General features: G+C 39.8%; 2 protein-coding genes across 4 annotated transcripts; one reads left to right on the top strand and one right to left on the bottom strand.

The window, feature by feature from the left end:
• Nucleotides 1–138,093: 138,093 nt before the first annotated feature.
• On the bottom strand, nt 138,094–429,627 carry LOC126483692 (zinc finger protein 714-like). 3 transcript variants are annotated; one of them, XM_050106777.1, is made up of 9 exons: nt 429,204–429,386; nt 386,657–387,229; nt 353,223–353,678; nt 284,238–284,421; nt 270,966–271,033; nt 229,799–229,939; nt 213,724–213,843; nt 165,116–165,187; nt 138,094–140,648 (listed from the first exon to the last, which is right to left on the bottom strand). In XM_050106777.1, exons 2-9 carry the CDS (start codon nt 387,054–387,056, stop codon nt 139,948–139,950), a joined length of 2,142 nt encoding a protein of 713 aa, XP_049962734.1. In that variant the 5' UTR covers nt 387,057–387,229; nt 429,204–429,386; the 3' UTR covers nt 138,094–139,947. The 3 variants fall into 3 exon arrangements, with proteins under 3 accessions (XP_049962734.1, XP_049962733.1, XP_049962732.1); XM_050106776.1 differs by lacking the exon at nt 429,204–429,386 and adding an exon at nt 404,216–404,356; XM_050106775.1 differs by lacking the exon at nt 429,204–429,386 and adding an exon at nt 429,500–429,627 and having other exon boundaries at nt 138,095–140,648.
• On the top strand, nt 429,406–513,774 carry LOC126483693 (39S ribosomal protein L3, mitochondrial). Its single transcript, XM_050106779.1, has 8 exons — nt 429,406–429,698; nt 429,885–429,978; nt 440,553–440,798; nt 458,301–458,435; nt 479,809–479,969; nt 480,049–480,238; nt 497,050–497,156; nt 513,560–513,774. Exons 1-8 carry the CDS (start codon nt 429,631–429,633, stop codon nt 513,681–513,683), a joined length of 1,125 nt encoding a protein of 374 aa, XP_049962736.1. The 5' UTR covers nt 429,406–429,630; the 3' UTR covers nt 513,684–513,774.
• Nucleotides 513,775–576,716: the final 62,942 nt, after the last annotated feature.

Genomic DNA, 576,716 nt, shown 5'->3' with positions numbered 1-576,716 from the left:
TGTTCAGCCCTAATTTTATTATTAAATATATATATGGAAGTAATAAGAAAGTAACAAATTATATAGATAACATTCGTTTTTCAAAGCTAAAAACATCTGTGTCTTCAGATGTGTTCACACAGTCCTTGTACTGAAACACAAATGCATTCATAAATTTAAAAAACAATGTTTTGTAAATTTATCTGAGCCTTAAAAATGTTTCTTGACAAATTTAAATAGGTATGTACAGATAACTTCCACAAAGCTCTTTTAACAATGGAGTTAAAGTCTTCCTTTTCTAAGATTGAGTCATCTCACATTTACACACAACATTTTATAATGACATGTTTTTCCTTTCTCTTTTGTTACCACAATTATGGTTTTCTAGTTAATCTCTTCCCACACATGTCACATACATATCTGAAAAACTTAGCAACCAAGTCAGTACTGAAAACTGACATGTAAATTTGTAATGAATGTCTTTATTACGAAGAGGAAAGCTGCTACTCACAATATAGCAGGGATTCTGAGTCACAGATAGGCACAACAAAGAGACTGTCATAAATAAAGCTTTCAGCCAGTAACACCTTTGTCAAACGTAGAAAACAGAATGTGTTTAGCATTTTGGCATTTGCGATTCCGGAATGGTCTTCACCTAGTATGGAACAATGAATATTATATTTACTGACAGAATATGAAAACATGACATAATAATATTGCATCTCACAAGAGAGATATTTATAAATACAATGAGAAGATATCAGTTCAAAATACTTATAACAAACACAGGACACAATTGGAGCATATATCATGTCTATGAAATACATCTTATCACTGTCATCTTTCTCACCAACTTTGGACACCAAATATTTGAAGCTTTGTCTTTTTGTGTCTTTGTCTGAGTAAGTTCCAATCACATGACATGACAAATCTTCACTTGGTATACAAAAATATAATTTTTTTCTAGACTTAACATTAGCACCATTACATCTCCCGTTTACTCCTTATTTAGTCCTCTTAGCATCTTTCTTATTTCACAGACAATCAAGTAATCATTAGATAAAAATTCTGAAATAATAAAGTATTTTTGATTATCAAAACAGTAATAGACACAAATTTCTTGCAGTTCTTTGTAACAGATACCAAAGGATATTATCAATATTTCTCATGATGCCATAAGAATAATTTCCTATTGAACTTCTTTAACGGTAGAACAGAAGATTAAAACTCAGACCATCCCAATCAATTAATCATTACATAAAAATATTCTGAAGTTGTACAGTATTTTTTTATATTGAAACATTAAAGCACACATATTTCTAACAGCTCTTAGTAACTGTAACCAAAGGATTAATATCCATATTTCTCATGATGACTTAAGTATAATTTTCCATTGAACTTCTGTGACAGTAGAACAAAACATTAAAACTCAGACTATCCCCATGGTATTCCCAATCTCAGGTCAAAAGAACTGTTTCATTTCTCAATGATGATGATGATGATGACGATGATGAATCCCATACTCCTCTACAGAGTGTAGGGGAGCAACATGGGAGACCCTCACCACCTTACTAGGAATACATGACAACATTCTCTCATTAAGTTTTCACGAATTTTAAAACCCATTTTTCATTGAAATGTACCTTAACATCATATAAAGATGTACACTAGACACTTATCAATTAAATCACAATAAATATTTCAGAATATAATAGAGGGAAACATTCCACAAGGGAAAAATATATCTAAAAACAAAGATGATGTGACTTACCAAACGAAAGTGCTGGCAGGTCGATAGACACACAAACAAATACAAACATACACACAAAATTCAAGCTTTCGCAACCAATGGTTGTTTCATCAGGAAAGAGAGAAGGAGAGGGAAAGATGAAAGGATGTGGGTTTTAAGGGAGAGGGTAAGGAGCCATTCCAATCCCGGGAGCAGAAAGACTTACCTTAGGGGGAAAAAAGGACAGGTATACACTTGCACACACACACATATCCATTCACACATATACAGACACAAGCAGACATATAAAAAGCAAAGATGCTGTAACTTACCGAACGAAAGTGTTGGTATGATGATAGAGACAATAACAAACACAAACACACACACAAACTCTTTGCCTTTATATATGTCTGCTTGTGTCTGTGTATGTGCAGATGGATATGTGTGTGTGTGCAAGTGTATACCTGTCCTTTTTTACCCCTAAGGTAAGTCTTTCCGCTCCCAGGATTGGAATGACTCCTTACCCTCTCCCTTAAAACCCACATCCTTTTGTCTTTCCCTCTCCTTCCCTCTTTCCTGATGAAGCAACCATTGGTTGCGAAAGCTTGAATTTTGTGTGTATGTTTGTGTTTGTTTGTGTGTCTATCGACCTGCCAGCACTTTCGTTTGGTAAGTCACATCATCTTTGTTTTTAGATATAAATATTTCAGAACATATACTTACTAGCCTTTGAATCAGTAATTAAAACAAATGACCCATTAAAAGAACTACAGTTGACCCAGTGTGTTACGATGAATTTCAGACAGCTTTAATGACAGTTTCACTTATTGAACAGACCATAAATTAGTATTGGTATTCAAGATTCTGATCATCAAAAGTAGTAGTGTCAGTGTCAATTAAAGTTATGATATAGAGGACTATTGAATATAATATATGTCACTACAAGAAGATCTCAATCATATAGATCTCAAATGACTTTCTTACTCAAATGGATATTCAAATGTTGCAAAGTAATTAAATGTAAAAGTTTGATGAATAAAAAATGTACTAACAAAGTTGTAGCAGGAGATCACACATATACAGGTATTGAAATTTGGAAACTTACAAAGCCAGTGGCTCCTTTTTCTGAGAGAAGGGTTAAGGGGGAAGGATGAGGGCTGAAGGAAAAGGACTGGAGAGTTCAGAAAAGTCTCCCAGAATACTGGGTGAGGGGAGACTTATGAGACAAGATGATAATCCTTCTCTTCCCATTGAGAAAGTCTTCCCTGACACAGGGTCTGCTCAATATTTCTGAATCCTCCCATTTCCTTAACCTCATCAGTCTTTTCCTTCTCCTGCAGCCCTTCTGCTAGAGGAAGGAACCAGAGGCTCCAAAATCTTGAAAATTTTAGTACATTTATATGTGTGTTCTCCTACCACCTCTTGGTGAATATAACTTTTATCTATCCAGTTACACTCTATTTTCAAAAATCGTTATTTTTGTTTATGTATTAGCCAGTGTGACCATCATTCCTTCTTATGTGACCCCTTATCAGTCTTTGTTATAATGTAATTCAATCACATGCTTTAAACAATTCTTTGTCCGATAACATGATGAACAATATTGTAAAAACTTTATGAAAACCTCAGCAATTAAGTTAAAATGTCCTTCGTAAGTGTTATCATTTATCATGATGCTATCAGAAAAGAGAAACTGAAATATGTTTTGGAGCATAAAGTAGCCTTGTTGAGGCTAACAATACAGTAGTTATATTGTTCTGCAGCTTCCAAGATAACCATAATCAAAGTTACAAAAAGAATGGATACTAGATTGTTTCTGAAACAAGAAGATCTTATACATGGGATTATTGTGGAAGTGAAGTTTCATGCTTCTTGACAGAACATAGGGGAATGATGCAGGAGACCTGCACCACCATACTAGGCAAAGTCCTAATGGAGGTGGTTTGCTGTCGCCTTCCTTCAACCATAATGGGGATGAATGATGATGAAGACAACACAAAAACACCCAGTCATATCAGGGCAGGTGAAAATCCTTGATCCTGCCAGGAACCGAACCTGGGACCCTGTGCTTGGGAAGAGAGAACACTACCACAAGACCATGAGCAGCAGACAGGATTATTATAGAAAATAAATTGACTAGTCTTTGCTGACAAAGATTCATTTTCACAGTAAATGGGACAAAATATTGTTGACACAAGATCTTTGATGATAACTTGAAATGCTGCAGTGCATAACAGTCTACAGCAAATATGAAACTTTGTTTCTTAGTGATCTTTGCTGCTGCAGTGGCTGTAAAAGAATTTGTCAGTTCTGCTTCACCAAAATTTGCTGCAGCTTGATTTGAGAAAATTCAAGAAAGTCAAGATGACCCAAAGTTTCTTTTCAGAATTACATGTTTATTATGAAACATGGTTACACAATTGTAACAAAATGTCAGAAAATTGAGACCCTGATGGCTCATTCACCTATGAATAAATATTGTTTTAACAAACACACATTACATCATCCATCACCACAAACAAAAAATTTATGAATTACAAATGAAAACTTGCTGGTGTGTAGAGACTGACACCACGGAATTATGTATTAATTCATTCCTCTCATATGGCAACATACATGACTTTTAGCTTTTAGTATTGAAATTTGTAAAATCAGGTCGTCAACAATGTTTTTATAAAGTTTCTTATATCATAAAGATTATTAACTGGAAAATGTTCCTAACATGTACATGTGTTGTTTTACATAAACACTAATGAAAAACTAGTTTCACTTCTTGTGAAAAGTATCCTAGAATTACAAGATGATGATCAGATAAATGAAATAAGAGTGTAACAAAATTTATACAAGCCTGGAAATGTGGCAGCCCAACACCTGAAGTCAGCACTTCATGTTGTACTAACGATGATGTAATGTACTCGATGTCAAAAATTAAACTTCAATCAGTTGCCAGAAACATGGTATAAAATTCCCAAAAGTTGCCGTTCAGCACATTATGAAGTTGACTTCAGAGATTGGTGAACATAAAATGTAACAGTGACTGTAGAAGATCAGATATGCAGTAACTATGAGTACATGCTCAAAGCACAGCTTAACAAAAAGATTCAAATTTAAACATTTTCTGTTTCCACATTATTTGAGAAATAAATAAATTAAAGAATCAGTTACACAAAATTATAAAAAGTTTATACAATCTTTGGTGTTATATGCTTGTCCCACTGATTGACAAGACCCCAGGCCATTTGTGGTAATACATCCTAACAGTCTCTTTACATTCATCTGGTGCTCCCAGGCACACAGTCTCTGTGTTCAGTAATTTCTGTGAATACATACAACTGACACACAACATAGTGTATAAAGAAATAGAACATGAAACTAGTATACACAGCTGGTGCTCAAATACCCATATATAATGTTTCTATTGAATAGTCTCTAGTTTCATTATCGTCACTCAAATATTCTTTCATAAACAGTAGCTTTCCAACAAGGCAAGTTTCATCGCTTCTACTAATATGGATGCATGACTTTTATAAATGGGATTGTGGGTAGCATGTACATTCTCAGGTATCACCTTCAGGACAGAATACAAGTTAAAACAGTGTTTGTATAACTTCAAGTTTCGTTGACATAAGTTATTTTCAATTTCTTTGCATGACTGTATATTCATTTTGCATTACACTTCCTCCCTCTTCAAAGTAGTCTGTAACTCATAAAACATCAAAATATTGAGTAATAAACAATCTGGGAAAGAAACATTGGTACTTATGATGAATATGTTACATTAAGTGTGGACAGGCACAGCTGGAAGACACAAAGCTTTTGGCCACAGTCTTCATCAAAACAAAAGAGAAACACACAAACAAGCACGCCTCATGCACACATGACCACCAATTCTAACATCTCAGGCCAGAATGCAACTACCATGTGGGATGGAAGAAGCAGTCTGGAGGGGGCAGGGCAGGGGAAGGGATAGTGGTGTACGGGTGGGGGAGAGAGGAGCACTGGCAGAGTGTGCAGGGCTTGAACACCAACAGGCGCAGTGTCAGGAGGTTGTGGGGCAGGGAGGTGGGGAAAAGGGAGTGAAAAAGCAGAGTAGTGGAGAAAGATGGGCAGATGACAGAGGGCAGCAAACAAAGAGGGTGGGAAACGACAATGGGGAGGAGATGACAGAGTATGTAGATGGCAGAGTATATAGAAACTGTTGGGTGGAAGATTTTGGCACAGTATGTTACCATAGGTTGAGGCCAGGATAGTTACAGGTGGAGGGAATGTGTTGTAAGGATAGCTCCCATCTGCACAGTACAGAAAAGCTGGTGTTAGGGAAGGAATCAAACATGTTATGTTCAGCTGTATGTTGTGCTACAGGGTAGTCTACTTTGCTCTTGGCCGCAGTTTGGCAGTGGCTGTTTATCCTGGTGGGCAGCTGGTTGACAGTCACACTGATATAAAAAGCTGTGCAATGATTGTGGCACAGCTGTTAAATGACATGGCTGCTTTCACAAGTGGCCCGGCCCCTGATGAGGTAGGATGAACCTGTGACAGGTGTCACAGAGTGATGTACTTTGGGCAAGTGAGAGACTGTTTGTTTACTCTTAGGACAATGTATCCTTGGCATGTTGTATTGTATGTTCTGTGACTATGTAATAAAGTGTTGTTAGACTGCTAATCGCTGCTCTACTGTGATTCACGACATAAGAATTTGGTGCCGAAACCCAGGGTAGACTTTGCCTGAGACAATTTCCATGATTGCCATTGTGAACCATGAATTCTGGACGCATGTCACGCGGCAGTACTATGACGGGGCTTACTGCAGCAATTTGTCACACCACGCTACAAGCTCTTCGATGACAACCGCCTACATACACAGTTAAGTTCAATTGAATTACCATGCAACATGTTTTGTAGTGCCATTTGTAAAGGCAACTGATTACATTATTGCCGCTCTGTACTGCTATTGTAGCTGTTCGATTAGCGCTTTAACGAATTATTATATCCTACGCTATACCTGTAGGTTGTTTATGACTAGTGCTGTCTTCTAGTGACCATCAATTGAACTACTTCGACTAGCAGTCCAAAGATAACACCTTACTAGGTCCAGCTGATCGCTTGCCGACACCACTTTAAACTTTGGAGTAATCAGACAGAATGGACATGCCAGACCACAAACCACAAGCACAGTTACACTCTCTAAAGAGAAAATGTATGAGAGAAAGAGCAAACATTACGCGACTCATAGCGAAAGTTGCAAGGTTGTCCTACACATCGGAAATCACGGATTATAAATATTGCAATGACAGATTGGGAAGCATTCTCAACTGCCTCATTAAATTAGATGAGGATATTCATGAGTTGTTAGATGATGACAAACATGAAGAAGATGTTCTTAAATGCGAAGATTATATAGACACCACGAAACTCACAATTTCTCGATTGTCTCACAAAACAGAGAAACAGCTTGCGAAATCAGTAGCAGACATAAAGATTCCCGACAATCCACCAGTACAAACTGTAACAATGAGTATTCCCACAGCTTCAGTAAAACTTCCGCCGATCAAGCTTGAGCCTTTTTCAGGCGATATTGAGACATGGGCATGATTCTGGGAGCAGTTTGAGCAGTCGGTTGACAAAGATCCAATGCTAACTACAATTAATAAACACATTTTCTTCGCGGCTATCTTTTGGGAGAACCAAAGCATTTAGTGGGTGGTATTGCAGTGACGGCCAAGACGTATGCCGAAACAAAGAGGATTCTCCGAGCGCATTTTGGCAACAAGGATCGAATAATTCAAGCCCACTTAGATTATCTCAAAGCCATAAAACCAATTCAGCTGTCCACCCCAAAGGAACTTAATTCAACATTCATTGAATGCCAGCGACATATTCAAGCCCTCCGGGCACTTGGGGAAGACGTGAACGGATATGGCCGAGTCCTCGCGCCGAAAGCGTACGGGAATATCCGAAGGGGACATTTTGCAACTAATGGAGTTTCTGAACAAGGAAGTCGATGGGGTGCTTACCACACAGAAGATATGCAGTGAATTTTCCAGCACTTCTTGTAACCTTCCCACAGCATCCACATTTCACGTACACAGGAAATCGAAAAGATCGACTCCAAAGGATACCAGCATAAAGGAACCATTCTGCATCTTTTGCAAATCTTGCGGTCATTGGTGGCAAGACTGTAAGAAGATCGTACACGTTAATGATCGAATAGTTAAATTGAAACTAGCAAACAGATGTGTTCTTTGTCTTCAACGTGGACATAAAGTGTCAAATTGCAAAAAGAAAGAAAAGGCTCAGTGTGTTAACTGTAAAAGACTGCATCATAAGTCCATATGTGAGGAACGAAAGGATATTAGGAGTCCTGCGGGTCAGACATGTGTTACTTCCATGGGAAAGGTATCTGTCGCTCCCCATGGATACACGTACCTTCAGACAGCTCAAGTATGCGTCTCAGGACCTACAGGATTGAGCAGGACAATGTGATGTCTACTGGACGCAGGTAGTCAGTCCAGCTTCATAGCAAAATCACTGATTGATGATCTGAAACTGCAAATGGTAGACCAACAAGAACTAACGGTTTGTTCCTTTGAATCAAACCCTACACGCCCATGCCACCACAGGCTTGATCAGTTTAATATGAAGGGGCTTTGGCAGAATTCTTCAGTGCCACTTACTGCCTTTGAAAGTACTCACATTATTTCTCACCAGCCTTCGGTTTCACAACATATAAAGAGTTTATCAGATACCCATAAGATTACGCTAGCAGATCCCAAAACCGATTCAACAGAAGATCTTCCCATGGAGATTCTTGTAGGAGGTGATTTTTATTGGAATATAGTGAAGCATCTCTGAAACCTTAGTGTTAGTTCCTTCTCTGTTTGGCTGGATACTTCGTGGTAACAAGTCACAAGCCTGTGTGCATGCAACCGTGGTAAAAACTTTGCTCAGATTGACCGATCTCCTCTACACTCAGACAATGATTTCAGACGCTTTTGGGACTTGGAAAATATAGGGATTACTGCTGATCAGGATCTACCTGTGAACAACAAGGATACGAGACTTCTTGAAGAGTTTAGAGCATCTTTCTCTAAAAAGGATCATCGAGCAGTGGTTACACTTCCTAAAAGACAACGTACAGTGCTTTCAAGTAACAGACCGATCGCAGAAAAACGATTCAAGCACCTTAGGGAAAGATTTCAACGTCAAGAGACCTTTAAGCAAATTTATTTTGATCTTATGCTAGACTACATTACAAAGGGGCACGTAGAGGTCGCTCCCACCCCACTCTCAGGAAAGGAGCTATTTTATCTCCCGCATCATGCAGTGAGGAAGAAATACAGAACCACTAAGTGGAGAATAGTCTTTGACACCTCATCTCATGAAAACAATGCATCTTCTCTGAATGAGGTATTAGAAGTAGGACCGAACCTATTACCAGAGATTCTGGAAATTTTACTGTGTTTCAGACTATATTCTACGGCTATCGTCTCGGACATCACACAAGCTTTCCTTCAATTAACCTTGAATGAAAAGGACAAAGGATCAAACAGGAAATCTTCAAACAATGGATGAACTAACAGAATACCGTTTTAACAGACTCCCATTCGGCCTGACCTGCAGCCCATTTTTACTCTCTGCAACACTAAGAGAACATGCCGACAAGTGTATGACAGCATTTCCCACTGTAGTGCCACTTATAAACAAGACTGCATACATGGACGACTTTTTGATCTCAGTAGAAGGTGATAATTTGGTGATAACTATATACTATGAACATGTAACCCTAATGAAATTGATCAGTCTCCCCTTATCAAAATGGGCTACCAACTGTGAACAACTCCACACTATCTGGATGGCAGAAGGGCGAGAACTCCACACCCAGACTCAAGTTTTAGGTGAAGACTGGAACACTGCAGGTGATTACTTCTGTATCGATCCTAGCGAAATCATCAGAAGGTCGTCAGAAGAGCCAGCCACCAAACGACTCCTTTTACAATGTTCGGCTAAATTCTATGACCCACTCGGACTATTTTCCCCTCATTCTCTTGTTGGGAAATTGCTATTCCAGGACACATGGTGCCGAGGAATTGGCTGGGATAAACTTATGCCCTGGGACTTAGGGGCACGATGGCGCACTTGGATATCTAGTTTACCTTCATTGTCACATATACGCGTCCGTAGATGGAAAGCTACAGCTCATGGAAGAGACTCTCAGCTGCACGTATTCTGTGATGCCTCGGAAAAGGCATATGGAGCAGCTTTGTACATTCATACTGTCTTAGATGATGATGTCATAACCCATTTAGTCTGTAGCAAGAACAGACTTCCTCCTATTAAGAAGGTAATATTGCCTCGACTCGAACTTTTAGCGGCAGTAGTTGGGACCAGACTATTGTGTTGCTTTTGCTGCGCAACAGACTTTAACATTGCCCATGCAATATTGTGGATGGATTCTACAATAACACTAAGTTGGATTCACTATGATCCTAACAGATGGAAGACCTTTGTTTGTAATCGTGTAACTGAGATACAAACACACACGACTCCCACGCAATGGAAACACTGCTCAGGACCAGACAATCCTGTTGACCACCTCTCACGTGGACTCTTCAGCTACCAAATGAATTCTCTGGATATTTGGTGGCATGGGCCGCCTTGACTTACATGCCCTCCTGAATGCTGGCCAAACGATACTCCAACGATGGTACGACTTTCTCCCAAAGAAAAGAGGAACAAAACCCAGAGCCAAGTCTCATCGATATCTACGCCAAACAGCCTTTTGAACTTACTTAAATTCAGCTCATACTGGAAGCTCATTCGTATCACAGCATGGACTCTCCGCTTCCTACACAACATTCGTCAGAAGAATAAATCTTCAGGAGAACTTACAGCCTGCGAATTATCAGCTGCCAAAATGTATTGGATTCGAGTGGGCCAGAGAGATTCCTTCCCCAGTGAATTACATGCACTTCAGAATAACTTACCACTGCCAAGAGAGTCAAAAATCGCATGATACAATCCTTTCCTAGAAGATGGACTGATACGTCTAGTAGGTCAACTGCAGTGCACTAGCCTAAATAGGGAACAAAAACTTTATGTACTCCTCGACGGTTCCCACCACTTCACACAATTGGTTATTCGAGAGACACACATCCGCCTTCATCACTTTGGTGTTCGTTCTGTACTATCCGAACTGCGAACCAAATTTTGGATCCTTAGAGCTTGTCAGGCCATCAAAAGAATTCTACACTCATGCCTTGCATGCAAGATCTTGAAGAATCCACGAGGGCAACAGATCGAAGCACCGCTGCCACCTGAACGAGTTTCACCTGCCAAACCATTTGCTGTAACCGGAATAGACTTTGCTGGCTCACTATTCATCAAAGTGGGGAAGGAAACGCACAAGTCATATATCACTCTTTTCACATGTGCTACCACACGAGCTGTACACCTCGAACTCTGCACAGACTTGTCATCGGACAAGTTTCTTATGGCACTTCAGCGATTCGCCGGAAGACGCAGACTACCCCACACAATATATACAGATAACGCGAAAACATTCCACACCACGAATATGGAACTAGCCCAACTTTGGAAGGCATTAACCACCACAAAAACTTATCAGTTCCTCGCCCACCACGGTATTATTTGGAAATTTATTGTCTCCCGAGCGGCTTGGTGGGGAGGACGGTGGGAAAGAATGGTGGGCACTATAAAGCGTTGCCTTTGGAAGGTATTGGGACTCACAAAGCTCACTGAGGAACAACTGAACACCACCTTGATCAGTATTGAAGCCGCAGTGAACTCCAGGCCCATCACACCAGGAGATGATTCTGATGCACTCACACCTTCCCATTTTCTGACGGGAGAAAAACTTACGACTATTCCGACAGGACCAGAGCCTTCAGCAAATACGAATTTAACAAAGGAATTCTGACTCAGACAGCAACTCTGTGACAGTTTTTGGAACCGTTGGGTTAAAGAATACCTATAGGAGCTCCGGAAGTACCATGAAGTTAAACGCCCATCGGGACGAGTCTTCCCCTTTCACCCTGGCTGATCCAAGAGGACCTACGTCTGCAACATATGTGGAAGAAGGCCAGGATAGAAAAGGTACTATCAGGAAGAGACGGCAGGGTAAGGACAATAATACTCCGGACACCAGAAGGTCACATCATTAGTCATCCTGTGCAGCTGGCCGTACCTTTGGAGGTCGACCAGGGTCGGGAGGATGTCACAGAGTGGTGTACTTTGGGCAAGTGAGAGACTGTTTGTTTACTCTTAGGACAATGTATCTTTGACATGTTGTATTGTATGTTCTGTGACTATGTAATAAAGTGTTGTTAGACAGCTAATCGCTGCTCTACTGTGATTCACGACAACAGGACTGGAATAGGGTATCCAAGATCCTTCCCATCTCTCCTAAAGTGGTGTTCCATCACTGAACCAACCTCCACAATATCCTAGTCCTTTCCTATGCCACTCTTAATCCCAACCCCTTGCCACAAGAACCAAATCCCTGTGGAAGACACAGGTGCCAGACCTGCCAAATCCACCCACCCAGACCTTCCTATTCCAGTCATATCACTGGTTTATCCTACACCATATGGAGCTAGGCCACCTGCAAAAGCTCCATGTCTTTTACTAGCTCTGCTGCAATCATTGTACAGCTTTTTGTCTTGTTATGAATACTGACTGGCTGTCCACTAGAATGGACAGCCACTGCTCCACTGCAGCCACGAGCAAAGTAGACTACCCTGAGGCACAATATGCAACCGAACGCTTCACTTCAATGGCTGCTTCACTACCTGAGCCATCCGGATCCTCTCCTCCAACACCTGCTTTTCTGAACTGCGCAGATGGGAGTTATCCTTTAAAAAAATTCTCCACTCCCATAACTATCCTGGCCTCAACCTATGGTAACATACTGTCCCCACACCCTCTTTATTTGCCACCATCTGCCAATGTTCCCACCCATCTTTCCCCATTTTTCGCTCCTTTTTTCCGCAGTTTCATGCCCCACAATCTCATGTAATTGCACCTGTTGGTGTTCTAGTTCCTGTAAACTCTGCCAGACAGCATTTCTATTTCCCCCAACCCATCCACTATTAACCTTTTCCCTCCCCTGCCTCCTTCAAAGTTGCTGCTTCCATCCTACATGACAGCTGCATTCTGATCCAAGCTGCCAGAGTAGGGGCTCATGTGTGCCGGGAATGTGTTTGCTTGTGTGTATAAAATGTGTATGTTTCTCTTTCACTGATGAAGGTTGTGGCCAAAAGCTTATTGTAAGTGTCTTTCAGTTGTGCCAGTCTGCAACTTAACGTGTCATATGTACAACAAGTAGCAATCTATCTCTTCCTACATTGTTGATATTCCTACTTCCTGTTTCCATTGTTTTATTGAGTAATAAAGTTTTTTGTTCAGTGGAAGAAAGCACTGTGCAGGCAAATGGTTTCACGCTAGTATCCCTCTCATGTCATCAAAATTAATAAATTCCTTCCTTCAGTTTCTCAGTAATGTACAGTTGTGATCACCTAAGTTAAGGAATGCTGTGAAGGCAGATGCTTTTGTGCAAGTATTCCTCATATTCACATGTAATAAAACTTTGTACACTGACAAACTCGTAGTTCAATGATCAAATTGTGTGACTAACAATTATTAATCCAGTCAGATGTGTCTCTACAAGTGATAACTTAGAAGCAAATTCTATTCAAGCAACCCCTTTTCTGATCGAATATTACATTACAATAAGGCAACAACCATCCTTTACCATGGCTCATCCAAAGTAAGCCTTCATTCAAATTCATTTAAATGTACTGTGTAAAAAGCATTCATTGTGTTTTTAATACAAATATTCTTTTGACATAACATGCTGAAAGGGTACACATCATGGATCAATAGTAAACTTGTATTTAAGCATATCTGTGATCTCCTGTAAATTATTCACATATGTTTTGCAACCTCCCCTCATGAGCCATGGACCTTGCCATTGGTGGGGAGGCTTGTGTGCCTCAACGATACAGATAGCCGTACCGTAGGTACAACCACAATGGAGGGGTATCTGTTGAAAGGCCAGACAAACATGTGGTTCCTGAAGAGGGGCAGCAGCCTTTTCAGTAGTTGCAGGGGCAACAGTCTGGATGATTGACTGATCTGGCCTTGTAACACTAACCAAAATGGCCTTGCTGTGCTGGTACTGTGAACGGCTGAAAGCAAGGGGAAACTACAGCCGTAATTTTTCCCGAGGACATGCAGCTTTACTGTATGGTTAAATGATGATGGCGTCCTCTTGGGTAAAATATTCTGGAGGTAAAATAGTCCCCTATTCGTATCTCCGGGCGGGGACTACTCAAGAGGACGTCAATATCAGGAAAAAGAAAACTGGCATTCTACGGATCAGAGCATCGAATGTCAGATCCCTTAATCGGACAGGTAGGTTAGAAAATTTAAAAAGGGAAATGGATAAGTTAAAGTTAGATATAGTGGGAAGTAGTGAAGTTCGGTGGCAAGAGGAACAAGACTTCTGGTCAGGTGAATACAGAGCTATAAATACAAAATCAAATAGGGGTAATGCAGGAGTAGGGTTAGTAATGAATAAAAAAATAGGAGTGTGGGAAAGCTACTACAAACAGCATAGTGAATGTATTATTGTGGCCAAGATAGACACGAAGCCCATGCCCACTACAGAAGTACAAGTTTATATGCCTACTAGCTCTGCAGATGACAAAGAAATTGATGAAATGTATGAGGAGATAAAAGAAATAATTCAGGTAGTGAAGGGAGACGAAAATTTAATAGTCATGGGTGACTGGAGTTCGACAGTAGGAAAAGGGAGAGAAGGAAACATAGTAGGTGAATATGGATTAGGGCTAAGAAATGAAAGAGGAAGCCATCTGGTAGAATTTTGCACAGAGCATAACTTAAACATAGCTAACACTTGGTTTAAGAATCATGAAAGAAGGTTGTATACATGGAGAAATCCTGGAGATACTAAAAGCTATCAGATAGATTATATAATGGTAAGACAGAGATTTAGGAACCAGGTTTTAAACTGTAGGACATTTCCAGGGGCAGATGGGGACTATGACCACAATCTATTGGATATGAACTGTAGATTAAAACTGAAGAAATTGCAAAAAGGTGGGAATTTAAGGAGATGGTACCTCAATAAACTGAGTAAACCACAGGTTGTACAGAGTTTAAGGGACAGCATGAGGGAACAATTGACAGGAATGGGGGAAATAAATACGGTAGAAGACAAATGGATAGCTCTGAGGGACGAAGTAGTGAAGGCAGCAGAGTATCAAGTAGATAAAAACATGAGGGCTAGTAGAAATCCTTGGGTAATAGAAGAAGTATTGAATTTAATTGATGAAAGGAGAAAATATAAAAATGCAGTAAATGAAGCAGGCAAAAAGGAATACAAACGTCTCAAAAATGAGATTGACAGGAAGTGCAAAATGGCTAAGCAGGCATGGTTAGAGGACAAATGTAAGGATGTAGAGGCTTATCTCACTAGGGGTAAGATAGATACAGTCTTCAGGTAAAATAAAGAGACCTTTGGAGAAAAGAGAGACACTTGTATAAATATCTAGATCTCAGATGGAAACCCAGTTCTAAGCAAAGAGGAGAAAGCAGAAAGGTGGAAGGAGTATATACAGGGTCTATACAAGGGTGATGTTCTTGAGGGCAATGATATAGAAGTGGAAGAGGATATAGATGAAGATGAAATGGGAGATACAATACTGCGTGAAGAGTTTGACAGAACACTGAAAGACCTGAGTCAAAACAAGGCCCCGGGAGTAGACAACATTCAATTAGAACTACTGACAGCCTTAGGAGAGCCAGTCCTGACAAAACTCTACCATCTGGTGAGCAAGATGTACGAGACAGGTGAAATACCCTCAGACTTCAATAAGAATATAATAATTCCAATCCCAAAGAAAGCAGGTGTTGACAGATGTGAAGATTACCGAACTATCAGTTTAATACGTCACAGCTGCAAAATTGTTGTTGTTGTTGTGGTCTTCAGTCCTGAGAGTGGTTTGATGCAGCTCTCAATGCTACTCTACCCTGTGCAAGCTTCTTCATCTCCCAGTACTTACTGCAACCTACATCCTTCTGAATCTGTTTAGTGTATTCATCTCTTGATCTCCCTCTATGATTTTTACCCTCCACGCTGCTCTCCAATGCTAAATTTGTGATTCCTTGATGCCTCAAAACATGTCCTACCAACCGATCCCTTCTTCTAGTCAAGTTGTGCCACAAACTTCTCTTCTCCCCAATCCTATTCAATACCTCCTCATTAGTTACGTGATCTACCCACCTTATCTTCAGCATTCTTCTGTGGCACCACATTTCGAAAGCTTCTATTCTCTTCTTGTCCAAACTAGTTATTGTCCATGTTTCACTTCCATACATGGCTACACTCCATACAAATACTTTCAGAAACGACTTCCTGACACTTAAATCTATACTTGATGTTAACAAATTTCTCTTCTTCAACAACTCTTTCCTTGCCATTGCCAGTCTACATTTTATATCCTCTCTACTTCGACCATCATCAGTTATTTTACTCCCTAAATAGCAAAACTCCTTTACTACTTTAAGTGTCTCATTTCCTAATCTAATTCCCTCAGCATCACCCGATTTAATTTGACGACATTCCATTATCCTCATTTTGCTTTTGTTGATGTTCATCTTATATCCGCCTTTCAAGACGCTGTCCATTCCGTTCAACAGCTCTTCCAAGTCCTTTGCTGTCTCTGACAGAATTACAATGTCATCGGCGAACCTCAAAGTTTTTATTTCTTCTCCATGAATTTTAATACCTACTTCGAATTTCTCTTTTGTTTCCTTTACTGCTTGCTCAATATACAGATTGAATAACATCGGGGAGAGGCTACAACCCTGTCTCACTCCCTTCCCAACCACTGCTTCCCTTTCATGCCCCTCAACTCTTATAACTGCCATCTGATTTCTGTACAAATTCTAAATAGTCTTTCGATCCCTGTATTTTATACCTGCCACCTTCAGAATTTGAAAGAGAGTATTCCAGTTAACATTGTCAAAAGCTTTCTCTAAGTCTACAAATGCTAGAAATGTAGGTTTGCCTTTTCTTAATCTTTCTTCTAAGATAAGTCGTAAGGTCAGTATTGCCTCACGAGTTCCAACATTTCTACGGAATCCAAACTGATCTTCCCCGAGGTCCGCATCTACCTGTTTTTCCATTCGTCTGTAAAGAATTTGCGTTAGTATTTTGCAGCTGTGACTTATTAAACTGATAGTTTGGTAATTTTCACATCTGTCAACACCTGCTTTCTTTGGGATTGGAATTATTATATTCTTCTTGAAGTTTGAGGGTATTTCGCCTGTCTCATACATCTTGCTCACCAGATGGTAGAGTTTTGTCATGACTAGCTCTCCCAAGGCCATCAGTAGTTCTAATGGAATGTTGTCTACTCCGGGGGCCTTGTTTTGACTCAGCTCTTTCTGTGCTCTGTCTAACTCTTTATGCAGTATCGTATCTCTCTTTTCATCTTCATCTATATCCGCTTCCATTTCCATAATATTGTCCTCAAGTACGTCACCCTTGTATAGATCCTCTATATACTCCTTCCACCTTTCTGCCTTCCCTTCTTTGCTTAGAACTGGGTTTCCATCTGAGCTCTTGATATTCATACAAGTGGTTCTCTTCCCTCCAAAGGTATCTTTAATTTTCCTGTAGGCAGTATCTATCTTACCCCTAGTGAGACAAGCCTCTACATCCTTACATTTGTCCTCTAGCCATCCCTGCTTAGCCATTTTGCACTTCCTGTCAATCTCATTTTTGAGACGTTTGTATTCCTTTTTGCCTGCTTCATTTACTGCATTTTTATATTTTCTCCTTTCATCAATTAAATTCAATATTTCTTCTGTTACCCAAGGATTTCTACTAGCCCTCATCTTTTTACCTACTTGATCGTCTGCTGCATTCACTACTTCATCCCTCAGAGCTACCCATTCTTCTTCTACTGTATTTGTTTCCCCCATTCCTGTCAATTGTTCCCTTATGCTCTCCCTGAAACTCTCTACAACTTCTGGTTCTTTCAGTTTATCCAGGTCCCATATCCTTAAATTCCCACCTTTTTGCAGTTTCTTCAGTTTCAACCTGCAGTTCATAACCAATAGATTGTGGTCAGAATCCACATCTGCCCCTGGAAATGTCTTACAATTTAAAACCTGGTTCCTAAATCTCTGTCTTACCATTATATAAACTATCTGATACCTTCTAGTACCTCCAGGATTCTTCCAGGTATACAACCTTCTTTTATGATTCTTGAACCAAGTGTTAGTTATGATTAAGTTATGCTCTGTGCAAAATTCTACAAGGCGGCTTCCTCTTTCATTTCTTCCCCCCAATCCATATTCACCTACTATGTTTCCTTCTCTCCCTTTTCCTACTGATGAATTCCAGTCACCCATGACTATTAAATTTTCATTTCTCTTCACTACCTGAATAATTTCTTTTATCTCGTCATACATTTCATCTATTTCTTCATCATCTGCAGAGCTAGTTGGCATATAAACTTGTACTACTGTAGTAGGCATGGGCTTTGTGTCTATCTTGGCCACAATAATGCGTTCACTATGCTGTTTGTAGCAGCTAACCCGCACTCCTATTTTTTTATTCATTATTAAACCTACTCCTGCATTACCCCTATTTGATTTTGGATTTATAACCCTGTAATCACCAGACCAAAATTCTTGTTCCTCCTGCCACCGAACTTCACTAATTCCCACTGTATCTAACTTTAACCTATCCATTTCCCTTTTTAAATTTTCTAACCTACCTGCCCGATTAAGGGATCTGACATTCCACACTCCGATCCGTAGAACGCCAGTTTTGTTTTTCCTGATAACGACGTCCTCTCAAGTAGTCCCCGCCCAGAGATCCAAATGGGATTATTTTACCTCCGGAATATTTTACCCAAGAGGACGCTATCATCATTTAATCATACAGTAAAGCTGCATGTCCTCGGGGAAAAAATATGGCTGTAGTTTCCCCTTGCTTTCAGCCGTTCGCAGTACCAGCACAGCAAGGCCGTTTTGGTTATTGTTACAAGGCCAGATCAGTCAATGATCCAAACTGTTGCCCCTGCAACTACTGAAAAGGCTGCTGCCCCTCTTCAGGAACCACATTTTGTCTGGCCTCTCAACAGATACCCCTCTGTTGTGGTTGCACCTACAGTACGGCCATCTGTATCGCTGAGGCAGGCAAGCCTCCCCACCAACGGCAAGGTCCATGGTTCATGGGGGGGAGCTGCAAAATACTAACGCAAATTATTTAGAGACAAATTGAAAAACTGGTAGAAGCCGACCTCGGGGAAGATCAGTTTGGATTCCGTAGAAATGTTGGAACACGTGAGGCAATACTGACCTTATGACTCATCTTAGAAGAAAGATTAAGGAAAGGAAAACCTATGTTTCTAGCATTTGTAGTCTTAGAGAAAGCTTTTGACAATGTTGACTGGAATACTCTCTTTCAAATTCTGAAGGTGGCAGGGGTAAAATACAGGGAGTGGAAGGCTATTTACAATTTGTACAGAAACCAGATGGCAGTTATAAGAGTCGAGGGACATGAAAGGGAAGCAGTGGTTGGGAAGGGGTGAGACAGGGTTGTAGCCTGTCCCTGATGTTATTCAATCTGTATATTGAGCAAGCAGTAAAGGAAACAAAAGAAAAATTCAGAGTAGGTATTAAATTCCATGGAGAAGAAATAAAAACTTTGAGGTTCGCCGATGACATTGTAATTCTGTCAGACACAGCAAAGGACTTGGAGGAGCAGTTGAATGGAATGGACAGTGTCTTGAAAGGAGGGTATAAGATAACATCAACAAAAGCAAAATGAGGATAATGGAATGTAGTCGAATTAAGTCGAGTGATTCTGAGGGAATTAGATTAGGAAATGAGACACTTAAAGTAGTAAAGGAGTTTTGCTATTTGGGGATCAAAATAACTGATGATGGTCAAAGTAGAGGGGATATAAAATGTAGACTGGCAATGGCACGGAAAGAGTTTCTGAAGAAGAGAAATTTGTTAACATTGAGTATAGATTTAAGAGTCAGGAAGTCATTTCTGAAAGTATTTGTATGGAGTGTAGCCATGTATGGATGTGAAACATGGACAAGAAATAGTTTGGACAAGAAGAGAATAGAAGCTTTTGAAATGTGGTGCTACAGAAGAATGTTGAAGGTTAGGTGGGTAGATCACATAACTAATGAGGAGGTATTGAATAGGATTGGGGAGAAGAGAAGCTTGTGGCACAACTTGACTAGAAGAGGGGATCGGTTGGTAGGATATGTCATGAGGCATCAAGGGATCACTAATTTAGGATTGGAGGGCAGTGTGGAGGGTAAAAATCGTAGAGGGAGACCAAGAGATGAATACACTAAGCAGATTCTGAAGGATGTAGGTTGCAGTAGGTACTGGGAGATGAAGGAGCTTGCACAGGAAAGATCAGCATTGAGAGCTTCATCAAACCAGTCTCAGGACTGAAGACCACAACAACAACAACATGTTTTGCAACTATACACCTGTCAAAATGCAGAAGAAGTGAAGTTTGTGAATAAATACATCTTTCAACAATGAAGTCTGATGAGCCTGTTCAAGTATACAAAACAACACAGGGGCAGACAGCATTGCTAAACATGGTATTTTTATTAAACATTCAAAATGTATCAAAGTACACTTACAATGTAGCAGACATTTTTACCAAATCTTTGAATGAGGATAAATGTTTAAATTTTCTGTAAATGTTGAATGGAATTGGGTTGCGACAGAAATGTAAGAATGTATGATGGAATGTGATACATTTATATCGATACTAACAACAGTGTGGGGAAGACTCTCAGCAATCAGTATATAAGTGTATATGACAGTCTGTCAGTTCCATGATGCAAGTGTGTTCACTGTGCACCTACAGGTGTAGAATGTATTTATCTTGTCATTATAAATACCCTTAATAGCTGTTATTGTAAATTGCAAATATTCCTTTGAAGAAGTTAATATTATCTATCATCTAAAACTACCCAATAATAATATTTTTTTAAATAAAACATAGCATGAATAAGAAATTGACTATTTTATGTAATTACTGGGCCTGTGCTCTTAACATCACAATATCAGATACAAAAAATATTTTAATATGAAGGGAACTTGTAGGATAGTACTAACTTTATCTGTTATACGCTGTTATATTATAGATATTAAGTGCTTTAAATTTTTTAAATAATGGTCTATGGAAAACAGCTTCTATAACGTTGAACTAAATTGTTGGATATACTTGGTGTGTAATACCAGTTGGAATTTTATACTTTATATCCAAATATCATCATGAGACAGCAATGCAATATATACATTGAGCCTAATCAATGTATCCTCCATCAGTTGTGATGCATCTGGCCCAATGATCTTTCCATGATGTAAATGAACTTTGGTAAAATTCTGGGGATTTACTTTTACACCATCGCTTGATGCAGGAAATTAGGTCCTTCTCACTATCAAATGTTTTACCATTCAGGTGGGCCTTCAGATGACTAAAGAGATAATAACCAGATGGAGCCAAGTCCAGATTGCAGGGAGGATGAGGAGTAATTTTCCAACCCATTTTCCTGATTTTCTCCTGCATCGTAAGGTCTGTGTGGGGTTTGGCATTGTCATGGTGTAGTCTGATGAGCTGACCCTGAAACTCTGGTCTGTGGGTCTTGATGGCACGTTGCAGCTTGTCCAATGCCAAACATCAATGGTCCCAGTTAATTATGGAGTCAGACTCCAAAAAGTCAATGAAAATGACACCACACTGATCCCAGAACAAGGAGGTCTGCTGTTCGTGAAAGTCTTGGTTTCTTGATCTGAGGGGAACCCAGATGACCCCACTCCATGAACTGGGTTTTGCTCTCAGGTTCAGACAAAAAAAAACTGTGTTTCATCCTGGGCCATCAAAACACTCTTCAGTAAATTTCTTCATGAGACCCTCGCTCACATTCTTCCTCATCGTATTCATTTCTTCTGTCAGTTATCTAGGCACCCAATGTGCCAAGATTTTTCTGTACCCTAGTGACTGTACCAGTGATACCACACTACCCAATGACAAGTGAGTCATTTCAGCAAGCTGTTGTGTTGTCACACATCTGCCATTTTAGATGATTTCATCAATGGTCTCCTTATTCACATCACTCACTGCTGTCGATGGTCTACCGCATCGTGGATTGTCCAGTACAGAGAAATCACCTTCTTTAAACCTCTGCAACCACCGTTGGATACTGCTGTGATCCACTGTGTCCTCCTCATAAACAGGGAGCAACTTCCTGTGAATTGATGTGGCAGAGTCATCCATCATGAAGAGGAACTCCATCACTGACCATTGTCGCAACCTGACATCTACTTCATGGTCCATTATGACTCACCTGTAAATGAAAGAAAATACTTTTATACACCAACTTCTTATAGCCAAATGTTCCAAGTATGTTCACAAAAATTTCATTCTCCTCCTGCAATAAATAAAAAAAGTTACAGACGACTGTGCAATACTTTTTGAATGTCCTTTGTACATGAATGACTTTGACTGCAAGAAGTAAAATATATCCTCCAGAGCTATGCTCATTAATAGGCACCAAAACTCTCATTTATGTTGATAAAGTGTGACACATAATCACAAATACTGATAGAAATTAATAATCATTGTTTCTTGTTTTAGTTTACAGCCAAGATGTAATTTGAAACAATATAATTTAATTCAGTCCATATGTTTTTCTGCCTGTTCTCAGTCTCGTGGTAGAATGGCTGAGGCAACAATAGCAGCAACACGATGTCTGCAGAATGCAGTTGAGAGTGGTCTGGATGTGAGTGGAACATGCATAGCTTTCTCCCATGCACTTGATGCAGCTCTCAGTCTTGGTACCTTTGAAACATGTTCACAGCTTGAACAAGCAGCTGTTAAACTGTGTTGGCATAATAGAACACATCTCAATACTTTTGAGTTATGTTCTATTGCTCAGTTGTATGCAACTATTTTCAGATCAAGGTTAGTATAACGTTAACATTTAATTTAATAGAATAGATTACTGCATAACATAAACAAAACTGACACTGAAATTGGCACCTTAGCTTTTAGTCACGCACATATAGAGTTTACTTTTTTAAATTTCTTTCTTGCACTCCATTGGCTACAAACCAGAGACACAATATGTAATGTAGATGATTCAAGCCACTTTGAGTATGCCTAGGCTAATAACAAGTTTTGCCTCATTTTTCTCCTAATATACAGGGTGTCTTGGAATCCCAATTACAAACTTCTGTTACTTGTAGAGGGGAGTGAGTAGATAACGTTTAGGACTATTATGAAAAGGATAGATGGCTACTCACCATATAGTGAAGATGTTGGGTGACAATTACGCACAAAAAAAGACTGACAAGCAAGTAAGGTTTCAGTCAGAAAGTCCTTCATTGGATTTAGACAACTAGACAACATACACACTCATGCAAATGCAACTCACAGAAACATGGACACAGCCTCTGGGTGCTGAGGCCATACTGTGAGCAGCAGTGCATGATGGGAAAAGCAGCCTGGGTGGTAGGGGTAAGGAGGAGGCTGGGGTAGGGTAGGAGAGGGATATATAATATTTCTCTACCTACTCGTAATAATGGGGTTGATCATAATTACTCTTTATCTGCTGCTGTCGTGTCCTGAGTACTTTTACGGTCACTGTAAATTAACTACTGGAGAGTAATCTTGCATCAAGTTCCACAGTTTCTATTATACTTTCAAAACAAAATTAAAGTATAATTACAAAGGCAAACAATACTTACAATACAAAAGCAGTAGCTACATACTCACTGCTCAAAGACCAAAACTGTTATAACCTTTAATCACTAATAAAGTGCGTGGAGATACAAAAGTAGAAACACTAGCGGGTTACATGTTACTAACTCCGTATCTGTCATTCGACTGCTGGGCCGTGACCTGCGGCCGGCGCCGTTCATATCCAGGTGGCGCTCCCGCGTTCGGCCGAGCTGCGGAGCGCCTCTATCGCCATGTTCGCGTACTAATGTAGTGGCACTTTTGAATGTCGTGGCACTGTCACAACACTTTTCCCCCCTTGAAAAAAAAACGCTCACTTTCGTGGAGACACGGACAGTGCGGAGACATCCATGGCCTCTTGGGAGGTCCCGAGAAGATCCCGCGGATAGACACGAGAGTATGGTCGAAAATGTCCAGGACGAAAGCTGGCGCGTGGAACGTGCCTCCTGGATGAGATGATGGGTGACAACTCCGGAGCAGCATCCATAGGTGTCGTGGACCTGGGGGTGTGCTCCAGCGAGATGGGTCCCGGAGAAGGCAGCGTCGCGACTGGGGCCGGTTCCGGCGTACTCGGAAGCGGTAGCGACAGCGGCGCCAGCAACATGCCCGGAAGATCGGCAGCAGTGACAGGACTGGCTTCTCGGGCTGGTGGAGACGAAAAAAGGGGCGGTGGTACCGGCGTGGCCACCACTCGTGGGCGCATCTGGTCGTAATGGCGAACAACCATGCCGTCGTCCGTACGTATTTCACAAAGCCGGCGGCCGCGAAGAGCCTGGACCACCCCTGGAATCCATTTAGGGCGAGATCCATACCCCCGTGCCCACACGTCGGCGCCCACCGGGTATTTTCCTGCACTAGGGGACACAGGACAAGGCCTGACAGGGTGAAGCAGATGCAGTAGGGTGCGCGGTTGGCGGCCATGCAAGAGTTCAGCAGGGCTGCGATCACCCAGAGGCGTGAAGCGATAAGAACTCAGAAATTGCAACAGAGCGTCATCTGTGGAAAAATCACTAAAGAATTTTTTCATTTGGCTTTTGAAAGTGCAGACAAGGCGCTCGACCTCCCCATTCGATTGCGGATGGAAGGGCGGTGCTGTAACATGATGAATCCCTTGTCCGGTACAAAAATCACGGAAGGCCTGCGAAGAGAACTGAGGGCCATTGTCCGTGACAATCGTGGATGGAAGACCTTCTAGCGCAAAGATTTTTGACAAAGCCAGCATCGTCGCCGCAGTGGTGGGCGATGGACAGCGAACAACAAACGGAAACTTCGAGAAGGCGTCAATCAACAGTAGCCAATAAGTGCCGAGGAAGGGGCCGGCAAAATCAGCGTGCACCCGTTCCCACAGCTGCGCCGGATCAGGCCACGGAGAGGGCAGAGTACGAGGCGCAGCCAGTTGTTGAACACACTGATCACACGCAGCGACCATGTGGGCAATGTCCGAATCGATACCGGGCCAATAAACGTGCCTGCGGGCCAGGGACTTAGTCTGAGAAATCCCCCAATGGCCCTCATGCAATAGTTTGAGAACAGCTTTGCAAAGAGAGGCGGGCACCACAACCCGTGGAGATGCGCCATCCGTGGCCAGAAGAACAACACCCTCACGAACAGACAGACGAAGGTGCAAGGCATGGTAGTTGCGAAGGGGATCCGACGCCCGGCCCTTGGTCCTGTCCGGCCAACCCCGCTGAACAAAACCGATCACCTGACGCAGGACCGGATCCCGCGCAGTAGCCGACGCGACCTGCGAACCTGTAAGTGGAAAACCCTCGACCGCACGACGTTCTTCCTCATCAATGTGGAAACAGAGGAGTTCATCGCGATCGAAAACCGGGTCGGGCCCATCGGCAAACGCGACAACGCATCAGCGTTGGCGTGCTGGGCCGTGGGGCGATAGTGAATCTCATAGTGAAAACGAGACAAGTATAAGGCCCAACGTTGCAGGCGGTGAGCTGCCTTATCCGGAAGCGACGCCGAGGGGCTGAACAGAGAGACCAGTGGCTTGTGGTCGGTGATGAGGTGAAACTTAGAACCATACAAAAAAACGCTGAACTTTTTCAGAGCATAAATGATAGCGAGCGCCTCCTTTTCTATTTGAGAGTAATGCCGTTGGACATCGTTGAGGGTCTTGGAAGCGTAGGCGATGGGTCGTTCCGACCCATCCTCATACCGATGGGCGAGAACAGCCCCTAGGCCATACTGTGACGCGTCAGTCGCCAGAATCAAGTGCTGACCCGGACGGAATGTGGCAAGACAAGGCGCCGACTGCAAATGAGCCTTCAGGCAGACAAAAGCATGCTCACACTCGGCGGACCAACAGAAAGGAACGTTTTTGCGTAACAGCTGATGCAGAGGATGAGCCAGCGCCGCCGCGGAGGGAATGAATTTGTGATAATAAGCAACCTTGCCTAGAAACGCCTGAAGTTCTTTGACCGTAGACGGCCGGGGTAGAGAGGTAATGGCCGCAACGTGCTGTCGTAGAGGGCGTATACCCTCACGGGACAAGTGGAAACCAAGATACACAATGGAGGGTTGGAAGAACTGAGACTTGTCCAGATTGCACTTCAACCCTGCTGAATGCAGAACCCGAAACAGTGAACGCAAATTGCGAAGGTGCTCCTCAGTGGAGGCCCCCGTGACAACAATGTCATCCAGGTAGTTGATGCAGCCGGGAACGGAAGCCGTGAGCTGTTCCAAAAACCGCTGAAAAATGGCCGGCGCGCTAGCGACGCCAAATGGTAACCGCTGGTACTGATACAACCCACAAGGAGTGTTGATGACGAGAAATTCCTTGGAAGATGCATCCAACGGCAACTGATGGTACGCCTCTGATAAGTCAAGTTTGGAAAAGAACTGGCCCCCAGCGAGCTTGGTAAATAACTCCTCAGGACGGGGAAGAGGATAAGTGTCAATGAGGCTTTGAGCGTTGACAGTGGCTTTAAAATCACCACACAATCGCAGACTCCCGTTTGGTTTAGAAACCACCACGATGGGCGATGCCCATTCGCTGGAGGTAACAGGAAGGAGAATCCCCGAAGCCGTTAACCTGTCTATCTCAGCTTTGACAGGCGCATGCAACGCCATCGGAATAGGGCGTGCCCAGAAAAACTTAGGGCGAGCCGTAGGTTTAAGAGTAATGTGGGCTTCAAAATCCTTGGCACGACCCAGACCAGCAGAGAACACGGACGAGAATTCAGAACACAAGCCATCCAGCTGTGGATACGGAATGTCCTCAGATATAAGGTGCACATCATCATCAATGGAAAACCCGAACAACTGGAAAGCATCATAACCGAACAGGTTTTCAGTGCCCGCATGATCCACCACATAAAACGTGAGGGGCCTAACAACAGACTTGTAGGCAGTGGAAGCATCAAACTGGCCAATGATAGGAGTTTTCTGCTTATTATAAGTTCGTAGATTTCGTGTAACGGGAGACAAGGGAGGGGAGCCCAACTCCAAATACGTGCGAGAATTAATGAGAGTTACTGCAGAGCCAGTGTCCACTTGCATGCGAATGTCTTTATCCAGAACACGAACAGTAACAAACAACTTATTCGTTCGAGAAAGCACACAGTTAACATCCATGTCCGATGCCTCGTCCTCGTCGACAGGAACTTTAGGGGACTGACACACAGAAGCAATGTGGCCTTTTTTCCTACAGGAATTACACGTGGCCCAACGGCTCTGTCATGCTGTACGAAACAACGTGGACAAGAAGGAAGGGCGGAACGAACCTGCTTCTGTGGTTGCTGTTTTCGCTGCGAGCGTGGCGGCCCAACGCGACGTTGTTGACGCGAGTGCACCACCGCCACATCGACGTTTCCCTGGGAAACAGGCACATTGTCTGCGTCGAAAGTGGTCTGGACAGCGCCTACATCACACCACGCGTCTATTTGCGCACCAGCAGCGTGAGACACTTCAAACGATTGAGCGATGCTGAGAACTTCCGACAACGACGGGTTTGGCAATTGTAAGGCACGTTGCCGAACTTCTTTATCAGGTGCAAGCCATAAAATAGCGTCCCGAACCATTGAATCAGCGTAAGACTCATGATGAGTGTCCGTGACAAACTGACATTTCCGACTCAGACCGTGTAGTTCCGCCGCCCAAACCCGGTAAGATTGATGGGGCTGTTTACGACACCGGTAAAAAGCCACGCGGGCGGCAATGACATGGGTGTTTTTTCGGCAATAGTTAGACAATAAGTCACACATTTCTTGGAAGGACAGGGAGGCAGGTTCCCGCAGAGGGGCTAACTGAGATAGCAGCTGATAGATCCGTGGGGAAATCCAAGATAGAAATAACGACTTACACATAGGAGCGTCGACAACGCCGAAAGCCAAGAAGTGTTGCCGCAAATGCTTCTCATAATCCTCCCAGTCTTCAGCGGCCTCGTCATAAGGAGGGAACGGAGGCGGAGAAGAGGAAGACAGACGATGAGTAAGCGACGTCGACAACGCCTGAATAGCAGCCGTCAGCTGTGTTTGTTGTTCAATAAGCGCTTGCATAAGCTGTTCCATGTCTGCCCCGACACGAACACACAAGTCCACAATGCAGGAAAAAAAATATCCGACCTCGTCGCCAAAAAGTGTTATAACCTTTAATCACTAATAAAGTGCGTGGAGATACAAAAGTAGAAACACTAGCGGGTTACATGTTACTAACTCCGTATCTGTCATTCGACTGCCGGGCCGTGACCTGCGGCCGGCGCCGTTCATAACCAGGTGGCGCTCCCGCGTTCGGCCGAGCTGCGGAGCGCCTCTATCGCCGTGTTCGCGTACTAACGTAGCGGCACTTTTGAATGTCGTGGCACTGTCACAACAAAAACCAGATTGACTCTCCATGCCAACATGGCAGTCACTATTTATAATTTCTTAACAATCACTAACAATCATTGGCATTGTTTAAAATTATTATTTCATTAGTTAACAATTAAAACTCTCATCCTAAAACAAATGACATATTTTAATGATTGCCAAGTTTCTTATATATTAAACACATGAGTGAATTTTAATCTCTATATAAGCTGAAGCAATTATAAATGCTTAGGTATCAAATGTTAACAATACACTTGTTATATTTACTAATTAGAGAAGATCCATATCATGTAAAATGTTCCTACCAATTATCAGACTTCTACACATTAGTGTAATTAAGATTCCGTAATTATTTCCTTCACAACTTTTTCACAAGTATATATTTCCATACACCCATATGTTAGAAACTACAGTTGATGGTTAAAATTTATGTGTTTTTATTAGTTTTGATTGGACTGTTATGTTCCAAAAACCCTGAAAAGGATTTGTGCAACCGAATGTTGAACAAAACCTTTTCTGACAAATCTACGTAACAGTCCTCATTTCACAATCAATTGGATGAACAAACAATTTGCGAAAAATAAGTGTAACCATATATGTAACATTATCATAGATTATATTGTATCATATTCAACTAGGTTAAACAAAATATTAATTAATAGCTCAAAGAAAGAACAAGTTAAATTGCAGAATTTATCTGCAGCAATTGTTACAACATGAAAATGAGGATCTATCTCAATCAGAAAATTATCTATTGGAAGTTAGCTGAATTGGTCTTCTTTCTGTGTATTTATGGCTGTCATTAGGTCCTCCAGGCTCTCCTGAGTGCAATGGAGACACTGGTGTGTATAAGTCTTTCTCAATATTGATGATGCATTGTGGAACGAATGTTAGTATCGGATACTACAATACTCAAAATTCATATTAGTTTGTATTTAGCCACCTTCTATCTTTGGCAAGTACACCAAGTATTTGACCATAATATAACAAAGTGATCAGTCTCCTCTATGTGCAATGAAGAGCACTGAACTGAAGTACACTGTGGATCTCTGCTCGACGGAAGTTCTTCGTTGCAAAAACCTGTAATGTGGCTCACACTCCACTTCTTATGTTCATCATATATATTGTGTAATTGACTGTTTTGAACAGAGTAGGTCAATGAGCAAAATTCCAACTGTTCATACTCAAACATTTTCTGTCTTAAATCTCATATTGCAGTTTTAACTTGTTCTTAGATAACATATCACTAAAATCATACTAGTACAATTTTTCTAATAGTGCTACAGCACAACTCTCAGCAATTTAAATTGACATTTACAGATAGTAATGAATAACAAACATATTATAATAAAATGGTTCCGCAGCAGTTAACATAATTCACTCTACATATATATAATTAAGGGAAACATTCCACATGGGAAAAATATGTATAAAAACAAAGATGCTTTGACTTACAAAATGAGAAAGCGCTAGTATGTTGATAGACACAATAAAATAAAAATCACACATACACACACACAAATATTCAAGCTTTTGCAACTCATGGTTGCTTCATCAGGAAAGAGGGAAGGAGAGGGAAAGACGAAAGGATGTGGGTTTTAAGGAAGAGGGTAAGGAGTCATTCCAATCCCGGGAGAAGAAAGACTTACCTTAGGGGGAAAAAAGGATAGGTATACACTTGCACACACACACACACACACATCCATCCGCACATATACAGACACAAGCAGACATTTGTAAAGGCAAAGAGTTTGGGCAGAGATGTCAGTCGAGGGAGAAGTACAGAGGCAAAGATGTTGAAAGACAGGTGCGGTATGAGCGGCAGCAAATTCAAATTAAAAATTAGCAGAGCAGGGAAGGGAGCATTTGATGTGGAATGGGTGGCAGCTGTCATAATGGAGGTACTGCTGCTTGTTGGTGGGTTTGATGTGGACGGACGTGTGAAGCTGGCCATTGGATAGATTGAGATCAACGTCAAGGAAAGAGAGGATATACTGAAGGGCAAGTTCCCATCTCCGGAGTTCTGACAGGTTGGTGTTAGTGGGAAGTATCCAGACAACCCGGACGGTGTAACACTGTGCCAAGATGTGCTGGCCATGCACCAAGGCATGTTTAGCCACAGGGTGATCCTCATTACCAACAAACACTGTCTGCCTATGTGCATTAATGTGAATGGACAGTTTGTTGCTGGTCATTCCCACATAGAAAGCTTCACAGTGTAGGCAGGTCAGTTGGTAAATCACGTGGGTGCCTTCACACGTGGCTCTGCCTTTGATCGTGTACACCTTCCGGGTTACAGGACTGGAGTAGGTGGTGGTGGGAGGGTGCATGGGACAGGTTTTACACCAGGGGCGGTTACAAGGGTAGGAGCCAGAGGGTAGAGAAGGTAGTTTGGGGATTTCATAGGGATGAACTAATAAGTTGAGAAGGTTAGGTGGACGGCGGAAAGACACTCTTGGTGGAGTGGGGAGGATTTCATGAAGGATGGATCTCATTTCAGGGCAGGATTTGAGGAAGTCGTATCCCTGCTGGAGATCCACATTCAGAGTCTGATCCAGTCCCAGAAAGTATCCTGTCACAAGTGGGGCACTTTTGGGGTTTTTCTGTGGGAAGTTCTGGGTATGAAGAGATGAGGAAGTGGCTCTGATTATTTGCTTCTGTACCAGGTCGGGAGGGTAGTTGCGGGATGCGAAAACTGTTGTCAGGTTGTTGGTGTAATGGTTTAGGGATTCCGGACTGGAGCAGATTCATTTGCCACGAAGACCTAGGCTGTAGGGAAGGGAGCGTTTGATGTGGAATGGGTGGCAGCTGTCATAATGGAGGTACTGTTGCTTGTTGGTGGGTTTGATGTGGACGGACGTGTGAAGCTGGCCATTGGATAGATTGAGATCAACGTCAAGGAAAGTGGCATGGGATTTGGAGTAGGACCAGGTGAATCTGACGGAACCAAAGGAGTTGAGGTTGGAGAGGAAATTCTGGAGTTCTTCTTCACTGTGAGTCCAGATCATTAAGATGTCATCAATAAATCTGTACCAAACTTTGGGTTGGCAGGCCTGGGTGACCAAGAAGGCTTTCTCTAATTGACCCATAAATAGGTTGGCGTACGAGGGGGCCATCCTGGTACCCATGGCTGTTCCCTTTAATTGTTGGTATGTCTGGCCTACGAAAGTGAAAAAGTTGTGGGTCAGGATGAAGCTGGCCAAGGTTCAATGGTTCAAATGGCTCCGAGCACTATGGGACTTAACTACTGAGGTCATCAGTCCCCTAGAACTTATAACTACTTAAACCTAACTGACCTAACGACATCACACACATCCATGCCCGAGGCAGGATTCGAACCTGCGACCATAGCGGGCACGCAGTTCTAAATTGACGCGCTTAGAACCGCACTGCCACACCAGCCGGCACTGGCCAAGGTAATGAGGAAAGAGGTTTTAGTTAGGATGTCAGGTGATTGGCGTGAAAGGAATTGCTCGATCACAGCGAGACCCTGGACATGTGGAATATTTGTGTATAAGGATTGATGCCACATCAATGGTTACAAGGATGGTTTCCGGGGGTAACAGATTGGGTAAGGATTCCAGGCATTCGAGAAATGGTTGGTGTCTTTGATGAAGGATGGGAGACTGCATGTAATGGGTTGAAGGTGTTGATCTATGTAGGCAGAGATACGGCTGTGGGGACTTGGTAACCAGCTACAATGAAGCGGCTGGGATGATTGGGTTTGTGAATTTTAGGAAGAAGGTAGAAGGTAGGGGTGCGGGGTGTCGGTGGGGTCAGGAGGTTGATGGAGTCAGGTGAAAGGTTTTGTAGAGGGCCTAAGGTTCTGAGGATTCGTTGAAGCTCTGCCTGGATATCAGGAATGGGATTACCTTGGCAAACTTTTTATGTGGTGTTACCTGAAAGCTGACGCAGTCCCTCAGCCACATACTCCCAACGATCAAGTACCATGGTCGTGGAACCCTTGTCCGCCGGAAGAATGATAATGGATCAGTCAGCCCTCAGATCACGGATAGCTTGGGCTTCAGCAGTGGTGATGTTGGGAGTAGGATTAAGGTTTTTTTAAGGAGGATTGAGAGGCAAGGCTGGAAGTCAGAAATTCCTGGAAGGTTTGGAGAGGGTGTTTTGAGGAAGAGGAGGTGGATCCCACTGTGACAGAGGACGGAACTGTTCCAGGCAGGGTTCAATTTGGATAGTGTCTTGGATAGTTGGATCATTAGGAGTAGGATTAGGATCATATTTCTTTGTGGTAAAGTGATATTTCCAGCAGAGAGTATAAGTGTAGGACAGTAAATCTTTGACGAGGGCTGTTTGGTTGAATCTGGGAGTGGAGCTGAAGGTGAGGCCTTTGGATAGGACAGAGGTTTCGGATTGGGGGGGGAGGTTTGGAGGAAAGGTTAGCTACTGAATTAGGGTGATGTTGTTCCAGATTGTGTTGATTGGAATTTTGAGGTTTTGGGGGGAGTGGAGCTGGAAGTGGGAGATTGAGTAGATGAGAGATACTGGGTCTGTGTGCAATGAGAGGAGATTGAGGTTTGCTGGAAAGGTTGTGAAGGGTGAGTGAGTTGCCTTTCCGTAGGTGGGAAACCAGGAGATTGGATAGTTTTTAGCGGTGGAGGGTGGCATACTGTTCTAATTTGCGGTTGGTCTCTATGAGGTTGCTCTGAACAGCTGGACAAGCCCCCACAGAACATATTTCTGCCTATGTAGATCAACACCTTCAATCCATTACATGCAGTCTCCCATCCTTCATCAAAGACACCAACCACTTTCTCGAACGCCTGGAATCCTTACCCAATCTGTTACCCCCGGAAACCATCCTTGTAACCATTGATGCCACTCCCTTATACACAAATATTCTGCATGTACAGGGCCTCGCTGTGATCGAGCACTTCCTTTCACGCCAATCACCTGCCACCCTACCTAAAACTCGTTCCTCATTACCTTAGCCATCTTCATCCTGACCCAAAACTTCTTCACTTTTGAAGGCCAGACATACCAACAATAAAAGGGAACAGCCATGGGTACAAGGATGGCCCCCTCATACGCCAACCTATTTATGGGTCACTTAGAGGAAGCCTTCTTGGTCACTCAGGCCTGCCAACCCAAAGTTTGGTACAGATTTATTGATGACATCTTCATGATCTGGACTCACAATGAAGAAGAACTCCAGAATTTCCTCTCCAACCTCAACTCCTTTGGTTCCATCAGATTCACCTGGTCCTACTCCAAATCCCATGCCACTTTCCTGGGTATGAAGAGATGAGGAAGTGGCTCTGATTATTTGCTTCTGTACCAGGTCGGGAGGGTAGTTGCGGGATGCGAAATCTGTTGTCAGGTTGTTGGTGTAATGGTTTAGGGATTCCGGACTGGAGCAGATTCATTTGCCACGAAGACCTAGGCTGTAGGGAAGGGAGCGTTTGATGTGGAATGGGTGGCAGCTGTCATAATGGAGGTACTGTTGCTTGTTGGTGGGTTTGATGTGGACGGACGTGTGAAGCTGGCCATTGGATAGATTGAGATCAACGTCAAGGAAAGTGGCATGGGATTTTAAGTAGGACCAGGTGAATCTGATGGAACCAAAGGAGTTGAGATTGGAGAGGAAATTCTGGAGATCTTCTTCACTGTGAGTCCAGATCATGAAGATGTCATCAATAAATCTGTACCAAACGTTGGGTTGGAAGGCCTCGGTAACCAAGAAGGCTTCCTCTAAGCGACCCATGAATAGGTTGGCGTACGAGGGGGCCATCCTGGTACCCATGGCTGTTCCCTTTTATTGTTGGTATGTCTGGCCTTCAAAAGTGAAGAAGTTGTGGGTCAGGATGAAGCTGGCTAAGGTAATGAGCAAAGAGGTTTTAGGTAATGTGGCAGGTGATCGGCGTGAAAGGAAGTGCTCCATCACAGCGAGGCCCTGGACATGTGGAATATTTGTGTATAAGGAAGTGGCATCAATGGTTACAAGGATGGTTTCCGGGGGTAACAGATTGGGTAAGGATTCCAGGCATTTGAGAAATGGTTGGTGTCTTTGATGAAGGATGGGAGACTGCATGTAATGGGTTGAAGGTGTTGATCTATGTAGGCAGAGATACGGCTGTGGGGACTTGGTAACCAGCTACAATGAAGCGGCTGGGATGATTGGGTTTGTGAATTTTAGAAAGAAGGTAGAAGGTAGGGGTGCGGGGTGTCGGTGGGGTCAGGAGGTTGATGGAGTCAGGTGAAAGGTTTTGTAGGGGACCTATAGTTCTAAGGATTCCTTCAAGCTCCGCCTGGACATCAGGAATGTGATTACCTTGGCAAACTTTGTATGTAGTGTTGTCTGCAAGCTGACACAGTCCCTCAGCCACATACTCCCGACGATCAAGTACCACGGTCGTGGAACCCTTGTCCGCCGGAAGAATGACGATGGATCGGTCAGCCTTCAGATCACGGATAGCTTGGGCTTCAGCAGTGGTGATGTTGGGAGTAGGATTAAGGTTTTTTAAGAAGGATTGAGAGGCAAGGCTGGAAGTCAGAAATTCCTGGAAGGTTTGGAGAGGGTGATTTTGAGGAAGAGGAGGTGGATCCCGCTGTGACGGAGGACGGAACTGTTCCAGGCAGGGTTCAATTTAGATAGTGTCTTGGGGAGTTGGATCATTAAGAGTAGGATTAGAATCATTTTTCTTCGTGGCAAAGTGATATTTCCAGCAGAGAGTATGAGTGTAGGACAGTAAATCGTTGACGAGGGCTGTTTGGTTGAATCTGGGAGTGGGGCTGAAGGTGAGGCCTTTGGATAGGACAGAGGTTTCGGATTGTGAAAGAGGTTTGGAGGAAAGGTTAACTACTGAATAAGGGTATTGTGGTTCCAGTTTGTGTTGATTGGAATTTTGAGGTTTTGGGGGGAGTGGAGCTGGAAGTGGGAGATTGAGTAGATGGGAGAGACTGGGTTTGTGTGCAATGAGAGGAGGTTGAGGTTTGCTGGAGTGGTTGTGAAGGGTGAGTGAGTTGCCTTTCCGGAGGTGGGAAACCAGGAGATTGGGTAGTTTTTTGAGGTGAAGTGTGGCATGCTGTTCTAATTTGCGGTTGGCCTGTAGGAGGATGCTCTAAACAGCCGGTGTGGATGTGGGAGAGGAAAGATTGAGGACTTTTATTAAGGATAGGAGTTGACGGGTGTGTTCATTGGCTGAGTTGATGTGTAGGAGAAGGATTAGGTGGGTGAGGGCAATGGATTGTTCAGTTTGGAACTGGTATCGGGACTGATGGAAAGAAGGGTTGCAGCCAGAGATGGGAACTTTAAGTGTGAGGCCTTTGGGGGTAATGCCAAATGTCAGACAAGCCTGAGAAAATAAAATATGCGAGCATAATCTGGCTAGGAGACTTCAAGAAGAATATAATAATACCAATATATATATAAGAATATAATAATACCAATCCCAAAGAAAGCAGGTGTTGACAGATGTGAAAATTACCGAACAATCAATTTAATAAGCCACAGCTGCAAAATACTAACACGAATTCTTTACAGACGAATGGAAAAACTGGTAGAAGCCAACCTCGGGGAAGATCAGTTTGGATTCCGTAGAAACACTGGAACACGTGAGGCAGTACTGACCTTACGACTTATCTTAGAAGAAAGATTAAGGAAAGGCAAACCTACGTTTCTAGCATTTGTAGACTTAGAGAAAGCTTTTGACAATGTTGATTGGAATACTCTCTTTCAAATTCTAAAGGTGGCAGGGGTAAAATACAGGGAGCGAAAGGCTATTTACAATTTGTACAGAAACCAGATGGCAGTTATAAGAGTCGAGGGACATGAAAGGGAAGCAGTGGTTGGGAAGGGAGTAAGACAGGGGTGTAGCCTCTCCCCGGTGTTATTCAATCTGTATATTGTGCAAGCAGTAAAGGAAACAAAAGAAAAATTCGGAGTAGGTATTAAAATCCATGGAGAAGAAATAAAAACTTTGAGGTTCGCCGATGACATTGTAATTCTGTCAGAGACAGCAAAGGACATGGAAGAGCAGTTGAATGGAATGGACAGTGTCTTGAAGGGAGGGTATAAGATGAACATCAACGAAAGCAAAACGAGTATAATGGAATGTAGTCGAATTAAGTCGGGTGATGTTGAGGGAATTAGATTAGGAAATGAGACACTTAAAATAGTAAAGGAGTTTTGCTATTTGGGGAGCAAAATAACTGATGATGGTCGAAGTAGAGAGGATATAAAATGTAGACTGGCAATGGCAAGGAAAGCGTTTCTGAAGAAGAGAAATTTCTTAACTTCGAGTATAGATTTAAGTGTCAGGAAGTCATTTCTGAAAGTATTTGTATGGAGTGTAGGGATGTATGGAAGTGAAACATGGACGGTAAATAGTTTGGACAAGAACAGAATAGAAGCTTTCGAAATGTGGTGCTACAGAAGAATGCTGAAGATTAGATGGGTAGATCACATAACTAATGAGGAAGTATTGAATAGGATTGGGGAGAAGAGAAGCTTGTGGCACAACTTGACCAGTAGAAGGGATCAGTTGGTAGGACATGTTCTGAGGCATCAAGGGATCACCAATTTAGTATTGGAGGGTAAAAATCATAGGGGGAGACCAAGAGATGAATACACTAAGCAGATTCAGAAGGATGTAGGCTGCAGTAGGTACTGGGAGATGAAGAAGCTTGCACAGGATAGAGTAGCATGGAGAGCTGCATCAAACCAGTCTCAGGACTGAAGACCACAACAACAACAACAACAATCTGGCTAGGGTGAAGGCATGTTTGCGGAGGGAATGTAAATAAAACTTAATGGGGTCGTTGTGGGGGTGTTGTTAGTGTGACATGGTATTAGAAGGTGGAAAGTGTAACATGAGGCTGAAATGAAAATGAAAATAAAGATATATGGGGAGAGATAAAGGTGAACTAGAAAGTAACTGGAGATCTGTTGTGAAAAAAGGTGAAAAAGTGTTGGTTAAAGCTGGGCTATGTTGATCCTGTGGTGAACTTGGGTTGGTAGACAACGATGTGCACAAAGGTTAGGTGGTTGTGTTGCTGCGAAAACACGTTAAAGGATGGAGAAATTCGGGAAAATTTCGCAAGAACTGCATGTAAATGTATTAAAAGGAGGGGTTTTGTGGTCGCAGATTATGAAAATGGGGCTAAGAAAAGAGCATTGATAATAAGTGATTGCTGAGAACAGTATAACGTTGTATTAAGTATAGGCAGAAAATATTACAAGCAGCAGTGGATATGAATAAACACTCAAGGTTTCAAATTACTTTGACAATAAGTGATTATAAAGGAATATATTGCATGTAGCAGTATATAATTGTATTGAGAGCAAAACCACTAAGTCAGCTGCACCTAGTTCAGAAGATGAAACCTTGTGTGAGGAAATAGAAAGTGAAGAAGAGGAAGACGACAGCCAAGGACAAATGGATACAATTTAGGATGACAATGAGTTAGAGGATGAAAAAAATGAAGAAAACAATGTTCTTCTCGTGTACCAAAACCGAAGGAATATCCGGATTTTGAGATGTATACAGCACAGCCTTTTAATGATGAGCCAAGAACAGCAGAAGAAGCAATGACTGGCACAAACTCTCGAGAATGGAAAGAAGCGATGAAGAGAGGTTTAGAATCTTTATATCAGAACGAAACCTTTGAATGGGTAGATATGCCAGGAGATAAGAAACCACTGCAGGCAAGATGGGTATTCAATTTGAAGAAACCTGAAAGCTCATCACCAAAATCAAAGCAAGACTTGTGGTAAAAGGATATTCACAAAAACAAGGGGTACATTACTAAGAAACTTTTTTACCTGTAGTCAAGTATGCATCATTGAGATATCTTTTAGCCTTGGCAGTAAAACGAAATTTAATAATTCATCATATGGATGTTAAAACGGCATATTTAAATGGGAAATTGGAGGAGGAAATATATGTCATTCCACTAAGGGAAGCCATAAAAACCAGATCAGAAAGTAAAAAGATTTGGCGTTTGAGAAATAGTATTTATGGACTCAAACAAAGTGGACGTTGCTGGAATCGATGTCTACATGAAACTCTAATAAATATGAATATGAAGCAATCCAAGGCAGATCCCAGTATTTACTATAAAGGGAGAAAAGAAGAAATAATAATAATGGTGATATGGGTGGACGATTTCTTTATCCTGACTGAAAGTGAAGACCAAATGAGAATTTTCAAGAAACAGCTGCAAACCAAGTTTAAGGCGCATGATTTGGGAGAAGTCAAATGTTATTTAGGTATGCAGATTACTAAGGAAGAAGAAAGACAAGAATTGAGCATAAGTCAATCATCATACATGGAAAAAATATTAAAGAAATTTGGCATGAGTGATTGCAAACCCATAAGTACTCCAATGGAAGTAGGAGTGAAGTTAAGTATAAATGAGACTGATGTGGAATGTGACAAGAATGTTCCTTATTTAGAAGCAGTAGGGAGTCTGTTATATTTGTCTCAAACGTCACGACCCGACATTGCTTTTGCCACCAATGCAGTGAGCAGATATTGCAGAGGCCCAAAGGAAAAGCACCGGAAAGCTGTAAAGAGGATATTCCGATACCTAAGAGGGACCTCAAACTATGAGTTAAAAAACCATAGAGACGGTAACGCAAAACTAGAGGGATATAGCGATGCGGATTGGGGGAGTGAATTGGGAGACAGATACTCCACCACAGGCTGCTGTTTTAAATTAATGGGGGGCCTCAGATCATGGTCCTGTCAAAAGCAAAAAACTGTTGCATTGACCACCGTAGAGTCTGAGTATATGGCACTGTCTTACACCACATAGGAAGCATTATGGCTACGAACATTAATAAGTGAAATAGAACCCAATTTAATTGAGGAACCTACAACCATCTTCTGTGACAATAAGGGAGCAATAAACCTAGCTAAAAATGATGTTACTAGTGCTAGGACAAAGCATATTGATATACGGCACCATTTCATTTGGGACCACATAGAGCCACAGAACATTGCCATGGACTATCTGCGCGCAGAAGACATGTTAGCTGACCTGACCAAACCCTTGGAAAGGGAGAAGTTTGAGAAGATAGTGGGACTATTTGGTTTATCTTGTGGAAGCAACACACAAAATATAAGTTCAAAAAGGGGTGTTGGAATTGTGTGAACAATATATTTCATGTGTGACGGTGCAAAGTGCACTGTGTAAAATAGACCTCTTTGGCATTCATAATTTAATGGTTGTTGTTGTTGTTGTGGTCTTCAGTCCTGAGACTGGTTTGATGCAGCTCTCCATGCTACTCTATCCTGTGCAAGCTTCTTCATCTCCCAGTACCTACTGCAACCTACATCCTTCTGAATCTGCTTAGTGTACTCATCTCTTGGTCTCCCTCTGCAATTTTTACTCTCCACGCTGACCTCCAATACTAAATTGGTGATCCCTCGATGCCTCAGAAGATGTCCTACCAACCGATCCCTTCTTCTGGATAAGTTGTACCACAAACTTCTCTTCTTCCCAATCCTATTCAATACTTCCTCATTAGTCATGTGATCTACCCATCTAATCTTCAGCATTTTTCTGTAACACCACATTTTGAAAGCTTCTATTCTCTTCTTGTCCAAACTATTTATTGTCCATGTTTCACTTCCATACATGGCTACACTCCATACAAATACTTTCAGAAATGACTTTCTGACACTTAAGTCTATACTCGATGTTAACAAATTTCTCTTCTTCAGAAACGCTTTCCTTGCCATTGCCAGTCTACATTTTATATCCTCTCTACTTCGACCATCATCAGTTATTTTGCTCCCCAAATAGAAAAACTCCTTTACTACTTTAAGTGTCTCATTTCCTAATCTAATTCCCTCAGCATCACCCGACTTAATTCGACTACATTCCATTATCCTCGTTTTGCTTTTGTTGATGTTCACCTTATATCCTCCTTTCAAGACACTGTCCATTCCATTCAACTGTTCTTCCAAGTCCTTTGCTGTCTCTGACAGAATTACAATGTCATCGGCGAACCTCAAAGTTTTTATTTCTTCTCCATGGATTTTAATACCTACTCCGAATTTTTCTTTTGTTTCCTTTACTGCTTGCTCAATATACAGATTGAACAACATCGGGGAGAAGCTACAACCCTTTCTTACTCCCTTCCCAACCACTGCTTCCCTTTCATGTCCCTTGACTCTTATAACTGCCATCTGGTTTCTGTACAAATTGTAAATAGCCTTTCGCTCCCTGTATTTTACCCCTGCCACCTTTAGAATTTGAAAGAGAGTATTCCAGTCAACATTGTCAAAAGCTTTCTCTAAGTCTACAAATGCTAGAAATGTAGGTTTGCCTTTCCTTAATCTTTCTTCTAAGATAAGTCGTAAGGTCAGTATTGCCTCATGTGTTCCAGTGTTTCTACGGAATCCAAACTGATCTTCCCCGAGGTTGGCTTCTACTAGCTTTTCCATTTGTCTGTAAAGAATTCGTGTTAGTATTTTGCAGCTGTGACTTATTAAACTGATAGTTCGGTAATTTTCACATCTGTCAACACCTGCTTTCTTTGGGACTGGAATTATTATATTCTTCTTGAAGTCTGAGGGTATTTCACCTGTCTCATACATCTTGCTCACCAGATGGTAGAGTTTTGTCAGGACTGGCTCTCCCAAGGCTGTCAGTAATTCTAATGGAATGTTGTCTACTCCCGGGGCCTTGTTTCGACTCAGGTCTTTCAGTGCTATGTCAAACTCTTCACGCAGTATCGTATCTCCCATTTCATCTTCATCTATATCCTCTTCCATTTCTATAACATTGCCCTCAAGAACATCACCCTTGTATAGACCCTCTATATACTCCTTCCACCTTTCTGCTTTCCCTTCTTTGCTTAGAACTGAGTTTCCATCTGAGCTCTTGATATTCATACAAGTCGTTCTCTTATCTCCAAAGGTCTCTTTAATTTTCCTGTAGGCAGTATCTATCTTACCCCTAGTGAGACAAGCCTCTACATCCTTACATTTGTCCTCTAGCCATCCCTGCTTAGCCATTTTGCACTTCCTGTCGATCTCATTTTTGTATACATGGAAGAACCCTGGAGATACTAAAAGGTATCAGATAGATTATATAATGGTAAGACAGAGATTTAGGAACCAGGTTTTAAATTGTAAGACATTTCCAGGGGCAGATGTGCACTCTGACCACAATCTATTGGTTATGACCTGTAGATTAAAACTGAAGAAACTGCAAAAAGGTGGGAATTTAAGGAGATGGGACCTGGATAAACTGAAAGAACCAGAGGTTGTACAGAGTTTCAGGGAGAGGATAAGGGAACAATAGACAGGAATGGGGGAAAGAAATACAGTAGAAGAAGAATAGGTCGCTTGGAGGGATGAAGTAGTGAAGGCAGCAGAGGATCAAGTAGGTAAAAAGACGAGGGCTAGTAGAAATCCTTGGGTAACAGAAGAAATATTGAATTTAATTGATGAAAGGAGAAAATATAAAAATGCAGTAAATGAAGCAGGCAAAAAGGAATACAAACGTCTCAAAAATGAGATTGACAGGAAATTTATTGGTAGATAGTAGCAAATCACTACACACTGAATCTTAATTTTTAAAAAATTTGTCAGACAATGCCAAAGAGGTCTATTTTACACAGTGCACTTTGCGCCGTCGCACACAAAATATATTGTTCACACAATTCCAACATGTTGTTTTTTCTTCCACACCCTAAGTTAAGTACCTAATCAAGATATAGACTTGTGTCTTACAAATTGCACACTGTATACTCTAGGATAGTAGAAGGATCCTAACTGCTCTTACTAACAAGACAGAATAGTAAAAGGTAAGTGATTCCAGAAAATAAATATGGTGTCACTGGCTGGGGCAAAGCACCATATGCCACATGGTGTATCTATGAAAGTACCACAGATCCCCTACCAGTCAAATTTTACCACAAAACTCCTGAAAAATGTTTCTGAGTGGATGTTCATTCCCAGATTTTGCCTTGACTGTGCAGTGCACAGAATGTATTCTCTACTATTTCAACTCCTCCAATCACTATTTAATTCATAATTTATGATGGAGATAATTTTAAAAAATGTTCAAATATTCAGTGATAACAAAAAATGAAAATAAATTTCCTCTTATTGGTTGTTTCACTTTCACTGGGTTAAGTACCCACATAGAGTTTGCTAAAGTATACAATATAATCCTGACTGTGTAAAGTAAGATGCATAACAAATAATTTATGATGGAGATAAGAATTTAAAAAAAATGTTCAAATATTCAGTGATAACAAAAAATGAAAATAAATTTCCACTTATTGGTTGTTTCACTTTCACTGGGTTAAGTACCCACATAGAGTTTGCTAAAGTATACAATATAATCCTGACTGTGTAAAGTAAGATGCACAACAAATAAATTTCCAATGGTGTGTCAAATACCAAAGAACAAATATCATGAAGCTAAACAGGTGATTAAGGTTGTCTGCACAGTTTCAGATGTGTCACGTGCCTAAGTCCAAATAATAACAAATTCAAAAGGTCCTACATAAAAATCAAACAACCCTCAATCTATGCCAGGTAAAAACATACACAAATGTTTGAATATACCCTTTTCAACTCCCACTCTATGAATAGACAAAAATAGGTAAAAATATGCAAATATTCACACACAAAAGAAATATGAACAAAAACTACAAAAAATATATTTTACAGTATTAGTTTCAAATGTGTTAAGTTATCTGATTTCTCACTTGTCAGTGTTTGAATTTTGCAAAAAGCTGTGGATATTAATTGAGCTTTTTACGAGTTGTAATTTTCTTTCAATTAGTATTTTCTTGACTATTGGGTTAGAATATTCATAACATGTCTTAACAAGGTGTACAGCATGGGTTTGTCTGTGTGACATAGAGTATACATTCTTCAACATAAGCTTACTATTTGCTGGTTGTTTATTAGGTTTTGTGGTACTTTCATTTACTAGGTAATTGTTTTCGCAAAGCTCCCAAAAAATCTGTCTGCAAACTACTGATTTCAACACACACACTTCCTTCCTTCACTACTTGTCCACATCCACTAATTGAGTTACTATTAGGTGCCTGTTGCACTATCCAATAAATCTGTACTACAATATATGGACTTCTGAGTTCTTTACCCATTTCATTGACCTCATTTTCAAATAACAAATCCTCTTCTATGTCCTGAAAATTCACCCCTTTATCACAATCACTACTTTTTATTCCGCTGGATAGGTCAGGAGTCCACTACACGCAACAAGCGGCTACACGGGTAGCAGGGGTTGTGTGGCGTGGGCTGGGCAGTTTTTTAGGTTAGATGGCCTTCGGCAAGTACAGAAAGGGCAACAGCCTCAACGGGTGTGGGGCAAAGTCAGGACATGCGGGGACCAAGCAGCAATTGGTATTGTAATTGTAAACTGTCGAAGCTGCGTTGGTAAAGTACTGGTACTTCAAGCGCTGATAGAAAGCACCGAAGCTGAAATCGTTATAGGTACAGAAAGCTGGCTGAAGCCAGAGATAAATTCTGCCAAAATTTTTACAAAGGTACAGACGGTGTTTAGAAAGGATAGATTGCATGCAACCGGTGGTGGAGTGTTCGTCACTGTTAGTAGTAGCTTATCCTGTAGTGAAGTAGAAGTGGATAGCTCCTGTGAATTATTATGGGTGGAGGTTACACTCAACAACCAAGCTAGGTTAGTAATTGGCTCCTTTTACTGACCTCCCGACTCAGCAGCATTAGTGGCAGAACAACTGAGAGAAAATTTGGAATACATTTCACATAAATTTTCTCAGCATGTTATAGTCTTAGGTGGAGATTTCAATTTACCAGATATAGACTGGGACACTCAGATGTTTAGGATGGGTGGTAGGGACCAAGCATCGAGTGACATTATACTGAGTGCACTATCCGAAAATTACCTCCAGCAGTTAAACAGAGAACCGACTCGTGGAGATAACATCTTGGACCTACTGATAACAAACAGACCCGAACTTTTCGATTCTGTATGTACAGAACAGGTAATCAGTGATCATAAGGCCGTTGCAGCATCCCTGAATATGGAAGTTAGTAGGAATATAAAAAAAGGGAGGAAGGTTTATCTGTTTAGCAAGAGTAATAGAAGGCTGATTTCAGACTACCTAACAGATCAAAACGAAAATTTCTGTTCCGACACTGACAATGTTGAGTGTTTATGGAAAAAGTTCAAGGCAATCGTAAAATGCGTTTTAGACAGGTACGTGCCGAGTAAAACTGTGAGGGGCGGGAAAAACCAACTGTGGTACAACAACAAAGTTAGGAAACTACTGCGAAAGCAAAGAGAGCTTCACTCTAAGTTTAAATGCAGCCAAAACCTCTCAGACAAACAGAAGCTAAATGATGTCAAAGTTAGCGTAAGGAGGGCTATGCGTGAAGCGTTCAGTGAATTCGAAAGTAAAGTTCTATGTACCGACTTGACAGAAAATCCTACGAAGTTCTGGTCTTATGTTAAATCGGTAAGTGGCTCGAAACAGCATATCCAGACACTCCAGGATGATGATGGCATTGAAACAGAGGATGACACGTGTAAAGCTGAAATACTAAACACCTTTTTCCAAAGCTGTTTCACAAAGGAAGACCGCACTGCAGTTCCTTCTCTAAATCCTCGCACAAACGAAAAAATGGCTGACATCGAAATAAGTGTCCAAGGAATCACTCAACAGAGGAAAGTCCGTTGGACCTGACGGGATACCAATTCGATTCTACACAGAGTACACGAAAGAACTTGCCCCCCTTCTAACAGCCGTGTACCGCAAGTCTCTAGAGGAACGGAAGGTTCCAAATGATTGGGAAAGAGTGCAGGTAGTCCCAGTCTTCAAGAAGGGTCGTCGAGCAGATGCGCAAAACTATAGGCCTATATCTCTCACGTCGATTGTTGTAGAATTTTAGAACATGTTTTTTGCTCGAGTATCATGTCGTTTTTGGAAACCCAGAATCTACTATGTAGGAATCAACATGGATTCTGGAAACAGCGATCATGTGAGACCCAACTCGCTTTATTTGTTCATGAGACCCAGAAAATATTAGATACGGGCTCCCAGGTAGATGCTATTTTTCTTGACTTCCGGAAGGCGTTCGATACAGTTCCGCACTGTTGCCTGATAAACAAAGTAAGAGCCTACGGAATATCAGACCAGCTGTGTGGCTGGATTGAAGAGTTTTTAGCAAACAGAACACAGCATGTTGTTCTCAATGGAGAGACGTCTACAGACGTTAAAGTAACCTCTGGCGTGCCACAGGGGAGTGTTATGGGACCATTGCTTTTCACAATATATATAAATGACCTAGTAGATAGTGTTGGAAGTCCCATGCAGCTTTTCGCGGATGATGCTGTAGTATAGAGAGAAGTTGCAGCATTACAAAATTATAGCGAAATGCAGGAAGATCTGCAGCGGATAGGCACTTGGTGCAGGGAGTGGCAACTGACCCTTAACATAGACAAATGTAATGTATTGCGAATACATAGAAAGAAGGATCCTTTATTGTATGAGTATATGATAGTGGAACAAACACTGGTAGCAGTAACTTCTGTAAAATATCTTGGAGTATGCATGCAGAACGATTTGAAGTGGAATGATCATATAAAATTAATTGTTGGTAAGGCGGGTACCAGGTTGAGATTCATTGGGAGAGTCCTTAGAAAATGTAGTCCATCAACAAAGGAGGTGGCTTACAAAACACTCGTTCGACCTGTACTTGAGTATTGCTCATCAGTGTGGGATCCATACTAGATCGGGTTGACGAAGAAGATAGAGAAGATCCAAAGAAGAGCGGCGCGTTTCGTCACAGGGTTATTTGGTAAACGTGATAGCGTTACGGAGATGTTTAACAAACTCAATTGGCAGACTCTACAAGAGAGGCGCTCTGCATCGCGGTGTAGCTTGCTCGCTAGGTTTCGAGAGGGTGCGTTTCTGGATGAGGTATCGAATATATTGCTTCCCCCTACTTATACCTCCCGAGGAGATCACGAATGTAAAATTAGAGAGATTCGAGCGCGCACGGAGCCTTTCAGACAGTCGTTCTTCCCGCGAACCATACGCGACTGGAACAGGAAAGGGAGGTAATGACAGTGGCACGTAAAGTGCCCTCCGCCACACACCGTTGGGTGGCTTGCGGAGAATAAATGTAAATGTAGATGTAGATGTAGATATTCTACACATTTACTAATCATATTACCACCAGGAGACTGTTCCACATTTTTCATGGCAATTTTATTATCTGAGTACACACTTTGACAAATTTCACTTAAGACCTTACACTTTTGATCACCATACTGACATATGCTACTATAGTCATTGACTGCACTTAGTACTCTATCACTAATTAGATCTTCCTTTCCATTTTCACAAACACATTCCGACACATCATCACTGACACCAACTGGTAACACTAATCTATCAGGCACTGCTCTACTGGTTTCTAACTCATTACTCGAACACTCACCAGAAATTCCAGAATCATTCAGCATCAAATCATCAACTTTAACTTCTACATATACCATCCCATCTAATTCTGTAAGTAACATATTATCATCAACATCATTATCATCATCATCTGAATCATTCTCATTAGAAACATGACCATCACACTTAATATTATTTTCAATACCAAACTCATTTTTCTCTTCACACACTTCTTCAACAATCTCAATACTGTGACTACTCTGTTCTACCACATCCTCATTTTCCTGTTTATTATCTACTGCAATTTCATCTGGAATTACTTCTGTCATTCTCACTTCCATTGCCTAGCACTTGAACATCAGCTTCCACACATACAGCACCAGTGTCAGTATTTTCACTCATTTCACAGTCACTCAAAATTCTTACTAAACCATACTCATCAGATCTGTTCTCATCACTATCAACAGCTACTACTGCATTACTACTGTTAAAGAAATTTGTCAAAGTGATTTCTTCTCATTCAAATTCAGACATTTTTACTTTTTTCTTCATCTTTATTTTCAGACACAAAATTTTCTCAAAATCCCCTATCAAACTTCATTCTACTCACTTCAGGTTGTATTCTGGGTACAAAATTTTGGTATGTTATATTTGTTCTACCCCTTCCCCTTCTGAAATTACTACAATGTGTCTGATTGTAACTCCCATGTCTATTTGCGCCATTTCACAAGGCTCTGAAAGAGGCAGGTCTTAGTTTACCAGACCATTTCTTCTGTTTTCCAAATTGTTACTATTGTTTCCCTGATTTTGCCCCCACTACCTATTTCTTGGTTCAAAATTCCTATTCTCAGGTCTCTGCCTATTGTTCCTCTTCCCATTTCTCCTGTCATCATTTCTAAATCTGCTACTGAAATGATCATTGAAAGCTCTGTTATTGTTATTCCTGCTATCATGATGTCTGTCATTAAATTTGTCATTTCCCTCCCATTCTAAATCCAATTTATCTATATATCTAACTTTTTCACAAGTTCATATTTCCGTACACTTCTACATCAGAAACTACAGTTTATGGTTAAAATTTATGCGTTTTTATTCTTTTTGATTAGACTGTTACGTTTCAGATAGCAGGGTAGGAATGGCGAACAATAAAGTATTGCTCGTGGGAGCATACAGGGATGAGGTGGAGAGAGGGTAGGGCAGCTAAGTGCAGCCAAGAGGTTAGATGGAGGGAGGGGGGCAGCAGAAAAGAAGAGAATTAAATAGACAGTGGGTGCGTTGGTGTAATAGAGGGTTGTACAGTGCTGGAATGGGAACGGGGAACGGGATAGTGGGTGTAGGACAATAGCAAAGGTTGAGGCTAGAAGGGTTACAGAAACGTAGGATATACTGCAGGGAGAGTTCCCACCTTTGCAATTCAGAAGAAACTGATGTTGGTAGGAAGTATCCAGATGGCACAGGCTGTGAAGCAGCCATTAAAATGACTTTTGAACTAAGAGTGCAGCCGTGTTTACTTCCTCAAAATTTTCCAAATTTTGTTGTTAAACCACAGTGGGTCTTTTCCATCCTTAATCCACTTACTAGGCACATAGTTTTCCATACCACAATTTACAATCTGTTTAAACTTTTAACAAATTTTCTCTACATCCTTCTCAATGGAACTAAGTGATGTCAGTTCATTGTTGAAGTGAGATGCTAACAATTGCCTATGTGCTCTTAGATTAGATTAGATTAGATCAGATTCAGTTTTCATTCCATAGACCCAAAAATGAGATGATTCTCTTGGGTGTGGAACAAGTCAGATAGTATAGCACAAAAACATAAAACATTTGAATGTAATACTCACTACCATGATCAGTTGTCAGGAAACTGTCAAAATAGGTGCATACATTACAGTTTACTGGGACTGGTATTATTTACATAATTAAGACACTATCATAATGAAACATAGCCATGCAATTTTAATAAATTTATAACCAAGAGCTGTAAAAACTAAAATCTAACAGACATTTTTACATAACCTGGTCTAACAGTCATGGTCAAGATATTCATCTATACAGTAGAAGGTGTAGCCCATCAAAAAGATGTGATGAAGCAAGCTAGGATCTCTTTACTTCCTGTCTTGTTTTGCCATCTGCCTCCTTAAATTCATTTTATTTTCATCTTTGTCTAATTACCATTAACATGTATGAGTATAATCTGCATTTCCATAAAAGAGAAAAGTTGGCCCTCAGTCTTAAGGAATATAGCATCAGTCTAATTTATTAATTTCCTAATTTATTTTGACCATTCCTAGTTAATATCTTTTGTTACAGATCATTATAGGAGGAAATGAGTAATTGTTTTGAAACTTGGATTCCAATATTTATCAGTAGTGAACTGGACATATAATTGTGTATATTGGGGTGTTGTGAACAGCGAAAGTAAAGAACTGTGAAATGCAATATCATTTACAGTAGTCAGTGTTGAACTTCCACGCCCAATTTTTCAGCCAATATGCAGTATGTCAACACCAAGGGCTATGAATGGAGGAATAAAGTAGACAAACATCACAAAGTCTTTCAAACTCTGTTTAAGCTGTGCTTTATCTGAAACCAAGTTTTTAATGGTAGCTGGTAATTTATTGAAACTGTGTATTCCTGAATATAGGACCACTTTTTGGATCACTGTAAGTGATTTTAGGTCTTTATGTGGATTGTTCTTATTCCTAGCACTGATTGAGCGATTGGTTGGAAATAGAGACGTATTATGTGCAACAAATTTCGTTAAAGAATACCTATACTGAGAAAGTGTGGTTAGAATACAAAGTTACTTGAACATTTTAAATACGAACATTTTTAGGTTAGGCTTTACCGTGACTGTTACTGACATTAAATGAAACAACAAGTTTACTGTTACCAGTCGCCATTTTATTTTTCCCACGACGCGTTTCAAAGGTTTAAACCTCCATCATCGGGTGGATTTACATTAGTTAGTAGTATTACATATGTGTGTATGTTGTGTTACGACTTTGGAGGAACTTGTGGCACTGCCTCCACTGGTCACAGGTTCCTTTTTCTGTCGTAACACTTCACATGTATACTGCCACATTTGTAAACCTACACACACATATGTAATACTACTAACTAATGTAAATCCACCCGATGATGGAGGTTTAAACCTCTGAAACGTGTCGTGAAAAAATAAAACGGTGACTGGTAACAGTAAACTTGTTGTTTCATTTAATACTTGAACATTGTTTCTACATGATGTTCTTAAATTTACACCACAAATTAGATTTATTACACTCTCTTGCACATTAAAAACTTTCACTTGGTTTGATGAGTTACCTCAGAATATGATCCTGTGTGACATAATTGAATGACAGTAAGCAAAGTATGTAAGTTTTTTTATATTTATGTCTTCTACATCTGACATCATTCTCACTGCAAATACATATTTCTTTAGGCACTTCAGCAATTCTGTGGTATGCCTTTACCAACTGAATTTATTATCAAGTTGTAATCCCAGAAATTTAACAATGTCAACCTCATTGATCTGCATGTCTGCATATGTTATACACACACTGGAAGCAAATCTCTTACAAGTTCTGAACTGCATATAGTGGCTCTTTTCAAAGTTTAATGACAGTGATTAGCTGTAAAGCATTTATTAATGTCAGTGGAAATTTGATTAGCAGCCGTTTCTAAATCTGTACTTGACTTGCTACTTACTGCAACGTTTGTATCATCTGCAAACAAAACAGACTTTGTATCTGGAAATGTAATAGACAAGAGGTCATTAATGTACACAAGAAGGATCCAAGATGGAACCCTTAGGAACACCAGATGTAATTAATTCCCAATCAAATGAGGACAGACTGCTTACTGAAGAGGTATTTTGCAGTGACTCCCTTTGTTTCCTCTTAGTTAAGATAAGACTCAAACCATTTTACAGCAGTCACAGTGACACCATAATATTGTAATTTACTTAAGAGAATGCTGCGATTCACACAGTCAAAGACTTTTCACAGGTCACAGAAAATGACAGTAGCCTATAATTTGTTATATAATGAATTAAGTACAGTGTCACTGTACCTATAAATAGCTGTCTATATATTAGGACCCTTAAGAAAACCAAACTGTGACTTGGACAATATATTATTTGCAGTCAGATGCTTAAGGAGGCACTTGAACACAACCTTTTCAAATATTTTTGAAAAAGCCAGCAGAAGTGAAGTTGGTTGATAGTCTGATAGTATCTCTTTATCTCCCTTCTTGTAATGAGGCTTAAATCCAGCATATTTTAGCCAGTCTGGAAATGTTCTGCTAATAAGAGAGTGATTACACAAAAAGATTGAATTCAACTCACATGAGTACTCTTTGATCAACTTTGTTGATATGTTATCATAACCACTAGAATACTTAGATGTTAAGGATTTTATGATCAGTGCTACTTCTTTAGGAGATGTGATTGTCATTTCCATTTTACTGAAGAAATTTGTAAAGACTGGTCTCAGATACTTCATTGCACTGTTTACCAAACCTGACAATGCCAAGCTGTCAGTAATAGAAATGAAGTACTCTTTCTAGCAGAAACCCTCTTCTAACCTTCTTGAAGGATTTATTAACTTTCATAAGCATAGGTGCGATAATGACATCATATCACTAATCCCCATCTCTATACTTATGCTGTCAATAAGGTCCAGCCTCTTTGTAGCTGGAAAGTCTGAGATATTCCTACTGTATGTGGACTGCCAGACTAGCTGCTCAAGATAGTTTCCAGGAAATGTGTTCAAAACTACTTTGAAAGACTGGAAGACTGTCTGCTTGGACTCCCCCCACCCATCACCCACAATGAATCTGCAGACATCGCAGTCTGTGCCATGCTGGGTAGGTTAAAGTCACCTCCAGATAGTATTGTGTGGTCTGGGTATTTACATGCTACTGACTGTAGACTTTCTTTTAATTACTCTAAAACCATCACAGTGGAATTGGGTGGCCAGTGAAAACATACAACAATTAACCTGATTCCAACTAGAGCTGTTATATGTGACCAGATAAGTTAACTGTCACAACCAACTTTGACCTCAATCAAGATAATATTTTTGTCAGCTTCAGTAAACATTCCCCCTCCTGTGGCATCTAATCTCTCTTTCTGATATACATTCCATGTCTCGCTAAATGTCTCAGAGCTTTCTACTTCAGTTTTCAGCTGGCTCTTAGTCCCAAAATTAGGCTATCCTATAAAAAAATCTGTGTGAACTCCACAAGTACTCTGATACCAGCTGCTTCCTTTGTGCAGTGCACGCATGATCTATCAAGGGGAGTCCCACAAATCCAATGTTTGTTTTCCAAAGACACTCAGAGAATGTAACATGCATTGGATGTCTCCTGATAGAAAATTAATGTCTAAAGATACACTGAATTATTTCTCTTATCTTACTATTGCACATACTAAAAAAATTCAGAACCTCACATCTAAACAACAGTGACTGCTAAGGCGTACTGATGCAGAGCAGCTAATTATGAATTGTCTGTGGCGTACCATGTTTACTTTCTAAACAGTGTGTAGGAAACAATATTCCTTAACAAAATATCATCTTCTATGTCTTACATTCTGTTCCTCAAAGTTTGTTGGTGAAGTCATCAAACAGCATAAACAGCTACAAGGGAATACTTTGTGGCATCTGAGATTTTGGTTTTTATAGGTATCACTGTTACATAAATTACAATTTTCTTAAAGAAAAAAATGTGATTTCAGAGACACCCTTACCCTAACTGTTGCCAGAGAGTGAGTACTTCCTTGTTGTTACCTGCAGATGTCAAAGTTAGGTGGGCTAGCTAATCCAGCAATAGTAGTCAAAAAAATTATTAGGACATTAATTTGCTTTCAGACTTTGTCAAAACCAATTTTGTAGAATCTTCATTTTTTCTCACACACATAACTCTATATACATAATTAGACACTCAGTTTAAAAAATAAGAAAAATATTTACTGAAAATCTGCTTTCAGAGTTGTATTATTTGAAAAATCATTTACAGTGTCAATGATTTCAGTTCATCTTACAAGGTGTCTAATTAAACATGTGAGTCACAAGTGTTTATAAACCTGTCACTCACACAAAATGGATCTGCTGCCTATGTTTAAGTGTAAAATAGCATAAGCATCAAAGTACCTTTGAGCGAAAAAAGTAACTGGCTTAGTGATGGATCATGCTTTCAACCTTTGGCACCCTCCTGGAGCTGGTGCCTAGATGAGGTGCACTCGTTGCAGCCTGAGAAGGACCATCTCTGTGTGATTTGTAAAGTTTTGCCAGTTAGCTATAGTTTCACTTAAAATTTAAAAAAAAATCATTTGTCTGTATGCATTTGCTGTTGACTTTAACATGAAGATAATGTGGTACATTACTTCATAAAACTCAATCCTTGCAATTCAATGTTTTTTAGGCTTGCAAGAGGAGATATCAAAAAAGCTAGTGACATTGGTTTCAAGACTATTCGCATATGTTCCACTGTGTTTGCAGTTTCTTTGAAAATGAAACTCATACCAAATATGATTGAAATTCTGATAAGGCAAAATAATCTGTCAGAAGCTATAAATCTAATGCATGATCTGTATTTCATGTCCTGTGAAGAAGGTGATGACACAGGTCATACATGGTAAGTTTTTTATACATTCAGTACACATCATATCTTTTCATACACCCTATAAAACTAGAGCAAAAATATTTAACATTAGATAAATAAACATACAGGTACCATATTTACATGTGGAAGTTTTAGCACAGACAGTGGCAGATCCAGGATTTTGTTCTGGGAGGGGCTTGACCCAACTGAGTATAGGCTTTCTCAAGGTAAACATTAATATACTAAAAAGCACACATAATTTTATTTTGCTCATTTAACACATAGCAAGTCTCCTCGGATAACGCTTTGCAAATTCTTCAATGACTTCAACAGGCTGTAGGCTGCCAGATATATCTCAGTGTATATACATGGCCGCCAAACTATTCAACCAGTCATCCATCATTGTCGTATGAAGGTACAACTTTGTCAGTTTAAGCAAAGAGAAGCTACGCTCCACACTACAAGCAGATACTAGTAATGTAGTGAGAATTTGTAAAAGAATTTTTATATTATGTAAAAATTCATTTCTCTCTTGATGTGCCTCTGCTGCTGTTTGGGGGTGATGTTCTCTGTCTCTTCAGAGCTCCTTCCAAAGAGTTATTTCTGCTGATAACAAGAGAGGTTGAGGCAAGTTGCTGCTGTAAACACATGCAGCTGCCAATAAAGAGTTCAGATTTTTTGTTTTTATGATGGCACTTGGTATGAGAATTGAAGAGTGCTCTGCTCTTGAAAAGTGACTCCTCAACTGCCCCAATACAAAATCAATGAATACATTCAATCTGAAACAAAACATGACATGACATTATTCTCAAACTCAAAAGAACAGAAAAGAGAGAAATGCTGCATCAAGCAAAAAGTTTGTGTATGTATTAAAGGTTATTTTACCTGTAGTATTCCTTGGCATCAGGTGCTTCTATATTTGAACAATTAGCAGAATGTTTGGCAATTCTGGGTGCCTGCACTGCAATGTCCAAAGGTTCTACAATATGACACATCTCTTCGAAAATTATTTCATATTTCGTTTCTCTGTATTGTTCCAGTGTTCTTATTACCCTGTTTATCATCTCATAGCAAAGGTTCAGATCTAATGCAACAGCCTGAAGGTGTTGTGAAAGCAAAACAGTAATTTCAAATATAGCGGCATTTACCGTCAAAGTTAAGACGAAGTCTCTAAATATTTTTGGAGTGACAAATCACCTGAGTCAATGCAAAATTTTAAATGTGGTAGAAATTTTCCTTGGCTGATTTCGTCACTCAGTGTACCATCATCTCAGTGGCCTCTTAATGGTATGTTTTCTTGACCACATAATATGATCGTCTTTACTGCAGGAATCAGCCACTCTCTGTTTGACTTAATCATTTTCTGTTTCTCAATTTTGATTAAATTATTTACAGCTTTTTCAGGGTTTTCATATGAACTTTTGAAATGACTGCTTTTTAAAACTGCGATTTTGTGATAATCTGTAGTGGAATGATTCCTGAAGATTTCTAGTGCTTTTCTATGTTTGCAATGTGGACGAGTGACTAAAGATCTTAGAGAATAGTATGCAAGGAAAACAATATGTACTGTTCCGTTTTTGGCTATAGACTAGCCAAGAGTATTACTGTAGTCAATCAGAATGGAAATTCCCTTTTTGTCCACCCTCTGTCTGCTCCAGATATTCATAATTATGAAGCTGTTCTGAAGACTCCATAAGATGTTTGTACTTTCCCTCATCACTGAGTACTTTTCCTACTACATAAGAAATATCAAAAGGATTTTCAGTGCAAGTAGTCAATGTACCAGCCACTCCGACTGACACTGCTACCAGTTCTGTAACAACAGCAAACAAAAATTACAACTTGTATTCAAACCAGAGAATCATACATAAGCAAATCAGCAACTTACCAACAACTAAAATAACTCTTGGGAACTATATTACAGGGTTATTTAAAATGACCAATAATCATTTAAGGGATTAAAATAAAACTCATTAACATGAAGCTTTTCTTTTATTATGGGATAAACTTTAAATCACCTAATCCATGTAAAAGTTACATACAAACTAACCTACTCAACCAAAATGTATGAAACGTGATTTTGAAGTTGGTCCCACAGTAAATGTTGTTCTTGTAGATGATCACTTTAAAGCATTAAAAGACTATTTACTGATTTTAGGTACATAATGCGGTGTAAAAGAATTAAATTTGTAACTGAACAAATCTGATGATTGATAGTACATTACATCAGTCACACTAAATATTATTTCATGCTGCACCGAGTGCACAGAGCATTTTTGTTGCCAACAGTGAAATGAGATTTCCTGCTAAAAGAACTTATTCGACACCACTATAAACCATTACATATTTTTTGTACCTTTAACAAAAACATTAGATTGTTATTTTTTAAGCACTGAATATGTCAAGTAACCAAAAATATGAGACAATTTAATTTATGCCTTTGTTTAAAGCTAGAACAATATTATGAAATGTGGCACAATGAACTTACCTAAGAGAAAATGAAGAGCTTGGGGTTATCAACATCTTCCTTGACAGAAGGTTCAACACCAGAGGCAGAGGTAGTAGCAGATAAAGTATATTCAGATGCTTTACATGTTGTTAACAGTTCCTATCAGGTCACATGAAATTGAATGAAACCACAAACAGCTGTTAACTGATGGTCTATTAACACAGTTTTGCTGCATTAAAGAAACATCTACAGGTGTAAGTGGTGTCACATAAATTAACACATGGAGACACCTCAGCATTCGTAGTCAGAGAACCCAACCCCACGGAGAGGGGAAGTGCTCAATGAATAAAATTTGGCAAAGCATTTGAAAGGTATTTATGTTCGTTGACAATGGAGCTGCCCGTTTCCCCCCCCCCCCCCCCTCCCCCCCCCCAGAACACACTAACAAAATATAGCCAGTCTGCAAATTTACTATTGCATAGCAATTCTACACAAAATTTCTAGGTATAATGTCCCTTTGAGTGTATGTATGTATTAAACCTGGGACCTAGAAACAATGGAGAGGCTTCATCCCGCCTCAGCCCTCAGAGGTTCACAACAGGCCACGGCAGTCCAACTACCCCACCACTGCCCCACACTGAACCCAGGGTTATTGTGTGCAGTTCGGCCCCCAGTGGGGGAGTCACAAACTCAACTAATCATGTTTCTATGAACTTCATTAATTACATACAAAATAATCAGAAAGATGTACCTGTTGAGGTAATACTGGTTCGTTTTCACTCAATTTTAGCTCTTCTTTCCTCCTTCGCGGGGGGGGAGGGGGGGGGGGAAGAAAAAAAAAAAAAAGAACAAGATTCAAGATCTCCTTGTCTATATTCTGATGCCATTTTTTTGAAGATCTGACAAATACAAACAAATGCATCCCTTGGTTACAATTGAAAACCACTTGAACAGCACATTCTATTGTGTCTAATTTGACGAACCATACGACCATGCTCTATGCGTACAGCATAATGGCGCGAGCAATCGTCAATCACACACTCATATCAGGCAGGCGGATAGTGGTGGCAGTGGTGTGTGTATGTAGCTGTGTGCTGAATGGGTGGCATGCAATTTAAAATCTAGTCACATAAGCACCTTCTTAGAGGAATGTAAAATTTGAAAACATACTGCACCTACTTAAAATGGATTACATAACAAGTGATGAAAATTATACTGTAGGTAGTATAGTACTAAGACAGTATGATAATATCACGTTTAATTTGAGATTTGTCATGGGTGGACCCAGATGCTTTTGTGGTTGGGGGGTGGGGAGGGGGGAAGGGGGAGGGGGGGGGGCAGTGGAAGGGGGCCTTGAGCCTCTTGGCCCCACCCCTGAATCTGCTACTGAGCATAGACTAATTTCAATAAAACACGCCATGTACATGTGTAGTTTTTGCAACATCTGCAGAGATACTGCCTTTAGAATGTTACCCATATGAGGTGTTAAGTAAGAGCAAAGGATTAAGTTCAAAACACGCCATGTACATGTGTAGTTTTTGCAACATCTGCAGAGATACTGCCTTTAGAATGTTACCCATATGAGGTGTTAAGTAAGAGCAAAGGATTAAGTTCAAAGCTGAATTTCATAAATTCCACATTTGACTCCAGTCCACTTGCCACTTACCTTTACAACATGACATGTAGCTCTTTCAAGGTCAGCCCTATTCATAATCAGAATGATTCATTATTCAATGTTTCTTGCTCACTTTGTATCTGATTAATATATAGCACAATAAATGTTTCCTTTTTTCACTATTATATAATTCCAGTGTTTATAATAAACAATAATTACTAGGTATTGTAAATAAAATACATTGTTGTTTCATTCATATCTTTGTACACATCCATTCCAGGAGAACAGAAGAACTGGTTCACAACTAACAGCATAAACCACAATCTTACTAAAAAAATCATATTATGCGGTTTTACACAAATCAAAATTACTGACAGGTAGTAGAAATAGAGATTGTTGGGCAGGTACTAGATAATGTTCCACATGTGAAGGTACAGGCATCCAAATGGATTATAAACTTAGGTAACAACACCTGGATAAATTAATCAAAAATTGTTACAAATTAGCTGAACATTTTGATGTAAATTCCACGTCACACTTAATGGCTTTATTAAACAGATATTGACATTGTCAGTACATAGATGGCTGGTAGAGGTTCACATATAGTAAATCTACAATAACATGTAAGTGACTATTCAGAATTTCAAGCTTAAGTGCCTTGCTGAGGATTCTTCAACCACTTACTTATCTACTGTATCACTCTCTAACAGCACATGGGAAAAATGAACACTTCAGTCATTCCATACAAGCTCCAATCTCTCTGATTTTATTACAATGACCACTTATCTCTATGTAAGTTGATGGCAATAAAATATTTTTGCATTCAAAGGAGAAGGTTGGTGAATGTAATTTCATGAAAAGATCTCACCACAACAATAAATGCCTTTGTGTATTAATGATTGCCAATGCAACTTTTGTATCATATCCATGACACTCTCTCTCCTATTTCATGATAATATAAAATGAACTGTCCTTCTTTGGAGTTTTTTGACATCCTCTGTCAACTCTATCTGGTAAGGACCCCATATCACACAGCAATACTCTAACCCATGATGGACAAGCATAGTGTAGGCGGTCTATTTAGTAGACCTGCTGCATCTTCTAATTGTCCTACCAATAAACTGCAGGCTTTGGTTTGCCTTCAACACAATATTATCTATGTGATTGTCCCAATTTAAGTTGTTCATAATCATAATTCATAAATATTTTGTTTAAGTGACAGCCTTTAGATTTTTGTTATTTATTGTTTAAACAAAATTTAACAGATTTCCTTTTGCACTCATGTGGATGACCTGACACTTTTCATCATTCAGAGACAGTTACCACTTTTAGGGCCATACAGATGTCTAAAGCATTTTGCAATTGGTTTTGAGTTCTGATGACTCTACTAAATAGCAAATGATTCCATCATCTGCAAAAAATTTAAGATGGCTGCTGAGATTTTGTCCCATATTATTTATATAGATTAGTAATGGCAGAGGACTTATAACACCTCATGCTTGGAAGAACAGGGTGAGGCATTGAAATGGGAAGATTACAAAAACTGTGGAAACTGGAGACTAAAAGAATTTTTATGTGAATCTAGTATATACACATGGAATTTAATAGTATACCTTTAAAAATATCACATTTTTAATATGTTGTAACTCAGATGACATCCATTGTTTTGCACACATTGTCAGAGTTAGAGGATGAATCTGTTCATGATATTGCATAGCACCTCCAACAGAAATTTGTTTATTTCTTCATAGATCACTCCCTCAGATCATCTCTGATTCCTGAATAGTTTTCATGGATAAATGGATAATTTTGGCTTTGAGATATGATCAAAGAAATAATTCTTGAGACTGAAATGCTCATTGGTTCATCAGTTAAGTATATGTTGCATAACAAATCACTTTACTAAAGCTGTGTGTTACACCACACAAGTCAGTAAGTCTGGCAAATAGTGCAGCCATGTTGCCATTTCTACTGATGAGGCAACCAGAAAGTGTGAGTCCAGTCAAATCAAACTTCAACAGCATGGCTTGTTGTACCATCCTACTGGGAGAGACCTATTTCTGCACTGTGCCATCTAGTTGATTTTCACAAATATCTTGTAAACCTTCACACACATGACATTATCAAGTCTGACATGTTTTTACTCTACCACCTCTTTCCTTTGTAGTGCTACCAATAGCTTCAAAGTATCTGATCCAAAGGTTTATAGTGATGGAGTTGAAGTGTTCATTTTTTATCTATATGATTTTGCCTATCAATAAATGGTATATAATATAACATTTATGGTCACCTATGTTGTAAATTAATTACAATTTGGACCTACTAATAAGATCTGAATAACCAATCTCCAACTCTTCTTAGCAGATGTCTTTTCCTTTGCAGTACTTTTAGTGCTACAAGATGAAAGAAATTTGGAAACATTATCAGATCAACATACTGACCAAAAGTGTTGCTGTTTCAGCACCAATCTTTTAAGCCTCTTTATAAATTGACAGATAACCTTCATCAGATATGTATAGTACAATAATATCACAATTGCTTGAATAACAAATATCTCATCTCATTAGGCAGCACAGTGAGATTACATTTTGACAAAGTAAAATATCTGAGAATGAATTAGAGGATGACTAATTGAACACTTCTGTTGTTTTTGCATCTACAACATCACTATTGTTGTTGCGAGTGCCATTCTTCCATTGCCACGATATAAATCCAATTACTAAGAACAAATGGCTCACAGCAGATAGTGATGCTAAAATTATCCTCCTGTCTTGCAGATATGCTGTTCTCATGTTGTTGTTGTTGTTGTTGTTGTTGTTGTTGTGGTCTTCAGTCCTGAGACTGGTTTGATGCAGCTCTCCATGCTACTCTATCCTGTGCAAGCTTTTTCATCTCCTAGTACCTACTGCAACCTACATCCTTCTGAATCTGCTTAGTGTATTCATCTCCCTCTACGATTTTTACCATCCACGCTGCCCTCCAATACTAAATTGGTGATCCCTTGATGACTCAGAACATGTCCTACCAACCGATCCCTTCTTCTGGTCAAGTTGTGCCACAAACTTTTCTTCTCCCCAATCCTATTCAATACTTCCTCATTAGTTATGTGATCTACCCATCTAATCTTCAGCATTCTTCTGTAGCACCACATTTCGAAAGCTTCTATTCTCTTCTTGTCCAAACTATTTATCGTCCATGTTTCACTTCCATACATGGCTACACTCCATACGAATACTTTCAGAAATGACTTCCTGACATTTAAATCAATACTGGATGTTAATAAATTTCTCTTCTTCAGAAACGCTTTCCTCGCCATTGCCAGCCTACATTTTATATCCTCTCTACTTCGACCATCATCAGTTATTTTGCTCCCCAAATAGCAAAACTCCATTACTACTTTAAGTGCCTCATTTCCTAATTTAATTCCCTCAGCATCACTCAACTTAATTAGACTACATTCCATTATCCTTGTTTTGCTTCTGTTGATGTTCATCTTATATCCTCCTTTCAAGACGCTGTCCATTCCATTCAACTGCTCTTCCAAGTCCTTTGCTGTCTCTGACAAAATTACAATGTCATTGGCGAACCTCAAAGTTTTTATTTCTTCTCCATGAATTTTAATACCTACTCCGAATTTTTCTTTTGTTTCCTTTACTGCTTGCTCAATATACAGATTGAACAACATCGGGGAGAGGCTACAAACCTGTCTTACTCCCTTCCCAACCACTGCTACCCCTTTCATGACCCTCGACTCTTATAACTGCCATCTGGTTTCTGTACAAATTGTAAATAGCCTTTCGCTCCCTGTATTTTACCACTGCCACCTTTAGAATTTGAAAGAGAGTATTCCAGTCAACATTGTCAAAAGCTTTCTCTAAGTCTACAAATGCTAGAAACGTAGGTTTGCCTTTCCTTAATCTTTCTTCTAAGATAAGTCGTAAGGTCAGTATTGCCTCACGTGTTCCAGTGTTTCTATGGAATCCAAACTGATCTTCCCCGAGGTTGGCTTCTACTAGTTTTTCCATTTGTCTGTAAAGAATTCGTGTTAGTATTTTGCAGCTGTGACTTATTAAACTGATAGTTCGGTAATTTTCACATCTGTCAACACCTGCTTTCTTTGGGATTGGAATTATTATATTCTTCTTGAAGTCTGAGGGTATTTCGCCTGATTCATACATCTTGCTCACCAGATGGTAGAGTTTTGTCAGGACTGGCTCTCCCAAGGCCGTCAGTAGTTCCAATGGAATGTTGTCTACTCCGGGGACCTTGTTTCGACTCAGGTCTTTCAGTGCTCTGTCAAACTCTTCACGCAGTATCATATCTCCCATTTCATCTTCATCTACATCCTCTTCCATTTCCATAATATTGTCCTGAAGTACATCGCCCTTGTATAGACCCTCTATATACTCCTTCCACCTTTCTGCTTTCCCTTCTTTGCTTAGAACTGGGTTCCATCTGAGCTCTTGATATTCATACAAGTGGTTCTCTTTTCTCCAAAGGTCTCTTTAATTTTCCTGTAGGCAGTATCTGTCTTACCCCCAGTGAGATAGGCCTCTGCATCCTTACATTTGTCCTCTAGCCATCCCTGCTTAACCATTTTGCACTTCCTGTCGATCTCATTTTGAGACGTTTGTATTCCTTTTTGCCTGCTTCAATTACTGCGTTTTTGTATTTTCTCCTTTCATCAATTAAATTCAATATTTCTTCTGTTACCCAAGGATTTCTACTAGCCCTCATCTTTTTACCTACATGATCCTCTGCTGCCTTCGCTACTTCGTCCCTCAAAGCTACCCATTCTTCTTCTACTGTATTTCTTTCCCCCATTCCTGTCAATTGTTCCCTTATGCTCTCCCTGAAACTCTGTACAACCTCTGGTTCTTTCAGTTTATCCAGGTCCCATCTCCTTAAATTCCCACCTTTTTGCAATTTCTTCAGTTTTAATCTACAGTTCATAACCAATAGATTGTGGTCAGAGTCCACATCCGCCCCTGGAAATGTCTTACAATTTAAAACCTGGTTCCTAAATCTCTGTCTTACCATTATATAATCTATCTGATACCTTTTAGTATCTCCAGGGTTCTTCCATGTATACAACCTTCTTTCATGATTCTTAAACCAAGTGTTAGTTATGATTATGTTATGCTCTGTGCAAAATTCTACCAGGCGGCTTCCTCTTTCATTTCTTAGCCCCAATCCATATTCACCTACTATGTTTCCTTCTCTCCCTTTTCCTACACTCGAATTCCAGTCACCCATGACCATTAAATTTTCATCTCTCTTCACAATCTGAATAATTTCTTTTATTTTATCATACATTTCTTCAATTTCTTCGTCATCTGCAGAGCTAGTTGGCATATAAACTTGTACTACTGTAGTAGGTGTGGGCTTCGTATCTATCTTGGCCACAATAATGCGTTCACTATGCTGTTTGTAGTAGCTTACTCGCATTCCTATTTTCCTATTCATTATTAAACCTACTCCTGCATTACCCCTATTTGATTTTTTGTTTATAACCCTGTAGTCACCTGACCAGAAGTCTTGTTCCTCCTGCCACCGAACTTCACTAATTCCCACTATATCTAACTTCAACCTATCCATTTCCCTTTTTAAATTTTCTAACCTACCTGCCCAATTAAGGGATCTGACATTCCACGCTCCGATCCGTAGAACGCCAGTTTTCTTTCTCCTGATAACGACATCCTCTTGAGTAGTCCCCGCCCCGAGATCCGAAAGGGGGACTATTTTACCTCCGGAATATTTTACCCAAGAGGATGCCATCATCATTTAACCATACAGTAAAGCTGTATGCCCTTGGGAAAAATTATGGCTGTAGTTTCCCCTTGCTTTCAGCCGTTTGCAGTACCAGCACAGCAAGGCCGTTTTGGTTATTGTTACAAGGCCAGATCAGTCAATCATCCAGACTGTTGCCCTTGCAACTACTGAAAAGGCTGCTGCCCCTCTTCAGGAACCACATGTTTGTCTGGCCTCTCAACAGTTACCCCTCCGTTGTGGTTGCACCTACGGTACGGCTATCTGTATCGCTGAGGCACGCAAGCCTCCCCACCAACGGCAAGGTCCATGGTTCATGGGGGGGGCTGTTCTCATATACCTTGTATAATTTGCACACAATATGTTGTCTGAAATTTAAGTATTAATAAAAGAGTTATTAAATGATATGATCAACTTTAGCTGTTTGGAAAAACAGAGAAGGTAACCCATCATTTTCTCTGAAATGATGGGTTACACCTCATATCCCCCAACCGAGATGAAAGACATCATGAAATTTACTTTCCTTACATAACTGATAACAACTTTTAATTCTTTTCATGTACTTAATCTAACAACTGATTGATAGTACTTTGTCTTTTCCAGTAATTCTAACATATTTTCAATAAAATACAAAATTATTATAATATATTTAAAAAAAAGCAAGAGCATAGTTCCACTTTCAGATAATAACTTCTGCTAATCTCTATTTCTCTCTCCAGTTTTGTGAATGATGCTACAGGGCACATACTGTGCTTATTTTAACCTGTACTAATTTACTTTTTTCAATGCTTCTTTTTAAAGTTTAACTTACATTATTTTATTTATATTTGGCACTTGTTGTTAATTATCTGTGGATAATCTCCACTTTACTTTACTTCTTATGGTAAGATGAATTGTTTGCTTCCATGTATTTAGATGATCAATATGTACCATTTTGACTTGATTAACTACTTGTTTTGTAAATACAATTGCAATACACTAGAGTACTCATATGAGAGAAATCAAATAATCTTTTCTTTAGTTTACAGTGTAGTTTCAGCTCTCTGAGACTGCAGATGTGTATGCAAGTTGCACTTGCATGAGTGTGTGTGTGCGTGTGTGTATGTGTGTCTACTGCTGACAAAGGCCTTAATGTCCGAAAGCTATGATCATGTGAATCTTTTTATTGTGCCTATCACAGCTCAGCATCTCTGCTATATGGTGAGTAGAAACTTTCCTTCTCTCATATTGTTACATTCCATCCTGGATTTTCCATTGTTTGAATTTTTTCTTTAGTTTATCATCTTATATTAAATACTTATGTAGCCTCTTTACCTTTGTTGGCACAATCAACAACTTGTTGCTGTGAGTTACCCTAGCTTATACGTAGAACATTGTATCTGGTGAGTTACATACTGTGAAGTAATCACAACCCCATATCATCAAATGTAAATCTCTGACACTAGCTTTTTATTTTCATGCACGTATGGACATGCCTCTTACACTAACCCACATGATTGAGGTAACTCTCTTTACTTGACTAGTTTGCAAAGTTCTTCGCAAATTGGAAACTACTAGCCCTTACCTCTGAAAGTACTGTTTAGACATCTTCCCTGCACAAAGATACTTCTCAGTCACTTAAAATCCTTGCAGCATCACCGTTCTTCTTGAAATCTATACCCCCCCCCCCCCCCCCCCCCCCAATGCAAAGTAGGTCAGCCCTTTGGGTTCATCTAATGTTGGTATAGGTCATCCCTGCCCTCAGCTCACCCAAGCTTTTTGTTCAGCATACAATTTATATGAGGTACACTACATCTGTACATATTTATTTCAAGAAATTTCTCCTTATTGCTCTGACTTCACCTGATCTATTAAACCTATTTACAACTGACACTGTCCTCTCTCCTCTGTATCAGAAAATCCCTCACCTATGTTTCTCTGCTAATGTTCTAGGTGGCTGATCATACAGTTGCACATTACTTGACTAATCTGCTGTCACACTCTCATTGTACTTATTGTACAATCACCTCATCTGGATGCATGTAACAACTAAATTTTACGGAATGTGTGCAATTCCCTTTATTTCTCATAGTTAATGTGATGCATTATAATAGGGATCATAGTAAATTTTGCATATATATGTGTGTGGTTTTTGTTCTGTTTTTTTTTTTTTTTTTTTTACCCCTCGGTTATTCCTATGTGAGTAGGTTTGCATGGGATGTCACAATGTGAAACAGAATTGAAAAGTATGTTTGGAACAGAAACTTTTAAATATCAATAGAAGGAGAATAGAGCCATTATTCCTGCTGGAGCAGGAAGAAAGAAAAAGTAAGACTATGAGTGTTGGGACCAAAGAAAGAAAGAAGATAGACCACAAAGACTGATTCACATACTACCACCTGCCCCAGGATTCCCTCCATGACAAGTTCTTTGCTGAGGAGCTGGAGGATGAAGATGTTCGGCACACTCTACAGAACAGACTTCCCCATCTTGACCCATATATGACCCAAAAAGTGATCATAAAATGTCCCTATTGCAATCAAATGGAGAATGAGTAGCACACACAAAAAATTTATGTTTTGTATTAGAATATGGCCAGTGTATTTGTATGCTTACCAGCGAGAATTTTTTGATAGTTAAGATCATCTATTGGTCTTGAATTACCTCAGTACTCATAGTATTTAACCTCTCCTACAAAGAATAATACAAATCCATCCATTATCATTATTATTTTAATAGTGGAAAATTCTGCAAAAATTCTATTTCTGTATGCAGATTACCATGTTTTCTTGAATTTATGGATGGTGCTTTTGTAACAATATTTTGAAAAGGATAGTTGATACTCACCATATAGCGGAGATGCAGAGTCATAGATAGGCACAACAAAAAGAATGTCACAAAATATGCTTTTGGTTAAAATATGTCATTGTCAGGCCTCTCTACAAAAAGGGGGAACCACAGATGTCTATAACTACCAGCCAGTATGCTTGCTTACAGCATTTTCAAAATCTTTGAGACAGTAATGTACTCAAGAGTGGTTAGCCATTTCAACAGTAATGGGATACTTAGTAAATCACAGTTTGAATTTGAGAAATGCTGTTCCACTGAGACAGCAATATACAATTTCACTGTCCACATAATAAAGTCTTTAAATAGTAAAATGTCACCAGTAGGAACATTCTGTGACTTATACACAGCATTTGATTGTGTGAACCATGACATTATATTAGAGAAATTACAATTCTATGGTATAAATGGAACAGCATATGAGTGGTTTAAGTCATATCTACAGAACAGGAAGCAAAAAGTATCTTTATATGCTTCAAGTGATTCAAAGGAGTTTGTCACTTCATCTAACTGGGGTGAAATTACATTACGTGTTCCACAAGGTTCGATCGTGGGTTCCCTCTTGTTCTTAATATATGTGAATGGCCTCCCTTCTTATATGAAACAAGATGCTGAACTGACATTGTTTCCTGATGATACAAGCATAATTATTAATCCAGTAAGAGAAAGTCCGATAGAAAATGATACAAATAAGGTCTTTGGAAAAGTTATTAATTGGTTTTCTGAAAATGGGCTTCCTCTGAACTTTGAAAAAACACAGTACATCCAATTTTCTGCTGCAAAAAGTATAATTCCTTCAATAAACATAACACATCAAAAGAAGTCAGTTGCCAGGGTAGAGCATACTAAGTTTTTGGGTGTACATATAGATGAGAATCTTAATTGGAAAAGCCCTATTTTGGATCTCCTAAAGTGATTACATTCAGCAACTTTTGCAATCAGAATAATTGCCAATTTTGAGGATGTAGAAATTAGTAAGCTAACATACTTTGCATACTTCCACTCTCTGATATCATATGGAATAATACTATGGGGCAACTCAACACTTAGGCAAAAGGTATTCACTGCTCAAAAGAAAGTAGTTAGAATAATGTGTGGGGTTCATAGTCACACATCTTGTAGGCATCTGTTTAAAAGGTTAGGAATTCTTACAACTGCTTCACAGTACATTTACTAAGTAATGAATTTTTTTCTCAACAACATGGACCAGTTTAAAATCAACAGTGGCATTCATGACTACAATACCAGAAAAAAGAACGACGTACACTATCCTTTACTTAACCTATCTTTGGCACAGAAAGGGGTAAAACATGCTGCTATAAAACTTTTTGATAAATTACCAGATGAAATAAAATGTCTGACAGACAGGAGTAATAGTATCAAAAACAAATTGAAATCATACCTCCTTGACAACTCCTTCTATACCATAGATGAATTCTTGAATATGAGTAAATAAATCTGGAGATATAATATATGCATTTTCTGCAATTTAAGGGATTGGGATAGAGAATAGAAATATTTAGGTATAACACTAAAATGTAAAATTTGATGCGTTCCACATCATAATGTTTTTTCCATGATATTGATCAATGGAACCCCTAACTAACTAACTAACTTTGGCCAACAAGGACTTTGTCAAAAATAGACAATAAACACACACACACATAAATCCAACTCACACACTCATTATTATATTTAGCGACACACCATGAAGTATTCAAATGTGAGAAAGTAGTTTATCAAAACTAGACATGATTGTCTCAGTGGGAATTCCGCAATCATTCATTAAATAAAATATCGAAGACTGAAACGCCATATTTTATAGAAAGCAGTTTAATTGCTCATTATTGTGATAACCTCAATGCTCCACTTGTTAACTCCCACATGGATCAACCCATTCTGTCGTAAAAATTAACAAATAACTAGTTAATTACAATCAAAGATCGATAGTAAATTAATCAATACAGTATTTACTTACTAATTAACAAACTTTATGTCTGTGGTATATTCGTATCTGCCTTTCATGGAATAATTACTTTTTTATTCTAATTCTCTGAATCTTATGTATGGTTTATGTAACTGTGATAGGGTAGTAGATGAGAAATTCATTCACAGATTATAGAAAAAAATTAGAGTACAAGAAATTACAGGGAAAACAAAATATCAAAGACTGATGCAGATGACTTGGAATTTGGCAGTTGTCAGTCTTCTGAATCTGCAAAGGTGGCAGGCTCTCTTGAGGGTTTAAAGTTCTTTTCCATATTGATATTACGTAAACCTTTCTCTTGACCCACCTGACAGTTAGAAGAAACACTGCCTTAGGATGGGGCATGCCAACTATTTTATATTGATGCATTGTAGTGTGGGAAGAACTTCCTGGTTCCTTTCTCCACATTTGACAGTAAATAAATAAATGCTTAATAAGGCTAATTCACCTTAGATAAGAAAATAAAATTAAAAATGTGTAAATCTTAATAATTAGTTGTGGGTATGGTAGTACATTTCATCAAACAATCTGCTACAAATAAACGTTACACAGAAAAAACAAAACTGACTATTAAAATCCCTGATAATTGTCATCTGAAGTTTCTTTTTCTTCTTTCTCGTTGTTGTCATTGTTGTCCTCTTCATATATAAGATGGTCTTCATTGGCATTAAGAGCATTACCATAGATGCACGTCTTGTAAGCTTTAACAATAATGTCTTCACTCACTACATATAATGGCTGTTTTATCCGCTGTCACACTTGTTCAATTTCATTTTAAAGCTCTCTTTGGTGTGAATTCATGTTGGCTTCATCCATCATCCATTTCTTCCATTTCCTCTCTCATAAACACTTTAAATGTTTGTTTATCAAGACATCAAGAGGTTCCAGTAGTGAAGTAAGTCCATCCAGAATAACAGTAAGGTCTGCATTTCCCTTCTTCAATAAAGCACCATTCCTTCTCTCCCAGACTATGTTAATCTATAATTTCATACCAGCCTCGTCCATCCTATCCTTGACGTGTATGTGAACGACAACACCTGGTGGTATTTGAGGACAACAGTGGAAATACATTTCTTCATGTCCACTTGTTTCTATAGTCACAGTTTTAACACCTTTCATGGCAACAGTTCTGTTCACTGCACATCAAATGTCAGAGGAGTTTTGTCCATATTTGCTATTTACGTTAGATCCACGCTGGTTTTCTTTCAGTGTCGAATAATAAACTGATGAAAGATAATATTTTCTCTTCATATTCTTGTGGCATTTTCTGAGATATTATGGTTTTCGCTCAAATTTTAAGTCCAACCAACTCCACCCTTAAAGTCTGTTAAGTTCCACTGTAGTGCTAGCATGTATTTGAATTATTTTTGTGCTAATTTCAATGCCATTTTGACGGTTTCCTTGAATTCATTTCAATGTGTCATATTCTTGTTTAGGTCATTTTGCATGTGGTCTGTTTCCATGTTCTTCTGCATATGCCATTACTTTCAATTTGTAGCCTGCATCATATGAATACCTTTTACTTTTTTCCATTATGAAACTAGCTAATAACAAAAATTTTATGTTACTGTTATTGGTAACACAAGTCACTTTCAATTCAAGTTCACAGGAACCATAGAATGTAATGATGCATGAAAGGCTGGACAGTTTTCTGGGTTTGTGATATTATATTATGTGGGCAGTGAAATTGTATATTGTTTTCTCAGTGGAGCAGCATTTTTAAATCCAAACTGTAATTTACTAAGCATCTCATTACTGATGAGATGGCTAACCAAACTTGAGTACATAACTTTCTTGATGATTTTTGGAAATGCAGTAAGCAAGGATACTGGCTGGTAATTATTGACATCTGTGGTGTCCCCTTTTTTGAAGAGAGGCTTCACAATGCCATATTTTAACCTGCCAGCAAAAATATCTTGAGTTAGTGATGCATCACATATGTGACTCAGAACATCAGCTGTAACATTGTCTCAATATCTTGTTAGAGATTTCATCTACTCCAACAGAACATTTATTTTTCAAAGATTTAATGATTGTCCTTATTTCACAAGAGGTTGCTAGATGAAAATTAATCTGACCAGGATTTCTCAAGACTGACTCTTCCATGTACTGCTTGGCTTTTTCGTTTGAACTATTCTAATGATGTGGACAGTAAGAAGTGATGTGAAGTTGGATTGCAAAATTCACCCCTCACTCACATCAGTTGACTTACTTGGTATGTACAGCCAATCTTCTCCTCTTCATTTCTGGCTATGTCGAAATCCAAACACTTATTCTCTAAAGAATACTGTTGGTTAACAGGAATTTATAAGGCTCACTCTCTCCTTTTGAAATAATTTAGTACTTTAAGAATACTTTTAGCGCAGTCTTGGTATATTTCAACTTCCATAAATAACATATTCACCATTTCTCACATCAGTGTTCGAATGTTTACAAGTCAACCAATTTGTCTCACATTAGACTCCATAAAATATATCTGCAATAAAGTTGGTTTAACAATGACATAATTTATGAATCTGTCTTGCCTCTGGCGAGTCCAATATGTGAAGTACCTAAAAGTCTATAATCAATTTTTCATTTTTCTTTAACAATAATCACAGTCATTTAAACAGCAAAGAATACTACATAATTACTTCTTGTTCTTTAACCACAGCTTCTGTGGCATTAGCAGCAAACACTTGTCAGCATCATTCAAGCACCATGCTTACAGTCTTCTCGTAACAAACTTCAAACCTGCACATAGAAACAGGTGGCAAAGTAGATACGTTTTCACTCTCCCACTTATACTTAAAATATCATGTGTTTGAGATGGTAGAAGGACAAGTGGTTCTAGAATATATGCGGAAATATCCATCACCTCAGCTTGAACGAGCCCATCTCTAACCCTGGACAAGCTCCTCTGGCATGGGGTGGGGGGACTGATGCACCCTGCGATATTTTACACATAATCATCATGTACATTAATATCCCACATAATAATAATTCACATTTTAACCAATATACATAATATTTCTTTTAATAATTGTGAACAGCCTTTAATTGAATACTTAACTCTTCTTTTTCATACTACTTGATAATAAAAACTTGAACATTTCACCTAATTTTGGAGTCAGTTCTTTTCTATCTAGGAATCATGCTGACAACATTTCTGATTTCCAGTCGTAAGCTCCAGGTGTCATAGACATTTGATTATTTCATCCTTTATTCAAATTCTTTGTACTATTTTTTTCTTTAGCACATACTAGTTTCATTATTCACAGTAGTTTGTAGTCTGGAGGAGCTCTGGGCAAATGAAAGTGTTGTTTCGGACACTCATAACACATAATAATGCTAGTGGTATATAGAATTCAAACTTACCAGAATAATTCCTGTAAAATGTGTGACTTCTGTCATGATACTGCCCTTTTCCCTAGGATCAGTACCTATATCTTACATGTGGGTTGACCCTATGAGTGCACTTCCTTCTCCCGTTCTGGTAGGTACACCCCACCATAAAACATCCCTATTCATCAGATACTATAATTAAATATTTCCTGGTAAAAATAAAAATCTATTTTTGCTCTTAACAGATACTATGTTTACCTATACTTTGACTCAACATTCTTGTGTGTGTGTGTGTGTGTGTGTGTGTGTGTGTGTGTGTGTGTGATATTGAATCGTCATAGATCTTATATATGTATATATATTTTCCTAAAAACAAAGATGATGTGACTTACCAAACGAAAGTGCTGGCAGGTCGATAGACACACAAACAAACACAAACATACACACAAAATTCAAGCTTTCGCAACCAATGGTTGCTTCATCGGGAAAGAGGGAAGGAGAGGGAAAGACGAAAGGATGTGGGTTTTAAGGGAGAGGGTAAGGAGTCATTCCAATCCCGGGAGCAGAAAGACTTACCTTAGGGGGAAAAAAGGACAGGTATACACTCGCACACACATATCATCCACATATACACAGACACAAGCAGACATTTGTAAAGGCAAAGAGTTTAGGCAGAGATGTCAGTCGAGGCAAAAGTACAGAGGCAAAGATGTTGTTGAAAAACAGGTGAGGTATGAGTGGCGGCAACTTGAAATTAGCGGAGGTTGAGGCCTGGCAGATAACGAGAAGAGAGGATATACTGAAGGGCAAGTTCCCATCTCCGGAGTTCTGACAGGTTGGTGTTAGTGGGAAGTCTCCAGATAACCTGGATGGTGTAACACTGTGCCAAGATGTGCTGGTCATGCACCAAGGCATGTTTAGCCACCGGGTGATCCTCATTACCAACAAACACTGTCTGCCTGTGTCCATTCATGCGAATGGACAGTTTGTTGCTGGTCATTCCCACATAGAAAGCTTCACAGTGTAGGCAGGTCAGTTGGTAAATCACATGGGTGCTTTCACACGTGGCTCTGCCTTTGATCGTGTACACCTTCCGGGTTACAGGACTGGAGTAGGTGGTGGTGGGAGGGTGCATGGGACAGGTTTTACACCAGGGGCGGTTACAAGGGTAGGAGCCAGAGGGTAAGGAAGGTGGTTTGGGGATTTCATAAGGATGAACTAAGAGGTTACGAAGGTTAGGTGGATGGTGGAAAGACACTCTTGGTGGAGTGGGGAGGATTTCATGAAGGATGGATCTCATTTCAGGGCAGGATTTGAGGAAGTCGTATCCCTGCTGGAGAGCCACATTCAGAGTCTGATTCAGTCCCGGAAAGTATCCTGTCACAAGTAGGGCACGTTTGTGGTTCTTCTGTGGGAGGTTCTGGGTTTGAGGGGATGAGGAAGTGGTTCTGGTTATTTGCTTCTGTACCAGGTCGGGAGGGTAGTTGCGGGATGCAAAAGCTGTTTTCAGGTTGTTGGTGTAATGGTTCAGGGATTCCGGACTAGAGCAGATTCGTTTGCCACGAAGACTAGGCTGTGGGGAAGGGACCGTTTGATGTGGAATGGGTGGCATCTGTCATATTGGAGGTACTGTTGCTTGTTGGTGGGTTTGATGTGGACAGACGTGTGAAGCTGGCCATTGGACAGATGGAGGTCAACGTCAAGTAAAGTGGCATGGGATTTGGAGTAGGAACAGGTGAATCTGATGGAACCAAAGGAGTTGAGGTTGGAGAGGAAATTCTGGAGTTCTTCTTCACTGTGAGTCCAGATCATGAAGATGTCATCAATAAATCTGTAACAAACGTTGGGTTGGCGGCCTGGGTGACCAAGAAGGCTTCCTCTAAGTGACCCATAAATAGGTTGGCGTACGAGGGGGCCATCCTGGTACCCATGGCTGTTCCCTTTAATTGTTGGTATGTCTGGCCTTCGAAAGTGAAGAAGTTGTGGGTCAGGATGAAGGTGGCTAAGGTAATGAGGAAAGAGGTTTTAGGTAGGGTGGCAGGTGATCAGCATGAAAGGAAGTGCTCGATCGCAGCGAGGCCCTGGACTTGTGGAATATTTGTGTATAAGGGAGTGGCATCAATGGTTACAAGGATGGTTCAGAGCATCCTCCTACAGGCCAACCGTAAATTAGAACAGCATGCCACCCTCCACCTCAAAAAACTATCCAATCCCCTGGTTTCCCACCTCCGGAAAGGCAACCAACTGCACCTTCACAACATTTCCAGCAAACCTCAAGCTCCTCTCATTGCACACAAACCCAGTCTCTCCCATCTACTCAATCTCCCACTTCCAGGTCCACTCCCTCCAAAACCTCAAAATTCCAATCAACACAATCTGGAACCACAACACCCTAATTCAGTAGTTAACCTTTACTCCAAACCTCTCTCCCAATCCGAAACCTCTGTCCTATCCAAAGGCCTCACCTTCAGCCCCACTCCCAGATTCATCCAAACAGCCCTCGAAAACGATTTACTGCCCTACACTCGTACTCTCTGCTGGAAATATCACTTTGCCACAAAGAAAAATGATTCTAATCCTACTCTTAATGATCCAACTCCCCGAGACACTATCCAAATTGAACCCTGCCTGGAACAGTTCCGTCCTCCGTCACAGCGGCACCCACCTCCTCTTCCTCAAAATCACCCTCTCCAAACCTTCCAGGAATTTCTGACTTCCAGCCTTGCCTCTCAATCCTTCTTAAAAAACCTTAATCCTACTCCCAACATCACCACTGCTGAAGCCCAAGCTATCCGTGATCTGAAGGCTGACTGATCCATTATCATTCTTCCGGCGGACAAGGGTTCCACGACCGTGGTACTTGGTCATCGGGAGTATGTGGCTGAGGGACTGCGTCAGCTTTCAGACAACACCACATACAAAGTTTGCCAAGGTAATCCCATTCCCGATGTCCTGGTGGAGTTTCAAGGAATCCTCAGAACTTTAGGCCCCCTACAAAACCTTTCACCTTACTCCATCAACCTCCTGACCCCACCGACACCTCAAACCCCTATCTTCTACCTTCCTCCTAAAATTCACAAGCCCAATCATCCCAGCCTCCCCATTGTAGCTGGTTACCAAGCCCCCACAGAACGTATCTCTGCCTACGTAGATCAACACCTTCAACCCATTACATGCAGTCTCCCATCCTTCATCAAAGACACCAACCACTTTCTTGAATGCCTGGAATCCTTACCCAATCTGTTACCCCCGGAAACCATCCTTGTAACCATTGATGCCACTTCCTTATACACAAATATTCCACAAGTCCAGGGCCTCGCTGTGATCGAGCACTTCCTTTCACGCCAATCACCTGCCACCCTACCTAAAACCTCTTTCCTCATTACCTTAGCCATCTTCATCCTGACCCAAAACTTCTTCACTTTTGAAGGCCAGACATACCAACAATTAAAGGGAACAGCCATGGGTACCAGGATGGCCCCCTCGTACGCCACCCTATTCATGGGTCACTTAGAGGAAGCCTTCTTGGCTACCCAGGCCTACCAACCCAAAGTTTGTTACAGATTTATTGATGACCTCTTCATGATCTGGACTCACAGTGAAGAAGAACTCCAGAATTTCCTCTCCAACCCCAACTCCTTTGGTTCCATCAAATTCACCTGGTCCTACTCCAAATCCCATGCCACTTTCCTTGACGTTGACCTCCATCTGTCCAATGGCCAGCTTCACACGTCTGTCCACATCAAACCCATCAACAAGCAACAGTACCTCCATTATGACAGCTGCCACCCATTCCACATCAAACGGTCCCTTCCCTACAGCCTAGGTCTTCATGACAAACGAATCTGCTCCAGTCCGGAATCCCTGAACCATTACACCAACAACATGAAAACAGCTTTCGCATCCCGCAACTACCCTCCCGACCTGGTACAGAAGCAAATAACCAGAACCACTTCCTCATCCCCTCAAACCCAGAACCTCCCACAGAAGAACCACAAACGTGCCCCACTTGTGACAGGATACTTTCCGGGACTGGATCAGACTCTGAATGTGGCTCTCCAGCAGGGATACAACTTCCTCAAATCCTGCCCTGAAATGAGATCCATCCTTCATGAAATCCTCCCCACTCAACCAAGAGTGTCTTTCCGCCGTCCACCTAACCTTCTCAACCTCTTAGTTCATCCCTATGAAATCCCCAAACCACCTTCCTTACCCTCTGGCTCCTACCCTTGTAACTGCCCCCAGTGTAAAACCTGTCCCATGCACCCTCCCACCGCCACCTACTCCAGTCCTGTAACCCAGAAGGTGTACACGATCAAAGGCAGAGCCACGTGTGAAAGCACCCACGTGATTTACTAACTAACCTGCCTACACTGTGAAGCTTTCTATGTGGGAATGACCAGCAACAAACTGTCCATTCGCATGAATGGACACAGGCAGACAGTGTTTGTTGGTAATGAGGATCACCCAGTGGCTAAACATGCCTTGGTGATTGACCAGCACATCTTGGCACAGTGTTACACCGTCCGGGTTATCTGGATACTTCCCACTAACACCAACCTGTCAGAACTCCGGAGATGTGAACTTGCCCTTCAGTATATCCTCTCTTCTCGTTATCTGCCAGGCCCCAACCTCCGCTATTTTCAAGTTGCCACCGCTCATACCTCACCAGTTTTTCAACAACAGCTTTGACTCTGTACTTCCGCCTCGACTGACATCTCTGCCTAAACTCTTTGCCTTTACAAATGTCTGCTTGTGTCTGTGTATTTGCAGATGGATATGTGTGTGTGTGCGAGTGTATACGTGTCCTTTTTTCCCCCTAAGGTAAGTCTTTGCATTCCCGGGATTGGAATGACTCCTTACCCTCTCCCTTAAATCCCACATCCTTTTGTCTTTCCCTCTCCTTCCCTCTTTCCCGATGAAGCAACCATTGGTTGCGAAAGCTTGAATTTTGTGTGTATGTTTGTGTTTGTTTGTGTGTCTATCGACCTGCCAGGGCTTTCGTTTGGTAAGTCACATCATCTTTGTTTTTAGATATATTTTTCCCATGTGGAATGTTTCACTCTATTATATATATATATATATTCCTATATATACATGCGATATAGAACCATCACAATAAACAACAATGTGTGCGTGTTTCCCGATGTACACATACCTTCCCCCTCAAATACTTGCTGGTTCACACCTTTTGACAGGTTTGTAGTCAGTAGTTTCATTGTTTGCATACCCAGGTATCTTTTTGTGTATGCTGATGTGTGTTTGTGCAGCCTGATTCTTCGGCCTTCTTATCTGAAGATAAGCTGGAGTTTATTGGAAATCACGGAAACTAGGAAAGACTTCTGCATTAGAAGTAGATGAATATGGAAAGAGGCAGAAATAGATAGTTTCTCAAACGAGAAGTAAGAAAAGAAAAAAAAATAGGTGTGGTTGCTCAGATCAAAGATGAGAAAGAAGACAGCCCCAATGACAGGAAACCTCCCCCTTCCCCAGGGTCTCTTACCTCACCAGTACTCAAGTGAGAAGCCAGAGGAGGTATGGTGTTAAATCATCTTCTACAGAACGGATATTCTCACCTTCACCCTTGAGGTACCCAAAGTAAATCTTAGCAACCCTATGGAAATGGCAAATGGTGAAGAATCAGGCACACTTGTTTATGAGGATTGTCTGAAAGGTGTGATGTGTGTTAAGTGTCAGCCATGACTTATCTCTTGGTGTAAATCATGCTTTTATCTACAATACCCACCACTTTCAAAATTGATACAAACCCTCCCATCTATATCATATCTCATAAAAGGTATAAAATATTCTATACAAAATAGAAAATTATACACTACAATAAAACAGTTGTTCAGTTCATCACATTATATTACATTATCCATAAATATAATATCCTACTAGTTTCATTTTGTGTCTAGAGATCACTGTTTATCTGTGGTTCTCTTACACCAATCTTTGCATTATGGTCATATCCCATCTGCTAAATACTAAAATTATGGGGCAGTTTAAGAATTCAGTAATATGCTACAGAATAGTTTAAGATTTGAAAGGAATTCAGTGCAGGAAAACTATTTTGGAAGAAACACAGAAAACAACTAAGGGATCCGACGGTCGTCACTCTGCCTGTTACCACCGAATGTTAACGTCCCTGGGGGATAAATGTGACTCCACCCGGATCCCATGGATCTGATATTAACTTCATTTGAGCAAGGGAAAACCAGTACTTCTCATTAAATTTTGTGTGTAAGTCTTCCCATGGCAAAACAATCACCACTTTACTAAGATAACACAACATCAGGTAGAGTTATTCTATTTTCTACTCTATCCTGGATAAGTTTGAATTCTTCTGACAAGTCATCTATAATCTTGCTGGTATTATTAAGTTTGAAAGAAGCAACAGTCGAAACGTTTCTGGGGGTTACTCATGCGGCAACTCTTCGATCTATCATTTCTTCAAATGTTTCTGTCAAACTACATACATTTATACTATCAAAGTTGGATATATTCCCTTTGAAATTCCATCCTAGATTATTTGCTTGTGAACTGACAACTCGTGTACTGACACCTGTAATCTGCAATTGACTTTTCGACATTAATTCCATAGGCTGATTTACACTCTCTTTCAAAGTATTCATTTCCTGCCTTACATTATTGTATTTAGTATTACACACATTTTCATAAGATTCTAACTTTTCATTAAGATCAGATTATATTTGACATCACATTCAGTCTCCAAAGTAACTATGCCTTCAAATCAATTACTATGTTCCTTGCTTTGAGCATTTATTTTGACATGCAACAAACCTATACTTGTCTTTTGAATATTTAAAGTTTCATTCTGAGCCTTTAATTTAGAATTCATTGAGTTTATTAATTCTAGTTTTTTATTCAAAATCTCAACTTGTGCGTCCAATTTAGAATTTATTGAGTTTACCACAGTGTCTATTTCTCTACTTAAATTAGCACTATGTTCATCGAGTTTTTCACTTAAAGTTGCACTTATTTCATTTCTCAAAGAAGCACCCTGGTCATTTATTTCATCAGTTAACTGAGTATTTACTGAGTCTATTTCTTTACTTAAATTAAAACTCTGAGCATCGTTTTTCATTTACAGTTGCACTTATTTCATTTCTCAAAGAAGCATCCTGATCATTTATTTTATCACTTAATTGTAAACTGAGCTTCTAGTTTGGCATTTAAAATCACATTTAGTGCCTTTCTTACAGCCACTGAATCTGCACTTTGGGTTTTGATTAAATTTATTACTTCAGACCAGTCAGGCACCTCCTTACTCACTTTCATTGCCATGGCTGGTTCTGAAGTTTCCCTAATTCTCTGTGTACTATCCATATTTCTCTTAGCTTTTGATCTAGTGATCACTTAATGAATTAACTCTAAGTATTATAACTATACTAATACAGTCTAGTGACCAGTTTCTTTGACTTTATACTCAATCAATTATTGTTTTTCGCTCACCCAGCATAGAGTTTTAGGCTGCATTGGTGAGCAGGTGTGGGAACAGCACCAGTGAACAGTAACTGGTGCCAGTGGCGTTGGTAGCTGGTTTCAGCATTGGTGTGCGGATGTAGAATAAGCATCAGTTAGCAGCAACTGGTGCTGGTGGTCTCAGATGTTGTCTCCAAGTCTGCACCCCATGGTGCATGTGAGAGCTGTACACTCCCCACACTGGATCTTCTTAGTTCAATTATCCTTGTCATATCTCTTCTTAGTCTAATTCATCAATGTCTTCTTCCCGTTCTGTTAATGTTATTGCTTTTGTACATCTTTCCCTGTTTTGCATTCACAAATTTTTATTTATTGATTCATTTATTTTTAATTTTTTTATTTTTGGACTTAATCCAATTACGTGAACAGTTCTCTTGTCTTGTTATACCTGGTTGCTATGGCAACACATCGTATCTTCTGCTTTGATTTTGTCTCAAAATTCCTGTTTTTTCCAGTCCTTTTCACCAGTTGCCACATTCTAATGATGTGTGATGATAGAACGTGTGGGGTAAACATAGAAACTTTACGTTTTCTCCAATTAATGATGTATTGGACTATGCATAATAACATTTTCACATTTCACATGTAAATATCTCTGTCTTCTCATATTTCACTCATATTTCGAGCTTTAGAAACATATTTACTTACATTTATAAACGAGTTGGTTTAAGAAACACTTGTAATTTATAAACCCGTTTTGCCTCTTAAAAGTCTATAATCAATTGTTCATTTTTCTTTAAAAATAATCACAGTCACTAAAATGGCAAAGAATACTACATAATTACTTCTTGTTCTTTAACCACGGCTACTGTGGCATTAGCAGCAAACACTTGTCAGCATCGTTCGAGCATCATGCTTACAGTCTTCTCATAACAAACTTCCAACCTGCACACTTGTATTTAAAATATCATGTGTTCAAGATGGTAGAAGGATGAGTGGTTCTAGAATTTATGTGGAAATTCTCGAAGCACTACACTATTCTCACCAATTCTTTCACCTACACTTAAGAAATGGTTGTTAAATACATTAGCTACTTGTGTACTGTTGGTTAAGATGGTCTTCCTTCTAAACAAAATTCAAACAATGGAAAATCTGGGATGGAATGTAACAATATTATGAGAAGGAAAGTTGCTACTTACCATACAGCGGAGATGCTGAGTCACAGATAGGCATAACAAATAGACTCAAACAACATTTTATATTGATTTGATTTTATTGCCTGCATTGTTAATTTAATCTCTAACATACGTATTTCTTAATTTCCTGACAACTTTTCTCAGTGTGTTACAATAATTTTTATAGTGTAAAAATGTAGATGTTCATTATCATAATACTCATCATTCCAATGACATATTTATAGCTGATCAACGGCTACATAAAGGGCACAGTAGTGTAAGGCACATGGGAGTACTTCTGTACAAGAAGCTACCTGAAAATGTCAGGTCTTGCCAGAAAGGATTCAGATCCAAAATAAAGTAAATCCTACAGAAGCACTGCTTCTATTCAGTGGAAGAATTTATAAACAGTAATCTAAAACAATTTTTGTAATGTATTTTATTGCATGTGTTAAAGTATTACTTTCAACTGACTTATTTGACTCTATTCACGGATATAACTGTTCCTTGTTATGGCTCATCTGCACTTATAGTAACACAATATAAATAGTGTTACTCTGTAATCATTATCTGATGACTGCACGTTAACATACCAAAAAAAAAAAAAAATGATTCGCTATGTACAGCATATAATTTATATAAATGTATATCTTAAGAATGTATATACTTATGCATGTAACTGAATACCTACAAAATAAGTATATTTATGTATCAAAGCATGTTAAATGTAACTTATCCTACATCTATGTGTAATAACACAACAAGATTTCTGGATGAATAAATAAATAAATAAATAATGGGTAATGGTACACTGTTACTGATATGAATACTACATTATCTAGCTGTAGTTGACATGCACGTACTTCAAAGCATTGTGCAACACAAAATTTGCTCTCCTATACAGTTTTGTATTTATATCCTTGTTTTTTGCAAATGGCAACTCCTCCTTTATCCATGCTAGATCTGCCAGTGTAAGATGCTATATTATACCCATTGATGCAGACACTATCCATCCTCATAGTTAGATGGGGTTCAGACAGACAAAATGTATCAATCTCATTCTTATTTCTGAGATCATCTAAACACATTAACAGCTCATCTACTTTATTTTTATTCCCTGATATTTTGATGAAGTGTCCTTATCTTTATCCCTATTTACTGCAGATGAAGCTTCTTTTATTCTATTTTTCTTGATTTTTGTGTGTCTGGACTTAGGCTCTAACCTAAAAAATCAGTGTGCCTATTCCTGTTAACCACAGGGATCACCCTTATGTGACTGTGGCCCCCTTACAGTATCTGCTAACAGAGAAGCTAACTTAAGTTTCCCCTTCCTACTTAGGTGCACATCATGTGTAGTTTATCCCTGCCTACCAATAGCATCAACTGGAACAACATGTGAAATTTAGCCAGTGTCTGGAGCACCCTGTTCAGCTCAGTGTTAACATGCCTTACAGCAGTGTTTACCCAGGGCTAATCGTGGTGCTGAAAGACCTCCACAAACCCCACATCTGCCCAGTTTCTGCTCCTATTTTATCCAGGACACTCTTAATACTATATACTGCATTCACAACTAGGCTGTTTCCTGCTCCACCAACTATAATTACCTCATCTTCCTTCTCAAAGTCCTGGTATAGCTGACCTAAGTTTCTGTGACCTGGCTAAGGCTAGCACTTGGTTTCACAAAACTTGTGACCTGGTACGCTGCACCTAATTTATCCTCAAGCTGCTGGCCTATGCCCTTCCCATGTCAGCTACCTAGAATCAGAATTCTTCTTTTTCTATTCTGATTTGATCTGGATCTGTCTTTCCTCTTTAAGTTAATATTCTGCTTCAACCTACATTCAGGTACATCTGGGGTACCTAATGAAGACATGCCATGTAGTTATAGAGATTCTGAGCAACTGCTGGAGCTTGGCTGGTGCTAAGCATTGTCTAACATTCAATGAAGTCTCCTGGGATGATGAGTTGTTGTTGTTGTTGTGGTCTTCAGTCCTGAGACTGGTTTGATGCAGCTCTCCATGCTACTCTATCCTGTGCAAGTTTCTTCATCTCCCAGTACCTACTGCAACCTACATCCTTCTGAATCTGCTTAGTGTATTGATCTCTTGGTCTCCCTCTACGATTTTTACCCTCCACGCTGCCCTCCAATGCTAAATTTGTGATCCCTTGATGCCTCAAAACATGTCCTACCAACCGATCCCTTCTTCTAGTCAAGTTGTGCCACAAACTTCTCTTCTCCCTAATCCTGTTCAATACCTCCTCATTAGTTACGTGATCTACCCACCTTATCTTCAGCATTCTTCTGTAGCACCACGTTTCGAAAGCTTCTATGATGAGTAGTTGCCCATAAAAGATTTAGGTGATAGATGCACTCAAGTTGGCTTCGTGGGCCACTCGCAAACCTAGGAGAACTAGCGGTAGTGAGGTAGACCAGTTTGTATTATGGCATGTGAGGAGCTTCCAATGTCCTCTGGAATCTCTCCAACATGCTATTTGTGGCAGTGTGGTAACCGGTCATGAAATGGACAAGTGTGCCGCATGTTGTGGTCAATGTTGTAAACAGGCCTGATGTGAATTGTCATCTGCGGTCCACTGTTAGGTGACAGAGGCACCCAAAACATGACATCTGAGTGTCCATGAAACCTGTAGCCATCATATCCACCATGACATTAGGCAGTGACATGTCCTTTGGCCACCATGTGAACCTGTCAATGACAGTGAGTGTATGCCTCTGTGCAGTTGATGATGGGAGGGCTCCAATGAGGTCAGTATGGACATGGAAGAAATGGCAGTCAACTGGAGGGAATGATGTGATTGGAGTGCAGACATGATGGAATACTTTGGCATTCTGACATGGGAGGCAAGAGCATGCCCAGGTGGTACAATCCCATTGTATGCCAGGCCATAAGAAGCATTCTTGCATAAGAATCAAACAATGAAAACTTCAGGTAGTATTTAAGTGTCTTTTAATTGTGCTGTCTGAACTTGACATGAATTCTTGCACAAGAGTTGTAGATGCATGAACACCAGGGTGATACAAACTATGGAGATGCTCAAATGCTGGCTGGTAGAAGTCAGGGATAGGTAGGGGCACACTCAAGTGTCAGAAATTTTGCAGAACTCACACCAAATATACAACACCTTGCGTGGGGTCCTATATGATTGAGGGTTGTGTCCAGTGTTGAGGTTGCTGTGCAGTCTTCGTAATTTGAGGTTGGCTGCCTGAGCAGCTGCCTGGTGCTGTAATCAAAGGGCCTTTAATTGCCCAGGAGCAACTAAGACAATCAGCAATAATATTGTCAACACATCTACATGTCGTATGTCTGTCATGGATTGTGCAATGTATTCTTGTTGTCACAAGTACAGTGGGGAAATTTGTCTGTTGTCTTTTTGGCAGATACCTGTAGTGAGGGGGATGGTGGTCAGTGAACACTGTAAAGGGGGTGCAATTAAATGGAGGGGCACAAATACTTTATTATCTCATACCCAGCAAGACATTTGTGATTGTGTGTGGCTCACCACTGTTTTGGTTCGGACAGCTTGACAGTAAAAAATACCAGCAGCTGCCAAGCACAAGCAATGCATTGCTGTGGGACAGCGATGATGGCAGACTGGTTGGCATCCACAGTGACTGTGAGGGGTTGGATGTGTGGGGGTGTATTAACAGGGTCGCATTGGAAAGACTTTGATTTGTGACCTCAAAGCTATCTGTCATTTCGGATATCTAGGGAAAGGGTGCAGTCTGGTGCAGTCACCATGAAGGATGGAACAGAGCAGTGGCATTGGTAAAAATTAACCATCCTGAGGAATCAACAGAGTTCCTTAAAAGTTCTGGTGCATAGGAACTTGGTGATACCATGGATCTCCACCCGTAGTGGGTGGGAGCTGGAAGGTGATATTCTATGCCCCAAGATGTTAATCTCCAGCATATCGAAGACACACTTTTCCAGGTTGATTACCTCTCCCACCATTTGGAGGCAGGAGAAAACCACCTGGAGTTGGTTAAAAGTGCTCTGCTGGATTATATGAGTAAATATAGACACCATCCAAGAATAGAAAGCAAACCACCTCACAGGACTTTATTGAGGAAATATTGCCAGGTCTGGGTGGCATTGTGAAGCCCTATATCATAAAGACACTTTTAAATAGACCAATAGGCATGATTGTTGCTGTCTTTTCCATGTCTTCTGGGGCGACCAGAATTTCTGTAAAAGCTTTTGCACAGTCTATTGTGCTGAACATGATTATACCAGACATATTGTTGGTGTAGCTATGCAGTAGTGGGACTGGATAGCATTCAGGAACCATTCCATTGTTGATAGCACATGGCCATGTGGTGGTTCTTTATGTACTGGTATTTATATATTATGAAAAATTGGAGTTAATGTTATTGTGCCCGCTTCACAACTGGAACATTATTTATGTCAGTGAATCAGTTGTGCTTTTTCTTGCAGTTAGTTTGCACGACATGTTGACATGGTGTTTTTATATTAAAAGACACCACTAACAAACAAAATTCCAGATATATACCTTTATTTATTATTTTAAATTGATTTTTGTTAGTTATTTTTACCTTTGCAAAAGTGCAAGGCTAAGGAGGTTCTTGCAGTTTTGTTAAGCAGGAATCAAAAAAATTTACTGAACTCGGTTTACTCAAATATGATTTAGTATTGGAAACATACATTACTTTTATTGTTGCAAGGAAAGGACCACTAATAAAGAGAAATCTCCTACATTTACATTTATTTTTACTTATCAGAATTAGCAAATACCAAGATATTTATTATGACTCTGGGCCATTATCATGTAGAACAATGGTGCTGACCTCTGCACCAATGTTTCCCTATAAAATTTGCATAACGAATTTAATTCAGTGACTTAATGAATGTAGGAGCTGCTACAGATAAACATTAGCCACACTTTTAAGTAATATTTGATTATATTTAAGCTATATATTACATGAAACTTACACGTTTTCATGCCTCATCACAAAATGGCTTCTTACAGTACGAAGAAACAAAAGGGAAGAGTGAGTAATCTTTTTGCAGCAAAACAGAGATTACAATTACATTTGAAGGTCATATTACTTGACTACAGAGCCTTTGTTATTTTTCTGAGGTAATATTTATGCTTCATTATGAAGTCAGTTTTGGTACATTTGCAAAGTTAATCAATATCATTTTTATCACGTTATGTGGCATGCCACCACAGCCAAGGTGGAAGTCCAGATGATTTTTGAGGGGTGTAACACCCCAGAGATGATGGCTGCCTCAATTTCAGCTTGTTTCACACGTGGGAGGTGGTGGTGGTGGGAGCGGGGTGGCAGAAAACTGGGGGTCCCAGGGTCATTGCAGTGCAGTGCAGTGCAGCATATTATGGAATACCTCACAGGTGGGCAGTGGAGAGGTCAGCAAAATGGCCAGAATAGGTTAACTATTTAATTGTGAAATGACTAACAGGGTATCAAGTAGTGGGAAGTTCTGGTCAAGGAGAAGTACACAGTGGGCAGTAACATCAGCACCGAGGATGGGGTCTGTAAGTTGCCTATGGTAAAGGTACATGTGAAACTTCAGCTGAGGAAGAAGTCCATGCAATAGGTGTGGAAACAGTCATTGGTGACTGGGAGCCTTTTGCTGCAGTGAGAAGTAGAGGAGGGGATGGATGGTGCACAGCAGTGGGCAATAACTGGTGGTGCTAGATGGAGAGGCCTGAGCCAGTGTCAAGGAGGTATGTTGGTGAGGATCATGCACAAACAGGCACTGTGACACCGTGGAGCAGCTGTGCATACCTGCTGGGTGCTGCTGTCAGAGTCTGGATGCCAAGCACAGAGCGCACGGCAGTTGATGGCATTGTTGTCAAAGCATTTATGATACAAAAACAAGCCACTTGTGCCTGGGTCACCCTAGATGGTAGGGGTGGAGGGGTGGGGGTGTTGAGGGTTGCAGTATGACTGGTTGGATGGACTTGCTAGAAGCTGAGGACTGGGTGATGGGGAGAGTGGGGGGTGCACATCATGACAGGTGGGTGTGTGCTTCCCCATTACATTGCTGTGCGGTGCCAGGCATGATGTGGGGTTGAACTGGTGTGTGCACACCAGGGCAGTGATGAGTTTGCTCATCTTTGTGATCATGCAGTTCATGAACAGCACCATGTCCATGGGTGGGGGAATCGGAGGGGGTAAGGGGTGAGGAAACCATCTTGGGTGTGGCTGGGGACAGTACTTTGGAGAGGGATCACAGCTCTGTGATGCAGCAATCATGGCATGGGTGTCAAGTGACCCAAACACTGATGGCAGTTATAGCTGCCACATCAACATTCATGTGGTCTTGGATAGCTAGTGCCAAGCAGAAAACAGCAGGCAGGCACATGGCCAATTCACAAGCAACATGTTATTTCGTATTCTTGTGGGTTCAGACAGATCGTGCAGATGTTGCAGGAACTGTGAGGGCCACAAAGCAGTGCATTATTCTGTTGAAAATAATGTGCATGTGTACTGCATATCTGATAAGGTCAACCAGCTTAACAATTGTTCTTTGAGCGCATTTAATTTGTCCAATTCAGGTGGGGTGGTGATGATTCCATGTGCTTCCACAGCAATTGCAGGTTCTAGCTGTGTGACTGCAGAGTGAATTGTGCTGTGTCACTAGTCACCAAAGAGCCTGCAAAAATTGCTTCCACAGATGCAAACCACAGCAGGTAGTCCCAAGAACTGAAATGCAGCAGCTAGACCACGACACAAGCTGGCTGGATGGGGAAAGGTGGGGTGTGTGCAGTGGCTGTGTTATTTTGTGTGAATTGCACATACTAGTTGAAGACTGGGTGGTACACCACTGTCCACTGTTGCTCTAGGGAGGGGGGGGGGGGGTGCCAGCTGGGGCTGAGCTCATACTCTTTACCACACTGGCCCATGATGCTAAGTGCATAAGGCATAAGGCATCTGTTGTATCGACTGGATGGGGTCACCAGAGTGGAAGCAGTAGTACTTTTCACCAACTAATCTGCTACAAATAAGTTTTACATGGGAATATACAGCATGGAATGGCCCAGGTGTATGTCACATATTGCAACTTACTATGCATCTCACAAAAATACATTTATTTGTTAAAAGAAAGAATCTCATTGACAAGTTTCAGTGACCACTTTGATGCTGACATTAATAATTTGAGTCTAATTTTGAATAAGCAAATGTTTGGGACCATATAGGGAGCAATACATAACTTGAAAATCTTGTAAGTTCTGAAATAAATACTGACATGGAACAGCTAAGTCCTATTTTAGAATGAGAACTATTAATAATGGTCCAAGCTACATGTGTCGGGCAGTGGTTTCTTGCAATGTCTAAATTGTGATCTCTCTGCTTTCTGTATCACTCTTGTTAATTGACCTTAACATGCATATTACTAAACTCTGTTCACAGAATAATATTATTCAGTGGATAGTGGCCATCAAATCATTTGATTCTTAATTATTCCTAGTCTGTAAATTTCTAATATCATCATTGTTCAGTGCATTCATAAAGGGACAAACTTAGTTGAGCAGGTGCATATGTGTGTTACCATGTCATCTCTCTGCCTTCTAAAACAAAGTTTAGAATGCAATCTGCACCACTGGTTCAGTCCAGCTAACTCTGATAATTGGGTGCTTTGGGCATGTAACTTTCAGTCCATGGTGAGTATTTTTGTGCATTAAGGAAATCATCTAGAGCAGTTTGCTTACCTGCTACCAGCTCTCCACAGGCAAATGCTGGGTGCCACTATGTTGCTATGTGTTTTATGAGGTGCATTCAAGTTCTAAGGCCTCCGATTTTTTTTCTCCGGACTCGAAGGAGATAGAAACATGCACGTTGTTTTAAAAAGAGGCCGCATTCATTGTCAATACGTCTCAGAGATGGCAGCACCGTACGCCAGATGGAATTTTACCGCCAGTGGCGAGAATGAGAACTGTTTAAAATACTTAAAATGGCAATGTTTTCCTTACTTGAACAGCGTGCAATCATTCGCTTTCTGAATTTGCGTGGTGTGAAACCAATTGAAATTCATCAACAGTTGAAGGAGACATGTGATGATGGAGTTATGGATGTGTCGAAAGTGCGTTCGTGGGTGCGACAGTTTAATGAAGGCAGAACATCGTGTGACAACAAACCGAAACAACCTTGCACTCGCAGAAGCCAGTCTGACGACATGATCGAGAAAGTGGAGAGAATTGTTTTGGGGGATCGCCGAATGACTGTTGAACAGATCGCCTCCAGAGTTGGCATTTCTGTGGTTTCTGTGCACACAATCCTGCATGACGACCTGAAAATGCGAAAAGTGTCATCCAGGTGGGTGCCACGAATGCTGACGGACGACCACATGGCTGCCCGTGTGGCATGTTTCCAAGCAATGTTGACGCGCAACGACAGCATGAATGGGACTTTCTTTTCGTTGGTTGTGACAATGGATGAGATGTGGATGCCATTTTTCAATCCAGAAACAAAGTGCCAGTCAGCTCAATGGAAGCACACAGATTCACCACCACCAAAAAAATTTCGGGTAACCGCCAGTGCTGAAAAAATGATGGTGTCGATGTTCTGGGACAGCGAGGGTGTAATCCTTACCCATTGCATTCCAAAGGGCACTAAGGTGCATCCTACGAAAATGTTTTGAAGAACAAATTCCTTCCTGCACTGCAACAAAAACATCCAGGAAGGGCTGCGCGTGTGCTGTTTCACCAAGACAATGCACCCACACATCGAGCTAACGTTACACAACAGTTTCTTCGTGATAACAACTTTGAAGTGATTCCTCATGGCCCCTACTCACCTGAACTGGCTCCTAGTGACTTTTGGCTTTTTCCAACAATGAAAGACACTCTCCGTGGCCGCACATTCACCAGCCGTGCTGCTATTGCCTCAACGATTTTCCAGTGGTCAAAACAGACTCCTAAAGAAGCCTTTGCCGCTGCCATGGAATCATGGCGTCAGCATTGTGAAAAATGTGTACGTCTGCAGGGCGATTACATCAAGAAGTAACGCCAGTTTCATCGATTTCGGGTGAGTAGTTAATTATAAAAAAAAATCGGAGGCCTTAGAACTTGAATGCACCTCGTACCAAGCTGACTTACCCACTCATGGTCTTCTAACTTGAATCTTGACTAATCATACAGCAAGCTGTTAAATATCTGATATCAATGCACAAACCTATTTTAGAGCATGTCCCTTCATGCATGTTGCTAGGCATCTCTGCAGGAAGTGTCGCAGAGAAGAATGCCTACTGTCACTTGGCTTTTTGGGAGAAATCCCATGCTTTGCAAAGAGTCAAACATGGGATGTACTACTGCTTGGTGCTACATGCAGTCTGCAATTCTCTGTGCATGGGTTATGTGTCATATGTTCAATGCTAGCCCATCTGTCACAGCAAAATAAATAATAAACCATTCAATTTATGACACAGGCTGGCTATGTGAAGAACATCACATCAGCAATGACTCCACATGTCCTCAGCATAAAATAACATAATCACCACCTGGGTTTGGACAATAGATAGATATTAAATCTTTACCTCTAATCAAGCCACTAAACAACACACTTCTTATTAGCCATTACATTACCTTTAAATAAAGTAGAATGCAAAAGGGTACACAGAACTAATCACAAACTTCACAGGTGATGATGCACATACTGGTAACAGCTTATGTAATATCAGGGTGAATACGCGGTCAAGGAAAAAGATTTCCTGGTTAAAAAGACACTTTCTTCTGGGCAGAAACATAGTTTTTCTCTGTTAACTGACAGTATATTTTCTCTCATAACTGTATAACTTATCAATCCTTTGAATGGCTATGGTTCTATACATGGGGGTAGAATTTCCTGGCGCTTTAGAAAACAAAACTAAGGGGAAAAAAACATCTTTTGGAAAGATGTTTGATGTGCAGCAACATGTACGCTGCATATTTTCGTATTACAAAAGTATAAATTCGAATTCCACCAGACACCGCATGTTACTTTCCGAAACATTGAAATCGAGATTGCAATGCATATTTGTAAGTCAGTCATAGCTACAGAAGAAGAATAAGGAGATTTTTTGGCAAATTTGTTGAGAAGAACCTGGAGCAGTACATTGTCAACCTTGATAATGAGTGCCAACAGTTGCAAATAAGTCACAGTGTAAATGCTATGGCAGTTTGTATGAGCTCTGACTGCTGCAACAGCTTTGCCGCGATGCAACTTTAGCAGCCTGCTGTGTAGTCATGCAACTAGCTTCAGCAATACATTTGAGTCTTCTGATGGGGTGTGAACAGGTGGGTTATCTCCACGCCAGCAGTTCAGAAATTAATAATGATAATCTAAAAGATAAATAGACTACCAGGCTAGATACAACAAAGGCAAGGCTGGAGACTCACATCAAGGAGTCCAGACAGGAAAAGAAGGAGATCACTGTTGGGATTTGCAAACAACCATGTTGACTAAGGAGTTACATAAAGAAGTGAACAAACTGTGTGATTTAGTAGGGAATATGGTCAGTGAGCAACATCATGAATTTGATAATGACTTGAAGGAAATGGAAGAATTTACAGAATAGGAATTTAAAAATATGCCTGAGCAAATCTCAGACACCCAGGTCAGGTTGAATGTATTACAGCAGACAGAATTTGAATGTAATGATTAGTCCTCAGGCTACTCTGACTAGTTTGAAAGAATGAAAAGAATGGATCAGTCAGAAACCTATCTGATACGGTATGACAGTCAGAATCTAGTTCTTATATTCATATTGGACTTATATTTAAGGCAGAATCAGTGAATAATGATGACAGGTATCCTAGTGAGTGCACAAAACTATACAACAATCATAAGTTAGAGTAAGAAAAATATATATTTTATAAGGAATATGCTCATGAAGACATAACCCTTGAACACCTTGTATGTCAAGGAAGAGTGATTACAAATTACTAAATTATGTAGTAGTATAAAGTGTTATGGTAATGAGATTCTGAACATTCATGGACAAGTGGGTGTAGATTTAAACTAGGGATACATATTCAGGGTGTCTACGACCTGGGACAACCGGGAGATTCGGGAAAAACTCGGGAATTTTTTCATCCGGGAGAAAACCAGGAAAAACCTGGGAATTTTTTTGAATTCCGGGAATTTTTCATTGTTTTTGTTCTCAGTTAAATTTTTGTAATTTTGACTGGTAAGAACCAATACCCTAACAAAGGATATTACTGTATCCTGCAACTGCAGAATAATACTGCAGCAATAAAACATGAACGAGAGAAAAAATGTAAATAAAACTTAATTTGCAAAGGAAATGTGCCATATACAACAACAAAACACAGTGCTCATACAAGCGTCTGCAAACAGCAAAATGTGTCAAATGCTTTAGGAAGACTATGCAATGCTCCGTAACAACAAATTGCCTCCGATGAGTATGACGTCACAACTGTTAACATTAGATTTGAGAAGTTACAAGTGGGATCATGCACATGCGCAGTTGAGTAGTATCTTCTTCCGCTTCTGGTTACAGAAACGTGGCTGTTGGCTGTGTAAGGAGTCACAGGAAAAAAAAAAACAGCTAGGTGCTACTGGGAAAGCATCTAGGAGTGGGGGGGGGGGGGGGCAAAATCATATTCTTGAGGAAAAAACCTTGTTTCACAAAGTGCCTAGCATCCAACACACGTTGGTCTATCGATTATTCGTATGACTTTAAAACATGTCCCTGTCGGTTTTTGAACATTGTTGAACATATTCTAAGTTGATTTCTGAATGAATCATAAGTTGATTTGTGAATGCGTGCATACTGTATGTGATGTCTCTGTCAGTGGAATTCTTGGCACATCTAGAAATAAACTTTCCTATTGACAAAAGGGGCTATATGAGCTGAGCAGAGCATAGCTGAACAAAAGAAAGCCAACTACTGTCTGATTATGTGGTTAATTGGGTTTGTGAATGATGAGTGTTATTATGATTACCAGCTAAATCCATAGATTCAGACTACCAGAGTGCGAATAAATGACTAACAGGAATAACAGTAAGAATTATTACATATTATCTTCTTGGTGTATCCAAGAAAATGAAATTTTGGCAGAAAATTTTTGGCCAGATCACTATACTAGTAAGGCTCAGTTGTACAGTCTCTGGCTAGCAGCCGCCTTAAGGTCTATTCTGGAAGCACAGAAAATGCATTGTACGAACATGTAACAATGGCTAAATGGAGAATAATTGCGGGATAGCTAAACTGGTAATTCTGACAGAGTCAGTGAAGTTAACTGGCGAATAATCTTTGACATTGGCAGGAATAGATACAGAATTAGTGATTACAAGACTGTTTGTTAGAACGAGGAAGGAGAAGAAATGGGAACATCACTTAAATTATGGAAGAATATGACAATTTCAAATTTATATAAAAGTTTTGCTCTACTACTTTTTGATCTCATGCTTGAGAAACTGGAGCGTATAAATGAAGTGTAAAACTATTTCCTCACGTAAAGCTTTCTGCTTGTAGCAGGCCTAATAGGCATTTTATATTGGTACTTTGTTAATTACAGAGTTATTACAAATGATTGAAGCAATTTCACAGCTCTACAATAACTTTATTATTTGAGATATTTTCACAATGCTTTGCACACACATACAAAAACTCAAAAAGTTTTTTTAGGCATTCACAAATGTTCAATATGTGCCCCTTTAGTGATTCAGCAGACATCAAGCCGATAATCAAGTTCCTCCCACACTCGGCGCAGCATGTCCCCATCAATGAGTTCAAAAGCATCGTTGATGCGAGCTCGCAGTTCTGGCACGTTTCTTGATAGAGGAGGCTTAAACACTGAATCTTTCACATAACCCCACAGAAAGAAATCGCATGGGGTTAAGTCGGGAGAGCGTGGAGGCCATGACATGAATTGCTGATCATGATCTCCACCATGACTGATCCATCGGTTTTCCAATCTCCTGTTTAAGAAATGCCGAACATCATGATGGAAGTGCAGTGGAGCACCATCCTGTTGAAAGATGAAGTCGGCGCTGTCGGTCTCCAGTTGTGGCATGAGCCAATTTTCCAGCATGTCCAGATACACGTGTCCTGTAAATTATTTTTCGCAGAAGAAAAAGGGGCCGTAAACTTTAAACCGTGAGATTGCACAAAACACGTTAACTTTTGCTGAATTGCGAATTTGCTGCACGAATGCGTGAGGATTCTCTACCGCCCAGATTCGAACATTGTGTCTGTTCACTTCACCATTAAGAAAAAATGTTGCTTCATCACTGAAAACAAGTTTCGCACTGAACGCATCCTCTTCCATGAGCTGTTGCAACCGCGCCGAAAATTCAAAGCGTTTGACTTTGTCATCGGGTGTCAGGGCTTGTAGCAATTGTAAACGGTAAGGCTTCTGCTTTAGCCTTTTCCGTAAGATTTTCCAAACCGTCGGCTGTGGTATGTTTAGCTCCCTGCTTGCTTTATTCGTCGACTTCCGCGGGCTACACGTGAAACTTGCCCGCACACGTTCAACCGCTTCTTCACTCACTGCTGGCCGACCTGTTGATTTCCCCTTACAGAGGCATCCAGAGGCTTTAACGTGCGCATACCATCGCCAAATGGAGTTAGCAGTTGGTGGATCTATGTTGAACTTTGTCCTGAAGTGTCGTTGCACTGTTATGACTGACTGATGTGAGTGCATTGCAAGCATGACATACGCTTTCTCGGCTCCTGTTGCCATTTTGTCTCACTGCGCTCTCGAGCGCTCTGGCGGCAGAAACCTGAAGTGCGGCTTCAGCCGAACAAAACTTTATGAGTTTTTCTACGTATCTGTAGTGTGTCGTGACCAAATGTCAATGAATGGAGCTACAGTGAATTTATGAAATCTCTTCAATCATTTGTAATAGCCCTGTATATTTATATATAATACACATAATCAGGTTGAGAAACCACACCAGTCTTGGGTCCTATCTGTATTAACAGATTTTTCAGTATTAGGCTATGACATATTGATTTTTCATGTAGCAAAACATTTGACGAACTTTGATGAGGTAACAGATTCTTTTGCAGAAAGGAAAGCATGCCATGTACAGCTACAGCAAGATTAGAGAGAAAAAAATTCTAGGAGCTAAGCATTGAAGAAATTTGTACTGTCTTGCTTCTCTCTTGCCTTTACTGGTTTTATGTATCCTATACTTAATTGTAGGTCACACAAAGCAGCAAGTTGTTAGCTAATAGGGAATAAAAAGTGCAATTTAAAAAAAAGAGTGGCAGGGGAGGCACGATAGGGCATTTTAATTACCACTGTCCTGAATGTAGTTTGATGGCACCCATTACAAAATATACACGAATCAATTACACAGACCGAAATACAGTGACTTGCGATAGAAGAATGCTGTGTGAAGAGGTGTGGCACTGTACTTTGGCACACTTAAGATCAAATAACACCCATTACAAAATATACACGAATCAATTACACAGACCGAAATACAGTGACTTGCGATAGAAGAATGCTGTGTGAAGAGGTGTGGCACTGTACATTGGCACACTTAAGATCAAATAACATGTCTTACAATTCCTTGGACACATATGTTTTATGTAGCAGACTCTTCAGAAAGATGTGCATATTTTTGAAAGTTCGATTTTTTTAAATTTTTGACATCCTATCTCAAACGCTCGAGGGACACCACTATCTACTGTTGCCTCGGTTCGGAAATATTGTAGATACGGGGTTGATGCGGAGAGCAGTCTGAGTTATAATAGGGAAGCGGGTAGTCTCCATGTGACCCATGTTTACATTTAGTGATTTTGCTGTTTCCTCTTTGTCCACTACACTCACATCAAATGAAAACAAAATTGATTTCTGTGGCCAGGAGCTATCATGTGAATTAAAATACATTCACGTAATTATGGAAGGCTAAAATATGTTATTAGTTTCAGATTTGATTTTATTTCCACCTTTCTGACAGTCAAGCATTAACTGCCATGCAGAACAATGAAGTTCTTTTTATCAGTTTGCTGAAGAAATTTTCTTTTATTAATATTTTCCACTGAGGCAGTCAATATATTTCAAACAAATTGTTTAATTCCACACTATTGGCTAATTTCAACTGTTCGGTGCATTTCAAGTGTACGTTTTCATCTTCTAGCACATATGGCATTATGCCATAACAAAGAACCAAACATGAGATAACAAAGTACTGGTACTCAAGGAAACTTACATCCCGAAAACCACATTGAAAAGCTTAATATCAGGTCGAGGCCTATTCACTGGGAATCTGTGACTCATTTAAAAATCAGCTCTTTGGTGATGAGACATTCAGAATAATTTAGAGCCCAGAAGATCACACATTTATGTCGTTGTTAGAAAATTTACTGGAACATTTGTGTGATATATCTTAAAATGTAATACGCGCATAAAAGATCAAATGAATATCAACTGGTTTTTTTTTTTTTTTTTTTTTTAATAGGAACCCCCAATTTTTATTACATATTCGTGTAGTATGTAAAGAAATATGAATGTTTTAGTTGGACCACTTTATTCACTTTGTGATAGATGGCGCTGTAATAGTCGCAAACATATAAGTACGTGGAATCATGCAACATTCTGCCAGCGCAGACGGTATTTGCTTCGTGATGCATTACCCATGTTAAAATGGACCATTTACCAATAGCAGAAAAGGTCGATATCGTGTTGATGTATGTGATCAAAATGCCCAACGGATGTGTGCTATGTATGCTGCTCGGTATCCTGGATGACATCATCCAAGTGTCTGGACCGTTCGCCGGATAGTTACTTTATTTAAGGAAACAGGTAGTGTTCAGCCACATGTGAAACATCAACCATGACCTGCAACAAATGATGATGCCCAAGTAGGTGTTTTAGCTGCTGTTGCAGCTAATCTGCACATCAGTAGCAGACAAATTGCGCGAGAATTGGGAATCTCAAAAACGTCGACGTTGAGAATGCTACACCAACATTGATTGCATGCGTACCATATTTCTATCCACCAGGAATTGCATGATGATGACTTTGAACATGGTGTACAGTTCTGCCACTGGGCACAAGAGAAATTATGGGACAATGAGAGATTTTTTGCACGCATTCTATTTAGCGACAAAGCATCATTCACCAACAGCGGTAACGTAAACCGGCATAATATGCACTACTGGGCAACGAAAAATCCACAATGGCTGCAACAAGTGGAATATAAGCGACCTTGGTGGGTTAATGTATGGTGTGGCATTATGGGAGGAAGGATAATTGGCCCCCATTTTATTGATAGTAATCTAAATGGTGCAATGTATGCTGATTTCTTAGGTAATGTTCTACCGATGTTGCTACAAGTTGTTTCACTGCATGACAGAATGACAATGTACTTCCAACATGATGGATTTCTGGCACATAACTCGCGTGCAGTTGAAGTGGTATTGAATGGCATATTTCATGACAGGTCGACTGGTCGTCGAAGCACCATACCATGGCCCGCACGTTCACCAGATCTGACGTCCCTGGATTTCTTTTTGTGGGGAAAGTTGAAGGACATTTGCTATCGTGATCCACCAGCAATGCCTGACAACATGCGTCAGTGGATTGTCAATGCATGTGTGAACATTACGGAAAGCGAATTACTTGCTTTTGAGAAGAATGTCGTTACATGTATTGCCAAATGCACTGAGGTTGATGGACATCATTTTGAGCATTTAATGCATTAATGTGGTATTTACAGGTAATCACACTGTAACAGCATGCATTCTCAGAAATGATATATTCACAAAGTTACATGTATCACATTGGAACAACTGAAATAAAATGTTCAAACATACCTATGTTCTGTATTTTAATTTAAAAAAACCTACCTGTTACCAGCTGTTCATCTAAAATTGTGAGCCATATGTTTGTGACTATTACAGCACCATCTGTCACAAAGCAAAAAAAAGTGGTCCAACTAAAACATTCATATTTCTTCAGTTGATATACGTTTGACCTATGGCAGCGCCATCTAGCAGGCCAACTATAGCGCCATCTGGTTTCCCCCAGTCATGATCAATGGACCACCCTGTATATTAATTTGAACCATTAACTTTTCCTGTTTGTGCGTTCGCGCGCGCGCGGGCATGCGTGCGTGCGTGCGTGTGTGTGTGTGTGTGTGTGTGTGTGTGTGTGTGTGTCTATTGTTGACGAAGGCCTTAATGGCTGAAAGCTTTAATTCTGAGAGTATTTTTGTTATGCCTATCTGCCCTTCAGCATCTCCACTATAAGGTGAATAGCAACTTTCCTTCTCATAATAGTATAAGCTTGTTTTTACATCGACTGATAACTCAGATCAGATATGTGCAATACAATCATATCATAAGAGCTTCAATCAAAAATACCTTGTCTCATTACATTGCAGGATGAGAATACATTTGGGCAAAACAAAACATCCAAAAATAAATGACAGATAATGACAGATTTAAATCTTCTTTCCTTTTTGTTTCTACAACATCACCAACATTGTTGTGGGTACCATGCTTCTACAACTGCAATACACTTCCAAGCTACAGTGTCTAAGAACAAGTGGCCCACAGCAGGTGATAACACTGAACTTGTCATCCAGTCTTGCAGATGTGTTGTGCCCATATACCCTGTTTCACCTACACATTATAGTAGGCCATTTCTCCCATAACATGCTGTCCAAAAGTTAAATATCAATAAAAACATTTTTTTTAAATATCACAGTCATTTTCCCAGTTTAGAAGGACAGAGAGTGTAACCCATAATTTTTCCTTAAATAATGTGTTACGCCTCATGGGGTAAATTAAACTCTCAATCGAAAGTGCATTGAGCTCCAACACAACTATCTGAGATTTTGCTGTACATATTTACTGCAATCACAAGTTTTGCATTTGATGAACACTCCTTGACTACTAAAACTTCGCCTGTCTACATGCCCAATATCAAGTCCCCCACTCCCCTAATCCCCTGCCATGGCACTCAGTCAGTCCTCAGATCTTCCCATTTTTACTGCCTCAACCTGCATCAGATAAAATGAAAAGCCACTTAGAATAAGAGAGAGAGAGACAGACAGGGATTTTTTCAAAGTAGCTGCTTTCTTCCCACTCCAGAATTATAAAGCAATCTACAACCAATACCCAAAATTAACAGTGTGAGCAGACTGACTCTCGTCATTATTTGTATTTAGTATATTTGAAGTAGGCAGCAGTGATAGCTCCTCTCTGTTAACCTGCAAAATGAACAGTTACAACACATAACCCACCGACCACAGAAATCATAGTAATAAAGAAATTAGCAAACTTTGTAAATTACTGACTTTCCTTGTATTTGCTTAGCATATCCTTATTTGTAAGAGCAAATACCAATAGAATATTATTTGCACTTAACTTTATGCTGATGAAATTATTGCTAGGCTGTTTGGCTAGATGGTAGATTCTGTTTCCTGTGAGACATGACTAGGGTGTTACTTGGAGATATGTAAATTGAAATAATATTATGATGCAGAGTACTTTTTCATATCAAATTTTTAATGAACATCAGATTCTTCACTGATATAATCACTGTTTCTTAATCAAAGAGACATTCAATTAATATTTCATAAAATAAAGCATTTTTTAATCAGTTTTATCTTTTTGAATAACTATACAAACTATGATTATAGCACTGAATCACAAGATTCTCAAATTTAAATAATTGTGTTTCAAGTTCTTCTATACCTTGTGAAACAGATGTGTTAAGCAGCTCTATTACAATCATCCACCAAGAATTTTGTATAAGTGTGAACATGCCAAGAATTTTGTAAGTGAGAACATGCAAACAAAATTTGGGCACAAAAGTAACGGAATATGCCAAGGTTTTTTTTCTAAAAAATACAAAAGAGACAAATAACTTTCTAAACTGAAATGTGTGGACTTTATGGTGATTGAATATTATTATAAACACAGTTACATAAAATAAACAAGGATTTGCAAATAGCTTAAGGAAATGATTGGTTAACTAACTAAATAATACTAGATATGTTTACATTAGACATTGAAATTTTTCACAAAAATGTTTAATTTGTAAATTTCATTGTATTTGGCATCCTGTACCTCAGTGCATATTTTTATCATTTTTCAGTCTTTAGAACAGCAAATATAAACATGTACATTATGGTCTTTTCCACTTTATGAAAAGGAATGGCACAAACACCAAATCTTTCTTCAGTTCACTTAGTCTTTTCTATGTCCTTCATATTACATCATCTTATTACTTGTAATGTATTATTCCTTTTCACACCTTAGCTTGGTAGAATGTTCTTTACATGGGTGTAATCCCATTTCACATCTTGGCTTCATATAACGCTGTTTACATGAGTGCAAAGCCAATTATACAATTTATTAGAAACAAAACTACTTGTTGGTTTTTCCACAAATCAGTGTCTCTATTAGAGGATCTGTTGACCAGTAGCCCTTCAAGTAATGTTTTTTTTTATTTGTCCCATCAAGATAATCATGCCCAGAAATTTTTTCAGTAACAGCAGTGATATTCGTAAATTTGGTAGACTTGGGAGATTCATTATAAAGGTTTTTGTTTCACTCATAATATAAGTTGGATTGTGTTGACATCTGATCAAACAATTCATCCCATAGAAATAATTCCACAGTGCTTATAATGCTACTGATCTTGCTGGGAAGAGTTTGTACACCTGGAGTTACTCTAAATGTTTCTAAAATAATGATCTTGTCCTTATTTAGCCAACTTTCACTGTTAGAAGCTTCATCATCTAAATTGTTTACAATTATCTCACTTTGCTTGATATAGCCATGTTGTTTTCTTCTTCACTTCCACTACCATTATCAGTAAAATCATCTGAATCACTTGGAACATCAGAACAGTTGTCTGCAAACAGTTCAGCAAGAATCTCACTTTCCATCAACTGTTTTTGTGCCATACCACACAAGTATCGACTATTGTGTGGTGCTGATTGTTGGCAGTACAACAAAAGATTAAAAATAATTTCATAATTACTTGTTTTGTAAATAAAACTGCCTTTCCTGCTGCTACTTGCTTTATTTATCCCATACGTGTTTCACCTTCTCCTGTTCTAAAGCATCATCATTGGGATCTATAACGATATAGTTTTGTTAGTTTTAGATTATTAAACAGCTCACTTCACAATTTCTTTGTAAAAAAAGTAATTACATACAATTTGCTGACCTGCGTTTCCTCACATCTGGTCTGGAGGTTGCAATACCACCATATGTGAGGAACACAGATCAGCAAATTGTAAGTAATTACTTTTTTTACAAAAAAAATTGCAAAGTGAACTGTTTAATAATCTAAAACGAACAAAAATGTGTCATTATAGAACCCACTGATGATGCCTTAGAACCAACCTCCAGACCAGATGGGAGGAAACACAGATCAGCAAATCATATGTAATTACTTTTATTTACAAAAAAAATCATGAAATGAACTGTTTAATAATCTAAAACTAACAGAACTGTATCATTATAGATCCCACTGATGATGCCTTAGAACAGGAAAAGGCAAAACGTGTATGGGATAAATAAAGTAACTAGCAGCAGAAAAAGGCAGTTTTATTTACAAAACAAGTATTTACATGCTTGCTGTTGAGGATGGCCACACAAACAAACTTGTAATTTCATAATGTTGTTCACTGCACTGAACCCTCCAGTTCATATTTAGCCTTCTGTTAAATTGAAATATTTATTGGCATGAGCAAAAGATCTCAGAAAATGTGTGCAGAAAAAAAGTCAGATGTGGAAAGATGTAAATCTACATGAGCTGTACACAATTTGTCAAGGTTTCAAGAATGCACCTTTGCTGGATGCCAAGAGATAAGAGAATAGCAGGAGGAGGAGGAGGAGCAGAAGACATTAAAATACATGCAGGAGGAAGTAGGATGTTTATAGCTAAATGCATGAAAACATATGGAGATGATATTTATTTATCAGTGGATGTTAAACCTCAAGCAGGTGTCCCTATATTTATAAAGTTTGCCAGCCACACATAATGTTGTCTTGCACCACACCATTCTTGTTTCACAGTTGCAAGCCCACATATGTTCCTTCATTATTGCTTCAGTTAATACTGTGATAATTTGTGTTGTCATACATCCTGTATAGCGGCACTAATATAAAATAAATAACAGGCGAGGTGAGAAAAAAATTTACAATCTGTGCAAGAAAATGACCCAGATTCTAGGTGTACAGTGCAATCCCCCAGTGAGGCAGTTATCTACAAGATAATTAAAAATAAAACAAGCAGCTGGCTGTGATTTGTGCTCTTTAATGCTTTGAGTGAATCTTACTGTGGGATAACTATTCTGTGCAGCAATAGAGTGATATAATGAAAGTTTATTTTTATTAATGTTCAATCACACAGTCACATATCTCACATAATGTAAGGTAATTTTATTGTTGTTTAATTACAGCAAGATTAAACTGTGATATTGCTCATACACATTTACCTTGACAATATAAAGACAGCTATTCTTGAAATATGTCGAAACTACACTATGCACCCACTTATGTTATTAAAACGGCACACCCACCCAAAAGTAAAATGGCTGATAGCAGTTATGATTAGCCCTTGAATTATGTGTAAATAAGTCACTTAGTAAACTAATTCGAGTACTACACATATCATGCATATTGATATCATTACTTACGTAGATGTAGACAAATAAAATAAGTCAAACATTCATAAATTTCATGTATTAAATATTCATTGTTTGGTTAATGTTACTTTTTGTTAATATCATGTTTGATATATACTAGGTATTATGGACTAAATTTAGAAATCCTGCTGTACACTGGGTACAAACTTGCTTCATTAAAAAGGTGCATGAAATTTTTGGAAAACCAAACCTATTCATCTAGAGACATGATTGCTGAAAGGAGACTCTATACAAATTTATGGTTATGGTGAGTATACCTCAACTCATAATACTGAAAACACAAAATGAAAGTGAGATAAACCATCAGAATTTACCATATTTATTTGAAACTAAGCCACACCTGAAAAACGAGACTCAAAATCAAGGAAAAATTTTTTTACCGAATCTAAGCAGCACCTGAAATTCTAGACTTGAAATTCAAGGGGAGAGAAAAGTTTTAGACCGCACCTCCAAATCGAAACAAAGTTGGTCCATTGTAACATGAGACACAATTTAGGTCGAATGGATGAAGATACAGCAACAGTAGTTTGGTTCGAGTCATAAGCTTAACAGTTAAGCTTTACCAAGTAGCCATTGCTATGTGTCAGGCACTCTGTCAGTATTTATATGGCTACTCTTCCTTTTTCATGTGCTTCAACTGGTTTGAATCGATTGCTTATTTTGCTTTAATCTGATAAGTGCCATTCTCTTTGTTATAAGTGTTTACATCACTCCAAGCTGAAAATGCATTATTGTACTGTGTCATGCATTGTTTGTTGTATTTTAGTAATGAGTGTTTACAACGCGTCGGTGCTCATAGCATGGCTTGCTTTTGTGCGCGTTACCACCACTTACAATAAAAAAAGAAAAAAAAAAAAAAGAGAGGAATTGTCTCATTAGCGAAACAATGGCAAGAGACTGCTATTTGTAGTTACTTACACTGCTGCTTTCTTTGATAATGACCAACAAGAACCAAATAATAGACTGTGTATGATAGAAGATGTTCTGAACGAGAGTTTAGCGAAAATTTTTCTTCGTTTGAAAATCTTTGCAGACACCTCTTTAGTACATTACATTCTGCACAGAAATTAGAGTCATCTTAGATTTAAAAATCTAGTCAGTTGCCGTGCTTCATTTCTGACTGTATCACTATACAGCATAAGAGTAATATGAATATAAACATGACACGATATGTATATTCTTCCACATTTGCTGTTGTCTCACTCTAGTTTCGTAGTTTATTAGGCAGACAGGATTTAAATGAGACAGCAGCAAACACGAAAGCATACATGGCATAATGTTTACATTCTTCTACCTTTTCTTTTAATTTATTTACTGACGCAGAGGTTTTGGCACCAGTATTTATCTTTGTGCCTCCAAAGCATGCCTGCATAGTGCTACATATATCTGATGGCAGAAGTTAGTTGTGCTGGCACCTACCAACATTTTTGAGAACTTTTGCTTACTTTGAACTCGATTCTAAGCTGCAGGTGGATTTTTGGATTACAAAAACCAGAAAAAAAGTGCGGCTTAGATTCGAGTAAATATGGTAGTTTATTTATTATTATTATTATTATTATTAACTTTTTATGTAAATCATATTCATCACAATTCATTATGGTATGAAACATGTCAGTTGGTTGAACAATCTGCAACAACTACAAAAAAGGAGGCATGGAGTGGCAGAAAGGCATGACAAAACAGAGTGCTAGATATTATTCAGCTATTGGACTGAGTCAGTCCTTCATCAGGCATAACAAAAAAATTAACATATACATCCATAAAAATGACACACACACACACACACACACACACACACACACACACACACAATTTCCAGGGGGATAAGGCCTGACCGCAACTGCATCTTAGGTGAGCAGTCCTCTTTACTGGGATGGGCAGTAGGGGTATAAAAGAGGCATGAAGAATAGGGGTGGAGGATGTTACCACTGTCTGTGGGAGTGTGCAGGGATCTGGAAGGTCTGGATAGTGGGCTCTCTAGAGACTGTGTTTGGAGAGGGGGGGGGGGGGGCAGAGAAAAGGGAGAGGCAAGAGGAGAGGAGAGAAAGGGAAAGGACTATGCAAGTGTTCTGGTGGGACAGAAGATGGGTGTAGGGCTGAAGTGGGGACTGGGCAGGGGATAAGCAGATATAGAACAAGAATCAGCCAATGCTGAAGCCAGAGGAGGGGAGGGGGGGGGTGGAGGGTTACTAGAATGAAGCATATGTTGCAGCAGGTGTTCCCACCTGGACAATCCAGAAAAACTAGTGTTGACAGGAAGAATCCAAATGGTGCAGGCTCTGAAGCAGTCATTGAAGTCAGGCACATCTTATTTGGTTGCATGCTCAGTAGCTGGGAGGTCCAGCTGTCTCTTAGCCACAGTTTGGCAGTGGGCATTAATGTGGACAGGCAGCTTGCCAGTTGACGTACCAGTGTAGAATGTGGCACACTGTTGCAGCTAATTTGGTAGATCATGTTGCTGCTTTCACAAGTGGGCCTGCCTTTGATGGGATATAAGAAGCCTATGACAGAATTGGAGTAAGTAGTACCAGGATGTTGCATGAGATAGGTCTTGGATATATGTCACGCAGGGATATGAGTCATCGGACAAGGGATTGGGAGGAGGTGTGGAGTAGGAATAGACAAGGATACTATGAGGTTTGGTGAGTGGCAGAATACCACAGTGGGATGGGTGGGGTACAACAAGAGATAATCAAAAACATCGCAGAGAATGTGATTAATTTGCTCCATTCTTGGATGTTACTGAGTCACAACCACAACAGGAGTGCTCTTTTGTGGCTGGATGATGGGAATGGGGAGGGTAGTAGGTGACTAGAGAGACAAGAAACAAGAGAACTGTTTCTGGACAGGGTGGGGAGTGTAATTTTGGTCTGTGAAGGCATCAATGAGAGCCTCAACACATATTGGAAGGAACTGGTAGTGACTACAGGTGGTATGGAAGAGACTTCTTGGTTATGGAATGGGTGGCAGCTGTCAAACTGGAGGTATTATTGGCAACTGGTACATTTGATATGGACTGAGGTACTGCTGTGGCTATCCCTGATGTGCAGGTTGACATCAAGGAAGGTGGCTTATTGGGCTTAGGAGGACTGGATGAAGTGAATAAGAGAGTACGTATTCAGGTCCTGGAGGAATATGGATGTGTGTCTTTGCCCTCAGTCCAGATCATGAAGATGTCAATGACTCTGAATCAGATGACGGGTTTGGGATCCTGCTTGATCAGGGGAGGAGTCCTCTATGTAGCCACTGAATAGGTTGGTATAGGTGGGTGCCAAGAGGGTACCCCTTCCTGTACCATGAATTTGTTTGTAGTTGATATTTTCAAAGAAAAATTAATTGTGGGTGGGAATTTAGTTGATCATAGTAACCAGGAAAGATGTTGGGGGTTTGGAGTCAGATGTGCATTGGGAAAGTTAGTGTCCAATAGCAGCAACAAGAGTAGAATATATCCATCCACTACATGGTTGTTGGGCATAAACTCACTTTACAAGATGAACAGTTCAACAGAGCAATGAGAGAGTCTGCAGTTTGTGGATTCAACCAATTTAGCAGTGACTCACAGCCTGCACTTTGCAGTAAACAATTCAACATGGTAGGGTGTAACATTTCAAGCTGGATATTGGTCAGTTCAGTAAGTAGTCTGGTCAATTATAGAACACTACATCACATGTCACTGGGAACTGAAAGCTTCTCTTTAAAATTTCTTGCACTATTTTCAGTGAATATGCTTGTAATCTAATATAAAATTTCAAAGTACTACCTGAAATACCTACATTTATTCAAGATTATAATATTTGACTTACATTCTTACAGTTAGCAAAGTTTCTGAATAGGGGATAGTTACAGCTATGACTGAAATATGGAAACATCCCAAACTGACAGACCGTGAAGTAGTTTAAATAACAACAGCACTAAGTCTCATCTACTAATGACCACAACATTCAAACAGCCCTCTGAATTATTACAAGATGGAAGTGGAATATCAACTGACAAAACACATAACTAGCAAATTTGCTTTATACAAAAAGTAATTACCTTTTTAAGATTCATATCTCATCAGGAAGTGTAGGGGATGGAGAATCCTGAATAAATTTCATATTATGTCAAACTTGCTGGATTGAGTTGATAATGAAATAAAACATATCTGAACTGTGTAGTAACACAGAATTTCTAAACAAACTCTATATGTAACATTGTTGACACTGTTATTCCTTTTGGATAAAAAAGTATGCAATATTTAAAAAGCCTCTTCCAGACGAAAGCATAATTTAAAATGTAAATTTGTCTAGTGAATTGCAGAACAACTGCTGAGTTTATATTACTTGCACTTTAAATGCAAAAACCTGTAAATTATACTTCTACATAAAGTAATGATAACATAAATATTTGATTAGTTCACAAAGTGCACCAACATCCGATGACTTTTTAGCACAGATATTGCCTTCTAGTAATAATTCACATAAGGATGTCACAATGTAATCATTTAGTTGACATTGGTGGTAACTTCACCACTTTGAAACAGTTTGAATCAGCATGACACACATTGTTTTAATGTACTGACAAGCAGGCATGTTTGTAAAGTACTCCAGTGTATCAAAGTTGTGCATTGTGTTGGTACACTGTGTAGAAGTTAATCTGTCATTGAATACCGGTAACAAATTTTATGATGAACATATTTATTTATAGTAAAGTAGAACCCATTAAATATACATGAAATGTCTTTGCAATTGTGAATATGGACAACAGTCAGGTGCACAATGGAATGATGACAGAAAATTTGTGCTGGATTGGGAGTAAATCTTCCAGAAAAAAAATATAATTTGCAAGTTTATGTGGAATGATATATGATATATCATTGTCATTATTATTATTTATTTGTGTTATGTTTTTATCAAACCCCTACAATGTGTCAGCTATGTAATCCTTCAATGTAGTGAATGTATTTCTTAACAAGTAATATTTAACTGCCTTTTAAAATAAGTTTCTTTTAGAAAGTTTGTTTAGTCTCCTTTGGCAGTCTATTACACAGTTAAATTCCTTATTAGAAAATGCTGTTTTGAGTTTTATGTTTATTGTTTCTTGGTGATTGTAAGTTCAGTCTAAATTGTGTTTCTTGGTCATGGGCAGAGCTGTTTATGCAGTAACAATCAATGTCATTTTTGAAGTGTACAATTAATCGAGAAATGTACTCACGTGGTACAGTATTTTACACAGATCTTTACAATGCATTTGACTACTATTCTTGGTTATTATTTGAACAGGCCTTTTCTGCAGTTTGAAAATTGTTTTATTAATTTGTTCCTTTGTCCAGAAAAGAATGCCATACCTAAGACTGGAGTTTACCGATGAACAGTATGGAATAAAATACACTGCCCATTATACACTGATGACTGGTGTCTAAGGATGTAACATGGTTTTGACATTCTGTTTGCAAGTAACTTTCTGTATTCACACCACTTCAAGTGAGAATCAATATTCACTCTAGATATTTTCCATTTGTTTCACAGCCTATAGAGGTACCATCCATATTTGATTTAATGCTGTCATTTTCATGTTCATACTAAAATTTGTGGCATTAATTTTCATTATATTATTGGAAACAGGCACTAGTTGCCAGTCTCATTTGTAATACTTCTGGCTTATTTATTAGAATCTTATGGTCAACAACATTAAAAACCTCAGAAAGATCTAAAAACATGCATGTAGTGAACTCATATTTGTCAAGGACATCAGCATTTGCTATCTGTGATACGTAATTTGTAGTCATTTCATTCAGTTCAGAAGTGGTGAAAACCTCAGAAAGATCTAAAAACATGCATGTAGTGAACTCATATTTGTCAAGGACATCAGCATTTGCTACCTGTGACATGTAATTTATAGTCCTTTCATTCGGTTCAGAGGTGGTGATGTCTTGTTTTGTGTCTGGTTGTCCTGTCTCTTGTTTCACTACCTTCCATACAGCCTTAAATCTGTTATTGTAAGTGATTTCTGACATTATATGCATGTTCCCTGATTTTTTAATAGCATTTCTTAATAACCTTGAGAAGTTTTCTATAGACGAATATTTAACAGGGAATATTAGACCAGCTTAAGTAAAAATGTCTGTTAGATTTCGTTTTGACAGCGCTTGGTCACAATAGTCAAGATTAGTTATTTTGTGTGATAAATTTATTAAAAGTGCATAACTATGTTTCATTCTCATAGTGTCTTAATTGTGTAATTATTAGCAGATTCCATTTCCTGTAATGTATTCACCTATTTTGATGGTCTCCTGACAACTGATAAGAGTAGTGAGTGTTAAATTCAAATGTTTTGTTTTTTATATTATACTTTCTGACTTGTCCCACACCCATGAGGATCATTTCATTTTTGGGTCTATGGAATGAAAACTGAATCTAATCTAATGTTATTCAATCTGTCCAACTACTGCAGAATCCCTATCTGTTTTTCCGATACAGACATTTCCCTTTTCCTTTCACAAGTCACTTTAATCTCTCTAGTGGTCCATGGTTTTTTATGCTGCTGTTTAGTGTGCTTTCTCAACAGCTGACACAGAAAGCTATTTTTAAATAATGATAGGAATTTATCATGGAATAGATTAAATTTGATGTTAGCATTGGTTCATTATACATTACATCCCTTGTCATCTCCTGTAAACTATTCTTAAAAACATTTGTCCTGGAGCCATTAACTATTCTAACCATTTCCACTGTGGAGTATCCATAGTAAGGTGCTATGTTACTTATCCTAAGTAACTGCTCATCATGAGCAGAGAGAGAGTACTTGCTACTGGTTAAACAGCTGTTTTCTTGCTTTGAACTTCATCAAAGAAAACGTAATCAATTAGCGTAACACGTTCTGTATCCACCCATGTCAGAAAATTAGCTACTGAGACCAAATTGTAGAACGCAAATAAGGTTTCAAGATCATTTTTCTTATCAGAATCCTTTACAAAATCTACATTGATGTCACCACAGACTATTAACTGCTTGCTGTTTTCTAACAAATAGCACAGTAAGGCACCCAGATTCCTCATAAATAGTTCAAAATTTCTCAGTGGCAATCTGTATACAGGTACAATTAAAAGTGAACTATTTTTCAGCATTAATTCACAAGCACACGCTTCTATATGCTGATCACTACAAAATCTACTTGCCTCAGTGTTTTTGAACTTGTGTTCTGTCTTAATGTATGTAACAACTCCTCCTTTCCTCACGTTATTTCTGCATGAGTAAGCTGCAATAGTGTAATCTTTTACATGTCACTTATTTGGCCTTGTGGTTATGTGGTGCTCAGACAGGCACAGGATGTCTATCTTATCAGATCTCCCTAAGTTTTACAAAATGCAAAAACAAAGTATTTATATAGAAATGGCACACACATCATGCTATTGTGTAATAACATAGTGAAAGACCCCCCAGATATGGTAAAGCTAAAATTTATTAAAAAATGAAATAGCGATAATGATATAATGAAAGACTGACTACAGGCATTGTCAAAGGCATTAGTTATGAATGCACAGTAAAACATATAGAGAGCATATAGAGGAGAAAGTTGGTTCATCTACAATGAAAAACACCTTTGTTTTAATGGTGTCCATCCCAAATTCTGTATCATTTCAATGAGACTCCCCTATTTCAAGATAACAGAAAATGTGCTGCCATTCTTGGAACTTTTTGATGTACCGCATCAGTCCTATCTGGCAAGGATCCCACACTGCACAGTAGTATTCTAAAAGAGGACGAGCAAGTGTAGTGTTGGCAGTATCCTTAGTAGATCAGTTACTTTTCCTAAATGTCCTGCCAATAATACACAGTCTTTGGTTACCCTTCCCCACAACATTTTTTGTGTGTTCCTTCCAGTTTAAGCTGTCTTTAATTCCTAGGTACTTAGTTGAATTTAAAGGCCTTTAGATTTGCCTGATTTATCATGTAAGATGTTTAACAGACTTCTTTTGGCAATCATATGAATGAACTCACACTTTTCGTTATTTAGGGTCATCTGCCAATTTTGCACCATACATATACCTTTTCTAAATCGTTTTGCAATTTGTTTTGATCTTCTGATGACTTAACTAGTCAATAAATGACACCATCATCTTTTTTACATGTGGTTCCCCCTTTTATATTATATGTTTTTTAAGTTATAGGGCTTCTATAGATGGTGGTAGGAGTGTGCATAAGGAAAGTCTTGCAGTGGGGATGGTCACAGGGGTAGGAGCCATAGGGTAGGTAGGGAGATGGGTGCAGAGGGAGCATAGAGTCTGACAAGAATATTGTGGTGATTGGGAGGATGATAAAAGACTATACTAGGTGTTCTGGACGAAATTTCAGACAGAATGGATCTCATTTCAGGATATGATTTTAGGAAGTCATGGCCCTGTCAAAGTAGCTGATTAATACATTCCATACCAGGATAATACTGAGTCACCAGTGATTTACTCTGAAGCTGTTGAATGAAGGGATCAGCTGTACCAAGATTGGATGTGATGGCCTGGGAAATCTTCTTTCAAACTAGGCTGGTGGGGTAATTACATGCAGTGAAGGCTGAGGTGAGAATGGTGGTGTATTGCTATAAAGAGTCTGCATCTGAACACATACATTTGCCTTGAATACCAAGGCTGTATGGGAGAGAATGTTTGACATGGAAAGGATGGAAACTGTCAAAATGTAAGTAATGTTGTTTGTTGGTAGGTTTAATGTGGACAGAACTGTATAGCTGGCATATGGTGAGGATGAGATCAACATCAAGGAAAGTGGCATGGGATTCAGAAGAGGAACATGTGAAATTTAATTCAGAGAAGTCATTCAGAGATTCCAGTAATTTTAACAGGTCAGCCTCACCTTGAGTCCATATAGTAAAGATGTCATCAATGTATCTAAACCAAACCAGGGACTGAAGACATGAATTCCACAAAAGCCTCCTCCAAGCGACCCATGGAAAGGTTGGCACAGGAAGAAGCCATCCTGGTCTCTCTGGCCATATCCCTGATCTGTTTGTATGTCTGCCCCTCAAAATTGAAGTAGTTGTTGGTAAGTATAAAGTTGATTAAGGTGAGTAGGAAGGATGTCATAGGTTTGGAATCAGGTGTGCTGACTGAAGAAATGTTCAGCAGCAGACAGACCATGTACATGTGAGATGTTGGTATAGAGGGAGGTGGCATCAGTGGTGACAAGCAAGGTGTGTGGTGGGAGTGGGACAGGCATGGATTTCAGATGATCTAGGAAATGGTTGGTATCTTTGATGTAGGAGGGGAAGCTTTGTACTATGGACTGCAAGTGCTGATCAACTGAGGTAGATATACATTCGATGGGTGCTTTGAAGCCAGCAACTACAGGACGGCCAAGATGATTGGGATTGTGGATCTTAGGAAGAAGATAAAGGCGGGGGTGCATGGTGGGTGGGGTGAGAAGTTCTATAGTTTGAGGTGTCGGTCCTTGTGAGGGGCCTGAGGTATTAAGGGGGGACTGCAGGTCAGTTTGAATCACAGGAATGGGATCTTGATGGCAGATGCTGTTTGTAGAGGCGTCAAACAGCTGGTGTAGACCTTCCCTAACATACTCCTTTTGGTCAAGTACTACAGTGGTAGATCCTTTGTCTGCTGGGAGGGTAATTATGGAGTCATCAGCTTTTAGGGAATGTAGAGCCTGGAGTCCTGGAGAGGACAGGTTAGGATCATGTTGTAGGTTAGCTGAGGAAAGGTTGTGAAGCAATGCTGGATGTGAAGAAATCTTGGATGACTTGTAAGGGATGATTTTGAGGTAGTGGTGGTGGTGGATCAAGTTGGCATAGTGGTCTGAGCTGTTCGGGATGATGGTCTGAACTGTTCAAGCCAGAGTTCAATGTCAGGTTTTCTGTTGGAGAGGTTCTGGGATTGGGTTGCAAAGTGATATTTCCAATTGACATTACATGTGAGGGAAAGAAGTCCTTCACCAAAGCAACTTGATCAAATGCAGGTTTAGGGTGAGATGAAAGTGAGACCCTTAGATACTATACATAATTAAGAAGGGGAGAGTGCTTTAGATGAGAGGCTAAGGACACTGTACTGTTGTTGTGACTGGTTCTTGTGATTATGGGTTATTCTTGGTCTGGGAGGCAGTGGTGAAGGCTGTGGGATGCTTGTCTAATTGGTTTGTAGGAGAGGAGTGGTGGTTGATGGTGTGGCTGTTTAGGGAGCTACAGAGGGACAGGAATGGAAACACCACTGTTCAGGTAGTTTTGGAGAAGGTGGGATATCTGTTTGAGGTGACAACTGGCAAGTTGTTGCAGTCTGAGGTTGGCTTGGCAGATGATACCATCCAAGGAAACATGAGGGGCAGATAACTGCAGGATTTTTTAGGAGGAGAGAAGTCTTGTGGAGTGGAAATTGGCTATGAGGCATATATGTCACAGATTATCCAGGTAAGAGCAAGTGATTGGTATACTTGAAACTGTAAAAGAGCCTGGTATACGGTAGGACTGCATCCAGAAACAGGGACTTTCAGTGTTAGGACTTTCGGAGTAATTCCAAGGGACATGCAGGTTTCAAGAAACAGAATGTGGAACCTTAGTTTTGATAGTGCAAAAGTATATTTTCAAAAAGAATGGATGTGATATGAGATGGGATTTATCATGGCAAGAGAGGACAGTTTGGAGAGTGACAAAAAATTAATAATAATGAAAAAAAAATACGCAGAGGGTGGAAAGACAGAAAAATGGAAGAAAAGCAGGGAAAAAACTCGCAAAAATCAGAAAAATTCATACAAAAATGTGAGACCAGACAATGGTTAGTACGAGGTAATAAGTGGACAATCTATATGATATGAATAAATGACTGGAAAAGAGAAAAGGAAAGAAAAATTGATTAGAAAGTCAAGAAAGCAGAAAAAAATTGAAAATAGATAAATAGAAAGTGAAAGTCATAGGAGAAAATGTAATGTACATAGCTTGGAAAATAAAGCAGAGAGGTGTGCTGGAAAACAAGCACACAAAAAGTGAAAGAAGTGAAAGAATTACAGATAATCAAGATAATTGGAGGGTGAGAAAGAAAATAGCTGTCAAATTTGTGAATATATCTGCAAAAGCCAATCAGAAGGCCATGTAGTGTAATGAACCATAAATTGTTATGCACAAATTCGTAAATAACAATGGAATTGTTATATGCAAATAAAAATGGACCTGTCTGCATGCACAGAAATTAGCACTAGAAAGGATGTAGGGGCAAAGGGGCATATTTTGGGACAGTCGTCCAGAACCACGGGTCAGGGGAGACTTACTGCATAGGATGAGAAGAAAAGATTGATTGTTGGAGGCTGCATCAGATGAGATTTGAAAACCTGAGAACTTAAAGGTAGAAGACACAGTAATATGCAAGACAGAGATTACTGCTTAAACATCATTCATGAGTTAATAAGAGTGAAAAGCTAAGTGCATTGTACATAACAGAGGTGGGAGGGAGTAGTGAAAAATGGATGGGTAAGACAATGAAAGATGTAAAAACTAAAACAGAGTAAAGAAAAGAGTAGTTACTGTGTGCCGAGACAGAAGAAATTAACATAAATTAGGGCCAAGTGGGTGGCAGGTACCAAGGACACGTTGTGGTGCTAGTTCCCATCTGCAGAGTTCTGAGAAACTGGTGTCTGGAGGACGAATCCAGATCTTTGTCTTGCATACTACCCTCTCTTCCAAATTTAAGATCACAGGTTTTCAAATTTAGTCCGATGCATTCCCCAACAATCAGTCTTTCCTTCTCACCCCTTGTGGTAAGTCTCCCCTGACCTGCAGTTCTGGGTGACTGTACCAAAATGTACCCCTTTCCCTAGACCTCTCTAGTCCTTTTCCTTCACCTCTCTTCTTTCCTCTTCAACCATTCTGCCTTAAGAAGCAGCCACTGGTTCTGAAAGCTTGCCTAATTAGAATCCTGTTTTGTGTGTGTTTCTGCTGCCTCTTGGTGAGCTGATTTTTTTATCTATTTAATTAAATTATTTTATCAAAAATTTATTGTTTTCATTGTTATTCATAGAACAGTATTATATGTTATGGATAATTGAGTCAGGCAGCTCTGTTGCAAACAGAGTAGCCTTGCATTCTGGAGAGTGGAGGCCCCAATCTTCACCCAGACATTCTTATTTAGGTTTTTTGTGGTTTCCCTAAATCATTTCAGGCAAATTTTGAGATGGTTCTTCCTATAATACCATGGCTGACTACTTGTCCGCTCCTGGTCAAACTAGACTGTAAGTATGTAAGTGTCTATTACTTGAATATTTTATTTTTGTTCTTCTTAAATTGTAATACCAAGACATGTTCAATATCCTTGTCGAAGAGATGTACAGATGTATAAAACTATGACTACTACTACTGCTGCTGCTGCTGCTGCTGCTACTGCTGCTGCTGCTAGTGCTACTACTATTATTACTGCTAGCCACAATAACTTATATAACATCCTGAAAATGCATACTGTAGTAAACAAGTAACACACAAAACCAGTCCAAGGAACACAAATAAGGTTTCATTCATAAACCTCTGAGCAATAACAAAAATAAACTTCTCATGACTACACATGTAACAAGACAAACGAATCCTGTAGAAGGTGCAACATAAGGGATACATAGAAAAACTTATGTGAGCAGTACAAACTAAAAGTACATAGTGAGGGTAAGTTACCACTGCTCTACATGTAAATAGGCATGTCAGCACAGTGGACACCTTGCCATGTTCTTCTTACAGGTGGCCTCTACTGGCCAGCCTGTGCTGATACAGTTGGCAGTTGATTTAAGTACACATGCACACCGACATTACACTTGACACACACACACACACACACACACACACACACACACACACACACACTAGTAGCAGGATACAGAATATGTGATTTAGGCCATTTTACAATTTATGTTATAATAAATTGCAGTCCAAAAATATTCATACAAAGAATTTCATTTCTTATCTCAAGGTCACCACAGAACAAACAAATATTTTAACTAAATTGCTTTGTAAAATGAGGAGTTTTCCAGTGGTAAATTATGTAAGATGAATATTTTTAACAATTCATATCACAAACTGTAAGTTTTCATAATAAATAAATTAATATTTTATTTACATACAATATTGGTAATGCTAACACTAAAACTTTATCATTTTATACCATATACACCATACCATACTGAAGACTAGTTAACGGAAGCTTGTTTTTCATTACGAACAAACCATTTCATCATTTAATGGAATTTTATTGAGTTACTTCCTTTGAAGCCTTATTATTACTCTTCATGAGATTTTACAGCAATACTACAGTAAGTACTTAGCTTTGCTGCCCTTAGAGCTTTGACTGTTGTTAGTATTTGACACCTAATTACTGTAAATGAACATATGCTAACATTTAGGCAGTTGCACTAAAACTAAACTTTTAACTGCCTACTACATCTACAGTAGATTTTTAATCAATGAAATATCCACAATTTAGTGGTACGCAGAAGTTTTTGACAGTTTTAAAGGCAGCGCTGCCAACACCAATATTAATCATTTTGAAAGTACAACCAGAACCCATAATACAGTTTACATCTCTCCCCTCAAAATTTGCAAATGATACATTGTCTAGGAAAGTTGAACATAGTGAAACAGAAAAATTGATCTAGACTTCTGGTCAGTCTTTCAGTCATGACAATAGATAATGCTGCTAAAATATTCCAAAATATGGAAGCAGGACTTGCTCACCATTTTTAGGCAATTGCATTTACTGTTGACAAAAAGTAAAACTTTCTAATCACTTTACATATAGTCCCATCTGGAGTAATAAATAACTAACAAAACTATAAAATTCCCAAGACACAAAATGGCTGACCACTATGTACCTTCAAGTTGTGAGATTCCATAACTCTCAATAGATACTTTTACGAGCTTTTGCAAGTATTATTTCTGTCCTCTGAGAGAAAAGAGTGAAAGTTCAAGGAAGTACAAACAAAAACTGAAAAGGCTATGGGTGACAGAAAAGGGAGAGAGGAGCTTAGGGTAGGGGTTAATGTAGATTAGCTCCTAGTTCATCCTCACTCCAGCTTTGATTTTTACCATCTCTTTTTCAGTCTTTAATTGAACTATTAATTTGACTTTGCATTTCTCTTCCCCACTCATTTTTGTTTCTTACTCTGACATCATATGATCTCAGCTGAAACATAGCTTACTAATATTCTATCTTTGGCATTGTGCCTCCTAGAGGGAAGCACAAGCCTGGTATTTTGTCTCTTTGCAATTTAGTAGTTTCCCAGTGAACTTGGAGTGATGCATACCACTGCAGAGAAGTGATGTGAATTCTTGTGCCTTCTTATGGACAAAATAAACATTCCAAGGATTGTCAGCTTGCCTTAGAGATGTTCAGTCTTCCAAAGCAAAGATATATGAACTATGGAACCTAGTTATGTAAATGTTAAATGAACTTTTTTTCTTTCATTCCTGAATCTGGACATTAAGACAAGATGGTATTAATGTAATCTGATTAATGTATGCATTAATGAAGAGAATATACAGGCTGTTAACACAACAAGATTCTCTCAAGTTATTTTGTAGAAATGTGATGTAGCAGTTCTGAGTTTTAAATAGACTATAGTCAGAGAAGAAGTTGAAAAAAGATCCAAGGGCATGACAACTACACATAAAGCTGAAAGAGATAACTATCACTTTGAATGTTACATTTCAAACTTTCCTTAAGATGCAATTGACTATGACAATTCTACTATGAATCTGTGTTGCATTCATAGCTCAAAAAAGATGCGAACATGAGTGTGGATGAATTTAGGCAAAGGTTATTATGGGCTATGGTACTACTAGTGGAGTCTTTGATGTGCAAGTGCGTAAATCAAAGAGGAAAGACAAGGGTAAAGAAACTGCCTTTACATCTGTAAGGTGATACAAATATGAGAAAGTGAATAATGATTGAGAAAATGATTACCTGGAAGCAATCTGTGTTTAAGCCATTCTATTTGGAATTTGGATTTTAAGACTAAAATTATAGGTTGCATGAGGTTATTTTGTTTGAAGAGTTCAACTGGAATAGGTCAAAGCAGTATGCTTATATTCTGAAGCGTATGGTTGAAGATAGGCCAGTGACTGTAAATGTAAAAATAAATCCAGCCTAACAATCACGCATCACAGGCTCATAATATTTGTATTGAATGAGATGTATGTAACACCTGATGCATTATTAAGTCATTGGAATGTTATCCCTTGAACTGTCACAGCTATCATTGATACTTTGTTAAGGTAGAGGACATGAACACACTGTGAGCAGAGTGACATGGCCTCATTTGAGAATGTCCGAACCTTTTATGAGAATATCAAAACTTCAACAGAATATGAGAATGAGATGTCATTGTCTGTCCAGGAGTCAAATATAGAAATAAGCATATTATAAGCCCTGCACCATGTTTTTGCCAAGTGACAAAGCAGGTGACACAATTGAATAACACATTCGGAGAGCAGAGAAGGAGAGCAACAGAGAAGGGGAACAGATCAGAGGGTGTATTGGCAGAGAGCAGTGCACAATGAGGGTGAGTGAACAGGAATTGGGAGGAGGTGATAGGACAAACATGGTGGAAACTGTTGGGTGTATGATGTACAGACAGTAGGTTAACACAGGTTGAGGATAGGATGATTTTGGGAACAGAGAATGTGTTGTAAGGATAACCCCATCTGCACACTTCAGAAAAGCTGGTGGTGAAAGGGAGGATCCAGATGGCACAGATTGTGAGGCAGCCACTGAATTCAACCATGTAATGTTCAGCTGCATTTTGTGCCACAGGGTGATCCTCTTTGCTCTTGGCCACATTTTGGTAGTGGCCATTCATGCTTGTGGATAGCTGATTGGTATTCATACCAATATAAAAATCTGTCCAATGATTGCAGCAGAGCTGATAAATGACATAGATACTTCCTCAGATGACCATACCTCTTAGGGGGTATGATAAGCCTGTAACAGGACTGTAATAGGAAATGCTGAGCAAATATATTGGCAGGTCTCACACTTGAGGCTTCCATGAGTGTATGTTACCCGTCATAAGGGGTTATGATTGGAAGTGGCATAGGAATTGAGGTTGAGGAGGTTGGGTGGGTGATGGAATACTGCTTTAGTAGGGGTGGGAAGGATCTTGGGTAAGATGCTCCTCATTTCAGGACAAAGTTATAGGTAATCAAAGCCATGGTGAAGGATGTGGTTCAGTTTTTCCAGTATGGGTTTTTCGTAGCTGATGAAAGCAGTGCTCCTCTGTAGCCTGTTGTTGGGGGTGATGGGAAATCTGGGGGTGTGTGGAGAAATGGCAAGGGAAAGTTTTTTGTGGACTAGGTCTGTGGGATAGTGCCTGTCAGTAAAGGTCTTTGTGAGACCTTCAGCATACTGGGCAAGGGAGTTCTTGTAATTGCAAATATGCCATCCCTGGATGGCCATGCTGTTTGAGAGAGAATTTTTGGTGTTTAAGAGATAGCAGTAGTAACACCATATATTTTATAACCATAGAGTTAAAAATAAATGATAATCATGTAAAGTAATACGTACATATTGTCACCTTAGACTGACTGATTAACCTCCATGTTAGTCTTAAAATTGACAATTCACTTATGTCACAATCTTCAACTGTATAAGGCATGTTATGTGATGATAAAAATTCGATTTTTTAATGTAGGTGCTCTTAATGCTTGGTGGGTTTGATATGGGCAGATGTGTGGATGGAGCTATCAGAGAGGAAGTGGTCAGCATCCAGGAAGCTGGTACACTGGGTCAAGGAGCACCATATAAAGCAGATGGAAGAGGAGGTGTTGATTTTGTGAAGGAATGAGGATAGTGTGCCTTGGCTCTGAGTACAGATCATGAATATATCATTAGTGGACTTGATCAAGACCAAGGGTTGGGGTTTTGAGAGGCTAGGAAGGTTTCCTCTAGATGGCACATGAACAGATTGGCACAAGAGTGTGCCATGTGGGTGCCCATGGCTTTGCAAGGGATTTGTTCATATACCTTCCCTTCAAAGGAGAAGTAGTTGTGTGTTATGATCAAGTTAGTAAGATGTATGAGTAATGAGGTAATGGATTTGAGGTCTGAAGGATGTTAGGAGTAGTAGTATTCAATGACGGCAAGAGGATGAGCATGAGGGATACTGGTATATAGGGAAATCGCATCAAGAGTGATGAGTAGGGATCTAGGAGATGAAGGAGTTGGGATGGTGGAGAGTCTTTGAAGGAATTGGTTGGTATCTTTGACATGGGAGACTAGATTTCAGGCAGTTGGTTGGAGGTGTTGATCAATGAAGGCTGAAATTCTTTCAGTGGGAGCACAAGAAGGTGTTCGCTAATGAAGGCTGGAACTCTTTCAGTGGGAGCACAATAACGAGCTACAAAAAAATGGAGAGTCCAGGATTGCTGGGTTTGTGAAGATTTTGGGGAGCATGTAGAAGCTGGGTGTATGGGGTGCCAAAGGGGTTAGGAGGGAAATGAATTCAAGGAAAAGGTTCAAAGGGACTGAAGCTTTAAGCACAGATTAGAAGTTATGTTGGACATCTGTGATGGGATCATTCTGGCAGAGTGTATATGTTATAATGATACAGCCTTCCCCAAGATTATAATGAAGTGACTGAGACCACCTTTTTTATATGCATCCGGGTAGTTATCGGACGATACTGTGCTTCCTAAGGCCTTGTATGTGTATCTTTATAGGTATTGACCTATCCAGTTTGCTAAAACACCAAATATTTTTGTGAAAACATACAGAATATTCTGGAAGGACGCATATTGTCGTAATTGTCAATAGATAGTTGTCATTAACAAAATTATGTACAAATGCTAAATCAAATATCTAATTGAGAAATTGAAGTAATAAATATATGGCAACAAATGTTAACAGGTTGTGGAAATGTTGGCATAAATAACTAATGCCTCTATTTACCATAATTGCACTTGATTAATGAGTTAACACAGAAAACCTCATTATCTCGAGAAACAGGTTAATAGTTATTACAAGTGATGTATTTTCATTTTTTATCTATTTTTATGTCCTCCTTGGTAATCAATATTCTTTGTAATTACATTTCTAACTAACCCTCCAATTGTTTACATCACACAACTTTTCAATTTCCAGAATTTGAGGCCTTACTTGTGCATTTTATGTACTTAATCAGATAAAGCATGAGTTCTGTACTGCCGTTGAATGTTAGTAACCAAATTCAAACTGTAATTAATTACATAACTAAAATAAGAGACATCATTGTAATTAAAGTTCAGATTGATTTTCTTATGGAAACCTACAGATATTACTACAAAAAATTATGTCATTCAATATTGTATTTTATACCTTATTCAGCTGTAACATCAGTTTCTTTACATATTTTAAATTTTAATTATAACATCAAAATTGTACAAAATTAATAATGGGTTATTTTGAAATTCATTTTTTAAATTCTATATAAAGTGATGCAGTGATGCTGCAAGAAAGTCAGTCAGTCAGTGTTTTTTTTATGTGTGGAGTGTGTAGTTCAGTTGTCAATAAATTTTGTGAAGCTTGAAATTTATTTTTCAGTCATCAATGAATCCCACGCTAACGAAATTTAAGTCAAGTGTTAATGACCCAAGGAGAACGTTACAAGGTGGAGGAGTCAGACAATAGGCAGAGGCCTTCCACCAGGTAGTCACTGCAATTCATAATGACAGTGGTGGAACCTCTGTCTGCAGGTAGGACGATAGGTCAGGAGCTTTGTACTTTCAACATTGCAGCAGTCGGCAATCGTGATAATCTAATATATAAGAAACTATCAGTCTCGATTGCGGTAATGAAACCAACCTTTACCTAAGTTTCAGCCCAAATAGTTCAGCCTTCTTCAGGAGATATACCGGAATCTATAATTTGTATAAGAGGGCATGGTCTAGAAATAAAACTAAAACGGACTGAATAGGCTGGTATGAATGGTGGTATGAATTGGGAGAGGCAGGGTTCAGTGAATGGATTAGGTTGGCTTTTGTTAGAGGGATTGGTGGCAATGAAGTGTTTGCATTATATGCATTATGGGGATAGGGAGAAAGAGAGTAGGTCTTTGACAAATCCAGCATGGTTAAATTTGGGTACAGTTTTGTAGTTGAGGCCTTGACATAGGACTGGAATTTCTGTGGGACTGAGGTTTTTTGTGGAAAGATTAACAGCAGTGGCTTGGGATTGTTTAAGCTCTGGGTTTAATGGAGTGTTGGAAGGGAGTTTTAGGGGATGTGTCAAGTTGAAAAGGTTCGCTACTGCAGGGTCTGCATGCTAGAAGGTGTTCATGAGGAGGAATACTGTGGGTAGTATGGAGGTTGGATAATGGTGCCCCAGTCTGGCTGTGCGATGTCAGAAAGCTGGATAACTTATTCAGGTGATGCCTGAGATGCTCCTCCGGGTGCTGGAGGCAAGGAATTCAGTTCAAAAGTGTGTAGTTTATGCATGGTAAGCAGTCATCTGATACATATGCCATAAATTTTCCTAACCTTTCAGAGTACAATATTATGTATGAAATGGCGGTTTTAAAAATAACTCCAGAAGATAATTATTAATAAGGCTACATTACATGTCTGTAGGATACATTTATGAATTGAACATATATCTAAGGAGTTGCAAGCTCCTAAAGTTACTTATGAAGAAAAACTGAGAACTGCATTTTGTAACAAGTATGGTAAATTTTATGTTTAGAGTTTTAATTCCATTGATGTCTCTGGGCATACATACAATGGTAGGAATTGTTACGTATTTAATATATATTCAAAACCTAAACCTGGTACAGGTGAGATGCTATCAATCCAAACATTTATTTACCAAGATCAATGTTAACTGTAAGTGTGTAAGACTACATAGAGAGTATCTTGAACACAAAAACTACTGTGCACTGTTTCGTCTGATGCATTATTATACATAAAGTGACTATTGAAATTTTTTGGGAGAGAGACTAGTCTTTCTGCTGACCAGCATTTTTCTCCAACTAAGTAGCAGTCACAGCTGCAGATGAGTATCTTGCAGCACATTCACAGGAACACTAGAAAGAAGAAATAATGTCACTGGAATGCCACTGGACAAAGTGTATTAATGTTAAAGAAGATTATATTAAAAATAAAAGGTGTTTGAAAACATAAATTCTCATTTTCACTATCAGGCTGAGTTGTTTTATTCGTCACTTGACCTTACCCATACAGCCATCCATCATAAAGCTGAGTACCAGATATAATAAAGGAAGAAGGTTAGCTTAAGTGGCTGATAATTATGCACAATGAATAACTGTAATAATAATAATAATAATAAACTTAATCCAATTTACTTATTGTGCTCATTTTTTCTTTCATAACATTTAGGTGTATACGCATAAGGGACTGGGAAAGTTCTACTCTATGGGAAAATTACGCTGTACCACACAACATAGTGCTACCAGAAATCTCGATGGGAAATATTAACACTTCTCTTAATTTACTTGAGGGATTACTTATAAGTTCTCACACACAAAATCCACTCGCACCTGTACTTGAGAAGTGTCAGTTGATCAAAGATCTTATCCATGCATTGCACGAGGTTGTAGGTGCCATGAAAGTCACACAACCACGGTAAGTAGGGTTTGATTATGTGTACATGTATATCAATAAGCTAAATATTAACATAATGAGGTACATTACTTTCTCTGAGAAAATCTGTGTGTTTTCAGATTCTTGCACTTGATGGCTTATTACAACTACATTAAAGGTAACATCAAGAAGGCCTACAGTTTTCTAAAGAATGCACATGATATTGCCTCAGCACAGGGAAATATTCTTGAAGAGAGATGGATTCAACACACTAAGATGGTATTTAGCAAGCCATTTACCATAATATAAATGGTTTCATTTTTAATAACAACATGTTGTGCATATTTCATTGGTTAATTACCAGTATATCAAAATCCCAAGTATAAGAACACTATCATTGAAATGGCAAAATGAGACACAAAAATGAACTAATGATCACAGAACTACAATCTCTTTTCTCAAAAAGATACAGAAAGTATACAAAAATGGACATACTGGTTCCATCAAGTCAGTTATTTACCATCCAATTTCTATCTTATTTCAACTAAAATTTCTTGGGGCTGAAAGAATTCTCTCTCATGCTGTTAAAATATTTCAGTTCAGTCATCAGTTGCATTGCTATCAGTTTGACAGCATATTAATGACCTGGAACACACCATGCATACAACAGTGAGCTGACTCAGGATAGTTTTTTTGAGTTTGGTGACATCCAATGCCATTTTATAGATTTTTTTGCCAATAGTTTTTCAACTGCTTGAACTAATTTTTAAACTGCTTGAACTTGCTTTTTAAATTGTTAAATTTAGTGTGCTTGGTATGTAATAACAACATATGGCACTAAAAATACATCATTTCCATACTTTCTTCTCCATTTATAATTTTTCTTTTTGTGTACACATAAACATTTAGAACATTCATTCTTTTAGAAATGCAAAATGTTTCTCTAATATTTCAAACATTTAAAGCCAAATACTGTTCATGACCGTACAGGTCATAGGAAAACTGGCTACTTTTATTATGAAACCAAGACACTATCTTGGCATTTTCTCCTTATTGTTCTTTATAGTATTTCACAATGTCATCTTATACAGAAAGATTATCTTTTAACTTGTCCCCATCACCATTTAATATTTATTCAACAGACAATGTGTTTGTTTTTTACAGCTTTTAAATAAAATTTTATGTTTCATCTTGTAAATCATATTCAATGTTCAAAAATGTTCAAATGTGTGTGAAATCTTATGGGACTTAACTGCTAAGGTCATCAGTCACTAAGCTTACACACTACTTTAACCTAAATTATCCTAAGGACAAACACACACACCCATGCCCGAGGGAGGACTCGAACCTCCGCCGGGACCAGCTGCACAGTCCATGGCTGCAGCGCCTTAAGACTGCTCGGCTAATCCCACATGGCCATATTCAATGAATCCCTCAGTGAGAAGTCTCTGTAAAGTGGGAACAGAAAAAAATGTATTCTTTATTTCAATGCAGTAAAATAGAATGACCTAAATTATGAAGTAATATAATCTTATAGTGCTAATAGTAATTATAACCTAATTCAGTAATTTTAAGAGTCTTGTGAAGATACTCTTCAGTAGACTAAAAGTAACCCAATAGGAATCCTTTAATTCTTCATCTACATTTATAATCTGTAAACCACTGTGACATTCATGGCAGAAGTTACCACCTCCCAATGCAGCGTGTAGAGGGGTATTGGAATCCTGAGTGAAACTAATCAGCTTTCAAAAAAAAAAATTGCATTACTTATTGAATGCCCCTTGTACTAAAATGACAGTAATCAAAGCTGAATCTGTTCTTCTTAAAATCATCAGTACACTTCTTAAGCACAGCCACAACACCTGCTCCTATTTTCTACTGCTCTCTTCTATTATACCATCAGCCAAAGACACATTGATAAACTCCTCTATAATCACTTGCAAGGATTGAGTTATCCAGTACGGTTTCCAGTACACTGGTGCTTCATTACCTTTCACAGTTCAATGCTGTGTAATGGATAACACTGGTGAGAAACTGCAAGGAAAACTCAAGTCTTCAAACTCCAACAGAGCTCCTCTGTTCACACACCCTGTACTCCCTTCTAATGCTCCAACTTTTTACATAATACAGTCTTAGTGGTGGGTTGTGTCTGCCCCTGCTTTACACCCTCTGTGCACCAATCATTCTCCTCCAGAATGTGCAAACTTCAGCTCCTTGGCCCCAAAATTATCGATTCAGGGGTACTATCTTCCTGGCATCTCTCTCTTGTAACATACAGTACTCCTCTCAACTATAAAACTTTCTGTACCCACACATCATGCCCTGTCAACAGTCCTCTTACACATAACATATTGACAGGTTAAGCCTGGCTTCACAATTTTCCAAAGCAATGATCCGCTGCCACCTGGAACACAATCATGTAAATCAAGCACTAGTGTTTTTGTACATAGCTTAATTGGATAGCCCAATACAATAGAGACTGGCTGCTGTGGCTGAGTGGCTCTAGGCACTTCAGTCCGGAACCACACAGCTGCTGCGGTCGCAGGTTTGAATTCTGCCTCGGGCATGGATGTGATGCCCTTAGGTTAGTTAGGTTTAAGTAGTTCTAAGTCTATGGGACTGATGACTTCCGATGTTAAGTCTTATAGTGCTTAGAGCCATTTGAACCAATACAATAGACATACCTAATGACAGCTCTATACTGACATACCCTACCTGGAATGTTTTCATGATAAGTTCCACCACACTTTGCCACAGGTCAACTTTGGCATGATGCTGATACAAAAAGTCCAACTTCAGAATCGTACTGTAACTCTTGCTTACAAGTGACACTATTTCCACAGATTGCTTAAACTGAACTCCTTCAGCTGGAAAATCAATCCCCATTGACTGCAATGCTCTTACATCATTATCTCCAACCCCGCACAGCCTAGAGAGTGGTGCATTCCATCACCTTGGATTCACTAGGTCCCTACTGGCTTATGAACATGTTTCCCTGAGTCCAACAAATACTTAAGCTTCTTGCCGCATCCAACATCTATTATTCCACATTTCACCTCTGCACACATGTGGGACACCTTTCAGTGGATTTTGGGTTCCCTCTTGCTTGTAACAGCTGCTCATTTCCTTCTTGTCCACCCCTATTGCCATTAGCATAATTCTGCTGCTCATACATGTTACCTTTGTCCCAATGAGGCTGGCAGCACTGCCTCTGTACATGATATATCCATCCACATCTGTAACATCTTACATTTCTGGAAAATATGCCACACCCATCACATACATTTGTTGACATATCAATCTCTTTACATTCCATTGCTAACCTAACAGTTGAATGGAGATCCTTTGAACCACTGGTGAGTACTGTTCTTGACATACCAAGTGCTAAGCCTTTTAGGAAAGTGTTGAGCACTCTTTACTGGGTTTCCTTTACCATCCCCATCAGTTCATATGTATACACAATAACCTTCATTATCCTATCCTCAGAGCCCTCTAATGCTTCTCCATGCCTCTTTGTAACAGCACTCAACTGCTCCCAAAAGAAACTTGTACCATTCTGTTTCTTGCTCATCTGCAGAAGACCATGCCACAAATGCTCCAACATATCTGCATTCCTCAGCACCTCTGTACATCTTACAAAAGTTTTTGCCTCTCCCACTAGATGTAATTTAGCCACCCATAACACTTGACTGCCAGACCAAAAACCTATACCTGTCGACATCATCAGGTCCTTCATGAATGTTACCACACCCTTAGACAAACTTTCTGAAAAGGAAATGATTACCCTGGTGGCAGCTGGATGCACCTCATGGTCTGGCTCTTGGAGCAATGTTATTTGCTTATCCTTAAATCTAACTTGCCCTCACAGCTCAGTATTATCCACTGACAGCTGTGCTACTTTCTCAGCCAATAAAAGTTATTCCTGCTTATGCCATTGCAAAACCTTTATCCTCCCTCCATATGCAATAAAGACAGTAAAACCACATAACAACTCATAGACTGAAAATTACCAAAAAATTACACTTTCCATCTTATCATTAACCATGTAGACTCTCTGCATCGTCTCCCAACAAGTCCATCTCTGTGCACAGTGCTGTATGCCCAAGCAGATTACACTCCAAGAACTGCTCTCTGCAGTTACTCTGAAATTTAGAGATATCAGTCTGGTACTCTGGCCTAACCAAAATAATCTTTAATTTAGAGTGACATTCCCACCTAGATCCCACATCTGTCACACACACCAAAAATAATCAATGGCTCTGTTACACACCACACTGTGTTGACACTGCAGGTTGTGGGCCACGCATCATGCTGTATGAATGATGAACTGTCTCCTGCCCACTGAAGATGGTTCCACCACCCCTGTAACGCCAACTGCAGCCAATCCTGAGGGTGGAGGGGTGGCTACAGTTCAAGAAGGCAGATGGTAGAGGATTGATGCAGGTTTGCAGGCTGGTGATGGCCCAAAGATGCTCAGCTCTCATTAACACTTTAATTCACACATACATATATTTCTCAGCACAGTGTAAAACCATGCTTCCCACTGCTTACGGAGAAGGTCATGTGACCCATGACATGAGAGCCAGTGTCCAGCCAGCTGGCTGCAACATGCGAACCCAGCTTTGCTGATGCCAGTGTTCAGTGTACGGCATGTGACACTGTTGTGTCAGTTGCACCTTGTGTGAGTGGTGGTTGGAGATGGGAGAGAATCTTGCTACAATAAAACCATAAAAATTCTTGATAAGTGTTTCTTATTAGTGTATTACTTAATAATCAATCTCCAGTCCCTAATGGTGAAATGAATGTCAACAAGTCCATACAATCACGAACATTTATTATGATTCCAACTACAGGTGTCTGTTTTGAATGGATACTTATTTTCAACAGAGATGTTATTCTTTATTTTCTTGTTCCACATTGATGACAATGTCTTGTCATTTTATATTCCAAAGGTTCCCTTTGGTATTTGCTATGATGTAAGGGTGACTGCTGCCAAACTCCAAGAGTCACATGCCACACAAGGAACACCGGGAAAAAAAATAATACAACACGAAGCAAATATTTGAACGGGCACAAAATTTCCTGCATCTAAAAAAACAACACTCTTGCGTAGTATTTCAACTGTATAACCTTTATAACAATGTTAATTACAAGCATGTTTGCTTCATTATAATTGATAAGGATACAGAGCACTTCACACTTCTAATGGTTAGAGGAAAAATCCCAAATTTAAATCAGTAAAAATTTTGTACCCTCACACATGTCACCCCATGTAAATCAGTAAGCGTGTTTATATTTTCTAAGAAACCTAACTCAAATATGAAAGATAACAATAAGAATCAGATGTTTGAACATAGGTCATATTTGCCTTTCCTTTTCATTAATTATCTAGTACTCTACTTAAAACATTTCTACGATCCTCAATTTTGCTGCCAAGGCAAGGCTGCCAGACGCAGTATTTGGAGGCTGCGGGGGAGGGCAGGGCAGAGGGGGATTGGCGGGGGGGGGGGGGGGGGGGGAGTAGAATGGGTGGGATGGAAAAGGTGAGGAGGAGAGAGGGGAAAGGTTTGTGGATGAAATGGCAGTGAGCAATGCACTACAGGGTGAAGGGACATGAGTTTGGAGGAGATGATGGGACTAAGGAGACAGAAACTGTTCGGTGGAAGGTTTGGGGATGGTAGGTTACTGTAGGTTGAGGCTGGGATGATTTCGATAGCAGAGAATGTGTTGTAAGGATAATTCCCATCTGCACAGTTCTTAAAAGCTGGTGGTGTACAGGACAATCCAGATGCCATGGGTTGTGAACCAGCCATTGAAATCAAGCATCTGCATGTTGTGCCACATGGTGATCAACTTCACATCATAATTATTACCTTTATTTTTCTTTCAAATTCAAATAAACGTATTGGCTTTAATAAGATCAACAATATTAGGAACAGAATACATTGCTACTCACCATGCAGATGACTGCTGAGCTGCAGACAGGAACAACAAAAAGTCTGTAACACATTGCAGCTTTTGGCCAAAGCCTTCTTCAGCAAAGAAAACACAAACAAATTCACACAAGTAACCACACCTCATGCACACGACAGATACCACTGGCAGTCCCAAACGGAATATGACCATCAGATGACAGCAATCTGGAGGGGGTGGGGCAAGGGGAAGGATAGCAGGGCACAGGTGGGGGATAGAGGAGAGCACTGTCTGGTGGGGTGCGCAGGGACTGGTTGGTGGTCTGAGAAGATGAACAGGCACAGCATTGAGAGGTCAGGTGTGAGGGCAACAAGGCTTTCACAGACAGGCACTATCCCTCAGAACTAGCTGCAAATGTGTGATTTCCTCACACATCCCCAATCCTCCCACCACTACCAAGAGCCAGCTACAAAAGAGTGCCCCCTTTGTCACCCAATACCACCTCAGACTGTAAAAACTGTACCACCTCCTTCATCAGTGCTTTGATTATCTATTACCACACCCTGAAATGAGAGACTTCCTACCCAATATCATTTCCTTCTTTCAAAAAGTAGAAGTGGTGTTCCATTGCCCAACCAACCTCCACAACATCCTAATCCATACCTGTGCCACTCCCAATCCAAACCCCTCACCACAGGTATCATATTTAGTCCCTGTACACCCTACCAGACTGCACTCTTCTCTTTCCCTACCTGTATCCCGCTATCACTCCGCCTTTCCCACATCACTCCAAATTGCTATTCATATTCACCCACATTACTATTAGAGCTGGTGGTGGTAATGGTCCAGTGAGCATGAGGTGTGCTTGCCTGTGTGAATGTGTGTGTGTGTGTGTGTTTTCTTCGCTGAGGCTGGCTTTGGCCAAAAGTTATAATGTGTAACAGTCTTTTCCTAATATTGTTGATATTACAACTTGGGCGTTTCCATTCTTTAATAAGATCATTTATGCAATTGCAGGAGATGTGGATAGTGTCCCAACAAACAAAAGTGGCTTTACAACCTCAAATTCCTACAAGGCCGTGGGTTATGAAGATGCGTTTCAATTTATCTATGTCTTCAACCATCAGCTGACTCCATTCTTACCATGCCTTTTTTAAATGATGTATCTGTATAGAATCAACATTTATTTCAAGTTTCTGAATTACACTCATAATTGCTTGTGAACATTCTGTAGCATTTGCATTTGCAGTAACTTCAACTCCCCCCATAAACAGCTAGGTACTTTTAGCAGAACCATGAACACACGCTGCCCTTTTCTGTCCATCATTTCACCTCAAAAGTATTAAAACACTTTCATCTTTCACAGCTTCTTTTAGTTTTTTTCTATTGCTCTTGATGATTTGAGGTACAGAACCTTCCTGCAGTCTTCCATATGAGGGCAAGTCTCCAGACCCTTAAAAATGTTAATAGACCTTATATTAGAGTACTATTTAACACCATTTAAGGAATTAAATTACTAATTTCTTTGCCTTTGAAATGAATGAGGATCCAGCATGCATTACCCAAGCCTAAATATCGTTTATAGCACAGAAAAGTCCGAATATAGCTGATTCACAAAGCCGATCTTTCATACATGCTACAAAAGTAAGAACAGTTTTTGGGGTGAGATGGTTAATTCTAGGCAAGTATGAAGCTACGTTTTGTTACATAATACCATGCATGTCTATTTTTAGTAACAATAGCAAAATTGCTTCTCCATAGTCCTGTAATCACACCAGCACCAGTCCCGAGTTCGAGTCTCGGTCAGGCACACAGTTTTAATCTGCCAGGAAGTTTCACACCAGCACCAAGTTAAACTCATAACTCTTCTCCTCCAAAAATATGTAATATTACAGAAACCATGTACATATTTGTTCATCCACTCTCTGAGTTTTGTATAGTCAACACTTTGCAGTGGACATCTAGCCTTGATGAAAGCTTGAGTTGTTGATAAAATGAATTCTTCTTCATCGGTTTTCACTCGTTTTACCACTATACTGATGTCTGTCAGAGTAACTTACCTGTTGTTGTTAATACCTTATCCTTGTCTACTCATGGAAAGAACTGTAATTAATATGTTTTAGACTCATGTCCTCTCCCTGTCACTCAATTCACACATTGCAGTATTTACACATAAATATCTTTCTAGTTTTGTTAAACTTGTAAAATCCTTCAGATTAAAATTCTTTTTCTTGAGCAAAAACTGTCACTATCATGTTAATAAACATGCAATATACTGCCAATCATAGACTGCAGCAGGCATTGTTGAACATCTTACATCCTTGCACAGGAAATTAAGTTTGCAATACCCAATATGAGATAAGATATCGATATATATAAAAGTAGGATAGAATCGGTTGTCATTGATATTCAGATTTCATTGCCATAACGTGAATCGAATGTCTGTCATTAACTCCAAATGATGTGACTGCTTAGAATTTCCTTGATTGTCTTGCAGTTTTGCTTAAAGGTTAATAGTTTTGCATTTTCAGCAAAATTTGTAAAATTTCTTAAAAATTTTATGATCTCACACTTTGCAAAAGACATCTGCTTCTAGTTATGTGGCAAAATTCCATGTGAAGCTAATTTCTTGACAAACTCGCTGCAGCATGTCAGGAGTCACTTGTTTAATTGCAAAGTAGATTCTAACTTTGAGATATGACTGAGAAGCTGGTACAAGGTGAACAAACAAGGTACCATTTATGATTCCCTGAAAGAAAAAGTCAAGAAGTGTCACATCTAGTGAACATGGAAACCATGCAATTGGTGCACCTTGGCCTATTCACTTATGTGGATAGTTGACATTAAGTACATCCTGGATGACTTACCAAAGTGTCAAAACTTGATCTATTTTCCTTAAAGATGACACCAAGACTAAGCCTGTAAGTCGTATGAATAAGTTTTTATGAATTTTCAAAGCTGTAAAGTGCTTTTTGATAAACCCTGTACTGAAGATCACTGATGGAGCACGCTTCCTTGTCAAATCACTCTATCTGTTCTAAATTGTTCTGATTTTTTAGTATCTGTTATAACATAATTCAGGCATTTGTTATATGTTTCTGATTGTGAGCTGAACTCTTTTTGACAGTTCCCTTCTATTCAGACATCGCCATCTCTCTTCCCTTCTAACAGTCATAAGCCTTTTGTACATCTATAAATGCAACTGCAATGTCTTTTCCAGGTTCTGATTTATTTTCTACTATCTGTCTAGTTGTCATATGGCATCAATAGCTGCTCTTCCAGGATGAAATCGTTGTTGTTGTTGTTCTCTTAATTGTGGGTCTATCTTGTTTCTAATTTTCTGTAAAATTATCTTTTCACAAATCTTAATGCAATGGAACAGTAATGCTATTCCTCCATAGCCCTCACAAAGCACTTAACTACCCTTCTGAAAAATAGGTATAATAACTGCTACTTACTGGTCCTAAATGCTGTCAGCAGCTATTTAATCAAAGTCGATTTCAGGAAAATCATGGTACGAGATAATCTCTGAAAGCTTCTATACAAAAATGTCAATAATGAAGCACTACATGCAATGCTCTATAAGTCAGCAAGAAATTATCTGCACTTATATTTGTAGAACATATTCCAGAAAATTACAGCAAAATCTTGTTGTTCACTTCAACAAACACACCTCCAAATTTAAGGAGTTGTATCACATATCCTGTTATAGCTTGTTTTTGTTCCTGAAGATCAGTTCATACTTCTCTATCACCCAAACACTTCTCTCTTTTCTGTTCATCAGTAGCTCGCCAGGTACACATGCTGTAACATTTTGTTACAAAAATGGTCACAAATGCCTGCTTTGCTTGGCCTTTCAGGTTTCCTTGGCATGACTGATTAGTGGCATACTTTCTAGAATTCAACTGGGTTGCTGATTTTTATGCACAATTTGTGTAGTCACTACTTGGACTCTCCAATTGCTCATTTTGCAGCACCTAAAGAAGACGACTGAGTCATTCATTGAAATATTGTTCATGAAATGGAATCAATAACTTGGTTATATGCCTGAAAGCATACTATTAATCCATTTTGTTTCATTCCATTTCTCTATAATTTGTATTGCATCTATTTTTTTATCTTGTTTGTGTTCTATTCTCCTCTCCATTTTTTTAAACTTTTTCTTTTTGATCAAGGACAGTAAGATATAATTTTTTTTCAACATGGGGCCTCTGTTACTGGAAATTTTTTAAATGGCCCCACAACTGCTTGCTGTTGTGAATTTTTTCATTTGTTGACAGCTACAGAGTCATTTAAAAAATAAACAAACAAATAAAATAAATAAATAACTAAATAAATAAGAGAGAGAGAGAGAGAGAGAGAGAGAGAGAAAGGGGTCAGTAACTGTTTAATGTAGTGATGATACTGATGCAATTAGATAAGAGCAACAGCTAAGTTAGATAAGGGTGGGGTTGGAGGCTAGCATAAATTTGTTAAGGAAACAATATAAAAATAGGGATATAAATAAGACCTCACTTTGCTCACAAATAGCCCTTTTTATCATTAATTCTCCAAATTGTTCAATTATTACTCAACAAGGCAAGGTGGTAAATCAGCTGTAGCAGGAACTATTGTGGTCATGTGTTGACAGGTACATTTACATTCAAAATCAACGCAGTGCATGTTGTTACCTTGTAGTGTGAGTGTGAAAAGTGAACACAGAAAATACCTCTGTGGAAAGTCATGACAATTTGTGGTTAATATCATTAATTTTACTGACAATGAGAACAAGAAAAGTGAGATAGTGCCAACAAAGAAGCCAACGTAAGGTGCAAGCACATGTTGACATGCAAAAGGTAAGTCAGTGGTGTCAAATTACAGACGGAGCGACATGATGTCGAGCAGTAATTTCTCCTCTATGAATATAAAAACAAAACTTTGAACTGTCATGAAGAAATGGAGAGAAAACAAATATATGTAGAGACAAGGAAAGTCAAACTTTTCATTAATTAAGGAGCAAAAACCACCTCCTCTTTATTCCACTGACAAAATTATGCGACAGAATGGTTCCCTATCTACTGCCATCATGACCTACATCCTATAGAACAGGTCTGGAATCTTGCAAACAATAAGATCTATTGTCATAATATTTAAAGCACTTCGCTCTCCAACAACAGTGTGTGCCAGATTGCCTGGTGCAAGCCTTTTGACTGAATGCTGCTTCAGTGACTTGCATGCCAATTTCTTGCTTTTATATCCCAGTAGCTTTCCAGTTGATTCCACAAGACTAAGCCACTCCACCAGGAGGGGGAAGCACGATGGAAATCAGTATGGTCAGCAGGAGGAACTGAATCTGGGACCTCGACCTTATGTAAAAAACACAAAAGACTAGCCCACATGGTCTGTTTGCATTTGTAGCTCTGATATTAGCTTTGGATTTTGTGACGGAATACCTGTAAAGCTGAGAATTATCCCAAAAAGGTGTGTGATGACTACTGTTGGAATGTTACTGTGAGGTAACTGAAAATATAAATCAGTCCGCACAGATAAACACGAACAGTGAGCATTATCATCTGTGAATAAAGCAACTGACAATGAACCCACAGTCATCAATTTGGACAATAGCAACATTTTCAGGGCAGGTAGCTTTAGGGACTGCTGCAAACAAAGTATACTCTATAGCTAATGTGAGAAATATTGTACAGTCTGTTTCTATTCTTCTTCTAAATGAGCACTTCACTCAGTGAAAATATATAGCATGTCACAATGTTTGACTCTTACTAGTACTGGAGTGTACACTATTGCTACCTTTACTCCTTGTGCTTCTATAGTGTACACACAATTGTGCTGCTACCATGGTCAATTGTGACCTAATGGCTGTAATCTCTTCTAATTTTCAATTAACTTCCAAGAGATTTAAATTCTCTGCATTTCCACAGGTCCAAACGCACAGCCAATGCTCTATGAATATTTTTTGTTTTGTTTACTGTTTCTTGTTTTCAGTATTAGCAACATATATAAATTAACTACACTAATGAACTTTATCCTGAGTATTTTTAATACAGCTATGATAACTGAAACATCTGCAGAATAATACACCCAGAAATATATATCCTACGATCAAAGTTTTTGCCACAAAGGCAGTTACAAGGTAACATATTAATTTCATCCTAGACAGCACAGCAACTGCTGAAAACAGGGTGAACTTCACTTTAACTGGAACCATCACTTTTTATTACATATTATGTTTTTATGCTAAAGGCTAAGTAACTTTTGAAACTTGTCTTCATTACTCTACTACACAACACAATAATCAATGAAATTACGTTAACTTTAACTTTATTTTTTTTTTAGATCATTATTAGTTTTCTGACAAAAGACAGGTGTTCACATGGTAGTTCTCCAGGCTGTTCAGTCTTCTGCCATCCTCTTCAGATCTGCACAATTTCCTCTTCCCTTTATGTCATCTATCATCTTGTATCTGTCCGCTCCCAGTAGCTGAGTGGTCAGCGCGACGGAATGTCAATCCTAAGGACCCGGGTTCGATTCCTGGCTGGGTCGGAGATTTTATCTGCTCAGGGACTGGGTGTTGTGTTGTCCTAATCATCATCATTTCATCCCCATTGATGCGCAAGTCGCCAAAGTGGCACCAAATCGAAAGACTTGCACCTGGCGAACAGTCTACCCGACAGGAGGCCCTAGTCACAAGACATTTACATTTATCTTGTATCTCCTTCTTCCTCTCAGTCTGCTCCCACAAACCAGTCCTTCCAAAACATCTGCTAGCGAGCACTCCCTTCTCAATGAATGTCTCAGTCAGTTCTTTTTCCTTTCTCTTATAACCTTCAACAGACATCTTCTCTCACCAACCCTTTCGAATACTCTTTCATTACTTACTCTTTCCATCCAGCTTATCCTCTTCATTCTCCCTCACATTACAATCTCAAATGCTTCTAACATTTTCTTCATTCTCTCATCTCAGTGTCCATGTTTCTGCCCAATATAGTACCACACTCTAGACAAAACATTTGCCAAGCCTTTTCCTTAGACCTTTATCTAATTTGCCACATAACAGTCTCCTCTTTCTGTTGAATGCCTCCTTCACTATGGCAATTCGAGTTTTCACCTCCTGATGACATCTCAGGTCTTAAGTTATTTTGTTCCAAGATATTTAAATGCACTTACTTGGTTAACATTAGCTTGCCCTATTTTAATATTGGATATTCTGTGTCTTGTACTGATGACCATACTCTTTTGTTTTTGCTGTGTTTATTTGCATCCCATATTCCACACAAGCTTCTTTCAGATCTTTCAGCTTGTTATTCACTGTCCACTCACTTTCTGCCACTAATACCATGTTATCAGCAAATCTTTATAATTCTATTTTCTTTCCACCAATACATAATCCTCTTTTCCCATCTATGCCTTTAACAATAATCACTTCAAGGTATGCATTAAACAATAGTGGGGAAAGGCAACAACCTTGTCTAACACCTCGTCCAATGCTGCTTCCTTCTTACATTTCATTTCCAGTCCTTATCCTTACGTTCTGGTGTCAATATAGATTTTGTATCAGTTGTCTCTCTTTCCAATCCAATCTTTTCCTCTTCAAAATATCCATCAGCTTGTTCCACTGAACCCTGTCAAAAGCCATTTCTAAATCTATAAAACCAGCAAAGATTTCTCTACATTTTTCCATAATTTTCCCCAATAGTTTTTAAAAGGCCAATAGCATCTCTTGTTTCTTTTCCTCTGATCCTCTGCAATCCCTCTATCCAGCTTGCCATATAGCCTTCTATTCAACACTCTCAGCAACACTTTAGCTGCATGAGAAATTAGACTGATGGTCCGATGCTCTTCACATTTTTTAGTGTTTATCTTTTTCTCTATTGGTATCAAAACTGTTGCAAAGAAGTCCTCAGGCCGTTCCCCTTTGTCATATATCTCATTCAGAGGTAGATTATTTCTTTTCTTGCCTTGTTTCCCAGACTCTTCAACAGTTCTGCTGGTAAATCATCAATTCCATATGCCTTCCTATTCTTCATCTCCTTCAGCGCCTTTTCTACTTCTGCTTTCAAGATGGTGAATCCCTTTCCATCTTCCGGCACATATTGCTTCTCTTCAATCTTAATTTCTCTTTGTATTTCATCCTCCTTATAGAGAAATTCAATATATTCTTGCCACGTGTTCAAAACCTCCTGTGGTTCTTCTGCTAGAGTACCATCCGATCTTTCTATTTCCATGTTATTCCTCTTCCTTAAATGTTCAAAAACTATCTCACTAGCCAGTCTATATATCATTTCATACTTTTCCTCTTTTTCCATTTACTCTATTTCATTGCATTCTTGTTTCATCCATTTTTCCCTTGCTTCTTCAGTTTCTCTTCTTAATTCGTTATTCAGCTTCCTGTACCTCCTTTTGCCTTCTTCAGTTTCTACATTTTTTCACTTTCTCTGTTCTTCCATCTTTTTTTAGAAAGAACCCACTATTTTAATTGTATGCACTGACTCAGAAACTAACTTTAAGACTGTACTAGGAGGATTTGCACACTGTGTGGTGTTACAAACATCAATCGGTTTTTACTATAGGAGCTTCAATTAGTGTATTAAGTGTTTCATGTATTTGAAATATGTAATGTTACACCTTGAGCTGCTCTATTTACACAACCTGCTTCAACTGACTGAACATCGTCAGGTTCACAAAAGTGAATCATTAACATCAGATGATATGTTGAATAATAGAAATTCCACATTGGAAAGTATTAGGAAAGAATAGATTGCTGCTCACTATAAAGATGATATACTGAATTCAAGACAGTCATGCCAAAAAGACTGTTACATATTATAGCTTTTGCCCAAGGCCTTCTTCAGCAAAGGAAACACACACACATTCACACAAGCAAGCACACCTCATGCACGCATGACTGCTACCACCAGCAGTATGTGTGCATGAGATGTGGTTGCTTATATCAATATGTGTGTGTGCTTTCTTTCCTAAAGAAACCTGCAGACGTTCATCACAGTTGCTTGCAACACTGCAGGTATTATTGCAATGCACTTTTCTTAATGTGCTCATCACATAATATAGTGTGCTGAAGGAGGTTCATACAGTAAAAACATGAGACCTCCAAGGCCTCTACAAGTTCAAAGTTTAACAACCTCTATATTGCGCACATCGGGTAAAGCAATAGCCATTGAAATGCCCATTTTAAAACATGATGTTACATAAAAGTTCATTTTTGAGGATTTATTTTTTATGTGGCCCATTACATGCAATGAAAGTAAAGAGTTCCTATCAAAAATGAAGCTGTTCTAATTTTACCGATTGCAGTGCCATCTGGCATAGTACAGAAAAAAGATTTGAGACAAATCAGGCATAATATGCAATAAAAACTGGAGGTCTTCTTTATTAAAGATTCTGTGTGACTTTCTGAACTGTAGCCCTTTCCCTAGACCTCTCCAATCTTTTTCCTTCACCTCTCTTCTTTTCCCTTCAACTCTTCTCCCAGAAGAAGGAGCCACTTGCTCTAAAAGCTTGTAAAAGTTAAACCTCTTTGTGTGTGTGTTCTCCTGCCATCACTTGGTGAGTATATTTCTTAACTATCAACTAACATTACATTGTCAATTAATTTTTTATAGGCATACAAAATGCATTATTGTGAAACAAAAATTAAAATACAAATTTAAAAAATACTGTTCAGTCTCTAGAACTCTCTAGAAATAAGAAAGAATTTTATTTAATGTTTCACATTTTTGTACCAAATTTTGGTTTACTGTGAATACCCATATTTTCATGATTTTAAAATTACTACACTTCTACATTATGCAGTCAGCTACTGGTAATTGTGTTAATAAGCTCAGAATGCTTCATAATTAACAGCATTCAGAAATCTCAATTTTCAAAGGCTACTTTTTGACTCTTTTTGACATTTTTATTGCACTCTTTTAGGAAAATGAGCACTAACCTTTAAATTCTGTAAGTATCAAGAAAAATCAAAAAGGGTCCAGTCATCAGCTAAAGTGTTAAACATCATCAGCTTCCAGTGACATACACTTTACTGCATACTGTCAGTCCATAATTTGCTTTAATTTCCAACGCACTTCACACATGGGTTAATGAATGATATAATACTGAAATTATCATGGAAAGGAAATTCTGATTTTGTGGTCTTTACTTCATATTTGTAAGGGTATAGTCCAATAGTGCAAAATATCTGGTGAATGTACTTGAGAAATATGTAGTAACACATAGGAGAGGTATATCTGCTGTTCATTTAACTCAAACAATGAAGAATGTAATAAATAAAATAACCAGTCTTGTTTTCCAATTACAGGTCTGGGAAAACCCTGTTGTCATACAGAAACGTTCTCATAGTAAAAAACTCTATAAACTGGAAAATCAAAACATCAGTATTGACAGCATACAGTTTTACTCATTTGTAACATAATGCTGTGTCAAATATGTCATCCAGAAATCAACTAAATGTTTATAAGACAGGAGAATAAAGTATGTAATCTTTACAACATAAATGTTTTTTCATGTGCTATTATTAAATAAATGCTTACACTGACAAATATCCAGTGTGTATTTTTATTTAATTTCTTTCAATTTCTAACAGTTATCTGGAAAAAAGATAAATATCACTAGCAAATCTGGCTGAGACTTCTAGAGATATCCGATTCATTTACATTTGTTTTTGCTGAAGGCCTCCATAACTTAATATATTCATTGTGTCAAAAGTCAGTATTTTGCCTTTCTACACATCATCTTTCTTTGTAATACATATTTAAAGTTTTCAATGAATTTTGGTTTACTAGTGTATATTTTTGTTCATCCTTGTACCATACTTAAATAATTTCAGCATAAAAATAATATGTGATGTAACATTTCAATTCTTCTTTCCTTCACATGAACATTGTAACTCATGAAGTGAGCATTACAGTTGTAAGGAATTCACTGAGCCTTTAATATTCCCTTCCACTCATTAAATGGAATTGTTACACACAGCTTTTAATAAGAATAGTCAGTTCTTGTACAAATACTTAAGAAGAATTGCATTATGACAAAACTACTCCCACAATGTTTTAACGTGATCAGACTGAGATGAATTAAGTCATCTCAGCTATTTTTATATCAATATTCCAGTCATTCGCATTGGGGGGGGGGGGGGGGGGGGGGGGGGGAAGTTGAAGGTACTACTGGTGGTGCAGGATAAAATTTACTCAGTATTGTTTGCTAAAAAAGAGGCTTATGCAATTTCACATATAAATGGTTGCAAAAGCCAAAGAAAATATGAGATATACACACAGTCTGTCTTACTCAAGGACAACATTAACATGACTCAGACATGCCAACATAAATTTGTCAATAATAAAAACACAGAATTCCCCTACCAAAATGTTCATTAGCATTATTATATGATACTGAAGTATTCTTAAGAAGTAACAGTGAATATAAAATTATCACAACATGGAGTAAGCTTAAAAGCATATCTGTAAATATTGGCTCCTAATATCAAACGAAGATACCAGTTTCAATGCCTTTACATACAATGAAGCATCCTTTGAACAGATAACATACATACAGTAATTTCTGAGATACACTGTAATGAAACAGCTATTACAACAGCAAAACAAATGAACTTTTACTCATGGAATGATGAAAAATAAGAATGACAGTCACAAAAAATAATCACATTGTTTTGTACAACAGATGATTAATTGTTGTCCTTTTCTGTGTAATTAGTCTTCCAAAATTTTTAACCCTCTGGACACAATAAATTACTTATTTTCTTCAATTGGCATGTTCATATGTAAGAATATCAATTACACTTACAAAACATATTAAATATCACATGAGAGGGATGCTCATGATTTGATGCACCAAGTAACTTTGGTATGATAAAACAGAAATATACTATCCACATCTTTCAGTCAAAAGAACTGAGTATTATGAAAACCCTCAACAACAGTACTTTCTTCAACAAGAGCTTCATTTTGAACATATAGAAATACAGGCTGAGTTTGGAGAGCATCATTTCCTAGTACACTACTCACATCGACTTCAACGTGTTGGTTCTTTGTAGCCTTATCTCGCAAATCCGATGTGAAAGACAAGTTACAGCCATCCCTTGTAGCCTGCAAATTTGTACCAGTAGATTCATTTGTTGCAAGAACATTACTTTCTGTTAATACTCCATTATCTGTTATTGAGCCATTTGTTGTCAAGCTCACCTCCCTTTCTTCTACATTACTCTCAATAACAGATACAGCTACTACAGTCTGTTTAGATTCAACTGTTGAACTTCTGGAACCCTCAAGCTCATTTTCTAGCGGAAGGGCCTTTTCACTGTTTGCAGCAATGGAATGTACAGATGCTAGGGTTTCACTGTCGTTAACTATTCCCAGATATGCTCCTTGGTTTTGGTGCTGACGCATATGACTCCTCCATGAATCCTCACGCACAAATGCTGCATCACATAACGTACACTTGTGAGCTTTAACACAATACGGTTTCACTGCAGTTGAACATTTTGTACGTTCTGAGCCTGTCATCTTACAAGTATCCTTTCCTTTGAGTTTCTTATAAGACTTTGAGTTAGAATTCTTTTTCCTTATATGGCTTCTCGTGCTACCTGAAAAGAAACAAACAAACTTTAGTAGTAGGATTTCTTCCCCATTATTATTTGTCTCATTTTAAACACTCACTTAAATTATAACTTTCATATCCTATTTGCAGTGGACTCATCCAAAATTATTGCACAAAATTTGTAGATTATATGGTCAGGACACAACTGGTGGCACTGAACTGGCAAGTATGGTACTGATGGCAACAATAACAACGGCATCAGCTTTAATTTATTAATATATTCACAATAACTACCAGTCGTAAACATTTACAAATGAATAAAGCATTAATTAGGAGCTGAAACTGAGGAAGACTTTGACCTTATATACATCTGAAGAGACCAGTTATTTACAAGATGAAATGAGACACAACAATATTGACCTATTAGCATTAACAATAACTTTCAACTTCATTACAAAAAATTACAAGAATTATGGGCCAGGCTACTATGCTGCTTCTACAGGACCTTGCAAACAATGTGTTGCATTTGTTAAAACATAAAGTTTAATTCTATAATGAGATTATCACTGAAGGACAGCGTGGCTGAATATTAGCTGTGGGACATGGAGATGTGAATAAAAGATATTAGAAGCTGACATGTATAATGTTTAGTGATATATTCATGCACTACATTCCATTACCAAGCAAGCTTTTCTTTTTAATTTCTCAGCATATCACTAATTTCTGAACACACTATGGAAAATTCCAGTGTAGCAGAGAGACTCTCTCATCACAAAAAATAATCCAGTCTTTGTCAAAACTAAATTATTTTTGTCATGAGTGTTTTTCTGATTAAGAAATTTTTTTTATCCTTGACCAATTCTTGGAAAATAGAGTTAATACTCCCTCATTGCTGGAACACTTTTACTAAGACCTGCAAGATGGCAAGAGAACTAAACAATCCCAGATTGAGAAACCTTGCCTAAGCTTCTTGTTACCCATACTACGGCCAGCTTTTGTACTATGTTTGTTGAAATGCATGATGAACACAATGCTGTCTTGTATATCAGTTTATTCATGAATGGTTTCAGTCATAAGACTATTTTCACAGTGCTGTACACAAAAAATAAAACCAATAGAATATAGTGAAACTTTGAAATTGAAACACAATTTTCACACAAATCATAACAGAAGATTTTAAATACTTACAAAAAATATCATGCACAAAGAAAATATTACATGCCATTCGTGCTTTTGTATGACACAAGAGAACATTCAATGACTTAAAAAAAAAAAAAAAGTACTCTGCATTGCAGCACTGGCTCATACAACTTTTACCAAGTAGACTACTGATAATTGAGGTTACATGTCTGATCTAAAGTTAAACCAAAGATTGTGTGATCAAATACAGACTGAGAGTAAAGTGAAGTACAACATAATACTATCACAGAGTATGGAAACTCCAGGTAGGAGTATCAACAATGTAGAGAAAGACAGATTGCTACTTACTGCAAAGAAGAAACATTAAGTTGCAGACAGGTACAAACATAAGACACTTATAACAGGCTTTCAGCCACAGCCTTCATCAGAAAAACACACATCATCCATACATACAAAGAAGCACACATCACGCACACATCAGAGCCAAATCCGGCATCTCGGGCTGGAGCATCTCTGACCTGAGGTGATGGAGTTGGCGATCATGTGTGAGTGAGATATGCTTGCTTGTATGTATGAATGGTGTGATGTGTTTCCTTTTGCTGATGAAGCCTGTGGTCAAAATCTTTATGTAAGTGTCTTTTAATTGTGCCTGTCTGCAACTTAACATGTCTTCTTTATGGTATGTAGCAATCTATCTTTTCCTGCATTGTTATTATCACAGAGAATTATATAGTCAGTGAAAAAATGAGCTGTTAGTTAAATAAGCATGCAACTATATGCAGTATTTTTAACAGCATTTTCAGTTCTTTAATGCACAAGTCAACAGAAGTATAATTATTTTTATTATATATTTTATTATTTATAAAAACAAAGATTTTATGTCATACTGACAATGTCTGTCACATCATATTGAAGTCAGTATCAAGTAGTAAAAGCAATTCTCATGTAGTGTAAAATCAAAATGACAAAATACATATATTATTTTCTTTTTGCATAAAACGGTTAGCCTATATAGAACAGATCACAAAGAATAAATAACAAATATTGCTAAAATCTAAGTACAACCTAAATGAAGAACCTGATGCAACATGAGAAAAAGATTTAAATCACATTTACTGGTGTCATACAAAAACGTTTTTATGCATTGGATAATAAAAAATATGCAAAGAGAGAAGGAGCATCTGGACATAGTACTAACATCATTTCTCACATAAGTCGTGTGCACCTAACGTTTCCAATAACATCACTATATAAAATTACGATCACTGTAAATATGTGTGGTTCATGGTGTGGGTTCCTGTAGTCATGTCCTAGTTCATGAACCACGGGCAACGTATGAGTGGCCAAGTAAGTGGTCCCGATAGTCGGGATACCAGTTACTTTGGAATAAGGCTGGGCATCTCGGACATATTCTGAGTCGTGGTCACCTTTGTGCTCATACGGCAAAGACTACCAAATCCACCGGTTAGTCCCTCAGCCGTTAGGGGTAAAACCCAATGGGACTCGGGGCAAGTAAGGCTAGCAACCTGCTTCCCTGGTACTTTAAATATGATGCTGGCAACAATCAGAGCAAAATGCCTCGGACCTTTGGAGGTGACGGAGTCCCACCTCTAACTGACAAACCAGGGACTCCAAAGATACGACTTGGCAAACAAATGGTAATGAGATGGTGAGCTATTAATATCAATGGGGGCTACTCTGGGAAGAAGGTAGAGCTGGCAGAGGCTGCAAGTAAGATGGGGCCGGACGTTTTAGCTGTTAGTGACATTCGGGTAAGGGGTGAGAAAGAAGAGGAAGTGGGAGAATACAAGGTCTACCTATCAGGAGTCAAAGCAGGAATAGCACAATGGGGTGTAGGGCTTTACATCAGGAAAGAAATGGAACCCAGCGTAGTTACAATAAGGTATGTAAACGAACGACTGATGTGGATAGATTTGACAGTGTCGAGCAAGAAAATTAGGATTGTGTCAGTATATTCGCATTGTGAAGGAACAGATCAAGATAATATGGATAGTTTTTATGAGGCACTCAGTGATGTAGTTGTTAGAGTAAAGGACAAGGACAGTGTTCTGCTCATGGGTGATTTTAACGCCAGGACTGGAAATCGAACAGAAGGGTATGAAAAGGTTATGGGTAAATTTGGAGAGGATATGGAGGCCAACAGGAACGGGAAACAACTCTTGGATTTCTGTGCCAGTATGGGCTTAGTAATCACAAACTCCTTTTTTAAACATAAGAACATTCACCGGTATACTTGGGAAGGCAGGGGAACCAGATCTGTCATTGACTATATAATAACAGATCAGGAATTCAGGAAGGCTGTGAGGGACATACGTGTATTCAGGGGATTCTTTGATGACACTGATCATTATTTAATCTGCAGTGAAATTGGGATTGTGAGGCCGAAAGTGCAGGAGGTCAGGTCCATTTGTAGGAGGATAAGAGTGGAGAAACTTCAGGATAAGGAAATCAGGCACAAGTACATAACAGCGATCTCAGAAAGGTACCAGTTAGTTGAATGTAGTCAATTACAGTCATTGGAAAAGGAATGGACAAGGTACAGGGACACAGTACTAGAAGTGGCTAAAGAATGTCTTGGAACAGTAGTGTGTAAAAGTAGGATGAAGCAAACAGCTTGGTGGAATGATACAGTCAAGGCAGCCTGTAAAAGGAAAAAGAAGGCGTATCAAAAATGGCTACAAACCAGAACCCAGGTAGGCAGAGAAAGTTATGTTGAAGAAAGAAACAAAGCCAAACAGATAATTGCAGCATCCAAGAAGAAATCGTGGGAAGACTTTGGAAACAGGTTGGAGACTATGGGTCAAGCTGCTGGAAAACCATTCTGGAGTGTAATTAGCAGTCTTCGAAAGGGAGGTAAGAAGGAAATGACAAGTATTTTGGACAGGTCAGGAAAACTGCTGGTGAATCCTGTGGATGCCTTGGGCAGATGGAGGGAATATTTTGAAGAGTTGCTCAATGTAGGTGAAAATGCGATCAGTAATGTTTCAGATTTCGAGGTAGAATGGGATAGGAATGATGATGGAAATAGGATCACATTTGAGGAAGTGGAAAAAATGATCAATAGATTGCAGTGCAATAAAACGGCTGGGGTGGATGAAATTAAGTCGGAACTCATCAAATACAGTGGAATGTCAGGTCTTAAATGGCTACACAGGATAATTGAAATGGCCTGGGAGTCGGGACAGGTTCCATCAGACTGGACAAAAGCAGTAATCACACCAATCTTTAAACATGGAAACAGAAAAGATTGTAACAACTATAGAGGTATCTCTTTAATCAGTGTTGTGGGTAAAATCTTCTCAGGTATTGTTGAAAGGAAAGTGCGAGTATTAGTTGAGGACCAATTGGATGAAAATCAGTGTGGGTTTAGGCCTCTTAGAGGTTGTCAGGACCAGATCTTTAGCTTACGGCAAATAATGGAGAAGTGTTATGAGTGGAACAGGGAATTGTATCTATGCTTTATAGATCTAGAAAAGGCATATGACCGGGTTCCTAGGAGGAAGTTATTGTCTGTTCTACAAGATTATGGAATAGGAGGCAAACTTTTGCAAGCAATTAAAGGTCTTTACATGGATAGTCAGGCAGCAGTTAGAGTTGACGGTAAATTGAGTTCATGGTTCAGAGTAGTTTCAGGGGTAAGACAAGGCTGCAACCTGTCTCCACTGTTGTTCATATTATTTATGGATCATATGTTGAAAACAATAGACTGGCTGGGTGAGATTAAGATATGTGAACACAAAATAAGCAGTCTTGCATATGCGGATGACTTAGTTGTGATGGCAGATTCGATTGAAAGTTTGCAAAGTAATATTTCAGAGCTAGATCAGAAATGTAAGGACTATGGTATGAAGATTAGCATCTCCAAAACGAAAGTAATGTCAGTGGGAAAGAAATATAAACGGATTGAGTGCCAAATAGGAGGAACAAAGTTAGAACAGGTGGACAGTTTCAAGTACTTAGGATGCATATTCTCACAGGATGGCAACATAGTGAAAGAACTGGAAGCGAAGTGTAGCAAAGCTAATGCAGTGAGTGCTCAGCTACGATCTACTCTCTTCTGCAAGAAGGAAGTCAGTACCAAGACTAAGTTATCTGTGCACCGTTCAATCTTTCGACCAACTTTGTTGTATGGGAGCGAAAGCTGGGTGGATTCAGGTTACCTTATCAACAAGGTTGAGGTTACGGATATGAAAGTAGCTAGGATGATTGCAGGTGCTAGTAGATGGGAACAATGGCAGGAGGGTGTCCACAATGAGGAAATCAAAGAAAAACTGGGAATGAACTGTATAGATGTAGCAGTCAGGGCGAACAGGCTTAGATGGTGGGGTCATGTTACACGCATGGGAAAAGCAAGGTTACCCAAGAGACTCATGGATTCAGCAGTAGAGGGTAGGAGGAGTCAGGGCAGACCGAGGAGAAGGTACCTGGATTCGGTTAAGAATGATTTTGAAGTAATAGGTTTAACATCAAAAGAGGCACCAATGTTAGCACTGAATAGGGGATCATGGAGGAACTGTATAAGGGGGGCTATGCTCCAAACTGAACGCTGAAAGGCATAATCAGTCTTAAATGATGATGATGATGATGATGATGATGTAAATATCTGTCAGGGATTCGTCACTAACTTCATTCTCCTAAACTGTCAGTGATCCAACCATACCATAAGTAAGGTTAACAGAACTCAGAACACATCAAATTTATAAAAAAATTAAAAATATACATCTGATATGTCAGTTGAAACAATATTTTATATCACATATGAAAATATCATACAAAGAGATTATGAAAACAGATATATTATACTCCATACTATAAAGAATATCCTATGAAAAAAAACACAGCATATGGACGTCTGTCCTATAAATATGCAAAAACATAGTTATTTTAGGCTGTAGCCACATTTTTCCATGTCATTAATATACTTTTGCATAAAGTAGCAAAGAAATTCAAATAATTTTTGTTTTTAATCAGTCTCTTCTAACAAATTAATATTAATACCTTTATCAGCGCTGAGCAATAATTCTGTCTGATCTGAGATGTTGCCTGGAGTGTGATTACGAGCTTTGAAGAGGGTCCCTAGAGCAGATGTATTGCTGAGATATGCATGTTCTTTGTTGCTTTTTCTTGGGGTTGGGTTGGGTTGTTTGTGGAAGAATACCAGACAGCAAGGTCATCAGTCTCATTGAAATAGGGAAGGACAAGGAAGGAAGTCAGCCGTGCCTTTTCATAGGAACCACCCCGGCATTTGCCTGGAGCGATTTAGCGAAATCATGGAAAACCTAAATCAGGATGGTCAAACTCGGGATGGACTGTTGTCCTCCCAAATGCGAGTCCAGTGTGCCAGCCACTGTGCCACCCCACTCAGTCTTTTTTCTTAGTTTCCTACATGTCTGACCTCTACAAATTTTGTCACATTGCTCTGATTCTGCAAACTCTGGACTGATCATATACAACCTCCTGCCCAGTGTCATATCATGTTTTTTTCCCAACCTATTACCAGTCTGAAACAATACTATTATATTACTTCTATTGAAACACTGTATAATTTTCTCATAAACATCGCCACAACAAGGCAGAACTGCATATTCAGGAATTGTACTCTCTTTTATCTTTTTCAAAGCAATTGTATAATTATTAGTCTTCTCCTTAACTTTCATTTTCTTACTGACTACTCCTATTACAATGTAAGGATCAAATCTATTTTTATCAGCTATATATTTCAATGTATTCAGTTCTTTTTCCACATTCTGATCTACTGTAGAAGCCTAATCATCCTGTCTAGTGCTGAATAAAAAAATAGCATGTTTATACATTTCTAGGTGCCAGGAGCTATTATTAATGATTGTATCTGTAGTGGTTGGCTTTCTATAAACATGAAAGATGTTTGCTATCATATTTTTCCACTCTAAGGTCCAAAAAGTTAATTCCCCTATTTACTTCAGTTTCCACAGTAAATTTCAAACAAGGATACACACCATCAAATAACTGATGTAATGTTTCCACATCATTACTATCACCATCTATCAAAATGGTGGTGTCATCTACATATCATTCATAGTAATTTTTTTTAATAGCTTCAGAATTACTATTCAAAATTTTATTATGTTCAATGCTGTCAAGAAAAGTACTGGTAAGGGTGCCAATCTGGCAACACTCCATGGAGAGGCCACTTGGCTATCTATAAAATTCTCCATCCAAAGAAAAGTAATTATAATATATGACTAGGAACAAAAAATCAATTAATTCCTTAATTTGAGAGATGCTCAATTTCTTGTGTAGTAGGAGGTTCTCCCTAACTCAATAGATTCTTCAACTGATAAATTAGTATATAAATTCTCTACATCAACAGGAAGTATTATCAGGCACAAGGATCACATTAAAAAGTCTAACCAATTCAGCAGCCTTCTCAATTACACATTTCTCATGTAAAACATAATTATTATTAATGATGTACTTAAGCTTTTGACAAAATAAGTAAATTGAGTGTTAACACAATTGACAACTGGCCTCAACAGTATGCCACATCTGTGTATCTTCAGTTGGGACCTAAGCCTAGGTGATTTTGGGTTCATTACAAATGCATTGTTTTTTGGAAAATTATTAAACAAATACTGAATATTATCTGTTTTTTCAGGGATTTTTGGAAAGTATCTGTGGGATCATTATATAATTTTGTAATGTTATTTGAGTAAAAAAAAATCATGTATTTTACTAATGTAATTATTGCTATATAAAACAATTAAAAACTACATTTACCTGATTTCACTATTAAGGCTTGTTCTTCAAACTTATTGTTAGTACACATTGTTTAAAAAATTTAGCTTTTCTCTGTTAATGAATTCTCACTTTGACTGATTAATACTTTCATACTTGCAACTAGTCTTTTAATATATTTATTATGTACAAGAAAATAAGAGAACCAAAGTTAATAACCTTGAACATCACACTGCAAAATATTATCAAACAGCCTGACGAGGGACAAGCCTTAATAGTGAAAAGAGATAAAGGCAGTTCTTTACTTGTTTTATATATCAATGACTACATTATTAAAGCACATGATATTATTGAATCAAATAACACTACAAAACTAGAAAATGACCCCACACATTCTTTCCAAAAACATCTAAAAAAAAAAAAAAAAAGTTATATTTGATATTTGTCTAATGAACTTCAAAAACAGAATGCACTTGTAATGAATCCAAATTCAATGTGGCTTATGGTCCAACCAAAGATACACAAAAGTGGGACACGATTAGGCCAATCATCAAGTATATCAACAGTAAAGGTTACTTGCTTTGTCAAAAGCTTAACTACATCATCAATAATAGTTATGTTTTCCATGAGAAATATATGATGAAGAATGCTGCTATCTAGAACTTCATAACTATGCCTTTAAGTTACCACTGTTTAAAATATATCACCTTAGTGCCAATACAGGAGCAATACTGAAATTAACTACACTGTTGTCTAAATGACATACAGAATGCCTGCTGTGGTATAGCTAAAGGTTCCATATCCGGTACATACTATTACAGTAATACTATCCCCTACCGCCATTTTTAAATTCTTACACATAGATGTATTTTATCATCTGGATTAACATGTTATACAAATAAGTTAAGATTACATCCCTTATATTTTATGTGAAACAAGTAACCATGTGAAACAAGTTAGTTATTGCCCACTCCCACACAGATAAAACCTGATAACTAGGAGAGCTTATTCACAATGTCATAATGTAAGCTATATAGCATATTGTTATGTAGTTAGTATCTCCTGTTGTAGGTAAATAAATTTATAATTCCGTTATTTGTGTCCAGACGCTGTGTTTCTTCTTCATAGCACATTCTTTATACCAAGGAGTATAATATGCCCATTTTTATAACCTCTTTGTATATATGTGATATAAAATCTTGTTTTCTTTTGACAGATCAATTTACAATTTTTTAAATATAGATTGTGGACTCTGACCACAATCTATTGGTTATGACCTGTAGATTAAAACTGAAGAAACTGCAAAAAGGTGGGAATTTAAGGAGATGGGACCTGGATAAACTAAAAGAACCAGAGGTTGTACAGAGATTCAGGGAGAGCATAAGGGAGCAATTGACAGGAATGGGGGAAATAAATACAGTAGAAGAAGAATGGGTAGCTTTGAGGGATGAAGTAGTGAAGGCAGCAGAGGATCAAGTAGGTAAAAAGACGAGGGCTAGTAGAAATCCTTGGGTAACAGAAGAAATATTGAATTTAATTGATGAAAGGAGAAAATATAAAAATGCAGTAAGTGAAGCAGGCAAAAAGGAATACAAACGTCTCAAAAATGAGATCGACAGGAAGTGCAAAATGGCTAAGCAGGGATGGCTAGAGGACAAATGTAAGGGTGTAGAGGCCTATCTCACTAGGGGTAAGATAGATACCGCCTACAGGAAAATTAAAGAGACCTTTGGAGATAAGAGAACGACTTGTATGAATATCAAGAGCTCAGATGGAAACCCAGTTCTAAGCAAAGAAGGGAAAGCAGAAAGGTGGAAGGAGTATATAGAGGGTCTATACAAGGGCGATGTACTTGAGGACAATATTATGGAAATAGAAGAGGATGTAGATGAAGATGAAATGGGAGATATGATACTGCGTGAAGAGTTTGACAGAGCACTGAAAGACCTGAGTCGAAACAAGGCCCCCGGAGTAGACAATATTCCATTGGAACTACTGACGGCCGTGGGAGAGCCAGTCCTGACAAAAATCTACCATCTGGTGAGCAAGATGTATGAAACAGGCGAAATACCCTCAGACTTCAAGAAGAATATAATAATTCCAATCCCAAAGAAAGCAGGTGTTGACAGGTGTGAAAATTACCGAACTATCAGCTTAATAAGTCACAGCTGCAAAATACTAACACGAATTCTTTACAGACGAATGGAAAAACTAGTAGAAGCCAACCTCGGGGAAGATCAGTTTGGATTCCGTAGAAACACTGGAACACGTGAGGCAATACTGACCTTACGACTTATCTTAGAAGAAAGATTAAGGAAAGGCAAACCTACGTTTCTAGCATTTGTAGACTTAGAGAAAGCTTTTGACAATGTTGACTGGAATACTCTCTTTCAAATTCTAAAGGTGGCAGGGGTAAAATACAGGGAGCGAAAGGCTATTTACAATTTGTACAGAAACCAGATGGCAGTTATACGAGTCGAGGGACATGAAAGGGAAGCAGTGGTTGGGAAGGGAGTAAGACAGGGTTGTAGCCTCTCCCCGATGTTGTTCAATCTGTATATTGAGCAAGCAGTAAAGGAAACAAAAGAAAATTTCGGAGTAGGTATTAAAATTCATGGAGAAGAAATAAAAACTTTGAGGTTCGCCGATGACATTGTAATTCTGTCAGAGACAGCAAAGGACTTGGAAGAGCAGTTGAATGGAATGGACAGTGTTTTGAAAAAAGGATATAAGATGAACATCAACAAAAGCAAATCAAGGATAATGGAATGTAGTCTAATTAAGTCGGGTGATGCTGAGGGAATTAGATTAGGAAATGAGGCACTTAAAGTAGTAAAGGAGTTTTGCTATTTGGGGAGCAAAATAACTGATGATGGTCGAAGTAGAGAGGATATAAAATGTAGGCTGGTAATGGCAAGGAAAGCATTTCTGAAGAAGAGAAATTTGTTAACATCCAGTATTGACTTAAGTGTCAGGTAGTCATTTCTGAAAGTATTCGTATGGAGTGTAGCCATGTATGGAAGTGAAACATGGACGATAAATAGTTTGGACAAGAAGAGAATAGAAGCTTTCGAAATGTGGTGCTACAGAAGAATGCTGAAGATTAGATGGGTAGATCACATAACTAATGAGGAAGTATTGAATAGGATTGGGGAGAAGAGAAGTTTGTGGCACAACTTGACCAGAAGAAGGGATCGGTTGGTAGGACATGTTCTGAGGCATCAAGGGATCACCAATTTAGTATTGGAGGGCAGCGTGGAGGGTAAAAATCGTAGAGGGAGACCAAGAGATGAATACACTAAGCAGATTCAGAAGGATGTAGGTTGCAGTAGGTACTGGGAGATGAAAAAGCTTGCACAGGATAGAGTAGCATGGAGAGCTGCATCAAACCAGTCTCAGGACTGAAGACCACAACAACAACAACAACAACAGATTTGACATTCAGAGCCCTGTTAACCTTTCTTACATATGGTGTGGTTGTATCACTGACAGTTTAGGAGACTGAAGTTACTGGCAGATCCCTGACAATATGAACTGCGATAGTACTTTTATATATTGGCATTACTGGAAATGATGGGCACACATGTCTTATGTAAGGAATAATGTTATTGGTGTCTATGTCCAGATGCTCTTTGTCTCTTCTAGTTCTCAATATACTATGTTCTGTATTATGCCAAAGCATAAAAAAAGTTTTCGTATGACATCATTATACATGATTCAAATCTTGCTTCTCCTGATGCATCAGGTTCTTCATTTAGATTGTTCTTAAGTCTTGAGATTTGAGCAATGTTTGTTATATTTGCTTTGTGATCTTTTCTCTACAGGCTCAGTGTTTTATGCAGAGACAAAACAGTATATGTACTTCATCATTTTGATTTTACACTACTTTTACTACTGATAATGATTTCAATAAGGTTTACTGACATGCCTAAATACTTTTTCTATGCATTGATGTGAAATCTGAACCAAGTTTTAGATTATGTTTTACTTGAATAAGACATATTATCAGCATCACATATAATCTTTATTTTTATAAGTTCATTTTTATTATATTTTTTATGTGTGTAAAAATTAGAAAATGTGGTATTTAAAATGTTTCAAAATGATGTATTAAAAATGTATATCATTGCAATCATTTAATTAATAGCTAATTTTCCCACTGACTGTATACTGCTCTGTGATAATACTAAGTTTTACGTCACTTTATTCTCAGTCTGTCTTTGATCATATGATCTTTGATTTAACTTTGTGATGTATTAGATGGCACTTTTAACTTGGATTACCAGTAGTCTACTTGTTGTAGGAGCCAGTGTTGGAATGCAGAGTAGTTACGTCCTTTATGTTTTTCAAGTCATTCAGTGTTCTCTCATGTCATATAAATGCATGAATGCTGTGTGATGGTGTCTTTGTAAATTAAATTTTTCATAAATAATTAAAATCTTAGGATTTCTGGGTAAATTGTATTTCTTTTCTGAAGTTTCACTATTTTTCGAAGGTTTCATTTTACACTGTACAGCACTGTGTTCATTATCCATTTCAACAAATATACTAATGCTGTTAACAGTTGCCTGAAGAAAATGTTTTACACTATGGTCAGCCATGACTTCTTTGGTGGTCTGGCATATTTCGGAGTGGTGTTCACGTTCACAGCACCTCTCTTCTACCATGTGTACTGCTTCTTCAATGTACACTGTGCTGCGCTAGTAAGGACACTGGTTTGCAAAAGTTTAGATCATCCTTTACTGAACTCAATAGTGTGAAGGTCGTGGGTGGGGGAATACAAATTTAACATGGTCACTCCATTATTCTGCTGACTTTCTGGAGACATTCCTGATAAATGGGATGCACACTAATGATTTTTGCCCCTCTTTTCTTCTTGCTGTTGTCTAGGTACAGCCTGTCTAAATGCATGCCTTAGCTTTTTCTGCTGTACCCATTTCTTTGGAATGTTTTCACTAGTTGCTTCCGCTCAGCTGGATGGCTATCTTCATCACAGATGGGTTGTGCCCTGTGAACCAGTGCACATAAAATTCCTTCCCAGTAGAAGTTTTGGTGATTACTAGAGACATGGAAATACAGGTCAATGTGTATTGGTTTTCTCTACAACTTGTTTCCCTGCCTGCCATCTGGTTTCCATTTCACCAGGACATCAAGAAATGGCAGGGTGCCATCTCGTTCCACCTTCATGGTAACTGTATGCTGGGATGAAACAAGTTGAGGTGATGGAGAAATCCATCCAAGCCATCTTGTCCATGCGGCCAAATGACAAATATGTCACCCACTTAATGATAGAAAAAGGTGGTTTTCGTTGGGCTAGCTCCAGAGCCTTCCATAAATAAATTCACCATGACTGGCAACAGAGGACACCCCATGGCTACATCTGTCTGTTCATAATAATTTCCATCAGACAGGAAATAAGTTGAGGTAATCACATACATGAAGATTCTCATCAGGTTGGTCTTTAATTTTTTGCTTATCAGTTTCATGGAATCATTTAGCAGTACCTGGTGAAGAGGAACACTATGTCTAACTCATCAACAGGTCATAATACAGGGAAACATTCCACGTAGGAAAAATATATCTAAAAACAAAGATGATGTGACTTACCAAATGAAAGTGCTGGCAGGTCGACAGACACACAAACGAACACAAACATACACACAAAATTCAAGCTTTCGCAACAAACTGTTGCCTCATCAGGAAAGAGGGAAGGAGAGGGAAAGATGAAAGGATGTGGGTTTTAAGGGAGAGGGTAAGGAGTCATTCCAATCCCGGGTGCGGAAAGACTTACCTTAGGGGGAAAAAAGGACGGGTATACACTCGCACACACACACATATCCATCCACACATATACAGTCACTATCATTACGGCAAAGTTCTTGTAGATGTACAAAATGAATGGAACTGTGGGTATGATATTCACATTTTCACACAGACAGATTCAAGAGAGCAGTCACGTGTTTCATCAAGCTGTATTTGCTGCTCCTATATTGCAGAATATGGGACATCGTGCAATGTCCTCTTTGTGGACTTAGGGCAGCTGTTAAAGTTATGGAGGTGCAGCAACTTGTGGTCGAAGTTTTTGACAGTTTTTGCTTAGAAGGTATTGTCAAGCAGTTTGATGGTCTTCCTCTGGAGGCAGCTTGGCAGCTCTCCTTCTAATTTTGTGTACACTGCATCACCAAAATTCCACACATTTTTTTGCTGTATTCTGAGCACAGGAGGACACCGTAGTGTTCCGTTTGTCAGGGAACAAAACAACCATCTCTGGATTGCAACAATACTCGTGGACAGGCACTCATTCCACCTTTGAAATATTGCTCATTGGTGGTGTGGCAATGCTGAGCATGCACCATGTTTCAAAGTGTATTTCTTCAGCTTTGTTGACTGACAGAATATAGGTGGCCTGCTCCACATTACTTATGATGTACTGATGTTGGAGTGAGGTCTAAATTGAATCCTTTCCTGAGCACCAATATGGTTGTGTCATTGCTTGTTCTCCCTGGAAGGTTGATCACAGTTCACTTTTTGGTGGTTCTTGCGTGATTTTTTCTGCATGCTGCAAGAAGTTCATACTTTGATATCTGTTCATTTGTAAATTGTCTTTGCGTGCTGTCTGCCTGTGTCCACACGACACTATCAGCCTATCCTATGAAGAGTGAGACAGTGCTGAAGCTCTCTTATGGGTATCTTACAATTTTTTCGAGGTAGTATCCACGTAGTGACAAGTATAGTGATAACTCTGTTTTACCAGTGCCAAGCTGACTTGTTTTGAGATATGAATGACTGATGTAGTCCTTATGTGGTGTGACTTCTTGGAGACAGTTGGTATCAAAGTAATGTCTCAAAGTCTACACAGAAATGTGAGTAAGCAGGGCAGCCACTCCTTCTTCTCCCACAAAAAGCAAGCAAGCAAGCAAGTAAGGCATGCATGTAGACACACTGTACGCAGACAACAGACAAGAGGAGGAGCACAAATCATTAGTGTGCTTCCTGAGCAACACGTAAAGAAAAGTCAGTCAAGTCTACCAAACTCCCTGTCAGTGCAGTAAAGCATACATTGGGGAAACTATATGCATAGTGGAAGAGAGGAGCCATGAACATAAATACCACACTGATTTACGTCAGATCATCAACTCAGCTGTGGCTAACCACAGGATAAAATCTGGCCATACTATGGATTATAAAAAAAATCAAGATACTTAAGAAATCTTCCCCATTCTGGGAATGTTTCATTCAAAAGGCTATTGAAATTAGGGTCCAAGAATGTCCAATTAACAAAGACAGTGGCCTACAGCTGAGTCTATAGTCTAGTCTCAAAGAAACGTTTTTCCGTACAGTGAGGTCCGAACCTGACAGCAATAGCGCAGTCACTAGAGATCACAGTTCACAACTGAGCATCATTACAGCCCCACTCCCCTCCCCGCCCACCACCCCCAACAACACCAGCACCACACCAGCACCCCCACCCCCCCACTGCGGCGGTTACCCACCCCATGCCCCCACTGCAGCGGTTACACCCCCCCCCCCCCCCCCCCCCAATGCGGCGGTTACACAGACAGCAAAACATGTCAAGGGATAGATGGGGTAACATGCCAACAAGAGCAGAGTAAAAGTGATCTAAGAATGACAATGAGTCCCTTTGCTGAAACATCGTGACCCAGGAAGATATGAGTGAAAAATGCAATGAAAATACTGCAGATCACATGTCCCATATGTATACTTAAATGGTGGCCACATCTCTCCACCCCTTTCCACTGGCACGGGTATCAGTGGCCCACGGTGCGAGGTACAGACAACTGTTTGACTCTCGGCACATTCATTCTTGTCCAGACTTCTGAAGCATTACCTGCTGGGCAAAGAGTCAGTATGTAGCTGGCAGTGCAGAGTTCTGTATGAAACTTTAATGTTCTCCCAAATCCAATACCTCAGCATAAAAGTTTCCTTTTCTCATATTGGTGTGTATGCCCTTTACTTGGACTGTGCTCCATCGCTCCTGACTTCTCTTTATGCCCCAGAGGAACACATATATTGTGTTCTATGCAATGTTGTGAGATAAGGCACTGTATCTGCCTGATGTTCTGAAGGCTACACCCTCCTGAGAAGCTGTATACACTGGGTCTTTGCATCTCTTGATTTTTGTTGCAGTCAAAACTTGGCTTTGGTGATGTTTTTCTGAGCATTCACACAATTTTGGCTGAAGGAGGCCCAATATATGGGATTAAGGTGAGTTTCTTTCTATTCCTTTGATATATGTTTATTTGATTTGTTTATGTATTTAATAATGTGTGTTAGAGTGTGTTTATGGTCTGTCCAGAGGAATATTTATTTAATTTCAAGTTATTTAAATGTAAATCCAGTATTCTGTGTGTGTTCCAATACGTTTGAGAGTGTGTGTTGGCTTGAAGATATGGCAGGAGCGCTCTAGCCTATCACAGCACTCGTTACTATGGTAGGCAACTACTGAAGTCAATGGAGAGACTGTATGGAAGTGGGGGAGGAGCATTGGGTGCACACAGGACACGGGGAGTGCGGGACGGGAAGGCGTGATGGACGGTCACAGGAAACACTTGGAGAGTGTTGAGCAGTTCGCGTGTGATTGCGGGAGATAAAAATATTTTGTAGTGCTGACTTATACACTTGTGAGATTTCTGTGGCTTCTGCAGTGAAGACGTAGTATGCGTTTAGAAGTGAATATCTCGTGAGCTATGTTGTTGTTCATCACTAATTACGTGAAGCAGGAATCTTTTGTTTCCCTGTTATTCAACTTATATTTTATTTAATTGCTGGAACATCGACACCAATAAGTGTTTTGCAGTAATAAATGGCATTCTTATAGGTACTTCTGCTATCATAATCATCATTTAAAGTTGTTAAAATAGTACCTTCAGATTTTATTTAATTGCAATTTTCAGCCGGCCAAAGTGGCCGTGCGGTTAAAGGCGCTGCAGTCTGGAACCGCAAGACCGCTACGGTCGCAGGTTCGAATCCTGCCTCGGGCATGGATGTTTGTGATGTCCTTAGGTTAGTTAGGTTTAACTAGTTCTAAGTTCTAGGGACTAATGACCTCAGCAGTTGAGTCCCATAGTGCTCAGAGCCATAAGGCAATTTTCATTTATAAATTTCTATGTTACATTCAAAATTCGTAATTGCCAAGTGATAGGAACCTTCAACCATTTGATTCATGTGTGTATTCATATTGTATACTGTAGACTCAGCAGTATTTGTCATGTAATGTGGTAACTACATATCCCAGCCCCTAGACAGTGAAACCAGCCAAAATTTTTAATATTTCCACTCTGAGTCTGAGGGTATGTAGTTGAGGGTCACACATGTTTTAAAAAAGCCCACAATTGGAGGTTTCTCGTCTGAGATTTGTGTCCTGCAAAGTGGTAATTTCTTTGCTCTCTGTTATTCAGCGTACTATGTGAAATGTAAAAACCTTTGCAAAACCAGTAGAGAGTTCTGTACAGTGAACCTCTCACAAAACACAGTGTGAGATCGTTGGTAAATGTACAGCCAATTATGAAATTAAAGTTGCCAAAGAAATGGTAGATGCACTCCTATATTCAGGTAGTAATGTGTCAGCCATGTCGGAAAGTTTTATTAGCATGATCAAAAATAGGAAACTAGTAATCTTCCCAGTCACTAGAGTTCAGATTAAAATGGCAGTTGGTGGTATGAGTAAGACAATAAGACAACAAATACTTTTAGAATTTAAATATGAAGAAAATAAATTCAAGATAGCATGTTTTGTAGTGAGTGGATTAGCAAAGGAGGTAATTTTAGGAACTGACTTCCTGTGCAAATACAATACTTCGCTTAACTGTGTAGGGAAATGCCTAGAATTTGAATTTCAGAATGAAAAAGTGCAAGTAAAATTTAAGACTTTTAACAGGTGAAAATCAGATTGCTCAAGCAATAGTTACTGAGGGTTGGAGTGAGGAAGTCAATATGCATAACAGAATTAAGGAAGTGAGTGATACAGTCAAGGGTATATCAGAAGGAGAAAAGAATGAGTTGTGTGGGTTTTTGTACCACTACGAGGACGTATTCTCGGATCGACCTGGTAAAGTTACCGATTTCGAGAACTCTATAAAAATAAAACCCCATGAACCAATAAAGTGCATATGTAATACCTATAGCTGATCAGGATGCCGTCAGAGTTTGATTAAAACAAATGTTGGCTTGGGGTGCAGTTGAACAATGTAGGAGCGATTACTGCAATCCTACCGTTATTGTTAAAAAACGTGATAACTCGCTCAGAATTGTATTAGATGCAAGAAAAATAAATACAGTAATTGTAAGGAAATCAGACCAGCCTGACAATATGGAGGAACTGCTGCAGAATTTTAATAATATCAATTTAATGTCCAGTGTTGCTCTGACCTCAGGATTTTGGCAGATCCCATTGGCAGAGGAAAGCAGACGGTACACTCCTTTCCTTTTTGAGGGGCGAAGCTACCGGTTTACGGTAGTACCATTTGGACTTACAATTTCTGTGGCAGTTTTTGTTAGAACATTGAGTCATGTCCTGGGGAAGAGCCAGATGAGCAAACTCGTGATACACGTAGATGACATATTGATTGCTACAGAAACATGGAATGAGCATTGTCAAGTTTTGGAGGAGGTACTCATGGCTCTGAGACTACCAGTGGGATGACTTTAAAGCTCACAAAATGTGAGTTTGTTCAAGCAGAAATTCTATTCCTGGGGCATATCCTTACTTCGGAAGGAATTTTACCAAGTTCCGAAAAATTAAAGTCCATTGCCGAATGTAATAGACCCAAAAGTACAAAACAACTGATGTCATACTTGGGCTTGTGCGGTTTCTACAGAAAATTCTTGGAGGAGGGAGGAATCTCCCTTTCTGTTTAGTCAGACAGTTTGGACTATGGAATAGGTTGTGAGCTATTTCAGGAAAAGCTAGTCGATGGAAAAATTGAACACTGTAGTGTGGCATTCTCCAGCCGCATGCTAAATCAGCACAAACGGGGATACAACATATAACAGAAGGAAATGCTCCTTATAGAGCACGGATTTAAGAAATTCCGCATGTAGTTAGAGGGCAGAAAAGTGACAGTGTTGTTGGACCACAAGGTGCTGAGTTATCTGCAGGACTGCAGGATACTGAATGACTATTTAATGCATTGGGCAATGTTCATGCAGCAATTTGAATACGAAATCCGCTACATCAAGGGTACAGAAAATTGTGTTGCCGATGCTCTGTCCAGATTACCAGTAGGGGCAGAAGATGATGGAAGCGAGGAGCAGAACGAATTTAAGCTACTGTATAAGAAGGGGGAAGCAGGGAAGAAAGAAATTCGTGCGGTGTGCAAAGATATGTGGCAAGCACAAAACAATGATCCTGAGTTGATACACATTAATGTGAGTTTCGACTGCAAGGGACACGAGAAAGTACCAAAATATTTTAAGATACACAAGGGAGTGTTATTCCGGTAGAAAGATGAAGAGACGGACAAATGGAGACAGAGTTTTCCCAATAGGTATGTGGAATAGTTAATAGACTATGTCCATTTAAGTCATGGACATTACGGGGGCCAAAAAGTGCACTGAAATCATTGAGGAATACGCCCATGTAAATAACATGGCCAGACAGGTCCACGCACAGCTGGCAGTGTGCGACCGTTGCCAATGGGTCAAATACAGCATGACTGCACAACAGGGGGGAAATGCACAGAATTATACCTAATAAAGTGGTTGAGTAACTGGCTGTGGACAAATTTGGCCCACTTCCCACAGGACGCAGCGGCATGAAGTACATCTTTGATGTAGTGGACATGTTCTCTAAAGTTCATTTAACTGTATCCGATACGGAAAGCGAATACAAAAACTCTGATTGCCAAAGTGGAGAAAGATTGCTTCAAGAATATTGTAAAACCAGTAAGGCTGTTGTCTGACAATGGATAACAGTTTACTTTGAACGATTGAAACATGTTTATGAATGACAAGGGTGTGCAACATATCCATATATCTGTCTACCACCCACCAAGCAACTCGTGTGAACTGTATATGCGGGAAGTAGGAGATTTATGTAGGATGTATGCCAGCAATTCTCATTCCAAGTGGGTGGAGTACGTGAGTGCGTCTGAGGATGTACTCAACAGCATAAAAACTAAGGCTATGGGGTACTTACCTTTGGAAGTCATGACCTGGCTGAAACCAAAGTTCATACTCACAGAAACAGTACAATTCCTGCCGTGAAAAGCTGAATCGGCTGCTGAAAGAGAGCAGGCAGCAACGGCCCACATGAAAAAGTTAGCAGCTGAAAGGAATAGGTGACACGATGGGCGATACAAACCGATGAAGCACAAAGTGGGGGACAAAGTGCTTGTATGCACCAAAGAGCGTTCCGGCGAAGTGGATGGGGAGATTAAGAAATTATTTGAGTTATACTATGGACCATTTGTTGTGGCAGAGTGCCCTCATCCAAATGCATACCATTTAAATTACCCTGTCTCAGGAAAAACTTTGGGTCTAAGAAATGTGACAGAGTTGAAGCTGTATGTAGAGAAAGGGGAGAAATGAAAAGCTGTTCTAATTTGTAATTAGTGGTAGTAAATTTGGAGGGATCATTTTATATGTTTTACTTGGGGATTCATTATTAATTTGTTACTTTATTGTGGCATTGTACATGTACAAGAAGGGGAAGTTTAGGCACTGAGGGTGCGTGGAGGTCAGTGACCTCGTGGATATAAGTAAAATATGTATTGATTTATGCTTTGTGTAAGAATGTGGCACAGAATTTAGTGGTCAGTTTGAAGGGTATTAAAATAGTAATTGTATGTGCACATATTTTTTGGTGCATGGAGGTAGGAAGGATTTATTAAAGTCAATTAAACAGAACTTGTGGGAATTTGAGCTTACTGTGATTCAGTCGTTTGCCTTGTGACTTTGTTCCTAAAGTATCTTTATCGAGGATCCTGGTTGGATCTGGGAAATGGTTTGTTGACGGGTTTCTACTTTTGCTTTTCATTGTAGACAGATTTCTCACGATAAACAGTGGAGCTCGGAATTCAGAGGCAGACACAACTTCTGCGAGGCACTTGGTCAAAAGACTGATGTGCAAGAATGCACCTTAGTGCTTAGTGACTGTCCCAAGAAGTGCTTACAAAATCGCACATAAGTGAAAGTGCATTTAAAAAATATTTATTTCTTGTAAAAAAAACACACACACAATGTTTATGCCTAACTGAAATGCACACATTTATTTAATATGTCGTTTCATTCATAATTTGTGTTAGTTTAAGTTTATTTTGAAATTCATATCACTCTCACACCACTACAAAAAGTTTGTAAACACTATTGGCCCGGTTTTTTAATAATTTAATTTTGTTCTTTGCAATTTGTTTTATATGTACTTGCATGAACTGACGAATGTTAATAAGTGGAAGTGTGTGAGGTAACAAGCGAGTTGTGGCGGCCTGAAAATATTCAAAGTTTGGAGTTGGCATGGTTGCACAGGCCACTCGGTGAGCCGGGGCTCATCAGCAATCACGTGGTGCCGAACATTAGCCAGAGTAAGAGGGGTAGCCCCAGCACGTGGTCCAGGCCGACCACAGACTGCCATGTTGACACTGTGTCAAGGAATGGGCTTTGTGTCAATGAAGGAGATTTGATGGCCGGGAGTGCCAAAGATGGCAGACTTTGTAAAACTATAATGACAGATATTTTACAGTTCATGTAGAAATTAATAACAGCCAGAGGAATCATGATACCTCAAAAAGAAACAGGCGCATCACCATTATTTGCACAACGATTCTGTTGGTGTTATCAGATTTTCAATATCTTTATTAGTTTAAAGTTTAGTATCTGACTGTAAATCACACAAGTAATACCCAGCAATGAATTTCCAAAATATAAACGGTTCATCTGACTTTGTCCATCAATATGTCTTTAGAAAGCTATTAGTGTAAACTTAAATTGGTTTGAATATAGGCATGTAACTTGAATAGTACATGAGTTACTGGAGGTCAAAGTGGCCAATTAATATTATGGCAGCAGGCCATAAGTACTCCAGTTACACAAAAAAAATGGTATCAGCATGCTTATAAATATATTTATTCATCTATGTCTTTGTTTATATCCGATATATACCATTCATGAAGAAATTGGTCAAATATTTACTGTGTTTTAGAAATCACAGACACATTAGGCTATTGGCCTACTTTTGTTTCTATTCCTTTGATATATGTTTATTTGGTTGGTTCAAATGGCTCTGAGCACTATGGGACTTAACATCTGTGGTCATCAGTCCCCTAGAACTTAGAACCACTTAAACCTAACTAACCTAAGGACATCACACACATCCATGCCCGAGGCAGGATTCGAACCTGCGATCGGAGCGGTCACGCGGTTCCAGACTGAAGTGCCTAGAACCGCACGGCCACAACGGCCGGCATGTTTATTTGATTTGTTTTTGTATTTAATAATGTGCATTAGAGTGTGTTTATGGTCTGTCCATAGGAATATTTATTTAATTTCAAGTTATTTAAATGTAAATGCAGTGAGAGTGTGTGTTGGCTTGAAGATATGGCAGGAGCACTCTAGCCAATCACAGCACTCGTTACTATGGTAGGCAACTACCGAAGTCAATGGAGAGACTGTATGGAAGTGGGGGAGGAGCATTGAGTGCGCACAGGACATGGGGTGTGTGGGACGGGAAGGTGTGACGGACGGTCACAGGAAATACTTGGAGAGTGTTGAGCAGTTTGCGTGTCGTCGCGGGAGATAAAAATATTTTGTAGTGCCGACTTGTACACTTGTGAGATTTCCATGGCTTCTGCAGTGAAGACGTAGTATGCGTTTAGAAGTGAATATCTCGCGAGCTATGTTGTTGTTCATAACTAATTATGTGAAGTAGGAATCTATTATTTCCCTGTTATTCAAATAAGTGTTTTGCAGTAATAAACGGCATTCTTATAGGTACTTCTGCTATCGTACACATCATTTAAAGTCATTAAAATAGTACCTTCAGATTTTATTTAATTGCAATTTTCATTTATAAGTTTCTATGTTACATTCAAAATTCACAATTGCCGAGTGATAGGAACCTTCGACCATTCGATTCATGTGTGTATTCATATTGTATACTGTAGACTCAGCAGTATTTGGCATGTAATGCGGCAACTATGTATCCCAGTCCCTAGACAATGAAACCAGCCAAAACTTTTAATATTTCAACTCTGAGTCTGAGGGTACATAGTTGAAGGCCATCATTAATTATTTATGAAAGCCCGCACCATACAGAGACTGACATAGAAGAGCACATCTGAAGTAGGTTGTGTAAGGGTGCTGACTATTGACTACTGTGGTACATCTTCTTTGCAAATTTTAAGCAGCATCCACCAAAACATACCATTCATGATGGATCTAGAACAGGATGGTTGTCTTCCAGTTTCAGATATTCTAATAAAAAGAAAAGCCCATGTTACTTTAGAACATTCAGTCTACAGAAAGGACACCCATACAGATCCGTACCCACATTTAATGAGCTGTCAATCATCATCATCATACCTACGTTTAATGAGCTGTCATCATCATCAGTCATAGTGGTACACTGTTCTAACAACTCTAGCTCTCAGGAAAGAAACAATTTGTACAAAGACAGACTCCTTCAGAGCTGCAACACCTTAAAGAAGTGTTTCACCAAAATGGGTAAAGTACAGATTAGATGTGCAGTGAAGAAACAAAATAATACAAGCCCAACAAAGCAGAGGAAGAGAAAGAGAATCTTGCCTTTATCCCCTACAATAGGCCTCCTTCAGCAAAAATTGTGAGTATTTGCAAAAAAAACATCACAGCCATCTTTCAACCATGACAAAAATGAAAGATATGTTTGCCCGTATAAATGACAAACTGCAAATACCTAGTTTATAAAGCACCACTTACGAGTGTTGCCTTCACTATACTGATCACACACATCACTGTATCTTACAACACTGTGTGGAGTACATTAGGTGTGTGTGTGTGTGTGTGTGTGTGTGTGTGTGTGTGTGTGAGCGCGCGCGCGCGCGCACTTTCACACGCGTGCATGTGTGTGTGTCCATGCAGTCTCAACACTTAGCCAGAAGGTGACTTGAGGGACACTCATCAAAATGTTGCAGAACTCCACTGCAATCACCAAGATGGAAGCCTGAGAAGATTTCATTAGCAGCACATGCCAGGAAAGGCTATGTTCTTATTGAAAGTTGTTTCTAATTCTGTTCTGCACTTCAAGTAATGTAGCAGTTTTTAAAAAGTAAAGTGTTATTCTTAGGGTGAGATTAATGCCTTTTAACAGTTGCCTTTGATTCATGAATGATATTGGAGCGTAGAAGAAATAATTTGTCATGGGATGCTACAGAGACTCAGTTCTCCTGATGTTAATCTAAGCTGTTTTTTAAGTGGGCCTTTCTGTTTCAACTCCTCTGCAAAGACACACAAAAATTCTTAATTTGCTGTGAAATTTATGTTACTATACAGAATGAGCAAAATCTTTCTTTCATATCTAGTACCAACCTTGAACATCGTGGTCAAACAGATCACTCTAATGCTTCAGTAATATTAATCATTTTATGTTAATTGATGGCTTATATAATCATTCTGTTTACATTAATCCAAGAAATGTAAATTTACCTCCTAAGTTCTTCCTCGTAGTAATATCTTTTTTCTGGGGTTGAGTTGTTGAGGTTGCCAGCTGAGAATCTCCTGAAACACAAATGTTGATGCCATTACTGATTTAACAAGAATACTTAAAATCAAATTGGTTTCTTGATGATACACACAATTTTTTTTTATTGTTTTTATTTACGTATTAGTTTCCATTAAAAGCTGTCAGGAATGGCAGAAATATTGCTACTTAAGGACCAATCAATGACTAGGTCATAACCAACAGAGTGCAAGCTCGGTTTGAGGGGAAGGATGGGGAGAGACATAATCTGTGTCCACTTCAAAGATTCAGCCCAGCATTTGCCGTAACCAAAAGAAATCTATATATGGAGGTCACTTTTAAATGTGTACCACCCTCCCCCCCCCTCCCCCCTTTCCCACAAACACCTGTGCCCCCTAAAATGTCCAGCTACACACACAATGCTGGGACTGCACTTCAACAGGTGGTGTGGGTTGAGCTGGCGGTTGTGTTGGGTTGGAGGTCGAGGGTAGAGGGAGAGATATGTGGGAGACAGGAAGTAGGATTTAGGGTGGGTGTTTAGTGGCTCAGAGGGAGGCAGCAGGTTTGCAGGCTGGAAATGCAGGAGGGAGGGGCGGAAAGGTGAATGGGCTAGGCATGTGATGCACAGGTAACAGAGCCAATGGGGCGTGGTGAACAATGAAGTTTATGTGGAGACAAGAACTGGGAGTAGGTACCAGGACAGAAGAAAAGTAAACTGTTGGGTAACACCAACACCCTTTCAACAGCATGTATTTAGGCCACCATCACTGACCGAAGGGCCTCACTCACTGACTTGACTCACTCTTCCAGTTTGGCATCTGTCAGTATATTTGCAAAGCAGGCTCAGTTCATATCGCAGGTTATGACAGTATGTGGTGTCCAGATTAGCGACTATTGCATGTCTACCGATATTGTCTGCAAGAGGACTATTAGTGATGAGCTTGTACCACAACACATGGACTCCATCTAAGTTAAGGAAATGTTCATGTACGTATAGAACTGTATTTATACACGTGTGCATTTGTGTCGTAAAAAGAGGATACCAGCCACCCATAACAACATCCTCTCCCTTGCTTCCTTGTGGTACAAGACTACAGTGGTGACGAGGATACTACAGTGGTGATGAGGATGGGATAATTCAGTAGCAATTGAAGTTAGTCAACTTGGCTGAGGATTTTGCTTGCTTCTCTTGTGTTTTAGCATGCAGTGGTGATTGTGTTCAAGTGCTTCTATTTGTTGATTTGTTGTTGTGTTCTTGCACGTATTCCAGGTGGGGAGCCGCAGAACTAAGCAAATTTCTCTTTTCAAAAGCTTTGCTTGTTTTTTTGCTATAACATATTTGTGTAGACAATGAATTCCCCACCCTCTCCACCACCTGCCCCCTTGCCTCAGTTGCAGATGGCCAATTTGATGGATCTAACACAAGTGTTTCGGTTTCAGAACCAATAAACTGCTAACTCACTGATGACGATACAACAACTACTGGCTGCACAAGCTGCATTTGTTGCAAAACTACAACCCACCAACCTACCAGCCCAACAACTGTTGCTGAACAGTATACCAATGTTCTGGCAATTTAATGAAACAGAAGAGGAATGGGTTGAATACTGTAAAGTTACAATACTTCCTTTCGACTGTTGAATCCACAGTGTTCAAGTTAATACAAAAGCTATTCCCAATCGCATCTCCAGCAAACTCAGCTATGACCAATTAATCGCTGCATTAACACAATACTATGACCAGTAAGTCCAAGTAGCTGCAGCTAGATATCAGTTCTTTTGCTTGCAGAAAAAAGCCAGAACAGACGTACCACCAGTGGTATACAGAATTAACGGGCATGACTCAGAAGTGTATTTAAGTGTAGTTGTGGCAACTTTTACAGTGATTTAATAATCCACGATGCAATAACATTCAACGTCCCAGAAATAGAATATGAGAACAGATCGTAAAGTACTCTAAACCATCACTTCCCCAAGTATTGCAGAACTTAGAGCAATATGATTCGGGTGCCATAGCAGCCAATAAGTTTGACCAGGCTCTGACTTGATGGATCGAGTCGCCCCATGCTCGCGACCACCCCAAGCAGCCACAACAACGAGTGCGTACACAGATGTGCAGACTGCCATGTAGATATGTAAACAGAACTGTGAATTTAGTGAAGTCTTGCCTGGACATTTTCCTCATCATAAAAGACAGGATTGCCCATTACATAATGCAACGTGTTACACTTGTGGAAAAAACACCATATCCACGTAGTTTGTTTCCAACGGCACAAAAATGCCAATTGTGCCCACTCCCAGAAAAAACAGGCTCATGCACATGCAGTGAATGCAGTGTTTGCAAAACCTACAACAGGTTTTGACAAAAGTATGATTAAGGTTGTGCCGCCTCCTTGCTCTAGTGCTGTGCAACGACATTCTAACAAACTATTTGTCTAATTACGAATTGTAGGCCATCGTGTGAACTTTCAGTTAGACACAGATGCCTCAGTAACTTTGCTTAACCATACCACCTTACAACGGACAGGAAATTCCAATTCCTGGACAGTGTAGTTTGCCTGCCACTTACAAATCTCACACTAGCACAGTGAACTTTCCTGTGTTGAAATCAAGAGACTGTGAGAACATATTCAGTTTTGATGCCTTTGATGTGTTTGGACTTAGCAACCAAGACAATGTACTTTCAGTGTTGGTTTTTGCATCAAATGACAGTGTAGCTAGCTGGCTTAAAGAATTTCCTGAACTATTTTCAGAAGAAATGGGAAAAGCTAATAACTTTGTAGTGCATGTTGTATTGAAAGACAATGAACAGCCTAAGTTTATCCGGGCTCGCCTTGTCCCAACTGCTAAACTGAGAGCACTGCAAGATAATGATGTAATTGCTCCCATTCAAGGTAGTCAATGGACAAGTCTTCCTGTTTCGCTGCCCAAGCTTTCTGATCATGTTCGCATTTGTGTTGACTTCAAGTCTACAGTCAACCCACAGACAGTAGTTGACACTTATCCGTTACTCGCCTTGAGGCACTCATGGACAGGCTTGGTATAGGACGTTACTTTTCTAAGATATATTTGCATGATTCCTACTTGCAGATTCCACTGGATGAAGAATCACAGAAAGTGTTTGTTGTTAATACATACTTAGGACTGAAACTTCCTGGCAGATTAAAACTGTGTGCCCGACCGAGACTCGAACTCGTGACCTTTGCCTTTCGCGGGCAAGTGCTCTACCAACTGAGCTACCGAAGCACGACTCACACCCGGTACTCACAGCTTTACTTCTGCCAGTACCTCGTCTCCTACCTTCCAAACTTTACAGAAGTTCTCCTGCGAACCTTGCAGAACTAGCACCCCTGAAAGAAAGGATATTGCGGAGACATGGCTTAGCCACAGCCTGGGGGATGTTTCCAGAATGAGATTTTCACTCTGCAGCGGAGTGTGCGCTAATATGAAACTTCCTGGCAGATTAAAACTGTGTGCCTGACCGAGACTCGAACTCGGGACCTTTGCCTTTCGCGGGCAAGTGCTCTACCAACTGAGCTAACGAAGCACGACACACGCCCGATACTCACAGCTTTACTTCTGACAGTACCTCGTCTCCTACCTTCCAAACTTTACAAAAGCTCTCCTGCGAGCCTTGCAGAACTAGCACTCCTGAAAGAAAGGATATTGCGGAGACATGGCTTAGCCACAGCCTGGGGGATGTTTCCTGAATGAGATTTTCACTCTGCAGCGGAGTGTGCGCTGATATGAGACTTCCTGGCAGATTAAAACTGTGTGCCCGACCGAGACTCGAACTTGGGACCTTTGCCTTTCGCGGGCAAGTGCTCTACCAACTGAGCTCCAGAAGCAAGAGTGCTAGTTCTGCAAGGTTCGCAGGAGAGCTTCTGTAAGGTTTGGAAGGTACGAGACAAGGTACTGGCAGAAGTAAAGCTGTGAGTACCGGGCGTGAGTCGTGCTTCGGTAGCTCAGTTGGTAGAGCACTTGCCCGCGAAAGGCAAAGGTCCCGAGTTCGAGTCTCGGTCGGGCACACAGTTTTAATCTGCCAGGAAGTTTCATATCAGCACACACTCCACTGCAGAGTGAAAATATCATTCTGGAAACATCCCCCAGGCTGTGGCTAAGCCATGTCTCCGCAATATCCTTTCTTTCAGGAGTGCTAGTTCTGCAAGGTTCGCAGGAGAGCTTCTGTAAAGTTTGGAAGGTAGGAGACCAGTGAGTTCGAGTCTCGGTCGGGCACACAGTTTTAATCTGCCAGGAAGTTTCATATCAGCGCACACTCCGCTGCAGAGTGAAAATCTCATTCTGGAAACATCCCCCAGGCTGTGGCTAAGCCATGTCTCTGCAATATCCTTTCTTTCATGAGTGCTAGTTCTGCAAGGTTCGCAGGAGAGCTTCTGTAAAGTTTGGAAGGTAGGAGACGAGGTACTGGCAGAAGTAAAGCTGTGAGTACCGGGCGTGAGTCGTGCTTCGGTAGCTCAGTTGGTAGAGCACTTGCCCACAAAAGGCAAAGGTCCCGAGTTCGAGGCTCGGTCGGGCACACAGTTTTAATCTGCCAAGAAGTTTCATATCAGCGCACACTCCGCTGCAGAGTGAAAATCTCATTCTGGAAACATCCCCCAGGCTGTGGCTAAGCCATGTCTCTGCAATATCCTTTCTTTCATGAGTGCTAGTTCTGCAAGGTTCGCAGGAGAGCTTCTGTAAAGTTTGGAAGGTAGGAGACGAGGTACTGGCAGAAGTAAAGCTGTGAGTACCGGGCGTGAGTTGTGCTTCGGTAGCTCAGTTGGTAGAGCACTTGCCCACGAAAGGCAAAGGTCCCGAGTTCGAGTCTCGGTCGGGCACACAGTTTTAATCTGCCAAGAAGTTTCGTATCAGCGCACACTCCGCTGCAGAGTGAAAATCTCATTCTGGAAACATCCCCCAGGCTGTGGCTAAGCCATGTCTCCGCAATATTCTTTCTTTCAGGAGTGCTAGTTCTTCAAGGTTCGCAGGAGAGCTTCTGTAAAGTTTGGAAGGTAGGAGACGAGGTACTGGCAGAAGTAAAGCTGTGAGTACCGGGCGTGAGTCGTGCTTCGGTAGCTCAGTTGGTAGAGCACTTGCCCGCGAAAGGCAAAGGTCCCGAGTTCGAGTCTCGGTTGGGCACACAGTTTTAATCTGCCAGGAAGTTTCATATCAGCGCACACTCCACTGCAGAGTGAAAATCTCATTCCATACTTAGGACTGTTCAAGTATTTGCATTTGCCCTTTGGCAGTGCTTCCTCACCCGCCATTTTCCAACTTTACTTGGAACAGCTGACTACAAAAGTGCCATTTTATTCAAACTATCGTGACGATATTGTCATCTCAGTTGTACAGCAGAGGAACACATTGCCAATTTGTGCACTCTTTTTTTCAGTGCTGTCAGAAGCAGGACTCAGGTGTCATCTTGCAAGATGTGACTTTTTTCAAACTGAACTAGAATACTTAGGTCATGTGATAAACAGTCAGGGTGTGTACTCCCTCCAATCTCATTGTAATCCGTGATGTGCCTGTTCCTCATAATGTGTCTGAACTGCAGTCAGTACTAGGCAAGGTGATATATTACATTTGGTTCATACCAAATGCCGCTCAGATCGTGGCTCCACTGCATCACTTGCATCGCAAAAATGAATATTTTGTGTGGAGTAAAGATTGTCAGGATGTATTTCAGGAACTCAAAAAGTTTTGCTTGGTGACAGATGTTAGTAGTTTTACAAGTCAACACTTCTTCCTATGGATTTGGTGCTGTGCTTTCGCACAGAATTGGTGCATAAGATAGGCCTATTTCTGAAACTTCCTGGCAGATTAAAACTGTGTGCCAGACTGAGACTCAAACTTGGGACCTCTGCCTTTCGCAGGTAAGTGGTCTACCATCTGAGCTACCCAAGCACGACTCACGCCCCGTCCTCACAGCTTTACTTCCACCAGTACCAGTACCAGTGCTTTTCATTCTGGGAACCTATTGCTTTTGCCTCAAAGTTGCTCACTCAAACTCAGTGCAATTATTCTCAAATAGAAAAAGAGGCTCTCGCTATTGTGTATGGTGTGACCAAATTCCATCACTTTTTTTATGGTGGCAAGTTCTTTTTAGTGACAGATCGCAAGCCTTTACAGTCCTTGTTTCCTCTGTCAAAGCCAGTTCCTACACAAACTGCCAAATATTGTAATGTTGGGCTTTGTTGCTTTCACAGTATCAGTACGAAATTGTGTACAGACCCACGGCAAAGCATGGCAATGCAGACACACACCCTATCTCACCTTCCGACTGGCCAAGACTCTGATTTTGATGCATCTGCAGCATCTTGTTGCCAAGCAGATGCACAGGACTCTGAATTGCTTGAATCTTTCCCCTTGCACTACAGAAAAATTGTACGGGTCACAGAAGCAGACCCAGAGCTCAAGATTTTGTTGCATTGTATTTGCACATCTTGACCTCGTTCATTGAGCAGTATCCAGAACTCAGCTGTGCACCGATATTTTGATGTTAGCATAACCTTTCAGTTCAACAGGGTGTGACTGTAGTTCAAAATTACAGTGGACAATTGCATGTACTTATTCCTAAAGTGTTGCAATAGGTTGCGTTGCAGTTGCTCCACCAGGGACATTGGGGAATTCTTCACATTAAAAAGTTAGTGTGACGGCACTGTATTTGGCAGGGCATGGACGCCCATACTGAACAGATGACATCACAGTGTTGCACATGCGCAGAAAACCAATCCACTCCACCACAGACATTCTCAGCTTGGCCTAAGACTCAATCCTCATGGTAACAAGTAGACATAGACTTTGCAGCACCATTTTGGAACACTCATTGGCTCATTGTGGTAGACCCTTTTAGCAAGTTTCTATTTGCGATGCCTATGGCTTCTACCACATCATGTAGCACCATTCTAGTGTTGTTCTCCATATTTTGCATCAAAGAATTGCCAGAAGTACTTGTGTTGGACAATGGACCACAGTTCACTTCACGTGATTTTGAACAGTTTTGTGAATGAAATGGCATTTGTCATCTAACAAGTGCTCATTTCACCCCCAGACCATGGGGAAAGCAGAATGCTTCATATGCACTTTTAAACAACAGATGGCCAAGCTTCGCACCATACATGCACAGGAACAAGCACTGCAACTCTTTCTCACCTCCTATCACTCTCACCCATGAGACGGACCATCAGTGGCAGAACTTCTGCATGGCCACCGCCATCTGATGCTGCTATACTTGCTACAACCACCGAAGCATCCGACGCATCCAATGGTTTGCAAGTGTTGCTTTGCACCATTTGATTTTGTTCTTTTCAGGGTTTACGCAATTGATTCTTTTATGTACTTGACTGCAGGTCCCAATGGTTTGCAGTGCTGCCACCAGAACCAAATTCGTGAGTGTCATTTGCCCCATGATTCTGCTGCTTTTCTTCCCTCAGATTCATGGCCTCACGGGCTCACACGGCCTTCGCAGCTGCCCGCTGGTGCCACCAGAGTACTCCAGGAGGAGCGGATGGACGACGCACCTTTGCTTTCCAACACAATGGACGTGGACCCATCATCACTGTCACCGTCATCACCCCAGGACATGCTCCTAGGCCTGGATGTGTGCCCTGGCAGTAGTTTTCTGGAGGATGTTCCTGTTGCCTCGCAAGCCAGATGGTGGGGTATGGTCGGGAGTACACCACCCTCCACAGTCACAGCTCCTGACTCATCTCTATGTCCAGAATCCTGCCTCCCTCCCATTGTTGTTCGCATCCTCCCTACATAACAACTGTATGGCATTTTGGGAGGGGGAGGAATGTGCTGGTGTAAGCTGTCACCAGCATACTGGTCAGCAAAGATGAAGCGTGAAGATTGATAGTAGGTGCTGAATCAAGCATGCCTATCATGAGAGAAGTCAGAGACACACTGACAAGGAACACACCACTAACACCCTTTTGACAGTATGTATTGAGGCCACTGCCGCTGACCAGAGGGCCAGTTTGAAGTCTGTCAGTATATTTGCAGAGCGGGTTCAGTTCCCATCACAGGTTACAACAGTACATAGCGTCCAGATTAGCGACTGTAGCAGGATTACCGTTATTGTCTGCAAGAGGACTATTACTGATGAGCTCGTACCACAACACGTGGACTCAATCCAAGTTAAGTAAATGTTCATATAAGTAAAGAACCGTATTAATACACGTGTGCATTTGTGTTGTAAAACAAGGATACCAGCCGCCCATAACATCCTCTCCCTTGCTTCCTTGTGGTACAAGACTCTGCAGTGGCTACTACGATACTACAGAAGGCAAGGATCCAGATGGCCTGGATTGTGAAGCAACCACTGATATTGAGAATGTTGTACTCAGCTGCATGATATGCCATCAGGTGTTCAACTTTGTTTATGGCCGTAGTTTGGCAGTAGCCATTCATTCTGGATGACAGCTGGTTGGTTGTCACACTGACATAAAAGCAGTGAAATGACTGCAGCACAGTTGGTATATGACATGACTGCATGCCTGCCTATCACGGGACAGGATTACCCTGTGACAGGACTTTAGCAGGAAATGCTGGGTGGGTGGGTTGAACAGGGCAAATACCTGGATCTTCCGTAGGGATGTGATTCCTGTGGCAAGGGGTTGGGAGTAGGAGTGGCATAGGGATGGATCAGGTTGCGTGGGTGATGCAATATCACCGTAGAAGAGGTGGGAGGGATCTTGGGTAGGATGCCCCTCATTTTTGCTCATGGTGGTAGGTAATCAAAGCCACAGTGAATGATATGGTTCAGGTGTTACAGTCAAGGGTGATAATGGATCATGAGGTTAGCGCTCCTTTGCAACTGATTCTTGGTGGTGGTGGAAGGATTAGGGATGTGTGAGAAAATGGCATGTGAAATCTGTTTGCAAAAAAATGGTTCAAATGGCTCTGAGCACTATGAGACTCAACATCTGAGGTCATTAGTCCCCTAGAACTTAGAACTACTTAAACCTAACTAACCTAAGGACATCACACACATCCATGCCCGAGGCAGGATTCGAACCTGCGACCGTAGCAGTCACGCGGTGAAATCTGTTTGCAGACTAGATTTGGGGGGTGGTGTCTGTCTGTGATATCATGTCTCATGAGGACTCACTAGGCATTCAGCATACGGGGCAAGGGTGTTTTCCTCACTGCAGAGATGGCATCCACAAGTTTCAAGGTTGTAAGGAAGTAACTTTTTGGTCTGGATAGGATGACCGCTGTCAAAATGCAAGTGCTATTTGTGGTTAGCGGATGTAATGTGGACAAAAGTGGGGATGAAGCCCATCAGAGCCAGGGCAGTCAATGTCCAGAAAGGTGGCATGTTGGTGCTGAGACCAGACCATGAAAATATCATCAATGAACCTGAACCACACAAGGTGTTTGACATTTTAGGAGGCTAGGAGGGTTTCCTCAAGATGGCCCAAAAGGAGGTCAGAATAGGAGGGTGCCATGTGGATGCTGCAGATCTGATAAACAATACACACTCCCCTTGAACGACAAGTAGTTGTATGTCATGATCAAGTTGGTAAGGTGTATTAGAAATGATATAGTGCATTCAAAGTCTAAAGGATATTCCGAGAGGTGTAGCATCCTCCTTTTTAAAGGCCACCTAAAGGAAATCTTCCTAATTTCCCAAAGCCCCAAACCCCTTGTCCGGTTCAGGTTCACTGATGATATCTACATGATCTGGATTCTATGTCAAGACACCCTATTCTCATTCCTTCAGAACCTCAACACCTCCTCTTGGAAATGAGAGACATGTCACACAAGATCCTTCACACTTCGCCTAAAGTAGTATTCCACTGCCCAATTAACCTACATGACATCCTGGTCCACCCCTATGCTTTCCCACTCCCAACCCATTGCCACTGATATCATATGCCTATAGAAGGCCCAGTGTCCCTACTGCCCAATACATTCACCCAGCACTTCCTTGCTAAAGTCCTATCACAGACTAATCCCTTCCCACCAGAAGTAGCACCACATGTGAAAGCAGCGAGGTCATAAACAAACGAAAATGAGATAGATGGAAAAAAGTAAGTAAATTGTTTATTACATCAAAAGTAACTGGCATAACTGTTAATGCATCTATCCCGCTGTGAGACAAGATAGTCAATGCCTTTGTGGAAAAATATTAGCTGCTGCATAGGTAACCATAATTGTACCTAGTTGTGTAACTCTGCATCCAAAGCAAATCAATGGGCAAGACTGTATTTCCTAATGGCTCCAAAAATATGGAAACTGCATGAGGAGTGATCAGGAGTATTATAAGGGCTTCCCAATGAAACTTCTGCAGCGTAGTCGAATCAACCTTAGCCACTTGTGGGCCTGCCCAGTAACAAATACACCAGTACAATAGAGCATTAATCAAGAATGGATCACACTAGTGTTCTATTTGTGATCTCCTTTATAGGTGCACTACACTTTCCCAAAATTCTCTAAACAAACAGAAGTCAACCATTTGCCTTCCCTACTACTGTATCAAGCAGTACTCCATAATATTGTATTTGAACATTACTGGATTGTTTTTGGCATTGGCACTCATCAACATTAACTTACAGTTTTCTACATTTAGAGACAGGTGCCATTCTTTACACTAAATGGAAACACTTTTTGGCGGTCATATTGTGTGTCATTGATAATTACTCAATGATGATACTTTCTCGTACACTACAGCATCGGCATAAAATAATCACAGATTGTTGCTTGCCCTATCCATCAGATCATTTATGTATACAGAAAACAAGAGCAGTCTCATCAAACTTTCCTGGGTCACTCCAGATGATATCCTTGCCTCTGATGTACACTCATCAAGGACAACTTACTAGGTTCTATTACTTAAGAAGTAATCTGGGACTCTATTCCGTATGTTTGGTTCTTTGCTACCAGTGTACAGTGGGGCACCATATCAAATGCTTTTCAGAAATGTAGGTATATTTTGTCAAAAAGTTTTATTGTCTCACTTTGGTTCCTACCAGTGCTCCATAAGCTCTTCACAATGACAGCTGAATCAATGTCCTATTCAAATGTGTTTCCATGCTACACCGATTTATAACATTACACAAAGCTAATTCATGATGCAAATTTTGTACAGCTAAAGATGTACATGTGCTTAAAGTGATACGATAATGTAACAGGCAAAAAAAATAATGCATACAAACATGTACACACATGATCTATCTGTTGTGTGTTCAACCACTGTTTACACATTATTAGTATTGAACCTATTAGTGATTCAAGTCTGACAATCTTTTATCACACAAGAAAGTTTGAGCAACTATCACTGTAATGAGCAAATTTTCACATCAAAAGATCATTTAAAGCAGAAATGTTCATGTACACATATCCTACATTTATAATGGTTGCCTAGAAAATTGATATGCAATTGTTTATTACAATAAAAAAAATAAAAAATTTATGATAGTTGTAGTATAACATTTCACTCGAGTGATATGTTGCGCAGTGTCTAATGACCTGATGAATGATAATCATGACAGTGTAAGTATTTGTCTTTCTTTTTGTTATTAGTTTATCAATCTAGAACAGCATATTGTGAGAATAGGCATGGATCGACGCTGTGAATCTGCAAGGTGGGATGATGATAGCAGCTTAGTATGCTATGCGCTACCAGTTGGTCTGGCGGTTTATTCCATGCTGTAGTGTGCTGGCTTGGAGGTGTGAGGCATGCCACTGAGAGTAATGACTTCTGTGGCAATGAGCGTAAGGCCACAGAAGCCTGCCCGGCTAGCCGCATGGTCTAACGCACTGCTTCGCGAGCGGGAAGGCATGCCAGTCCCCAGCACAAATCCGCCCAGCAGATTAGTGTCTAGGTCCGGTGTGCTGGCCACCCTGTGTTTTTAAGGCAGTTTACCATCTGACTCAGCGAATGCGAGTTGGTTACCCTTATTCCACCTCAGTTACCCTGTGTCAGATATTGCTGCACAAACACCATTTCCACATATGCGTACACCATAAATACTCTACCACACAAACTTTTGGGGTTACACTCGTCTGGTACGAGATGTTCCTGGGGGGCTCCACTGGGGGCCAAACCACACAATAACCCTGGGTTCAGTTTGGGGTGGCAGTGGCTGGGTGGACTGCTGTGGCCTGTTGTGGGTTGTAAACCACTGAGGGCTACTGTGGCATGAAGCCTCTCCATCATTTCTAGGTCCCTGATTTAATATATACATACACACACACATTGAATGTCACGGAAGGAAACATGTGGGATTCAAATCATTGGAACTGTACTGTCACATACCAATGCTATACACAGTGTGCGTAATGTCAATGTTCATGTATGAATTCATATTCTCATTAAGCATTACCTCACAGTAGTTGAAGGAGCAATACAGTCAAATTTAATATGAAGTGCTTTCTGATTGGTAGAAATTTGAAAGAGGATAAAGAGTTTCAAGATTTCCAGATACAGTTGCAATGGAGAGGAAGTCCTCAATAAGAAGAATGACAAGGTTAGTCTGAACATTAAATCAAGAAGCAGCAGTTCACAATTAAAAATTGATGGTGATAGTAATCTAAACACACTATCTCACAGAAGGAAAAACACTTCACAATTCACAACACAGTTTTCAATAACTCACAATAAACCTCCAGCAGTTCAGAGTGAATTTTACACAATTTACAATAAATGTGAAAAGGATCACTGTGAACTTCAATGCACTTTTGTTCTGTGAGAGGAACATGTTTTTCTTCTCTTTGTGATTCTGTATGTTGCTTTGTGAGGCCACTGTGTCCATAATGTAACCTAATAATTCATCTCACATGCACACCTTTCTCCATTCAACCAAACAATCTAGATGGTTAAGCATTGAAATCTTGTTGGCTGTATAATGGTACTACTGTGCTATAGCCATCAGTGGAAAACATTGCAGCTGACTTGAGAATCCCTCCTGCTGGCCATATGGAAATAAACAAAACAGTATCAGCAGAGTTTATGCTTATGTCTGCCAATATCGAAAACAGTGGCACCTTGACGACCAAGCAACAAGTTTACGTGATACTTTTAAAAGACATTTACAAAACTACCCATATCAGTGAAGATGTCTCACAAAAAAGATAACAGCAGATATTATGAAGTCCTCCCAAACCATTCAATACTTAAGTACCATGAAAATATTAACACAAATACACAAAGACTGATAGGAAGGTGCTGATTGCTGCACAAAAATCATTTAATTGAAAAATTATGTACAATGCAGAGAATAAAAGGGAAGCAGCCTGGAATGTCACTAAACAGGAAAACAGTGATAGACAAATGCAAAGCAACATATTGATAAGTTTGAGTATTAATCCAGTACTGCACAGAAATTACAAGAAAAAATCCCAAAAACAAATACGAAGTCTGGAAATAATTATGCACTAAGTACAATGATGTTACTATCAACCACAGAGCATGAAGTCAATAAAACTACACAAAACCTAAGACAGCAAACGAAGTACCAGTGTTTGTCTTAAAAGAATGCATACGTAACATACAAGCTCCCTTACAAACATAATAACAAGTCATTCACATCAGGGAAATTTCTGAAGTATTTAAAACAATCAATAGTTGTACCTTTGCTAAAGAAGAGTAATGCAGAGGACAGAGAAAACTGCTGGCCCATTTCCCTCGTGCCATCATTCTCAAGAATAATTGACTCAGTTAAAAAAATAGATTACGGAGTTACTTGAATAAATATAACCCCCTAAGCGAATTATGCGAGTTTCACTTCCAAAATGGTAGATGAATGGAAGTGGCCACAGCAGAATTCATAAAAGTGGTACTTGATGCTCTTGACAAGGATGATTGCCTCATAGACAAATTCTTCAATCTTTCTAAGGCTGCTGATACTGGTGACCATAAGATTCTACCAAATAATCTAGAATCATTACGCCTAAGAGGCCTAGCTGAAGACTGGTTCTGATATTACCTAACAGGGCTGAATTTTTAGTGAGACACTTATTTGAGCCAAAACGCTTTAATACTGGACATTCTCTAGGTAGCATATTGGGACCAACACTGTTCCTGATATACACCAATGACTTTCCCAACAGTAAAAACAAACAATGGGAAGTCCAGGAAGGAATAACAACAATATGGAAAGGATAGATTCTGCACACCACACTGAAAAAGAATGCTAAAAATTTTCAGCTTTTGTATTATCTCCTCCATCATCAGAGATTTCTATCTCTCTCTCTCTCTCTCTCTCTCTCTCTCTCTCACACACACACACACACACACACACACACACACGGCCACTTTCGTCTCCAGGTTCTATGGTCTGACTGCAACTGTATCTGAGGTGAGCAGCAATCTAGCCACGGTAAGTGGTAGGATATGGAATTAGTGTGGGAGAGGGGGAGTGATAGCATGGTAGGCATGGGGGGAGATGCTAGTGCTGCCTGTCAGAGCATACAGGGACCTAATGTGGAAAGGATAGCACTGCTAGTTGCAGCATCGAAAAGCTGGGAGAGAGTGGGGCAGGAAGGGGGAAAGGGGGCGGGGGGTAGCGAGTGGGAAAGGGGAGAGGAGACAAAGAGGTGAAAGGACTTTGTAAACTTGTTGGTGGAATAGAAGGCATGTGTAATACTGGAGTGGGAGCACAGAAGGGGAGAGGCAGGTTGAAACAAGGACTAGTGAAGGTTGAGGCCAGGGGGATTACAAGAACAAAGGGTATGTTGTAGGGAGAGTTCCAGCCAGTAAAATTCGGAAATGCTTGGGTTGATGAGAAGAATCCAGATGGCACAAACTGTGAAGTAGTTGCTGAAGTGAAGCATACCATGTTGGATGGCATGCTCAGCAACCAGGTGAGTGGTCCAGCTGTCTGTTGGTCACTGTTTGGGAGTGGCCGTTCATGCCAACAGATGGCTCGTTAGTGGTCATGCCGACATAGAATGTGGCACATTGGTTGCAGCTAAGTCTATAGATCACTTGGCTGCTTTCAAAGGTGGCACTGCCCTTGATGGAATAGGAGATGCCTGCGACACGACTGGAGTAAGTGGTGGTGATGGTGGTGGTGGTGGTGGTGGGAGGATGTAACACACAAGTCTTGCATCTAGGTATACTGCAGGGATATGGCCCGTAGGTGAAGTGCTGGGAGTGGTGATGGAGTACAGATGGACAAGGATATTGTGTGGGTTGGGAGGGAGGCAGAATACCACTGTGGAAGAAGTAGGTAGGATAGTGGAGAAAATATTTCTCATTTCATAGCACAATATTTCTTATATTGTTCCATTTAAATGACTGTTTCATAGCATATACCATCTAGATTCTTTCCACAAACAACAGCTTTTCTGAAATGTACATGAAATTCTCCCTGCAACATATCCTTTGTTCCTGTAACCCCCCCCCCCCCCATCCCCCCCCGACATCAACCTTCCCTGGTCACAATCTTCCACTGGTCTATCCCTTTCCCTGCTCCCACTCCAGTAATACATATGCTTCAGTGCCACCAATGCTCACACATAGTCTTTCCCCTTCTCTGTTTTTCTTCTCTCCCATTTCCCCCTTACTCCTCCCTCCCTCTCCAACAGCGCAGCCTCGTGATGCTGCACCTAGCAGTCCTTTCCTGTTCCCATGATGTCCCTGCATGCTCCCACAGGCAGCACTAGCATCTCTCCCCAACCCTACCCCGCTATGCTTCACCTTTTCATCACATCTCTTCTGTAACTCCCACCTACCCCAGCTACATTGTTGCTCACCTCACATGGAACTGCAGTTGGGTCTTAGTACCTAGGGACACCAGTGGCCATGTGTGCATGAGCTGTGCTTGAAAGTGTGTGTTTTTTCTAGTTTTGATGAAGGATTCAGTCTGAAAGCTGAATACTCCTAGCATCATTTTTTTCCTGTCTGTGACTCAACACCTCCTCAATGTGGTTAGCAGCAATCTATCCTTTCCACATTGCTGACTTTCACAATAGCAAAAATTCTCTTTGCTGATGAGAGCTCTGGTACCGAGCACCACAGGTTTCGAATCCGAACCAGATGGCATGGACCTCGTTTACCATTAGAGGTCTCTGCAGCCGTCACGCCGTAAGCCGTGGTTGCGCATGTTCCTGGCCGCATATAATGTGAGGGTCCCAGCAGCCAATAGCGACGTATCCTATCCTGTATTTAAGCACCTGCCCCTCGCTCAGTGAGGCAGTCTGATATTCGCATGAATCTATCGACATCTCAGCTACAGACAGCGTGTTTACTGTACTTTGTTTCCATGTACGAGTAGACATTGTGGATTCATAAGGTTGTCACTTGTGACCCCGTTGCTTCTTGCGTGTTGTTGTTCATAACGTGGAGCACATGGTCCCAGCAGCCAATAGCGACGTATCCTATCCTGTATTTAAGCACCTGCCTCTCGCTCAGTGAGGCAGTCTGATATTCGCGTGAATCTATCGACATCTCAGCTACAGACAGCGTGTTTACTGTACTTTGTTTCCATGTACAAGTAGACAGTGTGGATTCACGAGGTTGTCACTTGTGACCCCGTTGGTTCTTGCGTGGTGTTGTTCATAACATCTTGCTCAATCGTCCCTCATTGTTCATGTCCGTCCTTTCCCATTCATTTGTTTTTTCATGGGCCTCTACCGTTTGGTCCCAATGCGCTTCATTCTCAGCAACCCCGCTACCGTTCCAATTGCGGTTACAATGAGAGCAGTATTTTAGTCACTGAGAAAACAAGCAAGCTCCTTTAAGAGAAACTAACTGAAATCCTTGAGGAATTTTACAGTCAGATACTATGCTCTAAAGTCAGATTGGAAATAAAGAAAGCAAATTCAATGAATTTGAGTTTGGAGATGGAAAATGTAGATAGCACCTCTACAGACACTGCAACAAACACTAAATTTCTAGGAATGAATACTGGTCCTGAGTTAAAGTGGTGTGAAGACACAAAGAAACTTTCAAACACAATTTCATCAGCGTGTTATGCCCATTGAGTCCTGTCATCAGTGTGTAACAGCAGTTTTTCATTATATCCTATTCATATGTACACTCAGTTCTTGGTCTTGGAATTTTTTTGGGGGAGAAAAAATACACAAAATATGAACACAGTTTTCAAACTAAAGAAAAGGACCATCAGAGTAAAAGTCAAAAATAGTTGAGCTCACTGTAAGGATTTGATCACAACACTGGAGATTTCAACTACATCATGTGAGTATATTTATCAATCAGCTGTGCAAACAGAAACAAATGTAAATAACTACTGCACAAACAGCCCTGTCTATGACCATGGAACAGAGTGAATTTAATTTACCAACAAAAAACAAACTTAAAACTCAAACCAGGATTTTCTACAAAGAGAAAAAACTGTGCAATCAATTTCCCAAGATAAGTAAAATGAACCTGTTCACAAAGATAGTTAAAAGTTAAGTATTACTTAGCTCTGCAAAAAGCCCCAAGCAACTGACTAGTGCTTAAGAAGGGTAAGATAGCAGATCTACAGAATTACAGACCAGTATCCATAACATAGGTCTTTTCTGAATTCTTGAGCAGATCCTAAGTCTGAATATAACAAATTTCCTTGAGGCAGAAAATCTTCTATCCACAAATCAGCACAGACTTAGGAAGCACCATTTGTGTGAAAGTCAGCTTGCCCTTTTATCATACAGTAATCTGAAAATCAGTGTTCAAGGGCATCAGGCAGATTTGGGTGTCATTCTAAATACCTTGCAGAGCACTACCAGGATCTAAAGCAAGACAATAAAGATATTCCCCAGAATACCAATAGATTTCTTGGAATTATTTGATATGGTGCCCCAATTCAGACTGTTAACAAACACCAAAGCCAACAAAATAGTATCTCAGATATGTGAATGGCTCGAAGATTTCATGAGTAACAGAATCCAGTATGTCGTATTCAGTGATGAGTGTTCATCAGAGAAAAGGGTATCATCAGGAGTGGCCCAGGGAAGTGTGATATGACCACTATTGTTCTCTGTACATATAAATGATCTGACAGATAGGGTGAAATGTAATTTGTTATTGACTGCTGATAATGTATGGGAAAGTGTCATCACTGAATGACTGTAGGAAGAGACAGGATGACTTAGATAGAATTTTTATTTAGTGTGATGAAGAGCTGCTAGCTCTAAATGTAGAATAATGTAAGTTAATGCAAATGAGTACGGAAACAATCCTGTAATGTTCATATACAATGTTAGTGGTGTGCTGATTGACATAGTTATGTTAATTAAATATCCATGCGTAAAATTGCAAAGTGACATGAAATGGAACAATTACTTAAGTTCAGTGGTAGGGGAGGTGAATGGTCAACTTCAGTTTATTGGGACCATTCTAGGGAAGTGTAGCTCATCTATGAAGGAGACCACATATGCAGCACCAGTGCAACCCATTCCTGAATACTGCCTGAGTGTTTTGGACATGCACCATGTTACATTAAAGGTAGAAATAGAAGCAATTCAGAGGCACACCACTAGATTTGTTACTTGTAGGTTCAATCAACATGCGAATATTACAGAAGTTCTTTGTGAACCTAAATTTGAATCCCTGGAGGGAAAACAATGTTCTTTTCATGAGGCCCTATTCAGAAAATTTACAGAATCAGCTTTTTCAGCTGACTGCAGAATGATTTTACTGCTACCAACATACAATTTGCGTAAGGACTATGAAGACATGATATGAGACATTAGGACTCTTGTGGAGTGTAATGGATCATATTATTATCATTATTTTCCCTTTTACATATATGTAAAATAAAAAAATAATAAGTTATTTTGTACCAGCGATAATGTTGGGATACAAACAAAACAAGCAGAGATATAATCTTCAATTGATTAATTTCTGTATCTTCACCTGTTTGTCTCTATAAGTGGTAGTGGGCAGACGTATGACGAGTTCCGATATTTTAATATTGTTCAAAAATGTGTATTCTAGCTGAACATTAAAGAAGTGTTATAAAACTTATTAGGTAGACGAAGTTTATACATGGATATTTTTTTATATATATATATAACCCCATCTGTTCATCATTTCGCCTGCATCAAGAATCCCGCGTCAAGAGGATCAAAGCAGACAAGAGGAATTTGCGTGAGCAGATGAGGGAAATCCAGTGACAGTATCGTAATAACCAGCTCTAAGCACAATGGCAATAATGAGAGTTACATAAATTCAAATGATGAATGTTAATCTTAAATGTATTGAATATTGAAGGTCTGAGTGCCAGTTAAAGTTCATTCAGTATATTTGTACCTTCCAATTTCTTTCAATTATTCCTTCTAATTTTTTTAAATTATTCAAGCAGCAATTATTAATCAGTTTCCATTATATATTATACTTTATGCCCCCCCCCCCTTCCCCCTGGCCCTATTCTGCCACTATTCAGGAGGCATATACAGTCATTTTCCTCTCACTCCATTTGAGAGTGGAACAGTAAACAGAATAACTAGCAGTAGTATACAGTACCCTCTACTGGGCATACCATGGTGGCTTGTGGAATACGTATATAGATGTAGATAAACACAGAGTAGGGAATTGGTAATAAATGTAAAACAAATAAATACTAATAGCAATAAAATTAACAAATCATCTATCATTTCACATTACATTTTCAGATCACTTTTATTTCATCCTCCTCCTTTTCTTTCTGGAAACCTTACCCCCACAGTTATGCAACATATAATATTAATAGCTTATCATCTCATAAGCAAACACAGTTGCCATAAGCCTGCCACTGATAGTGCGGCATGTTTGTCAATATTTCTTGCAGATGAGGATTTCTTAGGCATTAACAATCTCCAGCATTTACCTCTGAAGGGAAAAGAACACACTCCATGGTCTTTATCAGGGCATTTTGATATGTTTTACTTCATACCTGCACCGAAGCCCAGAAAATCATATTTGTTGTTAGATACCCACAGGGTGACGTTCTACTGTGGAATAAGGACATGGCAGACCGTTGCCACTGCTATGAACAGTTTGAGAGAGCCTTTCTGGATAACTATTGGTCTGAGGCCATACAAGAGAGGCTCAGACATGAAGTATTCAGCCCAGATTCGTTCAATAGCAAGTACGGAAGCTTACGGGACTATTTTGAAAAATGTTTGAATAAAACCAGATATCAGACAAACCTGGTATCTCAAGTAGACATGCAGAAAATTTTAAAGAGCCATCTTCCTGATCACATTAGGGAAAAACTCATTAGCATTCCGGAGCACGACACTTTCTATCTGTACTGGGCGCAATAGATTTGATATACGAAGAAGGACCAACAAGTAAACAATGGATCTGTAGTACAATCTTACCCCACACAGACCTATGGTAATGGTAATGGTAATGGTAATCACAACGGCAATGGGGAAAGCCATAAATTCAAAGATGGATATAAAAGAAATGAGCAAAAATTTAGTAAAAACAACTGCAACGGGCAAGTAGTGTATGGCCAGCCTGCACAATATTTACAGATACAAGCTACTGGCAATAATCAGCCAATCAGTTGACAAATGCAAAACAATACCAGACAACCGAATAACCCACAGACAGCGGAATTTGGCCAGCAAAGTAACACACATATGCCGAATAATGCACAGAGGCAAAGAGAATTTCAATCGAGAGCCTCTCGAGACACTAATTGGCATAATCAAACAACAACAGTCCACATAGTGGATGTTACGCCTAACTCAGAGAATGATGTCACCCAAATGCCGGAAAACTTAAAATGGTCACGGGAGGCCCCCGTTCAGTGACCTTGGAGGAGAGTGAGGGCATGAGCTTGATCGATACAATCACGGAAGTGATGTGAAAGATGATCTGTATCAAGATTATGAGGGTACACAGAAAAACTTGACAGAAGCCAAGGTAAAAGCTGCTTTTAAAGCCAAAATATTTGACACTGATGTACCCATTGTGCTTGACACAGTTGCTACAACTAATTTGATGTCACAGGGATTCTGTCAAGAACTGAAGAAACATGGGTGTATACCTACACTGCCAGTGCAAAATTGCAAGGTACAAACTGCCACTGGTTAGAAATCGAAAGGAGTCAAGATACAAGCTGTACTTCCCATACAATTAGGACAGTTTTCTTTATTTTTATTTTTTTTTTTTTTAAATAGTAGAGAAATTAATAGTTGATTGTTTAATCAATTTGGATGCATTTAGGACATACCAAGTACAAATTGATACAGGAAAAGGTCAATATCATTTCACTGTAAATAACCAATTATTTGTAATAGACCTAATCAGGGGAGTACTAATAGGTGTAAAACTGAAGTTCCTCATGACTTTGATGTCCAATTGGTAAATCCCATAGTTACACTTGTCAATGGATACAATAATGAACAGTCGGCAGCAGAAGAAGTAAACGTCGACACAATAAGCACAAAGGTAAGTGAATCAAAGTGCTTGTCTCAAGCACTGGTAAATGGAACTTAGGGAACTGATGCTTGCTTATATATATGTATTTGCAAAAACACCAGGTATTATTAAGGATTTTGTGTACAAAATGGAAGTGCATCCTCATGAAACTTTTTGTTCTACCTCACACCCTTTATGGACAAAGAGGGGAGCAGTAAGAAAAGAGATTAACAGGATGCGTGAATGGGGCATAATACAACCATCATTTTCCCCTAATTGTAGTCCTATTTTGGCTGTGAGTAAGCCAGATGGCAAGGTGCGCTTGGTCCTCAACACACGTAACATTAATAAGATTATTGTACCAGTCCAAACATGTCCGGACAATTTAGAGGAACAGCTTATGAAATTCCATAATGCTAAATTTCTTACTATAATCAACCTCCGGTCTTCATATTGGCAAATAAAACTACATGAAGAAAGTCGGAAGTGTACCACATGTACTCCCTTCATGTTTGGGGATAGGAGCTTTGAATTTCAAGTATTACCGTTTGGATTGAATGTAAGTGCAGGTGTACTTATCTCTGCACTTGACAGAGTGCTAGGGCCCGAACTTTTGAGTAAGGTAACAGTATATGTGAATGAGCTGCTTTTCCAAATATGTAGTAACAGCAACTCTCAAGAAATCTAATTTCAGACAAGAAAAGGTAAAATTTTTAAGACACACAATCTCTTCAGAAGGTATATTGCCAGATCCTAAAAAACTTGATGCCATTAGGAACTGCCCTGTTCCTCAAAACAAGAGACAATTAAAGGCATACTTAGGCCTAGTGTCATTTTTCAGGAAATTCATCCCTAACCAACATATGAACAGTGATGCTTTACTCAATCTTCTCCAGGAAAACAGACCTTGGTTATTGGACAAGCAATGGCCAACCAATTTCAAGAACATCAATAAAGCCTTATTAAATGCTAATATTTTCTCTCAACTAGACATGAAGAAAGATTTTTGTTTATGCAGCAACCCATCTTCTCATGGTCTGGTTGTGTGCCTTTTTTCAAATGGTAGAAGAAGAGGAAAATCTCATCCCTAAAATAATTAGCTCACCAATCACACCTTATCTGAAGCTGGACGTTCGTATTCAGTCAGGGAGTTGGAAGGTTTGGCTGTAATTTGGTCCTTCAAAAAGTTTGAATATTTCCTTTGGGATAAACACACAAAAGTATACTGCGATCATCAGTCCCTATCACTTTTGTTAACTTGTAAATTGCTACACTGACGGGTAGCCAGGTGTTGTATGTATCTCCAAGAAATTGATTTTGGAGTACTATACATAAAAACAAATCAAAACATAATAGCTGATGCTCTTGCTCAACTACCACTAGGCTTAGAGGAATTCAACGATCTTTTAGAGCAGGAAGGTGAAATAAGAGCTATGTTGATCGAGGAAAAAACACTCCACCCATACTATGTCCACATCTGTAAACACATGGAGCAATTACAGCAGGAAGAGACATGCTGGAGTAAGGTAAGAGTGAAACTTACGCGTGACAGTGATGAAAAGTTAAAAAAGGTTTATCATTATTCACAAAGGTATTCTGCTCCATAGGAACCCTTCAAACTAGAACAATGGCATGTATGTTTGCCAGAGGAATATGTGGATGATTTTATCTTATACACACACAATAATTGAGAACATTATGGCATTGCAAAATGCACTGATAAAACAGGTAAATAATGTTAGTTCCCCAACCTTAGATGAAGAGTACTACAGGTGGTAAGAAAGTGTATTGTTTGCCAGAAAACAAAACATTCCAACATCACCAAATAGATAGAACTACATCCTACTGTGGCTAAGAAACCTATAGAAAACGTATCGTTAGGTGTGGCTGGACTCTATTCCAGAGGTAAGAGGGGAGTAAAATATAAAGTAGGCCTGTACGATATTTTCACAAAATACATAAAACTGTATGCTGTACAGAAAGTTACAACCAGTTCAATTATAAGATGAATTAAAGAGGATTATTTTGCAAGAGTAGGAAATCCAGAGGTCATGTAAACAGATAAAGCTTCATTTTTTGTTGGATGTAAATGAACAGAGTTCGTACATTCCAACCAAAACAAACACATTTCAGTATCCAAATTTCATCCCAAAACATCCCCAAAGAAAGGATGTTTATGGAATTCAACAGGTTTGTGAGGACCTACATACCTCGTAAACATACCAAGTGGATTGAATATGTCACTCCTTTCTTACAAGTTGTTAACAGCCTTCCTCATACATCAACTGGATTTACACCAAATGAGCTGATGTTCAATTGTAAACAGACAGACAAGTGGGAAAAACCTTTGCCCAAAATACTGATACCTGAATTATCACTGGTTGATAAAATACTACAAGCAGTAACCAACTTTGAAACCTGGGCTAAATATAGGAAAGGAATTTATGACAGAAAGCTGAAACGTACAACACAATTTTATATAGGACAAAAGGTGTTACTTAGAACACAACCTAAATCCACAAGAATTGGAAAACTGAACTGTAAGTGGCAACTTCTCTACACCGGACCATCAAAAATCCCTTACTCAGCAGCATACAGATTGGTTCACACAAATATGGGTAAAAAGAAGGGCCTTTACCTATATAAGGACTTGAGAAAGTTTAGAAAGTTTATATATTGCAAAAGGGCTGTATAACCTCTAAATTGTATATATGTAGAATGATATTTGATTTAGGATTTGGAAATCACATTCCAGAACTTATGGTGTTAGAAACCATATAAATTTAAGAAGGACCACACCACAATACAAATATAGTTATAAGTTTATGATACATATGAATGTGCCAGTATGAAAATGAAAGTATGTCTAGAAGAAATCAGTTGCAGTCACATATCATGATACTGAACTCAGGTTGAGCACTATCAAGCAATCAAGGGGTCGAAAGCCAATTACTGCGAGTGTGGACTACCAACTACCAATGAAATTGTCAAACATCTGATTTACATTGGTTTTTTTTCTTTTGCTACTTATGTAAATACTGTTTTATGCTAATTGTATATAACATAAAGTATTGTACTACGAACATATCAAGTAAATACTGAGCTGCACTTGAACACTTAATAAGTATTTGATATGACTGGTATCATCGAATCTGTGTTATGTTTATAAGCAACAAACTATTCTGTTCTTGGGAAACACAGTTAAGAACAGGAACGAGACATAACTGAGCACATAAATGCCTTTCTGTGAAATTTCCTCAACCCTGTAGTGTGTAGATCCTTCCTGGAGAATGCTAAAGAGGCAAGCCCATGTGTAGTTATTTGAGCAGCACATAATCTATTGTAGTGAGTATTGTTTACTTCTTTAAATCTTTGGAATCGATAAATATACTTTGAGAAGAAGTCACTGTGAATAGGAATTAAATGTATGTCAATTTATGCTAGAAAAGAAAACAGAATGTTATGAAAAGAATGTAAAACCAAAAAAGAGTAAAAAGTGTACTCATATAATTGGAATTGAACAATGCAACAAAATAATAATTTAACAAAATGTACTAAAACAAAATGACAGTCAGATTATAATGTATATAAGCAACGATAATGGCATGTCAGCAAATGAATAAGATAAGATTATTTTCGTAATTGTGTGTGTGTGTCTATGAGCTCATTTTATTACTTCTCTTCAAATCACATTAATCATGGTTGGAAACACACAGCAACAGAACGTACCAGCGTGACTTCAAACACTTTGTTACAGGAAATGTTCAAAATGTCCTCCGTTAGCGAGGATACATGCATCCACCCTCCGTCACATGGAATCCCTGATGCGCTGATGCAGCCCTGGAGAATGGCGTATTGTATCACAGCCGTCCACAATACGAACACGAAGAGTCTCTACATTTGGTACCGGGGTTGCGCTGACAAGAGCTTTCAAATGACCCCATAAATGAAAGTCAAGAGGGTTAAGGTCAGGAGAGCGTGGAGGCCATGGAATTGGTCTGCCTCTACCAATCCATTGGTCACCGAATCTGTTGTTGAGAAGCGTATGAACACTTCGACTGAAATGTGCAGGAGCTCCATCGTGCATGAACCACATGTTGTGTCGTACTTGTAAAGGCACATGTTCTAGCAACACAGGTAGAGTATCCCGTATGAAATCATGATAACGTGCTCTATTGAGCTTAGGTGGAAGAACATGGGGCCCAATCAAGGTATCACCAACAATGCCTGCCCAAACATTCACAGAAAATCTGTGTTGATGACGTGATTGCACAATTGTGTGTGGATTCTCTTCAGCCCACACATTTTGATTGTGAAAATTTACAATTTGACCATCAGAATTGAGGAAGTACAGTACATACTGACGAAACTAAAATGAACTCTAACATGGAAATTAAGCGTTTCCGGACACATGTCCACATAACATCTTTTCTTTATTTGTGTGTGAGGAATGTTTCCTGAAAGTTTGGCCGTACCTTTTTGTAACACACTGTATACAACCGTTTGTTGCGAAAGCTTGAATTTGGTGTGTATGTTTTTGTTTGTTTGTGTGTCTATCGACCTGCCAGCACTTTCGTTTGGTAAGTCACATCATCTTTGTTTTTTGTATATATATATTTCTAAAAACAAAGATGATGTGACTTACCAAACGAAAGGGCTGGCACGTCGATAGACACACAAACAAACACAAACATACACACAAAATTCAAGCTTTCGCAACAAACTGTTGCCTCATCAGGAAAGAGGGAAGGAGAGGGAAAGATGAAAGGATGTGGGTTTTAAGGGAGAGGGTAAGGAGTCATTCCAATCCCGGGAGCGGAAAGACTTACCTTAGGGGGGAAAAAGGACAGGTATACACTCGCACACACACTCATATCCATCCGCACATACACAGACACAAGCAGACATACAAAACCTTTCACCTGACTCCATCAACCTCCTGACCCCACCAACACCCCGCACCCCTACCTTCTACCTCCTTCCTAAAATTCACAAACCCAATCATCCCGGCCGTCCCATTGTAGCTGGTTACCAAGCCCCCACAGAATGTATCTCTGACTACGTAGATCAACCCATTACATGCAGTCTCCCATCCTTCATCAAAGACACCAACCACTTTCTCGAACGCCTGGAATCCTTACCCAGTCTGTTACCCCCAGAAACCATCCTTGTAACCATTGATGCCACTTCCTTATACAAAAATATTCCGCACGTCCAGGGCCTCGCTGGGATGGAACACTTCCTTTCACGCCGATCACCTGCCACCCTACCTAAAACCTCTTTCCTCATTACCTTAGCCAGCTTCATCCTGACCCACAACTTCTTCACTTTCGAAGGCCAGACATACCAACAATTAAAGGGAACAGCCATGGGTACCAGGATGGCCCCCTTGTACGCCAACCTATTCATGGGTCACTTAGAGGAAGCCTTCTTGGTTACCCAGGCCTGCCAACCCAAAGTTTGGTACAGATTTATTGATGACATCTTCATGATCTGGACTCACAGTGAAGAAGAACTCCAGAATTTCCTCTCCAACCTCAACTCCTTTGGTTCCATCAGATTCCCCTGGTCCTACTCCAAATCCCATGCCACTTTCCCTGACGTTGACCTCCACCTGTCCAATGGCCAGCTTCACACATCCGTCCACATCAAACCAACCAACAAGCAACAGTACCTCCATTATGACAGCTGCCACCCATTCCACATCAAACGGTCCCTTTCCTACAGCCTAGGTTTTCGTGGCAAACGAATCTGTTCCAGTCCGGAATCCCTGAACCATTACACCAACAACCTGAAAACAGCTTTCGCATCCCGCAACTACCCTCCCGACCTGGTACAGAAGCAAATAACCAGAGCCACTTCCTCATCTCCTCAAACCCAGAATCTCCCACAGAAGAACCCCAAAAGTGCCCCACTTGTGACAGGATACTTTCCGGGACTGGATCAGACTCTGAAAGTGGCTCTCCAGCAGGGATACGACTTCCTCAAATCCTGCCCTGAAATGAGATCCATCCTTCATGAAATCCTCCCCACTCCACCAAGAGTGTCTTTCCGCTGTCCACCTAACCTTCGTAACCTCTTAGTTCATCCCTACGAAATCCCCAAACCACATTCCCTACCCTCTGGCTCCTACCCTTGTAACTGCCCCGGTGTAAAACCTTTCCCATGCACCCTCCCACCACCACCTACTCCAGTCCTGTAACCCGGAAGGTGTACACGATCAAAGGCAGAGCCACGTGTGAAAGCACCCACGTCATCTACCAACTGACTTGCCTACACTGTGAAGCTTTCTATGTGGGAATGACCAGCAACAAACTGTCCATTCGCATGAATGGACACAGGCAGACAGTGTTTGTTGGTAATGAGGATCACCTTGTGGCTAAACATGCCTTGGTGCACGGCCAGCACATCTTGGCACAGTGTTACACCGTCCGGGTTATCTGGATACTTCCCACTAACACCAACCTGTCAGAACTCTGGAGATGGGAACTTGCCCTTCAGTATATCCTCTCTTCTCGTTATCTGCCAGGCCTCAATCTCCGCTAATTTCAATTTGCCGCTGCTCATACCTCACCTGTCTTTCAACAACATCTTTGCCTCTGTACTTCCGCCTCGACTGACATCTCTGCCCAAACTCTTTGCCTTTACAAATGTCTGCTTGTGTCTGTGTATGTGGGGATGGATGTGTGTGTGTGTGTGTGTGTGTGTGTGTGTGTGTGTGTGTGTGTGTGTGTGTGTGTGTGCGTGAGTGTATACCTGTCCTTTTTTCGCCCTAAGGTAAGTCTTTCCGCTCCCTGGATTGGAATGACTCCTTACCCTCTCCCTTAAAACCCACATCCTTTTGTCTTTCCCTCTCCTTCCCTCTTTCCTGATGAGGCAACAGTTTGTTGCGAAAGCTTGAATTTCGTGTGTATGTTTGTGTGTCTATCGACGTGCCAGCGCTTTCGTTTGGTAAGTCACATCATCTTTGTTTTAGGTATATTTTTCCCATGTGGAATGTTTCCCTCTGTTAATTCATATATATATATATATATATATATTAAATTGTTTAGTGGATTGACTTCTTGGACCACAAAGAAACTACTATTTTATGAAGTGTAACTGACTCACAAGTATGATGGAAAGTGGAGGGTCTCCATCGTGCTAGAAGTGCATTCATCCTATATGGAAAAAAATTTTACTCTAGATGAAATTTTTCGGACTTTCCCAGTGATCTGTTGACAGCTTGAGGTATTGGGTGGTCTGCTGGATAATAGTGTCATCCATACACAAGATTTTAACAATGGGACATTTTCTTCAGAATGGAATGGATCCATTATTTATACCTACTGCCTCCCCCCTCCATGGTCAGTTTTATGTAGTTTTACGTAGTCCGCGGTGGTCCATTCTGACTACAGCATTCTGAGACATTCCATCGTTGGTGCTTCGCACCTGGGCAAGAGCTGGCATTCCATTTTTGGTCTGGTGCATCTCCACGGTCAACACAAGGCATTCCATTTGCAGTCTGTTCCCAATAGAAATGACATAAGACATTCTGCCTTTGATGCGGTGTGCCTGGCTACAAGCTAGCATTCCATTTTTAGTCCTGTGCACCTGACAGCTTCCTGGTATTCTGTTCAGTGATGCTGGTGCTCCATCTGAAGTGCATGGCATTCCCCATGTCCACTGTCTAAGTTGTTCCTTATGTTGAATTCTGCCACTGCCACCATTGCATTTTTAGCACCTCCAGTGCAGGAGTCCAGTATTTGCTGAGGTGGTATCCAGAGTCACCATTCATCAGGTTTTCTTCCACATTTACCTCTACTGTTATAGCTCTGTCCAGTCTCATTTCTTCATAGCTCATGTCATGATCAAATACCAAGCAGTGGCTGATTTAGAGATGTGTGTGTGTGTGTGTGTGTGTGTGTGTGTGTGTGTGTGTGTGTGTGTGTGTGTGTGTGTGCGTGTGCATTTGGAGCTTACGAGCACTCAACGGTGAGGTTATCAGCACCCGATTTAGAGAAGCATCATTTGAAGTTGACTGCAGAATGATTCTGCCGCCAACAAACATTTCACATAAGGACCACAAAGATAAGGTAACAGAAATTAGGGCTCATACATAGTCATGTAGACAGTCCTTTTTCCCTCACTCTATATGCAGCTAGAACAGGAAAGGAAAAGACTAGTAGTGAACAAGGTACCCTGCGCCATGCACCATACAGTGGCCTGTGGAGTATGGATGTAGATGTGGATGTAGTTCCCTGTTTCAGTGGGGTGTGCCTCTGATGTTATTTGCATTTGGCATTCTCAGTCCCAGTTGTCTGGCCAAAGTATGACATGCTTCATTGGTGTGGTATACTATAAATTCTTGGTTTGCATAGATCAAGTTCATCTTTTGCATTTCCCTGCAGCCCTCTTATTTTGGACAAAACACACACTTGATGTTATGCTTCTTGAGGATCCTGCTGATCCAGCACTTAGCAGATTAGCCACAGGCCTTGCTTCATCTTGCTCTTCTTCTCTATCACGTGACAAATTGGCTGGATGAAATGCTTTCTCAATCTGTTAGATCATGTATTCATTTTTGCGGAAGGCTGAGAATAGTTGCTCTGTTTCTGATGTCAAACTGCCTTGGTCTGAAATGGTATGTGCCCCGTGCGTCACTATCATTAGAATTTCATTCTTACGTGCAGTGTGATGGCAGCTGCTAGCTTGCAGGTATAAATCAGTTTGTGTAGATTTTTAATGCACACTATGGCCAAATGACCCATCCGCTCTCCTTTTGACAAGTACATCCAAAAATGACAAATGGCCATTCTTTTTCAGCTCTGGGTGTCATGAGTTAAGATATTCCAGAAACTCACTGAACTTCCATGAGGCTAGCACACTAAGGTATCACCCTCATTCCTGAAGAAAGATGTGGGTTTTTATCTAGCCATCTCTAATGCATCCTCCTCAGATTTCTCCATGAATGGACTGGCAACCACTGCAGATAGGGGGCTGTCCAGGGTAACTCCTGTTTGCTCATAATATTAGCCCTCCTACAGAAAATATGTTGAAGTCAGTATATGCCTGTACAGGCCAATCAGAGCATCTTCAATTTTCTCTGCAAGAAGTTCCAGTGAGTCTTTCAGTGGTATGAAGACCACATCAAACCTGATCATTATATCAGATTCCACAACATGTAGTTGCTCGAGATGTTACAAGATGTCCTCCAAGCTGCAGATGTGGTGAATACATATCCCGACATATGAGCACAGCAGTTTCTTCATATACTTAGCTCCTGGGTGTGTTGATGTGCCAGTGTTGCTGACTACTGGGCATAGTGTACTACTGGAAGAAGATGACGAACTTTTTCATCATAATGAGTGATGCATAACAACTGTAGAATTCGCTTTGTCTGCTGGTACATCCATGATGCTGCTGTCTTCCTGGAGCTTCTTGAGTGAAAAGCTTCTCGTTACAGGAAATTTTTGATTTAGGAGATTTTGCCCGGCCGATCAACCTGCAGGATGCCCAGCAGATTTCTTCTCCCACATCTGGTGGAAATTTGTTGGCAGTGATGAAACTTAAATGGGCAAATTCCTAGAAGCAGTTGTAAAGTTGAGACTCTCGCTTATTACATTCAAAGTGGTGTCATCAAATTGCTTGCCTTTTAGGTTTGTGAGTGTCCTCCATCTGTTGAGCTTTCTTACTCATACAGTTAAACTGTGCATAATGGCACACTGAGGCATTCTTTCTGGACCACTCTCCTAGAGACCAAGAGGCACTGTCTATTCAGTCCAAATCTTTGTATGTCATGGAGACAGCCATGTACAGCTGAAGCTGTAAAAGCTCCCTAGTCACCGAATCTAGCCTGCGGCACATATCTTAAATCCTTCCCCTCAACTCAAAACTTTATTTTATGTTGCCATTCTGGAGTTGATGTGATGCCTCATCCTGGCGAAAACTGGTACTATACTTTATCTCAACATCTCAGCAGGAATCTGCGATAACTCGGCATTCTCCCTTTCCTTTGTTGAAGTGTTTGCAAATTTTTGTAATTCCAGTAAGTCTACTTCCTGCAGAGACTTTGACGTAATTCCATATGCTTTCCCAGTGATCTGTTGACATTTTGATGTGTCAAGTATTCAGCTGGATGTTAGTGTTGTCCATGCACAATATTTTGACAACACGTCTCGTTGTCTTCTTCTGGTGCTAGCTGAGCCTGCAAGTTGAATGAAGTGGATCCAGTATTTATAACTACTGCCTTCCTACTCCATGGTCAGTTCTATGTGTTCTGTCTGTGACTTACTCCAACTAGAAGTATCCCGAGTATCTATGGCCCTCTGTGATTGAGCATCATCAAGTGTTCTGTTTTTGGCCCAATGCATCTCCATGGTTGGTTCTAGGCATTCCGTATGTGGTCTGTTCCCATTAGAAATGTTCTGCCTTTAGTCTGGTGCATCTGGCCGTGAGCTGGCAATCCAATCTTTGTCTGGTGCACCTTACAGCGATCTGCCATACCGTCCTCAGTATTGCGCTCCTGGTGCTCTGTCTGGGTTCATTTTCCTTGTCCACATTCTCAGTTCTTCATCTGTTGAGTTCTGCTGTTGCCACCATTACATTTTTAGCAACTCCAGTGCACCATCCAAGACTTTTCTGAGTTGATACCCACTGCCGTGATTCATAAGCTTATCTGCCACATTTATATCTTGGCTCACTTATAACACTGCTCACCATGGAATTGTAGAAGGATGATCAACTACCATTTATGGATGTGTTTGTCAGAAGGAAGGCAACGGCCTTGCCGCAGTGAATACACCGGTTCCCGAAGTTAAGCGCTGTCGGGTGTGGTCGGCACTTGGATGGGTGACCATCCAGGCCGCCATGCGCTGTTGCCATTTTTCAGGGTGCACTCAGCCTCATGATGCCAATTGAGGAGCTACTCGACCGAATAGTAGCGGCTTCGGTCAAGAATACCATCATAACGACCGGGAGAGCGGTGTGCTAACCACACGCCCCTCCAATCGATATCCTCCACTGAGGATGACACGGCGGTCGGATAGTCCCGGTAGGCCACTCGTGGCCTGAAGACGGAGTATTTGTCAGAAGGAAAGCAGATTAGCCATCTGGCCACAGTGCGTACTACAAACCTACACACACTGATTTATACCTAAAAGCTAGCAACTGTCATCACCCAGTGCAGAAGAATGAAATTTTAAAGACATTTGTACACAGTGCGCAAATCTTGTCAGACCAAGAAGTTTCACGTCAGAAATACAGCACCTATGCTCAGACTTATGCAAAAATGAATACACGGCCAAAAGGATTCAGAAGGACTTTCAACCAGCCATCCTGCCATATGATATAAAAGAAGAGAAAAATGAAGCATGGACTATGGCTTATCCATCTTATGTGGGATCTATTTCTCCCAAGATCAGCATCCAACCGAAATAAGAGGACTACTGGGAAATGTGAAAACCACAAACTTACAGTACACCATGTCAATGTTGCATGGAATACATTGGCCAAACAACTAGGACAATAGACAGCAGATGCAATGAATATCAGACCACACTCAGCAGAGGCAGGCAACTAAATCAGCCATTGCTGAGCACTGTCTGGAACTTAATCATGACATGAACTATGAATAAATGAGGTTTCTGGCACAGACCCCCTGACACTGTGACAGTGTCATAAGAAAGTCAATAAAGGTGGCAGAAACCTCATAAATCTTGAGACAGGGCGCCAACTTAGCAAAGTATGGGATCTTATACCTGAGTGGCTAAAAATGCATCAATAACAGTAGCAAAACTGAACAACAAGAACTGAGAATGTGAACATGGGGAATGAATTGCAGACAGAGCAACAGGAGCACAGTCTCGAGAAAAGTACACCAGATCGCTGTCAGGCGCACTGGACTAAAAATGGAATGCCAGCTTGTAGTCAGTCACTTCACACTGAAGACGGAATGTCTCTGGACATTTCTACTGGGAATGGATTGCAGAGCCTAAAGCCTAGAACTGAACTTCCAGGGGGATGGCAATAGGTGGACTCAACTAGCAGTCTCAGGTAGCACCGGATGAAGATAATGTCACATTGTCAAAATACTGTGCATGGATGATGCTGATATATGGAAGAACATCCAATGCTTCAAGGTGTCAAACTGTTATCTAATTTTCCAATTAACATATTTTCAGAGCAATGTTAGTACTTGTGTCCTATCATTCTCTTCTATAAAACAACACAGATGATCAACATCACAGGTCACACTACACCCAAAATGCTAGATATATGGATCTGATATTTTTTTCCTATTATACCATGTAGGTTGCCCTGCAGGTATAAATGACTGCATTATTGACTAGACCTACATAAATAGCATTAACACAAGCATGTCTTGGCTAGCATTTAACTAGTGGCAACATTCAACCTGACCAGCTTTGTCTCCAATACGTTGCACACGCCACATGTGCAGTGGGTAAAGGCTTTTGCCCTGTAATGATCTCCATGCATGTATTCATTGAACACTGGCACACACAGCAATCATTAGGTGCCAATAACAGTAGCACACTGAACAACACAGAATGTGTTGCCATTTCTGCCACATTTGCTCAGCTACTCATTCACATGAAACACACTTTGACCAGGCAACCAACTTCATGCAATGGGTTGAAAACTACATAAAAAATAATTGAAAACTACATAAAAAATATGATGGTCAGGAATTCAGCAGATTCTGGAATGTTCATGGTATTGTTCAACTAAAGAAGGAGAACTACCACCAAAGGGGCCACTAACATACACCATTCTGGAATGTTCATGGTATTGTTCAACTAAAGAAGGAGAACTACCACCAAAGGGGCCACTAACATACACCATATTTGCATCTTCTGCATTAGCGGAAATTAATGTTTAGCAATGATTTGTGGATTAGAACTGTGACCTTACGATAAAGACTTATGTATTTCAAAGTGTTTGCTTTCAGATAGGCACACGACACAGTCAACTGTGAATTCAATAGCATGATTCTGTGGCATCCATGATATTCACAAAATGAATTAGAAAAAAAGAAATCCACTACTATGTAAAAATAATCAAACAAAATAAAAATAAAAATAATTGAGTCCTATCTCAGAAAAAATCTGGAATACAGTATGTGTTTATATCCACTTCTTGCTTCAAATGACCATTTATATCTCTCATGGTATACTGACTCATCCTATAGTGACACACTGTGGAAGATTACTGTTGTCTTCAGTCCAAAGACTGGTTGGATGTAGTTTCCCAAGTTAGTCTATCCTGTGAAAGTCTTTACACCTCAGCATAATTACTGCAATCAATATCAGCCTGAAGCTACTGTATTGAAGCCTAGGTCTCCATCTTGAAATTCTGTCCCTACAGTCTACTTCGACATCCAAACTGGACTATTCCTCGATGCTCATGTGTGTCCTAGCAACAAATCTCTTCTTTTAGTCAAGTTGTGCCATGAATTTCTTTTCTCTCAAATTCAGTTCAACACATCTTCATAATTTGTCTGATCTACCCTTTTAATCTTCAGCATTCTTCTTTAGCACCACATTTCAAAAGCTTCATTTTCTTTTTGTCTGTACTGTTCCACTTCTGTACAAGGCAACACTTCGAACAAACAATTTCACAGAAGCCTACTACAATTTTAATTTATATTCGGTGCTAACATATTATCTTCTCCAGATAAGTTTTTCTTGCTATTGCAATTGTGAATATCATATACCCTCTATCAGCAGTTATTTTGCTGCTCAAGAAGCAAAACTCATCTACTACTTTCAGTATCTCATTTCCTAACCTAATTCCCTTGCATCATTTTATTCAACTACATTTCATTACTGTCATTTTACTTGAGTTGATATTCAACTGATGACCTCTTTCCAACATACTATCCACTGCAGAACGAGATTTTCACTCTGCAGCACAGTGTGTGTGTGCTGATACGAAACTTCCTGGCAGATTAAAACTGTGTGCTGAACCGAGACTTGAACTCGAGACTTTTGCCTTTCGCGGGCAAGTGCTCTACCAACTGAGCTACCCAATCACGGCTCACAATCTGTCCTCACAGCTTCAATTCTGCCAGTATCTCATCTTCTACCTTCCAAACTTCACAGAAGCTCTTCTGCGAACCTGTAGAACTAGCACTCCTGGAAGGTAGGAGACGAGGTGCTGGCAGAATTGAAGCTGTGAGAATGGGTTGTGAGTTGTGCTTGGGTAGCTCAGTTGGTAGAGCACTTGCTCGCAAAAGGCACAGGTCTCGAGTTCAAGTCTCGGTCTGGCAAACGGTTCTAATCTGCCAGGAAGTTTCACTATCCATTCTGTTCAACTGATATTCCAAATTCTTTACTCTCACTGACAGAATAACAATGGCGTCGAGCATCGACAAATCTCAAAGTTTATCCCCCTTCTCCCTGAACTTGCCCCATACTCAGATTTCTTGGTTTTTTTTTTTTTTTTTTTTTTTTTTTTTTTTTTTTTTTTTTTTTTTTTTTTTTTTTTTTTTTGATCAATACACAAACTGAAAATCACTGGGGTGTAGACTCCTAAGCTGTCTCACTTCACTCTCAACAACTTTCTACCTTTCACGTCCTTTGGCTCTTATTGTGGCTTTGTTTCTGTACAAGATATAGATAACCTGTCATTCCCTTTATTTTACCCCTGCTACCCCCAGAATTTGAATTGTAGTGTCAGTATTGCCTTGTGTGTTGTCATATTTCTCCAGAACACAGATTGTTCTTTCCCTAGATAACGTTTTTCCATTCTTCTGTAAATAACACAGGCCAACGATGGTAAAACTTTTTTGCTGAAAATACCTTATTCTTACATTTTTTAGGGTGGGAAATCCAAATATGATACTTAAAAAACTGTAAAGCCCACCATTTCTTCACATTTTACTGTTAAATTTATTGAATTAAGAGATTTTTTAAAGAATTTAACAGCTTTTATATAGTTAAAATAATTTAAAAAGGAGGTGCAATGAATGTAGATGACATTGGTAGCACTGCTGAAAAACATTTCCTGGTAAAAAAAAAAAGGTCGATTCTATTTTTGTGTTAATAGATGGTGTTTCGTTTACTGTCAACCTAAACTCACTTTTCCGTTCCCTGTACATGTGCTGTGCAATGTCTAACTGTGGTTGTAAAAACTCTACTGACCATTTTTGTTATATTTGTGGTGAATTTGTGGTTAAAAAAAACACCAAAGAAACACTACAGACTTTGTGAAAGAGGTTTATCTATCATACTACGGATCTAAACTTGGTGATCAAGATAAATCTTGGGCGCCACATATGGTATGTTATGTGTGTGTTGCAGATCTGAGAAAATGGTCCAAAAAGGAGAAAAAAGTCTTTAGATTTGCTGTCCCTATGATATGGAGGGAAATCATTCCAATGATTGCTACTTTTGCAGTGTTGATATTACTGGTCATAATTTGAAAAACAAGAAGGTAATAAGCTACCCTAACCTTCCGTCCATCATCTGACCAGTAGGGCACTGTGTAGATTTGATGGTTCCTGAACCACCAGGTGATTTAAATTCTGTTCCAACAGAAGTATTTTCTGATGTACAATGTGATTTACATGAACCAAATGATGAAGAATTCAATTGTAATACAGAAAGTCTAGAGCTCAAATAGTTTACTCAGACTGAGCTTAATGATTTGGTTAGGGATCTGGGCTTAATGAAAGGAAAAGCTGAATTGCTTGGCTCTAGATTAAAAGAAAAGAGCTTATTGGCAGTGGGAACCAGCTTATACACACATAGAAAGAGAGAGCAGCAATTTTCCAAGTTTTTCAACAAGAAGGTGATTTGTTGTACCGCTCAGACATTCCTGGTCTGATGAATGAGTTTGGTATGGAATACAAAAAGGAAGATTGGAGGCTGTTTATTGGTTCATCCAAAACTAATTCAAAGGCTGTTTTATTACACAATGGTAACATGTATGCATCTATACCTGTTGGACCTTCTGCACATATGAAAGAAAGCTATAAAAACCTAGAAATAGTGCTACATAAAATAGGCTATTCTGCTCATGGTTGGATGATATGTGGCGATCTAAAAGTAACACACATGCTACTTGGTCAGCAAGGTGGCTTTAACGAATTTCCATGTTTCATGTGTGAATGGGACAGCAGGGCTAGGGATCAACACTGGTGCAGAAAGAACTGGCCTGTGAGGGAGCCTATAAAACCTGGTGAGAAGAACATTCTACGCAAAAATCTTGTAGATCCAGAAAATGTACTCCTACCACCTCCACATATAAAGTTAGGCCTGATGAAACAGCTTGTAAAGGCTTTGCCTAAAGATGGACCATGTTTTAAGTATCTCTACCAAAAGTTTCCACACCTTACAGAAGCTAAACTAAAACAAGGTGTCTTTGTCAGACCTGACATTAGAAAATTGGTGTTTGATGTTAACTTTGCATCCGCAATGACCTTAAATGAGAAAGAAGCATGCGTATCATTCAAGCCAGTCATTACAAAGTTCTTAGGGCACGAAAAAGGCCCAGACTATGTTTCTATTATAGCTACAATGTTAAAGAAGTTAAAACTTTAGGATGTTTAATGAGCCTGAAAGTTCACTTTTTGAACAGTCACCTTGATTACTTCCTGGACAATATGGGAGATGTTAGTGAGGAGCAAGGAAAGCATTTTCACCAGGACATTAAAGTAATGGAAAAATGCTACCAAGGCCGCTGGAACACCAACATGATGGGGGACTACTGTTGGTCACTTCACCGAGAAGTCCAGCAAGCGACTCATCATAGAAAAAACTACACAAGAAGCTTCAACGAAAAAAGAGAAAGAAAATACAAACCAATTCCAGCTGACAAGTGAAACCTCTATTAACACATATCATTGTTTTAAGTAGCTTAATGTAAATACAAACCATGCTTATGTTGTAACAAAGTGTTTCATTAATTTCCCCTTTACCGTATAGGATAGGATTTTTATACTATACAATAAAAAGCATATTGCTTAAAAACTATGGGTGATACAAAAAAACTAAAGCTAGATTTGGATTCAGCTCATAAAAATCTATGAAGGTCAGCAATCAAAGTAAAAAAAGTTTTCAAAAAAAAATTTTCGTCAGCCTATGTAATGTGTGTTAATATTTTGCAACCATGACTTATTACACTGATGGTTTGGTAATATTCACACCAGGATTACTTGGAATTAGGGTTATGATAACCTAAAAACTGTGGGGAGGGGGTTATATTGCCACTCTCATATACCTTGCATGGTGGATTGAACAATTTTGTGGTGATCAATTCTCCCTAAGATTTCAATAATTTGTATGGAAAGCTAAGCACTCCAGGTGCCTTGTGTTGACATAAGTCTTTCAGTGCTCTGACTTTTTTCAGTTTCTGTTTCATTTTTCAAACGTCTGTGTTACCTTCAGAATGATTCAATTGTTGAATATTTATATTTTCTCCTTTCATCAATTAAATTCAGAATCTCTTGGTTATTCACAGTGTTCCATTGTGCAATGTATTTTTGTCTATTCGATCACTGCTGCCTTCACTTACTCAGCTCTCAGTGCTACCCATATGTATTCTATGCCAATCCTTTCCTTTGTTTCAATCAGTCCTTTCAATGACCTGTAGGTTTTTCTCAAATTGTTCAGGTTCCATCTTTGTAATTTCTTATCTTTCTGAATAGTATTTAATCTGCAATTCATAACCAAAAATTAGAGTCATTGTACATATCTGCTCCTGAATGTGTTTTGTAATTTAAAATCCAGTTTCAAAATATTTGAGATAGCTGTGTATAATCTATAAGAAACAGCTTGGTGCCTCCACGTCTCTTTCACACATCCAGACTTCTTTCATGATTCTTGAACCATCTACTAAATTTTTCTCTGTGTAAAATTCTACCAGCTGGCTTTCCCTTCCATTCATTCTACCAGTCCATGTTCTCCTTCTATTTCTCTTTCAACACACTTTTTTTTAAATGCCCTATAAAAATTTATTCTTGTTTAATAAGTTATTCTTACTCAAGATGTTCTTGTTCCAGAATGTTTGAATCTTAAATAATTCTTATTTCCCCAATTCAGTACAACAGATATGCAGCTTGCATTTTTCTGCTTCTAAAAATATTTACTTCCACTAGGAGAATTTGTTAGTTTGCTAATTATTTTAATCATTTAGTTTGGAAAAGTTAATTTTTAGCAATCTTTGGTGGGCTTTGTAAATCCCTGTGGGAATAGCAGCCATTTACATAAAATAGTAACTATAATTTTTCCTTTTTTCTCATAATATAGGTCACAATCAAATGGATTTGATCTTTTGGTTATTATAATTTTGCATCCTCTGATTTTTCTCTCTTTTATGTTAATAATTAATATGTAAAATCAAAATCTGATTTTTATTTTTATATGTGTCTATAAGTAAGCACACAGGATAATGCTCCAGGTCAGCCTGTGGTTAGCTATTGAAACGTTACTTCCTAGCGAATGAGGCACTAGTTTGCATTAACATGCAATCAGTATTAAAGTAAGCAACTAAAAGCTAAACTGTCAACATCTCTGTGCCACTAGCTGGTACCATATTTCACATTCATTTTGCCAACATAATGTAACCTGTATTAAAATGAGTCTGCAGTTAGTTACTACAATGGAAAAATCTTGTACTAAGTTATTTTGGGTTAACAGCTACTATATGTAATGACTAAGTAACTAAAGCAATCATCATGTTATGTGTCATTCAGAACTGGATAGTAAAAGACTACTGCAAAAATTCTGTAATTCTGTTGAAACAATCGTAGCATAGGTGTATATGACATATGAACTGTCTAAAAAAATTGATCATCGTTATACCACTGATGTCAATAAGTATGGTAAAATAGCCATTTCAGCTATACAACGTCAGATTTGTAGTTTAATACCTTATTACTAAACCACCTTATAGTAGGAAGTCAGGTAATGAAAAGAAGCAGCACAACTACTGAGGTGAGATCCAGATCAGTAACCTTACAACTCTTTTGTTCACAGCAGCTTAGCCATTTTCTTATTTTCTTATTCATTATTATGCCCAGTCAGGGCCAGTTTGAAAACATTTTCCCACACAAGCAACTTATCATTTGGTGACCTCCCTCCCCAATTTTTCCCTCATACATTTTCACCTGTGTCTGTTTTCACTATTAATTTTGATACCCACAATAGACAAATCTTGCACTTGGGCACCCCTTTCAGCTCAGTGCCCAAAGTGGGCACTACTAATTATGATATGTTCTGTACAGAAATACAACTGTGAGCCCTATGGCACCCCTCTCAGCTTGGTTCCCCAAGTAGCAACTCATTTTTCTAGGGCCTTAAGCTGGTCCTGGGCCCAGTCCTGCATTACCTCTATCTGATTTTTTATTGCTAACCCTGTGCCTACCTGAGCAGAAATCCTGTTTGTCCTGCCACTGCACTTCACTAATTCCCAATACATCTTGATTCAGCATATCTATTTCTCTTTTTGAATTGTCTAGTATACCTACCCAATTAAGGGATCCAAGATTTAATGCTTCAACCCATAGAACAGCAAAATTGGTTTTATTTATTTATTTATTTTCTGATAAATACATCCTCCTGACAAGAGAAACTCCTCTTTGCACTCCCCTCAGATTTAGTGGCAAGAGGGCCCAGTGGACAGCCCATCAAAAACTGAACACCGATCAAGCATGTAAACAGGAAGAAGGTGTACTGATCTCTGAGAAATAGCAAAATCGAAACAGTCAACAGCCAAAGGACAAGAAGTGAAACATAGAGGAGAGTGGGAGAGCCACCTCATCGTGGTAAAGTGGTCACAGCATTGGAAAGCCAACTGGGGATGCCATGTTCAAAGCTTCCTCATGCCATACTTTTTCCCCCCTTCCTCACTGTTCATTGTATTCAGATTTGTGTTTGTGTCATGGTGCAACATCCATTTGCAATAGTGAGGTGTAAGGAAGGGACCTATAACAAAGGCTGATTCTGCAAAACTACTCTATTAGCAGACAAAAGGAAGTGACTTTCAAATGGGAACCACAAACCTTTGATTACAATGCGATAAGTCAACGGAATCCCACCAGAAAACATGTCTCCTGTCTCATACATGGCATTCGCGACAGTACGTGTGTCATATGACAGGAATCTCTTATCAATGTACCTAATTTGTACACCTGGTAAGTGACTGAGATAAGCCCTCTTGCCCGATTTAGGTGTCTGAATGAATGTTAATGTGATGACTCACAAGGAAATGATGGAAACACAATAGTTTGTCACATAATCTGCAACAAATTAATGCAACAGTTTCACATTTCACTATCACACAGTTTCTCTATGCTCTGTCAAAGTATATGTTTTTAATGCTTTTAAAGTCATGTTCCAGTTGGAAGTATTGACTCTTGAATTCCTTCACTGTAACACAGTTCACGTCCATTTATATGTTGTTTTTGTTTCTGCAGGATGTCTATGTGATACCTTGCCTGCTGTCATTATTCACCACATTTACTTGTGACAGTAATGTGTTCTTACCATGACTCATATTCTATAACCAATGCATAGAATGACAACTGGCAAGACTACAGAATGAGGACAAACATTTCAATGACCAGATGGACAGTTCATAATGTTGGGGCGGGAGAGGGGGGGCGGGGGGGGGGGGGGGGGGGGGGGGGGGGCAGGCCACGAAGGAGGACTGAACTCGGCTCATGTGCTTGGAAATCCAGCGCCATGACCACTTAATCATGATGATGTTGCTCTTCTATTTCATTCAATGTTGCACTTATTAAGCTTCGACCATTCATTCAATGTTTCTATTTTGCTATCTTTCACAGTTCAGTGCACCTTCTTCCTGTTTTCATATTTGATCTGTGTTCAGTGTTTTGATGGGCTATCCACTGGGCCACCTTACCACTAAATACGAGGGGTGTGTGATGGGGAGGTTTCCTTGTGAGTACTGTCTACCCAGAGATCAAGGCTTAGCTAACATAATTAGCACAGATAATTTTCAAGCCTGAGTTGTGGAACCTATCACACTGTATAAATACTCAGAGGTAATACTACAAATTGAAATAAAGGAGAAGGAATAAAAGAGAAGCTCATGCAATTTAAGTTCATTGAAGGAATGTAATGTTGTTCTCAATGCTGCTGCCTAAAGTTAGACACTCAATAATGTATGTAGACTATACACAATTCTTCGCTTCTATTTGTATATCTTGGATAATGTCATGAAAATAAGAGTGACTGTAATACATCAAAGGTATATAAAAACAGTCATATTCTCCCTGATCCAAACGTAAATGGAGTGGGAAAGGGAATGGCTAATTTTACATGGTCATTCTGCTGCCTGTCCCCCCCCCCCCCCCCCCATTTTTGTGTGTGTGTGTGTGTGTGTGTGTGTGTGTGTGTGTGCGTGTGTGCGTGTATACAGTTCATATAGAAAGGACAGGTAGCTGTTTGCATTGAGAATTAAGCAGTAGGGTGGATTTTTTGTGGAAACTTTTACCCTGAATTTCCTTTGCACAGCAAAATATACGTTTTTTGTGTTCTTCCTAGAGTTCAGAAATGCACTCAGAGATTTATAATGACAAGTAGGAACTATTATGGACACCATTTATATCCAAGCCTTAGTGTCCATAATTGAAGATGGCTGGGAACATATACAAACAGCTGAGGATAATTTGCTGGATTGAAATAAGCAATGAAGGTCTTTTATTTTTTTTAAAAAGGTCACTATTAAGGCAATTTTGAAGCTACACCTACAAGAATTGGTATTTGGTTTCTCGGGCAGAAATAAGGAAATGCGTGTTTCAGCATTTTTGGAAATGTAACCCTATGGGAGTGAAATACTGGGTGAAAGTTTTATCTTTTTTTAATAAATAATTACTAAAGAACTAATAAGGGATTTTTAGGGCTACAGCTATGAACACTGGTATTTGATTTCTTGTTCACAAATAAATAAATATGTTTTTCAGTGTTTTTGGAAATTGAACCCTACGGGGGTGAAATAGGGGATGAGAATTGTTATCAAAATATTTTATTATCGAAGCATTTTTTTAAGCTAAATCTATAAAAATTTAAATTTTGATCTCAGAAATTAAAAAAGAAATTGTGACTCATTGTTTTTAGAAATTCAGCCCCTATGGGATGAAAGATGGGATGAAAGTTTTTATGGAAAAATTTCATTGCTGAAGCATTTTTGAAGCTACATCTATGAAAATTTGTATTTGCCTTCTCTGTTAGAAATAAAACATATCCAAGTCACTGCTTTTGGAAATTCAACCCACTGGGACAGGGGGTTGACACATTTTATGAAAATATTTCACTGCAAAAGCACTTTTAAAAGCTAAGTCTTTGAAAACTAGTGTTTGGCTTCTCGATTAGAGATGAAGAAATATGTATTTTACTGTTTTTGGAAATTCAGCCCCTAAGGGGTGAAATAGAGTTGGACTGAGTCACTGACTCATCATCGTCCAACCCAAAGTGCTAAGGACAGAAACACGAAGTTTGGAGAGTGTCTGGATCTTAAACTGTAGGCATTGTTTAAGAAGGGATTGTCTGAAATTCCATTCCTAAGGAGCTGAAATAGGGGATGAAAGACTTTTTGAAAGTATGTCACTAATTAGGGAGTTTTGAAGCTAGAACTACAAAAACTGACATTTGGTTTCTCAGTCAGAAAATAAAAAAATACGCATTTCAGCATTTTTGGAAATTCAACCACTAAGGGCATAAAACACAGAGTGAAAGTTTTTTTTGAAAATAAATAATTACTAAAAAACTACTAAAGGATTTTTAAGGCTACATCTATAACAACTGGTATTTGACTTCTCAGAAATAAGAAAAAACATATTTCAATGTCTCTACAAATTCAACCCCTGAGGGGATGAACATTTTTAAGACAATATTTTGTTACATCAAAGAAAGTTTAAAGCTAATCTTATAAAAATTGATATTTCACTCCTCAGTTAGATATAAAGGAATATTGTTATGGGATGAAGTTGCTATGGAAATATCTCCACAAGAACAAAAAATGCATGATAAACAAAAACTTTGGACTCCACGTACTATAATCACTTTTAGGTCAGAACTACATTCAGAAAAAACCATGGTTATATAGTCTTAATTAGCATGAAAAGCTTAGAAGGTGTTGCAGTTTGTGAACAATACAAAAGTTCAATTAAATAAATACAAAAAATCTGTGCAGGCCAGACAATCTATATGAGAAAAGCAGCGTGCGCTAAGCAAGTCTAAGATATCTACAGTAAGATATGAGGCATACTGAGTGACTGACCAACACATGGATCGAGACCAGTTAACTGAATTGATAAGCCATAACTAATTGTGCTAACTAGCAACGCTCTTATTGAGGACTTAATACTTGAATCTATCTGTACATTAATCATAAGTGTGGAATGACTGCACATTCACAAAGTTCTGAAAAAATAATATGTCAAAGTCATTCCATGATACACCCGCAAGTGTGCATTTCTTTCTTAAAGGACAGCTATTTGATACTTACAAACATCCAGGTATATTGTCAAGTGTACTGATGAAACTGGGAATATAGGCACAAGAGAGGAAACTGGACCAGCACAAAACCGACACAAGTAGTCTATTTGTATTGCTAGATTAGGTTAAATATTTTGTTTGTTCCGCAGACCAATAGCAAGAAGATGGTCAAGAATGTGAAATATGTCAGAAAAAATACATTATGTGAAATGTTATCCAAAGTTTCTGACAATCTGAATACTGTGCCCAAACAAGCAGCAGTACAAACTTCCACTGCCAGTCTGCCATGTGGTGCCACTGAGAGTGTATCAGGGTGAACAGTTTGTGGATTTCTTTGCACTGTATTCTGCTGGGTCTGCAGATTTTGAAATGGCTGACTTAAAGGAACAAAGAATCTGGATTAATCTGTTTTAAGCTCAAAAAACTGCAACTGAAACTCACAAAATCCTAAGGATTTTTTGTGAGCACCCTTTTAGTCAGGCAAGAACATTTGAATGTGTAAGCGATTTAAAGAAGGTAGACTCCTGACCAGGAGTCTGTGAAGCATGACAAACGTTTGGACCAATTGTCACCAGGGACAATGCTGTAAATGACAGCATAAGTGCTTGAACTGATCCACAAGGACAGGAGGCATGCAATTTATTAGGTCTACAACTTTGCTTCCGCCGTTTTGCAATAGACGGCAGTAGCAACAAGTGGAGTTCACGTGGTTGGTCATAGGTGTAATACAATAAGCTTAGGCATCTGTAAACATAACGCCATAAAAATATTAGTCAACTTGTGATTGCATCATAAGTTTATTCTCAATTAAGTACGTCAACTTACGTACCCATTTCTCGCCATCTGTGGAAGTTTTAATTTTCTGCTTTAATGTGAAGAAATCTGTGGCTGTGGCTCTTAAAATGCTAGGTAAGACCAATGGTGAGGGAACTATTAGTGGAAGAACGTGCAGAGAATGTTTTCAACACCTTAAGAATGGTGATTTTGATGTCGAAGACCGGCATGGCAGTGGAAGACAGAACGTTTTCATAGCTACTGAACCAGAAGAAGACAGTCACAAGACATCATTATCGAAAGCAAATGATGCACTGAAACACAAACAGCCACAATACAGCGATAGACACGTAAAGGTAATTTTGCAGCAGGTCAGTGCTCGACCCCATGTTGCAAAACCCTTCAAAATATACATGGAAACGTTGAAATGAAGAGTCCTATACCTCCCGCCGCATTCTCCATATGTTAATCTCTCTGACTACCACCTTTTTTGATCAATGGCATACAGTCTGGCTGACCAGCACTTCCGATCATATGAACAAGTGCAAAATTGAATCCATTCATGGATCCCCAAAAAAGACGTCCAGTTCTTCCACCATAGGATTCATATGTTATCCAAAAGATGGGAGAATTTAGTGGCCAGCGATGGGCAATACTATGAATCACAATTTTTTTGTAAGTTTTTCACAATAAAGCCCTGAACTTGAAGAAAAAATGGTGGAAGCAAAATTGTAGACCTAGTAAGATATTTGTGAAATCACTGTACATTTGTATGGGATATACCAACATGTTCTAGATGATGAACTGTACATGAGACAAGTTGCAAGTTTGTTCCTCATCTTTCAAATGTCAACCAATGAGACCAGCAGGATCAGGTGTACACTGAACTGCAGACAACAGTTCGAAATGATCCGAATTTCTTGCCCATGGTCATAACTGCTGATGAATCATGGGTGTGTAGTTATGAACATGAAACAAAACAGCGACCTTGGCAGTGGAGGACCATTCTCTCTGTGGCCCAAAATAATGGGTCATTTTTGCAGCAACATCAATTTTCTTTACTTAAAAAAAATCATGCAATTGTCCACAAGGTATTTTTCCACATATTCAGTCACAGGGAAGTTATTCCATGATAGTTTGAGGTGACTGGAGGAAGACGTTATACTTAAATGGTTAAATGGCCTGAGAGATGGAAGAACAAAAACTGGTTGTTGCATCATGGCAATACGCTTACACAAAAATCACTAGTTGTGATGGAAATTTCTGGGTAAAAACACTATGACAGATGTCCTTTGCCCACCAAACACATCTGATCTAGCCCCTTCCGATTTTGTTCTCTTCCAGAAAATTAAATTTAAGTTGAAAGGGCGTCATTTTAACGTCACAGACGAGATTAAAATGGAACTGCAACTAATTTTGAACACAATTTAAGCAGAAAACTCCCAGCACTCTTTGTAATAATGGGAAAATTGTTGAAAGCTTTACTTACAAGCACAAGGAAACGAAGTTTGAAGGCGATGGCAGAAATTAAGATGTAAGGCAAGCTTCCTGAATGTTAAAGGGGTACTCTCAGAAATTTTGGGTAGCACCTTGTGCATATTTATGAAATATACGATCAGTTATTGTTTCTGCCATGGATCATGAGTTAACAGTCCTCAAAGATGTGTCATAAGTCTACAATTTCAATCAAATTTTCATTTACAAATTATTGGAAAGTTTGTCACAAACGTGTAAATCTACACACACTAACACAGCAATGGAAATGTGTAATGGAGTGAAAATAATTTAGATGTGAAGGTTATTAAGCAAAATAGTAAAGGCACTGAGATTTTGACAGGCACATAAGACTGAAAGCTTCACTAGCTTTTGGACAAATTCTTTTCCAAGCCACATACATAAGTACATACACAAACCTATCCAACTATATTCTGCCGAACAATCCTTTTAACAGAAATGTGACACCCACATGGAAGAATTTTTTTGTTAGTTCATTTGGGGAGAGGGAGAAAGTGATTTCAAGCTTAGGCAACATTTATGGAACAGGGTGAGGGACTACCTTTTAGTTGGGAAAAAGGATACTTTTCTGAATTAATGCAGATAAATGGAGCAAGATCTCATTTGGGATAGGATGTCACTAGGGAGGAGGAAAGAAATGTAAATGATGCCAGAGAGTGATGAGTAATTTATAGAGGAATACTGGATGTAAAAATGAAGGGTATTTGATGAGGGAAAAGCAAAGAAATGAATGTGAAAAAGTGAAATAGGTGTTGTAAATGGACATATGAAAGTGTTAGAGAATTATAAAGGGACCTTTGGTAACAACAAGTTTGAGAATTTAAAAAGTTGGAGGAAACTGTACTGTGGGCGGTAAGATGGTCTGTGATTTGATGACATTTGTTTGCGCATTACCAATTGCTGCTAGCAGGAAAATAAGAGCCTGACATGAAATGATGATGGGAACAATGTGTAGAGGAAGGGTGCATCGATTTTGAAGTACAATACAGTAATTTTCTACTTAGGTAATGTTTAAGTATGATCTATGAGTTGGTGGATAGCGTGTGCTACAGTTGAAGTGGTCATGAGCAGTGCTACAGGGAGCCACAAAAGTCCACTGAGACCATGCTGGCCAGGGACGGTAATACATGTGCAAAACAAAGGCAAAAAGGAAACAGGGAAAGATATGGATGGTAAATAAGAGAAAGCTAATGCAGATGGAAAATACAATACATTACCAAAGTAAAGATGACATGAGGTCTAGGACAGAAGTAAGTGATGTAAATATATCAATGCAAAGTTACACAGTGTCTGGCAGTCCCACTGCTAATTACTTCTTTCTGACAAATGAATGTTCATCTTCAAACTTCCTTTTGATATTTTCAGCTCCTTGTCACACTCAACAACACATTTTGTTGCACTTTTTTTTTACTATCCACAAAATAAAAAAAACATGTTTCACTTACAAAAAGTTAACATCAAAACAATTTTTCCATACAATATCCTCAAGCTGTTTCATATAAAAGACAAACCTGAATGAATTTTCTCATGTTCTCTAGCTGCTGCTTCAGACACAGACACATGGTTGCAAACTGTGCACGGGATTAAGTTTTCTGTTGAATGATTTATGCGAATATGAACACCGAGATTAGCTGAAACAAACAAAATGTTATTAACAACAAAGAACAGGAAATAAATATCCTTTTTCTGGTAAATATCACCAAAAGTATCATATTATTTTGGACAAATGTGAAGTAAAATAATAACCAAAAGAAAGTTGGTTAGAGCACCTTTGAGCTTTGTTAGGCAGGTTGCTGTTCAACATACAATGCGCTTGTCTTTCCTTAACTTGAGAATCAACTTGGCAGTTATGCAAGAGACTGCAGTTTAGCGTGTGTTCCAAATAATTAGTAAATGTAGCCTGTTTCATTCTATATGAGTACCAATACAAAAGTGCAATTTTTGCAGAATTGTCATCACTCCAATATACAACAGAGTAATGACAATTTAACATGTGTTCTGTTACAGCTATTGTGTTGATCAGGTGCCATGCTTTGTAAGATGAAATATTGTGGTTTGTAATCAAACAAAATAAGAATGACAAATTGTCCTAAAAAATAAAATCTGATTTTTTTTGGAGGTGCATACAAAAGTATGATAAATATGGCAGCAAACATTACAATGGCACAAGAGATCTTTTGGATGAAATTAAATTAATCACACACATATGTACAAATAATGGAGATTTCCCATCTACAACTCACCATCTGCTCAATAATACAAAAAAGAAGCAAACAGAAATAAAATAACTCAATTGTTATCAACAGATACAAAAAACACAAAATGTTTCAGCAGTCCCTTTATCAGAAGAGCCTACTATAAAACTGGTACACAATTCAAAATATATAACATTAAAATAAGTTTCTACATGAATAACGAAACCCAGCATTAATTTCCTCACAGTTGCAACAAAAACAAGCAATCAGGTATTTACAAGATCATATGCACAATCTATTCTAGGTTTTACTTAAGAAAGACACATAAATTGGTCGTTATATGATGCAATGAATTCACTTAAGCTCTATTTCTAGATGTACACCACAAATCTGCAATGTAAACTTACCTTCATGGTAGCAAACAATCTACCAGATGTCACTTAAGTATCTCACATCTGCTATACACAGCCCTCAGGCTCAAAACATAATAGAGGTGCTAGAAGCTTGTAGGCAACAGGTTTTCCAACCTGTCATTCCTCTGTGATACTCTAATTTATTTGCCTGTTTATGTAAACAAAAATAACATAGCATTTGCTTCTTTAATATATCCTAGAATCACAAACTACAATGTATCATTTCAGTAACATAGTACAGTCGTACGCTTGTTAAATTATTTGATGTATGACTGCAAATGTGGAAGTTTTTCATCAATGCACCTAGCGGCAGGTCCTCCTCCAAGTGAACCATGGCTGGTCAACTTACCTCAACCACTGCTTGATGAATGAGTTCCGCTCCTGGAAACAAATTGCTCACAGACTCTTCGTTGTCAATGACATTAGTTTCTTGGACACTGAATCAGAAGCAGAGGGGGTGGTCATGATGGCAGATTTGCGCCAACGGGTATTGAGCTTGCAGCACTGGTGACATTAGGGGTTGTCCCACATGAAGGCACTAGCTCGCCGACATGTATACGGGCTGGGGATCAAACTCTCTTGGGACTGTATCGATCTCAATTTGTGAGCCTATTTTTTAGAACAATGTGGTTGCTCATTGTAGACACTTACGCAAAGTACCCATATATTGCAGGCACAGCATCCACCATGACTGGCACCATCCTCACAGCCTTGACTCGGGTTTTGGCCACTGTAGGGTTGCCTCACACACTGGTCTCCAATACTGGGCTGCAATTCACGGCACCAGCCCACAAAGATTTCTGCAACGCCAATGGTATAAAACATATTTACAGTCCTTCACCAGATCATGATGTTGGATGTTTCACTTGGGCCTTTAAGCAGTAGATGAAAAAAGTTGTCAAATCCTCTGCCACTATGTCAGCCCTCATTTTATTTTTGAGCACTTACCAAACCACACTGTTTAACAAGTGTAGCTTCGCCACCAAGCTCCACCATGGGTTGCAACTGCAGATCCTGCTTCATCTACTAATACTCCCTCCTTTCAGAGCCAAGCTCCCATCCTTCCCAGCATTATGTTCCTGGTGCAGCTGTGTGGGACCAATCCTAGAGGAGTACTGAACCTTGGGCACTGGTGATGGTAGTTGAGACTCACGGACGGCAGGTTACACTGGTCCGAAGACAGAGGAGGTTCAAGTGCCACACCAAAACCAGCTATGGCCTCCAGCACACCTGTTGCATCCACTACTGCCTCCTCAACCATCTTCTGGTGACAATGTGGCTTCAGGCCCGGCACCTCTGCTGTCAGCCTATGAGTCGATACTGTTGCACGAGCAGTTCCTTCCACATCCACACAGATCGGTGGAACCCCTGGATTGCCTACTGCCAGCGACATCGCGATGAGTGCAACCAAATATCCTCCCTTCCCAGAGCCAGTGACTAAAGTTACCAAACCTTTACCCATGTTCCATTCCAATCCCCATGGCACCATCTGTGGTGTTTCCTCCCATACACAGGTTTCAAGGGGAGGGTGCTGATATCTACCTCCACAAAAGTTGAATGTCCACTGCAGGAAACTGACCTAGATGGCCTTTTGAGAGTGCTGTCTCACCACAGCACTGCACTTATAGTGTGAGTGCACCACATGTCTTACCATGTGAATATCCCATTCAGTAGTGATCCTTGCAGCCAACATAACTACAGCTCTCAGCAAATGGTCAGTCAGTTTTTTACTCACGTCTGATATTGTCAGTTACTATCATCGCTGGAATGACTATTCAACAACAACTTCACTTAGCTCTTGGTCTTTCTCTGTGGTCATGATCTGGATTGTCTCTCTCTTTGTTCTTGGCCTGTTGTCATAACTGTGGTGAATGATTCCAATTTGCATTTCATTGGCTCCATAGTCTGCTGTGGTCTCATCCTTGTCTGTGTCCTGTCCTTCATCAGCCACGATTAGCTTGGCTACTGCTTGGTGTCATGTTCTCTTTCACACGTAGTCCTTCCTCCTTGCAGCTTCAGGTGTTTCTCTCATAGTTTCTGATGCATGCACTGATATCTGGCTACTTATGGATATAGCAATGTTAGAGTAGGGTAGAGAATTTAACAAAACACTGAATGCTCAGAAGACACTGACTAGTTTGGAGGAATGGCTACATGAATTAGTGGGGCAGAAAGTAAAAGAAAAAGTTGAACCTACCAGTGCTACACCTAATTCTGTAGGAGATGAAGAAGAAAACCAAGACAAGCTTCAACAATTATGAGATGAGCTGTAATGTGATTCCAAAGACCAGAACCATTTTAAGACACTGTGTCAGTTCAATGGCGTGTTTAAAAGACAATTTAGGTGTCCAAGTGAGCTTACCAAAGTGTACGATGATTGTAAACATTAGTATGATAAATATTTAACCTGTAGTGAGATGCTTTGGGAACTCAAATGCGAATTCCTGGAGGGAAAGCAATGTTCTTTTTGAGGGAAACTAGTGAGAAAATTTAGAGAACCGTCATCTGACGCTGACTACAAAAAAATGGTTCAAATGGCTCTGAGCACTATGGGACTTAACACCTGTGGTCATCAGTCCACTAAAACTTAGAACTACTTAAACTTAACTAACCTAAGGACATCACACACATCCATGCCCGGGGCAGGATTCTAACCTGCAACCGTAGCGGTCACACAGTTCCAGACTGAAGTGCCTAGAACCGCATGGGGAGGGGAGAAGGAGGGGGGAAGGAATAATGCTCTCATTTACTTTTTAGCTATGAAATAAAAGTCTGTCTGAGTGGGTAAAAAAGGATATTAATTGTAAATAATGTTACAATAATTGAAATCAACATGTTCCAAACTATTGCAATTAGTTGATTAAGATGGTTTACATGACACGTTTTGTCTCGACAGGGAGATATGAAGTGTAGCACGACATTTTCATGAAATGACATGTCTCACTTCCGGGCTTCCATGACAACAAAGATGTTTATGATGTTTAGCAATAAGCAAGTGTTGGGACATCCCACTTTGGGAGATATTACTTCAACATGTGCACATAGAAGAACACCTCATTTCTACAAGACGGGACAGCGAGAGGGCGTGCCGATCTGCTGTGTAGGGCCACTTGTTCCCTGGCGTTGTGGTTTGAAAGTGTTTAGTAGACAAGACAGGAAAGAAAAAAAGGTCGTGGCTACAATGAATACCATGACAAATAACCATCAAACTGGTTTGTGTAGAGACTGCGTCTTGTCTTGATCTTATCAAAACTACACCATTTTGATCTGTCACCCTGTATGTATATGGGAATGTATACTGAGACAGGATGCTCTTTTGTAAGAGAAAGTGTTAATCCAGAAGGTTTAGAGTTCAGTCATTTACATTATTCAAGTAGCTTGGAAGACACTTAACACTCTTTTTCAGTACCCACCAACTCCTGTGAAGATTGCTGCAACATGTTCAGGTGGAACTCGAGTAGCAGAGCCATCTCAGAAAACATCAATAACTGTGACCAAGAGAAGATTTAATACACAAATCTACTGATGTTGAATTTAGGTTGGTTACAGAGCATGCATAGGAAGTGTAACATTGATACCACACCAAAAACCATCAAAGTTGCATTTCACATGCTTGAACAATACAACAGAATTGGCCAACAAATCGAATCAAAATCACAGTTGAATAACTCAAGCACAACTTCACAACATGAACTTCAAAACAAAAATGATAATCAATACATACAGCAACAAAGATGATGAATGAACAACAGAAGAACATAAAGTTCAGCAGCAAAATATGAGGAGTTTTAAGATGTGAATATTAACATTAATACTCTAAGCCATCAATTTAAAACACACAGAAAAGGCACTTACACAGACTCCTAATTCCAGGTTGCTCCTTGCACCCTGCCTTTCACAAACATGCCATTTTTCACTTTATGATCCACAGTTTGCAGTCAGTTTCAGTGTCCACCACTGATTTAAACAAAAACTACAAACAGCCAAAACAACAGCTGAAAACAATTGTCATCACCTCACTTTTATTGATGGTATTGTAAAAGCTAAAAAATTTAGCTAAAACACCAAATGATTGGCAGAAAAAGATGTGTAGTATGATTTGTTGATAGACTGTCTGCTAAAACAAGCAACATTATGATGAAAATGAAATACTCAGTGACCTACTACACTATTGAGACAGTACAAAAATACTTGTTCAATTGCAGAGACAAGCAGTTCTCAAACAAAAGTGGAGTCTATAAGATCAGCTGCAAAGAGAGTATGACTAACACTATATAGGAAAAACAGGAAGATCAGTGTGCACCTGACTCAGAAAACACAGCATAAGCTGGTATCTACAGAAAACAAACTCTACCTTTGCCCAGCATTGGCTTGGAACCAGACATACGTATGTAGTAGATGTAAAAATAGTTCACTCTAGACACAGAAGGCATTAACTACCACTGCTTAAAAGACAAAAGATCAAAAGGCACTATAAGAAACTTCCTGAACAGCTGCTGATTGAATAATACTTCAATTACTCTCCATTTCTTGATGCTGCCACCTGACTTATTAACTATTCAAATTTAATTACATGTCACCCACTATAAATAATGTTCATTTTTAATTTATTTGAGTATTATATTATTATGGTTGTATTATTTTGTATTTTATTAGCAATTAAATTATTTGATAACTGTAAATTTTTTGCTGTTCATTCATACCCCTGTGTGTGCAAAAACATCTTTGCAGGTACACTAGACAATGGGCTAATAACCCAACAGCTAGCTCACAAAAATAAATAATTACTGAAACAAATGACAAGTAAGTACGGTTTTCCATGTCTCTCATACCTTCAGATTCATTCAAGACATTCATACCGGAATTTTCAATCACAAACAACAAAAACATGCAGTGCCCTCAATGTACTTTTCAATTTATGGAAAACAGAAGCAATACATTATGTTGAAACAATATATCACCTTCCAAATGAAAGAATGCTGGCAGACATTACACAAACTGACAAATGCAGTGGGCATTTTTTTCTCTTCCTAGATGAAACATCAACAGTGTAAGAAGTTAATAATGGCTAACTAACAACTTGTAGCCAAGAAATGAGCCTCTGCTTACAGACAAATATAGATAGTCCATTACGGTGCTATTTGAGTAAAAGCTGTTCTGAAATCTTGATTGATAATGAGCACTTATATTTATGGCAAAGACTGGGCATTTAATATGTGTACAAGAAATAAAAGAATGTGAGCAAGATGAACAAGTCCCTCTTAACTACAGATTAATTTTTTTTTATGTTAAATATTCATGAATTTAAGGTTCTTATACATGTCAGTCTAGTCATGGAGCACTGAGAACTCTGGCCAAGTACATCACAAATGAAAGATTACATGCACCTTCAAGCCACGTGCATAATGTAAACAACTTAAAAATTACAAATTATTGTTACAGTTCTACTGATGTTTCACAAAAACAGCAAACAAATATCAATCCAGCTCAACACTGTATGAGGGAAACATTTCATGATCACCACGATGAGTAATTTATTATATACCTCCTTGCATACGTCTTGCTTGATGATAGAGACACCAAGAACAAGTATGAACTGAGGTAGCAATGTTGTTTGTTATGAGTTTTGTGTAAAGTGATGAGCGAAACAATTAATTTTAACTTGAAAGAGAATTGAAGAATGAGCTACAGAAAGAAGCAATGTGTAAATAACTTAACAGTTAAGACATTATAGGTCTTACCAAAACTAAGAAACTTTAAGGACTTACATGAAGATTTGCTGGAAGCAACACACAGGTAGCTTCTGGGCATAATTACACAAATATATTCACTTGTTATCTAACTAACAGCATTAAATTATAAAATCCAAATTTGATGATACAACTGGAATTAAGATAGAGGATTAACAAGTTTACGGGCCTTCTTTGTTGGTAGTATACACAGAATATGAATAAGCAATGTATGACTATTTTATGGCTAAACTTTGTACATTAGAATTCTATGAAATGATGTGTAATACAAATGCTATACATTAATAGCTTTCAGTTTACAGAATTTAAAAGATGGCGACCTAAAAGAGATGAGTTGTTGCCAATTTCTTTTGTGAATTCCAAAGTTCATCCGCAATTACAAATGTTTTTGTTTGTTAGGTGGCGACATCATACAATGTGGGTCAGTGTGGTTTAACATGTCATTCTGATTATAATGATGTTTTACCTGACTTCTACCTAACCCATGAATGATGTTTGTGACATCTGAATATACTTTTATTTGGTAAAGAGTTTCAAACAAAGCACTATTGGGAAGCAGCTTACTATTTGCACAGGTACACTGGCTTGTGTTTTTACTACGTGTTGCAATACATGCTGGTGGGGCAGTTATTCCAAGTAGCCATGTCCTGGCTCGGAGAAGGGAAGTGTGCACAGAACAGTATTTACTATGGCAATGGGAGTGACATCACAGAAGAGAGATGAAGCTGTGCATGTCCACGCATTGTATAAGAACAGTTACCTTACACATCTTATTGGAACTGAAGAATCAATATATTCATGTTTCAGAAGTTCTTTCAATCACTTAATGGAAATCTGAAGATAGATAAGAGTTTCCAGGGCATCAGCATAAATATAGCAGCAACGTCACAGAAGGCAACATTAAGAACAAATACATGGTTCGTCTACACATTGAATTAAGAAACAGCAGTTCAGTATATCAGAGTGAAAGCAATCATAACTTAATCACACAATTTCAAAAGATGTTGAACACCTCACTACATAATATTCAGCATACTTCAGTAGAACTACAGTTCAAAAGCCTCTATTCTCTCCTCATTCTCTCCTCCTGTGAACTACTTACTATCCAGTTTATTTCTGTACAAACCTACAATCCATACAAATATCTTCAGAAATGTCTTCCTAACAGTTACATTTATTTTCAACATTAAAAATTTTCTCTTTTTCTGATATGATTTTCTTGTTATTGCCAGTCTATGTTTTTAATTTATTTTCAGCATTAAAAATTTTCTCTTTTCCTGAAATGATTTTCTTGTTATTGCCAGTCTATGTTTTTAATCTTCTCTAATTCTTTACTTACTTTAACATTAATACTGATATCTCGAACTACCACAGACAGACAGCAACATTTCAAGTGTGAAAACATAAGAGAAGGAACTTCAGCAAAGAGAACTTGCTAATATTTAGTAATAAGTTTAAAGAGAAAAATGGGTTTCTGACCACTGTAACTCAAGTGATGTAAACTTTAAAAGATTCCTAAATAGTTTTCTTGGTGTCTTTAACAAAACATTTCAACCTATACCCTGCAGCAATACAGTGATAAAGAAAGTAAAATGGTTTACCCAGTGCATAAAATTTTCCAGTGTAAGGAAAAGGCAATTTTGCACATAGAATTAAAATATTATAAAGATACTGATTTCACTGAATATGTTAGACTTTGTAAAATTATATTTAAAACAGTTGTCACGGCAGCAAAACAGTTGGCATGTAACAGGCTAATTTTAAACCATTTAAATAAGACAAAGGCTGTGTCGTCAGTCAATACATCTGAGTTAAGTGTTTTTAAAGCCCGTAACCAAAAAATTTCAAAAATTAAACTTGAAGGAAACATTATTATAAGTCTAAGTCAAATACCACACTGCTTTAATGACTTCTTTATAAATTTAGCAGTCTGATGAAAATGGAACATATTATCACAACAAAGTAAATCCCTTTGGCCTAAATGAAAACTCTGAACACCTTAGAAATTTTTTAATAGTTTCTATGAAGGATGTAGAGAATGGAATCATACCATAAAAAAAATTTGAAATTGGGATGGAGTACCCACCAAAGTTATTAAAGCAGGACACAACAAAATTACAAATCCACTAGTTCAAACAGTAAATCAATGTTCTGAAGAGGGACGTTCCCTATAGGTACTGAAATATGCCGAAGACAAAGCACTCTTCAAAAAGGGAGCAAGAGAGGTCATGGGAAATTATTGTCATATCTCACTCTTCCAGTCACATCTAAAATATCTCAAAAAGTTGTTGTTACCGAAATTCAAAACTTCAGTGTGCAATATTCTATTATTCTAAGCACTCAATTTGGTTTTTAACAAAGAAAAAACACCATAGATGCAGTGAACAGTTTCACTAAGAAAATTAATTGCATAATTACACAGGAGCAATAAAGTGGCAGGAATTTTATGCGACCTCACAAAGGCATTTGATTCGGTAAATCGTTCATTGCATATCTACAAACTTGAAAAGTACAACGTTAGAGGCGGTGCCCTACAATGGCTTAAATCCTACTTATCACACAGAAAGCAAAGAGTTAGCATTTCTTTAAATCGGGCAAATTATTATTCTGACTGAAAAAAAAAATCTTAGGGTGTTCCACAAGGTTCCATGCTACACCCAGTCCTATGCCTCTTCTATGTTAATGACTTACCATTAAATTTCAGCTCCCTGTCTGTACTGTTCATATATGATACTTCTGTCTTAGTTTAAAATAAGGATAAAAAATCCCAGCTCTGAGTTTAGTACCTTCAGTACCCTACAAATTGGTTTCAGCTAAATGAGTTGAATCTAAACATATCTAAGACTCACAAGATGCACTTCAAAACAAAGCAGTCAAAATTGAGCAGATTGAGATTGTTCTTAACAACCACGATAGGAGAAGCTGACTCAGTCAAATTCTTAGGTTTAAATCTAGATAATTTGAGCTGGCAGGCACACAAAGAGTATCTAGCAAATCAGCTGAGCAACATTGTATTTGCAGTGCAAATATTATCAGATGCAACTGACATGGACACACAAAAAGTGGCATATACAAGCTACTTTAAATCTATTATTGGACATGGTATAGTTTTTGGGATGACCTGACAAACATAGTGCAGACACTAAAAATACAGAACAAAATCATTCGAAATATGTGCACTGCAAATCATAAAGAACCATGTCATCCATTATTTAGAAAACTTAAAACATTATTATATGCCCAGGGATTTCTATACACAGGAATTAAAATTTAAGATGAATTAAAATGGAACAAGTTAATTTAGATTCATTCACGTTCACTTAAAAGAAAGTTATATGAGGTACTGACAATAAAATGTTCTTACTCTGGATGAATTCATGCTGGATGAACTGAAAATTTGAGCTGGATACAATGAGTTACATATTCCAAGAAATATCACTATAGTGTTGTCATTTATTTTAGTGCTACTATTTATTAGTGTAAAATCACTGTAACTGTACTATAAATTTTTGACTTGTCTCCTGTACACAACCAAACAGATTGCAAATGTACATCATGAGATGATTAAACCACAATTCCACAATTTACCCCCATTCTGAGGTTATTTTCACATCCTAGATACAGTCTGTCAATGGGGCCCTATGCTTTATTTTATGGACATAATATTCCATCCACACAATAGTTTAATAAGCAGAGTAATGTGATCCATACAATCAAATGCTTTGGCAAAGTAACAGATTATCTCAACAGGATAGTTATTATTGTTTAGCTTTGCTAGCAGTTCATTGGTAAGATTTTGTATTGCTCTCTGGGGGGAGAATCCTCTAGAAAAGCTAACTGACAGGCAGATAAGTTCTGCACAGATAAATGAGAAATTTTTCTTTCATAGACCACTTTCTGAAACACTTTTGAGAAAACTGAAAGAGTGATATAGGTCTGCAGTTAGAGGTAGTTTGCTTATCTCCAGTTTTCTAGATGGGTGTTGCTATAGCAGATTTAAGTCTGTCAGGACATATGCCCTGAGTGACTGATAATAAGGATGCTCAAAATATCCTTACAGCCAGCAGAATTACCACTTTTTAGTGGCCTGGTGAATCTGTAATCTCCTTAGGCGTTGCATCAATGGAACTAACATGCGAGGGTTTCCCAGAAAGTATGCACGTTTCTTTCTTTTTTCCGGCCAACAACAGTGGTAACGTGAAACTTAAGGTATGGATTATTCGATGTTTCCAGAGTGTGGGTGCAAATTTTCCATTTCCTCCAACAGATAAGCATACATACAGCAATGTTCCCAAATCACTGCCATTAAGTGAAGTATTACAAGCATCATATTGTCAGTGAATTTCTCACTGCAGAAAAACAAACTGCTGGAAACATTCACAAACATCTGTGTGCAGTTTACGGAGAATCTGAGGTTGACAGAACTCTGGTTAGCTAATGGACATAGAGGGTGAGGCCATTATGAGAAGGTGCTTCAGCACAGCTCCAAGATTTGCCGCATTCAGAGAGTCCATCCATGGCTTTCACACCTGACATGATGCATCTTGTTGATGAGCTCATTTATGAGGACCGAAGCATAAAAGGCTCAGCAATGGACACTGAAGCTGTGGATGCAATCATCCATGCACTTGATTACTCAAAAGTGTCTGCATGATGGGTTCAGTCAAGTATTGGCACCAACAGAGCATAATACTTGTGTCTCACTTCAGGAAGGCCATAGAATTGGAAGAAGATAACATGGAAAAATAGAGAGTGCAGACAAAACATCATTATTTCTTTTGTGTGCATTTTACTGTGTTCAATAAATAATTGTTGAAGAAAAAAAGTGGTGCATTATTTTCTGGAAGACCCTCATATGTTGGTGGTGCATGCAGTTTTTGCACAACTACGTCTAATGTATCTGAATTTGGTTATTTCTAGCTGGATACAGTATTTGCAGCCACTGTGAAGAGATAACCATTGAATTTGGTGGCCAATGTTTTGAGTGTCATCATTTTTGCCAGAGCTATTTTCTGGGGGCTCAATTTCAATTGGACTGCTAGTATTGTTTGTTCCTTGTTTAATAATGTTCTAGATAGTTTTTGCCCTAACCTTGAAGTGTATTACTTTTTGAGCACAGTACATGAGTTCTACTTTTTAAATGACAGTGAAGGAGTGTAGAATACTAGTGGTACTGGAGTTACAAATCCTGTCCAATGCTTGTTCTCTGAATCACTTACAGCTATTCACAGCACCATATCTCCAACCCGTTCTAAATAGTTTTTGCCCTAACCTTGAAGTGTATTACTTTTTGAGCACAGTACACGAGTTCTACTTTTTAAATGACAGTGAAGGAGTGTAGAATACTAGTGGTACTGGAGTTACACATCCTGTCCAATGCTTGTTCTCTGAATTACTTACAGCTATTCACAATACCATATCTCCCACCCGTTATAAATAATTTTTGCCCTAACCTTGAAGTGTATTACTTTTTGAGCACAGTACATGAGTTTTTCTTTTTAAATGTCAGTGAAGGAGTCTACAGTACTAGTGATACTGGAGTTACAAATCCTGTCCACTGCTTGTTCTCTGAATTACATACAGCTGTTCACAGTACCATATCTCCCACCTTATTTTTACTGGGCCTTGTCTTTTTCCCTATCTGATCATTTCCTGCCTTCACAATTTCATATTTCATCGCTACCTATGTGTTATCTATTGTATTCTTTCCCTGATTCAGTTTATGCTATTTTTGAAACTCTCAGAAACTTCTGATTGTTTCAATTTACCCAGGTCCCACCTTCATCACTCCCTACCTTCCTGCAATTTCTTCAGTTTTAACATGCAGTTCATAACTAATAAATTATGGTCAGAATCCATATATGCCCCTAAATATGTTTTGCAAATTAAAATCTGGTTTTTAAACCTCTACCTTACCATTATGTAATCAATCTGTAACCTTCCAATGTGTCTAGATATCTTCCACATATAAACCTTTCATGATTCTTAAAGCAATGATTAAATTTCACTCTCTACCACGCAGCTTTCTATGTCATTCCTCTCTCCAAGTCCATATTCTACTACTATTTGTTGTCCTAGTCCTTTTCTTACTATCAAATTCCAGTACCCCAGCATAATTACATTTGCATCGATCTTAACTATCTGAATAACTCCTTTTATATATATCACCACATATTCTTTCAATCTCTTCATCATTTGCAAATATAGTAGGCATGTAAACTCATATTACTGTAGTGGGTGTTAGCTCTTTATTTATCTTGATTACAATAAAGTGTTCACTATATTCTTCATAGCAGCTCAACCATATTGTCATTTTCTTATCAATTTTTAGAACTACTACTGCATGATTCCTATTTGATTTTGTACTGATAAACCTGTACTGACCTGAACAGATGTCCTGTTCTCTCAGCCATCTTCCCACTATATATAACATCAATCAAATGTGGTGTTACTTCAGAGGAGTTATGTGTACCCATTCATACTCTTACTGACAAATAATACTTGCAAATGAAAACCATACAATAAGTTATCTTAGAGGAGAGTGCAAATATCATACAATTTTTGTTATTCTGTTTATAAGTAGAAATTCATGCTGAGGAGGATGAATGTCTTCAACATGGAACAGGACCACAGTAACTTCTTGAGGGGAAGTACCTGGGTGATTGCAAACATCTAGTATCATGGACCCACTTTAGAGAAGTGCAAAGTCCTCAGAGAATGTGTATAATTTTGATAATAGTTGTGATGTTTATTGACACAAATGATATGTTACGTTTATATTAATTTGTAATATGTAGAAACTTCATGCTGGATGGTGATGTCGATAGACATTTGATTTTGTTCAGTTAATGATGTGTTCATTTATGGACATTCTCTAAATGTGAATGGATATTCATACGTTATTCAAGAAAAATTAGACAAGTAGTAGTGATTTCCTTTACAGCAATTATGAAGCTTAGCAAAAAATGACTATGGAGGCCTTCAAGAGGGCATAGTTGAAAAAATGAAATAGGTAATAGAAAATCTTGATGGAATAACACATTCAAACTAAAATACTAGACCACACATCTCTGTTTTTAAATTTTCTAACCTTCTGTAGCACAGCCACCATTTTTTGGCACTACTAAGTGAAACAGCAGCACTTCTATAGTTGCCGCAAATGTCACCACTATGTCAGATGCAGCAGTACCAGCATCTGGTTTTCACATAGCAGGCCAAGGGCCAGCATCCGCAATACTTTCAACATGCACAAGTGGGCACTCAACATCTAGAAAAATCCATCATTTTTTACCAATGGCATCTCATTCTGGCAGCCTCTACTATGAGGGGAGGTCCAAGTCAGACGATGGGCCAACGTGGTTTTGCAAGCTGCCACAATGAGACTTGTTCTTCAGTACTGTCAAGCTGACTCCTGGTTCTAAGTCTACTCTTGTGAACTTGGTGCCTTCCAGCTGGCAGGCCACCTACGAGATCATTTTAACTGCAGGTGGATTTGTGCCTTCAAGGGCAGCTGTATATGACCAAGGCAGTGCAGTCAATCAATTACCTGTTCATGTGCAGGCAAACTGACACTGCATGCCTCCACTCGGAGTGGTGGGCACCACCACTGGAGACTGTCTTCCTTTGCAAGGAAAACAACGGGTTTCCGTGTCTGCAAGCATGCCCTGCCCTCCCCTGTCCTGAGTTGTTCCAAGTCAGTGCATTTGCAGCCATGAATGTAACACATCTGCATTCTGGCCCAGCCTTCAGTCATCTGTTGCATCTGCACTGCAACCTCACTGCTGTCAGCTCGGGCCGAGATGGCACTGCTTCCACAGGACAACATTAAGAGTGCTGTAGCTTGTTTATATAAAATGTGTGATTGTTAACAATGTTTTGTTGAGCCACCATCAGGCAAAATCCTGATGATGAACCACCACATCAACTGAATCCTGTCACTGCAGAGGCCACCCACCCTGGGCTTCCACAGTACCAATCCCTACTACAACCTGTAAGACACCAGCTATGTTTCTCCTGATCGACAGCATCCTCCTGAGTAATCCCCTCCTGGAGATACAAACTGGGCACTATATTACCTCTGGAATAAGTTACCAAAGATAATTCTATCATCATAAGCCACAAATTAGAGTTGCACATTCTCAAAATAAATAATGGTTGTAATTTCTCTTTGCTTCCCCTACCTTCATCAATATCATCTAAAATCACAATTTAAAAATGCCGCACATTATTGTCTGTAGAGGAACTGCTTCACAATCATATATTTGCTCATGAAGCTCATTATTAGTATCACTATGAAAATGCAAAATCACAGCCCACACATCTTTCTGTTGTGTAACATTAACAAGTATCCAAAGTCTTGGCAAGGTATTTAAGAAAATGAGGTGTTCTTAGATTATATGACACTCCAGTCAAACAAAGCATTTGTGAACTTCACCATACTGCCATTATGCAATCATTTTTACATCTGGTGGTAGGACACATTCTGAGGCATCAAGGGAATTTAATACTGGAGGGCAGCATGGATGGTATAAATCATAGAGGGAGACCAAGAGATGAATACACTAAGCAGATTCAGAAGTATGTAGGCTGCAGTAGTTACTTGGAGATGAAGAAGCTTGCACAGGATAGAGTAGCATGGAGAGCTGCATCAAACCAGTCTCTGGACTGAAGACAACAACAACGACAACAACAGGTCAAGAATCTGGCATATTATAAATGCTCTCTAACAGGTGTATGCCAAGTTGTGGCTTTTGTTTTGTTTTTTTTTTATTTATTTTGCTGGACCATTGGAAAACTAAAGCAATTGAAGAAAATCTTAAAGTCATCACAAACCACAAAATGCAAGGTACAAAAAGATAGTGATTACACTACTTGTAAAAAGACAGTCCCAATGAAACATTTACTATAGTAGATTAATCAGAAACTTGGAAGATTTGTGCCCTGCATATAGAACTGAACTGAGTCAAAATACATTACTACAGAGCGCAGCTGCAGTACTTTGATGGTGCGGATTTTCACATGCATTTTTTGAAGCTTTATCTGTATCGTCAATAAATAAACACACAATATCCATTCAACAGTGAAATAATATAGCTAATACAGTATGTGTTTCAACACATTTAAAATATTTAGATTACAGTAGTCCCACTTTTATTTTGCACGGCTTATCAGATCTTTATTATGATTAAACATATAGTTTCTCATGTAAATAATATTACTCATACTCACATTTAATTGAACATCGATAGTCACAGATATCACAAGCATATGGTCTCTCACCAGTATGCATACGTATATGTCTCTTCAGGTCAGAACTTGTCTTGAAGGCAGACATGCAGGACTCATATACACAGACAAATGGATGATCACCTAGAACAATTCACAAAGAGGAAAATATACATAACTACATAGTCCCCAGTTTACTCATCTGGTTAAAACCGCATTCGATTTTCAACCATAGTTGATGCAAAGTTCTTGTTACTTTAACTATTAAAATCACTATATAACACTTTGCACTTTTATCTTAGAGTAAAAGTGGAGCAACATGCTTTTCTATTTTCAATTGGCTCTCATTAAGGTATTGTAATTAATACTGGCACACTGTGGATAGTGCAATGTCATCTTCCAGCAGAGGTACTCCTCTATCATATTTTTGGGGAGTCCTCTTTGTATGTGCAAGACACAAAAGTGTGAATTGATGGAAATTTATATAAAGCACGAACTTGCAGTTTTCAAATATACATATAAAACTACAAAATTCAATACAAAAACAAGAACACTTCATTTAACTGGAATATAGATTCAATATTCTGCAGGAAAAATAAGCTAACATCTCTCTCTCTCTCTCTCTCTCTCTCTCTCTCTCTCTCTCTCTCTAATATCTCAGTGTCCTCAATTAAGCAAAGGTTAGATTATTGATACATATGGTTCACGAACTAGATTTTTGACAAAGGCAACCTATAAAAAGCAGCAAACATTACTATAACAAATACTTTGTGTAAATAAGTGGCAGGTTATTTGTTGGGAAAAATAAAATTAAGCAAACCATTAAAAACGTATGTCATAGGCCTGCAACAAATATGGACAAAAAAGAATTACTTCCTTCACATATTGCAAATTGGAATGATTGCATACCCCATTAACAGAGTGCCTAATGACTTGTTATGAACTGGGAAGTATCAACTTGTTCATAAAACAAAATGAATCCATTAAGTTTATATAGCTACACGATAAAAATTTATACGGGTTCTTACACATACATTTACATTAAACAGCTTATTATTGGGGGCAAATGTTGAGCTATGGTTTCATGAACAGACATGCTATTCCATGCCATCTCATGCTCATGACCTCTATCACGCCATCTACCCCCCCCCCCCCACCCCCTCACAATGCACACACACACAAACCAGTTAATTAACCACAAAAAGCATTTACACTCTCAGCTCAATTAAATTACATTCTTCACCAAGGATTTAAGTGTCTTCTGTACCCATCTGAAATGAGAAATATCAGCCCTGAAATTGTTCCTACCCATCCCAACGTGGCACCCACTTGAACCTACATAACAGTCTTGTCCATTCTCATACTACTCCTGTTCCCACACCCTTGACCCACGTCTCATATTCCACTAAAAGTCAATGCTGCAAGATGTGTCTCACACATCAGCTTCTATTCCATCTATTTCCATAGTCAAAGTTGCTGATGCAGGCCAACACAGTATTTCTTGACCTGGACCCAACTTGTCAAATCCCGATGGCAGAGGAAATTTTCATTACCAGCAAACTGAAGACATGGTGACCTGAAGCTCCTGATCAACAGACCATGTACCAAGTGCTTGACTAAATCCCACATAGGGCAACAGTGTATCATACTATATATATTTTCTCATCAACTGAACGAACTTGCTGGTATAACTATTACCTGTCATGCTATCTAAGAATAGTGGGTATGTACTAGCACAAGATCTCACCTATTGCCTACTAGTCCTCCATCATCATCATCATCATCATCATCATCATCATCGTCATCATCAATATAAATATTAAATTTCATTTCTGTGTGTTCTATTGCTTTCAACTACATAACTCAAAATATCCGATACATGTGAACTAGCCATGAAGCACATAATCTGAAGAAATGAAAAAATGAGAATAAAAATACACTCCTGGAAATGGAAAAAAGAACACATTGACACCGGTGTGTCAGACCCACCATACTTGCTCCGGACACTGCGAGAGGGCTGTACAAGTAATGATCACACGCACGGCACAGCGGACACACCAGGAACCGCGGTGTTGGCCGTCGAATGGCGCTAGCTGCGCAGCATTTGTGCACTGCCGCCGTCAGTGTCAGCCAGTTTGCCGCGGCATACGGAGCTCCATCGCAGTCTTTAACACTGGTAGCATGCCGCGACAGCGTGGACGTGAACTGTATGTGCAGTTGACGGACTTTGAGCGAGGGCGTATAGTGGGCATGCGGGAGGCCGGGTGGACGTACCGCCGAATTGCTCAACACGTGGGGCGTGAGGTCTCCACAGTACATCGATGTTGTCGCCAGTGGTCGGCGGAAGGTGCACGTGCCCGTCAACCTGGGACCGGACCGCAGCGACGCACGGATGCACGCCAAGACCGTAGGATCCTACGCAGTGCCGTAGGGGACTGCACCGCCACTTCCCAGCAAATTAGGGACACTGTTGCTCCTGGGGTATCAGCGAGGACCATTCGCAACCGTCTCCATGAAGCTGGGTTACGGTCCCGCACACCGTTAGGCCGTCTTCCGCTCACGCCCCAACATCGTGCAGCCCGCCTCCAGTGGTGTCGCGACAGGCGTGAATGGAGGGACGAATGGAGACGTGTCGTCTTCAGCGATGAGAGTCGCTTCTGCCTTGGTGCCAATGATGGTCGTATGCGTGTTTGGCGCCTTGCAGGTGAGCGCCACAATCAGGACTGCATACGACCGAGGCACACAGGGCCAACACCCGGCATCATGGTGTGGGGAGCGATCTCCTACACTGGCCGTACACCACTGGTGATCGTCGAGGGGACACTGAATAGTGCACGGTACATCCAAACCGTCATCGAACCCATCGTTCTACCATTCCTAGGCTGGCAAGGGAACTTGCTGTTCCAACAGGACAATGCACGTCCGTACGTATCCCGTGCCACCCAACGTGCTCTAGAAGGTGTAAGTCAACTACCCTGGCCAGCAAGATCTCCGGATCTGTCCCCCATTGAGCATGTTTGGGACTGGATGAAGCGTCGTCTCACACGGTCTGCACGTTCAGCACGAACGCTGGTCCAACTGAGGCGCCAGGTGGAAATGGCATGGCAAGCCGTTCCACAGGACTACATCCAGCATCTCTACGATCGTCTCCATGGGAGAATAGCAGCCTGCATTGCTGCGATAGGTGGATATACACTGTACTAGTGCCGACATTGTGCATGCTCTGTTGCCTGTGTCTATGTGCCTGTGGTTCTGTCAGTGTGATCATGTGATGTATCTGACCCCAGGAATGTGTCAATAAAGTTTCCCCTTCCTGGGACAATGAATTCACGGTGTTCTTATTTCAATTTCCAGGAGTGTATCCCAATACTGTATCCTTAAGACACTGGCAGAACTGAAAGTGTTTTATAGCAGGCATACAACAAAATTTGTAAGGATAAAGAGACAGGTCCTTCTTAATAATATTCTGACAAGAAGGTCTTTTAACTCTCATTTTCACACCTAAAGTTCTGCCAAAATCTTTTAATTCCCACCTGCAAAGCAAGCAGATATTGTAGTACTTTTTTTTAAAGCTATCTTATACTTTTCAAATATTTTCTGTTGTTCAAACTCATTTTAAACTTTTTCACATGATCTCTTTACTATTTAAACTACAGTCATGAAATGTTAGAAAAACTGTTTGGGCTACTTTCAATTTGGCCACCACACATCTTCTTCCTGGCCTTACTTCATGTCCCCATGGGGTTGGCATGTTATTTCTGATTTGGCTTTGTTAGTGGTAGTAGTTGTTGATCCCCTTCCTGACACCACCACTTACCCATGAGATAGAATTTATTATCTTATCTGTTTGCAGCTATTGTTATCTCTTGTAAGTGTGGGAAAGTTTTCTAAATGTTTGTGAATTATTTAACTGAGGTGGGGTGCAGGTACCAGCCTAGTATTCGCTTAGTTGGATGTGAGAAACCACCTAAAAAATACTTCCAGTCTGGCCAGCACATCAGCCCTTGCCATTAACCCACCAGGCCAATTTGATCCAGGGCCAGCACTAGACCCTGTGTCCCAGAAGTGAGTATTTTAATGCACTCAGCTCTCTAGTTGTGTAACTTGGCCAACATGTATGCTGTCTATGTATTCTATCATTACTGGTTAGGCAATCTTCTTCACTATCTCAATGTGTTGCATTTAACACTATCCACTTTTTCTTTTGCACCACTATTTGATTTGATTACTCATTTCTATTTTACTTTCCTCTTCATCACTCACAATGTAGAAAAACAATTGAAAATGATAATACACAAGATCATTCCAAAAGTAATGCCCCTATTTTTTTGTGGTGACTTTGGATGTCCACGCTAGATGTCGTTGGTGTAGTGCTAATGCTTGAACCTTCCTCTTTCATTCGCAGGTGGTTCTGTTGTTCTGTGGTAGTTGGCACCAGCAAAGGAGTGTTCCAAAATGGAGTCTGATATGGACACATGTATGAAACAGTAATGTGTGATTGAATTCCTCACTGCTGAAGAAATTGTGCCAATTGAATGCTTGGTAAAGGTGTATGGAGACAATAAAATAGACATGGGCAATGTGAGGTGATGGGTATAGCATTTTCAAGGTGATGAGAACAGCTGCGACCTAGTCAACCCTGCACAGCTATCATCCCTCGAAATGAAGAGCGTCTTGATCAACTCAGCCATGCTGATCAGTCAATAATGACTGAATTGTGTGCAAAGCTGAATGTCAGTTGTAATGCCTTTGAAACAATGTTGGAACGTCTTGGTTAGCATAAAGTCTGTGTGAGATGGGTCCCACAGATACTTAAAGAAGAACAAAAAACTCATTGAATGGAAATTTGTCAGGCCCTGCTGGACCAATATGAAGCTAAGGTGACAATTTTCTGAATAGGATCATCACTGGAGATGACATTTGGTGTCACCAATATGAGCTGGAATCCAAAACACAGTCCATGGAATGGCGACATGTGAATTCTCCATCAAAGAAGAAACTCAAGACACAGCCATCTGTAGCCAAAGAAATGAGCTCAGTCTTCTGGGATAACCAGGGTGTGATTCTTTTGGATGTCCTGGAGCCTGGAGAAACAGCCTATTCAGCATGCTACAAGACGATACTGGCTAAGCTCGAAGCCTGAATTTCGAGAGTAAGGCCAGAGAAGATGACCAAGTTTCACCTGCAACATGATAATGCCAGGTATCACACCAGTTTTGGAACCATGCAAATCGCTGTAAAATTTGGCTTGACTGTCTTACCGCATCCACTGTACGGTTCCGATTTAGCGCCTTCAGACTTCCATCTCTTTGGGCCTCTGAAAGATGAACTACATGGCGAATATTTTCAAGACTATGATACTGTTGTCAAAGCTGTAAGGAAGTGGTTAGCCTCAGCTGATTCCAATTTTTACAAGCACGACATGCAGGCTTTGGTTCATTGTTGGCAAAAGTGCATAATGAATGGTGGTGACAAAGTGGAAAAATGACAGTCTGTAGCTGAAATATTGCTCTATGTAGCTGTGCTGTTGTGATATGTGTCTCTTGTAGTTTCCATGAATAAAAATAAGAGGCATTACTTTCGGAACAACCCTCATATATTTTAACTTGAGATCACCTAAAATATAAGAAAACAAAGTTTCCAGGCAAAATCAGTTAGCAAACAACCTGCACCATAATAGCAGGAAAGAATAAAGTACAGCAGAGGCCCATTCTTGATGATGCATCAAATTAGGACTTTGAGTGAGTTAAGAAACCTCTGAATTTATTTTTAAGGATATTTTGCTAATACAGTGAGTGTATTGGTTTATATGCATCCAAACTTTTGAGTCAAGAGTGCAGCACAAATCTACCACGTGGGACACCACAGAGATCGTCACGACCATAGCGCAATTGGCTGCATTTCACTCATTGATATCTCTAATGCAGTGCTGAAATATGGAATGTAGCTCAGTCACACAGCGACAAGACAGGGTTAATGGCGAAAAGTGTGGAAGTAACTCTGAAAATTTACTAATGAAGGTGTTTTGGGGTGCTAACTGCAAATTTAACTTCTATATTCTTTCGTTCATAAGTCAAAAATTATGGATTTTTTTACTAATATCATTTGTATTACATTACACAAGATTAAATTCAGTACAACTTTTATCCAAATGATTTTCTTTGTCAGGTGCATCTTTCCTCTTCTTTCTGTTTGAGTCTTTGTATTTCCAGCCTTCCACTAGCCCTGCAGGAGTAACTCTTTTGTTTAAATCTTCCATTCTTGTCCTCACGATCATCCTATACAGGCCCTATCTCATTTTCCAAAGGCCTCAGCATATATTCATGCATTTTAAATTTTTTTAAAAAAAGGTTTTGAAAACCATGATGAGTCTCTTCCTCCCCCCACCCCCCTTATAACAGCCCATTGGAGAGAAAAATGCAGTGACAACAGTGAAGAAAATACTAGGAAACATTTTGTAAAGCAAGTTCAAAAAGGAAGGATGAGGAGGGTGTCATCTCAAACGAAAAAATATCAATAACATGTGGACTTCTTTGCGTTTAGTTTAAATCCAAGTTTTTGTGACCATCTGAAGGCTGATCATCATTCAACTGGATAATGGCACTATTAATATCTTCAGAATATCTTCAGAATTGACCCCTGTGGTGACTTCTCATTCCGACAGATGACATGCTGCTGTCTGTTTCTCATGTTGCTTTCAGCCCACTTTACAGCATTATGTAAAAATTTTAGCTGACACATTTTACTGTGTAGTAGATGGAAGTCTATGGTATCAAATACTTTGCTCAAGTCAAGTAGTGTAAACATTGTGGCCTCAAAGTTGTCTATGGCATATTACAATTCATAAATAATTTCAAGACAAACAGTAGAAGCACTGAGTCATTGGCAGGCACATAAAAAGAATAAAAAACTTTCACACACACACATCTCTGCATCTACACTGTGCCATCTCAATGCACAATGCCAAGACTGCAGTTCGGCCAGTAGACTGAGGAGGGGATGTAGTAGGTGGAGTGGGTAGAGAGAGAAAAGAGATTGTAAGTGAGAGATATGGCTGGGGAAGGGTGACTGATGGCTCGGAGCAAGGTAACAGGTTTGTGGGACAGGAATACAGGAAGGAGAAGGAAGGAATGACGATTAGAGTTTAACACTCCGTTGACAGCACAGTCATTAGAAACAGAGCACATGCTTGAATAATGAAAGGATGAGGAAGGAAATCAGCCATACCATTTTCAAAGGAACCATCCCGGATTTTCGTGCAGTGATTTAAGGGAATCATGAAAACCTTAATTGCTTGGCCAGATGGGGACTTGCACTGTTGTCCTCCTGAACATGAGTCTAGTGTGCTAACCCATGTGGAACTTTGCCCTTCATCGGAAGAGAGAGGCAGCAAGTGCACAGGTACAAATACAACATGTAAGCACTGGACTTGGTGAGTTCATTCAGTGTGGTGGTGGTGGTGGTGGTGGTGGTGGTGAAGGTGATGGTGATGGTGACAGTGATGCTGATGATGATGATGACATGGTAGAGTAGATTTAGAAGGTGGTGATAGGACAGTGGAAGGAGGGACTGTTGGGCAGCAGGTGTGGGTGCAGCTGATTAGTGGAGACTGAGACCCTGGGATTACAGGAATGAAGAATGTGTTGTAAGGATAACTCCCATCCAGATATTTCAGAAAAGTTGGTTCTGAGAGGGGGGGGGGGGGGGTGTATACAGATGGCACAGGTTGTGAAGTAGCCATTGAAATTGTGTATGTTGTGCTCAGCAACATCTTTCGCCACTGGATGGTCAACTCTGCTCCTGGCCACAAGTTGCTGGTGGCCATTCATTCTGGTGGATAGCTGTTTGATGGTCAAGCCCACATAAGATGCTGTGCAGAAACTGCAGCAGAGTTGGTATACGACATAGCTGCTTTCACAGTTGACCTTGCCTGTGACGGGATAGGATAAGATGGTGACAGGGCTAGAAAAGGATGTGCTAGGTGGGTGACTGGGACAGGTTTTGCCTTGAGCCTTCCGCAGGGACATGACTGCTGTGGCAAGGGATTGGGAGTTGGAGTGACACAGGAATAGGTCAGGAAGTTGTGTAGATTGGGTGGGTATTAGAATATCACTTTAGGAAGGGTGGGTAGCATTATGGATATGACGACCTTCATTTATGGCAGTGGTGATAGGTAGGCAAAACCCAGCAGTTGCTTCAGTCTGAAATCATACTGTATGATGAAAGGAGTACGTCTTTGCAGATTGTTTTAAATGTTGATAGTAGGACTAGGGGTGTTTGAGAATATGGTGTAGGAAATATGTATGAGTACGTAGTTTAGGTCTGGGGATATTTCTGTCTGTGGAGACCTTTGTGAGCTAAGGTCAAAGCTAAGGTATTGTTGATGGTTAGTGAGCTTCATGTGGACAGAAGTATGCATGGTGCCATCAGAGATGCGTGGAGGACAACATCCATAAGTTGCATACTAGGCTAAGGAGGACTATGTGAAGCCAATGGAAAGAAGGTGCTGAGGCTGTGGAGAAACGAGAATAGAGTGTCTTGGCACTGGAACTGAGATCATAAAGATACCATTAAGAAACCTGGAACTGACAAGCAATTTGCGATTTTGGGAGGCTAGGAAGATTTCCTGTAAACGGCCCACAAACAAGTTGGCATAGGGGGTGCCATGCAGGTTCTAACGATGTGTGACAATATGAAATGGTGTGAAGTTGGATTGAAAAATTCACACTCTCTCACATCGGCTGACTTACTTGATCTGCACAGCCGATCTTCTTCTCTGGATTGCCAGCTACGTTGATCTCCAAAACCTTCATCTCCGAAAAATAACTGCTGGTTAACAGGAATTTATAAGACTCTTTCTCTCTTCATTTGAAATAATTTAGTACCTGAAGAATACTTTTAGTTCAGTGTTGGTATATTTCAACTTCCACAAATAACACATTCACCACTTCTCAGACCAATATTCGAATGTATACAAGTCGATTGATTCATCTCGCATTAGACTCAATAAAATACATCTGCAATAAAGTTTGTTTAATAACCACATAATTTATGAACCAATCTTGCCTCTAGTGAGTCCAAAGCGTGAATTATAATTAACAATGTTTCAACTGTTCTTCTTTTTTCTCATTGCAATAGTCAACGATATAAAATCCTATAAGACACATAAACACTCCCTTGTTCTTCCAATATGGTTTCCGTGCGTGAGCGGCAAACACTTTTCGATGCCGTCCAACTGTCCTATCTCCCTTGTGCCCACGACTCCTTTCCAGCATGCACACACAAACATGTGTCGCGCAGTATGTACATTCTCACACACTTATTTTTAAAATATCATGTGTTCGAGACAGTAGAAGGACGAGTGGTTCTATAATTTACGTGGAAATTCTCAAATCACTACGTATCTCCGCATCCCCCCACCCCCTCAGATCAAACATGTGATATTTTATACATACTCATTATGTACACTAGTATTACATATAATAACAATTCATAGTTCCACAGTATACATTCCACTTTTTTTATTAACCATGCATAACCCTTTTATTTACTATTTAGCTATTCTTTTTTCATTCTACTTTGATAATAACAAGCATTTCATCTAATGTTGGAGTCGATTCTTTTATTTCTAGGAATTGTGTGGACAACGTTTCTGATTTCCAACCATAAACTCCAGGTGTCATAGGCACTTGATTATTTCATCCTTTATTCTAATTCTTTTTACTATTTTTTCTTTAGCACATACTAGTTTCATTATTCACAGTAGTTTGTAGTCTGGAGGAACTCTGGGCAAATGGAAGTGTTCTTTCCGACACTCATAACACATAATAATGCTAGTGGTATATAGAATTCAAACTTACCAGAATAATTCCTATAAAAATGTGTGACTTCTGTCACGATTCTGTCCCTTTCCCCTAGGATCAGTACCTATACCTTACATGTGGGTTGACCCTATGAGTGCACTTCCTCCTTACATTCTGACTGGTACACCCCTTTATAACAAATCCCTATTCTTCAGGCCACAGGTTGTCCTATCTCTATGTAGGTACGCCTGCCCTATATCCTTAGCAAATGCTGGGTATGTCCCCCTTATCCTTTATGAGTAGGCCTCATGGTTCATTGCCCCAAGTATACATCTTTAAGTACACTATAATTAAATATTTCCTGGTAAAAATACAAATCTATTTCAAACTTCCCATTTACTTCTTAATACTTCATTTAATACCTTAGAGTCCTCCTTTACTCTTCAACTTCTATACTCTTAATAGATACTATGTTTACCTATATTTCAATTCTTATTCGATACTATGTCTACCTATATTGTTCAAGTCCCACTATTCTACTATTCATCAATTTATCAGAGTATCTGCTACCTTGACTTTTCTTAAATAAGCATCACAAATTAACTCAAATCTGGCTTGTATTCTCCTTCATTACTCATGCCTCCTTCTTATGTATATTCATTGTAAAATTGTCATAGTTTTTCTACACTATTGTACATGTGTGATATTGAATCATCATAGTTCTGATATGTATACCCTCCCTCTACAACACTTGATGGTTCTCACCTTTTGACAGATTTCTAGTCAGTAGTTTCATTTTTTGTGTACCCATGTATCTTTGTGTGTATGCTGATGTGTGTTTGTGTAGTATGATTCTTTGGCCTTCTTATCTGAAGATAAGTTGTAGGTTATTGGAAACTATGGAAACCAAAAAGGACTTCTGTGATAGAAGTAGATGAATAAGGAAAGAGGGAGAAATAGATCGGTCCTCAAACAAGAAATAAGAAAGGAAAAAAAAGTAGATGTGGTTGCTAAGATCGAAGAAGAGGAAGAAGCAGGCAGCCCCAAAGACAGGAGACTATTCCCAACTCCCTTCTCCAGGACCCCTACCTCACCGGTACTTGAGTGAGAAGCTGGAGGAGGTATGGTGTTAAATCGTCTCCTACAGAACGGACATTCCCACCTTCACGTTTGAGGTCCCCGAAGAAAATCTTAGCAACCCTATGGAAATGGCAAATAGTGAAGAATCAGAAACACTTGTTTGTGAGGGTCGTTTGAAAGGTGTAACGTGTGTTTTGTGTTAGTCATGATTTATCTGTTAGTGTAAATCATGCTTTTACCTACACTACCCACCCCTTTCAAAATCGATACAAACCCTCCCATCTACATCACACCCCATAAAAGGTATAAAATATTATGTATCAAGTACAAAATTATATATTCCACTATCACAGTCATTTATCTAGTCATATAATATTATGTTTTCCACAAATATAATATCCTATTCAGTTTACTAGGAAAATCACACTGCAATGGCTTTAACTCGATTATCTTACATTCAGTGTGAAAACGGTTTTCTCACGAATTCGGAAATTATTTCAAAAGTTATGTGCCAGGTATGGTTCTCCCTATTTACTTAGGACTAGGATTACCAGGCAGCTTTCAAGAAAACTATTTTTTGTAATCATTCATATTAATAGATTTACTGATGTTGACTTCACCCAGACTCCTGCCCACAGACCTGCACAGAAGCTGGTGAATTGATTACTTACAAAGACAAATTTAGGCAAAAATAAAACCTAACTATAAGTGTGGAGCGGGAGAGACTGCTGGCTAGGAAGATTTAGTCTATCTTACCTCAGGGATAATGTGCGCACCAATTTCCATCTCATGTCGCCACCTAGCAAGCCAGAATAAGTTTGGATAAGATGGGACGAGTCATGAGGACAGGAAGGGGCACCCTGTAATAACCGAGGACAGCACAATCAAAATTCCTAGCAGGCACAACTCTCTAACAACCAAGGATGATGCAGTCACCTACCAGGTGCAGTTTTGGGTGACGTAATTACAATTCCTCGGTGGTATGTTTCTCTAATAAACTGTAAGTGGGGGATGATATAATAGTGTAAGAAGTAAGGGGGTTGCGTAAGAAATTGGGGGAATTTGGTGCAGGAAAGTTTTATTACAGAAGAAACACCGAAAACAAGTCAGGAGCCAACAGTCGTCACTCTGCCTGTTAACACTTTTTTCTATTTTGTTTTGGATAAGCTTGAATTCTTTCCAGATGTCATTTATAGCCTTGCTAGTATCATTAAATTTGGAAGATAAAACAAGAGATACGTCCTCGGAGATTACTCTTGTGGCAACTTTTTGATCTATCATCTCTTCTACCTGTTCCTCCAGACTACTTATATTTATTATGTCTGAGGTTGCTAGTTTCTCTTTACAGTTTCTTTCCACGTTATCTACTCAAGTGTTAATGCCTGCAATTTGTAACTGGACTACTGCTATTAACTTTTCCTGCTTTTCAACATTTTCTTTAAAGGTATGCAACCACTGCTTTACAGCATCAAATGTAACATTACACACATTTTGAAATGATCCTAATTTTTCACTCAGTTCAGTTTACATATTATTACATTTATCTTCAATATCAAATTCTAGCTTTCTCGTCAAATTCTGATATTGATCATTCTGTCTCTGATTAAAGTCAGAGAACAGTTGATTTATGTGACTGCTTAAAGAGCCAGTTAACTCATCTTTTAAGATTTTCTACTTTAGTAGTTAAAGCGTCATATTCAGTTTTCAAATTTTCCATATCTTCACATAAATTACTAAAGTCTTTACTTTTTGAATATACCTTAGCACTTAACAATCCTAAAGTTTTATACTGAACATCCAATTTATTATTTAATTGAGTATTCACTGTGTCTATTTCTCTACTAAAATTAGCACTCTGTGCATCTAGTTTTTCACTTAAAGTTGCACTTGATTCATTTCTCAAAGAAGTGCCCTGGTCATCTATTTTATCATTTAATTGAATATTTACTGAGTCTAATTTAAGACTTTGAGCATTTGAAGTTGTATTTAGTTCCTTTCTTAAAGAAGTATTTTGAGCAGTTAGTTCCTTTCTTAAAGCTGCTGAATCTGCACTTTGGTCATCTATTTTATCATTTAAATTTTTGATCAAATTTACTAATTGAGACCAGTCAGGCACCTCCTTACTCACTTTCATTGCCATGGCTGGTACTAAAGTTTCCCCAATCCTCTGTGTATTATCCATATTTCTCTTAGTTTTTCATCTAGTGATCATTTAACGAATTAACTCTAAATATTATAACTACACTAATACAGTCTAGTGACCAGTTTCTTCAACTTTATACTTGAACTATTATTGTTTTTCGTTCACCCAGCATAGAGTTTTGGGCTGCGTCAGTGAGCAGGTGTGGAATCAGCACCGGTGAACAGTAACTGGTGCCGGTGGCGTCAGCTGCTGGTTTTCGCGTCGGCATCAGTGTGCAGATGTAGAATCAGCACCGGCACATTCCCTACACCGGATCTTCTTCGTTGAATTATACTCATCGTATCTCTTCTTAGTCTAATACATCAAGGTCTTCTTTCCATTGTTTTAACATTATTACTTTCATACGTTTTCACTGTGTTGCATTCACAAATTTTTTCATTTGATTTTTGGACTTAATCTAATTACACGAAACAGTTTTCTTGTCTTGTTATACCTGGTTGCTAGGGCAACACATCATATCTTCTGCTTTGATTTCCTCTAAAAATTCCCATTTTTTGAGTCCTTTTCACTGGTCACTATGTTCTAATGCTTTAGACAGTAGAACTTGTGGAGTAAATATACAAACTTTATGTTTTCATCAATTAACAATTTTGTAGTGTATGCAGAATAACATTCTCGCATTTCATATGTAAATATCTCCGTCTTCTCGTATTTCACTCATATTTAGAACTTTAGAAACACATTACATTAAGCGAGTTGGTTTAAGAACCAGTCATAATTTATGAACCCATCATGCCTCTAGCGAGTCCAATATGTGAATTACAATTAACAATGTTTCAACTGCTGTTCTTTTTTCTCGTTACAGTAGTCAACGATATAAAACATCATAAGATACATAAACACTCCTTGTTCTTCCAATACAGCTTCCGTGGTGGGAGCGGCAAACACTTGTCGGTGCCGTTCGACCGTCGCGTCTCTATTGTGCTCATGGCTCCTTTCCAGCCTGCACACAAAAACATGTGTCGCACAGTTTGTATGTTCTCTCACACTTATTTTTAAAATATCGTGTGTTCAAGACAGTAGAAGAGCACGTGGTTCTAGAATTTATGTGGAAATTCTTGAATCACTACAAGGTGGCTACTGCAAGGCTGAGGATTTTTTTGTATATCTTTCCCATAAAGGAGAAGTAGTTATGTGTGAAGATGCAATTGGTTAGATGTTTAAGGAATAGGGTAGTGGGTTTGGATTCAGAAGAACATTGTGAGAGGTGGTGCTCGATAGTAGCAGTGGGCATAAGCCTGAGTGATGATGGTGTAAAGGAAGGCAGCACCAATAGCGAAAAACAGTGACCTAGGTGGTACAGGGGTGAGGATAGTTGAGAGTCAGTGAATAAAGCGATTTTTATCTTTAATATGAGATGATAGTTTATGAGAAATTGGTTGGAGGTGTTGGTCGACAAGACTGAAAATTCTTCCAATAACTAGTTGCATTAGGGCATGCAGGATTGTTGGGTTTATGGATTTTGGGAAGTATGTAGAAGATGGATCTATAGGGGGTTATTAGAGTGAGGAGACAGATGGATTCAGGGGAAAGATTCTGTGTTGGGTCTAAGGATCTGAGTTGGGATTGGAGGTTATGTTCCACATCTGGGTGGGATCAGACAGTCGGCAGATGGCTTCTGTCATGTAGTCACTGCAGTTCATCATGACAATGGTGGACCCACTGCCTAAAGAGATGGTCACTAAAGCAGGGTCAGACTGGAGGTTTTTGATGGCTGTTCTTTCTACCATTGACAGGTCTGAATTTTTTTGGAAGAAGCTTGGGGAAGGGTGGTGAGGGCAAGTTGGCGGTAAGAAACTCCTGGAAGGTAATCAAGGTTTGTTTAGGTGGGTGAATGGAAGTTACACAGTTAGACTGTAGAATGAATTGGAAGGGGCAAGGATGAATGTTGATGTCACATCCTATATACCAACATCCCCTATATACCAACATCACTTTCTCTCCCAATGTCTTACCAACCCCATATCCACTGCCTCATTCATTATTCATCCGACCAATTACATCCTCACACATTGCTAGTTTTCTTTTGAGGGGAAGTTACACTATTCGATCAAAATTATTCAGATACCTAATAGTGTGCATTAATACAGTGTGTGTCCATGATTCGACACTATGAAAGCTTGAACTCTGCTGGGGACACTTTCAATGAAGTGTCTGAATGTCCATGGAGGAATGGAAGCCCATTCTTCCTCAGGAGGCTTATCCACAGAATGTAGTGATGTTGGATACCACTAGGGTTTGGTGTGAAGTAAGTTCTAACTTATCCCAAACATGCTCCATAGGGCACAGGTCAGGATTCTGAACAGTCCAGTCCATTTACTGAATGTTATTGTTCACAAACCATAGTGTCATAGATGCTGCTTCTTGAAGAGTGCACTGCCATGCTGATACAATTATAATCTATGAACTGTTCCTCTACTGTATGCAGTACATAATGCTATAAAATGTGCTCATATTCTTCTCCATTTAGCATTTTCTTAAGCACAATAAGGGGACCACATCCTAATCACAAAAAACACTCCCATACCATTAACATCACCTCCAACTCGTCCAAACTTTAGTGTCAGCACTACACATGATGTATAAAATATTCTCGGTATTCTTGCCACGTCAGTTCTGGATAAAATCTCGAGCTTTCGACGATTACCTCCATCGTCATCGTCAGGAGCTGACTGTCTCTACTGCTGCTATGGTAGCCTCTATATAGCCCGAAGACGGCTAGCCGTCTTCGGGCTATATAGAGGCTACCATAGCAGCAGTAGAGACAGTCAGCTCCTGACGATGACGATGGAGGTAATCATCGAAAGCTCGAGATTTTATCCAGAACTGACGTGGCAAGAATACCGAGAATATTTTATACATAAGTGCCGCCGCGAAAAACTTCGTTCTCATACTACACATGATGATAGGTTACATTTATCCAGGCATTCACTGAACACAAACCCTTCCATCACAGTGTCAGTCCAAACTACTCATTTAGAGTCATCCACTGACCACAAAAATACATGGTTTATAAAGAGCTGCTCAACCATTGTACCTCATTCTTTGTAATCCCTATGCAAAGTAATTGTGCAAGCTGGACTGCCAGCAACACTTTGGAACTAATGAGTGATTCATTTCATTGATTTCACAGAATTTTTTACAACCACTTTTTACAATGCTTGACAGTCCCTGTACTTCAGAGTAGATGAGATCCACTTGGTCTACATTTAGTTGTGGTTGTTCCTTTGCAGTGGCACTTCCCAATAACATTGCCACATTCAACTTGGGAACTTTAGAAGAGTTAAAATGTCCCTGATGAATTTATTACTAAGGTGACATCCAATGACTTAGTCCTTGTTTGAAGTCACTGAACTCCCTTGACTAACCCTCTCTGGAGTTAACACTTCTTTAAAGAAAACACTTCCCACATCTTTTAACACCGACAGATCCACCTATTGTGACATTCAGTGGCCTGGAGAAAAATGTGCCTGGTACATGGATTAAGGATGGAAAGAGCCAATGAAATTTGTAAAATGCTGAGAAAGCAAAGGCTATTGCCTCTTGGTACAAAAGAGTGGGCACAAAGGATGAATGCAAAAGGTAGCAGAAATTAGTGTGGTTGAAAAAGATCGCTGTGCCAAGCATACAACAACTACTACTGTCATACCTTAGCGAAATATGTTGCTGAGAACCCAAGAAAATTCTGGTCTCAAACAAAACTGCTGAGCGGGTCTAACGTTTCTACCCAGCCAATCCCTGACCAGTCTGGCGCAACAGTAGAAGATAGCAAAAGGAAACCACAGCTTTAAATTTCACATTTAAGAAATCATTCATGCTGTAGAATCATAGAGACTCCTGTATGGAAGAAGCAGTAATAAGCACCCCTGGCATAGAGAACCAACTGAAAGTGTCAAAAGCAAGTAAGTCGTCAGGCCCAGGTAGAATCCCAATTCGGCTTTAGAAAGAGAACTCTATAGCCATGGCCCCTTACTTAGCTTGCATTTATCACGAATCTCTCACTCAGTGCTAAGTTCCAAGCATCTGGGAAAAAAGTGCAGGTATCTCCTGTGTATAACTCGAGTAAGAGAACTGACCTGCAAAATTACAGACCAGTATCCATAACATGAGATTGCTGCAGAATTCTTGAACATATTGTCAGTTTCAATATACACTGAAGAGCCAAAGAACCTGGAACACCTGCCTAATATCGTGTAGGGCCCCTGTAAGCCCACAGCAGTGCCACAACACGATGTGGCATTGACTCAACCAATGTCTGAAGTAGTGCTGGAGGGAACTGACACCATGAATCCTGCAGCGCTCTCAAATCCGTAAGAGTATGAGAGGATGGGGATCTCTTCTGAATAGCATGTTGCAAGGCATCCCAGATATGTTCAATAATGTTCATGTCTGGGCAGTTTGGTGGCCAGCAGATGTGTTTAAACTCAGAAGAATGTTCCTGGAGCCACTCTGTAGCAATTCTGGATGTGTGGGGTGTTGCACTGTCCAGCTGGAATTGCTCAAGTCTTTCGGAATGCACAACGGACATGAATCAGGGTTGCCACAAGTTTCCCCAAGTGAAATTCCTTGGTATTTCCCTGATTTCCAGAAACATTTTTGCATTTTTTCCTGACAAATTTTGAGATCTCAAGGATAAGTAAAGATATAAGTTGACAAAAAAAATATATGGACTTTCGTTTTTGCAAACATCTGAGCAAAAATGTTGAGTACTATCATCAGCATCTTAACCTCAAGAAAAGTAGACCTATTGAAAGAAATGTATAAGGTGGGGAAGAGTTCTGTAAACCAACACTATAGATGACCGCCAATAAAATGTTGCTTCTACTATGTTTGTTATTGTCGGTTATTATCCACTGTGTTATCTCTATTATTCTACAGGTATTGTGTGATTTTTCTTTCAAGAAACACACGAGTACATAGCGTACAAACTGCCAGTACTGCCACAATTTCCTTCTTCTTATCATCCATACTTCCTAATATATAAACTACTTTTGAAGTGCCAAATGTACTAAAATAAATAAAATATCTATAAAATGCTGCACTGTACAATGCACTCGTGATGAAATAGTCACAATTCCTGAAATCCATCGCCCAAGGCCTCAGGCCTGCCGAGCAGCACCACAATCCTGGGTCCATGGATAAACCATGAAAATCTGCTGCATTACGCCAGACACAGACAGATCCGGCCTGCGGGCAGATCGGTGAGACTAGATCCGACAGGCAGTGCCTGCAAGTTAGTGAGAAACTGTGAGATTCAGATCTGCAGGCCCAATCCATTAGAGATACCAACAGAAATGGCCTGCAGTTTTGGCCCATCATGGAAGTCCACTCATGTGGCCAATTAATCACATATCACAGACACCATGTTGGTAAAATGAGACTGCGGTGATCACCTACGCAACTGATAACTTCTGCAAATACTCTGAGAATCAATACTAATGAGGGTAGGTAGAAACTCACCATAAAGATGATAGCTGAGCCACAGACCAGTACATAAAAAAGACAACCCACTCTCAAAACTAAAATTCTGGCCATAGCATTTGTCAGAAAATGAGAGCACACACACAATCACTCAGACACATCTTATGCACACATGACCATTGTCTCCGGCCACTGCACCAACAATCTCTGAGAATCAGATCCAAACAAACCACTCCTCACGCCTCTCAGCCTCTCATCGGCAGCTGCTAGGCTAGCAGCAAATAGTTATGACAGCACTGAGAACTGACTGCGAGCTGAGGGGAGGGTTGGGAAGGGGAGAAGCAGTAAGAATGAGATAGTAGGGAAGTGGTGCACGTACTCAGCTGTGCCCAGCCAGTGACGAAGCATGACATCTCAGTAAACAAACAATTTCGTGCTACTGAGACAAAAATGAGATTTTTCAAGTGTTTTTAATTTCCTTGATATTTTTGAAATTCCCTGATATTCCCTAATTTCCCTGATTTCCAGAACTTTGTTGTGATTCAAGAGTTTCCACATAAATTCTAGAACCACTCGCCCTTTTACTGTCTCGAACACATGATATTTTAAAAAATAAGTGTGAGAGAACGTACATGCTGCGCAACACATGTTTGTGTGTGCAGGCTGGAAAGTAGTCACGAGCACAAAGCGGACGCGACGGTCGAACGGCATCATCAAGTGTTTGCCGCTCACGGCACGGAAGCCGTATTGGAAGAACAAGGACTGCTTATGTATCTTATGGTGTTTTATATTGTTGACTATTGTAACAAGAAAAAAGAACAGTTGAGTCATTGTTAATTAAAATTCATGTATTGGACTTGAGAGAAGTAGGACATGTTAATAATTGCTGATGGTTATTAAGCCAACTATATTGCAAATGTATTCTAATCGGATCTGATGTGAGACGAGTCGGTTGACTTGCACGAGTTTGAATATTTATATGTGGGAAATATTGAATTTGTTCTCTGTGGAAGTTGAAATATACCATGACTGAATTAAAAGTGTTCAAGTACAAAGTGTTCCTTTTGAATTTGTTCTCTGTGGAAGTTGAAATATACCATGACTGAATTAAAAGTGTTCTTCAAGTACAAAGTGTTCTTCAAGATGTGAGAGAGGTGTGAATTTTGCAATTCAACTTCACACCGTTTCTTATCGTCTTACATTGTTATAACATGGTGACTGTGTCAGGACTAAAAAAAATGGGAATTTTGAGAGGAAATCTATACAGAAGATATGATGTGTTGCCATAGCAACCAGGTATAACAAGACAAGAGAACTGTTTCACGTAATTGGATTAAGTCCTAAAACTAAATAAAAAAAATTGTGAATGCAACACAGTGAAAGACGTACGAAAGTAATAATGTTAAAAGAACAGTAAGAAGACCTCAACGTATTAGACTAAGAGGAGATACGATGAGAATAATTCAACTAAGAAGATCCGGTGTGGGGAGTGTACAGCTCTCACACACATCGCAGGGACGCAGACGCGGAGACAACATCCAACACCACCGGTACCAGTTGCGGCTAACTGGTGCTGATTCTACGTCCGCACACCGATGCGGAAACCAGCAACCAACACTACCGGCACCAGTTACCGTTCAACGGTGCTGATTCCACACCTGCTCACTGACGCAGCCTAAAACTCTATGCCGGGTGAGCGAAAATGATTGTTTGAGTACAAAGTTGAAGAAATTGTTCACTAGACTGTATTAGTGCAGTTATTATGCCTAGTTTTTTTTAAATGATTACTAGATCTAGAACTGGTAAAACCATGGAAAACATACAGCCAGCTGAAGAGACTTCCGAACCAGCAGTGGCTATGAGAATCAATAAAGAGGGACCTGACTGGCCTGAATTAGCGATTCTCATCAAAGCTCAGAGTTTACAATTAGATGCACAAAGTAAAGAATTAGGCTCAATGAATGAGCAAAATGCTTCTTTAAGAAAGTAACAAAGTCTTAAATTAGATTCAGTAAATACTCAATTAAATGATAAAATAGACGACCAGGGTGCTTCTTTGAGAAATGAAATAAGTGCTACTTTAAGTGAAAAACTCAGTGCACAGACTGCTAATTTAAGTAGAGAATTAGATACAGTGAATACTCAATTAAATAATAAATTAGATATTCATAATAAAGCTTTAGGATGATTAAGTGCTAAGGTAGATTCACAAAGAAAAGACTAGTAATTTATGTGAAGGTATGGGAAATCTGAAGACTGAATTTGACACTTTAACTACTAAGGTAGAGTATCTTAAAACAGATTTGTAAGGTGAATTAACTAGTTTGTTATGCAGTCACGTAATTCAACTGTTCGCTGACTTTAATCAGAGACAGAATGATCACTTCCAGAATTTGACAAAAAAAGTCAGAATTTGATATTGAAGACAAATATAATAATAAAGAACTCGATCATCTTAATGAAAAGTTAAAATCCTGTGAAAATGTGTGTAATTTTAAATACAATAATGTAAGACAGGGCATGAATACTTTGAAAGAGAGTGTAAATCAGCCTATGGAATTAATGTTGATTAGTTAATCGCAGATTACAGGTGTCAGCACATGAGCTGTCAGTTCATGAGTAAATAATGTAGGATGGATTTCAAAGAGAATATATCCAGCTTTGATATTACAAGCGTATGTAGCTTGGAGGAACCATTTGAAGAAATGATGGGTCAAAGAGTTGCTGCGAGAGTAACCTCCAGAAACATTTTGACTATTGCTTCTTCCAAACTTAATAATACCAGCAAGGTTATAGATATCTTGTTGGAAGAATTAAAATTTATCCAGGATAGAGTAGAAAATAGTATAACTTTACCTAATGTTGTGTTACCAATAGAAGTGGTGATTGTTTTGCTGTGGGGAGACTTTCACATAAAATTTAACGAGAAGTATTGGTCTGCACTTGCTCAAGTGAAGTTAATATCCGATCCATGCGATCCAGGCAGAGTCATATGTTCCCTCAGGGACGTTAACATTCTGTGTTAACGGGCGGAGTGACAACCATTGGATCCTGAGTTGTGTTCGGTGTTTCTTCCAAAATAGTTTTTCTGCACTAAATTCCCTTCAAATCTTAAACTATTCTGTAGTCTATTGCTGAATTCTTAAACTAGCCTATAATTGCAGTATTTAACAAACTGGATAAGACCATAACGTAAGAGTATCACGGATAAACAGTTATCTCTAGACATGAAATGAAATGAGTAGAATATTCTATTTATGGATAATGTAATATAATGTGACGAACAGAACAACTACTTTATCGTAGTGTATAATTTTCTATTTTGTATACAATATTTCATACCTTTTATGAGATATGATATAGACAGGAGGGTTTGTATCAATTTTGAAAGTGGTGGGTAGTGTAGTTAAAAGCATGATTTACACCAAGAGATAAGTCATGGCTAACACTAAACACACATCACACCTTTCAAACAACCCTCACAAACAAGTGTGCCTGATTCTTCACCATTTGCTGTTTCCATAAGGTTGCTAAGATTTACTTCGGCAACCTCAAGGGTGAAGGTGAGAATGTCCGTTCTGTAGGAGACAATTTAACAACATAACTCATCCGGCTTCTCTCGCAAGTAACAGCGAGGTAGGGATCCTGGGGAAGACGGGTAGGGAGGGTTTCCTGTCTTTGGGGCTATCTTCTTTCTCTTCTTTGATCTCAGCAACCATTTCTCTTTTTTCCCATTCTTACTTCTCTTTTGTGTATCTGTCTATTTTTCCTTCTTTCCATATTCATCTACTTCTATTGCAGAAGTCGTTCCTGATTTCCGTAGTTTCCAATAACCTACAACCTATCTTCAGATAAGAAGGCCGAAGAATCAGACTACACAAAAACACATCAGCATACACAGAAAGATATGTGAGTGCCCAAACAATGAAACTACTGACGAGAAACCTATCAAAAGGAGAGAACCATCAAGTGTTGTCGGAGGAAGATGTGTGTACATCGAGAAATATGCATGGAAAATGGAAATGAGCATTTGGTATCATTGGTCAGGAGGCCCCTTACGGGGCAGGTCTGGCCGCCTTGGTACAGGTCTTATTACATTCAACGCCACATTGGGTGACCTGCACGCCGGATGGGAATGAAATGATGATGAAGACATATATTTGTGGCAACCCTGTGAATGGATGCAGATGATCAGACAGGATGCTTACATATGTGTCACCTGTCAGAGTCGTATCCATCAGGTATCCCATATCACTCCAACTGCACACTCCCCACACCATTACACAGCCTCCACCAACTTGAACAGTCTCCTGCTGACATGCAGGGTTCAGGGATTCATGAGGTTGTCTCCATATCCATACACGTCCATCCGCTTGATATAATTTGAAACTAGACTTGCCCGATCAAGCAACATGTTTCCAGGTCATCAACAGTCTAATGTCGGTGTTGACAGGCCCAGGCGAGGCGTAAAGCTTTGTGTCATACAGTCATCAAGGGTACAAAAGTGGGCCTTCAGCTCCAAAAGCCCATATCAATTGTTTTGTTGAATGGTTCACATTCTGACACTTGTTGATGGCCCAACATTGAAATCAGCAGCAATTTGTAGGATGGTTGCACTTCTGTCACATTGAAGATTCTCTTCAGCTGTCGTTGGTCCCATTCTTGTAGGATCTTTTTCCGACCTCAGTGATGTTGGAGATTTGATGTTTTACTGGATTCTTAATGTTTTAGAGGATTCTTGATATTCACAATACAGTTGTGAAATGGTCGTATGAGAAAATTCCCATTTAACCACTACCTCAGAGATGCTGTGTCCCATCACTTATGCACAGACTATAACAGCATGTTCAAACTCACTTAAATCTTGTTAACATGCCATTGTAGCACCAGTAACCAATCTAACAAGTGTGCTAGACACTTGCCGTTTTATATAGGCATTGTCAACCGCAGTGGCGTATTCTGTCTGTTTACATACCTCTGCATTTTAATACACATGCCTACACCAGTTTCTTTGGCACTTCAGTGTAATAGATTTCCTTGAGACAGAAAAGCTCTTGTCCACAAATCAGCACAGTTTTTGAAAGCATTGTTCACGCAAAACTCAGCTTGCCCTTTCTGCACGTGATATCCTGCAAACCATTGATGAAGGGCAACAGGCAGATGCTAAATTTCTAGATTCACAAAAAGCATGTGCCTTGGTGCCCAACTGCAGACTGTTACCAAAGGTAAGCGCATACACAACAGGTTCCCAGATAAATGAGTGGCTTGAAGACTACTTAAGTAATAGAATTCAGTATGTTATCCTTGACAGTGAATGTTCTTCAAGACAAAGGAATCTTCAGGAGAGCCCGAGGAAGCGTAATACAACTATTGTTATTTTCAACAGACATAAATGATCTGGCGGACACGGCGAGGAGCAATTTGCAGCTGTATGGTGATGTTCCTAAGGTGTATAGGAAGCTGTCATCACTTAGTGAAAGTAAGAGGACATAAGATGACTTAGACAAAACTGCTAGAGGTGTGATGAACTGCAGCTAGCTCTAAATGTAGAAAAATATAAATCAAAGTAGATGAGTAGGAAAAGCAACCCATAATGTTTGTGTACAGTACTAGTATTGTCCTGTTTGACAAGGTCACATCAGTTAAATATCTAGCCATAACATTGAAAAGTGATATGAAATGGAATGAAATGGAAGGGGAAAGGTTGACTTTGGTACATCGGGAGAATTTTAGGAAAGTGTGGTTCATCTGTAAAGGAGACCACATACAGGACAATAGTGCACCCCCTTCTTGAATACTGCTTGAATGTTTGGGATCCAAACCAGGTCAGATTGAAGGAAGACATCGAAGCAATTCTGAGGCGAGCTGCTAGATATGTTACTGATAGGTTCAAACAACAGCCGAAGATTACAGAGATGCTTTGGGAAACTCAAATGGGACTTTCTGTAGGGAAGGTCCACTATTGAGAAAATTTAGAGAAATGGCATTTGATGCGGAATGGAGAACAACTCTACTGCCAAAAGTGTAAGTTTTGCATAAGGATCATGAAGATAAGATATGAGAAATCAGGGCTAGAATGGAGGCTTATAGACAGTCATTTTTCCCTTACTCTATTTGTGAGTAGAACTGGAAAGGAGATGACTAGCAGTGGTAGAGGGTAACCTCCACCACACACCATATGGTAGCTTGCAGAATATGTATATAGACATAGATGTATGTGTGGTCAAGTCTCCATTACAAAGGGATATCTGGAAACTTTTGATCAGATAGTGTACACAAAAAATCCACAGCCCTGCCATGAACACCCATACAGCACCCTCCAATGCCAATCTGTTTGTGGGACATTGAAAAGCAACCTTTCTAGCCTCTTAAAACAACAAACTCTTTGTCTGGCTCAGGTTGACTGATGATATCTTCATGGTCTGGACCCAGGGGCAAGGCAATCTGTTCTAATTACTCCATAGCCTCAACACATTCTCTACCATTGGCATCACCTTGTTCTCCTCAGTCCAACACACCACCTTCCTGGACGTAAATTTCCACTTTTCTGAAGGCTCAACTCATGCCTCCAGGTTTATAAAGCCCACTAAGCACCAACAGTGCCTGCATTTTATTGGCTGTCATCCCTTCCACATTAAAAATTCACTCCCATACAGACCAGCCATTCACTGGACAGTGTAATTGCAGTAATGAGAATTCCCTCGCACAGTATCCTCTCAAAAGCCTCCACAGGAAAACATCACCCCTCCCCCAAACAAATTTTCCATACCATATACTCACACACTCCTAATCCTCCCATCACCAACAAGAATCACATGCAAAGGAACCAGCCTCCTTATCACACAATATCATTCTAGACTGGAGCAACAAAACCACTTCCTTTGCCAAGGTTCTGCCTATCTTTGGTCCCAGAAATAAGGATCATCATACCAGCAGCCCTTCCCAAACTCCTACAGAGCTATTTCATGCCCATCTAACCTATACAACATCCTGGCCCAACCCTATGCTACTTCCACTTCTAACCCCTTGCCTTAAATGTCAAATATGTGTGAAAGACTCAAGGCAAGCCCTGCCCCATTTACTTAACCAGTAAATCCTACTCTAGTTCTGAGACAGACTTATCCAATTGCATCTGAGGTAGGGCTACCTGTCAAAGCAGCTATGCCATACACCAGCTCTCCTGCAATTTCTGCACAGCATTTCTGGGCATGACCACCAAGCAGCAGTCCGCCAGAACGAATGGCCATCGCCAAACTGTGTCTGAGAACAGAGCTGGCCACCAACTGTCAGAACATGCTGCTGAAGACAACATGCTCTAGTTGAATGGCTGCTTCACAACCTGTGCATCTGGCTCCTTTCTTCCAGCAACAGCTTTTCTGAAGTACATAAATGTGAGTTATCTTTGCAACACATCGTTCAGATAATATATAGTACACTAGTGCAACCCATTCATGAGTGCTGCTTGGGTATTTGAGTTCCCCACCAGGATGGATCAAAGGAAGATATGGAAGTAGTTCAGAGGCATGCTGGCAGATTTGTTACCAGTAGGTTGGATCAACATGCAGTTATTATCAGATGTTTCATGAACACAAATGGGAATCCCTGGAAAGAAGACATTATTCTTTTCACAAAATACTATTGAGAAAATTTAGAGAACCAGCATTTGAAGCTGGTTGTCAAACAATTCTACTGCAGCCAATGAACATTTCACATAAGGACCATGAAGATAAAAGAAGTTATGGCTCGTATGGGGGCATGTAGAAAGATGTTTCTCCATAGCTCCATTTGTTGAATGGAACAGGACAGGAAATGACTAGTAGCAGTACAAGGTATCCTCCATAAGGCACTGGGGTTCTTGCAGGTGACAGCTCCTTTCAGCATGGAGTCTCCATACAGCTGAAATAAAATTCTGTTCATCAGCTACGACCTGAAAAACATTTTCTGATTTTTCCTTTCCAACACATAAACTAAGGAGATTCTTCTACTGAATTATGGAGCACAAATGGCTGTTTACAATGGAATGAGTGTACCATAATTGGTGCTGCGAACATATTGTTTTATCCCATTTTGCAGCTTCATCTATTCTTTATACTGTTCATACTTAAGTTTCAGCATGAAATATCTGTTAACAACATCCCTGTCCTTCATCATTTGAGATAAATCCAGTGTCAGCATGAGTTTTTCTTCCTCATACTGTATGTATAAGAGCATGTCTGTCATACACACTCCATGAGTGTATCATCAAATTCATTAATTTTCCTATCGATTGTGAACACACTGACTATTTGGTGTCACTGGGTTTCTGAGTAATCCACCGTTAGAGCATCATGATCTATGTCTGAGTTTTATGGGTTTCAAGGAGCAGACCATGAATATACCTTCACATGTGTGGAGGCCTGGAGCTCCAGTCTGACCGAGGTCTCTTACTTTGTCAGTTTTGAATTAATGAAAATTAAATGGAGGTGGGTAAACTATGCAGCCAGGTAGATGGACAAAATGAGTGCTGAACTGCAGGAGATACTAAAAGACCAAGGCACATCATAATGAAAGATAAAACATCCCATTGGAAAACATGCAGGAGTGGCAAGGAACTGTGTAACTGGTGCTTACAGTATGTAGAAAATTCTACAGTTCTTTATCCAGCAGTAGATGACAAATAGTTAACAATGACAACATGGCACACTAGCCAAAATATCCAAGAATTTCACTGTACCGGTCAAACCAATTGCAATATGACATTCTGCTGCCAGATGTATCAAGGCACTCACTGTGACACAACACTGCATTGTCTTTGATGCATGCAGTTGTGAGTTGTAGAGATGTGTGTCAGGATATGTTTCAGTGGTTTCGTGAATTGTGAAATGGATAATGTCAAGGAGCATCAAATTCTGTTTCAAGTTGAAGAAAACTGCAGCTGAAACCCACAGCATGCTGACAGAGGCATTTGGTGACAGTGCACTGAGTCAAGCAAGAATGTTTGAGTGGTTCAAGCAGTTCATGGAAGGCCGAGAATCTGTGGAAGATGACAAACATTCTGGTCAACTGGTCAAGTGAGGTTTTGAGGCAACTGGGGCCAAATGTTTGGAGCAAATGGAGAGTTATGAAAAAAGAAAGAATGTTTGGTGCACCATGACACATACTCGTGCCCACCTTCCTTGCTGTGAAGGAATACCTGGCCAAAAACTACATGGAAACATTTCCACAGCCTGCCTATTCATCAAACCTAACCCTGTGTGACTTCTTCCCACAGATGAAAATCACATTGAAAGGACGACGTTTTGACACTAAAGACATCCAAGAGGAATCACAATGGGTCCTGAACACCCTTCACCCTGTGGACTTCCAGGAGTGCTTCCAAAAATGGGAACAATAATGAGATCATTGCTTACATGCCTAAGGTGACTGCTTTTAAGATGACAGAAGACATTAGAATGTATAGTTTTCTGATTTTTACAATGAAATTCTCAGATATTTTGTGTAGCACCTCATACAATAAATGTTAGAATATCATGGAACAGTGATAACAGAGAATTTATCTTTCAATAATTTAGTTTTATAACTGATTTGTAAGTAAACCTTTTTCCTACCTTTCAGGAATTCCCTACTTCACCTGAAATTAAAAGTACCTATTTCCTTACAATTTTGATCCAATACAGTGTGAAGTAGTGAATGACCTTTTCTTTCATTTGTCAACTGCTTCATTTTATGCCTGCTCCTGATACAAAAATATAGTCCACAAATAGAAACCAAGTTCACTGTGAGCTGCCCACACAAGGAATGCCAATAATGGTAACCTGAAAAGTCAAAGTCCACAGCCAGGTCAGTATTCAAATACTAGCTAGGCAAGGTTCATAATAGCTCATGTGGCACACTGACTGGCAGCCACTGGCCTACCTCCATGCTGCTAGCAGCCAAGCCTACATGACCCATCGCTCCCAGACCAGGTTGTACCTGTCAATCATGAGCTGTAATGCCTCTGTCCCGCTAACGATCTTGTCTGCTGGTGGAAATATTAAACCTCACACTTTTTCTTCTGCACAGCAGTATTAGTGAAGGCACAAAGAGTACCACAGATGACTTCCCTGGGTCCTTTCACAAAATTATTGTCAAGAAATGGTTGTCATGGATGAAAGACATGTCAGGCAAACTCTCAGCACAGATGTTACTTTTCCCCTGTGCCTAAATATCTCACTTGATTAAGGAACTCTTCTTCTTTCCATGGAATCTGATTATAATCAAATATTTTCAGAAAAGACTTTACAAAACTTAAGTTTATATTACAATTTAACATATTTCTCTTTTCCAGAAAAGATTTTGTTGTTACTGGAAATACTGTATGCATTTTATACCCTATTTAATTCTGCCTTTGTCATTTACTTTGCTGCCCAACAACATCCAATGTTTCATTTCCTGAACTAGTTCCCTCATTGTTATCTGATTTAATCTGTCTACATCTGCTTTCCAATGTTTTACTTATAACTTATTTTCTATATACCATCCATTCATTTCAACTGCTCTTTGAAGTCCTTTGCAGGCTCTGTAGCAAGTTATCAAACACAATGGTGTATATGATTACAACATCAGGACATTAGGTACTACTTCCAGTAAAGAACAACATTAAAAATGACAGATCAAAGCCCCTGCATCAGTGGTTTGATTTGGTTTAACTATTTATGAAACCCTTAAAAAACATGTAAGGAGAATTACTTTAATTTAAAATTAATTTTTCTGATACAAACATATAATAGACATGTAAGCCACTTAAGGTGTCAAAGGAGGTTGTCCATCATATACTCAAAGGTGGCTGGAGTTTTACACAGTCAAAACCACACAAGTTTGAACTCTTAAATGTCATCAATTGTTATGAAGGCATTATTTTCCCTGTCAGCCTAACAAACCTCTATTTGCCAGTACCCTACTCCATGTCCACAGTTGAGATATACTTTGCTCCTTTCAAGCTGTCTAAAGCAATTTCAAATTGCAGCAATGAGTAGACACCTTTTTTATGATTTTGTTGTCATCAGCAGTCAATTCATAAATGTCATCTGATATTATTCTTTTTCACAAAGACCACACGAGAGAACCAATGAATCTCTGAAGGTTCACTGATATCTCACAGGATCTTCTTCACTTCCTCCTGATTTATTAGTTGTTCAGCTGCAGAGACACATTATGAGCACTAGTTGGTGGATGATCCCGAGTATTGTTACAGAGCCTTACCATGGGTAGCTTGGTCTGTCTTTTCTCCACTCAGGATTTGAATGTGTCCAAAACCTGGTACAGAATGGCTACCACTCACTGATGTTCTTTCTCAGTCAGGCCTGATCCTATTGGCAGAAGTGGTAGCAGAGCACGACTTCATTGATGGCACAGAGCTGCCCATCCTGGACTAGTTCAACTGTTCCTAGAAACACATCTTTTATGGATGAGCTGTGAAAGTGATCCAAAGTTCTCCTTGACCACCTGCAATGCTTATGATCATCATGGGTATGTACATTTATTTTGTGAGCACAAGCAACTCTTTGAAATGACAAAAGCTTCAGAGTTTATCTGAGCATCTGGATTGATGAATAGAACTCATCTTGTTGATGACAGTGAGCTAACAATGTCTTCAATGTCAAACGACCACCCAGAGCAATCTTTTTATAAGTGCTTGTTGGAAAAGCTTCACCAATCTGGAGCTCTGATCTTCCACAGTCTAATTACTACTTGTGATGCCTGCAAGAAGTACCAATCAAGAATTACACTATGACAACATCCAGTTAAAACAACATATTTGTGGGCTGTGTTCTGCCACTGATAGGCATTCTAGTGATATGTGTTCCTGTCAGCTAGATGTATTTCCCATTAGCAACCTTCAGAATTACCGCTTTTGGATCATGGAACATAGTTTTCTTTAGCTGGCAATAATAAGCATTCAGCCCTACAGAAAAAAAGCTCCTTAGTCGATACCTGGACATGCTGGCCGTCAATGAGATTTCCTGACATCTTGGAAACCAAAAGTTCGTCACAAACTAAAACTGTGTGCCGATACTGCTACAAGTAAAGCTGAGAGGAGGGGTCCTGAATCATCCTCAAGTAGTTCAGTTGGTAGAGCACTTTGGAAACAATTCCCCAGGCTATGGCTAAGCCATTTCTCCATAATATTCTTTATTCTGGGAGTCCTAGTACTGAAAGTTTTGCTGCAGAACTTCTGTGAAGTTTGGAAAGTAGGAGATGAGGTACTGGAGGAAGTATAGCTGTGATGGGTAGGTCGTGAGTTGTAATCAGATAGCTCAGTTGGTAGAACACTTGCCCACAAAGGCAAAGTCCCACGTTCGTGTCCCAAACTGGTACACAGTTTCAATCTGCCAGGAAGTTTCATGGCAGCACAAACTCCAGTGCAGAATGAAAATTCATTCTGGATCTTGATAACAGACATCTATGAAGGATGCTTCCTTGGTGAGCTTACATTATTAGATGGTCGAATACCTTAGATAGCTAGACAAGCAGCTGTTACCACTCTGTACAGTGACGCAGGATGGCTACGGTGTGTTAGAGAGCAAACTTGACAGGGAAAGGTGATGGGCTTTGTCCGCAAGGTCAACTATAAATGTCTGCAGTTTATTTGCATGTATATGGCTACCCCCCCTCCCCCCCCCCCCCCCCCCCCCCCCACCCATGAGCCAGGGACCTTGCCGTTGGTGGGGAGGATTGCGCGCCTCAGCGATACAGATGGTCGTACTGTAGGTGCAACCACAACGGAGGCGTATCTGTTGAGAGGCCAGACAAGTGTGTGGTTCCTGAAGAGGGGCAGCAGCCTTTTCAGTAGTTGCAGGGGCAACAGTCTGGATGATTGACTGATCTGGCCTTGCAACACTAACCAAAATGGCCTTGCTGTGCTGGTACTACGAACGGCTGAAAGCAAGGGGAAACTACAGCCGTAATTTTTCCCAAGGGCTTGCAGCTTTACTGTGTGGTTAAATCATGATGGCGTCCTCTTGGGTAAAATATTCCGGAGGTAAAATAGTCCCCCATTCGGATCTCCGGGCGCGGACTACTCAAGAGGACATCATTATCAGGAGAAAGAAAACTGGCGTTCTATGGATCGGTGTGTGGAATGTCAGATCCCTTAATCGGGCAGAATTTAAAAAGGGAAATGGATAAGTTGAAGTTAGATATAGTGGGAATTAGTGAAGTTAGGTGGCAGGAGGATCAAGACTTTTGGTCAGGTGAATACAGGGTTATAAATACAAAATCAAATAGGGGTAATGCAGGAGTAGGTTTAATAATGAATAAAAAAATAGGAGTGCAGGTAAGCTACTACCAACAGCATACTGAACGCATTATAGTGGCCAAGATAGACATGAAGCCCATGCCTACTACAGTAGTACAAGTTTATATGCCTACTAGCTCTGCAGATGATGAAGAAATTGATGAAATGTATGATGAGATAAAATAAATTATTCAGGTAGTGAAGGGAGACGAAAATTTAATAGTCATGGGTGACTGGAATTCGAGAGTAGGAAAAGGGAGAGAAGGAAACATAGTGGGTGAATATGGATTGAGGGAGAGAAATGTAAAGAGGAAGCCATCTGGTAGAATTTTGCACAGAGCATAACTTAATCATAGCTAACACTTGGTTCAAGAATCATAAAAGAAGGTTGTATACATGGAAGAATCCTGGAGATACTAAAAGGTATCAGATAGATTATATAATGGTTAGACAGAGATTTAGGAACCAGGTTTTAAATTGTAAGACATTTCCAGGGGCAGATGTGGACTCTGACCACAATCTATTAGTTATGAACTGTAGATTAAAACTGAAGAAACTGCGCTGACTAAACCAGAGGCTGTACAGAGTTTCAGGGAGAGCATAAGGCAACAATTGACAGGAATGGGGGAAAGAAATACAGTAGAAGAGGAATGGGTAGCTCTGGCACAAGAAGAAGGGAACAGTTGGTAGGACTTGTTCTGAGGCATCAAGGGATCGCAAATTTAGCATTGGAGGGCAGTGTGGAGGGTAAAAATCGTAGAGGGAGACCAAGAGATGAATACACTAAGCAGATTCAGAAGGATGTAGGTTGCAGTAAGTACTGGGAGATGAAGAAGCTTGCACAGGATAGAGTAGCATGGAGAGCTGCATCAAACCAGTCTCAGGACTGAAGACAACAACAACAACATGGCTACCCCCCCCCCCCCCCCCCCCCCAAGAACCATGGACCTTGCCGTTGGAGGAGAGGCTTGCGTGCCTCAGCGATACAGATAGCCGCACCGTAGGTGCAACCACAACGGAGGGGTATCTGTTGAGAGGCCAGACAAACGTGTGGTTCCTGAAGATGGGCAGCAGCCTTTTCAGTAGTTGCAAGGGCAACAGTCTGGATGATTGACTGATCTGGCCTTGTAACACTAACCAAAATGGCCTTGCTGTGCTGGTACTGTGAACGGCTGAAAGCAAGGGGAAACTACGGTCGTAATTTATCCCGAGGGCATGCAGCTTTACTGTATGGTTAAATCATGATGGCGTCCTCTTGGGTAAAATATTCCGGATGTAAAATAGTCCCCCATTCGGATCTCCAGGAGGGGGTCTACTCAAGAAGACGTCATTATCAAGAGCAAGAAAACTGGCGTTCTACGGATCGGAGCGTGGAATGTCAGATCCCTTAATCGGGCAGGTAGGTTAGAAAATTTAAAAAGGGAAATGGATAGATTGAAGTTAGATATAGTGGGAATTAGTGAAGTTCGGTGGCAGGAGGAACAAGACTTCTGGTCAGGTGACTACTGGGTTATAAACACAAAATCAAATAGGGGTAATGCACGAGTAGGTTTAATAATGAATAGGAAAATAGGAATGCGGGTAAGCTACTACAAACAGCATAGTGAACACATTTTGTGGCCAAGATAGATACGAAGCCACACCTACTACAGTAGTACAAGTTTATATGCCAACTAGCTCTGGAGATGACGAAGAAATTGAAGAAATGTAAGGTGAAATAATAGAAATTATTCAGATAGTGAAGGGAGACGAAAATTTAATAGTCATGGGTGACTGGAATTCGGTAGTAGGAAAAAGGAGAGAAGGAAATGTAGTAGGTGAATATGGATTGGGGCTAAGAAATGAAAGAGGAAGCCACCTGGTAGAATTTTGCACAGAGCATAACTTAATCATAGCTAACACTTGGTTCAAGAATCATAAAAGAAGGTTGTATACATGGAAGAAGCCTGGACATACTGACAGGTTTCAGAAAGATTATCTAATGGTAAGACAGAGATTTAGGAACCAGGTTTTAAACTGTAAGACATTTCCAGGGGCAGATGTGGACTCTGACCACAATCTATTGGTTATGACCTGTAGATTAAAACTGAAGAAACTGCAAACAGGTGGGAATTTAAGGAGATGGGACCTGGATAAACTGAAAGAACCAGAGGTTGTACAGAGTTTCAGGGAGAGCATAAGGGAATGATTGACAGGAATTGGGGAAAGAAATACAGTAGAAGAAGAATGGGTAGCTCTGAGGGATGAAGTAGTGAAGGCAGCAGAGGATCAAGTAGGCAAAAAGACGAGGGCTAGTAGAAATCCTTGGGTAACAGAAGAAATATTGAATTTAATTGATGAAAGGAGTAAATATAAAAATGCAGTAAATCAAGCAGGCAAAAAGGAATACAAACGTCTCAAAAATGAGATCGACAGGAAGTGCAAAATGGCTAAGCAGGCATGGCTAGAGGACAAATGTAAGGATGTAGAGGCTTATCTCACTAGGGGTAAGATAGATACAGCCTACAGGGAAATTAAAGAGACCTTTGGAGATAAGAGAACCACTTGTATGAACATCAAGAGCTCAGATGGAAACCCAGTTCTAAGCAAAGAAGGGAAAGCAGAAAGGTGGAAGGAGTATATAGAAGGTCTATACAAAGGTACAATATTATGGAAATGGAAGAGGATGTAGATGAAGATGAAATGGGAGATACGATACTGCGTGAAGAGTTTGACAGAGCACTGAAAAACCTGAGTCGAAACAAGGCCCCCAGAGTAGACAACATTCCATTGGAACTACTGACGGCCTTGGGAGAGCCAGTCCTGACAAAACTCTACCATCTGGTGAGCAAGATGTATGAAACAGGCAAAACACCCTCAGACTTCAAGAAGAATATAATAATTCCAATCCCAAAGAAAGCAGGTGTTGACAGATGTGAACATTACCGAACTATCAGTTTAATAAGTCACAGCTGCAAAATACTAACGCGAATTCTTTACAGAAGAATGGAAAAACTAGTAGAAGCCAACCTCGGGGAAGATCAGTTTGGATTCCGCAGAAATGTTGGAACACATGAGGCAATGCTGACCCTACAACTCACCTTAGAAGCTAGATTAAGGAAGGGCAAACCTATGTTTCTAGCATTTGTAGACTTAGAGAAAGCTTTTGACAATGTTGACTGGAATACTCTCTTTCAAATTCTAAAGGCGGCAGGGGTAAAATACAGGGAGCGAAAGGCGTGAAGAGTTTGACAGAGCACTGAAAAACCTGAGTCGAAACAAGGCCCCCAGAGTAGACAACATTCCATTGGAACTACTGACGGCCTTGGGAGAGCCAGTCCTGACAAAACTCTACCATCTGGTGAGCAAGATGTATGAAACAGGCAAAACACCCTCAGACTTCAAGAAGAATATAATAATTCCAATCCCAAAGAAAGCAGGTGTTGACAGATGTGAACATTACCGAACTATCAGTTTAATAAGTCACAGCTGCAAAATACTAACGCGAATTCTTTACAGAAGAATGGAAAAACTAGTAGAAGCCAACCTCGGGGAAGATCAGTTTGGATTCCGCAGAAATGTTGGAACACATGAGGCAATGCTGACCCTACAACTCACCTTAGAAGCTAGATTAAGGAAGGGCAAACCTATGTTTCTAGCATTTGTAGACTTAGAGAAAGCTTTTGACAATGTTGACTGGAATACTCTCTTTCAAATTCTAAAGGCGGCAGGGGTAAAATACAGGGAGCGAAAGGCTATTTACAATTTGTACAGAAACCAGATGACAGTTATAAGAGTCGAGGGACATGAAAGGGAAGCAGTTGTTGGTAAGGGAGTAAGACAGGGTTGTAGCCTCTCCCCGATGTTATTCAATCTGTATATTGAACAAGCAGTAACAGAAACAAAAGAAAAATTCGGAGCAGGTATTAAAATCCATGGAAAAGAAATAAAAACTTTTAAGGTTCGCCAATGACATTGTAATTCTGTCAGAGACAGCAAAGGACTTGGAAGAGCAATTGAACGGAATGGATAGTGTCTTGAAAGTAGGATATAAGATGAACATCAACAAAAGCAAAACAAGGATAATGGAATGTAGTCGAATTAAGTCGGGTGATGCTGAGGGAATTAGATTAGGAAATGAGACACTTAAAGTAGTAAAGGAGTTTTGCTATTTGGGGAGCAAAATAACTGATGATGGTCAAAGCAGAGAGGATATAAAATGTAGACTGGCAATGGCAAGGAAAGTGTTTCTGAAGAAGAGAAACTTTGTTAACATCGAGTATAGATTTAAGTGTCAGGAAGTCATTTCTGAAAGTATTTGTATTGAGTGTAGTCATGTATGGAAGTGAAACATGGACGACAAATAGTTTGGACAAGAGGAGAATAGAAGCTTTCGAAATGTGGTGCTACAGAAGAATGCTGAAGATTAGATGGGTAGATCACATAACTAATGAGGAAGTATTGAATAGGATTGGGGAGAAGAGAAGTTTGTGGCACAGCTTGACCAGAAGGAGTGATCGGTTGGTAGGACATGTTCTGAGGCATCAAGGGATCACCAATTTAGTATTGGAGGGCAGCGTGGAGGGTACAAATCGTAAAGGGAGACCAAGAGATGAATACACTAAGCAGATTCAGAAGGATGTAGGTTGCAGTAGGTACTGGGAGATGAAGAAGCTTGCACAGGATAGAGTAGCATGGAGAGCTGCATCAAACCAGCCTCAGGACTGAAGACCACAACAACAACAACAACAACAAAGCAGGGGTGGTAACCATAAGTCTGGCATGTTACACACTGTCTCTGGCCACTGAGGTCCAACTGTGGGCAACTACGCTGATGGGAGAAATGTACTGTAGGTGGTGGGGTGAAGGAGAGGTTGGGACAGGGAGGAGGAGGGATAGCAGGGTAGGGCTGAGTGAGGGTGTTTTGCTGCTAGTGGGAGCATGCAGGGACTTAGTGGGGGTAAGGTAGGACTGCTAGGTGCAGTTGGGAGGTTTGGGGTGGGGGATGGTGGTGGTGGTGGTGGTTAGTGTTTAACATCCCGTCGACAACGAGGTCATTAGAGACGGAGCACAAGCTCGGGTTAGGGAATGATTGGGAAGGAAATCGGCCGTGCCCTTTCAAAGGAACCGTCCCGGCATTTGCCTGAAACGATTTAGGGAAATCACGGAAAACCTAAATCAGGATGGCTGGAGACGGGATTCAACCGTCGTCCTCCCGAATGCGCCACCTCGCTCGGTGGGGTGGGGAGGGGGGGGGGGGGGGAGGTGAGTGGTAAAGGAGAAAAGTAGAGAAAGGGGAAAAGACTAGTGGGCATTTTGGTGGAATAGAAGACTGTTCAGTGCTGGAGTGGGAGTACAGAAGGGGTAGATTAGTTGAAGGACAGGGGCTAATGAAGGTTAAGGTCGAGAGGGGGAGGGGTTACACAAGATATACTGCGGAGAGTGTTCCCCACCTGTGCATTACAGAGAAGCTGTTGTTGGTTGGAAAGATCCAAATGCCACAAGCTATGGAGCAGTCACTGAAGTGGAGCACATTCCATTGGGCAGCATGTTCAGCAACTGTGTGGTCCCACTGTCTCTTAGCCACAGTTTGTCGTTGTCCATTTATGTGGACAGACTGCTTGTTAGTTGTTATGACCACATAGAAAGCAGCACAGTGGATGAGGCTAAGTTTGTAAATCAAACAACTGCTTTCACAGGTATCACTGCCTAGGTACAGGAGATCTCACATGAATACACACGCACATATTCACACATGAACAACTCACACATGCATTACCACAGTCTTTGGGCACTGAGGCTGGACTCTGGGTGGAGAGAGCAAGGAGGAGACTGGGGTGGGGAGGGAGGAGCTTCTTATCCCCACCACCCACAGATCACTTCTCCCATCAGCACATTTGCTCACAGTCCTCCCTCAATGACCTGGGACTCTAGTTGTGTGTGCGAGCTGTGCTTGCATGAATTTGTGTGTGTTTTCTTCTAAGAAGGCCTTTTGGCCTTCAACTCAAATATATAGCAGGCTTTTTGTTGTGCTTGTCTGCAACTCAACATCTCCTCCATATGGTGAGTAGCAATCTATCCTTTTCATAACACTGTCGATATTCTATCTTGGATTTTGCATTGTTTAAATTCTAAATCTATACTACCATATAAAGAAAGGTGTCATTTAACTTAGTTGCCAAAAATCTCAAAAATTCTTTACTGACTTCCTCCATATTTTTACATGATACTCTAATAAATGCTCAGAATGTCATAGGATACATATTTTCAAATACATTGATATGTAAATAAATATATACTGTATAAAGGGGAATGTTGGGAGCAAAATTCTCAAAAAGTTCTTGACCAACTTATTTCAAATATTTACACAACAGTCTCATACACATTTGGATGGACTTAGGCTACATATTTTTTAGTATATACAATATATTAATACGTATGTAAAAATGTGTACTACTACATGAAGACTAGTTATTGTTTCACATTGTCACCAAACTTCACGTAAGTTCTTGACTGCTTTACTTCAAATTATTAAGCATTGCTCTAAACAAAATTTGTGCCAATTTACTTCTGATATTTACAAGATGATCTACTAAATGTTTGGACAGCCCACCTGGCTAGCCGCGAGGTCTAACACGCTGCTTCCCGAGCGGGAAGGCATGCCAGTCCCCAGCAAGAATCTGCCCAGCAGATTAGTGCCAGCCAGCCTGTGCATGGTTTTTAAGGTGGATTTCCATCCACCTCGGCGAATGCAGGCTGGTTCCCCTTATTCCGCCTCAGCTACACTATGTCGGCGACTGTTGTGCAAACACTATCTCCATGTACGTGTACACCATAATTACTCTACCACGCAAACATTTGGCATTACACTCATCTGGTATGAGATGTTTATGGGGGAGGGGGAGGGGATCCATTGGGGGCTGAACTGTACAATAACCCTTGATTTGGTGTGGGGCGTTGGTGGGGTGGGTAGACTGCTGTGGCCTGTTGTGGGGTACGAAGCCTCTCCGTCGTTTCTAGGTCCTTGGTTTAATACACAATACACAAATGTTTGGACAAACATTAACTACATATTTTTAATATATATGGTAAATAAGAAGGTATACAGCATATAAAGAGAAAATGTTGCTAGCAAAAACCTCAAAAAGTTCTTTACTGGTTTAGTTCAAATTTTTACCTGATATTCTAATAAACAGATGAAAAGTCATAGGCTCTATATTTTTATGGTATACGGTATACAAACATATGTATAGTATATAAAGAGAAAACAATGTAAGCAAAAATCTGAAACAATTCTTGACAGATTTACTTCAAATATTTACACAATATTATAATAAATATTTGGACGGACATAGTTTACATATTTTTAATATATAAATAATATATATGTAATATGCAAAAGTTGTTAGCAAAATCTGAAAAGTCCTTAACCACTTATTTCAAATTTTTACAAGATACTCTAGTAAGTACTCAGACAGGCATAGGCTGTATATTTTTCAAACAACAATGCACAGGTTTTCTGTTAAAAATTACTGTGAGAAAGCAAATGCCGTGTTGTGCTGGGCTGTGAAGATGTGCAGTTTTGTTTCCTTTCTAGCAGTCAATTTTAACTGTGACAGTGCGGAATTTAAACCATCAGACACTTTTTCTCTCATATATATTCTTTTGCCTTACATATGATTTTAAGGAAAAATTGTATATACAAGTGCATGATACTCTGTTTTCTCTCTCACAGACCGTTTCAACAGAAAACTGCTACAGATCTGAATAATCTGAAACTTTGTTATTCTTCCTGTTTGCAGACAAACCATTGTCACAGATTCAACTGCAAGAAAGGTCTCTCATACTCCGTATGCCAATGATCCCAACCGATTTACCCATTCAAGTTAAGCAACTTCAACACCCAGTCCAGGTTTCACTCATAACAACAATGAATAAGGATTAAGGTCAGAGAGAAGGGAAGAGGAGATGGGCTGACACGGGGAAAATAGAGACTTAGAGAGGGGGAAGGAGGAGATGGACAGGGAGAGGGAGGAGGAGATGGTGATGGAGAGAGACAGGGTGGAGGAGGAAATTAGGATGTATATCAAACTGCCATACACCATTTGGCACTTCTGAAGTATTGCTGAGTTTCCTAGCAAAAAATATTTGCAGATGATCAGATCTGAACAGGTGAACACATCATGACATCCAGCGACGCTAACTGCTACTCCGCGTAACATGCAGCATAGCTCACAGCAGTATATTATCAGCACAGCTCACAGCAATACAATATTAGGTGGTGGTGGTGGGGGGGGGGGGGGGGGAGATATTGCCATTTATCCAGAATGAGCTTGATTTATTCACTTCTATTTTAAAAATCTACAAGTAAATAATTTCTTTATCAAGACAGGAACAGACAATATATATTTAAGTTTTGTGCTACAAGATATTCTGCATGATTGACCTGCCTCAATAGTGTGCTTTGGCATGCTGCTTTTGGAATGTAGAGGGCAGGGGCACCAGTCCTGTATCAAATCCACTTGGCAGATTAACGATGGGGGCTGGTGCACCAGCCAGCCTGACTGTAATTTTTTTTTTTGACAGTTCCTCATACCTAACTTGGTGAATACTGGACTAGTACCCATGTCCTGTCTCAGTTACAAAACTCGAAAACATTCTCACACTAGACACAGGCAGATGTGGTACACAAATTTTCTCCTGGATGAGGAGTGTGGGAGGCAACAGACAGGATATCCAGCCATCTGCCAAATCCAGGATAACATGATAATTCCATGAAGATACAGGATAAAGGCCAGGAAAATAGAAGAAGGAGAAGACAAAGAAGCAGAAGATTATGAAAATCTAGAAGATGCAGTTTTCAAAGACACGAGAAACAAGGCCTCGTTAATCTCATCTGAGTTCGTGTAAAGCAACCCTGAAGTAAAACTTTCTATGGCGTAACAAACAGAACTTAAATTAAGCAAGCTCCTAAATGCAAAAGTTTTCTGGTTTCTTGAGTCAGACTAAACTGCTTATCTCCAAAGTAGATTACTGATATATTGCCTTGTCCACACAACAAGTTTGCATTTACTGGCATGGAGAATTAATAAGAAGCTCAAAATGTTTACAGTTCAACATCAAAAATCATTTAACAAAATAGCAAATCACCTAAAAGATTACTCAGACCAACATAGTCTTGCCCAGAATCATTGAAATCAGTAACAACCCATTGCTTTTTTAAATCATAAACAATGGTAGTTCACAAATTTTGATAAGGCGTGGAAAACAACTATACTCAAACATAACAAGCTATATTCACACCACCTGAAAATCTAGTACCAGCTATTCAATGCCGTAGCACAATGTGTAAAGTGTTAATACTTCATGTGATACTTGGAAATCCTACCTGAAGCAAAATATTATAAGTTTCTCTATCAAATGACTTACCTGTATGAGTTCTTAAGTGAACAGTTAAGTGACATGAACGCTTTGAGCGATAGGGGCAGATCTGGCATCTGGAAATAGAATTGGTATCACCATATAAATACACAGGACTACAACCCACCTGTAAGATTCTCAACTTGTCTTTTGAAACTGACTTTGAAGAACAAACATATTTTGCCTATTTGTGAAATTTGGTGCTATTATCTGTTGCATGGGTGCACATAGAGGTCTACACAGCTGCACAATCATGATTTATATAGTTTGGCATATAATGCTTCTAATAGCATATCTATTTACATCAGAGACAAATCTATACTTGTGAGATGCAAAAAATAAGGGTGTAATCTGCACAAATTATGTTTATGTACCCTGAGTGGCACATAGAAAAGCCAATCAAAACATGCAACAGGTAAAAGTCCCGGCTACCAAGAACAAAGTATATTTAGCTCACAGGTACATTACAGTCAGTTGCACTAGACATGTGAAGCTGTTTTATAAGAGTAAAAAAATCATTTCATTCACATAAGAGGATACCATAGTTTTTAACTACTTACATATCCAAAATACAAAATTTCAGAATCATGAGTGGTAATGCATAACACATTTGATAGTCTGGAGAACAAAATTAAATATCAGATAAATAAACTTTTAAAAATCTAGTTAAGCGTAAAAGGTTTCTTTTTGCCTCAGGCAATCTATCACCATCCCTGCTTCCTAACCTTAATAACCACCATATGTAATTCAGAAAGGCACTTTTGATCAAATCTCAAATGGTATTGTTGACTTACTGATTTGCAGACAAATGCTGTGTGTGTGAAAGTGAACTACTGGAGTAATGAAAGAAAGTTTATCAAACAATGAGTTGTTGCTGCTGCTGAAAGAAGTCCATTCCCCTAATGGATGCTCTGTGAAATATTCAGTTAGAATGTTTTGGCTGAACCATAAATTCTGACTGAGATTTGGAAATGCAACAGCAAGCTCAACTCAAGGTCAAAAATAAGGACTAGGATATTGGTAATTGTGTATCTCATTTTCAAGCAGGAATACAGAGATGATATTGAATAATTAAAATTGACACAAATTATTTATCACAATAAAATATAAAATGTGTGCAACCTGAAAATTTCATTAACCTATCCACTATCATCGGTAGTTTACGAGTAATTATAAAAATTATCAACCATGACAAAATCATTCACAAATAAGCAGACTGATTGAACTACTTATTGTATTTGTTAATGGAAATTATAAGTAACGAAGATCTTAAAACACACTTGGTTGTTAGGTGTTTGTAACATCAATCCCTTGAAGGTAGTGATGTGTGTGTAAGAACATCTTACACACAGCCATCTACATTATAATTTGTTTCTTCATAGCCAAGGGAAGTAACTTATATATTCTACTTTCCTAATAACTAGTGATGACAATCTAGCAACTTATCTTTCATTTGTATGATTTTTTCCTATTTTCAGAAAGAAGATAATTGTTTCCATCTGCAAACTAAGGTAGAGGCCCTTAACCATATTTTATTAAAAGCGATGATGTAAATGCTGAAGACTGTAATGCTCTTTATGTCTTCCTAGTTGTAGCATAGGAAATCCACCTAGTTACCTTCAGTTTTGGATCTCTTGTCTTTAGTTCTAGTAATATGAACAAATCAAACACATAAATGAGTCAAAAATTTTTGTTCTTAATCAGCTGAAGATGAGGACTAAAACTGAAGTTCTTCATAGTTCAACATTGACACCATCCATTATATGTTTCAACTTTATTTCACTATTCTATCTATGGCATCAGTACTTTTAAATGCATGTGTTCCTGCAAGAGACATCATCTTATGTGAATTATTCATCAAATTCGCAAAACATTGTGATGCAAACTGATAATGCACAGATGACTGAAGTTAAAGAATACTGCTCTGCTGATAAATTTTAAATGACACAGCTATCAGAAATTATATTGTTGACAATTACCTGAAAAATGCTTTCAACTGTTGAAAAAATTCTTTTTTGAGATGTTCTGAGTGGAAACTGAAATATATCAACTGTCTTTTTGTCATTCTCCCCAAAGAGAGGTGTTACATGTCAAGACCAAGAGTCCAACCAGAGCAACTGCAACTATTAACAGTTATTTTTGAATGAAATGTTGAAAATTATTCTCTCTCATTTTTCTAGATTTTGGTACGGTAAGTTGATTACAAAACATTTTGCAGCTAAACAGTACTTTTCTTATATATATATTACTAATTTGCCTTCAGGTCCTTGAAGATGATATAAAGCTGCAGAAACTGTAATTCACTCATGTTTGTCTGGCAAACTGCAAAACTGGCTATCTCTTTTTTTGCTCCAAAATTGTCTAGTATGGTTTACATGCTGTTGTTTCACAAAACCACACTGATTGGCTTTAAACAGATGTGGAGACAACAGTAACCTCCATTATCAAATCAGCTTCAAATTTTATCTATAGTATTGCCTATTATGACATCTCCTAAGTAATTTTTGTTGTATTGAATTTTCCTATCTAGTCTGATTTCTTGAATATGTGTAATCAAACTGAACAAGCCTGGAAATCAGCAATGTTCATCTCATTTGCCATTCAGAGGGCCCAGTCTCATACATCTCCATTGGTAATGATTAGGAACTGAAAAAAGTAGCACCTATTTTTGGCAAAATTCGCATTTTATGATTAGACGCACAAATTTAAATGGTTGTCACGCAACATCAGCGAACACAAATAAATTATTAGTTCTTTGAAATTAACTGTTAAAAAGAGTGCTGATTTGGGACTTTCCCAAAAGCTTCAACACCTTTTTCTTCTGAAATGGTCTTTGTTTTCTTCGTTTGGCCATATTTAAGTTTTTGAAACTGATTGTTCTGTTGCAAAGCAGCAGCATTTTCCCACTATTTACCGGAATCTCTCTCAGATATAAGGTGTCTTTTCCGACCCAATTTGAAAATTAAAAAATCTGCAGACTGTTAATTTTGACTTTTTGTGGGTATTCATAGCCTAACAACCATGCTTGACAATGCTACAGATAGAACTGACCAGACAGTTAGTGTAAAGTAGAACCGAATGTACATCAACTCGATTTTAACATTAGGAGAAGAATTTCAGCACCGTCGAAAAATGTTACAGATTTTGTTTTCCAATCTCTATAGCAGAGGGTGGGTGCTGGGTGGGCACTATAGGCTAGTTGCAGATGGCGGTGAGCATAAACAGATTAGAATTTTTACCATCACGGGAGAAAGCGGTGCAGGGAAACAATCCCCACCTCCATTTCACTGGGCAGTGGCCAACAGCAAAACTGACACATTGTCACAGGGATTGTCGATCTCTTCTGGTGCTGTAAGGGTCATAATCGAAATTCGTGATGGACCAGGATTAGTCACTTCACTTATTTCAAAATAAGAAAAGAAAACAAGGAGTAATACACAACACAAAGCATTCAGGGATGGCTACCGCGCAATTGCTTGTTGAAGTTAGCAAAGTATTGTTAACGCCATAGTCCAGATCAGACCTCTAGCGGTGTTTTATGCAATTACAGTTCAAAACATCCACCACCTAACTGGCCAGATTTAAACTATCCCCATTATACTATCTTTTGACCTTTAGCACACAAACAAATCTAAGCCTTTCATTCTTATGAAATGCTAGGTCCCATGGCTGAGTACTATGTTGCATTACACGAGTGTATCTTAAACAGACCATTCAACCATCCATGACCGCCATCACACCAATCACTGGACGTATTGACATGTTGTTGCGTTTGTACACTTTATTTTGCATGTTGGCTCTTGCGCAATTGGGCTTCGCCAGATGATGTAAAATGCCAATAACTGCTTACATTTTCAATATCCTATGCAGAAAATACAGCTATTTCAAACTATCTCTGATAAATAGCTCATCTGGATACAATTCATTATGAAACTGCATTTTTTAAAGTAATTTCACATTTCGAGGCACAATTTGCATCTGTTTTGCATTTATTGCAAAATGCGAATTATTCCGGCCCCTGCTAATGGTATTTGTCTCTTATAAGTAGTTCAAAATCTTTTGAATAGTTTTTCTTTCACACTTTTGCAATTTTCATTTTGATGTATGTTTCTTACTTCATGTAAGTCTTTCTTCCAGTTACACAATTCATATTAGGGTTTTAAGCAAAAAAACTGTCTATGCACACTGTTTAGTTTTAATGGTTTCCTTGCTCCTTTGTTTAACCGAAAACTCACAGCCTTTTCTTATTACTGAAAGCTATTGCTGTACATGTCTTCTTTGGGCTAGAAAGTAATTCCTGTTGTGCACTCTTAGTGGCACAACAACCATCCTTCGAACCATGATTCACGGAATTGTAATTTTCTAGTTCTTCTAATGTTGCCACAGTTTGTAACAAAATTTCCATGGAATTTACTAACAGGTAACACAAATGTAGATCTTCAGGAAAAGTATGTGATTTTGATTGCACATCATGCTCTTCATATTTCATCTTTCAAGACTGAAAACTTTAACTGGATTCCATATTAATGCAAAACTCTGGAACCTGCACAAAGACAGATGCTATTGTCCCACATATATGAAGAAAATACAGTGTACATTAAATCAGTGTTACCTTCATTGTTAACACTTACCAATACCACAACAGCAATTGGTAATTGCTGTGGATATTATATGAATTGCAGATTCAAGCAGATAGTAACTGTGAACAACTGTGTCAATAGCAATTATCAATGGAAACTTTACAATCACGTTATATTGTGTTATCTGTTTACCTACGCGCTGTCAACCAAGGACATGCGCCCACCATGTTGTGTAGGCGCTGTCTGCTACAGTTCCAGTAGGAGGCACATTTCTTCAGCCACCTAGCAGGCTACGAATTTGGCAATTTTCATTATTTTGTGGGTTCCCTACCTCTATCAGTAAAAATGGAAATCTTGTAAGTTGTTGTTGTTGTTGTTGTTGTTGTTGTTGTTGCTGTCCGTCTGTTAAAATTCCTGTTGCATGTGAACAGTTGACATTTATGCCACTTACTAAGGTCTACAGTTCCTTGACGGTGTAACAAATTTAAGCTTGTAAGAACTATCAAGTTGAAATTTATGTCACATACTGAGGTCTACAGCCTCTTCAGTATAGTAAATGTGAGCTTCTATGTCAGTACACCAAAAACAAAGGGCTATTTACGTCACATTTTTTAATATTCGAAAACTCATCATCAAAACCTATAGGGTGTTGCCTTTGGCCTAGAATCATAAAACTTGGCAAGAAGCAAGATTTCATAGTAAAATTAAAGGAAAAAATCTGAAAATTGTTAATTTTTAATTATATCACAAGGGAATTTTTTTTGTCATTTGTTATCTGACTGACTGTCTGTCAGAAGAAGGAGGAAGAAGAAGAAGAAGAAGAAGAAGAAGAAGGCAATTTACACCACATATTTTGATACAAACTCACTCGTCAAAACCTATAGTGTACTTCCCTTTGGCCTAGAATCATTCTTTTTTGTCATTCATTGTCTGACTGACTGCTAAGACTCCTGTTTCTTAGGAACAGATGAACATATCAAGTTGATCGTATAATAATATATCTAAAAACAAAGATGATGTGACTTACCAAATGAAAGTGCTGGCAGGTCAACAGACACACAAACACAAACATACACACAAAATTCAAGCTTTCGCAACAAACTGTTGCCTCATCAGGAAAGAGGGAAGGAGAGGGAAAGACGAAAGGATGTGGGTTTTAAGGGAGAGGGTAAGGAGTCATTCCAATCCCGGGAGCGGAAAGACTTACCTTAGGGGGGAAAAAAGGAAAAAAGGACGGGTATACACTCGCACACACACACATATCCATCCACACATATACAGACACAAGCAGACGTATTTAAAGACAAAGAGTTTGGGCTCCCACATAGAATGCGTCACAGTGTAGGCAGGTCAGTTGGTAGATCACGTGGGTGCTTTCACACGTGGCTCTGCCTTTGATCGTGTACACCATCCGGGTTACAAGGACTGGAGTAGGTGGTGGTGGGAGGGTGCATGGGACAGGTTTTACACCGGGGGTGGTTACAAGGGTAGGAGCCAGAGGGTAGGGAAGGTGGTTTGGGGATTTCATAGGGATGAACTAAGAGGTTACGAAGGTTTGGTGGACGGCGGAAAGACACTCTTGGTGGAGTGGGGAGGATTTCATGAAGGATGGATCTCATTTCAGGGCAGTATTTGAGGAAGTCATATCCCTGCTGGAGAGCCACATTCAGAATCTGATCCAGTCCCGGAAAGTATCCTGTCAGAAGTGGGGCACTTTTGTGGTTCTTCTGTGGGAGGTTCTGGGTTTCAGAGGATGAGGAAGTGGCTCTGGTTATTTGCTTCTGTACCAGGTTGGGAGGGTAGTTGCGGGATGTGAAAGCTGTTGTCAGGTTGTTGGTGTAATGCTTCAGGGATTCCGGACTGGAGCAGATTCGTTTGCCATGAAGACCTAGGCTGTAGGGAAGGGACCGTTTGATGTGGAATGGGTGGCAGCTGTCGTAATGGAGGTACTGTTGCTTGTTGGTGGGTTTGATGTGGACGGACGTGTGAAGTTGGCCATTGGACAGGTGGAGGTCAACATCAAGGAAAGTGGCATGGGATTTGGAGTAGGACCAGGTGAATCTGATGGAACCAAAGGAGTTGAGGTTGGAGAGGAAATTCTGGAGTTCTTCTTCACTGTGAGTCCAGATCATGAAGATGTCATCAATAAATCTGTACCAAACTTTGGGTTGGCAGGCCCGGGTAACCAAGAAGGCTTCCTCTAAGCGACCCATGAATAGGTTGGCGTACAAAGGGGCCATCCTGGTACCCATGGCTGTTCCCTTTAATTGTTGGTATGTCTGGCCTTCAAAAGTGAAGAAGTTGTGGGTCAGGATGAAGCTGGCTAAGGTAATGAGGAAAGAGGTTTTAGGTAGGGTGGCAGGTGATCGGCGTGAAAGGAAGTGCTCCATCGCAGCGAGGCCCTGGACGTGCGGGATATTTGTGTATAAGGAGGTGGCATCAATGGTTACAAGGATGGTTTCTGGGGGTAACGGATTGGGTAAGGATTCCAGGCGTTCGAGAAAGTGATTGGTGTCTTTGATGAAGGATGGGAGACTGCATGTAATGGGTTGAAGGTGTTGATCTACGTAGGCAGAGATACGTTCTGTTATAATAATAAGATCTATGGTCTGTTGGCGGTGTAAAAAAGTTAATCTTACAAGTAAATGCAGTATTTTCATACTCACAAACTCGCTCATTAAAACCTATAGGATAGCTGCTCTTTGTGCTGATTGGGACTAATCCATCATGCGACAACAGTGGAAACACTCTCCGGAAATTAAGAAATTGCTGTGAAGCCATTAACTCTGCTTATGCAACTGGTAATGCTACCATGTCATCTCTTGGCAAACAGAGTCACAAACTGGGATTATATACAATGCTGATATAACAAAGCTCTCCTTTTCAATTTGGGCCAGTTTTGCAGACAGAGGATGAGAGAGCCCAACCAAGTTAGCATGTGTAAATTACATGCATTTCAAGATACTAAACGCAGTTGGAGGACCAAGGACCAGCAGTACATTTAATCTAATATCACAAACATACTAACATTTTCTGTAAATCATTGTTATCATACTACCAAAGAATGTATGAGCAGATGAATTTGAAAACTACCTAGGGATCAGTTGACATTTTGCACTTATAAACAGTTACACAGAAGAAGAACTGTGTTTGGTAATGGAAAGAAGAGTAAAGACAAACCCGGATATCTTCCTGGCATTTGTGTACCTTCAATAATCAAACAATATGCTTCAGGAAAAGTTATTTGAAACCCTGAGGAGAAACAATATGAAACAGACACATAGATGAGTAATCTAAAAAAAAAATAAAAAATAAAAACTACTGGGAACTAAAAAGATGGAAATTAAGAAAGACATCATGAAAACTTCAAAGGTAAGATTCACAGTTCTGCTTCAGCAGTTATTTTGGCCTTCGACAATCGACACTATCATGAACTTTGGATTTTGTGATTCATGGTATTTCTGGGCAAGCAGGCTACTTTCTTTCTAGATAGTTTGATCAAATGACACACAACAATAACAATCTAGAAGAAAGAATGGTGAGTATTTAATGTCTCATTGACAATGCAGTTGGAGTACAAGCAAAGATATAAACAAAGAAGGGAACAAAATCATTAAGAATTCTTTTCAAAAGAATTACATCATTACATCATTCATCGCAGTCAATTCAGAGAAACCACAAAGAACATAAAGCTGGATGGCTGGAATGATGTTTTGTACCCAGTTCATTCTTTAAATGTGTATCCAGTGTCCTACCAAGAGTGCCACCTTATTCAGTCAAAAAAACCATGGTTCCTCTCTTGCATTTCAGTCACTCACCCTGCCAGTGACACTGAAAAACTTCACAGGTGAAAGACATTTCAATATATCTTTAAAAACACTCTTTTGTTACTCCCCAATATAAAGCTGTGTTTTAGCCTTTATTCTACAATATTAAAGGTACCTCTGACACCAAACAACATTTAAAAGAGACTACTAAGACAATTCAAACAGTTCTTTACAGAATTTTCAACTGAGTTAGGCCCTCTTATTCTGTACTCAAAAGGAAAGACGTATCTCGAACAGAGTTATCTCCTCCATGTCAAGCAGCATGGATTCCAAAAGGGTCAATCAAGTGAAACCCAACTAATATTTTTCTAACATGACACCTGGAAGCCATGGATCAAGGTAGTGATGTAGAGGCAGTACTTCGCAAAAGTATTTGACTCAGTACCCCACCAATACTTAGCAAAGAATGTAAAATCATATGGGACATCCAGAAAAAGTGGTGACTGGATCAATGATTTCTTTGTTAGGAGAATGCAGCTTGTTATCTTGGATGAACAGTTACCAACATATGTAGAAGTATCTTCCGGTGTGCCCCAAAAAAATGTGTTACGACCCCTGCTGTTTATGTTGTGTATTAATGATCTTATGGATAATATTAGTAGTAACCTAGACCCTTCACAGGTGAGGCACTTATCTATAATGAAGTACTTTCTGAAAGTACCTGCACAAATATTCAGTCAGATGTTGATACGATCTTAAAGCGGTGCAAATATTGCCAACTTGCTCTAAATGTTCAGAAATATAAAACTGTTATTGTTGTGGTCTTCAGTCCAGAGACTGGTTTGATGCATCCCTCCATGCTACTTTATCCTGTGCAAGCTTCATCATCTCCAAAGATCTACTGCAACCTATGCCTTCCTGAATCTGCATAGTGTATCCATTTCTTGGTCCTCCTCTACGATTTCTGCCCTCCACGCTGCCCTCCAATACTAAATTGGTGATCCCTTGATGCTTCACAATGTGTCCAACCAACTGATCCCTTCGTCAAGTCAAGTTGTGCCACAAATTCCTCTTCTCCTCAATTCTGTTCAGTACCTCCTCATTAGTTATGCGATCTACCCATCTAATCCTAAGCATTCACCTGTAGCACCACATTGTGGAAGCTTCTATTCTCTTCTTGTCTAAACTATTTATTGTCCATGATTCACTTCCATACATGGCTACACTCCATACAAACACTTTCAGAAAAGACTTCCTGACACATGGATTTTAATTCCTACTCCAAATTTTTCTTTTGTTCCCTTTACTGCTTGCTCAATATACAGGTTGAATAACGTTGGGGATAGGCTACAACCCTATCTCACTCCCGTCCCAACCACTGCTTCCCTATCATTCCCCTTGACTCTTATAACTGCCATCTAGTCTCTGTACAAATTGCAAATAGCCTTTCGCTCCCTGTATTTCACCCCTTCCATCTTCAGAATTTGAAAGAGAGTATTCCAGTCAACATTGTCAAAAGCTTTCTCTAAGTCTACAAATGCTAGAAATGTAGGTTTGCCTTTCCTTAATCTACTTTCTAAGATAAGTCGTAGGGTCAGTATTGCCTCACGTGTTCCAACATTTCTACGGAATCCAAACTGATCTTCCTCAAGGTCAGCTTCTTCCAGTTTGTCCATTCGCAGGTAAAGAATTCGTTTTAGTATTTTGCAGCCGTGACTTATTAAACTGATGGTTCAGTAATTTTCACACCTGTCAACACCTGCTTTCTTTGGGATTGGAATTATTATATTCTTCTTGAAGTCTGAGGGTATTTCACCTGTCTCATACATCTTGCTCACCAGATGGTAGAGTTTCGTCATGGCTGCGTCTCTCAAGGCTATCAGTAGTTCTAATGCAATGTTGTCTACCCCTGGAGCCTTGTTTCGGCATAGGTCTTTCAATGCTCTGTCAAACTCTTCACGCAGTATCATATCTCCCATTTCATCTTCATCTACATCCTTGTTCATCTCCATAATATTTTCCTCAAGTTTATTTTCAAGACTGATAATATGTTTGTAGACGGGAGTGCGGTGGCGGCATTGACAATACACACGTCGACGAGGCATAGTGCTTCAATGCTGTTACAGATAGAGCTCACAGCGGAATGGTTCCGCTGGCATGCACTGCCACCATTGTATAGACCCTCTAGTGGTTTGGCGACAAGAGAAGCACTGCAAAACTGGATTGCACATTTTCCTTTTCTCTTATTACAACCGGCTTACTTGAAATGTTCAGCCGATCCTCTTCTCTGGATACACGGCTGTGTCGATCTCCACAACATCTTCTCTGAAGAAATAATGCTGGTTAGAGGGATTAAAAAAAAAACTCTCTCACTCTCTCTCTCTGCTCTTGAAATAACTAGGTACTCTCATAATACTTTCCATTCAGTTCTGGTATATTTCCATTTCCACAAGTCTCATGTAAGTATACAAATTCTTGCAAGTCAATTACATCTTTAACCATCAGATACAATGTGGTGAGTTTAATAACCACCAGAAATTCAAAGACAGTTCTTGCTTCTAGCAAGTCTAACACCCACATTAAAAGTCTCTAGTCAAATCATATTGCATTTGTTCATAACAATTACAATCGTTACACTGTCAAAGAACAACACGTGCTTGCTCCTTGTTTGTAACAAACAGCTTCTATGGCACAAGTGGCAAACACTTGTCTGTGTCGATCGACCACCCCGATTGCAGTATTGTCCCGATACACGTCCATCCTGCACACACAAAAACCAGTGGCGCAGTAGACATATCTCCACTCTCCCACCTCATACTTAAAATATTGAGTGTTTGAGACAGTGGAAGACCGAGTGTCTCTAGAATTTACCCCAAAATTCTCGAGGCACAACAAACCTCTATATACTCCTTCCACCTATCTGCCTTCCCTTCTTTGCCTAAAGGTTTTTCATCTGAGCTCTTGATATTAATACAAGCTATTCTCTTTTCTCCAAAGGTCTCTTCAATTTTCCTGAAGGCAGTACCTATCTTACCCCTAGTGATATATGCCTCTAGATCCTTACATTTTTCCTCTAGCCATCCCTGCTTAGTCATTTTGCACTTCCTGTCGATCTCATTTTTGAGACGTTTGTATTCCTTTTAGCCTGCTTCATTTACTGCATTTTTATATTTTCTCCTTCCATCAATTAAATTCCATATCTCTTCTGTTACCCAAGGATTTCAACCGGCCCTAGTCTTTTTACCTACTTGATCCTCTGCTGCCTTTACTATTTCATCTCTCAAAGTTACTCATTCTTCTTCTAATGTGTTTCTTTTCCCAGTTCTTGGCAATCATTCCCTAATGCTCTCTCTGAAATTCTCTACAACCTCTAGTTCTTTCAGTTTATCAAGGTCCCATTTCCTTAAATCTCCACCTTTTTTCAGTTTTAATTTACAGTTCATAACCAATAGATTGTGGTCAGAGTCCACACCTCCCCCTGGAAATTACAATTTAAAACCTGGTTCCTAAATCTCTGTCTTACCATTATATAATCTATCTGAAACCTTCCAGTGTCTCCAGGCCTCTCCAGATATAAAACCTACTTTCATGATTCTTAAACCAAGTGTTAGCTGTGATTAAGTTATGATCTGTGCAAAATTCTACTGGGTGGCTTCCTCTTTAATTCCTTATCCCCATTCCATATTCACCTACTACTTTTCCTTCTCTTCCAGTCCCCCATGACTATTAAATTTTTGCCTCCGTTCACTATCTCAATAATTTCTTTTATCTCATCCTACATTTCTTCAATCTCTTCGTCATCTGCGGAGCTAGTCGGCATATAAACTTGTACTACTGTGGTAGGCATGGGCTTGGTGTCTATTTTGGCTACAATAATGCGTCCACTATGCTGTTCGCAGTAGATTACCTGTGCTCCCATTTCTTTTATTCATTACTAAACCTACTCCTGCATTACCCCTATTTGATTTTGTATTTATATCCCTGTATTCATCTGGCCAGAAGTCTTGTTCCTCCTGCCATCGAACTTCACTAACTCTTGCTAGATTTAAATTTAACCTAGGTTATCCATTTCCCTTTCTAAATTTACTAACCTACTTGCCCAATTATGGGATCTGACATTCCATGCTCAGATCCACAGAACGCCAGTTTTGTTTCTCCTGATAACTATAAAACTATGCACTTCAAAAAACGAGTCACAACTGAAATTGGACAAATTATACAAATATCTTGGTGTACAAATGTATTGGGCTATGGAAAGAAACAGTCACATAGAGTAAGTCATAGGTATACCAGGTAACAAGGCTTTAGTTCATTGGTAGAATACTACGGAAATTCAGTCAGTCTCCAAAGACAATTGCTTACAAATCACTCGTGTGACCCATCCTAGAATATTGCTCAAATGTGTGGAACCTGTACCAAACACGGCTTACAGGGAATACTGAATGTATACAGAGAAGGGGTAACAGCAAAGGTCACAGGTTTGTTTGACTCATGGAAGAGTGTCACCCAGACGCTGAAGAAACTGAACTGGTAGAAAGTTGATGATAGACACGAACTATCCTGAGAAAGACTATTTACAAAGTTTCAGGCACCAAGATAAATCTAGAAACATTTGTCACTTGCTCTAAATATTCAGAAATGTACAACTGTGGACTTCATAAAATGAAAGGACAAGATTATATTAATTACCAGATGTACAGAAGCATTTTAAAAGTCATTCCTACTGTGCTCCATACATGAATGGTGTAAGAAGAAGCCCTAACAACTGGTACAAGGGGAAATATAATCTACCATACACTTCACAGTGGTTTGCAGACTATGGACGTAGATGTAGATGTTTATCTTACAAACCAACTAACCGTCAGTGGAAGAATATATTATTTTCTTGGTAAATAAAGAAGTAATTAAACAGTTAATTGGACTTCACTGCTCACTTGTAGGGTCTTTCATCATTATGAATCCTCATGTGCTTTTTCAGACTGCCTCTATCCACAGTAGCATAGTCACACACTTGACATTTATGACATTTTTCCCCAAAATGAATGTGCTGATGTGCTCGCAGCTTATCAATTCGGCTGTACGTTCTTTTACAAGATTCACACTGAAATGGCCTTTCACCTGAAACATACCAAAACGTATAAATTAAAAAAATAAAAAGGCATATATAATCTAGTTCTTTTTATAAAGTACTAAACAGAACTGTTATGCACAAAACAAAAACCTATTCAGAGACTATAAATACTTGATAAGGGGAACACGGTAACTGAAGGCAAACTTTGCAGGTCGTTAGGCTGCATCATGTTCAGCTTCAAATTTCTTCTTACACCATTGACTATTTGACTCATCTGATTGGATGTTCTTCAGGATCTTCTGGCACTCTGTGTTCACTTATAAAACTATCTTTTGTAAATTAATCCAAGACTGGTCTTTCATAGTGTTTAGCTAACCAGGTGCACTAGAAGATCCTGATGGAGATCTCAGCAGAGAGACCAAAACATCGATTGTGTAAGAAGAAATTTGAATAGGAATATGATGTGGCCTAAAGAGCTACAAGATTTTACCTTCAAAACCAATGGCCATGAAAACCTGTAGACTTACACGCAAAAACAATTCTTTAATCTATTTTTCCACCATCATGTCACAAATACACTCCTGGAAATGGAAAAAAGAACACATTGACACCGGTGTGTCAGACCCAGCATACTTGCTCCGGTCACTGCGAGAGGGCTGTACAAGCAATGATCACACGCACGGCACAGCGGACACACCAGGAACCGCAGTGTTGGCCGTCGAATGGCGCTAGCTGCGCAGCATTTGTGCACCGCCGCCGTCAGTGTCAGCCAGTTTGCCGTGGCATACGGAGCTCCATCGCAGTCTTTAACACTGGTAGCATGCCGCGACAGCGTGGACGTGAACCGTATGTGCAGTTGACGGACTTTGAGCGAGGGTGTATAGTGGGCATGCGGGAGGCCGGGTGGACGTACCGCCGAATTGCTCAACACGTGGGGTGTGAGGTCTCCACAGTACATCGATGTTGTCGCCAGTGGTCGGCGGAAGGTGCACGTGCCCGTCGACCTGGGACCGGACCGCAGTGACGCACGGATGCACGCCAAGACCGTAGGATCCTACGCAGTGCCGTAGGGGACCGCACCGCCACTTCCCAGCAAATTAGGGACACTGTTGCTCCTGGGGTATCGGCGAGGACCATTCGCAACCGTCTCCATGAAGCTGGGCTACGGTCCCGCACACCGTTAGGCCGTCTTCCGCTCACGCCCCAACATCGTGCAGCCCGCCTCCAGTGGTGTCGCGACAGGCGTGAATGGAGAGACGAATGGAGACGTGTCGTCTTCAGCGATGAGAGCCGCTTCTGCCTTGGTGCCAATGATGGTCGTATGCGTGTTTGGCGCCTTGCAGGTGAGCGCCACAATCAGGACTGCATACGACCGAGGCACACAGGGCCAACACCCGGCATCATGGTGTGGGGAGCGATCTCCTACACTGGCCGTACACCACTGGTGATCGTCGAGGGGACACTGAATAGTGCACGGTACATCCAAACCGTCATCGAACCCATCATTCTACCAGTCCTAGACCGGTAAGGGAACTTGCTGTTCCAACAGGACAATGCACGTCCGCATGTATCCCGTGCCACCCAACGTGCTCTAGAAGGTGTAAGTCAACTACCCTGGCCAGCAAGATCTCCGGATCTGTCCCCCATTGAGCATGTTTGGGACTGGATGAAGCGTCATCTCACGCGGTCTGCACGTCCAGCACGAACGCTGGTCCAACTGAGGCGCCAGGTGGAAATGGCATGGCAAGCCGTTCCACAGGACTACATCCAGCATCTCTACGATCGTCTCCATGGGAGAATAGCAGCCTGCATTGCTGCGAAAGGTGGATATACACTGTACTAGTGCCGACATTGTGCATGCTCTGTTGCCTGTGTCTATGTGCCTGTGGTTCTGTCAGTGTGATCATGTGATGTATCTGACCCCATGAATGTGTCAATAAAGTTTCCCCTTCCTGGGACAATGAATTCACGGTGTTCTTATTTCAATTTCCAGGAGTGTATAATATTATCAATTCTAGCTTCTTAAGAAATTGCCATCAGAACATCTGTCTGAAAAGAATGGGGAGAAAGCTAATGTTGCTTTAGTCCAAAGACTAATTTATTGCAACTCTCCATGTTAATCTATTGTTGGAGGGCAATATGAATTAACTTTACTGCAACATAAAAACTAAATCATACACATATGACTCTGTTTAATAGCATACTCAACAACAGAATAAAACATAGATAAAACAAAGAGAAAACGTAAGTCAGTGACTGCATCAAAGATAATCGTTAAAAATAATAATCCCTTGCACATAGCACTACACTGCACATAATACTGCACTCCCCCCCCCCCCCCCCCCTACAACATTTTCTGTTTAACTGGATGTATCATCCGAACTGAGTAACAATGGGTCATGCACAGCCTGCTGATAGCACATTAGAAGTAGCCTCTGACATCCATTGTGATTGATCTTTGTGGGTGGTGGAACAACTGGAGTATTTGTCAAGTCCCAAGTGTGTGTAGAAGAGTCTATACCAGTGTAGGGTGCATGGAAAGCTGGTTTGAGCCTGTCAAAAGTGATACTGGTTGGCATAACCATCACAGTGACTTACAATGGCTTGTCCCTCAACCTGATGACAAGCTAAGGTCCCCTGTAGGGTGGCAGCAGAGGCTTGCGTACTGCATCAGGCCATATGAAGACATGATGACACTCCCGTAGCTTGTCAAAAAACAATGGCACGAGGCTGCTTATGCCTTGGAGCAATAGAGCGTAGTTACCATATTTGTGTGTGCAGCTTTTGTACAAAATGTGGCAAGCCAAAACAATCATCTGACCCATTGGCAAAGAACTCTCTGGGCAATCATATTGGTGGGTCACGAACATGTTCTGTGGTCGGGGCTTTCGGGTCTTCTTTCAACAACATACAGAGATGAATTAACAACAGACCAGAGAAGACAATTTGAGTGTTATCTGTTCAAAGCATTCACTGATCTACTGGATATGAAGCGGATTAAAACTACAGCTTACAACCTGTGAGTGAGTGGTTTGTTTCCACACATGCACCACCCACTGAAAGTGTTGCTTCGATGTCACAATTCATTGTGGTGGACAGAGATATGGCCCATGAAAATGATGGGCAATGTCTCTGTCCACCACTGTGAACCGTGACACTTTCAGTTGGCAGTGCATATGTTCAACTAAACCATTTGTTGCTTGGTGGTAAGCTGTAGTTATAACCTACTTCATACCAAGTAGGACGGCGAGTGCTTTGAACAATACAACTCAAATTGTCTTCCCTAGTCTGTTGTAATTCATAGTGGCACACTGAAATGGGTGATGCATTCCCAGAAGAACACAGTCACGACAGTTTCAGCAGTATGTCAGTGATTGCAGCACCTCGGGCCAGCTAGTAAAACAATCACTGGCTGTAAGGCAGTACGTGTATGCTTCCAGTGGTGGGACAAGTCCTACAAGGTCTAGATGGACATGATCAGACCTATGATTTGGAGGAATAAACGTGCCAAGAGGTAACCGAATGTGCCACCACTTCATTCCGTTGACAGGTCACACATTGTCATATATATTTTGTTTGCAATTTTTGTCCATGTGTGGCCACACAAAAGCTCACTTCATCATGATGGTAGTGGCTCATACTCTAGGATGTAATATTTTATATAACAACATTTTATGTGAAGAGGTGACTGCCTGTTGGCAAAAGTCAGTAGTCACAATTTGTTAGTTGCGATGCCACAATACAGCAGCGCAGTTGACAGTGGCAGCATAATATGGTGGAGTTATAGACCTGATGGTCACACTTACAAATCTTGTATCTCACTATATAATCATTGCTCTGTGGCAAGAGCTTAAAAAACAACTGTATCAGTGATCAGTTCAATTCGATAGATGGCATCAAGTAGCACATTCAGTTCTTCTTCAACATAAATAATATTGGCAGTGAACTTTCTAATATAGCTAAGATTTCACAGTTGACATGGTTCTCAGGAAGCTGGAGGAAAGCACATTTAGTGGCTTGTTATCTGTGATGAGAGTGAACTGCTGTCCCTCCAACATGTGACGAAATTTCTTAGTAGCAGCATAGGCAGCGATAACTTTTTACTGGAAAAGACTAAGGGCTGCCAGTGCTCAGCCATTTGCTCTTGCAGTGCAACACCAATAGATGTGACAGACGCAATAACCATCACAGCAAGACACACCTGTGGAACTGGTTGGACTAATATTGTAGCTTCTGTGATGGCAGTCTTTGGCTTGTTAAACACCAACTTGGCCTCACTATTCCACTGACGTTTGTAATTTGGCTTTAGTGAACCATGCACGAATTTATTCAGTGGTGCATGTAGGCAGGCAAGATTGGCAAAAAATCAATGGTAAAAATTGGTTATTCAACAAAATAATTATTTAACTGTTGCAGACTGCAAAAAATTAAATATAGCTCCTATTTTCTCTTGCACAGACTGTATGCCTTGCACATTGACAGTACAGCCTACGAACTGTAATTCAGCTACTCCAAGACGCACTTCAATGGATCGATGAGCAGGAACAGTGTAGACGAGTGAAGATCTGTCATATGTGTGACAGATGTTCTGCTTCTGAGTTTGACTTAACCAGGATGTCATCAATATACACATAACAAAAGTTCATCCATGAACTGTTGAAATGTTTGGGTAGCATTACAAAATCCAAAAGGAATTTGGGCAAATTCAAACAGTCTGACCAGTGTACAGACAGCGATCTTAACAACGTGGTGCCACAGGTATCCGGCAGAATGTACAAATTAAGTCCCATCCAGAACATATGTGCTTAACCATGAACACCGAACGTAAAACCTTCAATATGCAGTAATGGATATCAATCTGGAATTGTTCTGGCATTGAACTGTCTATAGCAGCCACATGGACGTCATCTATTATACTTCTCTGGGGGCCACATGCAGTGGAGACGCTGAACTACTGCTCGATGGGTGGCAGATTCCTCGTGCAAGCATGGATGAGAATTCTTGCTTAACTATATTCAATTCTGGGGTCTCAAGCAGTGGGGTCAAGTAGCCCAGGTGTAGTCAAAATATAGTGCACCAATGAGTAACGCACAGGTGCTAATCTGGGTGTCTGGCAGGGAACTGTGAGAAGCTCTATGAATTGAGAATCTATGGCAATCATCACTACTGCTGTATCTTCCGCATGACACACTTTCCCCTCGCGTGCTACATGGATAGCAGTGTAAAGAAGGTGGAGATGACGGAGGCCGGGCAGGAGTCCATCACACTATAAAAAGCCCACTCCTAGCACAAGGTAAATTACGTCCACTGTGACAAACTGTCATTCAAATTTGAACTGTAGTCCTAAGTTTAACACTAATGTGACACAACCATACTTTGCAGATGTAGAACCTTTGGTGGCAAAGAGATGGCAGTCATCACAGCTGCGACACAGCACACTGGCATATAGACGACTGACACATCAGCATCTGTACCTCCAAAATCTGTAATTGTGTGCCACATTCTGTTAAAAACAGTCAACAGCTGCCCTCTGAAGTGCCAGTGATCATCATTACTGATTTCCTGCTGAGTTTCTCTGTTTGCATGGCGGGCTACACTTCTACACCTCAGAACCATATCGTCAGTGGTAGCAGCAGGCTCTTGTTGGTGAAGGTGAGGGGCTGTGCTTTCCTGGTGAGCGGTGGCAATGAGATAGGCAACTGGTAATCTGTGTCAGTACAGGCGTGATTCCTAACTTGACGGTAGACTGAAATGACCAGCTGCAGGTGGCACCACTGGTTCCCACTGTTTGAAATGTGAGGCATGCAGAATGCAGAGGCAGCATTGTCTGCTGCCATATAGCTACTTTAGCGACAGACTGCACATTCAGTCAGAAACCAGTAGCGTCGCTGCCGCTGAACTACGTAGCGACTGGAGACTGCTTTTACTGGCCAAACACATCCACTTCAGTGAAAATGAGTTTGTCAGACTCTGATGAAGAAAAGTTAACCAACAGTGTGGCAAAATATTCTGAAAGTTATGACACAAGACATGAACAATACAGAAATGTTTTAGTGAACGATAACTGTAAAGCTGTAACACAGGAATTAAATAAAACAAGTAAGTATATTCAAGAAATTATTTATTAACAAACAGGTCCATATGTACATTAATGATTATTATATGAGTCTATTAAAAAGGTAAGAGTATATATGTTTCATCCTATATAAACCATTACATAGATTAATCACAGCCCATTGTTAACAGCTGCCGCTTGTCATGCCACAAAACCATATTAACTGGAGGAAAAAATCTTTAAGTTTCTTTCTAATTTCAAAACCACTGCTGTTCAGAAATCTTCCAAAATGAGAAAAGATATGCATATTGTTTTGGCTGGTTGCTTCACTAACATTATAGCTATAAAACAGAATACCATTTTCTTAAAGATAACCGTCTTGTAGAAAATTGTGTAAACAACATGCCAATAAAATGAGGCGGTCAGCCACAGCAATAGGACTATAAAATACTGTAAGTAATTGGCTTAATAGCTCAAAGGCATTTTCTGACACTCGATAAGCATTGGATAATCTGTAGTTATAAATCTGTTTGTCTCAATGTGATGTAGATAAAGATGAGATTCAAATGTCTTAAGGAAAATTTAATTATATCAGATCTACAGATCTTCTGGAATAAGGTTTCATCACACAGTCAACGAGAGCAAATGCTTTGTCTCCTATAAGGAGATGTGGTAACATCAGTTGTTCTGGCAATCATTTTGGTGGAGATATAGTAAAGTCCTTTGCACCTATTTCCCTTCCCATAGCCTATTTCTGAAATATCCTGTTATCAGACTCTTTTTCCATGAGCACCAACATCAGTGCCAATGAATTTACAATTTGCATCCACAATAGCCAACAAAAAAATTGAAAAAAATCTTTTTATTAAAAACAACAGTGATCCACTCTTCTCTGGTGCTCTTACACAAACATGTTTTACATCTATAGCATCTACACAATTAGGTACATTCAATTTAAGCCAAAATTCTTGTTCAATGTGTCTGAAATCTAGGAAGGTGGAAGGTGGCATCAACATGGGCAGCAGCCTTATTCTTAAAATCTTCAAAATATTTTTCACAATTTTAAACATGGCTGTCTGTCAGGAACCATATATAAGTTTCAACATTGGAATCACACAGCCAGCCGGTTGCAAATAACTGTTTGGTACACTGACCTAGGTTTCGACACCCCTAAAGATGTCTTCATCAGAATGAAATTTTAAGAAACCCTGTAAAATAATACATAGAAATTTAAGATTGACAAAAACATTAACCAAGATGATAATTTCATGACATGCAAATTTTACTTACATATGATTACATTGCAAGAAGACAATGATCAATGTTTAGAGCAGATGTGCTCAAGTCAAAAGTTAAAATTAAATATGTTTCAGCCGTTGGCACATATGCCTTGCTAGGAACAATATCAGACTGATTGGCCCAGTGGCTTACATTGCTGCCATGAAAACAATACAAGTTGTGCTGCCTATCGTGTGTGGACATGTGCCCATTTGACATAATAACAGAAATAATTGAATTAAGCAACACTTAAATATAAAAACAAAATACAAAGAGAGCTTAATGTATTTTTGAAAGTACAAAGTCTTCATTAAAAAAATCAGCTTCACATGTGAATTAGAAAATAACAATCCTCAGCTTCATTAGTTGGACCTCAGTATTGCTATTGACAATAACAGACTTTCCTTTACTATTTTTTGAAAAGCTACTAATACAGGTCAGATTTTGCCTGCTAGTTTCATGCCTCACACTCCCATAAAAAAGCATTTTTCCAGTCAGTCATTCACCATGCAGTTCCTGTACCTTTGTCACCCGAAAAACTGAATGAAGAGACTAATTTAATAAAAACTATTGCAGTTAATAACAGTTATGATCTCTCATTAGTTGAAAAAATCTTCAAAGTTAAAACTAATGCTGAAGTTGCCACTTTAGGCAGCAGTGCTGTTTCTGACAGTAATGAGTATAAAAAAGTTTTTGTGATTCCAAGTTTATCTCTATTTCTTATAGAATTCTTTGTCTTCTCTTTTCCACAAACAACAACTTGCAAAAAAATCTTATTCACAATCTTAAGTCCACAGTTGCTCCTATACACAGTTCAGGAGTTTATAAAATCACTTGTGATATGTGTCTCATTTATTATATATGACTATCTGGAAGGTCTTTCAGTGTCAGATAGAAGGAACATTTATTGGGAAAAAGAGGCACTAATGTATGTAATCCCACTTTTGCTGATCATCTATTAATTTCTCGTCACAAACTGAAAAGATTGAAGAAATTTCCATTTTATACCTGAAAAAAGAGAGGTCATAGGCTGGACATATTCAAAGAGCTGGAGAATTTCAAGCATACTGCTAAGGATGATAGCCTCATCCTCAATGAACAATCACAATTATGTAACAAAATTTTTTTCAATGGCTTTAATCCACTTACTTGCAAAATTTTATTCCTTCATTTTTTACTATGTTTTCCTGCCACTTTGCTGCATCTATTTCTTCAAATCTCACAGATGTATACTACTAAAGTTACCTTCATGCAGTTATTTTTTGGATTGTATAGCTGTTCGTATAAATATCCTATAATATTCTGTGCTTTACGTTATGGGAATTTCTGTAAAGCCTGATAGATGGCTCTTAGTTATACTTCATTTGCTTGACTACTTTCTATTTTCATAAATACATTAAACTCTATTCCTTTGTATTTTGTTTTTATAATTAACTGTTGTTTATTCCAATTATTTCTGTTACAGTGTCTCAAATGGACACATGTCACTATCCGCACCCGATAGGCAGCACAACATGTATTGTTTTCGTGGGAGCAATGTAAGCCACTGGGCTGATCAGTCTGATCTTGTTCCTAGCAAGGCATATGTGCCAAAGGCTGAAACGTGTTTAATTCTAATTTTTGACTAGAGCATATCTGCTCTAAATTTTGAACACTGCCCTCTCATAATGTAACTTTACATAAGTAAGATTTGTATGACAATTATCATCTTGGTTAATGTTCTTCTTCATCATCATCATCATCATCATCATTTAAGACTGATAATGCCTTTCAGCGTTCAGTCTGGAGCATACCCCCTTATAAAATTCCTCCATGATCCCCTATTCAGTGCTAACATTGGTGCCTCTTCTGATGTCAAACCTATTACTTCAAAATCATTCTTAACTGAATCCAGGTACCTTCTCCTTGGTCTGCCCCAACTCCTCCTACCCTCAGCTGCTGAACCCATGAGTCTCTTGGGTAACCTTGCTTCTCCCATGCGTGTAACATGACCCCACCATCTAAGCCTGTTCACCCTGACTGCTACATCAATAGAGTTCATTCCCAGTTTTTCTTTGATTGTCAAACTTAAGTTTCCATGTATTATTTTGCAGCCGGTTAGCTGCGTGATTCCTATAATGATTTTTCACAATTCTTGATACGTGAGATGGTGATACACGATAGGCAAATGACAAAGACTGGTAACTTTCACCTGTGTTCAAGAATCCGAAACAAATGAAAAGATGCAGCTAATGTATTTTCCATGTACAGGTAATGAATGTAAGAAGAAGTGGATGCTTTTTAAGGGACAGTTACCAAAGGTTCAAGAAGAAAGCAAATTAGGAACAGGTTCTCCTGCTTCAAAAAATTCAAAAACAAATAGACACAAACAGCTATCATTCCTTGATAGTCTTCCACAACATTATTCTGGAGGAACAAATATTACATTGACATCATGACAACTAAGAATGTTAGAAAGCCAAGAAGACAATGGAGATCAAACCCATCAACTCGACCTTTTGGCATCACAGGAAGAAGATATGGGAGAAGCACATATAACAGCAAAAAATAGTGATGTACCATACGAGGTAACAAACAGTGAATGTTGTGTGCCAGCACAGAAAAGAAAACATAGTAAAGTTCATATCCTTGGAACAAAAAGATGATGCTATTGACTTATTTTTCCAACATGTCAGTGTAGTTGTAAAATGTTTACCTCCAATTTATAAAGCAGAAACCAAAGTAAAAATTAGTAATATTTTTTCTGCTTATGAAATAATGGCTGCAAAGTGCAACACACATCAGCTCTCAGCAGACATTCAACCTCCACACCTCTCTCATCAAGTCTTGGAATTGCAGCACATCATAATAACGTATAAACTTTTTGGACTTACCTCAGTGCCACATATAATTTCTCTTCTGCACTATTGCATTTCTTAGGCACTGCGGTTTTTCGTCATATTTAATAAAACTGAGCACAAAATTAAACTGCCTTTTATTTAAACACCAATATATCCTGGATAAATTTTCATCACTAAACAATTTTTTTTTTGTTTTTTTTTTCCAATGCTGTGTGACTACTGTCTGCAGTTCAACTTTATATAAAGGCATTACCAGCTTTTGCCTTTTCCTGGATTGTAGCAATAAAATGTCATCGTCTTCCTCTTCCAATAACAGCACAATATCTGCGGTGGAGTTACCACACCTCACAAAGTTCTTACTGTGGTGTCACCGCCAGACACCACACTTGCTAGGTGGTAGCCTTTAAATCGGCCGCGGTCCGTTAGTATACGTCGGACCCGCGTGTCGCCACTGTCAGTGATTGCAGACCGAGCGCCGTCACACAGCAGGTCTAGAGAGACTTCCTAGCACTCGCCCCAGTTGTACAGCCAACTTTGCTAGCGATGGTTCACTGACAAATTACGCTCTCATTTGCCGAGACGATAGTTAGCATAGCCTTCAGCTACGTCATTTGCTACGACCTAGCAAGGCGGCATTATCATTTGCTATTTATCTTGTGTTGCATGTACCGTCAGACCGATGTTCACCAATTATGGATTAAAGTTAAGTATTCTAACAGATACGTACTATTTTTGCTAGTCTCATATCCCTGACCTGTTCCAGACCTCACGCCATCCTGCGTGAGCTTAAACGCATGCCTTTCGGCTACCTCGTAGTGGCTTGGCTGTCTCACCAAGTCACAACAGTTTGGCGCCGAGGATTGGCGACGAGCCAATTCGCGTTTGTACCAATATTGTCCTAATTTACTTGTGTCATGGCTTCGCCTCAATCTCCAGATGTACTGTCCGAATTTTATCGCTTGCAGAATCAGCAGACGCAGGCCTTCTTGGATGCCCTTGGACAGCTCGTCCAGGGTCGACGTGCAATGCAAAACGATGCGGCAGACGCCGCTTCACCGCTCACGCAGCCACAACACGCAGTTGCACCACCTTTTTGTCCTTTTGATGCGGCACTGGAAAGCTGGACGGAGTGGTCACACCAATTTCGATTCCATCTCGCCGCCTACAGAATTCAAGGTAATGAGCGGCAGCCTTTCTTATTATCGTGCGTCAGCATGTCCACGTACCGTGTGATAGTCAAATTGTTTCCCCGACGCAACGTAGCAACTCTGTCCTATGACGAAATTTTGTCTGCATTAGATGCATATTTCAAAGAATCAGTCAATGTAGTTGCAAAAAGGTATACCTTCTTTCGTACCAAACGTACAGCAGGACAGACTAATCGGGAGTAGGTTGCAACCTTGCAAGGCCTTACTAGGGATTGTGCTTTTGAGTGTGACTGTGGACTTCCTTATTCAGATACTATGGTACGTGATGCAATTGCACAGAATGTTTCTGATGTTCGTATAAGGGAACAGATTTTGAAATTAGTCAATACCTCCCTTCAACAAGTGATGGCAGGACACACTTGACTTTGCTCAGGAATCATTTGCAACTTTGCCACCCGTGTGTCAGGTTAACCGGCCCGCCGGGCGAACTGCATGGAACAGTAAACAGTCCTCGCGCCCAGCCACACCAAAGCCACCGAGACCTCAGCCACGTGTGCCACCCAAGCAAGCAAATGCAGTGCTAAAATCATGCCCGTGGTGTGCTACTAGACATTCGCGTGAGAATTGCCCGTCACGCCAAGCTATTTGCTTTTTCTGTAATAAACGAGGACATGTTCAAAGTGTTTGCCAGAAAAAGCTCAGATCGGACACTCACAACCATTCCAGGCCCTTTGCTTCGCACCGGAATCGGAATCGAACCCAGAATACTAAGGCTCGTGAACCTTCATCCATGGACATTCATGTAGTTCATTCCACTCCGCCCAGTGCCATTCTCTCTAACAGTGACTGTGTTCGTCCTGCAAATAGTGTGTGTCGACATCACCGGAAACCCCGTCAAGTCGCAAGTGATTCTGTACCAGTGTCAGTTCACATTGCACGAGACAGTCGGTCTTGTCGTCAGCAGGACAATAAACTTTTTGTAGATTTGGATACCATTTGGATACCATTCCAGCTCGATACCGGAGCTGCAGTTTCACTGATCAATCACGACACGTACAAACAGCTGGGCACCCCTCCGTTGCGTGCCGCAACTGTTAAGCTCAGTAGTTATTCAGGACAAACAATCCCTGTGTTCGGACAGTGCAGCCTTCTTGCAACATACAAGGGACAAACAAAACTTGTGTCATTGTACATCCTGCGTTCTTCTTCTGCAGTGAACTTGTTTGGTTTAGATTTATTTCAGTTGTTTAACTTGTCTATAGTCAATCAGGTCCTATCAGTGAACCAGACTGTGCCTTCAGACAGTGTTTCTCGTCTATGTGAAGAGTTTGCAGACATTTTTGCACCGGGCCTTGGTTGCACTAAGAACTATAAAGCACATTTGGAACTGAAAGTAAACGCGCAACCGAAATTTTTTAGAGCGCACAATGTTCCCCACGCATTGTGTGATGAGGTCGCAAGGACATTAAACGATTTGGAATCACAAGGTGTAATTGAACGTGTGCAGGCTTCTCTCTGGACATCACCCTTAGTAATTTTGCCAAAACCTTTCGGAAAATTGAGACTTTGTGTGGACTTCAAGGCAACGGTGAATCCACAACTAGTGATTGCCACTTTTCCTTACCCCGCCCGGAAGATCTTTTTGACAAACTGTGCCCGGGTAAATATTTTTCGAAGTTGGACCTAGCAGATGCGTACTTGCAAATACCGGTGGACGAAGAATCCCAGCGCGTCTTGGTGGTTAACACACATCTTGGTTTGTATCACTTCAAAAGACTGCCATTCGGGTGTGCATCCGCCCCCGCATTGTTTCAGCAATATCTGCATACAGTTTGTGCGTCGGTCCCTACTGCAGCAAACTATCTGGACGATATTGTGATCTCCGGAAAGACAGAAGAAGAACATTTAGCCAATCTCAGAACATTATTTCAGGTCTTGCGCCAAAATGGTCTTCGCTTGCGGAAGGACAAATGTGTGTTTTTTGCTCGTGACTTACCCTATCTGGGCCATGTACTCACTGCCCATGGCATACATCCGAGTCCAGAGCACCTCCATGCCATACAAGACTTGCCTTCACCGCAGAATTTGAAGCAGCTACAGAGTGTGCTAGGAAAAATCAATTACTACCATAACTATGTGCGCCACGCCTCTTCTATTTCAGGTCCGCTTCATCGCTTACGCCATAAAGGTGTTCCGTTCGTCTGGACGACGGAATGCGAATGCACCTTTCGCCAGTTGAAATCAGCGTTGCTTTCCAATACTTGCCTTACGCAATTCACTCCGCGGAAGCCCCTTTTGTTGATGGTGGATGCATCGGATTTCAGGATCGGTGCTGTGCTTGAGCACAAAGATGGTTCACACGATCGCCCTATTGCCTTTGCGTCCAAATTGCTCTCGTCTGCGCAAAGACATTCACAGATCGAGAAAGAAGCATTGCCTCTCGTATTTGGTGTTACAAAGTTTCATGATTTCTTGTATGGTCATCACTTTACCATCATCACAGACCACAAACCTTTGATATCGCTTTTTCATCCGACCAAGCCTGTACCTCCACGTACAACACAGAAATTCATTCGCTGGTCTATTTTCCTCTCGCAGTACCGCTACGATATCTTGTATCAGTCCACTGCTAAGCACGGAAACGCCGATGCGTTGTCCCGTTTGCCTGTAGCTGAGGATAGAGCATTCGATTCCTCCGAACTTGCTTGCATGTTCACTGATTCGGACACCGATGACGTGGTCTAATCGTTTCCGATTGATTTTCGTCGTGTAGCTACAGCCACAGCTGCTGACCCTGTCCTTGCTACCGTTCTGCATTTTGTTGCTACGCAATAGCCCTTGTCAAAGTCATGGATCGAGGATCCATTGGTTCGCCGATATTTTGCTCACAAGGAGAGACTTTTTGTACGACGTGGTGTTTTGCTGTTGCGTTCAGGTAATGATCAGTCCAGGGTCGTGGTCCCACGTTCGTTACAGTCCTCTGTCTTACGGCTTCTCCACCAACGACATTGGGGTATAGTGCGAACGAAACAACTTGCTCGTCAGCACTGTACTTGGTTCGGAATCGATGCTGCGATTACGAATATGTGCTCTTCTTGCATGGTGTGTGCCGAACAACAATCCACACCACCGCGGAAATTCTTTGCATGGCCAAAAGCCACTTCCCCTTGGCAACGCTTACACATCGATTTTGCTGGTCCCTTCAGGAATGCTCGATGTTTAGTTGTTGTCGATTCATTCAGTAATTTTCCTTTTGTTGTCCGGATGTCTTCCACGATGTCATCTGCCACCATCCAAGCGTTATCCGCTATCTTTTGCATTGAAGGTCTTCCACAGACTATTGTTTACGACAATGGCCCACAATTCATGTCCGCAGAATTTCAGTCATTCTGCAAGGCCAATGGTATTCAACATCTGACGTCCGCGCCATTTTCACCACAGTCCAACGGTGCCACTGAACGATTGGTCAGGACTTTCAAGTCCCAGATGTTGAAGTTGAAAGAGTCTCATTCACGGGAGGATGCATTATTGCTCTTTTTGTCCACATATCACTCTCAGCCCCGAGATGGTCGCTCGCCGGCTGAGTTGTTGCACGGTCGCCCTCATCGCACCTTGATGTCTTTGCTACATCCGCCGCCTCAGGTTTCTGTGCAGCGGCAGACACCTGCTTTTGCCTCAGGCGACGTTGTATACTATCGCAACTATCGAGGTTCACGGCGTTGGCTCGCAGGGCGCATTCCTCACTGCCTCAGCCACGTTATGTATCTGGTTTTGGGGGCCTCTGGTGAGGTGCATCAGCATCTCAATCAGCTGCACCTCTGTCGTCGCACGGGTTCTGCCGCTCCCCATCTGCTTTCAGCGACGGTGCCGTCCGGTCAGCGCCCTGGGGACCCATCTACTGGCTCGCCTCATCCCCAGGTGTTACCAACGCTGCCTTCCATTTTGCCCCATGGCGCCGCGCCGCCGCCTGTTCTCCCGCCGGCGACGCCCGCAGTGTATGTGTCGCTACAACAGCCGGGCGCCTCACTGGGTCATGCGTCGCCGATCGCTTCCCGTGACCAGTTGTCCTCCGACATGGAACTCTTGCCCGCTCTGGACCACATGGCGTCTTCGCCCGTCGGGTGCCCTGACCCGATGGAGGTCGACCCTTCGGCCCCTCCTGTCTCTCTACAGGCGCATACACCGCATGTTGGTGTGCACCCTGGACTAGGTTTTCAGGCGTTTCCTAGCTCCCCTCAGACTGAATGGCAGGGTGCTGGTGGCACAGCCTCGCCTGTTGTTAGGCTCCCCACCTCGTTGCATACGTCAACATGGGGTCCTCCCCACAGCGGGCGGAAGCCTTATAACACAACCGTACGCCGATTTGCGGGGGAGGAATGTGGTGTCACCGCCAGACACCACACTTGCTAGGTGGTAGCCTTTAAATCGGCCGCGGTCCGTTAGTATACGTCGGACCCGCGTGTCGCCACTGTCGGTGATTGCAGACCGAGCGCCGCCACACGGCAGGTCTAGAGAGACTTCCTAGCACTCGCCCCGGTTGTACAGCCAACTTTGCTAGCGATGGTTCACTGACAAATTACGCTCTCATTTGCCGAGACGATAGTTAGCATAGCCTTCAGCTACGTCATTTGCTACGACCTAGTAAGGCGCCATTATCATTTGCTATTTATCTTGTGTTGCATGTACCGTCAGAACGATGTTCACCAATTATGGATTAAAGTTAAGTATTCCAACAGATATGTACTATTTTTGCTAGTCTCATATCCCTGACCTGTTCCAGACCTCACGCCATCCTGCGTGAGCTTAAACGCGTGCCTTTCGGCTACCTCGTAGTGGCTTGGCTGTCTCGCCAAGTCACAACACTTACAACCAACTGTATGGCTTGTCTACTGCTACACTCCACAACACACCAACTGACGGCAACAGCATTGCCATTTGCTATCTGCAGTCATGGTTGGCCACTGTCTTTGTACTCGGAATGTTACCTTAATGTAGCAACTCGCAGAGTCCCCTTGGCAACTTGTGATTGTAGTGTGGCACGAGTGTTATCTACCTGAAGCTGAAGGCAAATTGTTGTGACACACTTGGACAGATAGATTTTCGCTACACGATCTGTGGTTTGCATGAGTGCTTCTAGATTGCCAGTGTACACTGTCAATATCTTCTAACATTGAGTGGCAGGTATGATAACCAAGTATTCCACAGAATATCGTCACTGACTGCACTACTCGCTAATGTACGCAGTTGATGTAGTAGTTGCAACAGGGTGCAATTGCCTAGCTCTTCAGAGTGGAGTAGGTTCTCCCATTTCTTTGCCTTGAATTGTGAGCAGGGTAATCAGAGCACTCTTGATGGTTATGTAACAATCAGTGCTAGGTGGTGATGCCAGAATGTCTTGCACCTCTGCGGTCATATCTTCATTGGGCACAGCATCTACAGACCGTGCAAGGTGGCGTAGTGGTTAGCACACTGGACTCGCATTCGGGAGGGCGACGGTTCAAACCCGTGTCCGGCCTTCGTGATTTAGGTTTTCCGTGATTTCCTTAAATCTCTCCAGGCAAATGCCGGGATGGTTCCTTTGAAAGGGCACAGCTGACTTCCTTCCCCGTAGACCGATGACCTCGCTGTTTGGTCTCTTCCTCCAAACACCCCAACCCACAGCATCTACATAAGTGTACTTCATGTCTGCAGTAACATACACTAGCACAAACCGACTTTCTAGTTGCCCAGAACATAGCACAAGATTCTGTTGCCAAAATGGTGGCAGTTTTACTGTCATGTGATTAATTACTGTGGCAGTACACATGTCCACAATTGGTGGCCGGTCTGACATCAAGGAGCTATAGCGAAGTGGGGTGCAGAAGGTGTGCAACACAGCTGACATGGATGTTGTACTTACAAGGAACACTCCATCGCAACCCCTTCCAATTTAGTGGTAAAATGGCCAAGTGGATAGCCCGTGAAAACATGAACACAGATCAAACATGGAAACAGGAAGAAGGTGTACTGGACCTTGAAAAAAGAAGGAAAATAGAAACAGTGAAGGTCCAAGATTAAGATGTGCAACAACAAACAAATTGAAAGAACCATGGCATCGTGGTTGTGTAGTCAAGCTTTTCGACTAAAAAGCAGGAGATCCATGTTCAAATCTCTTTCGTACACCTTTTTTTTTATTTTACCTCCAAAAAATTATGAACTATCTGTCCAGTCATTTACTTATCTGTTCTCCTTCTGTTGTCTGCAGTTATCATACTATACACTGTTTATAGAATCTCAGTCAATCTAAGAATATATTACTGTCAGAAGTAAATATGATGAATAGTAAGAACAGGCAAGATGCCACATACACCTCTCACAGATAACAGCAAATAAATGGGTGTGAACTACATTAAAAGAGAGCAAGTCAAGGGTAAAAACTTCCAAGACAGAACAAAGAACACATGTTATTTGTCTAGAACAAATAGGAGGTACATATGTCTGGAGGTCCCTTCCTTACACTTCAAAGTTGCAAATGGACATTACATCATAACACAGTCATAAATTGGAACACAGTGAACAAACATGTCAATAACCGGAAGGATGGTTCACAATTTTGTGGAAAAAAAAGGGAGGAGGGGGAAATGAACGAGACCTGAAAACAATTTCCCCTTTCACAGTCGAACACCACATAACCACAATACCATGGCTATTACTTCACCTGATGTTGCACATCTTGACTTGGACCATCACTGTTTCTACTTCACTTCTTTTTTCACAGTGCAGTACACCTTCTTCCTGTTTTCATGCTTGAGATGTGTTTAGTTTTTGATATGCTACCCACTGGGCCATCTTACCACTAAATCTGAGGGGGTGCAATTGGAGTTTCCCTTGTTAGTATGACATGACATGACATGATACAAAGTGTTAGGGATGGTCGAATTTCATATTAGTGAACGTTAAGGTCACAAATTGTTCCGGGTCTAGATGAATTGACTTTATAGCAATATAAAAAACTAAATTGCAACTCATACAACTCAATTTACTAGCATATTGAACAACAGAATAAAACATACATATAACAAAGAGAAAACATAAGTAAGTGATTGTGCCAAAGGTAATCATTAAAAATAGTAATCATTTACACATCTCATTACACTGCACTTCATTATCTTCCACAAGTCTCTTCATCTCTGCATAACTACTGCACCATACATCCATTTGAACCTACTTACTATACTTAGGCCTCAGTCTCCCTATACAATTTTTACCCCCTACATGTTACCACCAATACCAAATTGACGAGTGTACATTTCAAAATCTATTCTCCTCTTCTTGTCTGTACTGTTTATACTACGATTCATTCCTGCATAAGCCTACAATCTAGACAAATGTCTTCACAAAAGTCTTCCTAAAACTTAAATTTATATTCAATGTTAACAAATTTCTCTTTTTAAGAAATGATTTTCTTGTTATTAACAATTTTCATTTTATATTCCCTCCACTTCAGCAATCACCAGTTATTTTGCTTCCCAAATAGCAAAAGTCACCTACTGATTTCATATCTTATTTCATAATCTCTTTCCCTCAGTATCATATGATTTAATTTGACTCCTTTCATTACTGTTGTTTTAATTTTGTTGACGTTTATTATCAAGTCTATCTTTCCCTGTCAATTTTCTTCTCAGTCTTTTTCCTTCATTGATATAATTACAATGTCATCCACAAATTTCAAAGTTTTTATACCACAAGCATTAATACCCCTTCCAAAACTCTCTTTCCTTTATTGTTTGTTCAAAGTACAGATTGAATAACATCAGTGATCGGCTACAGCTCTGTCTCACTATCTTCTCACCACCTAATTCCCTTTCATAATTGGAGGCTGGTTTCTGTACAAGTTGTAGATAAACTTCTGTTTCCTTTATCTTATCCTTCCTACTTTCAGAATTTCAAAGAACGTATTCTAGTCAACATTATCGAATGCTTTCTCTATGTCTACAAGTGTTCTACATAGAAGTGCACCATTCTTCTTTCTACTTTTAAAACAAATTGCAGGATCAGCATTGCCTTGTGCATTTCTATATTTCCTATAAATCCAAGCGGAATTTCCCCCAAGTCCATCAGTACCTTTTTTTTTATGAATGGCATAAGTACACCATCCAGTCACTTAATGTAACCACCACCTATGTTTGATGTTAATGTGCTATAACCACTCACAGAAGGCAGGTGGCAGCATTAGAATTGGCGGTTAGGTAAAGCATGTTGTTGGAATGTGGAAAACAGTGCAGTCATTGTTGTAACATAGAAGTGGAGTGATTTATTTGATTTCCAGGCTTGGCTTTCAGGCCAAGAGTGGAAGCATTTCCAAAAAGGCTAAGTTTGTAAACTGTCTGCATGCTGCTGTAGTTAAAGTATACCGTGCATGACAAAATGGCACTATTGAAAACCTAGGCAACTGTGGTGCAACATGGGGCACAATGACAGGGGTGGATGACAACTGCAGAGATTTATACAAATGAATAAACAAGCAACTGTTGAGCATCCGACCACTCAGATGAACCAAGGGGCTACCAACAGTGTCTCCTCAATAACCTTCAGCAAACTGCTGTGTATGGACCTCCGCAGCACGGGTTTGGTACATGCACCCATGCTGCCTGCTGTTCATTAATGACAAAGGCTGGAATTTACACGCCAATACTTGGACATCCACTGATTGGTGAAAGGAAGCCATTCCAGATGAATCATTTTTTACAGTCCATCAGTCTGATATGTCCGAAAGCAAACAACCTGCAACAATTGTTGGAAGGATCCAAGCCGGAGAAGGGAGCATTATAGTCTGGGAATGTTTTTGTGGCATTCTCTAGGTAAACTCATCATTTTGAAAGGCAAAATGGATCAACACTAGTATGCATGTATCCTTGGAAGCTATGTCCACCCCTACATGCAGTTTGTTTTTCCTCAGCACGATAGCATCTTCCATCAGGATAGTGCAACATGTCATACACCTCGCAGTGTGTGTCTGTGGTTTGAAGAGCACCAGGATAAGTTTGCTGTACTCCTGTGGCCACCAAATGCCTTGCATATAAACTCAATTGAGAATCCGTGTGACCACCCTGATCGGGCTGTATGTACCGTGGGTCCTCAGCCAACAAACCTAGTGCAGTTAGCCATGACAATGGAGTGAGAAGGGGTCCATATTCCTGCCAGTACCTCCAGAACCTCACTGACTCTCTTCTTGCATACCTTGCAGTGGTCCACACTTCAAAAGTTGGTTATTCAGCCTTTTGACAAATGGTAGCAGAGCATGACGGACAGGTGTATTGTGCAACTGTGACTTAACAAACTGATGTCACAGTATATTCACATCTGTCAGCACCTGCATTTTTTGGATTTGGGATTACTAAATTCTTGTTGAAGTCTGAGGTTATTTCACCTACCTCATATATAAGGGCAAGTGAAATGAAAATGAGACAGAGAAAATGTAAGTAAACCGTTTACTATTTCAAGAGTAATCATCATAACTTAATACATTTGCCTCACTGTGAGACTAGATGTCCAGTGCCATCATGGAAAAATGCTTATGGTTGCCTGGGGAACCAGGATTGTTTTAGGCAAGCACCTCTTCGTATGAAGCACATCAATGGTAATGGATGTCTTTCTTCAGAGCTCCAAAAATAAGGAAATTGCATGGTCAGCGATCAGAACTGTATGGAGGATATAAGGGATCCCCAAGGAAACTTCTGCAGTGCACTTGAAACAACCTTGGTAACATGTGGGCCATCAGTTTGTTTTGGACAAAGAGTTGCATGCCAGGATACAAGAATGGCTCTGCAGGCAACCACAAACATTTTTCCATGAATACACTGACCATCTTGCCTCACAGTGGGGTGAATATATTAGCATTTATGATGATTACTTTTGAAATAGTAAACAGTCAAACTACTTTTTTTTCATCTGTCTCATTTTGATTTGATTGTCCCTTATATTTTGTATGGCAAGTGGGACAGTTTTATCATGGTTGGTTCTCCTGAAGATCTTAATAATTCTGAACGGGTATTTTCTACTCCAAATGCCTTGTTACAAAAAAATGGCTCTGAGCACTATGGGACTTAACATCTGTGGTCATCAGTCCCCTAGAACTCAGAACTACTTAAACCTAATCAACCTAAGGTCATCACACACATCCATGCCCAAGGCAGGATTCGAACCTGCGACCGTAGCAGTCGCCTTGTTACTGTTTGGATCTTTCTGCGCTCTGTCAATTTCTCCTCACAGTATCGCACCTTCTTTCACATTTACATCTAATTCCTCTTCCCCTTTCATAATACTGTCTTCAATTTTCTTTCCTTTACATAGCTCTTCTGTATATTTCTTCCACTTTTCAGCCTCCTCTTCACTGATTAGTACTGGCTTGCCATATGAGCTCTTGATATTCACACAGTTGCTTCTCATTTTCCCAAAGGTCTTTTCAATTTTTCCCACAGCTTTGCAGTTCTCCTCATGCCACTCCTACTTTGCCTTTTACATTTTTAAAGTCAATACTCAGTTTTCATATGTCTTGAGATGTAACACATCATTTTAGGGAAAATGATAGGTTACACTGTTGGTCCTTCTAAACAATGAAAGATAATCATGGCATTTAATAAACATTTTATTAGTAGTTAAGTTTTGGACAGCATATTGTCAGAGATGTGGTTTATTATTAAGTTCAGGTAATGTGAGGTGCACAGGCGCAGTATATCTGCAAGACGTGACGACAAGTTAAGCATGTCCACCTGCCGTGGGCTGCTTGTTCTTAGACATTATGGCTTGAAGATGTGTTGTGGCCATGGAAGAATGGCACTCACAATTACAACAGTGATGACGTAGTAGCATAATTGTAGACCAATATACTTAATATTGGTTTGATGCAGAGCTGTAGAGGTCAGCCAGTAGGTCCTGGATGTTTGTGACCAAAAGATTTTTGAGATAGCACACGTTTATACCTTTTAAGCAACTCATGGAATCACTACAGATCAGAAAGTTCATAGTGGCCTGGGATTTGATGTCCTATAAAACATGAGAGATGGCAACCAGCTCTGCAGTGTATACACTGCAGGTACTCGGCAGAGAGCGCTTCTCATGCCCGCTTGCATGTGCAAAAGCATAACTGACCTTGTCATTGACTTTCGATCCATATGTGTAGATGCGTACTAAATTAGAATAATGGTGGAGGATCGAAAGAAACAGAAGTCAGAGAAGGATAGGATCAGCATTCTTCTTGGAGCCTCAAAAGGGGTCCATCCATATTACAGGACATAGCACGGCCCACTGCGGACATTGAGAGGGAGCTCTAGGAACACAAACTAATGGAGGCTGTTGCAGGGCCTTCAATAGAACATCAAGTTGGATCCCAGCTGGTCTTCCCAGTTCTGGTTGATGCACAAACAGTCTGAACTGCTGGTTGTGGAACAGAGTTGAGTGACATGGTTAGGTAGGCATCTGACAGACTGTGACTGGTTAACTTGCCTGTCATCTGCCCTGCAGTGGAGAGACACAGGCTTTCACCAGGAGGCTGCCAACAGGGCTCATACAGAAGCCCCCATTGCCAACTGCACAACAGTATGATGAACAGTATCCAGCAGGAGCAGTACATATGGTGCTGCCGACCCATAGGCAACACATCCACAGTCCAAGCAGGATAAAATCAGCGCTTTGTAAAATCTCAGAAGAACTGTGCAGTCCGCATCCCACAAGGAGTGACTAGGTAAATGGAGAGCATTCAGGTTCCTCATGCAAGTTGCCTTGAGCTGGTGGACATGTGATAGCCAGGTTAGCGCATTGTCAAATAAGATACCTAAGAATTGGAAGTGTCAATGACTTCAAGTAACTGGTCTCTAAGATAAATCTGTTGGTGTGGGTGCACAGCCCAGAGTCGGGAAAAATGCATAACTCGTAATTTTCCAGGGGAAATTGATAGCCATGGTTTAGGCCCCAGTCATGGACTCTGCAGACAGCCCCCTGAAGTTGACACTCAGCAATGTGCAGAGTTGTAGAGGCATAGTATTGGCAAAGATCATCCACGTACAGTGATGGACAGACTGTGGGGCCCACTGCATTTATGATAGCATTGATGGCGATAGCAAACACAGTTACACCCTGAACCAGTCCCTGAGGGACTGCAGTTTCCTGTACACAGTGGTTGCTGAGAGTCAAAACCATCCAGGTACAAAAAATTGGATATGTAGGAAATTCTGGATAAAAATGGGTAAAATTCCCTGGAAACCCACTCCTGCAGTGTAGAGAGGACATGATATCACCAGGTGGTGTCGTATGCCTTCTGTAGATCAAAAAACACAGCAATCAGATGTCGGCAATGTGCAAGCACTTTGTGCACTGCAGATTCCAAACAAACGAGATGATCTGTGGTGGACCAGAAAGCCCGGAAGCCACTTTGAAATCATGATATATTCCCTCTGGCTTCAAGGCACCAACAAAGAAGGCAGTTGACCATTCGTTCGAATAGTTTACTTAGCTCATTCATTAGAGTTAGTTAAAATACATGGCCACGGTCCATGGAATTCTTCTATTCCTAACGTTTTGTACAATACTACGTTGGACATCTTCAGGGGTATGGCTGGGTCCTGCTGAGTCCTGCCGGCAGGACTCAGCAGGTCCTTCATTATATGATTAAAATACATGGGTCCCATCTTGGTTTCAGGACAGGAATAATAATACCTTCCTATCATTGAGAGAGGAATACTTCCTCCTGCCAAATGCAATTAAAAAGAAAGAGGATATGTTTGTCGGGTCCAGTGGCTGTATTGAGACACTCTGCCAAAGCACTGTGAAGCTCCCATTCACTAAAAGGGACACTATGACAGAGAGCCGTGTGCGTGGAAAGATAGTGGGCAGTACTCAATACGGCATTTCTGGGCCAGGAAATGAGGATGATAGCTAGTGCAAGCAGACACTTCAGCGAAGTGCTGCCGGCAGGACTCAGCAGGACCAGCCATACCCCTGAAGATGTCCAACGTAGTATTGGACAAAACGTTAGGAATAGAAGAATTCCATGGACCACGGCCATATAACCTGGAAGAATTATCAACAACAGTACCATCCGGTCGTGAAAGCCTTCATTGTATGATTAAAATACATGGGTCCCATCTTGGTTTCAGGACAGGAATAATAATACCTTCCTATAACTGAGAGAGAATACTTCCTCCTGCCAAATGCAATTAAAAGGAAAGAGGATATGTTTCATACCATTGGCACAAAGGTCTTCAGCATTTAGTTGTGGATTTTTGTCGGGTCCAGTGGCTGTATTGAGACACTCTGCCAAAGCACTGTGAAGCTCCCATTCACTAAAAGGGACACTATGACAGAGAGCCGTGTGCATGGAAAGATAGCGGGCAGTACTCAATAAGGCATTTCTGGGCCAGGAAATGAGGATGATAGCTAGTGCAAGCAGACACTTCAGTGAAGTGCGCCACAAAACATTTGGCAAGTACCATGGGATCAGTGCTGACGTTACCATTAACAAGGATGCCAGGAACTGCCACTAGTGGAGGATGACCACAAATGTGACAGACTTTAGTCCATACTTGGGATGACGGGTTGTGGGATCACACAGTTGAGACATACTGCTCCCAACACTCCTGCTTCCTTTTATTGATTAAAAACTGAACTTTCAACAGGAATCTCTTGAATGCTACTAAATTATCCATAGAGGGATGGCGCTTGTGCCGTTGAAGCATCATGTGGCATTCCCTGATAGCTGTGGCTATATCTTCAGACTGGTGGTCATTGGGATGTGCTGGAGGAGTAGGGTATGGCTGCTGGTGCAGCATCAGTAATATTATCAATAGTATCGTGTACCAATTTGTTGATATCCTTCAGACAACTAACTGCAAAAGTGGCTGTAGAGGAGAGAGCCTGCCAATCAGCTTTTCGAAGTGACCACATGGAGCATGTTCTAGATGTCTGTGAGTGGAGAGGGAGAGAATGATAGTAAAATGGTCGCTGTCACAAAAATCACTATGAGCACACCACTGTATCAGGGGTAAGATACTCGGACTGCAAACTGTGAGATCAATAGCTGAAAACATTCTGTGGGCCATACTGAGGTGGGTTGCACCTCCAATAGGCAGACGTCCAACTCTGAAAGGGGGAGCTCTAGCACTCAGCCTCTGCGAGACAGTGCTGCTGCCTCACAGAGAATTATGGGCATTAATGTCTCCAAATAAGAAGAGGGCAGGGAGCTGTGCCACTAACTCTAACAACTTGTCATACTGGAAAGGTCCATCTGGTGGGAGAAAAACATTAAAAATTGTCATCCAAACTGACAGGTAGACACTAACAGCCACAGCTTCTAGTGCAGTGGTAAGGGGCACCTGCTCCTCAAGAATATCAGAGCGTATGAAGGTACAGACCCCATCAATGCTCTCGCAACATTAACACAATTGGTACAGCAGGATTGGTAGTTTATAAAGCAGGGAGGTGTGTTGCCACAAACCATATTTCCTGAAGCACTATGCCAATTACAGGATAAGTAGACATTAGATGACAAAATTCGGTCGAATGGTGATAGTAGCTGTTACAGTTCCGTTGAAGAAGCATTGGTGTCAGGTCTGTGAAAGTGGTGACAGGAAAATATGGGTGTGATTACTTTGCTACCATGTCATGGTCCACTGGACTGCATGATCTGTCATCCGTGTGCATAGGCTCGACCGCTGCAGGGCTGGGGAGCAGAATGTCCGAAACCCTCAGAAAGTAGTTTACCTTTCTGTGAAGATTTCCCAATTTTATCTTCCAGGAGGGAAGAGGACTGTACTTTTATTCAGCCCATAGTCTGTGGCTGCTGATCCTTGTCTTGAGAGGATGATGCCAGAGGATGACTATGCACATCTGCCTGAACTAATGGTGTGGGAACCACCAGTGCTATAGGTGTAGGGGATGAAGGACCTGATGATCCAAACCCCAACTGGAGGGCAGGCTCTGGAATACGACCAGGGGCTGGAGGTATCGTGTGAGACATCGGCATTGCATGAGGAGTGGACTGTGACATGACAGTCATAAAATTGGAGACTATATTAATCAGATGGGATCTTTCAAACTTTTTTCTTGCATCTTCATAAGAAAGGAAGTTAAGCATTTTGTCCTCTTGAATTTTCTTTTCCCTCTTGAATACTGGGCACTGCAGTGAATGAGGAGGGTGTGGTTCCAGACAGTTGATACAGTGACGGGGGTGGTCACAAGGACTGCCCTCGGGTGGTGCTCATCCACATGCCCTATAGATAGTCTCATTAGAACAGCAGGAAAAGGAAAGTAAGGCCTGACATCACACCTATTAACTGTGACCTTAACCTTCTCAGGTAAAATGTTGCCATTGAAGGCTAGGACAAAAGCTCCAGTGTTCACTCTATTATCCTTGTCCCCCTTCCGGATGTGGCGAACAACATGGACTCCATGCTGTACTAGATTACTATGCAGCTCTTCATCAGTCTGAAGTGTTATGTCCCAATGGAAGATAACACCTCGAATTCTATTGAGCTTTTTATGAAAAGAAATGGTTGGCGTGTGATGTTTTGATCAGCAAAGATCCATTTCTCATCTTCTCTATAGGCGTAACCTCCCCAAAATGGTCTTCAGTATTTCCAACAAAAAACATTGGCTTTGTGGAAGCAACAGAGCTGCCATCAGTGTGAGAACAAACCAAGAATTCGGTAAACTATCCACTTCCATTTCATCGTGTCTCGCTCTCATCTTGAGGCATGGTCAGTGATGGAAATGCCATTGGATTGTAAACTTCTGCATTAAAATCACTGTTCCTGACTAATGTGATGGCTGTGTTGGCACGACCACCATTATGTTTGACCCATTTCATTGTGGACCATCTGCCCCGATGCCACTCACTCCAATTGGAGGCTCTCCCCATGGGTGCCACTCCACCGAGGCAAAGGCCACTTGGTACAGTAGCCATTGTCCACAGTCCCAGTACCCTGAAGTGGACAGCCACCTACTCCTTGGCTGACACAGGGAGGTCACAGCTCAGGCATCAGCAGTGCGATCCCTGCATTGTCAAGGGGCTACCACCAAGAGGGTACATCATAACCCCACCACGACGGATTGGCTACCACACCAGATTTCGGGTGCAGAGGTAGATCCACTTGGTTGGTATGAGCAAAAGTAACAGTGTACAGTGGAGAGGTGCACCATGGTAAGGTACCCTTCCCCAAATGGCCTGCATTTCAGATAAATTTGGAAAGTGGAGATCAAACTCAAAAAGGAGACCAGGATTTAAAAAGCAAAAAAATTTTAGGGAAAAAGCACTAAAAAGAAAAAACGTCAAAAGGGCAAAAACCTTCAAAAGTTCGAAAACAGTCACAAGACCAGGGTAAAAAAAGACTTGACCCAATAAAAAGAGACTCCTATTTGTCGCCTCTTACGACAGGCAAGGAAGGGCCACAGGTCTATTCTACCCCCCAGACACCACAGGGAGATGTATGATTAATTTCAAAAGTGTTTTCAAATATAGATTAAATATGTTTCTCCTTAATACCTCCTCTTATACCACTGAGGTATTCATGAGTAAAGATAATTAGAAATTTTTAACAGAAAAAAACTGTATATGGCCAGCATGTAGCCATATAAACATTAGTTTTTAATGTTTTTAAAGTTTTATGTAAGAGCTCTATGTTTGTTTTGTTGATACAATCCACATCATAACGTTTATCATGAATTTGATCTAGGGAAGAAGTAATTAACTAACTAAAATGCACAGTGGAACCTCCAAAGTGGGCAAGGAAGTTCTGCTTATACCGATTTGTGAACATTGCCATGTGATTGCAGTGCACATTGAAAAGTTCATAAATACTGAGTTAAATAGATGCACAGACTTGCAATCCTCCTTGTACCTCTGCAAATCTAAAATAATTTTGTGCAGTGAGTCCTGTGAAAGTCTCTTTACCAACAGTGTAATTAGAAGGCAGGTACAAGAATGTGTAGCTCTACATCATACGAATAACTAACTGTTGCTGTAGTATGACAGGAAGAAGTACAATGTGATGATGCAATACATTTATAAAGATGGTTTCACCACCTCCAGCACTCTCTACCCTAGTCATCATCCTTTTTCTGGGGGCGATAATCTTCTAGCACATGGGAATGGGCATCAGTTTTTCTGGCGACAATTGTCTACAACTGCCTCCTTTTATTTACTGTCAAAATTTTAATCATACAACAACCGATGGTTCAGTGCAGGAACTGTGTAGTTTCTTCCCTGCAAACTTTTCGTCCTCTGATTTTGTGAATGGTTCCTCTTTGGACTTGGTTTTCAATTAATCATGAAGCATCACTTCTGAAGGGAAAAAAAAATCTTCTGGCAGTGACATTGGGAATACTTCATACTGAGTATTCTCTTTGTTATTATAAAGTTTGCAGTTTTTGGTGGTTTTCTAACGTTATGCTGCTGATCTGTCAACTATCAGAGTGGAAACAATGGCTGCCTTACATCTGCACTTACAGGAGCTACATTCACACTTATGATGGCATGTTATGGAGCAGACGTATCAACTATAGTGACAGCCTACCTCCCTATTTCACCGAAAAGAGTTAATGTTTCAAAGCAACCATTTTTGACCATGGGAATAGAGGTGATTGAGTGGCTGGGTAAGCAGAAACTTTTCCTTCACCAAAACTATGTCTCTTCATGACACTCACCCATCAATGAAACAATGTATGAATCTGTGTTTAGTTTAATTTCTCTGGGAAGTCTAAAAGTGAATCTTCAAATCCAATTGACACATCTTTCCCTACAGACAGGATGGTTTTTGTTTCTCGTGGAGCACCCCCATTAGGAGAATTTCATTGCACTGATTGCTACTTTGGTTGTGGGGATGATAAATGATCAACTTGGATTTACTAGGAAAAGTCTAAGAAAGAGTAGTTTACCTACACACAACACTGTGATCAGAACATTCAGATGATCCATTCTTGAGTACTGCTTGAGTGTTTGTGATCACCACCAAGTCAGATTAAAGGAAGCTATTGAAAGCAATTCAAAGAAGTGCTGCTAGATCTGTTACCAATAGAGTCAATAAACAAAGAAGTGTTAGGGGAATGCTTTGTTAACTCAAAAGGGAATCCCTGGAGGGAAGATGATGTTCTTTTCAAGAAATACTGTTGAAAAAGTTTACATAACCAGCATTTGAGACAGACTGCAGTGTGATCCACTACCACCTACATACGTATCGCATAATGACCGCAAAGTCAAGACAAGACACACTTGATATCACTCTTGATTGAACAACCAAAACAAGGTATGATGAACCACTCTTTGAAGTATACTATGCTACCAAGCTCCCATAATATGAGAGTCATTTAGAAAATGTAAAAATTAAGTATATACTTCAGTATTTCAACTGGAAGGAAAGGATATAAATATGGAGATAGCTGGATGACAACAACAACAAAAATAAAACAATAGTTGGACACTATTAATACTGTTGTGATATTGTGGCCATGTCTGCCGCAGTCACACATGATATGGGTAGAATTCATTGGACACATTTGTATATGAGAATATGCATGGGAGCAACACTACTCTCCATGTTCAAATCTCGTTGTACAAGTATCTGTAATTCGTCAGACTGTGCATGATCAGTCTCATTTGGGCTTCGATTTGATTTGGACTTTACTGTTTGCTTGTGAGATTTTAAAGCTCTAGCATTTTTTATGGCTACTGTTACTTCTCACTTTGGCCTGTCTCTCACTCTATTTACGACAGCAAGTGGTGTGCAGATTAGGAAGGGGGAATTATGTGATCACATCCTTTATTACTACTCTGTGCTGTATACCCATACCCTCTATATCTGTTATGAGGAAATCATTCATTCACTCTCAACGCCCAATGGAATATCAAAGTTTACTTACTTTAGTCCCTCATGACACTTGGTTTTATTAAGTTATTTATTTCATTTAGTAAGTGGTCTAAATGTCTAAAGCTTACAACAAGCATGTAGAAGAAGGTGTAATTAGATGAATGACGAAAACTAACTTCACTTAACAAAGGTTTATTCAGCACTTGCACATACAAGAGTGCGGAGCGAACTGCCTCCAACCAGAACACATATGGTATATATACGGTTACAGAACATTCCAGTACAATGATTCTCAACATTTGTGGATACTTCTAGAATGTACTCGAACCGAATATAGTAATTAAAATTTTGCTGTTCAGGTGAGTTTTGAACTCATGACCTCTACGTAACAGTCTAGTATCATAACCACTACGCTACAGTGACTGTGCTACTCAGCTTCTTCTGCGACATTACTCCCTCCTTAAGAGAACAGCATCTCGGTGTAACGTCCTCCTAGTTTGGGAATAAGTCATTGGTCCTGCATACTCCGACTCTCGATGACTGATTTTCGCGCTGGCAGTGATCTTCTTAGAACTTCCCCTGCCGCTATGAGTTGCAGGATCCTTACAGAGCGTCGTCTTGTGTCAGGGTTGAAATCTTCAGCTTCATAAGTAACATCAGACAACTGTCTTACAACCTTATAAGGTCCAAAGTTGCACCTGAGGAGCTTCTGAGAAGACCAATCTTCCAAATAGGAGTGAAGATCCAGATGAGGCCACCAGGCTGGTAGACAACACAGCGGTGGCTCGTGTCCTACCTTCGGCAATTGTTTTCTTGAGCCTGCAGTGTGAGGAGTCGAGCTAACTGCTGAGCTTCCTTAGCTCTGTTTAACACCTGGTCGATGTAGTTGTCATCCATGTCATCAGGATGTAACGGAAGCACAGTGTCCGTCATCGTCGTCGCCTCATGCCCATGCACCAGGGAAAATGGTGTAAATCCTGTGCTGTCTTGTTTGACAATGTTGTAGGCAAACATCAAGAAAGTTAGCACCTCATCCCAGTGGCTCTGCTCAACATTGATGAACATTGATATCATGTCGGCCAAGGTCTTATTAAAGTGTTCAGTAAGCCCGTTAGTTTGCGGATGGTAGGCAGTCGTCGTGATGAATAATGTTGCACTGATGGTTTCTCTCTGTCACAAGATTCGATTGAAAAACTTTCCCTCGATCCGTAATTAATGACCTTGGGGCACCGTGTTTTAATACAATGTCTTCTACAATGAATTTGGCTACCTCGAATGCTTCGGCTGTTTTCAAGGCTTTTGTAATGGCATAGAGTGTCAGATAATCAGTGCAAACAATAATCCACCTATTGCCACTAGCAGACGTTGGAAATCGTCCAAGGAGGTCAAATCCAACACACTGGAAAGGCGTTTCAGCTGGTGGAATTGGTATGAGTCGGCCGGGTGGTTTCTGAGGAACTGCCTTTCTCCTCTGGCACTCTCGGCGTGCGACATATTGTGACGGACACTCCTAAATAAACCTGGCCAGAAAAATCTCTTGCAGATCCTATCGTATTTCTTAATAAATCCTAAATGTCCGGCCTTAGGTGTGTCATGGAATTTCTGTAGAACATCTAAGCGTGTGTGTTTAGGAATCACTGGTAGCCAGCTCTTTCCAAACGGATCAAGTTTTTCTTGCAAAGTAATCCATTAACTACCTTAAATTGTCCTTTCACATCCTCTGACTGATTTAAGGCAAGCATAATTTGAGATATTTTGGCGTCCTCCTTCTGGTCAGCAGAGAGATCCTGGAGTGCAGTGAGAGAGTCACTATCTTCATCAAAGTCTTGACTTGTCTTGCACAGGGTTTCTTGAGAGACAGTTGGCATCTTAGTGTTTTCTTCCACGTTTGTACAATATGGTAATGTCATACTCTTGAAGACATAGTGCCCACATGGTGAGTCGCCCTGTTGGATCCTTAAGACCTGTCAACCAACAAAGTGAATGATAGTCTGTAACAACTGTGAATGACGTCACATAGAGATACTGTCAAAATTTGCATATGACCCATCAGCTAGCTTGTGGCCATGGTGACCTATGTCATCCTGCACCCACATCTTCTTGTTCTTATTCGTCGGCCTGGAGTTGGCGTCGGCTCAGATCGGTCTGCTGTCTTCTGGCACGGGCATTATCAAATATCCGCTGCCTTTCTCGACAATAGCTCACCACATGTCCTGGTCATCCGCAGCGGAAACATACTGGTTGGTTAACCTGGGTCCTCTCGACTTTTTTAACATTTTAAAGGGAAAGGGAGGACAAGAGTTTGTGTTCAATGCCTGTTCCACTTCCTCCCGTATGACCTCTTGAAGCATCTCGGTTATTTGCTCGCCGTGCAATCCAAGTGCCTTCTGAACTCCTCTCTCACTATCTGACGAATAACACTAGTGGAATCAGTTATTTCCTCCGTCACACACATCGATACGACATTTGGAAGATGTTTAAACTTCTTGCATGTAATTCTTTTTTGATGCATTGTCTCGATATACTGGCACCATTTTATGAAGTCGTCTGCTGTCGTAACCTCCTTCAGGAGTAGGGCTTGATACTTGTCCTCAGCAACACCCTTCATGAAATGTGCAACCTTATCTTCCTCCATTCTAGGATCCACTATTTTATACAGCTCCAAGACATTTTGAATGTAGGATGCTGTTGTTTCTCCTGCACACTGTGCCCCGCACTTTAATTTATCTTCAGCCTTGCACTTCTGTTGTTGTGTGTCACCAAAATACTTGCACAGCTCTGCCTGGAATACTTCCCAGCTTGTGAACTTCTCCTTGTTGTTCTCGTCCCATTGCTTGGCAGTGGCCTCCAAGTAGAAAAATACATTAGCCAAATACATGGTGTCATCCTATTTGTTAAATGTGGCTATATGCTCATATACCTGCAGCCACTTGTTTGGATCTTGGCCATTGTCAACAGAGAACCCAAAAGGATGTCTCATGTGGTGGCACACAGTTGCTGTCAACATACATCCTCTTCTTCTCCTGTCTCCGATAGACTGCGATCTGTTGAATATGGCTCAAACTCGGGTTTCTCGCAACCTAAACAGCAGCTTTGTTGTTACCTGATGGGAGCTACTGTGTCATTGATAATGTGCGTTATTGGAAGTTCCAATACCCAGCGTATCCACCAGAATGTCACATAGAAGAAGGTGTAATTAGATGAATGATGAACACTAACTTCACTTAACGAAGGTTTACTCAGCACCTGCACATACAAGAGCGTGGAGCGAACTGCCTCCGGCCAGTACACATATGATATATATACAGTTACAGAACATTTCAGTACAATGATTCTCGACATTTGTGGATACTTCTAGAATGTACTCGAACTGAATATAGAAATTAAAATTTTACAGTTCAGGTGAGATTTGAACTCATGACCCTCTATGCAACAGTCTAGTATCATAACCACTACACTACAGTGACTGTGCTACTCAGCTTCATCTGTGGCAATATGTTTCAAACATGAGCTGTTAAAAAATGTTAGTCATAAGTGGTAAAATGCACAGTTGTCAAAACAAAACTATTTGCATGTCTTGATTAGCTCAGGTGCCTTCGGTTGTGTACAGCTCGCATGAGTGGGAATGCAACACACACTGGCAAAGGCGACAGTGCTACACATAACACACTTTTAACAGCATTTTTTTTCCCTTCTTATTGCAACAATTTAACTTATAGACCTTTCTGATTTCCTGTGTTTCCTTATAAATACTGCATATTGTTTCATATATACACTTTTAACTATCTGAAACATTGAGATGTTTCTGCCTTAAATAGACAAATAAGAGAAGAGCTGAAACTTCCAGGCAGATTAAAACTGTATGCCGGACTGAGACTCGAGCTCAGAACTTTTAGAGCACTTGCCTGCGAAAGGCAAAGGTCCCAAGTTCGAGTCTTGGTCCAGCACACTGTTTTAATCTGCCAGGAAGTTTCTTATCAGCACGCACTCAGCTGCAGAATGAAAGTTTCATTCAAGAGCATAGCTGGGTAGTTAACATGGTAGCCGCATGACAGCATTTGAGGATTTGGATTTCCATGGAAGCAATTAAGTGCCCTGTCCCCTTGAGACCATTTTTTTAAATTATACTGTTTGTTGATGGATTGCATGGGTAACACAGTATAACTGAGACATGCTGAAGATGGTAACACACAGTCACACAAATGGGTGTATGAGAAACAGCCATTTACTGCCAGGATATCACAGTAGATGATAACATCCTGTCATTCACCAGTATGATGGTTTCTTTTATGTCCAACATAAGACACACAAGCTCAATGACTAATTGTTTATTCACACCATTCTGTTTATTTGATCAAACAACTTAAATGTACTTGGAGAGTCTTCCAGATTAAACACCAAATAAACAGACATTTCTTTTGTAATTCTTAGATGGCACAAAAAGCTACTCTTGCTACTGTCAAGAATGAAGTCACTTGCTAGACTATATAGTGGAAACAAAAGTTAAGTTCTGAAATGCTACTAGTCCACTCATATTGAATGCTAGTTCTTTTATGAGTATGAGTGATGTTAAGTTAAATTTCCTCACTACAACCCCGAAAATGATGTCCTAGTCCAGAGCCGCCTAGCTGGTTTTGTCTGCTTCCCGGTAGAGCAACATCTTGTTCAGAAGAGTGGCGGTGAATGGTGGACTGGATGACAAAAGCTGCAGTGGCGGCAGCTCTGATGATGATCATCAGTTCCAGGCAGGCAATGTCACTGCTTTCTGCTGCTTCAGCAAGAGTTAAATCCTCACTTCGCAGAGGATTACTTTGTTTTGATTGACCACACAGCCAAGCCACAGAAGCAGAACATAGTGCTGATCTACACATGCCAATTCTATCTGTGCATGATGACTGCGATGTTGGTGCGACTACCAGAGTTGCCCTCTGCTAGCCTCCCTGCTGACTTCCTTGCCGTGCCATGGTATGAGCAGAGCCGTGGGCATTTGAACATTGTCCCCGCAGACATTCAGCCACTGGCACTCCTTGGTAGGTGCACCACAGCAGTTTTATGTGCTATCCCAATGAAGTGATCCAGTTCCAGCAGCACCATCCACCTGTTCATCCAAGTTGAATCATTCAGCAATTGTTTTTCCAACACACTGACACCAACCCGATCGACTGTCCTGTTTGTGTGCTAGACTTGAATCCCATTGAAAATTTGTGAGCAAAAATGAAGTGTCTCATAAAATTACACAGGCTGACACTGCCCCCCAAACCTAATGTAAGGTACATGAGTCAGTCTCACAGATGATGAGACATATTACCAGAGGCCGATCGCCTCCATACCTTGTAGGAGGAAACAGGTAATTGATGCCAGTGGTTAGTGTACCTCACACTAGTCTCAATCCAAGGTGAAACCTTCCTCACCTCACATTATTCCACTTTATATTAAAACATTTGAACCAACTGTATGTTTGTTAATTGGAGTTCTATGTGAAACCATGATGCTTTACATTTTATTTATTAAATTCATGCCACTTAACACTTCATACACATAAATTTGAAAGGAAAAAAAAAGCCTCAAACAAGTCAATTTGGATATAAACAGTACTGCTTTTCTAGTATGAGACTGTCAGGGAAACCACTTAATATCAGCCAACATAAGATTAGGTAAACCCTAAAACCATAATATTATCTTCCTTATTGCCTTTGCAACATCTTCTGTCTTTACTGTGTAAAAGAAGTGCAGTCAGGACATACAAAAGGTCTTTTTCAAGTTAACATTCTTTGGGAGTCCAAGGATAGTATTCCATGCTTCAGAGAAATGACCACTACAGAATAATCATTCAGAGCCTTCTTCAGACTGTATGTAAGAGGCATTGTCTTCAATTAAATATGTATCAGGTGATGAATTCCTGTTAGATTGTTTCATAGTTTCCTATATTTCTCTCTCTCTCTCTCTCTCTCTCCCCCTCTCTCTCATTTTAAGAACAAAATTTTTGTTTCTGTCTCTTGTGATTCCACTACAGCTTTCATCTCTATGAACTGTTTCAAACTTTCCCTTTATGGAAACAATGTTAGCTACTTAACACATTCAGAATGTGCCAATTTTAATTGATCAGGTGGCTCTTTATGTGGTTTGCTGGATTTGGGAGATGGTTTGGATGGCAACTGGATTTACATTTACTCCCTTGTTTTCATCTTGTATGGCAAACTCCTGGTTTATTTCAAAGTCACTATCTCTAAGTATATGCTTGTTACATGGAAAGATTCCAGTTTTACAGAGGTCGTTTATAGCATTTTCCATTGTTACCACTCTCAAGTAGCCTGTTTCATATATCCCTGTAATCAAAAATGAGGTTGCTACTTGACGTGGTTATTTGCTCACGCATCTCTGTTTCCTGGGGATAATGTGTTTCAAATGATATCATTAATTCTACACAAGAGGTTGTATTTTATGTGTGGTATAAGGTGATAAACAAATGATGTGGACGTGGTTTTCTTTTACTTTGTCTATCACACAAATATGACATAATGCCCAAGTACTAATGCAACAGGATCATCACCAGCTGGCTTCACAAATTCACAGTTTCCAAACCACTTAATAAAAGTATGAGGCCGAATCCACCCAATAGAGTAACAAGATGAAGTTACCCTAATACAAGATTACATGTCCTAACACATAATATTGTCATGTATTAGGATAACCATGATATCATGTATTAAGAATAAGCCCCCTTACTCTAGAAACCCAGTCTTGCAGCTATACTGCTCAGCTTGAAGGCCAATCCATAACAGCAAATGAAAGAGTACTTTGTGAAAAATATAATCACATGAATATTGTTGCAACAGCTACTCAACTTCAGATATTAAAGTTTTATGAGTACATACACTCAAAAACCTCAAAATTCGACACTTTTCAAATCAGGGCTTCTCATCAATATCCATCTCTCTAATGGTCTTAGTCTCTGCTCTACACCTTAGATGCTGGGAGAATTAAGTTCTGATCCTTCCCAAAAGAACTGGGTGCTTACTCTAGTCATAATCTAGCTTTCTCATTTTAGCAAACTCTCATGTGATAGGCACCTTTCCCTCTATATTCCAAATCATTTTCAGTAACGATAGTATCTTTTAGGGTAAATCAAAAACAATGTAAAATCAGTACATAAACAGTCATTTTTTCAAATTAAATTCTTACTAGCAGAATGGCCAAGAGTAGTGCATTCTGTCATGTGGCATCTGTATTTTCATACCTGCAGACAACCAACATTATTGAGTTCTGTTTTTCTCAAAAATCATGGAGAAACAAACCATACTTTTCTATTGGGAAAACATATTCTATGCTTGTACTTCCAACCGGTAGGTCATGAAATTTTAGTACCTGGTTATTTCTTTTGGATCATTATATATGCCCACCTGGATTTTAATAAACATTGTTTGGCAGAATTTAAACATCTTGTTCAGATCAATTAAAGTGAATATTTGAACTTATTTTTTCTATCATATTTGTAACTTGACTACAACACCAAAATATATGAGCTAACAATTAAAAATTTATTCTCTCTCTTACTTAATTTCATCTCAATGATTTTTTCTGCTGCATCTGCTTTCCATTTCTAACTGCCACTTATGTGAATATTTTCACACATATAGAAGGAAATTTCTCTTTGGCGAGTTAATTTGGACCTGATTTGTGTTCAAAACTGAGTGTGATTGTGAATTTTAGAGTTCCTGAACAAATGGGCAAAAGACTGCTGTTAAGCTTGGGACTTACATTTGACTGTGTAATTTGACGAAACATATGCCGTTATCAGTTTGATTCATAGCAAAGAACTGAATAATTATTTGATTAATTACTCTCTCCTACATTTGATATATGAGCTACATAAAAAATAAAAATTTGTTAGAAGTCTGATGGCCTAAAACCACTTATTCCTCAACATCATAACATTCTCTCACTCCTATAAAACAAATGCCCTTAAACTAACTTGGATGAACTTTGTTTAAAAAGTTAAGAGCTTTTAACAGTCTTTTTTAGCTCATACTACAATAATTCTCTTACAGGCTGCAAATAATTTGCACTGGTGTGGTACTCATCAAGAAAAGAGAAGCTATCACAGAAAAGCCATTGGCAGCAACCACGATACAGTCAGGTGGTGTAACCGAACTCTGGTTCAAAAAATGATAACAAAGCACTCTAATCACGAGATACTTGCAGAGCGATGCTCACATGTCCTTCAGACAGCATTTAGTGCTGCTGGTTAAATCACTACATATTTTGTGATTGCTTTCAATGTGCTATACTTTTGTGTATAAGATATAATTAGTATTAATTTCCAATTCAGTGTACAGTACTTGTCACTAGTATTATAAAATGTTCGCAGAGAACACTACACACGACATGGGTTCCACTTGAACAACCTTGGCAGAAGAGAAATTGCAAATCACATGTCACAATCTGTAGAGCAGGGCGAAATTGTTGCCACAGTTTGTGACAGGAGACTACAGTCTGCATAGATTATTTCTGTTTTTCTTTAATGGAATTTTTATGTTGCTCACAAACTGCAACACTTTCTAAACTTTTCTCACTAATTAAGGCCATAAAAAGCATGGTCTTTTCCAAATGTACCTGTGACCAAAAAGCAATTCTGGCAGATGGAGTCCAAAGTTTTTGTTTTGCTTTCTTGTGGTGATGATTTCAATAGAAACTTTCATCCCCTAACATATATTTCTTTGTACCTAACTGTAAAAGTGAAATACCAATTTTCATAGACTAACTTTAAATTTTTTTTTTTTTTTTTTTAGTGTGATGAAATACTTTCTTAAAATTTTTCATACCGTATTTCACCTCCTTAGTGATTGAATTTCCAAGCATAGTGAAACATCTACTTTTATTATTATTATTATTATTATTATTATTATTACTATTATTATTGTAACAGAGAAGCCAAATACAAATTGCCATAGATTTAGCTTCAAAAATGCTTTCATGATGAAATAATTTCATAAAACTCTTTATACCCTACTTCACTCCCTTAGGGAGTTAAATTCCCAAAACCACTGAAACACGTAATTTTTTACTTCTAGCTGAGTAGTTATACACCAGTTTCCATAGACATACTTTTAAAAATACTTTAGTAGTACTCTGATTATAATTTATTTCCAAAAAAGCATTCATCCCCTGTTTTATCCCTTGGTGGTTGAATTTTCAAAAATACTGAAATACGTATTTCTTTACTTTTGACTAAGAAACCAAATATCAATTTTCGTAGCTCTAGCTCCAAAATTGTCTTAATACTGACATATTTCCAAAAATTTTTTGATTCCGCATTTCATACCCTTTGGTGTGAAATTTTGAACAATCCCTTCTTAAACAATGCCTGCAGTAGGAGATCCATACCCTCTAAAAATTTCAAATTTCTATACTTCTATCCTTTGGGGGTGAGAAACAGGATGAAAGCTTTTTAGAAAATATGTTGCTATTATGGCAATTTTCAAGCTTGACCTACAAAAATTGGTATTCAGTTTGTTCGTCAGAAGTAAAGCAGGAAGTGCTTCAGCATTTTTTGAAATATACTCTCTTTGGGGCTGAACTAGTGGGGAAAATTTTTTAAATAAAATATTATTAAGTAACTACTAAAGTACTTTTAAATCTATTTCTAAAAAAAATTGGCATTTGACTTCTCGGTTGCAAATGAAAAATTATGTTTCAGTGTTTTTTAAAAATTCAACCCCTCAGCGGGTGAAACAGGTGATGAAATGTTTTATGAAAATATTTCATTTTAAACACATTTTTACAGTTAAATCTGTGAAAATTTGAATTTAAGTTCTCAGCTAGAAATAAGAAAAATCTGTTTCACTGTTTTTGGAAATTAAACCGCTAAGGGGGTGAAACAGGTCCAAACTGATTCACTGACTCATCACCCAGCCCAAATCACTACAGAAAGAAATATGAAATCTCTAGAGGGAGTGGGTCTTGAGAAATAAAAGAAATACATGTTTTAGCATCTTTGGAAATTCAACCACTACAGATGTAAAATAGCTAGTGAAAGAGTGTTGTTGTTAGTTTTAAAAAAATGGTCATTATTAAAGAAACCATTACAGCATTTTTAAAGCTACAACTATGAAAATTGGTATTTGACTTCTTGGTTAAAAATAAAAAGACATGTGTTTCAATGTTTCTGGAAAGTCAAACTCTAAGCAGGTGAAATAGGGTATGAACACTTTCAAGAAAATATTTATTTATGTTATAAAAAGCTTTAAAGCTAAATCTATGAAAATCGATATTTCAATTTATGGTTGGATACATAGAAATGTGTGTTAGGGGATGAAAGCTCCTACGTAATTATCTCCACAAGAACGCAAAAGGCATAACTGATAAAAACTTCGGACTCCAGATAGTAAAATAACTTTTTGGTCAGAAGTACATACTGAAAAGACCATTCTTCCATGGCCTTAATTACAGTGAATAGTTTAGAAGGTGTTGCAATTAAGTGAACAACATAAATATTTGATTAAAGAAGAATAAAAAAGTCTGTGCAGGCCATACAGTCTACAAAGTGGCAGACGCTAGAAGCAATGTATTTCCAAAACACGCTTCATCTGCAATTCCACGCCCTTAAAGGTGGAATTTCAAAAAATGCTTCTTAAATGATGCCTACAGTATAAGATCAACACCCTCTCCAAATTTAAAGTTTCTATCCTTAGCAGACTGGGCTGACTCATTGTCAGTCAGTCAAAACATTGCCTTTCCATACATGTAGTTGTTCTTTGAAGGCTGTGAATTGTTGTTATAGAAACTTTTGGCTTGTTGGTCGTTTTTGGTGTGTAACAGGTGACTGACACACCTGATGCTTAAATATGGTCACTGGCTGGCAGTACATGGCATTATATTGGTTCTTACTGAGGCTTCCGCCAAGCTAGCCTCACTCTCAGTCTTGGTCTTCTCCTCGCAGTGTCAACATTGACTTTGGCCTTGCACCTGTACCATGACAGACACACTGCACAGCCTGGTGTGTAAATCAGTGTATCACACCACAAAACATTCCAACCAGAAAGCATTAGTACCCTAGTTCCGATCTCCGCCCATCACTGCCGGTACTCTTGTGTGATAACTGTGTGCCTCTCATTCAGACCTTGGCCTTATCTCTGGAGAGAGACAATTAATTCTGCAACTGGGATCAGAAAAATCGTTGTTGCACTGGTGGATACTCTGTAACAAGGCAGTGATTTCGTTAGTGTCCGTTATTCTTACTGTGCCGTTCTTTCACTTAGTACCATCACATCTGCAAGTTGCTTTCTAAAAGAATCACCCACTGGCACTGTATTGTTAGTTGTCAGTAAATGCTTTCCAGTCCAATAGTCAAATCTCAAAATGTTTATGAAAGCACATAGATTGATACTGGAGCACTGACAAGTTTAACCCTCTCTCATGGGTTAAAGGAAGGCTGGTGATCCTTATTTTAAAACAGAGACAGTGCCATATATCAAGAAGGCATGTTGTAAAGTGTAATACGTATGCTTGTGTGGAATCAATAGACACACCTGCCTAGAAGTGTAGAGTGTGGCACCCTTTCACTGCACATCAGTCTCATCAGTTCAGTGCATTCGTACCTTGCTACGGTAATCTGCTAGGGCAGCAAGTTTCTCCCTTCACGCATTTAAGTCAGCTCCAAGCTGTCGATTCCGCAATATGCCTGGACACCACCTACTACAGTCACTGGCTGGCAGTACAGGACGTCTTAGTTCTTATTGAGGCTTCTGCTAAACTAGCCTCACTTGCAGTCTTGGTCTTCTCCTCGCAGTGTCAACATCAACTTTGGCCTCGCACCCATATTGTGATGGACATGCCATGGAGTGAGGTGCTTTGTGCCATGACACTCATCACAAAGTTTAAGACTTGCCCTCATTACGCCATCTCCACATCTATCGCACAGCCTGATGTGTACATCAGAGCATCGCACCGCAAAACATTACTAGGCTAGTAATCCCTTTCACTCTGATGATACCTCTGACAAGTTATGACTTGAGAGTTCTACACAACACTCAAAGCATTAAGAACTCAACAGTTACTAACAACTGGAAAATCTGGCCCATGATGCACCAATCTCAATTTGATAGCATTTCAGAGATGCTGACAAGAGCAAGGTCGTATGACCCTGCATGTCACACCAATAACCTCATACTGTGGTGTGTTCCTCAAATCACTGTAATCCAATTTGGAGACGATGAGGTGGTCAGTTTTGAAATCTATCTATATTTCATTGTTTTTGAAATAAAAAGTGAGTCTCCTGTAGACTCTTAAATCCATAACTCCTTTGGATATATTTCTTATTATCTTGTGGTCATTAGTTTATCCAATCTTGCAAGTCCACAGCTTCATATAATGTTTGAGGTATTTTAATGGTTTAAAACAAACAATAACTTTCTGTTTGTTTATTATCTTTCAGCACAAAGCAAAGGCTTATGCTCCACTTGAACATGGTATAGTCATGTTGTCATCATACAATTTCCTAGGGTCAAATCATCTGAAACTGTTTTCTCATCACTCTGCTAGTAACTGGCCTAACCCACTGAAAACTCTCCACGAATGCGCACAACTGCCCACCTTCACCCAAGGCAGCTTCTTTTACTAAGGAGGCTTATTATGTCATTCTTGTGGCACCAATCAAGCCCTGTATCAGAATTAAAATGTTTCTTATGAATCAAATAGGTATTTATACAATTTTCAACAACACTAATGACTAATTTCCAGTAAGATTCAGTGGATCAGGGACTAGCACTGTTTGAAATCAAATCATGTTTTTAATATATTGCTTGAACAGGTTGATGGGAGAACAGAAGGGCTAAAAACATATAATTAACTACTCTTCCATTAAATGTAAGACCGTCTGGGGTATAGTAAATGAACAGACTGGTAGAAAGTTAAGGATAGAGGATAAAATCTCACTAAATATAGAAGGACAAAAGACTGAAAATGCACATAAAATTGCCAATAAATTCAACAGCTATTTTCCAGAAATTTCCACAAATCTCTTAACCCACTCTTCAAATACTTCCCACAGATCTCCTGACTAACTCTCCAAACACTGTACACTTTCTTCTCAAAAGCAATACTCCTGTGAACTCCTTTCTCCTATCTCTTACAACACCATATGAAAATGAAGATATTACAAAAAAAGAGTTAAAAACATTTATTCTGCAGGGTATTATATGATACCCTGCTTCTTATTTCATAAGTGTTCAAAGTAAATCAGAGGACCCCTGTCAAATATCATAAATACCTCATTTCTAGAGGTAACATTTCCAAACCAGCTAAAACTTGCTAAAATTATACCTCTCCATAAGAAGGGAGAGAAAATGGACATAGCAAACTATAGGCCAACTGCTATACTATTTGCCTTCTCAAAAATATTTGAAAACTGTATGTCAATTAGATTAGAAATATTTTTAAATTCTAACAACATAATCACATCTTCCCAATATGGATTCCCAAAAAATAGGGCCACCACACACGCTTTGTATGCATTTCTAGAAAAGTGCTCAAGTTTCGTTGACCATAAACAACCTGCTGTTGGTATATTTCTTGATCAGTCCAAGGCATTTGGCATGGTCAACCACAAACTGCTTCTTATGAAACTCCAGAAGTATGGGGTTAGAGGTGTAGCCCACATTTGGTTCTGTAGCTACCTTAGTCAAAGAAAGCAATACATAGAAATAAGAAAATCAAAGACATCCTGGCACTGCAGGTCAGATACACAACATACAACAAATGGTGTCCCTCAGGTATTTGTTCTTGGCCCTGTTCTTTTCATATTGTTCATAAATGATCTCCTAGAACACGTACCAAATGCCAGCTCCTTTCTGTATGCTGACAACACAAATATTCTGATAACCAGTAGAGGTGAGACACTGCAAGATGCAGTTAATGAAACTACTTGTCAATTACATTCTTGATTTGAAGCAAACAGGCAGGACACCAAATTTCTTGGACTTACCATCAGTAACACTCTAAATTGTAAACCACATAATGAGGCAATGGCACAAAAGCTTAATAAAATCTTTTAGTTATTAAGATCATTAAAAGACACAGCCAGTGCAGATACCTTGAAGCTGGTGTACCATGCCATGCTTGAGTCTGTCTTGAGCTATGGCCTAATCATCTGGAGAAATAGCTCTGAAGTTACAAAACAAGTAGTAAAAATAATGAAATGTAAAAAAAAAGAACTGAACACAGTAAACCACTGTTTCAACAGTTAAAAATCCTGTCACTGCCTTGTTTATGTATAATGGAACTAACTTGTTTTACAGTACAACGCTTGGAATCCCTCCACAGAAATGCAGACCGACACACACAACACCAGAAACCAAACCCACTTACAAATTATAGCTCACAACACAAAATTATATGCTAATGGGGTTAAGTGTATGGGCATTAAAATATACAACCACCTTCCAACAGACATAAAAACAAGCTAAAACCCAAAAATAATGAGAATTAAACTTAAGGAATTACTACACAATCACTGTTTCTATTTCTTGAAATAAAATTTTAATTACTTATAATAAACCATTTATTCACTTGTAGATATTTCTACTTAGAAGGAACTAACATGGTGCCACGGAAGGGTAGTGAAAAAGATCGTCTCCCGATTTCATTATTATGTGACTGTTCCGTATGCAATATATGCTTGAAAAAGGTAGCAAGAGGCATTCTGTGCACAGAATGTATGTGTTGGTATCACGATAAGTGTGTCAAAATTAATCTGAAATTCATAAACGATGGAGACCAGTGGCAACGCCGCACATGTGTTGAACGTTTTGCAGAAAACAATTTAAAAGTCTCCATAACCCTTCAAGAAAAGGAAATTACCGCATTAAAAGAAGAACTAGCTGCAATACACTCTGAACACAATGATCTCTTGAACAAACTCAAAATACTGAAGGAGAAACTGTCTGCCGAGTACATGACAGTGAGCAATCTCAAGGTTCTGTGGGCGTCCCAGGAAGAGAAAAACTATGCTTTAAGGGAAGAACTGGCTGCGGCATGCTCGGAACATGAAGAAATAAAGAAGAAAATGGCTACAGTAGAAAGTGATCAACAAAATACTCATGTATAGTGTTCGTGTGACTCACGTGTGACAGGGAATACCGGAAATAACAAGCTTCTTATTGGAAATACGGAATGTGATTTTAGTGCTACAATCAGTCGCTCCAGTAATGATTTATGTAGCACCAGCAGCTCGAAAGGTAAAGAGCAACCAAGTCTAATATCAGGTAAGACGATCATATGTCAGAAAACAACGCAAACACAATTTTCAAACCCATGTTTACCGACCAATGATCCCCAAAACAAAGTGGAAATGGTTACGAAATTCTGTTAAAAACAAAAAATGAGTGAACAAAAGTATAAGGCACCACTTGAACAACCTTGGCAGAAGAGAAATTGCAAATCACATATCACAATCTGTAGAGCAACAGAAAGGACAAAGCGGTCCTATAATACCTCTTAGATTCAAGGAACAAAACATAACTGTAAAAAACCTTGCACCCAAAGACAAAACCAGTGTAAACCATACAGGTTACGCCAGTGAGGGTAGGATGTTAAATCTGCAAAAATTTTTATGGCCAAGCCCCCTACCTCCGCAGAGGCAATAAAACAGAGCCGGCAGTGTCCACATACATACAACTTATCCATATACAACCAAAATGTGCAGTCAATAACAAACAAGCTTGCGGAAATCGAACTCCTATTCACAACAGACCTACAATATGTAAATGTCATTTGCATTACAGAACAATGTCTAAAACCAGACCAAATTAGTTCAGCTAACATACCTGGTTACACACTGTTGTTGTTGTTATGGTCTTCAGTCCTGAAACTGGTTTGATGCAGCTCTCCATGCTACTCTATCCTGTGCAAGCTTCTTCATACCCCAGTGCCTACTGAATCAGCTTAGTGTATTCATCTCTTGGTCTCCCTCTACAATTTTTACCCTCCACGCTGCCCTCCAGTACTAAATTGGTGATCCCTTGATGCCTCAGAACATGTCCTACCAACCGATCCCTTCTTCTAGTCAAGTTGTGCCACAAATTCCTCTTCTCCCCAATTCTAGTCAATAGCTCCTCATTAGTTATGTGATCTACCCATCTAATCTTCAGCGTTCTTCTGCAGCACGACATTTTGAAAGCCTCTATTTTCTTCTTGCCTAAACTATTTATCGTCCATGTTTCACTTCCATACGTGGCTACACTCCATACAAATACTTTCAGAAACGACTTCCTCACACTTAAATCTATACTCGATGTTAAAAAATTTCTCTTCTTCAGAAATGCTTTCTTGGCCATTGTCAGTCAACATTTTATATCATCTTTACTTCGACCATCATCAGTTATTTGCTGCCTAAATAGCAAAACTCCTTTACTACTTTAAGTGTCTCATTTCCTAATCTAATTCCCTCAGCATCACCCGATTTAATTTGACTACATTCCATTATCCTCATTTTGCTTTTGTTGATGATCATCTTATATCCTCCTTTCAAGACGCTGTCCATTCCGTTCAACAGCTCTTCCAAGTCCTTTGCTGTCTCTGACAGAATTACAATGTCATCGGTGAACCTCAAAGTTTTTACTTCTTCTCCATGAATTTTAATACCTACTCCAAATTTTTCTTTTGTTTCCTTTACTGCTTGCTCAATATACAGATTGAATAACATCGGGGAGAGGCTACAACCCTGTCTCACTCCCATCCCAACCACTGCTTCCCTTTCATGCCCCTCAACTCTTATAACTGCCATCTGATTTCTGTACAAATTGTAAATAGCCTTTCGCTCCCTGTATTTTACCCCTGCCACCTTCAGAATTTGAAAGAGAGTATTCCAGTCAACATTGTCAAAAGCTTTCTCTAAGTCTACAAATGCTAGAAATGTAGGTTTGCCTTTCCTTAATCTTTCTTCTAAGATAAGTCATAGGGTCAGTATTGCCTCACGTGTTCCAACATTTCTACAGAATCCAAACTGACTTTCCCCAAGGTCAGCTTCTACCACTTTTTCCATACAGCTGTAAAGAATTCGCATTAGTATTTTGCAGCTGTGACTTATTAAACTGATAGTTCGGTAATTTTCACATCTGTCAACACCTGCTTTCTTTGGGATTGGAATTATTATATTCTTCTTGAAGTCTGAGGGAATTTCACCTGTCTCATACATCTTGCCCACCAGATGGTAGAGTTTTGTCAGGACTGGCTCTCCCAAGGCTGTCAGTCGTTCTAATGGAATGTTGTCTTCTCCCAGGGCCTTGTTTTGACTTAGGTCTTTCAGTGCTCTGTCATACTCTTCATGCAGTATCGTATCTCTCATTTCATCTTCATCTACATCCTCTTCCATTTCCATAACATTGTCCTCAAGATCATCGCCCCTGTATAGACCCCCTATACACTCCTTCCACCTTTCTGCTTTCCCTTCTTTGCTCAGAACTGGGTTTCCATATGAACTCTTGATATTCATGCAAGTGGTTCTCTTTTCTCCAAAGGTCTCTTTAATTTTCCTGTTGGCAGTATCTATCTTACCCCTAGTGAGATAAGCCTCTACATCCTTACATTTGTCCTCTAGCCATCCCTGCTTAGCCATTTTGCACTTCTTGTCGATCTCATTTTTGAGACGTTTGTATTACTTTTTGCCTGATTCATTTACTGCCTTTTTGGTATTTTCTCCTTTCATCAATTAAATTCAGTATCTCTTCTGTTACCCAAGGATTTCTACTAGCCCTCACCTTTTTACCTACTTGATCCTCTGCTGCCTTCACTATATCATCCCTCAAAGCTACCCATTCTTTTTCTACTGTATTTCTTTCCCCCATTCCTGTCAATTGTTCCCTTATGCTCTCCCTGAAACTCTGTACAACCTCTGGTTCTTTCAGTTTATCCAGGTCCCATCTCCTTAAATTCCCACCTTTTTGCAGCTTCTTCAGTTTTATTCTACAGTTCATAACCAATAGATTGTGGTCAGAGTCCACATCTGCCCCTGGAAATGTCTTACAATTTAAAACCTGGTTCCTAAATCTCTGTTTTACCATTATATAATCTGAAACCTTCCTGTATCTCCAGGGTTCTTCCATGTATACAACCTTCTTTCATGATTCTTGAACCAAGTGTTAGCTACGATAAAGTTATGCTCTGTGCAAAATTCTACCAGGCGGCTTCCTGTTTCATTTCTTAGCCCTAACCCATACTCACCTATTATGTTTCCTTCTCTTACTTTTCCTACTCTCGAATTCCAGTCACCCATGACTATTAAATTTGCGTCTCCCTTCACTACCTGAATAATTTCTTTTATCTCATCATACATTTCACCAATTTCTTCACCATCTGCAGAGCTAGTTGGCATATAAACTTGTACTACTGTAGTAGGTGTGGGCTTTGTGTTTATCTTGGCCACAGTAATGCGTTCACTATGCTGTTTGTAGTAGCTTACCCGCACTCCTATATTAGCTTACCACTACTGCAGGAAAAGCCAGAAAGGTGAAGGTGCTGCCATATTTATACAAAAATCCATAAACTATACAAGTTTTGACCAGTTTGACCACTTAAATAAAGAAAACGATTTTGAGGCAGCTGTAATCGAAATTCTAGAAGCAAATATAATTATAACATGTATCTATTGTTCTCCAACAGGCAATGTATGTATCTTCCTCAAAAACCTTGAAATACTCCTAAACAAACTTCACCAAAACAAAAAGGTACTAATTTTATGTGGTGATTTCAATCGTGATTTCCAGTCTACAGGGTGTCTGAAAGGATCCCTACTGAATCTCACTAACTCATTCAGTCTGAATCATACAGTAACATTTCCCACAAGGTGCAGAAACAACACCAAAACCACACTTGACCAGATATTTGTAAACTGCCCCTACCACAGAGTCGAACCTCCGGACACAGGCTATAGTGATCACTGTGGCCAAGTCCTATAGCTTAAAATAGTTCTCCCCTTAGACTGTAACAACAAATACACAACTAAAGTAAGAAACTACAGCAATGAAAACATGAAAATCTTCAATGATACCTTAGCTGCAGAAACATGGAACAAAGTATATGAAGCAGACGATACAGAGAACAAAATGGAATCATTTCTAAACACATTTCTATATCACTTCAATATTGCCTTTCCTCTTAAACTCAAATGCACCACATCAAAAAAAAAAAAAAAAAAAAAAAAAAAAAAAAAAAAAAAAAAAAAAAAAAAAAAAAAAAAAAAAAAGTAAGAAGCCATGGATAACAACTGGTATAAAGATTTCCAGCGGAAGGAAGAGAGATCTGTTGAAATATCTAAAAAATAACAACACCATCCCCACCCCATCTCAAGAAAGATATATCAAGCTGTTTTTGTTGTTGTGGTCTACAGTCCTGAGACTGGTTTGATGCAGCTCTCCATGCTACTCTATCCTGTGCAAGCTTCTTCATCTCCCAGTACCTACTGCAACCTACATCCTTCTGAATCTGCTTAGTGTATTCATCTCTTGGTCTCCCTCTACGATTTTTACCCTCCACGCTGCCCTCCAATACTAAATTGGTGATCCCTTGATGCCTCAGAACATGTCCTACCAACCGATCCCTTCTCTAGTCAAGTTGTGCCACAAACTTCTCTTCTCCCCAATCCTATTTAATACCTTCTCATTAGTTATATGATCTACCCATCTAATCTTCAGCATTCTTCTGTAACATCACATTTCGAAAGCTTCTATTCTCTTCTTGTCCAAACTAGTTATATATATATATCTCAAGCAATATGTCCAAATCCTTAAAAAAGTCTTAAGACTAGCAAAGCAAACAGCAAATAACAGCTATGTGGCAACATCCTCAAACAAAACCAAGGCAGTGTGGAACGTCTTAAGGAACGAAACAAATCAACAACCAACGTAAACATGAAAACACTATCCTGATCCACAACAACACCAGAGTTACTAATCCACAAGAAATTGCAAATATTTTCAACAATTACTATGAAAATACTGTTAAAAATCTGTTACAAAGCATCAACAAACCCACACCCAACGGACAAAACAAAATAACAACTCCTGTAGAACCTATATTCTTCTGGGAAACTACTCCTGAAGAAATTGTACTAAGTGCAAAGTACCTCAAGAATAAATTCTAATCTGCAATCGATGACATATCAGATTTTATCATCAAAAACAGCTTAAACAAAATAGCTCTCCCACTCTCAAATGTGTACAACTCATCGTTGATGGCAGGTACCTTTCCAAAATGCATGAAAGTGGCTAAAGTCATCCCAATCTTTAAGAAAGGTGAAAAACTCAACGCAGAAAATTACAGACCCAGATCGCTGTTACCTGTGTTTGGTAAACTTTTGGAGAGATTAGTTCACCAAAGACTAATAAATTTTCTTGATAAGAACCAGATACTATCTGATGCCCAGCATGGTTTCAGAAAAATCAAATCCCCAACAACTGCCATATATGATTATTTACACTCTACCCTAGATGCTCTAGACAAAAAACAAAAAGCAGTTGGGATCTTCCTAGATTTGTCCAAGGCATTTGATGTCATAGACCACAAGATTCTTCTCAACAAACTGGAGTCATATGGCATCAGAGGCACCACACTAAACTGTTTCAGCTTATACCTGACAAATAGGAAACAAAAAGTGTCAATAAAACATAACAACCAAGGCCATATCGAAACATACTATTGTATACAACTGACTATTGCAATATTACACAAGATGTGCCTCAAAGCTCGATACTTGGACCAGTGCTCTTCCTTGTGTACATAAACGACCTACCGTCAGACATCAATGCCAGTACCAGTATACTCTTTGCAAATGATACCAGTATCCTCATAACAAGCAAAAATGAACATGAACTCCAAGAGGCCATAAACGGAAATACAGATGAACTTGGTTATTGGTTTGAGAAAAACAAGCTCATAGTTAACACAAAGAAAATCACTTACCTAAACTTCCACGTAAGACCAAATAAAATTATGCCTGATATGAAATTACACAGTTCCCAAATATCCCCAAATACACACACAAGATTCCTAGGCCTATGGATTCAGGATCATCTAAAATGACAAACACACATTAATAAAGCTAATAGTAAGCTAAACAAAGTGTGCAGTACCCTACGAATACTCACTCACTGCACAAGCCCAGAAACTGTTCACACAGCCTACTATGCACAATTCCTCAGTGTAATGCAGTATGGTATTATATTCTGGGGAGACTACACATAGCCCAAACATTCTCCTCACCCAAAAGAGAGCTATAAGAATAATGAACAAGGCAAAGCCGACTGATAGCTGCAGACCTCTCTTCCAAAAGTTGCTCATCCTACCCCTTGGCAGCCTTTATATACTATAACTATGCCAATTTGTAAAAAGTAATATTACAAAATTTAATAAAAATGTAAATATCCATGATTATGGTACTAGACAGAAAATGAAACTCCACGTTAAAGAAAAGCGCACCTCTGCCTTTAAAAACTCTCCCTCCAACAAAGGCATTAAAACATACAATAGCCTGCCATCAGAAATAACAAACAGTAAATCCCTGGCTGTATTTAATAAAAAATTAAAATCATTCCTACTTCATCATATTTCTATAGTGCAAGTGAATTTCTGCTCCACATGGGTGAAAAGAAACATGAAAAAAATTGCAGCAAAGAATTTTGTAAAGAGTAAAACATTAATGCAAGTATATGCAAAAATCTTGCACCTATATTGTCTGCTACTAAGCAAATTAAGTGCAGAAAGAATATCCAACCAGGTACTGTTGTGTACATGTATGAGAGGAATACAACACTGAAATACAAATGTGTAACTGAGTATGTAATTTGTGTGTTCATAACTTCTCAGAAAATATGTATATAAGCTCATGTTTGTAAACTTTCAGCATATTACTTCATGCCAGCAAATTATCACAATGTCCAACATCAAATGTATGTATGTGCATCACCATGTGCATGTCATGTACAGTATTGATTCAGAGGACAATAAATAAATAGAAAGATAATTTCACTATTGAATATTATTTATATGCTGTCTGTATCACATATGTGTATTCTGCTATGTGAAGCATGTACCACAAAATTTTAATTACCTGTAATAAACTGTTTATTCACTTGTGGGTATTTCTACTTAGTAAGATAATTTAATTATTGTGTGTTATTTATATTCTGTCTGTATATCTTACATGTATCCTGCAATGTGTAATATGTACCAACACTGCCATCTCTCATCACACACCACCTTTTTTATATTTTGTCTATATATCATATATGTATTCTACTATATGAGTTATGTACCACTAATGTCATCTCTCATCATACACCTTCTTAACATAATTTTCCAATTGACTTTTCCTATATCATGATGTGCTTTGCTGTACAAAATGAATGATCTACAGGACCAATAATAAAATAAATAAATAAATAAATAAATAAAGATCGTGACAAGACTGTCAAAATCAATAAAGATTGAATTTAATTGTAAGTTACAAATCTGGACTTACATTTCTTCTAGGGCAAAAGTCTTGTTAGTTGTCAGTGCATTTGTATCAATGTTTCGATTAATAAATCTCAATTAAAACCTTGCCACAACCAGTAAAAAGACCAGCTGAGAAAGGAGAGGAAGGAATTAAAAAACAAAATTAATTAATTAATTAATTTTAAAAAATTGGTTCTGTTTGTCCAGCCGATAGCATCCAGTAAATGTTCATGCCTGTGTTACAGGTGAAGACGGTCAACAGCTTGACAGCTTCGTGACAGGGCATGTAGGTCTTCAGATTCTGGGAGATCTACACCTTAATGTGACACGGTTAGAACTAAATGGAACATTACTTACATTGCTACAATCAATATAAATTCCCTGATCAAAACTAGGAAACTTTAACAGATACGAAGTTCTGAACAACAAGAACATCAGTATATCAGCCCTCCAAGAGATTTGAATCACAGATGAAGCTGCCATGGAATCTCAGGTCAGGAATACAGAATATATTTAAAAAACCTGGTAAGAGAGTTATGAAGGATACAATCACCCTGGGGAATTGTTTTGGTTTATACCACAACTGGGTTACAAGCATACTTGATTTACCTTCGTCCAAAACCAAAGCCTTGGTAATATCCTTCGGATCCAAAAGTAGAAGGTACTCTTTAGCCACGCATCTACCAAATACTCTAATAGGAAAAACCTAGATATGGTACACCAGAACTGGGATACCTTTTTCGAGGCCCTGAAAAGGTCCCGTGACACCACACAACTATACTGCTAGGAGATTTCAACACCTAGATTGGGAGAGAACAGAAATATTGGAAGACTGCTGGAGTATATCCCACCAATATGGAACCAAAAAGAATGGCGAATGCCTCTACACCAAATATGGACTATTAGTGACGTCCACAACCTTTAAACATCTACTGAGGAAGGTCAAGAAGTGGCACAGCAATGGGACAAAGGTGGTTTGAAAAGTTCTCGGAACAGAATAGAAAAAAGTACTTACATCACTGAAACTTTTTTTATTTTTCAATTTAGTCTCCTTGTAGGTTAATGCACTTGCTCCAACGATGTTCCTGTACCTTGTTCCCATCTTGAAAATGAGTTTCCTCCAGGCCTGCAAAATAGTTGTCAACTCCAGCTATCAATTCTTGAAGTGAATCTTCATCCACCAAGAAAAATTTTCAGTTTTGGGAAGAGATGGAAGTCTGACAGAGCCATATCAGGTGAATAAGGTGGGTGTGGCAACAATTCATACCTTAGTTCATGTAATTTTGCCATGGCGACAGCACGTGTGCAGGCATGCATCAAAAGTCACAGCACCCATCTTGCAGATAATTTTTTTCATTTCTAATTCTTCAGTTAAAATGTGATATACACTTCCATATGACATCTGGCAAGTGTGAGCAATTTCATGCACTTTCAATCTGCAATCCTCCATGACCATTTTGTGCACTTTTGCAACGATTTCTGGAGTAGTGACACATCTTGGTCGACCGCTGCATGGATCATTATCTAAGCTCTACCGACCAAATTTAAATTCATTTGTCCACTTGGCAACAGTTGAATATGAAGGAGCAGTATCCCCCAGTGTATTCTGGAAATCCTCTGCTTTCATACCTTTCTTTATGAAGCACTTAATCAATGCTTGAATCTCAATTTTTTCCATCTTCACAAATCACTACGCGAGAACAGCAACACAGAGCCATGTCACTGCCACAGCTCTCTTCCAAGAGCACTGACATGGACGTGATTACGGGCAACAGTCCAATGAATATAAAGTGAACAACTTGTTGTGCTAGCGCTGACCACTCATGGTGATTCCGAGAACTTTTCAAACCACCCTCGTATGCCATGCTCAGTGAGTTCCAGATCAACCACATAGCAGAAGAAGGCAGAACCGCTGCAAATTAGGAATATCAAGGTACTGAGAGAAGCTAACATTGGTTCACAAGCTGTGACATGGTCCAAAATCAAACAGTGACCCAAATATAGAAAACATTTCCTTTACTTCAAGTCTATGGTGACAATTTTTTGGTCATCAGACTACCAGCTTCAGTCTAAAATGACCATCTTCAGATCTGAAGATGGTCATTATAGATTGAAACCGGTAGTCTGATGACAAAAATTTGTGACCATAGACATGAAGTAAAGGAAATTTATTTTAAGCTAACATTAATTCCGATCACTACCTATCACTGATCAAGAGGAATCTAAAACCACTAAAAATGACCAATATTACACCAATGGAAAATAAGATGATATCTATATTTGACACCATGAAACTTAAAAATGATAATACTAGCTACCAAGAGAGAGTGAATCAAAATATCAATAGGATGAACAGCTCTAGAACTGGGCCCAACTTAGGGATGCCATCACAGCAATAGCTCAAGAGACAATCCTCAGTAGAGCTAAGAGGAATAATAAGCCCTGGTGGTTCACAGACTGTGATGATGCTTTAGAGGCCAGATGACTAATATAAGTCAAATGGAACCAGCATAAAATGAAGCCAACCTACTAGCCTTTATTCCACACAGGAAGACCACAGTCAGCATCATAAAAGGGGCAAAGAGGAAGTACAGTAAACAACTGATTCAGCAGGCACAGAATAATATTAAAAGGAACAAGTCTGAGACCTACAAAAGGATCTCAGACAACAGACAACCCAGTTCTCGTCTGGTACTTTATATCTTCAGCAACCATATGGATAACTGTGCCTCAGTGATAGCAAATTAATGAAGGCCCTTGCTGACTATTTCCAGAATATTCTAAATGTCAAAGAACCTACTCAACAACTCCCATTTGGAGAGCCCATTAACCCCTAAACTGAGGACATGCCGCTTTCCACATAACAGGAAGTCAAACAGATCGTAAATCTCCGCAAAAATAACAAAGTGCCTGTGGAAGATGGGATAGTGGCAGAAATGTTGAAACTAGTCGGAGAAAACACACAAACACAGGATATGTACACAGTAACACTGGAGATATGGGCTAGCAAGAAACTCCCAATCACATGGACCTCAGGTGTTATCTACCCAGTTTACAATAAAGGAAACAATATGGACCGCACTAACTGCTGAGGAATATTGCTCCTTGCAGTCATATACAAAATATTTTCCAAGATCTTCAATCAAACCCCTTGGAACGAGACAGCTGGACAATGAGTAGTAAGAATATCGAGTAGGTTTCAGGCCATTGAGATCCTGTATTGAACAAATACAAAATCTCAAGACCATTCTCTAATAAACAAGAAATGAAACAGACAGTGGAAAGCTACCTTTTTAGGCTTCCAAAAGTACAGGAGTGAGGCAAGGAGACAGTACTTCATGTGTTGTTTACCCATTTCCTGGAAAAAAATCATCAGGGAATGGACCAGATCTTACCAGCAAACACTGGATTAAGATGGGGATCAAAGCAGACAAACAAGGGATTTTATGCCTGGCTTTTACTGATGACCTCACTTTACAGGTAAACAACATGCAAGAGGCTTCTATGCAAATCCAAGAATTTTTTTAATGGCTGAAAAAACAGGTATATGATCAACCATTACCAGTATTAAAAAAGCCCCTACAGTAATGCTACCAAGCATATCAAGAAAACCAAACCGTGTAGTACCCTGGGGAATGAATTTAAGATGGTCTCAGTGAAACAGTGGTTCTGAAACAATGTAAAATCGAACTAGATAGAGCATATTATGCTTGCAGAAAAATGTATTAAACTAAGGCTTTAGAACACAGTAGGCAGTCTGTTAGTTCTCTATGTAACAAAGTGCCAATCCCTAGCTAAGAAGATTCAAATAAGAGGCCTTGAATTACAAGAAAGGAAATTCTGCAAAAGATGGTGTAATCAAGGATCCTATCACATGGCAGACAATGGTACAAAGCTAATAGCAAACCCTACCAACAACGAGAAAACCACACTGATGCCATCAGAAGGTGATGATTAGCTTTCTATGGCAACTTGTACAGAATGGACCCCATAGGCTGTCCTATAAGACTTTCACGGTAGTCATCAAGGATAAAGTCACTGGGTGCCTGAGGATCAAATAGAGAAAGATTATGCAAAACTTCATATTAGGCAAGACACAATAACTAACAAGGGTGACTACATTTAACTAATGAAACCAGACCCTTCCTAAAATTCTTTATAAAAGTTAACTGCCATGAGACCAGGAAATAGTCTGAGGAAGGCAAGATAGATTTCAGCAGGAAATTGAAGGAATATGCTTTCAACAAGAAAACAGCTACTGAACTCACCAAGAACACCAGAAGTGACAGAGGAGAGCCTCAGTAAAAACACAAGCCATAGCTGGCCCAAATGAGTTAAAAAAGTCATCATCTTTTAGATGAAATAAATTTCTTACACTGATGTATTTCAACTTCCTACATTAACTGTGACACTCTAATTACTTCAGAACACTTTTCCAAGAAAGTTTCAAAAAGTAGGTTGACCAATTCTCTCATGTATCAGATTTCATGGGTTAGTTCATAGAAGCTACCACCATGAAACCTGTTATGTAACTGCAAAGATGAGGTGGTTCTGAATTCCAATGAATGTTAGTAATGCTGTGAATAATATCTCAAAAAGAGACAGTAGATATGAATTTTTTTTTCCCACATGAAGAAAGCTGATAAAGTAAAAGTAACTAAAAAAGATCAGTATCAAAAGAGACAAAAAATTTTAAGCAGTTTTATGTATTACCTGTAAGTGTCATTATGTTACATCAGAACCAACTTTTATGTCATGAAATTCTACAGAATTATATCACAGTTTTCTTGTTGAAGGTACAGCTTGCCTGTAGAGTGCTGTAAGCAAATGTGTGTACGTGATTGGACAACAATTTTTTTTGTATTATTTGCCAGTAATAAACAGTGGCATTCTTTCATCTAATGTAAACATACACCAGGCAAGAGAAACAAACTTGAAGACAACACTACAAAACATGAAGACGAAATACATAAAGATGGGATGAGAGATATGATACTGTGGGAATTTAACAGAGCACTGACAGACATCAGTAGAAACAAGACCTGTGGAGTAGAGAATATTGCCTCAGAATTATTGAGATCCTGTTTCACCTGATATACAACACATGTGATACAGGTGAAAGGCTCTCAGCCCTCAAGAAGAATGTAATAATTTCAATACTAATGTAAAGAAGGTAAGTGCTGACATGTGTGAATATTATCAAATCATGAGTTTAGTACAGCACAGTTGCAAAATACAGGCATAATTTATTTAGGAAAGAATGAAAAAGCTGGTAGAAGCTGACATTGCTGGAAGGTCAGTTTGAGTTCTGGAGAAATGTAGGAACATGCAAAGCAATACTGACATTACGACTTATCTTACAAGATGGACCAAAGAAAGGCAAGCTTACACTGATTCATTTGTAGATTTACAGAAAGCTTTTGACTGGAATACACTCTCTGAAATTCTGAAGGTATCAGGATAAAATACAGGGAGGAAAATTTATCTACAACTTGTACGGAAACAAGATGACATTTATAAGTGATTAGTTTACATGCACAATGGGTGAGGGGCAGCTTCTTTGATTAATAATCAAAAATACCTCAGATCACTGGTACGATCCCAGCTACTGTTTCACTTATGGAAAAAAAAAATGATTAGTAATGATGGTCAAAGACATCTGGTAGAAGGAGTTACCCTTGTTCTGCCAGCGGGCTTGTCAAAGGTGATGGCATAGTGGGCAGAGATTTGATGCACTTCTTTGTTCTTGGGATGAGAAACTGACCCTAAAATAAGGAAGAGTCAGCAATAATCAACGGCCTGGCAATGCAAAACACAATGGAAATCACAGCATTGAAGAAACATAATGTGTAACACAGGGCATGTGACTTGTAACTGAAAAAGCATCATCATGACTCTCCCCTGGCAAAACATTCAGGATTAGTACCCCATATGAATCTCTAGGTGGGGATTGTCACGATTCAGCAATCAATGCATGGGTAATATTCTTTGAGCCAGAACATGAAATGTGAGAAGTCTGAGTGTCATAAAGCAGCCAGAAAATCTGAAACAGGAAATTTAAGGGTTTAGTCTAGTTATAGAAGGGGTCAGTGAAATGAAATGGAAGGAAGATATGGATTTCTGAGCAGACAAATATAGCTTAATATCAACAGCAGCAGCAGATGTTGTAACAAGGGTAGGATTTCTCAATCTAGAAAGGTATGGTGGGGGGAGGGAGGAAGGGAGGTAAGGAGGTAGGTAGGGAGGGCGGGACGGAGGGAGGGAGGGAGGGAGGGAGGGAGGGAGAGAGAGAGAGAGAGAATTATTCTCATCAGAATTGACAACAAGTATATGAAGATACTGAACATACAATTCAGCACTTAATGGAAAATGAAATCTAAAAAGCATGTGTGACTGGAGCACTGCAGTAGGGGAAGGCATAGAAAAAGGGTTATGGGGGAATATGGGCTCAGTAGTAGGATCAAGGCACAAGAAAGAACAATTAAGTTCTTGTCTTGTGACAGCCAGAGCGAGAGCACCAGCAGCAGCGAGTACTGTTTGTATAAAGCGTTTATTTTGCATTTTGCTTACGACCATCCACTAAGGAAGGGATTCTATTTGTGTTTATCTGCTCTGCATAGTAACTAACAGTTCTTGATAAAACTTTACGTAGTTTTCGTGTTAGATTTCTTAGTGTTTTCTTGATCGTTTAGAACAGAAAGCGCCCTAAAACCGTCTTTTGTTTGTTTCGCGGCCGTTAGCCACTAGTCACTTGAATCAGCAGTTGTCTTGTGACAGCCAGAGCGAGAGCACCAGCAGCAGCGAGTACTGTTTGTATAAAGCGTTTTTGTACTTATTTGCTGCGCTTAGCTTTTAAATAGTTTTTCTGGGAAAACCTAGCGTAGTTTTCGCGTCTCGTATTTCAGTGAGTGTTTCTTGATTATCAGAGTAGCTCATCAGAAGATTATCTTGGGAATTTGTCACCGTATAGAGTAGGGTAAACATAGTCATGTGTAGGGACTGTGGTTGTTGTGAGCGGACGCAAGGAGAATTGGCCACTCTTCGGGGGCAGGTGGAGGCTTTGTCTGTTAGGCTCATCGAGCTCGAGGCGCAGGCGTCGGCTCGTAGTGCCGTTGGGGCAACTGTGGTGAGACCTATGCCTACTTTGGTGGCCTTGGAATCACATGGAACCCCTGATGTCGCTGCGTCTTCCGGCAGTGAGCATCTTACCGGTCAGCCATCACTCCAGGGTGAATGGCGGACAGTGGTGGGCTCGCGCGTGCCTGGCCGAAAGGCAAAGGTGGGATCTGGCCGCGTGGCAGCTGCCTTACCCCTTTCCAACAGGTACGGGGTGCTTCCTAGTGGTGATGACATCGTTTCCGAGCCACCACAGGATGCCTCGCCTGTTGGGCCAGTGGCCGATTCTCCGGCAAGGTCCCGACAGTCACAGAGGGCGGGCCTATTAGTTATAGGGAGCTCCAACGTTAGGCAGGTTATGGAGCCCCTCAGGAAAATAGCGGGTAGGTCGGGGAAGAATGCCAGTGTGCACTCGGTGTGCTTGCCGGGGGGTCTCGTCCGTAATGTGGAGGAGGCCCTTCCGGCAGCTATTGAACGCACTGGGTGTGACCGGCTGCAGATAGTAGCACATGTCGGAACGAATGACGCCTGCCGCTTGGGTTCTGAGGCCGTCCTTGGTTCCTTCCAGCGGCTGGCTGATTTGGTGAAGACAACCAGCATCGCACGCGGAGTGCAAGCTGAGCATAATATCTGCAGCATAGTGCCCAGAGTCGATCGCGGTCCTCTGGTTTGGAGCCGTGTGGAGGGTCTAAACCAGAGGCTCAGACGACTCTGCGACTATAATGGTTGCAAATTCATCGACCTCCGTTATTGGATGGAGAACTGTAGGGCCCCCCTAGACAGGTCAGGCGTGCACTACACACCGGAAGCAGCTACTAGGGTAGCAGAGTACGTGTGGCGTGCACACGGGGGTTTTTTAGGTTAGAGGGACCCCCCCTTGGGCGAAACGATAAAATACCTGACGGCTTACCAGAGAGGACATTATCATCGTTGATAAAGAACGTCCGTCCTCAGAGACCAAAAACAGGAAAAGTTAACGTAATATTGGTAAACTGCAGGAGTATCCAGGGCAAGGTTCCTGAATTAGTATCTCTTATTGAAGGAAATAGTGCGCATATAGTATTAGGAACGGAAAGTTGGTTAAAACCGGAAGTGAACAGTAACGAAATCCTAGACACAGAATGGAATATATACCGCAAGGATAGGATAAACGCCAATGGTGGAGGAGTATTTATAGCAGTAAAGAATTCAATAATATCCAGTGAAGTTATTAGCGAATGCGAATGTGAAATAATCTGGGTTAAGTTAAGTATCAAAGGTGGGTCAGATATGATAGTCGGATGCTTCTATAGACCACCTGCATCAGCAACCGTAGTAGTTGAGCGCCTCAGAGAGAACCTGCAGAACGTCGTGAAGAAGTTTCGTGATCATACTATTGTAATAGGGGGAGACTTCAATCTACCAGGTATAGAATGGGATAGTCACACAATCAGAACTGGAGCCAGGGACAGAGACTCTTGTGACATTATCCTGACTGCCTTGTCCGAGAATTACTTCGAGCAGATAGTTAGAGAACCAACTCGTGAAGCTAACGTTTTAGACCTCATAGCAACAAATAGACCGGAACTTTTCGACTCCGTGAATGTAGAAGAGGGTATCAGTGATCATAAGTAAGTGGTTGCATCAATGACTACAAGTGTAATAAGAAATGCCAAGAAAGGAAGGAAAATATATTTGCTTAACAAGAGTGATAGGGCACAAATCACAGAATATCTGAGTGACCACCATCAAACGTTCATTTCTGAGGAAGAGGATGTGGAACAAAAATGGAAAAAATTCAGAAACATCGTCCAGTACGCCTTAGATAAGTTCGTACCGACCAAGGTCCAAAGCGAGGGGAAAGATCCACCGTGGTATAACAATCATGTACGAAAGGTACTACGGAAACAAAGAAAGCTTCATCATAGGTTTAAGAGTAGTCGAATCATAGCTGATAAGGAAAAGCTGAACGAAGCGAAAAAGAGCGTAAAGAGAGCAATGAGAGAAGCATTCAACGAATTCGAACATAAAACATTGGCAAACAATCTAAACAAGAACCCTAAAAAGTTTTGGTCATATGTAAAATCGGTAAGCGGATCTAAATCCCCTATTCAGTCACTCGTTGACCACGATGGCACCGAAACAGAGGACGACCGAAGAAAGGCAGAAATACTAAATTCAGTGTTCCGAAACTGTTTCACTGCGGAAAATCGTAACACGGTCCCTGACTTCAGCCGTCGCACGGACGCCAAAATGGAAAATATTGAAATAAACGATATCGGAATTGAAAAACAACTGCTATCACTTAGTAGCGGAAAAGCATCCGGACCAGACAAGATACCCTTAAGATTCTACAGTGATTATGCTAAAGAACTTGCCCCCTTTCTATCAGCAATTTATCGTAGATCGCTGGAAGAACGTAAAGTACCTAGCGACTGGAAGAAAGCGCAGGTCGTTCCCATTTTCAAGAAGGGTCATAAATCAGATGCGAATAATTATAGGTCTATTTCGCTTACGTCAATCTGTTGTAGAATAATGGAACATGTTTTGTGTTCTCGTATTATGATGTTCTTAGATAATACAAATCTCCTTCATCATAACCAACATGGATTCCGCAAACAGAGATCATGTGAAACTCAGCTCGCCCTATTTGCCCAAGAAATTCACAGTGCCGTAGACACTGGCGAGCAGATTGATGCCGTATTCCTGGACTTCAGGAAGGCATTTGATACGGTTCCGCACTTACGTTTAGTGAAAAAAATACGAGCTTACGGAATATCGGACCAGGTTTGTGATTGGATTCAGGATTTCCTAGAAGAAAGAACACAACATTTCATTCTTAACGGTTCAAAATCTGCAGATGTAGAGGTAATTTCGGGAGTACCGCAGGGAAGCGTGATAGGACCTTTATTGTTTACAATATACATAAATGACTTAGTTGACAACATCGGTAGCTCCGTGAGGCTATTTGCAGATGACACGGTTGTCTACAAGAAAGTAGCAACATCAGAAGACTCGTACGTACTCCAGGAGGACCTGCAGAGGATTAATGCATGGTGCGACAGCTGGCAGCTTTCCCTACACGTAGATAAATGTAATATAATGCGCATACATAGGGGCAGAAATCCATTCCAGTACGATTATGCCATAGGTGGTAAATCATTGGAAGCGGTAACGACCGTAAAATACTTAGGAGTTACTATCCGGAGCGATCTGAAGTGGAATGATCACATAAAACAAATAGTGGGAAAAGCAGGCGCCAGGTTGAGATTCATAGGAAGAATTCTAAGAAAATGTGACTCATCGACGAAAGAAGTAGCTTACAAAACGCTTGTTCGTCCGATTCTTGAGTATTGCTCATCAGTATGGGACCCTTACCAGGTTGGATTAATAGAAGAGATAGACATGATCCAGCGAAAAGCAGCGCGATTCGTCATGGGGACATTTAGTCAGCGCGAGAGCGTTACGGAGATGCTGAACAAGCTCCAGTGGCGGACACTTCAAGAAAGGCGTTACGCAATACGGAGAGGTTTATTATCGAAATTACGAGAGAGCACATTCCGGGAAGAGATGGGCAACATATTACTACCGCCCACATATATCTCGCGTAATGATCACAACGAAAAGATCCGAGAAATTAGAGCAAATACGGAGACTTACAAGCAGTCGTTCTTCCCACGCACAATTCGTGAATGGAACAGGGAAGGGGGGATCAGATAGTGGTACAATAAGTACCCTCCGCCACACACCGTAAGGTGGCTCGCGGAGTATAGATGTAGATGTAGATGTAGATGTAAGTTGTGCAATACATTTTAGCTAGTAACTGGAAATACACTGTTCAAAAATCACAAGAGCTGGAGGTATACTGGGAAAAGACCTTGAGGCACAGAAAGATGCTGGCTGGATTATGTCATGTCAGACAGAGATTCTGAAATCCAATACTGGATTGTAACGCCAACTCAGGAGCAGAGATGTATTCAGAGTGCAATCTAGAGTAGACTGAAGTTTAAGAGGATTGTAAAGAAGACTCAGTTTAGAATGACATAGGAGGAATAATGAGGTGCATCCAAAGATCTTTAAGGCTGTAGATACTTCTGTAATGGATGCCACAAAAGGCAGAACAATTGATGAGGAATGGAGAGCTCTAAAAAGAGCAGTCACAGAAGTTGGGCACACTAATGTAAGTACAAAGAAGGTAATTGTGAAGAAACCTTGGACAATGAAAGAAATACTTCAAGTGTTTGATGAAAGTCAGATGTACAAAAATGTTCATGAAAAGACAGGAATACACAAATATAAGCCACCTGCAAATTAAATAAACAAGAAATTCAGGGAAGCACAGACAAAATAAATGCAGGAAATATGTGAAGGAATTTAAAAAGTAAATGTTATCACAAGAACTGATTCAGTATAATGAAAAGCCAACATCACCTCAGGTAAAATTAAAAGCAAAGGTGTTAACATTAATAGTGCAACATGAACTCCACAATAAAATCTTTATTGTCACATGACACATTATATACAATCATTTGAATGAAACATTGGTGACTTGTCAATGAATAATTCTGACTACCTAAGTATACCTTAAAACAAGATACATTAAAATAAAGCATATGGATGCTTCCAGAAGCACATAACAACATAAAAAGATAATTAGATGTTAGATTTCATTTGTTTCTTAAAACTTCCACTAAATGGTGGATATGAGGAAACAGTACATTGAAAGACCTCTATGAGAGGGAAGTACTGTCTGTTGACACAACATAAGAAATGGGAATTGATATAGAAGACATAAGGGATACAGTGTGAGAGTCAAGAGTTTTACCCTGCTTTGGGAGACTTGCTATCAAATAAGGCAGAAGGCATAAATAACATTCCTTCAGAATTTCAAAAATGTTTAAAGGAGGTCACAGCCAAACAACTATTCACTTTGTTTTGTAGAATCTATGAATCTGAAGACATACCATCAGACTTTCGGAAAAATATCTTCAGCACAATCCCAAAAATGTTTCGGACAGATAAGTGGAAGAATAATCAGCTTGATGTTTCATCCAGCCACATTGCTGACATCAATTATTCAATAATATAGAGAAGAGTGGAAGAGAAAAATTGAGAATAAGTTAGATGACAATCAGTTTGGTAAAGTAATGGTACCAGAAAGGCAGCTTTGATGTTGTGCTCAAAACTGGAAGTAGCACTTTTAAAAAAAATCAAGACACTTTCATACAATTTGTTGACCTAGAAAAAGCAACTGATAATACAGAATGGTACAAGACATTAAAAATTCTCAGGAAAATAGGTGTAAGCTATGGAGAAAAATGGGTAATACACAATATGCACAAGAACGAAGAGGAAAAATAAGACTGGAAGATCGAGAATGAAGTACTCAGATTAAAAAGCACATAAGAAAGGGATTTAATCTTTCACACCTACATTGAAGAAGCAATGAAGAAAATACAAGTAAGGTGCAGGATTGGGATTAAAATTCTGGGTGAAAGGCTAGCAAAGTAAAGATTTACTGACAACATTACTGGCCTCTGTGAAAGTGAGGAAGAATTGCAGGACCTGTTGAGTTGAATAGTCTAACGAGCACACACTATGGATTGTGAGTAAACTGAAGAAAGATGAAAGTAATGAGGAGTAGCAGAAATAAGATCAGCAATAATCTTGAAATCAAAATTTGGAACCACAAAGTAGCCAAAGTGAAAGAGTTCTGCTACGTTTGAAGCAAAATAACACATTGCAGACAAAGCAAGAACCACATAAAAATCAGACTAACAGAAGTAAGGAGGGCATTCTTGGCCAACAGAAGTCTACTGGCATCAATCATCAGCCTTAATTTGAGGGAATTTCAAAGAATGTACAGCAGTGTTTGGAAGTGAACCATGGACTGTGGGAAAACCAGCAAAGATGTGTATCACAGCATTCAAGATGTGTTGTTATAGAAGGATGTTGTACGAGGCGTGTATTTTAAGTAAGGTCCGTCTGAACATAAGTACACAACAAAAGATTAATTCAAAAAAATAGATTTATTTTCAGAAAGTACATACTTCACTCTATTTTTCGACATAGTTGCCAAGTTTGTTCAAACATGTATCATACCTCTCAACCAATTTTAAAATACCCTCTTCATAAAAACATGCTGCCTGCTCCGATAAACAAGAGTTCACTGCCATTTTCACATCGTCATCATTGTAATGGTTGTCACTAAGGTGTTGTTTGAGGTGAAGCAACAGATGGTAATCGCTCAGTGCAAGATCGGGACAGTAGGGTGGGTGGTCTAAAACTTCCCAGCCAAAACTGTCCAATAAATCGCGGGTCTGACCTGCAGTGTGAGGTCTTGCTTTGTCATGGAGAAGGACAATTCCCTTTGTCAGCAAGCCGCATCTTTTGTTTTGAATGGCTCTGCATAGCTTTCTCAGGGCTTGGCAGTATGCTTCTGCATTGACAGTGGTTTGTCTTAGCATGAAGTCGACGTACAAAAGACACCATGATTTTACACTGGGACAGAGTCTGTTTGACCTTCACCCTTACAGGCGAGTGTGTGTGTCTCCATTCCATGCTCTGTTGCTTCGATTTGGGCGTGATACGCAAAACCCATGTTTCGTCTCCAGTTATGATCTGACTCAAGAAGCTGTCACCTTCTTCGTGATAACAAGTCAAGAACTTCATTGCACACTCAACTCTTTGCTTTTTGTGGTCCTCTGTTAGGAGTTTTGGGATCCAATGGGAGCACAGTTTCCTAAACTTTAGGTGCTCAGGAACAACGTTGTAAATCACTGATCTCGACATGTCAGGAAATTTGTTTGAGACACCTGTTATTGTGAAGCGCCTGTTCTCATGAATCCTCGCTTCAACTGAAGCCACCAAATCGTCTGTAATCAAAGAAGGGTGACCGGATCGGTCCTCATCATGGACGTTGTGATGGGCATCTTTGAACTCTTGTACCCACTTTCACACTTTGCTTTTACTCATAACAGTATCACCGTACACTTCACAAATCTGTCAATGAATTTCTGCAGCAGACAGGTTCCTTGCTGGCGAAAACTGTATCACTGAGTGAACCTCACATGCGACAGGCGAGTTGCTAGTCTTAAGCATTTTGAAAGTGCAGAACAGAACAGTACAGGTTAGCTACAGAGCTGAAACTGAGGGCAGTTTTTCCCCAGGCATGCCAGTACACGACGCACGTGCTCAATCCGGTATGCGTGCGAACTACTAGTGTCTACAATAAAACGGACCTTACTTAAAAAACATGCCTCATAAATTAGGTGTACAGATAAGAAATGAGGAGAAAACATTGACAAGATGGGAGAGAATGATAGGACACATGTTTAGGCATCAAGGAATAACTTCTATAGTACTTGATGAATCAACAAAGGGTAACAAGAAAACTGAAATATATGCACCAAATAATAGAAAACATTGGGTGCAAGTGCTACTCTAAGATGAAGAGGCTGGCAGAAGAGAGAAATTTAGAGCAGGCAGCATCAAACCAGCCAGAAGACCGATGACAAAACAAAAATTCCCTTGCTTCTGAATCTTGGAGAAGTGCTTCAGCCCACTGATAGATTAGATTTACTTTCATTCCAATTGATCTGTAGTGAGGAGGTCCTCCAGGATGTAGAACACGTCATTTTTTAATGTCAGCATCAACATAGTGATAACTTGCAACAGTTCCCCTTCCAATGGCAACGTTGTTGAGAGCATACCAGCTATCTCACAGGGAAATAACCAAATTAGTGACAGTTTATCTTCTACTTCTGTGCCGCACTTACACATTTACTTAGACATAACTGCTATAGGAATACACAGATGAAGGCTAAATCTACAAAAAATTTAATTTTCATTTTGTCATCCAGGAAGAAAATTTTAAAAATTATATTAATAAAGAATATATCAATGTGAAGGCTGCAGAATTGCAAATATTGCCGGTAACACTGATGCTTTTTCTGGTGGAGGGATGTCAGGTATTTCAATATATTACGTTAATTGTATTTCAGTAATTCCAACAAATGTGTTTTTTCTGTTTCACATGGAGTTAATGGACCCTAGCAATACAGTATCAGCTATCTCAACTGACACGGATCTTTTCAGTGCATGTCACAGTGATGTTTTAGCCAACAGCCAGTGAATCCAAGAAGTTGAAAGCCACAATGTTAAGACCCTTGTAGCACCTGATTGTAGTAATTAAATAAAACGGAATGTAAACATGTTTTAATTGCACAGGATAACTGATGTTATGAAATGGTTTATTTTTCTTATAACTGACAAAAGAGAATACTGTCTGTCATAGAATATTGCAGTCATTGTATTACCTGTTAGTCATGTAGGGGGAATTCAATAAAAAGTGAATCAAGAAGAATTTTAAAAATAAATCTGAGGCTATGTTCATTTTTATTAATTTTACCTTGGCTATAAATGAAATGTTGGAATTTTAACAGACTAAGGCAAAAGTAATTGATACAAAATATATTTTATATTTCTGGAGAATGTGACCTGTGAATAAATAAGTGTAAAATAAGTGACAGCTATCTTTGATTGAGTCGCTAAGAATAAGGAGGAGGGAGGGAGAGGGGGAGGTGGGGGAGGGGGGGGGGGGAGAGAGAGAGAGAGAGAGAGAGAGAGAGAGAGAGAGAGAGAGAGAGAGAGAGAGAGAGAGAGAGTCTCTATGAAACGTAATTATTCTGAACATCTATCATCTTCTGGAATGCGATGTAAATACTAACCTTCAAAACTGAAGAACTAAGATATCAGCACAATGTACTACATTAATAAATTTGTTACAAATAATAATTATGATTTGTGGGGTCCTCTCTTACCTGTTAAGTGTGATGTGTTTATCGTCATCGAAACTTCAGTGTTGATTAGCAAAAATAATTTTGATGGGACAATAATAATAAAAGCAACAGATAAGGAACAATGAAAAAGCACATACAAGTTAACATCTATCATTTGAGTCAAAAAACTATTCTTGTTATCACATTATTTTTGCATGAGAATCAAAGTTCCTTTATATTTCATTCAAATTACTTAGCTGGTAACTGTACTGATAAAGTAAAAACACAAAACTGATGGCTTAATAAAAATCAAAGAGAACAGTCTTATTACCTGTATGTTTCCGCATATGCCTCACCAGGTCCTTTGGATATGGTGTTGTAAATTTACAGTTAACAACAGGACATGCATGTTTCTTTTTTGTACGATCTGAATACACTGAGGATGGATCAGGAGCACTGTTTATGTTATTCTCACTTAATGTCTGGTAGTCCTCTACCAAAACCACATCTGAGTCATTATGAATAATGATGGTCCCTTCTCGCTCTAATTCTTGACAGTCATTTTGTTTTGTACAAATGGTGCCTGACTGACATAACAGTTTACTTGTTCTACTAACAGAATTATTTTTATAACTTTTGGAACTTTCATCACTGATGTTGTCTAATGGATCCGATGGTATTATAATCTCACAGCTATTTTGTGGAATTTCAATACTTTCCAGTTCTGTTGTTACTTTTTCTTGCACACTGAAATCGTTTTCCTCAATGCCAAGGTTCAGCAGTGTGCCTGGAAACAAAAAGGTGCCTCCATTAGTTATAAAGTTATATCCCTATCTAATTACACACACCCACAAACCAGCATTTTTTTTTTTTTTTTTTCAACACACAATTTGCCACATTTAAGTCAATGGAAAGCCAAAAATTAAAATAACAATAGAAGAATAGTCACTTAATGCACATTATGAATTTAATGCACCAGATGTTAATTAATAAAGTGTTCACTTAATGTGTTCATAGGCTAAATAAATACAACAATGAAAAATCCATAACGGAATATAAATAGCTATATGGAAAAATATTACTACTCAGTTAACCAGGGTGGCATTGAGCAGCAGACAGGCACTTAGAGACATCAAATAGGAGCTGGATTTTAGACAATGATTTCTACCAGGAAGCACACAAAGACCACATGCACACAGATACTCACTTCCCTGGACCTGTAACATGAGTGAAAAAAGAAGGGCCCTGGGGGGCATGTAGCTAAAAAGTTTCAAATTTGGTAGTAATATCAGTGAATAAGTAAGTGCAGATATTTGCTGTTTTATTTCATATTCTGTACAGTCATACACTTTTTTCTTATTAGATAACTTTAATTTCAATAGCTGCTTGAAAAATAATATTTTTAATCATTTACCTAATGTACCACAAATTGGCATGCAATTTTTAAATTAAAGAGTTGCATGAAATGTGCTAATCAAGGCAACAATGGAAAAGTTATTATTATTATTATTATTATTATTATTATTATTATTATTAGTCCTTTCCTGAAGCACCCAAAGTATTGTCTGATTTTGTATATTAGATAAAATGTGATCCTTAAAAGCCCTGTTTCTATGTGGTCAAATAGCACCCAAGTAATTTTCTAAAAGCTTTATATGTTTGTTTGCCAGTTGTACACTGAGCCAAAAAAAAAAGTGTAACTTTTCCGAAGTTCCGTAATTGTCCCCCATTGTGACAATAAGTTTGAAAATTGGCTCAAAGGTGCCTAAAAGCTTCCTCTCTAATGGTGCAAAACCAACACATCCTGCAACATCACCCTCAGGCTCAATGACACTTCAACAGCAAGACGACGATACATTCGAAGAAAAGGCCACAGCTCAGAAGTTCATGTGAGGTCTAAGGTGGCTTAATGATATCATATTGGCACCAAAGTTCGCCACAATTCTGCCCCATGCCATCACAGACATGTCACATGATGGGAAGATCCTACCCATATTTCACCATTTCTTTTGCTGCCTCTGCAATGGAGGTCAGAATTATGAGTGACTCCCATGTTGAAATCATACATGTTTGAGACAAGCCACCACTCAGGCTCGACACAAAAAGCTTTCAGGAGATGGCACAAAGGATGTCAATGAAACCACCCCTTAATTTGAGGTGTTGATTTCCACATGTTACACTGTCGAAAACAATAGTTCACAGTGCGATGAGCAACAGGATGACATTCTTGCAACATTCATCCCTGATGACACTGCTCACACGATTCAACTTTACGCTAAGGACATAGTGAGGCTGCAACCCCACCGAACATAATATGACCCCTGAGTGTGACTGCAATTTTTGCTCTGGTATACAGGGTTGAAACAGTATGGACTGTTCAAAACACTTCAACAAAATTTGAACGTGATATGAAGCAGCAAAGGGTATTTATGCTTTCTCAGTTCTCCCGATTCATGCCATTCTGTGGCATGATCAAGGATGGGTGCAAAACTGACATGAGTTTGAGTAAAATGACAAAGGTCCCTCTAAGACCCCCTCACCCACAATTCAGCAATTCCCTTGGTGCCACCCACGCACTTTTGTTGATGTTACAAATGTAGCTGTCAGAGATTCTGACACCCATTCAGCTGAATGGCTTTTCTAGAGGTTGTGGGCGTGCAACTCCTTTGACACCCCTTAGGTGGGATTTCGAAAGAGTTGCCTGCCATTTCATCAACTTGGATGAAGTTTTGTTGTACAAGGGGTAGTCATAAAGTTTTAATTACAAATTTGAAAAATCAATATGTGACCATGGAACTTGGTAATGGTGTTAGTAGCTCCCTATTTATTTAACCTTCAATGTGACACATTTTTCCTATTGATGAATGACTTGGTACAGACCTTGGTTGTAGAAGTCTGCATTTTGACTGTTCAAAAAATGCTTCCATCTAGAGAATCACCTCACTGCCATTCTGGTAATTCCAGCCATACAATGTTTTACATCTAAGGAAAGAGGAAGAAGTCACTGAATACCCTGTCAGGAAAATAAGGCGGAGCGACTGTGCAGAATGAGCTGGAGTACTGTCATGGAACAAAAGCATCCCACTGGACAGCTTCCCATAATGTTCCATGTTGACTGCCTCCTGTTTAATCATCTGATGATTTCGGAAGTACACTCTGGTGATGGCTTGTGTCTTATGAGTGCAATCTATTAACACCATACCATGGCAATCCCAATGAACACTAAGTATCATCCTGCCCAATGGCGGTAGGATCTTCACCTTTTTTAACAGTGGTCAATCCACGTTTCCACTTGCTTGCTTTGCTCCTTTGTCTTATGTTCATAGTTATACACCCAGCACTCATCCATGCTGACTAGACTGCTAATGTCATCTGGACTGACCTGACAATGTTGTAATATTTCCACTGCTGCCTCTGCCGGTCAGGCTTTCAGAAAAGGTGTGGGCAGTTGTGGAACACAGCTGGCGACAACCTTCGTCACACTCAAAATGTAGTGGAAGATCATGAAAACTGATCTGCACTTTTTCCATTAGCACTTCAATTGCGATAAGTTTGCCTTAAGGCGCTAGGGCATCCACTTCTCTTGCAATATCCAGTTCTTTACAGAGAGGTGGTCAGGCACTTTGTTCTTTGTCAGTCAGAACTGTCTGATCACACTATAACTGTCTGTGTTACCTAACGATTACATCCTACTATGGTGCACTGGTGCACTACACTTCACCAACTCAGCATCATTAAAGTGAAGCACATCTTGTTGGGTGGCATTTTCAGCAACGAAATCTTTCAGTTAACTCTTGACCATAGTTTCGTGGTGGCCATTCATGGTAACAGAAAGATCATTAGTTGTTATGCCCATGTAGAATGCAGCACAGTGGCTGCTTTCACAGATGACACTGCCTTTGATAGGGTAGGACATGCTAGTGACAGAACTGGTGTAGGTGGCAGGTAAACCACAGAGATTACCTGGAATAAGAACTCAGCCAGCTGTCAGATACATCTACCAACAAACCCTGTCACAATTAACCCATTCTTGAAATCTAGTAGGATCTTAAGTCTATCCTCAAATCCTTAGGCCCATCCCAGAACCTCTATCCTGAATCTCCCCCCCCCCCCCCCCCCCACCAGACCCTGTATTCCTACAATCTACATGCTTCCTAAGGTTCCTAAACCCAACCTCCCAGGATGTCCCACTGTAGCTGGTTGCTATCACCCACCCTGAGAATCTCTGCTATTGTGGACCAACACCTTCAGCCTGTTACCTGTAAGCAATCTTCTTATATAAAAGATACCACCATTTCCTCCACTGACCCTCCACAGTTCCTGTTCCTTTACCACCAGGAACCCTCGTAATGGTCAATGCTATCTTCCTCCACGGTGACATCCCCAACATTACCGACTGATTCTAAAGATACAACCTCCTTCCTCGTCGCCATGACCAACTATATCCTCACCATAATTGCTTCTCCTTTGCAGGCATCACTAATAAATAAATAAATTTAATAAAAAAATGGCCACCACACACTACCATCCTATGTTAACCTATTCATGGGCCATTTAATCACCTAGACCTTCAAACCTCTCACCTGGATTTAGAATCATTGATGACATCTTCACGATCTGGATCAAGGGTGACCACCCCCCCCCCCCCCCCACACACACACACAAACATTCCTCCACAATCTCAACACCTTCTCTCCCCACTTGCTTGACCTGGTCCTCCTCAGCTCAGCATATTGCCTTCCTCAATGTTGACATCCACCTAAAGAAAGCCAACATCAGTACCTCTGTCCACAGCAAATCTATCAACCACAAATAATACCAGCACTTCGACAGCTGCCATCCATTCCACACCAAGAAATCACTTCCATACAACCTAGTCACCCACGATCATTGCATCTGTAGTGATAAGCAGTCCATTTCCAGATATGCTGAGGTGTTCACAGACCAAAATTACCCTCCCAACCTTGTCCAGAAAGAGATTTTCCATGCCTTGTCCACCAGTCAGCTACCATCCCTCACATACCCACAGTCCAGCCACAAACGAGTACTCCTCTCATGACCAAGTACCACCCAGGACTGGAACAACTAAATCAGATTCTCTGCCAGAATGTTGACTGTCTCTCATACTGCTCTAAAATGAGAAATTTCCTCCCCACTATCTACCCTACCTCTTCCACACTGATATTCTGCCACCAACCTAACCTACACAATATACTTGACTCTCTGTTCCAGCCCTGCTTCCAAACCCCTGCCTCATATCCTTGCAACAGACCCAGATGCAAGACCTGTGCCATGTTGTTGTTTTGGTCTTCAGTCCTGAGACTGGTTTGATGCAGCTCTCCATGCTACTCTATCTTGTGCAAGCTTCATCATCTCCCAGTACCTACTGCAACCTACATCCTTCTGAATCTGCTTGGTATATTCATCTCTTGGTCTCCCTCTACGATTTTTCCCCTCCACGCTGCCCTCCAATACTAAATTGGTGATCCCTTGATGCCTCAAAACATGTCCTACCAACCGATCCCTTCTCCTAGTCAAGTTGTGCCACAAACTTCTCTTCTCCCCAATCCTATTCAACACCTCCTCATTAGTTATGTGATCTACCCATCTAATCTTCAGCATTCTTCTGTAGCACCACATTTCGAAAGCTTCTATTCTCTTCTTGTCCAAACTATTTGTCGTCCATGTTTCACTTCCATACATGGCTACACTCCATACAAATACTTTCAGAAATGACTTCCTGACACATAAATCTATACTCGATGTTAACAAATTTCTCTTCTTCAGAAACCCTTTCCTTGCCATTGCCAGTCTACATTTTATATCCCCTCTACTTCGACCATCATCAGTTATTTTGCTGCCCAAATAGCAAAATTCCTTTACTACTTTAAGTGTCTCATTTCTTAATATAATTCTCTCAGCATTGCCCGACTTAATTCAACTACATTCCATTATCCTCGTTTTGCTTTTGTTGATGTTCATCGTATATCCTCCTTTCAAGATACTGCCCATTCTGTTCAACTGCTCTTCCAGGTCCTCTGCTGTCTCTGACAGAATTAGGTCACCGGCGAACTTCAAAGTTATTATTTCTTCTCCATGGTTTTTAATACCTACTCTGAATTTTTCTTTTGTTTCCTTCACTGCTTGCTCAATATAGAGATTGAATAACATCAGGGAGAGGCTACACCCCTGTCTCACTCCCTTCCCAACCACTGCTTCCCTTTCATACCCCTCGACTCTTATAACTGCCATCCGGTTTCTGTACAAATTGTGAATAGCTTTTCGCTCCTGTATTTTACCCCTGCCACCTTCAGAATTTGAAAGAGAGTATTCCAATCAACATTGTCAAAAGCTTTCTCTAAGTCTACAAATGCTAGAAAAGTACGTTTGCCTTTCCTTAATCTAGCTTCCAAGATAAGTCGTAGGGTCAGTATTGCCTCACGTGTTCCAATATTTCTACGGAATCCAAACTGATCTTCCCCAAGGTCGGCTTCTACTAGTTTCTCCATTCGTCTGTAAAGAATTCGCGTTAGTATTTTGCAGCCGTGAGTTATTAAACTGATAGTTTGGTAATTTTCACATCTGTCAACACCTGCTTTCTTTGGGATTGGAATTATTATGTTGTTCTTGAATCTGAGGATATTTCACCTGTCTCATACATCTTGCTCACCAGATGGTAGAGTTTTGTCAGGACTGGCTCTCCCAAGGCCGTCAGTAGTTCCAATGGAATGTTGTCTACTCCCGGGGCCTTGTTTCGACTCAGGTCTTTCAGTGCTCTGTCAAACTCTTCACACAGTATCGTATCTCCCATTTCATCTTCATCTACATCCTGTCCCATACATCTTCCCATTACCATCTACTCTAATCCTGTCACTGGCATCTCGTACCTCATCAAAGACACAGCCACCCGTGATAGCAGCCATGTGATCTACAAACTGAGATGCAGCCACCATGCTGCATTCTAGGTGGGAATGACATCTAACAAGCTGTCTGTCCACATAAATGGCCACTGCCATACTGCGGCCAAGAGACAGCTGAACCACCCAGTTGCTGAAAATGCCACCCAACATGATGTGTTTCACTTTAATGGCTACTTCACAACCTGTGCCATTTGGATTCTTCCCACCAACAGTTTTCCTGAACTGTGTAGATGGGAACCCTTCTGACAACATATTTTTCATTCCAATAACCCCCTGACCTCAACTTTCACGAGTCCCTGTCCTCCATGTGAGAATCCCCTTTCCATTTCTAAAGTTTTTACATTTTTCTCTTTCATTTTTGTGCCTTACCTTTTTCCACCAGGCAGAAGTATGTTTTCATTTATTGTTTCCTCATACTACCTGTCTTCATTAGGTTTTTATTTTTAGACAATGCCTTGGATTTCTCAGTGTGTTATACGATGAATAACAAATTGTTTTCCACTCAATTTTTGAGGGGTTGTAATAATTAGCACCAATTATTCCAGAAACCATGTATATTGTACTTTTCTTTCTTCATAAAATGAAACTTATGTTGTCCCTTCTCCCCTTTCATTATGGAATAGCTCGTTCTAAAATTTAGCTCAACAACAAAAACAGTTAACAGTAGCAACACCTACAGAATCAACTACAACTTCAGCTGCTACAGAAACAGGTAAACAAAAGTACCCACGTCAACAAAACCAACAGACACAACTGCTCACTGAAAAAATTCTGCCACACCATGTGCACAGTTTCCTCATATCCACCTTTTGTTATGTCAATTTATATCAATATATTTTCTGCTGCAAAAAGTACAGTTCCTTCAATAAATATAACACATCAACAGAAGTCAGTAGACAGGGTAGAGCATACTAAGTTTTTGGGTGTACATATAGATGAGAATCTTAATTGGAAAATTCATATTTTGGATCTCCTAAAGTGACTAGGTTCAGCAACTTTTGTGATCAGAATAACTGCCAATTTTGAGGATATAGAAATTAGTAAGCTAACATACTTTGGATACTTTCACTCTCTGATGTCATACGGAATAATATTTTGGGGTAACTCAACATTTAGACAAAAAGTATTCACTGCTCAGAAGAAAGTGGTTAGAATAATGTGTGGGTTCATAGTCGCATATCTTGTAGGCATCTTTTTAAAAGATTGATGAAATTTGTTCTCAACAACATGGATCAGTTTAAATACAACAGTGATATTCTTGATTATAATACCAGAAAAAAGAAAGACTTACATTATCCTTTGCTCAACCTATCTTTGGCACAGAAAGGGGTAAAATATGCAGGTATAAAAATTTTCGACAAATTACCATATGAAATAGGGTGTCTGACAGACAGCAGTAATAGCTTCAAAAATAAATTGAAATCGTATCTCCTTGACAACTCCTTCTATACCATAGATGAATTCTTGAATAGGAATAAATAAATCTATAAATATAGTATATGCATTTTGTGCCATTTAAGGGAATGGGGTAAATAATAGAAATATTAATCTTTAATTCTGTATTGTAAAATATACATATATTAAAAAATTTTGTTTCATATGTGCATTTCTTGCGCACTTGACACATTCCACATCATAACGGCTACTGTACCGTGTGATTGATCAATGTAACACACAACCAACTAACTAACTCAATTCCTAGTGTTTTATATTATCCACAAGAAGTGACATTACCATGCTATGGTTTGAGGCAAGTCATACCATTTAACAAACTGATCAATTTATGCGTAGAATTTTCTTCCCTATTTCATCAGAACCTGAAATGTACAAAAGACTCCTTTATGGCAATGCTAGTACATGTTTTAAGGCTCTTTTCATAAAGTAAAATATTCTTTTATACTTGTTTAAAAAGGTGTTCATTTGAGTAGCCAGTATATAATTATTGGAGTTTTGCAGCATACTTCGTGTAGTATCTGGGAAATCCCATTACTACTGGCTGCCACTCACCTGGATCCCAGAGAATATGTGGAAATTTCAAGGCAACTTTGAATATAAAATCCATCACAGACATTCGCTTCTTGTCATATCACAAAGAGTTATTTACTCACATTGCTGGCACTTATTGCACCTTAAAAATTGATTTAACAGAAGCATACCTACAGCTGCCCTTGCTGAAGAATCACAGAAGTTCATGAATATTAACAATCTGTATGGGTTGTATCAGTATTGTAGGTTACCTTTCACTGTTGGAAAGCCTTGAATATTTTTCTGCATTTTTTTAGAATGGTTGTATTTTAATCATTTCCTTAACCACAGAATCTGGCCAAAAATAGTTGTAGAAAATATCTGAAAGTTTACATAACTTACAGTGTGGGTAGTAGAGGCACAGTTCCCTGCCACTGCTTGCCAGGAAAGATACAAGAGTACCTCATCACACAAACTCCTTAACCCTCGAACAAGCATGCATATGTATAAAGTGCGCCAACCGCAAATATCATTACCATATTGCTGCACTGTTGTTTTACAACTGTGAGCCCATACTTAGTCCTTCAATATTGCTTCTGCTAACACAGTGATAAGTTGTGCTGTCATATGTAGAAGTGAGCAGCAGTAATATAAAACAACCAGTGAGCTAAGTAAGAAAAAAAGTTACAATCCCTGCAAGAATATAGCCCATATTCTGAGCTACCAGCTCACTCCCACAATGAGTCAGTTGTCAATGAGATAATTAGCAATTGAATAAGTGATTGGCTGGGATCTGATGCAACTACACAGTTTAGTGCTTGGAGTGGGTCATTACTGTTGGTTGGTTTGTTTGGGGGAAGAGACCAAACAGCGAGGTCATCGGTCTCATCGGATTAGGGAAGGATGGGGTAGGAAGTCGGCCGTGCCCTTTCAAAGGAACCATCCCAGCATTTGCCTGGAGCGATTTAGGGAAATCACGGAAAACCAAAATCAGGATGGTCGGACGCGGGATTGAACCGTCGTCCTCCCGAATGCGAGTCCAGTGTGTTACCACTGCACCACCTCGCTCGGTGGGTCATTACTGTAGGATAACATTTGTATGGGGCAACAAAGTGACATAATGAATATTTATCTTGTTATTTTTTAATAAAACAGTGATATGGCTCATATAATGTAAGTTTATTTTATTGTTGTTTAACTAAACAAAGATTAAAGTGTGATTTTGTTCGTACATGTTTACCGTGGTAATAAAAAGAGAGCCATTCTGTACACATGTACAAAGTATGCCATGCGCTCATTCACGTTATAAAAATTGGCGCACCCACGCAAGGGTTAATGAGACCATAGCTACTGAACCCATTAAAACAACAACTTGCATAACCTCCAACAAGTATTTTAGCTACTACAAATATATATCTGTGTGATGAGTTACTCACATATCAATTCACCTCTTAGAAGTTGCATATGTAAGAGATAATACTGAAAATACCAAAAAATGATCCATTTGAGGGTCACTGCAGTTTTTCCAGCAGCCCTTAAAATCTGTAATTTGCAATCAGGGCTTACAAAGAGCAACACTTTGTCAGAAGAACCATATCCCTCCGAAAGAACTGGTAGCAAGACCTGCCCGATTCACCCACCCAGCACATCCTACTCTAGCCCTGTAATTTGCTTATCCTGTCCCATCAGAGGCAGGGCCACATGTGAAAGCAAACATGTCTTTTACTAGCAATGATGCAACTACTGGACAGCATTTTATGTGGATATGACCACCAACCAGATACTCTCAGAACGAATGGTCGCCACCATACTGTGGCCAGACACAAAGTTGACCACCTAGTGATGGAACACAATACTGAGAACAACATGCTCAATTTCAATGGCTGCTTCACAACCCAACCCAAGTGTATTCTTCCCTTCAGCACCAGTTTTTCTGGTGCGCGCAGATGAGACTTATACTTGAAACAAATCTTTCATTCCCATAATCCTCCTAGCCTCACTACATTCACACCCACTATGCAACAATATGCCCTTCCCAGTCCACAAGTCTATGTCATTGTCATTTTGCACCCCCACAAACACACCGGCTCCAGGTCTCTTGTGCCATATTCCCAGCCCGCGCTCCTTCTACCTTTCCTATCACATTGTTATCTTGCGCACATGCTGCCTCCCTCTGAACCACCAGCTACCCCTCCCCAACCCCTCCTCTTTCTTCCCACCTCTCTCTCATTCTATCCACCCCATCCAAAGTAATCCCTTAGCCCAGTCCACCTACCAAACTGCACAATGTAACTGTGTGTGTGTGTGTGTTTTCTAACTCATTAAACGATTTTTTCTTTTTTTTTTTTGTATGTCCATCCTTCTGATTGTAGGTTTGAAGGACTTCAGCCGTTCACTTATGTAATAAGATGGAACACCTACAGCCGTCCTTATAATATTATTTATATATGACTACCAGCTTCGGTGCTCAAATAGAGTATTTTGTGAACTGGTAGCTAACGGTTGGAACACAACATCATTGTTACAGGCAGTCTGCGAAAACCAGTCCATCAGTGTTGGCAACTGATGATTCGTGTATACGATTGGATTTAACCCCCTCAGTGTCTGTTAAGGCCTGAAGAATGTAGCCATATAAGGACGGCTGTAGGTGTTCCATTTTATTACATTAAAGAATTTGTCCTAATGGTAGCAAGTGCACATTCTTTATTGTTGGCCATTGACAACTCAACTATTCAGCTGTTTGGTGAGTGATCTCCTTTACTCCTAAAGTATTAACTATAATCTGAATCATTCCAGATGCAAACACAACTGCAGCACTATTTAACATACTCTAAACAGCCAATTTCTCATTTTTGTGTACTCCAGAATATGGAAAGGCTCCAATTACATATATCATTGCCAGTTATGGACACTGCATCCAACATACTTCACATCCAGCTGTATACACTTTTGCAATACATGGGTCAGTGTATGGCCTTGACTGTATACTGCTACAATGCATGTAGAATGAATCAGAAAAAATCTTCACTTAATATACTTTGTAGGCTCTGGCCTCAGCTTAAAAATCTATTCAAAAACAGAAGTGAAGCAATTGATGACATCTCATACTCCATAAAATCTAAGTTTAGCACTGATAAGGTTCCACATGTCACAAGCTCCTGATTTTGAGCCAGTCGTGGTAGTGGTAGTGGTGGTGGCGGCGGCGGAGGAGGAGAAGGAAGAGGGAGGGAGGGAGGGATATAATATCTGCACTCTCTAAAAAACATTCGCCACAACGGCTGCAGAAATCAACTACATCACAGTCTCTGTACTAATGGCATATTTACCCACTGGCAGCTACAGAGACAAATGCCAGTCTATCTCAGGCATGTGTCAACCACACCTGTTCAATCTTTTACTTTTTTTTACATCTGCATCCATATTCTACAAACCACTGAGAAATGCTTTGTAGAGGGTAATTCCCATTGTACCAAAAGTTAGCATTTCTTTGTATTCCAGCTGCACATGAAGCATTACACGAATGACTACTTAAATGCATCTGTGAACTCTTTCATTATTCCAAACTTGTCATACTCTAAACTTGTCCATCCTGGTATGATAAGTAGGGATCACCGTATACTCTGCACTTCCATGATGCTGTCTGGTGAGTCAAATAAACCAGTGAAAATTTGTGCTGGCTTTCATTGTATATTTTCGGTATTCCCTGTTAATACTATTTGGTATGAGTTCCAAAAACTTGAGCAATATTCCAGGACAGGTCACCTGAGCATTACACACAGTCTAGTCACATTAATGCGATCACCGTCTATCTTCGACATCAGTGTGTAATAACCACTCACAGACAGAGGACAGGATTGGCAGCACTGGCAGTGGAGGGTATATAAAACACGTCAGGGTGAAGCAGAAAACAGGGCAGTTGTAATTTGCAGATGGAGTAATTTATATGACGTCCAAAAGGGCATGGTCATTGGCTTTCAGGGCAAGGGTGAAAGCATTTCAGATATGGCTAAGTTTTAAACTGTTTAAACAATGGAGAATACAGGATGGAATGTAACAATATAATGAAAATAAGTTGCTACTAACCATACAGTGGAGATGATAAGTCACAAAAAAGCACAACAAAATGAGGTCACACAATTAGCTTTTGGCCAACAAGGTCTTTGTCAAAATTAGACAACATATACACACGCACACACTCACACATACACTCACACAAACACAACTCTCTCTCTCTCTCTCTCTCTCTCTCTCTCTCTCTCTCTCTCTCTCTCTCTCTCTCTCTCTCACACACACACACACACACACACACAAACACACACACACACACAACCATGGTCTCTGGCAGCTGGAGCCAGACTGTGAGCAGCAGGGCATTATGGGAGCGGCAACTGGATGGGGGTAAGGAGGAGACTGGGACGGGGAAGAGGAGAGTGAGTAGGGTAGGGGTGGGGGACGGTAAAGTGCTGCTGGGAGCGTGCAGGGACGAGATGGAGAGTGGTGCAACTGGGTGTGATGTTTGTGACAGGACTGGAGTAGGTGGTGATGGGAGGATGTATGGGACAAGTCTTGCATCTAGGTCTATTACAGGGATATCAGCCATGAGACAAGGGGCTGGGGGCAGGGGTTGTGTAGGGATGGATGAGGATATTGCGTAGATCCAGTGAGTGGTGGAATACCACTGTGGGAGGAGTAGAAAGTATAGTGGGTAAGCCTTTCTCATTTCAGGGCATGAGAGGTAATCAAAACCCAGGCAGAGAATGTAATTCAATAGGTCCAGTTCTGGATGGAACTGAGTCACGAGGGGAGTGCTCCTCTATGGACGGACGGTGGGGCTTTCGGAGGTGTTGGGTGACTGGAAACAAAGGCACAGGAGATCTGTTTTGTACAAGGTTGGGAGGGTAATTATGATCTGTAAAGGCCTCAGCAAGACCCTTGGTGCATTGCAAAAAGGACCGCTTGTCACTACAGGTTTGATGGCCATGGGTGGCCAGGCTGCATGGAATGGGTGTCTTGGTGTGGAATGGGTGGCAGCTGTCAAAAGTGGAGGTATTGCTGGTAATTGGTAGGTTTGATATGGACAGAGGTTTTGATATAGTCATCTTTGAGGTGGAGGTCAACATCAAGGAAAGTGGCTTGATGGGTTGAGTAGGACCAGGTGAAGCGAATGGGGGAGAAGCTGTTGAGATTCTGGACGAATGTAGATAGGGTGTGCTCACCCTCCATGAATCTGAACCAGGTGAGGGGTTTGGGATTCTGGGTGTTTAGGAAGGATACCTCTAGATGGTCCATGAATAGGTTGGCACAGGATGGTGCCATACAGCTGCCCATAGCTATAACCCAGATTTGTTCGTAGGTGATGCATTCAAAAGAGAAGTACTTGTGGGTGAGGATACAGTTGGTCATGGTGACTAAGAAGGAGGTGGTTGGTTTGGAATCCATTGGGCATTGGGAGAGGTAGTGTTCAATAACAGTATGGCCATGGGCATTAGGGATGTTAGTGTAAAGCAAGGTGGCATCAATAGTGACGAGCAGGGCAACGAGTGGTAAAAGCTCATGGCTCTTATTCCTGTAATAGACCTAGATGCAAGATCTGTTCCATACATCCTCTCACCATCACCTCCTGTCACAAACCTCATCTGTCCCATCAAAGGCAGCACTACCTGTGAAACCAGTCATGTGATCTACAAGCTAAGTTGCAACCATTGTGCTGATTCATATTTGGGCAAGACAACCAACAACCTGCCCATCCACATGAATGGCCACTGATAAATTGTAAGCAAGAAGCAACTGAACCAACCTGTTGCTAAGGACACCACCCAACACAACATCCTTCATTTCAATGACTGCTTCACAGCCTGTGCCGTCTGGATCCTTCCCACCAACACCAGCTTTTCTGAATTGCGCAGGTGGGTACTCTCCCTGCGATGTATCCTACATTCCCTTAACACTCCTGGTCTCAACCTTCGTTAGTCATTCTCCTTACCCAACTAGCTCCTTCCCCGTTCCCATTCCAGCACAACACAGCCCTCTATTCCACAAATGCACCCAGCCTTTTTACTTCTTTTCTGCTAACCCCCCAGCCCCCATCTCCCCCCCACCCTCTGTCTAACCTCCTGACTGTACCTAGCTGCCCAACTTTGCACCTCGTCCCTGCACTCTCCCAGCAACACTTTATCATCCCCCACCCCACCCTGCTATCCCTCCCCCTCCCTGTCCCAGCCTCCCCCTTACCCCCACCAAGTTGCCTCTCCCATAATGCCCTATTGCTCGTAGTCTGGCTCCTGCTGCCTGATACCAGGGTCAGTGAGTTGTGTTTGCATGAGTGTGTGCATGTTGTCTAATTTTGAGAATGGCCTTGTTGGCTGAAAGTTAATTGTGTGAGAATCTTTTTGTTGTGCCTTTCTGCAACTCAGCATCTCCGCTATCCTATATGGTGGGCAGCAACTACTGTTTCTTTTTTTTTTTTTTTTTTTTTTTTTTTTGGTTATAGTGTACAGAGTATGGCAAAATGGCACTAGCGAAAACCCAGTGCCAAGGCACCATGGTGCACCACAGGCCATAGATAAAAGGGGCGAACTGTGGCTGTAGAGACATGTTCGGGCAAACAAAAGTGCAACTAGAATGAAATTTTCACTCTACAGCAGAGTGTGAGCTGATATGAAACTTCCTGGCAGATTAAAACTGTATGCCGGACCGAGACCCAAACTCGGGACCCTTGCCGTTCGCGGGCAAGTGCTCTACCAACTGAGCTACCCAAGCATGACTCACACCCCGTCCTCACAGCTTTAATTCCGCCAGGACCTCATCTCCTACCTTCCAAACTTCACAGAAGCTCTTCTGCGAATCTTGCAGAACTATCACTCCTGGAAGAAAGGATATTGCAGAGACATGGCTTAGCCACAGCCTGGGGGTTGTTTCATATCAGCGCACACTCCGCTGTAGAGTGAAAATTTCATTCTAGAAACAAACCCCAGGTTGTGGCTAAGCCAAGTCTCCGCAATATCCTTTCTTTCAGGAGTGCTAGTTCTGCAAGGTTCGCAGAAGAGCTTCTGTGAAGTTTGGAAGGTAGGAGACGAGGTACTGGCGGAATTAAAGCTGTGAGGACGGGGTGTGAATCGTGCTTGGGTAGCTCAGTCGGTAGACCACTTGCCTGCGAAAGACAAAGGTCTCGAGTTTGAGTCTCGGTCCGGCACACAGTTTTAATCTGCCAGGAAGTTTCAAAAGTGCAACTGTTTAACAAATGACCACCCAGATGAACCAAGGGGCTACCAATGGTGTCTTCTCAATGACTATTCAACAAAAGTTGCTGCATTTGGGCTTCCACAGCAGGTACCTAGTTCAGGCACCCACACTGACAGTTGCTCACTGGCGACAAAGGCAGAAACTTGCACAGCATCACAACTGGGTGTCCATTGAGTGGTGACTGGTGGCCTTTTCAGATGGATCACATTTTATGCTCCATCAGATAGGTGGCCGCTGTCATGTCAGCGTGAAAGATCTGAAACAAAACATGCCGCACCTATCATCAGAAGAGTCCAGGCCAGAGGAGGGAGTTATGGTCTGGGAGATGTTGTTGTGGCATTCCCTGGGTGATCTCATTTTGGAAGCCACAGTGGATCAACACAAGTATGAATCTGTCCTTGGGGACCACACTGAGACTTTTGACAGTTGGTCACATGAAAGTGAGTGGACAGTATATAAGCAATCTCCTTTGTAAACCTATGACTGGGCCTATGTGACCATTTCACTTCATATCACCACAGATTGTTACACCCAAGTATTTGTAAGAGTTGACTAATTCCAACTGTGACTCATTGATATTTTAGTCATAGGACACATCATTTTAGTGTTCTGTAAAGTGCACAATCCTACAACATTTAAAATAAGTTGCCAATTTTTCCACCAATTTGAAATCTTATCAAGATCTGACTGCACATATGTGAAAGTTTTTTGCCTGAAACAAATTCCGCATCATGGTCACTATTACTGTTTCAACTCATAATGTTTTTATTTGCTGCATAATTCCTGCCAGTAGACTAGCCATGGACACAGGCCATCCTCCATCTTTTTTCACTGATACTGATTTTATGTTGTTCATGAGCACCATCTACACATAACAGTGAATGTCAGTCACTAAAACATCTTCAGCAATTAGAAATTTCTCTGTACAATGCACTGAAAACTTGGGCTCATATATGAAAATGAAAACCATTATCGTTTCATCCTCATGCACCATTTCCCAGATGTTATCTGATATGTTATTTCCAAGTCAGCTTTCAGTCAATATTTAAATGATTAAATCATCAACCCAATCATTGACTCAACACTGCATTGCTTTACAAGCAAAGATGTACGCCCTTGCCTTTCACCATTCTCTGAATCAGCCAATCCATAAAGTTACTGTGAGATCTATTGTTCACAATAAAATCCAAAACACAGTGCACATTAAAGTTTTGTATTTGCAGATGACATTTTAACACAAAAGACATCAAAACTGAACATGAAACGTTGGATGGTCAGAAACATATCCGTTGACTTGAAATTCAGCAAAACAAATATCTTAAAAGCAACATCTGCAGAAAGGAGTAGACTTCTAAGATCTTTCTGTAGGGAAACTATGCAGAATCAGCCTCAGACTTGGAAGTACTTCAGGAAATGTCAACAATGGAAGGTATGGAACACTCTACCAAACACAGAAAGTACAATATTTATCCAGTCAATGGAGAAAATGCCACTGGGACAACAAATTCCAATAAAGAATAAATTAGCAGTAGTAAACTAACATTCTGTGTTAGTTCTTATGTATAAACCAGTAACAGGGATTCTCTCAGTCAGTGACAAAGAAACCATGAAACAGAAAAAGTGGAAGCATAAAAAATGAGATGGAACAATAAGGAAATATGCTGACGCTTAATGTTACTGCTATTGATGTTATGCAGAGTCATAGACCCCAGTAGTACAGGCATGAAATGAGAATGAAAAATCGAAAAATCTGATAGCCTAATTATAGTATATGCAGGTTTAGATCCCTTGATATTTGGCCACCACACTCATGGATGTGCTTGGCGAATCATGTATGGCTCTGCTTCATCTGGGGAGGTTATTTGTCAACAGAAGACTCAATGGGCTGTTTACCTCCTCCAGTTGCCACAGTCTCTGGGCACACTACACCAAAATGTGGTGTACAGGTCACAGTAGTCAGTGCTGCAGTCACAGAATTTCTGTATCAATTCTAGAACCACTCAACCTTCTACCATCTCGAACACAATATTCTGAATATGAGTATGTGATGGTAGAATCCTACCTATTGCACGTCACAGGTTTAAAATCAGTCGCGGGAAGAAAGTAGACGCAACAGTCAGACGGCACCAACAAGTACCTGTTGGGCAATCCATTGATGTTTTAGTGAGTGTATAAGGAAGAACCATGGAGTTTATATGCAGCTCTGTGTTTATTGTGTCACTGACTACTGTTACTAAAACAAGAACAGTTGAAAAGGTCCTCTTTTAGACTCTTGATGCAACCTTGTCAGAGGCAAGACTCATTTTATAATTCATGTTAAGAAAGGTCATGGTATCCAAACCAACTTTCTTTTAACTGTAATTCAATTTGTTTCTAACGTCTGACTGTATGAGAGACTTGCAGGAAGTTACGTATTTATGTGGAAAATGAGATTTTTATTGTCTGTGGAAGTCAAATACATTGTTAGTTCACGAAAAGTAAAGTTTGCATGTCTACTTATTTCATAAGTAGAAAGAGTCTAAAAATTCCTGTACCTAGCGTCATTCAGTGGAGAAGAAGTCAAGAGGGTTTCCAGCAGCCAGCTTTTCAGTAAAGAAGAGTGGCTGCAAATTCCAAGTAAGTCATCTTGTAAAGAAGTGGAAGGTGGTTTGAGGGAATAAGTCGATACAACCCAGATCCACACTCACACTTTAAGTTGTCAGAACATTAGTGTGTGCAATCCACATTAGGTAGGACTGACAGAGGACATCGAAAAAGGTCGAAGACGGGCAGCTCATTTTGTATTATCGCAAAATAGAGGAGAGGGTGCCACAGATGTGTTTTTCACTGAGGCTGGACCTTTCCACAAAATTTCAATCACAAACTTTCTTCTTCAAATGGGATTTTTTTTTCTTTTTGTTGCCCACCTATGTACGGAGAAATGATCATTGTAACAAAATAAGAGAAATCAGAGCTCATATGGAAAGATTATTTGTTTTTTCCATGTGCTGTTGGAGAGTGGAATGTCCTCAGCAGCCAGAGACTGTGGTCGTGCGTATGTGAGTTGCGTTTGCATAAATCTGTGTGTGTGTGTGTGTGTGTGTGTGTGTGTGTGTGTGTGTGTATATTTTGTCTATCCTTTTCATAATACTGTCATTTTTCCATACTGGATTTTCCACTGGTTGAATGTAGTCTCCATCCTAAAGTTAACCCAACCTAAAATCAGTTTATAGAAACTCATAGATTAGCAAATAAATTGATAAAATTATAACTCAACATGGTATGACTAGCTGATCATTTACAGAAAATGGGAACTGTTAGCGTATTAACAGCTCTTTCTTAATTTTGTAGCCAGATTTGACATTTCACAAGTCGTACCACATTTGTCTCTTACTTGCTAAATAGAAGGAATACCACAAGGTAAACTACACACTGCACTCTTATCTGAATATAAACTGTTTAAAGTGTAATATACTGAAATCCATATGCCACAAGTTCCACACTATGGTGATTCCTCTCATAAGAAGGATTGCTTACATCTGAGGACATTGCCCAGTAAAGTGGTGTGATAGTACATCACTGTCATTCACTGGATGAAAGAGATATGTCAAAGCTATGTAGTTGGTGTCATCAGCAGCAGCTTGTCATTCCTCAATTCTAGGCACTCCTATTCTCAACAAAGCATGATCCTGTTCAACATCAAGGTCACAGCCTGTTGTAATACAGTGCAATACAGTAACTATAAGCAGCCCTCTCCAGCTGTTTCATCTATCGATTCATTGCCTTGACTTCCAACATGCATGGACTCGGCAGAATATCACTTCCTTCCCAAGATGATATAGATGGTGCGAGTCCTAAAGGGGCTGGACTTCCTTCACTGTTGAGTACGTGCACTGCATAGATATGTCTTGCAATTTGCTAATGGAGTCTGAGAAGATTAAGAACTCAGTGCTTAATTGTGTTTCATCCATGCCAGAATCCTCAAGATATCATGCACCTCAGCTTCATAAGTGGCGAGCTCAAAAAGTAAGATGACATTATATTTTTGTGAAAAAATCTTTAGATATCCATCAATATTCATGTTGTCCCCTTCAAAGTAATCCCCCTCATATACACAACACTTTGTGCCAATGCTTCTTCCAATCTTCAAAGCACTTCCCATAAGCACAATTGTCAAAGCACTTCTCATAAGCACTTTTCGGTACAGCCTTGAGTGCTTTCAGCAATGGAGTTTTTATTTTCTCAATCGTTGAAAATCTTCTTCGTTTCATAGGTCTCTTCAGTTTTGGGAACAGAAAAAGTTGCAGGGGGCCAAATCTGGTTAATATGGTGGCTGAGGCATGATTGTCATGTTGTTTTTGGCCAAAAAATCTCTCACACGCAACGATGAATGAGCAGTTGCATTGTCAAGATGCAAAAGCCATGAAGTGTTTTTCCACAATTCTGGACTTTTTTGCGTATTGCTTCTTGCAAACGGCACATAACGTCAAGGTAATGCTCCTTATTGACCATACAAGGTGGACTCAAAAATTCTTGACACACTACGCCACGGCAATTTGGGGGGGGGGGGGGGGGGCGGAGGGGGGGACAGTGAGCAAAACTTTTGACATTTGATCGAACCTGGCGTGCTTTTTTTGGTCTTGGCTGTCCAGGATGCTTCCACTGGGACGATTGGGCTTTGGTTTCGTCACCAGTTATGACCCTTTTGAGCAAATCATGTTCATCATTGACGTCATTCAAGAACTCCTGAGTGATGCTGATGCGACAGTTCTTCTGATCAAAATTGAGAAGTTTTGGAACAAATTTCACTGACCCGTCTCATGCCCAAAACATTTGAACAAATTGCATGACATGAGCCGACCGATATGCCAACATCCTCAGCAAATTCTCTTACAGTAATCTGATGATTTTCCGAAACCATTTTCTTCACAGCTTCGTGATGTGCTAGAGTGTCCAGAGCGAGGTCTTCTCATCCATCTTGGAAGAGCTTGCAACATTTGCAAACTATTTTTTTTACTTGGAGCAGATTCACCATATGCCACTCTCAACATTTCAAGTGTTATAGAGCCCTTGATTTCATTTTTCAAACAAAATTTGATGCAAATTCTTTGCTCAATTTTTTATAATAATCAAAAATCGCCAAGCACACTAAAAGATGTCTAACCCTTCTATCTGTCAAAAACAAACGAAGTACACTGTACACTTGCAACTGTGAACATATGTTCGGGATATATGTACCAACATCACAAAAATAAGATCAATAATCAATTGTATGTTGCCCGTGCATTTTGAAAAGTCACCTTACTGTTTGAACAGCCCTTGTATATTGAGAATGTATGCAGCACGTAAATCTTGAAGACACTACAGGGCAAACAACACACCAACCAAACCAGCCAAGACTGTCCCAGGCCTAGAAGCATCAGAATAGATTGTCATATATTTGAGTGCTGCATTAACTGTTGTAAATTAATATTAAATATAACTGCTAGAAGAGCCATTCTTGTATTTACTTGAAACCAGTATGATAATGGGACTTCAACTAACTGGGGCAGAAGCTGGCTCCCCCACTGGATAAGGACTCATATTTTGTCTCCAACACATACTATGTTTGCTTTCACATGGCTTCCAAATGGTATCATTGTTTGTTTGTAAATTTCATTTGTTTGAGCAGTCACTCAACCAGATGTAATTCCTCGACAAGAACCCATACAGCTGATACTCCATGAGGAGCTAACCACTCTCAGTACAGGGTTTGGTGTGGGACTGTTTCTGTACTCAATCAGACTAGACAAAGACTTTCATAGTCTTTTAACATAAGGTCTTGCTGATCCACACACATATGATGCACAACCATTTTCAGTACATGAAAGACAAATATAGTCATTAAAATTTGAAGCCAGCACACAGCATCCACTCCTCCAACATCTTTAGTGTCAGTTGTAACTGAATTTTTGCTGTTGAAGGGTGAAGCAGTTGCAAAACACAACAAAGTCTTTTGCAAAGAGAATTGTAGGAAACCATCCTCTAGTGGAGTCTGTTTGACATAGTTCCCAAGTTTGCTGCCTGAAATGATGAAGAACAATATCAAAATGGGAAGATATTTCTGGGTGCCTCATATGTGGAGATGTCTGTGGATGTTAGGCCTTCTCAGGATCAAAAAACGCATCTATGTAGATTATGTAGGAAAACCTGCTGTATAGTTGCCTCTAACAAGGTCAGGTTACCAACGGTGAGACAATACCTCCTGAAACCACACTGGATGTACACTTTGTGATCAAAAGTATCCAGACACCACCAAAAACATATGTTTTTCATATTAGGTGCTTTGTGATGCCACCTACTGCCAGGTACTCCATATCAGCTACCTCAGTAGTCATTAGATATCATGAGGGAGCAGAATGGAGTGCTCTGCAGAACTCACAGACTTCAAATGTGATCAGGTGATTGGGTGTCACTTATGAAATATGCCTGTATGCGAGATTTCCACATTCCTAAACATCCCTAGGTCCACTGTTTCTGATGCGATAGTGAAAAGGAAACGTAAAGGGACATGTACAGCACAAAAGCCTACAGGCCGACCTCATCTGTTGACTGACAGAAACCACCGACAGATGAAGAGGGACATAATGTGTAATAGGCAGACATCTATCCAGACCATCACACAGGAATTCCATATTACATCAGGATCCACTGCAAGAACTTACAGTGCCAAACGACACCTCGCTTGGTGTAAGGAGCGTAAACAATGGATGACTGAACAGTGGAAAAACGTTGTGTGGGGTGACGAATCACAGTACACAATGTGGTGATCCAATGGCAGGGTGTGGGTATGGCGAATGCCCTGTGAATGTCATCTGCCAGCATGTGTAGCACCAACAGTAAAATTCAGGGGTGGTGCGGTCGTGTTTTTCATCGAGGGGCCTTGCACCCCTTGTTGTTTTGCATGGCACTATCACAGCGCAGGCCTGCATTGATGTTTTAAGCACAATCTTGCTTCCCACTGTTAAAGAACAATTAGGGGATGGCGAATGCATCTTTCAACACAATATAGCACCTGTTCATAGTGCATGGCCTGTGGTGGAATGTTACTGGATAACTTCATGTAACGGACTTGCTTGCACAGAGTCCTGACCTGAATCCTATATAACATCCTTTGGATGTTGTGGAGCGCCGACTTCATGCCAGACCTCACTGACCGACATTGATACCTCTCCTCAGTGCAGCAATCCATGAAGAATGGGCTGCCATTGCCCAAGAAACCTTCCAGCACCTGATTGAACGTATGCCTGTGAGAGTGGAAGCTGTCATCAAGGCTAAGTAAGGGTGGGCCAACACCATATTGAATTCCAGCATTACTGATGGAGGGCACCCTGAACTTGTAAGTAATTTTGAGCCAGGTGTCCGGATACTTTTGTTGACATGGCGTATATAGGATGACAAAAGAGTTTCCATTCGAAGGCTGTACTGTTTAGAATCTGTATGCCAATCAGGCAACATAACCGTGATCATTAAGGCAACCGTCCCACTGATGCCTGGGGTTGAAGATACCCATTTAGTAAAACACCGTGTCTTGCTGTGTGAAGAAGCCCATAACTGCCTGTTGCAAATCCTTAGCCGACAAGAATCGTCGACCCTTCTAGGCCTTTTTTATGGGACTGAAAGCCTGATAATTGCATGAGGAGAGATGAGGACTATTGAGTGGATGTTCAAGTGTCTCCCCCCTACAGTTGGCATAAATTCTGCATTATGGCATCTGCAATATGAGGGCGCCTTACATCAAATTGCGACTAGCAAGAACTCAGTGCACAATGGTGATGTTCGACACACATGCAGCCTCATACATTTTCTTCATTCTGCAATGGATGTCTACCAGTGTTTGTCCTCCAACAGCCAAGAAAATAATAATGGCACATTTGTCGCTCTTGGAGGCACATGGTAATAACACAGCCATAGTTCATGTTTCCGCATTTAGCGAATCCATATCACTGATCACTTCCCAGTGAGCAGTTTCAGTGAGGGTGAGATAGCATACAGAAAGCCTGACGGATGACATTAATGCAATAGCAATGCTAGCCAATGTTCAAAAGACGTAATCCCTCACTCCATACAGATCTCAACACCTGTCCCATGGGGTCATGTGATGAGTGTCTCATAGCATATTGAGTTAAATCTTTACAATGGAGGAATGTATAGGGAAACTGTCTGATCTGTTTATTTACAATCTCACTGCCTAGGCCTTTTTGTAGTGGTAAGTAAAGGAAACAAACTGTTATTCTACATGACACTTGCATTGCAACTGTTTGCAACATGGTGTTTAGGAAAAGAGGCCAGATGTGGTATTTGTTATAGAAAAATATGGCCACTCTTCTTTTAAGTTCCTCTCCATTGACGTCATCTTCTAGGACACAACAACCCCTTAGCACAGACGTATCATTATCTTTGGAACAGGGTTTCACTTCTATCAACAGCTTCAGTTCTCTTATCTGAACTCGTTCATGTTCCACTGGCATATGGATGCCATTTCACTGTTGAGACTTTTGTTACAAATCCTCTTTCCTTCTGTTTACATGAATTTTTGATGTGTTGGGATACAGTTTTGGCACTCGGGGGCAGACTGCGTGTTCCACATTTCCTACTGAAGAAATCTCATAACATCTGTAAGACAAAATATGACCTGATGACTTCAGTGCATTTTGTTTAGTTTTCTTTTCTCTGTAGCCTGTTCCTTACACAAAGATGACCAACAATGCTTCTGTTGAGGGTTTCTGTACTGCAGCTATCATTTTCCTTCAGTAATGGTTTGCATAACACTTTTTGCTTTGTTGTCATCTTGGAGGATGTTGCAATGACAAGTGGTATAGTGTCAACAGCTTCTATATATTACCGTGAAACGTTCACACACTTCAATTGCCTCAGTTTGTGTCACTAAATTTATCCTCACAACATGTTTCTTCAAGAATGAAACAAAGACTGTTTTTCTTTGTAGACCTTCATTGAACCAGCATATGTGGAGCTCCTGGCTTGTAGGCAGCATTGTGATTTGGAACCCAAGATGGTGTGGTCATACTTTTATCACCTCTAAGAATACAATGGGTTTGGAATGAACACTGTAATCCTTTGGCAGGTAAACCAAATCTTCATATGTAAAGGTAAAACTTGTGAGCTAAACTCAAGTATAAAGACAGCTGTTTTGTCTAGTTTATTACTGATCCTCTTCTTGTTAACATGAATTTAATACACACCTTCTGTCTCCTACTTTTACTGTTAATCTACTGCAAAACTTTCATAAGATCTCTATTGACTATGTAAGTTGCAGAAACTGGGTATTCACCTAGGTTGTTACTTTTGGGAGTTGGCTGTCTGGATGGAAGTAGCTGTTTCTATGAGTAGTAGCCATTTCACTAATTTTAAAGTTCTTACCAACATGTCCTATTCCTTCTGTATGTAGAAAGGAGACACCTTTTCAAATGATCCCTCCTTCCACTTTATAATTAAAAAAACACATTATAGCATGTTCAAAAATGGTTCAAATGGCTCTGAGCACTATGGGACTCAACTTCTGAGGTCATCAGTCCCCTAGAACTTAGAACTACTTAAACCTAACTAACCTAAGGACATCACACACATCCATGCCCGAGGCAGGATTCGAACCTGCGACCGTAGCGGTCTCGTGGTTCCAGACTGTAGCGCCTAGAACTGCACGGCCATTCCGGCCGGCATTACAGCATGTGATCTGAGACTTGTTACTGTAGTTCATTACTTACACTACTGGCCATTAAAATTGCTACAAGAAGAAATGCAGATGATAAACGGGTATTCATTGGACAAATATATACTAGAACTGACATGTGATTACATTTTCATGCAATTTGGGTGCAAAGATCCTGAGAAATCAGTACCCAAAACAACCACCTCCGGCCGTAATAACGGCATTGAGTCAAACAGAGCTTGGATGGCGCGTAAAGATACAGTTGCCCATGCAGCTTCAACACGATACCACAGTTCATCAAGAGTAGTGACTGGCGTATTGTGATGAGCCAGTTGCTCGGCCACCACTGACCAGATGTTTTCAGTTGGTGAGAGATCTGGAGAATGTGCTGGCCAGGGCAGCAGTCGAACATTTTCTGTATCCAGAAGGGCCCGTACAGGACCTGCAACATGCGGTCGTGTATTATCCTGCTGAAATGTAGGGTTTCGCAGGGATCAAATTAAGGGTAGAGCCACGGGTCGTAACACATCTGAAATGTAGCGTCCACTGTTCAAAGTGCTGTCAATGCGAACAAGAGGCGACCGAGACACGTAACCAATAGCACCCCATACCATCACGGCGGGTGATACGCCAGTATGGTGATGACAAATACACGCTTCCAATGTGCGTTCACCGCGATGTCGCCAAACACAGATGCGACCATCATGATGCTGTAAACCGAACCTGGAATCATCCGAAAAAATGACGTTTTGCCATTCATGCACCCAGGTTCGTTGTTGAGTACACCATTGCAGGTGCTCCTGTCTGTGATGCAGCGTCAAGGGTAACCGCAGCCATGGTCTCTGAGCTGATAGTCCATGCTGCTGCAAACGTCATCAACCTGTTCATGCAGATGGTTGTTGTCTTGCAAACATCCCCACCTGTTGACTCAGGGATCGAGACGTGGCTGTACGATCTGTTATAGCCATGCGGATAAGATGCCTGTCATCTTGACTGCCGAGGCCGTTGGGATCCAGCACGGCATTCCGTATTACCCTCCTGAACCAGCCAATTGCATATTCTGCTAACAGTCATTGGATCTCGACCAACGCGAGTGGCAATGCCGCGATACGATAAACAGCAATCACGATAGGCTACAATCCAACCTTTAAAGTGGGAAACATGATGGTACGCATTTCTGCTCCTTACACGAGGCATCACAACAACATTTCACCAGGAAACGCCGGTCAACTGCTGTTTGTGTCTGAGAAATCGGTTGGAAACTTTTCTCATGTCAGCATGTTGTAGGTGTCGCCACCAGCGCCAACCTTGTGTGAATGCTCTGAAAAGCTAATCATTTGCATATCACAGCATCTTCTTCCTGTCTGTTAAATTTTGCATCTGTAGCACGTCATTTTTGTGGTGTAGCAATTTTAATGGCCATTAGTGTATTAGCCACTCCAAGATTGTATGTTAAACAGGAGGTTAAAATTGCCTGATGAATAACCTGGACTATTGGAAGTGCTTTTATTTGAAGCAGTGAACTCCATACATGTCCCACGAGTAGCTAGAGAACACACATGTCCACCCAATCAGGGTCCCACTTATCTGGTAAGACGGGTGCAACTAGGATGCCCCAGAGGTTAGCTACTGCTCTGTCTCAACAGAAATCTTGATATCGAGGTGTTCTTTTTATCTTTTACTGTAGAAATTGAGGTTTGTATCATCAAAATGACCCAAGCAGTTAAGCAAATATTCCCATTTCCTGTGATACAAAAATGACCCAGAGAGCACATGTAGCTTATGGAATGATAGGGGAGAAGTACCCCTATGATAACACTTGCATTATCCTAACTGAGGATTTTTTTTTTTCTAATTTCAATTCCATAAAATCTCTAAAACAGAAAAACCATTGTGGTTATAAATATTTCTGAGACTAGTGATAACTGACATTAGAAAACAGACAAGCAAATTGTTTATTGAAATTAAAATAACTGTTTTTGAAATTCTACAATGCAACTGGGCATTCAAGACGAGGCTACTTCAAGTAAAAAAGACAATATTAAATCTTGCTACACTGCAGTCAACAAGTTCTATTTCTGTAAATCCTGAGTGTAGCGGTTTTTTTGCTCCTAGTTTTTGAGTATATAATAACAGATGTTTAATACTAATTCTTTATCTGGTGTAAATATCTGATTTCAAAAACATCACATTATTCATTTCCTAATGAAAGTCTCCTGAATAATAACATTAGACTTCAAACAGTAGAACACATAAAACACATGTCAATCAGTTCAAGTAGTTGGCAGGGTCCCTACCTGTAGTGCTCTTCCTTTTCAGCCCTGGTGTATCAGACACAAAGCAGACCTTTCAGACAACACACGATCATCTTTATAAGTGTCTTTAAGTTGGACTACTAACTTAAAATATTACTTCTTAGAAAATGTCAATTAACCGCAAGCAGAGTTCCCTATTATTTAGTATTGTCACGCTAATGATTAAACTAAGCAACAATTCCATTAAGATATTATTTTCTTCATTTCTCATCCACAAATTCCCAGTAACGGCAAAAAATATTCATAAATAATAAACAGGCTGTGCTCCTACAGCAATAAATACGCACAAACGATAAACGGGCTGTGCTCCTAGTTTTTTAAATGCTGGATTCCTTCTTCAGGGCAGGAAAGAGGATACGTTAGCTGCGGAAGAGATGGGAATGGAAATGAAGCATGTTACATACAATCCAACTTGAGTGGGAACCATTTTGCTGAGGGAGGAAAGGAGACAAATATTAGTGTGTAGTAATTCAATGTTACTACATAAATAAACCCTGTACCAAAGCTATTACTTATTTACACATTATCTTTGACCTGTTCCTCTGACAGGTTCCCCTTATCTTAACCTACCTTTTTCCTCAAGTGGGTTCCTCTTAACATGGGTTCTAAGTTACCTGCTACCTGTCCCTCTACTATACATTCTCTCTTCTACCCTCAAGAAAGAATCTTGGATTCCAAAAGCTATGATTACAGACTATCATTCATTATCTACATCTATCAAAGGTACTGGGGTTGTACCACCAGAAGAAAAAAAATACACATTACAATTTATCTTATGACAAATTCCAGCACAGTTACTGGCCATATGTACACCAAAATATACAAATCTGTTCACAATCTGTTGTTTAATACCATTACAATTACCCAATTCTATCTGTTGCATTATGCTTTTTTACTTTTCTTGAACTGCTAATCACGTCAACCAACGTATTACAGATGCTCTAATGTTTAACATGCAATACAAACCCATGTTTTGAAATACAAGAGCCAGAAATGGCAGTCACCACAAATGATCTTGTTTGAGACATACATCATCTGAATACTAGAACTCACTAGCCAGAGAGTCCCATTAAACCTTCCTATTTCAGTCAATTTTCCATAATTGAGTGCTGCCTGTGATTGCCTTGTGAAATCGCATGTCTGTCTGTACAATAATATTGACATAAAAGAAGCAATTACTAACTTTGTGCACAACAGTAAGCAGTACTAATTAAACACATAATTTCATGTTTATAAGTGTGGTTGCTGTTGCTTTCATTATTATGGAAACTATTAACTAACACAACTTTAGCAGTATATACATCATGGCACAATTACTTTATTCACAAAGCTTTCCAGATGAACAAACCTTATTCTATAATCTCACTGAAATATATAATATGGAAAAATATTTTTTAGGGTCTATCTTTGAAGATAATGACAAGAGGCTTACAGGACATTTGCTCACTAAAGAAATTTGTTGTCAAGAACCAACATCACTCAAAAAAAAAAGTATTATTAATAAAGGTATGTCTTGAAGGCGAAACAGCTTACACTGTACTTCACTCAGTCCACTATCCTTCTCAGTCTAAGTGTTGCACAGAAAGACATGGGGTATTCGGCCATAAAATCTTTGACCACCTATGATGTAAAGAACTTAATGGGTGGAGGGGGAGAGAGGGAGGAGAGGGGGTATGTGTGAATAGAGAGAGGGAGAGGGAGAGGAAGAGGAAGAGGAAGAGGAAGAGGAAGAGAGAGAGAGAGGGAGAGGGAGAGGGAGAGGGAGAGGGAGAGGGGGGGAGGGGGAGGGGGACAGGGAGGGGGAGGGGGAGAGAGAGTGTGTGTGTGTGTGTGTGTGTGTGTGTGTGTGTGTGTGTGTGAGAGAGAGAGAGAGAGAGACAGAGAGAGAGAGAGAGAGAGAGAGAGAGAGAGAGAGAGAGAGAGAGAGAGACAGACAGACAGACAGACAGACAGAGAGAGAGAGAGAGAGAGAGAGTAGCTTTATGTGGCTCTGTGGGCCGTGTGTGGTCAAGGCTCAGCCTGTCTTGGCTTTGCTCATTTTTGAATGTACTCGGTACAGTGTGACATTTCATGTGTTGCATTAGCATTTTTCGGTTGGCACAACTCTCTTCAGTTCGGCAGAATCATTGTGTCAGCTCTCTTTACCCTTCCCTATTTGTTTGTGGTATGAAGGACATTCACTGATCCAGTGGCTGCTTGCACAAAAAGAGACAGTCTAGTATCATCACAAGTCTTTAAAAATGAATGAAAATGGCAGAAGAGATGGAGGAGAATTCTGTATATTTATTATGCAGTCACATAATTGACAATTACTGCGAATTTGCTCTGAGATGGTGGTGGTGGTGGTGGTGGTGGTGGTGGTGGTGGTGGTGGTGGTGGTTAGTGTTTAACGTCCCGTCGACAACGAGGTCATTAGAGACGGAGCGCAAGCTCGGGTTAGGGAAGGATTGGGAAGGAAATCGGCTGTGCCCTTTCAAAGGAACCATCCCGGCATTTGCCTGAAATGATTTAGGGAAATCACGAAAAACCTAAATCAGGATGGCCAGAGATGGGATTGAACCGTCGTCCTCCCGAATGCGAGTCCAGTGTGCTAACCATTGCGCCACCTCGCTCGGTAAATTTGCTCTGAGACAATATTATTATATCATACAGAAAGAATTTAAAGATTCGGTTAACAACGAATTAACAAAAAATTACAACCCTAAACAGAAGGGATTCATCATTCTGTACATCACGAAGCACTTTGTGTTAAAACTGCAGGCATAGAGCACTTGAAGAAATTGGCAGTACAAATAGTAAAATATCTGAAGTCTTACACATCATACCACACTGTCAATTGCAAGAGATTTTGATGGAACTGATTGAAGAGTATGTAGACTATATATTACTGCAAAGTATGTTGGTTAAGTCAAGGGGCAGGTCTGGAATGATTTTTCGATTTAAAATACTCTAGCGATGAATCTATAAAGGGAAAAGGATTGCAGAATTAAAATTAGAACGTCTGCAACTGATTGCAGACCTCACATTTTAAGTTGATTTGACTGCATACTGCCAACAGTAAGATACTAAAAGGTAAGAAAAAACCTATTTCTGATTTGGAGGGGATGCATTTAAAAAGAAAATTGCTTTGTAGAAGGGACAAATTCCAACAAACACAGTCATGTTTCCTAAACTCAATAGCCTTACAGAAAACACACGGTTTGAAGAATTCATTGCAGCCTTAAAAGAATTATAAGGATAGGTTTCAAAACATTTTGAGCACACTGTCAATCTTACATCTGTTTTCAAGCTGTTTCTGTGATCATTTACAATTGGAAGTGGCCATGTACATGAGCAGATGTAACTGATTGATCTTCAATGTAAGTCCTGTTTTAAAGAAAAATCCTTTGACATTAAAGCTCCCCAGGACTTCTACATTACTTTTTTCAGATACACTTTCCATGCCTCCCTCCGCATTGAGGTTGCAAAAGTGCAATAATATTTCGATCAACATGTGTGTGTGTGTGTGTGAAAGACCTTTCTACGGTTACGAAACATCAAGATTACGTGGCAATGTGAGTGCGAAAAATTTGTAAAATTATCTACTTCTGTCAGTATGCTGGCAGTTTATACAAGATAAAAATTATATTCTGTCTTCAGTGCACCAAAAACAATTAAGCAATACTGAAAATTTATTTCACTTGTGGTCTATGTTGTTGTGAAATATGAAAAAAAAGTCATATGCAGTGTGACTGCATTGTTATCTAAATATGACCCCTCCCACCACTCAGAAATCATGGTGTGGCAGTGGGGGAAGTATGCAGCCACCATGGTGAGCACAATGGCACTCATTCCGGGGCATGGCTCATGAGCCAAATTCTGGGCTGTCCCTGCTTTAGACAATCATGTAAATTATACAATGCAGGCTTTCATGCTTAGTATATGTGTACTTGGTGATTATTGTTCTATGGGCATTAGCCCATGGTCCAAGGCATAAATCTCTGCCAAGTTTCATCTTCTAATGAGACATCATTATAGGCTATAACAAATCCGAAAGTGAAGATATGTATAAATAGTTCAGTTTGTTGAGCTTGTTTCAGACTGTAACTGCTGTTTGAATCATTATAGCTTCTGATTATGTCTCCAGCACTTGAAGAGGGGGAAAAAGTAATTAAAAAATAACTTAAAAAAAGACGTTAGGCAGAGAAATATGCCTCAGACCACAACCTAATGTCCATAAAACATAAGTCACCTAATATGTAAATTGCAGCATATTGTCACAATTTTCACTGAGAAAATGGACTGTAATTGTAAGACTGACTTAATAACATTCTAGCAAGAGGTCTCAATTATGACCCATAAAACATGAAAACAGCTCAAGTAAAATAAACTTCACCCAGTATTATTGACTAACAACACTGAAAACAGGCTAACTGCATTTCAGTGAACACTGCTGTATAACATTAAAAATTGTTGCAATGGAATCTCAACTCAAAACAATTTTTTGTAGAATATGAGACAATATTTACAGAAACACACACTATGTCGGATGGATGGTGTGGTGAATAACTTGTCATCAACACATACATTCTGATCTAGGTTTAAATTATTTCTGTTACATCACACATCAGGCACAGACATACAAATAAATCTCTTAAGAAGCTCTGACAACATAATTTAATTGGATGGACAAAAAATCTACTCACCAAGCAACAGCACAACACACATATAAAAAACTGTTGTGATTGGCAAGCTTTCAGAGCCAGTGGCTCCTTCTTCACGCAGATGGATTGAAGGGGAAGGAAGAAACGTGAAGAAAAAGGACTGGAGAGGTCTAGGAAAAGAGGTAGATCTTGGGAAAGTCACACAGAACCATGGGTCTGGGGAGACTAGCCTTTCCTTCTCATCCCATATGGTACGTCTCCCCTAACCCGCGGTTCAGGGTGACTTTCCCAAAATCTACCCCTTTTCATAAACTTCTCCAGTTCTTTTCCTTCACATTTCTTCCTTCCCCTTCAGCTCGTTGACTGAAGAAGGAGCCACTGGCTCTGAAAACTTGCAGGTCACAACAGTCTTTTATGTGTGTATTCTGCCGCCGCTTGGTGAGTAGATTTTTTATGTATCCAATTAAATAAAACTATAATATTATGCATTCTACTGAGGTTTACAGTGGTTGAAACAGATTAAGAAACTAGTTCCATTTTCCAGGATATGCCAATTAAACCTGGAAAGTAATCACTTTACTAAGTAAAATCTTTTACACACAGTTCTTGTCAATCTAGTTATATGACAGCAATAATGAGGAGGGTAACACAATAGTGTCACTATGGATTTGTATTAATTTGGAGCCAGGTTCAATGGATAGCTTGGATTTGATTCTCTCTTATTCAGCTAAATCATTTTTGGTGAGTACGGGAACAATTTCTTTAATCAAAGGACCATGGTCAGTTCTTTCCCCAATTCTAACAAAAACTGAGAGTGTGGGATAGGAAAGGGGTGAGAAGGGAGGGTGCAGAACTGCACTGAATAGACAAGTCAATGTCCCAAATAACAATGTTGAAAATATTCACAGATGAAAATAAAGTGCTGATACAGAGATGAGTGAATTCATCCAGATTGCACAGCAGAAATAGATGTAATAAAATTCTATACTGACCCTGTTCATGACAAGAAATATCTGTACCATTTATAGGAACACTTCCATCTGCAGCATTTACAGGAACAGTTTCATCAGTAGATAATGACTTTGTATGTACTGTTCTGTCAACTTGCTTAGACTTCTGTACTTTCTTTGGTGGCTGTATGACAGAGTTCTGAGTACTACACGATTCCACACTAAAATCATGCTGATCTGATGTAGCAGCTGATGATTTTTTGTATGGAGTGACAAGCAATGGCTGGAGAGATTCTTGTTCACAGGGATCACTCTGCAGATGCAATGGTACGTTATTTCCATTGAGAATAACTCTGAAATACTGTGATGCAGGGTTAGACACACTGCTGTCTCGACTGCTGGAGATATAATTCAAAGCTGATTGATCAAGTGATATGCCCATAACAGATAAAGGGTTCTGAGACGACACTGCACATCCTGCATGCTTGTGTTCAACAAATAAATTTATGTCTGGAAAACTCTGCTTGCAGCCTCCACATATATGCACATCATCTGTGGTGTTTAATGATGGGGCAATCCTCTGGAGCTGTGCAGCAATCCCTGGATTCAAGTGAACTGTAACAAACAAAAAAAGATAAGAAAACTGAGATCATAAAAGCAGTTAACTCATAAGTATTTTACAATTATGTATTAGCTGCTGTGTGTGTGTGTGTGTGTGAGAGAGAGAGAGAGAGAGAGAGAGAGAGAGAGAGAGAGAGAGAGAGAGAGAGAGAGAGAGAAAGAGAGAGAGAGAGGGGGGGGGGGGGGGCACACTGGCTAACAGGAAATGCTGCAAAATGGTTCATTATCTTATATCTCTGGCACGAAAAAAAGGGTGTTATTAGGAAAGAGACATGTATTAAGCTATCAGACAACATCCAACTGGGAACTAATTACATGTTGGATCCCACAAGATTCCATCTTAGGGCCCTTACTTTTTCTTGTGTATATCAATGACCATTCATCAGTAACATTACCAGATGCCAAGTTTGTTTTGTTTGCCGATGATACAAACATTGCAATAAATAGCAAATCAAGTGCAGTCTTAGAAGGACTGGCTAATAAAATATTTGTGGACATTAATCACTGATTCTTAGCCAAACTAACTTTGAAAAAAACTACATGCAATTCGGAAATTGTAAGAGGTGTCCCCCATATGACTAACACATGATAATAAGCAGATAGAAGAAGTGTACAGTGTTAAATTCTTGGGATTACAGCTTGATAATAAATTCAACTGGGAGGAGCACACCACAGAACTGCTGAAGCATCTAAACAAATTTCTATTTGCAATGTGAATTCTGTCAGACATAGGGGATATAAAAATGAAAAAGCTGGCATACTATGTTTACTTTCACTCCATAATGTCATATGGGATTATTTTTTGGGGTAATTCATCAAGCCAAGCTAAAGTTTTCCAGGCACAAAAACATAAGAGTTATATGTGGTGTGAACTCAAGAACATCCTGCAGAGGCCTGTTTAGTGAACTAGGGATACTAACTACTGTTTCCCAATATATTTATTCCTTAATTAAATTTGTCAATAAGTATTGCAGTAGTTCTATTATATGTTTATTACCTCAAAAATAAAAATAAAGAAACATTTTTTAAATTTTAAGTTCAGTGCATTAATGCAATCTTAGTAAATGAGTGTTGTAAAATGATCCTTTCATATAGTTTTCATTTTAAAAAATGACAATCATACCACTTTGGACCTGTGGAAGGTACATTAGCTTATTTAGAATGAAATTTTCACTCTACAGCGGAGTTGTAAATAATGACATGTATTATTGTTTTTCTGACATGACTTCCTCACTACGGGTCACCTGGTATGCAAGTAAATCTAATCTAATCTAATCTAAAAATGAGATGAACATGAGTAGTGTGCCATTAATTTAGGTATTAACAGCTAATGTTTCAAAGTGCGTGTGTAAACAGATTGGACAAAAATAGGGAAACACCATAAGAAACATGTGCATGAACATAAATGCAAATGGTAGCCAAGCCTGCAGGTTTCGTTGTTGTATTTGATCTCAAATTACACCTGTGAAACGTTCTCAATATGTTGCAAGTCTCAGTCTTGGTCAGAACAGTGTCTTGTGTAGTTGTGAGTGCATTACATCAGAGCTAAGAGAATTCTAACGTGGGCAAATTGCTGGCGCTTGTAGGGTGATTGCTTCTGTACCCAAGGTAGCCAAAGTGTTTTGCATTTCAAGAGGTATTGTATCAAAGATATATACTACACACACGAAAAGTAGTAAAACACCATCATGGGACGAAACCTAGGTCAATGTACCAAACAGTTACTTACAACCAGCTGGCTGTGTGATTCTTATGTTGAAACTTGTATATAGTTGCTGAGAGCCAGTCATATTTAAAACTATATGACTGGAAGCTGTTTTGAATGCTAACAGGTTTCCTACACTGTGTTAAGCTTGGTAATATGTTATGTTCTTGCTGTTTCCATATTCTTGTCCCTGTTTAAATTAGCATTGTACACAATGCTTAAATCCTCAATAAACTAAATCTTTAATAATTACGAGGGTGAGTCAAATGAAAACCTTAAATATTTTTTAAAATGTTATTTGTTGTGTAGAAGTGGTACAAATCTGTATCACTTTTCAACATAATCTCCCCCACACTCAGTGCAAGTCCTCCAGCGCTTACAAAGTGCATAAATTCCTTTGGAAAAAAATTCTTTTGGTAGTCCGCGCAACCACTCATGCACTGTGTGGCATACCTCTTCATCAGAACAGAACTTCTTTCCTCCCATTGCGTCTTTGAATGGTCCAAACATATGGAAATCACTTGGGGGCAAGGTCTGGCGAGTATGGTGGATGAGGAGGTTCTGTTCGAAACTTCTTTGATTTTGGTAATGAGGAATGGCGCCATTCTTTGCTCGCTCTCTTCGTTTCCGGTTAGTGGAAGTGAACCCAGGTTTTGTCCCCAGTAAAAATTCTTACAAGGAATCCATCACCTTCTCATTCAAAGCGCCGAAGAAGTTCTTCATAAGCATCAACACTACGTTCTCTCATTTCATGAGTCAGCTACCATGGCACCCATCTTGCAGACATGTTGTGAAACTAGAGCACATCATGCACAATGTGGTGTGCTGTCCCATGACTAATCTGTAAACAAGCTGCAATGTCATTCAGTGTCACTCGGCGGTTTTCCTTCACTATGGCTTCAACTGCTGCAATGTCCTGTGGAGTCACAAATTGTGCCTGAGCTGGACGAGGAGCATCTTCCACTGAATTCACACCATTTGTGAACTTCCTACTCCATTCATAGACTTGCTGCTGTGACAAACATGCATCACCGTACTGAACTTTCATTCGTCGATGAATTTCAATAGGTTTCGCAGCTTCACTACGCAAAAACCAAATAACAGAACGCTGTTCTTCCTTGGTGCAAGTCACAGATGGGGCGGCCATCTTTATGGTGATACAGCGGCGGTATGTGTGCATCTGCACTATGCTGCAACCTACAGGCCATTCTGCACGCTGTTTGTAGCACGCTTACCAACTTAAAGGATAACGGCGCAAAATTTCGATCTGTTATTACAAATTTAAGGTTTTCCTTTGACTCACCCTCATATATGTCAACTTGTCTGGCCGCAAACCACTTTTTTCTTTGTTAATTTATTCTTCTGTCTATTGTGATACTTAAATAGTTATCCCTTATGCCCATAGGCAGAAATATAACCACTTTCAAATGTCAGTATATCTGATAGATTACTTCCTGGAAATTCAATTATTGACTTGTCCCATTTTTACCTCTTTTGAGAACATTACAACAATATCTGGAACAGACCATTTCAAGGAGTGGAATGCATGAAACAGTAAATTTGTCAAACGGATAACAAAAGATGCACTTAAGGTTAGATTTGTGGATCAGCTTTTTGGAATACAGTTTTTGAGCTGCTTCTTCAGTTTTTGTATTGTATGAACTTAACTGAAGGATCTGTAGTAGATGTAGATAGTCTACTGGTAGTTTTTAATTTGTGGTATCATGCCCAGAAATGATCAGGGTCCTTTGGTAAGAGCCAAGTGGGGGGTCCCAACAAGAGGTTCCTTCGGTCCTGTGACGATCTTGGCTACAGATTTCTGGACTTGTGTTATGAGATACAGAATTGTAGGATTCCTCTTGATAGCTCAGCAGTGCACTACACAAAGCAAGCAGCTAGTAGGGTAACACTGCACCTGTGAAGTGCGCATTTTTTTATGGCTAGGTGATAGTTTAAGGTTCTCAGCTGAATGCTCGGCAGTCAATTCACAGAGAGAAAAAGTAGATCATGTACAAAGTAAAGACACTTCAAATGTCAAAACTTCAACTGTAGATTGATAAAGTGACAAAGTCCCTGAATTTACTGTGCTCAAAGAAAGCTGTCACACTCAAATTATGCTCACAATTGAGAGATGAATAAACACTGAAGGATAAAGCTCCAAAATATTTAATGAGGATGGAATGTATATTCAAAAGAAAGGTAAGACACAATTGGAGGGGGAGTGTTTGTTGCAGTCAACAAAGATATTATTTGTACTGACGTCAAAATTGAGTCTGACTGCTTAGTTATCCGGTAACGAGTAAGCAACCTATCAAGTTAATCATAGAATGTTTTTACAGGCCACCAGATTACAGTGTAACAGTTGTAGCAACATTCAAAGAAAGTCTATGATCAGCAGTACAGAAGTACACCAATCATGCATTAATAGTTTGAGGTGGCTTGAACTTACTGATTATAGACTGTAATATCTATGGTTTCATCACAGATGACATGGACAGTTGTAAAGTAGTTCAGAATTATTTTCCGAAAAGTCTTGAGCACCTAGTTTGACAACCCAGACACAATAGAAATATTTTAAACCTTGTAGCTACAAACAGGCCTGACCTTATCGACAGTGTCAGTAGCAACAGGGATTAGTGATCAAGATGTCATAGTGACAATGAACACTTAAGTTAATAAAGCCATCACGAAGACTAGGAGAGTTTGTATATTAGAAAGTGAAGATTAGCAGTTGTTAAGCATCATATTTAGACAATGACTGGACATCATTCAGTTCCAGTACGACAGACACAAAGGAGTTCAGGGCAAAGCTTAAACTGATCATAAGTTGCCCTCTGAAAAAGTATGTTCTAAGTAAGAAAAAACCCACCATGGTTTAATACCAAAATTTGGGAAATGCTGAAGAAACAGATTGTTGCACTCTCAGTTCAAAAAATAATGCAGGGATGTCGACAGGTAAAAATTAGTATAAATTCATGTGTTTATAAAAAGTTGATGAGCGAAACATACAACAACTTCCACCATCATGCTGAGAATTCAAGAAAATTCTGGTCTTACATAAAATCGCTAAGCAGGTCAATGGCTTCTATCCTGTCACTCATCAACCAGTCTGGTGTGGAAATAGGATACAGGAAAATGAGAACTGAAGTTTTAAATTTTTCTTTTAAAAAATTATTCATGCAGGAGGAGCATACAGACATTTCATTGTTTGACCATCGCACAGATTCCCATATGGAGGACACAGAAGAAGACATCTGTAGCATTGAGAAGTAACTGAAGAGTTGAAAACAAATAACGCTCCAGGTCCAGATGGAATCCCATTTCAGTTTTACAGCGAGTACTCTGTGGTGTTGGCCCCTTAGCTTTCATTTATCGTAAGTCTCTCACCCAGCACAGAGTCCCTACAACTGAACAAAAGCGTATGTGATTTCCGTTTACAAAAAGGATAAAAGAATGGGCACTCACATTATGATCAGCAGTACGGAAGTACACCAACCATGGAACAATAGTCTGAAGTGGCTTCAACTTACTGAGTATAGACAGTGGTATCTATGGTTTCATCGCAGATGACTTGGACAGTCTTGTAAAGTAGTTCAGAATTATTTTCTGAGCATATTTTCTTGAGCTTTTTCTAAGTCAGAATATAATAAATCTCCTTGACACAAGAAAACTTCTGTCCACATATCAGCACTGATCTAGAAAGCATAGTTCACGTGAAATTCAGCTTGCCCTTTTCACAGACCATGGATGAAAAGTAACAGGCAGAGTCCACGCTCCTACATTTCTGGAAAGCATTTGACACAGTGTCCCACTGCAAACTGTTAGCAAAGATTCAAGCCATCTGAATAGGTTCTGAGGCATTTGAGTGGTTCAAAGACTCTTTAAGTAACAGAAGCCAGTATGTTGTCCCGTATGGTGAGTGTTCATTAGAGACAGGGTACCATTAGGAGTGGCGCAGGGATGTGTGACAAGATCACTCTTGTTCTCTGTATACGTAAGTGATTTGTCGGATAGGGTGAACAGCAATCAGCAACTGTTTGCTCATGATGTAGTGTATGGAAAGTGTCATCATTGAGTGACTATAGGAGGATACATGATAACTTACACATAATTTCTCCTTAGAGTGATAGATGGCAGCTCGCAAGCGGAAAAAATGTAAGTTAATCCACATGAGTAGCAGAAACAATCGTGTAATGTTCAAATATAGTATTAGTGATGTGATGCATGACATAGTCACGGCAACTAAATGTCTAGGCATAACATTGCAAATTAATATGAAATGCAACAAGCACATAATGTCAGTAGTAGGGAAGGTGAATGGTCAACTTTGGTTTACTGGAAGGATTCTAGGACTGCGTGGCTCATCTACAAAGGAGGCCACACACGGAACACTCGTGCAACTTGAGTGCTGCTCGAGTGTTCTTGTTGGGAATGACACTGTAGGAATCAGACAAAAGATGGACATCAGTAATTCTAACTGCCCTTGAACAGAACTATTTCAGATGAAATATTTATTGAAATCTCCCTGTACAGTCAGTTTCCATTTATTTCTACCAAGTGTTATCAATACCTACATTCACATTTACATGTACATCCATATTCTGAAAGCCACTGTGAACTGCTTGGCAGAAAGTACTTACCATTCTACCAGTTATTTGGGCCTCTTCCCATTCAACTCATGTATGGAGCACAGTAAGAATGATTGGCTAAATGCCTTTGTGCTTGCCGTAATTAGTGTAATCTTGTCCTTGCAATCACTACAGGAGTGATACATATGTTGCTGTAGGTTATTCTTAGATTTAGCTTGAAGCTGGTTCTAGAAACACCGTAAGTGGGATTTCTCAGAATGATTTAGATCTGTCTTCAAGTATCTGCTAGTTCAGTTTCTTCAGCATCACAGTGACACTATCTCTATGGCTAAACAAATCTGTGAACATTCGTGCTGTCCTTCTTTGTATACATTCAATATCCCCTGTTAGTCCTGTTTGGTACAGGTCCCACACGCTTGAGCAGTATTCTAGGACAGATTGCACGAGTGTTTTGTAAGCAATCTTCTTTGCAGACTGATTGCATCTTCCTAAATATTCTACCAATGAACCAAAGACTGCCACTTGCTTTTCCTACAACTTAGTCTATGGGATCAATCCATTGCATATCCTACAAACTGTCACTCCCACATATTTGTATGAGTTGATTGATTCATACTGTTACTCACTGATACTTCAGTCATAGGACACTATGTGCTTTCCTTTTGTGAGCTAGATAACTTTACATTTCTGAAGATTTATGGTAAGGTACCAATTTTGATTCCATTTTGCTCCCCCCCCCCCCCCCTCAATTTCAGCCCCTTTCACTGAATGGAGTGTTATGTGGTTCCAGACACTGTGTAATAACAGACTTTGTGCATATGGAATACAAAGGGATAGCTGTCAGGTGCAGATGCTCAAGCTAAGTGTACCACAAACTGTTCTATGGTGACAGTTGGTCAGAATGAATGTCAGGAATATTGGTTGCTAGCTGGCAGCCATAGCTTGGCCCATTCTAGTGAAGTAGTGCCATGGGTGGCTTGGTAGTAACATATCTTTCCCAACAGTCCTACTCCTGGTGTGTTATGAGATATTGTGCCCAAACATGGAGTCTATAAAAGGAAATTAAAGCTTTCCACTGACAGTTGATACATATATTGTCAGAATGACCACTACTGTGGCCACCAAGGGACTGGTTTCTAATGAAGTGTTATCACGGAAAGGGGAATCGCTAATTCTGCCACTGTTAGTTATGCAGTATTTGTGTCTCGAAACATGAAAGCACATCAATCTGCTTTCTTCAGGTCTATTGTGGTGGGTGCTCAGTCAGGTAATGGACTGGGTTGGACGTGACAATTGAGAAGATTCACTTGCACGGAAATTGTCATGTATCCTCCATTGAACAGAGGAGAGGAATCTGGAGGTACTGAATGAGACATCAATGGCTGAGCTCGTTGCATGTGCTACAATAAAATGAGTTGGAACACCATTGTTCAATAAACATAGCTTAAGATCTGTAATTACTTGTTCAATTAGATTGCTTTGGTTAGATATTTTAATACTGCCACAAAAAGGGTTGTGGACATTGAAGGCCCTGAGGAGGAGGAAAGGTGGAGACCGTCGATGGGTCAGGTTACCTATAGCTTGGTATGTCTGCTCCCTTTCTGGAGGGAGATAGACATTACAGTAATAAAATCAAGTCACAGCCTCTAATGGTATATAGAGCAGTACTTGATCACTGAAAATATCTGTAAGTACCAATACACAGACACCATCTGAAGCCCTTTCAGGGCCAACTCTATTTTATTTTAAATAGGGATGGTGATTACTAGCATAGGGACACATATTTGGACTGAGTTTCTTGAAGGGCAATAGACATTTCAGGATGATATGGTGGTAGGATCCCTACAGGTGGTGAAAATAACCATTAGAGTTCCACTGGATGGTAACTGTAGGTGTACCCGGAGGTTGTGGGAAGGAGAGAAGAATCAGATAAGTGTACAATCTATGCATTTTTCTCATTTATTTACATACAAATGCTGACTCCCAGTTGTTCATTTCACAAGAGTGAGATCAGGTGTGTCCGATACATATGCTTTGATAATCTGAATTTGAACATTTTAAATACAAATTAAATTTGTTGTTTGACTTATTTCACATTATATTTCACTATTTGCAATAAAACTTGTCAGAAGTCATAACATAATGTGTATTTTCAAATGCTGAATGCCCCCTTATTTCACTATATCAACATTAATAAATATATATTTTTGAGAATTTTCAAGAGCTTACCAGTATTGTGCGTAACATCACATATATTCATAGAATATGATGCAGACTGAGTTTTTCCAGTCAGGGTGCAGGGGAACACAAGCAAAGCCACTGACAATATTTTTTATGCATTCTTCATTAGTAGAACGGAATTCTGCTAGTAAAAGGGCGAATGGCCTTTCAGACCACGATGTACAAATCTTAACATAAAAAGTTTTTGTACTCAAACAAATGTTATATATAATTACAAACTATGTAGGAAAGCTAATACAATGGCAACAGAGAGTTTTTTAAGACTTGTTACGAAACAAGAGTGGCAGGATGTTTATAGTGCTGATAACATAGCTGACAAATATAATGCTTTACTTAACACATTTCCCATGCTCTTTGAAAGTTGCTTTTCATAAGAATGTTCTAAACAGGGTACTAGCAGTAAAAGGCAGCCTGGGTGGTTGACTAGTGGAATAAGGATATCATGTAGAACAAAGTAGAAATTATATCAAAATGTTAGAAATAGTCCAATTGAGCTAAAGTAGCTCATTACAAACAGTATTGTAGGGTGCTAAAAAATGTTTTTAGGAAGAAAACGAGTATGTGGTATGCAAACAGAATAGCTCATTCACAGGATAAATTAAAACCACACGGTCAGTTGTGAAGGAAGTGTCCAGTTAGCAGCACAAGGTCAATGATATAAAGTCAGTTCATAGTAAAAGTATTTCTGTTATTGATAAGTCACATATATGCACAGTGTTTAAAAATCACTTTCTGAGAATTACTGGTGAATTAAATAAAAACTTAGTTCCTACAGTGATTCATATACCTCTCTTGGAAAATGTGTTTCTGAAATTGATGTCTGAAATACTCCTCTGTGATACTGACAAGGGGGAGATTGATTGATTGATTTATTTATTTATTTATTTATTTACGTGTCAAGTTCCGTAGGACTAAATTGAGCAGCAAATCTCCAAGGTCATGGAACATGTCAGTACACAAAATTACAACATAAAAGTAATAACAGATAAAAATAAAATGTTTATGAAGCTGAAAAAAGTCAATCCATAAGTTTAAGTAAACGCAATCAACAATACAACAAGAATCAATTTAATTTTTCAAGGAACTCCTCAACAAAACAGGAGGAGTGACCCATGAGGAAACTCTTCAGTTTCGATTTGAAAGCGCGTGGATTACTGCTAAGATTTTTGAATTCGAGCAGTAGCTTACTGAAAATGGATTCAGCAGTATACTGCACACCTTTCGGCACAAGAGTTAAGAAAGTCCGATCCAAATGCAGGTTTTATTTCTGCCAGGTATTAACTGAGTGAAGGCTGCTTATCCTTGGGTATAATCTAATATTGTTAACAAGAAATGACAGTAAGGAAGATATATATATTGAGAGGCCAATGTCAAAATACCCAGACTTGTGAACAGGGGTCAACAAGAGGCTCGTGAACTTACACCACTTATTGCCCGAACCACCCATTTCTGAGACAAAACTATCATTTTAGAATGCGAAGAGTTACCCCAAAATATAATACCATACAACACAAGCAAATGAAAAGAAGCAAAGTAGACCAATTTTCATGTCGAACGATCACTCACTTCAGATACCATTCGAATAGCAAAAATGGCAGCATTAAGTCTTTGAACAAGATCCTGAATGTGGGCTTTCCACGACAGTTTACTATCTATCTAAACACCTAGAAATTTGAACTGTTCAGTTTCACTAATCATATGCCCAATCTTTGAAATTAAAACGTCAGGTTTTGTTGAATTGTTTGTTAGAAACTGTAAAAACTGAGTCTTACTGTGATTTAGCAATAGTTTATTTTCTACAAGCCACGAACTTAGGTCATGAACTGCACTGTTTGAAACCGGGCCAATGTTGCACACAACATCCTTTACTACCAAGCTAGTGTCATCAGCAAACAGAAATATTTCAGAGCTACCCGTAGTACAAGAGGGCATATCATTTATATAAATAAGGAACGGGAGTGGCCCCGACATTTATTCCTGGTGCACACCCCACTTGACTGTGCCCCACTCAGACCCCACATCACAGCCATTCTCAACATTGTGAATAATGACCTTTTGCTGTCTGTTGAGTCAATAATCAAATCACTAATGACTAAGGGCTCTCATGGCTCTGGTGGAGTACCTAGCACAATATTAAAGTACTATGCTGCACATGTCAGCCCTGTATTTAGCCATATTTGTAATTTTTCCTTTAAGAATGGTCAGTTTCCTGAACAATTAAAGTACTCAGCAGCAAAGCCGCTTTATAAAAAGGAGGGATAATGTAGACCATTGTAGAGCAATTTCTACCCTATCAGTGTTTACTAAAGTTGTTGAAAAGGCTATGTATGTAAGGATAATTGATCATTTTATTTCACATAATTTGCAATCAAATGTACAGTTTGGTTTCAGAAGTGGTTTAATAACTGAAAATGCTTTATTCTCTTTTCTCTGTGAGGTAATGGATAGATTAAACAAAAGGTTTTGAACAACAAGCATCTTTTTTTATTTAACTAAAGCATTTGATTGTGTTGATCACGAAATATTGCTCCAGACGTTGGACCATTTGGAATACAGGGAATAACTCACAGTTGGTTCACCTCTTACTTTAATAACAGACAGCAAAAGCTTATTATCCACAGTGTAGAGAATTACTATGATGTGGGGGTGTGAGTGGAGTGCACAGTCAAAAGGGGGGTGCCCCAGGGATCAGTGCTGGGGGCGCTCCTGTTCCTTATTTATATAAATGACATGACCTCCAGTATTACAGGTGTTTCTAAAATATTTTTGTTTGTTGATGACACTAGCTTCATAGTAAAGGATGTTGTGTGCAACATTAGCATTGTTTCAAATAATGAAGTTCATGACATTAAGCTCATGGCTTGTAGAAAATAAATTAATGCTAAATCACAGTAAGACTCAGTTTTTACATTCTCTAACAGACAATTCAACCAAACCTGACATTTCAATTTCAAAGAATGGGCATTTGATTAGTGAAACTGAACAATTCAAATTTCTTGGTGCTCAGATAGATAGTAAACTGTTGTGGAAAGCCCACATTCAGGATCTTGTTCAAAGACTTAATGCTGCCATTTTTATTATTTGAATGGTATCTGAAGTAAGTGATAGTTTGACACGAAAAGTGGGCTACTTTGCTTATTTTCATTCGCTTGTGACATATGGTTAACTCTTTCCATTCTCAAAGGATATTTTTGGCCCAGAAATGGGCAGTTCAGGCAATAAGTGGTATAAGTTCAACCCTGTTCATTAGTCTGCCTATTCTGACATTGGTCTCTCATTATACATATTCTTTACTGATGTTTCTTCCTAACAATATCAGCTTATTCCCAAGAATTTGCAGCTTTCACTCAGATAATACTGAGCAGAAATACAATCTGCATTTGCATGACACTTCCTTGATTCTTGAGCAGAAAAGTGTACAGTGTGCTGCTGCATCCATTTTCAATAAGCTACCACAGGGATACAAAAGTCTTAGCAGTAATCCAAGTGCTTTCAAATCGAAGCTGAAGAGTTTCATCATGGGTCATGCCTTGAAAAATTAAGCTGATTTCTGTGTTATATTGTTGATTGTGTTTACATAAATTTACGGCTTGTCTTTTTTTGGATTCATAAACATTTTATTTTATCTGTTATTACTTTTGTGTTTTAATTTCATGTACTGACATGTTCATGACCTTGAAGATTTGCTCCTGAATTTGGTCTTATGGACCTGGATGCATAAAATAAAATAAATAAATATTTCATGGTAAATCTATAGCTGTAAGCTACAGTCTTGCACTCTACAAACTTTGGTAGCAATAACTGGTTTGAAAAATAATTTCCCATAACAGCAGTATAGGTACTTACATAATCAGTGTATTACTTCCTCCTATTTCCACTCGTCGTTTCTAAGGAAGTTCTTGAAAGTTTACTGTCATGTCATAAACATAGCTATTACAAAGTCAACTGCTGCAGCATGGTAATGACTTCTGCGCATATATCATATCATACTCCATTTAGTTTCCCTATTACAAAGCGTTACGCCTCCCCATGTAGTTTAGTGGTCTGTGATACGTGGCTGCTGTACAGAAGACCCAGGTTCAATACCTGGTACTACCAGGGATATTTCCTTGTTGGTAGGATTGGTGAGGGGGTGCACTCAGCCTTGTGGGGCTAACTGAGGAACTACTTGCATGAGAAGTAGTGGCCCCAAGATCAAGACAGCCGACAAGAATTAAGAGAGCCATTTGTTGACCCTACGTCTACCCTACTGCATCCAATTATGCCACTGGCACAGTGTGACATGGTGGTCAGTCATTTCTGATTGGCCCATTGGGGTCAAAACACAGAGCTTTGGTTTGATTCAGTAGCAGCATTTTCTGCACGTCCACAACTGTTGAAGTTATTCAGTATGTTTGTTAGGGAGCAAACATTTGGGGCCCCAAAGATTCCAGTAGCTTTACGGGATAAATAAGTGTTTTCCTTTCATTTTTTTTAACTTTTTTAATGTAAAACAAAACAGTTTTATTTGGTGAGAAATGCTTCAGTTCTTAAAGGAAACTTGTAATCCTTATAACATAACAAATCCAGAAATTAATAGAGAATCAGCTAGGTTGTTTAAAGTTGATTCTTCACTGTTCAGATAAAATTTGCACCAGCCACAATGCAGCACCACTGTGAATTCCATTCTTGTGCATAGAATGAGTAAGTTGCTGATCATAAGTAGCTGGAAATCACTATGTCTACTGTATAGCAACTGGATGCTCTGGGAATGGTTTTATTGTGTGGGTTACTGAGAGAAAAATACTAGAGATACCAAACACACCTCAAGAACTATCCTCTCTCATGAATTCTGTCTCCTCTCCTGGAAACTTGGAACTTATCAATCACGGTCAACTTGTGAACAGCATGTCAATGGCACATTTAGGAACCTTCACAGTGCAGCAGGGATCAGGGAGTCCTTAGGGTACTACATATATCACTCTAACCAACAAGTTTGGGGCAATAACTCCAACTGAAACTGAAAGTGAGCCATGTGAAACACTTCACTTGTCTGTATCTCATTCCCGGAGGAATGGTACAGGTCAGTGAATCAGCAACAATATACAACAAATAATGATATCCCTTGGAGAAATAGCAATTAGGGAGGAGAATAATCACCAGTCACCTTGTACAATTAGTGTTTATGCCTAGGGACCTCATTCACATAGAATTTCAACCAAGCTCACAGCATGCAACATTGTCCCCAGATTGTGGTCCACTGGTTCCACGCAAGTACAAAGCTTGAACAACAGACTTCAAAACTTATGTAAGAAGTTAGGTTGTGACTTTCTGGACTTGTGACACAGGACTGACAACTGTAGGGTTATCCTAAATGCCTTGGCGGTTCACAACACACTAGAGGCTGCTACCTACACAACTGAATGTGTGTGGGATCCATTCCAGTCCAGATTAGGACAGTTGTAGAAGACTCGGATTTATCAGAGTAAAATCCAAAGAAATGCCACATACTGATTAACACCCTATTATCAACTGCCTTAATATTTGTCAGTGTGTCCCACTGAAACATTCCAAAAAAGGAGTGTCGCTAACATAACACTTGAAACTGAGCTGATCATGGCCCCTTGGTTCTGAGTCACGTGGAAGGTCTGAATCAGAGACTCTGAAGGTTATATGAAAAGCTAGCTTACGACTTCCCGGACTTGTGCCATAGGGTTGACAACTGTAGGCTCCCCCTATATGTGTCAGGTGTGCACTATGGATCAGGGGCTGCTACGCAGGTAGATGACTGCTTATGGAGTGCACAGAAAGCTTTTTTTTTTAATCAGGAAACTCTCCATCCAAACCAGGTAACAAAAGCTGTAAGGAACCTAGAAGTATCCATGTGAGATCAAAAGAAATGCTTTCCACAGGTGAGAGTACTAAAATCCTAGTGGCTAACTGCCTAAGCATCTACAACAAAGTGCCAGAGTTCAAAATGCTCCTGGAAAGCAGTGAAACTCTCATAATACTAGGTACAGAAAGCTGGTTGAAACCTGAAATTGATAGCAGTGAGATTTATGGAGAAAATATAAGCATATATCAAAAGGATAGGCAAATGGGAAATGGTGGGGGTGTATTTGTCACAGTAGACAAGAAATTCAAACCAAAAACACAGAAATTGAAGCTGCATATGAGATTGTTTGGACAGGACTCAGAATCAGAGGTGGGTACAAAATGGTAATTAGATCCTTCTATCACCCACTAGACTCATCTTCCGAAGTAAACGAAAACTTTCGACAAAACCTAAGTTAACTTGTACATAAGTTCCTCAATCATACTATAATCACGGGTGGAGACTTTACTCATCCAACATTCAATTGGGAATATTACAGTTTTGTCAGTGGTGGACTTGATAAGACATCCTATGAAACATTACTAAAAGCCTCCTTTGAAAACTACCTAGAACAGACAGTTTGTAACCTCAAACACAACTGAAGTAAATTGAATCTAATGGTAACAAATACACCTGATTTCTCTGAAGATGTCCACATCAAAACTGGTATCAGTGAGCATGATGTGGATGTGGCAACAATGATTACCAAAGCACAAATGACAACTAAAACAAGCAGAAATCAAACAATGGACAATCCAGTATGGAATATAACAATATTATGAACAGGAAAGTTGCTACTCACCATACAGCGGAGATGCTGAGTCACAGATAGGCACAACAAAGAGACTGTCACAAATAAAGCTTTCGTCCAAACGCAACTCACACATACATGACTGCAGGCTCAGCCTGAGACTGCAGTCATGTGTGTGTAAGTTGCATTCATGCGAGTGTGTGTGTGTGGGGGGGGGGGGGGTTCTGTTTTTGACAAAGTCCATACTGGCCGAAAGCTTTATTTGTGACAAAACAAGCAGAAAGATACATACATTCAGTCAACTAGGTAAAAAAAATCATTAATACCATATCTCAATGACGAACTTGAAACTTTCAGCACAGGGCAGGGGCATGTGGAGGAGCTATGGCTCAAGTTTAAAAGAACAGTTGTCCATGCACTGGTTAGATATGTTCACAATGGAAGGGACTCTCCACATTATATACCCACTGTCAAGAACCTTCTAAGGAAACCGAGACTACTGCATAAGACTAGAGAGACACTGAATGAAATGTGATTAGCTGTTAAGAGAGCAATGCGTGAAGCCTTCAATGAATACCACAGCTGATTATTGTCGGTACATTTTCACCTCTCACTTTCTCCTCTAACTCACACTCCATCTCACTGCTATATACTTATGGCCATTCATCATGGTTTCCCCCTTCCCTATATACACATATATATCCCTCCATCACTATTCCTTCTCTACTCTTACACAGTACATAAATACACATAAATATAATCAAATAGAATTACACACATACAATACTCTAGTTAAAAATAAAAAAAATAAAGTTGTAGGTCAAAGACAAAGTAGTGGAAAAGTTATATTGGCAACACTATGAAACACAAACAATAATAAATACTTGAAGTACAAAAACAGACAGAATACAGTGGTGTGCATAAAAGTGTGTAGTGAAAAACATAAGAAATGCATACTGCTACAGAACATCTAAAAATTAGATCAAAATTATAAGTGTCTAACACAGAAAAACAACAATGTGCTAGCAGATGGTATTTCCCAATTTAGGCGAGAAATCAGCCGAAAAATCACCGTAAGTACAAACCAACCTATTCTAAACAAACTGTTTTTCGATCTAAAAGCAAATCAAAATGTAAATAAGTTAATTACAGACCACTGATGATGCTTTACCTCAATAAAGCGAAATGCATCTGATGAAAAAATCATGCATTTTTGTAGTTGCAATGACAGAACAAAAATACCCTCAAGAATATTGTCAAAAGCTCTTTCACAAAACCCAAAGAAATATTTTGCTGTATGTAATGGCTTTCAGAGGCGCCAAAGTTAGTATCCAACCGCTAGTGAATGGACAGGAACTGAAATTGAGGATAGGAAAGCAAAACCGAAATGCTTAACTCTGTTTTCAAATGTTCCTTCACAAAAGAAACCAGGAGAATTGCCCCAGTTTAATCCTCATACTACTGAAAAGATGAGTGAAATAAGTATTAGTGTCGATGGTGTTGAGAAACAGGTGAAACTGTTACAATTGAACAAAGCTCCAGGGGTAAAATTCGAGAATAGGTCCAGTGGCGTACTTCTGTGTTTCAAGCAGGAATGTTATCAGCCACAAGGTGTAATGGGAACAAAAGAAAGTGTGTCAGGTGTTTGTACTTCACAGTCAATCCAAGAGCAACAAACAGATGACATGTTTTGAATACATTAGGAAGAGAAATTGAAACATTGCCTGTAAACGAGATCATAACTGCAATGCAAGGACAGTTTCGCTACTCATGATGTAATCCAAAAAAATCAAACAATAGAAAATGTAACAATATTACGAAAAGGGAAGTTGCTACTCACCTTATAGTGGAGTTGTTGAGTCCCAGATAGGCACAACAAAAAGACAGTCACAAATAAAGCTTTTGGCCCATAATGCATTGAAAAACAGCAAAATCTATGGTTCCAATTTTGGCACTGTAAATACATTGCCTATGTTCTTGCTTCTCATTGGTTATTTGAAAGTATCATCCCACTGGCTACTTGAGACTGATGTGTTGCCACCATATGAGCAGTAGATAAGCTCCACCGTGACTACCCTGATTTAGACTTTATTGAGCTCCAGGGCCCCCCGGAATACCTATCGGAGTCTAAACTGAATCTGCAGCTGAGTTAGCTCGTCTTCTCACTACAATCTATTATATATCCCTCAAACAAAAAGCCCGCAGTTCATGGTCTAGTGGCTACCATTGCTACCTCTGGATCAGGCGTCCTGGGTTTGATTCCCAGCTGGGTCAAGCATTTTCTGTGCCCAGGGACTCAGTGTTTGTGTTGTCCTCATCATTTCATCATCATTTGGGAAAGTGGCAAGACTGGACCATAAAAAGGATGGGAATTAGTACACATGCTGATAACAATGCAGTTGAGTGCCCCACAAACCAAATATCATCGTCGTCATCATCGTCATCATCATCATCATCATCACAAACAAAAAACTATGCCCAGTTCTTGGAAAACAGCGCAATCAAATCTTTCTCCAAGAAGGATAGTACAAGTGATCCACAAAACTGCCATCCAATATCCTTGACACTGATTTGTTGTAGACTCCTAGAACATATTCTGAGCTCAAACGTAATGAAGTATCTTGAAACCTCCTCCATGCCAAGCAGCATGGGTTCTGAAAACATCCATCATTTGGAACCCAACTCACCCTTTTCTCATGTGACATACTGAAAACTTTGGATATGGGCAGTCAGATAGATGGAGTATTTCTTGATTTCTGAAAAGCATTTGGCACGGTGCCACACCTATGATTATTATGGGGTATCAAGTGAAATTTGTGAATGGATTGAGGACTTTTGATAGGGAGGACTTAGGATGTCATCTTGGATGGAGAGTCATCATCAGAAGTGTGCTGGGACACTTGCTGCTCATGTTGTCCATTAATGACCTTGCAGATAATACTAATAGTAACCTCAAACTTTTGCAGACATCTATAATGAAAAGTTATCTGAAAAAGACTGCATAAACATTCAGTCAGATGTTGATAAGATTTCAAAGTGGTGCAAATATTAGCAAACTTGTGAATTTTAAAATTTTCCCAGCGAATTGACTGTTCAAACAAATTTCAGGCTTGCAGCCGGTCGTCGTTCAATACTTCGCACGATATTTCAACTGGGCACCTGCCAGTCATCTTCAGGTGAGCCGTCGCAGACTGGCGAAAACGTCCTCCGTTCCGCAATATATAGCATACTGTACCTATCCTGCACATGCGTCGAAAAGTTGAACAACACTGCCCGCCGGCAGCGCCCTCGCTGGTGGAATAGCGGAACTCAGTCGCCCTCTGTGTTGCTGTTTGCCACGGCCGTCGACGCACTCTGTCGTCTTCGATTTGAGCAAATCGTGGAGATGATGGGATTCCATGCACTGTCCAGCTGGTAGCCGCTGTCACGGTTTAACAGATTTTCCGCCAGTCGTATTTCTATGGATTCTTTAATAATGGAGTCCCAGAAAGACGTTGCTGTGGACAAAATCATTGTTTTCTCATACTCCATTGAATGTCCAGTAGAAATACAATGTTCAGCAATAGCGGACTTGCTTGGTGGCAAAAGGCGGGTGTAACGTTGATGTTCAGTGCAGCGTTCTTTCACGGTGCATGTGGTTTGACCTATGTAAGCCATACCACATTGGCATGGTATCTTGCAAATTCCGGCCTTTCGCAGTAACAGATTGTCCTTAACTGATCCCACAAGGTCCGCAATCTTCGATGGTGGGCGGAAAAGCACTTTTATCTGAAATTTTCACAGGATTCTTGCTATTTTAAACAAAGTGTTGCCAACGAAAGGAAGAAAAGCTAAAGATTGTTCCGGCATGTTCTCCTCTTTATTCACTTCCTGCTTCTTAGTTTTAACTGTTAGTGTCCTGTTAATCTGCTGGATGGAATACCCATTTTCGCTCTATACTGTCTTTAGATGAGCGAGTTCTTGAGGTAAGCTATCTAGATCTGAGACAGTATGAACTCTATGAACAAGTGTTTTAAGCAAACTCATGGTTTGCGATGGGTGATGGTAACTCGATGCTTGCAGGTACAAATCAGTATGAGTGGGTTTCTGGTAAACTGAATGCCCTAGAGAACCATCATTCTTCCTTCGAACCAGGACATCCAAGAAAGGCAAACAACCATTGTTCTCTATTTCCATGATGAACACGATGTTGCTATGAATGGAGTTGAGGTGTTGTAGAAACTCCATTAATTTATCTTCTCCATGAGGCCACACTATGAAAGTGTCATCCACATTCCGCCAAAAAAGCTGTTGGCTTCAGGGCAGCTGATTCAAGTGCTCTCTCTTCAAAATCCTCCATAAAAAGGTTGGCCACCAAAGGAGACAGGGTGCTACCCATGGCGACACCGTCAGTCTGTTCAAACTATTCTTGATTAAACATAAAATAAGTTGAGGAAAGTGTGTGCCTGAACAAAGCAGTAATATCAACAGGAAATATGTTACCAATCAGTGTCAAAGAATCTGCAAGAGGAACTTTTGTAAAAAGTGAGACCACGTCAAAACTTACTAGAAGGTCTGCACTGCTAAGACGAAGAGCCCCCAGTCTATTGATAAAATCAGCTGAGTTTCGTATGTGATGTGAGTACTTGCCTACGAAAGGTCTCAGTAAGGAAGTGAGATGTTTAGCTAAATCATATGTAGGAGCTCCAATGTTGCTCACTATTGGACGCAGAGGAAGACCCTCTTTATGAATCTTTGGAAGGCCATACAGTCTTGGAGGTACACAACCATGTGGTCTTAACCTCTTGATGGTCTCTTGCGGTAAGGAGGAGGAATTTAATAGTGCTGAAGATTTTCGTTGCACATGTCCTGTAGGATCGTAATCAATCCTCCTATAGGTATAGTCACTTAGCAGACCATACATCTTATCTTTATACACACCACAAGGTGTGAGGCAACTGTTTTGTTACCTCGTGGTGTGTATCACTTGTGCAACCGATTCTAGAATATTGCTCGAGTGTATGGGACCCATACTGCCAAATGAGGGTTGGTTGATTTGGGGGGAAGAGACCAAATGGCGTGGTCATCGGTCCCATCAGATTAAGGAAGGATGGTGAAGGAAATTAGCCATGCCCTGTCAAAGGAACCATCCAGACATTTGCCTAAAGTGATTTAGGGAAATCACAGAAAACCTAAATCAGGATGGCCAGACGAGACGCGCGATTAAACCATCATCCTCCCAAACGTGAGTCCAGTGAGCTAACCACTGCACCATCTTGTTGGTAACTAACAGGGGATGTTGACCATATACAGAGAAGAGCACCACAAACACTCAGAGATTTGCTGGGGAATGTTACAGAGATATGGAAGGAATTGAATTGGAAGGCTCTTGAAGGTAGGTGTAAAGTATCCTGAGAAAGTCTATTAACAAAGTTTCAAGAATCGGTTTTAAATGATTACTGTACAAATATACAACAACCCCCTACACATCAGTCATATAGGGACCACGAGGACAAGATCAGAGTTAGTTCAGCATGCATAAAGGCATTCAAACAATCACTCTACCTACACTACATATGCGATCGGAACAGGAAGACATTCTAATAATTAGTACAATGTTATGACTGGAAAGTTGCTACTCACCATATAGCGGAGATGCTGAGTCACAGGGGGCACAACAAAAAGACTGTTCGAAATAAAGTTTTCGGCCAGTAAGGCCTTCGCCAAAAATACACACACACACACACACACACACACACACACACACACACACACACACACACACACACACACACACATCCCCCCACCCCACCCTCTCTCTCTCTCTCTCTCTCTCTCTCTCTCTCTCTCTCTCTCTCTGTAGTGTAGCTACAGTTGCCATAGACTGCAAACAGAAGGCTGGTTAAAACATGCAGTTGACAGCAGTGAGATTTTTGGGAAAATTCTAAGTTTGCATTGAAAAGATGAACTGACAAGAAATTGAGATGGTGTATTCACTGCAGTAGACAACAAACTCAAATCTGTTGCATTAGAAACTGAAAGTGTATGTGAGATTGTTTGGGTAAGATTCAGCAATAAATATGGGCATAAACTTATAATTGGGTACTTCTGTTAACAACCAAATTCATCCCAGATATAACAGAAATCTTTAGGTAGAACCTCAGCTCACATGTATATTACCCAATTGTTCTGTCATCACTGAAGCAGGCTTTAGTCACCCAACGGTCAATTGGGATAATTACAGTTTTGTAAGTGCTGAGACTGACAAGAGGCGTTGCAAAATAATACGAATTCTCTGAAAACTACTTGGATATTTAATTTGGCAGTCCACTCACTTCAGAAATATATTAGACCTAAAATAAAAGAATAAAACAAAACATTCGGTGAAGTAGATAAAAAGACAGCAGTGTCATATGTCAAGTAGGATCTCAAAACATTTATCTCTTGCCAGGAGCATGAATAGGAACTGTGGTTCAACTTTAGAAGCACAGAACAGGTAAGTATCTAGTACAGCACTTCATGATGGGAGAGGCTCTCCATGATAAACAGTCACCACAATGACTTGTGCATAAAAGGTGTAGTAGCAGTATCTTATCCACAGACCTCTCATAATACCCAAAGAATTTCCGCTCAAAAGTAAAGGCTTTCAGTTGAGACCAAAGTTAGTGTCAAGAAACTTGTAGATGCCACAAGAACTAAAATTGACAGTAGAAAAGCAAAACCTGAAATGCGGAAATTTGTTTTCAGATGTTCCTTTACAAAGGAGGTTACAAGAGGACAAACAACACCAGTGTAGTGACACATATCTCGCTGGGACAGTGAGGCACATCCCTATGTCTCCCTACCAATGAATGATACTTGCAAGAAAAATAATTTATATAGTAAGAAAATAATAACATAAAATAATCTGTCCAATATAAATGGGGTCAACTGAACTTTGCAGTTTGACCATGACATAACTGCTCTGTGTTGTGTGATGCCATGGTGGCACAATTTGTGTTTGTTGTGTTGAAGTACACAGTAGCACTCTCTAGTGTGGGATGTTATGTTTCCAAATTATTTGTGAGTGATGTTAGTGATTATTTGACTCCTCGAGTGCTGTTTGTGGAATTTATATTAGAAGAGTTTGTGACAGCTTGTTAGCATGTTATTTTGAAGTTGGCACTTACGGGTAACAGATTTGTTTTCGGGTTTGGAATTATTAATGTGGTGTCTTGTTTCTGACTGTAGATTTAACTTTGTGTTTTATTCTTGTAAGTTACCAATAGAATGATAAAATCCACAAGCAGATTCCTGTATGCCACAATGGTGAACAACATGTCGACCGTAATTAAATTCCTACAGTCATTCAGTTGAATTGTTGAGTATGTGAAGTGTTACATTTGGGGAGAAAGTATGAAATTAACAAAAGTTGTAGCAACTTGGATGAGGGACCTGTATATGTGATGTTGTTGCCAGGACAACGTATAGTGTTCTACACAGAGTGATTCCTGTTTGGGAAGGCTAGGCTGGTCATTCAAGAAATTGTGTTGATGACATATTATTTTTGCTATAACTAGATTCCTGTGTTGGCTGAATTTGGCTCGAAAGTATGCTTTTTATGGTTTCATTTATTTTCATTGTAGTACTTATGGTAGACGTGCTAATTTGCACAGTTTTGTGTTCTTGTATATCAAAATTGGTGTTGATGCAATTTTTATGAATTTTTGCATTGTGTTGTTAGTTTTTGGTAATTAAGTTGCATCGTGATTGGTAGGTAAGTTTTTGGAGCTATGTGTAAGTCTAGTATTGTGGACTACATTTGAGCTATACATGTCAAGTAAAATTTCTGATGGTTTCATTTATTTTAATTGTAGTATGTATGGTATGTGTGCTTATGTGCACAGTTTTATGTTGTTATACATCAAAACTGGTGTTGATGCAATTTTTTATGAATTCTTGTGTTGTGTTGTTACTTTTTGGTAATTACGTTGGATTGTGATTGGTAGGTGGGTTTTTGGAGCTATACAGGGTTTTACAAAAAGGTACGGCCAAACTTTCAGGATACATTCATCACACACAAATAAAGAAAAGATGTTATGTGGACATGTGTCCGGGAACGCTTAATTTCCATGTTAGAGCTCATTTTAGTTCCGTCAGTATGTACTGTACTTCCTCGATTCGCCGCCAGTTGGCCCAATTGAAGGAAGGTAATGTTGACTTCGACTCATTGCTCTACAGTACTAGCATCAAGCACATCAGTACGTAGCATCAACAGGTTAGTGTTCATCACAAAAGTGGTTTTGCAGTCAGTGCAATGTTTACAAATGCGGAGTTGGCAGATGCCCATTTGATGTATGGATTAGCATGGGGCAATAGCCGTGGCACAGTACGTTTGTATCGAGACAGATTTCCAGAAGGAAGGTGTCCCGACAGGAAGACATTCGAAGCAATTGATCGGCGTCTTAGGGAGCACGGAACATTCCCGCCTATGACTCGCGACTGGGGAAGACCTCGACCGACGAGCACATCTGCAATGGACGAGGCAATCCTTCATGCAGTTGACGATAACCCTAATGTCAGCGTCATAGAAGTTGCTGCTGTACAAGGTAACATTGACCACGTCACTGTATGGAGAGTGTTACGGGAGAACCAGTTGTTTCCGTACCATGTACAGCGTGTGCAGGCACTATCAGCAGCTGATTAGCCTCCACGGGTACACTTCTGTGAATGGTTCATCCAACAATGTGTCAATCCTCATTTCAGTGCAAATGTTCTCTTTACGGATGAGGCTTCATTCAGTGATCAAATTGTAAATGTTCACAATCAACATGTGTGGGCTGACGAGAATCCGCACGCAATTGTGCAATTACATCATCAACACAGATTTTCTGTGAACGTTTGGGCAGGCATTGTTGGTGATGTCTTGATTGGGCCCCACGTTCTTCTACCTACGCTCAATGGAGCACGTTATCATGATTTCATACGGGATACTCTACCTGTGCTCCTAGAACATGTGCCTTTACAAGTACGACATAACATGTGGTTCATGCACGATGGAGCTCCTGCACATTTCAGTCGAAGTGTTCGTACGCTTCTCAACAACAGATTCGGTGACCGATGGATTGGTAGAGGTGGACCAATTCCATGGCCTCCATGCTCTCCTGACCTCAACCCTCTTGACTTTGATTTATGGGGGCATTTGAAAGCTCTTGTCTACGCAACCCCGGTACCAAATGTAGAGACTCTTCGTGCTCGTATTGTGGACGGCTGTGATACAATACGCCATTCTCCAGGGCTGCATCAGGGATTCCATGCGACGGGGGGTGGATGCATGTATCCTCACTAATGGACATTTTGAACATTTCCTGTAACAAAGTGTTTGAAGTCACGCTGGTACGTTCTGTTGCTGTGTGTTTCCATTCCATGATTAAAGTGATTTGAAGAGAAGTAATAAAATGAGCCTTAACATGGAAAGTATGTGTTTCCGGACACATCTCCACACGACATATTTTCTTTCTTTGTGTGTGAGGAATGTTTCCTGAAAGTTTGGCCGTACCTTTTTGTAACACCCTGTATATTTCAAGTAAAATTTCTGATATAAGGTTTTTTTTGATATTTTATTTAATTGGGGTTTTGTTTATTGCTAAGGATTTAGTTTGCTTGATTTTCTGCTTAATATTAGTTTTAGTATGTCTTCATCAATAGGATCATTGTCTAGTTTGCCCTGCAGAAAACCTCTAATTCCTGTGTTTTTTGTATTAATTTCATGTCATTTCTGCAATTAACTATCTTATTTGCATTTGTTTGCTTGAGTAATGAGTGATGTTATGGTCCCCATAACGTGCAAGTTTGAAAAAGGGGTGTCTGCCATCACAACGAGGTCACAGTGTAAAGCCGATTGGTGGTACTGCAATATTCGGTCTTGCCTACAAATGTACATGTATACTGAGTGTCGATGTCCATCTTTAGCACGGAACAGTGGTTGTGGCGAGAGAAAATACCAGCTCAGGTGTAGCAACGCGTATTCCAAGGATCGCCATCCAGCCATGGAGATGTGCAGTCTTCCCAAGAAATGCTATATCAACACATGTTTAAATGGAAGCTATATAAACTTTTGAGATTGATACTGGTCATGTATTCAGAAGCATTAACATATCAGATTAGTATTAGTTGTGAATATATTTAAGGTAGAAGAAAAATATCACTTGTTAAATTATAAATCAGAGTTAGGGCATTTCATAGATATTTTTAGTAGAATAGTGGGCACTGTGACCCAAACAAGGTAACAATACTTGGTGACTTGAATGTAGACGCAACACCTTGCAATAACCATAACAGCAAGCTAATAGATACCCTTAGCTCCTATACTCTTATGAATGCAGTAAACTCAGATAAAAGAGTAACTCAGTCTACTTCAAGTAGAATAGACTACATAATACTAAGTAAAGAGGTAAAAGATAGCATTAGATGCTGGACTGTGGACTTCCATACTCAGACCACAAATGTCAGTTTGTAGACTATGAACACGTAAGCATCCAAGAAAGGACTCAATTTTATGATATTATTTTACAATATCTTAATTTTTGCTGTCCAGTGAAAGAAAATAAGAAAGTAGTAACTCGTAACCAATATTTAAAAACACCAGTCTGACTCTTCCAGCTTACATGATTAAACTCAGGCAAAATATCGAGGATCTAAGTGTGCTACGTAAGTCAACTAAATAGCAAATATTTAAGGATAAGTACAATCAAGCTAAAAAACAATTTCAGGAACAGCTCTCAAATTTAAGAAAACAGGTTCTAGATAAGGAAATAGCTCAGTTAACAAATATATGGAAGACTTCATGGAATATAATAAATAGATATCGCAAAGTCACCCCTAAGTTAGATGCTCAAATTGACAGAATCCAACATGAAGGAAACCATATTAATGATCCAGATAAAATCTGCAAATGAATATTTTATATCTTCAGCTGTGAATCCAGTTAATAACACAGGTCTGACTCGGATGGTAAAGCCTTACCGTAGGCTGGAAACTGCTTTTGAATTTAAGGAAGTGAGTGTGGAGGAAATAGGAAAATTAATAAATAACTTAAAGAATAAGACCTCATCTGGCTGGGATGGACTGAGTAGTATTATAATTTAAAAAATGTAACAAGGAATTAGTTGGAATAATTACCCATATGATCGACAGTAGTATCAGGGAGCACACAGTTCCAAATTTATCGAAGAAAAGTACAGTTAAACCTGTGCATAAAAAAGGATCGAAAGAAGAGCTATCAAACTTCAGGCCCATATCACTAACACCAATTTTTGGTAAAATAATTGAAATTGTTTTGTTGACACAACTTATTGATTATTTCACAAAGAATAATTTACTAGCAGAAACACAGCATGGATTCAGAAAGCATCACAGTACCATTACGGCAGTTACTGAATTTCTCCACAAGTTGTATGATGCCCTGGATGAGGGAATGCAGACAGCAGGGATATTTCTAGACCTTACTGAGCTACTACTAAGGAAACTGGAAACTTGCACTATAAATGCCACATCCACTGATCACTTATCTAACCAACCATAAGCAGTGTACAAAGCTGAGTTATGAAATTACTGATCAGATCAAACATTTCCAATTCAACTATGAAACAGTAAAACAAAATGTACCTCAGGGCTCCATGGTCTACATTAATGATTTAGAGGCACCTCTGTACACCCAGTTAGTAAGTTATGCAGATGATACCTCACTTTTGTTCTTTTGCTAACAAACTAATGACTTTACATTGGCTGCAACTGATGGCTTAAGTCAAATAACTACTTACTTCCATGATCAAGGTCTAAAAGTCAATATTAGCAAATCCCAGCTATTACCATTTAAACTTGGTAATTCATACCAAACCTGTATTTATAATATAAGTGGCATCAATAAAGTAGACACTGACAAATGTAAATTTTTGGGGATATACCTAGATGAAAATCTTAGATGAGTAGACCTTATCAATTTTGTATGCAATAAAATCAGTAGTTCACTGCACTTAATTAGCAAACTACCAAAATTAGTCTCTGAACAAACATTAGAAACTGCTTATTTTGGGACAATATTTGTATATATTAATTATGGATTAGAGGTATGGGGATGTGCTGCTGACAGACACATGAACAGAATCCTAACACTGCAGAAAAGAGCAACCAGGACCATGCATCGACTAGGATACAGAGATTCATGTAGGGAAACCTTTGTACAACATAAACATCTAACTGTATATTCCTTGTATCTGCACAAATTAAAAACATTCTTTGTGGCCCATAAAAATAATGAAACTAAGTGCTCTGATGTGCATACCCATTACACAAGACAAAAAAATTGCTTCTTCAGAAACAGAACTAAACCAAAACCAACAGATCATAGTCCTTGGATTAATGGCCAGATATGGTTTAACAAACTTCCAAGTGCTATAAGATGCCACAGAGGTAACGTATTCAAAAGGGAATTAAAATCATTCTTAACTCTCAAATGTTTGTACTCACTGAATGAATACTGATATTAAAATGTAGCTATCCTTAAATGCAGGCCTAAAGCTTCTATCTATACGATGTACTATTCTGAGGTGATTGTAATATATATTATTTTCGCAACAACAAGCTGTAAATTCAAATACCTATACTATGTAACAGCTGTATGTTGCATTATGAAGTAATGTAACATATATTGCCAAGTGCATCACTCGTTAAGTGGCTTCCTGTAAATGTGAATTGCAAATTCCTACTGTTTGTACAAAAATTGTATAAAATGCTATGACATTTGCAAAAGTCACCAGTTGGTGATTATATGCAAAAAAAGATAATAAATAAATAATGGTGGGGAAACTTTATAAAATGTGGTGCAAAAGAGATAATTTTTTTTTTTTTTTTATCTAAAGTAATTACTACAGCCTCTGCCCACGAACCATGGACCTTGCCGTTGGTGGGGAGGCTTGCATGCTTCAGCGATACAGATAGCCGTACTGTAGGTGCAACCACAATGGAGGGGTATCTGTTGAGAGGAGAGACAAACGTGTGGTTCCTGAAGAGGCGCAGCAGCATTTTCAGTAGTTGCAGGGTCAACAGTCTGGATGATTGACTGATCTGGCCTTGTAACATCAACTAAAACGGCCTTGCTGTTTCGGTACTGCAAACGGTTGAAAGCAAGGGGAAACTACAGCCGTAATTTTTCCCAAGGGCATGCAGCTGTACTGCATGGTTTATGATGATGGCGTCCTCTTGGGTAAAATATTCTGGAGGTAAAATAGTTCCCCATTCGGATCTCTGGGCGGGGACTACTCAAGAGCACGTCGTTATCAGGAGAAAGAAAACTGGCGTTCTACGGATCGTAGCGTGGAATGTCAGATCCCTTAATCGGGCAGGTATATTAGAAAATTTAAAAAGGGAAATGGATAGATTAAAGTTAGATATAGTGGGAATTAGTGAAGCTCGGTGGCAGGAGGAACAAGACTTTTGGTCAGGCGAATACAGGGTTATAAATACAAAGTCAAATAGGGGTAATGCAGGAGTAGGTTTAATAATGAATAAAAAAAATAGGAACTCGGGTAAGCTACTACAAACAGCATAGTGAACACATTATTGTGGCCAAGATAGACACAAAGCCCACACCTACTACAGTAGTACAAGTTTATATGCCAACTAGCTCTGCAGATAATGAAGAAATTGATGAAATGTATGATGAGATAAAAGAAATTATTCAGGTAGTGAAGGGAGACGAAAATTTAATAGTCTTGGGTGACTGGAATTCAAGAGTAGGAAAAGGGAGAGAAGGAAACATAGTGGGTGAATATGGATTGGGAGAGAGAAATGAAAGAGGAAGCCGCCTGGTAGAATTTTGCACAGAGCACAACTCAATCATACCTAACACTTGGTTCAAGAATCATAAAAGAAGGTTGTATACATGGAAGAAGCCTGGAGATACTGGCAGGTTTCAGATAGATTATATAATGGTAAGACAGAGATTTAGGAACCAGGTTTTAAATTGTAAGACATTTCCAGGGGCAGATGTGGACTCTGACTACAATCTATTGGTTATGAACTGTAGATTAAAACTGAAGAAACTGCAAAAAGGTGGGAATTTGAGGAGATGGAACTTGGATAAACTGACTAAACCGGAGGTTGTACAGAGTTTCAGCGAGAGCATAAGGGAACAATTGACAGGAATGGGGGAAAGAAATACAGTAGAAGAAGAATGGGTAGCTTTGAGGGATGAAGTAGTGAAGGCAGCAGAGGATCAAGTAGGTAAAAAGACGAGGGCTAGTAGAAATCCTTGGGTAACAGAAGAAATATTGAATTTAATTGAAGAAAGGAGAAAATATAAAAATGCAGTAAATGAAGCAGGCAAAAAGGAATACAAACGTCTCAAAAATGAGATCGACAGGAAGTGAAAAATGGCTAAGCAGGGATGGCTAGAGGACAAATGTAAGGATGTAGAGGCTTATCTCACTAGGGGTAAGATAGATACTGCCTACAGGAAAATTAAAGACACTGACAAAAGAGAACCACTTGTATTAATATCAAGATCCCAGATGGAAACCCCTAAGCAAAGAAGGGAAACAGAAAGGTGGAAGGAGTATATAGAGGGCCTATACAAGGGCAATGTACTTGAGGACAATATTATGGAAATGGAAGAGGATGTAAATGAAGATGAAATGGGAGATACGATACTGCGTGAAGAGTTTGACAGAGCACTGAAAGACCTGAGTCGAAACAAGGCCCCGGGAGTAGATGACATTCCATTGAAACTACTGACAGCCTTGGGAGAGCCAGTCCTGACAAAACTCTACCATCTGGTAAGCAAGATGTATGAAACAGGCAAAACACCCTCAGACTTCAAGAAGAATATAATAATTCCAATCCCAAAGAAAGCAGGTGTTGACAGATGTGAAAATTACCGAACTATCAGTTTAATAAGTCACAGCTGCAAAAAACTAACACGAATTCTTTACAGACGAATGAAAAAACTAGTAGAAGCTGACCTCGGGGAAGATCAGTTTGGATTCCGTAGAAATATTGGAACATGTGAGGCAATACTGACCCTACGACTTATCTTGGAAGCTAGACTACGGAAAGGCAAACCTACGCTTCTAGCATTTGTAGACTTAGAGAAAGCTTTTTACAATGTTGACTGGAATACTCTCTTCCAGATTCGGAAGGTGGCAGGGGTAAAATACAGGGAGCGAAAGGCTTTTCACAATTTGTACAGAAACCAAATGGCAGTTATAAGAGTCGAGGGGCATGAAAGGGAAGCAGTGGTTGGGAAGGGAGTGAGAAGGGTTGTAGCCTCTCCTCGATGTTATTCAATCCGTATATTGAGCAAACAGCAAAGCAAAACGAGGGAAATGGAATTTAGTCAAATTAAGTCGGGAGATGCTTAGGGTATAGACTAGGAAAGGAGGATATAAGATGAACATCATCAAAAGCAATACGATGGTAATGGAATTTAGTCGAATTGAGTCGGGAGATGCTGAGGGTATTAGACTAGGAAAGTAGTAAAGGAGTTTTGCTATTTGGGGAGCAAAATAACTGATGATGGTCCAAGTAGAGAGGATATAAAATGTAGACTGGCAATGGCAAGGAAAGCGTTTCTGAAGAAGAGAAATTTGTTAACATCGAGTATAGATTTAAGCGTCAGGAAGTCATTTCTGAAAGTATTTGTATGGAGTGTAGCCATGTATGGAAGTGAAACGTGGACGATAAATAGTTTAGACAAAAAGAGAATAGAAGCTTTCGAAATGTGGTGCTACAGAAGAATGCTGAAGATTAGATGGATAGATCACATAACTAATCAGGAGGTATTGAATAGGATTGGGGAGAAGAGAAGTTTGTGGCACAACTTGACTAGAAGAAGGGATCTATTGGTAGGACATGTTCTGAGGCATCAAGGGATCACCAATTTAGCATTGGAGGGCAGCATGGAGGGTAAACATCGCAGAGGGAGACCAGGAGATGAAAACACCAAGCAGATTCAGAAGGATGTAGGTTTCAGTAGGTACTGGGAGATGAAGAAGCTCGCACAGGATAGAGTAGCATGGAGAGCTGCATCAAACTAGTCTCAGAACTGAAGACCACAACAACAATTATTACAGCTTTGGTAAAGAAGTCCAGAAGATCCACGTGTGGAGTAGACAACCAAATTACTGTTATGCAGATATAACAACAAACCCATGTTTACAGTGACAGTAACACCACACCAGTTTAACTCTTGTATCACTGCAAAGATGAGTCTTATTGGTATCAGTGTCAGCAGAATTGAGATACAAGTGAAATCACCAAAATTAAACAAGGCCCCAGGGTCCGCAAAAATCCCTATCAGAATCTACAAAGGTCAGTCATAAAGTTTTGATTATCACATCGAAAAACATAAAGTTACTTAACTAATTTTTTCTTTGTTTTCAGGTACATGACTGCTGTCTTGGTAAACAGTGAAATTCCTATACCACAGCACACCATTAGACAAGCCAAAAGAAAACAGTGCAGCCAATTGATAATGTGTTTTCGGCAGCAGCAGAAATTTTACAGCTTTGTCACGCCCAACCAAATGACTGAATAGTGTAACTTGATGGTCTGGCACAACTACAACACTTCCACTGCTGCTGAAAACAAATTACCATTTGATACTCTACTTTATCCATACGGTGTGCCAGTTTAGTTTGGTACCTATAGTCCACATCGAAAATGGTATCAGTGACCATGACGCGGCTGTGGCAACAATTATTACTGAACTACAAAGGACAAGTAAAACAAGAAGAAAAATATATATGTACAGACAACTAGATAAAAAATCAGTAGCGTCATATCTCAATGGAGAACCTGAAACTTTCAGCACAAGGCAGGAGCATGTAGAGGAACTGTGGCTCAAGTTTAAAACAATAGTTGACCATGAACTGGACAGATATATCCCCAGTAGAACAGTTCATAATGGGAGGGAACCTCCATTGTATATAGTCACTGTAAAGAAACTTCTAAAGAACATAGACTACTGCATATTATGTCTAAAACAAACCACAGGACTATAGATAGAGAGATGCTGAACGGAACATGTTTGGCTCTCAAGAGAACAATGCGTGATGCCATCAGTGACTAACGAAGGAGAGTATTGTCAACTGATCTTTCACAAAACCCAAAGAAATATCTGTCATATGTAAAGGCTGTTAATGGCACCAACATTAGTGTCCAATTCCTAGCAAAAGAAACAGGAACTGAAATTGAGGGTACCAAAGCAAAAGCTGAAATGCTTAACTCCATTTTCAAATGTTCCTTTACACAGTTTGGATTCCATAGAAATGTTGGAACACGTGAGGCAATACTGACCCTACGACTTATCTTAGAAGAAAGATTAAGGAAAGGCAAACCTATGTTCCTAGCATTTGCAAAATACAGGGAGCGAAAGGCTATTTACAATGTGTACAGAAACCAGATGGCAGTTATAAGTGTTGAGGGGCATGAAAGGGAAGCAGTGGTTGGGAAGAGAGTGAGACAGGGTTGTAGCCTATCCCCAATGATATTCAATCTGTATATTGAGCAAGCAGTAAAGGAAACAAAACAAAAATTTGGAGTAGGTATTAGAATCCATGGAGAAGAAATAAAAACGTTGAGGTTCACCGATGACATTGTAATTCTGTCAGAGACAGCAAAGGACCTGAAAGAGCAGCTGAATGGAATGGACAGTGTCTTGAAAGGAGGATATAATATGAAAATCAACAAAAGCAAAACGACGATAATGGAATGTAGTCCAATTAAATCAGGTGATACTGTGAGCATTAGATTAGGAAATGAGACGCTTAAAGTAGTAAATGGGTTTTACTATTTGGGGAGCAAAATAACTGATGATGGTCGAAGTAGAGAGGATATAAAATGTAGACTGGCAATGGCAAGGAAATCGTTTCTGAAGAAGAGAAATTTGTTAACATCAAGTATAGATTCAAGTGTCAGGAAGTCGTTTCTGAAAGTATTTGTATGGAGTGTAGCCATGTATGGAAGTGAAATGTGGACGATAAATAGTTTAGACATGAAGAGAATAGATGCTTCCGAAATGTGGTGCTACAGAAGAATGCTGAAGATTAGATGGGTAGATCACATAACTAATCAGGAGGTATTGAATAGAATTGGAGAGAAGAGAAATTTAGGGCACAACTTGACTAGAAGAAGGGATCTGTTGGTAGGGCATATTCTGAAGCATTGAGGGATCACCAATTTAGTTTTGTAGGGCAGTGTGGAGAGTAAAATTCATACAGGGAGACCAAGAGATGAATACACTAAACAGATTCAGAAGGATGTAGGTTGCAGTAGGTACTAGGAGATGAAGAAGCTTGCACAGGATAGAGTAGCATGGAGAGCTGCATCAAACCAGTCTCTGGACTGAAGACCACAACAACAACAACAACAACAACAACCACTGAAAAGATGAGTGAAATATGTATTAGGTGAAATTGTTAAAGTTGAACAAACCTCCAGGGCCCAATGGAGATTCTCCACTGAATTCGCTGCTGTGACTATGTAGACTTTCCCAGCATATCAACAGATCAAATTCTTCTCTGGTCTTCAGCCGGATCAAACTGTCATCTGCACACAATATTTTCACGGGTCACCTGGCCACCACAATCAAGTGTAAAAACCTAAGCCGCTCTTGCCACTAACTGATTCAGACCAGTGATGGTGGCTAGGTGGACTACAGAAATATTGTGTGCAGATGAAGTTTAATCCAGTTGAAGACCCAACAAGAATTTAATTTGCAGTTGAGTTAGCCCCTCTCCTCTCTATAATTTATTGTAGCTCCTACAAACAAAAAACCATGCCCAATTCGTGGAATAAAGCACAGATCATACCTGTCTACATGAAGGACAGCGCGAGGGTAATCCTAAAAGTAAGGTCTCCTATTTTTTTTTATAAGTACATAGACCTGTTTATTTCTACAATGGTTTACATCAGTTTACAGCTTGAACATTTAGCTATTTTTTGACATAATCACCATTTCTGTTGATGCATTCTCGTAGACGCTGTGGCAGTTTTTGTATGTCCATGTCATACCAGCTCGCCGCCATGCTGTTCAGAAAGTTATGAACCTCTTCTTTCACCTCGCCGTCAGAGCTGAATCGCTTTCCGGCCAAATGTTCTTTTAACCTAGGGAACCGGTGATAGTCACTGGGTGCCAAGTCAGGACTATAGGGTGGGTGGGTGATTATGTTCCACTGAAACTGATGCAGGAGAGCAACGGTTTGCCGAGCGACGTGTGGGCGAGTGTTGTCATGGAGAATGTGTACGCCCTTGCTAGACATTCCTCTTCTCCGGTTCTGAATTGCCCGTTTGAGTTTTTTCAGAGTCTCACAGTACCTGTCAGCGTTAATTGTGACATGGGAATACAAAATCTGTCACAGCGTCTACAAAAATGCACTGACAGAAATAGCAATTATGTTGGAAAAATAGCTTAATGTTCAAGCTGTAAACCGTTCTAGAAATAAACAGCTCTATGTACTTATAAAAAAATAGGAGACCTTACTTTTGGGATTACCCTCATAGAAGTGATCCACAAAACTACTATCCAGTATCTTTGACATTGATTTATTGTAGAATCTTAGAAGATCTTCTGAGCTTAAACATAATGAGGTACCTTGAACAGAGTGACTTCCCCCATGCCATCCAGCATGGATTCCGAAAACACCCATCATTTGAAACCCAACTCACACTTTTCTCACATGACATACTGAAAGCTTTGGATATGGGCAGTCAGATAGATGGAGTATTTCTTGATTTCTGAAAAGTATTTGAAGCAGTGCCACATCTATGCTTATTGTCAAAAGTATGAACATATGGGGTATCAAGTGATATTTGGGAACTGATTGAGGACGTTTTGGTAGGGAGGGCTTAGGATATCTTGGATGGACAGTCATCATCAGATGTAGAAATAACTTCAGGTGTGCCCCAGGGAATTGTACTGGGACACTTGCTGTTTATGTTGTATATTAATGAGCTTGCAAACAATGTTAATAGTAACCTCAGACTTTTTGCAGACAATGTAGTTACCTATAATAAAGTGTTATCTGAAAGAAGATGCAAAAACAATGGATAAAACAGGTGGTAGATTTAAATTTATTGGTAGAATATTGGGAAAATGCAATCAGTCTACAAAGGAGACTGCTTACAGATCACTTGTCCTACTGATTCTAGAATATTACTCAAGTATGTGGGACCTGTACCAAATAGGATTAACAGGGGACACTGACCATATTCAGTGAAGGGCAGCAAAAACGGTCACAGATTTGTTGGAGAATGTTACAAAGATAGACAATGAATTGAACTGGAAGGCTCTTGAAGGTAGGTGTAAAGTATGCAGAGTATGTCTATTAACAAAGTTTCAAGAACTGACTTTAAATGATTACTGTAGGAATGTATACAATCCCCTATGTATCTCTCACATAGGGATCATGAGAATAAGATTAGAATAATTACTGTACACACACAGGTATTCAACAATCATTTTTCCCAGGCCCCATATGTGAAAGGAGTGGGAAGAAACCCTAGTAATTGGTACAAAGGGACTTTGCCTCTGCCATGCACCTCACAGTGGTTTGCAGGGCGTAGATGGATGATGATGATGTACCATGTACTATTGTGTGGAGATTTTAATTTGTACCTGGACTGGAGATATGTACACGTAAACAAATTCAAAATTAATTAGTAACTTTGCTTTTTGAGGTGATGGTTAACACTTTATAACTATTTCTAGCATACATAATTTGTGACTGAGCTGGCACCTCTTTTAATCATAAAATAATGTAGATTCCTCCAACAAAAAGAGTGCACAATTGTTGAAAGAAATCACAGGCAAAACCTGTTTACAAGAAAGGTATCACAAGTGACCCACAAAACTGGCAGTCAATATCATTGACATACATCTGTTGAACTATCTTAGAAAACATTTTCAGTTAAAATACAAAAAAGATTTTTGAGCAGAACGACCTTTTCCATGGTAAACAGCATGGATTCTGAAAACACCATTCATATGGAACTCAACTTTGGTTTTCCCCACTTGGTATCGTAAATGGTAAAATGTTAAGGCAATTGGTTGGAAGTCACATTTATTGATTTGTGAAAAATATCTGAGTCATTACCACACGTGTTTACTACCAACGTGCAGTCACTTGAGGAATAAAACAAAATTTATGACTTCCTAGTAGACAGGACACAGCACATTATCTTGTCGGAGAGTCGTGGCAGGTGTAGAAGTAACTTCAGGCATACCCTAGGGACATTTGTTCGGACTCTTACTGTTCACACTGTTTATTAATGGCCTGGCATGAAATATTAACAACAACATAAAATTATTTGCAGATAATAAAATCATTTGTAATGAGGAACATTCTTTCAAAAAAATAAAACAAACAAAAAAAACTGCACAAACACTGAGCCAAATCTTGGTAAGCTTTCAAAGTGATGCAAGAATTGGTAAATTGTTTTAAATGTGCAGAAATGTTAAATTTTGCACTTCACAAACTGTAAAAATAATAGTATCCTATGACTGCAATAACACGGATTCACAAATGGAATCAGTCAACTAACATAAATACTTGGTCCAATCACATTAATGTGACCGTCATTGTTCAATTTCAACAAGCAATAACTACTCGCGGATCTGATGGCAGGTAGCAGCACTAACAGTGAAGGGCACATAAAGATTTGGGGGGGGGGGGGGGGGGGGGGGAACAGTGCAATTGTTGTGGTAATGCAGTGACAGAGTGATTTGTCTGATATTCAAAAGGGCACAATCACTGGCATTCCGGTCAATGGCAGAAGCATTTCTGAAATGGCTAAGTTTGTAAACTGTTTGTGTGCCACAATGGTTAAAGTATACCGTGTATGGCAAACTGGCACTATGAAAAACCGGCACCAAGGCAACTGTGGTGAACCAAGAACCATAGGTCACAGGGTTGAACGAAACCTATGGAGATGTGTACGGGTGAATAGATGTCTAACTGTTGAGCAGCTGAGTGCCCAGATGAACCAATGTGCTTACAGTGTATCCTCAATGACTGTTCGGAGTACATCGTCACATATGGGCTTTTGCAGCAGGTGACTGGGTGATGCACCCCTGCTGACTGCTGTTCACCAGTGATGAAGGCTGAATTCTGCACGCCAGTACCTGAACTGGATGTCCACTGAGTGGCAAAAGGTGGTCTTTTCAGATGAATCCCGTTTCTATCGGACAGATGGCCACTGGCATGAACAGTGTGAAATCAGAAAGCAAAACCCTGCAACAATCATTGGAAGGGTCCAGGCCAGAGGAAGGGAGCATTGTGGTCTGGGGCCAACATTTTAGTGGTATTCCCTGGATGATCTCATCATTTTGAAGATGGATCAACACAAGTATGCATGTATCCTTGGGAGCCAACCCCCCCCCCCCCCCCTCCCCTTGCAGTTTGGTTTTCCTCAGCACCATGGCATCTACCAGCAGAACCCTGCAATGTGTCCAAAGATCACCAGAATTGTAGATTGTATTTTATTGGTCCTGTTGTCTACATAGCAGCTTATGCATAAGACATTGGACAAGTCAAGTTATAAATATACAGGCTGAAAGTCATTTCAAGGCATACATATTTAAGCTTACAATAATACACTTTACACGTAAGTATTTATATAACACATTTCATAAATTTAAATATTCCTCAATGGAGTAAAAGCAGTGATGCTGTAAATATGACTTTAGAGATTTTCCAAATGTATTGACCCCAGTGATAGCTTTTATGTTTTCAGGAAGTTTGTTATAAAGCTTAACTCCCATGCAAAAAGTACCTTTTTGGCACAGTGCTGTGCTGATTTGAGTCATATTAAGTTTCTGTTTTGTCTGGTAAAGTGCTCATGTATATCATAGTTTTTTTGCAGTCTCCGGTCCTTGCCTATTACATTTAATTTAAAGAACAAAAGGGTTTCCATAACATATACACATGGTAATGGAGGAATACCATATTTCTTGAACGGGGGTTTACAAGAGTCTCTAGGCTTGCACCCAAACAAGATTCTAATGGCCCTTTTTTGTAGTTTAAAAGTGCTATTAGCTGTTTTAGAGTTTCCCCAGAAGGTGACCCCATATCTAAGACGAGAATGAAAGTACGCATGATATGCATTCAATACTGTTTTCTCACTACAGCATGATTTTAATGAACAAAGAAGGTAACATGTTTTGCTCAGTTCCGCATTGAGATTTTCAACATGCTTATTCCATCTGATGTTACTCTGCAGCCAAAGTCCTAAGAATTTGGTTTCAGTACTGTTACAACTGGTTTTCGTCATTGATAGAGACTGATTGTGGAATTTTAGAGCAACGGTTTTCTTACTGTTTATTACAAGCTGATTACTCTGTGCCCAGCTGCTAAGTTGTTTCGTGACCGTGTTTACTGTCTGTTGTAACTGTTCATCGTCGCCTCCTTTTCGTAGAATCGTGGTGTCATCTGCAAATATGATTGTTTTGTGTGCATCAATATTTAAGCTTAGATCATTTATGTACAGAAGAAGCAGAAGGGGTCCCAATACTGATCCTTGGGGTACACCACATTCTATTTGTTTACAGTCAGATAAGTGATTAGATACAGTTTTTAGTTGAATATTTGTGTGCTTGACGCACACTGCCTGCATACGATTATTCAGGAAGGAATTGATCCACTTGTTGGACAGACCTCGAATACCATATCTTTCTAGCTTTGATAGCAGAATTTTATGGTCCACCATGTCAAAAGCTTTTGACAAGTCAATAAAGACTCCTATTGTTTCCTGTTTTTTGTCCATCAGGTTTAGGATGGAATTGATGCACTCATAGACAGCAGTTGTCGTTGACCTCTTATTTCTGAATCCATGTTGTTCATTACATAGGATCCTGTTTTTATTTATAAATTTCATAAGTTTCTCATACATAACTTTTTCCAGTACTTTAGAGATGCAGGAGGAAATTGTGATGGGTCTGTAGTTATTTACATTTTTTTATACACAGGAATAGCTTTTGATGTTTTCAACACATCAGGGAAAGTGCCTGCCTGAAGTGAGCAGTCGCATAAATGTGTGAGTACTTCAGTTAGGTTTGATGCGCTCTTCTTTAACATTGTTGCAGGTATACCATCAATACCTGCCGATTTGGAATTTTTTAGTCCTTTTATTGCTTTAGCTACTTCATCTTGTGAAACAGAACTCATGTACATTGATCCTCTACATGCACTTATTTTATATTCATTTGCCTGGGTGCTCTTAAAGTTTGATTGTAACATATTTTCAGCAACACCTGTGAAAAATTTGTTAAATGTGTTGGCTACTTCTAAGGGGTTTTTTATGTGATAGTGTTATATTTTTGCATTCTCTTCTGGCCACAAAACTCCCCAGATTTAAACTCAATTGAGGATCTGTGAGACCACCTCACACCATGGATATTCAATTGAGAAACCTAGGAGCTGGCCACAGCACTGGAGTCAGCATGGCTCCATATCCCTGTTGGTACCTTCCAGAACTTCAATGACACACTTCCTGGACATCTCGCAGTGGCCTTTACTGCATAAGATGGTTAATCAAGCTGTTGACAGGTGGTCACATTAATGTGACTGGACAGTGTACCAGGATGTAACTATTAGTGGGGATAAGAAGTAAAATTATCAAAATGGATCAGTCATAGAAAAATCAGGTGACAGATTTAAGTTTGTTGGTATGATACTGAAAAAAAAATGCAGTCTTTCTACTAAGGAGGTTTCTATCAGTCAGTCCATTCTTGTATAGATAATTCTTTTTACTATTTTCAAACGTGAGATATGAACCTGATTGTTTGGTAATATGACACCTTTCTATGCACGCTTACTTTGGTATTGGAGTTATTACATTTGGATAAAAAGAAATATTTGATATGAGTCAACAGCTTTGACCAGTGACATAGGATACAGACTATAATGTGATGTCAGTAATGATATTCTGAAATGGGATAAGCTACAGAGCAGTCTGTCTACACAACCAGGTTATTTTAGTTTCACATTTCTTCCTTTGCCAACTGACAACGAAAGAGTGAATGTATGCACCAAAAGGTGACATTGCAGCAACCATTAACATTGTGTCAGTGATCAAAGCTGGCAACTTGTATTGAAAATTCCTCTTGCTCCATTACATTCTTCTTGCAGTCTAATGATATGTCCCCTGTCTAATCTACCCTGCAGCGAGCATATACATGGGTTAAGTACATATTGTAATTAAGAGGATGTGGCAAATAGAATAATGCAAAGACGGTACTGCGTGGCCAAAGATAATACAATTTGCTTGCTACTGAAAGAAGAGTCTGTTGCCAATTACTGTGGCCACAAAAAGCATTACAGTGCACTATATGCAGCTGACCACAAAGTAAATCTGTGCCACTTAGCAGTGTGGTTTTGTTTAAGACTTTCCAGTGTTGCTATATACCAGGCGGGAGTTTTGTCATGGTTGGTTCCCCCCAATGATCTCTCAGAGAATTTTGTCAATTCCAGATGGCATATTTTGATTTACATAGGTCTTTCACAGTTTTGTCAAATTCCTCTCACTGTCTCACATTTATTTCCCATCATCCCCTTCCTCTTCTCTGTCTTTCCTTGGTGGGTTGGAAGATGGTAGATCCATATCAGCTGGCACAGCCAGAATGCCTGCTGAAACTATATCATAAGTCACCTACGTCAAATCTTTGATTGTATGAGGCATGTTATTGAACGATAAAAATTTTACCCTACATGTGCAAGGTGCAAACCCATAATCAAACTATTGTGTAGACTTATAGTGTCAACCAAAAACATATACAAGTGTGTTTCAATGATCAGAGCCATATACTAGTAGGGAAGAGGTTTCTTATTATTACTACTACACAAAAATCTGTTTTTATTTTTTATATAAAGGCAATTTTTGTTTTTTGTTACTAGACAAAAACCTTTCCACAATTCACAATGCACGTACTTGAAGGAGAAGGGGTACATATATACAAGGTGAACCAGAACTCCACTGACATACTTTCACAGGTTTTCAGGGATACCTTCTGGATATTTTTGTATAAGGGATCCATAATCTCAAGTGGTTCATTATAGAGTAATGTAATTACAATTTATTTTGTTTGCTGCCAGAATCAGCCTTGTTTCTGTGAAAACATCTTCACAACAGAGAAGAAGCCATAACATACAATAACTAAAATGTACAACACAAAACTCAAGACTAATGCAACAACCCCTCCCACAAAAGTGCTGTGACATGTATGCTGTCTATGTGGGAACAGCTCAGTATAGTGTCAGTGGCCCACTCCTCCTTTGCCTTTAGTGACCCCGTATACAAGGCTCATATCAGCCAACTCTTCAACAGCAAATTTTTCCATAGTATTGCTGTGTATCACTGTTGACACACAGCTAACACTGCCTGAAAGCATAACCCTAGACGTAACTGAGTAGTACCAAATGGAAACTTTACTAGCACTCGTTTAATGGTAGAAATTAAATTACTTCTTCGGAACTCCAGCTGTTTTCCACATTTTTAATAACACAAGAAACACAATGAGACACGACGCAGAAGAGTGTCAGCCAAATACAGGAGATATTTATATACTGCCCAATGAGATATTGCCGTTTTTGGTGAGTCATGAATCAAATAAACAGATTGCGCGAGAACATACCGGTGGACAAATGTGTTGAACACTATGGGCTTCGTCACCCAAAATTTGCGTTTCGCTAAAAGGAATACCGGAAATCATGCTCAGCGCAGGGTATCTGTAACTACATTATAGACACAATCAAACGCTAGTTTCGACAGTGAACTGGGACTTCAATTAAATAACATGACATATAGGAAGAACGTACGTCATGTGGCAATAGCCTTAAGTTTATTGATGATCGTGATGCTTGTGTACAATTATTCACTCTTAAATCACAGACCAATCGTCAAACTTAGCAAATTTCTCAATGATACATTCAATGTCAGGGCACAGTTTTGAAATCTGACAGAAACACCGTACACATGCATCACCCACACTTCTCCACAATGTCCTTTTTTTCTTTACAGAAAAAAGATCGATGAGGCCCTTGACAAGCTTACAGTATATTAACCACTGTATATAATTGTAGCTCTTGAGTACATCAACATTTGATCACATTACCATAGAGCTCAGTTCCAGATACTGCTCCTGATGGATTCATAACGCTGTTTCGATGTAAACATTGTTCATAACAGGTAAAACACTGATTCAACGCTCGTTCCAATGCATTGAGTACTGGCATAACAACAAAGATGGCTGCCGGAACAGTGTGGAAAGTGTTTGCGTCTATTCAAACTAATATCTGCTTTTTGAAACCGAGGTAAGCTACTGTCCTATTGCTCTAAGTAGAAACGATTACAGCAATCTTAAATTGAAAGAAGGAGATAATTATAGGAAATGTCATTGTTGATATTCGTACTTTACATTCATAAACTACATACGCAAATATTGGACAGTAACCGGTAACAATATTAAGACTTTACAGTAAACATTCATCTTGTTTCAGTTTCGATAGCATTATTACTCAGAGCAGAGGAAAGAGGCTCAAATGTCGCCCACGCTTAAGATACCCGACGTGGTTTGTCAAGAAGGAAAGAAGTGTAAGTAAAATATTCTCAAGTGTTGCCGTACTAAAATAAATTTCCATATTCTGACCCACAAGTGTTGAGTGTTGTCTACCATCAAATTTTGTGACGATGAATATTCACAAATAGAAGAATTTAAACGAGTGTACTGTGTTGCACTTAGCCTAATGGCACTGAATAATTTGACATAATGTGGTTTAAATACTAAAATCAAAACACATCATATTTATTGTAGTAATGAGCACTTTCTCTGCCCAAGCAGTCTTGAGAGGACCAGCAATAACGCCCTACTTTAGTGTCATCCTCAGCCGATGGGCCTCACTGGATGCGGATAGTGAGGCATGTGGTCAGCACACCTCCCAGCCATTGTCAGTTTTCATGACCAAGACCCCCACAAGGCTGAGTGCATCCTGCTTACTAACAGCACTTAGCAGTCCTGGATGGTCACCCATGAAATTGCTAATCAAAGCCAACAGTCTCATGTACCTTCAGTGATCAGGTGGGAACCGATATTGCCACTGTGGCAAGACCGTTGGCATTGAGCACTTTGATGCTTTGTAAGATGGAAATGTACAGCAGCCAAGTAACAGTAAGGCTTGTAACCTGACCCCACAATCTACTGTTACTATTTATTCTCAGGATTGTTTCAGACCTTTTATAAAATGTATTTATGCATTGCCACCACAAATAATAAATGATGTGCCAAAGAATGTGGAACTATTAGTACAAAACACAAAATTTAAAGATTTTTTGTATAATGGTAATTGAATGCAGCTGAGAAGTAAATACTGGAACTATTGATTGAGTTACAGTTGATCTGTACTATAGCCTGAGGTCTAGGTCAGATTGAAAGATGGTAATTTGGTTTTGAGTTAGCATAGCCAACGAATTTCTCATTTCATACGTACACCGAAAATTGCAAAATTAGTACTGCATGTGTTAGTGTAAATCATGCTTTACCTACAATATCCGCCCCCTTTCGAAATTGATACAAACCCTCCCGTCTACGTCACATCTCACGAAAGGTATAAATATTCTGTACCAAGTATCAAATTATATATTCCATTATCACAGTCATTTAATTAGTCACACAATATAATGTTTTCCACAAATATAAAATCCTATTCAGTTTACTAAGATAAATATGCTTCAGTGACTTTAAATCGATAATCTTACATTCAGTGTGAGAATGGTATTCTCGCGAACTCAGAAATTATTTTGAAAGTTATGTGCCAGGTATGGTTCCCCTTACTTACTTAGAACTATGTGACAAAAGGAGGAGTACCAGGCAGCGTTCAAGAAGACAATTTTTGGAATCATTTGTAATTATGACTCATATTAATAGAATATACAAATGTAATGATGTTGATTTCACCCAGACTTCTGTCCACAGATTTGCACAGAAAACTGGTGAAGAGATTACTTACAAGAACTAATTCAGGCAAAAATAAAACCTAACTAAATATGGATAGCGCGTCGTCTGCTGTCGACATTACAATCAAAACCACGGGAGAGAATGGCTGGCTAGGAAGATTTAATCTATCTTATTTCAGGGATAATATGCGTACCAATTCCCACCTCATGTCACTGCCTAGTAAAGCCAGGATAAGTTGGGGCAAGCCGGGGTGATTTATGAGGACAGTTAGGGGCACCTGTGGAATAACAGAGGAAGACGCTATCAAAATTCCTAGCGGGCACAACCCTCTAAAAACCAAGGATGACACAGTCAAAATTCCTGGTGGGAAAACCCTCTTAACAACTGAGGATGAAGCTGTCACATACCTGGAGCAATTTTGGGTGTCGTAATAACAAATTCTCACTGGTATGGTTTTTACCAGTACCTCTAAGTGTGGGATGATAGAATAGTTTAAGAGTTTGGGGGAATTCAGTGCAGGAAAATTATTACAGAAGAAACACCGAAAACAACTTAGGATCCAACGGTCATCATTCCGCCCGTTAACACAGAATGTTAACGTCTCTGGGAGGTAGATGACTCCGCCCAGATCCCATGGATCTGATATTAACTTCACTTGAACATGTGCAGACCAGTACTTCTCTTTACATTTCTTTGGACATTTTTCCCATTGCAAAACAATCACCACTTCATTAGTCAATACCATGTTAGGTAAGTTTATTCTATACTCTACTCTATCCTGGATAAGTTTGACTTCTCTCTAGAGTTCTTCTATGCTCTTCCTGGTATCAGTTAATTCGGAAGAAACCATAGGCGATGCATTCCCAGATGTTGTTCTCTCAGTGGCTTTCCAATCTATAATTTCCTCTACCTGCTCCTCCAGACTATTTATATTTATGATGATGTCTGGGTTTGCTAGTTTTTCTTTGAAGTTTCTTTCTACATTATCTACTTTTTTATTAATGCCTGTAATTTGCAATTGGATTATTGGCATTAACTTATCTTGCTTGTCGACACACTCGTTTAAAGTATGCAACCCATACTTTACAGCATCAAACTTAACATTACATATATTTTCAAATGATCCTAACTTTTCATTAATTAGGTATTCGACCATATTACATTTTTCCATATTACATTTTCCCATGAACCGTGGACCTAGCTGTTGGTGGGGAGGCTTGCGTGCCTCAGCGATACAGATGGCCGTACCGTAGGTGCAACCACAACGGAGGGGTATCTGTTGAGAGGCCAGACAAACATGTGGTTCCTGAAGAGGGGCAGCAGCCTTTTCAGTAGTTGCAGGGGCAACAGTCTGGATGATTGACTGATCTGGCCTTGCAACACTAACCAAAACGGCCTTGCTCTGCTGGTACTGTGAACGGCTGAAAGCAAGGGGAAACTACAGCCGTAATTCTTCCCGAGGGCATGCAGCTTTACTGTACAGTTAAAAGATGATGGCGTCCTCTTGGGTAAAATATTCTGGAGGTAAAATAGTCCCCCATTCGGATCTCTGGGTGGGGACTACTCAAGAGGACATCGTTATCAGGAGAAAGAAAACTGGCGTTCTACGGATCGGAGCGTGAAATGTCAGATCCCTTAATCAAGCAGTTAGGTTAGAAAATTTAAAAAGGGAAATGGATAGGTTGAAGTTAGATATAGTGGGAATTAGTGAAGTTTGGTGGCAGGAGGACCAAGACTTTTGGTCAGGTGAATACAGGGTTATAAATACAAAGTCAAATAGGGGTAATGCAGGAGTAGGTTTAATAATGAATAAAAAAAAAAAAAAACTCGGGTAAGCTACTACCAACAGCATAGTGAACGCATTATTATGGCCAAGGTAGACACGAAGCCCATGCCTACCACAGTAGTACAAGTTTATATGCCAACTAGCTCTGCAGATGATGAAGAAATTGATGAAATGTACGATGAGATAAAAGAAATTATTCAGGTAGTGAAGGGAGATGAAAATTTAATAGTCATGGGTGACTGGAATTCAAGAGTAGGAAAAGGGAGAGAAGGAAACATAGTGGGTGAATATGGATTGGGGGAGAGAAATGAAAGAGGAAGTTGTCTGGTAGAATTTTGCACAGAGCATAACTTAATCATAGCTAACACTTGGTTCAAGAATCATAAAAGAAGGTTATATACATGGAAGAATCCTGGAGATACTAGAAGGTATCAGATAGATTACATAATGGTTAGACAGAGATTTAGGAACCAGGTTTTAAATTGTAAGACATTTCCAGGGGCAGATGTGGACTCTGACCACAATCTATTGGTTATGAACTGTAGATTAAAACTGAAGAAACTGCAAAAAGATGGGAATTTAAGGAGATGAGACCTGGATAAACTGACTAAACCAGAGGTTGTACAGAGTTTCAGGGAGAGCATAAGGGAACAATTGACAGGAATGGGGGAAAGAAATACAGTAGAAGAAGAATGGGTAGCTCTGAGGGGTGAAGTAGTGAAGGCAGCAGAGGATCAAGTAGGTAAAAAGACGAGGGCTAGTAGAAATCCTTGGGTAACAGAAGAAATATTGAATTTAATTGATGAAAGGAGAACATATAAAAATGCAGTAAATGAAGCAGACAAAAAGGAATACAAACGTCTCAAAAATGAGATCGACAGGAAGTGCAAAATGGCTAACCAGGGATGGCTAGAGGACAAATGTAAGGATGTAGAGGCTTATCTCACTAGGGGTAAGATAGATACTGCCTACAGGAAAATTAAAGAGACCTTTGGAGAAAAGAGAGCCACTTGTATGAATATCAAGAGCTCAGATGGAAACCCAGTTCTAAGCAAAGAAGGGAAAGCAGTAAGGTGGAAGGAGTGTATAGAGGGTCTATACAAGGGCGATGTACTTGAGGATAATATCATGGAAATGGAAGAGGATGTAGATGAAGATGAAATGGGAGATACTATACTGCGTGAAGAGTTTGACAGAGCACTAAAAGACCTAAGTCAAAACAAGGCCTCGGGAGTAGACAACATTCCATTAGAACTACTGACAGCCTTGGGAGAGCCAGTCCTGACAAAACTCTACCAACTGGTGAGCAAGATGTATGAGACTGGTGAAATACCCTCAGACTTCAAGAAGAATATAATAATTCCAATCCCAAAGAAAGCAGGTGTTGACGGATGTGAAAATTACCGAACCATCAGTTTAATAAGTCACAGGTGCAAAATACTAACGCGAATTCCTTACAGACTAATGGAAACCTCAGCAAAGATGAGTTTGCATTCCGCAGAAATTTTGGAACACGTGAGGCAATACTGACCCTACGACTTATCTTAGAAAATAGATTAAGGAAAGGCAAACCTACACTTCTAGCGTTTGTAGACTTAGAGAAAGCTTTTGACAATGTTGACTGGAATACTCTCTTTCAAATTCTAAAGGTGGCTGGGGTAAAATACAGGGAGTGAAAGGCTATTTACAATTTGTACAGAAACCAGGTGGCAGTTATAAGAGTCGAGGGGCATGAAAGGGAAGCAGTGGTTGGGAAGGGAGTGAGACAGGGTTGTAGCCTCTCCCCGATGTTATTCAATCTGTATATTGAGCAAGCACTAAAGGAAACAAAAAAAAAAATTCGGAGTAGGTATTAAAGTCCACGGAGAAGAAATAAAAACGTTGAGGTTCGCCGATGACATTGTAATTCTGTCAGAGACAGCAAAGGACTTGGAAGAGCAGTTGAATGGAATGGACAGTGTCTTGAAAGTAGGACTTAAGATGAACATCAACCAAAGCTAAACAAGGATGATGGAATGTAGTCGAGTTAACTCGGGTGATGCTGAGGGAATTAGATTAGGAAATGAGACACTTAAAGTAGTGAAGGCGTTTTGCTGTTTGGGGAGCAAAATAACTGATGATGGTCGAAGTAGAGTTAATGTAAAATGTAGACTGGCAATGGCAAGGAAAGCGTTTCTGAAGAAGGGAAATTTGTTAACATCAAGTATAGATTTAAGTGTCAGGAAGTCGTTTCTGAAAATATTTGTATGGAGGGTAGTCATGTATGGAAGTGAAACTGGACGATAAATAGTTTGGACAAGAAGAGAATAGAAGCTTTCGAAATGTGGTGCTACAGAAGAATGCTAAAGATTAGATTGGTAGATCACATAACTAATGAGGAGGTATTGAATAGAATTGGGGAGAAGAGGAGTTTGTGGCACAACTTGACAAGAAGAAGGGACCGGTTGGTAGGACATGTTCTGAGGCATCAAGGGATCACCAATTTAGCATTGGAGGGCAGCGTGGAGGGTAAAAATCATAGAGGGAGACCAAGAGATGGATACACTAAACAGATTCAGAAGGATGTAGGTTGCAGTAAGTACAGGGAGATGAAGAAGCTCACACAGTGAGAGCTGCATCAAACCAGTCTCAGGACAACAACAACATTTTTCCTCAATATCAATTTCTAATTTCTTTGTCAAACCCTGGATTTGGTCATTCTGTTTCTGATTAAAGTCAGTGGACAGTTGATTTACATGGAGGTTTAAAGAGTTAGTTACTTCATTCATTAATTTTAATTTCAAATCCTCTACCTTATTATCTAAATCATCAAATTCAGTCTTTAAAGCCCCCATGCTTTCACATAAACCACCAAATTCTTTGCTTTGCGATTCTACTTTGGCATTTAGCTAATTTAATTGAGAATTTACAGAGCCTAGTTCTTTCTTTAGAGTTTCATTCTGTGCATTAGAAGTTTCATTTAGTTCCTTTCTTAAAGCCGCTGAATCTGTGCTCTGTGCGTCTAATTTATCATTTTGAGCTTTGATTAGGTATACTAATTCAGATCAGTCTGGCACCTCCTTATTCACTTTCATTTCCATGGCTGGTTCTGATGTTTCTCCAACGAACTGTATGTTTTCCATGGTTTTACCAATTTTACATCTAGTAAGCATTTTAAAACAATAATTCTAAGTATAAATACAGTGTATTGAACAGTTTCTTCAACTTTATACTCAGCCAGCGTAGAGTTTTATGCTGCGTCGGTGAGCGGGTGTGGAATCAGCACCAGTGACCAGTAACTGGTGCCGGTGTCATCAGTTGTTGGTTTCCGCGTTGGCGTCGGCACGATGTAGAATCAGCACCGACAAACAGCAACTGGTGCCGGTGACGTCAGTTGTTGGTTTCCGCATCAGCGGCGCTGCAATGTGTGTGAGAGCTGTATACTCCCCACACTGGATCTTCTTATTTGAGTTATTCTCATCGTATCTCTTCTTAGTCTGATATGTCGAGGTCTTCTTTCCATTCTTTTACTGTTATTACTTCCTTGCTTCTTTCCCTTTGCCACATTCTCAAATTTTCTTATTCATTTGATTTCTGGGCTAAATCAAGTTTCTCGTAACTGTTTTCTCGTCTTGTTATCCTTGGTTGTTATGGCAACATGCAACATCCACTTTTCTCGTTTTCGTTCTCTAATTCCTGTTTTTTTGGGTCCTTTTTCACCGGTCGCCATGTTCTAACACTTTAGATGACAAGAAGTGATGTGGAGCTGGTTTGCAAACTTCCCACCTCTCTCCCATAGGTTGACTTACTTTGTATGCACAGCCGATCTTCTCTGGATAGCCGACCATGTCGATCTCCAAAAACTTCTCGGAAGAATAATGCTGGTTAAGGGAATTTATCAGACTCTCTCTCTCTCTCTCTCTCTCTCTCTCTCTCTACTTCTGAAATAATGTGGTACTTGAAGAATACCTTTAGTTCAGTCATGGTATATTTCAACTTCCACAAAAAGCAAATTCACCACTTCTCATATAAATATAAGAACTCATGTGAGTCAATCACGTCATCAAACATTAGACTCTATTAGGGTACATTTACAACAGGGTTGGTTTAATAACCCCCAGATAATATGAACATGTCTTGTTTCTAGCAAGTCCAACACATGAATTACATAAAAGTCTAATCTCATTTCTTCATTTGTTCTTAACAATCATCGCAGTTACTAAACCAGCAAAGAATAGCACAGGCTCTTCTCTACACATACACTGAAACACTATGGATCGTACAGCAGGTACTTGTCGGCCGCCGTTCGGCTGCCACGTCCATATTTTGCTCGTGACTGTTTTTAGACCTGCACACACAAACATTCAATGCGTAGTAGGTCAGATTCATCTCTCTCATACTTCTATTTAAAGTATCGTGGGTTCGAGATGGAGGAAGGCCAAGTGGTTCTAGAATTTATATGGAAATTCTCGAAGCACTACAGTAGCCATCTATCTGTCATGTGGTCAACCTACACAAAGGCAATCCAGTGTGGATAGAACTCTGAATAACTCACAGGATACACCAGAGATCCAGAATGGGCTCAAATAATTAATACTAGAATACTCGGAGACTACTCTTAATAAATTGTTCTATTATGCCATTGTAGCTCGAAGTCCATGTGCATCAGCATATGGTCACAGGTACAAAAGAGCTAACCACACCTAATACTCTGTGCCTGCTTGCAGCAGGCAAAACTACCTTCTACCCAAACATTAGAAGGCTATAAATTTGCTATAAACTTAGCTATGGAATATATCATCACACGTGCCACTTATATTCCGCTACGTAGCTCAAGGTCTATGTTCAAACCATAGTACCAGATACTGATGAGTAATAGTGAAATATGAGACATCCAGCGGCTAAACAACTGTTTCTGTTGCCTTCTATCTACACCAAAATGTACATAAGATATGAGGAGATATTCAATAATGTTTCAATTGTACAGCAAAGTTGCTCAATGCCCACATCCCCAACATAAAGTTGGAACTATTTCCAGGACAAACGTCTTGCAACTGAAACACAATGATGACCTAGCTTGTGTATGCAATTGAGCCTTACCGTCATTTATCTAACGGGTATAATGTAGATACACACAAACGTAGCTTAGAATCTATGTCAAGTGAATGTCCAACAAATGCTGGAGGACTAACGGTTATAATTTGCAGCCTCTTCCTAGCAACTGAATATCACCTTTATGTGAATAGTAGATGGCCAAAACATCACAAGAAATCTTCCTATGAAATACATCGTACATTATTAGTGTACAGTAAACATTGTCGGAGCAATACCGAAATAAGAGATATCCGACTGCTTAGACACAGCCTGTGTTAGGAAAGCATCTTCCTCTATCTACCCAAGGAACTGCAAGGGATGTTAGGGAGGTATTCAACAATCTGCCATTTGTACAGCAATGCAGTTAGAGATTAACCTTCAACAACACTCAGTGAAACTATTAAGATCTAATGCATTATACATAAAACACTCTGACACTTAGCTTCAGTATACAACCTGACAAAACTGTCCCTTAACAACAAGAAGTAAAGCGGACAATTACACACACCCTCACACACCAGCTTAGCACAAGACCTACTTCCAATCCGTAATCCGAAAGGTACTGAAGGCAAGGATGTGAACAATTTCTACATCCTACAGCTGCATATATGAGGATACTCCCTTCCTTTGAGCAAGAAATATGTGTACCAGTATAGTTAAGAGTTACGTCAAAACCTTTATACAACAATGTAGCTCGAGGTCTATGTATGGCAACATAACATTAAAAATGCAGAGGTCCTAGCCACAATAGCTCTAAAAACTTCTGGCACCTAGCGTTTGTATGCTACCAGATATTAGCCTTACATTTATGTGTAAATAATATCATGAGTGTGGCTACAGTTGCCAGAGACTGCAGTCCTGTGTGTGTCAGTTGCGTGTGTGTGTGTGTGTGTGTGTGTGGTCTATTTTTTAAGAAGGCCTTACAGGCCGAAAGCTTTGTTTGTGACGGTCTCTTTATTGTGTCTATCTGCAACTCAGCATCTCTGCTATATGGTAAGTGTGAACTTTCCTTTTCACAATATTGTTACATTCCATGCTGGATTTTCCACTGTTTGATTAATATCATCACTTATAAGTCATGTACAATGGTGCATAGCTCGAGGTCTAGGCTCGACACCGTTATACCACAAGGAGCCAAACTAACTAGAATCTCTTACATTACAAGTAAACTGAGTGAAATAGGGTCAGTATACTTGAATTCCAACTAATTGCTTGCAATACCACATCTACCCAAATAAAAGTATAGTGGCACGAAATGTAGCCCAAAATGAAATAACTAGATACAAGGGGCAAACAGAATTTTGAAAGCCCAAGGGGCAAACCGAATTTTTTAGCTGCAGAAACAGTTGATGCGTAAGTACGGAAAATAAGGTACATAGCAAAATCTAATTAAAACACACTAAATTTATAGAACATCATGAAATATTCTGAAGAAATTGTCATAAGCAAAATCTAACTGATCATTAAGAACATTTTCTTTATAGGTTTTCTGTGGCTGTATTTCTGCATGCTTTCTAAAATATCAAGTTTCTTGCCTTTAGGGGCGTTGTGAAAGACCTTCAAATTGTGGTCAATGCCAACCATATTATCCTTAGATTCTCGAAGATGCTCCCCAAAAGTAGTTTTCTTGTGTGTACTTGTGTAATCTCTGTATCTCACTAAGATAAAAAGACCAACACACCTACTGTGGTGTGATTAAGAACACTATTTTACAGAATATAGTTGACTGTCATTAAAATTTTGCTGTGCAGCATTCAATATTTTAAACAGTTGTATTAAAGATGTGCTGATTCCCTCGAGATACTGCTGTGCTGTGTCTGAAATTTAAAAATTTTTGGTATTGTCAATATTTGTTCGAGATTTGTTAATTTCAGTGCCTGTGTACAAACTTCTTTATTGGGTACGTACATAATTATTACTTCACACACTAATAATTCAGCATGTGATTGTTTACAGTTTTGCTTTTCACACAAAACTCAACACCTACGGTTCAGTGCTTTGAGATAGGCTGCCCGTGCAAACAGTTTTGCTTTTCACACAAAACTCAACACCTACGGATCAGTGCTTTGAGATAGGCTGCCCGTGCAGCATATGATTGATGCAAATTCTTCTAGTAGCAAAAAGTATGAGTGTAGCTGCTGCAGCATGTGTTTCTTGCTTGTAATATTTGGAGAGCTCTCTGTTGTCTCCATTTATCTATCTGTAGTACGATACTCTAGTCCTGCTATCTGCAACTGATACTGAGAATCATATGCTGAACCAGCGAACTTAGTATCAAAGAGACCTAAGTATCTGTTTGTCATCCTCATTTCATTTTCATAAGCAATAATAATTGCTATAAAATTCTTTTCACAGAATTATAATGAAAATTTGACTCAAGAAAACTCAGCATTTATCAAGGAAGTAGTCCAAGATAAATATGGACCACCAGCTGTTATTGGAGGAGTACGTACCTGTCAACAAAGCCCACTCAAAAATGCACCTTTGGAACGTGGTGAATGGACTCCTAAGACGAGGAGAACAGGTGTTATTGCAAGGAAAATTGGTTGTTACCCAATGTGGCTGAAAGATGGCTCCAAAATACATACAACACTATTGCAGGTAAGTCCCAACTAAGAAATGAGGTAATCTTTTTAAAATGTGGATAAGCACTCCACATCTTCTTTTTAATTTGCTCTGTTGTTAAATAACTGCAGACATTGTGTTTAGTATTAGACTTCTGACACATGGATACACACATAATATCATTTCTTTGTTATTTAGTAGCAATGCAAACTTGGACTCAGCATTTTTCAGAGTTCATACAGTACCTATTATTACAGAACTACTCAATCAGTTATTTTGCTTACAGACTCACTTGCACATTTAATAAGTCGTAGTCCGCTAATTACAATTTCCTGTGCATGTGAATGTATTCTTGCTAGTCAGTTACAGTTTTCATGGGAGTTTATGAGTTGAACAGTTTAATATTTCTGTCTTGCAGTACGTCTGATGAATTTACCGAAACACTCCAGTTTAATACACCATATAAAATATCCAACAAATTACATTGAAGTCAGTTGTTTCTTTTTCGTGTATTCCACGGAAAAATTAGTATGATGGTGCAGATATCTTTAATATTCCTTGGAGGATTTTTTGTTACAGGAGACAGTTTTAAAACTTAATTTAATGATGAGGATGTAACATTGGAATTAGTACAGATCATAACCTGAACTGTACACCTTCCATTTGCACACATTTGTGCCTTCATCAATCCCAGGCATAAAAATCAGTTTTGAAAAATTCAGGATTTTGTTTCCCGACTCATGAATTTGAAGCTGCTGTAACTTTATCCATGAAGAAAGTGTAGGGGAGGCTGTAGTGAACATCAGCAAAAAAAGATGAAGTAGTTTGTTAATGGAGAAACGGGCATTGCAGATAAATTGCACGGCGGCCAGTCTGCAACAACTATTACATGCTGATAAAGTGATACGAGGAGACAGATGTGTTAGAGATAACTATCCACAACTTTTAAATGATTCTGAGTAAAATGGGTCCAGAAGCAGTATCCTGAATTTTTCAAAACTGGTTTTGATGCCTTGGTTCAACAATGGCAGAAATGTTTACAAACACATGGTAGTCCTGTGTAGGTGGCAGTAATAATTCATGTGTTATAAGTTCATTATTAAAGTTTTTATGGCGCTCAAGGCATTACTTTTTGAAGTACCCTTCTAGTCTAAATAATCTGAATATAGAACCACACTTCACACAAGCTATATGAGGCGCTGTTGTTAATACAGTGGACTTGCATTCAAGAGTAGTGAGATTCAGAAGCCCCATTTGATCGTACAAAATTTAGGTTTTCCATGATTTCCCCAAGTTAATTAATGTGACTTCCATATCATGCCTTTGCAAAGAACACATTGAATTTCCTACATAGCCAATCCTTGTCTGAACTTGTTTTGTCTCTAATGAATCTGCAGGACTTTAAACCCTAGTCCTCCATCCTTACATAATTTCTAACACATTACTGATGAGAAACAGACATTGCAGCCAGCAACAAAATATATTGTGAATAAGGTTTATTATTCAGATCGTCTGCCATATTAAAACTAAGAAAAACGTACTAAGAAATATGAAGTAATATTCATTTACATTTCATGAACATATTACATTATCAGTTATGTGTAAATCATTCTATTTATTAAAACCTGCTGATTACACTATTTTGTAGGTAACAGGTTAAGAAAGTAATTCTGATATCTTATGGCTGGGGAGGGTATGGCTCTGTGGGTAAGTCTCAGATTACTTTTCCAAAGGTGCAAGGCTCAAACATCCCCCCCCCCCCCCCCCCTGCCCCCTTGTGAATAGGATGTGGCAATAGAACTGGATGAATAATTGCGTGAATAATTAGAAAAATTGATTGGAAAGAATTTTGAAGGTAATTTATGAATCTGTGCACAGTCTCTGTTGAACTTCAACTCATACCAATATCAACAGACCATTACATTCAAACTCAATAAACATAATTTGTATTACGTACTGCTGCTTCCAGTAGTGTGTGGCACCATTGAAATTGTCGATCTGTCACATAAAGCACAATATTTTTAGTATAATTAAATCAAGTTCAGTAGGTGCCTTCTAACGTTTTCCTGACGACCGGGGATTGTGTGGTACTGGGGTGCAAGACTCGCACATCTGTTGCGGGTGATTTACATATTGTGTGCAGCCGATCTTCTTCTCAAGACAGACAGCTGTGTCGATCTTCACAATGCTTCTTCGAAGATTTCGTGTTGGTTAGGGAAATGATACTGAACTTCTTCTCTACTTTTGAAATGATTTCTTACTCTCAGAATAGTTTCTTATCAACTTCGCTATATTTTCTTCTTCACAATAAAACCACCACACAAGTTTCACATGCGCTTTCAAGTCTCGTAAATCAACCCCATCTGAAAAACCTTAGTACTTAACATATATCATTACAGTCTCTTTTGGTTGTAATAACCCTTGTCAAAACAATTCTTGCTCCTAACAAGTCAAACAACAGAGTATAAGAGTCTCCAAATAAAACATATCTCATTTGTTCCCATTCTTAACCTCCAATCACAGACTCCAGGTGTCATAGATGCTTAATTATGTTGTTCTTTACTCTTCTCCTCTGTACTGTTTTTTCTTTAGTACATATTAATTTCATTAACTACCATTTCCTGTAGTCTGGAGGAACTCTGGTCAAATGAAAAGGTTCTTTCAGACACTGATAAATATAAAACTTGACAATGCTAGTGGAATAGAGAATTCAAACTTAGCAGAATAATCTCTACAAAATGTGTGACTTTTGTCACGATACTGCCCTTTTCCTTTTAGGCACAGTACCTATACCTTACATACAGGTTGATACTATGAATGCTCTTCCTCTTTCCGTTTTGGTAGGTATGCCCCTTTAAACTTCCTAATCTACTGTGGTACAGGTCAATCCCCTTCTTGGTGCCCCTGCCCGCACAATATGTGCATCTACCCAGATGTACATATGTCTTTATTCTCCTTCAACCCTCGGCAGTTCTGACATTGCGTTAGATTTCTAGCCCGTAATTTTCATGTTTGTGCCTAAGTGTAATTTTGTGTGTATGTTGATGTGTGTTTGTGCAGCCTGATTCTTCAGCCTACTTATTTGAAATAAGTTGAAGGTTATAAGAAACCATTGAGAATGAGAAGGACTTCAGTGATAGAAGTATATGCACATGGAAAGAGGGAAAGATAGACCAGTACTCATATGAGAAGTAAGAAAGGAAAAAATAGAGATGATTGCTAAGATCATAGGAGAAAAAGAAGATAGCTCCAAAGACAGGAAGACCCTTCTCACCCCCATTCCCCAGGACCCCTACTTAGCCAGTAATTGAGTGAGAAGCCGGAGGAGGTCTGATGTTAAATGTCTCCTGCACAATGGGCATTCTCACCTTCACTTTTAAAGTCCCCGAAGAAAGAATCTTTGCAAACCCCATGGAACGGCAAATGGTGAAGAATCAGTCACACTTGTCTGCGAGGGTTGTCTGAATGAAAGGTGTGGTGTGTGTGTGTGTGTGTGTGTGTGTGTGTGTGGTGGTAGTCATGTTTGTACCTACACCTACCACCTCTTTCAAAATCGATATAAACCCTCCCCATCTACATCACATCTCATCAAAAGATATAAAATATTCTATAAAATTAGAAAGTTATACACTATTGTATAAAATAGTCATCTAATTAGTCACTTCATATTATATTATTCTTAAATAGAATACTCTATTCTGTTCATTCCATCTTGATGTCACTCTGTTTACATATTACCATCATATTATACCTTCTACTAGAATATTATTCTGTTTGTTCCTTTTTATGTTTAGAGATCACTGTTTATTCGTGATTCTCTTACATTAGTCACATTCGGTCACTTAAATACTAACATGATAGGATAGTTTAAGAGGTTGTGAATAGATTACAGAATAGTTGAAGATTTGAAGGGAATTTGGTGTAGGAAAACTAATGTGGAAGTAACACCAAAAACAACCCAGGAATCGACAGTTGTCACTCTGCCCGTTAACACAGAATGTTAACGTCCCTGGGGAACAGATGCGACTCCGCCCGGATCCCATGGATCTGATATTAACCTCTTTTGAGCAAACGCAAATCGGTACTTTTTGTTTTATGTGAAAGACTACCCACAACAAAACAGTCACCACTTTACTATATAACCCAATAGCAGGTAAAGTTATCCTATTTTCTGCTTTGTCATGGACTGGTTTGAATTTTTTCCATAAACTATCGATGCCTTTCTTTGTATCATTAAATTCCAAAGCTAAATGAGACGGAACAATGTCTGGGTTTACCCTCTCGGCAACTTTTTGTTCGATTATTACCTCTACCTGTTCCTCCAGACTGCTTATATATATATATGGTGTCTGAGGTTGCTAGCTTTTTAAAATTTCTCTCCACATCATCGACTTGAGTGTTGACACCTGCAATTTGTGATTGGACAATAGGGATCAGCTTATCCTGTCTTTCTACACTATCTTTTAAGGTATGTAGTCTTCATTTCACTGCATCAAACGTAACCTTACATACATTCTGAAATAATCCAAATTTTTCATTAAACTTCGATTCTACATTGTTACACTTATCTTCAACGTCAAATTCTAATTTCTTAGTTAAATCTGGAAATTTCACATCCGGTCTCTGGTTAAATTCAGTAAATAATCGATTAATGTGAGCATTTAAAGAACTGGTTAGTTCACTCTTTAAATCTAACTTCAGATTCTCGACTTTATTATTCAGAATGTCAAATTCAGTCTTTAGCAAACTTATATTTGTTGCTTGAATGTTTAAGATTTCACTTTGGCTACTTAAAACCTCATTATGAGCATCTAATTTGATGTTCAATTGTGTATTTACCGAATCTTACTTAAGACTTTGAGCACTTAGTTTCATTGAATGCCTTTCTTAAAAAAAACACTCAGTTCCTGTCTTAACGAAGCATTTTATGCATTTACTTCTTGTCTTAAAGAAGCTGAATCTGCGCTCTGTTCATCTAGTCTAGTATTTAATTGTATACTCTGAGCTTTGATTAAATTTATTACTTCAGACAAGTCTGGCATTTCCTTATTCACCATCATGGCCATGGCTGCGTCTGAAGTTTCTCCAACTTTCTGAATATTACCCATTTCTCTCTCTCTCTCTCTCTCTCTCTCTCTCTCTGTCTTTTTTTTTTTTTTTTTTTTTTTTTTCCCCTAACCTAAAATACAATATTGTGTACAATAACTACACCAACAGTTTATTGTTCTGCAGTTCTTTCAACTTTACCAAACAGTTATTGTTTTTCGCTCACCCGTCATAGAGTTCTAGGCTGCATTGGTAAGCAGGTTTAGAATCGGCACCGGTGAACAGCATGGGCGCTGGCAGTGTCGAATGTTGGATGCGTCATCAGCGAGTGGACACAAAGTCAGCAATGGTGAACGACAGTTGCAGTCGGCGACGGCGGCTGGTTACCCCGTCGGCATTGTTGGCAGGATACTGCGTCAGCGTCGCCCGGACCGATGTATGTGTGAGGACTGCTTACTTCCCCACACCAAATCTTCTTAGTCGAACTATTCTCTGCGTCTTCCTTTGTTCATTGCTTATTAACTTTTTCACCCTTTTTTCCTTTTAGGCAGAATCCAATTCTGTGCAACAGTTTCTTTGTCTTGTTATGCCTGGTTATTACATCAACTCAAATATCTTCTTCCCGTTTTTGGCATACAATTTCCCGTTTTCTTCGAGTCCTGTCACTTGGTCGCCATGTTCTAACATTTTGCTGACGACCAGAGACTGTGTGGTACTGGGGCGCAACACTCACATGTCTCTCATGGGTGATTTACGTATTGTGTGCTGCCAATCTTCTTCTCAGGATAGACGGCTGCGTCAATCTTCATAATGCTTTTTCTCCGAAGATTTCGTGCTGGTTAGGGAAATGATACTGAACTTCTTCTCTACTTTTGAAATGATTTCTTACTCTCAGAATACTTTCATATCAACTTCGCTATATTTTCTTCTTTACAATAAAACAACTACACAAGTTTCACATGCGCTTTCAGGCCTCGCAAATTAACCCCATCTGGAAAACCTTAGCACTTAACATACATCATTACAGTCTCTTTTGGTTTTAATAACCCTTGTCAAAACAGTTCCTAGTTGAATACACTGACATGAGTCATTGTGGATCAATGTGTATAAACAATCTTCATCTAATACCCAAGGTCTTTCTCAACAGGGAGAGTCACTAATGTCAAAATGATCCTTCTTAAAATGAGAAAACCGTTTTCTTGCCTTGCCTTGCCCTGTCCAGTGGCACAATCCCCATACACAGCACAAATGTTTCTGCCTGCCTGTGCTGCTGTCTGCCCTCTACTGAACTCAAACGGAAGAATATGTTGGAAATGTTTGTTTTCTCCACTTGACACTCCATTTTCTAGTTTCCACAGCACCACTCACTATATCCAAATGACAATTTGTAAACTCAAATAGTGACAGTGAACTACAAATAAAAAACGACAATCGATAAATAAACCTGTAGCAACCGGAATACAAACATGCAAAAGAAAATCACTCCAGACTTATGGACCAACCTAATACAATGCATGGTGGAAGGTACATCATGCCATTACTATTTATTTTGTGTCCTGTTGTATTCACATATCGAACAAGGAGAAGTATATGCCTCTATATGTTTCCTAATCTCTCTCATCTTACTGTCATGGTGGCGGCATAATGGTTGCTCTTTCTTCTTTGGCTACAGGTCCTGTAAAGTTTCCCTGCAGAGTTTTGTGAAACTCTCTGTTCCAGGGTGTCTCATTTAAGTTTCCCAAGCACTTACGTTACTTATACCAGGCTATACCGTCCTTTTACAGTGTGTCTTTGAATGTGTTTGATTTCTGTTGTCATTTTTGCTTGATAAGGTTTCCATGCACTGGAATGGTCATTTGTGCTTGATAAGAGTTCCATGCACTGGAACTGTATTCTAAATTCAGAACATTGGTGTCTTTTGTGCCTTTTCTTTTAAGATCGCTTCTTAGTATTGCCGCAAACACTTATACAGTGTAATATGCGTGAAGATGTACACAGCTGATCCTGTAATTGGATACAACCATGTTCTGTTTTCTTTGTTATACACATTATCTTACATTTACTCCACATTTAAATCTTTTTTAAAGTCTTTCTGCATTTGCTTACAATCGTCCACCAACGGCATTTTACTGTAAACAATAGGATCATCAGTAAACAGTCTTGTTCATTTATTTATGTGCCCAGTTCGATATAACCAAGTTAATGAGTTGATCTCTGTGGTCAAGAAACATGAAATTACATTGGCAAAGCTAATAAAAAATAAAATTTGCAAGGATCCTATGCAGATAGCGAAGCTGCTGAGGGTCAGCCACAGCGTGCAGAACTGCACATGTGCACAATGTGTTGCATGCATGCATACCAAGTCTTGGCCCTACGCAGTACATCTTGGGTTTGCTCGATCCTTCTCAGAACTGCTTATTATAGTGTGACATTTCACTTAGTATTGCAACGTGACACTATTTCTTCCAGCATTTAGTGCAGCCTCTTCCAGTCGACATGACTTTCTTCAATTTGGCAGACTCGTGGTGTCAGTGCTGTTTACCCTACTCCGTTTGCCCATTGTATAAAGGAAGGTTGCGGGTCCAGTGGCTGTTTGCACAAGAGGCAGTCTAGTGATCTATCGTTACAAGCCTTTAAAAATTAATGGGTATCACAGGTGAGAAGGATTAGATTCCACAATTGTAATTTACACTTACATAATCAATCATATCTCAGATTTGTCTTGTAATGGCATTACAACAACATGCAAAATGAAATTAAATATTTAGTTGCAATAAGAAAGCAAAAAAATTACAATGATCGACAGATGATTTGTAAAGGATTCAAGGTTTTGTACATCAAGAAGCACTTTATGCTAAATTTTCAAGCATGAGGATGAAATTAGTGGTACAGATAGTAAATTTTTTGGTGTCAACACACTTATTATACAACATTTTTTGTTAGAGTTCAATGGAGAGTATGGAAATGTTATATATTACACTGAAGTACATTGGTTGGGTCAAGGGACATGCCTGGAATGATTTTTTAGATTAGGACCCTTTATTCCTGAAATTTTGAAGGAAGAAGGAAAGCAGGAATGAAAATTGTAATGTCTGGAATGGATTGCAGATCTCGCATTTTAAATTAACTTGATTGTATGCTACCCATAGTAAGATTTGCAAGTTGAGAAACAGTTTATTTCTGATTTGGTGGGGCTGCATTTAAAAAGAAAATCACATTATGGAAAGAAAAAATACCATCCACTTCCCTAAGCTCTCTGCCACTAAAGAAAATCTAAATTTTGAACAATTCATTGTGGTGTTGAAAGAATTACTGGAATACTTTTCTAAACATTTTGAGGACACTGCCAATCTTATGTCTGTCTTTGAGGTGTTTTCAAGACCTTTTGCTGTTTCAGTTGAGAAATCTGATTAGTGAAATTTCCTTTTAAAAGGCAGATTCTTTTACATTAATTCTATCCAGGAGTTCTACATAGTTTTTCTTGGTAAGTGTGTCCGTGTTTATCTAATGAGGTTGCAAACATGATACAATGTTTTGATAAGCATATGTGTGTGAAAGGCTTTTCTCAATTATGAACTTAAATGAGTCACAATTACATGGCAATCTGAGTAAAGAAAATGCTAAATTTTCTGCATCTGTCCGTATGTCAACAGTTTGTAACAGATGTAAAATTTTTTTGTCTCCAGTGCACCAAAAATAATTAAAAACAATGAAAATATGTTTTGTTTGTGATCTGTGCTGTTGAGAAATATGAAATTTAAAACCAAGCTTTACGTAAGCTTTCAGTGTTCCTTGCGCAACTACACTGCCATGTGGAGTGTACCATTGTCCTCCTCTCTTTCTCCACTTACCTCTCTTCCTCCTCAGGTATTGTGGCTTGGTAATGAGGGAAGTGTGCACTCAGGTGACGGAGAACCGCATGTGTGCAAGACCTCTTGAAGGTGCGAGGATTGCTGCTTTTTTTATAAAATATATGTATAATAATAACTTTAATCTTAGCACATTTCAATGTGCCTTTAAGCCATGCAGACACAGTCTCTGATTCGTGTACCTCACGACAATTCCTCATCCTAAGAACCAATGACATTGTACACTTCACATGTCTGAAATGTACGATAAGCAACAAGTTCTCGGCTGTTAAATGTCTCCAGCCCTGATACAGTCTCCACCTTACCACCACGTATTAGCGCCACAGTAACCCAACCATTATCATGTGCACTAGCATCCACATTAGTAAGTGTAAAATTCAGTATGTGCCCACAAAACACTAAAGGGACATGTAGAATAACTTGCACACCTGTGGTAGCTTATTGAGAATGGATACAGCAGAATACTATATGCCTTTCTGCACAAGAGTCAATGACGTGCAATACAAATGTGGACTGGATTTCTGCCTAATGTTAACATAGTGAAAGCTGCTAATTCTTGGGCATAATCTCATATTGTTAACAACAAGTGACATTAAAGAAAATGTGTAATGAGAGGCCAGTGTCAGGGTTTACAGAACCTAGAACAGGGGTCAACAAGAGGTTCGTGAACTTACACTACATTTTGCTCTAACTGCCTATTTTTGATCCAGAAATACCCTTTTTGAATGGGAAGAGTACTCCTGAATATAACACTGTATGTCATAAATGAATGAAAATAAGCAAAATAGACTGATTACCATGTTGGACTTTCACTTAATGCAGATGCCGTTTTAATGGTAAATAGAGCATCATTCAGTTTTTGAACAAGATACTGAAAATGGGTTTTCCATGACCATTTACCATATATCTAAACATGTAGGAATTCAAATTGTTCAGACCAACTGATCATATGACCATTCTGAGTAATCAGAATTTTTGTTTTAGTTGAATTGTGTGTTAGAAACTGTAAAAACTCAATATTACTATATATTTAGAGTAAAATCAGCAACAGAAGATCCCTGACAGTTTCAGTGGGCTTGGCGCACTTGCATCGCACTTTTACTTCAACCAATCATATAATGCCAATTTGTGTATGTCTTTTTGGCAATGCCTGATTGTTGTTGCAGCTCTATAGACAGCTATTGTTTTCACCTGTATTTGTTTGCAGTTGAAATCAGGCAACAGTGCTTCCAGCTGTCAGAAATCATCTTTTGTTGACTCATTTATAGCATCAGTTTATTTTCCACAAGTCATGAACGAAGTGTTCTGGACTGAGCCAGGATCAAGCCACCACATTTTCTTGTGCGACTTAAAACTCTGTCTTGTCTTTTTGCATGTATTTCCAATGTACTGTGCTCAGAAATGATCTTGATCTTCAACTTTTTAATTTCAAACACTGAGTCTCAAAGAATGTTCTCGATCTGAATCAAGGAAACGTCAGCCATTTCCAGCTAGTGAGCTCTTATCGGCTAGTGACTTGTTACGTCACCCAATAGCCAGCGCAGCCACTGCACCATGCTAACACACTCTGTCTAGCTCATTATCAATAATTTCACAATCCTTAGCCTGCAAAACACTCCAAATCCCTAAATTACTGAATTATAAAGTATAAAAAGGCACAGAAGCTTTAAATCAAGGTCGGTGCGAGAATGTCATGCTCCTCCCCATAGGTAGCAGTTTTACCAACACTCATAACATCAAGTGACAAAACCAAATTACAAATCCATAAACAAATAAGAAAGCAATTTCAAAATTTTACACCATATAATAGACCTATTAGGGGAAAAAAGGATTTTGCTACTAGTAATATCCAGAGTATGTAATTGAAAAGACTACCACTTTTACTAATGATGTACAAGGTAATAGAACCTTTGCCAACACACAACTGCCACAAATTTTACCTTAAAACATGCAAAATTTTATAGCCTATGTGGTGAAATAAAGTGAAAACTGTGAAATGCGGTGAAAACTGCCAGGTTACTACATCTCGGATGTTTGTTTTCCATCTGAAGCCAATAAATGTATAGCATGGTGACGTCACACTAATGCAATAGCTTCTAGCATGTGCAGTGATTAACAATGAACTTAATTAGCGGCTTGTTCCCAGGTGCAACTGATGTGATCGGTGTATAGCAAATGGAGTGATTGCGGCTTCCACCTAGGTTAATCTATATAGTTATGCCTCATATCTCCTTCACTACCGTGTATTAATATTACTTACAGTAGTTCTGCTCGGAGTCTGTCGACAGAATCTGGAATGTATTGTGCCTCTACTGACTGCAGCCAATGTAGGTTGCTCCATTTGATAACCTGACAACTGCAGGGCAACCTGGAATTCCGGAACAGCCATCAATTATACAAATGCCCGTAACAGGAAAACATGGTGCCAAAGCCATAAAACCAGGACTATGAACCAGTGGAAGAGTCTCATGTGGTTGGTTGAGTCTTTGTTACACATGGTTTCCAGCTTCTAACTGAGCTACGTTCAAAGAGTGCAAAAGTGAAACATGATGTGGTTTGCTGATGAATTTGGCAGACAGATTGGTTTCCCATGGGCCACTTGGTTACTCTGCACGGTCACGTTACTGCCAAGGATTATGTGATAATTTAAGCAAATTAGGTCCATCCCATAGCACAATGTTTGTTCTTCAATGATGGTACTGTGTTCCAAAACAACAGCGCCCCTGTTCACATAGCTTACATCCTCCACGACTGATTTTGTGAGCATGAGGATGAATTGTCGCATCTCCTCCTGCCTGCAGAGTCACCTAATCTCAATATTATTGTGTCGTCGTGATCTGCTTTCAAGAAATGTGTGCATGATCACTATCTATCTCCATCATTGTTACCTAAACTTGCCACTGTTTTGTAGGAATAATGGCACCAGATTGCTTTGGAAACCACACAGTACTGTAATTGTCCATTCTGCAATGACTGGGAGTTGTTTTGATAGCCAACATTTTGCCTACACTGTATTAAGCATGGTAATGTGTAGTGGATTTGGCATTTCCATATTTTCATCCACTCCCTGTAGGTGTTAGTGGCCTGCAATTTTGTGCATTTGATCTTATACCTTTTATGGACAGGAGTCATTCTACTCTTTCCCAGTCACGCAGAAGTTTACACTGCACAGTAGATTCTCAGGAAATATGAGATGGGGAAAGATCTAATTCTGCTGCATATTAGAATTGTGTCATGGCCTGCTGCCTTGTTCGCACCTCTCACTCTGCTCTGTGCAGAGCTCAAAGATTAGTATGCTAATATTCCAAGAATTTCATTGGATTTTTGGTTAGAGCTTTCACCAGAACATGACTGTGAAAATTTATGTAGTCTTCACACATGATCCTTCTTGTTGCATTAGTTGGTATTATCTTTTCTCTGTTAGTTTTCCTGCAGTGTAGTTGTTAGTTAGAATGTAGTAGTAGTAGTAGTAGTAGTAGTAGTCATTCCTGTTTCCACAACATCCTCTGAATGGTCCATTAAATGACCGTAGGTCTTTGCATGTCATTACTCCTCTATGCTACATCTTCAATACATTATCACATTTTGCCTACACTGTATTAAGCATGGTAATGTGTAGTGGATTTGGCATTTCCATATTTTCATCCACTCCCTGTAGGTGTTAGTGGCCTGCAATTTTGTGCATTTGATCTTATACCTTTTATGGACAGGAGTCATTCTACTCTTTCCCAGTCACGCAGAAGTTTACACTGCACAGTAGATTCTCAGGAAATATGAGATGGGGAAAGATCTAATTCTGCTGCATATTAGAATTGTGTCATGGCCTGCTGCCTTGTTCGCACCTCTCACTCTGCTCTGTGCAGAGCTCAAAGATTAGTATGCTAATATTCCAAGAATTTCATTGGATTTTTGGTTAGAGCTTTCACCAGAACATGACTGTGAAAATTTATGTAGTCTTCACACATGATCCTTCTTGTTGCATTAGTTGGTATTATCTTTTCTCTGTTAGTTTTCCTGCAGTGTAGTTGTTAGTTAGAATGTAGTAGTAGTAGTAGTAGTAGTAGTAGTCATTCCTGTTTCCACAACATCCTCTGAATGGTCCATTAAATGACCGTAGGTCTTTGCATGTCATTACTCCTCTATGCTACATCTTCAATACATTATCACAAAGAAAGAAACTTTAGAGATGTTTGTAGTGAGACTACATATTGATTATTAACATCTCTGCAAAAATACCTGGCATCCCCTTCTCTATTGAATAGTTTTTGGGATAAGTAAACACCCCCAGAAACTGAAGTAGTGTCCATCCACAACAAAAGTGAATAATTTTTCTGAGATAGTAACATTTCTATAATGTACAAAAATGACTTGTGGGAGAAGGAGCCAAAACATTATGAACACCTGATTAATTGCATGTTGGTCCACCTCTGGAGGGTGGAGATATGTGAAATGAATATGCCCAGGCCATGCAATTCTCATAAATTATTGGCTAGTGGTTTTTGGGGATGAACTTGGCACCAGATAGCATTCCATTGGGAATCAGATCAGGCGAAGAATGGAAGAAAGTTCTTTGTTTATTTGGGCCTGCAGAATAGTATACATAAAGTAATGACACATATTATAAAGGTCCAGGATAGCTGAAATGTAATTATCAGTCTTTATTCCACAACAGGTCTGTTTCGGCTCTCATTACTATTTTCAGATAACCTGTGCATAAAATTTTGGTGAGATCATTTACATATGTAATACACCCTGCGTATTTGTTTCATTACATATTAGTACGTATGCATATTTATTTCATTACATATTGGTACATATGTCAAGCTAAACTTAACATCCATAGTACATCGATAGTGAACTGTCATGTACAATAAATGTTAGTACTCAGTTGTTGTAAAATTATGTATTTGTAACTGCCAACTGTTAGCAAAAATAATAACTACCACACATTTGATATATATGGAAAACCATGGACAATATTCTAAATACCAACTCCTGTCATCCAATTCACAGAACTTGCCTATTTTCACTCAGTGATTAACAGTGTAGGAAAAGATAGATCGCTGCTTACTGCAAAGATAACATGTGCAATTGCAGACAGACCCAGGCTTTCAGCCACAGCCTTCATCAGAATGCCAGTATTTTGGCCTGAGCTGCTGGAATTGATAGTTGTATGTGTGAGGTGTGCTTCCTTGTGTAAATGAATGGTGTGTTTCTCTTTTTCCAATGAAGGCTGTGGCTGAAAGCTTATGTGTAAGTGTCTTTTAATTGTGCCCGTCTGCAGCTTAGCATATTATTTTGTAGCAAGTAACAGTCTATCTTTTCCTACGTTATTGCTATTCCTACCTGAGTTTCCACTCAGTGATTAATAGATTAACTAAGCTACCACTAGAAAAACAAGCAGTATAAAAAGAACTAGACACATTTCATTACATAACTCACAGAAATAATTTTAATCCGGACATAATCACAAAACAGTACACCAAACACATTGCATCCGAACTTAACACAATACACAATGAAATATGACGAGCTAGGGAAATGTCAACTAAACATAAAAAAGGGTATAACTAGAATTTACCTTCACCAGATATGCAACAAATTAAATGCATTGTTAAAACCACAAATATGCAACTAGTCTTTCTTACCAGCAACAACCTCAAAATGAAACTACATTTGGCCAACACTAAATCCTGAGAGTATAACCCAGGTATATATAAAACCATGTGTAACAATTGCAGTAACTTGTACATCAGCCAGACAGGACAAAATTTTAACATTAGATTCAAAGAACACATAAGAAGTAGTAACAATAACCAATCAAGCTTCTTTCTCCATCTCAAAAATCAACACATCACAGTCGATAAAATTGAAAATGCCTTGCAAGTACTACATACAATAACCAAAGATCCCCAAAAGGCCTTTTGCTAAAGCAGAGAACATTACACAGAACACACACACCCACAATTCCAACTCGTACATGCATGACCATTGTCTTTGGCCACTGAGTCTAGAAGTAACTGCACACATTCGTGAAGTTTAGGGAGGGGGGCTGTAAAGGAGAGAACTAGAGGAGGGGTAAAAAAAACGAGTGGGTGTGTGTTAGTGGAATGGAAAGGTTCTGTAGCAGTAGAGTGGGAGCAGAATTAAAGAAGACTGAGACCAGGAGGGCTACAAAAATGTAGGCTACATTGCAGGGAGAGTTCCCACTTGCACAATTCAGGAAAAGCTATTGTTGGTAGGAAGGATCCAGATAGTGTAGACTGAGAAGCAATAATTGAAGTGAAGGACACTATGTTGGGCAGCATGCTCAGCAACTTGGTGGTCCGGCTTTCTCTTGGGGACAATTTGTCGGTGGTCATTCATGTGGACAGACAGCTTGTTGGTTGTCGCACCCACGTAGAATGCAGCACAGTGCTTGCAACTTGGTTTGTAGATCACATGACGGCTTTGGCAGGTAGTGCTGCCTTTGATGGGGTATTGATGCCTCTGACTGGGCTGAGTTGGTGGTGGTGGGAGGATGTATGGGGTAGATATTGCATCTGTGTCTTTTGCAGGAATATAGGCCATGAGGCAAGGAGTTGGGTAAGCCATGAGTCAAGGAGTTGGGAGATGGGGTGGAGTGTGGATGGATGAACATATTGTGTAGGTTTGACTGGCAGTGGAGTACCACTGTGGGAGGGGTGGGAAGGACGGGTAGGAATAGAATTAATTAAAATTAGAAATTTATGTATACATGAGAAACTGTGCACAAGAAATATTAAACAATCTCTATTTAAAAAACTTTATTGAAATACTGGAACGCAAAAGGGATAAAATTAAAAACAAACAACACACGACCACCAAAGATAGCCTATGTTGAAATCCAACCAGCGAGAAATAACATCATTGCTGTCTATCCCCATGTACTTTGTAAACACATAACATCATAGTAAGAGAACTATCAGGTAACTGTCAAAACATATTCAATTTATAAGAAATATTACTATTACGTGATTTTAGCCGCGGCTGAGCACTAACATTTATGTAACAGTTTACTATTGAAGTAATGTGAACGTCAGATTCACGTAGATATAAGTACAAATTTGTAGGCAATCAAATATTTGAGGCATATTATGTACATAAACGATCTCACCAACATTGTGTTTACAGGTTACCTGAAAATGGCAACGAAAGCCAAAACAGATCCGTCTTGAAATAAAGACTGATAATTACATTGCAGCTAATTTGGACTTTCTGTATAAGAAATGTCATTAAAGAAAGAAAGCTTTGTGATAAACATTCTGTTGACAATGAAGTCATTAAAGATGGAGCACAAGCTCAGATTAGGGAAGGATGCGAGAGGGATTTGAACTGTTGTCCTCGTAAATGTGAGTCCAGTGTGCTAACCAGTGTGACCTCATTTGTCAGATCAGGTGAATTGGGTCACCAAGACATCAGAGTGAGTTCACTATCCTCAAACTGCTATAGCATTATTCTGGCCCTGTGACATGGACAGTTAACCAGCTGCCTGCTGGATAATGCCACCACCGTCGGAAAGACATCGAGCAGTAAGATATGCTGGGGGCCTGCAGTAGTGTTTGTGTAGTCCACAGCTGTTGTGGTGCCTTTGGTTACTACCACAGGTCCCATGGAAGCTCAGGTGAATGTCCCACCATAGCATAATACTGCCCCCATTGGGCAGAGTCCATGGCACACTGCATGCTTCAAGTAGCCATTTTCTTGGATGTCACCATATCTGGACACAACAGTTGACCTTCTGTAACAAGAAATATTAATCTGACCAGGTAACATGATTCCATTGACCCACAGTCCAATGCAAGTGGTCATATGCCCTCTGTAATTGTAATAAAAGATTTTGTTGGGTTAGCATGGGAATAGTTAGGTGTCGCCTGCTGCAGAGTTGCATGTTCAACAATGTGCACCGAACAGTGTCTGTGCCAGTAGTGTACTCCTATCATCAGATCTGCCACAACACCTTACCATCAACCCTGGGTTTGAACCTTCTTCAACCACTTATTGTAGATACAAAAGTACCACAAAACAGACAACCAGCTTTGCTGTGCCCATTCTCAATCACCAGGTCATAACAATCTGCCCTTTATGAAAAAGTTCAGCATTGGAAAAAAATGAATCCAGCAACCAGAGGCTGTGGTCGTGTGTGTGTGTGTGTGTGTGTGGTCTGTTTTTGACAAAGGCCTTGTTGACTAAAAGCTAACTTTCAGCCAGTTGTTTTGTTGTATCTTTTTGCAACTCAGCATCTCTGCTGTATGGTGAGTAACAACTATCGTTTCCTTGATATTGCCCTTTGTGAAAGTGTTTTATAACAGTGGCATTTATCGTCATTATAATGATACCCTATTCATGTATGCTCCATTTGTCCTTACCATGTCAAGTGCCTGCAACACCATCAGGCACTTTCAGTGGGCTATGGCTCATCATTGTGTGTATTTACAAGGGTAAAGACCTTCTTTTCCTAATTAAAGAACTGAATGAAAAACTATACAGTATTTTCATACACTGGTCTTTCACACCTCTGTAACGTGGCCAAACCCATAGTTATTTTTATTATTGTTTTTTGCCTCATCTTATTTTTTAGTTAAATATTGTTATTCATTTGCAGGTGGTAGACAATCACATTATTCGGTATATTCCACCCGAAGAATTTGATCCCCCTCGGAAGCGTGCTGTAAGACAGAAATATCCGAATCGCTATGGATGTTTACTAGTTGGAGCAGAGAGTGCAGATCCACAAATGGTAAGGAATAAAACTTAGTTCATGAGAAAAAAATATCAGTTTTACTTCTTGGAGCTCAGCAAGTGATTTGACTGTAGTCAGTCATATGTAAAGTACAGTATTATGTTTTTTTAAAGAAGAGCGTAATACTGTACTTCACATTAAACTGTACTGCACAGTAAACTTTAGTTTAATTATCTATACATGTGTAGCATTTCTTGAATATAAAATGTTTTTTCCTGTTTCATTTTGTGATGCTAAGACTCCAGAGTATTTCATTCATTCACGCTATCAGGCCCAGTGGAACGTGCACCACCACAGTTAGAGCTCTCCATCTATCTCTGTCTTCTGCTATCTGTCCCCAGTTTTCCGTGACTCCCAGCTGCACCATGTCTTCTCTCACTCCATCGATCCATCTCTTTCTAGGTCTTCCCACTGGTCTGCTGCCTGACGGGATCTAGTCCATTGCATTTTGGGCCACCTTGTTGCCTCCATTCTATCTACATGTCCATCCCATTGCAGTCTTTTGCTTCTCATCACTCCCAAGGTGTTTGGCTCCTTGTACAGCTCTTCTAATTCTTTGTTATGGCGTCTTCTCCACTCTCCAGTAGTCTGATCTTGGACTGGTCCAGATATTTTCGTGAGGACCTCCAGAGTATTTAAAAAGTTAAATTCATCAGGAAGTCGTTTGAAACCAGAAGCTCTGTTACTTCTTTTCACATAGTGATATTTTTCCACAATTGTTTACATAGTACCTAGATAAGCAAAGATTTATCTAGGGGCAATAATGGTATGAGTATTTTTTATTAAATATCTGCTGTGTAAATATTTCTCATTTTGTTTGGCTACTTATTTACTCTGTGCTGACTTACTTTGCATTTAAGCAAAATGTTTTGTGAAACACAATTATACACTTACGAATGTTGTATTTTTGTGGTGCTTAGGAAATGGAGGGTGATTCATGAAGATATGCAAATATTTTAATATGTTATTCTACAAGTAAAACTAAAGAAATAAGTTCATATAAATGTAGGTCTACAAATGTTTAGTTACAGAGTTACAGCTAATAAAAGATTTTGCCTGAAATTTAGCATCTTCCCTAATATGAAGCCATTGCAAAACTGTACAAGGATAAAGTAAAGCATGATTTCCATTTATTTTGTTGTTATTGGTCTGGTGAATCTAATAAAACGTGTCTCAGACATGTGTCTGCAGTAGTTTTCCAGAACATTCAGAGAAGCAAAGATTATTATACAAGTAAATTTGTTTACTTTCCATTACGAATGTAGAAATGTTTGTCATTTTTGGTGACGGTTAGTGAGTTGTTTGTCATTTCCTAACCTTGAAACGAGTTAGCCTTCTGTATTGTTCACTGAAAGAACATAACAACAGTGTGTGTAACTGAAACCACATAGTAACTGTTGTAGTTTGTAGATTATTTATGAAATAGGGATGCCTTTCAAATTTACAACAGAGGAATACACCGATATGGTGTTTATTTATGGCAAATGTGATGGTAATGCCTCCACTGCAGTTAATGAATATCGAGTTTGTTATCCAACTTGGAGGTTTCTGAATGCACGAACGATTAGTGTAGTATTTTGATTGTTACGGGAGACAGGTTCTCTACCTAGTGTTCATAATCTGGATGTTCTGGAAAACTACTGCGGATACATGTCTGGGACATGTTTTATTAGTTTCACCAGACCAATAATAACAAAATAAATGGAAATCTTGCTCTGCTTTAACCTTGTACAGTTTTGCAATGGCTTCATATTAGCTAAGTTGCTAAATTTCAGGCAAAATCTTGTATTAGCTGTAACTCTATAAATAAACTTTTGCGGACCTGTGTTTATATGAACTTTTTTCTTTAGCTTTACTTGTAGAATAACATATTAAAATATTTGCATACCTTTGTGAATCACCTTATATGTGTCTGAAATTAAAGGTTTATTTGCAGTTGTTACAAATTGTTTCCATTAAAGTCTTCAGATGCTTGGCATAAATCTTCCTAATTTATTTATCTCTCTCTTGATATGTACAAGGGTAAGTCAATTATTATCCACAGTTTAGTTATATTTTTGTTTCTTTTGGTAGTACTGTCGTTTTACGTTGATGACACATGCTTTGTTTATTTGTTGTTATATCTTGGCAATTTTCAAGCTGCTTGGTTAGTTTCATTATCGCTGCCATGCTGTTAATCATGGCTGCTCTGCTGTCTATTTGCACCAAAGAAGAGCAACATTCAGTGATACATTTTTTGTGGTTGGAAGGCATATTAGGGGCCGAAAATCATCGTAGACTTGCAGTACAGTACGAGAACAATGTTTTGCCACAGCAGAGTGTGCACGAGTGGATTGAAAAATTCTGAAATGGTCGCACAAGTGTTACGCACGATGAAGGAGCCGGATGACTGTTTACCACCACAAATGAAGACACCATTGAGCATTCACATGAAATGATTCTCTTAGACAGACAATGAACTATTAATGAAGTTGCACATCGTCTGCAAATTAGTCACAGTTCTGCCAGCAAAATCATCCACAACAGACTTGGGTTACGTAAAGTTTATGGAAGATGGGCCCCAAAACAACTCACACAGTTGCATAAACAAACGCGCTTGGACATGTGCGAAAAACATTTGGATCGCTATGGTAATGAAGGGGACAACTTCTTAGATAGGATCATTCCTTATAACGAAACATGGATCCATCATTACGAGCCAGAGAGTAAACGGCAGAGTATGGAATGGAAACGTCCAAATTCGCTGTGCAAGAAAAAGTTCAAGACCCAACCGTCCACAGGAAAACTGATGCTTACGGTTTTTTTGGGACACACGAGGTCCAGTACTGGAACATTATGCGGAAAGGGCCACAACAATAAACAGTGTATGTTACAGTGAAATGCTTACTGCCAGGCTAAAGCTTGCAATTCGAAGCAAACGCTGAGGATTGCTGTCAAAAGGTGTTGTGGTGTTGCACGACAATGCCCATCCACATACTGCTGCCCACACTGCTGAAACACTCCAGAAACTCAAATTTGAAGTACTGGATCATCCTCCATATAGTCCCGAACTCGCCCCTTCTGACTATCACTTTTTTGGTCCACTCAAACAGGCATTAAGGACCCATCGATTTGCCTTGGACGAAGAAGTGAAAGAAGTGGTGCATTCCTGGCTCGCCGCTCAACCGAGAACCTTCTTTTGTGAGGGCATCAGGAAGCTTGTACAATGATGAACCAAGTGTGTTGAAACTACTTTGCGAATAATAATTGACTAGCCCTCCTATCTCTTACCTGTATCCTAGATACTGCTTACTGCATTCACTTTGTGTAGGCGCAGTTTCAAGAACGTGACTGAGTATATTTCAGAGAGTTCGGAACATTATGAATAAAAGTACAGTAATTGTTTGTCTTTCTACTGTCTTCCAAGGACAGGTTTATGGACCATTTGGTGATGTCAGTGATTGAAATGACATTAGTCATGCTTGCTTTAGTATGGCACAGTACAAACTCTTATTTGGATGTGTGCTCTACGTCGAGAATCGTATGTATGACACAGATGTAAGAACCCGACATTCTGCTTTAAGTAGTGTCTAAGTGCAGTTATTGGCTCCAAGCCTTATCCTCATTCAGCTACTTGTCCCAATCACCCTTCTGCAAAATTGCCAAGTAATGACACTTCTGGGTTCCTCTCAAACATATCAACCCCTTCCTCAAAGTCACTGGGAGCTTTTGTGCACTGCAGGGAAATTTTAGTAACAATATTCTCAAACAATGAAATTCACAAGAAAATGGGACTGGTGATGTTCTCATGTATTGGACATTTTTAGTAGATCACAGAAGAGTTTATATACTGAGGTGTTCCATTACATGTTGTCTATTTAATACAGTTTCTTCATTGTGTTTGTATGTCATTGATCATTACTCCTTGAAAGTCAGTGTGGGACTCCATTATAGCAAGAAAAAACATGATGTGTGAAATGTAGTACTTGATAGAGCAACGCATAAGATACAGGTTTTGTGTAGCACTGAATACATTGACTGGACAACAGTAATACAGCATAAAGAATAGCCGGAGCACTTGTTTGTGATTACTTAAACAGTGTTGTTTCTTTGGCAGCTCACCAGAGCGTGCCAGGGGGCCGACCCAGTTGGCCTCTGTAAGCAGGCCTTTGAACTGTATGGAAGTGTGCTCTCTCAAATTGCGTGTCATGAGTGAAGGTACATCACTCCTCCCTTCTTGGGGGTGGGAAAAAAAACATATATACAAAAAAACACAAGGCACAGAAAAATGCTTGGTGCAGATAAAAATTTGCTGGTACCAAAAACGGCACTGGTACTGTGGGGGAGGTGTGGGGAGCACTGATCTCACAAGGCACTGAGATTGTGAGTGTTGGAAAACACCAATGATGGCACTGAATCCATTGCATCAACTCAACGATGGCAGCTGCTGCAGCATGTGGCGAGCAGGCACCGGTAAGTAGAGGTGGAAGTGATGAGGGTGTGGGTTGATGCACCCTCCTACAGCTCATGAGGGGCCGAAGGGGAGGACCGGGAACAGCGTCTCCATAGCAACATCTTCATCAAGGTCAGCAGTTGGCACTGGAGGTGTCAGCAGGGGTGTAGGAGATGACAGCATCACAGGACACAGCAACGGAGGTGGCAGCAGCGGCCGCAGTGTGAGGTGACAGCAGTCAAGGAGTGCGGATGGAAGGAGGAGCCCCAGACAGTGATATGTCAGGGAACGACCCCCTCTGTGGTGTGAACCAGACCTTCTGCAACATGAGCCCCAGACAGTGATATGTCAGGGAACGACCCCCTCTGTGGTGCGAACCAGACCTTCTGCAACACAGGAACAGGCATCGACAGCAGTGGGGGTGGGGAAGGTGGTAGTCCCTCCGGAATGAGCCCTGCTGTGCACAGCCGCAGCTGGTCGGACTGATGGGACATCTGTCCATCAGGGATGAGGACGATGCACAGACGCCAGCCCTGGCAACATTTGATGATGGCAGGAACCCAGTTCGGCAGGCAGCCGAAACCACTAGCCCAACAAGGCGCACCTGGCCAGAACCATCACATAGCGAGTGACCAGCTGATGGAGGAGTGCCCATGTTTCACATCTGTGTGGAGTGTCCACAGTTGCCCCTCTGCGGGTCTGAGGGTTAGAATAGGCCCTCGGTATTCCTGCCTGTTGTAAGAGGAGACTAAAAGGAGTCTCACATGTTTCAGCCCTTATGTGATGTTCCCCTGTAGGGTTTAACCTCCACACTTCCAAATTTTTTCCGAAGAGCGAGCCAACTTGGGAAGGGCACCTTACATGGTGCATCGTGTCCATTGTGCATCGAGATCTTTAACCTGCTTTCTTGTCGTGGCATTGCAGTCCCGCTCACTCTTCGTCTCTTGAGCGAGGATACATTCCTGGGTGCAGTCTCTGCCATCCACTATGCTGCGTTGCTTCTGCACCTACAACAAACATGGACTACTTTATACCTGATATCCAGCATGGTAGCCAGTCCATTCTGGTGGGGTCGCCATGTACCCTGTTGGTTGTAGGCCCCTGACAACACAGGGATTGCTCTGCTGATGCGTATCTCCCTGGGGCATCGGGACTCCCGGCAATGGCCATCCTGCCAAGTGGCCCTTGCTGCAGGTGGGCGGCGCCCGTGGGGAGGGCCCTTGGTCAGAGTGGGTGGCATCAGGGCGGATGACATGCAATGAAGCATGTCACATCTTCTCTTGTTGGTGGCCAGCCACCAGCTGTCTCTAAGCGTTTCAGGGCTCAATTTAATGCAAACACGTATGACCCCAAATCGTTTCCCTCTCTGGCCACACCATGGGAGGAACGAAAGGCTAAGAATGCCAGCGAAGCTCATGCGCCCCGCTACCTAATATGTACGAGAGCTGATGGGGAATCCTTTATGTCCATGAAGCCTCAGTTCTTTGTAGAGCATTTAGAGGATAAGTTTGGGGAGGTGCATGGCTTGTACAAAATGCGCTTTAGGTCAGTTTTGATAAAAACTGCATCCTCTTCCCAGTCACGGGCATCACTCGCTTGTGACAAGTTGGGGGATGTTTCAGTTACCATCACGGCCCATGAGAGTTTAAATATGGTCCAGGGTATTATATTCCACAGGGACCTTCTTCTGCAGTGCGATGACGAGCTGCGCCGCATTTTAGAGTGGAGATGTGTTCATTTCGTCCAGCACATTCATCGGGGTCCGAGGGATAATCAAGTTGCCTCCAGTGCCTTCATGTTGGCCTACGAGGGTGATACATTGCCTGAGAAGGTCAAGGTAATGGTCTACCGCGTGATGTCAAGCCCTATATCCCTCCCCCAATGTGGTGCTGGAAGTTCAGCCATATGTCTTCCCGCTGTACTTCAAGCCTCACATGTCGAGATTGAGGACACCCATCACATCCCAATACTCCATGTGCCCCGCCTCCCGTCTGTGTCAACTGTGGAGAGCATCATTCACCTTGTTCGCCAGACTGCAGGATTTTACAGAAAGAGTGGAAAATCATCGAATATAAGACCCTGGACCGACTGACCTACAGTGAGGCTAAGAAGAAATATGAATGACTCTATCCTATATGAATGACTTCCTCTTGTGCCACCGCTACGACAAACTGTTATAGCCCCATCAGTTCAGCGAATTCCACTCGGCTCCTCGGGCCATAAGACTACACCTCCCACCTTGACTGTGGGGGGCACTACCTTCCCTGTTGCTCCTGCGCCACCTACTTCGGGAGAAACAGCCCCCCACCCATCGGGGACGTCTGTCCCCACTTCTAAGCCGGAGATGTGTCCAACTTCTTCGGCTCCTCTCACTCAGAAGGGATCCCTTGGGTCCCTCCCTTCCCAGGCTTCCACCAGTGGGAAGGATGACGCCCGCCAGTGGCGTAAGTGCTCACAAGCAGCTGGTCGTAGGGCTTCACGATCCTCCTCAGTCCCACAAACTGAATCAGTGAAGCCCTCCCAGTCATTGAAACCCAAGGAACAGCGCGAAAAGTCCAAGAAGAAGACCCCTAAGACCAAGGAATTTGTGGTGGCGCCCACCCCACTGCAAACTACGAGCTCTGCATCTGAGGATGGGGTGGAGATTCTGGTGTCCACTGAGGACCTAGATCTTGCCAGACCCTCAGACACCATGGAACTCAATCTCATGGGTACTCAATCAGTGGCAGCAAGTGATTCAGTGGCGTAATCTGCCTCCTCATTTCCGCTGACAATGTCATCCTCCAGTGGAATTGCAGCAGTTTTTTCCACGACCTGGCTGAGCTCCGACAACTACTCAGCCTACACCCTTTCTCCTGCATTGCTCTTCAGAAACGAGGCTGTCACTGTTCGGGTGTGGACGCCTCAGGCTGTTACTGTCTGAAGTCTCTATCTTCCACCGGATGGCGATGTCCCACGCATGTATTGACTGCACTGATAGCCCAACTGCTGCCACCTTTTCTGTTATTGTATGACTTTAACACCCATAACCCTTTGTGGTGTGGATTGGTGGCAACGACTGAGGCACTGTCGTTGAACAAGTGTTGTCACAGCTCGACCTTTCTCTTTTAAATAATGGTGCCTCCACACATTGACGGCGAACCTCTTGCTGTGGTGGAGGCACATCGGTTTTTGGGCTTGCTTTTTGATGCCCAGTTGACTTGGCTCCCTCATATTCAGCAGCTTAAACAAACATTGTGGCGCCATCTTAACACTCTTTGTTGCTTGACTCACACCAGCTGGGGTGCTGATCGGTCTACCCTCCTACAACTGTATCAGGTGTTGATTCAGTCCCGTCTGAGCCTGGCTTACGGTGTGGTGTCACCTTCCGCGTTGCGGTTGCTTGACCCCATACTTCACTGTGGGATCCGACTCGCAATTGGAGCTTTCCACACAACGCCTGTAAACAGCCTACTTGTGGAGGCTGGTGTCCCTCCATTGCGGATCCGGCACCAGCGACTACTGGCCGCTTATGCTGCACATCTTTGTAGGCTGTCTGGGCATCCAAATTACCGTCTCCTGTCCCCCAACTCAGTCGTCCATCTTCCAGAATGACAGGCCCAGTCAGGGTGTATGATCACGATTCGCGTCCAGACTCTTATCTCTTGGCTTGAGTTTTTCCCTCTCCCATCCCTTTTCCGGGCCCATATACGTATACACCCATGGTGTGTGCCCCGCCCATGCCTTAGACTGGATTTGCCTCAGGGCCTGAAGGACTCGGTCCCTGCTGAGGCCCTCCGCCACCGCTTTCGTACCATTTTTGCCGCTGGCTTGTTATGCGAGAGGACCCACCTCTCTGTCACTGCGGTTCAGCATTGACAGTGGTCCACATTTTGTTGCACTGTCCACTTTTAACTGCCCTCAGGCAGACGTTTGACTGCCTGATATGCTCCCTGCACTTTTAACGGATGATGCTGCCGTGGAAGGATTAGTTTTGAGTTTTATTCGTGCAGGGGGCTTTTATCGCTTGATCTGAGGGTTTCTCTTTCTTTTGTGTTGAATCTGGCCTTTGGCCTACGGTTTTAGATTGGGCTTTTTAGTGTATCTCTTGGTGGTTGGCTTTTCCTTTTCTTGTTTCCGTGGTTGGCCAACCACTGTAACACACTGTGTGTTTTTAATTCCTCTTTTCTGGTCTTTGTCTATTTCTTTCTTGTTATGTGTCATTACTTGTCATCTCCGTTGCTTGTTTTTGTTCCTTGTGAGTGTTTCATGATTGTGGAAAAAGGGACCGATGGCCTTTGTAGTCTGGTCCCTTCAGCTGCCAAAAACCAACCAACCAAACTGTCCACAGTTGGCATCCATATAGCAGCTCCGCCAGGCTCTTGTCCGTTGATGGAGTGAAATGGTATGAACTCAGAAAAACAGTCTAAAAAAAAGGTTGGGAGATCTGCAAAATACATGCTTTCACATCTGAGTTTTAAACATCCAAACCATGTATTCCGCTTCATCATTATATTAAGAATGAAACAGGGCAGCTGTGAGATAGCGTGACATCCATTTCAACAACCCAATGATGGTGGCTACTGCAGCATGTGACAGGCAGGCAACAGTGAGTAGCATGATAAGAAGATGCAAATTCTCGAGTAACAAACTGGAAGTCGTTATTGATAACCACCGTATGCAGAAGTTCCTCAATTGCAAAAATCTTAGATGGGGCCAAAATAGTTGCTGCCACAGATGTGGTGGACAGTGCACCATATAGGGAAACTTGGAAAAGGTGCCCACTACAATTAGCCAATACTGATTTAGGAAGGGCTCAGCAAAATCGTCATGTAAACACTCTCATGGGTGCTGTGACGTCTGCCCAGCAGAAAAAGATGACCACGGGGCTGCCTCTTGCTGAACAGTGAGTGCAAGTGAAGATAAGCCGTGTAATGTCCCCATCTATGCCCAGAAAATACACATGCCAGTGGGCCAAAGCTTTGATGCGAGATGCCCTCAGTGACCTACATGCAGAAGCCACAGTACATTATGGTGTAAGGAAGCAGGAATTACAGCCCAAGCCCAGCAGCCTCCATAGCTAACAAAAGAACTACGTCAGACAGTGCTGGAGGGAGAAGTAATTATGCAAGGGATCTGAGGCATAACCTGGGTGTTTTCCGACTACCTGTGCTGCACAAAAGACAGGACCCAACTAACAAGGGAACCTCCCCATCGCACCCCCCTCAGATTTAGTTATAAGTTGGCACATTGGATAGGCCTTGATAAACTGAACACAGATCAATTGAGAAAACAGGAAGAAGTTGTGTGGAACTGTGAAAAAATAAGCAAAATATACAAACTGAGTAGTCCATGGGCGATATAGGCAACATCATGGAGACCGTCAGCTTAGGAGCATTGTGGTCCCATGGTAGCGTGAGCGGCTGCAGAAGGAGAGGTCCTTGGTTCAATTCTTCCCTCGAGTGAAAATTTTACTTTCTTAATTTTTGCATAGTTATTATCTGTCCGTTCGTTCATTGACGTCTCTGTTCACTGTAATAAGTTTAGTGTCTGTGTTTTGCGACCGCATCGCAAAACCATGCGATTAGTAGACAAAAGGACGTGCCTCTCCAATGGGAACCGAAAACTTTTGATCGCAAGGTCATAGGTCAACCGATTCCTCCACAGGAAAACACATGTGATATATTCTATACTACACTGGCGACGGCATGTGCGTCACATGACAGGAATATGTTGTCGATCCACCTAACTTGTACACTTGGCGAATGGGTAAAAAGATTCTTCTACCTTGCCCGATTTAGATTTTCTTGTGAATGTGATAATCACTCCCAAAAAAGTGATGAAAACATAAGAGTTTGTCACATAAACTGAAAATAAAAAATTAAACTTTTCACTCGATGGAAGATTAGAACCAAGGACCTTTCGTTCCGTAGCTGCTCACGTTACTACGAGACCACTGCGCTCCATCTTTTCCATTGTCCTTGATGTTGCCTATCTTCCCATGAACTACTCAGTTTCTATATTTTGCTTATTTTTTCACGGTTCCACATAACTTCTTCCTGTTTTCTCAATTGATCTGTGTTCAGTTTTTCAAGGCCTATCCACTGTGCGAACTTATAACTAAATCTGAGGGGGGTGCGATGGGGAGGTTCCCTTGTAAGTACAGGGTCCATGGCAACAGCCGATGTTATCGTAGCACTAGCAATTGGAAGATTGTTGAACACATCCTGGTTCTCTATATCTAAACTGAAGCAAAGCAACTCATCCTAATCGAACATCGGGTCCAGCCTGATCAGAATGTGAAATAAGTCATCACCCTTGTCATGTTGCGCCATTGGTTGGTAAAGGAGCTGATAAGGAAAACGGTAGAGGAAGAGAGTCCACCGCTGGAAACAATGCACTGCCTTATCCAGCACAAAAGCTGAAGAGTTAAAAAGAACAACCAATGGCTTGTGATCAGTGATTAAATAGAACTTGGAACCACTCAGAAAGATGTGAAATTTCTTGAGGATGAACACAATTGATGAAGCCTCCTTTTCAATCTGAGAATACCACTACTGAGTGGGAGTTAAAGTTGTAGAAGCGTAAACAGTGAGTCGTTCAGACTCGTCCTTGTATTTGTGGGCCAACGCTGCACCAAGACCATGCTGAGAGGCATCCGTAGCCAACAGGGGTTGCTGGCCCGGCTGAAAAGCGGCCAGGCATGGGACAGATTGAAGCCTAGGTGTAAGCAAAACAAATGCTAAATCTCAAGTGGCTGAGCAATGACAGATGTGTCCGCCAAAAGCTTACATTAGTACGCAACTTTACTTAGAAACATCTGCAGTTCCTTAACGGAAGTTGGCTGCCTCAAAGCCGCAATTGTGTTAACACAGTGACGCAACAGTTTCATCCCTGTTTGCTTAACACCTAGATACTCAGTTGACAGATGAAAAAATTGTGATTTGGCAAGATTGCTCTTGAGACCCACAGACTGCAAAACAGAAAACAATGATCGGAGGTTGCTGAGGTGGTTTTCAGTGGGAAACCCAAAACAGTATCATCGAGGTAATTGATGCAGCTGGTTACAGAGGCTGTCAGCTCTTCTAAAAAACACTGAAAAATTGCAGGTGCCCTAGTGGCGCCAAAAGGCAGGTGTTGATATTGGTGTGGGCCGAAAATCGTATTGACCATGACAAGGCGCCTAGTGGCCTCATCCAAGAGGAGTTGGAGGTACACTTCTGACAGATCAGTTTTTGAAACATAGTGGGCACCGGACAATTTTGCGAGCATCTCATCAGGACAGAGCAAGGGGTATGTATCCTTCATGGAATGTGCATTAATCTTGACACTGAAGTTGCTGCAGAGGGGTAGCTTACCCATCAGCTTCTTAACAATGGCCTGTGGTATAGCCCATTCACTGGATGAAACAGGCCAAATGACATCAAGCAATGTCAAATGGTCTAATTTGGCTTTGACAGTCATGGAAAGCATCTGGCACCTGTTGCACCCAAAAAACATGAGCGCAGTCCAACTCTTTCATGGTAATGTGGGCCTGAAACCTGGCAGCACAACCTAGCCCAGGGGAAAACTGAGACGAAAACTCAGAGCATGGGGATTACAGTTGCTGATATGGAACTTGATCTGACACTATATTTACCTCATTGGCAATGAAGTAATGGAAAGCTTTAAATGCATCTAATCTGACTAGATCTGTGGAAGGAATGATCCACAACATGGAAAGTGAGAGGGGAACAACAGATATGTAAGACACAGGAACGAAGAACTTACCTTGGATCAGAATCTGCTGTTTACTGTAGGTAACCAACTTCCATGAAATCTGTGTGTGTGTGTGGGGGGGGGGGGGGGGGGGCGGGGGGGGGGGGGGGAGCCCAAGTCCACGTAAGTCAATAAACAATTTTTTTGGGGAACAGTCTTCATAGAGATACAGTTTGTGTCTATCGGTACTACTGTGTCTGCCACATTTGAAGTGGAGTTACACACATGTTGCAAACTGCCCAACACGATCGTGTTGGGCAAAGCAGTACTAGCAAGACGGAAGGGGGATACATGGCCACAGCTGTGACGCAGCTGTTGCTGTTGTGGCCATAATCGACACTGTCCCATGCAACGCTAAATTGAATGTTGTACTGCTGCAGCAGATCGTGAACACTTGCAGCGTGCCCAATGGAGGTTGACTGAGTAACTTCTGATAGATCCCCCCGCTCAACAATGTGATCGTCCACAGCCTGTGACACTTCAGAGGACTTTACTATATGGAGCACGTCCCTTAAGCATCAGATTCTCACATTGAAGTTTTTTGTGGAATTTCCAGTCTGGGGCCAGTTGAATAATATCATGCACCCTGTGATAATCGTAGGATTTGTGATGGGTGCTAATGACAAATTTACGAAACTCAACTTTCGTAATTCTGCATTCCAGATTGGTGTGGGCATTTCTGGCAACAGTAAAATTATGCACACATCACAATGAAATGCATTCTGTCATAGTAATAGTTTGAGAGGAGCTTGCAAATGCCATCAAAGCTGGCCGTTTCTTGCAAAGACACAAGTTGGCAAAACAACGGATACATGCACAACAAAAGCCAGGAAAGAAAGCCCTACACATATTTCAATCGCCCACATGAAAAATCTGAAATGGTCGGGGTAACCATGTCTCATAGGAGTCCCACTCTTCAGTTAATTCATCATACGCCGAAAGGTCAACAGTTGCATTGGTGGGAAAGTAACCTGCCACAAACACGCAGGTGCTACTTGATTGAGAGTGGTGGCGAGAGGCTGGTGCTGTTTCACGAAAGATGGCTGCTGGGCAATGAGACAGAGTATTTCTTCTATCAAGTGTTTGTCAGGTGACTTAGCACTGACATTAATACACAGGGAAAACGTAACCCTAACTTGTCGCCAAGTTTGTCATAGCAATAACAGATGCAATGTATGGAACATAGTACTTTATAGAGCAACACATAAGATACGGGTCGTGCATAATACTGAACACATCAACTGGACAACAGTGATGCGGCATAAAGAATAGCCCGAGCACTTGTTTGCAATTACTTAAATAATGCTCTTTCTTTGGCGGCTCACTGGAGCGCACCAAAGGGCCGACACAGTTACTCTTTCACCTCCTGTGTTGATGTGGCTGTTAAGAAACTCAATAACATGTTTCTAACTTCTTTAAAGAATGTCAGAAGTCCATTCATATTAATCAGCTATATATTAACATCAAACAGGTCCATCATTGAACTTGACAGATCATTACCAATCATAATGTCCCATTATGGAGTCTCAAGATGGGATGAATATTTTTAAAAAGATCATCTGTCTCTTAACACTGTGTAATAACCATTATCAAATTTATGTAAATTTTATTAGGATTTCTGTGCCTCTTCAAACTATGCCACTGATTCCAGGAGCTTATATATTTGTGTCCAAGCAGGTATATCCTCATACAAAGTTACTGCAAACAAGGTTCCATCTTGAAACCGGGTGTCGTCCTTCAGCATGACTTGGCACACAGAGACAAGATAATGCTCCCACTGTGCACTTACCTATGATACTTTACTTCATAGTTTTCAATTGCATGTATCATTTGTAAGTAAGAAGAAGTAGGAATAAGTACCACACCTCTAGAGAGGTATGTATTGCCAAATATCCACAGACTTGTACAAATGATCTTGGTTTAAGCATAGCTACTTGTCGTGCTTCATATGTAAGGTTTGTATCATTTTGAAGTCCTTTTTTACTAGTAATAAACTCTTGTGATGCAGCTGTTTAATTGCGACTCTTTATAAAGCTAGCAACAATTATCTTATTGGGAAAATTAATGTGCTTTCCATGTACACACTTCATTGTTTTGTCTTGATCAGCATCACAAATGTAATTATAACTGTGTTATAATGGAAGGACTGTGCCGTTGCATTTGCATGTAGCATCTTATTGTTATGACAGATATTTGCATCTCAGTTGCAACTACAGTATACTTGTAATAATATGCCTCAACATTTGCTGCTAATGCTACTTTATCCTTACAATATTTAAATCTTTGTATTTTTGTAAAGATACTTTAAACCATACACCTTTTCTTGTTGTTGTTGTTGTTGTTGTTGTGGTTGTGGTCTTCAGTCCAGAGACTGGTTTGATACAGCCTCCATGCTGCTCTATCCTGCACAAGCTTCTTCATCTCCAAATAACTACTGCTACCTGCATCCTTCTGAATCTGCTTAGTGTATTCATCTCTTGGTCTCCCTCTTTTTACCCTCCACACTTCCCTCCAATACTAAATTGGTGATCTGATGTCTCAGAACACGTCATACCAACTGTTCCCTTCTTCTAGTCAAGTTGTGCTACAAATTCGTCTTCTCCCCAATTCTATTCAGTACCTCCTCATTAGTTACGTGATCTACCCATCTAATCTTCAGCATTCTTCTGTAGCACTGCATTTTGAAAGCGTCTATTCTCTTCTTGTCTAAACTTTATTGTCCATGTTTCACTTCCATACATGGCTGTACTCCATACAAATACTTTCAGAAATGACTTTCTGGCACTTAAATGTATTCCCAATGTTAACAAATTTCTCTTCTTCAAAAATGCTTTCCTTGGCATTTACAGTCTACATTTTCTATTCTCTCTACTTCGACCATCATCAGTTATTTTTCTCCCCAAATAGTAAAACCCATCTATTACTTTAAGTGTCTCATTTCCCTCAGTGTCTTATTTCCCTCAGCGTCATCTGATTTAATTTGACTACATTCCGTTATCCTTGTTTTGCTTTTGTTGATGTTCATCTTGTATCCTCCTTGAAAGACACTGTCAGTTCTGTCAACTGCTCTTCTAGGTCCTTTGCTGTCTCTGACAGAATTACAGTGTCTTCAGCAAACCTCAATTTTTTTTCCTTCTCCATGATTTTAATTCCTACTCCAAATTTTGCTTTGTTTCCTTTACTGGTTGCTCAGTATACAGATTGAATAACATCGAGGATAGGCTGCAACCCTGTCTCACACCCTTCCCAACCACTGCTTCCCTTTCATGCTCCTCGACTCTCATAACTGCCATCTGGTTTCTGTGCAAATTGTAAATAGCCTTTCACTCCCTGTATTTGACCCCTGCCACCTTCAGAATTTGAAAGAGAGTATTCCAGTCAACATTGTCAAAAGCCTTCTCCAAGTCTATAAATGCTAGAAACATAGGTTTGCCTTTCCTTAATGTATCTTCTAAGGTAAGTCATAGGTTCAGTATCACCTCACTTGTTCCAACATTTCTAAGGAATCCAAACTGATTCTCCCCAAGGTCAGCTTCTACCAGCTTTTCCATTCGTCTGTAAAGAATTCATGTTAGTATTTTGCAGCCGTGACTTATTTAACTGATAGTTAGGTAATTTTCAAACCTGTCAGCACCTGCTTTATTTGGGATTGGAATTATTACTTTCTTCTTGAAGTCTGAGGGTACTTCGCCTGTCTCATACATCTTGCTCACCAGATGGTAGAGTTTTGTCAGGACTGGCTCTCCCAAGGCTATCAGTAGTTCTAGTGGAATGTTGTCTACTCCCGGGGCCTTATTTCGACTTAGGTCTTTCACAGCTCTATCAAATTCTTCATGCAGTATTATATCTCTCATTTCATCTTCATCTATGTCCTCTTCCATTTCCATAATATCACCCTCAAGTACATCACCCTTGTATAGACCCTCTATATACTCCTTCCACCTTTCTGCCTTCCCTTTGTTTAGAACTGGTTTTTCATCTGAGCTCTTGCTATTCATACAAGTGGTTCTCTTTTTTTCAAAGGTCTCTTTAATTTCCTATTGGTGAGGGCCCATACTCCGAGGAGCGTAGGGAATGATGCGGGAGACCCGCAACGCCGACTAGGCAAGGTCCTAGCGGAGGTGGTTTGCCATTGCCTTACTCCAACCTGTTGGCAGTATCTATTTCATCTCTAGTGATATATGCCTCTACATCCTTACATTTGTCCTCTAGCCATCCCTGCTTTTTGCACTTCCCGTCTATCTCATTTTTGAGATGTTTGTATTCCTTTTTGCCTACTTCATTTATTGAATTTTTATATTTTCTCCTTTCATCAATTAAATTCAATATCTCTTATGTCACCCAAGGATTTCTATTAGCCCTAGTCTTTTTACCTACTTGATCCTCTGCTGCCTTTACTATTTCATCTCTCAAAGCTACCCATTATTCTTCTTCTGTATTTCTTTTCCCCGTTCTTGTCAATTGTTCCCTAATGCTCTCTCTCAAACTCTCTACAACGTCTGGTTCTTTCAGTTTATCCAGATCCCATCTCCTTAAATTCCCACCCTTTTGCAGTTTCTTCATCTACAGTTCATAACCAATAGATTGTGGTCATAGTCCACATCTGCCCCTGGAAATGTCTTACAATTTAAAACCTGATTCCTAAATCTCTGTCTTACCATTATATAATCTATCTGAAACATTCCAGTGTCTCCAGGTCTCTTCCACTTATATTACCTTCTTTCATGATTTTTAAACCAAGTGTTAGCTATGATTAAGTTATGCTCTGTGGAAAATTCTACCAGGCAGCTTCCTCTTTGATTCCTTACCCCAATTCCATATTGACCAACAACATTTTCTTCTCTTCCTTTTTGTACTATCAAATTCCAGTCCCCCGTGACTATTAAATTTTCGTCTCCCTTCATTATCTGATTGATTTCTTTTATCTCATCACACATTTCTTCAATCTCTTCCTTGTCTGCAGAGTTAGTTGGCATGTAAACTTGTACGACTGTGGTAGGCGTGGGCTTCATGTCTATCTTGGCTACAATAATGCATTCACTATGCTGTTCATAGTAGCTTACCCGTGCTCCTACTTTTTTTATTCTTTACTGAAGCTACTCCTGCATTACCTCTGTTTGATTTTGTATTTATAACCCTGGATTCACCTGACCAGAAGTCTTGTTCCTCCTGCCACCAAAATTCACTAATTTCCATTATATCTAACTTTAACCTGTCCGTTTCCCTTTTTAAATTTTCTAACCCACTTACCCGGTTAAGGGATCTGACTTTCCACACTGCAATCCATAGAACACCAGTTTTCTTTCACCTGATAATGACATCCTCCTGAGTAGCCACTGGCCGGAGATCCAAATGGGGGACTATTTTACATCTGGAATATTTTGCCTAAGAGGATGCCACCATCATTTAACCATAAAGTAAAGCTGCATGCCCTTGGGAAAAATTTCAGCTGTAGTTTCCCCCTTGCTTTCCGGGTGTCCCAGGTTTTGAGGCAGCCATTTGAATCAAGCATGTTATGTTCAGTTGCTGTAGTGTCACAGAGTGGTCTACTTTGCTCTTGGCTACCATTTGGCAATGGCCATTCATTGTGGTGGACAGCTGGTTGGTAGTCATACCAAATAAAAAGCTGCTCATCGGGTGCAATAGGGCTGATATACAACATGGCTGCTTTCACAGGTGGTCTGGCCTTTGATGGGGAGATGAACCTGTGACAGGACTGGAGTAGGAAGTGCTAGGTGGGTGGATTTAGACAGGTCTTGCACCTGGGTCCTCCACAAGGGTTGGGATTGGGAGTGGAATTGGGATTGACTAGGATATCGTTGAGGTTGTTTGGGTAACAGAACACCACTTCAGGAAAGTTGGGAAGGATCTTTGGTAGCATGCCCCTCATTACAGGGCAGCATGATAGATAATGAAAGCCTTGACGAAGGATATTGTTCACTTGTTCCAGTCCAGGGTGGTTCTGGATGACGAAGGGGCACTCTTTTGTAGCTGGCTTTCAGGGTGATGGGAGGATATATGGTGTGTGAGGAAATAGTGTGGGAAATCTGTTTGCTGACTAGGTCTGCGGGTAATACCTGTCTGTGAAGGCCATTGAGATACCCTCAGCATACTGCGAGAAGGAGTTCATGTCACTACACATATGCTGCCCTACGTGGCCAAAATTTCTTTTGAGTACTGTGAATCAGCCCAGAAAATGCCTGACAAGGAGACATCACTAACTTGGCCTCATATTTTAAGCAGGGAGAAAGCATGCTAAGATATCAGCCCCAGCAATCAACTCCATGTGAAAATTGGACTACAGTTCTAATAGTATGCAGTTCTGACCTTCTGAACATACGTATTTTAAACTTTTGTGCACACTGGCTGTTTGTCACTCACGTCAGCCCACTGCAGCCACTTAATGCTCAAACACAAAGTACAATACAATGGAGTGAGTAAGAGATTTGTGGATTTCTGTTTTGGTATTGGTAATATGCTTTGTTCTTTGGGTCAAAGTGCACAATCTCTAACCTGAAGCAGGATCCAGACATTTCTTTGCTTTGAACGTTCTTAAGTTACGGTTTGCTGCTTCAGCACAAATGAATGAAAAAAAAAAATGTGTGTCACTGAAGAAATAGCGTAGCATTATTTAGTTATCAACATCGCTGTTCTGCATTATTGTTTTTGAAGTTTCTAGTTGGCACTGTTAAAGTAAAATACATTTGCAGGAGGTGTGCTATTCATCCTCATGAATGATACAATTAACTTGTTAATTGAAAATCATAAACTTCGTATTGTAATAATTCTTCATCTGCTTAGGTTTATTCATTTTGATTTCAGGCATATATATATCTGCAGAATGTCAATAAGAGAATACTGTTAAACTAATATTGTACATGTACTTACGTGATGTTATCATATAACATATTTATATTACTTACTACTTTTTGCACAAAATAATGTGTTCTTGAACAAAATATCAAAAGATGTTGACATATGTGTCCACCTTTCCCTCACTTGCCTTCAATAAAACATTCAGTGCGTGCAGAAGTTTAAAAACTGTACTGTCAGAAAGTTATAACTGGCAGAATTATGGCCCAAATTTTCACTCAGGATTGATTGATTGGCCCAATACCTTGCAAGGCAGTATTTTTCTCCTTATAATATGAGGTCAAGTTGGTGATGTTTCCTTGTAAGAAGAAATTAAATGACAAAGGGTATTTTTTCACATGGTGTAATGCCTTTGATGTTTGCTGCATATTCAGATTTGATTGAAATAAATTAGGCATAACCACTGTTGATGAAATTTCACAGATTATCAGCTGAGTTGTGGCATCAGGTTGTCACAACATTTAACATTTTGATGAGTTTGCTGCTTGTCATCCTCAGGCAAAGTGTTGGGTTCAAGTCTCCAAGGGCCCAACAAGTAGGCCATCATGCGCCTCCAGAAGAGTAGTTGTTGTTGTTGTTGTTTTTTTTGGGGGGGGGGGGGGGGAAGAGGACTGCTGGACAGCTTCAATGACATATCTCTCTTCTCTTCATATGGGTACTGATAGAAGATTCCAGGGTACTACTAGTGAGTCACTTCAACAACAATGCTGGTTCAACACACTTTCACCACCTGCTTCCAAAGCAGTAGGAAATTCTATGAACAGAAATATGGAGTCGTCATGGTATCCCCTCTAGTGCCAAGTGTCACTAACCTATGAATGGAAGACATGTGTATAGTTCTGCTGTATAGTGAAGGAAACCTACAAAAATCCCTACACCGCCTTAACGACATACATGACAGTGTCAAGTTCACCATGGAGGTGGAAGAAATCGGGACATTCTGATAATGAAAACCCTGATTGCATGCTGCAACACTCCTTCTGCAGGAAGAAGACACACCTGTACATAAATGCCAATAGCTGCCACCATCCACTGCAATGCAAATCTGTGATCAGCATCCAGGTGCAAAGATTGTGAGCCACATACAATAAGGAAAGTCCGTCTACTAAGTTACAGCATCTGCATCAAACTTTTTGCAAGAATGTCTACTCAGAGACAAATAAAATGAATGGTGTACCCAAGCCAGAAGAAGAAAGAAATTGATTCAGAAGAAGAATCCAAGCATATAGCTTCCCTTCCATGTGCAGTGCTGCCCACTAAATAACAGAGAGGAAAAAAAACATAAAAAATCACTTTTCACTCAATGGGTGAAATCAAGAACAAGCTTGTTTTACAGGAAGGCCAACTAGGGCTTTGAATTGCTGGTATCTCTATAGCATTGCTTATAAGTGTGGTATGTAGTACATCGCATCTCACAGTGCTGTTCGGAGCATGTGAGAAACTTTTGCCTTGGCCAGCTGAGGTCCACATGGGATGTTACATTAGCTAAAATGCAGAATAGACATGCAGTTCTACTGTAACACGAGGCCTGCATACCCCTCCAGTCTGATAAGCACCCCATCCTCCAGTACCACTGACCATGACATCTCTTCCAAATTCACGCGATTAGTCCACATGTTGAGAGTATACTGTCAAGCAGTTATAAAGGAATGAACTGGACCTGAAGCTGACACTTCGTCTGAAGGTTACCATAAGGAAACTTATCAAAACATTGCAACACGATGACACCAAAACTCAGCTGATAACCCAAGAATATTTCCTCAATTAAATCTTTATATAACTCTGTTTGTTTCACTAGTAAAAGCAAAAAAATGCATAACCTCATTTAAAATCAATATGCGGTGAATATTTTGGAACATTTGGACTGTTTCTCGTTACATTTTTATATTCTTCAAGGTCAGACCTTTGTCATTTAACAAACATAGAAGTTCCATCGTGTTCTGGATCCACCAAATCCAGCTTCAGTACTGGGAAAGGCTGTGAAATGGTTGAGGCACTGGCCTCGCATGTGAAAGAGTTCAAACAACAATTTAGACATCATTATTTAAATTTTCCTTAGTTCCCTTATATCATTTCAAGCGAAAGTCAGGATTGTTCCTTCAATGCTACCAAACCAGTTTCCTGCAGTTCACTTCCCACCCCATCTTGTGCTCTACCTCTAATGATCTTAACATTGACAGAACTTAGACTTGCTTCATTCTTCCAGCGTTCTGTAATTATATGTTTGTGCTCATTATGTTACAATGCTAGTTCTCCATACTATCTCTTTATCTTCTGCAACACTATTTGTTATAATTGTTGATGTTTTATATCTGCCTTCACTTATAGTTCACAAAGGAATATTGTGGATTATTCAAAGACTCTGGAGTTATGCCTAAGAAGACATTAGGACGGTTCATGGTGTCACCTGAAGCAGTAATTCAGCCAGGAACCCCATTATATGCATCCCATTTCCGAGTTGGGGATGTTGTAGATGTTCGTGGTAAAACGTAAGTACTGTGGTATTACTTGGAGTTCTGTCATTAACGTATATGGTCCAGTAATTTCGTAAATTGTACGATTTTCTAGCATTGATCGAGACTTTCAAGGTGTGGTTAAACGCTGGGGGTTCAAAGGTGGCCCAGCCTCTCATGGTGTCACCAAAACACATCGGCGTCCTGGTAATATTGGTGGTGGTGGAGAGAAAGGAAGAGTTTGGCCAGGCACAAAAATGCCAGGCCATATGGGTAACCGCTACAGAATATTAAGAGGCCTTAAGGTAGGTAATAAATCCAAAACCATAATAAAAATATAAACAATGATAAGACACTGTACACTCATGAGCAGCGGTATTAGAGACATCTACCTAGCAATTTGTAGCACCCCATTTTGTCCTGTTTATAGCGACACAATGTAGCATTGACTCCATGAGACACAAAAGTTTTGGGGCCATTCCGACCCGTGATCACTTGACTATTGTGCGTAACTCAGAGATCTAAAGCATGATCATCTCATTTGATCTTCATTTACATCTACATGACTACTGTACAATTCACACTTTTTTAAGTGCTTGACAAAGGGTTCGTAGAACCACTCTCAAAATATTTCTCAGATGTTCCACTCTTAGATAAAATATGGAGAAAATGAACTTTTAAATCTTTCTGTGCAAGCTTTGATTCCTTTCATTTTTTATCACATCATTCCTACCTATGTAGGTGGGAGTTGGCAAAATATTTCTGCATTTGGAGGAGAAAGTTAGTGATTGAAATTTTGTGAAAAGACATCATAGCAACGAAAAATGCCTTTGTTTTAATGAGTGCCACTCCAACTCACTTATCATATCTGTGACACATTCTCACCTTTTCTGTCATAATATAAAACAAGATGTCCCTTTTTGAACTTTTTCACTGTCCCTCCGTCAACCCTATCTTGTAATGATCCCGTACCATGCACCAGTACTCCGGAAGAGGATGGACAGTTGTAGTGTAGGCAGTCTCTTTAGTAGATTTGTGCATATCCTGCCAATAAAACAAAGCTTTTAATTCACTTTCCCCAAAACATTTTCTGTTTGACAGTTTCAGGTTAATTTGTTCATAATTATAATCCCTAGGTATGTAGTTGAAATGATGACCTTTAAATTTGTATGATTTATCATGTAACTGAAATTTTACATAATTTTCGTAGTGCTCATGTGGGGGCTTCACACCTGTTGTTATTCAGGACCAGTTGCCATGTTTTGTAGCACACAGATATCTCATGTAACTTGTTGTGTAATTCATTTGATCTTCTAACGAGCTCGCTCCATTTACGTGATAGTGGTCCATGTGTGTTTAATAATGTTGGAGTTATAGTCATGTGACATTGAAAGGCCAGGGCAATGGTAGCACACAAGTGTTCTCACATTTGTAGAGCTCCTCAAAGACTTCTGGCAAAATTCTGGAGCAGGGGGGTTGTGCTAAGGGCGCAGAGGGTTGTAAACGAATAAACAAATTCCCAAAATCAAACTGTAGGTTTCCGTGTTGTTTTCCAGTGAGAGAGAATGTCAGTTGTGTTAAGAGCTCCATTTCATAGCAAGTAAACATTCCTCAAATGATAATATTTGCACCACTGCGTGAAAAATGCACTATTCACAAGAGTTACGACATGTGAGCTTTGTGTAAACAACAGATTGAGTAAGGAAAACAACTCAGTTTAGTTGAGGTGTTAATCAGTTGAAAGGCACATAAATGAGACTAGAAATATTGCAAAGTTTTCAATGATGTAACTATTCAGGCATACCAAGTGCAGAAAATACATGAATATCGTAATGGAAAATACGTAGTGGACTATAAATGATGGAAGGAGTAAAGGTAACAAATCACTATATCACTAAGTTGTTGGCAGGCAGGTATAGAAAACTTTGCTAGCTTTTGGACAAATACTTCTTCTTCACAGCTAATGAAATATACATACAGCTGCTCAACTACAATGTTCCACCTTACGATATTGAGCCAGAACTGCAGCTAGAATGGGGTAAGGGGTTGTTATGAGTGGATTGGGCAAGGAGCCAGGAGTGGGAGGAGGGTTGGGGAAGAATTGTTGATGGCTTGGAGAGAGAGGCAGAAGGCACACAGGATAGGAATTTGCCACCGGAGAGTTGCTTGTGTCTGTAGGCAAGGGGAGCTATGCACAGTACACAGTGAGGTGGAGATGTGAATTGAGAGTGGTAAATAGAACGTAGAGGACATAGACTGCAGAGAGGAGGGTGTGACTGAAGTAAAGGGGGATGGGGCAGGGGTAGAAATGGGGTTGGTGCCTGGGCTAGCGGGGATGGAATCTACCTCTACATATACGTAAATATTCCACAAGTCACTGTATGGTGCATGACGAAGGGTACCACTACTGGTTATTTCCTTACCTGTTCGACTCCCAAGTAGAGTGAGAGAAAAATGGCTGTCTATCGCCTCCATACAAGCCCTAGTCTCCCTAATCTTATCATCATGGGCCTTTACAAAATGTACGGTGGTGGCAGTAGAATAAGCTCATATCTTTGTTAACAGTTGAGAGTGTAGCACTATGTCAGATGCTTTTCAGAAATCTAGAAATATGGAATCTGCCTTATGCCCTTCATCTATGTTCGTAGTATACCATGTGACACAAGAGCAAGTTGAGTTTCACAAGAGCGATGCTTTATACCCCCGTGCTAACTCATGGAAAGATTTTCGGTCTCAAGGAAATTTATTATATTCAAAGTCAGAGTATTTTCAATAATTCCATAGCAAACCAATGTTAAGGATATCCGTCCATAATTTTGCAGTTCTATTCTTTTACCCTCTTTATATACGGGTGTCACCTGCACTTTTTTTTAATCGCTTCAAACTTTGTGCTGGGTGAGAGATTCATGATAAATGTAAGCAAAGAAGGGTTCAATGCTCTAGAGTACTCTTTGTAAAACTGAATCAGGATTTCATATTTACCTGGTGAATAATGTGTTTTCAACGCTTCCAGTTGTTTCTGTACACTAGGGATGCCTATTGCTATGCCATCCATACTAGAGTCTGTTCGATGGTCAAAATATAGCATGTTTGTATGATTCTCCTGTGTGAACTATTCCTTAAACATGAAATTTAAAACTTCAGCTTTCTGTTTGCTATCTTCTACTGCCGCACCAGACTAGTCAAAGTGTGATTGGATGGAAGCCTTTGATCTGCTTAGTGGGTTTATGAAGAACTGAAATTCTCTTAGGGTTCTGGGCCAGATCTTTTGCTGTGGTATGACAGAGGTAGTTGTTGTTTGCGTACTGCAGAGGTATTTTTACAGACACATGAATCTCTATTAAACTTTAGCTGTCATCATTTGTTCGTTTCCTTTTGAACTGAGGCGGACATTGATACAAACATATTGTATTAATAAGTCTTCTTCCTTTCTTCTTATTTTAATTAGTCACAATTATTTGTCATTTCAATTTTTTTTCATTTGTTGGTATATGTATGTGTTAATGATCTTCAAGCCACTCACATATCTGAGAACCTATTCCATATACTTGTATAATCATTAACATTTGATAGTGTGGCACCATGTCAAAAGCTTTATAGAAACCAAAGAATATATCTCCTGCTGGCCGGGGTGGCCGAGCGGTTCTAGGCGCTACAGTCTGGGACCGCGCGACCGCTACGGTCGCAGGTTCGAATCCTGCCTTGGGCATGGATATGTGTGATGTCCTTAGGTTAGTTAGGTTTAAGTAGTTCTAAGTTCTAGGGGACTGATGACATCAGAAGTTAAGTCCCATAGTGCTCAGAGCCATTTGAACCAAAGAATATAGAATTCGGCTGTTGCTCTTCATCCATGGTCTGCAGGATCTCATATTAGAAGAGGGTAAGCTGAATTTCGCATGAGTGATATGTGGACCATGTTGATACGTGGACAGAGGCTTTTCCCTCTCAAGGAAATTTATTTTATTCAAACTGAGGGTATGTTCAAGGATTCTGAAGCAAACCGATGTTAAAGATATTTGTCTAATCAAACAATGGAAAATCCAGGATGGAATAATGACAGTATTGGTCTGTAATTTTGTGGGTCCATTCTTGTACCCTTCTTATCTTTGTATATATAGGAGTAACCTGTGTTTTTTCCTTGTCGCTTGGGACTTAGCACTGGGCGAGAGGTTCCCCGACAAATGCAGGCTACATAAGGGGCCAGCGTTGTAGAGCATGCTTTGTAAAACCAAATTAGGATTCCATCAGGATCTGGCAATGTATTCGCTTTAACCCTTGCAGTTGTTTGCACCAGTGCTGCTTGTTACTTTGTCCTTCGTAAAGGAGATTGTGTGACGATCAAACAGTAGTACATTTGTATGAGTCTCCTGTGTGAACAATTTTTCAAATGCAAAATTTAAAACTTCAGCTTCACTTTTGATACTTTCTACTGCTACATCAGACTGATCAACGAGTTGGTGGATAGAAGCTCCATTAAACGATTTTCCATAGGACCAGAATTTTGTCAGATTCTTGGCAAAATCTGTCGCTAAGGTATGGCTGTGGTAGTTATAAGCTTGGTGCATCGATCTTCTTACAGATACATGTCTTTCTATTAACTTCTGCATGTTGTCATTTGTGCCTTCTTTTTTGAACCGAGAGTGCAACAGTCTATGCTTTTTCAGCATTTTTTTGGATTTCATTGTTAAACCAAGATGGGTCTTCTCCATCCTTAATCCACATAGCTGGCACATACTTCTCCAGAGTATGATTTGCAGGCAGTCCTTTTCTTCCAATGTACTGGAACTAAATGATGTCATTTCATTGTCTAAGTGGAATACTAACAACTGTCTATCTGCTCTTTCCAGCAGAAATACTCTCCTAGCCTTCTTGATTGATTTATTAACTTTTGTAACCAAAGTCGCTATGATGGCATCGCTGTCACTAATCCCTGTCGATTAGGTCATGCCTGTTTCTAGTTACAAGGTGTGAAATATTTCCGTTGTGTGTGGGCTGTTGAACTAGCTGCTGAGAACAGTTTTTGGAAAACATGTTCGAAAGGACTTAGCAAGATTGTCTGTCTGTGCCCCCTGCAATGAAACCATAGGTGCCCCAGTCTAAACTCGGTATATTAAAGCCACCTCCATATAATATTGCAGTATCTGGGTATTTTCACACTGTTGACCATGGGACCTTCTGTCAGTGACTAAAATTGTCACTGCGGAATTGGGTACCTAGTAAAAACATCCAACAATTAATTTGATTTCTCCTAGACCTGTTACACATAACCAGATAACTCCACTGTCACACCCAAATTTGACCTCAGTAGAGACAACATTTTTTGTCAAATTCAACGAAACCCCGCCCCCCCCCTCCCCTACCCCCTTCCCCTACCCCCCTCCCTTCAATGGCATCTACTCTGCCTTTTCAACATATATTTCATGCATCATTAATTATCTCAGAGCTTTCCTCTTTGGGTTTCAGCCAGCTCTCAGTCCCATGAGTAATTTGAGTGCGAGAAGTTTCCTGGAGGGAAGTAAATTCAGGAACTTTGTTACGAGTACTTCGACAGCTTATTGATAAAATTTTGAGTGTCAAAGTGTTTTTACTTCGATTGCAGTCAGACACACTATCTGCAAACCCTCTGGAGAGTGTTCATCAGAGAATGTCAACCTGCCACCTAGCCTAAAAAAAACGTGCACTCCACAGGTATGTTACTCAAGTAGCTGTTTCCTTTGTGTAGTGCACCCCCGACCTGTCAAGTGGAGTCCTACAATTCCCCACCCGATAATACAGGACCCCCCCTCCCCACCCCATGCCAAGGATCCAGATGGCTTGGGTAGTGATGCAGCCATTGAAATCAAGTGTGTTATGCTTAACTGCATGTTGTGCCACAGGGTTATGTACTTTGCTCTTGGCCAGAGTTTGGCGGTGGCTGTTCATCTTGGTGAACAGCTGGTTTGTAGTCATACCAATATAAAAAGCTGAGCAATGATTGCAGTAGATGGTAAATGACAAGACTGCTTTCACAGGTATCCGGCACCTTATAGGGAAGGATAAGTCTATGACAGGACTGGAATAGGAAGTGCTGGATGGGTAGATTGAGCAGGTTTTGCTCTTGGGTCTTCCACAGGTATATGATCCTTGTGGCAAGGGGTTGAGATTGGGAGTGGCATGGGGATGGGCTAGAATTTTGTGGAGGTTGGTTGGGTTATGGAACACCACGTTAGGAGGGGTGGGAAGTATCTCAGGTAGGATGCCCTTTATTTCAGGGCATGGTGGTAGGTAATCAAAGCCCTGGCAAAGTATGTGATTCAGTTGTTCCAGTCTGGGTTGGTACTGGGTGATGAAGAGGACACTCCTTTGTGGCTGATTCTTAAGATTGGTGGGGGGATTGGGGTTGTGAGGGAAAATGGTACAGGAGATCTGTTTTCGGACTAAGTCTGGGGGTTAGTGCCTTTCTGTGAAGGACTTGGTGAGACCCTCCACATACTGAGCTAGGGAGTTTTTATCACTGCAGATACACCGTCCCCGGGTGGCCAGGCTGTATGTGATGGGTTTTTTGGTGTGAAAGGGATGACAGCTGCAAAATGCAGGTGCTGTTGATGGTTGGTGGGTTTTGATGTGGAAAGAAATGCAGATGGTGCCATCAGAGAGGAGGAGGTCAACTTCTAGAAACGTGACATGCTGTTTTGAGGAGGACCACTTGAATCAGATGGGAGAGAAGGTGTTGAGGTTGTGAATGATCAAAGATAAGCTGCCTTGGTCCTGAATCCAGTCCATTCATGTATCATTAATGAACCTGGACCAGAGTAGGGGTTTGGCATTTTGGAAGGTTAGGGTTAGGAAGGTCTCCTCTAGATGGCCCATAAAAAGTTGACGTAGGAGGGTGTCATACTGGTTCCTATGGCTGTGCCATGAATTTGTGTGTACACCTTCCCTTCAAAGGAGAAGTGGTTGTGGGTTAGGATAAAATTAGTAAGGTGTATGAAGAATGAGGTAGTGGGTTTGGAGCCTGAAGGATGTTGGGAAAGATAGTGTTCAATAACCATAAGATTATGGGCATGAGGGATATTGGTGTATAGGGATGTGGCATCAACATTGATGAGTGGGGATCAAGGAGTTAAAGGGGTGGGGCTGGCGGAGAATTGCAGTTGGAAGTGGTTGGTGTCTTTGACATGGGAGTGTAGATTGTGGGCAATTGGTTGGAGGTGTTGCTGAATGAGGGCCAAAATTTTTTCAGGAATCTCCACCAGTGTCATTTATTGTTACAAGCCTGAAAAGAAAAGTCAGTTGCCTCAAAGGCTCTTTCAGACACAATTTAAGCCTTCAAAATTCTAACGAATTCAAAGTGCAGGTAAGAAGATATTTGCTAGTGTTTTTTTCTCTAAAATGCATCTGCTACTGTAGCATTAGAGGACGGACATGCTAGTACTGCCGACTGGTACACAAGTAGCTTGTTTACTGCAAATTTTTGAAAGTGTTCATGAAAAATGCACAAAAGGAATAATAAGTGTACATCACAACAACACATTGCTGCATACAACTGAGTATCAGGATATCCAAAGGTGAGCATCATGGACCCTCCATCATACATCCATGGCCTAGCACCTTGTGATTTCATTTTGTTTCCAAAAATAAAAGATGAACCCAGTGGAATCACTTTTTCGACATCAGATGACACAGTGGACTTTATAAAAACCTGATTTCTGAAATACCTCAGGAAGAGTGGCATCATTGCTTTCAGGGCTGGTTTCATCAAATGCAAAAAGTGTTGATGTTAAAGAGGAGTATTTTGAAAAACAGTAAATCATTTAATTTTTTAAAAAAATTGATCTGTGTTTGATTTTCTAAAAATTTTCAGCGTCACACTGGTAAATACCAAATTTTTGCTGGTGGTTAGGTTTGAATGGACACCTGCAGCACGCCAGCCAACAGTGCTAACCTTTATGCCACACTGCGTCCTGTGCTGTTTGCGTCAACATTATCAGTGAATGCGAACTTGGCAAGGGATTTGAGATTTTGTTTGGCATGGAGGGTTTTCTCTAGATGACGTATAAATGTTAGTGTAGGGTAGTGCCATGCCAGTACGGTGGGTTTGGAGTTGGTAGGACATTGGGGGAGATATTTTTCAATACCAGCAAGGCTATGGGCCTGGAGGATGTTGGGTGTATAGGGAGGTAGGATCAACAGTGATAAGTACGGATCCAGATGGTAGAGGAGTGTGGGTGGTTGACAGACTGTAAAGGAACTGGTTTGTATATTTCAATGGTAAACTTGGCTGAGGGCAATGGGTTAGAGGTGTTGGTCAGCAACAGCTGGAGCACAGTAACCAACCACAAGGGGGTTTCTAGGGTGGTTAGGTTTATGGATGTTGAGAAGCACGTAGAATGTGGGTGTAAGGGAGGTGGATCTGGCAGAGATATTCTAGGGTGAGCTAAGGATTTGAATGGGACTGGAGGTGTTGTACTGGACTTCTGGGTTGTCTGTGACAGGACTTGTAGGTAGAAGAGTCAGAAGGTTTGGTAGACACCTGTCAAGTAATCATTGCAGTTCATCAGATGGTGATGATCTTTGTGTATAGGGAAGGTGATTAAATTGGGGTCTATCTTACGTGTGTAGCTGACTGTTTTTTCTCTTTGTTGATAGCTCTGTTAGGAAAGGGTGTAAGAAAGGAGAGACCAAGTTGGAGCTGAGGAACCCCAGAAGATTCCCAGAAGACGGTTTGGTGAGATTGGGGGAAGCTCTTGGTTGGATGAAGGTATGAACTTGTAGAGGCCAGTTTAATATTCAGTTCTGGTTGGCTTTGGTTGAAGGAATTGCTGGCAAGAAAGTTTTCCTCAATAGGGGTCAAGAGAAGGAGAATGGTGCAGCACTATTGAACTAGGGTGCGGAGGTGCAGGTGAGGCTTTTGGAGACTGAAACTTCTGTACGATTGAGGTTGTTAGTAGAAAGCAGACAAGAATGTTTTGAGTTAGTTTAGTTTCTAGGTTTTTGGGAGATGTCGTGGATGGAAGAGATCATCAAAGTAGGGCCTATGCATTGTGACATATCCTGGTCCATCCTTATGCTACACCGATTCCTAACTCATTATCACAAGGGTAATACCTCTGTGGAAGACCCAAATGCAATATCTGTCTAATACATCCATCCAGCTCATCCTATGCCATTCCCATGGCAGGATGACGTAAGAAAGCAATCATATCATATACCAGCTTTGGTGTAACTTAAGCATAGCATTTGAAATAGCCATGACCACCAACAACCTGCCTAACTGATTGAGTGGCCACCTCTAAACTGTGGCTGAGAACAGAGTTTGACCAGCCAGTGGCAGAACTGTGCCATCTGAGTCCTTCCCACAACACTGGGTCCTGTGAAGTATATTGATGAGAACTGTTCGTGCAAGTCATCCTTTCATCCTGTAATCCTTGTGGACTCAGTTTCCACTAACCCCTTTGTCACACACACCTCCACCCATGCCCTAGATTTGAATTGTACTGAACTAGCACCCTCCTCTCCACAGCCTGTAACTTCCTCTGTTTGATGCCATACTCCCATCCACTCCTCCACATCACTGTGCACTGCAGCCAGAACAAGCTCCCTGTTGCCACATTCCTTTGCCACACTCCTGCTGCCTCTGCCTCGCAACCGTCAGCCACCCTTCCCCAAACATCCCTTTCACTTCATAGCAGCTTTCTCCCTTCGGTTTCTCTATGTGTGTGTGTATGTGTGTGTGTGTACGCACACGTGTGTCCTATTAGCTCTAAAGTTCCTATTCACAACTCAACTATACATTGAGTTGTTATCTCTACCCCTTCCATTATATACAAAATACAGACACACACACCTGTATTGCCGGCCGAAGTGGCCGTGCGGTTAAAGGCGCTGCAGTCTGGAACCGCAAGACCGCTACGGTCGCAGGTTCGAATCCTGCCTCGGGCATGGATGTTTGTGATGTCCTTAGGTTAGTTAGGTTTAACTAGTTCTAAGTTCTAGGGGACTAATGACCTCAGCAGTTGAGTCCCATAGTGCTCAGAGCCATTTGAACACACACCTGTATTGTCCCAGTCGATTAGATTGTACTGCATTGTAGGTTGACTGTGCATATCCACCACACAGTGCCTCAGATATGTGGCGAGTTGTACCTTTATTCCTTCCATCATTATTTTTCCCCCTAGATTTTCCATTATCATACTGTGGCGTGTTTGGTGATGTAATAGTACCCTATCATTGGCATGTACCCACGATACTGTTGTCCTGTCCATGTAACCTTTTTTCGTGATTTTAGCATTCAGTAGAATTGTTTCCCAGTGTAATCTCTATGCCCAGTGGCATGCAAGAGGCAGAGTTACAAGTCTGGGGCAGTGGCTTCCCTACCTCAAAGTGAAGTGGTGGCTGTGCAGTGTGTGATTGCTCTGAGGCAGTTGTTGTCCACTACAGAACTATAAGTGATTTGTTTGCTTTTTCTGCACTTTTGTTCATTTACCTGCTGGTAAGATTGTCAGCTGTGACCTCTGTCATCAGCAAGAACTGTGGCACACAGCAATGAACTCTACCAGCAGTGGTTGCCCCAAATCTAATTACTTACTTTGACATGATGGTTGGTGAAAGGGCCAATGGCTGCACTAATTCACAGACGGAGTGTCTCGTGACGAAATACATAAGTGCTCAAGCCTTTCCTTCATCCTGAGCTAAAGACAGCATTGCAGTGGTGCATTTTGTTCATGTTAATATCTTCTAGTGTACCTCCTCTTAGTCACCCCCCCCCCCCCCCCACACACACACACACACACACACACACAAACAATAACAGTGCTGCGTGTGGGCCCCCTCCCCCTCTAAGGTCTGTGCAAAAATCTGTTTGTATGTGATATAAATATTGTTTATAGCTTTTTGTGCATTATTAGCATTCTGGCATTTAAATCTGAGCTCTTGCTCTCCATTGTCTTAACTCTACTCATACACATATCGTTACTCAGTGATATCACTGTCCCACCAGTATTTGTACCTCTGTTCGTAAGTACTTCCATCCTCTCATTCATCTTGTCTTCAACTCCTCAGAAAGAAACTGTCATTTGAGAAATAGTGTGCATTGCCATTTGCTGTTCATACTCTTACTTTTGGATTAGTAGTGCGCGATTTAGATTTCTCGTTTCTGTAGAAAACTAGAAGAAGTTATTTATGAAGGTGTTACAGTAAATTTTTCAGAAGAGTCAGTCCATCACTTCTCTTTTTTTAAACACATACATGTTTGTACGCCTTGCTTTTGCTGAGAGCTTCATATGGTGTCATTCACAATGCATAGTTGTATCAAATTTCTCCTCATATCAGTGTAATTTCTGTTTCATCATAAAGTTCTCGATTTTCCAGTTGAGTGAGTTTGCCAAAATAACATGCCATTTTGATGAACTCCCTCAGTTAGAAACTCAAGACCATTATACACTCCTGGAAATTGAAATAAGAACACCGTGAATTCATTGTCCCAGGAAGGGGAAACTTTATTGACACATTCCTGGGGTCAGATACATCACATGATCACACTGACAGAACCACAGGCACATAGACACAGGCAACAGAGCATGCACAATGTCGGCACTAGTACAGTGTATATCCACCTTTCGCAGCAATGCAGGCTGCTATTCTCCCATGGAGACGATCGTAGAGATGCTGGATGTAGTCCTGTGGAACGGCTTGCCATGTCATTTCCACCTGGCGCCTCAGTTGGACCAGCGTTCGTGCTGGAGGTGCAGACCGCGTGAGATGACGCTTCATCCAGTCCCAAACATGCTCAATGGGGGACAGATCCGGAGATCTTGCTGGCCAGGGTAGTTGACTTACACCTTCTAGAGCACGTTGGGTGGCACAGGATACATGCGGACGTGCATTGTCCTGTTGGAACAGCAAGTTCCCTTGCCGGTCTAGGAATGGTAGAACGATGGGTTCGATGACGGTTTGGATGTACCGTGCACTATTCAGTGTCCCCTCGACGATCACCAGTGGTGTACGGCCAGTGTAGGAGATCGCTCCCCACACCATGATGCCGGGTGTTGGCCCTGTGTGCCTCGGTCGTATGCAGTCCTGATTGTGGCGCTCACCTGCACGGCGCCAAACACGCATACGACCATCATTGGCACCAAGGCAGAAGCGACTCTCATCGCTGAAGACGACACGTCTCCATTCGTCCCTCCATTCACGCCTGTCGCGACACCACTGGAGGCGGGCTGCACGATGTTGGGGTGTGAGCGGAAGACGGCCTAACGGTGTGCGGGACCGTAGCCCAGCTTCATGGAGACGGTTGCGAATGGTCCTCGCCGATACCCCAGGAGCAACAGTGTCCCTAATTTGCTGGGAAGTGGCGGTGCGGTCCCCTACGGCACTGCGTAGGATCCTACGGTCTTAGCGTGCATCCGTGCGTCGCTGCGGTCCGGTCCCAGGTCGACGGGCACGTGCACCTTCTGCCGACCACTGGTGACAACATCGATGTACTGTGGAGACCTCACGCCCCACGTGTTGAGCAATTCGGTGGTACGTCCACCCGGCCTCCCGCATGCCCACTATACGCCCTCGCTCAAAGTCCGTCAACTGCACATACGGTTCACGTCCACGCTGTCGCGGCATGCTACCAGTGTTAAAGACTGCGATGGAGCTCCGTATGCCACGGCAAACTGGCTGACACTGACGGCGGTGGTGCACAAATGCTGCGCAGCTAGCGCCATTCGACGGCCAACACCGCGGTTCCTGGTGTGTCCGCTGTGCCGTGCGTGTGATCATTGCTTGTACAGCCCTCTCGCAGTGTCCGGAGCAAGTATGGTGGGTCTGACACACCGGTGTCAATGTGTTCTTTTTTCCATTTCCAGGAGTGTATTAGTCCAACTTGCCAAGAAAGAGAAGATCATTTCTGTTGCACTGTTCTTCTGTGGGAGAAAATTGGTTCTTCCTGCCTGTGGCTACACTGCCATTCAGCTGTGTTTCTGCAAATGTGGTGGACTACTGTAATCAGAGTCACAAACAAAGGCAGTCACAATGAGAGTTCAGTAGTCTTCAGAGTATCTTAAACATGGTAGTAGTGAGTGCGAGCATTAAACATGGTAGTAGTGAGTTGTTTAATGAATTCTTACTCCATTTTTTCTGAGTTGTCATGAGTGATTATGATGATGAGGATTATGATGATGAGCAACAAATTTTATACAAGCAAGTGAGACACATAGCTCACAGGATACATGCTTTCTTTAAGTGCAAAAGCACCTGTGTTCATACCGCAACTGTTGTTTGGAACTGGCAATGCTGCCATCCCTGTCTGTGTCTTGGCCTTCGCAAGTCACCTTTGTTCATGAATCGTATTATATTGTCATCTTGTGTTGAGTGGGGCTGTAGCAAACCTAGAGAGTTAGTGCTGACTGGGTCATCTGGTGGTGTACCATCAAAATTCTTGAAGTACACAGAATATGTGCCTACTGGTTGCACAGAGTGTTTAGTTTCAGTTAGATGATCTCTAGATATTGTCTTATTATTTTGTAGTATATATGGCACAGGTGCTGACTGCATAGTTCATGTAGCAGTTGTTCTTTGGCTGGTGTTATGCCTTCTATGTTAATAGATATAATCATTAACTGTGGCCCTGAAAAGGTTTCTGGTCTGAAAGGATCAGCTGTCAGATTATTTTGAATCATATACTGATGATGTCCAAGGTATGCTCGATTGCTTTAATGAAATGCAAGTCGAAAGTCTCCACCTGGAACAATCTCCTACGGAAACTGGCTGGATTACAGTGGGGTAGTCAACATGAAACAATCCGAACATCTGTAATGACACTATGCTATTCTGCGGCAGAGTATGCCTGTCCTGCTTGTCATAATTCAACTCATGCCAAACAGGTGAATGTAGCACTCAACTAAACCTGCAGAATTATAACAGGTTGCTTGAAAGCCACTCCAGTCGAATGGCTTTACCACCTTGCAGGAATAGCACTACCACCTGTTCGAAGAGAGATAGTTGCAAACAAGGAAAGAAAGGCAGTGGAACTGGAAATTACTCATACTCAGTATGGGCATGAACCATACTGAACCATACTGAAGTCAAGGAAGAGTTTCCTTAGGACATCAAAGGAACTTAAAATCACTGCTGAAAAAGCTAGGTTACAGCTATGGAGGGCTATGACCTACCTTCCCCTGGTTGGAAAAGAGTTGTTGAAGCTGTACCTCCAGGCTTTAATGAAATGACAGGGAATGGACAACTTGGAAGTCCCTGAATAGACTGAGATCCGGAGTTGGCAGATCAAAAGTTAACCTGGCAAATTATGTGTTGGAGAACCTGAGAAAATTCTGGTCCTGTGTAAAATCGTTAAGCAAGCCTAAGGCTTCTATTCAGTCCCTTGTAGACCTGTGTATTGTGGCAAAATGGGGATACACTGATCCAAATGATAATTCGGTGTGACTGTGGAGAAGAATAGACAGACTGGCACATGCTTCGGTGTCGATTGTGTCCACACTCTTGTTTAGAAGATGACCTTCAACAAGCAACAGAAAATGCACTGGAAGTGGCCAAGTTTTGGTCAAAAGTAATTTAATCATAACTGTGTAAAATGTATGCACAGGTACCCCAGCCCTTCATGGATACTGGGGATATTATAAGAATTGTGCTGCATATGACAGGGTGTCGGGTAGTATTTGCGCTTAAACTCTAGACATTTTATATTGCAAATTCATGTCTCTGAATATCACTTTGGAGTCTGTGGCTGTTCGGGTAAGGACATTCCAGGATATTGCAATCTGCAATGTTTACCTTCCTCCTGATGGTGAAGTGCCTCGGAACACACTGTTTGCATTGGCTTCTCAGCTCCCCCCACATTTCCTAATCTTGGGTGATTTCAACACCCATAACCATTTGTGAGGTGGAACCATGGTCACTGGCTGTGGTAAAGACCTCAAAATTTTACTGGCACAACTTGACCTTTGCCTCTTGAATACTGACACCCCCACACACTTCAGTGTGGCACATGGAACTTCCTCAGCCATAGACCTTTCCTTTCGCAGCCCTCGTCTTCTGCCGTCCATTTACTGGAGGGTCCACGAAGACCTGTATAGTGACCATTTCCTGATCTTCTTGTCACTCTCTCAGAGGCAGTCCAGAATACAACTACAGCCATTCTTTCGGCAGCTGATTTAGTGATCCCCTGTTGCTCCAGCCCACCTTGACAGAAGACAGTACTTGGTGGTCCTCTGAAATAGCAGATGCCATTTGAGATCGTAGGCGGGCTGTCTAATGTCATAAACAGCTCCCATCAATGGAGCATCGCGTTGCCTTAAAGCGGCTCCATGCCCGGGTCCGCCACCAAACAAAAATATGGAAATAAGAATGCTGGAAATGATACATTTCAACCATCAGACCATGTATGTCTCTTTTGTAGGTTTGGGTTAAGATCAGATGTCTGTGTGGATACCAGATACCTGCAGGTGTACTTGGTATTACCACGAACAGCACTATCTACACTGACCCAGACGCCGTCACGAACATTTTCCTCTGCACTATGCTCAAGCATCAGTGTCTGAGTATTATCAACTTGCCTCTCATGTCCTATAACAGCAGCCGGAGCAAAAGCAATTATGTTTCATTACACACCACCTGGAGCTCCATTCAGTGAGTGGAAATTCATCAGTGTCCTCACCCACTGTCCTGATACAGCCCCAGGACCAGACCGCAACCACAACCAAATATCAGAACACTTACCGGCATCTTTAAATGCATCTGGAGCGAGGAAGAGTTCCCATTGCAGTGGCCAGAAAGCATTATTGTCCCAGTACTGAAACCAGGTAAGCACCCTCTAGAGATGGACAGTTGTTGCCCAAGAAGTCTCACCCATGTTCTCTGTAGGTTGCTTGAATTACTTGAACCATAGTGAGCTGGCAGATGTGTTGGCTCCTTGAGTCTCAGGGTCATCTGGCTCCATCCCAGTTCATTACTAATAATCTGGTTTAAACAGCTTTTGCATACTGGTTTGAGTTGGTGTTATACACAGTACAACGTACAGCAGCCGCCTCTGCCAGCTGCCTGTATGAACAGAGGATGGCCTCAGAAGCCTTGCAACAGGCGTTGGTGTTGACATGAGCCACAACTTGTATATGACTGCACTCTGCTCGCTTGATAGCCACAGGCAGGGCCACCTCCACATCTTGGATGTCCCCCTGGCAGACATATCAAGAGCATATTGGCTTTCTTTCCAGCCCTTAACACTATCTGCCTAAGGGATGCTAGATTCTCCGCCACCACTACATCCCGAGGCAGCAGCCTGAAGGTGACTGACTGTAGCCGAAAGCGCATTCAGGTGTTCACAAACAGTGGCCAGTTCCTCCTGCGTCCACACACAGCATGTACACATCTTCACCATCCTAGCAAGACTAAGTGAGGAAGCAAACTATAAAAGCAGTCTGAATCACAGATAGGCAACTTGCTAAACTCCTGGTGTGTCAACAATAGATGCTGATGCATTAATGAGCTTTGTAGTTGGCTTTTCAGTGAGCAACTACTGCACTACAGACTGAATGAATTACCCTTACAATAACATGAGATTAAACCTCTTAAACTAAACAACATGCACAAAATTTAATAAATATACTACAAGGAAAAGACAGAAAAAGATAAACGCTTATCTTGTTGCTTTGTAGATGTATTTCTGCCGAGAGCTGTGGCCTGACTGAATGGCTTATCTCATAATATGTCATACATTACTGGGATCAAATGGTTTTTGTTGTCAGGCTTTATACTGTGCTAACATCTCTTAATCTGGGTAGCAAATGTCTGCTGTATTGCTCAACATTAAAGAAGTTTTTATTAAATTTTTAGAAAAATAAGGTTAGAGAGGAAGAAGGAAGGGGAGAGATGTGGAAGGTTATTCACTTATATTTTTCGAATTTTACACTTTAGTAGGGATTTTCACCTCAGAATAACAGTGTATTGTTTTCCTAGTTTCAAGATTCTAACAATTAATTGTAAGATATTGTAAGTACACTAATTTCTTTCATACTGCATTGTGTTCAGTTGTGAGTAGAATTCAGTTTCTTATCTCTTCTGAGAAGATAATTTTATTTTATGTTGTGTAGCTTGATATGAAGCACTAATGTTCAGTTTCCCTATTTTGCAGATTTGGAGAATAAATACTAAATACAATGTACTCTATGTGCAAGGTCTTGGAGTAGCTGGTGAAACGAATTCCATTGTTTATATTTATGACACAGTATTACCACGCAGGTAAGAACTTTCAAGATATCTGTTAAGATAACTAAAGATAGGTATTTTTTCTGTTAGTGTACACTCCATGTAAAATATTTTGTGTAAATCTTTATTTTGAAAGGCAAAAATATCTCTCTAGACCTCCGATAGAGTATTAGTTGAGCAGATACTTCTGGAGCCTAAATTCAGCAACAAAAAATGAAGACTGAATGTAGATGTAGTCTTTACATTGAAGTATATAATAGGAAAAAACAACAAAAGAGGATATTATTTCTGGTTTAAGTGTTTTTTTATATGTGAAGAAGTGTACAAGCTGTATGATCAAAATGTTTGTTTATTTATTTAGCATGACGATATTGCACTCATTTAAATGATGAACAAAATTTGCATAATGTCTCGGCATATAGACGCTGGGTTGCTGACACTTCGCTATAGATATTTTCCTTCACTTCCTCCAGAGAAGTTGGGTTAGTGACAAACACCTTAGATTTGACATATCCCAACAATAAAAAAATCCATGGGGCTCAAAACTGGACTGCATGGGGTCCACTTTATGGCACCACTCCTGGAGACCAGTTTGCTGGGAAAAATTTCATGAACTTGCAGTATATATGTGGTGCTGTGGCTCCGTCTTGCTGAAGCCACGTTCTTTGGTTACAACTAAGAAAATTTTGCAATTCAGCAACCAAAAAGTCGTTTAGCATCATCACATAATGTTCCGAATTCATTGTAACTGTACGACTGCTGTTGTCCTCGAAAAAGTATGGGCCAGTTATTTCTCGAGCCGAAATTGCAGCCTGGTTATTAACTTTTACCAAATGAAGGGATTTCTCATGCTTCTGTTAAGGATTCATTGCACACCAGTAGCGGCAATTTTGCTTATTCGTGTGACCGTTCAGGTGAAAATTAGCCTTGTCAGAAAACAAGATGTCATTAAATGAAGGGCATTCAGTATCTTCATTAATGAACTGTGGCCTACATCTGTCATCCTGAGTCTTTAATTCTTGCAGAAATTGGATTTTGTAAGGGTGTATTTTATGGTCTTTTTCGCAGAATTCAGTACAGTGATGATCTATACGCATTTTAAGAACTTGCATACTTATGAATGGAGAATTAATGATCATCGTGAAGAGACTGATTAACACTCTACATCTACATTCATACTCTGCAAGCCACTTGACGGTGTGTGGCGGGGGTACCTTGAGTACCTCTATTGGTTCTCCCTTCTATTCCAGTCTCATATTGTTCATGGAAAGAAGGATTGTCGGTATGCCTTTGTGTGAGCTCTAATCTCTCTGATTTTATCCTCATGGTCTCTTCGCAAGATATACGTAGGAGGGAGCAATATACTGCTTGACTCCTCGGTGAAGGTATTTTCTCGAAACTTCAACAAAAGCCCGTACCGAGCTACTGAGCATCTCTCCTGCAGAGTTTTCCACTGGAGTTTATCTATCATCTCCGTAACGCTTTCGCAATTACTAAATGATCCTGTAACGAAGTGCACTGCTCTCCGTTGGATATTCTCTCTCTCTTCTATCGACCCTATCTGGTACGGATCCCATACTGCTGAGCAGTATTCAAGCAGTGGGCGAACAAGTGTACTGTAACCTACTTCCTTTGTTTTTGGATTGCATTTCCTTAGGATTTTTCCAATGAATCTCAGTCTGGCATCTGCTTTACCGACGATCAACTTTATATGATCATTCCATTTTAAATCACTCCTAATGCGTACTCCCAGATAATTTATGGAATTAACTGCTTCCAGTTGCTGACCTGCTATATTTTAGCTAAATGGTAAGGGATCTTTCTTTCTATGTATTCACAGCACATTACGCTTGTCTACATTGAGATTCAATTACCATTCCCTGCACCATGCGTCAATTCGCTGCAGATCCTCCTGCATTTCAGTACAATTTTCCATTGTTACAGCCTCTCGATATACCACAGCATCATCCGCAAAAAGCTTCAGTGAACTTCTGATGTCATCCACAAGGTCATTTATGTATATTGTGATTAGCAACGGTCCTATGACACTCCCCTGCAGCTCACCTGAAAGCACTCTTACTTCGGAAGACTTCTCTCCATTGAGAATGACATGCTGCATTCTGTTATCTACGAACTCTTCAATTCAATCACACTATTGGTCTGATAGTCCATATGCTCTTACTTTGTTCATTAAACGACTGTGGGGAACTGTATCGAACGCCTTGTGGAAGTCAAGAAACACGACATCTACCTGGGAATCCGTGTCTATGGGCCTCTGGGTCTCGTGGACGAATAGCACGAGCTGGGTTTCACACGATCATCTTTTTCGAAACCCATGCTGATTCTTACAGAGTAGATTTCTAGTCTCCAGAAAAGTCATTATACTCGAACATAATACGTGTTCCAAAATTCTACAACTGATCGACGTTAGAGATATAGGTCTATAGTTCTGCACATCTGTTCGACGTCCATTCTTGAAAACGGGGATGACCTGTGCCCTTTTCCAATCCTTTGGAACGGAACGCTACACTCTTCTATAGACCTACGGTACACCGCTGCAAGAAGGGGGGCAAGTTCCTTCGCGTACTCTGTGTAAAATCGAACTGGTATCCCATCAGGTCCAGCGGCCTTTCCTCTTTTGAGCGATTTTAATTGTTTCTCTATCCCTCTGTCGTCTATTTCGATATCTACCATTTTGTCATCTGTGCGACAATCTAGAGAAGGAACTACAGTGCAGTCTTCCTCTGTGAAACAGCTTTGGAAAAAGACATTTAGTATTTAGGCCTTTAGTCTGTCATCCTCTGTTTCAGTACCATTTTGGTCACAGAGTGTCTGGACATTTTGTTTTGATCCACCTACCGCTTTGACATAAGACCAAAATTTCTTAGGATTTTCTGCCAAGTCAGTACATAGAACTTTACTTTCGAATTCATTGAACGCCTCTCGCATAGCCCTCCTCACACTACATTTCGCTTCGCGTAATTTTTGTTTGTCTGCAAGGCTTTGGCTATGTTTATGTTTGCTGTGAAGTTCCCTTCGCTTCCGCAACAGTTTTCTAACTCTGTTGTTGTACCACAGTGGCTCTTTTCCATCTCTTACGATCTTGCTTGGCACATACTCATCTAACGCATATTGTACGATGGTTTTGAACTTTGTCCACTGATCCTCAACACTATCTGTACTTGAGACAAAACTTTTGTGACGAGCCTTTTGAGACACCCTGTAAATAAACTTAGCATAGTTGAAACCATGTTTAGTACTATCATAAGTTTAACAAATAAAGGAAGAGGAGAAGATTGAAATGATAGTCATAGTGACTGTTAGAAAATAACAGAACATAAATACAAAATATGTAAATTGAAGGGGAATCACTGCTGTCAGCTGCAGCAGGACATTAAGCAGAATCAGCGGCGACAAGTGAAAATATGTACTGGACTGGGATTCGAAACCCAGGATCTCCTACTTACTAGGCAGGTGCAGTAACCATTTCACCATGCGGGACTCAGCGTTATCACCACTACATGGACTATCTTGGTACGCCTCACAGCCAATCCACACTCCCACCCAGTGCCATCTATCCACAGTCTCTGTCCATTATACTCCTGTTCACTACATAGAGAATCCCACAGGAGGTTTGACATATTTGTGAATTCACACTGAAGAAAGTGGATTCATTGCCCAGCCAGACTTATCAGTTATTTGATAGGTGGCGCTGGGTGGCAGTATGGATCAGCCATGAGGTTTACCGAGATAGGCCATGCAGATGTGATAACGCTGTGTCCTGAATGGCACAGTGGTTACAGCACCTGCCTAGCAAGCAGGAAATCCGAGAATCAAATCCTGGTCTGTTATACATTTCGCTCGTCGCCACTGATTTTGCTTAATGCCCCGCTGCAGCTGACAGCAGTGATCCCCCTTCAATTTTTATGTAGTGGTTCACAGCTGTGGGATCTGTGTGGTGTCTGTCCTTTCAAAGGAACAGACACCACATATTCAAATAATAAACAGAAACTCTGTTGACAAGGAATAGGGAAAGTTCGAGGGGGGGGGGGGTGGACTGATGATAATGAGCTGCACAGAGTGTAGGAGAGGTGGCTATTGTAAGAGCATGGACCATTATCTGCCATTTGAAGTTTGGAAAGAATTAAATTGCTCTGATAGTTTGAGGAAGATTGTTCTAAAGTCAAGTTCCTGATACAGAAAATGATTTAGAAAACATGGCAGTGCTACGTGGTGGTGCAAAAAGAATTTTACTTTGTTGAGAACAAGTATGTCTGCTGTGCTGTTCAGATAGTAAAGTAAGAGTTGAAGATGAGGGAAAGGGATTCCAATGATTGGAAAGATGATAGAGCAAACATAGAGTATGATAGTCTCTGCACTTATCGGCATGTACCCATGATTTTGTGCATGTTAGAAGAATATAAAATATCTAATGAGATCTTTATGACACACTGTTGGAAATAAATTACTGTAAGAGTGGTAATATCCAGGCTGAAATGACATGACCAAAAGTAGTGGCTCTTGCTTCACCATAATATTAAACCACAACTGGTTGCTGTGGCAGGCTTATACAAGTGCAGAATGGGATTTCGCTCACCCATGCGCAGAGGGAGAAGAAGAAAATAGAAGCACTTACAGTGAAAGATGTAACATGTTTTTAATTGCTTGGCTGAAAAATACTTTGGATCCCTATCCCTGTGTGTGACAACACTCCAATCTGTTGTAATAGATGAGTCATCCAGTCACACACACACACACACACACACACACACACACACACACACACACACACAAAAAAAAAGAAAAAAAAGAAAAAGAAAAAGAAAAAAAAAACCTCTTTACCGGTGCAGAATTTTAAAATAATATACAACATAAACTATAATTTATCTTCATTATTGTCACTGAACAGATTGTTGCTCCTCCACAAAGAACATTCTTTTTGTTAACTTGTTATCTTTCCACTACATAAATTATATTTTGTTCATTACACTTGCTACCATTTTAAACAGAATATGAATGGGTAAACACAGGTTCTTATCCTCATTAAGAAATACAACTGACCTCTGCTGAATAATTAACATGACTTGTATTTTGAAAGCGTGTTTAATCAGCTGAAACACTTTTCGTGCATAGTAAAGTAATGAATTTTGCCCCCCCCCCCCCCCCCCCCCCTGTCCTCCCCTACATACATACACATATACATTTAAATACAAGCTCCATGAGTCAGTGTGGTGGAGCATATTCTGCAGCCATATTTAGCTACCCATACAACAATCAGTTATCAGAAAATAAACTGCTTCCAGAGTATTCCATGCATTATGGTCTCCATCAGTATGCATTTGACGCTCTGCAAGCTTTCTAGCGTTATCTGGCCAACTCAGATTAAATTGTCACTTTGGTCTGCCCATGCCAGGCCTTTCTTTACATCATAGTGATTTCAAGTGCCTCACCTACCATTAGCTCCAGAAATGTTTTGTACTATTCTTACATGTAATTATCATTCATCGTGTGAAAGATACAAACTGTGAGATATCTTGGAATGTTTGCATAATTTTCTCTATGTTTTCTTGTTAGCTGCCATGTCATCTACTGTCTTGACTTAAGAATTGTAATGTCTGCTTGCCATATGTTTAGATTTTGTGTGCTTTGTATTATTATTATTATTATTATTGATTGTTTCTGTTAACAAAATCTCTTTTGCCTTTTGAAATGCTCAGAGACATTTCCAAATAGTCCTGTTAAGCAGATTCTGTCTGTAGTGTTCTTATTGTCACTCACTCCTTGACTAATTATCCACGTTAGCTCAGTTTCACTGATTTATTCACATACTACTGTCCTTCTGCTTTATCCAGATGTCTTTATTGCTTGATTTTGTGAATTAACTCTTTTATTTCCCATCTAATACATTCATTCCATTTCTATATTTCTGGCTTAATGTCCTCTGAATTCATTTCTTTGTAATTTCAGTCACTATTATAACTTCGCAGTACATTCAGTTCCACTGGAAATACTTCATCTTGTTCTTCACTTTCATAGATAATTGTTATTAAAGCATATAATTTTTGTTTAACCCTTGATTGGGCGTGCCTGTGTATAAAGCGCGTCAGTCACAAACAACGTTGTTTTGTACCAGTCCATTGCTCTTTCACTATTGCCAGTCCATACATATTCCTTCATTTTCACTTCAGCTAACATGGTAATAAGTTATGTTGTCATATATCGAAGTGAGCTGCAGTAGTATAAAATAAACAGCAAGCTAGGTGAGAAGATATTGACTATCCATGCAAGAAAAAATGACCCAGATTCTAAGCTACCAGCACAATTCCGCAGTGAGACAGTTATCTACAAGATAATTAGTATCAAATAAAAGGGCGAGGGGGGGGGGGGGGGGGGGGGCAGGGATCTTATCCAACTGCAATGTTTAATGCTTCGAGTGTGCCGTTACTGCAGGGTAACACTTGGGTGTAGCAAAAGAGTGATACAATGAGAGGTTTATTTTGTTAATGTTTGATTAAGCAGTGGTTTAACTCCTAAAATGTTAGTTCATTTTGTTGTTTAATTAAACTTAGAGTTAACTGTAATTTTGTTCATGCATGTTTATCGTGGTAATATAAAGAGAGCTAATTTTTACGTGTGTACAAAGTGCACCGTGCGCTGCTGGTGTTACGAAAAAAGACACACCCGCTTGGGGGTTAATCATCTGTTACTTGTTGCCTTAGTATGAAATGCTTGTTTTGATTCATTTTTTCTATTCTGTCATGTTCAATTCTGTAAACAGACCAAAATATGGGAAAGAACTTGAGTACCTCATACTACCACCCCAGTTGGTTATGAATAATTTTTATTTCTACATAGCTCATAGGCATAAAAATGCAGTTTTCAGGGAAAAGTATGCAAGCTTCCCTCAGCAGTAACAGATTCAGTAAAAGGAGGAATGACTGTATGCAGTAGGGGGAAATATACTCACTATCAAATAAAAGGAAACAAGGATTTTCTGCTTTCATCAAATATTCACAGCAGTCTTGTGAAAGTATTAAGGGAGAGGCAGCAAATCATGTAGAAGCTTACAATATTTACTGACATGACTAACCTAAAGTGATGGTGTAGGAACTTAATTGTAAAGATTAATGCCAGTGCCCAGATCATGTCTTGTGCTGTGGACTTTAACATCTAGAGTGTAAGGTCCCGCAAAATCAATATGCACCTTTGCCCAAGGGTGCTGAAGTGTTCACCACATAGAAAATCCCTGTAGTCAAGCCACTTGATTACAAGCACACTTTGAGCAGAGACACTCTGTGAATTTATATATTGATGCCCTGTCTGGCCAATAAATGAAATGCTGCATTAAAATTTTCATTTGAGATGTACCCCAGTGCAACTGGTTAAGGAACTGAGCAACTCATGAGTCAGTTAGTATGACAACACTGCACTCACTCTTCTACATCTACAGCAAATCTATACTTTGCTAGCCACCTTACGGTTGTGGCGTAGGATACGTTATGTAATGCTGTGACTCCTACTTTTCCTCTTCTAGTTACAAATGATTTGCAGGAAGAACAGTTTCTGATAAACCTCTGCATAAGCTCAGTTATATGGGAGGAAGCAGTATATTGGTTGTTTCTTCTACAAGTGTATGTTCTCTGACCTTTAACAGTAATCCACACCACGATACAAAAATGTTTCTGTTGCAGTATCTGCCACTGTAGTCGCCTGTGACTCTCTGTAAGACTTTTACACTTACTAAATGAATGTGTAATGAAATTTCCCTGATCTTCCTTAGATCTTCTCTGTTTCCTGTGTCAATCATATCTGATAAGGATCCCAGAATAAAAGGTAATATTCAGGTATTGGTCAAACAAGGTTTTCGTAAGCTACTCCTTTGTGGGTGGACTGCATTTCCCGAGGATTCTTCCAATGAATCTCAGTCCGCCATATGCCTTACTTACCGTTAGTTTTAGGTAACCATTCTACTTTAAATCGCTCTGTACTTGTCCTCCTAGACATTTCATGGATTTGACTGCTCCAGGGAATATTCTGCAATCATGTTAATCATACAATGATGGCTCTTTCTGCCTACTTATGTGCAAGACATTACATTTCTTTATGTTGAGGATCAATTGCCAGTTGCTGCACCAAGTGTCCATACCCTGCAGGTCTTTTGCATTCCACTACAATTTTCTAGCATCTCTGTGTTCAATAGCATCATCCACAAAAAGATTCATGGAACCTCCACCAGGACATTTATACTTGTGTATATTGTGAGAAGTAATTGTCCTAAAACACTCCCTTGGGGTGCCCCCAAGTTACTTTTATGTCAGAAGATTTCTCACCATTGAGAATGACATGCTGTGTTCAGAAACTCTTCAGTCCAGTCACACCGGTTGGTCTGATATTTCAAACACAAATATTTTGTTCATTAGGCAGCAGTGCAGAACTGTATAGAATGCCTTCCGGATGTCAAGGAACACACTATCAACATGGCAGCCAGTATCTTGTGTTTTCTGGAAAAACAGAGTGAACTGGGTTTCACACATTCATTGTTTTTGGAACCTGCATTGATTCATCCAAAGGAGATTTTTGGTCTCTAGAAATGTTGTAACACACAAACATAAAACACGTTCCAAAATTCTACAGCAGACCAACATCAGAGATATAGGCTTATGTTTTATGCATCTGTTTGATGACCCTTCTTGAAAACAGGAATGACCTATGCCCCCCCCCCCCCCCCACCTCCACACACTCCTCCCCAATCTCCCCCCTCCCCCCCCCCTGTGTTCACACACACACACACACACACACACACACACACAAATCATTAGGAATGCTTCACTCCTCCAGTTACTTATGATACTCTGCTCCTAGAAGAGGAGCAAGTTCTGTCACATACTCTTGTCTTCTATCATATTGGTAATCCATCAAATCAAGTAGCCTTTCCTCTGTTGAACAATTTCAGTTGTTTTTCTATCCCATGGTCATGTACACTCCTGGAAATTGAAATAAGAACACCGTGAATTCATTGTCCCAGGAAGGGGAAACTTTATTGACACATTCCTGGGGTCAGATACATCACATGATCGCACTGACAGAACCACAGGCACATACACACAGGCAACAGAGCATGCACAATGTCGGCACTAGTACAGTGTATATCCACCTTTCGCAGCAATGCAGGCTGATATTCTCCCATGGAGATGATCGTAGAGATGCTGGATGTAGTCCTGTGGAACAGCTTGCCATGCCATTTCCACCTGGCGCCTCAGTTGGACCAGCGTTTGTGCTGGACGTGCAGACCGCGTGAGACGACGCTTCATCCAGTCCCAAACATGCTCAATGGGGGACAGATCCGGAGATCTTGCTGGCCAGGGTAGTTGACTTACACCTTCTAGAGCACGTTGGGTGGCACGGGATACATGCGGACGTGCATTGTCCTGTTGGAACAGCAAGTTCCCTTGCCGGTCTAGGAATGGTAGAACGATGGGTTCGATGACGGTTTGGATGTACCGTGCACTATTCAGTGTCCCCTCGACGATCACCAGTGGTGTACGGCCAGTGTAGGAGATCGCTCCCCACACCATGATGCCGAGTGTTGGCCCTGTGTGCCTCGGTCGTATGCAGTCCTGATTGTGGCGCTCACCTGCACGGCGCCAAACACGCATACGACCATCATTGGCACCAAGGCAGAAGCGACTCTCATCGCTGAAGACGACACGTCTCCATTCGTCCCTCCATTCACGCCTGTCGCGACACCACTGGAGGCGGGCTGCACGATGTTGGGGCGTGAGCGGAAGACGGCCTAACGGTGTGCGGGACCGTAGCCCAGCTTCATGGAGACGGTTGCGAATGGTCCTCGCCGATACCCCAGGAGCAACAGTGTCCCTAATTTGCTGGGAAGTGGCGGTGCGGTCCCCTACGGCACTGTGTAGGATCCTACGGTCTTGGCGTGCATCCGTGCGTCGCTGCGGTCCGGTCCCAGGTCGACGGGCACGTGCACCTTCCGCCGACCACTGGCGACAACATCGATGTACTGTGGAGACCTCACGCCCCACGTGTTGAGCAATTCGGCGGTACGTCCACCCGGCCTCCCGCATGCCCACTATACGCCCTCGCTCAAAGTCCGTCAACTGCACATACGGTTCACGTCCACGCTGTCGCGGCATGCTACCAGTGTTAAAGACTGCAATGGAGCTCCGTATGCCACGGCAAACTGGCTGACACTGACGGCGGCGGTGCACAAATGCTGCGCAGCTAGCGCCATTCGACGGCCAACACCGCGGTTCCTGGTGTGTCCGCTGTGCCGTGCGTGTGATCATTGCTTGTACAGCCCTCTCGCAGTGTCAGGAGCAGGTATGGTGGGTCTGACACACCGGTGTCAATGTGTTCTTTTTTCCATTTCCAGGAGTGTATTTCAATACCCATCATTTTGATATTTGTACAGTGAGTTACAGGAAGAACTGCAGTGCTTTCTTGCTCTGTGAAACAATTTTGAAAAAAGATGTTTAGTATTTCAGCTTTGCCTGTGTTGTCCTTCGTTTTGACGCCATTATGGTCCAGATGAGCCTGGACAGGTGGCATCAATGCATTTACTTATTTAACCAAGCAGACCAAAACTTTGTAGGATTTTCTGTCAGTTCACTGGATAAAACTGTATTTTCAAATTTGTTGAATACTTCACGCATGTCTTGCCTTATCTAATTTTGACTTTGTTCCATTTTTCTTGGATTGTGAGGCTGTGGCTATATTTAAATGAGCAGTGAATCTCTCTTTGCTTTTGTAGCAGCTTTCTAACACGGCTGTTGAACCTCAGCAGGTCTTTCCTATGCCTTTCAACTTCACTCGTCATATACCTGTGTAAACCATAATGTATAATACTCTTGAACTCTGTCCATTGTCAGTTCAGGAGTCAGTGACACCATCACTCCTGCTCAGTCTACAGTAAAATGAATAGTATGTATATAATGTAAAATCCATAAGCTCTGTGTAAGGAAAAACCATCCTAGGTAGAGGGAAGTACCAAATTATTGGTAATTGCTGTTGTGTTTGTACCCTTTGTCCTGTGTGTAGGAAAGCAATATTATTCCCTGCTGCAGGGAGTTACCAACTTTCTAGTAGGAATTTGACTCAGATAGAAGAGACCACTGGAAATATAATATTGTAGGAAACAGCACATCCTGTAGGATCTTCCGCTATGAGAGATGATGCGTCCTAATTAAATGTGGTGTCAATCCACTAACAAGTTTTTATATTAAGGTTACTGTTCCAAATTAATGATTGTGTCCGTACAATGTCAAGTTCTACATCAGTATTACTAGAATGTAATGTTTTTCATTTTATAAGGGAATTTTGTAGGTTTGCTTTATTAAATGATGACATCTGGTGATGGTTTTTACGGTTTCCTGAAGGGTGGCTACACTAATTGACGGGGTTTCTGTTCAAAGACAATTTGTACTGTTTATAATTATTGAATGATAACATGAATGGATTTTTACTGTTGCTAAAGATGATTAACTTTACCATAATATAAATAATCAAACTTGTTATTATTTGACAATACTTAAAGAATTGTAGAATGGATAGCGTGAGTGGCTATTTTGGAGCAGTGTAGCTTCCAGTTGAGCTAGTCTTTTGGGTTTTTTTGCATTAAAACAAACCTAACATTTAGCAAAGACCAAACACAAATTAAATATTTAATGCAATAATGTAAATCAAATTAATTACATAAATACACAATAGAAAAATCAGTAGAGATTATTGTTATATTTTATGAAGATTGTAATAGATGCAGTCTAGGAGGTCCCTTAAACTAGAATCTAGTTACATATAATATTTTGTAAGATGCAATTGTTAATAAAACATATGATGAATAGATGTGTAGAAATATTAACTGTACTGATTCCATTAAAGTCCAGATGATTACATAAGAACAATCATAATAATAATAATAGAAAATTGTACGAAAAAGATACAACTTATCTGACATAATGCATAGATTGGTTACTTTCAAAAAACAAAACCATTAGTCATATGAATATTTTGATTAGAATAATAAATAATTGACGAGAAGTAAAAGCAGTTATGATTTATGTTCAAGTGTTTGTTATATATTTAACCCCTGAGCAAGCACACAGTTTTTCATAACACTAGCAGGCGTGCGCCATACTTTGTACACATCTCAAGAATAGTTGTCTTTATGTTACTAATGTAAACATGTATGAGCCATATCACATTTTAATCCTAGTTTAATTAAACAATGATAAAATAAACTTACCTTGTATTAGTAGATCACTGTTTAATTAAACAATAATAAAGTATGTGTTCATTGTATCACTGTGTTGCTGCGTACAAGTGTTACCCATCTGTAATGACCCATTCAAAGCATTAAACAGCACAGGTGCATCATATCCGAGCCAGCTGCTTATTCAATTGCTAATTATCTCATGGTGTGCTGCTAGCTCGGGAACTGGGTCATTTTCTCACGCGAATCATGAATTTTTTTTCTCACCTGATTCGCTGTTTATTTTATGTTACAGTTGCTCTCTTGAAACATATGATAACACAACTCATCACAGTGTTCGCCGAAACAATAATGAAGAAATACATATGGGCTCAATTGTAAAACAATAATGAAACAGTATGAGACAAAGTTGTTTGTGGTTGGTGCACTTTATATATAGGCACGCCTGCTCAAGAGTTAGTAAGACATGGTTGCAAAATATTGACTTTAATTATTAATGGAAAAGACTTGCAGAAGTCGACATCAAGAGGTCAGTTTGGGTTGTAGAGAAGTGTAGGAAAACCCAAAGCTATGCTGATCCTATGACTTGTTCTAAAAAATAGGATGAGAAAAGGCAAACCTGCTTATATAGCATTTGTAGATTTAGAGAAAACTTGACAGTGTTGACAGTACTACACTTTTCAAAATTTTGAATGTAGCAGGGATAAAACACAGGGAGCAAAAGTTTATTTACAACATGTATAGAAAAGACGCCCTGTAAGACCTCAAGCAGATGCTCAACTTCTTCTTTATTGTGCAACTGGTCTTTAACCATTATCCAGCTCCTGTTGTACACATGTTACAAATACAGGAAACTTTATGCAACAAGGATGTTTGAAAATTGTAGTAAAAATATAAGCAATTTCACTATATTGGTGAAGTGTGGAGAACAGGTGCTGGATAATGATTTTTGACTGAAACACATGGCACATAAAGATTAAATTGTAACAGCAGCTTAAGGTATTACATGATGTCATTTCTTCAATTAATAAAATCTGTAGAACCCAGTAAGAGTCAAAGGACATGAAAGGGAGGTAGTAGTTGAGAAGGCAGTGAGGCTGGTTTTGTAGCATATCCCTAGTGTTATTCGCTTAGTACTTTGAGGATAAGTAACAGAAATCACAGATAAATTACAAAAGGAAATTCAAGTTCAGGGAGAAGATATAAAATCAAGTTTAGGGAGAAGAATTAAAACTTTGAGGTTTGCCAATGGCACTTTAATTCTGTTAGAGATGGCAAAGTTGTTGAACAAAATGGATAGTGTTTTGAAAATAGATTAAATGATGAGCCTCAACGAAAGTAAAACAAGAGTAATGGAATGTAGTTGAATTAAATCAAGTGATACTTGGGGAATTAGATTAGGTAATCAGACACTAAAAGTGAGTTTAGAAATGGTCAGAAAAATAACTGGTGATGGTTGAATCAGAGAGAATATAAAAAACAGAAAGACATTAACAAGGAAAGTATTTCTGAAGAAGAGAAACTTTCTAATTTCTGGTATAAATTTAAGTGTTAGGAAGTCTTTTCAGAAAGAATTTGTCTGGAGTGTAGCTTTATAAAGAAGTGAAATGTGTGTGATAAGCAGTTCAGACAAGAAGAGAATAGAAACTTTGAAATAGAGGCTATAAAGAATGTGTAGTATTAGATGGGAGGACTGAATAACATATGAGGAGGAACTGAGTCAAATGCAGGAAAAAGAAATGTATGACAAAACTTGACTAAAAAGGTGACTGATTGATAGGAGAGACCCTGAGACAATAAGGAATTTCAGTTTGGTAATGGAAGGACGTGTAGGGATTAAAAACTGTAAAGGGAGACCAAGACATGAACACAATAAGGCAATTGTTAGAATGTGTGGTGGAATGAATGAAGAGTGTATGCAAAGAATGAATTGTAAGTAAGTAAGTATATATGAGTGTGTGCATAACAATGTACAGTCATGTATTGGATAACACACTCTGTATGAAAAGCATTTTATAAAACAGCCATTATTTAAATCAAGGAAGTATTATCTTTTAGACAAGTAAATATGTAGTTATTTACAGTTTGTCTGGGAGCCAATAATTTGGCAGAATACAAAAATTAATTGAAGGCTTATACTTGGTTGAGCAGGGGAAATACCTAATTATACAAGAACGGCAACAACACTCATTGTCTGTAGATTATGTCAGCCAGTCATAAAAGAGTGGTGTCTTGTGCTTTTGGGACAGTCGATTCAATGCTCTAACAAGTTATTACGGAACTGGGATCCTTCATCAAGCAAGGATGTGTCTTTTGTTGCTCTGAAAAATTTAATAACATCTTCAATGATGTATTTTGTTTATGAACAGCTGGATATGATCATTTAGATCCAATTTAGATGATTTTTCTTAGAACTTTGATGGGTTTGTTGAAATAGCCTTATGACAAATTGTAGCACTACACGGCATATTATTCAGACTTTGCTTAAAGACACCAGCTTGCTGAGAAGGAAATATTGTGTAATATCTTGATGACCAAACCCAATCATTCATCTACATCGACATACATGCTCTGTAAGCCACCATCAAGTGCATGGCAGAGGGGAAGTTGTATCACTGTTAGTCATTTCCTTTCCTGTTCCACTAGCAAATGGAGCAAGGAAAAAACTATTATCTATATGCCTCCATATGAACCTTAATTTCTTTTATCTTGTCTTTGTGGTCCGTATGTGAAATGTACATTGGAGGCAGTAGAATCGTTCTGCAGTCAGCAGCGGATGCCTGTTTGCTAAATTTTGCTCAATAGTGTTTCACAAACAGAACTCATGTTCCGTCCACTGCTCCCCATTTTAGTTCACAAAGAATCTCCGTAAGACTCACATGTTGATCGAACCTGCTAGTAACAAGTCTAGCAGAACATCTCTGAATTGCTTTGATGCCCTCTGTGGATATACCAAATGATCAAGCAGTACTCAAGAATAGGTTGCACTAACATTCTATAAATGGTCTCCTTTACAGATTTGCAACGCTTTCCTAAAATTCTTCAAATATACTGAAGTCGACCATTCGTCTTCCATACTGACGTACAATTTCCATTTCATATTGCTTTGCAGTGTTATGCATAGATGTTCAAATTATGTTACTCTGTCAAGTAGCACAACACTAATGCTGTATTTCAACTTTAAAGGTTGTTTTACGTAATCATTTGCATTAACTTATATTTTTCCACATTTAGAGCAAGTTGCCATTCATCAACCAGATAGAAATTCTATCTAAGTCATCCTGTATCATTCTACAGTCATTCAATGATCATACTTTCCCACAAACTACAGCACCATCAGCAAAAAGTCATGGATTGCAGCTCACCCTAACCATTACGTCATTTATGTATATAGTGAACAAGCATGGTTCAATCATACATGCCTGAAGCACTTCCAATGGTGCTCTTTTCTCTGATGAACACCTGGCTTTGAGTACAACATAAGGGGGTCTTTTACGTAAGAAGTCTTCAAGCCACTCTTGTATCTGGGAACCTATTGCGTATACTTGGACCTTCATTAACAATCTCCAGCTGGACACCGCATCAGATGCTTTCCAGAAATCAAGGAATATGGAACCTGCATGTTGCCCTTCATCCATGGTTTGCAGGATATCTTATGAGAAAAGTGCAAGTTGATTTTTGCATGAGTGATGCTTTTTTAAATCCATGTTGATTTGTGGACAGAAACTTGAATACCAGAACCACACCAATTGTCACCTGTGTTGGCTCTAGAATTTTTCATGAATGACTGATGTAATTCTAAACATTAGTCAATGATTATAAATTTAAATTTATGATAATAGACATTCCAAGATGAGACTGACAAAACCAATGACAATAATTGCAAATTATAATTACACTGATAAGATTAAGCGTAAGGTAAAACTTACAATAGTGGGAATTGCAGGATGAAAATGATATACACAAATGAGGATATACAACCACTCTGGATAAATGTCAGGACTGATGCAAAGGCATGCTTAAACATCATGTAGGCTCACTAACTTTAAGTTTCTGCTTTTCTTCTAATTGTAGGATGCAACCCAATTCCATTTGTTATTTTCTGCTGTGTTGCAGCATAGTGGTATGAAATAGTTGCAACACAATGTATATATATTTTGTTTCCTTACTTGTGAGAATTGCAAAATACCACTTAATTTTGCAGGAAACTCAAGGAGGCTCCACCCTTCCCTACATTTTATCCTGAAGACTTAGATCAAGAACTTCCTGAAGACATTTATGCAGAGGAAGTACATTCATTCAAGGAACCATCCATTACATTCAGTTAACGATGGAGTTCAGATCTGTAGAGTATTGTGTATTTGCCATTTCTTGTTACTGTGTAATTGGAAATTGTTATTAAAAATTTTCTAAACATAACATATTTTTATATTGCAAATCCTTTTAAAGTAAACTGCTTATTTATGTTTGAAGTAGACTTTATTTGCATACCATGCTTGTATCTGTATAATATCCATACATAAAAATGAGTGTGTGTGTGTGTGTGTGTGTGTGTGTGTGTGTGTGTGTCTTTTCCGCATCATCTCGAAAAGCACTGGATTGATTTTGACCAAACTTGGTATGCATATCACTTATTGTCTGTAAGGAAGTATGTTGGGGGTAAGATAGTGGAGATATTGCATCACAGATAGGCACAAAGGCAGGCACGACAAAAAGACTGTCACAAAATGAGCTTTCAGCCAACAAGGCCTTTGTGGAAAAGTAGCTAATGGGCAAAACACACACACACACACACACACACACACACACACACACACACACACAGACACACACACACACGCGTGCACGCAACTCACACACACATGACCTCAGTATTTGGCAGTTGAAGCCAGAAGTTGTTATATTCCATCCTGGATTTTCCAGTGTTAGAAGAAAGGCATAGATAGGGATGGAGGAGTTGGGCAAAGAGAGAGGTGAGGATGAGATAGACAGACCGGGGGGAGGGGAGAGAAGAGGTGCACAGAGAGAAGGGGAGGAGCGGATGTTCAGGGAAAGGGGGAAGAGAAGACGGATAGAGATTGGGGGGGGGGGGGGGGGGGGTTGGACAGAGAGAGGGATGAGGATGAGATGGGCAGAAAGGGAGGGGGAGCAAGAGAAATATAGAGGGGGGAGGGGGGGGGTTAGGAGGAAGAAATGGACAGATAGATGGGGGAGACAGAGGAGGTGGATACGGGGTGAGAAGAGGATGGATGGAGAAAGGAAGTGGAGGAGATGAACAGAGAGTGTGGAAATGGTCAAAGGGAGCGGGGGAGGAGGACATACTTGCAATACATGTGACACACGCTTACGCAGTCAAAGCCACATGTAAAAAGCTTTTCTAATATAAAAATATATGTGTCTATATATGTAAGTAAGTTGCACATCTCGTCCTAATGACTGGATCGATTTCTACCAAACTTGGAGTCTACATCACACAATGTCCGGAAGGAAGCACTGTGTGAGTAACAACCACCAACCTCCCATTGGGATGGGGGTGTATTGAAAATGGATATGACATAGGAGATGGACAGAGTGATGGGGAAGGAGGAAATAGAAAGAGAACAAGAGAAAGGGAGGTTGAGATATATGTGGTAGATGGGAGATGGAGAGGGGTAGTGGAAAAGGAAGATGGTGTGAGGTGCCAGGTAGAAGAATGGATAGATTGTGAGGTGTAAGAGTGAGCGGATGTGAGGAGGCAAGTGTAAGTGGTAGGGTGTTGGGAGGCAGGTGGAAGAGGGACAGGATGCGAGGAGGTAAGTAGAAGAGAGACAGAATTTGATGAAACGGATGGAAGAGGGGGAGAGAAATGAGAGGTGGAAGGTAGATTAGAGAAAAAATTTTAATTTTTCCTGATTCATTTTGATGAAACCATAGCTAACATTTACAATCATGCATTTAGTTGACTTGGAGCACTTTAAAAGTATGAAGTGCAATTTGTCTTTTATTAATGCTGTTCAGTGTGTCAAACAGATCACAAGAACGAGCTCTGCAGCAAACCAGTGTTTTCATTGTGTTTCCAAACAGAAGAGCATGCCACATGGCTAAATACTCATACCATAGATTAAGTTAACATCCTCTCCGGAGATGTATAGTGTAAAATAGCAGAGATTCAAACATATACATGTGCAATATATATATGGCAGGTACAGGGTGGTGCAAGTGAAAGTGGCCCAGATGAGAGGATACGATCGGATGTGAATGTATGCATGTAACCACATGCCGTGACTTCCACACCAAGTGTGCACCTGTCATGTGATCCACACCTGTTCAGATTGTAGTGCAGGCTGTTTCAGCGTGAGTGGAGCAGTGTAAATGGGACAATGTTACAGTGGAGCAGCGGGTGTTTGTTTTGGGAAGTTACATGATAACAAAGTCATGAAAACATTGTGCTAAGTTTAATGGTGTCAAAGTGCCAGCTAAGAATGCCATGCAATGCTTAGCTCGAAAATGGTAGCAGACAGGATCTGTTTTGAACAAGTCAAAAGACATTCCAAAATGTGCCCACACACCAGAAAATGTGGCTGCAGTTCACTAGAAAATGCTTTAGAGTCCTACTAAATCAACCTGATGCCTGTCACAGGAGACCTGCATATCATATCGATCATGTGGATGAATGCTCTGCCTGGACCTCCATATGGATCCCTACCAAGTCTCTGTTGCTCATGCATTGAAACCAGTAGATGCTACTCAGTGCCTCCAGATTTGTGAGTGGTTGTTCATTGAGATAACAATGAATAGCTTGGACATGGATCTGTTCTTTATGTCTGATGAAGCCTGGTTTCACCTGAGTGGTTATGACAACTCACAAAATCACAGGTTCTGGTCAGTGAAGAATCTGTGTAACTTCCACAAAACACCATTGCATAATCAGAAGGTTGGGGTTTGGTGTGCAATGTCTGTGTGCTGCATTATTGGTCCCATCTTCTTTCATCAGATGCTGACTGCAGTGTGTTACATTGCCAGTGTTTCGAAACCATTTGTGGCAGTGTTAACACAGAAGGAAAAGACCTATAGTTACTTCCAACAGGATGGTCACTTTAGCACCTGCTATAGTCAGGTTAGTACTGTATTTCCTTTCCTCTGCAGTGTTTCTTTGTACCCCGGAACTATGTTCTCTGGGCCAGTTTTATTTGCCCCATCCTGTACACGCGAGTGAAGCCCTGTATAAAAGGCTATATGATTATAGAGAAACATTAAATTTAAATGAACACGAGAAAATGAGGAATTGGTGCAGAGATCAGTATCAACTATCAGTTATCAAACTAAATTTATCATTACGACTTTCAAGGTTAGAATTTTGGACAAAACTGTGAGATCTTCCATAAAAGTATTATAATTATTAGTTTCGTTATAAGCAATTACGTACAACAGAAATTAAAACATATTTTGGGTCCTTATAATAACAGATATTTGAAATCAGGTATATACTTTATCAAAAGTAATGATTGCAATATACAAAACATTGAACCTGTGGCCAGACACTTTAATGTAATTGTACAAACATCAATAGCTGCGTTTAGCAAAGCATCACTTCGTATGCACCCTGCTAATAACAAACACACTGAGAAAATATGGAGAACAGCCTTAAGGTCTTGCACATCGTACCAAATGACATTTTCATGGGCACACTGATTTAGATCAGAATTTACATGTGAAATAAAGAAATTCAGGAGCGCTATTAGATGAATAAATAAATTTTAAATATTAGAGATATATATTCTGTTTTAAACTGGTTATCTTTATAATTAATATGGGAGCTAAAAGAAAATGTGGAATGATGCTGCTCTCAGGGAAGCACCAGCATAGCTGGGGAACAAATATATATGGATGCAAACAATTTCAGCAAGATTGACAAAAATGTAAAACATTTGTGGTGGTTTAATGGAAGTTTCTTTAATGATAATGAAAGGAAAAATAGGTAGAGGCATAATAAAAATAATTAAAATGCAGTACAAAAGAGATCAGTCTGTCAAAGATGGCAATAGTAAACTGTTAACAGAATTTAAATGCTTGAGAAGGTAGGTGCTTATTATCTACATTAGTATATGCAGTCTTGGTAATTTCATATAATAAAGCCCTCAGTCCATCAACTGAATAAAATTACATTCACTTTTTTTGCAGTACTCTTATTTTATTAGAAATTCATTGTTAATGAGTATGCACTACAAATGTTAAGTACAAATTTTTCCATAATTAAACATTTATATATTTCATAAGTACTCTTTAAAACTTATTTTAAAGGACAGTTTTTTGTTTAAAGTTTGCAACTAGAAGAAATTAACATATTTGAGTCATTAAAAAGTACACATTATACTCAATAATAATGTAAAAATAGCACCCATATCTATTGGTTACTCAAGTTGCAGAAGATGTTAATTCTTTATTGTATTGAAAATCATGTTACAGGTCTTTCTTCAGCATCAACCCAACTCCATATCTTCTTCATTAGATATTTTCTTGTACATTTAACAAGGGTATGGGTGTTGAATATCTCCATACCTTTCTTTGTCCAATTCATTACAAGTGAACCAAATTTCAGATCACCTTGTTGATTCAGATATTCTGCTGGCATTTCCCCATAAAATGATAAGTAAAGTGCTGTATAAACATTGGTTATTATATCACTTATACCGATATTTTCACCATACCAATATCTTTGTGATGAATTTAGCCTAGGGAGAGAAATATTAGTTCCAGTAGTATCAGTGTAGCCAATTTTGTACTCACTTTCTTGATGTAAATTTCTTTTGCCATTCGTCTGCAATATTTCTTTTGTTATCATTTTTAAATGGGTTAGCATTAGTATTAATAGTTTTATTATTTCAGATCCTACATTAAATTTTTTCTTATCGTTCATACTTTGTATATTGTTTTTAAGTAACTGATGTCTGCCACTATTAGGATAAGAGAAATCTAAAAACAATTCTGACAGTTGCCTCTTGTTTGCATTATTATTCCTGCCTGATCTTAAACCAGGGATTATTTGAAAATATTTTATATAGCACATTGCAATATCAAACTCTGATTCAAAATCTTGGTATAGAAATCGAAGTGCTTTCAGAGTATTCTTCACTTTCCAGGCAAATTTTGAAATGAAATGTTGCCAAATAAAATTCATGTTTCTGAAGTTCTGTTCTATATTCATCACATTGTTCATCAAATTTCCACCTGGAAGAAATTTGTGAGTAGGCTGGATCTCCCTGTATAATGCAGAAAGCATAATTGAAGGTGCATTTATTCACATACCTTTTAAAAAAAGAAGGGCACGAAATTAATAAACTATTTTTACCTGTCTTCCAAGCTACTGCCATTATTTTTGTGATGAACTGAAGTGCTTATCATTTGACTGGCAGCATCATTGGCAGTCATAAGCAACAGAAGTAGTGCTATAGTGTGGAATTTTCCTTTTTGTTTCCCTAAAATTAAAATAAATGCCTGTTGCAATTCATTTAATTTTTCATAGTGTTGATCATGTAAAAAAACTGAGCAGAAACAGTAAATATTTTGTAATTTTTGCCACTGATTTATCTGTGCATCAATTTTATCTACAATTTTTTTTTACTGTTATGATAAAATTGGTAATTAAAGCATTGAGATGCAGTATTTTGACACCATGTGAATATACATACAATTCAATCAGTGTATGATTAATCTGAGGCTGCATTCCTTATTACTTACTTGTGCTCTGCCTTATGAAAAAAAATTTCTCACAGAGAGCTGTTTCACAGGCTAAGTGGAAGCTGTGACAGACTGGAACTTGGCATTTTAAATGACTCACAACATGTGAAAATGTTTGTCTTCTGATTAGCAGCAGATACCTGCCTTCTTCAATTAATATTTAACTATTGTAGTCATCTAGCTTGCCACATAGTCTCAATCAAAGTGTCAATGTTATTACTACCTCTCCACATACCACTGGGGCATGTAAATAATATCTTTCTTCAGTTGTATGAATCCAGACTGAAGACTACTGAGATGCCATAATCATTTATTTCAAATTTTGGCTAGCATGACATCTTGATCAGTGCATACAACAAGATCTCTCTTAAATTGCAGGACCAGTTTCAAATGCCTCATGGCACTATTTAGCAGGTGCTTCATGCTGTGAAACACTGCAAGCATCTGATATCCTGAAAGGGCCATGTGCTATTACTGACACTTTGTTTTTAATCATTTCATAAACAGGTTGTTATTACTGATGTATGTTGACATCAATTTAATTGTTTGCCCCGAATAGCCCGAACAGTATGGATTAACACATCCAAGCTAAATGATTCAATACAGTTATATATTTAAATCTACTATAGTATCAGTTACTATGTTAGAAATAGACTTTCTAAACTGAAACTACAACTAAACAAAGAGGGGAATAGCTTGTATATGGCAGGCATCAGCAGACGAGCATGATGAAAGTCATGTTACAGTAGTTACATCAGTGGGTCCTCAGTGTGGCACAGCAGTGGAAAGAGCTGGAACAGACTTTATTGTTCAGAGATCAGCTTCAACATTAAACTGAACCTCAGTAATTGGAATACAGCACAACAAGATGAGAAGAAAACCAACAAAGAAGTGATAGCAATGGATGATATCTGATATTTGGAAACCTTGAAGAGAACAAAACAAGTAAGAAATAAGGGAAGAATGAACTGAGAATAAAAACAAAGATATTTTGCAAAGAGTATTCTCATATAATAAAAAAGATGAAAAAACAAATTAAATTAATGTGAGGTAGTGGTATGATGACAGAGATGGAGTGGAGGTGAAAAAGAAGTAGCTATTAACAGGAACCTCTTGCTGGTGTGTAGACCGTACTAAGTGCTTGCTGTAGTGCAAGTTTCTGCCATAAGAAGCTCTAGCATAGTTTTGGAGTGAGGAACACTCCAAATGGCATGAAATTTGCAGCCGTAGTGTTGCAAGTATGCACCATGATAGCCTGCAGCAAAATACCAGTACACACTCTACTGTGTGCACACTTCCTGTTGCTGACACAGAAAGCAGAACAGTGGATGCACACATGGGTGTCTGCAGACATTCACTGAAGACAAGGCAAGATCGTAATATTGCCTTTTTTAATATAATTCATTCTGTGAGTTTGAGGACATGTCAGTTCTTAAGAATAAAATTTTCATGGATATTCAGAAATCCCGTTTTGCTTCACAAGATTGATAGTTAGCCACTCAATATATATTTTTGGAGGGTATATTACTATGAAACAGAAAAAGTATGCATATTTTGTTAGCATATGCAAAGTAGTCTCCCATAAACCTTGGACCTTGTTGAGGTGTGGTGGCTTGCATGCCTCAACAATACTGAGAGCAAGAGAAAAAAGACATTTTATCAAGGAATAAGTGTGTTTAAAAAAAAAGTGACTTTCTCATCATATTTTCCTCACACACACATAGTAAACAGTAGTTTTATAGCTTGTATTGTTAAAGTTAATGCAGCAATAAAGTATTGATAATTAGGTTGAAAGTGATAGGTATTAAACAGCCAACTGATTGCAACAAAATGTTACTATTACCATGTTTTGAATTGGATATGAGTATCTTCATCAGAAAATCCGTGATTACATGTAGTAACTGACAAATAAATTTAAGAGCAGTATTGTGCTATGTAATATTGACTTAATTAAGAAGTATTTTATTTGCCAATTTGTTCATCAGTTACTACATATAATTGTCGATTTTCTGGTAAAGATATCCATAGTCAGTGTTGAAACTTGATAAACTAAAATTTTGTAGCAACAACTGGGTGTCTTATACTTATCATATTCTTGTACGGTATCTGTCTCACAGCCATCTTGAAAACTGTAAACTGTAAGTAATGTAGTTTTTCACTAAAAAGTACTTCAGAAAAATATGTGTTGAGATAGAAACCAAATATGATTTTATGCCATTCCATGATTTTTCAAATAGAGAAGACAGACATCCCCTTTCCCTATTGAGTTGAAATCACGAACAACTCATTTCTTTGTGCAAAGAAACCATGCTAGGGGTAGCATAAGAAAATACCAAACATGAAAAATAAGCATCTCCCTTACTCTGTCTCCTCTCCATCCAAACAGGTCTTAGAAGGCCCAATGGCACTGACCAACTGCTTTGTCATTCGCACCCAATAGGCATCACTGAAAGCATATATGAAGGGGCATGTGGTCAGCACACCACCCTCCCAGCTGTTGTCAGATTTCATGTCTGGAGCCACTACTTCTCTAGCTCTTGGATTGGAAGGGCTAGTGCTTAACTTTGGTGATTTGACACAAGCTGGTGTTACCATGCAGCAAGGCCATTGGCATCCCTAACTGTCATGTTTTATTTTTGGAAGAAATGTGAAAATCGAAAGTTTTATGTAAATTTTGTTACACTACAATAAAAATCATTGAATGTTATCTTAAAAACCACATATTAAATAAAGCAAATGAAACCTAAAACAATCTACAAATAAAAAATAAAACTTGCCTTATGATATGTTGCTATCTGCAGCTGATGAAAACCTTGAAAAGAGAAGTAGATTTCTTTGTTGCCTGAAAACTGTATATATTGTGTGCAATTTAATTTTTATGTAAGTTACTGGTGTATAATTACAAAAGAGTTGAAATGAATGTGGAACGAGTGACTACACAAAAACGAATGAGACAGGCTACGACAAGTGAATGGTGAATGACAATTCCTTGGAATTCGTTCCTTTGGACTTATTCATTTGCAAATGACCCACCTCTAATACTATCCCAGTGCCGCAGAGAAGATACATAGTTCACATAGCATTTGTCAGTTAGACACGGAAGAGTTAATATCCCAACGAGCTTTGTGCACCGTAGTGCTATTTTTCTAGGGTATTAGAGTGTATTTTTCTTTGATGTCTTTAGGGTCACTTGTCAGTTCCTTGTTCTTTCTTGCAATTCACAAATTGTTCATAACAAGTGATTCCATAAGTCTCAGAATTATCAGATGGAAGTAGAACATCATTCTTCACATAAAATTGCCTTGTCGCAATCTCCAACACACAATCAAGATATCTTTTAACATTGTCATGTCAGCTACCAGCCTCTGACACAAGATGTGGTCGAATAAGTTTATTCTGAAAGTGAAACCGGGTCTGTGTACCTTATCATATGCACCAACAGTGTCAAAAAAGACGGTTGTGACATTCTCTTTCTGCGTGGCCACGCCGTGGGCTTCACAGGTTAAAATTTTTAAATTATCAATTGCTTCCTTGCTTTATCTTTCCATTGCTTTATTATTCAACCTTGAAATAAAACCAGTGTAACAAAGCCAAGTAACAAATGTGGATGAAACTCCTCCTTGATGTCTTTTTTACAAAAGCAGAAACAACACTGACAACAATGAAAAAAATTATATCTATTTTTATTTATTTACTAGCAAACCTGACAATGCTTTGTAACTGCTAAATATGTATTGAAACTGGATATATGTCTTAATCTCCTCCTCCTCCTCTTCCCTCTCTTTGTCCATATCCTCCCCACCCCTCCATCTCGTACCGTGAAGTGGAAGATTTGAAAGTGATCTAATCCTCAAACTGATTTTACACCCAAGCGGTACATTTGTGGACGCGGATTCCTTATCAAAACTTTATATACAAGTCCTCTCTACAATCCCTAGAAGCTTGCAGCAAGTATTTTGAATCACCCTGCATATAAAACAGCATGTATTTATTTATGCATTTATGTATGAATGTATGTATGCCCAGGATCTCCTCCTAAAATCCTGGATTGATTTTAACCAAATTTGGTACACAGTAAACTTCATGAATATCAACACAGTTGTGGGTAGAACATCCTAGCACCGATAGGGACAGAAATACAGGCAAAGATCTGTCTTTTTCAACCCCTGAGTGTAGGCTGCTATGTACGGCAGGCGTGTTGTGTCAGAGTAGTATTGGCCTGCTTGGTGTGGCAGCCTTTGTATCAGGCAAGAAACGTTTTTAAATCCAGAGGCATAGGCTGCCCTGCATGAAATGTGTGTTGTGGGAGTAGTGTTGACTTGCTCTAGCAACCTGTTTTGCAATGGCTACACGAGCAGGTGGACACAGCTGGAGGAAGGTTGAGATGGGTAGAGGAGGGAATGGACAGAGGGGAGGGTGAGGAGTCCCCAGCATGTAGGCTGCCCTGTGTGACAGGTGTGTTGTGGAAGCAGTATTGTCTATTTTATCAATCTGTTTTGCAGGGGCAACACGTAGACGTGGGCATGTCTAGGGGAATATTCAGATGGATAGAGGAGGGCATAGGATAGATTGGTGGCAGAGGGTGCAGGAGGGGATGGGTCTAGATATGGGGGAAGGAGGGGGAGTGACAGAGAAAGAAAGAGGAAGAGATGGATAGGGAGAGGTGGGCAGGAGGAGAGGGATGGGCAGTCTGGGCAGAAAGAGATAAATAGGCAGATGTGAGGAGGAGGAGGTGAATAGTGAGAGGGAGCAGGAGCAGATGGACAGGAGGGGAGGAGGAGAAGGGGGAGAGGGAGATGGGCATAGAGAGATGGAGTACGTGCACATAGAGAGGGGATAAGGTGATAAAGAGACAGAGGGAATGGGGATGAGGAGATGGACAGATAGAGGTGGGAGGATGATGTGGACACAAAAACGACAGGAGGAAGAGGTGGAAACAGAGAGATGGAAGGAGGAGATGGATTGAGAGCATGGAGAGGAGGAGATCTACAAGGGTGAGTCAAATGAAAGCCTTAAATTTGTGATAACAAATCGGAATTTCGTGCCATTATCCTGTAATTTGGTAAGCGTACTACAAACAGCGTGCAGAATGGCCTGTAGGTGGCAGCATAGTGCAGATGCACACATACCATTGCAGTATGTATCAGTATAAAGATGGCTGCCCCACTTGCGACTTGCACTAGGGAAGAACAACATTCTGTTATTAGGTTTTTGTGTAGTGAAGGTGTGAAACCTATTGAAATTCATTGATGAATGAAGGTTCAGTACGGTGATGCATGTTTGTCACAGCAGTAAGTCTACGAATGGAGTAGGAAGTTCGCAAATGGTGTGACTTCAGTGGAAGGTCAGGCACAATGAGTTGTGACTCCACAGAACATTGCAGCAGTTGAAGCCATAGTGAAGGAAAACTGCCGAGTGACACTGAATGACATTGCAGCTTGTTTACATATTAGTCATGGGACAGCACACCATATTGTGCGTGATGTGCTCCAGTTTCACAAAGTGTCTGCAAGATGGGTGCCATGGCGGCTGACTCATGAAATGAGAGAACGAAGTGTTGATGCTTGTGAAGAACTTCTTCGGCACTTTGAACGAGAAGGTGATGGCTTCCTTGCAACAATCGTTACTGGGGATGAAACCTGGGTTCACCTCCACCAACTGGAAACAAAGAGAGCGAGCAAGGAATGGCGCCATTCCTCATTACCAAAACCAAAGAAGTTTCGAACAGAACCATGAGCAGGGAAGGTTATGCTGACTCTCTTTTGGGACGAAAAAGGTGTCATTTTGGAGCATTACATGCCTAGAGGAACCACTGTCACCAGTGCATCATACACAGATCTCCTAAAAAATCATCTGCGGCTTGCAATCAAATCAAAGCGACATGGATTGCTGTCAGCAGTTGTCCTTTTGCAACATGACAATGCGAGGCCCCACACTGCCTGTACAACAGTTGCAACGATCACAGACCTGCATTTTGAGTGTCTTCCTCATCCACCATACTCACCAGACCTTGCCCCCAAGTGATTTCCATACGTTTGGACCACTCAAAGAAGCAATGGGAGGAAAGAAGTTCTGTTCTGATGAAGAGGTACGCCACGCGGTGCACGAGTGGTTGCGCAGACTACCAAAAGAATTTTTTTTCTAAAGGAATTTGTGCATTTTGTAAGTGCTGGAGGGAGATTATGTTGAAAAGTGATACAGCTTTGTACCACTTCTGCACAATAAATAATATTTAAGAAAATATTTAAGGTTTTCATTTGACTCACCCTCGTACATCTATCTACAAACTTTGCAAGCCACCGTATGGTGCGTCGTGGAGGGTACATTTTACAATTGCTAGTCATTTCCATCAATGTTCCACTCACAAAGAAATCGAGAGAAAAGCAACTGTCTATATGCCTCCATATTAGTGCTAAGTTCTCTTATCTTATTTCCATGGTCCAAAACGTACATTGATGGTAAGAGGATCAACTGCAGTCAGCATCAAATGCTGGTTCTCAAAATTTTTTGAATAGCATGCCACTAAAAGAATGACACCTTCCTTCCAGGGATTCCCATTGAAGCCCCTGCAGCATCACCGTAATACTTGCACGTTGTTTGAACCTATTGATAAAAAATCTAGCAGCTTGCGTCTGAACTCCTTCAATGTCTTCCTTTAATCTGACCTGGTGGGAGGTCCCAAACACTTCAGCAGTACTCAAGAATGGATCACACTGGTGTCTTATGTTTGCTTTCTTTCGCAGATGAGTCATAGTTTCCTAAAACTCATTCAATAAACCAAATTCAACCATTCGCCTTCCTTATCACAATCCTCAAACCCTCATTTTTTTCCATATCCCTTTCCAATTTTCTGCCCAGATATTTAAATGATGTGACTGCATCAAGTGGGACACTACTAATGTTGTATCTAAACATCTATTCATCTGCATTAACTTACATTTTTCTACATTTATATCTAGGTACCATTTATCACTCCAACTAGAAATTTTGTCCAAGTCATCTTGTACCCTCCTAAAGTCATTCAATGACAGCACCTTCCTGTACACCACAGCATCATCAACAAACAGCTGCAGATTGCTGCTCACCCTGTCTGTCAGATCATATATGTATCCTGAAAATAATAGCAGAACTATCACACTTCCCAGGGGCACTCCTGATGATACCCTTGCTCTGATGAAAGCTCGCTGTTGAGGACAATGTACTGGGTCCTATTACTTAAGAAGTCTTCAGGGCACTCTTCTGGGAACCTATTTCACATGTTCTTATATGTGTTAATATAGCCTGCATTGGGACACATTGCTAAACACTTTTCAGAAGTCTAGGAATGTGGAATCTGCCTGTTGCCCTGTACCCATAGTTGGCAGTATATCATGAGAAAATGGCAAAATGAGTTTCACATGAGTGATGCTTCCTAAAACCATGCTGATTTGTGTACTGACAGTGTGTTAAAGAATTCTGCAGCAAACCGATGTTGAGGATATTGGTCTGTAATTATGTGGGTCAGTTCTTTGATCCCTCTGATACACAGGAGTCACCTTCACTTTTTCCCAGTCACTTGGGAATTCGCGCTGTGTGAGAGATTGTGATAAATGCAAGATAAGGAAAGGGACTATGCTAAAGAGTCTCTTTGTATTGTGATTCCACATAGGCCTGGCAATTTACTTGTTTTCAACAGTTAGTTCTCTATGCTGGGGATGCCCATTACTGTGTCATCAATATGGGAGTCTGTGCAATGTTCAAATGATGGTTTGTTTGTATGAGCCCCCTGCGTGAATGATGTCTTCAAACATGAAATTTATAGCTTCAGTTTTCCTTCTATTATCTTATGTTGTCACACCAGATTGTCAGTGAGTGACTGGATAGAAGTCTTCAACCCACTTAGAGATTTTATGTAGGAAAGAACTTCTTCTTGGTCTTGGCTAGATCCTTTGCTAAAGTGTGTCAGTGGTGGTTAGTGTATGTTTCACACATCAGTCTTCTCACAGGCTTTTGATTTTTGTCATTTGTTTGTTCTCTTTTGGTCCAAGAGTGCAACAGTTCTTTGCTTCCTCAGCATTTTCCCAATTTTGTTATTAAACCATAACGGGTCTTTTCCATCCTTAATTCACTCACGTGGCACATACTCCTCCAGAGCATGATTTACAACCCATTTAAACTTTGCCCATAATTCCTCTACTTCCATAATACTGGAACTAAATGATGTCCATTCATGGTCTGAGTGGAACGCTAGCTACTGCTTATCTATTCTTTTTAGAAAAATTACCCTCCTAGCCTTCTTGACTGATTTGGTAACTTAAGTAACCATTGTTGGTATGATGACATCATGATCACTAATCCCTGTATCTATACTGACACCATCAAGAAGATCAGGCATGTTTGTATCTACAAGGTCTAAAATATACCCAATATATGTGAGCTGTCGAACTAGCTGCTTGTGACAGTTTTTGAAAAACACGTTCAAAAGTTCTTTGCAAGACTGCCTGTCCATACCTCCTGCAATGAATTCGTAGGTGTACCTGTCTGTACTCGGTAGGTTGAAGTCACCTTCAACTAATATTGTGTGATCTGCGTATCCCTGCATTACTGAGTGTAGACTTCCTTTGAGTGACTCTACAGGGTGTTACAAAAAGGTACGGCCAAACTTTCAGGAAACATTCCTCACACACAAAGAAAGAAAATATGTTATGTGGACATGTGTCCGGAAATGCTTACGTTCCATGTTAGAGCTCATTTTATTACTTCTCTTCAAATCTCATTAATCATGGAATGGAAACACACAGCAACAGAATGTACTAGCATGGTTTCAAACACTTTGTTACAGGAAATGTTCAAAATGTCCTCCGTTAGCGAGGATACACGCATCCACCCTCCGTTGCACGGAATCCCTGATGCGCTGATGCAGACCTGGAGAATGGTGTATTGTATCACAGCCGTCCACAATACGAGCACGAAGAGTCTCTGCATTTGGTACCAGGGTTGCGAAGACAAGAGCTTTCAAATGCCCCCATAAATGAAAGTCAAGAGGGTTGAGGTCAGGAGAGCATGGAGGCCATGGAATTGGTCTGCCTCTACCAATCCATCGGTCACCGAATCTGTTGTTGAGAAGCGTACGAACACTTCGACTGAAATGTGCAGGAGCTCCATCGTGCATGAAGCACATGTTGTGCCATACTTGTAAAGGCACATGTTCTAGCAGCACAGGTAGAGTATCCCATATGAAATCATGATAACGTGCTCCATTGAGCGTAGGTGGAAGAACATGGAGCCCAATCAAGACATCACCAACAATGCCTGCCCATACATTCACAGAAAATCTGTGTTGATGACGTGATTGCACAATTGCATGCGGATTCTCATCAGCCCACACATGTTGATTGTGAAAATTTACAATTTGATCACGTTGGAATGAAGCCTCATCCGTAAAGAGAACATCTGCACTGAAATGAGGATTGACACATTGTTGGATGAACCATTCGCAGAAGTGTACCCGTGGAGGCCAATCAGCTGCTGATAGTGCCTGCACACGCTGTGCATGGTACGGAAACAACTGGTTCTCCCGTAGCACTCTCCATACAGTGACGTGGCCAACGTTACCTTGTACAGCAGCAACTTCTCTGACGCTGACATTAGAGTTATCGTCAACTGCACAAAGAATTGCCTCGTCCATTGCAGGTGTCCTCATCGTTCTAGGTCTTCCCCAGTCGCGAGTCATAGGCTGGAATGTTCCGTGCTCCCTAAGACGCCGATCAATTGCTTCGACTGTCTTCCTGTCCGGACACCTTCGTTCTGGAAATCTGTCTCGATACAAATGTACCGCGCCACGGCTATTGCCCCATGCTAATCCATACATCAAATGGGCATCTGCCAACTCCACATTTGTAAACATTGCACTGACTGCAAAACCACGTTCGTGATGAACACTAACCTGTTGATGCTACATACTGATGTGCTTGATGCTAGTACTGTAGAGCAATGAGTCGCATGTCAACACAAGCACTGAAGTCAACATTACCTTCCTTCAATTGGGCCAACTGACGGTGAATCGAGGAAATACAGTACATACTGACGAAACTAAAATGAGCTCTAACATGGAAATTAAGCATTTCCAGACACATGTCCACATAACATCTTTTCTTTATTTGTGTGTGAAGAATGTTTCCTGAAAGTTTGGCCTTACCTTTTTGTAACACCCTGTATAATTGTCACGGCAGAATCGGATGACTGATAAAATCATCCAACAATTAACTTGATTTCACCTAGATCTGTTAAATGCATCCAGATAATGTCACAGTCACACTCAAGACTGACAATATTCTTGTCGCCTGCAGTGGACACTCACCTTCCTAAGGCATCCAATCTGTCTCTCTAGTATTTGTTCCATGACATGCTAAACTTTCAGAGCTCTCTATATTGGGTTTCAGCCAGCGATCCTGAGAATAATTTGAGTGTGACAATTTCCTGGAGAGTGGTCAATCTGGGAACTTTGTTACAAATACTTTGAAAATTTACTGATAAACTTTTGACAGTTGAGGTATCTTGACTCTAATGTGGTCTGATTTCACTTTCTGCATGTTGACGGGCAAGTGCTCATCAGAGTACCTCAAATCACCACACAGTCTAAAAAACTTCCAGTACACCACACGTACTCGGCCACCCAAGTAGCTGCTCACTTTGTATAGTGCACAATTGACTTATCTAGCGGAGTCCTACAATTCTCCGTTTAATAACACAGATCCAAAATTCTGCAGCCAAGACTGTCATGGAACCAATGAAGCCTTTGGTTGAAACTTACCACACGGCTCCAAACCAAAGGACCTCAATTAACTCTGGAAATAATGCCACAAACTACGAGCTCTGTTTGCAATCCATGGGCGATGCCAGCAGCGTTCACCACTTCTGCCATCTGCACATATGAACTGAGGATGGCCTCAGAACCCAAGCAATGGACATCATTGTTTCCGACTTGAGTGACAAATTGTATACGACTGCCTTCTGCATGCTCGAAAACCAGAGGCAAAGCTTCTTCAACATCTCAGATGAGGCTTTCTGGCAGAGATACTGAGTGCAAATCACCTTTTCTTTCCAGCCCTGAACACTATTTCCTTAAGAGGTTGCATAACATGACTAAAATTGGATAGGGAGAGGCAGAAAGGGGGACATTGCCAGAGTGACAGGGAGAAGGAGTACATGTGGAGAGAGTGGAGGGAGAGATGGACAGAGAGAGAGGGAGGGAGGAAAAGAAAATAGGCAGCGAGATGGGGAGGAGGAGATGGACAGAGACAGAGGGAGGAGGAATACATGGACAGAGAGAGGAGGAGGTGATGGATAGAGAGAGGGGGAAAAGGAAATGAAGGGAGAGGGGCTGGGAGGAGAAGGTGAACAGTTAAGAGATGGGAAGATGAGGTGAATAGAGCGATGGAGGGGGGGGGGGGGTGAGGGAAGGGAGGGGAGGAGGTAGAGGTGGACACAAAGGGTGAGGAGGAGTGGGGCAGATGTGCCCAATATGTATGCCAAACATGTAGTTGTGTTAAAAATTATTTTCTGTATGATGATTATTTTTTTGTTTCTTCATCCCACAGAGGGATCCAGAATATGATGAGTTGAGTGTGCACATGGAAATTACACTGTCTGCTCAGAAGCTTTTCTTATGTGTATCATGTTGTAAGGTGTTATCTATCCATATGCAAAGAAATTTGGTTAGTTTTTCTTGGCTGATGAGGGTTTGTCAATGACTGTATGGTCAATGTCAATTGCTTATTGTCAAGCAGTTTATGTACATAGTCTTCTCTTTCTTTGGTAGAAGTTTATTCCTGTTTAGCCAACTTATAATATTGTAGTTAGTGTCATCGGTTATTTTCTTTAGTTCCTGTACCAAATGATTAGTGAGGACATTTGTATCATTGGCAAAGATTACTTTTAGCCTCTTTCAGTGCAACTTAATAAAAATTACAAAGAGATGTGGACCAACTGTTGATGCTTCTGAAATGCCTTATTTGACAATTAGTTCAGTGGGTTATACAGTTTACCCATTTTGTGTTGTAATTACTACTCTGTTTACTGTCTTATAGATAGAATCAAAACTATCATTGCATGTGCCTTGAATCCCATAACTTAGCATTTTCTGTAATAGTAGTTCATGGTCTACAAAATCAAATGCCTTGGTATATTTTTCCCAATAAAATTTATAACTTGATCATACACTGTTTCTTCCACAACCTGTGAGGGACTTGATTAGGTAGATATGGCCCTGTAATTATTTATAGCCATTTTATCAACTTTTTTAAATATTGGAAAAATTTTTACTGCTTTAAAAGTATTGGAAAATAGCCTAGATTCAAATGAACACTTAATTATATCACACAATAGAGAAGATACATTAGGACAGAACTGATCCAACACAGTCAGATATATCACCAAATCCAGTGGAGCAGGAATTGATTTCAGCTGGCATTGCTGGTGTGAAGAACCCTGAGTTTTCAAACCCTATTACTTCCAAGTTCTGTGACTAAGGAAGAGAATTTGTCACCAGTGTTAGCAAAATGAGCTTTCAACACATCATGCATAGTCTTTGGATTGGTTATTTCAACTCATATGTGTTAATACATAATGAATCATTCCTGGATTTTCTGCCATTTGTGTTATTTGCAGTTTTCCATGTGGCTTTAGTGTGTTGTTTGAGTTAATTATAAATTTTCAGTAGTGCATTTGCTTTGTTCAACATCTTCTGACCACAGTGAGTATTACAGAACATGGTAGTATGTAAACTCATGTTGTGTCCAGTAGCGTGAGTGGCAGCAGCTTGTAACAAATCTTGCTAAGTGTGAGCTAAATGCTGTGATCTACTTCCTACTCGTGGAAGGAATAACACCTACTGAAATTTTTTCAGTGAATCAGAATGGTGTATAGCAAACGTGTTATGAACAGAAAAATTGTCTTTAAGTGGTGTAGGGAGCTTAGTATAGATGGAACAAATGTTCATGACAAACAGTGGTGTGGAAGACCTTACATTTTGACCGATGAGTTGGTGCAAAAAATCAAGGAAACTGTTCATGAAGACTTCCAGTTGACATTGGATGAAGTTTCTTGAATTGGAAGGTGAGGATTTTCTGAGCTCTGTTGTGACTGGAGGTGAAACGTGGGTGGCTTATTACATGCTTAAGACAAAAAGACAGTTGTCACACCAATTTCACATCTCCCAGAAAATTCAGAACCACAATTTTGGGTAAAAAATATCATGATGTTGGTCAAATTTCTGCCTCAGGGGGAGGCCATCATAATGATATTGCGAGACCCAAAAAAACTCTTAAGAAGCATTCAAAACGAAAGGAGAGGAATGCTGACATGAGGAATGTACTTGTTACATGACAACACCCGTTCTCACACAGCATTAGCCACAAAGTTGCTCTTCGGCTCATTTGGTTGAGATGTTTTGAACCATTCCCTTATTCCCCTGACTTGACGGCTTCAGATTGTTATCTTTTCACCTCCAAGAAAGCACACTTGGGTGCAGGATGGCTTCCAAACCTTGAACACCATGATTTTTTAAATAATATTCATCACGTCATTTTTGATTACAAAAACATTATTAAATCAATTTATAGTCGTTTTAAGAAGCATTCAAATAATGGGCTACATATTTCGACATTATCTCAGTGTTTCCGTCTTCATCGAAATGTCTTATTCCATACGACGCGTCGTAATTTCTTTGCCTTCTTGGCACTCTGTTCAAGAGACGCGATGTTACCAGAGTTTCCGTTTGTGCGAAATCGCAACTTGAATGAAAAGCTTTACCTATGTACACCAAATTCTCACATTTCATTAAAAGACCTATCATACACACCGTCCCAGTATGAGATCTGTTAATCACAGGTAAGTTTTGTTTTGCTTGATGCTATGTTGGAAAATCTCTTCCAGGAAACACACACTTGCGAGCATTTTGATAATTTGAACCTAAAACTACGCACGAGTTAGTATTGATGTTTTGTTTGTAATAATTATATATAGTCATGTGGATGGCTTTACTTTGGCAGTGTTAATTGTAAACGCAATTTTGTGTAGTCTTGGTAGCGATAACTTTACATGCTGGTTGTCAGCCAAAAAAGATGTGAACATACCCACGAAAATATATGAATTCAGTGGGAAGGCGGGTTTTCTTCGGTTCTGAAATATTCCTCCAACAGCAGTTAGTTAAACAGTAGGCCTACATGCCGCCAGACAGCATGTCGCTCATGCGCAGAGCTGAAATCGCACCTGAGCAGCGACTTCTCCCGTACGGCTGCTGTTAGGTGTATAAGCAGCCAGAATCCACAAGAGGCAAAATTTTTCTGTCGCTGCCATGCTGGTAAATTCGCGCATGTGCACAGCTGTCTGAGTTACAGTGAGGATACACTTACGCTGACGCGTGTTTAGTTTGTTGCGCATTTCTCAATCGTTTCGAAGTTATTGCAGTTCCCACGTACGGCTGTTTCACATTTACACTTCATTGTTAATAGTAAGATAAGCATATCGTATGTTTATCCACCAGTACACGTGGGAATCTAACGCGAAATGGAACGAGAAGCGTTTAAGCAGTGCAAAAACCAAACGGGTTTCATGTCATCTAGCTGCACATGCCTAAACGGAGCACATACGAGTCAGTTTATCCATGGATTATGCGTGACACCAAACTACAAACTAATGCATTGTGCTCTTGGTGCAACGCAACGATAAATATTTCGACAATGAGAAAAAGTGCATTGTAGACTTGGCCACTGTTTCTTTGTTTCGATACAGTGTATCGATACGTGGAACTGTTTCAGTGTTTCGGAATGGCTGTGGTTCACTGTTTCGACACAGCGGTGTTTCATTCCGCACTTGTCTCGATCTCGAGCCAGACACAGAAACTGTATCGTTGTTTCAAAATAAGGCTGTTTCAGTCCACCTGTGCTTGGAACGGACTGATTGTATCGAAACAGTGATGTTTCATTCCGCTCTGTGTCGGACGAGATTCGGGTTCGGCACAGGTACTGAAACACAACATAACACTTCATTAAACACTTTCAAGAGTGTCGAAATCTTTTTGACAAGCAATACCATGAAGCTTAAGATATCCGAAAATAAAGCTTCGTTTCTAGCTGACTTTCCTATTCCAAAATGACGTAACATCTGCTTTATAAACACTAACCAAACAATAAAACAACGCATAGTATTCACATTCAAAATACTAAAATATGTGAAAATCATTCAGTTAAATTACACTTTTTTATAACATATTCTTCTCTGTTCATGTACTGTAATCATATTAAGAAACGCAAGTAAGCCTACAACATTTTGAATAAAAAAGGCGTAGAGTGACAGTTATTAGACATATACATAAATTTGATGTAGGTGTAATTGCAAGCATCTGTTTGACATATCACTGATAGTGTAATGGTGAACGGGAAGGACTAGGAAGCATGGTGAATGTATAGTAACAGTTCGAAACACCTTGAAAGACAAAGTTTTTTTGTTATATTTTGTTATTTATTCGAATTATTTGGCGTTATTTGTGAGTCTATAGTGACTGTGCCTATTATCCTCAATGATTCCCTTTGTGTGCATGGAAATAAGAAGGATGGGTATATTACCCATACTAATGGAATGTGGGAACCCCAGTAGCATATCCGTTGTTTCTGCAGTTTGCTCCCACCTCCAGTTCCGTTCGTGGTGGTTCTTCTGTCTTCAGCTATGGCTGTCCTCAGCCAATTGAAAAGTATGAAAGTCACACGACACGAAAGCAGCGCATTTGCTGCAGGAAATACGAAACTGCCAAGACGCCTAAGTGATAGTTTCATACTTTCTGCGACATGATTAGTGCTCTCGCACCTCATTTGTGTTTATATGGACATACTTATACAGTAGACATTCAAGGTGATAAAATGTGTAGGTTTATTAGATTACAAAACACAAATTGTTTCACTGTTTCGAAACAACGTATCGAAACATTACATTGTACTGTTTCATTTGTTTCGAAACAGTTACGTGTTTCAGTTTGCCCATCTCTAGTGCATTGGAAAGTCATCCGAACAGCCAAAAACATAAACTTTCCACAAACAAACGGAAGTCTTTTCCAATCAATATATTTATGCAACACCAAGAACCAAACGCAATGAAAATTCAATCCCTAAAGCATTGGAACAAGGTAAGTCTATTTTTTGTAAGACTCGGTTGTTGCCACGACGTTATCGTCTTAGAGGAATAATCAAATTGTAGGTATCTTTGTTGAACTGTATTCCTTAAGACTCAGAGCCGATGTAGGGAAGGAAGATGTTGATTAGAATTGTCTTTGCTTTAAAAATTATACTCTAAACCTTTATGCCCAGGTGCATCAACATCCATAAACAAATGAACCGTTACAATACAATAGATTTTCCTTAAAGCACAGTGATCTATTTCTATTGTCCCGTTCTTTTTAGTATTTTATCTTTTGTTCAACCACGCAAATTGTGTTTCGAGTTTTTTTCTTTTTAATTGAGTTAATCTGTTCCTTGTTTCGATCTTTGAATTATTTGTATTGATTTTGGAAATAAATTCATTCAGTCTGCCATGATGATTTCTTCTGTATTTCACAGTTTTTACAGAAATTAATTGGCAGGAATGCATGTGAAATAGCCTCAGCTTATGACTAAACTATGATGTGCAGTGAAGAGTTTTAGAATGTCATTTTTAATTGAAGAATTCTTTTCCAGATTTTTCCCCCTTAAATCGACTCTCAGCGACCCAAAGAAAATAGTTTAACAAAAAATTTTGGATTGAACTATTATTAAGACGGAGATGTTGTGGCAATGACCCAATATTTTCATAACAATTGGCAAAAAATCTAATTGTTATTGTGAGGGTATTGGTGTGCAGTATCTTTAAGTGGTTGTCCTTTGGAGGGCGACAATGCCCAGTGTCGCAGAGTCGCAAGTAGAAGCAGTTGTTGAGAGGCTGTGGAAGATATAGGCTGCGTGAGCCAAAGGCGGTTGCGTAGCGAAGGATTTATCTCTATGTTTAATAGTAGTGGCACACAGTTTGAATAATAGTGTGTTTATGTTTGTGCAGTGTGATAAAGGAAAAAAATTAAATTTTAGCAGTTCTTAATGCGTCTCCATCAGTTAGTACAACACCACAGCATTTAAAGATGAACGAAGTCACAATATACACGGTCAACTACAACAAGAGGATTGTAACATAATAATCATTAATTGTTGTTGTTGTTGTTGTGGTCTTAAGTCTTGAGACTGGTTTGATGCAGCTCTCCATGCTACCCTATCCTGTGCAAGCTTCTTCATCTCCCAGTACCTACTGTGGCCTACATCCTTCTGAATCTGCTTAACCCATATAATCTCCAAGGAGACAGGAGCTTTGTGCAGTTTGATAAATGAAATAAATTAAATTTTACCAGTTCTTAATGCGTCTCCATCAGTTAGTACCACACCATTGCATTTAACAATGAACGAAGTCTCGATATACACGGTCAACTACAACAAGAGGATAGTAACATAATAATCATTAATTAACCCATATAATCTCCAAAGACTAAGGGAGCTTATATTTATACATTCTAGCACATACTTGGTGTTATGCAATAGGATGAGTTAAACACTGCTTAAATTTTACAGGAATTTCAGCATCCAGCAATTCTTCCACGGCAACTGGTACCACAGAAGCAAGAGTGACATTTTCAACCATCTAAACAATCTTGGGTGCAGTCATGTCACAAGAGCTGAAATATTACGTTACTTACATTTGTAATCCAATGTTCTGCTGCTTGCATATCATCATTTCTGGAAATGTTTCTAGATAGTCAAATTGTGGCAAAAACGCAATTGCAAATAACAAAAATTGCATAGTGTATTGTTTATGGTATTGCTCCCTATGTTCATGGCAAACTTATTGACATGATTAAACAATGTAACAATGTTGTTCTTGAATTTGATGAGAGTTTAAACACTGTTTCTCGAAAAACACGAATTGACATTTATCTACAATTTATCACTATTGGAGTCTTCCAAGGAAGTGTACTGGGCTCGGCATTGTTTCTGGTATATGTGAATGATTTCCCGCAATATATCAGCCTTGGACAGAAGATATTGTTTGCTGATGACATATTAATCACCAGTAAGCGACGGCCGTTGTGGCAGAGAGGTTCTAGGTGCTTCAGTCTGGAACCGTGGGACCACTACAGTCGCAGGTTCGAATCCTGCTTTGGGCATGGATGTGTGTGATATCCTTAGGTTAGTCAGGGTTAAATAGTTCTAAGTTCTAGGGGGCTGATGACCACAGATGTTGAGTACCATAGTGATCAGAGCCATTTTTGAACCAGTAAAACACCAGAAAAAATGCTGGAAACTTCTGTTGACGTGCTGAAGGATGTCTACAAATGATCACAGGTAAACAAAATAACCTTGAACATAAAGAAAACAAATACAATATGCTTTAGAATGAATAGGAAACAAAGTGCCTTAATTTAAAACTAGATAACATGTCCATAGATGACTTACCTACAACAAAATTCTTAGGGTTGCACATTGACAGCCAAATAAAGTGGAATGAACGTGCTACGAAACTCACGGAAAATATATCAGCAACATGTTATGCACTTAGAGTCCTTGCATCTGCATGTGGTGAAGAATGTTTGAGAACTGTATACTTTATTTATGTTCATTCAGTAATAAGCTATGGTATAATGTTCTGGGGAAACAGTGCTCAGAATTTACGAATAGTATTTAAAATGCAAAAGAGAACAGTAAGAATTATAACAAAAAGCAGTAAGTGGGTCCACTGTAGAGAACTTCTCAAAATGTTAGAAATCATAACTTTTCCTTGTGAATTTATATTCCAAACCATAGTGTATGTCAAGAAAATATAGAAAATTGTAATACAAATAGTAGTTTTCTTAATTATGGTACAAGAACAAGTCATTGTCATCACCTAGACAGGAAAAATAAATATAAGACGCAAAATAGTTTCTTGTCTGAAGATGTAAAACTGTTTAATAGACTGCCACAGAAAATAAAAGAAACAGGTAGCATGTAATGTTTTAGGAAAATCTTAAATTATATTTGCAGAAACGCTGTTTTTACACTATAAGTGAATTCTTTAGTAAAAATGATGGTAAATAACTTTTGTCTCACAATGTTTAACTGTATGTAATGTTTTGATAAGGAGCAAAAACGATTGTAAATAACTTACTTCTCACAATGTTTAACGACATGCAACATAAAATTGTATAAATATGTAAATGTACACAAACTGACAACATCCATACATTTTAAAATGTCTACCAATGGCTAAATAAATAAATAGGTAAATAAATAAATAAATAAATGTTAGTTTATGGCATCGAAATAAGTCATGGGTTTCATTCTGATATTTCGACTCTGCATTTATACAACGCACAAGCGCCATTGACTTAGATACTAGATGTCTTGAAAGGATTTTTCAGTTTACTGTATGTTGCAAAAATTTTGCAGTTGTCGATGGATAGACGAAACACAAATTTTAAAATTTGGAAGGACTTGAATAACGAGCTAAAATAAATTTCTGAAAACCTGTTACTAGTGGTGGGCAGGAAATCGCGTATGTTAGAAATCACAGTGACTGAGAAGTCGCAGATATCACAATAACAACTTTACAGAATCTAACTGCGATTTCAGTCACAGTTAGCAGTCGCAAGTAGTATTTCACATTCAAAGACGTGAGTCATCTATTGGTCGAATTTAGCACTGCTTTCTGCGATTTCAGTGACAAGTCGCAAGTAGCAACTAAAAAGCGCAGTTAACAGTGCCATCTGTTGGCGAAAGTTCGTACTACGCTATTCGCTACCGAGAAACTGCGATTTCTGTGACAAATCGCAACTAAGAGTCGCAAGTAGCAACTAAAAAGCGCAGTTCACATTCTTTTCCCAGCGCCATCTGTTGACCGACGTACGTACTTCATTATGAGAGCCTTGTGCCTCACGAGATTGGTGTGCTGTGTGTGCATATGAAGGACTTATTTCATTAGTGGTACAAGTCCATTTTTGTTCATTTTGAGATACAGAGTCGTAAAGTTAAATGAGCGCTGAAAAATCTGCAGTTGAGATACTAGAAATATTCAGGCATATGGCTTCTTGCTAGAGATGAACCTTTATTTATGTTTGTTTGGATCACTAATTTCAGAAGCATTATAGACAGAAAAGTAATGGACTAGTACCACTATTGAAATAAGCCCTTCTCATTATATGACGACGTGCACATTCAGCATCAGTTATGGTTGGTCAAACACAGCTGTGACTCTGAATGTATTATATTAATAAGAAGCAACATTGCCTTTTTCTCCTGAAAATATCAAGTAACGTAACAAATGTGTTTGATTCTGCTTCCAATATGACGGTTTTGCTTACTACTCCACATGCCTACAGGACTTTGCAATGTTAACACAGAGGAACTCAGACATCTGTATAAGTGTAGTGAAATGAAAACAGTATTATTGAGTCATATATGCCTCACTTTTGTTCCGACACAGTTCAAGACTCGGGATAAAAGTTCTACATGGCAACTTCACACACAAGAACTTTTTGCCGACACTACTACCACCTACATAAGTAAGCTTTTCCTGTGTTACTTTCAAGTAATGCACTTAAGCTATTCCTGATTTAAATGGAAGATCTGTACTTCCCACTTTCATATCAACAGCCTCAAAATGCATATTGTAGACTTTGGGATATGTTACAGGTCAGTGTCACACCAAGATTGTGGAGAAAGGGAGGGGGGCGGCATGTCACTCTCCAACTAGTGTTTACCAGTAAATAAGTGGCGGAAAATTACGGGTATAGGACGGCTTAAACATGTGGAAAATGAGATTTTCATTACTCACTCACTGTATTTAACATTTATTATTCCTCTAAAATCGCACAACTTCAATAAGACACAGTTTAATCACTTATCTGCACACTTATTTCACAATTATGTCACTTTTAAACTGCAAAATCTTCTAAGAGCTGTCTTGAATCTTCATGAGTCTCTCTCAACAGCCTTGATGTGGATAGATACGTACAGCAACCAGTAATCAGAGTCAGAACTGTGTCTACAAAATCACACGGATTATTAAACAATTTTTGCTGTCACTAATTACAAGCAATATAATTGACAGAGTAGATTGCTAAAATTTGCTCTAACGAAAGCCACTCAATGGGGTATATTTCACATTTGCAAGAACGATCTCACTGAAGTAATTAAGTCCATCGAAACATTTAGAAACTGGGTCTAGTGCAGCAGGGGATACAACCCGTCGGCTTTGAACAATGATGTCATTCCTTAGTCATAGATCTTAATGTCTTCACTTCGAGGCATAGATAATAAAGCAGTTCTGTGTTCTAATAAGCTTTTGCTGTGATGTTTCAATTTCGTTTTTTTACTGATTGCTTAATAAAGTAGGATCAGTTTATTCTATCTCGTGAGATTTTTTTTTTTAAAGCCAAAAGACACTTATCAGCTACTGAAGGCAGCTACAACACTAGAAGAATCGCTTCTCGGCTTTTGACAAGATATTGCTTAATAAAGTAGGATCAGTTTATTCTATCTCGTGAGATTTTTTTTTTTAAATCCAAAAAAAAAAAATTGCTTAATAAAGTAGGATCAGTTTATTCTGTCTCGTGAGATTTTTATTTTTTAAATCCAAAAAAAAAAAATTGCTTAATAAAGTAGGATCAGTTTATTCTATCTCGTGAATTTTTTTTTTTAAAAAGCAAAAAAACATTTATTAGCTACTGAAGGGAGCTACAACACTAAGAAGAATCGCTTCTCGGTTTTTGACAAAATATTGCTTAATAAAGTAGGATCAGTTTATTCTATCTCATGAGATTTTTTTTAAAAAGGCCAAAAAAACTCTATTGCTTGATAAAGTAGGATCAGTTTATTCTATCTCGTGAGATTTTTTTTAAAAAAAAGCCAAAAAACACTATTGCTTAATAAAGTAGGATCAGTTTATTCTATCTCGTGAGATTTTTTTTTAAAAAAGCCAAAAAACACTTATTAGGTACTGAAGGGAGCTGCTTAATAAAGTAGGATCAGTTTATTCTATCTCGTAAGATTTTTTTTTTAAAGTCAAAAAACACTTATTATGTACTGAAGGGAGCTAGAACATAAAGAACAATCGCTTCTCGGCTTTTGACAAGATATTGCTTAATAAAGTAGGATCAGTTTATTCTATCTCGTGAGATTTTTTTTTTAAAAAAAGTCAAAAAACACTTATGCTTTTGACAAAATCAATGTTTATCTCTCTCGCATTCCTTTGTTTCTCAACATTCTCCTCAGCTCTTTCATCTCTGTAATACATGCTCTCTGGCGACTTGTGACGTCATTGCTCAAAGCCGACGGGTTGTATCCCCTGCTGCACTAGTCCCTAGAAACTAACCTCTCGTCTGACGAAAACAGTCTAAAGACGCAGTGGCAATTTCTCCAGATCTGTCGACAATAATATTTTGAGTTATCACTTTACTGAGTGACTTAAATGTAGTTCGCGTACCTGTGAACATAACAATATGTTAGAATTCATTTTATAAACACGAACTATTACGCTACTGTATGGCTACTTACATATTAATTACACTATTAATATTTTCACAGTTGTTTCTTTAATACAAAATTAAAGCCAACAGAAGAACAAACGTAAAACATACTTACCAATGACAGGTTTGTTGAGATGCAATTTTCTGTGTGGACAGATGTAACTTTTTCATACGGTGGTAAGTCGCAGAAATCGCAGGAGTCACAGAAATCGCAGAAGTCGCAGAAATCGCAGAAGTAGCAGAAGTCGCAGAAATCGCGGAAGTAGCAGAAATAGCAGTGGCGGAGGGATACACGACCTAGGTTCCTCAACTGCGACAAATCACAGTTAAGAATAACAGATACTGAAAAGTAGCATTCACAGAAATCACTGATATCGGAAAATCGCAGTTTAGGCCATCACTACCTGTTACTCTTACAGTTAGGTAGTTGTAGCGTGCATGTAGTTCACGGAGCTTTTAAAACTGGCACATCACAAACAAATTGGGAAATTGCACAATTTTTAAGAGAGTTATTTTGTTTGTTCCATCAATTCGCCTACACGATTAAATCGATATATGGAATATTGAGCCTCCTTAGATTTTCATTTGCAATTCTCTTGCACAAGACAGATCGAAAATGCAAATGTGGCCAAGCGAATTTTAAAAATTATTCCACATCGAATTCTGTGAATTTTAAAACTGTATCTGTAGCAGTTAAAGAAAAATGTTAGGCCCGAAATTGGCTTCTTTTTCTGCAACTGTACGTCCATTTAGAGACTTTGAATGTGATTTCCAAAGTGATGTATCTATGGCTCCTCTTTTATACAACACATTGTTCACTCTTACCACCCCTTTAATGCAGCAAATTGTCAGATCAGCCATTTTGGCAAACGAAAAATGCCACGTGAAACTCGACATAAAGGATAAGAAGAATCTGATCACTGTGCGATGTTTTGTATAGGATTTTACTATACAAGATGCACTGAGGAAAGTGTAAGGACCTGACTGACACCTTGAGGTTTACAGAAGAAATTAGTTCTTGTGTTATTGCCATGATACAAAATCTACTCGAAAGATCACCACTGAAATATAAACTTACACCTGCCATTTCATGCTGGGACCCTTCAGTAGCATTAAATCAAGAGATGGCTGTAAAATGATTGATATTGTGCCTTGAAATTCTCGTGTCTGGTGAAATGTTATCTGGTGTAAAAGCAAATTGTGTTAAACAAGAATTTGTCAATATTTGTAACAATGCTCATATTAAAGAAGAAATAGATGGTACAAAGGAAGTGAAACTCGTTTGGATGAATATTGGACGAATATAGTTAAATTGTCACAAAAAGAATGTTATAATTTTGTAGAGTTTCTCAAAATCATTTTAATACTTTTGCATGAAGAAGCTGTTTTCAAACGAGGTTTTTTAGTAAATCCTGATTATAGTGCTGAGAAACAGTATGAAAACAGTGTTGTTACTCAAAGACATATTTATGCTGCGGTCCATGATGTTAGAGGTGTTGACAATTTTGAAGCCGACAAAAGTTTAATTCCGTCTTTGTGTAAACAACAAGAACAAGATTTTGACAGAAAAAGAATGCAACCTGAAACTAAGATATTACAATCTAAGAAAAGGAAAATGTTTTCTGAAGCAGCTGAAACTACAGCAGAAATTGAACATTTGAGAAAGTAGTTTCATCTAACTATTTTTGTTGGTTTAAGATATAGTTTTCATAATAAAATGTAAATTATTATACTTTATAAATGTTCCAAGTTATTTGATTGTAAAATTTGTTATTTATGGAGCCAAAAGCTATGTTTGTGAAATATAGGTACATGTTTATATATGTTAAGTAATTTCATAAAATATTATTAAAATTGATAAAAGGGAAACAATGTATAAAGTTACACAAGTATAGCAACCTCTCAATTATGTGGTTTGCAGATCATTTGTGTATATTTCAATGTCTTTTAGAACCATAAGAAAAAAATCAAGCATCTTAATTAGAACAAAATGATGTTTCTGTTAAAAATGCACTAATGAGCATGTACTGGCAATGCATGTGTTACTGGCAGGCAGTCTGCCACGCTGAATCCTACACGTCTGTTGTTTATGAAATTTTTTTCCCATTCCATCTCCTCTGAATTCCAGAACTCTAAACTTCCAACGTTCTTCATTAGGCCTACATGTTATTACGCACATTGAGGCATTAAAATTCGTTGATGTGGTGGCAGAGTTTTGCAGGACAAAACTGGTTTGACTAGATGGATAGTTGAGAAATATATAAATGAAAAACTGAAACAAAAAAATAACTGTTCGTTTCTTGAAAGTTTAATATGTCATACGAAATGCAGTAGGTTTTCAAATACTATTTCAGAAATGATGTGTCAAGTCTCTCTCTCTCTCTCTCTCTCTCTCTCTCTCTGTGTGTGTGTGTGTGTGTGTGTGTGTGTGTGTGTGTGTGTGTGTGTGTGTGTGTGTCACGTTATCCTTTCGCCAAAATGTTTCCTTGCACTGATCTGTCAGTTCACATTGCATAGTGTAGGCATGTAAGCAAACTGAGAAAAACAGTACGAGTAACATACGATTTGTTGCGAAGTATTGGTTACAGAATAATATAATAACTGTTTTTGTTAAATAGACCAATACTAGGTTATTGTTGACTCAAAAAACTTCAACGAGGACGTTCTAAGTGAAAATTAAAGTATTCTTTCAGTATGAAATGGAACATTTTACTACCATTAGTTCCTGAGGAGTGATTTTGCATTTTAGTGTGTCTGCCCTTTACTGATTCTGTCACGCACTGACTGTTTAAATCATCAGATGATCACAAAAAGTCTAGCTTAAATGAACCAACACTGTTGTATAAATGAATGCATTTCTAATGCAATCATTTCGCATTATAATGTGCAGCCTCCCACAACTGTTCAAACTTGACTTAGTTGACCAAACTGTAGGGTACGTGTTTTACATCATAACGTGACATGGTTCAGCTTGTATGACATATATTTTTAAAATATGTTACTTGTTATTTCCTACACAGTATGTTTGTTAACCTCATTTACATAAACATGTCACATGACAACCTGGAAAATCAATATTTTAACCGGCAAAAAAATCTTGACTTGGAAAATTAAGATTTGGGACCACACTGTAAGTGGAATTAAATTTTTAACTGACGAGTAGGTGCAGAAAGAGTTTCTGTATTGTGGAAAGGAGCTGGCAGGAGAGTTCTTCGAGGAGGGGATAAAGAAGCTTCTGCCACAACTTACCATATGCATTGAATGGGTGGCAGTTATGTGAAAAAACAGTCAACAAGTATACCAACAATATCCTGTAATATTATTTTTCAAATACATTTCTTCTAAAAGAAAAATAAATATAAAACCCTAGTACATTTACTTTCTGAATGTGCCTCATAATTTGTCTGTTGTTGTTTTATTCTGAATGTATATTAAACTTCTTATTCTTGCAAGATGTATATCTGAGTGGGCTTATCCAGGGGCTGGCGACTTTTTTGTGTTTGCTTTTTAAAAGCATCATTGGGGGGGGGGGGGGGGGGGAGGAGCAGTAAATGTTGAATTAGGAAAGCAGTTTGTATAGCTAGAGAAAATCTTGGCATGATTAACAACAAGGTAGTCTATTTTTTGTGATAAAATAACTTACTGTTCATCTTGTTCATAGCTGCAGCTGCACATATACCAACAGTTAAAAGATGAAATTTTGTACTTTCCCTGCCACAGACTGATAAAATTTTCAAGACCTACAACATTTCCCACAAAGACTAAATAAATTAAGATTAAATAATAAATCGTAATAATAATTTAGATGCAAAAAACATCTACACGTACCTTACAGTCACTCCATATTGTGTCCCAGGCATACATGAAATGAAGACTCTCATTTTGCATTCTTTCACTGAGCACGTCATTTTATTTCTGAGCTGTTATTGACAGTTGATCCAATTTGATTAATCATCAGTTTGTATCCAGGACTTCTATACAGTCAGGTCATTCAGAAGAAGTGTACCTATATGATAATCGAAAAATGGACAACCTTTTGTAAATTAGAATGGTTCCTTGCAGCACTAGCAGAGGTAAAAGAAGGCAAAGTCATAAAATTAATTTTCTGCTGTATACTGAGCAAATCAGGCAGCTGTCCACATGATGAGTCGTCTGTGGAGAATGAAGTAGAAATTCATTTCTAAGGCCCATGGGTAATATGTTAGGTGTACAACTAAGTACTCCAGACAACCTAACCCTCTAGGAAATCCAGAAGGTAGCCTCTGCTTATAGCATCCCCGTTACATGGATCAGAATGAAAGCTATTACATGAAGTTTAATTCAAAGCCGGGTGGTGTGCCCGTGTAGGTCTAGGCGCTTCAGTCTGGAACCGCGTGACCGCTACGGTCACAGGTTCGAATCCTGCCTCGGGCATGGATGTGTGTGATGTCCTTAGGTTAGTTAGGTTTGAGTAGTTCTGAGTTCTAGGGGACTGATGACCACAGACGTTAAGTCCCATAACGCTCAGAGCCATTTGAACCATATTTATTTAAAAAACACACAGTATTCTGCGATTTTTATTCATTCAAAAAATGGTTCAAATGGCTCTGAGCACTATGGGACTTAACTGCTGTGGTCATCAGTCCCCTAGAACTTAGAACTACTTAAACCTAACTAACCTAAGGACATCACACACATCCATGCCCGAGGCAGGATTCGAACCTGCGACCGTAGTGGTCACGCGGTTCCAGACTGAAGCGCCTTTAACCGCATGGCCACACCGGCCGGCTTTTATTCATTCATCAACATTTATGTTGAAAGTACTTCTCATGAGATATAATACAGTTCTTTATCCAATCTTAAAAGCATTTCTGGAACACAATATGTTGCATGGAGTTTAGCTCTTACAGCATCTTTGACATTGCGGATAGGAAGAAGTCCCATGGATTGTTTTGGACAAGTATGGAAACCAAATTGCCGTAGCTGACCACATATTCATGAACAGTAAGAAAAATAATCTTGGTCACATTTTAATTTATATAAAAAGATAATGTATTCTGGCCTCACAGCCAACTTCAGATCTCTAAGAAGAAAGTAAATCTGTTACAGAATTTATGAAACATGAGCATGAATCTATTACATCTACACAGAAAATTACTAGCTGATCTGTTGTATAGAGAAAGCAGAGTGTATGAGTGTGTGTAAATCTGGGATCTCCTCCCAAACCCATGGATCAATTTCAGCCAAATTTGGCACAGAATCAGCAGGTCTCACAAGTATCAGTAGGGGCGGAGATATGGATAAAAACGTGTTTTCTTTCAGCTGCTAGCACGTAGGCTGTCCTGAATGATGTGCTTATTGTGTATGAAGAATATTGTCTATCTGACTAACCTGCTTTGCAGGGCAGTTGGGGGCAAGAAGTGGTTTTCTTGGCCCTAACATGTAGGCTGCCCTGCACAGCAGTCATGCAGACCTGGAATATTATCAGCCTGCGTTACTGACCTGCTTTGATGGAAGCCTGTATGTCAGGAGCAAGAAAGGTTTTTCAGACCTCAACGTGTAGGCTGCACAGCATTATAGGCATGTTGTGTTGGAGTAGTATCAGCTTGAATGGAGGGGTAGATAGGGAGAGAGGGAGGCAAGAGAGTTAGTATAAGGAGAAGGGGAAGGAGGGTTGAGACAGGGAGGAGAAGGACAGAAAGGGGGGAAGAGGAGACAGACAGAAAGTCTGGAGAAAGAGAAGGTGGACACCATGAAGAGGGGGAGGAGGAGATGTACAGAGAGAGATTGAGGAGATGGTGACAAAGAGGGGAGGAGGAGACAGAAAGGGGTGAGGAGGGGATGGACAGAGATAGAGGTAGGTGGAGATAAACAGAGAGAGGGGGAGGGGGAGGAGGAAGCAGTCAGAGGTGGTTTGATGAGACGGACAGAGTGATGGAGAGAGAGGTGGAAACAGAGAGGGGGAGGAGGTGCAGACAGTATTGTACCAATCACATATGGGGAAAAGACATTACCATATAAAGACAGCGACACAGAAGATGCATTGTCATTATTGGAACTGACTAATGAGACAAATGATACTTAAATAAGGGATAAAAGTTATAAATGATGACAATAGTAGAAGAAGCAGTAACTGATCTTTAGTAAGCAAACGTTTGCTTAGAGTAATTAAATGTCAGACATTGTACTCAAAAGAGAGATTCATACAGTTGCCAGTTACATATAATAACGATTTTAGTAATATTATGTAAGAAAATATAGTGAAGTGGTTAACTTCTGAATATAAAGGATCATGATTTAAATGCATAAAAAAAGAAATGGATATGTATAAATTCATGATAAAACTGTGTAATGTGAGCAAGTTCATTATATGAAATTTTCTCCAAATCGCTTCACAATGTTCATTCTTTTGAGTTTGGGAAATGCCTGGAGGATGTTACTGAAATATGGGGGAGGTTGTGTTACAATCATGGGGGGTGTCTTTCATCATTAGGGTGTGGTCTCACTATTGCACTTAAGAAAATCCTAAATTGGAAGGATCTGAACACATTTTGCAGCATTGCATACTGAGTACAGTAGAGAAACAGTTCAGAGACAACGATTGTATGTATCAGCAAAGCAATGCACCCATCATAAAGCAGCATCTGTGAGGCAATGGGACATCAACAATAACACCCCTGAAATGGACTGGCATTTCCAGAGTTCCAACCTAAACATCTTTTGAATGAGTTAGAATGTTGACTTCACTCCAGATCACAGTGTCCAACATCACTACCTTCTCTGCTTTTGAGTTCTTGAGAAAGAATGGTCTGCCATTTCTCCATAGACATTCAGAGACCCCACTGAAACGGTTCCCAGCAGAATTAAATCTGTGCTAAAGCACAGGTGTCCAGATATTTTCTGTCAGTTAACATATGCTTCCACACATGCCCCTTCAGTGTAGGTATAACTCAGTGACATCTGCGAACTCATGCATATGTCATGCCATACTCTGGCTTTACTCCCAAGTTATCAGTTTGATTAAACTTTTGCAAATTTTTATTTCTATCATGAAATCATCTTTCTTCTCCCTTTTCATTAAACAAGAGTGATGAATTCCATCTCTGAAAGGTATGTCTTTATCATTTTCAAATGTTGTGGTAAGTGACATGATTACAGAATCCCTGTGTGGATTGTACATTGTCACTTTCAAATAGTCTACAGACTATGAGCACTGGACAGTCACATTGCATCTGTGGGACTACCTTTCAACTAATCTTGTGATTTTAATATTTATATCAAGTTCCCCATAATCTTCTTTTACTGCCTCAAAAATGTTTGTGAATTTGTCATTGTTTTTCCTCTGCTTTTGAAAATTGTCTAGCACGTCAGTGCTGAGATTCTGGTATCTCTATACTGAGTGGAGATCTTTATTGGTATACTGGAGTTTGTTCACTATTGGTTCTATGTAGGAAGAATACCTTGATATAATGTGTAGGCAAATAATAAATTCAGTTGATAATGTCAGATGATGTAGTGTCGAATATTGTTTTCACTCTTATTTGTTAGGGGAAATGAGAATGTCCTTTATTGCCAAGAAGTTTTCGAAGAATATCCTGATTACTGCATATTTATGTGACCACATAGTTTCACTGTTCTGACAATGTCATGAATTTCCTGGACACTTTTATGGTCAGTGTCAGCTAAGTTTAGTCTATGCAATGCACAGTGGAAATAAATAGCTGAAGAAATCTTTTCTCAAATCCTAGCCTACACCCCACTTCTATGGCCTGCCATTATTGAACAGCCATAAATTCCTAAGCCAATAAACTTATTCTTACCAAAGATCAAATTTTAAAATAGGTGAAGAAATTTCCTCAGAATACAATGTAGTTAGCTCCGTAAACCCTAAAAATTCTTCTTTTACTCTAAAGTTCAATTTCTTGTTTACTAATTATACCCCCACTAACAGTTGTTCTTTTCTACAAATGTCAGCACTTATTAAATTGGCTTAAACCCTGTGTGATGTATATTTTGCATTTCCACTATGGTTTTGTAGATGATCCTCCAACATTTTACCTGCACTTTCTCTAAATGTAAATAAATCTTGAAAATTTCCTTCACTTCAATTCTTTCCTCTAATCGACATGTTCTGAGTAACACAAAATATTAAAGTAGCAAAGACTGATTTCAGTTTTTTCTATCGGTATTTACAATCTCTGTGATCCCATTGTCAGACTGATGAATCATGTTTCTTTCACATTTCTAAGGACTCAACAAATGTTGGCCTTAATTGTACTTTTGAGATGCCAATTGTTCTTTTATGGCCTCAAACATCTTAATGCAACTGTTTGTAATCTTGGTGAGCATTTATCACAAAAGCAGCAAATATTCCTCTTCTTAAAACTGATTTGAAAAGGAGTGCAAAACTTGCATAATAATCCCTTCAACTTGAGAACATATACTAGCTATGAGTACTTTTCTGGCCAAGTATTTTGGAAAGGCATTTTTATAGTTCTTTATCATCATTGTCCTTTTTTGTAAGTTTGTTAGTAACTGATAAGTGATTTCATGTGACACTGAATGGTTTATGCATTCACCTAAATCAAAGCTGTGATTAACTGCTACAAAAAGTAGTTTCTCCAACTTGTTGACAGTAGAAGCTAAAGTTGATGGGATGATATCATACCACTCAGAAGTGCCAAGAGTAATGATAACAGCAGACTCAGTACTAAGGGTAGAAGAAGATTGTGGGAAACATATTTCTGATGACTGACAGTAGTAGAAATTCTGCTCAACAGATAACATGAAGTTAGGAGCTAGTGTTGAGAATAACCTAGAAGTCAATGTGGGACTCATGGTCAAAGTTATTGGACCTGGCACTTTGAATGAGTCGGGGATGTTCCATTTCTGTGTAGCAAAAACATGTTTTTGTGCAAAGATTTTCCTGATATCCACCTCTAAAATAAATACAAGATGACTTACATAATAACAATTATGTTATGAACCCACAGCCATACATATACATGACAAAGAATTCTGACATCAACTGCGATTGGGCAATGAAAAAATCTAATGGTGTCAAATGAAAATTTGGATCGAGACTCAAACCTGGATTTCCCACTCATTACAAGCAGTCTGAGCATGCATCCCATTCAACCTAAATTCCCATATGTTGCATATTTAATAGGGATGTGGAAATAGATTAATAATTGCTTGAATAACTGGAAAAATTTTGAAGGTAATTTATGAACTTTAACTGGTACCAATATCAACAGATTTTTAATATCATTACATTCAAGGTCAATAAAATAATTTGCATTATGTACTGCTGCTTCCAGTAGTGTGTGGTACCCAACAATCACCACAGCCATAATATATTAAAAAACTAAAAAAAAAAAACCTCGATTGCGAAAAAAGCACCTGGTGTTAACCCAGGTTTCAGTGTAGATAACTACACCTTCTTCAGAAGAACAATAAAACCCACAAGTGCCTAAGAAGACCTTTGTCAATGATTAAAAGACCACCATAGCTATACATTTATAAACGAAAAAGAAAAGGAAAACACAAACAGTACATATGTACAAAGTCAAAACCACTACTTAACTTAATAGTGTATGCTCCACCTCACATCGGCCTATGTTCGATGGGCCATGACCCGCCATAAACAGCAGCTACAAATAGTCACTCACTTACAAGCACGACCCGCTAGCTATGCACATGCGCAAGACAAGGGAAGTTACTTGAATGTGCATGTGCATATGAATATAAGAAAGTTTATACATGGGTTGGGGCTAAATAGCCCATATATTCCCAACCGTGGATCAACGTATATCAAAAAATGGAATGGATAGAATAAGTGACAAGCTAAATAGGAGATGAAACCTAAAAATAGCTGCACACGGTTGCTTATGCTAGGAAAGAGACATATATGAAGCTACCTATTGCAACAGGAGTAACTCTTAAAAACTATACCTAAAGCCAGTACTTAGCCTGGGGGGGGGGGGGAGGGGGCTGAGGGGACGTTAGTTTTTTAATATATTAACCAACGATTGCAGATGCGCTGCAATGTTGAAGGTTCTTAAGTACCGAACAATCACCACAACCATTGAAACTGTTGATCTGTCACACGAAGCACAATATGTTTAGTATAATTAAATCAAGTTCAATAGTTGTCTATCAAGTCTGAGCCATTACCTTCACAATAATTCCACTGTGTTTAGTCTTGTTTATGACAATTTTGATGCAAGAATGCTTCTCCAGATACTGCGTAAGTTATTCATGTCTGCACCAAACCTCTTGATTCAGGATCTCAGCAGTGAGTGAAATGATGAACAGATAGGAGTTGAACTTATAACCTTGCGCATAAATATTCCTTTTCAAATAACTTTTTATTATACTTTTAATGAATGTTTAAAATACACAATTTTAGCAATGCTGGTACGACGGATCCAAGCATATGTCCATATGCTACCACTTACCGAAACAAAAGGGTGAAGAGCGTATCTCTTACTTTGTTTCATATAGATATTTAATGATGTATCAAAACATTATCCTTGCCGCAGTTTACCTTTGGCAGTGTCAATAACTCATTCAGTTTACATATAGCTTATATATAAGAAAAGAAAAGAACGAAAAAATAGTATGATTCAATACAATCGGCCCTGGCTGTGCACTGACGTCATACAGAGGTTCACAGTGGCTGAGTTTACTTCCCCTTTTGGGGTTTGGGAATCCTGGCCGGTTTGTGCATAGCCTTTATTTTCAACCACTGGAGTTATCCTGAATAGTTATCAATTTATATGAGCATGTCAATTTCTTTTAACATATATATGTATAAGTTTTCTCTCCTAACCAAGTGCATGCTGTAACCGACAGCCCCATTCTTGTTAGTCATCAACTGCACCATGTTTAGCTTGCAAAGTATGTGCGTGCAGCCCAACGTCCAATATCGTCACACTTCAGGCTCACATGTTATGAGGCCAGAGTGTCCATGTTGTGTGTTTACAGTGGCCTTCACTGCGCAAATTCATGAAGCTCATGTTCAGCGGCGTGATCCTTTGTGAAATCTTCGATGCTGTAACGACTGGTTTCCATATCAGCAGCCCGAGAAATTTATTTCATCTTGTCGCACTCATTTATTCAGTGGGAGAGACCAGCCATACATCCGACATCCGTCGACGGGGTAAGTTCCTTGCTGCTTGTACGATATTGCCGAGCACAGAAAATTCATGTTAAATGAAGTATTGCCATTTTTAGTTTACTACACGCACACCCACGTATTGTTTTAGCACACACTTTAACACTTTGCAACCAGGTTTCGTTATTTTTGCGCTTTGTTTTTGAGCGTCTTTCATATAGTTGCGTTACATAAAGTTTCTGTAGTGTTCTTTCCACATACCATGCACATAACATAATAAAATACAAATAAAATTACAAAATATCATTATCCTATTCATTTGCTGACATGCCATTATCGTCCCTCACGTACATTATAGTCTAAACATTTTCTCTACTGTCATTTGCTTTTAGTACATTTTGTCAGATTTCATTTTGGTTACATTATTCGATTCCAATTATGTGAGAACACATTTTACACTTGTTTGGATATACATGCTTCATATAACAGTCACACAATAATAGATTCTGTTTTAATTTAAATATAACATGAAATACATTTCATTTCAATTTACAATGACTTTTTGTCGGAGAATATTTATCAGTGGCATAGCGTGAGGGGAGACTTTGAGACTTAGTCTCCCCTGTATGCGTGGTTAAAAAAGATGCAATAGCTATTCATAAAAAAATATAAACAACTTTCTACTAAGAGCTCTAAATGTGCGAAGACATCAGTTTTGCAGCCCGCGCCGCACCCTGAGTATTGGTGTACCTGCCTGCTTGAGACTCGACTGCTCTCAGTCTCTGCCTCCCTTCCCTTCCCTTCCCTTACCTTACTTGGCTGTGTGCGCCTGCGCGTTAGTGGCGTTCCCGGCTCCCCTCCACTTTCCCTTTTCCACGAAGGCCAGTGCACTGCACTTGCTAGCAGGTATCGAGACTAGTCTCTGCCGCGTCTATGCTGGCTGTTAACAAGGAAGTGAACAGTCGCGCGGTTTGTGTTCACAGTCATTTCTGTGTGATTTGAGTCCATATTTTCGTTGTGTCGCCAACAAGAGTGAGCCAGCAACTGAACACCTTATAGAATTTTGATTAAAATTTCTTTTTCTATACTAACGTACGAAAAAAACTGGGAATTGAAGGACAAACGCCCTACTCCTATACTTTGTGCAGCTTTAAGTGAAGCCAAACAAAAACGCACTTTTCAGACAGCCTGGTACGAAAAGTATACTTGGCTGCCTGCGAACGCAGTTAATAACAGATTATATTGTTATATATGTCTTCTGTTTGGTGGTGAAAAGGAATGGTGCAATGAGGGCATTTTGACAATAAAGAACTTTGACAGGAAAGCACAAAAGCATCAGATATCAAAACGTCACCTGCAGAACAAAGATTCATATCAGTTACTGGACAAAAGTGGAACTGAGTACGCCCTTTCTGAAGCCACTCGTCTGACATCAATAAAATACAACGAACAAGTTGCATGCAACATGAGAGTATTGGCTCGTCTTATTCAGGAAATTGCATTTCTTTACGAACAAGAACTAGCCTTTCGCAGCTATCGAGAAGACGAATCCTGCAGCAACAAAGCTAACTTTCTGGAATTGTGGAATTTACTTGCAAGGAGAGCAGTTAATCTGAGACCATCTATCATCATCTTCGACCTTTAAAGGAACTTCTCCAGATATACAGAACGATGTAACAGAAATGATAATTCAGCCAGTTAATGAGAACTGAAATTCAGAACTGCAATTTCATTTCGATTCGGGCTGATGAAACATTAGATGTGTCATGCAAGAGTCAAATGAGTATAATACTCAGGTACTATATTGCGGACAAAATTGAGGAAAGATTCGTTGGATTTTACGATGTTTCTGGAGATAAAACTGCTGAAGGTTTGTCAAACATTATTCATGCAGTATTGAAAGAATGGAATGTAGAAGGAAAAGTGGTTAGTCAAAAATACGATGGCGCTTCAGTAATGGCGGGCAGAGAAAGAGGACTACAACAATTGGTAAAGTAGTTCTGTCCCTGTGCGCTGTTTATTCATTGTTACACACACCAACTGAATGTGGTATTGTTACATGCCTCCAAAGTCATACCGACAGGTACGCATGTTTGTAAGTGATCTTACTGCATTCCATTCGTTTTTCAGCAAATCATCAAAACGAACTGTATTGTTAACCGAGACAGGATTTAAACTGCCACAAGGAAGCAACACTCGCTGGAACTTTCGTTCCAGAGCAGTTTCAACAATACCTAGTCATTTCTCAGAGCTGCATAGTGTTTTTAATTATATAATTGATGATACAGACTCTCAGTGGGACCCAGAATCTTTAGTTGTACTGAGGAAATGAAACGACAGATAGATGATCCTACATTTGTCTACTTGCTTTGCTTATACCGAGGGTGCTTTGTTTATGTTCATCATCTCTTTAATGTTCTTCAGTCAAAATCTGTCAGTATAACTGCTTGCCACGACTGTTTTAGAAACTTAGACGATTAAGAACGGAAACATTCGTTGATGAATGCATTAAATGCAGCTTGTGTTTGAATGGCAACTTATCGTTCTGTGACAGTCAAAAGACATCTCTTAGGGCACTAACTTACGAGATACTGGATTTGCAAATTGTTCAGATGGAAAGAAGATTTCAAGACTTTCCCCATATTCAGTTTGTTGCACGTTTGAACGAAAAGTGTTTCCCGAACTATCAAAAAGAATTCCCAAAGTTGAATCTGTTTCAGTTATTAGAACAACTTGAAAATGAACTGTGTAACATACTCTCTGATGAGAGAAAACACTCATCTCCAAGAATCCTCTTAAAGTACATTGTCAACAATGATTTAGACTCTGTTTATGAAAAAACAACGAAATTCCTGCATTTGGTTTTGACCCTGCCCGCAACTACAGCAAGCAGTGAACAAAGCATGAGTACTCTTAAACGAGTGAAGAATTATTTAAGGAATGCAATGTCCAACACCCGGTTGTCGTGTTTGAGCACGTTAGCAATAGAAAAGACACTACTTGGAGAGCTATCCAGTGATCAGATCTTTGTAGACCGAGTTGTAGACTTATTCGTGGAAAGAAGAGACAGGCGCATTGCACTTGTGTACAAGAAAATATAAGTGCTTCTTCTCTTGCTGCTGAAGTTCTACAAATCTGTCATCGTTTCTTGAACAAGTTATTATTATTATTATTATTGGCGGTGGTAGTGGTGGTAGTAGTAGTAGTAGTAGTAGTTGTTGTTTTTTTGTCGTCGTTGTTGTTTTATTTGATGCATTTTGTTTCATTTGCTTAAATGATTGTTTATTCTACTATTTTGTCTCCCTATAATAACTGTAGGGTCTCCCCAACCTTTACAACCACGCTACGCCACTGATATTTATCAACCCAGAAAGAATGAAAGAGGTAAACAATAGTCGCTACAATAGATACTACGCGCCGCTCAGATGACTACACATGGCCTCGCCTCTCTAGCATTCTCCTGGAAGGATCTACACAGTACACACTATAGGGTTATGGAAATTCCATGGGAAGCATTTATGTGCTCAGTTATGACACGTTTATAGATTTAACTGTGATCACAAGAGCAAAATAGTCTGTTGTTTCTAAGCACAACTTAAATCTGCCGATACCAAATACTTATTCAGTGTATAAAAGTGCAGCTCAGTATTTACTACTTACGTTCATTGTATAAAGGATAACCATTTCATGTGCTGATTTTTACAGAATTACATCATCAATACGATATGTTACGTATAATGAGCGTAACGCAATGTTTACATAAGTAATAAATGTGCATAAAAATGTCAATGTGATTGAGGTGTTTGACGCTTTCATGGGTGGTCGACGCTCACATTAGTTAGGTTTCGACCCCTTGATTATTTGGTAGTACTCAACCTTAGTTCAGCATCGTGATATGTGACGTGCTACAGCTGTTTTCTTCTTTACATGATTTCAAACTATCGCATTCATACGTATCATAAACTTACAATATTTACTTGTGGTGCGGTCCTTTATTATGTTTACATGGTACCTAACACACTATAACCATTTATCTTTCCTCACTTTAGGACGTGTCGATGATCGTTCCCTGGAAGAAAAAACTTAAAACTAAATCTTCATAGATAAGTATATAGTGGCTTAATGGCTAGTAATACTTTCTTCATATATTCAACCATGTATTCCTTCACTTCTGTGTGGAGTCGTGTTTTCACAAAACTTATTTCATGTCATGTGTGCATCTCTCCTAACCTTATAAATATTAAAGATAAAGTGTATTAGAGGCGTAGTGCGACCTATTATTCAGTTTCCACTTATACTGTACTCCCTTTTTTACCTTCAGCAAGACTTTTATCATCTATCAAGTGTGATTAGTGCGTGCACTTTCAATACTTAAATTTGTAAATATTGTACATACACAGATATAATGTGTATAATAGGATAGCTTAAGTAAATATCTCGTAGTTTAGCGTCCCTTTCCTGTATATATAATCCCTTAGCTTATCTTTGCGTGTCTGTATTGTGTAGAGAGTCTTAGTTGTAGCACACATTCTCTCTTAATTTTCTATGTCTCAGTTTATTCAGTAGGCTTTACAAATGCGAATGCGGGCTGTAGCTCATCAGATTTGTTTGTTTTGGGCGCTCCATCACTTCCAGCTGTGCCTGTTTGGCGCACACTCTTGTGGTTTGTTGACTAGCTTGCTTCCCAACACATATGTGCTGCCTCACTCTGATACCACTTGTGTCACGGCGAGTTGTGTATTGCGTTGCATGCTACCGTGCATTTGATAAGATCATTTCTTTCTTTTTTTTGGGGGGGGGGGGGGGGGGGAGGGGGCGTAGCCCAAGGCGAAGCGTTGTATTTAGTGTAGCGCAAGTAAAGTAAAAGTAAAAGTAAAATTCTCCATTATTACATCAAATTACCTTATCGCTTACACAATTGACATATAAGAAAAAATACAAACAAAAATTTTCCTTAACAACAAACTATTTTGGTTTTTACAGTAGCTTGACCTTGCCCTCTGCCAATTTTTCCTGCGTATACTCATTACTTTGATACAGATCATCTTTCACATCACTACCTTCATTGTATCTGATCAAGCAAGTGTCGATTAAGATTGTGCCCCCATCCTCCTCCCAGGTCACAGAACCAGTTCAAGTTTTCTAGCGTCGCGGTGGCATCAGTCACTGTGTTAGGCGTAACTTCTACTATATGGACTATTGGTGTTTGATTATGCCAGTTAATATCCTGAGAGGCTTCTCTTTGCCTTTTTGTGTTATTCGGCATATGTGCCTTACTTTGCTGGCCCAATTCCACTGTGTTTGGATTATTCAACTGTCTAGTATTGTTTTGTGTTTGCCAAGCGATCGGCTGATTATTGCCGGTAGCTTGTCTCTGTACACATTGTACAGGCTGGCTATATGTTATTTGCCCGTTGTAGTTGTTTTCGTTAAAATCTTGCCCATTTCCTTTATATCCGACCTTGAATTTACGGGTTTTGCCATTGCATTGTGATTATCGTTACCATTACCATCGGTCTGTGTGGGGTGAGGTTGCCATACGCGCTGTATGATGAATCCGTTGCTTCACTTGATGGTCCATAAATCTCTGTGGCACTATTTGCGTATTGACACACTTTGGTTGTACTGGTCTCTCTTCATACATCAGATCTATTAAGTCCAGTACATATAGAAAATATTTGGTGTTGTGAAATGGTAATGAGTTTTTCCCTAATGTGGACAGGTAGAGTGCCCTTTAAAATTTTCAGCACATCTACTCGAGATACCGGGTTCGGCCAGTATCTGGTTTGATTCAAATATTTTTCAAAATGGCCCCTTAAGCTTCCATCTTTGCTACTGAATGGAGCTGGTGATGATAATGTTTGGCTTGAGAAGCGGTCAACTGCACAGTCATCAGCACCCGTGAAAAGTCCCAATTTTTATGCAGTCCAATATTTTTCACAGTCGAATCTAGCCACTGTCACGAATGATGATGATGAAATGATGAGGACAACACAAATACCCAGTCCCTGGGCATAGGAAATCCCCAACCCCGCCCGGAATCGAACCCGGGACCCTGTGATCCAGAGGCAGCAACACTAGCCATTTTTTGTTCTTTTTGTTTTTTGCATTTTGCTCGTTATTGTTCGTTGTATTTGGTCGTAACGGACGTCACATGACATCCTTTGAAGTTCGTTATTCATCCTTTCACTCAGTTTCTTTTTATTACAGAGGCCAGTCAGCTTTCTGACTGGGCATGCTGAGGTAGCGTGTCGGCTTTAAATTATCTTTAACTAGCTTACGCTAACACACACACACACACACACACACACACACACACACACACACACACACATGCCCGAGGGAGGACTCGAACCTCCGATGGGAGGGGCAGCGCGATTCGTGATATGGCGCCTCTAACCGTGTGGCTACTCCGCACGACTCCAGTAGACCACGAGCTGCTGACGAATGGAGCTGGGTTGCATACTTCACGCCTGAGCCTCTCTTGTATGGCCTCAGACCAATATTTATCCAGAAAGGCTCTCTCAAACTGTTCATAGTAGCGGCAACGTTCCGCCGTGTCCGTAGCCCTAACAGAACGTCAACCTGTGTGTATCCAGCAACAAATGTAATTTTATAGGCTTTGGTCTAGGTACGAGGTAAAACATTTCAAAATGTTCTGATAAAAACCACGGGGTTTGTTCTTTTCCCTTCAGAGGTAAATATCGGAAATTATCGATGCCTAAGTAATCCTTTACATGCAAGTGATGTTGACAAAAATGCCGTGCTGTTTGTGACAGGCGTGTTTACGTTCGCTTGTGGCGTAGTGCATGGCAACGATGCTTGCTCGACAGATACAGGTGCCGGCAAATGTTGCACTCTGCAACCTTCGCTATTTTCCTTCGACAGGTTAGCCACATATTGTAGGTATCCAGTGAAAATATCTAACTTCTCTAAAAGCATGGGTTTTTTTTTCTCTCAAATGTTGTTTTGGAATGTCAGTAGTTTTAGCAATACTGCCTCTTTACCTTTAAACCAGAACCTATTTTAGTTTAGACACTGACTTTCATTCTCTTTATCATCCCGGCTTCACCTTTTTCAGTTATTTCCTTTACATCTGCACATATCTTATCTCTCTGTTTTTTGGCAAATTTTTACTCTAAACTTAACTGGTCCTCTCTTAGAACTTAACTTCTGTACTTCCGTAGGTAACTTTTTGCACTCGTTTTGCAGCTCGCTGACTGCGTTCGTCACATTTTTTACTGCCGCATCCACTTGGGATTGCGTCTCCTGAATTTGAGAATATGGTTCACTAAGGTTTTGTAACTCACCTATAAGTTGTTCCTGCTTACCGTCTACAAATGATACTCTTTCCGTTAACGTATTTATATTACGGGATATGCCGGTAATTATTTCCTGTTTTAGGTGTTTACCTAGCTGTCAACTTCCCAGATAGTTCATCAGATAATTCAGTGCGTATAGTTTTGCTCACCTCACCAAACTGCTGACTATTACTATTCATGAAATCGTTAAATGCATGAATTTGCTGTGTAAGCTGTTGTCCTGTATTTTCCTGATGTTTTGTGAACTGCTGTGTCACACCCTTAAGTTTTTGTGTTATTTGTTGCATGAGTTTTGTCAAATTGTGTGTCTCACTAGTATTTACACTGCTTTTACGAACTGTTTCCTGTTCTTGTGTTCACGATGTCATGAGCAAGTAATCAAAGGAATTTTCGCTTTCACGCCCTTCAGTTTCACTATTCGAAGAAATGTTTGCTGGTGAGAACAGAGGAATTGTCTCATCGGGCGTCATAAAAATGCCATCATGCTTAGTTATATGACGAGTGTCATCACTTTTTGATAGTGGGACGCCAACCTCATTGTTTCGTTGTTTTGGTCGGATTTCCGACATCTTGGCGTATTGCATTTTGTAATGAATTTTCAACAATGGCCATTTACTTTCACTCCATTGTGAATGATTTTTAACGGATTTATGAATAAATTTTTCAAAAATGAATTTTGTCTGTATTGGTACTGTTCAACTAAAGTAGGCTTAACTGCATATTCACTAATGCACCTGATTATTATCTGACACAGTCAGAGTTTGAGTGACTTATCTTGCACTTTAATGATGACTTGGTACAAATTTTCGTCTTTTCTGTTGAAATGCACTTCCCTTAAAGGATATTAATTGGTAGGAAAAGAGATTATCTACTGCCAGAGAGGCAGCAACAAGTGGGGCCTATAAGCATATAGCATAGCAGCGTCCTACCTTTAATGCTGAAAGCAGCATTCCTGGCTCGACTCATTTGTAGGCAGAATGTAATTTTAACTTTCTCCTTCAACGGTGTCATGATTCCCAATCTTGTGGACATGTAACAAATACAATGAAAGTTTCATTAGTTCCTTGCAACAATATTATGACTCATTTATCACAATAATTTTTATCTCAACAATTGAAAGGTCTGCTCGTGTTTCGCTCGGCGCCGTCCTTTAAACCGTCGCCATTGAAAACGGATGTGGAAATGAATTAATAATCGCTTGAATAACTGGAAAAATTTTGAAGGTAATTTATGAATCTGTGCACAAGCTTGAGTGAACTTTAACTGATACCAGTATCAACAAACCTTTAATATCATTACAGTCAAGGTCAATGAACGTAATTTTCATCACATACTGCTGCTTCTAGTAGTGTGTGGTACCCAATAATCACCGCAGCCATTGAAACTGTCGATATGTCACACGAAGCACAATATTATTAGTATAATTAGACCAACTTCAATAGGTGCATATGCCTATCAAGTCTGAGTTATAACCTCCACATTAATTCCATTATGTTTAGTCTTGATTGTGACAATGCTGATGCAGGAATGCTCCTCTGAATACCACGTAAATTTTTCTTCTCTGCCTCGAACTTCTCTATGCAGGATCTTGGTGGCGAGTGAAATGATGAACACTTAGGAGTTGTTCTTATAACCAAGCGAATATATATTCATTTTCTAATAACTTTTTATAATACTTTTAATGAATGGCTAAAATATACATTTTTAACAATGCTGGTACGCAGATCCAAGCATATTTGTTTAATACAGATATTTAACGATGTATCAAAACATTATCCTTGCCACAAAACAACTCGTTCACTTATCTTTGGCGGTGACTATAACTCATTCAGTTTACAAATAGCTTATATACACATGGAAAGAGAAGAACAAAAAAATAATATCATTCAATACAACATTACACATGTAGTGTGTACTGTCCATTATCTCGTTTACTTGCAGCCTCAACGGATTCCTGCATGAGGTTGAATGAGGAATGCATTCACACTGAAGGTATCATTATTTGCTGTCAAGGCACATATATTTTTATATGTGTGGTATCTGTTCTTTTGGATATGTCTGAAAGAACAGACATCATTCGTGAGCTAATATTATACATTTACATCAGAAGCAGTTTGTAACAAATTAACCTCTCTCTCAAAATCAGAGACTAAATTGTACTCTATGCTACTACTAATGAACATTATTGTTTAAGTAATTTTGTTTTTAATTTTTTGAAATAAATGAGACATGAAACATCTTCTGTTCTTTATCCTTCTTTTTACATCTTGCAGCTTGTAAGGACGCTATCTTCCTTGCTCTCTGTAATTTTGATAAAATAATAATATTAATTAAGCTGAGGTACATTTTATTTCTTAGAAAAGGTACCAAAATCCTTTACTAATAATGCATAAGTCCTTTGTCGACTTTTCAGCATTTCAGTAACTTTGGGAAGCAACTGGTTTGGTGATATGTCGATTATGCACCATCTGCGAGACATTGTATGCACCTTTTTCTTCTTCATAAGTCCAACCTTACAATCTAAATTTGTCACAAAGTCTTCTACATCTACATCTACATCTATACTCCGCGAGCCACCTTACGGTGTGTGGCGGAGGGTACTTATTGTACCACTATCTGATCCCCCCTTCCCTGTTCCATTCACGAATTGTGCGTGGGAAGAACGACTGCTTGTAAGTCTCCGTATTTGCTCTAATTTCTCGGATCTTTTCGTTGTGATCATTACGCGAGATATATGTGGGCGGTAGTAATATGTTGCCCATCTCTTCCCGGAATGTGCTCTCTCGTAATTTCGATAATAAACCTCTCCGTATTGCGTAACGCCTTTCTTGAAGTGTCCGCCACTGGAGCTTGTTCAGCATCTCCGTAACGCTCTCGCGCTGACTAAATGTCCCCATGACGAATCGCGCTGCTTTTCGCTGGATCATGTCTATCTCTTCTATTAATCCAACCTGGTAAGGGTCCCATACTGATGAGCAATACTCAAGAATCGGACGAACAAGCGTTTTGTAAGCTACTTCTTTCGTCGATGAGTCACATTTTCTTAGAATTCTTCCTATGAATCTCAACCTGGCGCCTGCTTTTCCCACTATTTGTTTTATGTGATCATTCCACTTCAGATCGCTCCGGATAGTAACTCCTAAGTATTTTACGGTCGTTACCGCTTCCAATGATTTACCACCTATGGCATAATCGTACTGGAATGGATTTCTGCCCCTATGTATGCGCATTATATTACATTTATCTACGTTTAGGGAAAGCTGCCAGCTGTCGCACCATGCATTAATCCTCTGCAGGTCCTCCTGGAGTACGTACGAGTCTTCTGATGTTGCTACTTTCTTGTAGACAACCGTGTCATCTGCAAATAGCCTCACGGAGCTACCGATGTTGTCAACTAAGTCATTTATGTATATTGTAAACAATAAAGGTCCTATCACGCTTCCCTGCGGTACTCCCGAAATTACCTCTACATCTGCAGATTTTGAACCGTTAAGAATGACATGTTGTGTTATTTCTTCTAGGAAATCCTGAATCCAATCACAAACCTGGTCCGATATTCCGTAAGCTCGTATTTTTTTATCACTAAACGTAAGTGCGGAACCGTATCAAATGCCTTCCTGAAATCCAGGAATACGGCATCAATCTGCTCGCCAGTGTCTACGGCACTGTGAATTTCTTGGGCAAATAGGGCGAGCTGAGTTTCACATGATCTCTGTTTGCGGAATCCATGTTGGTTATGATGAAGGAGATTTGTATTATCTAAGAACGTCATAATACGAGAACACAAAACATGTTCCATTATTCTACAACAGATTGACGTAAGCGAAATAGGCCTATAATTATTCGCATCTGATTTATGACCCTTCTTGAAAATGGGAACGTCCTGCGCTTTCTTCCAGTCGCTAGGTACTTTACGTTCTTCCAGCGATCTACGATAAATTGCTGATAGAAAGGGGGCAAGTTCTTTAGCATAATCACTGTAGAATCTTAAGGGTATCTCGTCTGGTCCGGATGCTTTTCCGCTACTAAGTGATAGCAGTTGTTTTTCAATTCCGATATCGTTTATTTCAATATTTTCCATTTTGGCGTCCGTGCGACGGCTGAAGTCAGGGACCGTGTTACGATTTTCCGCAGTGAAACAGTTTCGGAACACTGAATTCAGTATTTCTGCCTTTCTTCGGTCGTCCTCTGTTTCGGTGCCATCGTGGTCAACGAGTGACTGAGTAGGGGATTTAGATCCGCTTACCGATTTTACATATGACCAAAACTTTTTAGGGTTCTTGTTTAGATTGTTTGCCAATGTTTTATGTTCGAATTCGTTGAATGCTTCTCTCATTGCTCTCTTTACGCTCTTTTTCGCTTCGTTCAGCTTTTCCTTATCAGCTATGATTCGACTACTCTTAAACCTATGATGAAGCTTTCTTTGTTTCCGTAGTACCTTTCGTACATGATTGTTATACCACGGTGGATCTTTCCCCTCGCTTTGGACCTTAGTCGGTACGAACTTATCTAAGGCGTACTGGACGATGTTTCTGAATTTTTTCCATTTTTGTTCCACATCCTCTTCCTCAGAAATGAACGTTTGATGGTGGTCACTCAGATATTCTGCGATTTGTGCCCTATCACTCTTGTTAAGCAAATATATTTTCCTTCCTTTCTTGGCATTTCTTGTTACACTTGTAGTCATTGATGCAACCACTGACTTATGATCACTGATACCCTCTTCTACATTCACGGAGTCGAAAAGTTCCGGTCTATTTGTTGCTATGAGGTCTAAAACGTTAGCTTCACGAGTTGGTTCTCTAACTATCTGCTCGAAGTAATTCTCGGACAAGGCAGTCAGGATAATGTCACAAGAGTCTCTGTCCCTGGCTCCAGTTCTGATTGTGTGACTATCCCATTCTATACCTGGTAGATTGAAGTCTCCCCCTATTACAATAGTATGATCTTCTTTCTGCTTTTGTATAATGAAAAATATTTTGATGAATTATACATCATATTATAACAATCCGCCAACACCAAGCTTTTCCGCTCCCCAGTGTTAATTCCACAGCTGATTCCAAGAAAAATATATAACAGCAGGCTACAAAGGTATTTTGGCCAAGTGGAAGGTTTGATATTAATGAGCCTTGATATTGTAATGTACGGTATTCTTTATTGTACTCAAAGTGTGGTCACTGTGATGTATCCCAGTTGCGAATAATTTGCTTTTGGAGGATCGAATTTCAACCAATTTCTTTCACAAGAACTATTCTTTTCAAGGGACACGTTGGACATCGATAAAAATCTGATGGCAACAAGTCAAAGTTTGTGCTGGACCAGAGCTCGAACCCAGATTTCGCACTTATGACAAGTGGTCGCCATAACCACTTCTGCTGTTCAAGCATGGTTCCCAACCAACCGATATGTCACACACAACATACATAGTCTCTTATCTGTTATCCCCATTGCTCGCAGCTTCATCTGATTCGTGCAAGAGGTCGAACCAAGAGTGCATCAGTGTCGAAGGTATTGTTATTTTCTGATCTGCCAGAACAGACACCATTAATGATCCTGCAGCTGCATGTATACATGATGAAAGAGAAATTCTGGTATCAGCTGCAATCAGGCACTGAAATAAATCCTGTGGCGACAAGTGCTTGATTGGGACTCGAACCCAGATTTCCCGCTTATCACAAGTGATATGACTGAAAGGACAGATTCAACGTGTATAAAAATTTATACATGTTGGCAGCAAATGATGATACTTCAGTGCGGATGCACTCATTGTTCGACCTCTTCTGGGAATCAGGTGAGGATGGGAGCAATGAGGATCGTAGACAGGGGACACTATGTATGTAATATGTGACATATAGGCAAATGGGCTGAATGGGAAGCATGCTTGTACAGCTGAAGTTGTTAAGGCAGCTCCTCACAATAAGCAGGAAATTTGGCTTCAGATCCTAGTGTAGCATAAATGTTCACTTGGATTTATTTTAATGCCTGATTACAGCTGATGTCAGAATATCTCTTTGTCAGTTTTGGTTTTTACATTTAGACATTTTCACTGATTTATTTACATTAATTTAAAAGTTATTTACAGACCCACCAGGGTAGCCGAGATTGCTAATGCACTGCTTCCTGGACTCGGATCGAATCTGCCTGACGGATTAACGACAAGGGTCGGTGTGCCGGCCAGTCAGGATATAGTTTTTAGGCGGTTTTCTACATCCCAATAGGTGAATACCTGGGTGATCCCCACGTTCTGTCTCAGCTACACGACTCACAGACATTTGCAGACATTCACACTGTTTCATGGCTTAGACTAGACAGACAGCTAGGGTACACTGCTTACATCCCGGGGGGTTCAGGGTGGCGGCAGGAAGGGCATCTGGCCACCCTCTGCAATTAACATCCATAATAAAGCGGCTGACCCCATGTTGAAACAGGACTAAGGCCCAAAGAAAGAAACAGAATAGTTATTTACACTGGCTCAATATATAGAACTAAGTACAGACCAAATATAGTAAACTATAGACCGAAATTGAAAAAACTCGCTTTTGACATACACATTGTTGTATTGGGTTCTTGTGTGAGTTTGGGTAGTGTTGGAGAGGGGGTGAGTCATCAAGTATATTGCCCTTACGTGTTCTTTCTGCCGTATGCTGTGCCTTGAGACCACTTAAACTCAAATAAAAAAATTTAGTAGAAAATGCTGTAAAAATATTTGTTTGTTGAAACATATCTACGTAATACCAACTTTTAATCATTCTGTTGAAAGAAAAACATACAGCTGACCGAACAGTATTTTTTTCCATTCCCTGAGAGTGGGGACAGGTAGGGGGATGTACCCCCTCGCCCCTATTTTGTGTGTGTTTGAACGAATGGTTTCAGATGAGACGTCATAGTTTTAATCCGCCACATGCAGTAAACTGCTTGGATTTCAGTGAAGTACTGCAACATATGTTGAAACCTTGAAGTTCATCATCTTTTTCTTTTTTGAGAGAGATAGCTATTTAATCATAATCCTTTATTTTAATTGTTACAGCATAGATAGGGGATCAGCTACTACATTTTCTGTGCCAGATACGTGACGGAAATCAGTTGTCAACTGGAAATAACGGAGTTGCACTGGTGAATGGCTTATCATTTCTCTGACTGAACGCAAAGTTAGACAGGTAATGTTCTTCCTTTGAGTAGTTATTTGAAATATTTTATTGCTAAATAAAAACTAAGTAGTAACCCACCTCTGTAGTCCAGGTTACCAACACACTCTAGTATTTGGCCAGCATAGGGAGGAGTGGTCATGGCATAGAGTTCCTGGACATTAGTCTTGGCATCAATGTCTTGGACTAAATTTCAGAACTCTTCACAGTCCCCTGAAGTGAGGGCATGTAACACTGTTTCTGGCGATCCATCCATTGGATGGGGACATTAAGCTTGGCAATCACCTGAGTACTATTCGAGAGGAGTAGGCCATGTGATGTCACCAGGTTTTGACACGGCTGGCAACTGGTATTTTTAGAGTAGATAGCTATACCCACTCTGGATTTGATGGAATATACACTAAAGGAAAAAAATAGCAACACCAAAAAGTAGCTAATGTAGAGTAATGAAATTTTGAGAATACAGTTGTCTAAGTAACTATTTAAGAGATTAACATTGCAGGATCATGGTTTAATGTAAGTGCGAGATAAGCCATTGCAAATGAGAAATGCATTAATAACCAGAGTAACTACCAGAATGTTGAATGCAACCTTGCAAAAGTGTTGTACAGGTGCTGGATGTCAGTTTGTGGGATGGAGTTCCTTGCCTGGTCGGTCAATACAGAGATGGTTAATGCTGTTTGTAGATGATGCTGGAGTTGTCGTCCAATGATGTTCCATATGTGCTCTATAGGAGATAGATCTGGTGATTGGACACGTCAAGGCAATATGTTGACACTTTATAGAACCAGTTGGGTTACAACTGCGATATGTGGGTGAGCATTATCCTATTGGAAGACACCTCCTGGAATGATGTTCATGAATTGCACCACAACAGGTCAAATCACCAGACTGACATACAGTTTTGCAGTCAGGATGCGTGGGATAACCACGAGAGCACTCCTGCTGTTATACAAAACAGCACTCCAGACCATAAAACCAAGTGTAGGTATTTAGCATGCTGACAGGTTGGGTGCAGGCCCTCAACAGCCACATTCTAACCAACATGTGACCACCAGCTTTCATCAGAAAACACAACAGACCTCCATACTGCCCTCCATCGAGCTCTCGCCTGACGTTACTGAAGTTACAAATGACAGTAGTTTGAGGTCACTAGAATACACGCAACAGGGCATCTACTTCAGAGCCGTCTTTGAAGTAACCGATTTGTAAACAGTTCATTGTGTCACTGTGGCGCCAACTGCTGCTCAAATTGAAGACTAGAAATTCAAAAGGCGCTAAGTAACATTTTTGTGAAAAACAATATTTTGCTGTCGATATGAGGTGAGTGTGTCAAGGCCATTACCTAACAGGAGGAGTCATGTCTATACATGCTCCTGTTAGTTTTCTATGGCCGCTCATAGATGGCATTCAACCCGAGGAATGTCAATATGCACTAAGTCCACAGTCTACCCCTGGTGCTCTGCTGTTCATCAGTTGACATTTTTTTTATGAAGATGGCTGAGGTTCTGATGCATTATGAGTCTGAGAACTTTGGTGGTCCAAAAGCACTGAAGAGACAGTGTGGAAGTGTAAATAAGAGAGTGGTGGAGAAGAAAAGAAATGTGTCTGATTTTATTATACAAGCCAATAAAAAGAAAAGAAAGACCTCCCAAGGAACAGCCAAGCACAGTGATATGGGATCAGTACATCAAGCATTAGTGCTCCGCAATAAGAGTGTCTACGTTAGATTCTTATGATGGAGAACGAATAATGTAATATTGTAATATTATAATGTGTCACAACATTTGGTTTTAGGTTGGCTGCAGACTTGGCTATTATTGTCCCTCCTTGTCTATGGAAAGTAAGACGAAGTTGTTTACTATGCTCTACTACCAAGATGAGCAGACACAATGTATGTCCTTAGTGAGGCACATGGATGTTATTCCATTAGAACATCGGCGAAATGGAAAGTACAACGATCCAATGGAAAGTCGCCATCACTGTACGCTGATTTTCATGGTTCCTGATGGTGAGGTTTATGTAAGAAGACTTTTCTGGATTTTTTCATTATTTCAAAGAAATAAAATAGAGATCATGGCACAGAAGAAAAAGACCGGTGATAATGTTTTCAAGGACAGAAGAGGTGGAGCATGTAATAGAAAATACTCAGACGAAGATCGGCAGATTGTTCAGGCCCACATACACATGTTGCCTAGAGATGTGAGTCACTACAGTACAATGCACGCAATGAAGGAATACTGAAGCCCCAATGTCAATATGAACAGGCTCTTCAATGTGTTTAAAGTAAAATATCCCAATAGTGCTGTGATGTATAAAGTTTACAGAATAGATTTCCTTGAGATTTTACACACATATCCTTCAGAAAGCCACGATCAGATACATGCTGAACATGTGACTCCTTAGTTCTTGGAGGTAAGACAAACCGCCAGAATGCTGACAAAGCTGCCCGAAAGGGCCACATCGCAATTAAGAACTGGTGGACTTGTTGCAACGTTACCAGATAGCGATGCTTGCATGTTATGTATAGATCTCCAACAGGTTATGTTTCTACCTTTCCTTACGCGTTCAGATACATTCTACATGAGGCAACTCTCATGGTTCTGTTTCGTTGTACGTATGGATGACACTGGTGATGCAACAATGTGTACGTGGAGAGAGACAGAAGGTGCCATAAGAGCCAATGAAATAGCATCCTGTTTGTTCGCATTTCTCAATCAAGTACATAGCACCACAATGATGAAAAAACTGAGTGTATGGAATGACAACTCCTGTGCACAAAATAAAAATAAAATTATTCTATTCATGTACATGTTTCTAGTGTTTTGTGGTATGTTTAAATATCTTGACCATAATTGTCACATTTCTGGTATGCTATCAAGATTTTGCAGCCACTGAAAAGAGAAAGAAGGCAGTGAAATGTTTTGTTCCAGGTGATCTAATGAAGTTAGTGAGTTCATCCCGTCATGCAAAGCCATTTGAAGTTCTGGAAATGCATTACTCGAACTTTCTTGACTCTAACATAGCAGCAGAAAACTTGGTCAACACCAATAAACTCTCAATATCAACTGTATCGTAGATTCGAATAACTGCCCCTGGAGATGTAAAAAGAGGAAGAACCCTTAGCTATCTGGAAGAGTGGAGGAGGTTCAATGTTCTGAAAAAAGGGTAGATCAGTCTCTGAGTTACGAAATATTAAACTAAAGTATGTTGACTTTGTGCTTTCCCAAACTGTCATTTTCTTTGTGATACTTTGGGTATACCATTTGTTCAGTGATGTCTCTGAGTTACGCACCAGGTCGCAGCGGCCTATAGTGTGACTTACTAACGTATTATTTGTATCAAGGCATTCTACACGGAATGAAATGGCTTTCTTTCAATATCTAGAAACAATCATTTTGGCACTTAGCACCTCTTGAATTTCTAGTCTTCAATTGCTGCTGCAGATGCAGTATGACCTGCCAGAGTCATAGCCGAGCTTGATGGCCTTCGTTCTCGATAGTGCCACGTAGCCGTCAGGAGTTCAGTCTTCTTGCGACCCTGCATTCCCGAGACCACGACTGCCAGCAATCGTGTACAGTGGCTACATTCCTGTCAAGTCTTTCACCAGTAGCGCGGAAGCAATATCCATCTTCTCGTAGTCCCATTACACGACTTAGCGAGGTGCTGATAATGGGGTCTTTGTCACCTTAAAGGCATTATTGATTAACACAACTCGCTTCGTCTAATCTCAAACGTAACTGAAGTTCACGACCTTTACCGTGTGTATTTACAGCAAGCCTGATTTTCGTATTCAAATTGGCGCTACTAGCGCCTCTTTTGCGACTGGCGCGATTACACATAATATTTCATAAGTAGAAACAAGCGTACCAACTTTCATTTACGTCGCACTACTCCTTCCTGGTGTTGCGATTTTTTTTCCGTCAGTGTATATACATAAAAAATAAGCGAACGTTCAGCGACATTACTGACCTTACATACCAGTGTAGCTGCAGTCCCAAACAGGAGAGCAATTTCTTCAACCGATGTCATCGCTATTAATCATTCTCAGGTATAGCACCCGTTGTTATTGGGACAGCAGCTCCGCCAACATTCTCTCAGTCCAAAAACATCTACACTTACATGTACATCTACATGGAGACTCTGCAAATCACACCTACGTGCCTGGCATAGGATTCATCGAACCACCTTCACAATAGTTCTCACTATTCCAATCTCGAAAAGCGCGCGGAAAAAGCGAACACGTATAACCTTCCGTTTCGAGCTCTGATGTCCCTTATTTTATTACTATGATTGCCTCTATCTATGACCGTTGACTTCAACAAAATATTTTCTCATTCGGAGAAAAAAGTTGGTGACTGAAATATCGTGAGTAGTTTCCGCCGCAACGAAAAACGCCTTTGTTTTTTAAAGATGTTCACTCCAAATCCTGTATAATGTGCAACACTCTCCTTCCTATATAGCGATAATTCAAAACGTGCTGCTATTCTTCGAACTTTCTCGATGTACCCCGTTAATCCTACCTGGTAATGATCCCAGACCGCACAGCACTACTCCAAAAGGGATCGGGCAAGAGTAGTGTGGGCAGTCTCCCTAGTAGATTTGTTGCGTCTTCTTTCCCTTCCCCACAACATTATGTATGTGTTCTTTCCAATTTAAATTGTCCGTAATTTTAATTCCTGGTTATTTAGTTGAATTTAGCCTTTTGATTTGACTGATTTATCGTGTAACCGAAGTTTAACGGATTCCTTTTAGAATTCATGGAATGACCTCACACTTTTCATTATTTAGGGTCAATTGCCAATCTTTGCACCATACAGATAACTTATCTAGATCGTTTTGCAATTTGTTTTGATCTTCTAATGACGAATTCCTTTTAGCATTCATGTGAATGACCTCACAATTTTCATTATTCAGGGTCAGTTGGCAATCTTTGCGCCATACAGATATCTCATCTAGATCGTTTTGCAATTTTTTTGATCTTCTGATGACTTTACTCGACGATAAACGATACGATACTTTCCGTCAATTATCACAAACTGTGGCTTCTCTGAAAGGAAATTACGAATCCAGTCGCATAACTGAGGCGTTATTCCACTCGCACGCAACTTCACTACAAGCCACTTGTGTGGTACTGTGTCAAAAGCCTTCTGGAAAACTAGAAATATGGAATCAAAAATCCCTTGTCAATAGTACTCGACAATTCGCATGTGTGAAGAGCTAGTTGTGTTTCACAAGAACGATATTTTCTAAGTCCGTGTTGACTGAATGTCAAAAGACCGTTCCCTTCGAGGTAATTCGTAATGTTCAAACACAATATATGTTCCAGAATCCTGCTGCATATCGAGTTAATGGTATGGGCCTGCAATTTAGTGGATTACTCCTACTACATTTCTTGAATATTGGTGTGACCTGTGCAACTTTCCAGTCTTTGGGTAAGGATCTTTCATCGAGCGACCGGTTGTATATGATTGTTAAGTATGGAGCTCTTGTATCAGTGTACTCTGAAAGGAACCTGATTGGTGTAGATATGGACCAGAAAACTTGCTTTTGTTAAGTGATTTAAGTTGCTTCAGTACTCCTAGAATATCTACTTCTAAGTTACTTATTTGTATTTATAAAAATACTGATTCATCCCTGCGATGTGCGCGTAGTACTAAGTATCTAGGGCGACTGGATGACATGTCTGGTTCAGTGGTAATAAACTGTATACAGAAGCCTTCCTCGTGAATCAGTCTAAATATGATTGGAAACGGCATCAAAATCTCTACAGTAGTTCTTAGGATCAGGTTTCACATATAGACAGAAAAACCGGTGAGGGACTGTAATTCGTCGTAGTTCAGCCAATTTACATGTTATACGATGCAAGTAATATGTTTGCAACCAATGTAAATAGTCTATGCAAATCATGGGTGTATGTGTGTGTTTGTAGATGTCTTTTAATCTGCAGCATATCATGTATTGGAGGCTAGCTGAATGATCATGTCCACCTGCCACACAGAAAAGAAAATTGAAAAGAAAAAAAGGGAGCCTTATCTAGATGTGTAGCCCGTTGACAGCATTCCTCTTGTAAAGTTTAGTACATAGTGATTCATTGTCCAGACTCTTGCCGCAATTCTTTCTTCCTGGCAGACTAGTTAGCCCTGCTACGCAAAAAAATCATGTCCTCTTCTAGCTTTGAATGAAGGAAACAGAAAGCTGAGTCGTCTGCTACAGTGTTGGAATAAAATCCAGCTGTATCTAAACGACTGAAAGTAACATTCCTTTATGAAGCAGTTTTTCGGCTGTACTTCGGCTTTCTGAAATAGTCGTCTCTTTTCGTAATGCGTCCCCCAACCACCTGTAAAGGTCCTTCGAAATTTTCTGTAGCTATGCGTAAGGAATTTCTAAATTCCATTCCATATTTAAGGTGTCGAACATCGTGTGCAAGTCCGTTTCCTTAGTGATGATGCTCGCGAATCCACCAACGTTTATGACGACGAAGACGTTAAGATTCGTTTACCAGTCTTCTGTATATTTCGAAGTTTCCTAAGAAATTATTTATGAACACATTAAGTCGCATCCACACTGAGCGCGCATTGGCGCACATGTGCAGCTTGTTGTCAGTCCACCAAAGTAAGTGGACTTTCGCACACGCTCAATTTCTACTGAGAACTTTGCAAATGGGATATGTAAATTTTCTGAGACTGGTACTGATAAATCCTTGTGGACAAATCTGTGGAAGAAAGTTATATCACAAAACCAATAGTAAATGGGCTATCTGATCATGACATGCAGCACCTTGTGTTAAATGTTAAAACTTGTCAGGATAAAAAAACTCTATTAAATCTGACTACAGGAAGGTAATAAATCAGTCAAAAATTGAGAAATTCAGGAAACTGCTCAAAGACATGAGCTGGATAGATGTTTACAATACTTCTGACTCAAATGGAAAATACAAAGCATTCATTAACAAAGTAACTTCCACTTCTGAAAATTGTTTTCCGCTAAAGGTAACTCAAATTACACAGAAGTTAAAACATAAACCATGAATTACACAAGGAATAAAGATAATATATGGGACAAAAAGGAGACTGTATCTACCATCTAGGAACAGCTCTGATGTTAGCATTGCAACGGATTACAAAAAATACTGAAAAATATTGAAGCAAGTAATCCAGAAATGAGAGCAGCTTCATTATGAGAAAAAAGATAATTACATCAGGCAACAAATTAAAAACTGTATGGGATATAGTGAAGACAGAGACAGATGTGGCCAAAAAGAAAGATGAACAGGTAGTTCTAAAAATAAATGAGATATTGGTAACAAGTGCTTGTAGTTTTGCAAACCTCTTAAACAAGTACTTTATTTCTGTTAGTGACAGCTTGGGGGTATCAGGTTCAGTAAACAGTGCAATGGAGTATCTGAGACCAGTCTTTAAAAATAACTTTAGTGAAATGGAAATTACACTCTCGTTTCCAAAAGAAGCTGCTGCACTTTCCTGCAATAACCTTGCAGATGATGTGTGTGTTCAGCGCCAGTGAGAAAATATTTGCTTCGAAAAGGATGATGGCAGAGCCAGATGGGCGAAAACAAATGTCCCTTTTTCCATCATAAAATCCTTAAAACCTAAGTATTCTAGTGGATATGAAAACATATGAAAGAGCACTCATGCGAGTTGAGTTCTATCTTAAGTTATTTGTTTAATCACTCTCTTATCAGCAGAACATTTTCAGATTGGCTAAAATTTGCTGAAGTTAAGCCTCTTTACAAGAAAGGGGATATAGAGATACCATCAAACTATTGGCCAATTTCACTTTTGCCTGGTTTTTCAAAAATATTTGGAAATATTGTGTTCAAGCATTTTCAAGCATCTGAGTGCAAATAATATATTTTCCAAGTCAAAGTTTGAGTTTTTTAAGGGTTCTGATACAGCGAAAGCTATTTACATTTACAGTGAGAATGTACTTAATTCATTAGATAATAAATTAGAGGCTACTGGAATTTTCTGTGACCGGTCAAAAGCCTTTGACTGTGTGAACCACATCATTCATTATCTTAAGTAAATTAGAATATTACGGTGTCACTTACAATGCTGCAAAATAGTTTGAGTCTTATCTCACTAACAGGAAACAAAGGATGTTAGAAATAGCTGCTAATCTAATTTTCGCTGACATTAATATATGGTTTAAAGCTAATTCACTGTCTTTAAACTTTGAAAAGACCCGCTTTATGCAAGTGAGAACCTGTAAGAAATTTCCTCCCAGTATGTGTATAACACATGAAGACATGCAGATCGAAGAGGTTGACATTGTTACACTCGATAATAAATTCAGTTAGGAAGCATATACCACATAATTGCTGAAGTGCTTAAACAAGTCTGTATTTTCAGCGAGAACGATTTCAGACGTAGCACTTCCAAATATTAAAAAAATTGCATACTTTGCTTACTTCCATTCTATTATGTCATATGAGATCATATTGTGGGGTAACACATCAAACCGAGCATAAGTTTTTAGCATGCAAAAGCGTGTGATAAGAATCATTTGTGCTGTAAATTCAAGAACATCATGAAGAAACCTGTTCAAAGAACTTAGTATTCTAACCACTGCTTCTCAGTATATTTATTCCTTAATGAAATCTATTGCAAATAATATATCTCTATTTCCAACCAATACCTCAATACATAGTATCAGTACTAGGAATAAGAACAATCACCACAAATACCTAAAATCAATTACCTTGGTCCAAAAAGTGGTCCATTATTCAGGAACACATACTTGGATAAACTGCCAGTAACCATTAAAAACTTGGTTTCAGATAAAGCACAGTCAAAACCGAGCCTGAAAGACTTTTTGATAGGCAGCTTCTTCTTCTCTATAGATGAATATTGTAACAGGAATTGTTAGACAAGCTTAAGTAAAAATGTCTGTTAGATTTCAGTTTTGATAGTACTTGGTCACAACAGTCAATATGAGATTTTGTGCATGATAATCTAATCTAATCAGTGTGATCCTGGCTGCATCACTACTTGCAGAGCCATGATTCTACATTCTGTCATTCACCGCTAGATGGCAATTGCATTATTTCTACAGCAGCAGTGGGCTGTATCATCATAGTTCAGCCAGTTTCCATGAAAGATTTATATATGATATACTGTTTAGCCACGACAAGTTGACGATTTGGCAGTGGCTGTCGGGAACGGCCTTGCCCTCTGCATTACGGCTGCTGACGTGTGATGAATGGTGAGGAAAGGCAGCGTCGGTTGTTTGCAGTAGTGCTGGCACCATTACTTCATCCCTTACACTCCATCTCTTAACACAAAATCGGTGGCGGCACTCGTGGAAATAATTCCCCCTTATATGGCACCTGAAATGGATCGTAAATCACTCAATATGTTGACTTATTCATGTTTGAGAGTCTGACCCACAACTTATGCATTATTTATTTATCGAAAATAATGAAAAATGAAAGTAGGTGAATGTAGAACTTATGACACTTTGAATCGTCTGTCAAAGAGTGATTTTTGGATCTGTCTGCACATGGC

The sequence above is a fragment of the Schistocerca serialis genome, chromosome 6 (assembly GCF_023864345.2).
Source record: "Schistocerca serialis cubense isolate TAMUIC-IGC-003099 chromosome 6, iqSchSeri2.2, whole genome shotgun sequence".
NCBI lineage: Eukaryota > Metazoa > Arthropoda > Insecta > Orthoptera > Acrididae > Schistocerca > Schistocerca serialis.
Note: the sequence above shows the minus strand (reverse complement) of the source record. Positions and strands in the feature narration are given on the sequence as shown.

Excerpts from the sequence above, each read along its gene's own strand:
- LOC126483692 (XM_050106775.1), bottom strand. The coding sequence starts at position 429,620 with ATGCCAGTACTCAATGCATTGGAACGAGCGTTGAATCAGTGTTTTACC. Across the intron at positions 271,034-284,237 it reads AATGATGAAAGACCCTACAA|ATGCCAGATCTGCCCCTATC; the intron begins GTGAGCAGTGAA and ends TTCTATTTCCAG. Across the intron at positions 140,649-165,115 it reads TACGAGGAAGAACTTAGGAG|GTAGCACGAGAAGCCATATA; the intron begins GTAAATTTACAT and ends GTTTCTTTTCAG.
- LOC126483693 (XM_050106779.1), top strand. The coding sequence starts at position 429,631 with ATGGCTGCCGGAACAGTGTGGAAAGTGTTTGCGTCTATTCAAACTAAT. Across the intron at positions 440,799-458,300 it reads TACATACAACACTATTGCAG|GTGGTAGACAATCACATTAT; the intron begins GTAAGTCCCAAC and ends ATTCATTTGCAG. Across the intron at positions 497,157-513,559 it reads GACACAGTATTACCACGCAG|GAAACTCAAGGAGGCTCCAC; the intron begins GTAAGAACTTTC and ends TTAATTTTGCAG.